Raw genomic sequence first — 529,556 nt, 5'->3', positions numbered from 1 at the left:
CAGCACTGAACGCTAACATCCATTCTTCATCTTAATCTTGCTTGCCTGTCTGAAACCTCTGAAATCTAACACAGTTTCTAGCTACCAGTGTAACTGTATAAATGATGCAGCAAACTACAAGGGCATGGCTAACATGTATACACTCTGCAGTCCAGACTATTACACCTTTATATATTCAAATCATGTCTAGCTCATTGGGGTCTATAGGAGACACTAGAACTTCTCAATCAGCATCATCAAAATCATATAACCTTTAAAAAGCTCATCTACAAGACAAAACAGCTATTCAGTAGAGTTATATGGCTCTGCTTTTCACCCCAGTGACTTGGTGTCAGCATTCTCTGCTAAAGCCATCAGCTGGAAGAACAGCTCATGCAATATTTAGCATTCTAATTTCCTCTTCTTATAGAATAGCAATAAATAAATTTGCCAAGGCAAATTACTTAGGCTTTTCAAAAGCATTTCTTGTGTAGCTCCTCAATCTGAAATGATAAAGTTTGGGAGAGGGTTTGACCACAGTTTTCACTGACATCAGGGTATAAGTTGAACACTTCTCCAACCCTATCCTACCTAATTGGCATCTATAATTTATTCCTGCATGTACTGTTTGAGGAATGAAGACAGCATAATCTTCCTTCAAAAGCTGAAGGAGTCAGTTCCAGCTGTGCCACTTACAAGGTAACAGTGACAACAAAGCACCACTGTAAGAGGCAAGGAATCAAAAGTAGCATATTAAGCATAAATCAAGAAAGGTGAGCCAATCTAAACCTTTCCTCTATGAATGTACTGTGAGGGGAAAGAGGGCAGAGGCAGGCAACTACTGCCTTTATTCTGCCATAATATCAACTTTCTACCTTACGCATGCAAACAGCCTGCTACTGCTACAGTCAGCAAGTTGCAGATTGGGCAGTAAGAGCCAAGCTACTAAGGTATTTGCTTTCTGGAGTACCTTCTTCCTCTTGGAGTCTATAAGCAGTAAGTGCCACTTTGAGCATGTAAGCCTTTTCTAACGTTTCAAAGGTAATACTCAAAATATGACTTTTCCTTAGAAATCTCGTCTCATTTCTGTCTAATACATCTACAGCATATTCTTAATAACTTTTGTCTTTATTAATCCACTTACTATCTTCACTAGTATGAAATGCCATTATAGAAAAAGAAGTTAGATTTTACTGTTCTGGTTACACTAAACCTCTGTTCGATTTATCTATGATTACGGACAAAAGTTGCCACATTATTCTTACTGATTATATTCCCTCAGGCTCACAGACTATCTTCTGCTTCCAGTCAATGCAATTCTTTAAGTTCTCCTTTTTTTAATACCTATAAGACAGGGAATTAACACACTGTTCAGATGCTGAAGAGTGGGCTCACCCTGTACCTTTACAGTTTATCTCAGGCCTGCCTACCTGGCTGGGTAATGACGGAGGGATGAAGAAGACAGATGACTGTGTGAAAGCGGAAGCCATCACAAGCCAATGCACAGCCAGTTTTCAACCAGACCAAGATCTTTTAGAATGCTCTTTTCCAACCAACACAACATCTTATTTGAAGATAAATAATACATCTGATTTATAGTCAACTGAATTCTCAATTCAAATGTTATTTCAGTAAATGAAACATCTTCATTGCCATTTTAATGAGATATCTTAGATTTTCCTAAATGTTCTTTTAACTTATTGTTTCACAGAAATTATTTAAAGATGAACAGGTATAAAAAGAATGAAGAAGCACTTTTTATCCTGCCCTAAGAGAAAATGTGCAAGAAAGGTCAATGGAGGCAAGAAACACTGTGCAACCATAAAGCACATAAAGAGCTATTACCTAAGCTATGCTATGGGGCCTATGTACTCTCTCCCACTCAACTTGAGTAATAACAGTCCCGGTGAGCATATGTAATTATTTGTTTGGATCACATTCAAATACACAAATTGTGCCCCAGAAGGTATAATGATTTAAGTACAAACCATAATCATGTCTAAACAACAGGTGTAGATATGATAATAATCTTTGAAATTGCAAAATGTAGTGAATTCTAAAGATTGACTTGGAAATGGGAATGACCAGTTAAAAAAAATGACCGCGGAGAAAGCATTTAATCACTGAATGATCAGGTTCTGTTCTCTACTGTGACAAAAGACAGATTGTAACTTTAGTTCCTGAAATTCCTTCCTCCCTTATTCTGAGTTTCTAATCTAACAGCTCCTTCTCCTACAATTATGACAAACCACTTCTCCTTATAATATTCATCCTCATTTTCATATATGTGACACAGCTTTGGATCTGACAATGTTAATATGTCTGAGGGTTCCCTGGCAAAGAAGCTCAGATGTTGCTGGTGTTCATGTGTCTAACCTAAGTCTATTCTTTGTGGCATTTGATAGCAAAACTGCAGGAGTCATGCACGATTTGGCCTATATAAAACTCAACTTGTGCAGCTGACTGTTCAGATTCCTGGAGGTTCTGAGAAGAGGAGATCTCTTAGTATCTCACTGGCAAGAGATGGTAGTTCTGCTTCCAGGGTTCCATTATAATTTGTGGGAAGATATGAGGCTGTGCATGTCTATAGGTCCCTGGCTGACCTGGGCAAAAGAGCTTTTGTAACCTCATGAGCTTTTTTTTGGTAGTTACTGTGGCATTTGTCTGCTATGTGTCCAGGCTCCCTTCCCGTGCACTCCCATTTATGGCAAGCAGATTCAGCTTGCCAATTATTGTAGATTCCGTTCTTCACTGCTTAATGTCTCTAGACCAAGTGTTCTAATGGACTTTTGAAACTCAGCAGCGAAGTCCTGGATGTTGTCTGTGACTCCCTGGTAGATGTCAGCCTTAGAGGTAGGCTTTTATCTCACACTGCATTCTTAGCTCACCTTGGACTGCAAAGGGCCTGAAGGTGGCAGAGCTAAGCTAGTAAAAACTAGGCTTCCCAGGTGTCCCTACAAATCACAGTGTTCAGTTTTGCTCCCGAACCATAAGAATGTCAGATGTAAGGCTGCATGTTAACCACTGTGTTGCTGGCATCCTCAAAAATATGTAACACAGTTTTTTTGGTGTTTAAATAAGGGATCAGTGATAGCTCTCAGGAAGGGCTATGAGTAGCTGTGCATACTCTTACGCTTACACTTCAAGAAAAGGTGACAGCCAGTAGTACACCCTGAGCTTTCTTTTATGATGAAAATTTGTCATGCTAACTGTAAACAAACACAAGAAAATAGCTATTAGAAACTGAAATAAATGTAGTGTTCAGATCCATTCTAATCCATGAGTCAATTCACAAAGACAAAACACTCCTGAGAAGAAACATCTTGCTTCTTTTAGGAACAATTTACTGCAGCTGAGTGCACAGCAAGAGGAAGGGGGTTAGGCCCAGTGTTGTGCATGTCTGTATATTTTAGGTTTTATGCTTTTGGTTTCTCAAAGGTTAATCAGCTCTTGTGTATCATCTTTACGTCCCTTCTTTACACCCTAAGCCACAAGACAATCAGGGAACACTCCTGGAGCCGAGACACTTCACAGAAACTTATGCTCAACTGAATCCAGGATAGCTGCAACCCAGTCAGAGAGCTATAAAAGAAAGAACTGGAGAAGAGGTCTTGGTAGTGAAAGTATGCAAGAAACAGGAGCCCACCCAAAGGCATTCAAGGGTCATTTGAGAGACCTCTTGGAGATTGCCTAGAGGCTACCATTCTGGAAGGGTATACGCATCTCATGAATCCTGTGTCACTCCCAACAGCCCTGTGTGCAAGCAGGTGGACAGCTGAATTGAGCCCAAAAACTTCCAGAAGCAGGAAAACAAGAAATGAGGAAAAGAAGTAGAGTGGAAGAGCAATTAATGGAATAGGAAGGAAGAAGTGGTGGCATCAGGACTGTAATACTTAGTTACCTGAAGCGCAGGAAGTATCCCATGTGCTACTTTTTATGTGTGTATGCAAACCAGATATACTCGTACCTCCTAAATAACTCAAAACCATTTGTATTGCCATTTGAGCAGTCTCACTTCTACATGTGCATTTTACTTCTTCAGATTTCGTGGGTGGAATGGATTTCTCCACTCCCAGATTTCATGAGAGATTTTCAGTCACCTCAGCAATGTCACTGGCTTCTACCTTGCTACTGGCATGACAGTTTTGGGACTCAAGTCCTAATTGTTGGAAAATAATAAAATACCTTTATCTAGCCCAATGCTTCTTTATTTTAATCAAATTCTAATTCCTGTCTAAGACTTGGAGGCTGAGTACAGAGTCTATTAACCAATATCACCATTCCAGAAGTCCTTCAGACTATGTGTAGGGCCTGTAAATGCTTCACGTTCTTAGAGAAACATAAGTACAGTTATTACCATTTTATGGAAATAATTAGCTTTTATTTATAAGTCTGTCATATTTCGCAGCTTACAGAAAGCATGAAGGTATGTTACATGCCTTTGTAGTCTTTCTTCTAAAATATGCAAGTAGCATTTAAAGAGCAACTAAATTATAAACAGTATATAACCATAACTTCAGTTAATTTTAAATATAACCAGCATGCTCCATGCAAGAAGAACTTAATAAAGGAGTACATTTAAGAAATGAGAATCAGTCTGGAAATGAGCCTTTTAGATTAAAAATAATTCCACTCACAAATGCGATATAAAATGCACAGGCTGCATATCACAAGCCAAACCTGGCCATGAACTGGGGTTATCTGACATTTCCATCTTCATCAAGGGGGATTCTGTCAAGTAGCAGCTCAAACTCTTCATCAGTAATCTCCACACCAAACCTGAAACAAACAGCAGTTAGCAGCACTCACTTGTGGAGTTCACATTTGGGTCAACAGTACCCACAATACCCTAAACATATGGCTGCCATTAACTCTTTGTTACTGCTTCGGTCCTCAAGATCAAGAGCACCACGTGAATATCAGAGGTTAATCAGGGTTTTGATCGCTTCAGCTTTCTCAAAGAAAGAAATTCTACCCTAGAATCCCGGCATTGGTGGGGCACAGAAACAGAAATACTAGCATATTGAACTGTGTGCAATTGTCCTCTATAAAAAGTTATTCATTACACTAAAACACTGGTATCGCTTAAACTAGTTAACTCTGAAAAGCTTTTCATTTGGACTGTTTAGCATGAAAGAAAATGTAGAGAAAAACTGTCTTTTTGGGAAAACAGCTTCTTAGTGCTTTGGAAAGCATTTCATAATGGCTTTAAAGACATTTTGCATACAAATATTTAAAAGTGGCAGTATTTATTCATCAGCAAGAAAGTGTTTTCACCTCTTCAGAACAATCAAAACATAATCCTTGAAACAGTGGCATAAACAGCAATGACTTAAGCAATAGTAAAGAACAAGGCATCATTGTGCAAAGCCGATAAAACTCAGCTGACTTTTGCAGGGGGGTATATTTTCTTTCCAGCAAGGCAACGAAAGGGTATAGCATTTATTTGTTGTTTTCATTGCATCATCATGCTTTCCCATTTTACGTAACTCAAGAAGTCCTCCTGTTAGAGTACCATTTGTCCGTAACTCATTTGGGGGATTTCTGACTCAGAGGTTTGGAGCATGGAGAATGGCTCATTCTGAAGAATCCTTTACTCTGCTTTATTTCTGAGGAAGTCTGCTGAGGAGGGCAGATACAGCTGCTTTTGCATTTGCCCTCAGCTGACAGTATCTTATTTTATTGGCTTTTAACTTCACTTATCTCCATTCACTTTTCATTTAGGCACGTGCATTTAGGGAAGATTGAGTTCCATCAATAAACATAACCCCCCAGAAAAATAATGTAAATTTGCATCATTTTTACCTATGAAGACTATAAAACCCAATTTGGCTGGGGAGTATCAGTAAGAACAACTTTTCAGGAAGCTATAACTGTTCTGTGGTTAAACACCACTGCAGAGGTCATTTGAAGATTAACTATTTGCATATATGATCAATGGACAAAATATATTTGCTTATGTGATCATTTAAACAAAATCTCTTGTTTGTTATCTCCTAATCCTTCTCTACATCACTTGCATCAAGGGATGCCATCCCAGCAAGGAGTTTAGGCTGTATATAAGTCATAAGCAGTGCGGAGTCTGTGCCGAGAACCAAAGAAATTAGGTAAATTGGCCAACTTCTGGCTCTGCAACCAAACCAGATAAATTGTTTAGTTATTATATTACTTCTCTGTGCATAGCCATAGTTACAAAGAAAGCTAAACAGATTCCACATAAAGTAACACAGGAGATCCAAGGAAGAAAAAGAACAGCACTCCGTGCAACACTTACGATTTTGTATAGCAAGCATTTGTATATGGAGTAAAGAAAATTGCTTTTCATATTCTTTATCACTATCTTCAAATATTAAGTTTTTTGAACATTGTTCTGGAGTTAAGACAAAGAATTGTTGTGATCTGAAAAATAAGAATAAGGAGAGGGAAATAGGCTCATGGGATTGGAAGCTACATTTTAATGTTTACTATTCATTTTGCCCTCTCTTAGAATAAGACTAAACAATTAGTGAAGGGAGGACCTACTTCCCTGTGTAAAGCCTAGAAGGAAACAGAAATTCACATACAGATCACTCCAGCATCTTTAGCTGCAAATAAGTAATCTTTCAATCACTAATTAGGCAGACATCTCTAGGGGCTCTGGCTTATATTCTTTTCCCTCTCTATATCAAAAGATGGGTACTCTGATTGTGCCAATATAAGTGTTTGTATGACAAAAACATAAACTATGATTTTTTGTGGTTGACCAAGAAGATTTTTGATGTAAAATGAGGGAGAAAAATCTTCACTTCTTCTGGTAACCAAATGGAAAAAAAACTCATCATAAAAAAACTTATCAAAAAAACTTGATAAGCCAATGAGTAAGGATTTTCTTGTTACTGAACCCAATCTAATCATGACTTGTTACTGAGAATACTTCTATAGGTTCAATACAGCTCTAAGTAACTTCTCACTTAATTTCACTTATGGAGGCTGATGACTTATTATTGGCTGGTAGCCTGAGCTAGATAGCCAGTTCTCTGGTGTGGAGAGAATCAGGCCACTCCAGCAATCGCAGTGAGAGCTTCTGATGATACTTCTTTCATAAGAATAATGTCACAAACTGCTCTCTATATCAAGCTACATGAAGAGATTACAAAAAAAAAACAACACTCAACCAGTTGTCCAAGTTAAATGCTCAAGAAAGCACCTGAATTCTTAACTGCCAAGATGGACTTGCTTATACCCACATGGAAGAATTAACTCTCTCTTTCCTCTGTATAATTTCCCTTTCCCAGCACAAGCCTGTAACTGTGATCTGTGACACCTGATCCGGGCATCTGATCTCTGAAACCTCAGACACATACTTGGGAGTGTACAAATATCTTTTGTGAGAAAAATACCACTATAACTTAATGAGCTAAATTAATAATGTCATTTCTACAAGGAGAACGGGTCAGAATCAAGCTCTCTTCAATGCTTCACTGTTCAACGCTCACAGTACAAACCAGTCTTCAAACTGCTTTGACAGAAGCATTGGTAGTGACACCCAACTCATCCCTGAATGTGTCTCGGGAAGAACAGCCGTCTGTAAAGAAACCAGTCATCTCTGGGGGACACAGTCCCTTTTAAGAGATGTCAAAAGTATTTTCAGTGTTGAAAGTCCTCAAGCTTCCCAAATGCATCCAGGGAGATGGGAGCTGATCCTGAAGGTCTGGTCTAAAAGTATGCCTGTATACACTTACTTACTTTTGGGTGGTGAATCCTACTGGACCAGGAGAGGAACCAATGCAAAGTTCTTGAGAGTTTCCAATCCCTGCCATATGTTCTATATGCAAGGTCAGAAAAGTACGTAGACTAGTCTAAAGGAGTAAAACTGGGGGAAGGGAGGAACAAGGCTGCACTAACTTTGCATACTGACATTTTCTCCATTATTAAAATTCCAAAGGCCTATTTTACATTACTGATCTCAGGATTTCTGGAAACATGCTGTGACTACATTACATCCATCGTGCTCACTGGTGTGGAAACAGAAAAAGCATTGAATGAAGAGAGTGTATGGCCTATACCATTTGTTATCCCAAACACTGATATTATACCTTTCATTCTGAATCTCGCCTTAAGCTTTACAAACACTTCCATAATACACAAAAGGAGTAAACAGGAGGATCAAGTGCTCCAGCACGCAAATCCAGCCACCTGAAACTAAGCAATGATTTAATCAAACAGCAACACAAACAGCATACAACAGATGAATCACTGGGTTCTCCAGGGCACGTTTTCAAAGGCAGGTGCAATGGGCAGGGCTTTAAAAAAAAGATATCTATTAACTGGAGGGCTAAGCCTATTTAGACAGAAGCTGATGCAAAACGCAAGGACTGGTTAACAGTGAGGTTGCGAGAAAATGCTTTGGCAAGAAGCCCAGAACCCTGGCAAAGGGAGCACCTGCAAAAAAAATCACATGTGGTTTATTGCACCAATAGCTACATTTGCACATGCAAACTTGGAAATCGTTATTTCCATTTTATCATATGATTAATATCAGTAGTATCCTCAAATAAAGGCAGTTCTCACCTCTCAGATCTTAAATCAAAGAGACAGAGAAGAAGATAAGTTACCTTATGAAATTCATGACTGTTTTCATCAGTTAGTGAAGTGTCTTTTAATCATCTATAAAGACACTGTTCCTGGGTACCAAGGTAACAGTGGGGTTTTAAGAGGTCATTAGAGGGAGAGAGAAGATGCAAGGAAACATCCTCTGCAAGAAAACAATTGTGAAGAAGCACAGAAAGCAGAGATTAAGAACTTAATAGAGTGTCAAGATTATCATGCTACAGGAGCAGTGATGGCAGGGCAAATAAGACAAGCAGACCAGGTAGGAGGGACAAGTGAGTCTAAAACTCTAACAAACATCTGAAGTAAGAATGAGATGCTTATTGAGGTCTGATTGTAAGGAGAAGTAAGTGAGAGGAATTTTCGAACAGGGCAAGATATAGCCAGAAAGATAAGCTATGGGGATTATTCCAGCAGTGTGACCTCACATTGGTCCAGGGAACAAGGGCAAGGCAGAGGTACTTGAAATTGTTGAGAAATAGCAGGCAGTTGTGAGGTGCACAGCCATACGGTTCCTATGTGCAAACATGTGGTGAAATCATGGTTTCTGCTGGCAGGCAGAGCATGAATTCACTACAAATTGCATTTGCTTATAAAAACATGGCCTCTACTCAGCACCTCTTGTACATTTTATGAGATCACCAGGTACCTCGCCTATGAAAGCAACACTAATGAATCAGAGAGTCACAAAGGAGTCAGAAGCAATCCTTCCTTCTCTTTGGCATTTAGAAATCTGAACCACTGCAATCTCTATGTGAAGCACTGCCTGGGAAAACTGACTTGCAAGATTTAAGGTGAGGGAAATAAAAAAAATCCCAACAGATTGTCTCCTACTCATTCTTTCTTTATATGATGTTGTCCCTCTGGTTCATAATGTTGCAAATAACTCAGGTACTGCAATTCAACTCTTAAGTCCTCATTAGTTCTTGCTGTTGCCATAACATCTTTCTTGGAGGTTGTTTTCCCAATTAAGCAATTTTTTCCCCTTTCACAGTCATCCCTCCACATGTCACATTAACCAGGCCCTTCTGTTCTTGGCATTTAGATTTACATAATAGAACACTGTTTCAGAGTATGCTCAATTCAAAAGTCAGACCCTTCAGCCACTTAGGCAAACAGCAGTAGAACACAATTATTTTCTCATTTAGTAACAACTTGTCCAGTAAAGCATCAGTCAGAATGATGCACAATTCAGCAGCAAAGCAGGGTTTAAATCAATGCTCTGGGTGACATGGTGCTATTACAGCCTCAAGTTCTTCCACCTCTTATTTTCATCCTGCCATTCAGACCCTGCTGGTAGGCAACAAACTGCCAGCAACACTGGATCACACCACAGGCTCTTCAGAGCCTGATCTCTTCCCATTAGGAGCAAGGAATCCAAATGCCTTCTAAAATTTGGCCCAAAAGACTCTTGTAATTTTTACTATTTAAATACAATAAAAGCAAGAAAAATTAATTCCATGGGAATGATCAGAAAAGGAAAGGTAGCACCAGGAGTGCCTGGCTCACTCTTGTTTCCCTATTAAAAAAGATGTCTAACATTTAGGTAAGGACACAAGAATGCCACGGTGGTGAGGGGGATCAGGGTGGTATTTTAGGCTCTGGATCACTTACAAGCCAAGATTCCTACAGTCTCACAATCACTGTAACTCTCCTACCCACCCCCTCGGTAACACCTCAAGGAAAAGGCTCTGCATTACCACTAATGTAAAAAGCAATAAGCAAAGAGCAAATAGGTCCATGTTATTATTTGCTATCTACATTGCAAGAATGTGCAAGCAAGTAATACTGTGTCAAAAACATGTTTGTTATTTAGAGCTAACACTGCAGCATGTGGTACGTGTACAGTGTTGCACTGACCTGTTTGCAATGTGTCCTTCCCTTCTGTATCTTGAATTATTCCACTCTTTAGATGCATAGACCAGATTGTTCAGCATGTCTAGATAGTTACATGACTTTTTGTCATCCCCTAGTACCCGTGCCCTTCACAAACTGATGGATTTTATATTTACTGACCTCTGCCTGCCATTGAAGGGAGAAGAGATGCATTGTCCAGAGTCACACAGTGCTAGGAAATAAAACCAGGTCTCATGAACTCTCATGTCGTGGCTCTCAAACTGCTCCTTCAGTCCAATACCTTTCTATCCTTACAAAAGGAATCCCCAGATCCCAATTCTGTGCATCTTCCCCTCAGGCAAAGCTATTTCAGTGCTACCATATGTTTTTTGTAGTACTGTAAAACTCATGCTCAGAGGAGGTCTAAGCAAAGGAGCAGTTAAAACACTGCAAGTTGTCACCATCTGTCTATTCTAAACACGCCACAGCAGCAATCTTCCTAGCTGCTGAGTAAGTAGTAGAAACAACAGGAACTGGAAGAAAATGAAAATGGAAAAAAGTAATTGTGCTTGACTACTAAATATTTGTCCATGGTAAAACAGACACCTACCACAGCATGTTAAGGATCTGCTGCTGCAAGTATTTCTCAGCTACTGGATTTCTGTCTTGTAGCATGTTCCCCAGTTTACCAAATGACAATGGCAAACGTACATTAATTATGGGAAATATAAGGCCTTAGTTAAATCTCCCTACTACTACTTCAACACCTGTTAACAAGTCAAAAAACACCTCAAGAGGCCTCATGGGAATTATGCCAGAACACACAATAAAGAATTATCAGAGTTACCTTCCTCTGGATGCTAAGCTCAGAGAGGATGTCATAAGCAGAGACACCATGCAGGACCACTGCTGTGTCCACCACATATACTCTCAGGGCTGCTTTACGCTGTGTTCAGGTCTAGCTTTCATGCCACTGGGGCCTGAGAAGATCTCTTATCCAAGAGTTGCTTAACAACCTCCCATCACCTACATGCGATCTATGAAGGAGGAGGATCTATGAAGGAGGAGGATGTAATTCTCAGCTCTCCATATGGACTGTTGATATTACAAGCAATGGAGGGTGTGAGCTGCTTTGGCTGATCCTAGCAGCACTGCCACAGCCAGTAAAAAAATCCACGCTGGGTAATAGACTATCAAACAGAATAAAGGACTATTTCTTGCTGAAAAAGTCTTCTTCCAAAAGCAGCTTCCTGATTTAAGAACTGCAGTGTTTGGTACCCAGAGGGTACAAGAGGTGCTGATGCCCTACCCTGAAGAACAGCTGGAGTTACAAGTTTTGAAGTAGATGCAGACACAGCAAAAGGAAGCCATTCAAGCAGTGCAGGTACCAAAGGACAGTCTTTATTACAAAACAACAACAACGAAGTGACATAAAAAGGAATCGCTTTTCATCCACAAAGGATGTTTCTCTGAAAAAAGCCTTTAAAAATGTCACAACTAACTTGGAGGTGTTTTTGCTACAGCAAACAGAAATCTTACATTATATGGACCGAAACAGTTGCTACTCCACTCATTTTCACTGAGACTGTCTGGGCAATTCCACCAAGCATCTCTCAGCAAGAAGCAGTGTAGCAGCTGCAGCTTTGCCAGCACTACCCAGGACTGCCTGCTCTCTTCACAGCTGGGATCTGCACACTGCAGCTGCTCCCTCATGCCCACAAGAATGCTAAAATATAGCATCTCCTGCTGGAGCATAAGAGATACCTCACATCTGATGCCCTGTAAAAAAATACATGTTCAACTACAGTCCAAACGTGATTGGAAGTCCAACACTTAGATTACCCTGCTCTAAAACCTGTCTTTGCATGCAGATGAGTAAGACAGATAAGGTGGCCAAGTGGAAACCAAGTAATGAATGAGGAGTGTATGTGCAATGCAGGCAGCCTCAAGAGAGCTATATATCCTTGTGTAAGAGACTTGGAAAGCTGATACCTTTTTCCTCTGAAAGCAGATGTAGTTCTTTCCCAAAGCGAGTATGGGTAGAACTTCACATAAAATTCTCGCATTGCATTGAAGCCCAGGGATCCAAATAATGATCCAACAGGCTTAAGCAGTGTCATTTATAACAAAGCTTAGCCAGTGGCAAATACGACAAATAGCTTCTGAAAGTGTGATAAATAAATTGCACAACATGGCACATCATACAACGTTTGAAAATATCTTTTGCACAACTTAACGTGTTGAACAATGCCCTCTCTGAAACAGCTCTTCACAAAGTACCTTTTACTGAACTTACACTGCAATTTTGTGAATCACATTCCTTTTAGAAATTAATTGATTTAAAATATTTTAAGTGAATTTTTATGTTCAAAATTTTTAGCATTTCTCTACAAGTTTTCTAGATGTTTTAGTAGAGAATTGTAATGCTACAAAAAACAATGACAAAGCATCCAGTTTTGTACATCTTTTACCTTCAACTCTCAACAGCTCACAGGCTCAGTTATGTGGACCTAATCTTACTGTGGTCATTTCCATTTGCCAATGTGTAATGCTCCATGTGAGAGTGGAGGGGTGTTACACTCATTTTGCCCAGCTATGCCTGTATATTTGGGATCAGGGAATGCACACAACTTCCTCATCTTAATATTCTGAAGACTGTAACAACTCCAGCCTAAACATAAGCATCCTGTTTCTCAGCATCATTACACAAGTTTTCTTCAGCTGAATTTATTAGGGTTACACTATGATGAAATTGGTGTAGAAGAACGAAAATTAGAGCTCTTAACTTTTCTAAATGCTAACTAGATTCTTCACACGTAGCAAACTGCCAGTCCAAACTACTTATAGCCAGATTCCAAGGTCATGATTTGAGTCAGTCTTCTCTTTGCTATTCACTTCAAGCACTGATTGAGTACTTACTTCAGAACTTGGCACAGCAAACAGCATGCGTACAAGAGTCAGAGATTTCTCCAACAAACTCACCAACACTGACTTCTGGGTTAATTGTCAAAACACAGCTTTTCTTTATTATCTTGTTATGTCAAGAGCTGTAAAATTCAATTAAGATATCTATCGTACCGAAGAATATTTAAAACTGCATGCCAGTGCTGTCAGAGGCCCATAGCACAATTATAGTTCTCTCCAGTACTGCACCCGCTCCTCACCCCAGCCAAACCCTCGATACGGGAATTTTGCCAGTCTGAGAACACGTCAGTACTGAACGCAACCTCTCCTCTATCCAAGGGGTGCCCTGCCATCTAGTGGCAAGGGCATTCCTAAAATACCATTTCGGTTTTCCAGAAGAGGTACTTCGTATAGAAACCTTCCCACATTGTTGTACATGTTTCCAGTTTAACTAAAAAAAAAGAACCCAACCAAGCTGAAAAATATTATAGACTGTATAACCCATTCTAAAGACCTATGGAGATAAAGAGCTGCTGAGACAAAAACACACAAAGTAAAAAAATTAATTGCTGTCCATCTTGCATTGAAGTACATAATATATGAGCAAGTTCTATATTTAGTTCTATAGCATAAGCTGATTGATGAGAAGCTTGACGTGAGCTGGCAATATGTGCTTACAGCCCAGAAGGCCAACCGTATCCTGGGCTGCATCAAAAGAAGCGTGGCCAGCAGGGCGAGGGAAATGATTCTGCCCCTCTCTTCCTCTCTTGTGAGACACCATCTGGAGTATTGTGTCCAGTTCTGGAATCCTCAAAATAAGAAGGATACAGAGTTGTTGGAACGGGAACAGAGAAAGGCTACACGGATGATTAGAGGGATGGAGCACCTTCCATACGAGGACAAGCTGAGAGAGTTGGGGTTGTTCAGCCTGAAGAAGAGAAAGCTCTGAGGAGACCTTATAGAGACCTCCCAGTACCTGAAGGGGGCTACAAGAAAGCTGGGGAGGGACTGTTCGCAAAGTTTTGTGGTGACAAGACGAGGAGCAATGGGTATAAACTGGAGAGGGGCAGATTTAGGCTAGACACAAAGAAGAATTTCTTCACCATGAGGGTGGTGAGGCACTAGCACAGGTTGCCCAGGGAAGCTGTGGCTGCTCCATCCCTGGAGGTGTTCAGGGCCAGATTGGATGGGGCCTTGGCCACCCTGGTCTAGTGGGACGTGTCTCTGCCCATCGCAGGGAGGTTGGAACTGGATGATCTCTAAGGTCCCTTCCAACCCGAACTATTCTATGATTCTAGAATTCTATAAGTTCCTTTTCCTAGTTAACTATTAATGAGAGACTCATGCATCATTGCTTCGGAGAACCAAACCACTGGCTACCTCTTTCCATACACAGTTTTCTTTAGCTAACTGCTCTAAGGCTGAATTAGGAGTTATGGACAACATGGTGACAGCAGTATTTTAAAAGGAAATAAGTGGATGTGAAGCAAATTAATTAGAGGTGTATAAGAATGACAAAGTACAACCACAGTACAACAACAATCCAGGTATGTCACAAACTGACATATGTCTATTTCAGAAAAGTCACTTCTGTCTTTTTCCTTGGCCCCAGCCAGACGTTCCTTGCCCCATGTGTACGTAATAGCTTCAATTCTCTATTGAGGACATGTTCCTTTTTTTCAAGGCTCCACAATTGAGTGCCAATATGAGAGGAGATGGAGAACATGACTGGGAGGGAGAAGGAGCTTAGAGTTGCCATTGAATCGTCAAGATACTTACATCAACTATGTGAAACTGTACCCTAAATTTTTTGATCTGCTATGCATTAGTGGTAAGCAGCTCTGTTGTATCAGGTCTGGTTGGAAATGAGTTAACTTCATAGCAGCCCATATGCTGCTGTGTTTTGGATTTGTGACTAAAATATTGTTGATGACACACTAGTCTTCTGGCTGTTGCTGAACCACATTTGCATAGCATCAAAGCTTTCTTTTTTTCTCATGCTGCTCAAGTATCTTGAGGAGGGTGGGTGCAAGAATATGGGAGAGGACACAGCCAGAACAGCTGTCCCAAACTGGCTACAGGGTTATTCTGTATCATATAATGTGAGCTCAGCAATAAAAATTGGGGGTGGGGTTGTCTTCCAAGGCAGCCATTGTAGGTTTTTGGAGACTGGCCAGGCATCAGTCTGCTTGTGAGAGGTGGAGAGTGATTACCTATGCATCACTTTGTATTTTCTTCTTCACTTATTAAACATCTTTATCTCACCTCAAAAGTTTTCTCAATTTGCTCTTTCAATTCTCTCCCCTGTCCTTCTGGAGGAGAGTGAGCAAGTGGCTGGGTAGGTACTTAGCTGCTGGCCAGAGACAACCTATCACACCCATCCAATTAGCTTTTCATAGCAGATACCACAGATAGACATGTCAGCGCTGATGGTCCAACTTTACTGTTTTGCTCCGTGGATAACTGAAATGGCACCTTCAAGGCAAGAAGATCTTTAAATATACCTAAAGGAAAAGTGAGGTCGAAAGAAGCAGCAAAGAATTATAGCTACTGACGACAACCAAGACGGTTTTTATATCCTTGTGGAAAACAGACTGTAAGAGATGTGGCAGAGCCTGCTGTTCTCAGCCTGAAATAAGCAATGCAGAAAGGACTCTGCTCTCATTCCTGAACAGTATTGAGATTTCCCTGTTAGAGACGGATGGCAGGAAATGCGTACCCAGGGAGACAACTTTTAACCAACTAAGCTTTGCTTACATGGTAGCAGGGGTGAATTGCCTTCTGTAACTATGCAGAATGAAGTGGGAATGAAAGTAAGTAATCACGCAATATGCCCCTTAAAGACACAGGACACTGAGTGACCTGTACAAACATTTGAAACTACAGATACCACACTGTTCTGGACAAAGGACAAGAATCTCTAATGTGACTGACTGGAACATGCAAGAATAATCATTCTAAGAATAATGAAAAGTTTGTCATATTTTTAGACTTCAGAATATCACTGAGGATGCGGAGATGGCAGAAGATTGTCCAGCTGTGGTTTGAAAATGAAAAACCAATCAGAAAACCTATTATTTCCCTGCCCCTTAAATAATCTGGTCACTTCACATAGTTTCCCTTATACAGAAACACAATATGCGTGCCCTGAATGCACTTAGCTGCAGGCACTGTGAAAAGAGGTGGTTAAGGAAACATCCCTAGGAAGCTAAAATTCTATCTTCCCACAGCTAAATGCTTCTGGATAAAGAAAATCATTCTTATGTGCACTCAATTGCTGCCTGAAACTCCTGCTGACTAAACACCTTTCTCTTAAGTTTGTCAGTTTTTCTGAGAAAAATGTAAAAAACCCCAAAACAATACTAAGAAAACACAATTTCACACACAGTGAAAACAAATGAGCCCTGGGTTAGTGAAAGGACTGACCTATTTTAACCAGAGATACCATTAGTTCATTCCATTTCAAATATGTTGCCTACCCTATATGGTAAGTGGAAAATTGTCTCCCTTCCCCCTCCCAGCATACAGCTCCAGCCCAGACTGCACAGGAATGGCGTAAGACTTAATGGAGTTTACAAAAATACTGCCTTATATAAACAATATATTAGAGATCGCAACCAACCAACTAAGCACAGTAGTGAATCATTTAGGACACTTTGCTGGCATGTTTCAAGCTAAACATTTACTTTTGAACTGGTCCTCTGTGACCAGAACTTCTCCGGAATAAAGGCTAACTTGCCTGTCTCAATGCAGACATCCACAGAGTCCTTATCTACATGTTTACTAGCAAACTGTAATGGAGAGATAAATTTCTAATGCATAATTTCATGACACATGTCAGAAGGTAGCATCACATTGTGGAATCCTCTCCAAAGCATTACCTTTGGAAAATATCCCTCTCTTCTATCATAGGTGAGTTTTTTGCATTTCAAATTTCACAAACTTCAGAAGTTTACACTTAGAGAGGGCTTGCAAATTAAACAAAACAAATGTGATTGGACAGATGCTTACTAGAATGTAGCCAAGACAGAAATGAAATCAGACTGAAACAAGTTTGCCAACTTGGCTTCAGTTGTAGTCACACCAAATGCTGGGCTGATTCTCCCATCTCCCACTTATCTGTGAGATCTATGAAAGAAAAGACACAATGACACTTCACCTGTTTCTACTTTTTTTCAGCCAATAGCCTCAAATTCTGAGACTACAGGTAAAACTGATCAACTTTCTTATCTTTCACTAGACCTGTTTTCTGCTGCAAATGTTAGCCAACCAAAAACTTGGGCTATGTAGAGAGCAATAGGATCACTCTTGTAGTCAACAAGGTCTTCCTGCCACCCTGGCTGAGGTGTGAATTTTACTTGAGCAAATCCTAATCCCAGCCAGGCAATGGTATGGTATCTATCCTGTCTCTTCTGCTTTGGAAGCCTCAGAAATCAAGCCAAATTATCCCCAAAACTGAAGAGCAAACCAAGTGGAAAGAAAAGGCACTTTTCCAGGTTCTTTGTCTTCCCCCAAAGAGGCCCAGAGTTATGGTGTGATTATTGTTTATAACAGAAGCACGAAAGGCCTTGCCTTTAAAGCCCAGCTTGAGGCTGCAGGTCTGAGTGTTGGAACTGGGCTTCTCTAACAGAAATTGAGTACTCGCTTCTGAAGGTGCAGGGAGACAATGAACAGCCTCACAGCTCCGCTCTTATAGCCACGTCCCACAGTGAAATCACACTTCTAAAATTCATTAACTTATATATTTTGATAGAATCTTTGATTTATTTTATAATTCATGAACTGCCTAAATAAAAAGGCACCACAGACCTCAGCATATCATACAACAATTTGTTGAGCAGCTGACAGGATTAATGACTACAGTTAATTTTACTGATCAACATTAGTTGAGTCACAGGGTTATTGATCAGTTCTTTCTTTACTTGGAAGTTTTTAGATTTTGTGGGGGTTTTGCACTAGTCAGAAAGTGATGTTTCTTTTCTTTGAAAGGGAGCCACTACTTGTCTTCTTTAGGCCACGCAGAGAATCAAACTTATTTAGCTAAATCAAAGTCCCACATAGTTGGGGCAGTATGTCTGAAGCAAAGAAATTGAAGGCGAGGATTTTAAAATCAGAATGAAAAAAGATACCACATTCAAAGACACAAATATTAAGATGAGAATCAAGTCTTAACATTGTAACATGTTTTGGGAAGTGAAGCAGTGTTTTTTTCTGAATAGACTACAAAAGCATTTACACCACGAAGGCCTTGAAACCTGCACAGATGTAGCTGTTAGGTTCTAGAATAGAGTTCCAAGCACTGCTCTGAACAGCTACCAAAGACACCTGCAGATGTGCAAGGGTTCAGGGCTATCCATGCCTCAAGTCTGGCAGGGCTGTATTGCATTAAGGCTAGGAAATCCTCCTCAACGGCAATTCCCTCTAGTTCTGATGAAAATATCGGATTACTTCCATTTTGCTTCCACACTGGTTCACACATTAGCTATGGAAAAAAAGTCCTAGACATTTCTATGTATCCTTTACTTAAACAAGAGTCATTTTGGATGGCTGTAGCTTTATACACAGCTTTATCTCAAGTACTCGGAAGTAAGGAATTTAATAATTCCATATAATACTAAGAAAAATAAGAAAGTTACAAATATCTGACTTGCTGATGAAAATTCCTTCTTCTGCATCTCTCCTGCACATTGAAACACAAACAAGCATGCCAGAAAGTATGATTTCTGGGTCACAAGATGCTTTGCTCAGCTGCAAGGATACCACCAGTGCTAAAACCCCGTAAAACTACTGGCCATATTCTGTTGCCACAAACTGAACCGCTAGTGAAGAGATGAGGGCACATTTCAATTGGCACTGTATGAAATTAGAGGATTAAATAATTCACATATCCACATACTGCTGCTTTACTAGTCATATTTTTTTCATGTTCTGGTTATTTTTAGCACAGCCTTTTGTGGCTTTCCCGAATCCCCACAGCAGAGGGCACTACTATAGCCCAGCTCTGCCTCTGCAAACAGACCCCATACAGACTGATTTGCTGCTTATCAGGAAGGTTATTTCAGGATACTTCTCTTGCACTGGGCATAGGCCCAGCAGTTAGAGGCCTTGTCCACTTAGTAGGTACCTCCGGCTTCCGAAGGCACCCCAGCTATGGAAGACCATGGATCCTGGCTCTGTCCCAGGCTGACCTATTCAGGGGAAAATTAATCCTGCTTCAGAAGGCCAATGCTAAAATAAACCCGCGCTTGCTGGAGAGTGAAGAGACGGCAGGGAAAAGGAGCTCCTGCTATAACCAACCTCCTCTCACACCATTACTGCTGTTCAAAATTGAGGACAACCTCCTCTGCCGAGCAATGCCCAGTAGGAGAAAGTGCACACAGCTTCAGGGTACTTTTCCCAGAAGTGGTGTCAATGGGATCTCTTCTTCTCTGGAAATGAGGGTATTTTAGAATGGAGGGAAACGGGGAAGAGAAGAAAAGAAGAGAGCTCTGCTTAAGGATTTTTTAAATCTTGTTTTGCAGAGGTGAGGGGCAGAACAGGAGGCAAAAAATGTATAATAATAAGCTGCTGGGTACCAGGGACACTGCTGTCTCATAACTTTTTGTTCTTTTAGCTCTTCCTGGCTGTGGATTATTACCAGTGAACAAGAAAGCCTACAACTTCAAAAATACCTTAGAAAAATGAAGCATGGCATTGATAGAAATGCATGGAAGCCGCAGAGATTATTTTCAATCACTTAAAGATCTGCCTGTTGTAATTGAACTGTTACTTCTGACCCAAGTCACTGATCTAGTTCTATGTACAGAAAATGGGTGCCAGCCCTACCACACTGTAACATCTGCAAGCAAAGGCAAATGACAGACAAGCAGCAGATTCGGACAGCTCGTGGGTGACCCCTCTGTCACTATGATCCTAGAAGTAATCTTAGATGGTCTAGAAAATTTATCTCAGTCCAACTGTTTCCAAACTGTTTCATGTCTGGATAATTGTGCCCATGATCTCCATTTCCCTCACTATATATACACTGAACAACCCCTCTGTTTGTTTTTTTTTCCAATATAGCTGTATGGAAGATAGTGAACAGCTCGGTTTCTTCCATTACTACATCCTGCCATAAATGAAAAGTAAATGGAGCAAAAGGACAATTCTTCTACAGTGTTGACCTATAAGACACTTCTACAGCACATAATCATTCATATCTATCTATAATACAACTGTACATACTATATGTAAAGCATATATTAATACAGTATCTTTCTTGCTTTCTTATGACTTGTAAGAAAGGTCTCTTTTCTCACGGAATCAGAAATAGGCTGTCATTTTCCAGGAATTAATGAAATACAGATTGGGTTTTTGTCAAACTGAGGTAACATACTACATAATTTATTATATTTCCTGATTTCTGCTTCCTTTCTCATAATTTCTTCCCTCTCACATCCTATATATCAGCTCAGCAGGGTAAATGAAAATCAAAAGGAATTTTTGGGACTGAGACTCGAACTGGATCTTTTCCAGAGTGAGTTCTGAAGCACTAAAATACCCCAGCAAGGGACACAACAGATTTGACACCACTTGCTATTTTAAATCAGTCTTGGATATCTTCTTTAAAGACACCTCTTGCCTAGTTTAAACGTGAAGTTTTGAGTTGGACTCACAAGTCTTTGGCAAATGCTATATCCTATATCGAACAGAGTATATTAGACAGAGTAGCACTTCCTAACTGACAGACTCACAGAGAGAAGGAGAAGCTACTTAAACTTTTTCTTTGCTGTTTCTTGCAGCTGCCCATCAGTTGGTCTCACACAGCCATTGTGATTGTCCACAGGTCTGCAGGTGACTGGTTCAAGTCATACAAGAAGTAGTCACAGTGCAGAAGTGGAAATATCTGTCCGTACCTGCATTCCCCTCAGCACCATAGGCACTAAGGTTGCAAAAATTACTTACCGACAGTCATCTATACAGGAATAACATTTCGGATATAAAGGATGTTCCAGTTTATGACACAATTTTTTTTATTAAGTTAGCAAAAGCGAAGAGAAAAGATAGATCACTGCAAACAAACAGGCTCAGCAATACCACCCACAGACAGAATGAAGACCACAGCTACTAAATATTAGACTAGTTAAGCTAAATACAAGATGACCCATGAGGCGAAATATCACAGACTAACAAACCTGAACTGATCCATCAGAAACTGTCCAATCAACAAGCAAAGCATAGAGAGGATGTTCCAGTTATTAAAACTTTTAAGATCCTTAGCCTAACACCATTTAAGAGAGAGGCCAAAGTGGAGAGAAAGGAACAAACCTTAGTCACATTGGTCTCAAGATGAACACTGCTGAGAATAATAAAGGTGTCTATTAGGACATGGACACTTTTGTCTTCTTTAGCTCTGTCCCAGACATCACTGGATATTCCTCTGTTATTCCCATCCTCAAGTACTTTCTTCCTAGCCTCCACCCCTTTAGCCTTCTCCCTGTTCTGTCCAGTTTCTTCTTCTGTTTCTACTGGCTTTTTTTCATTTTTTTCCCTCTGGACTTTTTTTCACAAGTCAGAAGGAATAAGTTCTGACATCTAATGACTGTCTCAACTACTCTTCTCCCCCTCAAAGGTATGGTTACTGTCTTCAACACTGGTGTCCTCGTTGCTGAGGTTTTGGCTGTTCTGCTGACCTTTCTTTCCTTCATGCTGGACTTGAATATTTTTTTCTGAAATGAATGTACTTCCTAGATTATGTTTTAATGATTTGATACCTTCTAGTGAAAAAAAATACTGTTCTTGGCAAAGTCCCGATTACTTCTGCTTCAAGTAGTTTTAGAGGAAAATGGTTTATGAGGAACAATCACTGGCATTAGGATCCCAGCTGGGGAAAAAAATGAAAGTTCCTACAGCATGCCTATAATTTAAAGGGAACCTAGCCTTTTTATTTCACTGTCCCATTTCACCAACATCAACTGATCAGTTAAATCAGGATACCATATTTTCTGGAGCAATGGCCATACACCTTCACTTCCAATGCGACCTGAAATTAGGCTGCAGACATTACACACATATATTCTTAACAACCACCCGTCTATTGCTTCAGTGTGGGGGTATCCTATATATCAGGATAGGGCAAGTATATGAACCAAGAGCAAATATGAAATCTGTTACATGCTCAAGCATACCTGATAAGACTAATCTCTCTATTAACAAGGTCCTTAACAGAGAGGCAGCTTATCTGGGAAAAAGTAAGACTTTTGCTAGCATAATCAAAGTACCTTAAATTAAATAAGCAGTATCATAAAAGAGAACTTTGCCAATACAAATTGCATCTCTTTAATAGATACGAGCTGGATATGTAGCTCTGTAAGCCAGGGATGTGATTTTTTTCCCACAGTCTTGATTAATACAGCTACACTTTTAAGAATATGTAGTGTGGAGCTGGTCTTAATTTACCATTTTCTTGCAAAATACAGGCAGATTAATTCTTCAGTTTATTATAAAAAAATGTCTGGCATTATAATCAATGTTATTTGGATAATAATAACATCGTATTTGTGGATTATTGAACCACCACATAGGATGGTAAGAAATTTATGATTCAGCCACTGAGCAATATAATTTGTTCATTTCTCACTTACTTGAAAATAAACTTGAATTTCTGGTACAACTATTGTGGTAGTAGTTGTTGCAAGTATGTGTAAGAGTGACATCTACACAATGCCTGCAATTGTATCTGTAATATAAAAATATGAATACCTTGCTCTGCTATCTCAATGCAGGTTGTCTCACCAAGCACAAAGCTGTGATTCAGTGAAACATATAGTGTTGTCAGAAATTGTTTCAGTTTGTCCTACAATATATGAAAATAAAATTACTGTCAACAAGGAAATTATGAACTAATTCACAGAAGAAAGACTCGTCTAATGTAAAATCACAGAATAAGAAACTACAAAATATCCAAAGATATGAGGAAGTAACAACTTGAGCAGGAGCTGACACTGTTATTAAAAAAAAAAAATCTATTATAATCAGATATATTGTAAGAAATAGTAGATGGAAACTTAAATTATTTCATTTAATTCAATACTGTCAGATTGAAACAATGGATTTTGAAAGATAAAATATCCAGAATAGTAAAACTACACACAGAAGCAACTTAGCAAAGAGAACCCAGAAGCAAAGATTACAAACAGAAAAATAATAATTTCAATGAATTTCCTACATTCCAAAATTACTGCTACCCAAAAGATTAGGACCCTGAAAAGTAAACCTTTTGATTCTCTCTTTCCCTTGAAAGTCATAGTTTTTCAACAGCCATAGTTTTTTAATAGCTGTTGTAGAGCAAAACAATCACCAGATCTCATTTCTTCACGCAAAATATGTTCCAGCCAGATTTTTTTTTTAATCAATTGACTATATAAACACCAGAGATCCCCTCAGCATGCATAAAAACTGAGTATCACTGAATCCAAGAACAGATATATGCTCCACCATGTAATGATGCATTTTTGGCTGAAGAAATTATTTTCTGCAGAGATGTACACCAAAAGAAAAAGTATGCTATTCCCTTCAGCAGCAAAGTGGGCTTTCAAATTCTGCTTTATGCTTGCTCTGAATAAGCTTTACTGGTATTATTGGAATAAATACGACATTGCCTTTTCAAACTACTGCAGTAGTTTACGTTGCCAGCTTACAATTCTGAGAAAACCTATTAACTGTTAGCCCAATTCTGACAACCTTATTTAGTTCCTTTCCAGACCCTTTTCTATTGTCTTCAGCAGGTCTTGCCGATGAATAAGGATGAAGTGAGAGCACAGTTCAGTGGGGATATAGTAATTTTGTAATAACAATGAAATAGTGTGCCCAACACTACTCAGCTGGGCACTAATTCTTCTGCAGAATGTTATTAGGTAACTGAATGGTACCAATTTATGCCAGCTAAGCTTTTGTTTGACTGAGAGCATCTCAAACCACCACACACCAAACCAGAACTTATAAAGCAATGGAAACTACCATTCAAAGTTACTTTTTTTGCAGCAGCAGTTATTGACATACAAAACCTGATTTTATGATGTCCATGACCCCATCTACCTGCTTGCATGCATTTGAGCAGATTCCTACTTCATCCACTTCAGCTGCGTTCCAGACTAAGACAGTAAACTGATCCTGCTGCTAATAAAACTCTCTCTGTTTCTGGCTCAACTTCCAACTTCAGGTGCTTGTCCTGAGCCACTAAAAGGTAGAGGCGGAGAAGGAAAGGAAATTAAAAAATATGTACAAACAGTATCTCTGAGAGAGATCTGGCAAAACTGCATTCATACCTTGCTCTGCCGCATGCTGACAAACTGACCTTGAGCAAGTCACTTCATTTTTCTCCATCTTTTCTGCCACAAACAGTCTGAGGATAACAAGTTATACTTGATATCAAAATATATACCAAACCCGAGTTAATAAATAGTATATCAAGTATTATGGAGTCTAACAGGTCATTAATTACTCATATCCATAGCTTGGAAACTGTCTACAATGGCTCTGATTTAGTGAGTTTACCATAATCTGTAACGTGTTCTTATTACATTGGTGGCATGAGTGCATGAATTATCAAACAAGGAATAGGTGTTTTAGAGTACTGTAAATGTCCATGACACCCTGTAGCATCCATTAATTATTTATTGTAGTGCACTCTTGTGACATAGAATATTATTTTTGTTCTCAAGGTATGTTGAGACCTATCAGAAAAAATTACTTAAGTTCTAAATCTTTGCAATATTGTTATTCTGTCTATAGTATACCGATTATTTACTATATAATCCTATAAAGAAGTGAAATTAACTTCAGAGTAAAGACTGTGATTCAATTCTTCATACAACTAATGTAACAGGAATTAGGGCTTGACTGATTTGACTCAAAGCAGCCTTGTCATATCTGATGCTGCAACAGAATTAAACAAGAAACAGCTTCTGAAAACTGCGTGAAATAAACCTCTGATGAGGAACCAAATCCTGCAGGATTAGCACTTGATTTATTTCCTTTCTCCCTGGCTCCCCCTGCCCTGCTCTTTCCAGAGACCTTTGCCTTCTCCTACACTACCTCAGAGCAGCCATTAGTGAAGCTAATGAAGCATTGCAAATTGAAAAAAATTATTAACCTTAGATTAGTTGTTTTCACCAGGGCAATCCTTAACACCACAGAAGACATTCAGTCAACACATGTTCTTTCATTACTAGTTCAGTCAAAAGGGAATGTCAAAAGTATAACATACTTGGCCACACACCTGGATGAAGAAGAAACCAGCCAACAGAGGTGAGTGTGACTGTGTCTAACCTGCTTGTGTGCTACTCCTCCACATCTCTCACCCTGCCCTCTTGCTGCAATTTATTTCTGTACTCCTCTACTTTTCCCTCCCCATCTAGCCTATTTTCTTCCCTCTCTTTTTATTCCTTCAGCTGCTCCTTCTCATTTCTTAAACATCCTACCTGAGGCACTGAGCCCTACCTCTTACTCTGCCTCCTTTTTGCCCTTAGTGGCATTTGGTGCACCTCTGCCTTTCCATCCCCACTCTCTCGAGACTTTACCGTTGCTCAGTTGGCTGTTCTTACATTCCTGTTCTGTCCTTATGCCCATTCCACTTCCGTTCCTTCTCTTCACTTACTGTCACTGGAAGATACACTTCAACTATTTCCCACAGGCCTATTAAATCTCAATGCCTACACGTCCTGTATTCCCTTGTCTCACTTGCACTCTGCAGCTTCATTCTCTTACAGAGACCTCTATTTCTCATCCCATTCCACTCCTCTCTCTCACACTGGCACTGCCCTCACCATCCCCATCATTTTTTCTCTGCTTTTCAGCAATATCTCAGCTCTTCTCCCCTCTGAAGAACTGACAGCCAGCCTGCCAGCTCCTCCTTATCAGTCTTCCTCTGTGATTTCAACTGACTCCCTTTCCGCACAATTTCTCACATTCATCCTCATGAAGCTTCCAAGCCTCACACTGGTGTCCTTGCCTTGGTCCATTCATTTAATCTGCACCCCTCACTCAGTGTCCTCCTCCCTGGAAGAGCCATGCCCTTTGATATGGTCTGCAGCGACCACTGGTTTATCCCTGATCTCTGTTGTCCCATCCTTCCTCTGTGACCTTCTTCCTCGCCTGCCATGTCCTTCCTCATTTCTTTTCATTTGCTCTTTCCATGATTTTCATCTCATCAGACTTACAAAATCCCATCTAATCTCATCTCTCTCCCTCATGCTTTATCTTTTTTTCTCTAGCACAGATTTGAGGGTAGACTTTCTCCATTTCTTACTCTCTACTGCTGTTCCATGAATTATGAAGTCTGGCTGACAAACACATACCTCAGACTACTTTCACCTTCAGTTCCCTGATGGGTCTGTAATCAGGTTTACTTCATCCACAAGCATTTAACTGTTTCTCCTTCTAGTTGTGCCATCCTCCTAACCTTTCCTCCTAGTTTTCCAAGTTAATGGAAGACCCAGCTGTGTTTCACCACTTCTAAGCACTTCTCAAATGCTCGCTTCCTGAACATCTTCTGCACAAGTCTTTGCCAAAGGGAATATGAACATGGTACAGCCCACTTCCTGCACATCTACTCTACGTGTGGCACGTTGGGCTTTTCTTCCCTACTTTCACACCCCCTGCTTGTCCTGTTGTAATACAACTTCTGATCTGTTTCACACCCATTTTAATCTACTTCCCCAGTTTTCTTCTGAAGTTTCAACTCCTCCAACTCCTTGTCCTCACGCCACAGACATGGTCTAAGAAACAAACATGCCCTATGTTGACTGCCACTGTTATTTCCAGCACTAACACTTCCCTCCTCGGTGTGCTGCTTACACTCACTGTTTCTTCCTCTCCCGTTCAATGTAGGTTCCTAAGCCAGACATGAGCAATACCCAGCTAAAATTACCCTCGCTAATATCTGCCAAGACAAAACTCAAAACCCACAGCCCTTCACTCTTCTTTATCATCTTTGTCATCACCAACCCCCTTATTTCTCCCCAACTCTCATCCTCACTTAGCCTGTCTGGGCTCTCTCACTCTCTTCCTCCTGACCACAAACATAAACCAACCTTACACAAAGAGAATTTACTACAATCCTACAAATCTTTCCTGAAATAAACCCCTACATATTTCTTCTTGGTATCTTGCCAATACACTGTTTACTCATCACTGTCTATGCTGGGGGTCAGGATGGTCTGACAGATTCCTTGTTCTCGCGCTTGTGTCTGCTGTCAGACTCAGACTTCTGACTTTAGAGAAAAAGCTTTTCTATTTTGTGTCTGGCCTAGCCTCAGCGCTAGGGTTGTCCAGAGTCTTGGAAATGCAAACAAGGGGACACACTACTCTGTAAAAGTTTATCTGCTGTAATGTTCCAAGCTGGCTATTTACACATTAAAGCAAAATGCGGTCAGTGACTAATCTCTTTTGAAAATGCGGATCTAGGTTAGTATTTTTAGCTTAGAATTTTTAGGAACAAATTCCAGCATCTTTATGCTGTGTCAGCTGTACAGAGCACTCACAAACTCAGCCTAGAAAGCCAGCTAATCCTTCCTAAGCTGCAAAGATCCAAGGAAGATGAGGCTTAAAAGCTGGCTTTCAAGAATTCAGAAAGAAAAGCTTGCATTTTCAGAACTATTTTAAATGTTTCTCTACAAAAGTATCTGTATCACTTCTAAATATAGAACACCAAACACCAACTAATTGCATGAAAAGCCAAAGCTCCTTTCACTTTTTTTTACCCTCAAGTTTGGTGGTACTGATGAAGTTAGCAGTAAGTTCCTTACAGGTTATATTGGAACACTTACAATAAACAGCATAAAAAGCCTCATTGTCATAGATAGGAAAGATCCAAAACAAGCATTTGAAGTTAAAATCAAACAAATGAAGAAGAACCATCAGAGTGGCAGACACATGTCCTGGTCCAGCCTGGCTTTTCTCAAAACTGTTTGGAAGCCAAGCATCTCCTGGAAACAGATAGCTGGGCTCAGGGACAGTGGAGAAGAAGCAGAAGAAGTGGCTGTGAGCTTTTGCGCACTGCTTCCTTTAAATACTGGCAGTCTTGGGTAAACAGTGTTACTGCTACAGAAATACCCGTGAAACCAAAGACCTTCTGTGAGGTGCGATGATGCACAACAATAACTTCAAAAACTAAGTGGAATTCTTATGTTAAAGACTTCACTAAAGTGCATTTTAGCCCCCCCCCCCAAACTAAAACAAAGACAATGAAGGGCGGCACAGGTAAAAGACCCTTTTGGGCTACACCCCTGCCACCATAGTCTCACTCCAGGACCCCACTCCCCTCCCTCCCCAGTAGCATCCCACTGCCACTGTCACTCACCACACACCAGTCACCAAGACACTGGCTGGCACCTGAGTGCACACACTGAAAAGACCTTATCAGTCAGGACAGTCAGGCAGCAACTGTGCGCACCACCATCCCATGGGTCTGTATGAAACCAGCAGCAGGAGCCTTGAGACATTAAAAGGGTGTTTACTTTCTGGGAAAAGAGAAGAGACCAGACCTGGTGAGCAAAGTATGAGAGAGAAAGAAAAAGGAAAGTTCAAGGGTTCTCTCTCCCTGTCTTAAGAGCTGGAAAAGACTCTGTCCACTCAGGGTGGCCAAGGTGCCAAGGGTGCTTCTGGAAGTTAAAGTCACCATCCGCTTCCCAGAGCCGAGGTTCATGAGAAGAGAACTCTATCTACTTCAACAGACCTATGTACAGCAGAGGGCAAGAGAAACGTGGGATCAAATTTACAGTCTCAACTTGCGCTAACACATCAGAGAGAAGAGATTTGCTGTCTTGAAGAGAACGCCTCTTTGTGGAACGGTCAATCTTTTAGCGCCTACATTAAGATGAATCCTACTTCCACCATGCTACCAAACCAAAGGAGACTCCTATGCATTCCTCAGTATAACATTGTCCTAGGGGCATATCTTAATATCTTTTTAGGGCAAACTCCTAGGTATCCATCTACAACTGGTAGCACTGCCTTTCATATAACTAATCCACAAAAGAAAGTCACCTAACATTGAATCAGAAGCTCTTCCTTTCTCATGGGGGTCAGCCAGAAGGAACAGATGGGAAACAGGGAAACTAGTGACGACGAATCAGTCACTCAAATGAATCTTCACTTGAGACTGGGAGGTTTCCCTGAGAACCATACACTAGATGAAGACAGGGTTTCAGTACAGACTTTACTCTTCTTTCATGTGTGAGTCAAGTAATGTAAGCGTGCAGGGCATGTGCCTCCCAGAGTCCCTTCCTGTCCCTTCTTCAGACGGGACTGACAACCACTGTGATGATTGTCTGACCGTGCAGGGTTGAAATGAGGCTACGATGCAGGAAGGCCTGCTGTCTCCTCTTCGGGAAAGTCACGTCCTGGAGCACACTAGGGGACTGCGACACCTCAATGCCAGCACGCTCACACTGTGCATCAAACACGGGGCAGCTCTCCTTGTTGTTGATTCTAAACCTGCTCATTTCTGATTATTGATGCTCACAAACGCTGCACCACCTTCCAAGATGACTGTGTGTCCCCGGTGACCTTTGTCGTAGGGCAGGGCATCCACGCCGGGTCGCCCGCCCAGCATCCTCGACCCTTCACGGTGCGAATCCACGTGCACAAAGCCAAGGCTTAAAGCACTCTCGCTTCTTCCTCCAGTTGACTTCAGTCAACAAGTTAACCGGTACGAAGCCAAGGCGTACAGCACTCGCTTCTTCTCCGAGTTGCCTTCAGTCAAGCAGCTGGCGGGTCCCTCCGGGCGAGCTGTCAGCCTCCGGCCAGCACGAAACAGTTAACGGCGCCCGAGAGGCTCCTGCCAGCTTCCCGAGTCCCCTCCTGTGCCTCCCGGGAGCTATTAATAAGCAGGCACATGCTCTGACATTGCGTTCCCCGCACACACCAGATAACTTTAATTTGCCCTTTAAACGTCCCGAGCGCGGCTCTTCCCGGCGGGGCGGGGCCGGGGGGGGTCCCGGCCAATAGCGGGGGCGAACCGGGGGTCCCGGCCAATGCCCTGTGCCCGGGGCGACCCCTCCTCCCGCCGCGGGTATAAGCGGGGCGCTGCGGGGCGCGGGGCCATTTGGCCGTGGGGGCGCGGGGGCGGGCGGTGCGCGGGTTCTGTGCGGGCAGGGGGTGTCGGAGCGGCGACCAAGCATGGGTGACCAAGCGCTCAGCTTCCTCAAGGATTTCCTGGCCGGCGGGATCGCCGCCGCCATCTCCAAGACCGCCGTCGCCCCCATCGAGAGAGTGAAGCTGCTGCTGCAGGTGAGGGGGCGCGGGAGGGGCGTGACTTAATGCGGGAGGAGCGCGGGGACCCCCGCAGCGCCCCGGTCGCCGCTCTCCAGCGCAGTGACCCCCGCAGCGCGGTCACCCCCGCGGCGCCCCCGCTCGCTGTCCCCCGTCCTCCGGTGCGGTGCCCCCCGCGGCGCCCCGCTCGCTGCTCTGCAGCGCCCCCCTCCGTCGGCGCCCCGCTCGCTGCCCCCCCTGCCGGGTCACCCCCGCGGCGCCCCCGCTCACCGCTCTCCAGCGCAGTGACCCCCACAGCATGGTGACCCCTGCATCACCCCACTCCCTGCAGCGTGGTGGCCTCCGCGACACCCTGCTCATTGCTCCCTTCCTCCAGCGTGGTCATCCCTGCAGAGCCCCCATTCACTGACCCTCTCCTCTGGTGCGGTGACCCCCACAGCGCCTCAATCGCTGCTCCCCAGCATGGTGACACCTCCAGCGCAGTGACCCCCGAGATACCCCCACTTGTTGCTCCTTTTCTCTATCGTAGTGCCCCCCAGCTTGGCACCCCTGCGGCGCCCTGCTCGCTGTCCCCCCTCTCCGATGCGGTGACCCCTGCAAGCGCCCCTGCTCGACATCCCTGTCCCTGCAGCGCGGTGACCCCCACAGCACCCTGATCGCTGCTTTCCAGCATGATCACCCGCACGGCACCCCACTTGCTGACACTGCTCCCACCCTATCCCAGTGCGGTGACCTCTGTGGTGCTCCGTTCACTGTCCCCCAGCATGGTGACCCCCATGGTGCTCCACTCCACTCACTGGGACAGTGACCCCTGCAGCGCCCCACTCACTGTCCTCCTCCTCCTCCTCCGTGCAGGTCCAGCACGCCAGCAAACAGATCACGGCGGAGAAGCAGTACAAGGGCATCATTGACTGCATAGTCCGCATCCCCAAGGAGCAAGGCATCATCTCCTTCTGGAGAGGGAACCTGGCCAATGTCATCCGGTACTTCCCCACCCAGGCCCTCAACTTCGCCTTCAAGGACAAGTACAAGCAGATCTTTCTGGGGGGAGTGGACAGGCACAAGCAGTTCTGGCGCTACTTCGCAGGGAACCTGGCGTCCGGAGGAGCCGCGGGAGCCACCTCCCTCTGCTTCGTCTACCCGCTGGATTTCGCCAGGACCCGGCTGGCGGCTGATGTGGGCAAAGGAGCCAGCGAGAGGGAGTTCACTGGGCTGGGTGACTGCATCGTCAAGATCTTCAAGTCTGACGGCTTGAGGGGCCTGTACCAGGGATTCAGCGTGTCTGTTCAGGGCATCATCATCTACAGAGCAGCTTATTTTGGGGTCTATGACACGGCCAAGGGTAAGTGCGTGGAGAAGTGACTGCAAAGGAAGGTCCATCCAGTAAAGGGCAGTCTAGCGTGCTCGGCAGTACAAGGACAAGCAAGGCTTGGCTCATCACCAGTTCGGGCTGGTAGTGCTAGAATACACACAGGGATTTCTGAAATGCATTCCTGCCTCCCTCAACATGCTGTTCTGAGGCAAAGCCTGTGGTTTGCACTGTGTTTTCAGACACTTTCCGATTTCTTTCTTTGACTTAAGGCTTGAAAATATGGATTTGTATGGTAGATTGTTCCTCCTTGCAGCTCATCACACAAGCCTGAGACTGTTCCGCAGGAGAGACCTCTTGGTGCAGGGAGCAAAAAGAGGGCTTAGGGCGTAAAATCCAACAGTCTTATAAACTAACTGCACTCATAATAGTTAAATGTTGATGAAGGGAGGAGTTGATGGCTTGATTTACTTGAGCAACTTCTGGGGCTGGTGGGTGATTGTGCCTTCCACAGCCATCTTCCCTTCTGTACTGATTCTGCTCACTTGTTCTTGATGACAGGTATGTTGCCTGATCCAAAGAATGTGCATATCGTAGTGAGCTGGATGATTGCCCAGACTGTCACTGCAGTAGCAGGGCTGGTTTCTTATCCTTTTGATACTGTGCGACGTCGGATGATGATGCAGTCTGGCCGAAAGGGAGGTAAGAATAAGCGCTCCTCTGGTGTTCTGGCAGCAGAAAAAGTATCTTGTCATAGAGATATGGGACATGCTGGGTATTTTTTGTCTTATGGAAAACTAACGACTGCCTTATTAAAATCCTTAAAAAAAGCAAGCTGTTGGAAACACATTGCTAGTTATTTCTGTCATGCTCACTTAAGAGGCTGAGAGTTGATTTCCTTTGATTTCCATGTGGAAAATAAAAAATACTTTTCAGGGACTGATTGCTTAATTTTAGATGCTTGGCTACATTTTGCTTATTCCTTGTTTTAAATATATGAAAGTTGAAACAGGCTTGTCTACAACTTCTGAACTTTGTCTGTTTTCACAGCTGACATTATGTACAAGGGCACAATTGATTGCTGGAAGAAGATAGCTAAAGATGAAGGATCCAAAGCGTTCTTCAAGGGTGCCTGGTCGAATGTGTTGAGAGGCATGGGCGGAGCTTTTGTATTAGTACTTTATGATGAGATCAAGAAATATGTCTAAAACTTAACATCGTAATGTAGTTCAATTGTTCTCAATCAACTTTTTTTAAAACATATGCTATTGTGATGTAATGGACAACAAAATATTTCCTAGGGAAACAATAAAATTTGAGTAACATATCTGGTTGAGAGGAGGATGAATTAATTAAAATTGTCCACTACAACACAGTTACATTTTGTATGAAAATTCGTCCAACTTTTTTATTGGAACCTGTGTGTACATTGTACTCCAAATTTCAGGTAACATTTTGTCTAGAGACAAGTCTTAGGTGGCTTATAACTAATTTAAAATCTAATATTGTGAATGCTTAATAGAACAAGATCTTCAGAAATAACTGTTGTACTAAGTGATGTCTCTAGCTACCCAACAGTATTTATAACATTAAAATAACTTAAAAATACAGCTTTAGAAGAAAACATGATATTAAGTAAAAAACACATCTGAAAATACAAACTATAGTACAGCACCAGGCTGACTTCCTAACTGCAGCCTCTTCACTTAGAAGTTCTACGATCATGGTTGACACCATAATCTGATTTTTAAAGTGTATTTTTGTTGAATACGAAAATAGTGTTTCAAAAATTCCCCCAAAAATTCTTCACAAAGCAAAAAGTTGTCTGCTCTTATGTTTCAATTGAACTAAAACTGAAGTCATGAAATAAATTAATATATTAATGAACTTTTTCCTGTTGTTTTCAGTACACTGAATACATTACAAGTACATGTCTTTTAAGGTAGTCATGTGATAGTGAAGTCATTGCTGCTTATTTTACTTGAAAAGTGTTCTTGAATGGCATACTTCTGAGTTAAATTATCTTAATAACTATACTTCCAAATTACAGTACTAATGACTTGAGCAATTAATTAGCAGTAAGATCAGAACATGCTTAATACAGAGATCTTTTTAAACTGAAGCCCATCCTCTAATTAGGCAAAGGAGGGAAAGTGAGTTATGTCTACTTCAGTAGTTCAGTTAGACTACCTGTAAACAGGTGTTTGTTACGTATCCACCTGGAAAAGGGGTACCACTAAGCAAGTAACACTCAGATATTATTTCAGTTGCATCTTTTACTTCCCATGTACAAGTAAGGGGCCCTTGTAGACTTCTGATTAAAAATTCTGGAATGCCTGTCATTTTAGTACCCTAGGGTGAAAAAAACCTGCAGAAATGTAGATGTTGGGATGGCGTGAGCTGCAGCATGAAGGTAAAAGGCTGACTAGTTAGTTAGACACCTGGCACTTTCCACATGGAATATAAACTGCAGAGTAGATGGTGCCTTGGCTAGTATAATTGATGAGTGAACAACATTGTTTTAGTGAAGCGGTTATTGCCAAGATGGGACATTCCTGCAGGTACTGTCACTGCTTAAGCTGCCTTTCCTTGATGCCTGGTCTCACAGCATGGCTAGTGTGAAAGCTGGAGCAACTCAATGTGCAAAAGCAAGCTGATGCGAAGATTATGATCCCTTGCTCTGTGAAAACAGATTACTCCTGAGTACAATTAGAACCAGTCTCCCAAAAAGAATGTATTTGTAGACACTTAACCCTGTTTAACATTCCGTGTGACTATCACAGAACCATCCAATTTCTTGGACTGGGAGCATACTTATTCTGTGGTTTTCATAACTGCATATGCAGATGAGAACTCTGGATTAACTGGTTTTGGGAGTAGCAGTAAATGGAGAGCTAGAAGATTCACAATTTGATCACTTCCAAGTTCTGTGCTTAGGCTTCACATTATGCATTTCCTATATTTGAAATCAGTTTATTGTCAGGTGCAGGTAGTCCTAGCTCTCTGTCACCTAGTGTGATGGGCTGTATGTGTCTGCTACAGATTCAGACCAGCAGCTGTGTTCTCCATGAAGGCAGGTACAAAATCCTACAACAGTATCTGCTGGCAACATCTATTCACCTGAAGAACCAAAGCATTTGGGAAAAAAATGGTCCAAAAATGATAGTCTTTTTTAAATTACCTACCGTTAATTACTTTTTGTTTCATGAAGATAGTGTCTTTTTCAACTTAGCAAGCATGAAAAGAAGGGAGAGGCCATCTTAAACGGTTGCTTTTCCAGATACCTGGTCTGTTTTCTTTCCATAGTGGTAAATAACCAGGGTTACAGCCTATCAATCTGTAAGTTCGTAAAGAAAATCTTATTACTTTTTTTCAAAGTGCTTACTGCACTTTGTTATAAAAAGTTAAAAGCTTTATCTGCCAGTGTTTGCCCTTTCTCCTTCCTCTGCACATTCCTAACGGTCCCTTATGAGAAGCTTGCTAACACACTGCAAACACTCATTTCACGTTTACCTCACCAACAAGAGTTCATAGGGTGTTTGGATGTTTTAGAAGATCTAAGTTGGCTAGAAGGATAGCAGAGAGAATGATAGAATGCAATGTGCACAGGTACCAAACCTTGAGAGGAACTGTATGTGTGAATGAGCAATAAGAGAATTAAGAGGAAGCAAAAAAAAACTTAAGAGAATGTAAATGAAAGAATTACTATATTAAAAAAATGACGAAAACCAAAGGAGGAGTAAAGGCTATTAAAAAGGAGAGTGAGTAGTACCAACGTACCAATGCAGGAAAATTCCACTGAGGGAAGATACAACACATGAAATAATACATATGGAAAACACAGGTAAATGGCTCCTGATTTCTGCTTGAATGCTTATGCACATGCACACCCTGTAGCAGATTATAGATGGTACTCACCATAAAGACACTTGGGGTCAGAGTTTGAAACTGTCAATGAAATAACCATTCATCTGAAAGCAGCTCTGCACCAAGTCCACAGCACTCAGCAAGTGTTACCAAAAACCCACCCATCAGCTCTCAAAACTGGAAACCAGAAGACTTTGCAGATAGTCTCTAATGGCCACTTGAACTCCAGTCAAATGAATCCCGGTTGTCAGACAGTTGATACCACTGCCCCATTCCTTCTGCACCTTTGCAGTAGAGACAGACAATAACAAAAGTCTCTATCAAAACCATTATTCCTTTGTACTTCACACTTGAACACTGGGAAGCCCGCTGTGAGTAGCCTGGTAATATTTCCTACTCATAAAGACAAAGCTCAACTAATATCCAGCTTACTACCTGGGGAGAGAACTGTGGCACACTGATCTTTTGGATGAGGTGAAGTTAGGAAATTTAGGTGGGTCTGAAGGATAAACATATCTCTAAAGAGCATTGCATAGTGCAGAGAGTGGGAAAGGAAGAATCTATGACAGTGGATTGAATCTTCCCTACCTTACTGAAGGTGAAAACCTCCACTTGTCTTCCCTGTGCTTTGTCATGGAAGAAGCAGCCATCAGCTCTTTAAAAGCCATAGGGAAGGGTTTAAGGCATGGTGAAGGGCATAGCAGAAAGAAAAAAAAAAAAGAACCTTGTTAAGTCATTCAAGCACAGAACACTAGAATGGTTACTGGGTTCACCTGGAGATGGAGGGTCCAACTAGGCAACCTAGGATGCCAGGGAAAGAAGCATTGAGGCAGACTCCCTAACTCATCCCCAGGTGGCAAACCTCAGCCACCTACATTCTTCTTGTGAAGTCGCTCAAAGCAAGTTAAATCTCTCAATAGCGTGTTCCAGTCCTAAAAGCCGCTGCATTGAGACAGCTGAGGCCTGTCATTTCTGTTATAAGTTCTGACCACATAACACCATGGAGAGAACTGTGATTTTTATGCAATCAGAGCTTGGAAGAAAAGTGTGCTCAGAACCAGAAGCGACAGCTACAAGGATCACTGTAGCCAAATCCTGTCTCATTTTGGCCAGGAGACACTGCCTCTTTCTTGACCAAGGTATTAGAACTATGCATCCTAAAGATAAACCAGATCTGTATCACAAGCATTAGCAACCCCTGCTGATACTTGAAACAAGTAAGACCTCAACATAATTTCAGGCCTGGAAGATGGCTCCAGCTGCAGCTCTTATTTCTGTTTTCTCATTGATCAAGTGGAAATTATATGGTTCATCCAGGACTTTACTCAAGACTGAGTAGATAAACACCACAAAGATTGTACCTGATGCTCACTGTACCTGGCTCATAAGATATACCACTTTGATGCACAAGGAGCTTCCCCCGCCTTTTTCTTGTGGATACACCACAGTGGAAATATTAATTATTGCCTGCATACAATGATCATCACTGCACAGCTAGAAGGCTTAATGTAGGTGACCTCACTGCCCTCATTTCTACCACACTGATGTGCAGACTGCTCTGCAGGGAAAAGCACCAGTTCTCACCTACCAGATGACTCAATAAGCTGCTCAGGTTGGAAAAGCGGGAGGCTATTTTTGTCTATTGACCATGGAGAACAAGGAGAAGCACTAGGATGCACAAATGACCTGTAAGAAGGAAGTGTCTCAGGCTTTTTACAGGGGCTTATCCTGAAACTCAGTCAATGACAATCGGGAAAATACAGTCCACTGCGAAGTCCTCACACATCACAGAAGGCATGTAAATCCAGCCAGCCAGATTTAGGACAATTAGACAAACCAGCATGACAGAATGACAGCAGAGATGCCTCAGGATCTTCAGTAAAGACTGCAAGCAATCTGACTGGTTCTGGCACAAGGGAAGACCTATACATTCCGTGTGAGGAATGGCCTTGTGTGATTCTCCCAAACTAGCTGGTAGGGTTAGGGGTAGCTAGGTTCGCTGGGATTGAGTTCTGAAGGATTCACCGGTCTGCTTGGAAAAATGCCCTCCACATTCCTATCCAGACAGGAATGCATCATCACTCCCTGTTCCTCTCATATCATGAGTGATCTGAGCTAGCGCCTTCTTTAAGACCTTCAGTATTTTAGAAAGACTACAAAGCAGGACCCTATCCTGGAAGAAACTGAGCTCACAATGAGGCAGGGACATTTGCAGAGCAGAAGCATGACAGAAGCATCACAGTCCATTTCTCACAGCAGAGAGATCAATATGCCAGTGCTGTCACCCGAACTGGCAATCCTGTCACTTCAGTAGGGAGACGGGCTCCTACCTGAAACCGCGTGTCAGTTCACTTTAAGGGAAGAGCAAAGCAGCTTGCACCCTTCTGTCAAAGAGATTCTGGAAGGAGGGGAAAAAAAAAAAAGACAGTAGAAGAGAACATAAAACAGCAGCTTAGAAAAAAGATAGAACACAAGTCTATTAGAAGCAGGGGGGTTTGCTATAAAAACACTGATGAGATTAACTTAATGAAGACCTGTCAATATGGCTTATTTTAAAAAACCCACGCCAAAGTCACCAACAGGTAAGGTGTATCAAAGAATAAACTAATTCTTTGCATTTTCCTCCACTACACATAGAACAAAACACTTCTCCCATGACCTCCTTTGTGCTTCATTACCAATTATAAAATTCTGAAAGAAGCCACTGCAATGACAAGCAATTCATGTTAAATATTTTATTTCGTATGATTTACAAAAATGACTTACAAAATTGACACTTTCATACCAAAGTTAAATAAAACAAGATGAAGTGATTAAGAGCAATACATTTTGTGAATTCCCTCACAGAAAAAAAAGTTATCACGTGAACATTCAAAAGTACTTCAACTGTGACCCTGATAATCACATTGAAGGACAAAAATCTTTAAATAGCGAGGCATTCTAATTCACACAACAGTACAAATAAATACAGCAGCACTCTGCAAAAGATTCCTTACAGTCTCTATCGATAAACGAACAGTTACTGCAGTAAAAAAATCTGTTTGCCACAATGCTGCTTAAAGTTAAAAGTTCAAATATTGTCAAACAGCTAAATTTGATCTGCAGGTCACCAGGTGCAGAAGCTCTGCCAAACTATCACACAGGACCAAGTAAGAAGTTTGTTACAATGCAGAATACCTGAAAGCCTAAGCTCTCATGCAAGCACGAGCAAAGAATACTAACTTCCCTTTTCACAGGACTAGGACCCAGCATTGCTGAATACAGATTTTTTTTCTTCATGCATAACATGAAGAGATTTCCAGTATCTCTCCTGGAAAGAAGCTGGGGAAGCAAGCAGGGTTCCAGCCATATCCACAGCTAGTGGCATCACAACTTATGCTTTTTATAAGACTGCAGTCCTACAAAATAAGCTCACTGGAAGTTTGCCTTTACATAAATAAACAAAGCATACCACATACTGTTTGCGATTTCCAATTCCATTAAATTTTGCTCCCCTTGTACATGGATGCTGCTACTGAAGTTTATCTGACATTGCTACAAATATTGATATGAAAAAGACATTAAAGTTCAAGAGCCAAACAAGACTTTGTTTTCTACTGTCTTTTTTTTCATCCTGGTCAGTAGTCGCTCTCAAAATCAGATGTTCAAGTTTCCTGCAGATCGTTTATATCTCCCCACCAAGAAGAACAAGGATCTGAAAAAAGCAGGGCCATGAAATATTTCCCTCGCTTAGTATTCTCTTGCTTGAGAAGTAACAAAAACTTACTCTTCAGAGCGAATCTAAAACTTGTTCACTTCAGTCTTTACTCTTGCTCAAACAGCATCAGATGCTTCTTTCCTACAGAATGGTCCCCACACAACTTCCAAAAATATTTTAAATCTGAAAGAGACCCTGCCTTGAGTACAAAACAAATGTTCAACACCTGGAGTGCAAAATGGCAGAACATCTTCTGCAGCCTCAGTATTCTAGTTAACTATGCAGGAACACACAATGTGCTTTTCACCCCTTCATGCTGCTGTAAAGTAAGATTCTTTCAGTCATAAGAACATGACCCAAAGTTCAGAAGGCTTACCTAAAGCCACAATGAAAACAAGAACCTAGGAATTAAGTGTATGCTTACAAGTTTAATGCAATATTTTAAAATACTATTATTTTTAAAGATTTTGTTTACATGTTGCACTTGTAGTGCAGCAGTTCTGTCCTTCCATGTTATAGAAACAAATTCCACTTATGATTTGAGAATAAAATAATAATTAGCAATTTCTATTTAACCTGTCCATTTATATACCTACTCCTCTTTCATAAGCTCTTCCTGTTGTTGAAAATACTGACTGAAGTGGAAGGGTTCACTTCAAATCATTTTATAAGCAATTATATCATAGGCAATGCATTTTAATTGCCAAACATTGCAGAAAATATTTTTGCACATAGAATTTACAAAAGCACTAAAAATAGAAGTCTGAGGATCACCTCAAAATGCAAGGTCAATATGCTTTTATAGCCAAGCAGCACGAACATTTGTGGGTTTAGGTCTCTGTAATGCCCCACTGGCTGAATCAGACACAGGTTTTTCACTCCTCTGGCTCATTGTACTTGGTACAGTGGATGTTCTTGAAGTGCCTCCTGTTAACACATACACAAAACCAGAGTGAGAATGCTTATGCTCGGTACAACAGAAAACTTCATGCTATTATTAGTACTGCAACACTGATTACTGTATTTTCCAGAAAAAAAAACTCAAACAGATCACAATAAGTTGAATACAAACTCATAACAAAATGTTATGAGTTGTTTGTATGTAGTCAGGACAAAGAATTCAAACCTATGCCACAGTGCTTAACGCAACATTTATGGATCATGATCTACTTCCAAACATTACACACACAATTTCTGAGAGAAACAAGGCTACTATCAGTAGATTTACATTTTCTGAATGAGAATGTGAACCTCCTCTTGGGGTTTTGTGTTGTTATGGGTGGTTTGGTTTTGTTTTGTGGGCTTTTTTGGTGGGTTTTGGGGTTTTTTTTTTTTGGTTTTGTTGTTTTCTTTTTTTCTCCATTCAATAAAGGGTACTGGCAAAATGAGAAATATTTCTTTACAACAGGGATTTTTTTACCTTCTTGGAAAAGGTGGTTAACAAGACAACTTCTTACTTACCATCCTAACTTTCTAATAAATTCATACAGTCATCATACTTTTGCTATGATTAAGAAAACAATCACTTTAATTATTTCTGTGTGATAAATGATCGATTTAAGGAAGACAGAAAAAGGAACTTATTTGCTATTCTTTGCAGTAAGTCCTTCACAATTCTGAATTATAGAAAGATAAACACATGCAAAGATATACAAGAATCTGCAACTTCAAAGTACTTACTTGAAGGGCTAAGCTGGCTAAAAGCAGATTTTCCTCTTCTTACAGACGGCGAAGAACTTAGATAACTCATCTGGCGCTGGTAGTCCATCAATTGTTCAGAACGCCTCATACCAGGTGTTGGTTTCACTGCTTCCAGCCTTTTCAGAAAAGCCTTAATAGCGAAGAAAAATGTCATCAAGAAAGAGTAAGAACAAACAAGAAGCTACAAAATAAATATTGACAAATTGATTTTTTTTATTTGAACTGCAAAACCTCCCCAAATTTTTAGCATGGCACAACACAAACTCCTCCACCCATGACCAGCACAGGCTACTCTGCTCACAATTCTTTTCTCAGCGTTCATAAGATGACACAAATCATAACTGTCTGTTATATGCCATCAGTTCTATGTCAAGTATATTTTTACTACCCCAAAGTTCTCTGCATTTTATGATAACTTGAAACAACACAGCTGTTTGGCAGTAGTACAGGTGGTGAGAAGTCGGGCTACACCCTTCTAACCCTATCTTTGGTTACTCCTCTCTTCTGTATTCCCAGAAGGACAGGAAGTTATTTTTGTAATCTTTAATTTGCAAACATACTTGGACCATTTCATATTGCCCTACAGGACTCCTAGAGAGAATTACTGACCTCAATTTTGTGAAAGTAGTGTCAAAAGGAAAGCACAAACACCTATGGATAAAACAAATAGTGTCCGGTAATGTAATTTTAAGAGATTTGCATTGCAATTGTTGTTATAGACATAATTTCCTCTTGTTGAAAGCAACTCTGGCAATCATGCACCAAACATTAAATTAGAACAACTACTTTGTTGTGTTTGTAAGACACAGACGGTTTCCCATTCTGCACAACCACTTTTTAAACCACAGGTTTTATTGGTTTAAGAAATTCCCATAATCTAAAAAAAAGAATCTGACTAATTACAATTCATTTGATGGCCTACAAGTATTTGGCAATGACAAAACCCTTGCTGGTCAGAGTTATGATGTGCATCCTATGCAAATGGCAATTACACAAGTCTCCAAAGTACTAAAACCACCTCTGTTAATAAGAATGTATTGTCTAGATCCATATTGATATGGTAGAAGTCAAGAATCTGTCTCTACAGCCACTAAACTGTACTTTGTACGAAACGATCATTCTTCCCCACTCCAAACCAGGTACTGATTTTTTTATTGTAATAAAAAACTTTACAGAAAATTATTTGGGAAGTATTGGGAAGTATTCACAGGATGTCAGCTGTCATTTTCTAGCTGTGACAGAAATCTACAAACTCTTAGTAGCTTATACATGGGTACTGGAAAACTGCACAGAGCACACAAGAGAGAAAGGACAAGCGATTCTAGCTCAGACGCAATATGTCACAAGTGCTTGCATCAAGTGCCAGTCAGTTCATCGTCAAGTGGAAATACCTAAGTAAGCAAAAGTCAAAGGAAGGACTTGAGCTAGAAATAGCTCTTCACTAAAGCCAGCTGCCTAATATGAAATGGTAGACTTGTCTCTAAATGTTACATCCAACATTTTACTTACTTCATCCGCATCTCCTACTACAACTATATGCTTGCAGAAACCGGTTACCCTCAATATTAAAAAAAATGGAAGCTCTCAATATGTTCAGTTCAATCACAAATTGATAGGTAAATTGTAGAAGTGACTTCTATATAAGGAGTTGAGCATGTTTCAAGTCTGCATTCCAACAGTAGCAGCCTCAGAATTTGCACACCTTAACACTGCAATAATTCCAAGCTTGATCCTGAATGCACAATATTTATATCTACCCTCTTTAGTTTAATACGATTCTCTGCTTTTGCTTTTATACCTATATTTTGACAAGTGTCAAGTCCCCACTACTAAAGCAAAGAAGGAGACCTCTCAGTACTAAAAGATTACTTGTTGAATAGGTTAACACAGGACTTGATACAGCCCTGAGCCATGAAAAAAGCAGATACAGATTCTGTGACGCAGAAGTGTTCTAAGAAACACTCTTCTTCCCTTGTACTCTGCTGTGAATTGTACCAAGGGCATATTAATAGACACACAGTTTACAGGTATGAATTCTGCATTTTGGAGAACAGCCTGCTGCATACAGAAATGAACTCATCGACACATTGAAATGGCAGTCCTGACCTACTAAATCTGTAACTCGGAACTAATCCAATTCTTGTGTTTTTATTATCAACCCTACAATCTTGAGGTCCCTAACCAAGGAACTACCTTATACAATGGTACAAGTAACTTGAACAAGTGTTCTTTTTCTATTTTATTATAGATGTACTAATCCTTTCATTATGCTCTCATTTTGTGAAATGGATTGAAGAACACTACCACTTTCCTTGTTCTTTTAAAGTGCTAGATCTCTGGAGCCTTAATCCTGCACCACTACAGTAAAAAGAAATTTCATCATTGATCTTAATGACCAATGAACCAGACCACATAGGGCGATCCAGGTGTTCAGAACCAAATATATGTTCCTGATTAGATTGAAGAAATAAAAACCCAAGAGTAACACACTAATGGGAGGAAAGTCATTACCTGCTCTGAATTGTATCAAAGCTCCTCAGAGCTCTGATTCAAGCTCAGTACATATATAGTATCATATGATTGATGACCTCCCAGCTTGGCAAAACCCTCTGAAGCTTTCTATTTCCCCCATATAATTTTACTTTATTATAATACCAAGTTTACAGTAAAAGTAGAATAGTAAAAAAATAAAAAAAAAAAATCATGGAAGGAGTTTCTGCATGATTATCTTTTAGGAATAGGATAATTCTTTATAAACATAGGTATCTGCACACAGATTAGTATCTATAAGGACACTAAAATACATATTGTTAATGACAAAAGGAAATGTCAGATTACCAAAAATTAGAGAACAAAGGAACCTGACACTGTATCAAAAGACTGCTGCTATACAATGGGCCAAAATAAATGCTACTAATTCAACTTTGGGCATATCATGAGAACCTAAAGCTAATTCCAATGTTCTCTGTCAGAAAAAGGAAAAAGAAAAAAATCAGTAGACATTTTTCTGCAGTTAAGTTGAAAAAGAAAAAAAAGCACTGAAAATGCAGCAGTCCTAAACTGAGTTCACAGAGAAGGTAAAAACCATTACTTTTTTCTGGGTTTATTTTGCTTTTTAAATGCACGAAGTCTTCAGTTTCACCTCCTTTCAATCCTAACCACCTGACCAGTGTGCCTTGACAGCTGTTCAAATTTATTTATATTATGCCTCCTCTAATGTCACTGATGTTAGTGACCACACTGTCCCCTGACAGAGTCCAGGAGGGGGAGGGGAAAGCAGATCATAGCACATGCAAGGACAGCTTTCTCTTCTAATCAATACCAGTATTTGCAAATTGCTCGAACTGTCAGTTGCATTAATTAACTCTAACCTGACAAGCTCTGAACATCGAACAACTCTTCTTCTTCAATCTATAGAGAAGTCTTTTAAACTGAAAAGCTATCAAGTTTACATGTGGTTGGCATTACCACAGAGAAAGTAGGCTAGGAGGACAGAAAAAAGAAATCTCACAAAATTGATCAGTGTGCAAAATAATCAAAACTTTCCTTGAACTTGTCAATTTGTCAGTGTTGAGCCTGAGTTAGGAATCAGCAGACCACAAAAGATCTGAACACAAATAGCCTAGAGCCTCAATGCTATGATCACAGAACTGCACTATATTTGCACCATACACTGCAGCAGATTTCAGCCCGGCACAACCTGTGTGCCAGTCCCACATCCTGACAGCTTCCTGAGGAGGGGAGGACCATGAAAACACGTCATCTAAGGAACTCCCAACATTTTGTCTTTAGTCATGGCATACAATGGCTTTGAACTCAGTAAATGAAAATATCCAATAAAACCCTGTATGCTTGAGTTTCTAAGGAGCCACCACCCAACATGAACATGTGTGGAGACACATACATAGAGGTGGGAAAAAAGTAACACATCAGTCACACTTATGTCCCTTTCAACTGGAGAGGAGGTAGGGTTGGGTGCATCTTCAAACACAAGAGTAGAATGTTTTCTGAATCACCAGCATCCTCTATTGGCAAGAGACACACTCTGGTCTCACTAGTTCATATAAGCAATCAAAAGCAGATTCCACTTGTGAAGGCACGCAATCAAAAGCAGAAAGTACAAAATTCTGACAGCAATTTTAACAGTGACCTATTTTGCTACTTGTATTTTGTCCATAAATTGCTAATAACTGCTGTGATTAAACTTCTGTTTCCCAGAGCAATGCACCTTTTATTCCATCATAGCTTTCTCTAGCAGAATCTGTGGGAGCAAGATTTATTCCCTGTACCTTCTTGCATCCTTTACCAAAGCTAGGAAGCAACACACTGCTTAGATTCCTCTTTAATTGAAGTATTTTAACTACTTTCCCACCACTTCTGATATCAAATGATTGCACCAGAAACCAAGCTATCTTTCTCATAAGAGTAAATATAGGCATTACTCCAAGAATGTTCTAGAAGGACAACTGAAAGTTTTCTCTAGACAAGGTGTTAACCTAAGAACAAGAAATGATAAGAGCTGCAATCCAACAGATAACCCCCCCCCCCGAATAACTAAATCTCTGCATCAAAACTCTTTCACCCCCTGTACAGACTATGGTTGTAGATTTCATTTCTTGAATTATTTACAAAACCCTCCATCCTTCTCCAATGATCATTTAATAAAAGTGTCTGTGCAGCACCTCGGGCCTTGTAGAAGAAAAAAAAAATTCTGTCAAGTAATAGAAGAAAGATTGATATGGAAGTTCCACAGACTTCCAGCTCCTCAGTCTACAAAGGTCAATAAAGCTGTTGACCAGAAAAAACCAAAGTACTTAAAGGACATACTTTTAACTACATAAAGAAGAAAAACTCTCATCAATGGGCAGGGTAGGGCAACTCTTTCATTTACAGTCTCTGTGAAAAGCATGCTATACTTGTAATGCCAAAAGGTAGTGCTAGAAAAATCAATGTTACAACCGTGATGCTTTATGCACACATACACTTCAAAGAGAATAAATAAAACTAAACATAATTGCTCAAAAATGATAGCAGTGTTAAACAAAACATAAGAGCTGTATTGATGAAAGAAGAGAAGAATATATCATCCTGAATTTGGGGAAAAGAATAAGCCAAATGTTTTTATAGTCTGAAATAGCACAATGTCCTAACATAAATTCTAAGGAATGATTCTGAGGTCAAACATGCCCACTCGTGTTGCTGAGAACAACAACTAAAGCATAAATCAATAAGTAAATGAAGGATATTATTTCTTGGACTACAAGTAAGCACCTTTAATCTCTAATGTGCACTAAACCAGTAATGTATGAAATGACTATACATGTTTAGGTTTGCTGAAGTTTTGATCCAGAAGTTGCAAAGGCAAGACATTCTTGGATAAAATATTGCAATATAACAAAGACGATAAGATCTGCTGTTTTGAGTAAGCAGAAGCATATTGTAAAATATCAGACACATTGATATTACAGTAATCATCTATTGTTACATAGAACAGCATATTACTATTGGACTGTATGCAACTGTGACACAGCACTTCCTCCCCACAGCCTAAGAATACGCTCTTACTACCAAGGCTTGCGTGTAAAGAGGAAAGAGGTCCTTGCTTTCAACATTTTAAATAAATAAACACACACCCTTCCTACCCCCACACCTCCCCACATGAAGAAAGCCATCCCATAAACCTAAAACCACCAAAGCCTAAAAACGTTTCTTCCCTAAACAAAAAGTATCACACATCTATAACAAGTATCTATTCCAAATTTTCCCTGTGTGAAGTATAAAGTTCTTTAGGTCAACTGCAGTCTAGTGGAGCTGGGATGGATGTTTCCTACTTCGAAAATTTTTAACAATCTAGATGGCTGGAAGAACTAAAACCTAACAGATTTCCCAAATAAGTGAATTTGACTTTCTCCATGTTGAATCGATATCTCAATCTAGGAAACTGCAACCTACACTTAAACAGAAGAAAAACGTGAATAAATTAACTTCCACTATAAATTTTCCACATATTTTAATTATATTTTATCTCCTTTTCAAACATACTAATGAAGAACTAGGAGATATAAAAATGTCATTATATGTATTACAATCCAATTACTAAAAATACCTTATTCAAATTAGTATTATTTTTATTATTAGACAACTCTGCCAATATTCTTATAAGTGAATCTGAATTTGTATTTTCTACTAAAGTTATTGTGATTGCCATGACATTCAAATACTGTGACACGCAGAGCGCTACAAATATTGAAAGAGAAGGACAGGTATAAAATAAGGCAAAAACCAAAACTGACATTCACATTGTATCCTCTGTATTTCAAATACGAGTTTGCTGCTATCATGTTGATTGCTTTGTTTTTTGCTAGATTGTTCTTGATAGAATATTATCATGATGCATGAATCAAGACGAATGGAGTTAGATTGTGATCTAAAGTTATGAGCATACTAATAATAACGGTTGTTCCTCTTAAACTGATTGATACTCAAGTACAGCAAACTTATATGAAATAAAATCTATTTTAATCTGAAAAAAGCCCAATTCCCTCCCCCTCCAAAAAATCCCCCATATGAACAATTATGCAAACAGCAAAGGAAAGGAAACTCATTGCAGACTTACTGCAGTAAAGCTCCCAGCACTGCCTTATGAATTTTGCAAGTATTTAGCCATAGTTCATCTGACAACGATCAGTTCCACTCAATTTACTAATCCAAATAAGTTCTCAAAACCTACCAGGTTTTCTCTTTCAATCCTCTGCTGCTCCTTTTGCCTGTTGAGGGCACTGTGGTACAATTTAAGAGGTGGTACAGCTGACTTCTTCAATGTGGTACTTCTTGGCTTTGCAGACTGTCTGGACAGTTCTTTTAGCAATCTTTGGTTTTCCCGATCAATCTGCCTTACTTCTTCATTTGTAAAAGAGTAATTTTTCCTTGTTCCTTTAGATGGCTGATCGATGGTTATTTTTTGTTCTTTTTTCTCCAGCTGCAGGAAAGCTTTAAAAGAGCAAAAAGTAAAATATTCAGATCAAAAAAACAAACCAAATACAAATCTTGCATTCTATTATTAGGCTTTATTTAAAGACCTGAAAAAACAAGGTAAAGTTCATCTTCCCCATATGAATTACAGATTTATGCATTTCAGAATTTTTCAGAGATGCTCAGTTGACCTCAGTACACTGACTTTACACAAGTTTCACCACAAAAATCAAGTCTAACTTTGGCCTTAGTTAAAATCCATCTGCTTCCTGCTCAGTAGGAATCCCCCTCCTCGCCACTGATGACCAGTAATCCAGAGGAACTGAACAGATGCAGTGAACAACAGAGCGATACAGGAGTATCAGCAATCAGAGTGCATACAGGCACTCTGTAACAATTTATGTAGAACAAATGTGTTATTTAGAAATCAGAATATAAACCAGCCTTAGGCGTATTGTTATTTCTTCGGCATGTCAGCATTCCTGATCCTCCCTTTGACTCCGGTCACCTGTGATCCCCACTTTTCCGAGTATGCTTGCCCATTTTCTATGTTGACACAATATGCTCAGACTTCCATCCTCAAATTTTTACTGTAGTTACTATGGCATCAGTAATGAGCATAAAAAATTACACGTATATGCTAGCGAGACTACCAGTGCACTAAAGCAACATTTAACGTAACCATCACCACAGTGGTATTATCATTTGTGCCACCAATATAAGCATCAGAGAAGCTTTCCAAGCAACAGAAAACACAGCTTCAGGAATCAAAGTCTAGAAATAACAGAACCAAGAATTAAACCAAACATCGGTATTTAGATGTCTGCACATGGAAAGAGATTCAAACTTCGCTCCAAAGATATCTAAAATATCTGTCTCAGCTGAGACGGAGAACAGAAATGAAGTTTCAGACAGAAAATTGACACTGCATGAGCACGACTCAGAGACGCAAAATGCATTTCTTGAAGTGATTCTGTTGATCCTTTGCTCCTGAAGCAATGCTACAACTCACATAAGGGATGTATGAAAATGTAAGGGAAAGAGGAAAGATGAAAATGAAATTCAATGGATGGAGAGAAATGAGTGAGCATATATAACAGAAGAAAAATTAACTGGGGCCTGTCATTTTAAAACAGTAAAAAACCTGACAAATTAAACCAGGATATGAAGTTTCAAGACAAAACAAAGAATGCACACTTAAAAATGCACAGTAAGACAGACTTGCATAATTGCAAGATAAGATAATAACTGGAAAACTTCACTCTCGGCCAAAGCCAGCTATGCTTATTACAGTTCCACTGGAGCTTTGCTATTGACCTAGTTCTAAGCCTTTGGTCTCTAAAGCTCTGCAGCAGATCTTCTGGCAACTGTTTTAAGAGCTTTGCTGTCACAGTATTACTCCATCAAATCACTGCATTATCTATGGTCCTGGAATGGCGGTAGCAGGTTATCTTAGACTTTTGGAGCCAAGACACAGACGAAGAAGCCTTATTCAAGCCACTTCCCACATTCCTCCAGTATCACAGTGCCTCCAGAACATACGCCTCAGTTCTTACCCCTAAAAAGACCCACAAGAGCAAAACAAGCATCCAAACAAGCAGCTTCAAGAAAAACAGAGAGAAAAGCAAAACCAGGCATGCAGCACTATTTTCTCAAATACTTCCACATCAGCAATTTTTTGGATGAGCGATGTCTGAGGCAGCCTGTAATAATTTAAAAGCCTCAAAGAATGATGTGTGTGTTCTTACTTCAAAACGAAATGAAATCTTTCTTTCGGTATCTCAGCTGAGTTTATTCTAGAATTGATGCGAGCAAATATTCCTACTGTCTTTGAGAAATCCAGAAACAGTATCTAGCACTGAAAATCCAAAGAGTTAATGAATTTCAAAATCCCTCTGGAAATTAGCAAGCTTGCACCATCAGCACGCCAGCCAATATAGGCAAGAACTACCCCTAGGTAGCTCTAACTGTGAGGTTGTCCACATTAGTAAATATTGGTTTAAGTTGTCAAGAAAGGATGCAAATCATCACAGTGTAGAACAAATGTACCAGCCAACAGGTTAATAAAGTTTAAATGTCTTGAAAAGCATCTTTATGATTTAGTGAGTTATTCTCAAGCCAAAAATAGTAACAGCCATCAACACTATTTGAGGAGACAAACCTGGAATGAGACTCATCTGGCTATACCTGCAAGGGACAAACAGAAATGCACAGAAAATAACTAGAGTCACTCAATTCACATGGTAATATCAAGGTGCAGTGTACTTCTCAGTAAAAAATAAATGTTCTTTGGAAATATGCAAAACCAGCACTGCAGAACACAGCTGGAAGAAAGCAATTTGAACAATCACCCAAAGAAGATACTTATTATGTATCACATCGAATAACTGATAATTGTATTATTACAAAGCTATGAAAGAATTTCATCTTTGGCTTTAAACTCATGGCATCTCACAGGTTAAACAAGACTGCACATCATAATCAAGAGTGGGACTCAGGTTGTGGCAAAAACCAGTTGTTAATTGAAATCTTGACCTAGCTTTGTGGCATCAATACTATTGATGATGCAGTCTCTTACAAGAGACATTTAAACTTCTGAATAGCTGTCAGTGCAAATTCCAAACAGTTCCCTTCTTTCTCTGAAAGGTGTGAACTAGTTAACTTCCATTTAAAGCTATGGCATTCTAAATGAGGACATTTTTAGTTAGAGAATAGGTTTCATTTCTCCACTGGTACGCGATTGTTTTAATTCTCTGTAAGGTAGTTAGCTATACATTGGTGCAGAGTACATACTCTTAGGATGCGCTTATAAACTATACCTAGTAAACACAGATTAAAAATGCTTTTAGATAAATAAGCACCAAGGTAATTACTTTTGACTTCTCATTTTTCTGGAAAAATCCTGTCAGCTGTGATGAAAATACTAAAAAAAAAAAGAACAATGACATGGAACAAACACCTTTCCCTTTCCCCTCAATGCTGGTTAGTAGAAGGTTTTAGAAATGCTGATCCAAGGAGCCCTGCAGTGACTACTACACACAGGACTCAACAAGCACTGCTTTATTTGGTCACTCAGATCTCCTAGAACGCGGTGGTATACAACTTCTGCAGTATTAAACATCACCAGTATTGTACCAGAAACTCTCAGGCAGTTAGTGTGAACATATCTGTGTACATTTCCATGCACTGCTTTAGTGGATACTTCTTCTCAAATATGCGATTAAAGCATGACAAAATTTTACTGACTAACTTTACTCATACCTTCCAGCTTCTTCAGTCACATCACCCCTACAAACAGACTTTTTTTCATTCATCTCTTCTTTCTCTCTCCTTTTCTTAGCCTCTTATAAGTCTTTTTTTTTTCTCAATATATTTTCCTTCTACAGTGCCTCATCCCCATCTTTTGTCACCTCACCACAAAGACAGCCTTTCTCACTTGTAGCAGGCAGAAAGAGACTCCAGCCCATTTTCTTCAGTATGCTGTCCTCATTATTATATATTATTATACTTACTTAACATAGAAACTAACCTTACTACTGCGAACAGCCTTCTGAGAAGTCTTGAGGCTAAGGGCTTGCTAACAGTGATAATATCAAATTTATCACAACTCAAAAGAAACATTAATAAAGCAAAAGAATTAAGACTAACATCAGGGTCCTGCTGTAAAGTTATTCAGTGAAGCCTAAGCAGAAGACTTCCAAACCCAGTAACTGGTCTCTTGTTACATTGCTGAATTACAAAAGACTAATTTTGCACCAAAAGTTCAGACCCAATACAACACATGCAGCAACAGCAAGTTTTCTTCAAGCGCATGGGGTGAAATGATCAATCTAAAACACTAGTTCCTCATTAGTTTCTTCAGTTCCTCATCGGATCTTTTTATAGTTAGCCTTCTGTACGACCCAAAGAAAAAAACACATTTGAAGTTTCACAAGCAGCTCTTTGCAGCAACAATGCTGCAGATCAGATAACACAATAAAAGTAGTTGTTTTGTTGTTCTTCAAGCTGGTAAATTAATAAATCAGAGTCTTTTGACTTAGTTAAGATTTATGTTAAGGAAGAATTTAAGCTGCAAACAACACCCCAAAAACTGTAACTGGCTGAAGACTATCCATGGACACTGTTTTATAAAATCACAGCAAATGCAACACTGATCAGCTTAGGAACTGTGCAACAAGAGAGTTTAAAAGTTTAGTGGTAAAAAGACAAGTAACAGAACACATACTGTGTCACTTATGGAAAGAGGGGCACGAATACTGTGGGTAAGTGCTTGTTCCTAACAACAACAAGCAGAAGGCAGGGGACATCCATTAAATCACTGCTCCTTAAACGATGCTCAAACAAACCACAGCAGCTATCTAACCAAGCAGTGAGCAAAAAGTTCTGCAGGTCTTCCTGACACAGGGGTGACACTATTTCTATGGTCCAGAATTAGTCATCTGACCCTAGAACTTCAAATCAGTAGTAATAGTTTCCACTACTTCTAAAGTTCCTTGGCTGAAAAATTGTCCAATCTGCACTCTGCAAAACACCACTTTAAACAGCATCATATTCCTATTCTCTTCTCACTTGCTATGACAGAAAATTATGTAATCCACAGCAGGTATGTCTGTCCATTGAATGTGCTTCAACCTCCAGTGGGAACAACGTTCTTTTCATGGCAAAGGCAGTAGGTGCCCGAATGAGGTCAGCACAAGCCTGCAAGTCAGGGACAATTCACAACAAGAAACAAAAAGAATCAAGATCACCCCTGGAACAGGTAAATGCACTTATTCTAAATGCTATTAAATATTTCCGGTATAGTTAGTGTTACATAACTCAAATATTTGAGTTTAAAAGTTAATCCAATGATTTATTCAACAAAGCACTCACTACTTTTTAATCACAAAGCCTAAGTGTTTTAGGTTTAACTGACTATTTCTGCAGTGGTAAATTACAACATGAGGCAATGCTACAGTTTAAGATTATGATTTAAGGTTCTAAAGAGTTTGTAAGCCTTTGAACAATTCAATATGATTTACCTGTAGCTTCATACTCTATCAGTGTGTAATAAGTAATTTAACTAAATCCCTACTTATAACTGCATTGTCAGCCAGATTATAAATCAACAGTTTGGGGGAGGGAGCGAAACAAGCAGCAGCATTTAAGTGAAGACTTGCACAGTGTGCAGTTCTACTTCTCATTTACTGGTAAGCAGCAAAAGAAAATTCTCTGGTATTCACAGGATTTCTATGACGGCTGGTTTCCATGGAGAGACACCTGACTTTCTTTTAAGCAATAAACAAGCTGTTTACTGCTTTCAATTTGTAAGCATTGAAGTGACCTTGCAGAGTGAGAACGGCCAAACCTTATATAAACCACAAATGATAATTAGCAAGTCAAATGCATTAGGACAGGACGATACAGCTGCCCTAATGGCATTAAGGCTAAAATTAAAACCATGTATGTTTCAGTGTATGTGTTGCAACTCCAGTAGAGGAAAAAGCATTTAATTGCTTCAGTGTTCATACTTTGGAGCTTGCCTAGTGTTTTGTTTTATGCTGTTCCACTACGACATCTATAACACAACTGAAAAATACAAAAGGATTAAACAGTTCTCAATAAATGTCTATTAGATTCAATAAAAAAACTATTCTCTGTAGTATCTCTAAACAAATATTTCCTAGAATATCCATTATTTCATGTCACAGAACTCTTAAAAAAAGACTTCAGAGAATTTGTGATTTGATGTTTTTAACGTGCTTTTCAAGTGTAAGTTTTCCCTATGCTTAAATATGGCTGCTAGTTATTTCTTGATGTCATGAGAAAGACAGATACCTCACAGGTAAAGAATGTTTTTTGCCTCCAAGTTACAAGTTTTCGTATGGTTATGAAGAAAATCTAAATGTCTTTACAATCTTAAAAATTTTCAATCTGTTTTCAAACTTTAAATGTAAGAATAAGCTCATAATTTCTTTTCTACTTCAACATGAGTTACTAGACCTGCAAAAATGATGCATATGTATACGCACACACACAATTCATTCGAACTTTGAATGTACAAACTAAACAGAACTCAGTGAAAAGGCTATACATGTTTAGTTCAACAGTAGAGTTTGGGTGTTTATGTCAATATTGAAGAGCCTAGTTTAAATTTAGATATTGTTTAAGAATTGGTCTACAAATACACTAGTTCAGCATGAATAAGCACACAGATAACACACCCCTAACAAGAGAAAATTTCAGTTATAAAAATCTTATTTTTTTTCCTGAGTGAACAAATTACGGCAAAAAAGCGTTTAAGCAATTGCTACATGTTCAACTGAAGCTGCTATTTAGCTTTCTATGATAGCTTTTATTCAGAAACAGAACTTTTTCTTCCATCATAATTATATAAATATCACAGTGCTTTTCACCAAATGAGCCCTGACTATTTTACAATAGAAAATCTAAGGCACAAAAGAGGCAAAAAGATTCATTAAAGAGCATATAGGTCAGTGAGAGCTCCAAGGACAGAATTTAGGCCTTCAGCCTGTGGCCCATTGTCCTACTTACCCCATCACACCACCTACTCAAGTTAATAATAGCTAATGCCATGGATTTACAGACTAATTCTCACAGATACTCCTGTAAAATAAGCAGGTATCAACCCCATTTTACAGAGAAGAAAATACAAAGTGCTAAATTCTGCACCCTACATACTTTGTGCAGTCCCATTACTACTGTATTGATACCCAATACACATTCAGATAGAGATACACAGCATTTTCTGCATACAACTCGGAAATCAAGAGACTAGTCTGAAGATAGAGAGCAATGCTCTGTGACATAAAGCTAGGGAAATGGATGACTACTTAGCTCATGCTCATATGCTTAAACCATCCCTTTATCTGCACAACGTAAATTCCTTAAAATTACATGAGACATTGCATCAACACACAGGATCAAGTCAAAATGGCGCCAGAAAACTTGCAATTTTTTATTTCCAGCTTTAAAACATGGAGCCTTATGAAAGCACTGCCAAAACCAATTTTTTACAATCCACTTCTTTGCGCTGGCGTATTTAATTCTCGTTTTTGTGTTATTACCCAAGGGTACAGCAGAGGAGATAACTGTCAGAAATCTACATAACGCCAAGAAGCAAATGAAGTACTATATTTCTACCTTTAAAATTATAATCACGTCTGTGTTCTTTTCCATGCAGGTGGGGGAAAAAAGAAGAAGTAAAGAGTGAGGAGAGATCTGTAAAACATAAACCTTACTAACCTTGAGCAACTGAAGTTGAGTGCCTATGTTCTTGGACACAGTGATATTTGAATTCCCAAGTAGTGTAGCTGTCTAACTCCACAGTGCTACAATAGTTCTTACAGTCATAATGACAACAATCAGCTACATGATGTAAGCCTTAGCATTGTAATGAAATTACATAAGCTTCCTAAACATTGACTTCTAACGTCTGCAAAAATGTATTCATATGTTACACATTTTAAATAAGCACACCACACCAACAGAATGCGATTTTTCAATATCAGAGGTAAAGCACACTACCAAGAACTAAACAATTCTGCCATTCACAGGTACCAAAACAGTATCACAACAAAACCCAAGTTTTTTTTATGCATAATGAAGGGATAATTGATAAATAATAAGAAATCACGAAGACCAGTAACTTGAACGATGTGGCCCAAAACTGTAACATGACCCAGGCTGGTTTTAGTAATCCAGGCTTTGCAGCCACAGGGCTTCAGTACGAGCAAGCAGAGCAGACTCTGGCCCTCGGGTAGAGTGCTCCACCTGGAGCACTCCAACACACTCTGAACTGCAACAGACACTGCCACACAACTGATATGGAAACTTGTAAACAAGAGGTCAATCTAAAAAGTTCTGAGTTTATCCACCTATCCTGCACCACCTTTGCTTTCACTATGGCCTGAAGTTTCTAGCAATACTGTTCCCACCGCAAACTGCAGGCTCCTTACAACTGAAATAGCATGCACCCCATGCCGTAAGGTGGTAGCTTACAGACACCTGGGCTCCACAATTTCTTCTCTGCATATGCTTATCTGTCTTCCTGTTGTATCTACTGTTCACATGTCCCTCCATGGAAAGCCATGCCAATATAGCCATACAACCTGCAGCTTCTGAGAACTGCACATCTGATTGTTGTTCTTTCTTCTTACAAAACAGAGCTTGACTCCTGTCTAATAAATAGCAATATAAGGACTATATTCATATGCTTTATTTGTCTTGGTCAATATGCAGAATCTGGTTCTCTTCAGTTTTCAAGCATTATCTTCGCTTTGCCCCCAGCTACTGTCACCAAGTAGATTTCTGCTATTTTGACTAACATTTGTTCAGCTATTTCCCACTGGGTGAACCGAGGCTGCACAGCAAGTTGCACTACCTGTAATGCTCACTTCAGGAACAGCATACACGATGGAGTTATCACATATCTTTATCAATCTCCTGTTCAGAGTTCTGGTCACTAAAGAGTATTTCTAAAATCAATTATAGTGCTGCACAGCAACACCCACTTAGAAAGCATTCAAAACCCAATAAATATCATGAAGACTATGAGATTTCCAATTATGTTACTTGTGAGATTTTAAATTATTCAGAGTAGAGTAACTTAAAATTTGGTTTCTATCAAGGCCAGGCATAATTTAAGAGATGTAAAGGTATGACTTTTTTATATATATATGTGATTTTTTAAATGCTTATAAAAAAATAGTTTGCAACATGAGCATAAACATGTTCCAATGACATATAATATATGTTGCTTTTTAATTTAATAGCAACATTTTTTTAAAATGCTTCAAAGGAATTCTATTCTAAGATACACAAACTACCTCAGTGCTTAATAATCAGAATCTTCTTGTAGTCCAGAACTAGTTCTTCAAACATCATGTGATTTTAACAGATTTCTTCCCTTTCTTTGTTCTTCTGATTCTTTTTAAATACAAAAGATTCTAATATTCCCAAATGCTCACATTACCTGTGTGTCGAATTAATTACCACACACAGTCTAGAAACAACACAGTATCTTCCACTTGCTCAAAGCCTCATCCAGCCTGGCCTTGAACACCTCCAAACATCTTATGATCATCTAAATAGTCTTGAATGGACTCAGGTCTGGGCTTATACTGTTCCCACTTGAAGAAGTGTTCATGCCTATGCGGTTCTTGAATAACATTTCATGCAGACTGGAGGTGGGGGGAATGACTTGCACTGTTTTAAAATGAGTACAGAAAAACCTGGAATAAGATTAGCTCCTATTTTCCCAGACTAGTTACTTACCACCATTAATAATCCTTTTAAACTTCAAAATACCCCCAAAAATTAAGCTATGTTATACTTGCAAATTTGGAGAGGCGCTTGGCAGTAATATGCATGTTAATCAGGAACATTAGCTGTCAGACTTACATGAATTCTTCTTCTCTTACTCAATCTTTCTTATTGCTATTTAGAATTGTTTTTCAGTTTTGGGAAAAAAAAAAAAAAAAAACCTCATCTTATTCCTCCAGAGATTCATCTCTGAGAATACTTATTCTGAGCTATAACACCTATTTGATTCAGAGATGAGACAAATCCTTCCATGATCACTAGTAATTAAATAGCTTCTTGCTATCAGGGAGCAAATAAAGATGTAGGACATAATTTCAATTGCCTAGCAACACCTTTTCATGTTTTGACAAGTGGTTGCAGCCTTTTCTAGTACAAAAGAGTTGCTGGAGCACAAGGACTTTTCAAGATCAGACTCAGCTCTAGGTTTCTTTGTGACTAGCTCTGCTCTTCTTTCTAGATTTTACTACTGAAAACTGTGTTCCGTGAAATCAAGCATAAAAGCACTGTGTAGACCTTAAAATATGCACATGAGAATATCCAGTGCATTGTGACTCCTTACAATGAAGGTTTGTAATGAATGCAGTGAAAGAGATAAAAGTTCTCTCTTTCAAACTTCATTATTCAGATTTATTAAATCTATTGGCAAGAAGCAATCTCTCAAGCTTTAGTACAGATTAGCTGTTATTTTTCCTCTTTAAAATATTTTTACTCAAATTCATGGTATTTTAGTAGGTAGACACTTAGTTCAGAAAAAATTTCAAATAATTCCATTTCATTATCAAAAATGTACCACAAGTTTAAATATATAAATACATGCATATATCATATCATGCAACATAGTTTTGGACTGCCTTTCCATTTTGAAGACTGATAACCCAGCATTTTATCAGGAAGGCTGGTATTTTAGTTCAGGTAGTAAATTGTGGCATAGTCCAGTAAACCTCAATTTCTCAAAATGCATTTGCAGTTTTAGTATTCAATTTCTTATTATATCAGACCTTATTTAGAGATTTACCCTGTCTGTATATCTTACTTGTAGGTATATGCATAGTAACACATACTCACACGCATGCTTCTTCCTTCCACTGTAAAATCAACGTTATTTACATACATAAGAATTCTTTGATCAACACTGCTTATTTTCAAACCAGTTTTTAAAAGTGCATGTGGCACACTAAAATATCTTTCTCTTCTATTAGAACTCAATTGTTCTCAACAAGGTACAGATGTCATACTTTGTTTAAAGAAAATTTAAAAGTCACCTTTCAAAAGCTGATTCAGGTCCATGGCATCATGCAAGACTTTTCGACTATATCTGCGATCAAACTCGGAATCTAATGAAAAAAATACACATATAAGATTGGATTTTCCAGACACACAGGTTTTACAAATTTTTTGTTGTACTTAAATTCTTCAAAATTACCATAAAACTCTTGGTTCACATTTTCCTGTCTTTTTATTTTTAGTTTCTTATCATTTGATGCTGCAAGTTCAAAAGACTGGATAGGACTGATGTCAGGAGTTGACAGAGGTGTTACATCAGTCACTGTGTCTTCAGATTCCTCCAAGTAGTCACCAAACTTGGGTTTTCCTTCCGCTAATACCATTGCCGACTTGAACTTTTGTTTTGGAGAAAGAAAAGTGTTCCTACAAGCATTCCTCTTTGAGGAATAATGAGAAGAATCTGATAAACAGCTATCAGAATCTGTATCAGAACAATCTGTATCTGAGCTTGAGGATGAGGATGAGGAGGAAGAGGAGGAAGAAGAGGAAGAGGAGCTGATATTAGTATATTTTTTGCTAGACTTTTTTATGTTGCTTGACTGCTTAGCTGACTTTGGTCTAACCTTCTGGTTTTTGCCATCATCACTACTATCTTCTTCATCTGTATAATAATCTTCTTCACCTTCTTTAACTATTTTGGGGATTCCAGCAGGAATATTCTCCATTGTTCCTGTACTTGCCTCAGTTGCTGCTCCAGATGCACCTGCATTCTCCACAACTGGCAAAAGTGACAAAGATGAAGCATGTCCAAGATGATCCGTGCTATCTTCTAGGGACTGATCCTTTTGCAAATCTTTCTGCTTTTCTTCACTTTGATCCTCACAACACTTTGTATCCTTTGAATTAGAAACTAAGTCAGGGTCTGCAAGACATGCCTCTGTACTTCCTTTCTCTATACATTCACCATTTTCTTCAGCTTTCTTTTTCTCGTCCTCAAAATCACTGTCAAAGAAAGCATGATCCACTTCATCATCTGATATACCTTCAAACCGGTCCATAACGAAATATGAAGTTCCACCTGCAACCACAAGAAAAGGTTTCCAAAGGTTAGTAAAAACACATCCAAGTGCACTTTTAGCGTAATAGTTTTGTTCTTACTCTTTTAGCTCTAGTCATTTATAATACTGCAACTAATTATGTTATGTTGCTAGGGTCAACTCTGTAGTGACTTCTATAAAGAAATTTAGTGCCACCGTACTGTATACAGCTTACACATTGGACCAAAAAGCTTTACTTTAAGCCAACAAAAGCCATTAGAACTTGTACTCCTAAGGAAATTAGCCAAACAATGTTAACAGCTAGAGAGCCTTAACTAACGAGCAACTGAAATGTCTTATTTTGCCCATTTAGGTAGAATCATAGAATAGTTTGGGTTGGAAGGGATCTTAAAGATCATCTAGTTCCAACATCCCTGCCATGTGCAGGGACACATCCCACTAGATCAGGCTGTTCAAGGCCCCATCCAACCTGGCCTTGAACACCTCCAGGGATGGGGTAGCTACAACTTCCCCGGGTGAAGAACAGCCATTTTAAGCTAGAGCCGCTAATGAGTTATCATTAGTCTGAACTTCATATTACAAAACTTTTTTGTATGTGGTGGTCATCATCTTGGCTGATACAACCATTCAAATTGCAGACTTTCAGCACTTAAAGTAGGAGCATTCTCAATCTACATTAAGATCCAGGGCTCTGTAGGTGAAATTGTCATAGATGTACGGTGCGTCAGTGTTCATTTTTTGGTTTGGGGCAAGAGTCTGCTTTTCTTGACAGTCCTCTAACTCACACTGCATAGTACAGCACACTAACTTGATTCTTTCAAATGAAACTAATCTTTAAACTGTGCTTCAGGCACAAAACTAGTGCACATAAACCAGCAGTCACCATTAGCCCATAGGACCACCCTATAGCTAGCCAAAAGGAAAAACCCCAAACGCACACAGGTCCTCAGTGCTAACTGTTATGTTCTACAAATCTGCTCCTATTGTGTCATACGTCTTGTAAAAATTTTTGGTGTTAGATCCTATGCATGTGTCAGGTACAGTATTAAAGTTCCTACTTACTAGTAGGATATACAGAGAGTTAAAAAAAGAAATACCCTAAACACCACACAAACAAACAAAATTAGCCAGTATCCAAGACTACTTGTTTCCATCTAGCAATCAGTACTTGTCCGGACTACTTACAAAAAGGTTTTACACAAATTTTGTAAGCTGCAATCAATAAGTATATAGCGTTCTTCAGAGCCAAGGAAATCAAAACCAAAGGCAGTGAAAGCAAATATCCAAGGCAGAAGAACTGGGATAATTCACAAGATGGACGGTCTCCCTTAAACTATATATAGTTTGTTGTCATGGCAAACAAAGGTGAAAAAAGAATTCCTAAGCTTGCTTTGAAACTGCAAGATTATTCCCAAGAAAGCTTCTAGCTAAAATTACTTCAAAATACAGTATTTTTACAAGTTGATGTCACTTGGTTATCCTGCCATTTCTCAAATGGCACTCAGTTTTAGGGGAATTTGAAATATCCACCCCAAATACGAAAAGCACAAAATAAACCTTAAAAGCAGAAGCTGCGGAATCTCCTGTGGTTTCAAGATTCACAAAGCCCAGGAACTTAAAAGACTTAATAAGGTTAGATGTCGTACAAAGCTGAAAATACTATTGAGCAGTAGAAGCAGAAGTCAGCCTTGGTACCATAAAGAGAAACTCTTTAAAGCACCTACCTCCCCCAAGAGCAACAAAATAAAAGAGTAAAACACCTGGAGATTCTTCATTTGAAATGCTACATGAAATTTGGAGATTTTTCATATTCACTTCACTTCTTGTGATCCCTGGCTTCAGGCAGCTTGCACAGTCTGCAATGTCCAACTGTCGTATGAACTCCTGGAAGTTCTCCTAGAGGAGCTACCTAAAATGCTAATGCACTTCAATATATAAAAACATGCACAACAGGAAAAAAAAAAATCAGAAGAAAATAACATATCATTTTAATTTTCTGCCTCATGCAACCTAAACCAGAAGAGAACCAAGCAGAATTTTTTGGCATTACTTGTAGACTATAAATAACGAATTCTTTATTTAGAAAGCACAACTTGGGCAGAGTCGATTTGACAGAGAAAATTAATATAGGAAGTACAGTATTAAAATTAAATAAAAAAAACTTTCTTCTCCATAATGCAAGGCACTAGCATCTCAGATTGTAGTTTCAGATAAGATTATGATGGATTGGTAAAAGTAGGCATGTGGCGTGTTTAATTTGTCTCAAACCCATAGATTTGATATACGGTTAGCACTGTTGTACACGTAAGAGCATAAGGAGATAAGGCAAAAACCAGGTTTGCAGGTGGATGCAGTCCAGCTAGTAGAGCTTGTAACAAGATTTTGAGTATAATACACATGTCCATATATTTTTTGTTCATGTAATGTTACTCCTGCAAAAGACACTACTAACAGCGTCTCATAGTTGTGATATAAGACATAGTCACACCATGACTTCTCCAATGTCTCTTTTCTGAGCATAATCCCTTAAGTGAGGATGGGATATAACTGAAGACAGCATCAAAAGGACAGAGTAGAAGTGGTAAACGGTGAGAAAACATAGCAAGGAGCCCATACACTCCTTTCCACCATTACCACCAGCCGAAGAGCACACATCTTCTGACTCTGCTGACTTAGGAATAGCTTACCTGCCAGTGGGCTGTCTTCCATGAAGACTGAACCATAACCGATGCATAGACAGCAACCACTGCTACCAGGACTGACTCTGCCCAAGGAGCAGCAGTCATAGCACTAATCATCTCATTGCCAAATGCTCTTTCCACTTTTCTGGCACCAATCCCTAAGGACTTTAGCCTTCATCTTAATGGAAAACAGACACGCTGCATCGGTCAATTTCTCTTGCTGACGCTCTTAATCATTCACAAAATAAACACTAATTAATTTTGCAGTTTCCATTAAAAACAAACAAGAGGAAATAGATGTAGAGATGGTATTTTTGGTTCCTACTTCCCTAATACATCTAGAATGTCCTTAATGGAGCTGGAATTTGCCAAGAAGCAGCAATTCAGGAGTAATTTTGCTGATAAACCATGCCTAAATTAGTAAATAGGCTGAGTGCGCACGCACACACTCTCACACCTCTATAAACACAGGGCAAAGTGCAATTTTATTTCTGTGAGAAGTATGGAGTTCTGCTACATTATCAATTGTTAAAATACAGAATCAACAAATGAAACTCTGAAATCCCAAGAAAATCATCATTAGAGTCAAATACTTAACTGCTAATTCTAATGACCACCATATTTGTTTATAAAAAAACTATACACTTTCTGTGGCTTTCTGCCATGAAACTCTCTAACACAAATACGAACAACTCAAATGAGCAGGCTCGCCACTAATTATTTGTCAGATCTTTTTCTACTGCAATATTTCCTCTCCCTGTGTAATCCTCTACCTCTCGCCTCCTATTTGTTGTAACTGCAATACCCACCCACTACCCTAGATTCTTCTGTCTCTTCCTCACTGCAATTCCTCCAGGTCTATAGCACTTTTTAATCCGTTCACCTGTAAACACCAAGCTTAATCCATTTAAGATCAGAAAGCAGTGCCCAAGCAGGCAAGGAGAACATGCAGTCTGGCTGTCATGGCAGCAGGGACCCACACTTTCTTGTCAAGAGGCCGATGCACCCACCGAGCATCTGAATACATACCAAGATCGTACCTGTGTTCTCACTACCCAGACACTGCAAGAGCAAAAAACACTCAGCTCCTGTACAGGCAGCATTTTGACACCCTCCTCCATATTAAACAAAGATCAGGACCTTTTTCACACTAAACATTTTGAGTGTTTTCCCCTGCCAACTACAACACCACCCAAAACAATTTCATAGATAATGCCTAGCAGCAGGCCTTTAGGCATAGCTGCAGTACAAAGTATCTTATGCAAAGGCAGGATAGTACGTAAAAACTTAGGATACAGGTCTAGATGTGGTTTTGTGTTTGAACATATACTGGCTTTTGATAACATTTTTTGAATATTACAAACTAATGAAGTTCATTAAGTACTTAGTGAAAGACTCTGTGTTTTAACCTTGGTTAAGCCTCGAAGTTATCCAATCAATATTTCACTCAACATTATAGTACAAGCAGTATTTTCTTGGGTTTTTTTTTTTTTGTTTTAAGTATTCTGCTTTCATAATCAAGGAAGAGACTGGCTGATACAGTGGAAAGCTGAGTTTTCTTCTGTTTAGTAACATACAAGTTCCTAGCACACAGAACACCATGCTGAATTTGCATGCTATACACCCTCTGAAGGCCCTACGCACTTTCAGGACATCGTGAGAGTCTGATATTTAATATAAGGGGAAGACAAGCCTCTTACGCATGCTGTGAGCTGAATCAGAAGTTTCTGATGTTACTGTGTGCATACTGTGCATCACCACAAAGGCCATAATACAGCACAGCTATAATACGCTCAAGATGAGTCAACAACACGTTCCCTGCAAGAAAAAGGAGCAGACATGATCTTAGGATGCATTAACAAGCACATATGCAAGTGTCAGAAGCAATAATAATGTTGTATTCAGCTCCAATAAGTCACCTGCTGGATTAGGGTTATTAATTTTACTTCGTAAGTGTAATTGATACTGAAAGAAGTAACCAAACAGGCAATCTTCTCCCGGCCCGTATAATTAGTGCTCCCACAGACAGCAACTCTCCTTTCAGATGAAAATTTTTACCTCTTCAGAACAAGAACTCACCCTCCTGTTCTCAAAGGGCAGAAGAAAGGGTTTGCACTAAGGGGTTGGAAAGTTGAAGTGTTTTAATTAAAAGATTTATTCTATCAATGGCAGATGTTCTTTAGGGCACTGCCAAATCCTCTGACTCTATTTACTCATTATGTGCCCTCTGTCAGGGATCCTGCCCCTTTAAACCTGGTGACTGCCAAAGCACCTCTTTGCATGGTGAACTTGGGAGACGGTGAAAATGCTAAACTCATTGTCTAACATTTTAAAAAATAACCATGAAACAAGTTACCATGCAAAAACACACTAGTTCAATCCCCAACCCCTCCTTTTCCTTTCCTTCCTCATTTTTTAGCTGAGGTTTAATAAATAAGAATTGAAAAAAGTCTAGAAGAGATCAATAAAAATTTTAAGACAATTAGGGAAGTCCAACTTCTGACAGTTTGTTTAGTTTAAAAGAAGGGAAATGCTGAAACATAAGTCAAAACCTATACAACAGGCCAACCAAAAATTTAGTTTGTTCTCAGGTACAATCAATAGTGGTAAAAATCAACTAGTATAACTGCTTCCTGCCATGAGATAAACCATTCATACCCAGTCCTACCTACCTCCTCTGTAGTTAAAGCTTTCACTTTTGCTACTAAGAAACTACAGAGCATTCAAAGGAGGAAATAGGTGGAACTATTTTCCCTGAGGGAAACCCCCCAGGAATGAAACAACCAGCCTGCCAAGTAGATATTCTGCTACAGCAGCTCTGCAGACCATATGCTCTTCAAACTTGGGTATAGATTTCCTCAATCCAAACCATGATTCATTTATAACCAATCTACAAAACATAAGGCCTCAACTCCAGCTCAGAATAAACTCCAACACTACAAATTATCCGAGCTCTGCTCCTCTGCACAGTCATAGAGCCTGCACTGAACCCGTCTCTACACCCTGAGACGCGATGGCTAGTGGATGCACACACAAGTTACTCTGCAGAACACCACAAAGCAAACAGGAGCTGGAATTAGAGCCACAGAAAAATTTAGGTTGGAAAGGATGCTGTAGACATTACCTAGTCCCCTCCACTGCTCAAAGCAGGGTCAGCTTCAAAGTTTTATCTAGTTTTGCTCGAGGCTTTGTCCAATCAAATGTCCAAGAACTCCACTGATGAACCCTTCAAGTCCTATGCGGGCACCTGCTCCACTGTTTAACAACCCTTACTGTGAATTTTTTTTTTTTAATCAGAATTTCCTGTGTTACATCTTGCAACTACAAGCTTCTGTCCTTTTTCATGGTGCACCTCCAAGAAAAATTTGGTTCTGTCCAGCTACAAGTAACCAAGTTGCTGCTGAACAACCACCCAGACATAACTATGCGAGGGTGAATTCCTTTGCTCAGATTACAACCCACATACAAGTATTTACTGCTGATTCATGACAAACTTCTTGTTGTTGACTCATGAGACAGTAGCAGACTTGCGCCTGAACTCAATAATTCGAACAAGCCATGGAACCACCACTTGTCCCTCACAGAGCAGATCTGACAGGACCTAATTCAAGCTCAGATCTGAACTACATTGAAACCACTTGTCCAGCCAATTCTCAGCTGACTCTCTAATGCCTTTCATTGTCTTTTTCTCTCTCCTAGCTGGAAAATAGGTTTTCTTTCTTTGTTTTCTTTGTTTTGGTTTGATTTTTTTTCCCCCTGGCTCTCTCTGATGGACACAAAGGAGAAGATTTTTCTCCGTAGGCTGGTAACCTACAGTAGTTCAGTAACTCCCAAACCTACGAGTTAGGCCTCAGAACAGCAGTTCTGTCTCCAAACAGACGTAGGCCCACTGGAGGTGCTCCAAAGTACTTTGGAGTCCTTTTAAAAGGATTCCAATAGAAAGCCCCAAGTCTCCTAGTTACTTCAGGCAAGGATTCAGTTCAGCAAATGAGTAGTAGAAAGTCCTGGAACAGAGTCAATTGCCATCATTTATTAGAGCAAATGAAAGCACATGACCACCAGAGAGCCCTAGATGACTGCAGGGCAAAGGCTTTCAAGTTAATGTACAAGGGAAAGGAAAGAAAAAAAAAATCAAAAAGAAAAGAGAGGGGAAAAAGAAAAACAGCTCCTCTAGAGCCAAAACTAAGCCACTCCCCTACTCTGAAAATCTGGAATACGTTATGCTGAGAGGTGCTGATCTGCAGCTTGTTTGTTCTTCAGTGAAGGTCACCTTGTAACCTCATGAGCAGAAAGGCTGGGTCACAGACTACTGAGGTTTAATAATGATGTCTATCAGGCCTGACTAAACAGGTCATGGGATACTCACTCACTACTCAGAATCCCAAGAAAATGACCAGCAAGCCCTCCAAACCCAAGGGGAACAGAAGCAGCTCACAATCAAAATAAAATGTAAGGACAACAAATCATATGTTGTTTGACATAAGTATCAGCAGCTTCTGGAGGGATTTCCTTCATAAAGTTCCCCATCTCTACAAGCATAAGTGATGCCACGCACAGAAAAGTCTCACGGGCCTACTGTTTCTCACTGCCTCGAAGAGTCCCACCTCCAGCTACCTCGGGGACAACTTGTTGAGAGCCAGGTATTGCCATTTTCCAAATGGGAATCGATACTCCGCTTCTCCTGCTTCGTGTAAAGAACATTTCCATGTTGATCATCTGTTTCAAAAAGTAAAGCAAGCAGGTGATGCCAGCCTCAGCAAAAGTCTCCGTGTACATCTTCAAGCTCTCAAACCACCATTGATCATTCCCCACTTGAAACTACATGGAGGCATAAACCCATCTTTCATCACAGTTCAAAAGTAAACAAGACACAACAATTCTTTCACCAGTATTTGTACAGCAACGTCCCATCTACTCCCACCTTGTCACAGACCAGCTGTGTTCAGCCCGTACCCCTGCCTCATTCATTGGGTGCAGTAAAGGTATGGTCCAGAAACGCTTAGAATCTACAGATGTCCACCTGCTACTGTTGGGAAGTCCAATCTCAAAACAAAAGGCATAACAGAGTTCAAGATTATTGATATTTGCATCCAAGAGTTTACCATCTATATTGTGCCACTTACCTGGGCATTTTCTAGATCTGCCTCTTTGCCAGTCCTGAAATAGATGGCAGGACCTTGAAAGAAGCAACTACAACATTTCACAAACTACTAACAGAGCTCAGCAGCAGATAAATCACATCACACTCCAGAATACCAGGCCATCCCTTCCAAGTGGCACAACATTAACTGTCTCAAATAACAGAAATGCTCCCTGAACTAGTTTATTCGTGCCTCAAAAGTAATGGATTTAGTACGCTTAGTGACCTGACTACACAAATAGGCATGTTGTCACTATTTCCCTCAGCACTCTGCACAGAGGTGCTTCCACACAGATCGAATAGATATGAGGTTCTGTGACCACAAGATGAGACCTATTATCAGAGTTTGGAAAATACACATCAGTTTTACAGAGATAGAAATCACATTCTTCACAGCCACTGAAAATAAGATGCAATTATTTCAATTTTCAGTGAATATATTTCTATGTAAGAGGAACAAGCACTGTCTGGTACAGATCTACATAGTTCAGAAATTCAGTTACCAAATCAGTGTACAAAGAACAGCCTAAAATATCACTTAGGAATAGTCCAAGCATATTTATGTTTTTTCAGAGGCGGCAAATGAGGTAAAGACCTCCTGATAAGTCTCTCTCACATTATATTTTTAAGACTTGCTTATTTCTTCAGATGAGAAATATCAACATGGAAAAACAGATGAAATACTGAAATATAGAGCTCTTTTAAATTCAACATCGGTTTCCTGGACTTCCAATTTTTATTATGTTACTACAATGAAACACTTCAAGAATGATAAATATTTATGACTGAATTGTGACTTGAAAATCAGTTGAGAATGCTGGATAGGAAAACCTTAGCCAAGGAACACAGGTTGTGTTTTAGATCACTCCAACAACAGTCTTGCTTGAGCATAAGACCAGAAAACAAAGAACGAAAAACCTTTCCGAAGTAGCTCTGGTCAAAATGCTAGGGTAGAGCACCATCATATTAGGAGTCTGTCTAGCTCCCATGAATTTAAGGAGACACCTAGGATCACTTCGGAGCCAGCTCACTTTGAGGCTCTTACCTTTAAGCTCACAGTATATTATTATATAATCTGATTCCTGACTGGGCAGACTTAAAAAAGCTTGTAGAAGTTCCCATCACCAATGCCACAGAAAACCATGTGCCACCTATCCCGCAAGTTTTTAAATACTCCTTAGAGGAGCACCTGCATGTGCTGCTCGGTCAAGTCTCTAAAGGGACTGTACAACTGCACTATCAAAGTCTCAACAGGCTCTGCAGTTCTGAGTGCCCTTCTGAGCCCATGCAAGTCTTATGCAGAAACACAGGACTCTCTGAAAGCCCTTTTAAACATAGGAAAGCACAACACCAAAACCAAAATCCCAGTAGGTCATAAAAGCTTCGAGTCCCACAAGAAAAAAGAAGAGAACACCTCGAAATTACTTGTTCTCTCCAGACTCTGTTCCATACCATTACAAGGATTATGTAGGCTCAGAAAATGAAAAGGAACAACATACATCCTACAAAATAAAAACAGGTAAAAGTGATGGGAGAGCTTGGAGCATTCCAAAAGCCGAGTACAAATTTTTGGAAATTAGATTTTTAAATGCCAATTATTTCACAAATCCATTCTTATGCTAACATCCAGTGACTAATTTTCCAGCAAACATTACTTCATTTTAGTCTTCAAATAGCTCCCCTGAAGAATTTAACTTTTTCTGGAACTTTGTCCTCTCTCCACTAAGAGCTCTGGCAATCGATTTCTATTGAAAAAAACACAATTAACTATTTTTTTCATAGAAGGAAAAAAGTGCACAAGGCACTCGATACTCTCTATTGAGCACCTCACCATAGACAAAAGCAAGAATACAAAAGAGATGCAGCACTGCTGTATCTGTTATAGTCATCCCATCCCCAACAGTTTTCCTGCTGTTTCTATGAATGTTGCACAGATATTTTACCTGCACAATTTTTGAATATATACATGTCCCAATGCAAACACTAGACGCTTTCAATATGTTTTATAGTAAGAATCAACAAATGCAAATATTTGCATACTAGAATAAAACTCATTTCTGAAAAATTGTTTAACACACACTTAACGGAAAAACTTCAGCGGGGCATAAAAGTGACGTGAACTGCAATATGTTTTTAAATGTCAGTTTTCCCCAACATGCTGCGCAAACTCCCGAGAAAACAGAGCTTCACCAGCAGGACATCCCTTGTTGTTTGTTGCATCACCTGTCCCAGAGGCTCTGGGATGAATTCGTCCCTCTGCTCTGTTGCAGGCGCAGCACAAGTGACAGCCAAGAAGGGCCTTTTGCAACCTCCACACAAATCCACAAGCATCAAAGTGGTTTGGTGGTTGCTTATTTTTCCAAACTACAGCCCCACCTTGGGAACCGTCAGCGTGGAACACAGACAGCCCAGTGCAGGGCAAGAGCTACAGCTCCGCTGCCCTGAGGATGTGACTAACGCTATGATCGCCCGTGCAAGCCGTCTGCAACGACCACTGCAGCGGACTTAACTCCTACTAATTAAACCCAACCGAATTACTTCACTAAACTCTATTCAAGCATCGCTCCGACGTGTCCCTGCTGGTCTGTAACTTTACAGACGGCGCAGAAACTGCGCTCCCAAAGCTCCGGCAACACCGAGGGTCGGTGCAGGAGGAGATCGCCCCCGTCTTTCGCAGCCGCCGAGTGCAGCAGAGGGGGCGGGCACGGCACCGGAGCGGCTGCAGAACGTGTCTCAAGGCGGCACGACTCGATTCCGGCTGCCCAGAACCAGCCGACACCCTCCCCGGTGCACAGCGCACCACGCGCTCGGGAGGCACCTATATACGCGTCGCTCAGGCCGGGACTCGAGTCGGAGACGAACAACACGTTAAGAAAATAACGAGAATAAGGATTATGTAACGATTTAAAAATACGAGATGCCTCTATATACCCAAAGCACGCCTCCCACCGCGGTCTGACCACGAGCGCCCTCCCACCTCCGCTCCCCATCGCCTCCCACCGCTTCCCCGCGGAGCCGCAACCCCCGAGGAGCCGCAGCCGCCGTGTCCACACCGCCCGGCTTTGTTGTGGAAACCTCCGGGCAGCCGGGGCGGATACTCACTCGCAGAGCACGGAAGGAAAGAGAGAGGAGGGGAACGGGGAGCCGTGCGGGTGCCGGGATCCTGCGCAGCCGGGGCGGTGCCTGCGGGGGGCGGGGATGGAGGCGGGACCGCCCGTGGAAGGAAAGACTTCCAGGCTACCGATGCGGGCACTCGGAACTGAAAGATGCGGCTTTGGCCTCGGAATAGATTTAATGGCACGGTTTTACTGAACTGCGTTCAGTTTTGGAGCGCTCAGCACAGGAAGGGCGTGGAGAACAGAGGAGGGCTGCAAAGATGATCAGAGGGGTGGAGAACCTCCCATACGAGGACAGGCTGAGAGAGATGGGGTTGTTCAGCCTGGAGAAGAGAAGGCTCCGAGGAGACCTCATAGCAGCCTTCTAGTGCCTCAGGGAGCTACAGGAAAGCTGAGGAGGGACTGTTTATAAAGGCATGGAGTGACAGGATGAGGTGGGATGGCTTTAAATTGGAAGGGGGATTAGACATTAGGAAGAAATTCTTCATGATAAGAGTGGTGAGGCACTGGCACAGGTTGCCCAGGGAAGGTGTGGATGCTTCATCCCTGGAGAAGGACTTGTGGGTGCTGGTTGATGAGAAGCTCGACATGAGCCAGCGATGGGCACACGCAGCCCAGAAGACTAAACGTATCCTGGGCTGCATCAAAAGAAGCGTGGCCAGCAGGGCGAGGGAGGGGATTCTGCCCCTCCATTCCTGTCTTGTGAGAACTCATCTAGAGCATTGTGTCCAGTTCTGGCATCCTCAAAATACGAAGGATACAGAGCTGTTTGAACAGGTCCAGAGGAGGGCTACAAGCATGATCACAGGGCTGGAGCACCTCCTATACGAGAACAGGCTGAGAGAGTTGGGGTTGTTCAGCCTGGAGAAGAGAAGGCTCTGGAGACCTTATAGAGACCTTCCAGTACCTGAAAGGGGCTACAAGAAAGCTGAGGAGGGACTGTTTACAAAGGCTTGTAGTGACAGGACTAGAGGCAATGGGTATAAACTGGAGAGGGGCAGATTTAGACTAGATATAAGGAGGAATTTCTTCACTATGAGAGTGGTGAGGCACTGGCACAGGCTGCCCAGAGAAGCTGTGGCTGCCCCATCCCTGGAGGTGTTCAAGGCCAGGTTGGATGGGGCCTTGGGCAGCCTGGTCTGGTGGGAGGTGTCCCTGCCCATGGCAGGGGGGTTGAAATCAGATGATCTTTAAGGTCCCTTCCAACCCAAACTATTCTATGATTCTGTAGTCTGGTCCTACTTGTGCTACACAATGTTTAATAGCAGTTCTGCAAATTACGTAGACTAAGTCCTCATACTTGTTCACGTTTCATTCTTATTTTTCTGGAACCTTACTCGACTCTGTATGTAATGTTGCAGCTAAAACCAATGGAAGCTGTATTTGGAAAACAACAAGTGCTACAAAATGCTGAGCAGTCAAAAAACTTTTTCTTAGGTACTGCATGTTGGACACTAAATGGGTGCTTTTGTGCTTTTTGCCTGTGTGTCAGGTTCCTATCTGCTAACAGGTAAAATAGAGTAACACTATGTCAAAACGTAGTGAAAAATAACATCAAGCTAATATTGTTGTATCTTAAATATTTTGTAGAAATGCGGGCAACAAAATTAATCGCTGTCTTCTGAGAGCAGTTCTGAGAGCTGATTTTCAGTAAAGGAGGGATGGGGCCTAATGGAAAGATAGTGTATGACTGTGTGAAGTTTATATCATAATGTCTATGAATTATACTCTTGTAAGGAGGAAAAAATTGTAAGTAGAAGTTTTGCAGTTGTAATATATGAACATTGAGGTAAAGTTTTATCAGACAAACCATGTCTGCTTTTATAGAGACAGTTTATACCATTTCCACATAAACGTGTCTGTATTTTACTATTTTAATCACATCCAAAGCATCTACCACTGCAGGGAAAGTTTTAAAAGGCACAAAAGGTTGACAATTGTAAGTCCCTTCATTTTGCAGACTTTGAGAAATGATCACAATAATTTTCTTCAGTTTCTTGAAAGGTGTCAAGTAAGAGTTAAGATACCGAGAAGTATAAAAATCTCCTTTTCTCTTGCTCTGTTAGCTAGGGTTCATGAAATGGGCAGCATCCAGTACCCAGTAAATTTGTTTTCTGTCTTTCCTATGACTGTTTCTAACAATGGTAGTTGTCACTCTTCCAGGTTTTGAAGTTCCAAAGCACTTTTGAGTTTCGTGCCTTGGAGGCTTTTAGGAATTTCTATAGACTCTTAATATGAAAGTAACTACAATGCAGCACCAACCACAGTAGTTACAAAAAAAGCATGTAATTCATTCCAAGTTGTCAATATGCTAAAAATATAAACTAAGTATGCACTTTACACATCTTTTTTTGCCTATAATGTACATTTCTATTTTAATTGAGAAGTGGTAAATTGCTAGCCTTTACAGCAATGTGATCTGAGCCAAAAAGGCTTACAAAACATGAAGTAAATGTGCAAAAAACTTCAGGGAAATATTCATTTTAAACTTGTCTAAACATTTTAAAGGTACATTTATTGATGTTTAAAGTTTGTGGTACTGCAAAAGTAAAAGTTGCAAGATTGTCATTGAAGAGAGGTGTAAAAAGTGTTTTGAGACCACTGAGGGTTTGTCTAGGGTACGTTATAAACAAATAAATAATACTCTTAGCTCAAAGGAAAAGGGTGAAGATGCTGACTTTTCCCCAAAATCAAGCATATTTTCTGTTTTAAAACAAGATTAAAACAGTCTTATCTTTATGGGAAATATATCTGCTATAATGCTTGCATAAGGTAGAGTTTGAATTGCTTATCTCATAAACTAGTTCCGTGACTGAGTAAATAGTTAGAGCGAGAGAATAAAATGACCCCCAGTCCAGAAAACTGAACTCTGAAATCTTTTTGTCTCGTACAGGAAAGTAATTTTTAAAGTACAAAAGGGGAAGTTCAAATAACACTGAGGTAAACTTGAAAATTGCCACTGACTTCAGCAGAGCCAGGATGTAATCTAAAATATTAGGAATTGTACCTCTGGTTGAACAGTCACAGAATCTTATTAAAAAACTAAAAGAAAAACGATCAAATCTCCCTCTAGTTCTATGGATACACACTTGAGTTGATTTGGACATATCTAATTCAGGGCATGATGTGTAAATCCAAGCTAAAATTGGTGGGATTACTCATTCAGACAAGAACTGGTTTTGTGCGTAAGCACTGTGGGACTAAAATGTTATTGCAGGTAGGTTTATTTTTTTATCTTCCTCTCCACTTCTGAGAATTAATACTCTAATAAGAAAATAATCTCTGTTTACACAGGACTAACAACATTACATGCTCTGCTTCAGGTTAATTTAAAAACTCAATTCCCTTAAGTAGTTTTGACAGAGGCCCAGGCAGTTTCCTGAATGCATTTGCAGTAGGCGTCCTCTACACACTGTCTGGTTTCTTGTGTGGATCTTTATTAAGAGCCCAGAATAGATCTTGAACTCAGTCCAAAGCCCTGTATTTTCTGAAATCTTTGAGGAGTAAAGTGTGTGCTGGGAGATGGATCTTTGCTTTCTGTTTTATACTTGACGAGAATAAAATAACTTTATGGGACACCCCTCCCCCCCCCCGGAATGTTGGGCCTTATTCAAAAGCTTTTAGATTCTGCAAGAATCTCTCTGTTGGTTTTAGTAATCAAACGTATTAAAAGAACCTTGATGCCCAAACTCTTCGATGAAGCATCAGGATGTTTTGGCACATGGTGGTTTGCATGGGTATGGACTGTCATTGCAATAGCATTTTTACTTTTATGATTATTTTCACCTTTAATCACACTAGAGACATTACTCAAGCAATCAATTTTGGGCACTCTGTGAGTGGTCTAAGCTAGCATTTAAAAGGTCTTTGTGCAATTTAATATCCACTAAATAGAATAAACTGTGTAATTAAATTATATTTAAGTTACTCTGAGGACTTCGATCAGGTTAAGGAGCAGTGTCATTTTTGGTCAGTGACTAGCATGGGAGCTAAAATTGATCCAAAACCACTTTGGGATGTTGAGAGGAAAGACATTACTATGCAAACCTCTATTAGATAAAGGCACGTATATAGAGAGACAATTCTGGATACCGCTAAGGTCAGACCATCAGACACTGTGGGCTACATTACAACTAGTTTAGAAAATACTGTGGTAGAGTAAAACATTTGTTGTAACTTAGAATCCTGACTAGCTCTGTGCCTGTTACTGTGCCTGTTTCCATTCCTGTTGTGTACCATGAGCTGATACCTGACCTACCGTTACAGAGCGGTGTCAGGGCTGTAACTGAACCTTTTGGATACCTCTACTATTTATCCTTGGTGCCTTGGCTCCCTTAGCGTTGCAGAAGCATGGGCAAATTTGGTGTCTGGTTTTAAAACGGTGCTAGCTGTGCTCTTGAAGTTATTTGGAAATAGATTTTTTTGTTTGTATTTTGGCAAGAGCAGGGCCATGGTATTCATACCTTTTCTTCATCAGGCTCACTTTATTCTTTATACAGAAGTAACTTTTTAATATAAGTTTTACAGAATGTGAATAAATCGAAGGGACTCCAACCTCAATAGCTGTTATTTATAAGATAACATTCAGGGCTATTTTGAACATTAAGACTGCCAGAGTTGAGGCAATCTGAAAAGTACTTCCCAGAAGTCTCAATAACTGTAAACACTTCTACAGTGCTTAACTTTCTTAATGGGATACCCGGTCTTAAAATGAAGCCCATGAGTAAATGCTTATAAATCCACTTTTGAAGAGTTTGGCTCGTGCCAGGAAAGCATTGCCCTTTACTCCTGCTATGAAGAGATCGAGGCCTCCCGCTCCACCTGTGGTTGGGTAGCTGCTGTGAGCCTGCAAATTCAGAAGAGTTGTATTGGCACCACGCCTGTGGCAAGGTGAACGCGCATCCTGAGCTGGCTGAAATATGACAAGGCTTTTGCCATATGAGTAACTTGTTCTAAGAATCTGCCACAACCAGTTATAGAACATTAGACCAAGAGAGGGAGAGTAGTGGCCCCAAGCTGTGCCAGGGAAGGTTCAGATTGGACATTAGGAAAAAATTTTTCACCAAGCAGTTAACCGGACGCTGGAGCAGGCTGCTCAGGGAGGTGGTTGAGTCACCATCCCTGGAGGTATTTAAAAGATGGGTAGATGAGGTAATTAAGGATATGGTTCAACAAGGCCAAGTGCAAGCTCCACCATCAGGATCGAGGCAATCCATGGTTTCAATACAGGATGGGGGATGTTGTGATTGAGAGCCAACTTGCCCAGAAGGACTTGATGAGGGGCTCGACATGAGCCAGCAGCCCAGAAGGCCAACCGTACCCTGGGCTGCATGAAAAGAAGCGTGGCCAGCAGGGCGAGGGAGGGGATTCTGCCCCTCTATTCCTCTCTTGTGAGACCTCATCTGGAATACTGTGTCCAGTTCTGGCATCCTCAAAATACAAAGGATACAGAGCTGTTGGAACAGGTCCAGAGGAGGGCTACAAGGATGGTCAGAAGGCTGGAGCACCTCCCATCCGAGGACAGGTTGAGAGAGTTGGGGTTGTTCAGCCTGGAGAAGAGAAGGCTCTGGAGCCCTTATAGAGACCTTCTAGTACCTGAAGGGGCTACAAGAAAGCTGGGGAGGGACTGTTTACAAAGGCTTGTAGTAGGACTAGGGGTAATGGGTATAAACTGGAGAGGGGCAGATTTAGACTAGACATAAGGAGGAATTTCTTCACTATGAGAGTCGTGAGGCACTGGCACAGGTTGCCCAGGGAAGGTGTGGCTGCCCCATCCCTGGAGGTATTCAAGGCCAGGTTGGATGGGGTCTTGGGCAGCCTGGTCTAGTGGGAGGTGTCCCTGTCCATGGGGAACTGGATGATCTTTAAGTTCCCTTCCAACCCAAAGCATTCTATCACTCTGTGCTTTAGTGGTAGATAGGTACGGTTAGACTCAATGATCTCCGAGATCCCCTCCAACCTAAACTATTCCATGGTTCGATGGTTTAGTGGCAGCTAGGTACGGTTGGACTCAATCATCTCGGAGGTCTTTTCCAACCTGGTGATTCTATGATTCTATGGTGGGATTCCTGGCAGGCTTCATTTGGGGTAGCAGGGCTGTGTTTTGCAGAATTAATATTATATCACTTAGATTGCTGTCCTATCAAGTTTTTATTTCTGAAATCCCGTTGTTTAGAGAATCATAGAATAGTTAGAGTTGGAAGGGACCTTAAAGATCACGTAGTTCCAACCCCCCTGCCACGGGCAGGGTCTCCTTTAGGTGACCAAAGGGGTGTCTGCAGAGACCGCGTACAGCCTTCACTCGGGAGGGGTCCGGACCTCAGAGACTCTCTCGGTGAAGGCTTCGTCCCGAGCTCGGGCCTGGGCTTTGGAGGGAGCCTCGATTCTCGCCGGTGCGGGGCGCTCCTCGGCGCCGCCCCAGGTGGAGGCTTCGCGCCGAGCTGCAGCCCACCCCCGCCGCCTCTCCGCCTCGCCCGGCGCGGGGCGGCGCGCGGCGCACGTGTCCCGTCCCGCCCCCTGCCGGACACAGCGCGGCGGGGCCTCCCCGGCTGCCGCCAGGAAGCGGCGGGGCCGCTGGGCATGAGCTGCGGCTCCCCAGGCGGCCGCAGGCGAGCCCCGGCAGCGCCGACCTTGGCGGGGGGCTGCGGCGGCGGGAGATGCTCTTGCCGCCAGCGGCGCCGGAGGCAGCATGTTCCCCGGTGCCGACAGCGCTAGCGCCGCTCCCGGCCCGCCGGCTCCGCGCTGCCCCGGCGGCGAGGAGGAGGAGGAGGAGGCGGCGGAAGACGAGGAAGACGAGGATCCCGTCTCGTCGCGCTTGGTGCTGGCGGCGGGGCTGGGGCTGCTCGCCGTGTCGGTGGCGCACCTGGAGCGGGAGGGCGGCGAGGCTCCGTGCCTGGCCCTGCTGCTGCTCCGCCTCGCCCTGTACGCGGGCAGCGCCGCCGCCGCCGCTGCCGCCGGAGCTCTGATCGTCCTGGCGTGCCGGGGGCGCCGTCCGCCCCCGCCGCGATTCGCCGCCGCCGCCGCGCTGCGGGTGCCGGGGGTAAGCGGGGACCGTCCCCTGCCCCGCGCGGGGAGAACTTGGGCGGAGGGGGCGGAAAAAACGAGGGTGTGCAGCCTCGGGTTGCGGGAATGCTCGTAGGGCGAGTTGTTGTCGGCTGTGGATCGCGTATAAACTGGAGAGGGGCAGATCTAGGCTTGATAAAAGGAAGAATTTGTTCACTTTGAGGGCGGTGAGGCACTTGGCGCAGGTTGCCCAGGGAAGCTGTGGCTGCCCCGTGCCTGGAGGTGTCCAAGGCCAGGTTGGATGGGGCCTTGGGCAGCCTGATCTGGTGGGATGTGTCCCTGCCCATGGTAGGGGTTGGAACTGGATGATCTTTAATGTCCCTTCCAGCTGTGATCCTGTGAATGCTTTTGGGCTCCTTCGGCTGAAACGTCATTCGGGGAAGAAGGAGATGTGCTTGGAGAGTTGATGTAGTGTCGCTTAAATGCATGCTTTGGAGTTGGGCGGCTTTAGATGGTGTTATCATAGAACATAGTACTCTATATGGAAAAAAGAAGTAGCCAGTGGTTTGGCTCTCCCAAGCTATGATGCATGAATTAACAGTTCACTAGAAAAAGTGAACAGTTCACTAGAATAAGAAATTTAGAGAATCATAGAATAGTTTGGCTTGGAAGAGACCTTTAAAAATCATCCAGTTCCAACCCCCTGCCACGGGCAGGGACATACCACTAGATCAGGCTGCCCGAGGCCCCATCCAGCCTGGCCTTGAACACCTCCAGGGATGAGACATCCGCGCCTTGCCTGGGCAGCCTGTTCCAGTGCCTTACCACTTTCATCGTGAAGAAATTCCTCCTTATGTCTAGTTTAAATCTGTCCCTCTCCAGTTTATAGCCATGGCCCCTAGTCCTATCACTACAAGCTTTGGAAGCAGTCCCTTCCCAGCATGCCTTGAGGAGGTACCAGCATGTTCTCAAATTGCTGCAGACCTCTGTGCGAAAGATAAACATGTTTTCTGTATATCTAGTAAAATGTACTAATTCGTGTTTGTGAGCTCTTTCTAGCTCACTGCTTGGGAGTATTTTTCAGTTTCTTCTGAGTGGGACTGGTAGCACGAGGTTTTTGGAGTCTTGGCTGCAGGTGCTGGTCAAAATATTGTTCCTCCCACCCACACCCCTGCTCCTATCAAGTCATCCAGTGCTCCAGAGGTGATCCCAGACAGGCCTGAAAAACTACTGCTGGAAAAGAGGCTCTGCCTGCATTCCCACTCTGCCCATGGGTTGCAGGGATGTGATGCTCAACATGACAGGTAGTGGCTCCAGTTGGGTGCCCTCGGCCCTTCACTGATGAGTTGTAGACCTTAGAGGAGCGTGTTAGTGCGTGAAGTGCTGCAGCAGTGAACGGTACCACCTCAGTGCTGTTTCACTTGCATAGTGTCACGCAGGATGGGAGCACTCTGCGGAGGGGAAGGAGGACGAATTGTGCCACCTTGGTGTACAGCATAGCTGTTCTGGTGACCCAGTTCATTATGTTCAGTACGTGTAACCTTCTTGTTGGCAAGTAAATAATGCTGTCACTTCTGTATTTCTGGGCTGCAGTTGATGCAGCCGAATTTGCTGAAAGCAGAGGGTGCTGGCAGGGCAGAGAAGCTGTTAGAAATTGATTGCAGATATAGTTTGCTATCTTTCCGTCTTGCCGATCAAATCAGCTTATGACCTGCAGCAGTGGTTTTTTCCTGTGTTCTTTGACCTAGGGATGGAAAGAGCCTGTGTTGGTGAACAATAGATTTTCCATGCCTGTATTTAACAGAAGTTGGTAGAACACAATTATTGTCAGTAGAAGAGATCGTTTGGCTGGGGCTTGGTGACTTAGTGAATAATGCAACTTGTAAAGGAATCTCTTTGTGGCAGTGGATGTGTGTGATGCTGCTTTTGTCTTCTGGGTAGGCTTTTTAAAAATCCTCCCTGCTTTGTAGGCTTAACATTGTGTTCACCTTTTTGGAGGGAGTGAGGAATAAATAGCATGTACCAACATTAGAAGAAGAAAGTGGGGAAGTGAGACAGTGTAATCCACAAAGTCAACGAGTGATAAGCAGAAGATACCTATCTGTATGTAGCTTTTTAAGTGGGTACGGCTAGAGATTGTTCAGCTGTTTTTTGTCCTAGGAATGCTGGGGAACAAACTTGTTTGAAGTGCGTAAGCACCTGATTAGTAAAGGGCTGTGTGGTTTTGCATTTCGCCATTTAACTGTCTTGGACCAAATGGGAGGGAAAAAAAGAAAAAAAAGAAAAAAAGAAGAACGCATCAGGAATAAATTCATGCTGCCTTCAGATTTGCAAGATTAAATACTTCAGTGATAATGCTGTAGCTCCAGTGGCATTTATGTGTACTTACCTGAACATGTGGATGCATGCTAACTTGCAGATAGGAGAGCATATTGTATACATAGTAAAAAAAGATCTTTTATATAACTGAAATCACTCTGCTGCTGTAGTGAGGAGCAACTTCCAGCTCTGTGAAACGGCCACACAATGAAAATCAATTTAATTAAGAAGGTCTAGAATTGAAGAAAAAAAAATTAAATTTATGGCTCTTTCTCTCCCACTTTGTGAAAAATATAATGCGTAAGCTCACTGAACAGGAGTGAAAGTATAACTGTTCAGAGACAAATACAGTCACTTCAGTTACTAGACCATGTGTGCTTTTTTCTTTGTAGTATGTTACTGCCTGTTTCTCTTCAAGATGTTCTCCTCTTGTGTCTGTTTGCTGGATTCACATATATAAATAGTGCACACCTATTCTTGCTTTGTGTGGTCTGCTGTGTGGTGTTTGGATTCATTGTACTTCTTTGGTATGTGTTCATTGTTTCAGAAGGGTACTGAAATCTCCTTAAAAGTCACTGCTAAAGCAGCAGCAGTATCTGCTGCAACACTTCCTGGAATTTTTTCTTTACCCTCTCTCTGATACAGTTAAAATTCTTCTTTCCTCATGCTTTGCACTGTTCTTGAAATTTAGCCTGGCTGTGTGAAAAGGACAGTCAAAAAAAAGGAATGAGGAGTTTTATACTTTCTGTTAAGGACCTGTAATTCCAGGCATCTTATTTGGGTTTCTCATGCCTTCAGTTTCCAGTTTTGTTGATTTGCTTCTGATAGGAAATGCCATCAGGACCACCAAACTCCTTGACGTGTTATTTCTGGACCCCTTTCTCTATACATTTAGCAGATTTGTCATTTGGTGCTTCAGTAACCTGTAGGTGAAGAAAGTAATAGTGTCTGTATAGGCAGTGTATAGAAGCGTAGGTCATTCGCTAAAATGTTTATTGCGAAGCTTCCTCTGTATGTTTATCTTTGAAAAATTTGTAGGTTATTATTTTTATTACACATCCTGTTGTATTTATACTGCTTTATTATAATTCAATTACTACTCTCATTTTTCTTGGAGCCTTTTGGTTTCATTATCTTTTCTGTTCTATGAGCCGGTAGTAGGATGACTGGAAAGCTAGAATTTCTTCAGCTTTGTTGAATCTGTTCCTCAAGAGTAGGGAAGAACACTCTGGCCTAATAATTTAAAAGAATATATATTCTCTTTTCTTCAGGAGAGAGTCTTACGGCTGACACTTGTGTCGTATGTACATGGCCTCAAGGCAGATAGGCTCATTTTTTGTTCTTTGAGTGATTTTCATGTTAGGGTTAACAAATGAGGAAGCACTAAGTATTCAGTGATAAATATTTACTCAAGTGGGAGTCAGACTCAGCTCTTGGGAACTGAGTGGGAGCACTCTTGATCAACTTCAAAGGGGCTTGGATAGAGTTCTTTATGCTGTGCTGAAAAAAGGGAGTTTTTTGCATGGTCTCAGTTCTGCAGGCATTTACAAAGTGAGTTTAGTGCTGTTGATTTTCATGGACCTGTTCATGCAAGTGAATAACTTAGGTGAGGAAGCGCTGTGTTGCACGTTTAGACTTCATAAGAGCCAGGTGTCTGCCTCTTTTCATTTTGCTTGAACTTACTACTAGAGAAGCCATCTTTCCAAATGCGAAGCTGTGCTTTGTCCTAAATATTGTCCCCTTTGGGACTTGAAAGGTGAAGACTTTCAGCTAAAGTCAAGTATTGCAGCAAGAGCATTTGAAATCTGAGAACTGCAAAGCAAGGTATGCAGTCTCTATCTCCACAATGAAGTGTGCTTTCAGCATAGTCTTACTGTACGTGTGAGCTCTGACCACAAGTTGTGTCTGGACAGCCTTCTGGTTTCCACAGAGCTTTGTGTTTCTTCCAGTGTTCTCTTATATTTTAATTGGAAAAAGAGAGGTATGCAGGCAACTCATAGTATTGTTTCAACTATTAGGTTGAGTACTTGCTGGCATTAGCATTATTGGTAAATAGTTTCTATTGATGTTCAAAGAGTAAGAACTAAACGACATCTTGATATTTTACATTATGTTATTGTCAGCTATTTTTCAGTACTTCTCAGGAGCTATTTTAGGATGAGTTTACTTGTGATGGAGGACAGCAAAATGCAAGACTGCACAGAGGCACGATGACCCAATTGTACTTCTGTAAAATTGTCTTTCTCAAAGGGCATTTTCACTTTTCAGCTATCGGTGGATTTGCTTATACCAGAGTTAGCCATGGTAAGAACAGGCGTCACCTTTTTAAATTCAGGCTTGCTCCCTACACTGCTGTTAACTTGTGTGGTTGTAAGGGAGATGGCTTTGTCTCTTATGAAGAACCATGTTGTCTAAGTTAGTGGGAAGGGAAAGGAAAATGCTTTTTCCCACATTGTGTGAGTTGTTTCTCTGCCTAAAAAACTGGCAGGACGGAATTTTCTTTTCAGCATAGTGTTTTGACTCTGAGTCAAAGCAAAAACTGCGTAATAGAGAGCTGGGTCATCCACTTCGTTTAAATAATGCAAACCTCGTGGATTTGTTTAGTAGATTTAAGGGCTGCATTTTAAATTCAGATTAAATGAATGATGCATTGTATAGGGAATAATCTACCTTGTCTGTTTTGCAAATGCTAACAGAAAAGTAATAAAGGTGTGTTCTTCTAGTGAAAAAAGTACACTGATTCTAATGTCCCAATTTCAGTTACTTGTGGATAACAATTGCCAGAGGTTTTGAGTATATCTTTAAAACTCAGCTCCTGACAGTTTGGTCATTCTTGTTCACTCCTGTTTAGTACCTCTCCATTTTCAGAAATAGTTTACTCTTACTTTCTGGCCCTGAGGGACACACGTGTGACTGTGTTCTATGTTCTTAAAGGCTTGTTCTGTCCTTGAGTGTAGACTTTTTGTGAATCTGGCATTAATGGGAGGATGCGGGTCAATCTTTTCTCACTGGATCAGGTAATTGTTGAAATCTCTAGATCCTTGAAGATAGTAGGTTTTTATTTAATCCATAGGAGGAGGAGTAGTGAGATTATTGGAAGTGATTTGAGTGATTCAGATGAGATGGCAACTTAACCTATGCTGAGTATCTGCCATGGTGTCCAAGCTGAGTGCTCTGCTTTTTTCAGGGAATGTAAGGGAAGTGGTGAAAAAGGATGTGCAGTTTTATTTTTCTTCACTGTTGGACTTCTACCATTGGAGGAAGCTTGTGAAGGTAAGCTGGCATGAGCCCCAGCAGCTGTAGGAAGTGGAAGGTTTGCCATCTGTGGGCATCAATTGCAAGTGTGATGCAAAAAAATTCTTGAGCTAATGAACAGTTTGGAGCAGCTGTGAGGGAAACAAGAAACTTCCTAACTCCTTTCAGTGTTGATCTTGACACTTTTGAATACTTAACTAAGGTATTTATGGTTTTTTTTTTTTTTTTATCAGTCTAAAGCCAAGTGTGTTCTGTGGGCTGTTTCGTTCTCTGGTCCATTAGGGAGTATTGAGAAGATACGGCAGGATTTTTGCTGTCACTTGTTACGATTTCTGCTTGCTGTTCTTCCGTCCTGCTTGTTTTAGATCCTCCTGGGCTTGCAATCAAGCATTCTGATCTATTGCCATTCATTTAATTTGTCAATTGTGTCTGGATTGAAAGGAGGGGATATGTTTTAAGCTTGGCTTGTTTTTTTTTAACAGAACTGAGAGTGATACATCTGTTATTAGTGCTATCTTTTATTATAGGCAGGTTGAAGGTCAGCTTTTGGTGGTGCAGGTAAGTTTACTAATAGGAAAGTCCTGAGATTTAACTAATGAAAAGCATTGCCTATCAATTTCAAGAATACTTACAAGATTTAAGAGAATGTTGTATGAATCTCAAATATTTAGTTCCAGTTCAGTGGGGTCCTGTCACACTTTGGGGCCTGTAGTTTGGATGTTTCTGCTACAGTTTATTCTTAGGGCTCTGTAGAATATCTGTTATCCCTAGGGATTTATAAGCTTTCAGGTTTGAAGTTTTGTTGGCTCTGTATGTGTTGATCACCTGCAGGCATATATTTGAAGTGATAAATCTATTCTCACAGGAGACTGATCTCAGAAAATTAAATGCTTTTCAGACTCTGCATCTCACTTATAACCCATAACTCCTTAGTTATGAGGAGACTTAGTTTTTCACACAGTGTTTTATCCATCATGTATATTTAGAGATTTCTTGTCTTGTCATGCAGCCCTCTCTGTTTCCTTACACCATATCTTGTGTTGGCTTCAGCTCTGCATTGTATTGTGTTTGACATTCAATTTTCTCAACATTGTGTTTGATTGACATTTCTTATTTTGCTGTGAATCAGGCTGCTTTTACCTTTGTAGGGACTGCTTCTCACTTAAAAAGTGTTTTATGACTGACAACATAACTAGGGAGCTTGTTCATTTCTCCTGGTAACTGAGCCACACTGAGTTAATAAGTCAGACAGGTGGTGAGCTTGTTGGGATCTTGTTGTCCAGGCCTCTGGCAGGCAAGTCCTAAAGGTGGAACCAAACCCTCTGTCAAGAATGAAAGCATCTTGCTTTGGGATTGTAAATACTGCACTTGTGTGTCAGAATCATTCTGAAAATAAAATCTGATCAAATTCCTTCTTATTGCTGGGTCTTGATTACCTGTGTTCTTCAAAGGAAAGCAGTAAAATTTACCCAAGGAAAAGGCAGTTATGTAGAATACCGTATCCTTTCTTAAGCTGCCACCTTGCTAAGTGATTAAAAGAAAAAGAAATAGCGTAGTGATAAGGGGAGACAGTTTGTGTTCTGTCCACAACACAAATTATTCTTTTCTTTTATTGTGCATGCTTAATAGGGAAACAAGTTAATGTTAAAAAAATTAGTGATGACTATTCATTCTGCATGTTCTGTGATGCTCTGTTAAAAAGACAGAACACCCTACCTTTGTAGGGTGAAAAGTCAGGTGAGAGGGAGAGTATAGCAATAGACAAGGCAGGAGTTTCTCTCTGAACCCCGTGCTGAGACTCTGCAGCTGAGGCATGAGTCTGGGCAGGTTTTTCTGGCTTGCCAGCGATACAGTTTTCATAGCGCACTGCTTTCTTGGCCTTGAAGTATAGGCCATATGTTCTTGTCTGTTTTTAACAGAGGAGGAGAGTGTGGAGGTGTTCAGTAGACTGGGATGTACCCTGAGAATTCATGTAAGCCTTTGTTTTGATCGCAATATTAAAGATTCCAACAGAGAATAATGCTGTATTTCATGCTGAGCAGAAATATGAATGCTTACTTCCAAATGATTTCTTAGTTGTACTGATGGGAACAAAGGTATTAAGTGAGAAAAGTTTCATTTTCATATAGTGCTGGACAGATAACATGAAATCTAAAGTGAAGGAAATTCTGCCTTAATTATAAAGTTTTTATACTGTTAACAGGTTTGTCAGTTTGGAATCCAGGACATTTAAGACAGACGATCCCCATATAATAAACAGAGCTTACATGTTCCAGAAGCTGCCGTGTTAGTGGAAATAAGATACACTGATATTGTAAAATCGTTATTGAGATAATGATGCTTAACGTAATAGGATTAACATACTTTAAGTATGTTGATTTTTAAATTAGTAGTTATGGTGTGCCTTAGTATATGTAGATTAATGCTTAAAGTGATACATGCGTACTTGCTTTGTTATCTAAAGTAGAACTACAGGTATTAATAAAGAATAACTGGTTTGTGAATAGAAAACTTATTTTTACATCATAAGTTGAAGTATTATTTAGTACTGTAAGAAGACAGCTGTCCAGATCAGTTAAGGCTGAATTTATGGAGAGTTCACTGAAGTATTATTTGAAGCTCTGACTATCATCAAAGTCCAGTCTGATGTTAATGTACGTTTTACAAAGACAAGAAGGAAGTTAATAGGGGAGCAGTAGGTGAAGTTAGTACCTATGAGTAAATGGAGTGTTCTTGTATGCTGAATTAGATGCAGTCTTTGCCTTTTAGATCACTGATTAAACTGAACGTCTTGTGTACAATGCACATTTATATTGTGGGATCTGTCCTGAGCTCTGTTCTAGTGTTGTTGTAATTGAGTTAATGTAGTAGAAATAATTGTTAATTTTTCTCTGCTTCTGCCTTTAATTCTATGGCAGTGTAGGTCTGCGTGTTGCGTGCCTGTAGCTTGTGCCTGGCTTCCTGCTCTAATGTTTTAAGAATTGCATTTGATATCTGAGTGTTGTGGATAAATTTCTTGATGGTGGAAGGTACTTCTGTGTTTTCCATACTTTGTCATTTGTTCAGTCTAGTTGCTGAAACACCTTCTTAATTTTTTTCTTCAAAACTAATTTTAAGTTACTTAAATTGTTTAAAGCAATGAATTACATTAACTTAATTTTTGCTTCTGTAGGTGGCTGAACCTAAGACTCAATTTCAAGCTCAATGCCAGTCTTGGTTTTTTTTTCCTGGGCCTTTCACATTGTTGTTGCCTGCATCTTAAATCATTCTGCAGAGTATCAAACAATGAGTATTATTCAGAAGTCTCCAGGAAATACACACATCCTTTTTTTTTATTTTGTTTTTTAAGCCTGTAAACCAAGTAAAAATTGGAAAAAAACTTGAACTGTTCCAGGAAACAGGCCTCCCTGCTAGGAACTTCATTCTTTGCATGTGCTTTCCAAACGTGCTCCACCCTTACCCCTTCAAGTCATTTTTTCAGGCCGTATTTGAGTGTCTGGTTTCTGCCGTTCTTCAGCAATAAACACTACAGGGTGGAGCCAATTTTTTGGGCTGTGATAGTGGATGTCAAGACTAATGGGAACAAAGCAAGTTTTAATCAGTATAAAAGTACGTGCAAGCTAGAGCTTTCACTGTGATAAATCCATCTACGAAAAATCTTTGTCTCAGTCAGGTTTATGCCAACTGTTCCATGCAATGCAGCACCATTTTCCTTTAGCCAAGTGACATGAAAAAAAATATGAAAACATTCAAAGCTAGGCTTTCTAGCTAAACCTGTTCTCTGCATATGTCCTCCATCTGACTTGAGGCAGGGGTAGGAAGAAAAATCTTACAGTGAAATCTGCTGGATTTTTCTTTCTCTCAGCTGTTAGAGCTGAGTCTGGACTGTGAATTTTCTGAAATCTTTCTGTCATCACACCTGTGTTACTGGGTTGTTACTTTAAGGTTTTTGTTGCCATATGCCATTGAACTCAGGGGTGCCTGCTTATTTAGTTAATCCATCTTCATTGTTGTCACAGAAATGAATTTAAAAGCAATTCTAAGCTAACAAGACGTAAGACTTGATTCTGCTAAATGCAAGTTCTTAAGACTGAAAGGGAAAAGCAGTTTGAGCTGTTTTAGAGAAGGCAACTTAAGATCTGATCCATTATCAGTCACTAAATTAAAGTCACTGATCTCTGAGAGATCATTAAGAATCACAGAGCAGTTCAGGTGGAAGGAATGTGTGGAGGGTGTCTAGTCCACCCTTCTGCTTAGACTGGGTCCAACTAGCTAAGGCTAGTCAGAGTTTTCTGGTCTTGATCTTTGAATATCTCCAAGGATGGAGACTCCACAGCCTCTCAGCCCCACGTTCTGGTGTTTGACTAGCCTCAAAAATTAAAATAGTTTTGCTTTGTAAGTGGTGGGAATTTCCTGTGTTGCAACCTTGCCTCTTGTCCTGTGCATGTGCAAGAAGAGTCTGCTTCCCTCTTCTCTGTACCTTCTCTTTCAGTAGTTGGAGACAGCAGTGAGGTCTCTCCTGAACAATTTTTTTCTTAAGCCTTAACTGACCCTACCAACATACAATGCATTTAAGCGTTCCTATTTATTAAAATGTTAGAGTCTCATCTGTTCTTGAAACCTTATTTTTAACAAGGTATGTTTCTTGCTCTGTGCTGTTCTCTCAGACTGTTCATGGTGTTGTGTGCAATACTTGTATGAGTATGGAAAATTTCTCAGAAAATCCAATATACCATGCATCTTCCTTTGCACTTCAGTAATTACATTTGTGCAGCAGCAAAATCACTATTGCTAGAGGTAGTATTCACTTCTTACCTTCTAAATTACTTTTGATCACTTGTCTTAATTGAAATTTCCCACGCTAATCATTGATGTTAATCTTTTTTAATGAAAAGCCAGTGCCTTTTAGAAGTCAAACTTACCAACAAGAGAGGATGCTGCCAAAATGTATTCTTTCAAGCTGATTCTTGCAAGTTTGTATCTTAGTATTTAAAGAGGCAGCATTTCACTGAGGCAATAGTCTATCTTGTTCTTAATATGAATATTCAAGATTGAAATGTAAAAGGCTCAGTTTCTGCTTTGAAGAATTGGGTAGACTGCATCATAGTGTGGTGGTGCGGAGCAAGATTCTTGCAACCCTGGATCCGCTCTGAAGGTATTTATTTTGCATTCCCTCAACTGTAAAGAAGTCCTAAACTGTGGCAGATAGTGAGGCAAAACTGAGTTTAGCATTTATAATTTTCTTCTTTCCGCTTGGGTTTCTAAAAACTTTATAAGAAACTAGTTTTGAAAGGAGTAATTTGGCTAGTGCTTCATGAGAGCACTTCCTGATGCTCTGGGCTGTAAAACATTTCCTGCAAACTATGTACAAATGCTCATGCCTAAGTTAGGGGTTTAAGGTTACCAGCCTCTATGCAAGTATGACTCCATTTAACAGAAAGATTAGTCTGGTAGGATACCCGAGCTAGCGTGAGTGTTAAGGAAGGTGGAGTATGTTGAGCATAGACCTCCAGTCAGCATTGTGGACTTAAGTTCTTTCTTCACGAAGACCTGAGTGACTTTGCTTAATAGGACTTTCTGAACCCTTTCTCCCTCTCCAAATGTATCCAGGATATTTAATGTCTTTGTGAGTCTGTCTCTTTTTTTAAATTGGAGTGGTTATGAATCATCTGATTTCCTGCTGCAAATAAAGCAGAAAAATCCTGAAGTACTTGTGTGACTAGCGTTAACACAGCTTTGTGTGTGGGAAGCATGGCAGCATTAACAGTCAGAGGTGATGTACTGGAGCCTTACGAATGTCGTTGTTAGGTGTTCTTCCAAATGGCAAAAATACTTTCTGCAGCCCTTTAAGTGGGCACGGCTTAAGCTTTTAAAGTAAAAGGGGGCCATGAAAATCTGTAGTGGTTCACTAATCACATAATGCTCTGTTCTTACTCCTCCTTTACTATAGTATTGGTAGTAAGAGGGGCTGCAGATGGAGGCAGAGGTGCTGAATTATTGCTGCTTTTGCCATTGATAGTGTTGTTAGGGGTGTAAGAAAATGTCTGGAAGACCACAGCCATGGCCTCAGTAGTGACTGGAAGAACTCTAGGGAATCTTGCTGCGCTCATCCCAAAGTTAGAGCAAATTAACTCTGAGTGGAAGAAGAGGCACTCAAGGCCTGGAAAATAACTGTGTCAGTGCTGTGTGTTAGGTGCGAGAGAGTCTAAACAACTGTATTTTGCTGTTGCGGTTCTTGGACTCCTTCATCTGGGTCCCATTATATGTGCTTTATACTAGACTCTACATGCATCTATCTGCAGTAGAAGGGCAATGATACACTAAAATGCAGTGAGCATTAGCCTGCAAATTGGCTGAAATGATGGCATACTACCTTTAGAAACATTGAGGAGTATTTTAACTTAATGCACCCTTAGAGTTTATACTGCGACCTTATTCTCTATTTGGTGAATGTTGAAGGGATTAGGATGTTTCTGAAGTGCTGTCTCCTCAGTGAAGGGAGTCTGAACTCCCACCAAGAGTGAGGTAAGCTGAGTGGTAGAGGGGACAATCGCTATTTCAGATTTGAATTACCCTCTTTTCTGTGTAAGGACAGTATGGATCACTGCTTTTTGTCTACACCCTGATAGATGTTTCTTTGTCTGTCCACCTGTTTGGACACTGTAACAACAAAAATAAATATGTATAGTTCCTGTAGGGCTCTAAGGGCTTTACTTTTATTTTATAAATGATTCATAATGTTAAATGAAGTCCATTGTAGCAATAGGTTGTAAAGATTTAGTATTTGCTGTTGACTTGTCTGATCTGTGAAAATACTGAAGAGTTCATTTTTTTATAAAATGCATGACCAGTTCTCAGTGTATTGAATTGCAAACGGATACAGCTCTCTTCTACCAAAAAACCCCAACCTTAAGGTAACTTGGCAACTTGTACAGTGTACAGTATACAACAATGGGTATTGATATGTGCTTAATTAATAACATAAATAATCTTGGACAGTTGATACTCATCTGTTTTAATCATAAATTTGAAAATATTTGTGTAAAACCCAAATGATATAGTACCATCACCTCAAATGCCAGTTTTATTTCTTCTGTCTCTTTTGATTTATTCCTCCTTCTTATGATGAATGTCTTCTTTGAATTTCAGAGTACTTGGTCTGATTCAGTCCAGTCGAGGAGAGTGATCATTTCTCACAACATGGATAAAGCGCTGAAAGAAGGTGAGTCTTAACTTGGACAAAGGAGCATCAGGCTTTTAGCACACCATGACTGCACAGTATTTCAGGATTTTAGAAAAGGACGTTGGTTTCTTCCTTGATATAAAATAAAAGTACAAGGTCTTGGTCTTCCAAAGAGGTCCACTAAGTAGTAGTAAGGCAGTCATGTAATGCTGGTTTTGTAATTTAGCTGATATCTTATCATTTTAGTGGCTGTTTTTTATAGAAACACATTAGATTCTGTAATACTTGTGCAGAATGGTAGCATTTCGAAGACTCCTAATTGAGTTTTCATGAACTGATAAATCCTGTAGACTCTTGCAAACAGTCTTCCTGTTTATTGCAGTTCTTGCTATGAAAACTGAATCTAAAATCAGCATTTGTGTTTCTGGCTGACACAGTCTGAATGCTGTGGATCGCCAGTATAGTCACTGGGATTTAGGTTGTAAAATGTGAACTATGCTCGTATGAATTTAAAAAAAGCTTCTTTGCAGCTCTTTAAAATAATGAATAAATACTACTACTATTAGTTTTAATTGAGCCATATGTGTTTCTATTTCAGCCGTCAGTCCTTTAAAGATGTTATGGTGCTTAGATAGTTCTCCTGTAGTGGTCATTGGCTGGTAATAGTTGCCTGTGTCTTGGATGTCTGCTCTTCGTGCCAAAGCTGGTGTTATAGAGTTGTTGGGAATATTCTTTCTACAGTGTTGGTCACTGAGTGCCACCAAGAAGGAACCTCTCTTTACCTTGGTTTACAGCTCTGTTCTCAACTTTCCTATCTCCCACAGACAACAGTGGTATAAAAGGAGGGTGCTTCAGAGTGCTACTTTGTTGATAATTCTAACATACTTGCATAAGATGCAGATACAAGGCAATGGAAAACTATGAACTAGCCCTACTACTGCGTGGTGTGTTTCATGAAATCTAAATACTCAAAATCAGAACAAGCACATTATTAGAGATTTTTCCTTGTTGAATATGGCAGGAAGAGAGGGCCTTTTAGTTTTCAAGCCCCAAGTCCCTTTTTCAGCTCTTAGTACTCGGGGGGGAAAAAAAAATAACATTTCAGTATTAGTCACTCAGTATTTGTTGTGCTCTTTCTTGATAGATTGGGTTGATTCTTGTTTGCCCTTCATCTAACTTATGCAAAGAAAAGATGACCCACTTTTACAAATACTTTTAGCCTTTTAATGCTTCCTGTTGCTTATCTGATAGCTTCATGTCTTCAGCTCATGTCACACGGTAGTTCAGGGATATGCCTCTTTAAGAAAGGCTATGCTCAGCCAGACTCGTGTCACTGTTGCACAGTGTGCAGTTTGGGCTGCGGGCTGAGGCTCTCATTGGATTTATCTGCCATGCGTGTAGCTGGTCTCCAAGGAACTGACTTTCATCTTCCGTTTTTATTGCCGCATGTCTTGTGGTCTTCTTGGTATTCTTCGCAGTCAATCTTTGTCTCTACAGCTTTAGTAGTGCCAGGAAAATTGGTCTCCGTATTCTTACCTGCTTTACTGGATCATTTATGAGTAAGTAAAACAACATGGGCCATAGCACAAATCCCAGCAGAACTCCATTGGTGAAGTTCTGCTGTGAAAACTGATTGTTTATTCATATCCTGCGTTTCTTGACTCTCTGGCGTGAAATATTTTAAGAGCTATCTTTTCTTTCATAGTGGCTTATCTTTCTTCAGCCCTGTGTTGAGGTGACCTTGTTGGAAATATTTTTGAAATTTAATTGATTGTAGGATCTTGCCTGTCCGTGGTGTTGTTGAGCCCGCAGAAGAACTCTGTTAGGGATGTAAGGCACGACTTCCCTTTACAGGAGCTTTTTTCCAATCTATTCCCAACTTAATATCCACACACTGACATTTAGAAAAAAAAAATGCAGTGGCTTCTGCCACTCTGTATTTGAAAAGCTGTATTCTTATTTTTCACAGCTCTCAAAAAATGAGTTGTCTGGGTCCAAAATATGAGCAAGACTTAATTTGAATTCATGTTCTCTCTGCTACAGTGATTCAAACACTTGGAGCTAAGAACTCTTGGCAAAGGGTACATGGGCAAAACTATTTGAATTTTTTTCTGTTTTTTTTGATGTGTGTCCTACATCTTTTTAACATCTTACTTTCTCTATTGCTCATATATTTTGAAATTTCCTTGTTTTTTTCCGCACTTATAATTATTAAATAAGGGAATATAAAGAAAATTTTAATGAAAATAAGCCAAATAATGTGGAAGGGGATATGGTCAGAGTGCAGTCACTTTCACACAGGTGCTGTCGATCTCTGCAGAATGATAACATCTATTAAACATGTTTGTTTCATAGAGTTGGAATAATATTGTAAAATGTAAGTAAGGCAAAAAAAGCTAGTGTTTTTCCAAGCACAAACTTTAACAAGAGAAGTGAAATCTTTAGTTCAGTATTGCTAGACTGGGGCAAGTTCCTGTCCACTGAAGTCTTAGCATTTACACAGCATATGTCAGCCTTTCACACCATGATCTAAATAAAGATTTAGTGAGCATGAGGAACTTCAGTAAAGATAATGTTGATTATAAAACCTCATCATCTTAATTTGTATTGTATAGCCAAAACATGATAAAATCTAAACCACAAAGTGATGAATAGCCTTTATCTCCTTAAATTTAAAAATTAATGTCTTAGAAATGATAAACTCCCATATACAGAGTATTTGTTGGTAATTTTTAGGGACTTCAATGGAGAGGGTTTAATAGTTTATTTTTTTTTGAGGATGAAGAGAAGGTTTTGGTTTTTGGGTTTTGTTTTGACTGAATTGGCTTTTGGTAGGGGAGGAAATTAGTTGCTGTAACAAATAAATGAACATTTAATGCTTGCTTCTGTAGAACAGTTCTTTGCCAGGTACTTACCGGTGGTATAGCCTGTCATCTTTTTCGATTATATTTTTATTGAAAGTGTTTTTCTTCATGAATAGCTTAAGATAACCGTATCACGCATGTTAAATCTAGTGTCACAGTAGCACAGCATTTATAATTCTTCTTGGCTCTTTAGTGGTTTCTTGGTGCAGGAGTTTAACATAATAATTCATATTCATGTTGCATTTCTGTTTTACAGAATGCAGAATTTGCTTTTGTAGAATAACTCAAGCCAACGTTGTAGGTATACTTTCTCTTCTGATGCTGATACAGTCACAGGAGAGTTTTGGATCTGACCATAACTTAATGTGACAGTTCTGGTCTCTCCAGTGCTTACAGGAAAGGATGTCTACTTCTTGTTTGAAACTTGGAAGTCTTTGTTTGCATTTGCATAGGGAGAATATTTCTGGTCTTTTTTTTAATGGTGCTCTGAGGAAGTGAGTAGGTGTTTAGTCCTTATTCACATTTCTCTGTTGTTTTTCATGAGGTTGGGTAATAAATCTTAGCAGTGTAGAAAGTGTCTAATGTGAAGCCCTGCAAAATGCAAATTTTGAAGCCAGTCTGACCCACTGGCTCTTGTGGTGCTGCTGAACCTCAAAATGAATGAATGTGGAATAAGGGATAGCAGCTACTGTAGACCTCTGGGTTTAGGAATGAAGGAAAGGTCTAGAGAGGTATCTTCACTATGCTCCACACAAGCTTCTAGCTCTTTACTCCCAACACTCTTTTAGTTTACAGTCTCAACTTCACTTTTTTTTGTGGGAATGACTTTTAATCAACTTATAACTACTGGGGACTTGGGTCTTCTGAACTAATTTAGAAAACTCAGTAAAGTTTCTATGGTTTTGCACCAGACTCCTTGTTGTCAATGCATCTGAGTCCATCATAAGAAGTTTGTTTCATGTTTGTAGCAAATGAGTTAGTGGTAGTAAGGTATTATCCTCAAAGTGCGTTCTGCTTTTCTTTTTATTCTTTTCTTGTTTTCTGAGCAGTTGTTTTCAGTGTTTTGGAGAGCATGCAATGTAAAAATAATGGGAGTAAATGCACAAGCAGATTTGTCCTCTGAAGGAAACCAGCTGTGCTCTAAAATTCTTAGATTTGTTTTCTGTATTTCCTTAGAATGCTGAAAGAGGCACCAGCTGCAGTGATAGGTGTGAAACTAAAGCAGCAACAGCACATTATGGCCAGGATGACACATATGGATGAGGCAGTGCCTTACCCCAGTGCAGGCTGACGTTAGTTTTCTGTGGCTGTGTTCTTTTTATTTATTTATTTTTAAACAAAGTCCTAAAAGCTGTCTCATTCCTCACTTGTACATACATTCTAGGCTCCAAAGTACCCCGAATTTTACGGAGAACAGTGTGGTTAAATTGCTGTGGTGCAGGAAGGGCAACAAAGCTGAGAAGTTACGAGGGAAATACAGAAAGTGTATAAAGGAAGAGAGTTATAAAAGATGGGTGCAGGAAAATATGGATTAAAGTGGGGTAGTCTGAGGTGATGAAGGTGTGTAACTGTCGGAAGCACAAGTGAAGGATTTCATACTTGCAGGGCTTAACTTTTCGCCATGATTGGTGATTTTTGTCATTAGTTTGATATTGCCATGAGATTTCGTGGATTTTTCATGATGCACATGTAGGAATAACTGTACCATCACCTCGTTGTGTCTGAGCCAGGAGTCCTCCTAGCATAATAGATCTTGCTTCATGTCTTTCCACTGGGAGTGTAGTAAACTTGCAAGAGTTGTGCTTTCATAATCCTTTACTAATTAGTGCTGTTCTATGTTTGAATGCTGTGATGTGATAGTGCTTATGAAGTTGAGGAACTGAGCTCATTTTAGGGAGGAGTTGCCTAAAAATACAGTTATAAATTAGGGGTCAGCTATGTGTTCTGAAAAGAGAACATAGTCTAACGGATCAAGATAGAAGCTTTACTCTTGTATTCTTGTTTGTAGGTTTCTATTCAGTAGGTATCTGCAGGAGCTACCACTTTTAGCGTGACTTGGCTTTTTAGGCAAAAGATGCTGAAGAAATACATCGCTTTGCACCCTTGCAAAGGGTAGAGGGTGAGTCAGTAAGGAAATTTGCAAAAATCTTTATCTGCCAGGGATAATGCTAACAAATACCGTAATGCAGCCTGTTTTGAATGTGCTTGAGAAATTATGAGTCCCTTACAGTAAATAAAAGGGAAGAATCAGTGCTGTGATTGGCTTTTCATAGCATTTCAGGTATTGTGACAGAAGAGAATAACCAAGCTATAAGAAAAAGGTGATTGCAGAAGAATACGGGGAAAGCTGTGGAAAAAGATATTTAGAATGTGTATTGTGATGGAAGACTTGAGATAAGTAATAAATTTTGGTTTTCAAAATGCAGTTCCCAGTTGTTCTTTGGTGTATTGAGGGATTATTCCTCAGCTTCCTTATCAGAAGATTGATACCTTTTATAGCTGTTTTTATGACTTTGTACTAGTTGTAGGTGAGAGTTGTTAGTCAAATAGGATTTCTTCTATTTCAGAAAAGAGGTGAAATTCTCATTCTGCCATGTGGCTCTGTGTATTTTTTACCTGGATCAGAAAAAAGAATCAGAACTTCAAAATTTTATTTATTTGTTTGTTGAAATAGTTTAAGGCTTTAAAATTAATTATTCAGAAAAACAACTTGGCAAAAGGCTTTTAACTATATATTTTAGCGTACTCAGTGAAGTTTATAAGCCTGAGGAAGTTGATTTATGAAGCATCTGACTAGAAACTTGTATTGATATTAACATTTGAAAAGAAATGGCTAACAACAAGGTGATGTTGCATGAGGTCTCCCAGTACTTCAGGCAGGCAGAAATATTCAACTTATCATACTAATAGCAGAATAACTTATTAGTTCACTGTTGCAGGGCCAGGGAGCTTTTTATAGTTTACTAAGCTGTCAAACAAACAACTTCTCTTGAATTGGAAAGTGAGTTCACGCAGTCACAGGATTACTTTGCACCATGGGCTTACACTGACAAATGAGACGTGCTTTTGAAATAAAAAGTCTGAAATCGGGTTGCCTGATAAAGAAGCTGCTCAGCTTATCAGGCACACGACTTATTTTCCCCCTTCCTGTTCAGTTATCATACTGTTAGATGCAAACTGACCCCTTCCGCCCCCGTTTTCCCCGTCTTGTTGTAGCTTTTAAACATTGCTCACGTGTGCTCCGTGAACACCACTTACTCCCTCCTAGGCATCCAGGGGAATATGCTATAGTGAAACATCAGTAAAACTGGTGGCATAGAAATGTTGTGAGAATGGTAGACGGTGGTGGTGCTATGGGACTTGCAGTTGTGGTAATCTTTGTTATTGCTTGTAGATATGGTTTTGGAGTACCTTGTCATTTTTGAAGTTCATGCTGTCTTGCTAATCTACTTGTTCTCTCTTATCTCTAGCTCTTCTGATCCTATAATGTACTTTCGGCAGTGTTGTTCCGTATTGTGTATGTCTTTTGAAATCCAAAAATCTTATTGCCTCCCCTTTTAACTGTGATTTTGGAGTGGGGACTGTTGAATTTCTTTGTAAAGAAGGCTAGCTTCAGTTTGCAACAGCCTAGACACAGTCAGATTGTATGAGAATTCATATAACCAAACCGACTGCTGAGAAACAGGTATTAGTTTGAGGTTTGTGTGTAACTAGTAACCTGACTGTCTAAGCAAATCCACTTACAGGCTTTGCTTTGTGAAGTGACCTTCAGTAACCTATTTGGTGCAGATTTCTGTAACTTTGCCAGCTGTACTTTCTTAGCAAGAATTCAAAACCATGTAAAAAGGTATGAAACCTATCACCTGTTGAATTCTTGAGGAGAAGAGCGGAGGATTACATTTTTCATATCTCGGTGTGCCTTCCTTTTTTGCAGTTTTTGCTATTTATTGTTTTGTTTCTCCTTCCAGTGTTTGACTACAGCTATAGAGATTACATCCTGTCCTGGTATGGGCAGCTCAGCAGAGATGAAGGGCAGCTGTACCAGCTGCTATCTGAAGACTTCTGGGAGGTTGCCAAGCAGCTGCGACAGAGGCTGAGTCACATTGATGTAGTTAAAGTTGTCTGCAATGATGTAGTGAAAGCTTTACTCTCGCACTTCTGTGACCTTAAAGGAGCCAATGCCAGGTAAACCCAAAACTCTCATTGGAAATTTCTGCTTCTCTCTTTGCTTTCAGATGTTCTATATCAAAGATGTGATGAGTGTAATGCTTTTGTAGGCAAGTGATAGAGAAAACAGTTCAGGCTTATTACCAATTTATAGATCAAGCAGGCTTCAGGGCATCTATAATACCTGTGAAAGGAAACACTTGTCCTCCTTTTTGCAGAGTTGAGATTCACTGCTGTTGACATTTTGTCTTTGAATCCTTTGCTCACGGTAGGAGGTAGGCTGTGTGTGCAGTCCCTGCAGTTGTGTGAACCTACAAGGGAAAGGAGAGGCGCTGAGCAGTCACAGGACAAGAAGATAGTTATTTGTCCCTTTCCCAAAATAGCACCAGGGTTAATTCTGTTCAGTTTGCCATTTCTTCTAGCCTCAGGAGGCAAAGCCTCGTGTTTTTTTGTAAGCGGCCTGTCCTGCAATAACAAGATTTTTCTACTGGAAAATTTGTTGGCTGGGTTTTCTTTCTCTGTTTAGTGTACCTTGCTAATTCCATTAATTTTCTTTTTGGCAAGGCTCTCTTTGTCCACTTAAAAGGTCAGTTGTCCACTAAATATTAGAGCTGCACCCAAATTGTGATTGCAAATGGAAACTCTTTGCCTTCATAGTTCCCACATCTGAAAGCACAGTTTGTGTAATTGCACATGCAATTTGGGCTTACATCTGCACTTAATTGCTTTTCAGTTGTCCTAAGTGTGATATGCTTTTGTCATTCAGATTTTGATTGTACATTTTATACTGTGAAACTGTTTTGCCTACATCCATATATTTTTAACATGCCTTCAGAGAAAAAAGATCAACTGTTTTCTGTCAGTAGCTGGTCTGTGTTAGTGACCATTTGCTGTTCTTTCTGTCCTGGAGCAGATGATAGGGTTAACGTGTTTTGAGTAGATGCCAGCTTTCTGTAAGCTAGTGTTAGAAAATAAAGACAAAAAAGAAACTAAAGGGTGGCTACATTCAACAAAAGAAGAAATAAAGAGATACGCCCATTGCATTGGATCTTACACTGGGTTCCAGATATTAATTTCTTTCAGCTCTGGAATGTGGTAGAAGTCTCTTGGTCAGGTAAAGCTCCTATATGGGCTCCTTGCTTTTTAAGCATTATGCTTGCACTTGCCCTTTATTGCAGTAAAGCTCTTGCTTTGGGGAAAAGATTAATTTGAATAGTTAAGGATGAGGATGGTATATTTTTTTTAAAGTGTAAATGATTTCCTCTTTGAAGCTGGGGACATAAAATTTACAATTGCAGAATTATTAATTGTTGTTAATGCTGATTACTGATGACAGTTCTTATCTATGAAGAAATATGGCCACTTCCTCTATGTCTTTGTTGGATTGTTATTTCTGTTATATAGAGCTAATGTAAATTCTCAGGTATTTTCAAATTAACTTTTGCACATGGTAATGGTAAATACACTATAATCAACGGTGGATAAGGCAGGCTTCATTAACATGCTAATGAAAAAAAAATCCTATAAAGAATTAATATGATAGCAGGTTAAAAAAACCCAACAAACCCCACAACTGTAACTACAGAATTTGTACAAGTTGTAACTGAACCCATTAGTTTTTCACATCTTGCAAGTCTGTGAATTCACAAGGAAGGTCTGGCTTTAAGGTGTCTAACTTGATGCAAAATGTGAAGAAATAGTGTGTCTCCATGCCGCTCATCCAAAGTTGCTCAGAAAGTTCAGGAAGCTTTATGGAGGTTATACAGGGCCTGCCTTTTCTTGGCAGATGGAGAACAGGCTTGAATGCTATCTATGTGCTATGGCAAAGTTTGTGGAGATGTGGCATTGCGTTCATGTGCTACAAATTGAGGTCATCTGAGCATGTATGTAATAAACATTGGAGCACAGCTGAATACTCTGATACTCTTCCTTTTTAAAAGGAATTTGTGGTTTTAATAATAATTTGAGTTTTGTACTAAAATGTCTATTGCTATGGAGTTTACTCTGCTAGAACCTGCAGACGTTTTAAGCTGTAGACTGAGACTGCAAAGTATGTCACTTCTAGCTTGGACCATAGAGTTTCTTGGAAAACCTTCAGTTCATTTCTATGTTGGCACAGTTTAAATACAGAATATTCTTCCTCGTAGGATAGGCAACACAGACATCTTCTTGTTCTAGCATTGCTTTCTGTCAACATTTTAAAGGTGTAGTAAATTTAAATGGTCATTCACATGTTTTCCTCTGTCTCTAATAATGAGTCCAGTTAGTTTTTAACAATAAATGTAGTGGAACAGAGACTGTAATAGGAGCAAGGTATCTTTACTGTTGTGATGCTTCTTGGAGCACCTCATCTTGTTTTTGCTGCTGCATTTATGACACTGGGACAGCAAAGGGCATTTTGTCTGTTAGCTGCTGGCTTATGAAGTTTTAAATATGTCTCATACCATTTCTGATGAGGGTGTCACCTAAGCCACTTAGTTTCATGTTTCCTATATGACAATAGATAAATCCACTGAAGTAACAGAACGAAACTGTGCCCAGGACCACAGAGGTGTCTGTTTCTTAACTGTGAAGTTGACGTGTTTTGTCACTGGGCACATCAGCCACAGAAATCCCTTTGCTTTTCTGCTTTCACTGACTGACTTTGACCTGTGATATCTGATTGATGAGGATTGTCCAAGGGGATGAAAACAGGCTGAGACCATTCAGAGTGAGGAAGAGTACTACAGTCCTTCCCTTTGCTCCTGCTTTCCCTTTGACTTGTTGTTGACAAATCAGCAACTCAAGGTAGGTGGCTGGCAGAGGCCAACAGATGAGGAAAAGTGCTTGCCTGAATGAGGGGGAGTGTGAGGAGATGGTAGTATTTGGCCATTCTTGTTTTATAGCATCTTTTACCTCTACATTCCTTTCTATGTAATTCAAGTGTCTTTCCTTGGCTACTTTAAGCAGAATATAAGCAAGCCAAATCCTGGCAATGCCATTTTGTATGATTAAGGATGGACCATGAGCTGAGTAAAGTAGCAGCTATTCCTCTGACTGTAATGCACAGCTGTATTGGAAGGACTTGGCAAAGTGAAAACAAATAGCAAGTATCTTTCTGTGAAGGTGAAGCTGTCCTCATCAGAGGAAGTTCCCTTATACTTGTTGTGGACTAAGAATAACCACATCAGGTATTACTGCAGAACTATTAACATTTGATAACTGCTGAGGGGAAATGCTGTGGGAAAATTGCAGTTTGAGGGACAAATACAACAACCAATTTGAGGATTTAAGTTCATATTGTGCATATTTGATAATATTCCTTTTTTTCTGTGTATTACTGACAGAGTAAGGAGAGAAGATAATTCAGTTCTTGATTTTCTTGGCTCATGTGAATACCTTCACATAAATAGGTTATATAACTTGTATTTTTTCTGATTAAAATATGTATAATAAAAGTGTGATAAGATACTTGGTAAAAATAAAGGTGCTGTCACCACAAACTGATCAAGAGCAGATTGATACAAAGGGATTTGGAGCACTCTTGGTTAATCTTGTAGAGGCATCCAAGTTGTCAGGTTAGCTACTGAACACCTCCCACAGTTCTTGTTTTTCTTTTATATTTCAATCTGCCACCTACAAACCAGGAATACCAAGAACTGCTTATCACACAGCCTCTGGAAAGGAGTGCCAAGAAGATTAGTATGAAATTGTAGAGGTTCGTTGTAATGGGAACAGCTGTATGAAAGCGCTGAGAACAAAACGGTCATGAAAAGCTGAGATCTGAGCATGTTATTAAAGTTAGCTTGGGTAGGTCTAAAGCTTGCTGTTGCTTTCAGGCTTCAGTGTGGGAAGTTTGGCTTTCCCATTAATAGTTGAGTGTCACCTTGTTATCAGAATAAGCATTAGGATCTCCTGATGCTGATATGGTCATACCACAGCTTGTAAGCCATTCATACGTTCTTTGGGTCTGTTATATGCCAAATGCTTTTTCCTGAAAGAAGTAACTGTAGCGTTTATAAATAATATGGTTATCCTCACAGTAAATGCTAGGTAAAGTGATTTATGAAACTTGCTGATGTATCTTAACTAAAACTGGTAGATGTAGAAATTTTGATGTTGGCTTTGTACTTATTTTTTTGTTGTGCTTTTTCAGTTTGGTGTGGTTTGTTTTCAGAAGCTTGGGTTTTTTAGGAGGTACATCTTTCAGGTGTACTTATGATGCTGGTTTATAAAGATCTGCTGCACTTCCAAGAAGTTTAGAGTTCTGAGGGCAATACAGGTGAAGAGATGCAGGGTGCATGTGGTTCTGGTAGTTCTCAGAATCAGTTTAATGAAAGCATGTGGCGAGTGTTGAATGCACAATGAAAGTCATTTACAGTGAGTTGTGTGTGCACTTCAGCTCACAATTGCACTAACTGAGACTTAAATGTAACTCTGCAAGATTCCTTTAATCTTAAAAGACCAATTAAAGGAATGGCAAGGCTGAAGGGAACATTTTGTGATTTATCTGTTCAAAGAGAAGGGACCCTTAGGTAATTTCCTGTGGAGTTGTTAGTTTTTACAGTCACTTTGGGGTTTTGTTTTATTTCAGGTATCACTTGTTTATTTGCTTGCTTCCTGTTCTCAAAGCAGACTGATTTATCTTGTTTGTCATCATTAAGTTCCTGGTCATGCGTGTCTCCTAATCACTGTAGATATTTTGGGGTTTCTTGAGCCAGTGGTACTGCCAACCCCAAACCTGCAAAGTCCCAAGTTGCATGGGCATTGTAAACAATAACTTTGGGGTTGGCTTTTATTTGTTTTCATGCCTTTTAGGCAGAATTCAATTTTAAGCTCTTCCATGCTGTCATGAGGATTGAGACTATATAAAAATAAAGACAATGTTTTGCGTTGGGAGCATACACCTAACCACAAATACTCCTGATTGTAATGAGCCTTTCCAATGTAGGGAGTTACCTGATTAAAACTATGGATATCTAAAGTAGATCCTAGATAAAAAGAGGTATTTGCATGAGGTCTCTGTGTTGGGAAACATGAAGCCCGGTCCAGTATACGGAACTGCAGTGGGTCCTGCATTCTGAAGAAGTTAGAAATGTTCGTGTTAAAGGGGTATTGATATTGCCTCAGAGTTGCTTAGTTACAGCACGAGAAGGAAATGGTATTTCTATAATGTTGGCAATGTTTTAAAAACTTGTCTTCAAGAATGCCAAAGCAAATCTATTGTTCTACTTCCCTTAAGAAAGTGCTGGATGAACTCACAGCTTTGCAGCAGTAAGAGCTGAAGTCTTAGTACTGGTGACATTCAGCGGGGCACACGCTCAGTAATTGCACAAAGGAATCTCAGAGCATGGGACAGTTACAGTAAGTGTTAGTTTGGTCCCAAAGTAAAGTACTCCTTGGAAGAGACCTGGTACAAAGGAATTTGCTTTGGCGGGCCCTACCTATGGATCTATATTCACAGACTGCTGCATGATCTTCCACTGATTTAGGGGCAGTTAAAGGAAACCCCTTTGCATTCTGACGCTGTGAAATACTATTGGGTAGTATTAAAAATTCAGAGCAGGCTTAAAGATTTCATAAAATGAAGATTACTGAAAAGAAACACGGGAGTTAAGGCTGGCTTTGTAGCTCACAAGAGAGTGAAGAGGGATATGGTCTGTTTGCATGCTGTGTAAAGCATGAGTTCTGTCTACTGTTTTAAATCACTAAAGTTGCCTGCGTCTTGGTAGACCAATATATGTCACTGTTACTTAAGTCTTGATTGTTGAGGAAGAAACGAATTAAGTTACCACTTGCCATTTTTTTTCTATTGCCTAAAGCAGATTAAATGAGGCTGTTTTACAAAGCTTGTGTCGTGCCTGTTTTTGAACTATTTCTTAGAGTGCCACATTTGTATTAGTTCACTGCACACAGTTGTGCTCAGAACTTATGGATAATTGACTTTACTTTCAAAGCTTTCTCCAAAAATATCTGCACACGCTTTTAGTTAGGAGTTTCCTGTGGTTACTAAGTGATCTTGTGTTTGGGAAATCCAACTGCACAGTCCTAATAACTCATGTTCAAAATTGGATAGGAAGAGAAACAACGCCTGTGGTACTCTCTGAGTTATTTAATACTGATTGATGTCTTTATTGACACCAGAGAGATGTAGCAGCGTGCATTCTGTTTTCTGTAAATGCATGTGGATTGTAGTTAAGTTTCTGCTTTTCCTGTTGGTTTCTGCAAAATGAACAATACCTTTCTTTACTCTTGATCACATTCCCACAGAGTTTAAGATGAAGGTTTTATATCAAGCCTTAGGAATATGCCTGATCAAGTTCGTCTTAGCTCGCTCCTGCTCCAGGATAGTAGACATGGTTTGGTAGCTGAGCAGTGGTGTTAATACTTCTGTGGTGGCTCATTACTCCTTTTTTATGGGTATCAGTGAAGGGGAAGCCTGAGTTACAAGGGATGCTGTTTTCTGGGCAGACCTTTTGTCGACATACAATATATTTTCCCTGTAAGCTGATCAATGGTTATATTGAGGCAAATAGAACTGTAATGCGTGCTGTAGTGCAAAGGAGAATATAAGCCTGGATTTCTTCTTGTCTGTTTTATGACTGGCATATTCATTTATTTTCTAGTTGTTAAGCCTTCCCCCGAGCTTCCTCTCCTGCTTTTAGTCTCCTCTTTTTCTGTTGCTTGAACGGCAATGAAAACTGCATGATTGGTTGACACAACTGTTTGGCACTGATATGCACGGCTTGCTTAGAGCTAAATCCTCTGAAGGCTTTGTTTTTCTATTCTTTTAATAAAATTCTGGTGGGGTTCTGTGCCTTCCCTTTTGCTTTTAACATCATTTTTTAGGTACAGTTTAGCTAGGAAAACAATTGAAAGAACCCCTCTCCTAGAGAGTCATGTCGTCTCATAGAGAAATCCAGAAAAAATTAGACTCCTCTTAAATGCTGTGTCAACAGGAGAGTATGCAGCTGCGCTCCCCCTTGCATTCCTGTAGGCAGGAAGACATTAGACTTATTATTTTAGGAGGATAAGAATCAAATATTTGCCTTCCTACGTAAATATTGTATCCCATTTTCCGTTGACTGTGTACCAGGAAAATGGTGGCTCAGGTCCGGTTCAGCTAACCCCAGGTATTAGCTGTTGACTGGGTATGAGTTTGTACTGTAGTCAGATGAAGATTATGAGAAATTACTTCTCTTGCATAAATGATAGTATAGATGCAGTCAGTGCTCCAGGGCGTTTGTAGTCCCGAACAGACTGGCATTCCTCGGGAGACTTGTAGAGAGATACTGCAGAGAAAGAAGACTAATCTCAGTTTAGTGAAATTTTGTGTGTGATATGGCTCTATGTTGTACTTTGCGCATGTTATGAAAGTATAGTTTGGTCTAATTGCTGTGCAGGATGTCTGCAATAAGGTGAGAGTGTCCAAAAAGGGGATGGGGTTTGTGTGTTTACAGTCTGAAAAGCAATCACCACTTGCTTTTGGTTCGGTTCTAACTATTGATGTTAATACATAGGATTCGGTCATTAGAAGAGGTTAGTCTGCTACTACCCAGCTGATGTTCAGCGTTAAGTAATTCTGTTTGCTAGCATCTTGTGTATGCTTCTGGCTGTGTTTCTGAGTAGCTCACTGTGGGTCAACAACCTGTCCAGAAGAGGAAGACTTTGCTTCCCTGGTAAGAGGTGGTTGCACATGAATAACCCAGACTTTCTGTCTGCCCGTAGTCTGCCTGGGACATGTCTGGTTTTGGATAAATAATGAATGCCTGTAGGGAGAGCATGTGACGGGGAATGTTTGATCTAATGTAGAAAAGACTGTAGGATATGTCTGGAGTATGCAAGAGGAATAGAAATACACTGAGAAATAGAAATGGTTACACATTCGGCTGCCAGAGAGAAAAGACCCTACCAAGACAAGGTAAATAACTGTGAGCTGAGCCAGCTGCACCACTTGTGCTGGTTGGTAATAAAGACTAAAACCAGCATAAACCAGCATCCCTGAGAAGAACAGGGTATTTCCATCCAAGCTACTCCAAGGGACTTGTTTTGAAATTTGTTGTACTTGTAACATTTGAAACCTCCTCCATGATCCACATTTGGAAACAAAACATTTGATTTGGAATTGGATAAAAGGCTTCTGTCAAATGAAGACCAAAAGTCATCTTGACTTTCCTGTTGTTTTGAAAATTAATATAAAACCTAATTTTTGTCACCTTGAGACAAAATACTTGCATTATTAGAACAGAATTAGAGCTACTAGTAAAGTATTGTTAATATTCCAACATATTTGCTCCCTCCTGGACTAACTAGCAAAAATCAGTTGTTACACAATTCTGCCTGTCAATAGTGGCCATATAGCTATGTCTAAATGAAAACTGTTGCTTTGACAGTGTACAGTTCTTGATCACTTTTTCACATTCAGGGGCAGTGGGCTTGGAGAAGCTCCGTGAATAACAGTTGACTGACCAGGACAGCAGCTGGACAGGACAGGCTCTGGGAAGGGAGCTGATATTGCAGATGTTGGGAGGAGGCAGTGGTTTGAGACATGACAGATCTGAGCCTTTCTAACATTTTAGAGCCTTGTACTGAAGACCAGTCCTGGCTGCCTTTGGAGATTACCATGGTGCACTATATCTGTGCTAACTCCAGGCCTGGTGTGCTTTCTGTGAGTTGGGAGCCTAATTCTTTGACCAACTGCAGAGTGAAACTCTCAAGAAATTATGCAAGAAATTTCCTTCATTCTTTACTATCCAGCTTGTATAACCATTATAGTTAGTGAGTGGATGGTAGTGAATGCCTTCCCTAGCAGGCTGGGAACGACTCTGACTGAGAGTATTCTGCTGCTTCTTGAATCTGAGCCAGAATTAGCCAAAGGCAAGGATCTGACTCCACCGAAGGCAGGCAAGGTGGACTCTGACGCATTTAGAATTATGGAGGAAAACTGACTTTTTTTCTCTAATTAGTTTTTCTTTCTGTGGTGATTTATTAGTGTAAAACATGAGCATATTCCAGCTTCATCCAGCTCATCAAGGGACTCGGCTTGAGGCAAGTTCTCTTGTCTACTCTCTGAATGGTTCCGTGTTCTCTCCATACCCAAGATGCTCAGATCCAAGCAAGTGTTGTTACTTGATTTGGCAAAGAGATGACTCACCAGATTTGTGATTTGGGCGAGAGGTGACTTGGGTGAGGATTGGAAAGATGCAAGCTTAGACCTATTGCGCTGAGCAGAGCCTGAAGTCCGGGGCCTCTCATCTCTTCTGAGGTGAACATGCTGCCTGCAGGGGTATTTCCCCCAGGATGGGGTTGCAGAGGTGCTAAGCTCCTACAATTTCATGCTTTACGCTTCCATGGTTTTTATACCCCACTGATACTGGTAGCAATGTGGCTGGTTCTTGCTTGTGGAGCTGCTGAAGGGACTTGTCTGGCCAAATTTCTTTGTGTGTTGGGAGTCAATTCATCTTTCTTTGTTTACCACCACGATTCCACCTGCTTTCCGAATCTGTGGGTAATTTTTTTTTAAAAATATTTTTCTAAGTTGATTTTCCACTAAGAGTATAGATGGCTGATAATGCCAGGCTTGTTGCTGTAGGTATCTTGCACAAACTGATTTGATGTAGTCTGCAGGTGGCAAATTGGAAACTGTTGTTCTAGGAAAAGTTAGCTCAAACAGGCAGGTTATTTACTCAGATTTATTTCGTAGAATCATTGAATCACTAGGATGGAAAAGACCTTTGAGACCATCAAACCCAACGGTGCCTGTCCACTAGTAAATCATATCCCTAAACTTTGCTGTCAGTAACGAAGGAAAGATGGCAAATTCGGTCCCTAACAGGTGGACCTATTTCTCAAAGTAGATATGTTCCCAAATACTCTGCTTAAAGGTTCAGGTCTATAATTAATTTGCTCTACAAGGGTGTGTTTACTTCTTCTTGAGTTTGTCTCTGGACAAGATTTCACTCTTAAGTTCGATGATGGAACAATTGGATTTTTTTATTGAGGAAAAATGTCTTCTTCCTGCTTGCTGGGCTCTCTTTACTTGATGCACTTTTAAAATGCTGTATTTCTGTTTTGTCAGGTGAAAGCATTGACAGAACAAAGGAAATTGGAAATGTATCTTATCATCACTAAGAAAAAATCAGCAGGATTTGAAAAATGATTTAAGGTGTTTCTTTGCTGAAGTTGCGTACCTGATAGTGGATTTTGGATATTTTATCAATTAGCAACTAACTAATCATGATACAGTGGTATGTAAATTCTCTCTTTTTTTTTCCCTTTTTTTTTCCCCGACTTAGGCAAGAAGATCCACCAAGACCTTTTTTACTGCACCCATGCTTGAGGAGCTCTGATGAAGAAGTAAGATTCCTGCAAAAATGTTCTCAAATTTTGGTGTATTGTCTCCTACCCTCAAAGGATGTCCAGTCCATCAGCTTGCGCATAGTCCTTGCAGAAATACTTGCAACAAAAGGTAGATCAAAGATCAGCAATTATTAATCATTTGCACCTGTACAATATTAATAATTACAGACTTCATTATGTATAAGTGTCGATGCTCTGCTTTTAAATTCTGAATTTAATTTTTGTGATAACCGGTAAGACACTCTATATGCTTGTCTTTGACGGTAGAGTTACTTGACTCTCTTGACTTGATGCCAGGCTGTTGAGCACCTTTCAGGATAAAATATAGTTTGTTCATTCCATTCTTCTATTTTTTTTCATAAAGGAACACTTTTGCGGTCTTCCATCACTTTATGTGATTATATTAATAAGTCTGGCTTTTTATATTTTATTCAGTTACATAAATCCATGGACTTATGATTGTGGTTCTTAACTGAATCAGGATACCAGATTTAGGTAATTTTCTAGACTTTGATAGTGTGTTTTTTTAACTGAGCTTTTCTATTTTGCTTTTTGATTTATCAGCTTCACTTAAATTTGATTATAAATACACTAGTCATCTTTTATGTCACTGAAGTCAAATACAGAAATTATGAAGTCTGAAGAATATTTACGATTCAGTTTACTTTTAATTTTCTGTTGTGGTGGCTGTAATGTTGTAACCTTCAAGGCATACAGAAGAAAGAACAAAACCACTTAGCTGAGCTCTATTTGGAAAATTCTTTGTCACTGTACATCAATTTGTGTAATAGAATAAACACAGTTTTATTGATAAAGTACATGAAATCTCAGATGTGCTATGTAGTCCAGAATATTCATTTTGGATTGTTATCACCTTGCCTGTATTTTTGCCTTTTATCTGCAATTTTCTTTTGAAGGACAGCAGTTATTCTTCAGCATAAGGATTTTGTTTTAAAATATTTTCCCTCTCCAGTACTGAAACCAGTGGTGGAACTGCTGAGTGATCCAGATTATATTAACCGAATGCTACTTAGCCAGCTGGAGTATAGAGAACAGATGAATGAACATCAGAAGAAGGAATACACATATGCTCCTTCTTATGAGGAGTTCTTCAAACTCATTAACAGCAGCTCCGATGTTGAGTTCCTGAAACAGCTGAGGTATTTAATGTGATTTGAATGAATTGTGATTTTTCTTTTTAAATTCATTTTCAGATTTTTTTTTTTTGTGAAGCAGAGACAGTAAGGATGATAAGCCACAACATTTGTTAAATCTTTGATATAGTCAGTGTTCTAGTTCAGCGACAGAAAATGTGAAAAATTATGCATAGCAATATACTACAGCTGACTGTTTTGTTGGAGGCCATTCTGGACTTCTCTGTACAGCTTGCTTCTGTGGACTTAGGTGAAATGAGTTTAGTCTGGACTAAAGAGGCACTGTTTTCTACAACTACCTGAAAGGAGGTCCTATGAGGTGGGTGTTGGTTTCTTCTCCCAAGTAACAAGTGATAGGATAAAAATATTAGCCTCAAGCTGGTCCAGGGGAAGTTTAGACTGTCTATTATGAAAAATTTCTTTACCGAAAGGGTTGTCAAGCATTGGAACAGGCTGCCCAGGGAAATGGTGGAGTCACCTTCCCTAGAGGTGTTTAAAAGACCTGTGAATGTCATGCTTGGGGATTTTTTTTTAGTGGTGGAGTTGGCAGTGCGAGGTTGAGAGTTAGACTCAATGATCGTAAAGGTCTTTTCCAACCTAAATGGTTCTCTGATTCTATGAAATATGTTGAATTTCCAGTAGTGTGTAGTTGTGTTTTAATTTTCATTATGAAGTACAACTGGCCATGGTGGTCTGCTCACTATGAACTGCAGTGACCCTTTGGACACTGGGTGTTCAGAGCAGCTTGCTGTGATTCTGTGACATGGAAAGAGGAGTCTAGCACATTTTACCAATGGATCAAAGGTTTTCCTGGACTGTTGTAGGGAGGTGTTTCTCAGCTGCATCCTTCTTAAACAAGCCTATGATCCTTAAAGACAAAAAGAAGGCACTGAGCTCCTGCATATCACAAATATGATTGATATTCCTTTTTTTCTACTGCAAATAGCACCTGTTTGCTTTCATTCTAATTCTAGCCCCTATCTCATCTTTTCCTTCCATCTTTAATCACATAAAATACCACTTGCATCTCAAGCCAGCTTCCCCAAGTGCAAGATGTTTGTTTGCCTTACTTTATACCTTAGCTGTTTCTCCTCCGATTTCTGATATAAGAGAAAGTATAAGGAACAAGTGACTGGGAAGCTTGAGGCAGAGTACTGTTGTAGGATCTCCCTAGATGTCCTTGAGTTGTTTTTGTTGAGTATGCTAAAGCTTTGGAGGACTGTTGAAGCCATTTCCGGAGAGACTGTCCTAATCTGTTTACCGCCATCCACAAGTGGTATTTTTTCATTTTCCCTGACTCCCTTCAATTGCTGCTGCAGATCAGCTTTTTGTTTTCCTGAATGGCTGCAGCAACATCTGAAAGACACAAGCACATTGATCCCAGCTGGTGCACTCAGTGTCATCTGTTGTCACCCAGACCTTTTTGGTCAGGCCAAGTGATAGTTTACCAAGATGGAGTAGATGGGCTGCATAAATACGTTCATACTTTCTCTTGTTCCTCTCTTTGATTCTGAAACCACTTGCATTTCTGAGATAGGAAATACATTTAGGTGATGGTGAAATGATTTTGTTGCTTGGCTACTTATTGTTCATCTGCTGTAAAATTTGCTCTTTGCTTTGGGCCGGCGTGCCTTTCCTGAGAGCAGAAATTAGTCTCTATTAGACTCTTTCTAAAACCTAATTGACATCATATTTATTAACATAATCACACTAATGGATCTGCTTGTTTCAAAAGAAACCCAACTCTTCTGTTGTTGTTATTCAGGCACATTAATGTTCAATGTGCTCTCTTTTTAGCTGATGGGCCACTTCAGAATGTGTTCTTTAATATCAGATAGCAAATCTGCTTTATGAAATAATGTGGTTTTGGCTGCACTTCGATTTTCCCTTTCTAGCCTGTGGGGAGTCCAGTTATCATCATCTTGAAATGTGTTCCTTTACACTCCACATAATGTTGATCTGCCCGAGCTGATCAGTGTTTGAATGGAAAATGTGTGAGAAAAACATATCTTCTTTTCAAAAAGAAATAGTATTTGATTTTGGAGACAGCAGTCTTCCTTCCTCTGTTTGTACAGGGCCAGTTTCTGGGAAAGGTGGTTAAAGATTGTTCTCTTGGGGAGAAGGGGATTCCTGTTCTGTTTTGTCTCGGCACTGTTATAGCAACTAGAGAGAAATGGGCCAAGCTATAATCATTTCAGAGTTTATGGACCAGTGAAAGTTCACTGGTCTGTGTCGAGGAAACCAAACAATGGTCCCTATGTGAATGAAATAAAAAAAGGGATATATTCTAGATGAACCAACTAATTGGTATTTCAAGTTGTAGTTCACAACAGTGAACCACAGGAAAAATCTATAAAGAAAGAATTAACGAGTTAGAAACACATAAGCTGTTGTGCAGTTATCACTGAGAAACAGAGTGACAGGAGTAGGGAGAATGCTTCCAGTTCTCTTCCTACAACAACTAAATTACCAGCATGTTGTACTTAAACAAGTTTCCCAGGTAGATGGTATTCTTGGTAATAATATTCTGTTTATCAGAAATTCCTTTTCCTGGTTTATTTGGAAATAATTTTTCAGTGCCGGTTCTAAGCCAGTACATGACATTCATGAACTATAAGCCTCCTCCTGTTGTTCCTCACATTGCCACCTAACATTTTGGTAAAGAACAGATATAAGTAGTAACAATTTTCTGGGTAGGCATGGCTTTGAGGGAAATTTATCCCAAGGCACTACAATTGCTGAGAAACTATATATTTTTTGTTTAAACTTGCCATGCTTTATCTTTGCGTGTTAATTACTACCTGTTTACTAAAATAAACACAGAATCATAGAATCATAAAATGGTCTGTGTTGGAAGGGAGCGTATCATCCAGTTCCAAACCCCGTGGCCATGGGCAAGGACACCTCCCACCAGACCAGGCTGCTCGAGGCACCTTTCGGCCTGGACTTGAACACTTCCAGGGAGGAGGCATCCACAGCTTCCCTGGGCGACCTGTGCCGGTGTCTCACAATGAAAGATTTCTTCCTAATATCTCATCTAATTCTCCTCTCTTTCAGCTCTAAACCATTCCCCCTCATCACTCCATGTCCTTTTAAAAAGTCCCTCTCCAGCTTTCTTGTAGCCCCCCTTCATGTACTGTAAGGCTGCTGTAAGGTCTCCCTGAAGCCTTCCCTTCTCTGGGCTGAACAACCCCAGCTCTCTCAGCCTGTCTGAATAGCAGAGGTGCTCCAGCCCTGTGATCATCTTTGTGACCTCCTCTGGATCTGTTCCAACAGTCCCATATCCTTCTTACTTTGGAGATTCCAGAGCAGCATAAATATCTTGCTCAATGAAAGAGGTCATGAGGTACTGATAAACAGTTTCTCTGACTCCTGACTGACTGTAGACAAGGAAGGTTGGACTCCTGGGTGCTCCTTGATATATGCATGTGACATTACCGGTGAGAAGTCCCAAAAAGCATCCTTTCAGGCTGATTTTATTAATAGAGTTTTTCTAGGCTTTATTGGGTTAGAAGCAGGTATTTGTTATGAGGTAAGGAAAAATGCCCTGCTGAATCAATGGAAAACTGTGGATGAAGGGTGTTGTTGGCCAGGAAATCAGAAAAGAGTGGGGTCTTCTTGAAAGCAAGCATACGTGCTCTCTGTCTTGCAAATAACTCTCTGTGAAAGGCTAGTAATGGTACTAGGATTTTCTAAATATTTTTTCTCTCCTTGCTTAGAAGCATTAATTAAGAAGAAATATTGTGTTGATTTTGTGTGCTGCTTTTACAGATTTTATTTTTAGGACTTAATTAAATGATGCAGGAACTTCTTATTAATTTTGGACATAATTTTGAATGCACAGTTCATTAATATCTGTAGTGGGTCTCTAACATTTGGTCACTTTATCTCTTAAAAGAACTTCTCTCTATGGCTTTGTGGAAATGTCCATTTCATTTTTATAAGGGACATTCGAGGAGCTGATGTTTGTTTTCATAAAAAGTAATTTGCTGATTTCTCAGGAGCTGTTTTGTCTTTTTTCTCCTTTTTTTTTTTTTTTTTCCCTTTCATATCTTTGCTCTCTGAAAATTTGGATTCGTTTGGAGGAGAGAAAAAAACCAAACCAACAAAGCTTCCACAGAGCAGACTGTTGTATGGTTATATACGAACATCCTTCGAAGTCACTCTTTAAGATGTTTACCTTTGTTGCTTGTCATGAGGGGAGGCAGAGTTTTATTCCTGTTTTACCAAGTCTCCACAAAATCCGTTGTCTCTGTTTCTTTCAAGAAGAAAAAGTTATATAGGGAACATTCACCTTCATTTTCCCTCAGATCTATGTTAGCACGGATAAATTGGAAGACCGCTATAAATAAGGAAGAAAAGATGAATTCTTCCACATGAGATGTGAACTAAATTTACTTGCTCTGTGAGAAGAAGACTAGAGATAAGACATGATGAGTTAAAAAAATAGTGATGAGGCAATAAACTGTTTGATAGGTTTTGTTCTGCTTTCAAAATCAACATTGTATTTATTCTGTTATTTGTTAGTATAGCAGCAAAAGGTCACTACACAACTCATGGTAGGAAAAAACATTGCAGACTCTGTGTCATGAGGGAAAGGGATGAATGTAACAAGGAATAGGGAAGAGATAAGAGTGGGGAGTAAGAAATACTGTGGATGTGAGCCCATGATTGGGCAGTTCATAAAGTGCAGTTCACTTCTTGAAAACAAAATTGATGCATCGCATTTAAAATTTCCTTGGATGTTGGCTCACCACCACCACAGAATATGTAGCAGCTTGAATATTTGGAACAGACTTTCAGGGAGAAAGGGTCATTGTCTGGCAGTGTAGCCAGAGTGGTGTGGTTCTGCGGTGAGTGATGTTATAGCACTCAGAGTAGTTACAGTCAGAGCCCACTGCTTAGCAGGAACAGACTAAATAGCATATTTGAGGATGTATCTCATACCAACTCCATTACTTAAGGTAATAGAATGAGGAACAGAAAGAAGAGATGCTATATTACAGGATTGATAATGAAAACATGTAAAACCGTGGCTATGAACAAATGGGAGTAAATTTGGAAGGAAAAAGTTGTGAAGTAAAATGAGGAATGTGAGGCAGTTACGTGATTGTCCATATCTTATTTGATAAATTTGCAGTGTTCACAGTTACTTTACAACACTTGAGTGAGGTGAATGAGTGTTGTTTAACACATTTGCAGAGGACAGAACCAAGGCACTGAAAGTCCAAGTGAGCTGCCCAGAATAATTTGGGAAGTCTGTATATGAGCAGGTAATGAATTGTGCAATTTCTGTGCACCAAAGTAAAGACCCTCACTTATTGGGGCTGTTCTTTCTCTGGAGGACTGGGCATGAACCATGGTGGTTGCCACAAACAACCAAGATACAGTAATGAGCAAAAGGAAGTAGGGTTAGAAAATGTAGATCTGTGTGAAAAAGTTCTCAGCTTTCAACTTGATAATTCAAGGAGTTGGGTAGAATAAAGATTACTGCAAAAGAAAAAATGAATAAACCCCGGAAATGTTATAAGTGAGCATATGCTGTATGTGTAAAACTGTATGTCTGTACAAAGAAGCAGAGACCATCAAAATTGTAGAAGAGTTATAGGAGGGAATTGAATAATGTTGGTGGAAGAAGGGATTATATTTTGAGGATCATAGACTCTCTTAAACAGAGAATAAGTAGTCATGAAAATAGCAGACTTTCCAGAAGGCTTCAGCCTTTATCTGTAAGTGAACTTGACAGATGAGATTATGGAACTCCTACAGGTATGAGTTAAATTCACTAGAATACTTGCTGTATTACCAGTATTAATAGGTGCAAAGGTAAATCCATTGAGAAAAGTCTGAGTTTATTACCAGAACTTTGATGTTTATGAAAGATTTAACTGTCTGTCACTTTATTTGCTGAGTGCGTAGTATCTTTTAGTTACAAGATTAGTTTTATTTAAAATTTAGTTTGCTAACTGCATCAGCTGTCTTGCATAATCTGAAGTGTAGTTTTAGGAGATAAACAGTTTTTAATTATTCCTGGAATGTTTTACTTATTTTAGTGTAATACTTTTTTTTTTTTTCAGTTCTCTTAAGTTATATATGCTCTGTGTATATGTAGAGTGCATTAGCTAGAAGAACCTAACAGACAGCTCTTTGCTTTTGCACTAAACTCCCATCCTACTTTCCTACACTTTCCTACATTTTAATTTTAATGTTAAGAGCATGACTTGACATTGTGTTCACTGAATATTACTAACTGGATGTGCAGTGCCAGCAGTTGAGAGTAAGGGGCAGTATTCTTGTTGAATATTTTCCTTTTCTGTCAAGATAAACTCTTTTCCTACTCCATGTGCAGATACACTGAGAAATTATTCTCTTCTGTGGTGAGAAGGAGGTAGAAGTGGTTTGGGTTTTATTAATTCTGAAGTGTACTGTATGAAGAACACATTGTAAAAAATTAATACTGTGGTTTTTTTTCTTCTTTCCTCCCTCTTCACACATTAAAACTAGGTATCAGATTGTAGTGGAAATAGTTCAGGCAACCACAATCAGCAATATTCCCCAAGTGAAGAGGCAGAAAGGTAAGATTCTGTTTTTTTAAGTCACATCTGTTGTTTAAATTTTGAAAAGCTATTTGAACTCCCAACATATATAAGGAATTGGTGTGTGTGATTTTGCCAGAAGCTCCCATGGTGTGATTATCCTCCCCTCCTCATCTTCATCATGATGGATTATAAGAAAGGTCATATCTATGATGCCTCTATTTTCAGAACTTGGTGCAGCTAAGATTTTTGGTGTTACAAATTCATGTCTCAAGAATCTGACTTCCTTTTTCTTTTTCATACAGTCTCTTTTTAAAACAGACAAGAAGGAATGGTACAGCGTAGTTGTCAGTGAGGCTTTATTTTGACTCTTCATTGTATTATGCTTTTGTGTTGCAAAACAGGGTGCTCTAAAATCATTCTGCGGTGTTTTGGCAATGTCTGCCTTTTGAAATGCCCATGCATCTTACATTTGTACTTACAGATATTATATATACACTGCTTTTTATGCTTCTCAAAATGTACCAAAACAGTGATATATCTTCAGGAGATTATATTGATGGCAAAATTGCAGGCCAAATTTTTGCTTGGACAGATCTACTTAAGGTATATGTAACAATTTAGTCCCCTCTGGCTTGATCAGCAGCTAAATGCAAGCAGTTGTGAGCCCAGTTCCGCACCTCCACAGGGAGAGGGGAAAGGGAAATAGAGAAAGAGTCTAGTGGGCTGTAAACCGAACTAAAACAGCTCTAATGAAATAATAATAATAATAATAATATCAATAAGGAAATAATAAATAAAATTGAACCCTGCAATGACTGTACATCACCACTGATGCTGGAGAGTAGGTACAGGGAAAAGGTTCCGGGCTGAATTCAGCAGCGGGAGAGAGCTGGACTCAGGAGCACACAGATCTGCGATCAGGGGCAAAAGGACAGACAAGGTGTATAGTAGACGCCAGCCATCAAAGAAGAGAGATTTTGGCCTTCCTGATCACTCTGTTTTGTCCCAAGTATGACATGTATGCAGTGGAATGCTCTGCTGGCCAGATTTGGGACACCAGCCCTGTCCACTTCTCCCTCCATGTGTGACCCTGTTTTGCCCCTTTCATTTATGGCATTCCACCGGCTTGAGGATGGCCTTGGCTTCCATAGAAACAAATATAAGCAATGGCCTTTCTGCATACCAATGCCTTGTAACTTGGGCAATAATTATAAATTTTAAGTATTATCACTTCTGCAGACAGACATGGTCTGAAAACATGCGGTTAACTTTCAGAAGATGAAGTTACCTAGATGAGGCTTAGCTAAGAAGTTTGGAAATCAATTCTGCTTTAGCTCAAAAAAAAAAAAAAAAGCCTTTTCTAGTTTCTTGTGTCACAAAGGATAGGTTTTAAAAATAATTCAAGCAAGATGAAAAATGCAGAAACAGAAAATAAACATGCCATGAACTAGGGTGAAACATCATGGGTCAGCCTGAAGAGTCTGGGGTCCATGATCAAATTTCTGACAGCATAACATTATCAGCACTGGTATGCCTTTGTTTATGTTCTAAAATAGAGCTATGTATTCTAAAATAGAGATAGGCATTCCTTTAGGATCAATTGTTTGTGTCAAACCAAGGCAAAATGAAACGGCAGCATTGGGTTTTGCTTGAGTGTGCATTACAGAAAGAGATATATTAGTATACTTCTCAGACGAAAGTTAATTTAATGGAAAGTCTGTTTCATAAAGTAATAAAATGAGAACAGGAAAGTTCACTCGGAGTCCATTACAAAAAATCAGTCTTGCTAAGCCTGTATTTCCATTAGTGCAATGATTAATTTGAGGAATATTTTATAGGGTTTAGATTCCTACAATTAATTACTGTCTCACTTGAGTTTATCTTGTTAACTCCCTGCTGTTGTAAAGCCTGAACAGAAGATGTTTTTCGAAGGGTACAAGCACCTGGTACTGCAGAACAGACATAAAAAGATTATTGTGATTGACTCTGCCGCAGTAGATCTGGCTCCACTTATTCTGTGGTGAAGTTGGTTCTGCATTCTTATGGGCTCTTGTCTTTTACTTTTGTTTGAAAAATATCCAACAGAAATTCCACTAGCTGGTGCACTGAAGTTTTGTGTTTAAGGTATTGACAGTCCTATGGCAGCCTTTATATGTCACTTAAGAGTTGATTACCACTGCTGGCTGTCTTAGCCGGTAGGGCTGTGTGGCTAAGTCTTTTATTTATTAAATAGCCAAGGATTATTCATTCACATTGTGCCTGAAGAAAAAGGTGAAATTTTTTGCTTGATGTATGTGGAACAATATGTCCAACAGAGGCATGCAATACAATATGATTATAGTTTACACAAATGGAAGTCATATTTATGATCTGCTAAAGTTTCATCTATCAAAAATTTTCAGGCTCAGTCTATGTATAGTAAACATTTAAAACTATAGAGGGTTAAACTCTCATTCTGAAGGGGGTTTTTTTTGTTTTTGTTTTTGGTTTTTTTTTAAATGAAGTAGGTAGTGACATCTTTCCTGATGTGCTAGTGAGTCTAACATGTTCTTGAATTTTAGGAAAAATAGTTTAAGGAAAAAAGCTGTGCTATCTTTCTTAAAACAAAACAAAATAAAAATTTCAATGAAAACCCCAGCACAGCTCCTTGCTGATGCACAGATTGTCAAACTGTTGTTACTTATGTCGCCTTTTGATGTTTCCCTTTCTGGATGCCGCAGCACACTGCTACCTCTGCAACAGCTGGATTTCGTGGTGAATAACTATATGTAAGCTTTTTGCAAAATGGAAGTATTTGCACAATCTTATTCTGTCTTCGTCTTTAGAATGTGTTCCCATAATACCTGCTACATACCTGTAATAATGCGAGTGTGAGTGTTTGATGTAGATGACAGTCTCTCCTTTCCTGCTCTTGCCTTTTGTGTCATGGGCATCTCTTCACTTTGATTCCAGCCTTACAAGAGATAGTCTTACCGGTAGCCACTTCCTGTGACAAAACTGGGTCCTGAAAATTAAACTGCTTTTTCAGTGTCTGGGTATGCAACTGGAGCAACTGAACTGGGACTGGCCAGCAGTCTGTCAAACCTGATATCTGCTCTCAGACAGTTAAGAGTAGAGCAAATGTAGAATAATATGTTCATGGGTACAGTCTCAGCCTCCCTCAGTTTGAGGCATGGGAGCTTCCTGATGCAGTGTTTTCAGTAGAAAAAGGTACAGCAACCAACATGAGGAGCACTTAGGGCAGCAGGAGTAGCCAATACTTTGCAGCAGAGAGTGCTTAGCGGTATCTGAGTAAAATAAGTGTTGTGTAAGTACATGACTAGCAGAAAATATTCCTTGGCAGCAGCAACAATCTTTGCTCTTGGCTGAGGAGATCTAATTAAGTCTCTAAAACTGACCAAAAATACTTATTTTTATAAAAAAATTCAGGTGTCTGTTATTGAAGGATGAGTAGCCTGTGGACAAGGCTTCAGACCGATGACTTCTTATATGAGCTAAAGTTGCCTGACTTCTTTTACTATTTTATCTGGTGATACTAAGGTACATTTTTAGTGTTGGTGCCCAGGGGGGTTGGAAAGGAAGACTTGCCCCTCAGCAAGGACAGGGTTCTTTACACTTGATTTCTCTAGTGTTGGTGCCACCTATTGGCAAAATATTTCGCTATTAAGGCTCTTCAATAAAAGCAGAAAGTACCTTAAAGTCCATCTAAATGTCATTGTAGTAAGCCCTCTGTAGTAAAATATGGAATGTTATAGGATCTTTTTTCTTTTCAGATTTCTATCATTTGGATCTCCTGGCATGTTGAGTGTAGGAGAACAAATGAAAATGTACTAAAGCATCTGATTCATGTTAAGCATTAAGTTTTGCATTTGACTGCCTGAGAGTGTCAAATGTCTTTAAAAGTTAGAGACAAAAATACTTGAGAGGTTTACAGTGTGATGCCTGTTGTGGGTGAGTGATACAACTACTGTGGCCAGGAAGATTGCTTATGGTCATTGCTATAGCTGAATAAGAAACCTAATGCAGTATTAGTGTTTTCAGAGAAGTTGAGGGTTTATTTTGGAACAGTGCAGGCCATTGTAAATAGCAGCTGTTATCTCTTGTGATGACACTACACTACTTCCCTCATTTACAGTTGCAGAAAAGCGCGACATCTTATGTGGTATCTATGTTACTTCTCCAGACTGTGTCTTCCTATGTATCCTCTTCCAAAATAGTCAGGGTCACTCCAGCGTTGCCTGTAAGAGAAGGCTTTGGTTGTCTTTTTAAGTTTTTTTTTAAAACTCATCCTTCCTTTTCCTGCCTGCTGATATTTTTGGTCTATGTTCTTGTCTACAGTCATGTGTGCTCTGGTTGGAAGAATCATATCTTTCTGTATCTTTAACGCTAAAACTTTCTCCTTGTTTTGCCTTTCCTTGGAAGTACCGAACCTAATATTTTAGGTGGTTTATGTTGTTTTTTTTTGTTTTGTTTTTTTTTACAAAACCTATGTGTTAAAAATTTTGAAGGACTAGAAATGCTTATCTGAAAATATTTACTGCATTCTGATCTAGTAAAGCGGCTTGTAAATATACTACTATACAAATTGGGCATTGTAGCGTGAGCGAGAGGACCTGAGTTTCTAGAAGCAAAAGTAGGTCTTAATTTTTCTGAAGAAGATACTTCGAAAACAGTCATGAAATAACAAAGGTAAGTTGCTGTAATAATTCAGTATTTGCTGTAGTTCTGATTTTAACAGACACAATTTTGTTTCTTCTCTTACTGATATTATATTACAGGATCCTACAAGAATTTGAGCAAGGATCCCTTTTTATTAGCTGCTGTTTAAAACAACCCCATGAAGGCACATACCTTGTTATTGGGTAGAACAACAATTCTCAACACACTTTTTTTCCCCTCCCCACGCTCTAAAAGGATTTGTTTGGTTTGTCTTCTGATTTCCTGTGCCTTGTACTTTATACTTGACTTCACAGCATGACCGGAAACCACTCTTAAATGATGGGATGGGACCATTTCTCAGACTCCACATTATAATCAACCCCAGGGCATAGCTGTAGAGAAGACTGGTCCTTTTCATGCAGGGATTGCGAGATGGACCTGATAAGCAGTCATTTGTGTATGAATAGTTCTGCTGTATTGCGGTAGATTTTTCCTGAGCATTTCGTCCCTGTGCATGTAGATAGTTGCTTTTATAAGTGGAGCTGATGACTGGTACAGAAACAGGACTGTCTGTGGGCAGGCTTTTTTAGGTACTGTGATTGCAAAAGAGGTTTGAATCTTCAGCTGTTAAGGGAATTTTCTTTCAGAAACTAAGGGCTGCAAGCTAACTTGGGCCTGTGGGTTGTGGTGTATGGGTTTTGTCAAGATGATAATTTGAAGTGAGGTAAAATGGGTACTTCTGCATCCTAGCGCATTACAGATGTCATCTAACTTAATTATGATAAAACTATATTATGATTCCTCCCCCTCCATCCTCCACACAGGGATAAACATGCACACAATTATTTTTGCATAGTTTTTTGGCAAGGCATAAAGAGCTGCTGTTGTGCTTGCACGTTGTGCTTGAGCAGTAGATGAGGAGGGATTCCTTGTGGACAAAAGTGAAGGTTTCTGTGACTCTGCTCATGGTGGGCTCATTTGTTCTGTTTTGTTGTTTTGCACATTGGGTCCATAGAGGCGGGTTGCCTTTCTCCTCCTGAGATCCTTTGTGGGCTGTTGATGGTAATGCATCTTGTAAACAGCTGGAGAGGTGCCCATCAGTGAGAGAGAAAGGGAAGAGGCTGACTGATCAGAGAGGAGTGACCAAGAGGAGCACAGGGATGTACAGACAGGGGCTGTATGTAGTAGATATTATTATTTTATTGTATAGTACATACTTACATGCTCAAATTTACCTTACTTCCAGTTTGCATTTTGTTTTGCTCAACTGTGGCTGTGACATAGGAGGCTGTGTTGCACTACATATTGCTAATTATCAGTGCCTAAATGCTTCGTGATTTGCCTTTAAGTCCCTTTCCCTAGATGTGTTGCCTGAATTGTTTGCTGTTTCACATTTTTTCACTTATTCTCTTGTCTAACCCCAGGGCTGCCTTTCCCTTTGCTTGTACCGTGGGCAGTAGAAGAACTGTCTGTACTGTTCTTCTCAAATTCTAGCCTACTCTTTTAGAATCGAACAAATACTTTTCCAGGTCTATGTAGGTTTTGAAAACGTGTAATTCAAAGTTTCTGAGGGTCCAAAGAGGTCTATAATGATTGGTAAATTGTATGTAGATGGTTACAGTTACTATTTATATGAAAATGTTAAGTTGATGTTGACTACTTAAGTACTTCAGCAGGGCATTAAGTAGGCACTGCATGTGCTTAGCTCAGCTCTCGCAAAAATTCTTGCAGAAACACATATGGTGTTGTACATGTGCGTAGCACCTCTGGAGACTAGTCAGATGAGTCAGTGCTGTTGTATGTGCTGCCAAGTGTCAGGTATCTGTAGTTCTTGAAACTTTGGAAGAACAAGAACTTGTACTTCCAGTTTTATTCAGGTTTTTGCAGTATAACATTGAAGTTAATATGAGAAGTCTGTTTTATACTGCTTCTATCAAGAGAAGAAACAGTTTATGAAGTACTACAATACAACTTAGTTTGTGCTTTAAGCAGTCTTTATGTATTTTGTCTTCATTTACATTATTTATAGGTTGTACCACTTGCTGTGGTATGTAGTAATAAAGTTTGTGTGGCATTTGTTGGCATCACTATTCTTTGCAAGGCCCAGCATTCTGACTGAAACACAGGTGGTGTGACTGTGCTGCAGTATTAGTGACTAAGTAGCAGATCTGCCAAAAAAGAAGAGGAAAGAAAATTAGATCTGGGGAATCCATTCCCAGAAATGATTTTGGTGGGTTCTAGGATCTGCTCCTGGCCTAGTTCTAATCAAGGTAGTACTGAGTGATGCGGATGAAAACGCAGAAGGTTTGTCAGAAGTCGCTCTGGATGAGCAGAAACGGATGGAGTAAAAAAGATTTGCACAGGTAGCTTAGATTTTATTGCTTGGTGAGTTTGAGCTCATTTGGACCATTTGTGTTTTACTGTTGTCTAGTGCAACTTGCATTCCCCACAGCTGGCAATGAATAACTAGAATTTGAAATTCTGCTTTTGGTACTAATTGCATTTTGATGCCCTTGGGAGGAGTGGACAGTACCCTGCTGGGGTTATGATATTCCCTCATGGCAGTGCATGTCTTGTCAAAATTTACCCTCTTAAGGAGATTTATTGTGGAGTAAGTAGCTTAAAGACCCTTTAGCTCCTTAGAGGAATGAGTCCTTGTTCCGCTGTTGCTGGAAAAGGTGTATGCAACTCATGTGAGAATGTACCAAAGAAGTATCTCTCTTGTTTTGCTCGTGAGGAGTGGGTTTTTTTTTTGTTTGTTTTTAATAATAATATTATCTTCAAACTGTGAAGTTGTTATTAGTTTTTTAAAAAAATAAATTCAAGGTATGCATTTTCTTTCCTTGTGTAACGATGAAATGGTGTCTCACAGTAGCATGTATCTATTTCTCTGTCTTTTATTGAAGCTTGCTGAGGATTATGTGAATAAAGGCAAGCCTTTTCTTTTGTAACTGTCTGCTTTTGTTTAATTTATGCAATGATACCTGAAGGTAGTGAACATAATCTTGCTGATATTCAGAAAGGGAAAAAAAGGCTCTTCTTTGTACCTGAGTACTTTAGTTGTGGTGGGATCAGGTAAGAATAGATTAGAAGTAAGTCCTCTTTATAGCTTAAAATAGTTTTTTGATAGAACTTAGTAATTAAAATAAAAGCCCAGAGCAATTTAGATTTGAAAATCTGAGAATTGTCAAACCTCAAAAGGAGGTTAGGGTTAGGAAAAAAACAGTGATAACCCTGACCTTCCTCAGTTAACATGAGAATGCTCCTCCTGACTTGTGCTAGTTTATCTTTCAAACTTGGGGCAAGGAAAGTCACGTTCAGTGGTTATCCATGCTTCCATGCCATCTCTCCTGCACTGCAGTGTTGGCCATGTGCCGTGTTGGGCTACTTTTCGTCTACTACTTGTTTATTTGTGAAGGAGTTGTGCTGACAGTCTTTTATTTTGACTAGTCCTGTTTATTCATGAACAGGCATGAACAGCAAGAACAGCCTGGCAGTGTTTCTTACATGAAGTGGCTAGTTAAGGATATGAAGAGCTGAGCGAGGCAAATGTTTCTGAAGGATCTTTGCTAAGAAAGTAATTAATCACTGGAAGAAGGCAGGATATAGGGCTCATGAGTCTGTGCTGGAGACCTACTGCAATCACAGGATGATAAGACTTCAGGTAAAATAGGCAATGCTCACTTTGAAAACCTTCAAAGAATGCTTTGTTTTTACTAAGAAGGATACTTGTATTTTAAGAAGGCTGAATGATCATTGTGTAGCACTGGTCATGGCCTTTCGAAACATGAGTTTTCAGGCATGTGTTTTGAGCCCACAGTATTTAAACTGTTGGGAGAATTGAGAACCTTTAGAAATTATCTTAGAGTCAAATGCAGGAGGGGAGATGTTGGATTTTAATCTTCATTTTAAACAGCTATGCATTTATATTAACTGCAAATGTTCTAAATTGAAAGGGAGCGTTAATGTTTCCTTAAGGGTCTTTTCCTGCCTTTTTTTTTTTTTTTTTTTTTTTTTTTTTGTTCTTCTTCCTTGTTCTTTCATTAATACTGGTACCTCTGGTCAGGAAACTGAAACACTAAGTTAGATGCTCTGACTTCCCTGTGAGATATGTGCCAGGAAAACAGATGGCTTGTGGGTTTGTTTTTTTTTTTCACGGTAAACTCCTTTTTTGCTTCAGCAAGTGTAATCTCTGTAGTTCACTAATATATGGCACCTCAGATGCAAATGGCACTAATCCATGAAACAGGAGAAGTCTTTGAATCAGGAAGGTTCCCTACCAATGTGAATAAATACATGCAACAAATAAAATGAGATTCAAAATATGGGAAAATATATTGGGAGAATTTTTGTACTCGCATTGTGTTAGAACTTCAGGGAGCTCCAAATGCCTTGAGTTGGCTTTTCAGTATATGAGTAACAAAACTTAGGGTCACATGCAGTAGTTACATGTGGCTTTGAGGGAGGGGGGAGTAGAAGCATGAAAACAGTCCTAAAAGTAGAAGGTACTGTATTAGAAATCATAGAATCACTAGGTTGGAAAGGACCCACTGGATCATCAAGTCCAACCATTCCTAACAATCCTTAAAACATGGCCCTCAGCACCTCATCCACCTGTACCTTAAACATCTCCAGGGAAGGAGACTCGACCACCTCCCTGGGCAGCCTCTGCCAGTGCCCAGTGACCCTTTCCGTGAAAAAAATTTTCCTGATGTCCAGCCTGAACCTTCCCTGGCGGAGCTTGAGGCCATTCCCTCTTGTCCTGTCTCCTGTCACTTGGGAGAAGATCCCAGCTCCCTCTTCTCCACAACCTCCTTTCAGGCAGTTGTAGAAAGCAATAAGGTCTCCCCTCAGCCTCCTCTTCTCCAGGCTAAACAACCCCAGCTCTCTCAGCCGCTCCTCGTAAGACTTGTTCTCCACCCCCCTCACCAGCTTCGTTGCTCTTCTCTGGACACACTCCAGACCCTCAACATCCTTCTTGTGGTGAGGGGCCCAGAACTGAACACAGAACTCAAGTCGCAGTCTCACCAGTGCCGAGTACAGAGGGAGAATAATCTCCCTGGACCTGCTGGTCACACCGTTTCTGATACAAGCCAAGATGCCGTTGGCCTTCTTGGCCACCTGGGCACACTGCTGGCTCATGTTCAGTCGGCTGTCAACCATTACCCCCAGGTCCCTCTCCTCCATGCAGCTTTCCAGACACTCTTCTCCTGGTCTGTAGCACTGCATAGGGTTGTTATGCCCCAAGTGCCGGACCTGGCATTTGGTTTTGTTAAACCTCATGCCATTGGTCTCAGCCCAACAGTCCAACCTGTTAAGATCCCTTTGCAGAACCTCCCTACCCTCCAGCAGATCCACACTTCCACCCAGCTTAGTGTCATCTGCAAACTTGCTGAGGGTGCACTCAATGCCTTCATCCAGGTCATTGATAAAGACATTGAACAGAGCTGGACCCAGTACCGAGCCCTGGGGAACTCCACTTGTGACTGGCCTCCAGCTGGAGTTAACTCCATTGACCACCACTCTCTGGGCCCGGCCATCCAACCAGTTTTCAACCCAGGAGAGTGTGCGCCTGTCCAGGCCAGAGGCTGACAGTTTGTGAAGCAGAATGCTGTGAGAAACTGTGTCAAAGACTTTACTGAAGTCCAAGAAGACTACATCCACAGCCTTTCCCTCATCCAGTAGTTGAGTCACTTTGTTATAGAAGGCAATCAGGTTAGTTTGGCAAAGATCTGCCTTTCACGAACCCGTGTTGACTGGGCCTGATCACCCGGTTCTCTTGCATGTGCTTCATGATAGCACTCAAGATCACCTGTTCCATGACTTTCCCTGGCACTGAGGTCAGACTGACAGGCCTGTAGTTCCCTGGATCCTCCCTGCAACCCTTCTTGTAGATGGATACATCAGCCAGCCTCCAGTCCAGTGGAACTCCCCCAGTCAGCCAGGACCGCTGGAAGATGATGGAAAGGGGTTTGGAAACCACATCCGCCAGCTCCTTCAATACTCTTGGGCGGATCCCATCCGGCCCCATAGACTTGTGGGAGTCTAGCTGGGCAAGCAAGTCTCTAACCAAGAGATTAGGGACTATCATTCTCATTAGATTAATATGTGTTTAAAATACCTATTGAAAATAATTCCTAAGAGGTTTCCTTTTTCTGTGTATGCATTCGCAAACCTAGCTGTGTGGTTGTTGCTTTCCAGCAACTGATTTGAAAATGGAATGCTGTGTTCATCTACATCATTTTACCAGCATTTGATAATTCAAAAACACAGCAGTATCAATCTCTGTCATTTACACCTGTGCAGTATAATCCAGATCTGAGTACAAGCCAGATACTTTGGTACTGAGCTCTAGTTGCAGCCTGCAAAAGTTTGAATTCTTATTGAACAAGAGGAAAATGTAACCAGTGTATACATGTGAATCCCTTGCATCCTGCAGATGTAAAACAGGAATTATTTCAATGCAATATATTTTTTTAATCTGCTTTATCTGCTGCTTCTTTTTAGGCCTTGGCAATTAGCTCAAGAGGCTGCAATGTAGTATATACAAACATTACACCTTTTATTACCAAGTTCAACTGACCATCATATTCATGTTACTTCACTGTTTAACAGTACTGTGAGGTCTTGATGTGGCATTATAAGATTTTATTTTCTTAGTCACCTGACCATTTTGAGTGAGCTTCTGTCAGTGTTGTTGTCTGGAGGAGACGCTGTATCATGTGCTGTTTGCATTGGGCTCAAGAAATTTGAATTTGCAAATGAGGTGCATGGGAATGTGTAACGCTGGGCTGAAGGAAATCGAGTCCCTCATTACTCTGGGCAGTCATTGTTGTGTTCGGTAAAGTACATAAGACATCAGCTCCATGTGTTATCATATTCCATGGCTGTAATTAATTTCCTAATGCCATCTGATAAATATATGTCAGTAGAAGTAGTACAAGTCTTGCATTTTGCCTGTCTCTTGCAACAAGCTATGGGAAGAAAGCTGGAGGGATCAGATTTCACAGGATATTTGCATAAGGATTTTTCTGAACTGTTTGATATGAGTCCATGAGGTATTATTGGAGAGTGTTTCCAGATTGTCTTTCTCTTTCAAATACAAACTTACCAGTTTCTGGGCTCCTCTGCATAGTTGATTCCTGAATGACAAATGCTTTTATGAGGCAGGTCGCAGAGGCAGTGATGCAACAACGTTTTCGTGTTGTAAAAGACTCTCTCTGATTTGCTTTATTCTTAGATTCAAAAGGAAAAGAATCTGCGGCAATGAAAGCTGACCTGCTGAGGGCTCGCAATGTGAAGAGGTATATTAATCAGCTGACGGTGGCAAAGAAGCAATGCGAGAAGAGAATAAGGCTCCTGGGAGGGCCTGCTTATGATCAGCAGGAAGATGGTGTTTCTGATGAAGGCGATGGCCGCCAGAGTCAGAAGGTATCAATTGAGTAGCACATACATTGATTGAAGGTCATTCTAAATGTATTAGCACTGTAACATATTAGCCTCATTGTCATTAATCTCTCCCTTCCTCCAGAAGTTACTTATGAATTAATGCATAGTTTATTTTTCTTGGGAAAAGATCACTGAGGTACCCATAAAAAGATACTGATTATTCAACTTGAAATATTGCTAAATGTGAAACTTCATAAAGGTTCGAATAGCTTGTTAGACTGTGTGATTTTTCAGACATACTGCAAGTAGGGAGTTAATAAGGACATGATAGTGACCTTTCAGAGATAGCAACTTGCTTTCAAATAAAAGATTGCCATCATATGTGCAGTGGGTTATTGGCCCTTGTTATATTTAGTATAGGAAATGTCTGTGGGTTTTGCAAACACTAGGTTATTCAAAAGCAAGCTTGTGGAAGGCAGTTGGCAAAATTAAGGGCAGTTGCAGAAAAACTCTGGTAATGCTGTTGATTGAATGCAGATTTTCAACATCACTGTAGTCTGGAATTGAAAGAAACTGCCGTTGTATTAGCCAGCATATACAAAATTAAAGTTGTAGCTACTTATCCTTGCTAAACTTATTAAAGGTTAGTGACTTCTGTGTGTAACTTACTCTGTCCCCTTAGGGAAAAGCACAGGAATTGATGTATTAAAATTAGAAATAAGACTCTTATCTTTTTCATGTAGGTAGGAGAGAAGTTGTCTATTTGTGCAGGTATCTTTAATTTTCATTAGGTCTGTATAATAATTGTAACTTAGTTGCACATGAAGAAAAAGTTGTATGACAGGGAAATAGTTCTTACTGTTTCTGTTTTGTCTTTGAGTAAGGTCTGAAAAAGAGACCAATTCTCTACCCTTACTCTTTCTTAGAGCGTGATTTCATGTGGTGTGTTATAGATTGTGCCAATGCAGTCCTCATCTGTTTCCTGAAGTTGGGAGTAGCAAGAGGTGCCAGGGAGAAAAGGAAAGACGGAAGCATGTGGCTGCACTGCATGAGCCACTGATGCCACTTTCGGTGCCTGCTGGGACGTCATGGACTGTCCAGGATAGATAGACGGTGACGTAATATTGTTGAGGAGCAGGGTCAAGCAGTGAAACTGTGCTGGGTAGGGGCAGGGGTTGATCAGAAGTATAATATGATATTGTAATTAAAACCAGAGGAATTGCTGTTATTAATGTTGCATGTTGTATGACCAGACGGATTTTTGGTGAAAGCTGCTGGCCCAGGATTATATCTTGCAAATATACCCATAAGCAGCTCCATATTGAGTTAATGGTACTATTAATAGGAATAAAGACTCTTTGCACAGGCATTTGTTGCAGTGATGGTGGAAATTATGGGAACCGGGGCTGCTCTTTTTTAAGCTTTTATTGTGTTTCTGTGGAGGAGCCCTAGAACCCTTCCATACCCATGTCAGCGTAGAAAATAGCAAGACTGCTTCTCTCCTCTGTTGTTGCCAACTCTCTGTTGTGAGGAAAGAGGCTCAGCAGTTCCTTTACTTGGATGCATCTCCCACAGGTTACCTTGCTGCTGCTCTCTGACACTGTCACAAAACTCAGGCACGCCCTGCAGCCCGGGACCTGGATGGCTGCATGTTCCCTAAAGAGTTCTGTTTGAGTGGCTGCATCTGTCCTTGTAGCTGGATGGGACGTGAGGGACACTGAGGATGCAGACTTTTGCTGTGTTCTTGTTGTCTGTATTTATTCAGCAAACCAATTGTTTGATCTACTGTGTTGATCATAACAGCCACATCGCCGCGTATGTGAGATTTGATGTGTGAGGTCACAGATCTCCTTAGTGGAGCTGTTCTGAGAAACATGGATGGTAGGAGGAGCTCTTGGGGATCTGAGCCTTGACAAGCTGTGAAATAGCAAGGAAGCCACCTGAGTGTATTTTGAGGCACACAGTCCATGTTTGTAATCCTTCTGATGAGGACGAAGTTGAAACTGCTGTAAAAGACCTTGCTTTCACCACATCTGTGGATAGATGCTGATTTAACTGGTGACTGATCAGATTTTCACTGTGATTTCGAAGCTTCAGGCTGTGACATCACATTGTGTCAGGATATCTCATGGTATAGAATTCGGGGATATAAAGAAAAAGAGCTTAAATTGTTGTCCTCTGTTGCCTGAGATGGGTAATCTTATGACAGAAGTATGTACATGAATGTGTGAGTCTGCAGGCAGGGATTTTCCATTAGTGTATGTGCAGTGAAATAGCCACATACCTTATGTTGTATAATACTTCCACGTATGTAACTAATAGTTGCATTTCCTTCAGCTGCTGCTGTATATGACAAAGATATCCTTCTGATGACTTGCCTTTTTTAAAAAATAATAATAGTATGTGCTTTAATTTTCATTGATATATAGATAAAGCATTAGTTAATGGAGTTTAAAATGTAGCTTGGAAAGAGGCACCTATTTTTGCAGTATTATTTGTTGCTTTCTTCTTATTCATATCTTCTATGAAAAAAAAACAACCCAAAACCCAGCAATAAATCCTCCCCCAAATGAAAGCAGAAGTAATGCAGCCTGACTGGGTGGCATCATCTCAGCAGAAAACCTCCACTACTGACCTAAATTCTGTTCCCCTTGCCCATGATCTGCAGTGCCATTACCAGCTGTGTTGTAGTCAGTCATTATCAGCCGGTGTGGCTGTAGTGGATGGGAACCTGGCGTGTTGCAAAGAAATATAGTACAGTGCATCTGTGCAGTGTCTGGTGCCTGTACAGGCCCTTCCAAGTTAAGTAGCTGTTTTAGGTTCCTCTTCAGAGAGAGGTTGCAACTGTCATTAGGGATTTGCCAAGACCTGGTCTCTGCTTTGTAGGGCCTGGAACAAGACTATTCTGTGTGCCCATGCTAGGGATGCTGCTTAAAGCAACCTGCCCGGGGGCTGGGGATCTAACTCCTTCCTAGTATTTAACAGAGGCCTATAGCTGTGGTATATTATTTACTTTCCTGTTGGAGTGGGGAAGGGATGTGGCAGAAGTAAAACTGCTGTTTTTTCCAAACCCAGAAGTTGCTCTGGATTTAAAAGGACTTGAAGGGTTGCTGTTGAGGCTGATAGACTTCTAAGATTATATCTGCTAACGGGATATTAGATTTGAGGGTGTACACATACTGTAATGCATGCCATGTGCCTACATGGCTTAGAGCTTTGTACTCTAATCTGTGGTGATACTGAGTTATAAAATTATCTTTTGCTGAGGATTACAAATTACTGCAGAATCTTGTTCTTTAAATGAGAGAAGGAAGGATCCCCCATGGAACACTTCCTTGTTTGCATATATTTATGATAAGATATCACCTCAAATCTAAAAACCTCTTTTGTCCGTCATTGTTGTCATTGAAGTCTTAAAAATGTTTATAGTACAGTGTTTGTAACATGTTAAATAATTCCAGTGCGGTCAAGTCTTAAACAACCAAACAAAAATCTAAAAAACGTTTGAGGTTTCATTTCTGCAAGAGTTGTTTAAATAAGTTTTTCTGTCCATTAATTTGTTTTGTTCAAATATTTCAGTTTGCAAGGTAACTATTAGGAGGTTTGTGTAACAGCATCATTAGGCGCCTCTACTTTAATTACTATTGGGCACCATACACTAAGGTGCAATGGACCCTTTGGTCGGCGAAAGGGGTCGTTGCACTTGCCTTGCTCTATACAGCACCACTTGCCCACTGTTAAGTATTGAGAGGGGTAGTTGTTAATGACTGTCTTTGCTGGCAGCCTGATTGGAAATACCGTGGAGAATAGAGGCATATTAGAGGTCACCAAGATGACCTCTCGCTTGAGAAGTGATGGCATGTTCTCCGTGTTGTGAGTGATTTACAGCCTCTGCTATCATTCACAGAGCTGACAGTCCCAGAGATGGTGAAGATAGCTGTTGAAGAGGCTGAAAGACCCTTTAGTACTTGTCTTTTAAATCATTGTCCTTGATAAAATATTGGAATAGGGAGTATAATGATGCACAGCAATGAGACTAAACCACAAACTGGCCTTTGAATTGTCATCTTTGTTGTTCTCTTTGACGATCTGATCACCATTTCTGTAATAAGCCTAGCTTCATCTCTCTCTGTGCTGCTCAGTGCAGATTATAGAATGAGCTCTCAAAGGCAGGAGTTTGTCATGTTCATATACCTGAATAGCTCTTATACTAAGAACAAGCCACGTCCGGATGATATTGGTATAATAACGGATGGGGAGGAGTGGTACATGATTGTCACTGAGGAATTTTGCAGATGAAAATGAGCATTTCAGCAGAGACAAACAAATTTACTTAAACACTTCCCAAAATATGGGGGAGCTGTTTCAGGCAAAACATAGGTGACTGCAGTTTTTAAAGAACCTTCTTTAGCTTGGTTCGTTGAGGAAGTGAGTCGGGCTATTAATTGTGTACATACATGTGTATGTGGTTTCTCCTTTACAGCTTGAGTCCAGCAAACTGTTTTTCTTAAATGTAACTTTGTGGTAGTCTCACAGGTATTTGGTGTAGGAAAACAGGTGGTCTTTCCAGAGAGAGATATGCTGATACATGACCTGAATTGTATTGTTATTAGGTATCAGAAAACCTGTGTTAGAGAAATTATTAATGCCTCAGTCTCAGTTGGAATTCAGATCTTCCTTCACACCAAATTATCTTTTCTATAAAATACAAAGTCATAGGAAGCATTCATTAGCCCCAGGGCTTAAAGATCTGCTTTTAATTTCAAAGAAAAAAATGTGAATTGGATGGTGTCTATGAAGAGACCAAGACCACTCTTTTTTTTTTTTTTTTTTTAAATTTATTTCTGGCAATATGGCACTAAATGAGCTACATGAAAACTGGTTCAGCTGCTAGACTGAACAGTTGGAGAGGAAGGGGTCATTGATTTAGATAAGCTGGTTTGAAAATTGGTCCTCTTTTTCAAAGAAAGCTAAGGTTGTTCATTCTGTTCAATATGGGAAGATTGTTCAGTTTGTCAGGGAGCTATTTTGTTTTCAGGTGTTTGTCTCAAAGAAAAGGCTTGGATTCATAAGAATAGTAGAGAATAAGGAAGTGATAATGTGGGTTTTTTGAATCCAACAGCTTAATGGCTGCAGCATCTGCTTGGGTGTGGGAAGTGTCTGTTTCGTTTCCTCTTCTGCATGACATACACCCTCCTCTCTCATCTGAGAAAGAGTCCTGAGCACTGCATCATAGCCTGTACTCTTTCCTGACTGCAGTTCTGATAGATGCTTTTCAATAACACTCAGTTAATGGGAAATGGCCACCAAATGCCCTAGCTGCCAGGAGAAAGAGCTGTGCTCCGTCTTTGTGTCTCTAGGAATAATTGAGATGCATCTCAAAGGTCTGTGGCCTGTGGCATGGAAGTTGCTGGTGCTACTCTTTATTTGAATCAAGCAAAGAATAGATCGGTCAGCTTTCAGCTTGGTTCCTTGGAACACCAGAAGTTAAATTGTTGGCAACAGCATCTAAGGAATGCATTGAAGTACCATCTTCGTCCTTTGAAATGTAGTCTTATTTCCTGGATATAAAACATGTGGAAACAATTCCGATCTAGTAGAAGCACAGATGCATTAATCTTATAAATGCTTACAACTCCTAGTTTTGATATTTTCTTTTTTAAATTAAGCAAAACTACTACTGCAGAAGGTCTGTGCAATTGAATCTAGTTTACGTGTCCTGGGATGCATGGTGCTCTGTGGGCACATGAAGTGCAAAGATTTTCCCAATGAGCGATGGAGAGAAGCTGGAGAGAGGTATTTTCCCAACTCTTACTCTTAGTTTTCCTTTTTGCAGATTCTTCAGTTTGAAGAAATTTTGGCCAACCCTTCATACCGAGAGCACTTCCGAATCTACATGGAAAGGATGGACAAGATGGCTTTGATGGGTCTTTGGGAGTCTGTGGAGTATCTGAAGAATGCTAACAAGGTGGAAGAAATTGCAAGTCCTTGTGGCTTGTACAGTAACTGGAATCTCTGCTTGTTGTGATGTTGATGTTAGGAAACGTCTTTATATTTATGTTTTTAAAATAGTGATAGCATAGGATAGGTGCTAAGCAATTTAAGTTATTTAACTTCTTCACGTCAGTGTTTGGGGATAATATGGCAATAAAAATTGTGGACTATTGTGATGACAGTTTACGGTTGTTTGATGTATCAACGTGACCTGTAAAAAGGATACTTATACTGCAAAAGTAGCAGAATTATTTACCCCTCCACCAGGAAAAAAAACTTGCAGTGAAATATTTGCTTTAGTCTTATCAACTCTTGTGAGACTTAGAGATACATTATAGTTTGATAGTCTGTACATAAACTTCTCTTCTTCCCAATTAGAGGTAGCTCTTTCAATCCAAAACCATGAAAAATTTTGTATATTATGTTTATAAAATGCTTTTGAAAGAGAGATTTTGCTTTAAAAGACTTCTTCCTCTCCCTGTTCTGTTAGTGTATAAGCAGCTAAGTTCCTCCAGGAATGATGCACTACTTCTAGAGGGAAGAAACAATGCTGTATTGTAATTTGTGCTAAAGTAAAGTAGGAAGGAGAACCTTGGAACAGGGATAGGAAATAGCACGTAGAGTTGCGAGAGCTATCCTGGAGTAATGGTGCAGGGCAAGAATCTAGAGGACACGTTTGCTGTTTGTGAGCAGTGAGGTGAATTTTCTTGAGAAATGGTTTTAAAGCCCTAGGATCCACACTAGCATGAAAGATAAATTTTATTCAGTATTGGTTAACTTGTTATTTACTGTAATTTTGTTACTGGCCTGTGAAAAAAGATTCTAGTCCATTGTGGCAAATTGTGGAGGACAAGAAGTGAGCCATTAATACAGTCTGAAGAAATGGCTGACAAACAACTCGGACTAGAAAGCCTTCTTAAGAAGGGTTTATCAGACACTGTGAAGGGAGTTGTAGAAATAAGTGTTGATTTACAAAGAGCTCTTGATTGGAAAAGATGCTATAAGTAGTTTTATGACCTTTCAGATGTGATTTCTCTCCTTGCTTTCAAAGCAAGATGTATAGTGCCTTTATGGAAGACTACTCATTTTTTTAAAGAGATTCTGACATACCGTGCTCCTGTCACTCCCTGGAATGTAGAGGTTTTCTGGTACAAGGGCAGCTTTGATTACAAAACAAGTAGTGTCATGCAGCCACGTGGCTGTGATATTGTCACATGAGGCAGGCAAGCATGTTGCACCATACTAAGGAAGGGGATAAAATCTTTGTAATTTGGGTCAGTTCAAAGAGATGATAATTTAGAGGAGATAGTCGTGGACTGTGTTGTATTACTTCCTCTCTTCCCTGTTCACTGCTGCAAAGTTTGATCCTGTGCACTGTTCTGTGCCCAATGGAAATACCTGGCCTCGCGTACTGGTAAATCTCTCTTCAAGTGTGCTTTTTCATTTTATCTTTTCCCCCTCCAAAATTAATTATAGTTGCATATAAAGTGAGTTGATCCGATCCAGCGAAAGCCAGGAGAGGTGGTACAGCTGAACTCTACAATCCCAACTTAAAATGGTGACCACAATGTTGCTCTAGGACTTTTTCTCTGTTTATTACCAGCCTTTGTAGCGTACTTTTAAATCAGTGAATATGGAAGCTATGGTGCTTTTAGAGCACATCTGTTTCTTGACTTAACAAATACCAATATTTATCTCGTGCAATTCCCTTCTTAGCCTGGGTGTGCAGGCGGTGTGCTTCATCTCTGTAGTGAGATTCACAGATGTGTTCTCGTATATTTGATCATGAAATGAGCTTGATCATCCTTCAAATTACACACCTGGATCCTGAATCACCCTGATATTTTTAACTTTTTTCATTATTCTCTTCTCCCTGCCTCTCTGTCCTTGCCTCCTAGGCTGAAATACCTCAACTAGTGAGTGAAATTTATCAGAATTTTTTTGTGGAAAGCAGAGAGATACCTGTGGAAAAATCCCTTTATAAAGAAATACAACAAAGTCTCGTGGGAAATAAAGGCATTGAAGTATTCTACAGAATTCAGGCAGATGTTTATGAAACTCTGAAGGACAGGTACTACCCCTCATTCATTGTCAGTGATTTATATGAGAGATCAGTCAAGAAGGAAGAAGAAAGAAGTTCTGCCCAGCTGACTCCCGAGGATAAAGATGAAGTGGTGAGTCACATGTACAATTCCTTTCACTGTTGCTTAAGGTGATCTGAAGACGATCCTGAGTAAAGCATGTAGTAGCATCTCTTGTGAGCTTTGGCCTACTTTTGTTTTCTAGTGTATGTATAAATATCATCACTCTTGTAGTTTTGTCAGGTAAATCTGGTACGTTTACAAGCTCTTTGGAACAAAATGATACAAAGTGATTGAGTACTTAAACTTTAAATTAAAGTAGGTATTTAGAATTTCCAAGCCTTTTGTATTCCGTATCTTTCGTTATACTCCTCAGTATCAGACAATGCAAAACATGGCTCATAAAAGCTCAGCTGCTCTATTGTTCAGTGAAGGAGATCTCAATGAAACATCATTAGGTTTCTGTCTAGGCAGTGTCTGCCCCTGTGCTGCATGCATTTCCTAGGTACTAAATAGGTATTGGAAGTTGCACAGAAGAGGAGAAAAAGTAAGGAAAAATAGACTATTAGTGCCTTTTAAATTTATTTGTAGTATAAATTAATATGCTATTTTGGGAGATAAGACTGATCAAAATAGCACTAGAACTGAAAATACTAAACCTGAACATTCAAAATGTCATAAACAGTAACTCAGTGTTCTCTAAACTGGTCATGTCGAGGAAACTTGTGTTACATTTATCCAAGAGCACTTTGACAAGAGCATCTCTCAGACAAGTGAGCATCTTTCAGTCGGACTGCCACTTCAGATCAGCATTAGTATCTTCACTTTACATGTGAACTTGCTCAGGACACAGTCAAGTGTAAGATTTTGTCTAAAATTGGATCTAAAGGGACAAATAAGAAGCAGAATCCTGAGGTGCTGATCTCTTTTTAGAAATATTTTTTTCAGAACTTAAGTATTTTGTATTTATTGCTTAAATATTCATTTCATCGCTGTAGATGAGCTGTTATAATCTATTGTTTACATATTGGCAAATCTGCGGAAATGAGCTTTTATAAATTAATTGCTTCCACTATGAACTTTTAGAGCTTGCTGACTTTTTAGTTGTTTGTTTCTTTTTGAATTCCTTGACAAAAGATTCAAGATGGATTTTATACTTTTCTTGGTGCTAACTCAGCTCTGTGTTGAGGGTGGTAGGTACTTCAAAGACCTTCTTTCCTTGTGTTTGCAATCAGTGGGACTTAGAGAAAAGACTGTTTATGGTTATGACTGTTTATGGTCTAGAACTTTCTAAGTATTAAAAGTTGTGCTTTTTAATCTCTTTATCTGTGTTGGCTTCTAAATAAAATACATAACCATTTTTTAGAGAAAACTGACACCACACTTCAGGGCTAGCTGTCCTCTGTCAGATAACATTTACCGTAGCTGATGCAAAATTACATCTTTGACATTAGCCTCGTCTGTCCTTTCTCTGAGTCCTTGGATATATATGTGCCAGACTTGAAGACTGCATCTGCTGGGAAACCTTGAAGACTAATATATTGCCAAGTTTGCTTATGTGGTTGGTTGGGGCATTTTTAGCAGAAAGTAAATTACAAAGTTGCATATACTGTTAGAGAATCTCTCAAATAGAGCAATCCTAATGGCTCTGTGCCTAATTTCAGGATCTTTGAGGTGAAAGGAGATTGTAATAATTTCTTCTTTCTGAAATATCCAGAGGACTTTCAGATGTTGGTGAAAATGCACTACTGGCTAATAGCCTTTTTATTTTTTCTCTCTGTGAACAGGAAACCAACAGCTCAGAAACCTGATGATTCTGAAGGGAACTATATTGTTAGCAAATATTAATTGTTTCTTAGTTTTGGATTTGGAGGTCTATGTCCCTGCTTCCTGGGATATGATGGGAGTTACCTGTGTTAATTTTCTATAAAATTCACTGTTATAGCTGGTTAGGTAAAATGCTGTCATGTGTCCTCATGGAGCGAAGGACAAAATAGTGAACTCTAATTAAACATGAGAAAATCAAGTCAGGTGATAGGAATTGGGGGAAGGCTAGACTTTATTGATTCTGCTGCACATGGAACGAGCTCACTCTGCTTACTTCACAGTATGTCATCACTTTTTCCTCGTTGGACAAACTTCCTTTAAAAGGTCATGAGTAGATATGAAAATACAGAATCAAGCAGTTCCTGCATTCAGCACTTTGAAGAAAAAGTGTCTGGTGGTTGCGTTGGTGCTGCGTGTGTAAGATCACAATAATAAGCCCGAAGTCTGCATTCTGCAGCGCTCACAGGAATGAAAGTCATTATCAGTTTAGCAATCAGGAAAATAGCATAACCCTGTATGATCTCAGCTTGGAGTGTGTAAGTTGTTTATTTGTGAAATTTGATAAATTGAATACAGGTAACTTGTTATCTTGTAATTCTAGCATTTTTTTGTGATAAACGTAGTGATTCAGCAGTGTTTTTTGCTCTAAGTGTCTGAAACACTAATGACAGAGAAATCATATAACCTGCCCCTGGGAGCAAGGCCTTACTGATTTGTTATTAATTTGAATTCTTTGATTACTGGAACCAAACTTCATATGAAAAGTCTTTTAAATCTTAAGTGTTGAAAATATTTTTTTTAATTCTTTTTTACCTCTGTGCTTCCCAACAAGTATTTGGTTTTATTTTATGGTTCTGTTCAGTGGTGTTTTGAGTAACACCTAGTATCATTAGTTATTGCTGTTTGTATTATTGTAGTGCCAGGAGATGACAACGAGCTTCCGTGAGCTGAGCTCTGTACACAGGCTTGGAGGCAGTCTCTGACCTAAGGAGTTTACAGTTCATGCAGAATAGACAGAAGAAAAGACTGGGTATAGAGCTAATGTTATTTACCTAGCCGCATAGCAGGCCACTACAGAGCTGGAAAAGGGCATGGATCTGCCTCTTGCATTACATTACTCTTCCACATAAGGATCACACTAAGGAAACTAATTGCTGTTGCTACTGTATCCCTTCTCAGACTTTTTTTTACTAAGATGTAAAATACTGTAAAATTTCCAGTAGGATTATCTCCTCTAAAACTCAAAAGAACTTAGTAGAGAATGAGACTCCCTTTTATCACCTTCTTTTTAATTATATAGTGATGCAGCTTACTTAGTGGGAGTATAATTAAATAACACAGAACTCTTGTTCATGAGATTAGAGTCATGACTTCCCACAGATAAATAAAGATATATTCAGTCACAAGCAGACCACAAAGAACTATGAACATGGTAATGATAACGTCACAGTCCTGTGTTTGCTGGATCCTCGAGGTCTCCATGCCTGTGTGGGAAAGTGCAGTAAGAAAGTGGAGACTAAGGCAAATGCCAAGAGATATAAAGAGAATGTCACTGAAACACATGAATTTTTTTTGGTTTTTTTATGTGGCTGTAGTACACATGTTGGAAAAAACTATTGGTTTGTCTGAATATGAGAAAGTGATTTATGAGTTATGGGTAAATCATAGGAGCTTTAACACATTTTTACTAATACTTCTAAAAACAGCAGTAAAAACTGTTTGTGAAGAGAAAGGACTTGGTTTATATTGTTCTGGTAGGGTGAAAAATATGTTTTGTGAAAGTCTGTGGGAGGCAGGACTGTTTGTTAGAACTGTGGGATTTTCGGTTTTGTTCCCCCTGTGCAACCACCCCCAGCCCTCGTCATCCCTCAGCTCAGAGCAAAGTCTTTGCTTTTGTATCTGACTCTAAATATTGATCATGACTAATAAGCTGTTGTTGTATTTACAATAACATTTGATTCTTCCATTTGCACTAAAGTCTTAGCTTGAAGGTCATTTTACATAGTTGGCAAGAGTGGCCAAAGAGCTGTAGTATAAATGATAATGAGGCTTTTTCTGTGGTTATGCTTGGTTTTGATTCTCTTAAGACTGATGTTTCCTGTTGAATCTGATTGTTGGAGTACCTGTTAGAATATATTATACCTATATTTTCGTCTGTAATAAGACATTATACTTAAAATGTTTATGGATCAAACAATGGCTGTCTCCATTTTCATATTAACAATGCACTTACTCCCATCCTTTATTCTTAGAGCCAAGGTTGTGAAGAAGCTGCTGAGGAATGCAGCACAAGAATTAATGAACAGGCCAGTTATGCTGTAAATAAACTTCGCCAGCTAAATGACAAGCTTGAATACAAGAAACAGGCTCTAAATTCCCTATGTAATTCACCAAAACCTGACAAAAAGGTGAGTACCTTTTAGTGTCTTTAGTTGTTTGGTTTTTTTTTTTGAATATTATGTGTGTGTTTGTGTAACATCCGTTTGTCTCCTGCTCTTTTTGGACAGGTCAGATTGCTATTTCAGTCAGCCTGTTAAAGAAAGTGAAATTGTTCAGAGTTCAGTTTAAATTGTTTATTTCGTCTATTTTTTAAGAACTGTTTTTACTAAGATTGCAAATATGATTTATAGTATAGCTCAGCGGCTCTTTCCCTTGTTTGTGAGTGCAGCCTTGTGCCATCCTGTGCAACCACAGTACATGTGCAAGGATCGCTTTCTTTCTAGAGTTCAAGCTTGTCATCCTCAGTAGCAAGGCAGAACCTTACCTTTCCCCACTCAGAGCACTTTCTAGTGCTTGACAAGCCTTATTTTCAAACTGTTTGACACAATAATTGAAATTAAGTGGGATTTTACATCTCCCCGCTTATCAGGAATTATGTGGAAGTTGGAGAGTCTTTGTGTTAACTTGTTTAATTCTTTTATATTGCCAGTGGACCAGTACCAAGAATGAGTGTAAAACTCACTTTGAGAAATAAGAGAGACTCTTATAACCAACTATTTTTAAGTTAAAATTTGCACAATGGGCAAAAAGAGTGAGAAGGACACAAGAAGTGCTAAACAGAAGTGGGTGTGCTTGTGTATGTGTTAGGCTGTACCATTTGTTTTTCTAACATTACAGTTTTAATTTTTCTTTTGTATGAAAAGCACTATATAACTAAAGCTTTATGCATTGTTGCGTTCACGTGGATTTATCCTTTGTATGCTCTCTTGGCATTCTTGAGACATAATAGCTGTATTCTTTCTATACATAAGCTCTTTGAGAGGTGGCAGTTGTACCCCTTCTAAAGTAGAGGGTTTCTTCTCTGTATTTTTGTGTTCTTAAAATATTCTTTATCTTTGGAAATATATACATCTTTGAAACAGAATAATTGAATGGATTCTGTATTTTTATAAAATTTCAGTGTTTGTTTTAGAAGCACAGCAGCTCTTTACTTACGATGAAACCTTACCGGTTTTGCAGAGCAGTCTGTATGTCAGTAGTAAAAGAAAATGCAACATTTTTCTGAAGATTAAGTATATACTACAAGGTTGTTACATGGCTGTTGTGCAGATAATATTTCACATCTTACATGAGACAACAATTCTGTAAAAGACAATTACTGTAGCTCAGTAGGACGTACCACTTGTGGTGCAAGTTATACAACTAAAGCTCATAAATTTGGCTGTGTGGTATATCATATTTAGAAAGAAAAAAAGTCAGCTTATTTTGCTGTGTTTCTAATGGCACATCTTACCTATGCTTCCACCTTTTCCTGTCATAATGTCTCCTTGTAGTATGTATAGTTGCTATTTTCTTGCCAATGTGCTGATACACTATTTCTCCTTTGTGAGATTATGGCAGGGAGCTGTGACTTGCTGAGAACATCTTAAATGCATGCTTTCCACAATAATAAACCCTTCCCAAAACTAAAATGAATTCAGTGGTATCTTACTCTGTGATTGTTAATGTAGCTAAGTTCCTCAAAATGAAATCTATTCCCAGGTTTTTCAATCACATTATATGTACCTAAAAATAAGGAGGATGTCTTCAGTAATTCATATTTCAGTAATTGTAATTTCAAGTTTATATAAAATGTATAATGTATGTGTAATATATAATACTAGCTAATGGGCCTTTTGTGCTGGTAGTGTGATAGTAGCATGTTCTTCTAATTTGTTTGGGGTTTTTTTTCAGTATTGGGGTTGACTTTTAAGATTACTGTTCATTCTACAAGTTTATAAAAGGCATCAGATTCTCTCATGATTTTTTTTTCCAAGTGAATTGTTCTTTCTCTCCCTGCTTTTGGACCTTTTCTCCTTTCTGAGTAGTTTCCCTAAAGACACAACTATACGTGTTGCACAAGCTTTTTCTTACCAATTGTAATCAAAAAACTTTCCTCCATAGATTGTTTCTAAGCTGAAGGATGAAATTACTCTGATGGAGAGAGAGCACAATGACCTTCAGCTGCACATTGCAAGAACAGACTGGTGGTGTGAGAACCTTGGCATGTGGAAAGCCTTCATTGTCTCAGGCGAGGTATGGGGGTTTTATGGCTTTTTATCTTCTGAGTCAGTTCAAACTTCATGGAGAAAAGAATAAAACCTCTATATATTTTCCCTGTAGCTTGGTATACACTATCTATAGTTCATATTTACTTGGGGAGGAACCCTAACCTCTTCTGAACACTTCCTCTGTTACCCTAGTGACTACTATGATGCATATACAAGCATTTCTAGTCCTCAGACACTGTTGTAATGGAATTATAAAAATGCTTACGTGTACATGATCTGGTTTTGGCATTGGGTAAAGTAGCTTGCTGTCTTAGGAGCATTGTTTTTCTTGAGAACTGTCTCTTGTTATATTACCATGCTATCACAAGGGTGCAGTTGTCTCTTCTATGTCTCAAAGATGCAATACTTAACACTCCTTGTGGTTTGTGTTATTATATTTAACAGCAGTGTAGTTTCAAGGGACTAGAATACCCAGAAAGTGCTTTAAATCCCTAAGGAAGTTAAAGCAGAAGTTAATTTTTTTTTTTTCTTGTCCTCTTCTGCTGCTCTGTTTGGGCGTAGGCAGACAATTGTAAAACAAACGTAAAATAAATTGTAATGGAAACAAAAGGATTGCTTTCTCATGGCATTCTGTTATCCCTTGCCATGGTAGAAACCCAGCAATTGCTTGTTATGTAGTAACTGTAGGCTCACACCATGCTTAAGCAACCTTCTTGACAATATCACTTTAGAGAATTAAACATTAATTGGATCTCTACTGGCTTGCCTTCCTGTGCTATGAATGTTCCTAAAATTAGTATACATAGTTTCCTTGAGGTAATTTTCCTTGGAGTAAAAAATTATCATGCTGTTGAGTTTGGTTGTGTTGCGAGCTCTTGCAAGCTATTGATAGGTCTGTCAACAATTATAATCATTGTCTGTAAAAGGAGAAATAAATCCAACAGGTTAAGGACTTAAGGTGCCGTTTTAAAAGCCAAATTCTCAGTCTGTAAATGTCTGGGTTTGTTTTTGTTTTAATGCTGTTTGCAGGTGACACAGTTGAGAACAGTGAAGCCCTTAAGTTGTCTTAAAGAACTCTTAAAGAGTTCTTCTGTAGCTTTGGAAGTCTAATTTTAAAGGACAGCAATACCAAGTGCAGCAAAACTGCAGAACAGCAGCTTCCTGGTGAGGGACACCACACACAACTGCCCAGCATCTCCCTTATTAACAGATGAGAAGGTGGTTTGGCTAAAGAAGAGGGAGATTGGGAGAGGCTTCTAATTACTTGCTACCTTAACTATAACTTAGAAGTAGTACTGGATTAGATAATTAAATGTAGGCTTGCGTTGTTTGTGCTGTTGGCAGCTCTGTGCCTCAAAGGGTAGGCTGGAGAAAACATTGCTGTTGTAGTTACCCTTGTTAATTAATTGCTCAGGAATGTTCTGGCTGCAGTTGACTATCTGGGGTGTGTGAATAAGTGATGTTGTCCTCCTAGCTGCAAAATACGCTGTTGCTAATCCTAGGATGTAACTCTTATGATTTTAGAGAAAGAAGAACTTGGCTATGCCATTTTTTTTTAATTTCAGAAAAGCTTAGTAAAGGTAAATTTTGCTCTAGAATTTGAGCTGAAAGTGTAATAGTTTGTCATTGATGGTTTAAACTCATCTGCTAAGGCAGTTAATAGGTAATGCACAGCTTGACCTGACTGAAGGAAGTTTTTGGTGAGACATGCAGTTCTTCACTGGCCTAAGGACTGCACTAACTTTTGTTAATGTTCAGTCATTCCTGATGGATGTCTGAACCAGCTCTTAGTGCTTTTAACAGGTGGTTCAATGGCAGCTTTTGCTAATGTTAAATTTTCATTTCACCCAGTGCAACTAATAATTATAGCTTCTCATGGGTAGTATTTAATATTTGTTCCTATTTGGTTTTGCAGTATTTCATTGAATATTTCTTACTGTTACCACACTCCCAAGTAAGAGGTGCTCACCTCTGGCATATGCCATGAGTTTTTGTTAATGAATGTGTGTATGCAACATCCTCATTAATATCTCTATCCACTTTGGGTCTTTGTGCCTTGTAGAGAGAAGGTAGAAATTTTTACCCTTTGTGGACTAGGTATCTTTGGCATGCTAGGAGACAGTAAATTCTGAAATAATTAATCTTTACATTACCTTGAGGCTATGGAGTTGCTACCAGAGCCAAAAAACCCAGTAGCCTGAAGGTGCTTTGGATACTTGAGGGCTGATTCTGTCCTTGCCAGAAAAGTAGCGGTGAATAACCTGAAAGACTTGTATGTAAGCTGAGGGAAAGGGTTGAGGAAGAGACATCATGCAAATGCCATCCGAGGGGCTGATTCTGAGAGCCCTTAGCAGTGCTGTGAAACGGTCGGGGCTGAGACTGTCACAGGACCTTTAGACTTGGAAAACCAATCTGGAGGACAAATATTAAGTTTATGTTCATGAAGAATCAGGTGTGGAAGAGGGTTGGGATGATTCTTGTAAAGAAAGAACTGAATCATTTTTAGGACGAGAATACTAGAAGTGCGGTGAAATTTCGGTGTGGCATATGAGATTCTGGCCTTCAGCAGGAACTCTGAGCTTCATCTCTGCCCCATTGGAGTGCCTTTTGGCTAGAAGCAATAGGTATACTCAGGGCTTGTCAGATGTGCAGTTCATCTTGAGTGGGCTGCAGGTGTGAAAAAGGCAAATGTAGCTCTCTAATACATCAGGAGAGGAGTTTCCACTTGAGAAGAAATGTTACAGTTGCTCTGCAGGTTCTGTACCGTTACATTTCATTGAGAAGGGTGAATTTGAATGGATTGGATGGGGAACTTCTCCAATGAGAAGTGATTGTGAAAGCACTTTTGTTTGCTTAGTTTAGCAAAAGGGAGAATCACGGGAATAGGGCTGTCTAAAGAAACACATTGTTGAGTGTAAACATGAGGGAAGGGTGAAGAATTGTTGGAACAAATAGGAAATTAGTTTGAAAATTGAAAGGATGCTTCCAATGACCAGGGTGAGGGTCTAGAGCAAACTTCTAGTCTAACAGGGATGGAAAAACAGTTGTTTCACAGGTTTGAATTACTTCATGATAGTGGTTGTATGAGATGGTGCCTGTTACAGTAGAGGACTACGTCTTCTGTTTTAGAAGGCCTAACATCCCATTTTTCTGTACATTTTCCAGCTGAATTATTCATTTGGAAGAACAAATGCAAAAGTACCTAAGTTGACAAAAAAATTTACATTCTTAAGAAGATCCTGAAGACTTTCAGATATTTACAGCTTTCTCCAAATACCCCCATATAATGTGTCTCTATCCAGTAATTAGAATTTAAATGATTTTGCAGGTGCATCCTAGCTTGAAAGCAGGAGCACTAAATCTTCCTATTTTGAGAATGTACTTCCAGAGGGATGACTCTCTCCTGACAATTGCAGTTCAGAGGACCCTATGCACATGCAGATCCCTGCTCTGGGGACAAACGTAATGGAAAATGATATGCATGACTCAAATGAGCATTTTCAGCACTGATCTCCCAAGTTTCAAAAGCGGCTGCCAGGGGGTGTTTGTGAGTCACCTACCTACACAAATCCAATCTTGCTCACAGGTGGACAGGGCAGGGACTGTCCCAGGAGGTCCCTCTGTGCCAGATCCCTCTGACCTTTGGAGGCTGACGGTTTGGAGGCTATTCAAGCATCGCTTTCTACAGAAGTCTGGCGGGAGAAAGGCAGTTCCCCAAATAACTGTACTGGGAACCAGGCACATTTTCAGATGTTCAGGCTGGTGCTTTATATTCTGTCTGGGTACTGCTGCAGCTTTTAGTACAGAGAGATGTGAGATTTAGGCCTTGGATTAGTTTTTCCTTGTGGTCCAATGCAGCTTTAGGAGGGGTGCATTGCAGGGAGTATTATCCATGTACAACTCTGAACAGCTGTAAAATATGAAGATACATTTTAGCTATGTGTCTTCTACAATGGTGATGCAGCTGCTTGTATAATTATCTGTCACTGGCATTAAGTGTTGTCAGAGCTTTACAGACTTCTCAGAAAGTGTGTCATAATTATATGAATTTTAAAGTTTTATTCTTATCCTAACTTGGTTAGTTAAATGTTCTTTTTTTTAAAAGCCCCGAAAGATTAAAAATTACTTCCCTCAAAAATTTTGTGCGAAAGTGGTATTTTATAATTACCTTTCTATTATCTGCACATATATTAAGACAAGCATTTGAGAGTTTGGTATGGCCAATAAAAGCTATGCATTTTATGCATTTTCCCTTGTTTGTCTTTCCTAATCCATTTAGCGGTCTCCTTAAAATAAATAAGAAAAATCTGTTACCATTAGGATGTAAAGGATAATATTCTGGGTGGTTCATCAAATTAAGAAATAATATGGTCATACTGCTGCCATTCTCTTGAGAAAAATTGTTCATCTTCCTTGCTGTACTTTTCCCACTTACACGATGTGATTAGCAGCTCCTCTGTCCTCTGGCCGTTCTACAGCTTGATTCATTAGTATTTCTGTAAAGTTGTGAGCCCCTTGGAAATCAACGCTGAATGGGTAGCACGTGTGCTGTGCGTGTGGAGTAGCTCAAGTAAGCAGAGAAATCACTTTGAGACAGCAGCAGCTGCCACAGGGCCCAGCTGCAGAGCTGCTGTGCCTGGCTTGTGGGTGAGCCTCGGCACGAACACTGTATGAGCAGGGTGGAGATGATGGGACTATAGTCAGGAAGAAGCAGATGAAAAAGGTGGAGTACTGGTAAGCAGTCATGTGTTATGTACCTTAAAAGTGGAAATAATACATGCAGCTGTGTAAAGATGACATGTCAGGGAGATCTGATGGCTGATGGGACAGCATTGCAAAGCTATATGTGAAGTGAAATAGCAGCTAGCTGGAGAGGACTGATTCAGGTCTGACATAGTATTTTGGGTAAAGTTTTAGTCCCTTAAGGGTATTGTTCCGTATGTAGCCTTCAAACTGCAAGAGAAGCATGGGACTGTGGTGATGACTGAATTAGTAAGCCAGTCATCTGACAGCCCAAATACTATACTGTTTGCTTTCAAAGTAGTATACCTTGACTGTTGATTTCTTTCCCACAAGGTTTTAGAAGAGAGTGGAGAACAAGTGCCCTGTTACTCTGTCATGGTGAGTTTACAAGAAGTTGGTGGAGCCGAAACTAAGAACTGGACTGTTTCCAGGAAGCTGAGTGAGTTTCAGAACCTACACCGGAAACTCAGTGAGGTATGGACCTCTGCTAGGGCAGGGAGAAGGTATAAATTGTGAAAATTTGTCAGAATGAGGGTCGGAGAGAAGTGAACCAGATTTAGTATTGCTAGTTTCTATGCCAGCCTTTCGGTTTCTAGCATTTTAGAGCTAGTTTCTCATCTGTGTATTTCTAGCCTCTGCCAGATGCTTATCAACATTGTTTGGCATTTATGGTGTTTTTTTGCTTAATAATGATTGTTTTACTGGACTAACCCAGTGTCAAGATGATACATGCTCTGCACTGTCCTGCAAGAGCCTACTTTAAAAACTAGATTTTACCTCTAGCTTCCAGGGAGGTAGTAGGAAATATAGCTTTGGAGGACAGAAAAAGCTTCCTTTTACAGTGCGTTAACCTTTCTTTCTGTTAAGGGATAGATAATGATGGTGGTGTGAAGGGAAGGGTTGAGATGTGTCAGCCTGTAAGGGAAGGTATTTTTCACAGTGCTGAGGGGTGTGGAAGGGAGACGAAGTACAGTTTTCATGTCCTTTCTGAACCACCTTTTATTTTTCTGCACTTGTGTGTTAAGTGAGCTCTCCTTTCTCCTACGCAGTGTTTTCCATCATTAAAGAAAGTTCAGTTGCCTTCCCTCAGCAAGCTGCCCTTCAAATCTGTAGACCAGAAATTCATGGAGAAATCCAAGAACCAGCTGAATAACTTTCTACAGGTAAGAAAACAAAATGAAAGCCATTAGATGTCTAAACAGGAGAATTGAATCGTGCCTCTGGAGTGGATGTTGTCCCTCTATTGAGTAAAGAAAGAGCTTAGAACAAATAGGTCAGATGGACATTCATATAGCATCAAAGCTTACAATTTCAGGCATCTCAAATGCCTGAAGCTGAGACAAGTTTGGCTTATAGTAACCATTCCTCTAGTGGTAAGTTAATTTAAACTTTGACTAATTAAGAAAGTATAAATAATGAATCCTGAAATTGCCAGTTTTAAATATGCAGATTTAAACACAACAGATTTCTTGCAGATTAGAACTTCTTTTATTTAAAAAGAAAGTTGTAATATTAAAAAATTCAATCTTACAATTCTAATACTTTAGAGCTATAGCTTCTTAAAATATCTATGAAGAATCTTTGTAAGACATGGATTTTTTTCCCTCACTGTACCTCTGAGACATGTCTTAATCAGTTTTATTGAACGGCCTGACACAACTTGTTCCTTAACAACAAATATTTACTTGATGGGTTGTTTGTGTCATTATTTTCCTTTCATAGAAATTGCTCTCTGATGAAAGACTCTGCCAGAGTGAAGCACTTTACGCCTTCTTGAGCCCTTCCCCAGAACATCTCAAAGTTATTGATGTGCAAGGAAAGAAGTCATCTTTTTCACTCTCCTCTTTTCTAGAACGACTTCCTGGCGATTTGTTTTCTCATCAGGAGGTAAGTGACAAAAAAACTAATCTTCCCAGATTTAATTACTTATCCAAAGCAAGCAGGGAGAGCCGTTAATGTAATGCATTTGAATTGCAGATAATATCGGAAGGCATTTCCAAAGGTTGTTTTTAATTTATTATAAGTGAACAAAGAGTTTCTGACAGCTGTCTGTGAATCTAAAAGATGTTTATTAATAAAATAAGTTTCCTGACCTTTGATAAATATATATATAGGCAAATGTTTAACTTACCATGAATCATAGAATCACTAGGTTGGAAAAGACCTTCGAGATTGAGTCCAGCCATACCTGTCTACTACTAAACTATATCTCTGAGCACCTCATCTACCTTTTAAATAACTCCAGGGATGGTGAGTCAACCACCTCCTGTGCCAGTGCTTGGTAGCCCTTTTGATGAAGAATTTTTCCTGATGTCTAATCTCAACCTACCCTGCTGCAACTTGAGGACATTTCGTCTCATCCTATCACCTATCACTTGGGAGAAGAGACCAACACCCACCTCTCTACAACCTCCTTTCAAGTACATGTGGACAGTGATAAGGTCTCCCCTCAACCTCTTTTTCTCTAGGTAACCTTGGTTACCTCAGCTGCTCCTCATAAGACTTGTTCTCCAGCCCATTCATCAGCTTTATTGCCCTTCTCTGGACATGCTCTAGGACCACGATGTCTTTCTTGTAGTGAGGGGCAGAAAACTGAACACAGTGTTCAATAAGCGGCCTCACCAGTGCCGAGTACAGGGGCACAGTCACTTCCCTGGACCTGCTGGCCATGCTGTTTGTTACAAGCCAAGATGCCATTGGCCTTCTTGGCCACCTGGGCACACTGCTGGCTCATTCAGCTGGCTGTCAACCAACACTACCAGGTTGACACTTCCTCCCAGTTTAGTGTCATCTGTGAACATAATAAGGGTACACTGAGTCCCCTCATCCAGACAATAAATAAATGAATTACAATCCATGTGGGACTGTTTATTTCTTATAGCAGAATTTCCTACTTTTTGTGCTCTTGTAAAGCATATTTCGGAGGCATTTTGACAGGTAAAAGTTATTCTCTGTTAGAAGGCTTTCTTACTGATTTCTGAAGCAAAGCTAGTTTTGACAAAGAATGTCAGTAAATGGTACTGAGGGAATTTGCAAATACTGGCAGAAGCCCCTGTGGGCAAACTACTTAGAGAATTTGATACTAAGTCATAGAAAAAAACTGTCTTTCAAAATGCAGTGAAGAATAGATTAGTGACTAAAATAGTTCATTGGCTAAAATTGACCGTAATTCCATGGCACTCTGTTCTGTGTGGTTCACGTTGCAGATATGCAACCTGCAAGGAGCTGTTTCTAGACCATTATACATTACAGGAGGTAATTATTTTCTTACGTGCTGTAGGTGTCTGCAGAGGATGAACTTGTACAGTTTTAGCCTGTTTGTTAATAGGCAAAAAGATGATCTTGCATCTGTTAGGAATAAGAAAATCCTATGTATTTTCATTTTTCAGAATTGCATTGTGTTTGCACCTAGATGCTGAATGCGTATGTCTCATTTCAGAGCAATAAATACAAAGAAGGTTTGAGAAACTGATTTTGCACTTTGGTGGAAGTACTTCAATTCTAAACCCAGAAGTGTGTTCACTAAAATGACTGTTAGGTAGAAGTATCATAAAAGCTTAGAAGCATGAAGCTATTTGTATTTGTGAAGTAGTTGAAAAACATCCTCAAGAAAAAAGCCAGACTACGTGTATATTATATTACATGAGTGCGTAGGAGGAGATAGGAAATATGGGAAAAGGCAAGGGAGTTGGTAATGAGAGTGCATGAGAGAGGAGAAAGAACAAAGAAATGAAGCAACTGGTACTGAAAAAACTGAAGTAAGTAGAGCGAAAAAACATCCAGAGAATGTGGCAACAGATGAGTCTGAATATAACTTCTCGCTCAGTTGAAATTTAATACTATTCCTTACTTGTTACTTGTGAAACTAGAAGCCTCAGTTTGGTTAGACTGAACTATCCCAGGCACTGTGTAAATGCAGACAAAGACCATCGTGATTCACATCCACCTTCCCTCTCCTCTACCATCCTTCCTTAAGCTTAAACATAAGATGAGACAGCAGAATAGTGATGGAAGTAAGGAAACTCAGACCATCTGAATCGGTATGGCAAATGTTCATCCTAGTTTAAAGATAATGAAAAAAATTAAATGGAGGGAGGGGCATTACAAGGCAGTCTGGAATCAACTCTATTTTTTTCACATCCTTCTCTTTTGATCTGAGCTTTAGATCAGTTCAGCCTTGCCCAGTGATAACATTTTGGATAACTTACTGAGTCAGCTAGTCTAGGGTTAGATCATTTAGTACAAGGTCATTAATGTAGTTGGTTGTGATAAACCACACATTATGAAGATGTTATGGTTGTGTCCTCTTTGTAACTAAGAATCCCTGGTTTAGTTCAGATTTTGGACTTTGTGGAAGAGAATGCTCTCATACAGCTCTCTCTTTGCTTTTATATCTCTTTTCACATTTTTCAGACATGCATTAGAGCAACAATATTACCTTGAGTACTGTTTTCAGGATTAGATATTGCAGCAATTTCAGATCTCATATGTACAGCTCCTTAGACAGGGCCAGCTTTAGAACGTATTTCTTAGCTCTCAAGACCAAACCCAAAGCTTTTGGATTTATGAAGTGTTAATGGATAGGAAATACACTTCTCATTGCTTTTTCTAAATGGTAGGGGATTCACTGAACGGCAGAAAAATAGACCAGGGACCTTGGAGAGGTTGTTGGGTTTACCCTCCTGCTCCAAGCACTCAGCTGTGCCAGCAAGATTCTTGGCGTGTGTTTATCTAACATATTTTTTAAACCTCTGATAACTGAAGTTCTCTAGCTGAGCAAGGCTGCATGTACTAGTTCACTTATCTCTATGATTAGAAACCTTTTCTTACCTGAACCTTTTCTAACCTAAATCTCTCTTTAGCCAGCAAGCTTTTGTCCTGTCTTCAGCAAACAGAACAGTTTGGGTTGGGATCATCTTGGTTATCAGGAATTAGTACTTTGACTAAAATTTGAAACATGATGCTCCCGCTGGGTTTTCCTATTCCCACATACGAAAATAATTTTTATTTTTGTGTGTAAGTATGTCATACAAACAATGTTTGTGCTTAAACATCATGGTATTACGCTTGTTTCTGAAGCAATATGTCCCTGTGATCTTTTTCTGTAGTATTATCAGTATCAGTTGTTTTGTTTCCTGCATTTACGCAGTGAGTTATTGCTGCTTTGCATCAGTCTTTATCAAACTGCACTCTCTGGGCTCAGCTACAAATCTCATTTTCTGTTCTGTTGCCCAAGTGCTTAATGAAAATACAGAATGATGTAAACATGTTTTCTCTCTATGAAAAATTAAATAAAACATAATTTCTCAAATAATTAAAATAATGAAGGGCTAAGAAGCCTGTTGACCAGAGGAAGTGAGCAGAACTGGAGTTTGCGCTAGGCTGTGTCCCTGGAGAAAATTCTGTTTGTTGTCAGTGAATGTGTATGCTTGTGTGGTTGGATGGGTAGTGATTTGTCATCTCCTTATGTGGCATTTCTTGTCAGTAAGTGGGGCTTTCTGTTTTCCTGCCCACGGTCACAGCTTAGCTTAACATTACTAAAACCTTTAAAAGCTGGGGACCCATCAAACTATGGAAGTTGGTGAACAGGGGAGTCCACGTGGATGTTCATGGTGCACTTCAGTCCTCTGGGGCTTTTTTTTCTTTTGTTTTTCTGGTTATGAGGAGAGAAACAGCATCTCCAGCAGTGCCAAACATGACACGGGAAGTGTGGGGCACAGGATTTATAAGTGTTGGAACAGGCAACTCTGTGGAGATATTTATAGACAACTATGAATTGCCATGCCTGGAGAAGATTCGGGGACTGGAAATGTACTGAAATTCAATGATGGGCTTTAGATGGGGTTTGAGGGGTGTGAGGAAGTAGTAAGAAAAAATGATATACAGCTGATAGGAAGCTGTAGGATAGTCTCTGTATTGCAGGGCTGAAATTACAGGCAAGGAATTACTGAAAGTTTGCAACCGTAAGAGTAAGGCCAAGAAAGACACCAAAATAACGCAAAAGAAATAGAGCAATGAAGTAGGTTTTTCAGACTAGAGGGTGGGGGCACAAGGGGGAAGAAATAGTAGGTGATGGAATGGTAAGAAAAGAAAGCAAAGGAAGAGATGACAAATTTCTTTGCAAACCGGAGCTGAAGAAAGAAGATTTGTCTGCATGCCATTCCGACCGTCTGTGACCCAGAGACTGGGGCATTGCACCAGTCTCAGTAGGGGTCAGGGCTGCCTCGCTGTAGCTTTGCTCTAGGTATAGGCAGGCAGGGGAAGATCCAGAAGAGCAGAGGAATGTGTTTGGTGCCATGAGTAATGGTAGGTGGTGTAGTCCTGGTGCTGAAGCGGATCTTCAAGACACTGAAAGACAACCTGCTGAGGTGGTTCAGTACGTTTTAGTGCAAGTCTGTTCTGAATATCTCTACTCCCTTTGGTATCCTGAGCTTGGGTATCCTCAGGCTTGAGTCGCCAAGTATCATCATATGTTTCTGCCTTGGACTGATACTCATTAATGGTGCTTGGCTTTGCAGTGGCCAGTTCCTCTTCTGCTGCTGGGTTTGGTTCCTGGCTTACTGCAAGGACAGCTTGCTGGTGTGGGATCCTACTGAGTGGCTTTCAGCTGTGCAAGGCACTATCTGCTCTCCAGGGGAGCCAGCTACTTGCTTCTGCCTGTGCAGTAACCAGGTTCTCTCTTCTTAGCTGCTTGTGTTGCAAACGGCTCCAGCTGGCTGGCTCCCCATCCTGCATATCCTTCGTGGGTGTTGTCAGAAGAGGCTTTGCAATCACAAACACCACTTGAGCATCATCTCTTCCTTACAGCTCTCTCCTGCTTCCTAGCAGTACATCGCTCCCACAACCCCTGTTTTCCTTCTGCAGCTGGTGTTGATAGGGCAGTAGAGGCAGTGGACCCTGCAAATCTGGGCAGATCCACCCAGCATTGAGGTGCTTACTGGGGCAAGAGTGCAGGCGGATCTAGCAGTGATGGTGACAACTGCAGTAAAGAGTGTCCTCATCACTCTTACTCGGTGGGAAGTGCAATCCCTTTTTAAATGCCCTGATGAGATTCTTGTTCATCCGATCCTGTCAGGAGCACAGTTGTTGGCTTTAATACTCCCTCCTGAGAGGGTTGCCTGTCTTCCTTCCCCAGGGCATGGCAATAACTGAATCTGTTCTGGAAGAAGGATGAGAAACTACAGTGAATACCCATGTTGTGTCTCTCTTCCTAGGAAGAAACGGAAGAGGATAGTGACCTGTCGGACTATGGAGAGGAGGTGGATGGGAAAAGGGACTCTCTTGCCGAACCATGTTTCATGCTGATTGGAGAGATTTTTGAGCTGCGAGGAAGTAAGCTGTAAACCTGCTTATTCACTAGTGGGATCTGTTGGCCAAGAAATCGGGGGCACTTTGTAATTTGGATTTTTTCTGCTGTTTGCATAAATGGAAATGTTCTTGCAATCTATCTAGCCAGTTTGTTTGGAAGAGAGCTCTTCCTCAGTAGCTCATAACTTTGGAGTTTTTATTCAAAAGTTAAATTCCAATAAAACATGGTAGTAAAAACGTAGCTGATAGTGGAGAGCATTTGCATTAAATATTCTTAACTTCTTCATTTGAAACAACAACAAAAAAAAAATCTGGGGAAAAAATCCAGAGAAGTGCAAAAGCGTGTTTTCTGTAAATAGGCTGCATGTTAAAATGTATGACTTATGAGGAAGGAAAGATGGCTTTGTCACAGAACATGTAATTGATAAAGCAAAATAATTTTAAGTGTACTACATATATATTTTAGTTCTACAATTTATATAATGGAAAAGATGCTAGAATTGTAACATCTTTCAGTACCGGATTTTTTTTCTTCCTTTGCATAACTGAATGATGGTAATAAAGAAAACTATTTTTGTTTCCATTTGAATGTGCAGCCACACTTGGTGCCCTATAGAACTATTTATAGGGTAACAATTACAAAATGCAGCACCTTCCAAAAGTGGCAGATGCATCTTCCAAATATAAACTCTCTTGTGCCTATGGTGAGCAGCATGAAAGAAAGATTAACCAGTAATTACTTGGAAGCACTCACATTTGTTTCCTTTATTTGTAATGAAAAGCTAAGTGCTTGGTTTATTGGAGTGAAAAATATTTTCAGAATTTTAATGCTGCTGCTGTGTGTATGGCATACTAGAAGGTATGAAAAGGGTGTGATTTTTCAGGGGTTTTCTTTTTTCTAGTAGAAAAAGGGTTTAGGGTAATTGTATGACTTAATGACTTGAAATAAACATAAAAGTTTACAGTATAAACTACAAATGAATATTACAGATATGCTTATGTACTCTACAAGACTTAAAAACTGTATAGCAAGCAGTGCAGAGGAAAAAGCAGTCAACAAAAATGAGACCCATGTACAATTAATGAAATCTTATAAAGGATTATAACAGATACATTTACTTATGGGGGGAAGTTTTGGGCATGATCATGGGTTCCCTATTGTTATTAACCTCTTGATCTTTATTTTCTGTAATTTCTCATTGTTCTAGTGTTCAAGTGGGTCAGAAAAACATTAATTGCACTAGTACAAGTCACTTTTGGAAGAACTATCAACAAGTAAGTGGCTGGTACTTTAATTGAATGTGCATTGTCGTTCTATGAAAAAACTCTATGAGCAGAATTGTTAAAATAATCTGGTCATTCTGTTGTACATGATATAATCATATGTAATTTGTTTTCTACAGCTCAATTTACAAATATGTTGATTAGAGAAGACACGGATATGTGAATTATCTTTTTCCATATTTTTTCCCCTAGACAGGCCTTTGCTTTCAGAAGATGATGATACTTCATGGGATTTCATTTTGTATATATATATGAAAGGATTTGCTGTCCTGTTTTTCTGAACAGCCTGGCTCTCAATGGCTTTTATTAGTTTGTGCTTTATTTTATAGTCCCGTGAAGATTTTTGCCAGAGCTGATACTAGATGTCCATTTTAAGTCATTTCAATTCAAGTACATATTTCTCGAAAGTTACTGAGATAATGTTTGTACATAATGAGAACCGTTAATTTATAACATGAAGCCCGTACATGTGTAAGTATTTTTCTGTATCACAGAACCACAAAATGTTAAATGCTGAAAGGGACCTCTGGAGAGAACATCTAGTCCAACCGCAGTGCTAAAGCAGGTTCACCTACAGCAGGTTGCAAAGGAGCCTGTCCAGGCGGGTTTGGAATAACTGCAGAGATGGAGAATCCACAGCCTCCCAGGGCAGTGTGTTCCAGTGCTCTGACAACCTCACTGGAAAGATTTTTTTTCCTCATTTTTAGATGGAACTTCCTGAGTTCCAGCTCGTGCCCGTTGCCCCTTCTCCTGTTGCTGGGCACCACTGAAAAGAGCCTGGCCCCATCCTCCTGACACTCGCTCTGTAGATTTTGATAAGCATTGATAAGGTCCCCTCTCAGACTGCTCTCCTCCAGGCTGAACAGACCCAGGTCTCAGCCTTTCCTCATAAGAGAGGCTCCAGTTCCCCAGTCATCTTTGTGACCTCCTGCTGGACTCTCTCCCGTAGTCCCTTGCCTTTCTTCAGCTGGGGAGCCCAGAACTACACACAGTACTCCAGACGTGGCCTCCCTAAGGCAGAGTAGAGAGCTTGTTGTCCACCAGGACTCCCAGGTCCTTCTCCACAGAGCTGCTCTCCAGCAGGTCAACCCTTAACCTGTACTGGTGCATGGGATTATTCCTCCCTCAGTACAGAAGCCTAGGCTTGCCTTTGTTGAGCTTCATTTGGTTCCTCTCTGCCCAACTCTCCAGCCTGTCCAGCTCTCACTGAATGGCAGCAGAGCCTTCTGCAGTATCAGCCACTCCTCTGTTTTGTGTCATCAGCAAACTCGATAAGGGTACCCTCTGTCTCCTCATTCAGGTCATTGATGAATATGTCAAGCAAGACTGGGCCCAGTATCAGCCCTTGGGGAATACCTCTAGCTACAGGGCTCCAACTAGACTCTGCATCACTGATCACAACACTCTGAGCTCTGCCATCCAGCCAGTCTTCAACCCACCTCCCCGTCTACTCATCTCTCACTTCCTAAGCTTACCAACTTGTAGGTGGAGTCTCCAAAGTCACTGCAAGAGGGTCTGGCTTTTATATTGTTAAATACAAAACTTACATCATTTTAAAACCACAGAAACTCTGGTCTTGGCCACCTGTTGCCCCCACCCCTTTTGGAGCTTTGACCAGAGCTCAAGATGGGAGATAAGGACACAGTCGAATATCTCTGAACTAAGGGGACTGTTGAGGTGCAGCGCTTTTGCATAGATCTTCTTTCACACAGTGTTCATGCTCTGCTAATCTTAATCGGTCAGCCAGGGATTGTTGCTTTTTTCATCTCCTGTGTATGCTGGAGAAGCTGCAGTTAAGTAGGCACAGTCCAATTCTATTGATAGTGCAACTATGATGCATTTTCTCAGACTATTATTAAAAATAGCACAGCACAATTATACTGATAACAGCAATATGAGAAGTTACAGATTAAACAGTACACATAGCAATGCAATACAAATCATCCATGGGTCACCTATTTTGTTTTAGGCCTGTTGATCAGGCCCTGTCTCTTCACCCACCAGTCACATATCTGCGTGCAACTAGTTTGGAATTTGCTGTAATTAGTTAGCTGATTTTTATGTCTTCTCTCAGTGGAGCCTTTGTACTTTTCATCCTTGAGAAATATACACATTTCAGTGCAGCACTTATAATTTGTCATGTGTATTTGTGGATTACGTTGAAGTGTAGCCTTCTTCACATCTCATTTGGCTATCTGGAGTGGCCTAGATTTCAGAGCACCCAGAGCTGAATATGACTTGCTGTGATGCTAGAGAAATCAGCTCAGATGAATTAGGATAATTACATAAAAATGAGCATTGCTTCCACTACTTTTAGGAATAGAAAAAATAAAATCTCCATGAAATGTGAAAGACCATTTCTGATGTGTTCCCTTCTATCCTTTATAGGCAAATCCGTGACACTGTACACTGGATATTCAGTGAACCAATGCTTGTTTACTACATTGGTGTGTTTCGAGATGCTTTTTGGCCAAATGGAAAGTTAGCACCACCACCAAGAGCCAAGAGTGAAGAACAAAAGCAAGAAACAAAACAGAGAGCACAGCAAAAACTACTTGAAAACATTCCAGGTGAGATCGCTTTCATTCTGCTTAATCATGGGTTTAATAACTAGTAAGGAAACTAGTTAATCAAGTACTGTTCTGCTGCATTTTAGATTTTTCTTGTAGAGCTATAAATTATGATTATTTGCATAAAGAAGGATAATTTTGGCCTTACTCTTTGCCTCTTCTGCCTGTCTGGTAAAAGGCATGGATTCGAGGGGTATTGTTGGTGGATGCAAAATCCAATATTGCTGTGCTTCATCAAGAAACCAAAGTTAAGTCAAGACTCTCTGCTGGTTCTCTGTGAGCAAACAGCAGGTGGTTCTGCTGCCTGGAACTACTTGACAAACCAGGAGAGTGGCACCACCCCTATTACTTCTCTTATGTTTCAAAATTGAAGAGGGAGGTCTGCCCATTGTCAGTGGTGTGTGTTGTCTGTTTCTGGTACGAGGTTTCAGGGCACTGAATGTTAGAGGGACCTGCAGTCTGGACAGAAGCATCCTATTATAGATTTGAGTAGGGTTTCCAGTACTTCCCTTTGCCTGCCCTTACCTCCTGAGCCCAGGCAGCTTCCTCTTCAGCGTGCACGTTTCTGGGGCACCATTCTGAGCTGTCCCACCCCATCCCATTCACAGGACAGAGAGTCCAGTTAAATAATTTTGGCTCTTCAGAGATCATACAAACCCAAAAGCACCTACCTGAAAAGAAATTAAATTCATTCCCTTTAGCCCTTGGAAACACACATAAACATAGCTTGAATGCTTTTTATCTCCCCTCCACTGAGTACAGTGTACTTTAATGAGCTATTTTATGGCTTGACTGAGATGTCTCATGTGTCCCCTTGCATTAGGTTATTTGTTTAATCAAATTTACTGCAAAAATAGCAGCAGGTATGCCTGCAAAACAATCATCATGTTGTGTAAACAACCTGTTGTTATATACTCACCTACTTACCTGGAATAGCCTTCCTTAGTTGGTTTGTGGGTTTCTGTTTCTCAGTTTGGAAAGATATGTCAGGAAGTGGCTGAATGCACCTTAAATTAATGATAAAGCATTTGATCACTATTTATTCTCTAATTTAATCCAAAATGTGAATAATTGACTTAGAATTCTCTTATCTGCTTACTTGGGAGAAGTATTTACTGTGAAGATTGAGAGGTAATTGAAGTACTAAATCGGTTTTAACTGTTGTAAGAATTCTGTCATTGTCTAAAGGTGTTTTTAAGGGAATGGTTTAATAATGTATGAGATTAGACTTTGTGAGTGAACTACCTAAAAGACACGCTGTGTATCATGTTAAAACACTTAAAGTTGTCATTGAGATCCATACACGATTATTTAACTTAGGTAACTTGAGAATAAGGGTATCTTTTAAAACTGTGACTTGAGTTGCCTGTGTGTTTTTAAAAGGTTGGTGGATGGGGGCTATGTATCTTTGTAGCCAAAGGCCATGAAGTGCAGTGGTTTTGCTTCCCCTGCTTTTTCTGGGTTGTAATATTTGCTGGAGGTTTTGCCTAGCATGAAACAATATTAGCTGAAGTAATGTCTTTTGCAGATACTCTGCAGAGTCTTGTTGGACAACAAAATGCCCGTCATGGTGTAGTGAAAGTGTTCAATGCGTTGCAAGAAAGGCAGGCTAACAAGCATCTACTCTATGTGAGTAAATGGAAAAGTAGCCTTTTAACTTTATAGTCCTGTTAATTGCTGAACTCAGCTCACTCTGTATTAAAGTCTGAAGTGTGTGTTTTTTTTGTAGAGATTTATGTTGGACTATTGTTTGGTGTGCAAATAACTTTTTTGTTATTAAAAGATGTCAGGAACAGTGTACTCGGTTCTTCATTTGACTGATTTTGAATAACATAAAGCTGTTTAAGAACAGCATTGCTTTTGTCTAAAAGATCGGCTACCACATCCAGCTTGCCTGACTTCATAAGGTACAAACTAACTAGTTGATACAGCTGAGAAAAATAAACATACTGCGGAGAATCCTAGGGAAGGAGACCTCTAGGACTGGTTCACATTTAGGACATAGCAGCACTCAAAGTCCCACTTCTCTGCTGTTGGTTGAGACTGGTCAGAGCATGCAGCTAGGTACAAGTGTAATACCTCACTCTCGGTCAGTCTTTTCTGGCCCATTTCCCTGGCACCCAGTTGCATAACACAGCCTGACCGCAGGAGTAGATGCTGCCTGCTCAGGAGGTGCATGCCCTGGTGCTGATGTAGCTACTGCAGCTTTGACAGAAGAGCACTGGTTTATTCAGGGTGGGAAGTCCCCATCTGAAAGCAGCTGCCCATGGCGCTTCCCTTCTTTCAGCCTTAAGACATGTCCCTCACTATCCGTAGGGTGCGTGCCTACTCTAGAATGAAAGAGAACTAGTTGCATGAATCATGAGTAGAATGACCCTTCATGCTTCTGTTAACTGTGATGCTCTAAACATGTCAGAAAGGGAAAAGAAAATCTCATTTTGCATTTGTGCTCATCTTAACTCTTTTCTCTTTTTCAGGTTTTGCTGGAACTGCTGCTAATTGAACTATGTCCTGAGCTAAGAGCTCATTTAGAGCAGCTTAATGCCACTTAGGTTTGAATCTGCACAGTTGGACCACTAGAGAAATGTCTATGTCCTTTAATAGACATGAAACTTATTTTCCTCTTTTCCATAGAGGGCTGAGGACTATGATTATTTTTAGCATTTTTCTTTCCTTTTGAGTTTTTTGTGAAGTAAACAGACTTGAAAAGATCTGATGCTGTAGTAGGGTAGACAAAACAATGCTGTATAGTTGCCCATTTTTATTTAAATTGTTCTATTTGACTACTCTTCTGTTTCAAATATAGATTCAAAAATAAATGTTCATGTAAGCTGAAAAGAACCAGAACATATTTTAAACATTTATGAAAAGAAATTTTGCTTATAGTGGTAAACTAATGAATGTTGTACAGTTCTAATCTCCTCACTGAGGATTTGAGCATTCCATTTTCTTGTGTATTGAAAAAGGCCTTGTTGTGCAATACTACATGTAAAGCTGTTGTGCAAATTTTATCAATTTTGTTTTTTTACCAAAGATTTCCTGTAGTTTGAAGCATTTGTAAGCAATAAATAACACAACTGGATTGCAGTACTTGATAATGAGGCTCTGCTGACAACAGATGAATGAGTTTGACAACACTATGTTTTATAAGGAATATTTACATTACTTTTAAGTCTGTGTCGAAAATATGTATTGTAAACTGGTATGTCCTAACAGAATGCCTGTGTTAAATGTTAGTTCAGAGATTAGTGCTTATGAATTGCTTGCGTGAATGATTAAGTAGACATTTAATTAAACCATTCTTATAACTTCCCTGATATTACTCAGGGCTGTTTTATTCAAATACCCCACTTTGAAGCAACTTTCAATTCTTTCCCTTATTTTATATAAGGAAAGAAAACTATGCCTTCAGTGTTTTTTTTAATTTATGTAAAAATATGTAAATATGGTCTTAATGCTCATCTAAATAATTAAATTTCATCGAAAATCCCTAGGTGACACTCATTACTTTCTTTTAAATTTAGTACAGTTATCCTCTTAGAAAAACTGCTTGCAGTTAAGATTGGCTGTGGTTAAAGGTACAGAAAATCCCTATGTTATATTTAAATCAATGTTTTTAGTAACATCTAGCTGCCTTCTTTCAAAAAAATTTTCAAGGCACGGCCAAAAGAAAAAAACAGAAGCCAAATTCTTAAAAAAAAAGAAGCCAAATTCTCCTGCACACATGAAGTTTTACAGGTAAATAGGTATTTAGAAATGTGTAAGCTTACTATAGCAATCAGTAAAACGTACTAATGGTTAATCAAAGTGTCTTTTGATAAAAGATTTCAGCATAACATTGCTCAGATATACACACTCCTAGCCCAAAGGTTTTCAACTGTTCTGTTACAGACATAGGTACTGTAGATGCAGTATGAAGAAGGATTGAGGAGAACAGGCCTCATGCAGTGGATGTGTAAACTCATGTTTCTGTACTGAAGGGTTTTTTCAGTAGTTCTGTAAGTAATATTTTCTCATTTTAGAAGTTGGCGTTGGTTGAACTGTAACTTAGTGTCATACAGATCAGATTCCAACTTCGAATCTCTGCAGTCTAATCGAAAAATGTAAGACACTTAAGTAGATCCAGATGCAGTAGAAGAGACCGTGAAAGAAAGTATATGCACCACTAGCAAGGGTAAGGTTTAGAAAAGGTCATGACCTGTGAATGGATTGTATGTGAAAGCTAGACAAGTTTTGCTTGAAGCTTTCCAGAATACTATAATTTCATGTTCAAATACTAAAAATACAGGAAAGGAAACAATTATTTTTATTTGGGTTTAGTTTAATTCATGCGCTATATAGCAGCGTTAAGAAAACACAGGACGTCTGTCCCAGTCAAATGTCCTTAATACATATTAAGTCTTCAATACCATTTCAGAAACTCTGCTGCATCTCAGTTTAAGTTTGAGCGATGAGCAGGCTGTAGCTGCTGGAGATTAAAGTTGGTTTGTTGTAGGAAATGCATATAGACACCAGTCACAGCCAAAAAGCCCACTAAATTCTCCCCAAACTAGCTGTCAGCTCAAGGTCAGAAGCAACACCTTGATTTAGAAGGCATGCCTTTAAAATCAAAGAACAGGGAGTTGTAGTTTAGAGATAAAGTAAAATTGTATGCTGTCAATATAACATTAATAAGGTCTTTAAGTTTTGTTGATGTTATCCGAGATAATCAACTTGTTAAAATATTAAAGAGTTAATATATTCAGCTTTAAATCTCTGTTTCTGATACCATGTAAGAAAAACACAGTATTTAAAATGAGCATACTTGACTATAGCGTTAGGCTTCACTTTATTTTTTATTATGTTTGCTGTTATGGCACGTGGTGGCATCACAGTCAGAAACATAAATCTGATTGGATTGGTTTCATTTACTTCCATCGTCTGTTTTATTACTCTCTGGGATTGCCTCTTTCAGAACTGACTAAGCCCAAGAGTGGTAGGCCAAAAATGCAACTGAGCAGTTAATTAAAAAAGAAAATGTGATTTTAAGCGGGTAAAATTCTGCTGTTAACACAAGAATTATTTTCCAGGTACAACAGAAACAGAATGCACCCACAGCTCTTCATCTTTTACTTGTTCTGAAGTTACTGCTACAGGTAGCTTCCTTGTTTATTTTCTGTCCTTTGGTGTAGAGGCGTGGCACCAGTCAATAGAAATAATCTCTCTTTACACGAAGCAGCTGGTGATGTTCCTAGGTCAGTCTCAGATGTACAGCTGGTGAAGGATGAGTAAAAGTTCTAATTTTCTTTCAGTTGTGGTGATTATGGTAGACCTGATGGAAGATTGTGGGAAGGGCTGTTTTGACACAAAGCCATACAGCAAAGCAATCCTGATGGGCCTCTTCCATGCCTTAAGTCTTATGTATGACTACTGACTACAGTGTTCATAGCACCCAAGCTTATATTACTTTCCGGATCTCCTCCTCATCCTCTGTAACACTTTTCACAGCAGGAGAATGAAGCGTTTAAAATGTATACATTTAGAAGATCATGTGCTCTTCTAGGTCTCTTGTAGCAATGGTTTCTCCCAGTAAGGAGCCACAAAAGTTATATGATAATTTATCATTTACATAACTCTTTATTTGGACGGCACCAAGCTGGAGGTCAAAGTATTCTACTTGCATGAACAAATGTTCTTTACGTGTGCAGAAATTGTGGAGTCTCTCTGAAGCACAGATCCAATCTTGCTGCACTCCCTTCAGCTGGCATAGTCATCCTGCCTTGAATGTAACTTTAGGCATCACTGATATCATTTAGCAGATTCATCTTCTAGAAGCCATTACTGATGATAGAATGGTTTGGTTTGGAGGGGACCTTAAAGATCATGTAGTTCCAGCACCCATGCCACAATCTTCTTCCTCAAGCCATAAATCTTACTTCAACTTTAGAACTTTGAAACAGTGTGACCTGTTTTGTCCGCTCTATATCGGTAACATTAGAGCCTCAACTATGGCTAAAAAGGTAAGCTTGAAAGTAAGCGTGACAAGCAGTTATGACTGATGTAGGTATTGTTAATAAAGGTTGTAACTGTTGGAGAATATCAAGTAAAAGAAAAGTTGTGATTTTTCAGTTTGAGAGAATGACAGCAAATCAGTGGGGGATAAATTAGCTAAATTATATATAATAATTTTATCTTTCAAGTTACCAAGCTCTTTGCTGTGGTGATTATCAGAGATTTTTTTGGTTGTTGTTTGGTAGAATGCATTGTTTGCTTAAGCAAGTGGGCAGTTAGTATCTTTTTAAGCTTTTTATTATTTTTCAGTATACCTCTATTTCTCTTCCTTTTCTTGCCCAATTTTTTAACATAAATATTGTTGGGGTCTTTAGCCAATCAGCAGGTTTAAAGACTAAAATCCAAAGTGTCAGTCAGTTTCATAAGATATAAATTATTCGGTAAGACTTTCCCAACTTACCTTAGTATGTTTTAGCAGCAGCTTAATCTTGCTCCATACCTTGGCCAAGCTGGAGGCATCTTGCCAAGTAGAAAGCAGCCATAGCAACCCCCTTGGCTACGTGTATAGTAAGACAATCGGTTATCTCTGCTAGAATGTCAATGTTGTTCTCTATAATTCTGTTGTAGAATTTACAGCATTAGGTTAGCTAATGCTATTTCTTGACTTGACAATGCATCCTTTCCATTTACATCATTATCCAAAATAAGCTGAAATGTACATGTTTTCAGCAGCATGAGGAGGATCCTTCTATTCAGTATTTGATTTGAAGTTAGTCTTATTTGAACATGTTGATATTAAATAGCAAACAAACGTAACTTTTGCAGTCACTGTCACTATAGATAAACTAGCTATGACAGGCAACATATTTTACGCTACTTCTTCCTATTAAATATTTGATGGAAATTAATATATATGTGGAAGAAAGGCAAAGCTTTTAATATAATTGAGCAACCTCATCTAGTGGAATTTATCTCTGCCCACAGCAGGGAAGTTGGAACTGGGTGTTTTTAAAGGGCCGGCTGAGCCATTCCATGATTCTAAAATGCCAGGCTCTTACTAGGGTATCAGCAAATCATAGTAATCTTAAGATCTTGGACATATTTGAGAGCCTCGGGTGATAAGACCCACTTTACGATGACCACTTAAAACTGTTTCAACTCAGGTTTTTTTTAGTTCTGCATGCATCTCTCTGCCTGTTCTCATTTTACTTTCAGCACATTGTTTTTACTAAGAACCATTTTAAGAATTGGAGGGACAAAGTGAATATTGTTTTAACTATCAGGCTATAATTACTTAGTATTGTTACTGTAATATTAGATGCAATACTTTCTAAGTAGGAACTGATTTTTTTTCTGTTGCCTTAAAACAGAACCCCCCCAAACCCCAGAACCTTTCCAGATATCAGATAGTAATTATGTGCTTGTTCAGACATAATTTTTTTTGTTCTGTCCAAAAACCACAGACATGACATAAAAAAAAAGTGTAATTTCAGTTTATAAGTCAGTTTTTATGAAAGATTGTTCTGAAGTAACTCTGTAAATCAGTTCCTGCTAAATCACTTGGATGTGTTGGGAGCAATATTCTCCCACCTGATTCAGTCCCATTAACAAATACAGTAACGCAACAGAAAAAGAACCCTAAAAACTTACGGCAAGAACATTCAAATACAGTAGCAGTAACCTATTACCTCTTTTATTTTTGCTGATAGGTAGCATTTTCACCTTCCTTTCCAAAATATACACAACAGGATACTGATAGATACAACAGTATCCAGTCAAGTGAGAAAAAAAATTCTAGTTCAGCAGAGTTGACTTTAAGAACATGCCATAGCAATTGGTAAGTAGAACTGTATGGAATAACAATTTTGTTGTTTGAAGTGACATATCAGTAGCTAATCTAGTCTCCAAATATTAGGCAAGGTTATACTATATATAATCGCATGATGTTTGTATGTGTAGTTGGTACAAACATAAACCAAACAAATTTTAGCAGAAAAGTATTGATGCTTGATAGAATCAGAGTAGTTTGAGTTGGAAGGGACCTTAAAGATCATCCAGTTCCAACCCCCCTGCCATGGGCAGGGACACCTTCCACCAGACCAGGCTGCCCAAGGACCCATAGAGAGAACTTGTTGAGCTGCTATGTGATTTTTTGCCTCAAGGCCAGCTGCAATCCCAATTAAGTGGAACTGTTGTAAGTATGGTCACAGTATCTTTTGGTTCAGAAATTGTCATTTCTGGCTGGAGTATGTTTTTTCTTTGCTGTTTTCTGCAATTACAATTGCAACTCATGAAGTGCACTGTCTGCTTGTCTGAATAATCTGTGCAGCATTGGCTCTTTGGGATGCATTCCAAGCTAGACTAGACTGAGTAGCTATCAGTCTACTTGCAGTATAAGAGGAATAAAAGCAGCAGTTCAGAGAGAAAGCAGTCCTTTTCTGCAGTGAGTACAGCAAACCGCATTTGTAGGTTAACTACTAAATTACTAGCTGCTCTGCAGCTTCTGTAAGATGGTAAATTGTGACATGTTTATTGCTGGGTAGCAGCAGCTTCACAAACAGCACAAAAATCATGAATGTGTTTGTGTGCAGCTTGTCTAAGTAGTAATTTAGTGTATCTGCATCCTATTTCCAGCAAATTAAAAATCCGATTGCCAAATTGAACCTTAAAATACACTGGTCAGCTCTGGAGGCTTGTCACGGAAATGTTCTGTTTATCAGCTGTAGAACTAGCACTAACATTTTTTTTCTCCTCTATCACTAGTTCAAGTTACAGAAACCTGATACGGGCTGAGTACTTCAAATATCGCAGCCTGTAACAGAAATAGCAATTTCCGTGAGACAAACCATTCCAGAGTTTGTACCTAGAGCAGCGAGTCTCACAGTGACTGCCTGTGAAAAGGCTGGTCAGTGCTCCCCGCTGTGGCTCAGAACAGTACTTCTATGCAAGCAGATAATCGCCAGAAACCACTTGTGTCCAGGACCCATTTAGTGGTCTAGGCTTAAAAATGCATATGCGATATGTGTCCCTGTAAGCAGCAGCAGCTGATGAAAAGCTGAAGGTCAATAACTTGGCACTGTACGCAGCAGCTGTTTCTAGATCCCAGGCCGTGCTGCGCAGAGCACTTACTGCAGGATCTCACCCCATATTGATGCTTTTTGCATTTTTGCATTTCCTGCAAAGGATGCAGGAACTGGGCCAAAGCACATTGAGCCACAGAGGAAGTAAATAATGGGTTGGAAGAGAGTGGGTAGAAATTACATTAAGGTGGGGGATGTGGAGAGTGGAAGAATACTTGTAGGGGTTAAAAAGGGAATGGTGGAGGCAGAAGACTTGAATAGATTGTGGCCTGAGGAGACAGGAAGACAGGGTTCAACGTGGGCTTCTACTTGGGATTCTCATTCAAGGCTGTTTTGCTTCACAGGATCATAAAGAACAGTTCAACTGTACCAAATAATTGAGAACCTTTGTAGTATTAATTTTGCTGTGGTTTGCTGTTCCCTCTTTAAAGAGGAGGTCTTACAATTCATTATCTCAAGTGTCTCTTGAGTTTGAGAGACAAGAGCACAGAGTTCCATGGTCTTCCATGAGGAACTGTAATAGGAAAGTGAAATTAACTTTCCCTTCTGGCTACTGCAGCAGCTGTTGAGTGAAATTTTCTATTATATTAATATTCCACAAGATGGCCTTGAGCACAGATGTTTCCATGTTCTGCTGCTTCTCTCAGACACTCCAAAAGCAGCCTTAGTGTTTCGACCTTGTCCAGAGATACATAACGCTGTGATTCCACATGTCCATTGCCATGTGCTTCTCAGTGCCAGGAAAAGGCCTCCCCCCAAATGCCATCTTTTTAATTAAAGCAGGTAAGACTCTATTTCAGATGCCCTGTCCTGCCTGACTTAAGGTGAGCTGTTGTTATACCTTGACTGTTTAAGAGTCTGCTTTTCATCTCAACTAAGGTTTGCTTTCACAAAGACTAAACTCAGATGTCCGCCCCTCATTTCTTATGAAGGCAGCACTTGCAACAGCAGAGACCAGCACTCTGTGAGAAACAAGCTTTAAGGCTAAACCTGTGCTGGATTCAGGAGAGCTGAATTTGATGGCCTCTAAACTGCAGTGAGTCAGAATTTGCTTTAGGTTAAATTCAGCCATCTTTTTCCAGGAAAGAGAAAGGGTGGATGGTTGGAAGAAATGCTAATGCCATTTGGTGTATCGCACTTCAGCCAATGTCCAAAGGCTCGCCTTTACTACCTTACAGGTTTATTTTTTTTCCTTTGGAGTATGTTTTCTTTCTTTTTTTCCATATGCATACAGGTGACAAGGAATGTCAGTTTATTGTGGTTGCAATGTAAACCAATGGGTATGGAAATCCATGCCATCATTTCACACAGACCTTGCCCCTCTTCCTCTCTCATGTTATGCCTTCTCTAATGACGTCACATATTTTGCCCTCATGATTAAATTAAAATACTCTAGGTTTAACTTGCTTTTTGGTAAATTTGCTTGCCTGGAGAAATAAGGTTCTGCAAATGCATTCCATCTGCTCTTTCCAGACTTTTTCTTCTGCATATATAACTTTTAAACCTGTTGGTTAATTTCAATAAAATTTGAAAAGCAGCTAAACATCTCAAAAATAATTTGTTTCCTATAATTGCATGAAAACTCCACACATAATTGTAAGGGCCTAAACTTATGGAACCCTCAAGAAGAAAGTAAGTACAAAAAATGTATTTAGCCAGTAAATATGGGCCTTATTTTAAGGTTCTCCTCTCAGTACATGCTCTGCCTTGTGTTGGGATGATGTTAACAGCAGACCCTAGGGTTGCAGTAGGGAGGAAGGAGTTAGAAGGATGAAAGTCCCTGATGTGCAGGGAGTCACTGATTCCACCCTGCCTAGTTTCACTAATGCTGTATTAGCTGTTTGGACAGAGTGTTTACTCCCTGTAATGTAACACTTAAATGAGCATAGTGTCTTTGCTAAAACATTTTTATGCCTGCCTATCAATATACTAAGTAAAAACAATATTGAAATCAAAATGTTATAAACAATTTTCCTTCAAATTTTATGTTTTGGCAAAACTAGACTGCAAAAGCTTAGAACTGAGCAATAGCGTGACAGTCAAACATTCTCACGATGACAAAACATCCCCTGTAAATATTATCCAAAACTATTAATTGTCTAAAATACTGTCATGAGCTTAGCCATATCACTGCATGGGTTTTATTTTCCTTAAGAATTCTGGGGAAACCGTGTCTTTTTACAGCCAGCTTTCATGAGTATCAGAAAAAAGAAGTACCAGTTATTCAGAGCCAGAAGGGTTTTGCAGGCACTAACGAGGTGAGCAAAATGTAACCTGAGGTTCAATAACTAATTAAGAACAAGAATTTGAAAAGAGTTGTGGCTTGCATGATGCAAGAGGTCATGTGTGGTCAGGCTGGAAAAATGAGCTTCCTTGGATGCAGCTTGAAAACTGTGAATGGCTGAGATAGTGCAGGGGAGGAAAGGTCTTTAAAAATAACCATCTTGGGCCTACCAAGGCTATTTACTCTTCAGTTGCTTCTGGTTATTTGTGTTTTCAGAAGTTTTTACAAGTTGCACAAACTATGTGGATTTCTAGCATCTGTGCGCAGTATTTCATCCCTAACAAGGCATAAGTATAAGTCTAAGGATTTTATTTGTTTTTTTTAACTAATTTGCTTGTCTAACTGTTCAGGAAAAAGAACCATTTGCCTATTACACACATGTATTTCTTTCTGTATGAAAGGACAAGTGAAAATTGTCACTTACTGAATTAATTCTGCTGAATGGATACACTGCCTATTTACCTGGATTTCTGCACCTTTAAAAATGATAGTGTATATATTCATGGTCCACTACTTAAATAATTTATATTTTTACATAAAGGAGAAGTAGGAGGAGACAACTGTCATGTTTGTGCATTTATTTCATATATACCCTAAAGGAACACCATTAGGCTTCTTCTCCTTTAACTCTGTTTATCAAAACCATGAATTATTTTTTTTTTAAACACATGACTTTTTTTTTTTTAAGTGATGGTAGTGATTCTGGGTAACTTCCTTACAAACATGTAGGCATTTGACACAGAAGGAAATGCTATAGTGCTAAGGAAACAGAATTGTATACCACTGGACTAAAATGCTCTTCACTTCAGGCTTTTAACTATGAAGCATGATTAGAACTAATGAAATCCCCCATTAAGTTAGATTTTATAGCATGGAGAGGACACGCACTTGCTTTTAAACATAATCTGAACAAAGACTGTGCCCTTGCAATGTGAAGTTACACGGCTGCTTCTGAAAACTCAAAGCAGTTAGTGATAAGGGACTGATTTCCTGAGTTGTAGGCATTCACTTCTCTCACCCCTGCCTTCTCAAGCAAGCACAGACAGAGCACTAAAGCTGTCTGGGGGGAAAGCAGATGGAAACCTCATTGTCACCATGTTCAAAATAGACCCCAAACAACTCTTTTTGAAGGTAACTGCCCCTGGGAGTGGCTGGTCCTGGTTTTCCTGCAGGCCTCCTTTAAGTACTGCAAGGCTGCTATAAGGTCTCCCTGGAGCCTTCTCCAAGCTGAACAACCCCAACTCCCTCAGCCTGTCCTCACAGGGAGGTGTGGGAGGTGCTCCAGCCTTCTGATCACTGTGGCCCTCCTGTGGATCTGCTCCAACTGAGCAAATAAAATGACTAATTCACAGCACTGTTACCTTGAAGTGCCTGGGTTTTGACCAAAACTATGCATCACTTGATGAAAATGTCAGGAGTTGCCAGAGATGCTTTCCCATGGCTTGGCTCTTGCCTCTGGCACCTGTGGGAATTGGGGCACTCTTTACAGGTGTCGGCAGCCATCCCCCAAGGATGAATGGAGGGCTCTCCCTTGCTATCTCCATCTGCCCTCCTTTCCTGCAGCTGCTAGCGGATGTGTGAAGGACATGAGCAAATAGCAAATCCGTAAATGCAATTTTTATTATTGATGTATTCTTTTATCTGAGAGGCTTTATATACACTGGTCTATTGCATGAGGTATCCCGAGGTTGCCTATTTTAGAGTAACTTTATCCTACCATCAACCAGAAATCCATCTATATTGTGTTAGCTATTTAATTTGCTACATATTATGCAATTTCCATACTTGCAGTGCTGCATGCAATGTAAAAAAACCCCCTTAACTCTAAGTACTCCTTTTTCCTTTAAAATTCTGCCTCTACTTCCAGTAAACACAAGGGTTTTTCCTCTAGCTGCAAAGTTCAGTTTGCCTATACCTCTAAGATGGTAGCAGCAAGCTGTTGATTGCAGTCATCTCCGAATGGTGCTGAAAGATGCTGTTAATCACTGTATAGAGCACATTGTCTGTAAAGAATCCTTTAGAAGGTAAAGGTTAAACAATGAGTATGAGATGGGACAGCATTTTTTCCTTGCTGTCGTAAATATGCTAAATATTTAATGGCACTCATCGAGTACACTTTAGTAGCTATATTCCTTTAATATCTCTCAGCTCAGAACAGACTGGTTTTCAGAGTAACACTCCATAAACAGTCATGTTGGAGAAGGAGACAGCTTCATCCAATTCCTCCTCCTTCAAATGACTGCTATATATAGACTGTGGTTTTAGGATTGCCTTGAAGAAACATAAAGCAGCAAAAATTGGGAGTTTGGAATATCTTGCTCTACTTATTGCTGGCAACGCCAAAATTGAGTAAACTTAGCTACCTTTAGTCATTTCAGTAACAGCATCAAAGGATATGCATATTCTACACAACTTTTACTTGTTCGGTGTGTGCTTGCTAAGACTGTGAATACATCACTACAGTCGTAAGAACAGTATTAAAAACTGCCATAAACACCAAAGTGGCACAGAGCACACAGTTTAGTTCCACATTGAAGACCTCCATAGAAACCGCTAAGAAAATATTTCTGATCTTAAGTTTTCCCAGTGAGTTTTCCATTCCAATTAATACTGTGCTCACCTTCCCTTTGCCTTGTGATATGCTAAGCCGGTCAACAGGCTGGTAACACATTTATTTTACACTAACTTTTCCTTCTTGTATTTAATATTAGTCCTCTGTGCAAGTACAGCCTCATGCGCTGCTTGACAAGCCGCCTTGGTATTAATTATTTTTATACTTCTGTTAGCAGTTAATAAAGCTTGATTAGTGCTTGCTCATCATATGCATTCTAGTTTAATTGAATGATTTACTGTTAACTCTGTGTTTCAGCTTGAGCAACGACAGTGGACAAACAGCAGCAGACCTCACCCTGGCTTATGGCTTTCTGGAATGGGCCAAGTTCCTCAAAACAATTCAGCACACTCAGAGAATGAAACTGAGAGGACAATCTGTCTACTCACTAAGTGACAAACATGGCTTGCTGAGAGAGGATCCAGCTGCACAGACACAAGAAAGCAAAACTAGCAGATCCATAGGCAGGAGAAGGAGGAGATGAGATGATGTGTAGTACTATTGCTGTATTACAATTTTTCATTTTTTTTAATGCTTTTAGTATTTAAGTAAATAAATAAAGTAATAGATACATCTCAAAGCCTGCTAGTAAGGATCAACTTGCATATATATTTAAGGTTACAGTTGTATTAAAAAGCATATATATTTAAGGTTATAGTTGTATTGAAAATGGATAGTGCTTGGGAAAATGCCACTGAAAAGGCTACTTTAACATGAGGAATGAAAGAAATTACAGGTACTTTTACTGATACAGCAGCTACGGACTTTTTCTGGTTTGTTCATATGAGAGATATTCTGTCCTGTCTGACAAAAGAAATAGCTTGTAATCACAAAATGACATCAAGGGGAATGTGACATCTGTAGAAATAAGACTGGATGGACTATGCGTGGAGCAGCCAGCTGTGTATGCTGGCACATTGTTTCCTGAGAAGGAGAAAAGCTCGTTTATTTTTACTTCATACAGAAGACTGTTGTTTTTTTTTTCCTCTAGAATAGTTGTATCCCTACAGCTATAAATAAATGAGCACATAACACATTCCTTCCTTCTGGTACTTACTCAGAAAGAAAGTTCCTAAAATTCAGTACTTGTATCCATTTTTTCCCCACTCCTCTTCTAAAATGCTGTTACTAACAACATTAGCAGCAAATGATGCCTTTGAACAGATTCACAGTGCACAAGACAGCCGGCTATGTGGAACTTGAAAGGTAGAGGACACTTAATTTTTTTGGCAAGAATGACTTTCATAAAATAAAAGGATTGGACATAAAATCTTTACAGATTAAAACATAACAAAAAATGCTATACAAACATAGCTATCCTAGCCAGAAGAAAGGATTATTTACTTAATAACTGTATTTGTAAGAAATGGAGTTCACAGAAGAGAACTCTAAAAATAAGAGGTTTAATTTAAAATAGATTTCTTAATTTAATAATTAATTTAATTCTTATTTTGTGGCAAGAAACATTTCAACTGGCTTTTGATTGACTTACAGCATTATTCTTATAAATAACAAAACCACTGTATCTAGACCCGCTAGTATTCTGGCTCAGCATGTTCCAGTATAAGAGTGGAGTTTAAATAGCTTTTGGCCGCTGAGGTAGGCAGAGATTATAATAGGCGTCCTTGTTCCAAAACTCCGGGCCCTTCCATCCACACCAGCCCTGTCCAAGAAAAAGCAAGACAGTGTTTAAATCTACTACAAATTCTGTTTTTTCTATCTACTACTACTGGATCTATTTCATTTTACTAATTTTAATCTAAGATGTAAGGATTGGTTTCAAATATCTACAGAATGGAATGACACATCATTTTCAGAAAGTTCTCTGTATGCCTGGAAACACATTAACAGAAAACATTTTACAGTCTCTGTCCCCCTTCCTCCCTCTGCACCCTCAACTCGGTTCCTAAAAAGCAGCATCTCTTTTTATTTTCCCCACTTCCCTCTGCTACTACGGAGACCAATTCTGATTCTATCATTCCCAGTTTCACTTTCTTGTCTTGAAACCTTGCCTGAAGGCTGATATTTGAGCACCAGAAAGAGCCCTCAGTAGCCAAAGGTGTGTTGTTGATTGTGATTTAGCTGAAAGATGATCTAACGAAGCTCTTGTGGATTGCACAGTGCCACATAGTTATGGAGTATTTTTGAAGAAAAGAACTATAAACCTACAGTCCACGCTAGTTCCTCCCCTGCCGCTTTTCGAGAGGAAAGTGAGTTCTGGGTGTATTTTATCCTCCTGGATCATTTCTGAGCACCTTGTACCTCTAACAGCCTTTGATTCTACATGTTCTTTATAAAGTATTTCTTTCTGTATCCATTTCAAGCTTTGACCATTATGGGGCTAGCAAATATTCTTTTCTAGTTGGGCTCAACCCAAAGGTACTAAATACAGATATGGAATAAAAGTCTATTTGTAATTTCATCAGAAGAACAGAAAAGAAACTGATTACTTAACAAGATGATTTAGCACTTTCACAGTTCAAGTTTCTGTCGCTGTTTACTGTCTTGTAATGTACTGTGTCATCCTTTTCAGTAGCTTTCAATATGGAAATAACCTTACAAACCCTTTAGAGTTCTCTATCGTTTTCCCAGATTTTCCAAACAGCTCTGAACCTGCCCTTTAAGCTTAGCCAAGGCCTGACATGAGAATATCTAGTGTTGGGGAGGTTTAATTTTTTTTTAAAACTAAATAACTGATTATCTTCTCTGCTTCATTGACAGGCCTAACAGATTTTTCTGTTCCATTCAAAATACCAAACACATTTACTGCATAAACTGCTGGGTAAAAAGGCAGATGGTTCAATTCAGAGAATTTAAAGAACATTTCTTTCTACTCTAATAACTTTATGTAGTTGCTGACCCAACAGATCTTCTCCTAAGACACAAAATTTCAGTAACTAACAATAAATAGCATATATGCAGGTTAACTGGGATCAGCAGGTCCTCCTTAAGTAAAGAAGCAGCCATGGAACGGCCAATTTGTATTTGGCTGTACACTATTCATTTAATGCCAAAATATTTGTATATAAACATCTATGTGTACATATGTCCATATGCATCAAGCCTTACCTTTTCTAAAATAACATGCAAATCTTCTCCTCCGGTGAAATGCGGATCTAGAATCAAATATCTGATGTGCCCTGTAATCTCATTCCACGCCACTCCTAATATCGTGTGAGCCAGAACACCTCCACCTAAAATAGAAGGAACACAAATTGCTAAACATTTCTTACTGAGATTGGCTAAACACGCAAGCCTAAAATAAAACCCCGCCAACACACTCTATTAACAGATTAGCTTTGTTATCAAAATGATTCTGGAGGTGTCCTACCAAAGATTCTTCACATTATTAAGTAACAGACCTTTACTATAATCAGGGAAAGTTACTTATTTTACTTTACTTACTCCAACTAGAGAATTTACTTTCCAAATTTCCTCTATGTCAGCGTGATGGCTTAAATTCACAACACTTCTACCAGATGAAGTCAATAATATCTCAAATATCTGTTTCGCTCACTTTTTCTTTAGAGAAACCTAAGCGTAGAAAAGGAATCTGAAAAACTTGCCAGTTGTAAAAAGACTAAAATTAGAACAGAAATCAGAATTTTTGGATAAGGGTTACCTGCTGTTTTCTACTAAGTTCCATCAATGGATATTAGAGGCAGAGTAGTAATTTCTGACTCCTCTTTCTCTAGGCTGTAACAGTGAAAGGGGATATTTTGATGAGCTGGCCACAGGTCAACTCCTGCTTATTTCTTTCACACAGCATGAGTACTCTGTCCTTGGGACAGACCAGAATTGCAAAAAACTACAAAAGAACACAAGCAAAAAAAATATCCCCTGAACTCACTCCAGAAAGCCAACCTCTACCCCTCCAAAAACAATGGTCAAACCAATCTACCAGGGAGCGTTACGGGGAAGGGTAAGGGACTAACATTACAGGGATTAGAAGATTTTTCACAATGGGATTACAAATTCTTGAAATTCAGTCAAAAAGGCTGCCGAAAGGCCAGAAATATTTCATACCAAAATCTGGACTCCTGGCATCTCCAATTTGAGAGATTAACACTATCATTATGAAGTGCCAAATATGGATTGAGAAAAGTGCCAAAATTAAAATTTAATTAAAGCTGAAATTTGTATTTTTGATATTCTTAAGTTTCTAAGCAACAGATGTGGAAACAGTTCAATTAAAGTTACAGCGTTCTTACAAATGGCATTTCTTATACTGCCAACACAAGAACTGAAATAGTAACCCCTCTTCTTCAAAGCCAGCTAAGCACTCCCTTGCTGCGATGGGAAGATTTGGGGAAGCTTCCTCTAGAGAGGAGAAGTCAGCTCCCAAGTTCTGACTTTTCAGCAGCTCTTACAAGCACCCCAGGAACTGACTTTTGTTACCAGGTTTAATACTGAACTCAGGAGGAATAATGAGTGAAAAGATACCAGCCAGACTAAATTGTACCATTTTCCAGGCTCCTCTGGAAAAAGCAGAATCTTTATTAACTCTTGTAACATAAACTGAATGAGCTGTAATTGAAATTTGGCACAGGAAGGTCACCCACCTTCACTGGCATGCTTTGACACTCAAGCACTTACCAATCATAACTGGAGTTCCTTCAGTCTTGAAATGATTGGCAAGCTCTCTTCCCTGCAATGCTAGTTCAGAACCCTTGCTAGGGAAGAAAAACAACAGATTTATCATCCTCACTAGACTTAGTTCTCGAATTATCCATTATACTCATTAACTGCATAGGTAACTGAGAGAAAGCAGCTTAGAATTTTTCCTGTGTAAACATCCTGGGACAACCTGAAAAAAGTTCTTTTAATGCAACTTGCAGATTCTGTCTGGACCAATTAATCTACTGTAAGCTCAGGTGCCACTGGAGTCACCCAACTTCTATAGAGTGTCCACTGCTTGTCTGCCACAGTGACGACAGCTGGTAAACCCCAATGGGTCCCTTCAAGTGGCTGAAGCTTAGACTGGCTACTTCCATCAGCAAGGGGAATTCTGAAGTGACTGGACTTAATCAGAAACAACAAAAATATGGAGTTGATGAAGGTTTTTATAATTGCATCTCTTAAGATAGATTTCCATGGCATTTACATGGGCAATTGCAGTACTCATACCCAAGCTGGCTTTAAAAATCCAATCCCAAATAACATTAGTAATCTGTGCAAAGCAACACTAAACTTAGCTTTGTTATCATCTCCCTGCTTTCTTTTTCAACTGCAGGGACCAGCCACAACAGAAGTGTACACGGAAATAAAAGGCACACACACAACACATTCACATACTCCACGATTAGGAGATGAAGACTATGTCTCATGGAGTCTCATATTCTCCTTAGAAGACTGACAGTACTCCCAGAACTGGTGACAGAAGCTAGGCACGGAAATTAATGTAGATATTTTTAATATCTTGTCTTTGTATTTCTTCCTACAGTGGTTAACCTTTCAAAAACCCAAAGAAATGCTGAGTGCATGCTTCAAGTTGGAGAGATGGAATAAATGCAGGCAAAATACGAAACTGGAACTCTGGGAAATGGTGCGCTTCCAATAATGGACTCAGTAGTAGCAGTGCAGCTGTGAAGTCTTATTTCCATAACGAGTTAGAAGTGCTAGCTGGAAAGAAGTCCAAGACAAAAATGCTATCCAATGCCAGCAAGCAGCTGAAAAAGATGCATGACTTTTTCTTCCCAGCATGGTAGTGATGTTGGCTCTTCTTAATCCTGAGAAACATTGGTGCTCCCTTTTAGCAGCACCACGAGTAATTCTACCCGGTTCACAACGGAACCTATTCTATATTCTCATGCACAAGAATAAAAACCTTCATACTGGCAGGGCCTGTTGCAGCTACTATAAATAATAGGTGGATCATCTGCAAAGATAAGGTCTGGAACAAAAAAGATTAAAATTGGTTCTATAAAGCTTTATAAAGCATTGAAGAATGGAACTATATTCCTACCAATAGGAATCTTCATCACCACAGTCACATGCTCTTTTAGAATACCTACAGTAGAATTTATTTTAAATAAACTTAACTCATGAGTAGTATTTTGTTTGACTACAATTTTTACACATGCTAAGTTAGTATCATAAAATCTTTATTTTACGATTGTGTTTATCGCAAAATGTTCAGCCATTTGTTAGTCTGCTTAGTGCTGCCTAAACAATCAAAATCTGGTAATTTTACTTCTGATAAATGCTGAACATGATTCTTTTTCTCCCAAATATACTTACAGGGTTCTTTATCGTGTATGAGAAGGTCAGATTGTCAGAATGGAAACAAATCCCTTGTTTTATCTGTCACACAAATCCAGACCAGAAAATACCATTTCCAGGCTGCTCGCTATTTTGCCTTAATCCTGAATTGACAGGCTAGTTCTATGGACGAAATCATCATTTCCACTAAGTGTGCATTCCGTTCATTACAACCACCAGACTGTGTGTCTGCCTCGAAAATTATGTTTGTAGTGCAAAGGAATAGGCTGAATTCCACATCAGTTTGCAGATCACTAAGCAGCTGATAGCAACTGCAAACTGGAACCCCAAGCCTCGGTGAAATTTAACAACTCCTTCATCTGTAAGCACATAGCACAACCAGAGGCAGGGCTACAGGGTTTATGAATGAGGAACCCCCAAAAGATGTATTCGTTCTTTCAGCAGCCCTATTCTCCCATGTATTGTAATAGTCATTTGCATTTTAAGGCAAATTCAGTCTCTAATAATTACTGAGCTGTTAAATAGACAGTGATTCTTACCTGACAAAGAGTATTTTTGATGTTATTCCAAAAAGCTGATTCAAAACAAGCTGCACCTCTATTGAACCAATCCATTGCCGTGACCCAACAAACGCTGCAGGCTTGTCTCCAGCATCAACCAGAGCCTTTGCAACATCATGGTGAAAAGAAAAACAAATCTCAACAACATATGGTAGGTAATTCCAGCACTTTTAGTTAACAGAACTGGTTTATAGATGGGAATATGTTTTGAACCTAACTAGTCAAAAGCAGATAAATAGATTTTGAATTCATTCACTGTGGTTTTGTTTTGGAAGTGTCACTTAACACTTCAGTTGCTTTTAGGTTTCAGTGTGGACTGAGAAATGTTCAGGAAATGCAGTTTTAACTTTAGTGGTCACACCCCTGTTAGGTATGATGAAAGTGGTTTTAGGAACTGAATCAAACTTTGCTAATGATGTTCAGTAAATAAACATAATGCAAAGAACTACTTTTAGAACTACTATTTCTTGCGAGGCACACAATATTACCTACACAAGTCTGCAGTGTAGTCTATCTCTTCACGCTGCTGTTAACAGAAATGAACACATACAGGTATGTATTTGAATTCACAGTAGAAAAAGACCTATGAGAGATAGCTGACCAACAGGAAAAGCCCACCACTCTCAAGGACAAAAGACAGCAGTAAATAAATGCACAGCAAGTGGGGACTAATCCAGCTGTCGCTGAATACAAAAGTCAGTTTTAAAACCAAATTAAATATCACACATTGGGTTCTTCGTTTTCTTTCCTGTTGCAAAAACACTGAAAATGTCAGAATCTGAGCTTCTGATAGAACATCAGTCCAAGGAACTATTTAGGAGACCATTTTAATCAGTTGTTAGTACAGAGAACGTCACCTGACACTCACTAAGACATGGAGACAGGTCTCCTTGAATAAAACTTGTTAAAAATAAAAAATCAAAACTACTGGATTTCAATTGAATGATGAATTAAAAATGTCACACAAATCTGAAGTTTACAACATATGAATTTGATATTTTAAAAGTAATCTATTGAAACTTTTCTAGACAAATATGCATTAAATAATAATAATCTGCCTAAATGTTCTTTACCTGTTGAATTTCCTTGTGTGTTGGTATAGATGCATCAATGTAACCTTGGTGCTTGAACCAAGAACAGATTGTCTGCAAAGACCGATAGGCGCAGCCCCAACCATTGTCATCAATCCGATCCTGCATATAGTGGTGATAACTATATATACCATGTACTAAATAAACCTGCACAGAAAGAGAGAAGGCAAATCAATCTGATCTCACTTGCATCTATTTCAGAGAAGTCATATGCCTGTGACACATGCACTGTAAACGCTAACACCTGGGGACCGCAACTCTTTGGAACAGAGTCAAAGGTTTGTTATTTACACAGGATTACTCCTCCTTTTGTCTCCTAAATGGGTCTGTTTACAGTTTTAGTTTCTTGCCCTGGTTCTGATAAAGTTTTAAAACACGTGCTAAAAACACATACCTTCTTTTCCAAGAAAATGCAATTTCTTTGGGACAAATACAGCTAAAGCAATGTCATGTGCAGGGAAGCCCTTCTGCTGAGAAGGCCAAATCTGTTAGTTCCCTCTCTCATCTATACAATACTGATGTTTAAATTATTTCTTTCAAACAACAAATCTCAAGAAAAAGAAAAGATACTTTCTTACAAATGTTTCAGTTTAAACTTACCATACCAGACTCCGCACCAAGGGAACTAAGATGTAAATGTGGATTTCTGAGATATCCATCTTTATATGGCTCATCTGGAAAATGATAAGCATTTGCTCTCTTGAAATATGGTCTGTCACAAGGCAGATTGAATAACCCATGTAATTCCTATATGCAAGTTAGGATAAAAATAAAAGCATACAATTAAAATTTTCGATTGAGAGAAGCACCACACAATAAGTAACAATACAGACATGAACAATTTTAAGAGCAGAGTTTAGTAAACTTAATTAAGCAGTGTTTAACACATTAATATTCAGTGGGTACATTTACTGCTAGGTCTCTCCTCTCAGAAGTAGCTCATGGGGGCTCCTCTCCTCTTGCAAGGGCCTGCTGTTTCATGCAGTTCTGTTAGATAACTCCTGCTGCTGGAGCCCCACTGAAGATACCTTGAGTGACAAGTGTCTTATGAAAGGATGGCAAAAGACACCATCGTAGAAAATGATTATGGTTTTATTTATGTAGTAATTTATGTAGTAGCTACACACTCTGAATTATAATCTTAACTAATACTGAAGACATACAAATACCACATACTGAGGGCAAAGCAAAGATACTCAGCTTATGCTTTAAGCAGACTCAGTCTATTTTAAAATCTCTTAAGCACTGTTTACAAAATAGCAGCCACATTTGAAAAAAACATGGATTATTTTTTCCACAAATCTTAAGAGAAAAAAGAATGATATCATCTAGGACATGTGTAACACAGGTAACGCATTTTACACAGATGACCCAACACTGAACCCAATCATGTCAGCTACAGTACCACTTCTCAATCAGTGGATAAGAGTGAACAGAAAGCAGAGAGCAGAGAAGACTTAGGGGCCACCAACGCCCGAGGCCTCTGCAAATGCAAGGAATTAGGTTTTATATGCCAGTAATGCTTCCCCACAGCTTCTATACCTCTAAGGCAGCAGAAGATTCTTTCCCACTCTCAGTCTGTCTGTGTGACCTGAACTGTTATCTCCCAGGTATATGCCTCAGTCTGAAAGGACTGCCACATCAGAACCTTTTTCCACCTCATCCATATTCCTTTTTCTAGCTGTGCCAACCCAGAAGGTAAAATCCAAACAAACAGAAGCTAGCTAGGCTAGTCATCTGTGAGCCGCAAAAAGCTGCGCTCCCACCAAGCAAACAAACAATAAACCCAACACCAAAACAAACAAAAAAACCCCAACCATAACCCTTTCAGGACAAGCGTTAAAGTCTGAAAGTAAAAATACGCAAGGAGTAATCTGATATTCTGCCATTGAAGTGGAGAAATTCAAGCAATACATTAAAGCAAATGCTATGTAGCTTTAAAGTTTCCATTGTTCCTTTATAAAAATGAGATCTGGTACATCGTATAAAATAACTTCTAAAAAAATCAAGCTTCTACATTCAGTATACTGCTTAAGTGACAATAAAAATAAATAAAAACATAGCAGTATCTGTTGGCATTTATTTGATATTGGCTAAACAAAAAACTGCTTCAGTTAAAATAATAATAATTTTAAAAAGATTAAAAAACTGAGGTTCTATTGGTATTTGTTGGCTTTACCTTTCTGTAACCTTCCAGTTGATCATCTGAAATACCTATAGGATATGAGATTGTTACAAGGTGATTTTTTCCTGGTAACATGAAATGAAATTGTTCTGGCACCACAATTGACGTTCCCTTCATGTATTTCATGATACATCTTTCCATGTCAGTTAACTGTCTGTGAATTGCTTTCACCAGGAGATTTTGTACCCTGCAAGTATAAGGGAGAATATTTAAGAAATACAACAGCAACTGTAGAACATTTTCTGTCAAAGCTCTGGTAGTTATACAATACTTATATGCATATTTGCACCTGCTCTGATGAACTTACTGCTTCCATGCTTCCTCTCCCAGAGAAAGACAGGACCTCTCCATACTTTACTCAAACCACGTCTGCACGCAGAAACTACACCGTAGTGATTCAGGCCTCCAAACTGCAGGTACCCTCTTCTATCAGAAATACAACCACTACACGCGTTTGCCAAAATAAAAGTTACATACATGCGTACAGGAGGGGTTTTGTATTTTACCCACCCCACTCAGCATCCTGCAAAGTCAAATCCTAGGGAAAATACGCAAGGCAAAAAATACAGAGGAAGACTAATTTCCCCCTTCACCTACTTACATGCAACCCCTAACATAGTACTGAGATTACAAAGATGCATCAAACACAATTCAGCTCTCACTTCTACACACACTCACGTACTCACAAGATATTTTATAACATTATTCTAACTTTCTCAATTCCTTGCTAAGCAATGGTTATGAGCTATCAAATCTATCAGGCACTGACAAACTCACTTTTTTTTGTAGACAGCAGAAGGACTGCATCTCAAGATTATTAAAGCTAACAACTGTCTACAGGAGTTTTTATTATTTACACAGTTAAATCCCATTACAAAAATACTACATGCTAACACTTCATGAAACTGATTAATGACACAGCTTTACTTCATTATTTCAAGAAACAGCAGACATGAAGCTGAAAAATTACTAGTTCAGAATAACACTTACTTTCCCCATGTTTCTTCCGGAGAAACAGATACAACAACATCAACTGGTAATGTCATATTTACATAGTGGTGTTCCTTGTTTTCTCTTTCAATGACTGGAGCCAAAGGAGTTAACAAAGACGTCTTTTCCAGCATGAGGTCTATATTGACTATCTGCTGCTGTAGAAAATAAAGACACCAATACTTGGGTTAAAAGCCAGCTAGCAATAATAAAGACAAACTCCCACACGCTGACCTACTGTAGATGGAGCTCTGCATTCACACCGAGTCTCAATGACTTTAAAAGGATTCTTTTAAGTCACAACAAAGTCTATTTGTGTACAGAAAAGCCTAGGGAGAACAGATCTAAAAATATTTAAATCATAGGTTATCTGATACAATCCATTAGTACAGTGAGACACATACCGTATCTTGTACATTTTTATCCTTTTTTTTGCCAAGCTTTCGTTTGGTCTCATCATCTTGATCATATCTGAAGTATCAACAGAAAGAGAAATTTCTAGAATGTGAAATGAATCTATTAAAATTTAAAAAAAAGAAAAAAATATATATACTCACTGTATAAATCGTCTTATCTCCTTACAAGCAGAATCATCAGTCAACTCTGGAACAGTGTTTGTACCACTGTTAGGCCACACATAGACTGAACTGTGGCAAATTCTGAATACAAGAACATCCGAGGATAGCTTGTTTGCAAGATCACTAAAAACATATCCTAATGCTTTTTTTGTTGATGCCTCTGAAACACAATAAGGATACAATAAGCCTGGAAGATTCCCTTGCTTTTGGTATAGCTGCTTTGCATGCATTTAAAAAAAATTAGTGTGCTTTGATTTGGAATAAAACCACAAGTGCTGTTATGATTAGAAAAATGGCTAGGAAAACAAAAACTAAGATGAGATTTTTACTTAGCAGGTCTGTCTTAAACATTCACACTCACACTTGCCTGAACAGAAGCACAACATTTCTCTCAGATGCTGACAAATTGAAGAGCTGAATGAATTACAGAAGAACCACCTCCACTGTAGTCGATTCTCACATTGATAACTCTTAACCAAGCCTAGACTTGCAAAAGTACTTCTATGCACATACAAACTTCTATGTATGGTTGTACTCAGTCTTTTGAGTAAATCCTGGAAAGATTCAACCCAAGTCACATGTTTCTGAGTTCATATCACTATCCAGAAATATACACCAAAAACATAGTAAGCTTTTGGAAAAGCAAGGCCTACACTGCAGCTGCAGACCAAACTCTGGCCAACCTGTAACCTGTGTTCCACACCCTGGTCAGCCTAATCTTTACGTCTGGTACAGACATTTGTCTTTCAGAGTTTGACTTGACTTTCTAAGTTTCAGCCTGTACTTACAATCTGATACTGTATATGACACAGTAAGTTTTGCACATAACCAGCATTGTTTTCTCCACTGAGAAGAAGAGCAACCATTACTTGGAATGCAACAAGCTATACAAAGCCCAACAAGCTATACAAAGCCCAACAAGCTATCAAAACACTAAGCTGAATTGTATTTCTTCAACGCGTTAACTTAGATTTGGCCACTATTAATTGACTCCTGCCCTAGAAGCGTGTAAAAACTACACTATTAGAAAAATCAAGCAAACTCCAATGTATTTAGCTAAATCTCTTCCAAAAGAAAAACCTCACTGCCTTCAATGGAGTGCTCTGCTGTATTTACACACACACACTAACACGTGAATATCCTGCACTTGGACCATCTGGTATCACTCTTCTTCCCTGTGATTAAGTCACTACACTGTAAACAAAGTCAAAGAAATAGCCTTTCCCCAGGGCTGCAATTCACAAGAAGTCACTATGCATTAGGCCAACCTATTCAACCCTGTCAAAGTTCCTTTTCAAGGTTCAGCAGCACTGAACTCAAGAATTTCCAGTAAAGACACGTCCTTTTAAACTGCAGAATGATCTACAGTTGAGCTAAATGCACCCTCATTCCACACCATGCCCTATGACAGTTCAGTGGCCACTGAGACCCTTGAGCAGACTTTCTGACACAGATGTGACATTACTGTAGGAATGTGGGACTAGAGGAGCGTCATCACATCACACAGCCTAGTCCCAATTCCACATGGAACTGTAGTAGCCAATCCCACATAAATTCAGCAGAGTAACTCATTAGCTTGCTCATCTTCTCTATTTCTCTATAAAGATTGGACAACAATCTCAAAACCGTATTATTAATATCAATCTCTTACAATGAACTAATTTTCATCGTGTTATTCCCCGTTTGCTTGGAATTTCAGGGTAAATTTTGGATCCAAACTGAAAAGTGATCCCAATATCATATGTAAAATGGCAATTTAAACTTTACTTCAAATTAAAATAAAAAGCATCTGATGGGAAAAGACTGTCAGAAAATTAATGGGGATTAAGAATAAAATCTTTTATACTTAACAGGTTTCAGAAGAAGCACTTAACATCTCGTGAAATGCCAAGAAAATGAACATCACAGCTAGCTAATGAACATTTCTATAAATAACCTATTAAGAAATCCATTCTAGTCTTACAGACACACCATCAGTAGTTGCCAGCTGAAATGCAAGATCCAAGCCTCCTCTTATTCTGAAAAGTATGTCCATAGCTTCTAGAATTACCTAAGGAGAAAAAAAAGAAGCAAAGGAAATTAATTACTTCCACAGTTTCTTTCAAGTTACAATGGAGTGTTACTATGCCACACAGTGTGAGCACACCAGTCAGTACTGCAGCTGCTCAAAGGACGAAAGGCCAACAAAGAAACAGGTAACTGAGCCGCACACAGTGGCTGGAGACAGCATCACAATTACATGAGTACTGCTACAAAGAGTCCTTAAAACATGTCCTACCTAAATGAGAAAGACTTGGCTATAAACTGGAGAGGGACAGATTTAGACCAGACATAAGGAGGAATTTCTTCACCATGAGAGCAGTGAGGCACTGCCACAGATTGCCCAGAGAAGCTGTGGATGCTCCATTCCTGAAGGCCAGGTTGGATGGGGCCTTGAGCAGCCTGGTCTGGTGGGAATTGTCCCTGCCCATCGCAGGGGGTTGGAACTGGATGATCTCTAAGGTCCCTTCCAACCCAAATTATTCTATGACTTAATTCCTTACTTTTGTCATTTAGAAAAATTTTTGGTAAAGTGTCATTGTTTCATATTGTTTATAGTCAAGCATCCAAATTCCCATCTTAAGGGGTCTTCCAGTTCAGGTAAACCAAGGACTGCTCTAAGAATTAGAGCAGAAAGGCAATTAGGCATACCTGTAAACGTGCATTCATCTTGGTTAGGAAATCACGGCTTCAGGGAAAGAGGGAGTGAAGGGGTGGGCAGGGAGGGATGACAACCTCTACAACACAGGCCAAGTTTCACATTTGACAGAAGAGCTTCTTATGCCAGCACACAGAGCAGCCAGCTCTTTCTCCTCCCTTCCAAAATCCCTGCTGTGTTCCCATAACTGCTCGTTTTTTTTTTCAGATGGACACCATTAGAGAACTCATCTAGCCACTCTTTTAGGAAGCAAAGCCTTCTTCAGCCAGACCAATTCCCAGTTCAGTTCAACATTCTACTACAGAAACAGCTGTGCCAGTACGGAGAGAAACAAAGGGTGATGGCCCAGAAGAGCCCAGGTATTGCTTAATCTAACAGTCCACAAAAGAAAAGCTTCACAGCCTTCACTGGTCTAAGAAGAACCACCAACACCTGTAAGAACAACCACACCAAGGCCCTTCAGGAAAGGCTGTCTTTTTACAAAGTATGGGAAACATCTGGATGTGCTGGTATTAATTACTAATGAAGTAAAAGAATCTGAACATAGAAAAATTTTAATGAAAAGTAATCCTAAGGGAAATATAAAGAGATATGCATGCCTGTTGAAAATATAGCCATCTGCATATTTAACTTCGAGGATTTTCAGGTTTCTATGATTCCAGAATGTCAAAACAGACTCCAGAAAACAAGACAGACAAGACTAAGTTATCTGACGATTTAGGTACAAGTGTCATCTCGAACTACCCGAGATAGCGAAGCTGTCTGCACTAGAAAAGGCTCAGAGCACGGAATCCACAAGTGCCACCGTGTGAAAAAAGTTTATGTGGGGTGATGGAAGAGATGGGTTTCATTTGAACGATTCCGAGGTTCAGGAAGAAAGACCAGAGCTCTGCAGAGGGAGCCCGAGAGGATCTGCCCTCCTCGTAGCAGCTCACTGGGGACCAGGGAGCACCCCCCAAGCACGGCCTCCCCGCCGCGGGACCGCCCACGCGCGGCCCCTCCAAAGCGCGAGAGGCGCCCCCTCAAATCACGTCGTCTCCACACACGCCTACCCCGCGCAGAACCCGCTCCCACGCGTGAACCCCCTCGAAGCACGAAGCCCCAGCCACGCACAGCGCTCCCCGCGCGGGCCCCTCCCAGGCGCGAGCACCCCCCCTCCCAGCCCGCACGACGCCAAAACACGCGGAACTGCCAGCCACGCGCACTGCCGCCCGCACGCGCTTCCACACACCACCACCCCCCGCTACGCGCGAGATCCCACCCGGACTGCGAAGCACGGCGCCCCCACGCGCAGAACTCTCAGCCACGCACATCGGTCCCCCCCAAAGCACGGGACCCCCAGCCTCGCGCGAGACAACGCCCCACGGCGCCCCCTCACGCGCGGCCCCTCCCAGGCGCGAACCCACTCCGCCCCCCCCGCGGAACCCCCAGCCTCTCACAACGGTCCCCTTCACGCACGACGTCTCCAAACACACGCCCCCTCCCCTCCCAACGCGCGGCGCCTCCACGCGCGCACGCGCGTCCCCCCGTCTCCACGCGCGCGTTCCACGGGGCGGGCGGCGCTCACCACGTCCGTCAGCGCCGCCGCGGAGCCCCAGCCCGGCCGCATCCTCCCCCGCCGCGCACGCGCGCTCAGAGCACCTTACTTCCGCTTCCCCCCGGCGGCAGAACCGGCCGGCGGGAGCCACGTGGGGTGGGGTCCCGCCCCGCCCCGCCCTGCCCCGCCCCGCTGCGGGCGGTGTGGGGGTGAGACTGGCCCGTTTGTGTGAGCAACTGCCTGCTGCCGCTCCCGGGCCTCACGCGAGGGAGGGACCGTGTCGAGGGAAGTTAATGTCCGCTTGGGACTCGATCTCTGTGCTCTTTAACCTCTGTTCCACTCTAATGTCTCAGCTTCCCTGTTTTCTGTGTGGATACCTATACTCCAGCTATTTGTTTGCATAGCCTTGATTTCGCGGGTTTCACAAGTTTAAAGTTTAAAGAAATAGCTTTGCTAACATATGAACCCATTTCTTTTACCTTAATTTCCTGTCTTGGTGAACCCATCATAGATCATAGAATCATAGAATAGTTTGGGTTGGAAGAGACTTCAAAGGTCATCCAGTTCCAACCCCCCTGCCATAGGCAGGGACACCTCCCACCAGACCAGGCTGCCCAAGGCCCCATCCAACCTGGCCTTGAACACCTCCAGGGATGGGTCAGCCTGTGCCAGTGCCTCACCACTCTCGTTGTGAAGAAATTCTTCCTCATGTCTAGTCTAAATCTGCCCCTCTCCAGCTTATACCCATTGCCCCTCGTCCTATCACTACAAGACTTTGTAAACAGTCCCTCCCCAGCGTTCTTGTAGCCCCTTTCACGTACTGGAAGCTTCTATAAGGCTTTCTTCAGAGCCTTCTCTTCTCCAGGCTGAACAACCCCAATTCTCTCCGCCTGTCCTCCTATGAGAGGTGCTCCAGCCCTCTGATCATCCTTGCAGCCCTCTTCTGGACCCATTCCAACAGTTCCATATCCTTCTTATGTTGAGGATTCCTGAACTGGACACAGTCCTCCAGATAAGGTCTCACCACAGAAGAATAGAGGGGCAGAATCACTTCCCTCACCCTCCTGGCAATGCTTCTTTTGAATTGTTACCTTCCTCCTTGAGGCAATTCTTGCTCTGGTTGATTTTGACTCCATTTCTACTAGTTTTTGCTCTGGGAATTGGATCCCTGGAATCCTAGAGCTAAGCCTGCTCTCTCTTCAAGCCTCGAGTGCCTTACGCTTATTGCCTAGGCATTTTCCTTTGTTCCCTCAGGATCCACTGAGGGTGAAGATGAGGAAAAACTGAGCATTTGTTGTACATAATTTGCATTAAAACCAAGAAGAAATTGGAGCTCTGTACCATGACAAGGTCTTGGATTAGTTAGAGGGCTTCCAAAATTCCACTTGTTTGATGTACTTTAGAATTGTCCATATGCTGACCCTCTCTCCCATTATCAGAAAGTGACTGAAAACGATTGCAAGAGGTAATCCACAAGTTGAAGGAGGTTGCTTGGCCAGTGTTATTAGTAGCTCTTAATGCCACCAAACATTCTCATCTTAGTACTCTGAAGGTCCTTGTTATAAATCATGTCCCAGACTCTGTAAATGCAGTAACAGTTGCACTGGTTGTATTACAAATGCACTCGATTTTATCTCTGTGTGTGTTTTGAATTTGGTTAACAGAGGAAATAGAATGATGTCTAAATCCGACAGAGTTCCGTAAGCACCAAAGCAGTCAATCCCGTTGGAGATGACTTTCTTTGTATGACATTCATTGCTAATATTTTAATCAAAATTCTTGCATTTTACTGGAATGAACTTTTTGTTTACAGGTGTAGACTGCTGATCGACTTCTGCAGCAGAACAAATCAACAAGGGTACTTCCACACTTTTAGTGCAGTGAAGCATCACTAAGATCCATCATGCCTACGGAAGGGAAAAGTGATATGGAGAGGATCGGTCTCTTCAGTGAAATGAGTTATGTTACCATTGGAGATAAATATGTATCACATTTTATGCGTAAGTACATTTAATATTAATCCCTGTTTAGTGATAAGGACCACCTCTAGTATAGGTCTACTTGCAGAATCACTATTTTTTTTTCTTTTTGTTAAAGGGAGCTGCTTTTTCATGCATATTCTTTGCTCAGGTCTGTAGTATTAAGACAAAGGTTTGAGAAATAGGAATGACTATGGGGAAGAAAGGAAAAATCCAGCCAAATTGAAAAATATGTATGTGTAATAGACTGATAAAATATTTTAGTGTATTATTTTTACTATTAATGAGCTGGGAGTTACCAGTATTTTCCTGCTTTTGTGAAAAACAATGGTGTATTTTGTGTGCTTTTTCAGGAGGTTTCCTTTTACTGACAATGACACTGTTAAGATTTTTAAATTAGTGTTGCAAATTTTTTTTTTCCTATTCTGATCTGAATCTCATATATGAGATTTTCTAATCTGCCTTTTTAAAGAATGTTCTCTTTTTCTTGTGGTTTGATGGGAATCCTCAAGGAGAAATGTTAAAACGTTATTTTTGTCATCATTAAGGTGACAGAGGTTAACCCTCAGGAGCTGCTTTGAAGAGATAATGCAAACTCATCCTGGCTGCTCAGTACAGACATTTCTGCTGTGGTGTTCTATCAGTGATGAACATGTTCATCAGAATCCAGGCTGAAAAGCTTACACCACACTGAGCTGCTGGGGAGTTAAAACCCAGCTGGAAGCACTTAAACTATTCTACCTGGTCTGTAATCAGTGGGAGAAAGAGATGCTCCTCTGAAATATTACACGTACTATATAAAGAGGCATCAGCTTGGGCTCAAAATTGTAGTCTGTAGTAACCAGTCTCTTTCATTTGCCTATAAATCGAGTACAGTGATTAGAAAACTGCAGCTAGTTGCTGTGAATACTTTGTCCAAGCATGGTCTTTCAGACACAACTATTTACTTGCATGGTTTCAGAGTTAAATGCTCTGTAGTACATTCTTTGAGCCACCCAGATCCAGACATGAGTTTTTCAAAGTAGGCTAAGAGAAGCACTCACATCAAACAGTTCTTTACAGTGCTTCCTTTTTTTATAGGTCCTTTTAACGAAGCTGCGAGCAAGAACAGACAGATGTTACCTGGGGGGAGCAAAACCTTGTCAGCTCTGCAGGCAGGTTATTTTGAGCCTCAGTTTGTGAGGATTTTCAAAGGTGAAGCCTACTCAAACCCTGCTCAGCTAAGGAGACGCCATAGATTGGCAGAATCGAAGAAAAATTTGGGCAATGCTTTCCTTCCCAGCAATGGAGACAAATGGCCGTAAGTGTTATGAAAGTGTTTTAAATTGACGTCTTTTCTGTATGTTCAGGGTGATTTTCACAGATTATTTCATGTAAAACCTGTAATGAGAGTGCCATGTTGTTTTCTACAGTGTAGTGTTAGTCAGGACGGAGCGAAGATTTTAGAGCAGCTACACAGGGAAGGCTGAACACAGGTAGAAGTCAGATCCTGATGCTTAATCTTAACTACTGGTTTTGCTGTATACGGTGTTCTTACCCTGCAGCTTTTTACTTTCGATGAAAATCGTGATGAGAAAAGGATGTGGATGATTAACAAATGAATATTTCGTATTAATTTAGGAGGAAATTTGTTGTAAGTTGTCAGATACAATATCTTCTCCCTCCCATTTCTGACCTTCCCAAAATAGAGATGTCATATATGTTGCATAAACAGCAGGAAAAGGGGTCATTGCCCAGGTGCTTTGTTTTTGGAAAATTTGGAGACTAACCTCTTGTTAATTTTATATATGTATATATGTAGTATTTTAGGATGCAAGGATTATCTTTGTTCTGTTGGATGTTACAGGAACATGTTAGCTTTTAGTAGGAACGTAAGACATGGTGTGTAGGCTTTCTGTTGGATTTATGTGTGCCATTTCTGATGGGACAGACAATGCGTGAGCCCTGTGTTCCACACTTTCTTTCAACTACAACTTGACTTGGTAGCAACAAAATTATTTATTAGGGTTGAACTGTTGGAAACACCTAGGCACCGATTTCAAATCCATGTCGGTTATTGGAAGTCCTGTTCATGTGCTTTCTGGGTTCTGAGTCCACCAGTGGGAGTCTTGCTTACAACGAAGATCTGCTAATGTGCTCTCTTCCATGTCCTGCCTCCAGAAACACATCTGTTGGTTGTGGGTGCAGCAGCTCGTGCTCTTGTTGCAGAGCTTCTGAATATGTGAACTGTAGGACAGGCTCTTACTTGTCTTGATCCTTCCATAAATCTGTCCTGGCAAAGTAGTACAAAGCAGAGGCTGGGAAATTGTCTTTTAATGGAATTCTGAAGCAATTCTGGAAAGTGGTTATACATCTCTTCTATCCAAAACTGACTCCCATCGTAACTAAGGAGCTAGTGCAGAGCTGTGTTGCTGTTCGTTGAGTTATTATTTTTGGCTGCCTGAATGATAAGCAGCTCTTGGGAACCTTTCCTTTACATTGAAGCCACATTTGTTCTTGGCTACAAATGGAAAAGATGCAAAGAGGTAATTTTCCGAAGATGGGAGTGAAGCCTGGGCCTTTATTTTCTTCATATGTCTGTTCTCTATTATTTTGTTACTTGCCTATAAAAAGCCTATGATTAGAAGTGACATTTAAAGAAGATTAAATCAAGCACCGAGGAGTTAGGAAACACCAAGATAAAGGCTGCCTGTGTGTTGTCAGTTTGCCTTTTTTTTTTTTTTTTCTGTCTATGGGTTTATGAAGTCCCTAAATAATGAGGGTAATGAACAGGCAGGTTAGTGGTCTGTGCAAAGATGACAAATGTTATCTTGGCATCCTAATCCTGTCAGTATACCTTAGCAGCGCTTTTAAGTGGGAACTCATTGAGACACTTCACTATCCCTCCACAATAATTGCAGACAGCATGGGCAAAGCAGATGACCTCGGCTATATGGAGGTTGACAGGTCTCGTACAGTAGCCCATGCTGATTGTTTGCTATTCTCTTTTGGGTTTTTGGGATATGGGACAGATGGTTGGTTGGTTGTGTTTTTGTGGACCGCTGTAGCTGCAGCAAAGGGGGCTAATTACCAATCAGATATTTCATTAGTTTGTCTTGCTCCTTTTCGCCTTTAGTGGCTGCATGGTCATGTACTTTGACAGCTTGTCAGACGCTTGTCAGCAAGTATTGATTTTCAGGTTGGTCTTCAAAAAACGGTCTTTGTGAATTCCTGCAGCTTTTTAGGCAGAATTATTTCTCCTAGATGAATTGTGCTTCCTTTTGGTTTCCTTCTACTGCAAGACAGAAAGTCTTCCAGAAAAAAACCCTTTCAGACAGGTACCCCAGGTTGCCTGCCATGCTGTTATCACACCAGCACTAACTTACTGTTCTCTCTGAGCTTGTGGGAAAGATGCCGTTTTGTCATCAAGTCTCTTGAACCTATTCCTCTTGGTCTTCGTGAATCTGTCTTACTAGTGTTACTTCACCTTGTTGGATCAGAATTAAAGCAACCTCTATTAGGCATATTTATATTTTTAAGCTATGATTTCGTCTCTGTTGCCATCTTATTTCTTCTTTGTCCATAACACTGTGCAAGGAATTGCTGTAGTAGTAGCTCTATGGACAGTAGATCTGATCTGGTTTGATATTGAATTCTTGAGATGCATATATTGTTTGGATTATCTGCTTCGTGTCATTTTAGCACACTTGATATGGAAAGCGTGAAATATTTGCAAAACATTAATGAACATGTTCATCTGCTATTTTTAGATGTGGACTTGGCACCTATTATGGAACCATAGGAGGTTCGTATCCATACTTCAATCCACAACTGAAAACCAAAGAAAGATACATTCCTCCTGGAAAGAATTTTTATACTAATCCAGGAAAGAAAGGAACTGGATATGGGTAACTTCACAATATTGCTTTTTGCAGAGTGTTTTATTAAACATTTCTTAAGTTTTGAACACCTAAGTAATTAATTGTGTTTTTACAGGTATGCAAACCTTACCATAGGTGCACAATATCCGCATGAACCTGATGAGTATGATCTAGAAAGAATAATGGCAAAGGTAAGAATATTTGTCTTTATTATGTCTCAGTGTTTTGATTTTTTTATTAGAGTTTACATGAACTTGTTCTCTGGTGTTTCCTTTAGCTTGAAATCACTAATGTTTATCTATTTTACAAGTGAAGGTAGTAAAACAAATCAATCACTATCTTGTATAAAAAGAATTTAGTTGTTGTTCATTTATTATTTTTCCTTTGAGACATCTGGCAGTATTCCACACCAGTTCTACCATTCAGGATTTGACCTTAATTTTTTATTTGGAAATGTTAAGCTACAATGCAGTAACGACCAAACAATATCGACAGCAAGCACAGTATGCTTCTATGTTGTTGTCAGAAGAATGGGACGTGATTATTCTAGATGGTATATATATAAAAAAAAAGTTCCCTTTTTTTAATATAAATTCATAAATCTAAGAAAACGTGTAAGTTTGCTTTCGCTGTAGTTATCCCATGTATTTTTATTATATGTAGTGAAAAATGGCAGCATTTTTTGGTCTAAGGTAAGAACCAGATTAGAAGAAAACAATTCAGCTCTCTGCAGTTAAGACAAATTCAGTCAATACTAAGCATCCAGTGCAGAAAATGAGAAGAACAGAGGGAAGAGGGAGGCAAGATTGTTTCCACTGGATCTAAAAAAAGGAATATGCTCTGAGACATTAGCATGAATTACCAGGTGCTACTGTGTACCTGATGGTACATTTTATGTTTGTCTTGTAATTTTTTGTCATATTTTAACCTATTTTATTTTAAAATGGAAATTGAGAAGAATAGCCAATATTTCCCATGGTACAAAGAAGCAATTTCTGGAGAAGCTCAGCTTAGTAAATAAAGTGCTCAGATTCTGGGAAACGTAGTGGCCAGGGTTCACAACTGTGAGCGACTGGGATGCGTGCAGGTGGAATTTTTGAGTGTGTATGTATGCATGTTTGCTCAAGATAGAGGTATGAAATGTTGTTAGATGCATCTTAAATGCACAGTGCTTTTCCTGACATTTTCCTTCCATACTTTCGTAGTGATTGTAGTTCTTCCTGGTCAGTGAATCTTATGCACAGTTGGTATATAAAATACCCTGATTATCATACAAGAGCAAACAAAGTGAGAATAAATGTTCTCCAAACTAAATTGAAATGTTTTCAGTTTCTCTCTTAGATTAACATAAAATAAAGATGCTCATAGTTGTTTCTTTCAACATACTTGTTTCACAGAAAGCACGAGAGGAACATAAACGGTTGCTTAAAGCAGGGCCTTTCAAGTTAAATTTATATCCCCGGGAGTATTTTGACATGAATCCCTATTTCAGTGACAAACCTTTGCCACCTGTGAAGAAATCACCTCCAAAGAAGCCAATTGTAACACCTTTCAAACCAAGTTCTCCTGCTAAAAAGGTGAGTTTTTCTGATAGATATTGGAGACAAAAGCTATATACTCAGATATGTCCTGTAAAATAGCTTTGCTTGCAGCACATAAGATAGAAATCTGTTTGGTTTTGCTACTGATTTTTTATTTTTCTGACAAAAGACATTATTCTATCTACTTTGTTTTCTATTTACAAAGCAATGAAATCTTGTTGACCCAACAACAACTGCTAACCAGTTTCAAGTAATCTAGAAAGTTTCTTTTTCAAATCTACATTCAGAAAGAGACAGCAAGAATGATTACACACAAATAATAATGTTCAGTGTGTGGCCTCATAGGGTGAGGCAACTAACATCTTTCAGAATGGCAGTCTGTTCAGACAAAGTAGCTGCTAGGAACTCAGCACCTTGTCTGGCTCCCTATCCATCTTCACACCACATATGCTTTCCCTATGTATTTAAATTATGTGTACTTGCCAAGCTATTGCATGTTTTTCCTCTCTGCTGTATAAATTTTTATGGGAAAAATAGCTTTCTTTTTGATTGAATTGCTTCCTTCTGCACTTTGCAGGAATGCAGCAGCCTTAGCAGACCATGGGGTTTAGCTCTACTAATGGATTGCAAAGAATTAATCAGGTCTCTGCATGTTTTTTAACTCAAAGTTGCCGTTCTTGTACTAGTGGACATAACATTTCAGGAAAAGACAATGTTGTCTTCAGTCCTCTATATCAGAAAGCATCCTATCTGTCAGAAAGCAGAGAGAAAGTCTGGAGAAGACTTCCCCTTGATTGAGGAGGATCAGGTTAGAGATCGTTTTGGAAAACTGGACACCCACAAATCCATAGGCTCTGATGGGATGCTCCCACAGATGCTGAGGGAACAGGCAGATGTTATTGCTAAAGAGCTCTCCATCATTGGAAGGTCGTGGAGGAGTGGTGCCTGAGGACTGTGGGAGCGCTAATGTCACTCCAGTCTTCCAAAAGGGCAAGAAGGGTGACCCAGGAAACTACAGACCAGTCAGTGTCCCCTGTGTCCTTGAAAAGGTGATGGAACAGCTCATCCTGGATGTCATCTCTAAGCATATGGAGGAAAAGAAAGTTGTCAGGAGTGGTCAACATAGATTCATTAAGGCCAAATCGTGCCAGACCTATCTGATAGCCTTCTATGATGGCATGACTGGCTGGGTAGATGAGGAGACAGCAGAGGACATTGTCTACTTCAACTTCAGCAAGCCTTTTGACACTGTCTCCCCTAGCATCCTCATAGATAAGGTTAGGAAGTGTGAGTTAGATGAGTAGACAGAGAGGTAGGTTGAAGACTGGCTGGATGGCAGAGCTTGGAGAGTTGTGATCAGTGGTACAGAGTCTTGTTGGAGGGCTTTTGCTAGAGGTATTCCCCAAGGGCTGATACTGGGCCCAGCTTGCTCGACATGTTCATCAATGACCTGAATGAGGAGACCGAGGGTATCCTTATCAAGTTTGCTGATGACACAAAACAGAGGAGTGGCTGATACTGCAGAAGGCTCTGCTGCCATTCAGTGAGAGCTGGACAGGCTAGAGAGTTGGGCAGAGAGGAACCAAATGAAGTTCAACAAAGGCAAGCCTAGGCTTCTGTACTGAGGGAGGAATAACCCCATGCACCAGTACAGGTTAAGGGTTTTACCTGCTGGAGAGCAGCTCTGTGGAGAAGGATCTGGGAGTCCTGATGGACAACAAGCTAATCATAACCCAGCAATGTGCCCTTGTGGCCAAGAAGGCCAAAGGTATACTGGGGTGCATCAAGAAGAGTGTGGCCAGCAGGTCGAGGGACTCTGCCTTAGGGACATCACCGGAGTCTGGAGTACTGTGTGTAGTTCTGGGCTCCCCAGCTGAAGAAAGACAAAGGACTACTGGAGAGAGTCCAGCGGGAGGTCACAAAGATGTTTAGGGAACTGGAGCCTCTCTTATGAGGAAAGGCTTAGAGACCTGGGTCTGTTCAGCCTGGAGGAGAGCAGACTGAGGGGGGACCTTATAAATGCTGATCAAGATCTACAGGGTGAGTGTCAGGAGTCAGGCTTTTTTCAGTGGTGCCCAGCAACAGGAGAAGGGACAATGGGCCAAACTGGAACCCAGGGAGTTCCATGTGAACATGAGGAAAAAAATCTTTCCTGTGAGGGTGTCAGAGCATTGGAACAGGCCCAGAGAGGTTGTGGAACCTCTTCCTTTGGAGATATTCGAGACCTGCCTGGACAGGCTCCTTTGCAACCTGCTGTAGGTGAACCTGCTTTAGCACTGCGGTTGGACTAGATGATCTCTCCAGAGGTCCCTTCCAACCCCGACCATTCTGTAGTTCTGTGATAATAATGCCGCAGCCTTTCTGTATGTAATAATCCATATACCAGGACTGGACATGGAGGTGCACTAGCACACAGGAATTCCCCTTTTTTGCCACAACATAGTTCATTTTAGTGAGTTATGTTTTTACATTTTCTGTCCCATTTTTAAGATTCTGTCGTCAATATCCAGGATTATGAAAGAACATTGAAAACTAAGAATTCATCAAAATAATGGCTGAAATTTTCCTTAAAGTTTCCATTGCAACTTGAAGAAATATTTGTTTGGTTTTTTTTTTTATATATATAATATCATGCAGTGTGCTACTCAGTGTTCTTATTTGCTTTTGCATGAAAAATATTGTAATTAACTCAATTATATGGTAGAGTGGCACTTGGAAAAGTTTTTTTTTTTCAGTCAGGGGGCATGAAAGGAGGCACATTTGATCCTTACCCAACCTATTCTGTCGGCTCTCATGTAATTAAAAAACCTAAGGCTGTCACAACTCGTAAAGAACCACACATTTTTCATCCTCCTTCTGGACCAAAAAGCAGACCTGTTACAAGCATAATAACTTTAAATGCCACAAGGTAAGCTCCTCTAATTTGAGTTCGTTTCATGTATGCTGTCTACCAAAAGTCATTAACATAGCTATTTATTACTGTCTAAAGTAAGTGAATAAATGAAGGAACGTATTATTAACAAAAGGCAAAGAAATGTATAAGAAACTTGGCTTTCAAAATGTATTCCTATTCTCTTCTGTAAATTCAGATTACTTTATAAGGCTCTCTCATAGAGACCTTCAGATTCATGCAATACAGATGTGTTGTGATTTAACCCCAGCTGACAGTAAAGAACCACCCAGCCGGTTGTTCCCTCCTCCCCAATGAGATAGAGGAGAGAATCAGAGAATTGGCAGAATAAAAGTGAGCAAACTCGTTGGTTGAGATAGGGACAGTTTAATAAGGAAAGCAAAACTTGCATATGCGAGCAAAGCAAAATCAGGAATTAATTCACTACTTCCCATAGGCAGGCAGGTGTTCAGCTACCTCCAGGAAAGCAGGGCTCCAACATATGTAATATTTACTTTGGAAGACAAACACTACCACTCCAAACATCCCCCCTTTTCCTCTTCCCCCAGCTTTTATTGCTGAATGTGGTGTCCTATGGTATGGAAAATCTGTTCCAGCTGTGCCCCTTCCCAACTATTTGTGCACTCCCAGCCTACTCGCTGGTGTGAGGAGCAGAAAAGACCTTGATTCTGTGTCAGCTCTGCTCAGCAGTAACTAAAATTTCCCTGTGTTATCAACACTGTTTTCAGCACAAATCCAAAACACAGCCCTGTAAAATTAAGTCTATACCAGCCCAAACCAGCACAAGATGTCACCAAGAAATGATTTAAGTTCTCTTCTGATTTTATAAATGTAAAAAGACCAAGAATGATCCTGTTAAAAACAAAATCTATTTTTGTTTTCTCTTATGTTGATGGAATAAAATTGGCTCCCTCTGCTGGCAAACATCATATTAGGTAGTTAAGCCTGTGCAGCTTTTGAAACAGGCACTCCAATTGGATTCCTAACTACAAACACTTCCCTGTACAATGTTGGAAGAGATTTTTGGTACACAGTGTATGTATGTAGGTAGAAAAGCACATAATTCTTTACTTTTTATCTTTCTAAGCTATAATCCTTCTATTTCAAGAAATTTATTTTCTGATTTTGGTTCTGTTGTAATTCAAGAAGAAAATAAAAGGTATTCTTTAGAGTTATTTCGAGAAATCACTTTCAAATGCAGACCTCTGAAACTGCATGTAGAACAGTTAAGCATGTTATTTTGCATATTCCATGAGTAACATTAGATGTTTTGAAAATACTTGATGAAAATTTGAAAAACTGTTTTAGAGGAATCTGCTTCCCATTTGTGATTTGTCTTGTACGTACCTTCATACGTGTAGTCTAAGAAATACATCTCCATTATTCACCCATTGCTGTTGTATTTAATTTATTTGACCACATATCAGCATTTGCATCATCACTTTTTAAGTTGCAAGGGTAGTTTGAAGTTTTTTTTTTTTTTTCCACTGGCAAGGCAGAACCAGAAGCTACATATCATTCCACATTGCTTTTCTTTACTAATGTAAAGTAAGAAAGAATTGAAAGTAACCTTTTGGTACACCAAAAGGCATGGTAGCTACTGACCCCGATGTAAGAAAATACAACCTTCCATGTATATACTGGTGTTTTTAAACTAGTAAAAGGGAAAAAGAATGGCCTGTTGGTCTGAGTAGGCTTCTTATCAGTGTAATTATTTGTCTTATTCTTCTGTCAACAGAATAAAAAATTGTGTTCCCAAAAGAAATGTTTGTATTGAGAAAAACCCTAATTGTATGTGAAGTAGGTTTCAAAACCCTCTGGACGGGACTGACTGTTATCACTGAAATGTCTCTCTGTGCTCAGAGATACAGTTATGAGGGACACATTCAAAATATTGATAAAGAGAAGAAATTCCATACGCAACAGAAAATTCCTCAGAGAGAAATTAAAACCAGTATTTAAAATTCTCCACTACACTTTCCCTCCTAAGAATTTTAAAGAATGTATTTATTTTTGGTTCATTATTCCTAGATTTAATAGCATGAGAATTGTGAACTGAATTCATTATATTATGAAGCTCATAGCTCATAGATTTTAAGAAATGTGGCAAGATGCTTTTCAAATCATCTGCTTCCCCACTGAATTACAGTTCTTTGTGTACTTTCCAATGCAAAACTTATCTGATGCTAGTTGAACCAATTATCTTCTGATTGGATTTGCTGATGTAGATTCTTGCTCTCACACAGAGCTCTATTGACATAAATTTGACTTCACAAGGGTTCAAGTGATTCAGTCTAATTTCAGGACTCGATGTACTACAGTTGTTCCTTTTTTTCAAAAACTCTTGTAATTTGTACAGTAATATTCTACAAAAACCTCATAAGATTCTCTTCATTTACATTTCAGATCATTAGATGTAAAGAACTACAAGACTGCACAGCTGACATCTCATTAGGTACAAAAGGTGAAATGAAGGGTACGCTCTGTAGACTCTGTTAAAGCAAATAAAGTGTGAAAAGTGGAATGCAAGTATCTAGGGCAATCAAATCTGTTGAATTCCTGAGAATACAATCTTTCGTTTCTCAGTATAAAGCTATAACCAATACTGGAAGATCATTTCTTTACAAAATACGAGGTTGTATTTTTATATTAATTTTCATCTTCTTGCTTAAGTGGACTTTTGAAATGTGCTTTTAGAAAAAAGGACTTTCTAATGAGTAATTGGGGTTGCAAATTGATGCTAGATTGCAGTGGAAGAAAGTGCGTGTATTTTAAAGTGAGTATCAGCGTATGTATTAACAAAGTTAGTCAGATGTTCACCCACAGTGAAACTAAGGTCATTGTTTTCCTTTAGCAGAATTACAACTTGTACTTCATTTCTACTATAATTTTGTGTAAGAACTGTCTTAAAAATAGGTAATTTATAGTTTTGATGATCTCAAAGTGACTAATATCAAGTCTTGTTCAAAACCATACCACAAACAGGGTGTTACGAAGGGGGGAGTCATCTCTATAGACCAGCATGTTTTTACTACTCTTCCTCAGTTTCCTGACAACCGTTAAGTGTTGCTGTTATGACCCAGCCCCAACAACCGGTTCGGCAGGGTGGGAAAGTGGGTTAGGTTTGTTTTTTATGTTTGCATGGGAGTCTGAAGTGATGACAAATCATTCCAGGGGTCTACTCAAGATTCCAGTCTCTACTTTGAACACAGCCAAAGTTACAGGTCTTTACTTTGAACTCAGTTGAAGTTACAAAGAATTGACAGCAAGGATTTGAATACAACCAAATTCACTCAGAAATGCCCAGGAAAAAAAATAATGAAGTAGAATAAGAAAAGTATAAGGTAGAGAGAGAGAAAGAAGTAGCAGGAAAAAGAGAAGTATAACATAAAAATAGTCACCACCCCAATGAAATCCAACACAGGTTTTCCTCAGAAAACGTGGTCCACAAGGCAGAGGGCAATAACATGTGCTTCTGGCTACAAATTATTTATAGAGGATCTCCATCCCCTATTAGCGTACGAGGAGTGGTCTCACTGTGCCCGTGCTGTTTCTCAGCATGGAAAGTTCTGAATTGTGGATGTGCAGAAGTTCCTTTGGGAAACTTCTTGAACTGGGCCTATTTTAACTAATAAGCTTTCTAAGTCAGTGTCTAGAATAAGGAGGTAGAGGGTGCCTTGTGTTGATTAAACATGGAGGAGAATTCCATGTCATCTAAAACTTATGTAAACATAGATGAAACTTAATTTGGGGCTTCTGGCAGAAGTAACCAGTGAAATATTGTGGCATGTACTAAGCTGTTCAGCTGAAAGGTGATGAAGATTTCCTTTGGACTCTGAACTCCTAGGGCAGAATTCTACCTGCTATAAACTGCCACAGTTTCATTAGATTTCTTTATACTACTTACATAGTGTAGCAGTCTGCTTTTGTGAATCTGTGAAATTCAGCCAAGTATCAAAACCCCAGGCAATTCTTTTCAGAAGAGGACAAAACCATGACAATGACAGAACATCAGAATTGTAAATGTTTTACGAAAGAAAACCATTTATTATGGTTTATTGAAAGCAATAGACTGTTCTGGATTATCAGAAATTGCAGCTCTCATTTCTTACTGGAAAACTTCAGTAAAGAGCGGCAGCTCATCTTGTATGGTCCTAGCCCTGCACACAGTTGGTAGCACATTGAAACAATCCAACAGTCACTGTCTTTGCATCCATATTAACCACTTGGCTTTTGTTGAGCAATGAAAAAGAGGTCAGCTTTAAATGAGAGCACTGTGAGAATGAATGCTTCACCAGAGCAGCTCCTGAAATAAGGCACCAGTAATCAGTAAGTGCCCAAGCTGCTCTGGTGAAGCCTGGTGCAGCCCAGTTTGTCAGCAGCATTTTGGCACCAGGAGCATCCATCACCTTCGCTAAAGGCATCTTATGGAACTTTTAGCTAAGGGTATCCCCTGTCATCCTGCTCCTGCCTGCAGTCGGAATGAAATCTGCTTGCATTCAGTCTTGTTTGCCAATTGGTTCACTCTTCTGCTTCTTCTGTGTGATTATCTACAAATGAAAATGACACTTGTACAATGAGCAGAGCTTGAAGTTGGCAGGAGGAGCAACTTCAGATCTAAAAAGGGAACACTGAGGGAACAAGGAACTGCTGGAGAGAGTCCAGTGGAGGGCCACAGAGATGAGAGGGCTGGAGCATCTCTCTTAGGAGAAAAGGCAGAGAGACCTGTGTGTTAAGCCTGGAGAAGAACAGTCTGAGACGTGATCTTATGAGCGCTTAGAAAGATCTACAGGGCAAGTGTCAGGAGGACAGGGCAAAAGGCAATGGGCACAAACTGGAACCCGCGAAGTTCTATCTGAACATGAGGAGCAACTGTGGGGGTGTCAGAGCACTGGAACAGGCTGTCCAGGGAGGCTGTCAAGTCCCCTTCTATGGAGATATTACAAATCCACTTGGAGAGGCTCCTTTGCAACCCGCTCCTCGTGAATTTCTACAATGAGCAAAGCTTGAAGTTGTGAGGAAGAGCGATTTCAGCTTTAAGAAGGGAAAGCTGAGGGAATTCATCCCTGCGGTTCAGCCTGAGGAAGAGCCTCACTGCTTTTCCCTCCCGCTCTGGGGTGTCTGAGCCCTGCTGCAGGTCCTGGCACAGCACAGGCTCCTCTGCAGGAGAGTGAGCGCGGGCAAGTTAATAGAATCATAGACAGGTTTGGGTTGGAAAGGACTTTAAAGATCATCCAGTTTCCGCCCAGCCCTGGGCAAGGACACCTCTCCCGCCAGCCCGGGCTGCCCAGGGGCGAAGCTCTGGCAGGGGCGGAGCCCCCGCAGCAGCACAGGGGATTGTTTCGCCGCCGCGCGGGACAGACCTCCCCCCCCTCCGCCCCCGCCCGGTGCCGCCTCCCGGCACAGTGACGTCACGCGGTTGCCCAGGGCTCCCGAGCCCCGTTGTCCCCGCGCGGGGGCGGTGCCCGCACTGCCTCGGGAGGGCTGCGTCGTGTCCGGAGGGGCTGAGCGGCTCTCGGCGCCCGTAGAGCCTGAAACGCTCGCAGAGCCCGCAAAGCCTGTAGCGCCCGCACAGCCCGCAGAGCCTGCCGAGCCCGCACCGCTCGCAGAGCCCGCAGGACCTGCAAAGCCCGCACAACCTTCAGAGCCCGCCAAGCCCACAGGACCCGCAGCGCACGCAGAGCCCACAAAGCCTTCACAGCCCACAGAGTCTGCACAGCCTGCAGAACGCGCAGAGCCTGCAGGTACCGCAGGTACCACGAAGCCCACAAAGCCCACAGTGCCCGCAGCGTCCTCAGAGCCTTCAAAAGCCACAAAGCCTGCAGAGCCCACAGAGCCCGCAGGACCCGTACAGCCCGCAAAGCCCGAGGAGCCCGCAGAGCCCGCAAAGCCCACAAAGCCACAGAGCTTGCAGGACCTGCAGTGCCCACAGGACCCGCAGAGCCTGCACAGACTGCACAGCCGACAGAGCTCGCAGGACCCGCAGAGCCCACAAAGCCCACAGAGCCCACAGGACCCTCAGGGCCTGCAGAGCTCACAAAGCCCACACAGCCCACAGAGTCTGCACAGCCTGCAGAATGCGCACAGCCCGCAGAAACTGCAGAGCCTGCAGAACCCACACAGCCCGCAGAGCCTGAAAAGGCCGCAGAGCCTGCAGGACCCGCAAAGGCCACGGAGCCCGCCGAGCCCGAGGAGCCCACAGGACCCGCAGAGCCCACAAATCCCACAGAGCCGCAAAGCCACAGAGCCTGTAGGACCTGCATGCGCCCACAGGACCCACAGAGCCCGCACAGACCGCACAGCCGACAGAGCTCGCAGGACCCGCAGAGCCCGCAAAGCCTGAAGAGCCTGCAGGACCCGCAGAGCCCACAGAGCTCGCAGGACCCGCAGAGCCCACAGAGCTCGCAGGACCCTCAGAGCCTGCAGAGCTCACAAAGCCCACACAGCCCACAGAGCCCATAGGACCTGCAAAGCCCACACAGCCCGCAAAGCCCGCACAGCCCGCAAAGCCTGCAGAGCCCACAAAGCTCGCACAGTCTGCAGGACCTGCAAAGCCCGCAGGACCCGCAAAACCCCCAGAGCCCGCAGGACCTGCAAAGCCTGCAGGGCCAGCAAAGCCCACAGAGCCCACAGGACCAGAAGAGCCCGCACAGCCCAGAGCCCACAGGACCTGCAACGCACACAGGACCTGCAAAGCCCGCACAGACCGCACAGCCGACAGAGCTCGCAGGACCCGCAGAGCCCACAAAGCCCACAGAGCCCACAGGACCCTCAGAGCCTGCAGAGCTCACAAAGCCCACACAGCCCACAGAGTCTGCACAGCCTGCAGAATGCGCACAGCCCGCAGAAGCTGCAGAGCCTGCAGAACCCACACAGCCCGCAGAGCCTGAAAAGGCCGCAGAGCCTGCAGGACCCGCAAAGGCCACGGAGCCCGCCGAGCCCGAGGAGCCCACAGGACCCGCAGAGCCCACAAATCCCACAGAGCCGCAAAGCCACAGAGCCTGCAGGACCTGCAGCGCCCACAGGATCCGCAGAGCCCACACAGCCCGCAAATCCCACAGAGCCGCAAAGCCACAGAGCCTGTAGGACCTGCATGTGCCCACAGGACCCACAGAGCCCGCACAGACCGCACAGCTGACAGAGCTCGCAGGACCCGCAGAGCCCGCAAAGCCTGAAGAGCCTGCAGGACCTGCAGAGCCCACAGAGCTCGCAGGACCCTCAGAGCCTGCAGAGCTCACAAAGCCCACACAGCCCACAGAGCCCATAGGACCTGCAAAGCCCACACAGCCCGCAAAGCCCGCACAGCCCGCAAAGCCTGCAGAGCCCACAAAGCTCGCACAGTCTGCAGGACCTGCAAAGCCCGCAGGACCGCAAAGCCCCCAGAGCCCGCAGGACCTGCAAAGCCTGCAGGGCTAGCAAAGCCCACAGAGCCCGCAGGACCAGAAGAGCCCGCACAGCCCGCACAGCCCGCAAAGCCTGCAGAGCCCACAAAGCTCGCACAGTCTGCAGGACCTGCAAAGCCCGCAGGACCGCAAAGCCCCCAGAGCCCGCAGGACCTGCAAAGCCTGCAGGGCTAGCAAAGCCCACAGAGCCCGCAGGACCAGAAGAGCCCGCACAGCCCAGAGCCCACAGGACCTGCAACGCACACAGGACCTGCAAAGCCCACACAGACCGCACAGCCGACAGAGCTCGCAGGACCCGCAAAGCCTGCAGAGCTCGCAAAGCCTGCAGAGCCTGCAGGACCCGCAAAGCCCACAGAGCCCGCAGGACCCTCAGAGCCTGCAGAGCTCACAAAGCCTGCACAGCCCGTAGGACCCGCAAAGCCCACACAGCCCAGAGCCCGCAGGACCTGCAGGGCCCACAGAGCCCACAGAGCCCACAGAGCCTGCAGGACCCACAAAACCCGCAGAGCCCACAGAGCCTGCACTGCCCGCGGAGCCTGCAGTGCACACAGAGCCCACAGTGCCTGCAGGACCAACAAAGCCTGCAGAGCCTGAACAGCCTGCAGCACATGCAGAGCCCGCACGATCCACAAAGCCCACACAGCCTGCAGAGCCTGAAAAGCCCACAGAACCCACAAAGCCCGCACAGCCCGCAGAGCCTGAGAAGCCCGCAAAACCAGCACAGCCCACAGAGCCTGAACAGCCCGCAGAGCCCGAACAGCCCGCAGAGCCCGCACAGCCCACGCAGCCCGAACAGCCTGCACAGCCCATGCAGCCCGAACAGCCCGCAGAACCCGCACAGCCTGCACAGCCCGAACAGCCCACAGAGCCTGAAAAGCCCACAGAACCCACAAAGGCCACACAGCCTGCAGAGCCTGAAAAGCCCACAGAACCCACAAAGCCCACACAGCCCGCAGAGCCCAAACAGCCCGCAGAACCCACACAGCCCGAACAGCCTGAACGGCCCGCAGAGCCCACAAAGCCCTCACAGCCCGCAGAGCCTGAAAAGCCCGAAAACCCCACAGAACCCACAAAGCCCTCACAGCCCGCAGAGCCTGAAAAGCCCACAAAACCCGCACAGACCACAGAGCCCGAACAGCCCGCAGAACCCGCACAGCCCACACAGCCCGAACGGCCCACACAGCCCACGGAGCCTGCAGCACCTGCAGAGCCAGCAGAGTCTGCAAAGCCTGCAGGCCAGTGGAGCCCACAAAACCTGCCGAGCCTGCAGAGCCCACAGAGCCTGCAAAGCCCGCAAAGCCTACAGTGCCAGTAGAGTCTGCAAAGCCTGTAGAGCCCGATAAGCCCACAGAACCAGAAGAGTCTGCAAAAACCACAGAGCCTGCAAAGCCCACAGCCTTTTTTTTGTTTTGTTTAGCATTTTACTGCCTGCACTTCCGTGCGTTGTCACTCTGGGCAGGCTGGCTCTACTGTCGAGTTGCACCTATGATATGTTTCTGTCATTTATGCTTTCAAAGGACTATTCTGCCATACCTTGCTAAAACTTAAACAGGTTCTATGAGTGTAGTTTCATACTTCTAAAGGGGGTGAAGAAAAAGAGAAGAAAAAGTTACACTACCAAAATATTTAGAGTTCCTAAAATATCTTTCAGCAATATTCATTGTCATGTTTTCAGTGCCTGAAGTCCAAAAGCAGACATTCGCTATGAATAACTGATATTTGGGTGAGTAGACTCAGTGAAAGACTCCCCAGATAATTGTGGGGCACTGGCAAATAAAATCTCTCACGTCAGACATATTCTTCAGCCTGATTGCTTCTTGTAAAACACCTGTAAGGCTGATGTGCATGGGAAACCTTTGGTTGCAGCATTGACTGCTGACGTGCCTCATTGATGAGTGTAGTTTCATACTTCTAAAGGGGGGGAAAAAAAAAGAGAAGAAAAAGTTACACTACCAAAATATTTAGAGTTCCTAAAATATCTTTCAGCAATATTCATTGTCATGTTTTCAGTGCCTGAAGTCCAAAAGCAGACGTTTGCTATGAATAACTGGTATTTGGGTGAGTAGACTCAGTGAAAGACTCCCCAGATAATTGTGGGGCACTGGCAAATAAAATCTCTCACGTCAGACATATTCTTCAGCCTGATTGCTTCTCATAAAACACCTGTAAGGCTGATGTGCATGGGAAACCTTTGGTTGCAGCATCGACTGCTGACATGCCTCATTGATGTTATTTTTGAAAAATACTACCAAAGGTGAAGTGACTTAAAATTTTATTTCCATTTTGAACTGTGCCAGGCTTTTAAGTTAACTTGTATAACAGCTAACTGCTGAAAGTTATCTTTTTAAAAAAAACCCTGGAATTGCATAAAAGCTAAAGTTCTGTCAGGATTTGTTGATGAAATAATAAATTCGACCTCAACCGTTGTGTTTCACATTCCAATTGTGTGTGTTGTTTTTTTTTTTAATATCGTAAGTGAGAAAGTGAATGTAATCTATTATTGAATAGGTTAACAATTTTAGTAGGGGGAGATGTTGAAGAAATTTGAGTTTTTTAATATACAGTCATGGGACTTGTCATTCAGTGCTTATGGTAAAAGTTTACACATGTGCTTATACCATTGCAAGATTGAAGTTCCACAGAGTAACACAGATATTGATATTGGTGCATTGGACTATCATTTTGGAAGCTTAGTTTGCAGTTACGTAGATAAAACAGTTAAGCTGGGATCATGACTCTCAGTCCTTAAGAATGGCATAGCTGAAACATTTACGTTTTTCAGGCTCTCTAAGTAGTTCTGACGTGTGCCTTTAGAAGTACAAAGTTAGTGAAACCACTTTACACCTGTTGAGGGACAGCTGAAGAGTTTAGTGGCTGGAATTAGCCCAGCAGTATTACACAACACTGACAAACATAAATCCTACATTTAGCTACTCACTCTCCAACCCAGAACTATTATTCTTTTTTTTAAATTTTTTTTTTATTTTTGGGGCATCATAAGCGGAAAACTGAGTTTCACATAATTAGGAGAACCTAAAATCTGTTGGAGAAATTTGCCTTTAAAGTTTTGGGAATGGCTTTTAAATGGGTTATGATTTTGATTTTTTAATTGGGCATTTCAGCTTGTCCTTCAGCCATGGTAGCAAGTCAAGTATGACTTTCTTTACATTGGGTGTTTTTGTCAAACATTACTTACAAAATGTAAGTTGTAAAAGGCCATATGATACTATGAAAACAGGAGGCTTTGCTGCCAAGCAGTGCCAGAAGAAGAAGAGTGAATTAGTGATGCAAGAAAAGTTCAATGTGTGAATAAATGTAAAAATAATTTTTAGCTTCAGCTGCATCATAATTCTGGTATAAGCCATCCAAATTGTGGAAATTCCTTACAATATTGCATCTTCTTTGTCAGTGAAGGTAGAATAAGTGAATGCGATACCTAAAAAAAGGGAGTTTTGAGGTGAAAGTATTTAATTTCTTGGTTAATTTCTGTTTTGTGTATAGGTGAATTAGATATGGAGGTAAAAACTGATCTTGAAGAAGAGAAATAGTTCCTGTCTCAAAGGAGCAGAAAACAAACAGCTGTGGAATACCAGCTTTTTGCCTCTTCCAACTATAGTAATTTAACTGGGAACATCTAGAACTCTTTGATACTTAGAAAAATGTGTATCTGGACTGGATTAAAACTTGCCTCTTTGGGGAAAGGGCAAGTGAGATATTTTGAATGAATGTTTTGCCTGGGAAAAACCCTGTGCTTGCTTGGCCCTTTTCATGAGTTGCTGAGCTAAACAGGAAAAGCATTGGAAGAGGTTGCTAGTAGCCAGTGATGTGAAGTAGCATTTTGTCTTATGATATAAGTTAACTCTCTTACCTATCACAGGTAGTCATTTTAAGATGGAAGAGAGAGTCTCTGAAGATGAAAGTAAATAAATTGTTTCTTCCTGAAAATCAGAGGAGGATTCTGCTTCTGCTTCTCCTCCGTCTCCCTTTCTTTTTAATTTTTTTTTTTTTATTTTGATGATTCCAACAAGCAGGTATGATTAGAGGCTAACAGTTGAATAAAATCAGAACTAGGGTCTTTTTAAAAACTGATACATTCTCCACCCTTAAAAAGATTGCAAAAATATTGATTTATTTTACAAACACCTCAACATCATCTAATGAAAAACTTTAGGTAAACAGTAGGAATTGCTATTTTAATATAAGGGTGCCAAGGATTACTAGTGTTTTCCTTAACCGCTATTTGACATTGATGGTCTCTTCCTTAAAGAAAACTTTCTCAGAAAGAATCAGTAACAGTATTCACAGTTTTATTTTTGGTTTGTTTGTTTTTTAAAGTAGAAAAGAAAATGAGAGAGACATATCTGGGAAGAATCCATTGTTCTCGTAACTTGCAGTATCAAATACCAACCTGTCTTGAGACTGCATGGGTCAGGTCTTTATAGCCCCATGAGTCTTCTTAGGGAAACATCGTCTAAACATGAACAGCTGATTAAATTTGTCTGTCTCTAGATATGATAGAAATGTCAGAATTAGCTACAGGGACAGCTGTCACCTCTTGATTACTGTGAGACGATGAGTGGACATGTTCCACGAACCTTTGAACAGGTGCAACCTAGACAGGTTTATTAAAACATGATAGCAGTAAGTATACAAGTATGTGAGGCATTGGGATCTGACAGGGTGACCCTAGAGAAAAAAATACATTAATTATCTGGAGGCGTCAGTTTGATTCTCTGACTTGAGAGGTGGTGTGTCAGAGCTACTGTCAATTCACTGATACCTTTCAGAGAGGTATGAAGTATCAAGGGCAGAGTCATTTAAGATATAAATACAAAAGAGCAATATTTTATCACCGTTATGGCAATCTTGCCCAATTTTATGTGTAGGAAACTGTATGAGTTTGACTACTACCTTGTTCTACTCTACTAATTCATTTTTACCATGTATCCGGTATACTCGCTTATTGGTACTTAAGATAAGATATAAGGTTAGACACTTAACATTTTTTTCTGACCTTGGAATTTGGGGGAAAAAAGAGGTTGCTTACTTTCAGATTATGATATTATCTTTTGTGTTGTGGTGAGAACATGAGTTGGAGCCCTTTCAGCATTCAGGAGAAGGGGTTGTTTTTGGGAAATTTAATTGCTGTGAGAAGCCCTTTAGCAAACAGCAGTAAGATCCAGTACACCACCACACTCTGAATGCCTCAAAGGTTTTGCCATTTTCTTTACATGCCATGGTAGAACCATGACTGATTTGACAGCTTGTTATTTGCCCAGATGCTGCCACTGTAAACCATATTTTACTCAATTCTTACTTTTGCCTACCACAGGACAACAGCTGATACAATTTTTGCTAACAGATACCAGAAGCTACATCTGTGTTGAAGTGAGACTTTTAAAGAACAGCCTTTATGCAACAGGGTCATTAGAACTTCACATTTAATAAAGGGACTTACCTCGTTAGCATTTCCGTGGACATGTGAGGAAAGACAGCACTGTATCTCAGTGTATCATTTCTGAAATGTTACACTTTAATACCCTGTCAAAGGTGACAGTAGTTCTTGTTTCAGGAAGGCTGGTTGTTAGTAAGCAGTGAATAGGAAGCATGTAGGAAAGACAATTAACAGAGCTGTGTGGTGTTTGTATTTATAGAGAAGAACCTCGTAACAAGTCATGATGAGAAAGAGATGGACAAGGGTAGTTGGATTGTGAGTCAGAGAAGAAATGAGTGAACATTTTTAGAATTAAAGTCCTGTATTAGGACCAAAAGACCTACTGAAATCCCTTAAATGTGTAATCATAAATTAATTTTTACTCAAACAGCAGTGTAAAGAACTAGTCCTGTTAACATGGTGCGGGATCCTTACCTGGTTTCTAATTTTTCCAATTCATTTGAGATTAAAGAAAAGGGAAACTTTTGTGAGCCAGCCAGCAAATTGATCAGATGATGAAAAAGCCTGCTGGTATCTGACTAGTTTTTTAGATATTTTACTTCGTGTGTTCTTTCTTTGTGCCTTTTTCTCTCATTCTGTAACTCTTAGAGTTTCTTTTTTTCAACCTCAGTCCACCGTATGTGAAAAAAGCAAAATAATGAAATGTTTATAAATTATTATGCCATTTATCCCTCATATTGCGTCCATTCCCTTCCATACTGTAACTGCCTTGTCTGCTGAGTCTGAATTTTAAAGTGTGGGCTACTGATTATTTCTTATTCTCTGGATAGTGGCTCATATAGTTGGACCATCTCTGCTGCTGAGTGTTCTTGTAATACATGCTTTTCTTATAAATAATAAAATGAGATAAGGTAGACAGTGGAAGAATCTGACTTTGAAACAATTACACTTTTCACCTCATATACTCTACTTACATTTAGTTTGAGTTGGCTTGCTCAAGGAGGTGCAAGATATCTAGAGCAGTGAACAGGAGCTCTCTGTAAAAGTGACTGTGGTTTGGAAGGTAGAAGTATTCTTGCAGTGAAAGTAAAATGAAATTGAGGGAATTTGCAAGGGTAAAACAGCAGAAAGGGACACAATTCTTGGAAAATATTAGAAAGCAAAAAAAAAAGTTTCTTAATTAAGTATCTCTCATTTGACAGTTCCAAACCATTCCTAACTTCCTTAAATGTGCAAGTCGTAGATGTAAAGATGTTGCAAGTCCAATCTCTGCAAAGTATAGCAATGGTGAGAATTGTTTGGGACACTGCCAATTAGAGAAATTTCAGTCAGAAATATGATTGCTAAATAGATGGTATTAGTTTATTATTATTATGTTGAATGGGTTATGTGCTCAAACTGAATAGTCAATATGTGACAAGGATATTTTACCTGTAAGTAGACCAAAAGGCTGATTGTAATTTGTGTAATTATAAATTCTCTCTGGGATTTACTCTTGTTCAAAGAAAACTACCTAAGCCTGTGCCTTGTGTATCTGCACAACCTGCAACCACCTTGTAATTACAATGGCTGCAAAGTTGGTGCTGGGAAACTTATCCTTTCTATATGCAAATGGACTTAATATTTGTGTGCCGTCTGGCAAGAGCTTAAGGTACTGCTACTGACACCCCAAAGGTTTTGTATAAAATCATAGACAACATTGCTCTTTGTTGTCATATGGAAACTTGGCTTTGGCCTAAATGTGCTGAGACAATTTGGCTGCGTCTATTACATATTTTGTCTCTTTTTTCCTTTTTTTTTTTTTTTTCCCTTGACACTGAAAATATTATTCCAGTAATATCTCTTTAGTGTATCTGTTCTAATTGAGATTTAATGTTTTATAGACTACTGACTTAGCAGGGTGATTAAAAACCTCTTAAATCAAGAATGTACTAAAAAGATTTTTTTTAAAAAAAATCATTATACAGAGAATGAGGCATCTATAAAAAAATCTCATTTTGAATAGTATTTGGAAAAGAAATACTGTGAAAAGCTTGCAAGAGATATTTTTCTCTTGCTCAGAATCTTCTCTGTGTTTACTATTTTGTGTTCTGAGTAATAAATAATAATCTTAAGCTCCTCTACAGTTTCTGCATTTCTGTATTTGTCATTCCTGTACAGTTGTAATTTTGTCAGCTCATGAACTACATGGAACAGTGTTTCCTTAAAGTTTTATTTTTGACATCTGTCCTAGACTGTGCCAAGGAGAGAATTTTTACCCCAGAGTAATATAATAATCTTTCAAGACTTTCCTGGAAGCTTTACTGGTCTTTGAATTATGCCCTAGTGTGGGCAGAGGGAGAATTAGGTAGACTGAGTGTATCTAAAAACAGTCACTGTGTATGCTAAAACAAATGTGTGCTTTACCATATATAGAAACAAAATCCTTTGTGAACTTGGACATTGTGTAGATAATATTACCTATCAGGCATGTGCTGTGGAGACAGAGATTTTAGTTGGTGGTACTGAGCATATGCTCAATACTTCTTGCATGCATTTGTTTTAAAATTTCATGTATTAAGGTAAAAGGAATTATCTGCTTGTGGAAGCTTCTTGTTAACAATTTCAAAAGAAGCTATCTGAAGAGCTTACTTGGATGAGAGGAGAAAAAACACAAAAGGGCAAATCTCCAGAGTTTTGTTGCCTTTAAAGAAAATATTTGCTGGAAACAAACATGCCTTTAACTATGTTTTATATCCACCATTTTATTTATAAATGAGTGAACTCACTAGGTAAATAATGGTCTTGTCTTTGTGAAAAAGCCCCCCTAAAACAGAGTTTAAATCAAGTGCGTGTATTTTAAATGCAAGTCAGATCTAAGCCCAAATGCAAAGCTCTTTCATTTTACATAGTTTATAGAAATTGGAACCAAAATTCTTCATCAAACTCCTCTGATCTTTGGAACAGCTGAGGCCAGGTCCAAATTCTAAGACTGCGTATATCTCTAGTTTTAATCAGTCAGTAATTTAATTTCTGTTAAGAAACTTTTTCTCTGTGAGAACTGGAAGAAGTGCTTCAAGCTATGTCTGCTTTAGCAGGGGTGGTGCAGTAGAGGCAGGCCAATGGGTGTTGGCATCTGCCTGATGTAGAGGATTTGTTTACCCCTTGTTTGATTCTATGGACTGAATTCCCATTAGTGTGTGGTGCACATTAGCAGTGCTCCCAGAGATCATCTTCTAGGTGAATTTCATTGTAAAGGAAACTACTTTGTGACTCTGAAGCTGTTGTGTGATGTGAACCAAAATGCAGGATGAGGGAGTGATGGGCAGTGTACTTCCAATAGCATACTTCTGATCTGGACAAAAGTGTTAGTTTAATTTTTTAAGTGATGAAATGTGGTTAAAAAATAGAACAAATTTATTGAGTTGATAGAAGAAACATAGATTCTTTTAACTACTTTAGAGAACTATTTAAGTTTAAAATTCTTTTCTTATAAGTTTTTAGCATCTCCCAGAACAGCCTGCTGTTTATACAGCAGTGGCATAGCTGAGAAACCTTTTTACACCTGTTGATCAACGTATGAAGAGTTGAGATAACAAGCATGTGAAGTCACACTTATTATCTTTCTCTCCATCTAAACATAAATGCCATGGCTCTTTGTGGCTTGTAATATATGTATATTTATAAAGCCTGGACACAGCTGAGAGGCATAGTAGCATTAAGCTATCATGATTTACTGGCTATGCCATTCTTAAGTCAGAAGATAAAGTGGATAGTTTTTTAGCTAGACGCTTTGAAAAGTGTTTGTGCCAGGAGCCACTGACACCCTACTGAGGTAGAGAATTCAGCCTTGAGCATGCAATAGAGAGAATTGTTATATCTTTCTCTCACATTTAAACCTGTATATTCAGATCCCCCAGGCTGATGTGACTGTATGATGAGATTACCAATTTTTCTAGTCTGTCAGGATCAAGGATTTTAGAATCCACATTAACTGAAAATCTTTGTTTCCTTTATGTTATAATGGTGTTAAGGTTTTTGCATAGGCTGTTACTTGCAGTTGGGTAGGCTTGCCTTCTAATTCTATCAAAGTCATGTCCAGCTTTAAGAAACAGCTCTCAAAATAGCACCACGTGATGATGCAGAACGACTGAATTTTCTCCAAAGTTTTGGCATCAGGTCATGTTCTGTGACTTTTCTTTTAACCTAACAGTTCTCGTGGCTATGTCTTGAGAGTTTCCCCACGTTTACAGTTGGAGAAAGCAGTTTTAGGTCTTCAGTTTTGAAAGCGCGTGATCTCATTCAGTTTTAAAATCTAGCTTTGCCCAGATTATATAGTCAAATGCCTATTACAAAAATTGTGTTCATGCCATCAGTTTGATAAATCCAAAACCTACTCCTCCATCAGGCTGAAAATGCCAAACTTCAGTTATTGTCAAGTCGCTTGACACACACTTTCTCATTTTTCATACCAGCTGAAAAATATAGAATCATTATCATATGTAGTAGATTTATTTCTACCTTCAGTTATTCCTTTAATACATGAACACTAAGCAAACATTTTAAAACACTGATAGCATTTTGGCTTTGTAAAAATAGACATTATGTGCACTCTCACTTTCAAAAGAATTTTCAGGTTCAGTTTGTGGATTTTATCAGTAGAAAAATATAAATGCTACAAATGCTACATGATACATGAGGAGCAGAAGTATGTTTTGTGCCTCAAAATAATTCAGGAATTAAGCTTTAAAAGGTTGCAACACTTTTTTATGCCCGCCTTTAATATGCAGACATAAATGCGGTGACACACCCATTTTAAAAACATTTAAGTTCTGAAATAATACTGTAAGACATTTTGAAAGATTTGAATATGTAGACTGTATTTCAAGCTTTGAGACTCATCTGAGATTTAAAATAAGTTTATATACAGCTTCTTATTTTGATTCCGTATTCTTCTTATATTTCAAGCTTCTTATATCGTAGAATAGGAAAAGTATATAACATTACTTACATGATATGTAAGTATATTAGATTGCCCCTGAGTTGTTAATTTCTGTTAGTCCTGTAGGCTTGATATAAAATTTTTTAGATTTTTTCTGCTTTAAAGCAGGTTCAAAACACTCCACTAAATAATTTATGAATTGTTGATAATTTCTGAAGATGCTGTATTACCTAACTGAAAGCAACACACCCCTTAAAAAGTTTCAAAACTTGATTTAAAAGCTGTATTCTTTCAACCTTTTTTTTCCTTAGGACTTCTTCAGGCTTTATATAAAAGTTATTCCCTCTGAATATTTTAATTAACATTTATTTATAAAGCTGTCCAAGTTTTGATTTACCAGCAGTAAAGATATTATGATGATAATTCCGCATCGTTTCTATAATGGAAATTGAAAGACGGAGATGCAAAAAAAGCAGTACCATTCTCTGCAGAAAGATTTTAAAATTTATTTTCATTCTCAATTTGCATTAAGTTCCTTTCAGAGTATGTTGGGTTTTTTTTTTCAGAATTCACTGCATATGCGTGCACACCTCAGAACAATTTTCTTCTAAGGGATGTGAAAGCTGATTTAATTGTAAATCATTAAAATGATGTAGAACTTCTATTTTGCTGCTAACTAAACAGTCTTTATTATACTAGCGATTTTATTGTATGAATTGGTATTTATTCCTTATCACAGTTGCTGCATCAGAAAATTAAGTCAATGTAACTCCAAATTCAAAGCAAAGTAAGCAAAATCTATTTTTGGCGTACATTAATAGTAGTTGAATAATAGATGGTGGAAGCAGACATTGACAACTGCTTGTTTGGTACTATACTTGTAAAATAGCTGCTTTTCTAATGATCTGTCAAGTTTCTACATTTATTAGGGCCCAGCCAGTGACACTTTGATGGCTTTGGTGTTTGCAAAGGTACTTTATGTTAAAAATAATGCCTCGAATACAGCATTTATGTATATGCTGCAGTAATCATGTAATACCTCAGCTGTTTTGCTTTTTTTTCACTCCAGTACAGCTGTTTTAGTTTATACTTCATTGAGTTATGTTGGTAACTTCAAAAATAACATTTTAGCAGAATTTTACTGGTATAATATGCTACTGGCTAATAGGGACTTCCACCTCCCTCAGAATCCCACAAGAAAAGGTTTAAAAGCTGCTGGTTTTGAATTAGGCAGAAGTCCTGACACTTGCGCTGCAGTTCTAAGCTGTTAATGGCTTTTTGTGTGCATGCATATATCTGCGTGTTAATGTAAGACTAGCATTTTGGGTAAACAGTAACTGCTTCATATCCCTCTGGTGGTCTCATGCGAGCTCGTGCATGAACTTCACAGTATAGTTGGCCCTCCACAAAGAAGTAGCCTTTTTGTTTCAGGTTGAGATTGCAGTCAGAGCACACAAAACATTCTGGATGCCGATATTTATCACGTGCCTTCACCACTGTTCCTCTATATGGAAACAATGAAGAAAAAAAAAACCCGATTAATTCATATGAATTTGAAATGAGAAGCAAACACATTATGACACAAAATAACTTCTAGGTATTTGTCTTAAGGCTTTTAGGTTGTTCCTGTGGTTATTTTGCCAGCCACAGTATTATTTAAGTTTGGAAGCCGAGTTTGAGTAAGTGAGGAGATGTCATCCAGAGAGACTTGGACAGGCTGCAGAAGTGAGTCTCTGAGAACCTCAGGAGGTTCAACAAGGCCAAGTGCAAGGTCCTACACCTGGGTCGGGGCAATCCACAATTTCAATACAGGATGGGGGGATGATGTGATTGAGAGCAGCCCTGCAGAGAAGGACTTGAGGGTGCTGGTAGATAGGAAGCTCGACATGGGCCGGCAATGTGCGCTCAGAGCCCAGACGGCCAACCGTATCCTGGGCTGCATCAAAAGAAGCATGGTCAGCAGGGCGAGGGAGGAGATTCTGCCCCTCTATTCCTCTCTTGTCAGACCTCATCTGGAGTATTGTGTCCAGTTCTGGAATCCTCAACATAAGAAGGACGTGGAGCTGTTGGAACGGGTCCAGAAAAGGCCTACAAGATGATCAGAGGGCTGGAGCACCTCCCATACGAGGACAGGCTGAGAGAGTTGGGGTTGTTCAGCCTGGAGAGAGAAGGTTCCGAGGAAACCTTATAGCGACCTTCCAGTACCTGAAGGGGCTACAAGAAAGCTGGGGAGGGACTGTTCACAAAGGCTTGTAGTGCCTAGAGGGACTGGAGAGGGGCAGATTTAGGCTAGACATAAGAGGAATTCCTTCACGATGAGAGTAGTGAGGCACTGGCACAGGTTGTTCAGGGAAGTTGTGGCTGTCCATATCCCTGTAAGTGTTAAAGGCCAGTTTGGATGGGACCTTGGGCAGCCTGATCTAGTAGGAGGTGTCCCTGCCCATGGCAAGGGAGTTGAAATTAGATGATCTTTAAGGTCCCTTCCAACCCAAACTATTCTATGATTCTATGAAAATATCAGTTGATCACATAATTCAGTAGTTTATTGGGAAGAACTAGAGTTTGAAGGTTAGTTTAGAAATCTGGGAATTTTAAACTAGGCTGACAGAGCTTTCTGGATACTCCCTCTGGATTGGGAGGGTGGATATGTTACACTACCAAGAAACTTTGGAGAATTCACTGTGTGAGACAATGGAGCACAGGTAACTGCTGGTTTCGTTATGTATATGTTATTGAATGACTTTCAAGAGGTCCTGAGAAATCTTAATTAAAGCCTTGATGGGACATTGTCAAAACTGAAATAGTTGTATCAAAAGTGTTTAATGTACAGATTAATAATTTAGGATTTAAAGCAATACATTTTTATATCTCTGTTCTCTAGAAGCATATTTCTACTAGTGCAGATGGAGACCCAGACCATGACTTGGGCAGCTTTCCCACAGTCTGCAGTGGTCTTTGAGGACATGTGCTTGAACTAGAGATTTCTAAAACTAAAAAGAAACAACTTACACAATGCCATTCCCACACTTGTCACACAGTGGCACTTTCTGGACACCAGGCATGGCAGAAGGTATTTTTGTTACAGGTGCTTTCACACTTCTTGTACCCACAGGGCGTCCATCTGAGAACCAAAACAATACTGTCATGTATAGGCTAATATAAAAGCATCTGCTGTTAAATACTTTTCCTGTAAATACACTTCTAGATGTGTTTGCAGGCTTTCACTTATATCAACAAACAATGAAGTTTCTCTATATCAGTGGGCCAGATTCCACATCTTTGGAATTGGGAAAAATATTGTGTAGCTGTAGCCAAAAAGCAAGTACAAAAGTGATTATATATAGTACTCGCTGTCTCATGGACATAATCCAATGTTCTGATAGTAGGTCTTGGGAGGAGGATTTGGCTTTAATAAAGCAACATAACATAGTCAAGACCTATTGTTAGAAAGCTTCTTACTTATTTAATTAATCATACAACAAATTCAGAAAGAATAGTAACAATTTGAATACAAAATTATAGAAAAATTACATGAAAATGCCAAGCAAAATCCCATAATTTTGTATATATATATGTACACACACACACACTCTTAGATGTTTTATCCCTTCTCTGGTGAATATTGAGATATAAACTTTAAAATTTTAAATATTTACCTTTTAGGTTAATTTTGGTTGTATTTTATTCTTTACACTAACTTTAAATATAACAAATACGCAGCCTGTAGTAATGTTATTTTAAAAATTTCTTCATTTGAAGGAAATATAACTGTAAATTATATTGTCCTTTTCAATTTTTGTCTAGAATGAAGAGAGGATGTATGAAACTTAATTTAGGAGTTGGTTTAAATTTCTCTTTTTCCTGGATTTGTAAGAGAGTGTTTTCTTTCTTGATGTCAGGACTATACACAGTTGTCCAAAAGTATCTCCCGCATAAGAATTTGTATCATTCAATTCAAGTCAACTTTGTACACTAGTGACCTTAAAACCTGAGAAGAGATTCTGAAAAATGTGTTTAGCACCACTGTTTCATTCACACAGGCGTTAGCTAGCTATAAAAGCAAGGGGGAGGGGGAAGTGTTAGGAAGCTGAGGTGCTATGTATGAGATTAGGAATGGCTTGGGCTTTCATAAGTTTCACAAACATTTAAAAACGCTTTGAACAGGTAGAATATGTCATTATTAACCACCTTCCTCGGAGACTAAATTCTGGAGCACCTTGAAGGAGCCAGACTGGCGAGGTTGACTGGGCTCCTCATGGTTGGCATGCAGCATCTTGTACACATCAGACTGAGGCACTGAGTTGGGTAATGGGTCACTGTATCACAGGGAGGAAGAGCAGATAAAGCAGTTTAACAAACATAACTTTAAAGAAATAGCTCTACCACACTGATTTAGGAAAGAAACATAAAGACAATGTGTTTCTACATGACTATCTCTTGATCTAAAGAGTGAAAAAAAAGCCTGTGCTGTTATTACAAACCAAATCTATAGACTTACGGAAGTATTTCCATAATTACTGTTCCGGCTCTAACGGCAATTGGAAGTAGACTGGTACCTGTGTTTAACCACAAAGCAGTTGCATCCCTGTAATCAACTGCTCTATACCAGGTGCTTTTTGGTACGGTATCCAAAAGTTCCATTTTCTCAGCAGCTGGACTTAAGAATGTTGTTAAAATCACAGCTCATATCTTCACGTAAGGTCAGCCAAAACCTAAGCAAACAAATCTTTTGGGATAGTATCATGACATGAAGATGTTCTTACTATTCTAAGTTAGCTTGATCATGAGTTAATATAGTGATTATTTCGTTGTGATAATTGCTACTTATTTAACTTCACAAATTAAAAAAAAGAATGAAGTAGTAGGAAGCATTATAATGTGAACATTGATGAATAGAAATTCTATTTTTGAATTTAATTAGAATGGGACATGGCCTAATTTTTGTAATGCCAATTTTAAGATAAAAATATAAAGCAAATTATTGTCCAAACAACAGCTGATGGTTGAATTTCCAGTGACCTCTGAGCCAAAGATTTTACCAAGAATATTTTATGGTATTTTAAACTGTGCTGAGAGTTTTAAATTGAACATGATAACTAACATCCTAAGTAGCTGAGAGGAAGAGTAGTGTCAGGAATTTGGCTGAATGTTAGAAATGTCCAAATTTACTTTGATGATATCTCTTATCTCACTGATACATACATAAACCTCCAGTTTAAATTTCCTATTACAACTGATCTCTCACTGTCTGTTGAAACTTAGGTAAGTTTCCACTGGAAATAAGCAACTGATTCCACAATTAATTGATCTGGGTTTTAGTTTATATGATTTGGTTTGTTTCCTAGGGTAGCATCTAAGCTATCAAATGGCACTGTAAGACAGTAAGAGCAGCCGCAGTTGGGCAGTGACTTCTATTGCTTATTTAAATTGTTTGCATCTTCACCAATCGACAGATTTCTCTGAGCTGTCTTTTAGTTAGTGAAGAAACTACCACTTTCTTCACTTCTCACAAGCTTTAGTATTGAATGACTTTGATTTTTTACAATTCTCACCAATGACTAATTAAACCTTCAATTCTCTCCTCTTTACTGAAATGTTTCTAAGCATCAAACAATTGCTAATACAATTACATACAGAAGGCAAAAAACAGACACAAAGGTGTGAGATAACATTTCTAAATGCATACATAGTGAAAACCAATCCCACAACAAAAGAGACATTTCAAACCCGTGCAGAGAGTCAGTTCTCAAATTGGGAATGCCATAGGCATTTGTGAAATCTGATTACTCTGGGCTTAATCCATGATTACAGAAAAAAAAAAAGTAAACTTTATTTTATTGTTCTTTAATTGTTGTGATTGAGGATAAATATTTGTGCAGTAGGGTAAGATTACTCTGCAAAGACTTATTAAGCTATGACTTTCTTTTCATCAGATAGGATGAGCTTAAATATATAAATATGATTCTTATGGTTAGTTAGAGCCTAATCGGCAAGGTGCTGAAGAAGGCTCTTTGGTGCCAGTAATTATTGCTTATTTAAAATATTAGTAATTAGCTTTAGTTTACACCATACATAATATCAATTATTAATGTAAGTACTGTTGTAAAACAGAAAATAAATTACTATTACGCAAAAGTAAAGATAAAGCAATATCATATGAATGATGAATTGTTCCTTGAAAAAAATGAATAGTGCTTTAAAAGTTTTTATTGAATAATCATCATTTTTATCCAGACACATAGGTTTCCTACCCAAAGTTTAGACATTGCAATGGATAAAATTCATAAGTCAGAGATGGATTGGTAGGCCTACAGAGTCAATTCCGTCTCTTTTTGGACAAGACCTAGTGGTATTGAATGAATGGGAGTTCTCCTGAATGGGAGTTAAATATCTAGAACTTTATAAACAGCTACAAGATTTCCTAAGCTTCATAACTTGAATTCCAACAATTGTAATAAACTTGAGCTATTAATATTTTATTAGTTATTAATAAGAATAAGTTATTATATGGTTATTAAATAAAGAATTGTGACTATAATAATAAATAATTTTTACTTTTCAAGGGAATCAGAATCTTGATGTGGAGTGGTCGGTCAGCTAATAGTCCAGGTAGTATCGTCTGGTTTTTTTTATTAGCTATAAATGTAAGGTTATTTCCTACAATATATTTATTTGTAAATTCTGAAAGACTCCTTTAACACTTCAGGTTAAAAATCATAAATTAATATTATTTTAATGAAAATACTGAATGCCTTTAAATGACTTAGGTTCTCTCAAACCCTTTTACCTGTTATCATAGAAGCAGTGTGATATTATTAAAGCTCATGATTTTTTTGTATATTCTAAATTTGCATATTCATAAACATTAAAGATAGTCCTCTAATTACCTTATTACAGGTGTTTCCCCCAGAGCTGTAGAAACTTGGCCTTGCAGTGTTTCCATGATATTGTCATCTGAGTACAACTGCATAGGTGTGTTAAACTGAGCGTGTACAATCTTGACACCAGGAAGCTCCATTTCCAAAGGAATGTTAGGGGCCATCTTAGACACTGCTTTCAGCTCGGTAGGGCAGATAGAGCTAACCGTGCTAATTGAAGAGGGAGTACTGCGTCCACTGCCACAGTCAATCCCTGACGGAGTGCTGCATCCGCTGTGTTAATAGCCAGATTACAGAAGAGTGTGCAATGCGTATCAGATTAAAGAGAATAAAGACAAAAGTAGAGCAATAAAGTGATGTTAACAGGGCTGAAAAGCATAAATAGATCAGATACAGAAAAGTGAAAGAATAGAAAGTAGAGAAAAGCAAAAGTATATGTATTTATTAAAAAGTATTTTCCTGTAAAAAGCGTCAATGCCAATTATAAAGCAATTCTTAAAATTCTGGCATGCATTTTATTTAAACATAGTAAAAATTCTTTGATAGGTTGAATAACTCAGAACATAATATTACTTTAATGCTAGGTTTTATTGAGGATTAATTAAGCCTTTTTAAAATTCTTTGTTCTAGACAAGTAATTCTTGACATCTACAAAAGGGTAGCATACAAAATTTTTGTGAGTAGTCCGTGTCAGTGACAGAATAAACATCTGCAGCACTGGAATCCTAGACACAATGTTCCAGTCTTGTACATCACAATTGTCTCAGTCCACAGTTACACTACTATAACGCAGTGTAAAATAATGAATGTGACATTTCCTAGATTTCCGTACGTTCTACAATAAGATATTTGTTAATCCTTTTATTTATTAATTTTTAATCCTGTTTAATTTTTAAAATATTTGTTCAACATTTCAAAGAAGAAAACATACTAAAACAAGAGGCATACTTTTGCATTTCTGAATCACACTGTTTCCAGTAGAATGTAAAGTGGTCCTTCACAAGAACAATGGGTATATATTTGGAGAATTCATTTTACTGCTTTTGAAGCAGATTTTACATATAATTTATACATAATAAAAAAGATGTACATTTTTTCTCAGAAATATTAATGTTGCTCAATGTTACAGCAGTAAAGTTACTGCACACTAATTTGACATTTCTGGAAAAGGATTAGTAAAATAATGTGAACATTAAGCACAATGTCTTTTTCAGCATCACTGTTTTGAACACTTCTGTATTTTCTCCATAACAACTCAGAGGCTTTCTTTGCTATGGGGTATTTTTTTGCTGTTTCTGTATAACAGCACATAATGCAGGCTTTCCACAGTGTCTGGTTGCCATTTATATGATATTCAGAGCCATGAGATGAAAAATTCGCAATCACTTTCCTCCAACCTGTATATCAGGATTGTGATTTGTTCTTTACGAACTCAATGATTCTGTGTAAACTTGGGAGAATACTCGATTTCTCAGTTCGAGGGTACAATATTATGCCCAATAGCTACTCTTGGGTGGAGAAGACCCAAAATCCTCCCTTTGATTCAGAGGGAAATTTGTGTAGGACCACTTTCTCAAAAATGTAAAGGGAAATATGTATTCTGCCATCAAAGACATATCAAAAGAAAGCTAATTCCAGAAGCAAGTTTTAAAGCTAATGTACAGTTCTGCATCATTGCCTAGCTGGAGCCAGCCAAGAAATTCACATGGGGGCAATTTATAAATTTACAGTCTTTTCTTTTGAGGAATCAAGACCACCTTTGAATCCTGTAGTAGAGTAAGTTTTGTCAGTGCTGATAGTGTTAGTTAAATGCAAAGTCACAGGAAAAGCTAGAAAAAGCACAACTTTTGCTACAAGCAGCCATAGTAATGTTAAAAGAGAAGAAATTTTAAGTAAAGTCTAAATAAAGTGTACTTATATACAATTTCTAGTTAGTTTTGCTAGAGTAAAGTAAAAACCTGTCGTTAGTGTCCAATCTGTTAGCTAATACCCACAGCCCAGAATCTGTTCTTCTAGTCACAGTCCTATTTAGCCTCAGCTGTCTGTCCTAAAGGGATATTTACAATCAGGATAGTAGTTTGGGTTTTGCTGTGTTTAGCAAAGGATATATATCGAGCCAAACTGATGAGAAAGTAGCAGACAAACAATGTGACAACCAAGGTTTTGAGATTCTGCAGTTTGTAAACACAAATACTGGAGTCTTTACTAAGTGCTAGAACAGCTGACAGACCTTGACCAACCAAAGTTCTGAAACTTGTTGCATCACTGTCAGGTTAATTTCTGCAGATTAATTCCTGAATCTGATGTACTGGAAAATGGCCATTTAGTTCAATATTTTCATTGTGTAATTGTGGTTTCTGAATTAAGAGATTAGGCTCTTGATACACTCATTTAGATCTCCATAAATCCTGTTACGTACCTTTAAATGGTACCTAGTGATTCAAAAGTCATTTTATGTACAGTATGTAAGTGCTGGCTATGGTTAGAGGCCATGCACGTTTGCTAAAGACTGTTTTGTCATTTATGAGCATCGGACTCCAAGGATAGATAAGAACCTTCTCTTCACTGCAGAGGTGTTCTACATTGGTAGTTCTCATTCAGAGAAGGATGGGACTTATCTGTCTCCTACAGCCTCCTCTTTATCACTCAGGTCGTTGAAAAATGTAATATGTCTCACAAACCTGATAATCCATATGAGATTGTCCTCTATAACAGGAATCAGTTATCATCCTGGTTTTCTGATCTAGTTTGTCAGACTTAAATTAGTCTAATTGAAATGCAGGCATTTTAAGCTTTCAGAATGAAATGCAGAATACGAAGCCCATTGGTAAAACCTGCTGCTGCTAGAAAGGATAAAGGGTAGTATCACAATAGATTACACCACTCAGGCACTTTTGAGCTTCCTTGTGTTTTTAGCTACAGAGTCCACGTTGTTTATTTTTTCTCTATGTTTAATAATGTAAAAATAGTAACTGAGGCATTTAATCCCATTATGATAGTGCAATATTACACCAGAATTATGGATGTAAATACATAAGCTTTCCTGCATTTTAGAGCTTTATGTGTCTGTGGCATCAGATAGTTCTATTCTAGCTCTGCATTAAATTGCCTTCTGAATAGAGGTCTGCTGAAAAGCAAACTTAAAATCTCTGAGCAGCCTAGGCAATAACGTATATAACTATCTGTCTTTAATTTAGCAGTTAACAATTTACACATATTTGCATTTGGACAGAAGAATTTCAGAGTGCAATAGATTTATAAGTATACAATATCTGGTGCCACACTGTATAATGAATCAAGTTCATGAATACAGTTACTTCAGACTCTGTCAATATAGCTGAGATGGGAGTATGAGCCTGCTTTCTTTTGGAAATAGAAATTTGAATTTCAGGCCTGATCTCTGCAACTCAACCATTTCAGGGGTTTCTTTTTTTTTTTTTTTCAGTTTCAGTGTTTGGCTATATACTACTATAAGTAAATTTCAAATGCATCAGTATGCTTTATTAATGCAAATGGTGAGTATCTATTAAAAAATAACACCATGCTTTCAAATCCAGCACAGCACTCAGGGTTTATAACCTGCTTCGGCCTGAGACTATGAAAGGTTTGGGCCGAATATTATGCTTGTGTTCAAAGTAGTTCATATCCTGTAAAGACAAAAGGGTTAAAATAACTTTCTTTGGCCTACAGATACTTAATTCGAGTTATAAAGAAGCTAACAAAGTTTTAAAATTGCAGCCATGAAGTAACCGGTTTTAGTTTAATTTGTACATTCCTGGTCCTCAAATTACAATCACTTTACTGTACAGAAACATTTAGAGTAAAGTGTGGTTGTAAGAGAGAAAGGCGGTAGATAGTGTTGCAGCTCAACACAGAGGGCAAAGTTTAGCCACCTGCAGCGCTGATACTACAGACTGTAATATATAGTTTTCTGTGTTGGAAAAAATTGCTTCATTTATCAACATTCTTTTTGGATAATCAATAAACTCCTGATTATCAGAAAAAAACAGCAAGAGCTGGACTTTTTAATTGAAAACGGAACAGATAGTGATGTACCACAACAGACTATGTATTGTAAGTTAATACCAGTACTCACTTTTGCGATGAGTTAGGAATGAGACCCCTCAGTTGTCCATGAAGTGCATCTTGAATATTGCCGGATGAATACAGCCCAATTGGAGAATTATAGGAGGAGCTCACTACCTGTCTTTTGTCATCAATATTTGCTGCTGCAACAAAAGGCTGGGCCCTTCTGTTGTGAGCTGTACCAATAGGCTTGAATTCCTGTACATGATAGGCAGACAAAATACACAAAGCTACAATGCACACCAAAGCTAGTAATGAGTAAACCTGACAACATCAGTATTGTTAATCTCTGCTTTTTTACTTTTGCGACTTTGTTATTTGTTTAACTGGTGCAAGCATACTATATTTTTCCATGAATTTTCTATATGCTACTTATGCCAAACACATTCAGAGACTGTTATTTTCTTGCCTCAGGGCAAACAGAAGGCATTCCACATTTGCAAATACCGTGCAACTTAAAGTAGGTATGGGAGGCATGAATATTATAGTAACCTCTTGTGTTCTTCTCCAGATTTTGCACTGTTTCTTCTTTTAGAAACATTTCATGTTTAGTTAGCTTAATTGCTTTTCTTAATACTAATATCTGGCTTCTGCATTTTCATCACATACTGATGGAGTGAGTCACAAAAATATGAAGATCTTATTGTAAATGTTTTGTCTGGAAAACATAATTTTTTTTAAACTGAAATAGTCTTGAATATATATCAGATTAAGGACGATATTCTTCTGAACTTATTCCATACTTCGAAGCATTCCTGCGCATCAAAAATTGTGATGCTGTATGATTTAATGATAGTGTAAAATCAGAATAAATAAGCAAAACTCAGAAATATGTAAATATATGTCTCTTTGGAGACAGTGCTGCGGTAGTGCTTGAACTGCCATTGATATGGAATAAAAAGCTCTTGCTCCTGACAAATAGGTTTCTGCAATCTGAATTGGTCTCTCTTTAGAAACTGGAGTTAGCAATGTTAAGGTAGTGCAGGTCATCAGTACTTCAATTTTCATGGGAATCTTTGCCAGTTCTCTGATTTGGCTTTGGGTTTGAGTATGATTGGTATACTAGGAATACATCTACAGTACTAAAGAGCATTTCTGTATTTATGTTGCTATCCCATTGTGTCATATGACCCACGGACACTTGAAGTTCTGATACTCTCTAATGAGATTTATTTTGAATTGTTGAAGCTTGTATCTTAAGCAGCAGAGCTTTTGGCTTAGTGTACAATTGACACTGTCTGGTATTTGCTATCATGTGTTTTTAATGGTGACACACTCAGCATCTTCCGCTTTAAAATTATTCAGTGGCAATTGTGGTCTGTCATTTGTATCTTGCAAGCTGTACAATCCGGTCTCTTTGTTGTGTTAAATAAACTCTAAACAAAGTGGATTTTTTGATGCAGAAATGCCTTTTTACATTTACCTTAGCCTTTAGGAATGCTAGAAAAATTTTCAGTTAGAACAAATACAAGCTGTTACAAAAAAACAGAATAGATATTTGAATACTCAAATCTACAGAATAAATCAAGATAATAAGAGCAGATTAGAAAAGCACGGATACATTTTTGACATCTGTAAATTTTTATTCATGCTTCAGAACATTATTTCTTTTTTCACAAAATATCAAGTCTCTATTCAAAGTTTTGGTGAATAATGTATAAAAATTATGAAAACTGAATGTGAATCAGCTTCAGAAATTTATTCAGGAACAGACCTAATGAAAAGTCATGGATCTATAGAATGTGCAACCAGAAAATGCAAACAGTAAAAAGCAGTTTTATTAAATGAAAATGTTTAGCAGCATTGCACTGTAAGAGACTACTGAAAGCAGCAATCAGATAAATGAGCACAAAGATTTTACTTGTGATTCCTTGTTTCTGTCTGACAGAACTGGGCTGCAATTAACACAATGTGTTAGTAAATGGAAATAATCTACTTGTGTAGGTTCATGTTTACTTAGTGAAAGATATTAATGTGAAAGTATTTAAAATTGATTTAAATGCCTGTATGATACAAAATGAACAAAACCAACTATGAACATAGTAATTTCATCCCCTTTATATTTCTGGTTGACAAATGAACAGCACAGAAGACATATGGCACCATAGTAGCATTTTTACGATGTAACAATTGTGAAACAAGTATTTGCAGTTAGTCAGACTTAAATTCTGTTTTCTTTTTTACTCATCTCTTCATATAAAATGTCAGTGATACAACATACACCAAGAAAAACAGTCCAGCTCTTGTGTTTATTGGATCTCATTGAGTCTGTGAAAAGTCCTCCTTTAGTTCAAAAGCTAAATGAGAACTGGAGGTTTTTGAAATTCCTAATCAGGAATATTTGAGAATTGAAGTATTGCATTTCTTAATTTCTTTTTCTTTCTGATATCCTTTTTTTGCAGTGCTTACTATATTTTGCATTGATAGAGATACCAGGAATTGAATGTTTGTAACACCCAAAGTCTGTAGAAATGCATCCAACACAGACCGTATGATGGCATTCCTTGGGGATAATTGCTATGACAGTACACAGATATTTCAATTTTGGAGATATCATGTGACTGAAATCTTTACCTCTAAATGCTATTACAGAAGAAGGATAGGTCCTCAAAATGAGACTAGCACAATTACAGTGTTTCAAAACTTGTTTAGAAGTGGTAGTAGATCATAAACTTACTTTTTAGAATAGTGGTTTGATTTTTTATTTAGATTTTTATACTTATCTATGTGTATAGAATATTTATATCTCCCAGGAATGTATAATGTCTTTCATGGCCAAAAGCTTAGTCACACTGAACAAAATGTTCAAAGGCAATGATAGAGGCAAAAAGAAAAGCCCGAGTAAAAACAACTCAAGAAATTGTGGTAATGGAGAAAAATTCATTGTAGATGAGATTGAAGGAATTGTAACTCAGAAAATATTTATAGGTGATAGTATTGTTTTACATTGATAATACAGTAGAAAGGACTTAAAAAGTACTTTTAAAGATAATTTTTTACATTTAGATGGTTTTATTTTCTCTTTGTAATTATATCCTTTGAGAACCTTATGCTCTAACTTGCTTGTATACAGAATACAATGTGATTGTATTAGTAATACTTCAAGTACTCTATTATTTCCTAATATTTATTTATCACATCATAAATTACTCCAGATTAATGAAATTAGGTGGCTGGTTTTTATGTGGGAATGTGTAGCTTTCAAGAGTCTCTCTCAGTCAGCCATTTATTGCTGTAGGTTATTTATTAGAATTATAATTGTACTTTCATTTGCTATGACAGTTGCCTATACCAATCTCGAAATGACTCTTTGGGGATGCTCGATGTAATCCAAAGTTTGTTATGGCATTAAGGTTCCTTGTTCTACAGCTACAAGTAGGCACAATATTTTAGCTGTTTATCAGTTTTCGTATAACCACCTTCAGCCATCTGTAAAATAATTTAATTCATTGAAGCTAAAGTAAGCATTCTTTGGCCAAATATTTGGCCAAACTGCTGGAAAAAAATAAAATAAATTTTACTTTAATTTATAACTATCTTCTATTGGCTTGCAAATAGAAATTAGATATTTACTAAAATTATGTAAGATTGTTATTTCGTAGTTTAAAATGTATTTTAAATTATTGATTTCCCTTTGTGAAATTTTCTTACTGAAATTTAAAATACATTTCTGTCAAAAGTGAAAAATCTGATGACATTTATAATGTCTATGACTTTTTGAGTGATTTTAATTATTACATATATGGAGGAAATGGTTTTTATAGAACTCAGTGATTTTCTGTTTCTACACAGCAGTCAATGTCTACAATACTTTTGCATAAAAGAGTTTAACATTTGAAATAACACTATGCTGCTTTTGGAATTTTCTCCATTTGTCTGGGCTTCAATGCCTTTATTTATTGTTGGATTTCAGCAAACTTTAGTAGGACCTAAACAGCACAGGTTATAGTTGTGCAATAGTTTGTCATCTAAGGTCAAAGAAGCCTTGATGTTGTACTGTTTTCATTACGGGTATGTACACTGCTGGGTCTCGTGTTGTCACTGATTATACAGGAAAATTTAAATTAAAATTTCAGCAACTGTAGAAAAAAAGCTTTATTTTTTTCTGCAGGGAGATCAGATTGGTGGATGTTCTTGGATTTAAAGTTTAAAGTGTAAATCATCCCTAGAATGGTTTAGCGTATTTATTTACAAGCATGGCTACTTTTCTGGGTCCAACTATTTATTGAATATACTCAGTATGCCCGATTTGCCTAGGAAGAAAAGACACATACACTCAAATTGAAGAGGTTAACTATTTTATCTAAGAGAAAAGTGCTTTTCAAGAACCTGCCATATAGCACTTAGTGAAATCTTGTGGCTTACTTTTACATGACTATCCTTTTTAGGAATGCAACTTTCATGCAAAGGTATTAATCTCCTGTCGTACATGCCTATGTGGTTTTGTATATAGCTTTTTAGGTGAATTTGTACCAGTGCTATTTACTTATGTGTATCCTGGCTATTCCACTAAAATATGTATTTTAAATAGTTTTTTCTTCACTACCCCCTGCTGCTGAAGAGGCTATGCTATTTCTTATCAAGTTTGCTGCATAACTTGTTGCAAGTTTCTGGATTGGAAAGAAGAAACAGAACTGGAACACTGAAATGCCATATTGATATTTGGGAGCATCTCCATGAAAAGAGAATTCGTGGAAGTATTTATTATCTTGGACTTACTGAGACTGAATCTGCACTCACATTTTTCCTGTGATAGCACAGAATACATACTTTGACAAATTTGCTTTGATCCTTGCCTTCCAGGATCAACAGAGTGCTCTTTCCTCCCTCTCTTGAGAGAACGGCAAGTGTTCAGGTAGGTTAAAGAGGAATGTCACAGGACTAAATCACTAGTTGTAGACAATACCTACCTAATTAACTTAACAATAGGAAGGTTTCACTTATAGCTTTGCATAGGGACTGGGTGTGGGTTTGAAGAGAGAGGAGGATTTCAATTGATTTGATTTGCTTTGGTTATATATAAGGATCACGACTTTGCTGGTCAGAAGTGTTGAAGGGTTTGCTTATTGATCAGTACATGGGTTTTGTACAAATTTGTAACTTTCATTTCTGCAATGTTGTGTGAAAATGTATGGAAGTAAAGAGACCCATTAATGGCTCTCTCTGTTTAACAGTTTTGTTACATCAAAATGACTTTTTTTAGATATGGCGAGTGCATTGCTTTGTGACTTTTATTTCTGACTGAAGAACTTCTTTGTATGATGAAGAATCTCTAAAAGAGTTAAAGCAACTTAAACCTTATCAGAATAAAAGGGGATATTTTCTTTCCATAATAAAACTATAGTGACATGTAGAGTTTTAAAATTATAGCTGAAAAATGTTTTTTATTAGCTTTAAACTAGCAGATAATAGATGAAGTGCTATTCAAGGAATTTTAATAGCCACAAGGGAGATAATTTAGAGTGTAAAAAGTGAAACGGAAATGGTCAGGTAACTTTTAACAGTTCATACCTGTGGTTCAGCTTCTAAATTTATCTTGAAGGGATGTGCTTTGCCATCTTCTGAAACTTGTGGGGACCATAATTTAGTTCCTGACCTATAAAAAAAGAAAGGCAGAATTTAAATAATTTGACTTCCTATAGATTTGTATATGTGCCCGCAAAACATAATGCAACTTGAAAATTTGCGTTTTGTTCTTTGCCTTTTGACATGAAAATATTTCAATGATATATAATGTCTACTATATGGAAAGAATATACAGAAAGTGTATTTACTTCCTATATATATATGTACTATGAACAATAGGAAATAATTTGTTAGCAGTTAGCAAATGCAATGGAAAAGGGAAATGGGTGTCTTTCTGACCTGATCAAACTTTTTAGTTTTCTTTCTTTTTAGCAGTTGATAGAATGAATATTGGGTCCTCAGAATATATTGCACAAAGAATGAATGTATTAATAATAATCCTTTTTAATTATGACTCAAGCAAAGTCTGCTTTTGAAGGTAGGAAGACTGCAGTCTAGGTATGCAGAGTATATATGAAATGTAAGTAGAAGTTGCACAGGTGATTGAGTCATGTGGAGATAACAAACATGCAAACACCAGTTACAATTCTGTTCTCGTTGGCAAGGTGAAATTTGTCAGCTAATTTTAAAGTAATGTAATATTAATATTAAATATTAATCTAGTACTATTTGCAATATAAATACAAATACTTAGCATTTTAAAAAATATGTACATCTTTCATAGGCACAACTACACTTATATTTTGAAAATTGTCGTGAGGGAGCTGCTAAATGGCATAGATCAATCCATAACAGAACCTAGAATTAATTGTAGGAATTTTTAGTTGCACTGTGTGCGCTAGTAATTGGACAATGCTCCTTTAAAAAATAAAACCACCTTCTCTATTTGGAAAGAAGTATTGCTATCAGCTGTAATAAAGTGCTGTGCCTCCCTGAGTGCCTGAGGTCAATCAGAGCTGTCTGACTTGGACACAGCTGAAAGAGTGTGCTAAGTAATTCTGATTAAAGGCTGAGCAAACTCACTTGGGACATGTCAAGATGCAGGTTGTTTCTCTTGCTTGCTTTAGTTGAGAGAAACAAGCACAAAAGGTTTCTGGATTACTAAAGCTTAGGTAAGAAAGAGTTTTTTTAGTTTAGCTTTGCTTTAGATTGGTTTTAACATTGCTTTGAGAACCCTGCATTTGGTCTAATGTGTTGTGTTTGAAGAGGTTGGCTTGAAACCCCCTCCTTTGCCACCCCATATGAAAGTCTGACACCACTTTACTCTTAACTAGGAGTATATACTAGTAGTATTGTCTGTGACTGGGAGTGGGAAACAACTATAAGCATCTGTGGCTGAGGGAGCGCCTCAGAACAGAGTAGGAACTTAACAAGTGACAGCTAGCTGAGGCGGTTTTTTATTTCCCCAAAATGTGAAGAACTGTTCCTTTGCTGACAGCAAACGCAGGAGTTGTGGATTCAACAAAGGTAGTGAGTAGTACAGTTCATAGCTCACTAAATGTGGTGAATAGCCTGAGAAAAGTATTCTTCTTGTGCCCACAAAGAAATGTTCTGGGGAGTTTTTCCTCATCTGGAGTTGGTGAGGGAGGTCTGGGTACTTGTAATTTTAGAAGTTTTGCGAAAACCTTGAAACTATTTAAAATAGTTACACTATATAATAGTTGTATTTGTAGTCAGTTGGTTGGGTAGCATCTTAGTTTGGAAGTAAGCAGATATGTACACGTACCTCTCTATTTTCAAAAAAAGCTGATTTGCAGCTGCTTTAATTCTCTCCTGGGCATCGTTGTGTGTCATGTTCTCTGTGCTTAGACCATCAATAGCTACAATAACATCACCAGGACACAGGTTGGCAGCTGAAGCCTTGCTTCCAGGTGTAATCTGAAAAAAAATTTGACTGCTTAAGTACCATGCACTGGGCCTGTAAACAACTATGATTGTTTACAACAAAAAGTGAATTCTTAATTCTGCCAGGCCTTCTGTAGTCAGATCACCATGTAAATGCTTTATTCACCATAACTTCAAATCAGATGGAAATTATTTTTCCACTTCTGCATTAAATAGTTTCCACTGTGTTTTCTGTAGTTATTGTAACACATCTTTGAATCTTCTGCTTCAACTGCCATTGTGTAATTTGCTTGAACAAAACAGTTAATTTCTTTTCCTTCAACTCCAGGTAATAACAGGAGAACAGAACTACTAAGATGTAGTGCTACTTAATGTTCGTGTGCATGACATGCCATTGACTTGATAATATAGAAAGCCTTACCACATTTAAGGACAAATACCACAGTTACTGTATTTTCAGCCACACTGCCCTTGGATGTTGTGAAGTTTTTGCTAAGTAATCAGAGATATGCTAATACTGAAATGACAGTTTTCTCTTTATTCATGTCTAACCCAGACCCTGAATGCTTTGAAGTGCATATCTTTAAGTCCCATTGCATTTGAATCGGTGGCCCTGATTCTTCCAGGTGATCTGTGTGGTCCAGCTCATGCCTCATGGAAACATACCACCATCAGTGACATTCACAGAAACAGCCTTAAGTTTATCTTTCTGTGCTTCCTTTCTTTTGGTCTTATTGATAATCTTCTACATCATGCTTAGCAAATCCATGATTTCTCGTACCACCACACCATTTAAGCGTGTCTTTGGTCACTGAGTGGAAAATAGGTCTCTTAAGTATGTACTGCCATTTTAGATGAGCTTTGATAACCAAGACAACAACATGAAGTTGATGGATATAGCACATAAACTTCTGGAATCCAGCTCTTCTAGAACAGCAGAACAAAGGAGATAGGCTGATTAATCTAAAATAACACTAGCGGCTTATTTTCAAGTAAAAGAATAGGACATAAATGTCAATAGAGTCTTAGAGGAGCAGTTCTCTGAACTGTGCCATGTATGACATAAAAAAGCTATTGGAGAGAATTTTTCTCACCATGATTTCTGCTACAGCAAAAGCAAATGTTATCTCAATTATTAAAAGTAGCTAAGTGTTATGGAGGACTGGAAAACATGCCATGGAGACTTTTTTTTTTTTTTTTTCCATTCTGGTATTTCCTAGTTTTCCAGCAGTAGAAGAGAGTAAGCTGCCCAGTATACATCCAGTATGTTCTGAACCCCTGCTACAATGAACCCGTCAGTCTCATTGACTTTGAATGTAACAGTGCTAATTGCTGGCACAAAAGCTAAATAGAAATATTCTTTCTGATATGTGCTGCACTGTAGCAGTATTGAAACAATGGCAAAAATCACCCCAATAGAGTCATTCTCTCCTTTTTCAGCTGTCCATCTCTGTTAGATGGTTCTGAACGGTCCAAAGATATTTGGGGTTTTTTTTGTGGGACTTCATCTGCATTTCAGCACACAAACTTATTTTGTGATTTCACTGTAACAAACTGTTATTTGTTATTATCAAGTCCGACAAACTTTCTAAATGGGTACTTGTGGCCAGCTGGAGGCTCTTACCCCCTCACCCTCCAGAAGAATGGACTCGTGTGCTTGAAGTGTTAAGATGCCTGAATAATCTGAGTATAAATTGAGGAAGTTGCTCATAAATTCTAAGTCTGAAGTCTCCAAAATTGTCTGTTCCTCAACTTCAACAGCTGTAAGTGTATGCTAACTACACTGACACTTTTTACATTATTGCAATAAGATGGGGGTAGAGATACGATCGTGCCTATTCCTTTAACCTGGAATGGCTCCTAACTTTACTCAGCATGTTTTGGCCATGCATGGAATGACAAACTGCAGCAGAATTCCTAGTGTTGGAGTGTGACTGTTGATGCTCTAATACCCCAGATGGGCAAACCCAGCAATACTTGGTTCCCTCTCAAGTGTAAGCTTCCTTGAATAACCCTTATATAGGTTACTTGGTAGACTATGCTTTCTACATGTCACAACAAATCATCTGCTAATTCTGTGGCGTACTGCAGCAGTGTTCTGAGATAATGATCCTGCCTTATAAAGTAGCATATTTGTTCCTCTGCGTCTGTGCTGCTACAAGGACCTAAGCTACTCTGTGTTGCTGGTAGTAATGTACAGTCCTTTCGATTTTCTTAGTGTATTGTCACCAGCGATAGTGATGCCATAACATAGTTGAGTGGAGTTACCATCTTTTGGTGGGAGAAAGGGGAGAAGGGGCCAAGGGTCTGCATTTCATATTTCTTAGCAGAATTGATTTTTGCCAGTCTTCTTGGACATGTCTGTTGGGCCTTAGTACCTTGACTGGCGTGCTGAGCTCTACTTGCCCAGGCCTTCGGGGGTACAGAACTACTTGCCCTCATACAATCTTCTCCCTCATCTGCTCTTGCTGTGTTTGATGGAAAGGGCTGGAGGTTTGCTACAAGAATGAGGTAGAAGGAATATGTCCACGTGCCAGCTCTTTGCTCTTCTCGATATTTCAGGGAGTAAATCTTGATGGTTGCTTCTGGGGAAGGCAGGCAGACAAAAAATACTGAAAGGGATCAGGTTGTGCATTGCAAGATTACGCCATATTGTAAATACAATATTATTGTGGCTACGTCAATAATGCAAGTCATACTATTTCTTAAGGAACTTATTAGTAATGTGTTAGATTTGTATTGTGAATATGCAGAATTGTGTTATGATTGTAGTGTTTGTTGCTTGCTCACTGTGGCTTCATGATGTGGATTCTGCTGGGGTTTTGGAAATATTTTCGCCTTGCTCTTCAGGACACATATGTATGGCATGCCCATTGCTCCTGTCTCCTAGGTATCTCAGATTTGTATAGATACAAGGACATGGGTTGAGCATTTGGATGGTGTCAGAGACTAGGTAACTATTTAAACACATGAGGGGCAATGTCTCATGTGAAACTTTGGAAACAACACTCTCTGCATCTGTTAATAGAGTTATGAAGCTCAATATTTACAGCTTTGTAAATGCTTCAGGCTCTGTGTTTTCTGAAAAGTTATGAATGTCTGCAGGCAGAGTGGCTAAATATAAAATTGAGTTAAGATAAATATTTGCATTGTGATCTGTAAAGTTGTATATTAAAATAGAATTTAAATCTAGCGTTGATAATATTTCACTATCCCATCCAACTTCGACAAGTTTCATTTTTTTCTGAAATGTTCAATATGACTAAACTCCAGGATTGCATTCCTCTAAATACTTAACCCAAACCAGTATCTTCTGGTCAGAATAAACTGAAATTACTCATTTTCATTAAGACTAGGATTTTGATAAGTTTCATTGATGTAATTTCTTTACATCCATGTAAAGTTCCAAGGATTTCAAGAAATGTTTTCATTATTTCTAATTAATTAATTGTTTTTGACTCTAATAGAATCTGAACGTATTTTTTAGTCCCCTCCTGTTCCCTTCCCAGTGATCATGATCTGTGGCTTTTGCATTTGCTTGAACATTTAGAACAACAGATGATGGGTTTTAGAGATGACATCTGTCCTTTAGACAGGTGGATGGTGATCTCTTACGTTGTCTCTCTCTCTTGGCAAGTCCTGGTAAAAGCTTTCTCCTGTTGAATGAGGACTATGGCCAACCAAACCTAACACATGTCCAATTATATTATTCAAAATGTTTTTAAAAAGAATTTCTGTTTATTTTAAGGGCTAAAAAAATATTTCTTGTCACAACAGTTAAGCCAAATATGAACAGGCTGCTGGTGACATCTTTTAGGAAAGGAATACCTAGACCCCCAATAACCCAAGACACATGGATCTTGTGAAATATTTACTACTTTTGAAGGGCCACCGCATGAATACTTTTTTAAGGAATCTTCTAAATATATGCTATGGCAACAAAAATACTAATTTGAAACAAGTCTAACATCAATATTTTTGTACTTGAGCCAAGGAAAAATTAGTGTAATTTTTCCCTATGTATATTTTATTTCATAGTTCTACTAGAAATGTGATTTTGACCGTTTCTGTAATATGCTAGAAAACAATGGCTTATGTCTTCTGAGGTATTTGGTAGGTATGAGTCAATTGCAATGCAATTTATTGTTTAGAAAGTTACATTTATAGTAACATCCTTTGTTATTGCAGTTTTAAACTTCATTGCGCTTAATCAAAACACAAAGAAAATACAAACCAGACACCACTAAAATATTTTTCATTAGAGATAATGGAAACTATTTTTCTTTTGGAAGCCCTTAAAAGGCAATGATGGTCCAAACACATTCAGAGTTTTTTTTTTTTTTTCTTCTTTTATTCAATGATTTTGTCTTCTATTTCTCCTAAGGCTTTTCTGTGTCCTCTGAATATTTCTTAGGAACTTAGGTGCAGTCAAATAACATAACACTCTGGTTTAATTCTATTTAAACAAAGTAAAATCTTTTATGTTTACATAAATCTGAAACAAGTGATTAAATGAAGTTAATTTTTACTAGTATAGTATGTGAAAGGCTGGTCTTTCAACTTGCTACATACTCTTGTTAGAAGCGTATTTACTGCAAGGCATCACCAGTGGTATCCATCCTTCAAGGCTCTTGACATTTATTTAATACCAGGCATAGTGTTTACATTGAGTCATAGTGCAGTTTTTTTTTGTTGTTTTTTTTTTTTAAAAAAAAAAAAAAAGAAAAGGCAACCATTGGTGGTTTGGAGGCTCCTGGAACATACATTCTCAGTGTATCTGAGGCTCTGAAAGGCAGCAAAAATATAAAGAGAACTAATTCTAGTCTGATGTACATTGAACATAATGTTCAAAATATACATATTGCCAAAATAAATATCCTGTCTTTTGAATAGATCTGTGTCTGTAGATGTAGGGCAGCTGACAGTGTTTTATGTGCTCCATTCACCAAGTAACTTGTTTCTTAAATAAATTGCAATTAAGAGCACAAAAGCCTTGAAAAAGTGAAAGCTCATATTCTTGTCCTTTGTTAGGGGAATAAGGTAAATATTCTGCTTCTAAAAAAGGCAGAAAACACCCAGGAACTACCTGCTTCGTATTCAGGACTGGATAACTTTCTACTAATTCACTAATTTAACATTCATGAAAATGAAGAATTTTACATATAGGTGCTGCTACCTTTGGTGGCAATAATCATAACTTGATTTAATTAAATGACAGTCAGATTAATCTTGTAAAGTTGGCACAGTTTGCAAAGCACAAGCTTCCAGATGCGAAGAGTTGCTGCTAAGCAGTCTTCTCCCCCAGTGCTCACAGAGGCTAGTCATGAAAATGATAAAAGTTCTCTGGCCTTTAGAAGGATCAGAACTGATTTTCTCATCAGAATGCCTTGGGGAAATCATGTCAGAGTTTTTCTGCCACCAAGGCACTTGAATTTAATTTTCGAGGCATAAGTAGAAATGCAGCTAAAGTCTCTTAGACCAATAAAGCAATCCCAGAAACATGTGACACAGCTTGAAAAAACTGTCAGCATTCAGCTGGCTCTCCTCAGGACGAGCCGCTACTGGCTCATCTACTCACAGCTTCATCTGCATCTCTAAACTCCAGAAAAGTAAAGGGCCAAAATCTGCAACAACGAAAAAATGCAATAAATAGAAACAAAATGGAAAGAGTACATACCCTGGTTATGATTAAGGGTTGGTTAAAATCTATCCCTCCTGAGAGCCTGAATCCCCAGGGTGCCGGTCCTTGGAGAACAACATTTTGCGGCATTGTGGATGTTTTTTTTTTTTCCTCTTGGTTGCTGTTCCTTTTTCCTTAGGTCTGTGTAAGGAGCTGAGCTGTAGGAGGAAGAGTGCAGTCAGTACAGCACCTGCCAGGCAGGGCAGCTGACCTTCTATACCTCTTAGGAAGTTTTACTCATTCCACAGCTGCGGACACCGCATTTTATCCCTACTCTTTGAGTGACGTCAGCAAGTCCCTCAGCTTCTCCACCCACGGAGGGGGAGTATCAAACTCAGACAAATAAAGCCCGAATGCTGGAAAGTTTACAACAAATACATCAGCTTTATCTACTGCTTCAGCGTCCCCTCAGCCCGACAATCAGTAAGCTTCAGGATGCAGTGTCCTTCTGGTTTCTTAAAGCAATCCTGTTGCTTATTTGATATCATGCTGATTACAATGCTGGTGCTTGTTTCAGCTACGCAATGCAGTGCTCTGACTTTGTACATGATTCTGTTTGATGTAAACGGAATATTGATAAGAAGATTTTCCTCTGAAGCTCTTGTTTTTACATCTTGTCTTCTTTGTAATGTGATACTTTATTGCACTAAAAAGTCCTTCCAGCCCTTCAGCTGAGTTTTTCAGTTACAGTCACTTGAGACCATGGCATGTGCCAACTCTAATGGCTTGAAAAATCTGGACTGATGTCCTGCATATTTCTCATAGTGAGGAAGAGAAATGCAGTGTTAGTTAATTATGTCTCTTCTCTTTGTAAAAGTCTTAGCTTCTTTAAGGTAGTTGCAAATATCTTTTTAGTTGCTGCTGTTGCAGAATAAATACTTTGCATTCCTTTTAGTTTTCTTGCATCAGTGTGATCAGCTTTATTCTGACTTCCAAATCCCTTATATTTTATTAAAAAAGAGATGAAGATTTTTTCAGTGATGTTCACATTCATTTCAGTACATGTTCACTCACTTTCTTATAGAGTTCCAGATTTCTCTTTTGTGTGACATTAGCAAAATTAATATGCACATGGGTAGTGTTCTTCAAGCATCTCTTAGCCCAGACTTTGTCCTGTTCCAGAACTGTCTACAGCTCTCATCAGGCACGGTGCTGTGTTGGATCTGGTGGGTATTTAAGGTTTTTTTCCTTACTAGATATAGCTTTTTTAGAAGAGTCTCTGATGGATAAGAAGGAGCTGTGTGTGAGATGGAAGAATAAAATGCAGGTTCATATCATTCATATAATTTCTGGTATGCGTAACTTTTTCTACTGTACATTTCAAGATAATATTGGCCTCCACCTCCTACTCTGACTCATTGAATATCCTTATCTGTGTCTGCTGTTAATGTCTATAAAGTTAAAGTCCTCTCAGTAAGACATCCTGGGTTTTGGTAGTGTTTGATTGGGTTTTTTGTTTTTGGTTTTGTGGGTTTTTTTGTGCATTTATCCTTTTACTTGTAGCTTGCTAGTAGATAGTAGGGTTTTGTATTTGTGTTCTTGTGCAGAATATTTCAAAGACCTTCTCTACTTAGAGTGTATTTCACATACTGATTGGAGTAAAGTAAGTAGTAGTAACTCTTTCAAAGTAAACTATTGGAAAGCATATCTGTGTCACAAAGAGCTTGCAATGTAACAGTTGTCTTGAGCTTGTGGGGGCACAACTTGCTTTAGAGATGTGAAGGAAGATAGACTCATTTAAAGAAGTAAGACAAAACAGGTGTTTACATCAGGGGTATGTCAATCTTGGTAGCTCAGGTATTTTTGTGTGTTCTGAAGTTGAGGAAAAAAATGCTCTTGTCACTTGTGATTGGTGTGTGTACTCTGATATATTTTGACATGTTTTGAGATTGATTCAATATATGCCTTCAATATACGGATGATGTCTGTGCTTCAGCCTGTCAGTCTATATTGTCTGTTCAAGGTCAGAATTTATCAGTAAGTAGTACTTCAGTTTCTTACTTTTCTTCTTCCTCCCCGATATCTGTTTTGAGTGAAAACACTCTTGGCTTTGTTATCCTTTTTCGCTCTTCATTTTCTAGTGAATCCTGTAAAGTCTTTAGGTTTGTATCTGGGAAATGCATAGCATATTAGATATATTCATTTAAAGACTTCTTTCATTTGCAATTTGCATTGTCCTTGAGTAATGGCAATGTCACATAGAGAACCTTTCAGTGCACTTGAGTAGAGAAGGATTCAGAAATGTAAGAATTTCTGTATTGGGTCAACCCCATGATCAGACTCCTAGTTTCCAGTAGCAAAAAAATATACTTCTATAATAACTTTTTCACTTAGGGTTTCTCTGAAATTGTTATTTATTTATTTATTTATTTATTTATATATAAGAAATCCTGGTTGGTGAAAATAGTTTGGGGTTGCTTGAGCGTCCGTAAAGTTTGTTCATACTGAGATCTGCTCATACGTTCCTTCTAATCTTGTTAGATACATGTAGAGGAAAGGCAGGCTTAATCTTTTTCTAGGCAGGTGTTTGCTCTTAATGTGGATGGAAATCATATGCTTGTATGAGTAAGATTTTTATTTTTATGTTTTCTTTTTGCCTGGTTTACCGGCAGGGTGACTTGCTCTCCAAGGTACTGTTGTTCTGGACAGCAATTGCTAGATCCTCTTTTATTTATGTATCATGGTTAAGTCTAAGCACTCGCCTCACCCCTTGCCCTTCTGTAATTCTCAAGCCAAACAAACAAACATGTATTTGGGAGGCAACACTGAATTGATACTTGTGAAATAAGGCTGTTTCCTAGTTTCTTTTCAGTGACTACATTCTTAAAAGTCCTTCACCCATTTGCAGAGTATGCTTACATTTTTTGTTGTGTCTCCCTAAAGCACTTCTTTTTTTCTTGCTAGACCAAAATGATCAGCTGAGCTGGATTGAAGCTAGAGCCTTTTGTCCACTTAACGTAGATGTATTCCTACCAGTGAAGTAAAGTCTATTTTCTTTTGTCTTGTTTTAAGGTATCTTACATATAAGAATACTGTGCTAGGACAGGCTTTGCTACACATATTGAGCAGCCTCTAAATAAGCAAATGTTAAAATCAAAGATTGATTGTCATGAAACAATGTGAAACTGAGTAAGATGAGTATTCTAAAACAATGATAGTACGCATTCTAAACTACATACCTAGCTATAGCTTTCTCTGCTCAGCATTTTTCTTTCATAATTGTTCTAGCTATGAAAATGTAAATGTATTTTTTTGTAAATTTGTAGCAGTGTGATGTTTTAAGTTGTTCTTTTTTCTCATGCCATTGAAGCTTCCATGTTAGAAAACATTTTTACTAGGTTTAATTGTTTTGTTGTAGTGTAAGATCATTGGTTTTATGGCTTTTCTAACCTGCAAATATACTTCCTCTTAATTTACTGGCTGTGCTATGAATTTATGTATAAAGTAGCCTCCTCAGGATCAAAATTACAGTATTTTGGCTTGTGGTATGACTAATCATAATGGTTGAAGCTGGCTTTTACTCTCTGGATTGGTATTTAATTTGATTTTTGTGCCAAACCTTATCTTTCTACCCGCTGCAATATGAAAGAATACAACCACTCTCTTTTTGTTTTGGTTTTTACTGAACCAGGGTGGTAACAATGTTGTGTCAACTTTCTTTGTATCACTCAAGTGATGGAGTGATCAAGGGGTGGAGGCACAAATCGGTCATCAGAGTAGTACCATGATCTACAAATTCATGATTGTATACTATGCCACCTCACTGGCTTTGGACAATCACTCTTGTGTCTGTGGTGCGTCATTGATTTCCCGTGGTGTAATTGAAAGGCATGCTTCCTAGCTCACATCAGAGTACTTTTGTGTGTCTGTTTCCTATTTTCACTCTATGTCCTTGCCGTGGTGGAAGGATGTGTTTTCCTGATAATTCTGCAGACCAGCTGAAAAATAAGTTGACAGTGTTTAAAACCAGTTCATCCTTCTTTAAACTCACGGAGTACTCTGCTGCAGGCTGCAGAACTAGAATAAACACTGGTAGAAGCAGAAACAAGAAAAAAAACAAAGCAAGTCTTCAGAGTGTGCATTTTAAGCCATAAACCTCCTGTCCTATTTCAGAGCTTAGTCTCTGTCATGATAAACTGTGCTGGACTAGGCCACTGTTTGTGAAGCTTAGACAGCAACAGCCTACGGTACTAATCGGAGCTTGAAAATCAGTTGCACATGTGGAACAAAATGTACTTAAACTGGCTCTGCAGAGGTGAAAGGCCAGAGTATTCCCTACTGCACAGCCTGTTTTCTATTTCAAAACACATTGGTATATGAGAAATCTTCTTATAATAAATGCTACTTATTTTAGAACAATTTCCTAAAGCAATAAGAAATGACTGCGTATGTACAGCTTGAGGTTTTCCCTATCTGCACAGTCAGGGAGCAGTAATGGTTAATAACTTGGATCCTGGTGAACTTTTCATATCAGCTTATGATTAGTGGGAGTCTGATAAAATAGCAGTACCTTTAGTTTTTCCTGGCAATGGAAAAATCCTCTTCCCTTTTTCTAGCTCTGGTATTCTTCTCATGCACATGGCAAAGAGGAAGAATGCTGCTCTGGTACTGTACTCCTCTCTTGCATTAGAAATTTCCAAGCTGGAATTACGTGTGAGGTGGAAAAGGACATTCTTACAACTCTTTCCCACCTGTCTCGGCTTCGTAGTTGTTTTGAAACAGTGATTTGAGTCAATTGTCTTCTCATTCTAATCTTTCTGTTATCATTTTGACATAGCTCTGGTACCTTTTTCTGCTGTTTAGGTTCTGAGTAGCAAACTGCAACTGATAAGCATCATCATAAATTTTCTGTCTGCAGGCTCAGGCAAACAGGAACGTCCTGTCTTTTTTTCTTTCCATCTTCTCATAAATCTTCCAAGGGCAAAAAAATTTGTTCTGAGAATATTGCAGAAACAGAAGGCTTAAACCTTCTCACCTTCTCCAAGAAACTTCCTAGTTAGTAAGTAGGAGTTACGTGTCTTGGTGCCTTTTAGAGCCTTCTTTTAGGATCTGATCTAGATGAACGAGCAAATAAGTGGAAAGTAAATTTTTTACTTAACTGGTATATTTCGATACTGTTTCATAAACTTCTAAGCAAGCAGAAAGTAGAAATTTAAATCTGTTTTTAAAAATACTTGTTTAATTACAAGTGTGCTTGTTTTCATTATAGTTTTCATCTTATCTGAAATTTGTGCCCTGAATTTCTTGTTTTCCTTCTAACTTTCAAAAATACAAAAGGGTTCGGGGCGTATATAAAATAATGACTAGTGTGTAAAAAATGTCTAAAGAGCATATTGAATGGAATGAGATGCCTCAGTCACATTAAAGCATTGAAGTTCACTGTCATTTTGAAAACTCGTGTCTATAACTTGGTTGAAAACTGACGTGTGTATGTGTTGACTTTGCATGTACTCATTAGTGCATTGGTCACCTGGAATGTTGCTCCTCTCAGTATTTCTGCTGTGCCTTTTCCTATTTTACAGGGGTTGGATATTATTGTCACTAGGGAAGAAATTCATTGTCCTTTATTTGATTCTTTGACATAATGTCAGCTCACACTTTAGTTATGGTTCCTAGCCAAAAAGTAAGTTGCAAAGTACTTCTCAAATTCTGTGCCTAATTGCTACGCATCTCAAATTTCATGCTCGATTACTTTTATGAGAGTTGAATGTTTTCTGTGATGGTGTGTTTTCCTGTTGTGAATGGAAAAGGATTTGCCCTTCTGTTCTGGCAACCTATAGCAGTTCTGATGGAGAATCTCAAAACTGACTGCGAGGAAGGAGTTGTTTTTCTTTTCAGCTCACTTATCAGTGGTTCAGCTCCCTTAATAGCTACAGTCAAACGTCACCTCCAAAACTGGCAACCTGATGCCTTATTTGGATTAAAGTTAAAGCCCATTTTGGCACTGGAAACTGAATAAGCTCATTCCAAAAGAGTAAGGTTGGAATGAAGTTAGCAGGGCTCTGGGCCAGCAGCTAAGTCCAGTATGCTTCATAGATTAACATGCTGATTCTTACATAACATTTTATAAAATATAATGTAGCTGTTAAACCACACTTTGATGTGCTTTCCATTCAACGCTACCTTAAAAAATAATGCATAGAAACTTTTAGATTTATGAAATCTCTTTCATGGTACATTCTATAGAGCAGCATTCAGGAAACAGTTAAAATACTTCATTAGGTGCGTAATGACATGTATCCACAAGAACCATAACAGACACCCGGCATTGCCTCTAATAAAAGCAAAGTCTTATTTTGTACTACAATAATTAGTCCCGTTTCTTGATTTTTATTTGTGATTGTATGCATTTAGCTATAATTTAATATTTTTTTTTCCTACATGGAAAGTTTAACCTCCTTGTCTCTTATGGAAAAAAACTTGTCATTTATTAAAGGGAGTGTGAAGAGTTCAAGTGGGATCAAGAGAATTATCTCCTGTTTTTTCCATACCATAGGGGTAAAGTGTGAATGGTACCACTAGATTATTCTCAATAGCTGGTGGTGATTCTTACAATTGAGCTTTTCTCTGGTAGTGACTGTAAACAAGCATGAATGTGTGTTCTGACAGCTTATTGCCCCATATAGCACTAACAAGCAGATGTTGCTGCCTTACCTGTGGGCCCTAGTAGAAGTGAACAGGAGTGCTTTTTGGTGACTTTATTACTGTTTGAGAAACTTTGAAGTAGTTGGGGTATTTTCTTCACCCCAGACGTCTTGGGAGGGCAGAGACTGTAGAGCATCAACTGTTGTTATGCTTTTTCTGGGTGCGTGGACTGAAAATAGGAGGGGTGCCTGTGTCTATGTAGGCCAGAACAAATATATGAGTGATTTTAGTATACCAGTGGCAGCTAACCATACATCCTTTCTTCTGCTGGGTTACATGATACGAGTCAAATAGTGGCAGTGCACAGAAGAGAAGTGGCTATCTGAGGATGTAAGGATGAGAGAAAAGGGCAGTAGAAGTGATGGAGGTAACACATTCCCTCAGAAAAGCTGATGTTAACCTGTAATTCAGAAAACAGCAGTAATTTAAGATCCTTGGAAGCTGTTGGCTGACTTTTCAGAAGTGACCCAATCAGCTGCTTCTGTGTACATCTTGCTTAGACGTACTTTCTTTCTGCATCTTGTCATTGCTATTCAGGTCTTAGGGGAGGTGAATTACTGTATCCACACTATTCAGAGACTACAACTGGTACAGAATGCTGTGGGATGTCTCTGCTATGTTAGTTTTATAGGAATGTATGCTGCAATTGTAAAAGAATGGTCTTCATTGTGGAGTGACTACAAGCCCTTCAGAACCGGCCGTCTCCTATCCTTAACTAATCAGGATAAAAGGTAAATTACAGGAAAAGGAATGTTTGTGTGGAGATTACCTATGCTGCTACTGGAGAAGGAGCTGATTTTATTCAGTAGCACTTGATATGACTAAAGCTTCAGAGAATTTTTTGAAGTTCAAGACTTCAAGAACAGATCCATAATATAATTCATGTGACTAGGGAAACCCGTCAGGCGGGAGGTAGCAGCAGTTTGGCATTAGAAAGAGCTGTTTTTTGAAGAGACTAACATTTCTTCTTGTCATTACTGGATGATAAGAGATAGCTTGTTCTTCTTGGTCTGGCAAAACTTTCAGCTCAGGATCCTGTGTGTAGTGCAAGTACGTCTCTCTCCATGGAAACACTTGTGTACGTGTATGTTTTTGTCCCTTCTTCTAGTTTATTTTTGTCAGTGAAAGTTTATAACTGGAAAAAGATCTGAATTGAAGTGATGAGAAAAGAACAGTAATTTCTTGGTGGAGAAGAAAACGCTTCTGCTTGTATGGTTGTGATCTGTACTTTATTCCTGGTATAAGCTTTAGCCTTCTTCTAGATTACCTTTAAAGCAGATTTTTTTTTCTTTTCCTGCCTATAACTTTAAAATCATTATCCTACTTTTGACTTATTGAGAATGCCTTCTATTGTAAATAACAGATAATGAAAGTCTGGAAATGCTACTATTACCTACAAAATAACTTCATGGAAGACAAAAGTAAGGTTAGGAGGCAGAACTGCCTGTCCTGTCTGGGGCCTCTCCTGAAATTTCTCCCAGGTTTAATTCTAAGCAGTTCTTTTTAGTCCATGTCTTTATGCTTAGCTGTGAAACAGTACTCTGATGGGGCTCTTCAGATGTAGCAGAGCAGAGCCAAGTGCTCATATACAATTGTACTCCAACAGTGTGAATGCCATTAAGGGTGTATGCCTATTGTTTCCCGTGGGCTTGCTGCAGGCTTTCAGAGGCACATAAGCAATATGAGACCGTAAGGACTTGGGAGTATGATCCATCATGACTTATTCTGTATCACTGAAGTTGACAGGTTTTTCCATTGACACCTCTGTATGTTTGTGCCCATTTGTGTGTGAGAGAGATACCTGTAGTAATAGGTATTTACAGTTGTTTTCTGTTAGTCTATGGATCCCAAATTTCTATGTTTCTTTGAAGGAAGGGGAAAATAAGTTTATTCTGCCTTAAGCCTAAAAGAATGCATGGATTTTTCTAAGCACAGAGCAGCCCAGGGATTCTCCAAACCATGTGTCAAACTTTCGGATCAATACCTTGGTATGTTTTGTTGTTTCCCAAGAGTTGAGACTTCATACACAAACAAACGAGGAGATCACGTGTAAGGCCACAGTCACTTGTAGTCCAAGTGCCAAACACTCTGAATACTTTTCTCTAAGAAACGGGCATCAGAATCTCTCTCAATATACAGCTATTGTCTTATGTTCCATGAAGTACTGTATTCGATATCTGTTTTTCTTTTACCTTGTGGCTTGGGTTTAGCATTTTAACAGCAGTTGCTATGGAAGAGTTAGCCATGTTTATTGGGTCATGACAAACAGGAACAGCTGAAAGACAAATACGGTATTCTGTTTTAAGTATAAGGTGGGACCAGAGCCAGAGATCAGCAGCTTCAGAATGTAGCTAACCACAAAGCTGGAATCTGGAGTCCCGATGCACACTGTAGTGTTCAGGCATAATGCTTAAATTTAACTTAAAGTATTTTCCTCGTTACAATTTTTATTCTTTCTGCTTGTTAAAAGGACAGTCAGCTTGTCCACACTTATGAATTAGTTTCTTGACAGCAGAAGAAAATACTAAATGGAAGTAAATAATTATGCATTTTACAGCTTACCCTGCTTGGACTTTTTGCTGACTTTTGTTCACTGAAGGTGAGTGCACAGGTTTGAGAAAACTTTTGTAAAAGCTGGCTATATCATGAGAAAGGGTACAACCAAGGAAGGGACAAAATTGGCAGAACTGAACTAGGACAAAATTCTCAGTTTTATCAACATGCAATTACTGGGTCTGAAATGGTCAATGTAAAACCAGTCAGATATACATACACATAGTCTTAAAACTGGTATAAATGCATCCACTACAGCTATACTCCAGCATGGAAGGAGTTAATATAATCCATACTGTAGCTGGGAGCTTTTACACTCAACATTTGCTAGTGCTGTAGGAATCCAGGCCAGAATTTGTGAGCAATTGCTCCACAGCTTTTCAGAGGATAATCCTTTCTTTACAGTGTTAAGACAGGTAAGTCATGGTGTACACAGCTCGTGCTTTGAAATGTGAGTAAAACTCTTTTATCCAAAGCTTCTCTGGAAAAATATATGGAAACTGTCTTGCTTACAGTTCTTACCACACCCCCAAAAAGGAAAACTTCCACCAAAAACCTATTCAGAAGCATAAAAAAGCCCCCTGAAGGCTGAGTTTTAATCTTGCCTGGTTGTTGCATTTTAGCAATTTCTGTTTCGTACTTCCCAGAGCTTAAAAGTAATCTGCCAAATTCTCTTTAGTTGAGTGAAAGGCAGGATGTGGAAAGTCAGGACCTTCTAACCAACACCGGTCACTTGCTGTGGAGAAGTTAGCAGTTTTATGGCCTGATGTAGGAGACCTCTTCCATCTTTGGAAGTTCTGGATTTTCAGTAATGATGTTGAAAGTGCCACAGGTAATGCTTTTGGCAGGTATCTGGATAATGTAAAGCAAGAGCTGGAGTGCAAGACCTTGAGCAGGTTAAAATGGAATTGCAGTATTTTTGAGTTGTAAAATGTTTCATAGTTCCATGGTGGGTTGAGTCTTCTTGCCTCTAGGAATGACAGGAAGAAAACGAATGGTAGAACAGGCTGGACAGGCTGCCCTTCAGGGCCCTTAGTAAGAGGTGCATAGTGCCTGGAGAATTTCAGAAATGGCTTGACTTTGAGCTTGTGTCTTCCCCCACTGAGCTCACTCTTTTTCCTTCGTAGCCTTGTCTGACTTGAACAGTTCCTTTCTAAGACTTCCGTAGGTAGATAGCTTTCGTGGAAGCACGGAGCGTGTGTGATGAAGTAAAAAGGCTGGATGCACAAAATAGGCTGAGTAGCTTGTTTCCATGGCCTAAACCAACTCTCCCAGGTCTCACCTAGCTCTGATGTCCCAAATGGACTGCTCTTTCTCCACAAATAATCACTCTGCCTCTCCGGTTTAGTTGTGGTGTTTTGTTTTTTGTTTTTTTTTTTTTTAAAAAGTTTTTTGTGAGTAGGGTTAGAGTTGGGGTTGGAAGGCTAACTGAAGTGGTATTTGTGACACATCCACTATTTCTATACCTAAAGTGTAGGATGTGCCTCTGAGTTATGTCTATAAGGAAGTAAGACATTTTATTTCAGTGTAATGAATTTTTTTCCCTGTATTAAAGCAATGGTCCTCTTGGGATGAGTACTGTACAAATAAGCTGCAGAAGGCTGATTCCTGTCTCAAAGCCTGCGCTGTTTATGACCGTGCAATGACATAGATAGACAAAGGAAGAGCGTGTTGCGAAAAATGAAGAGGACTTGGATAGTAAGCTGTAGTTTGAGGATGCTACAATCTATAAGTAGCGTGTGCTACTTAGTTTTCCGTAACAACTTAGAACCCATCAGTTCTGTAATCACAATTGTGATGTTCAGAAGTGATTATCTGATACTGACATAGGGCTGGGCCAACGTCTTTCTTTGACCACTCTTCTTCAGAACTCCTTTCGACTTAGGTGGTATGTACAAACATTTTGGATCCCTCTATGACAATCTGCTCGCTTCAGAACATAGGTAAGGATTGGTAGCTAGCAGAGTGGGTTTTGTGTGTCCTAGATGTTTCTCTGTGGTTTTGATGGTGTATGGCTTTTGTATTTTCTGCTTCAGATTAAGTATAATGCTGCTTTCTGCCTTGGGCTGTGGAGCTGGCTGCAGGACCAGATGAAGTGAATCTGTAAATAGTTCCTAGAGCTTTTCAGTGGCATTTAAATGTTGCCCTCTACTACCTTGGGCATACTGGACACTTTCATTTGTTCTCTTTTACAGTTTAAGGAGGGGCTGATTTTTCACCTGTTCAAACATTTCCAGTTACAAGTGAAAAAAAAATCTATCTATAACAGATGAATCAGTCGTAGTGTAAGAAAAGCCTTTAGCAGGTCTTGAGCCAGCTAGTGTCTGTACATGTTTCACGTTACAATTTGAAGCATTAACCTGGGGGAAGCACGAGTCGGATCATTGCATGCTCGGGGTTTATCTAGCAAATCACAGTGACAGAAGCAATGCGATGACCCACTTAGAACACCATGTTCTGTCTCCTTAGTGCTGTTTGCAGAGCTGTTTTCAGTTGTATACTCAACCCTGTGCTGAGAAAAAAAAAAAAAAAGTCACTTGATGAAAATCACTCAAGGTTTGATTACTGTTATTTAGTATGACAGTCCATTTCCTTGGTTCTTAAGTGGCACTTGCAGAAAGTCTTGAAATAAAATGCCTCCATTTTATTTTAATGTAAAGGAGACAAAAAAGTCTTAAAGGACCAGACTCTTTAAGAAATTTAAATAGGAAACTTGTTCGAATCAATTGGAGCTATATCTGGACACCCAAATTAGACCCGTGTGAACACAGAACCCTCTTTTGCAGAAGGAAAGAGTGGCTTGCAACAGAGAAGTGTATCTCCTCCCTTTTTGTAAGGAAGTATCAAGAGTTGGTTTGTGTAACTCTCTGGTAATTCTTCACTGGTAGAAATAAATAATTACATTATTCTTAGGGTATTTTTTTAAAGTGGTTTACTGATTTCCTTGATGGATGGAAAAAGTAGGAGGATTACTTTGCTATGTGTGTATATGGGTGATGAAATAATGACTTCCAAGCTTGTTATTCGTGTTGGCAGCAAGAAACATAAATTGTTGAGATGTGAGTATCTGTACTGAGGACAAACCTAGCAACGCATTTCTGGTTGTCAGACAACATTTTCCCCCCCCCAACTCCACCTCCTTATGGTGTCACTTGTGATGTAATGCCATGCTGAAATGAGACCCTCTCTGCCTCAGATCTGTAATTAAATGTGACATCACTATACAAAGGCTCCTCAAAAAAATTATTGTGGGATGGGTATTATAGGCATTCGAGCTATTTTAATAAGTATGCTTTCTACTTTCTGTTAAGTAGTCTATTAACACAGAACTTTGCTCCTTCCATATAACTCTCAAAGAAATTGAAGTTAAGTACCAGAAGGCATAGTTCTATAATGCTTTATGTATGGGATTCGTATTGATGCAAAAGAAACAGGAGCTGGGAGTTCTGGGTGCAGAGCTGCTGCACAGGGTGACCAACCATCCGGATTGCACTAACAATTGTACTTGCACCATTGTTCAGGCTTTTCATCAGTTTTGTCACTACACATTAACCTCGAAACTTCTGTTCTTCTTTTGTGTTTCAGAGGTGACACAAAATACATGAATGACGGGCTACATGTCACTAGTATAGCTTTCTTTGACCTAAATAGTATCTGACTCGGGGTACCGTAAGGAGTAAATAATTAATTCCTTTGTTTCCCTTTCGGTGGATTTCTGTTATATTCTTCATAGATAAATTACAAACATATCTATTTTTTCAATAGGCACTTTTTAACTTTCAAAGGAATGTGACTTCACTATGCTGATGAGAATAATAGATTTTACTGGGCAGTTTTTAGCTAGAACTTCAGAATGTAACTGTCTGGCCATTGGGAGAAGAATAGAAGTAAAATGGCATATTTTTTGGGTCCAGTCAAATAAATAGTGTGATGTTGATTGATTACCTACAGATTGCAGAAGAAAGCCTTATTAAATTAGTCTTCCCTGCTTAATGTGCAAGGATAAGGTACCAATTTCTTCATGTTGGTCTGGCAAGTTTCCTGCTCTGTAAAATGGGTGGATTCAGGTCTCAATCTGATTGGTATTTGCTGGACGCAACAGTGGGTTCTGCTGTATAAACATGTTTAAAAATTGAATTATTTGCCCTTCCAATATGCTTTTGCGACCTTGGAGATGCATATGGTTTGACTTTAATTTAACTGTCAGGTACTAGAGAAGGGCACTGTGCTGTGCTGTGTAGGAGGAGCAGTTAAAGAAGCAGTTTCTGGACTCTGCCTGCACTCATACATTTCAACATAGTGAAACCAAGCCAAACTGGACTTCTAATTCCTTCTCTCATGAATTTTCTTTTCAAGCTATCATAGAAATGTTATTACCAGTACTGTGGGATCTGTTGACTTCAATGGAGTTTGCTGTTAACTGGAGCAAGGGCAGGGTTTCACCATGTAACTATAAATACTGTAAGGGAATATACTTAGTGATGACCTAAGGTCCTTCTGGAGCTACTGACTTCATGTTTCTAGCTTCCCGTTGGCTCATGCACTGCGTTTTTAAATGCATAGGAACCACCTCGTGTTCTTGTCTGGGTTCTTTACATCAGCATTTAAAAGGCAACTAGTAAATGCCAGGCATCACAGAATGACAACATGATTTGCTTTGGCATGAGTGACAGAATGTTAAACCTGCTAGGGTGACCCTTTGCTTAGTTTGGGATATTGAACATTACCCTGAACCACTTGGGCACTGCTCTCCCTGGCTGGCTGGTGTCTTGTGGGTTTTCTTGTTTTAAGGGTTCTTTTGTCTCAACAGCAAACGCATGGCTCACTGTAGGGTTGGCAGTGGAACGTACTGGGTTTTCAGGGATGCTCCAGTAACCTTACCTATTTATCCGTAACGTAGACAGAGGATGCTGTTTTAGCCCTTAACAAGTCCGACTGTTAAACACCCAGAATTTCTTTATATTGGTGAGACTACGGCAATCAGTCAGTTTTATTAGCCTAGCTTTTACAGAAAACTATTAAAACACAGTACCCCTTCTTACAGTTCTTACAGGTATGTGGCACAAAGCAGTTTTTCAGCGATGTCCCAGACTCCACGCTGGGTTGCCCAGCAAACGGAAAGGACAAACCACAGAATGCTTGATTGTATATTCCAGTGTTTGGTTATAGGGCTACAAGAAGAGATGCATGCAGTGGGTTTAAGCTGACTTAGTACTGGAAGGGCACACCTACCTCAGTCAAAACAGCACTGAGTAAATTAGGCCTTACCCAAAATGAAAGCATTCCCATCATCAACAATGTTTACACTGACAAAGGAATTTACCTGCTGGAGTTCCAACAGCACTCCCTGGTCTTAACCTTCTTGTAGACAAAGTTAAAATTTTCAGCTACGTACTTGTGTATTTATTTAGAGGCATTGGTGGTTCGGCATCTTCCAGCCCAGCTATTGTAAAGACAAAACTGAGCACAAATCAGACTTGTAGAAATAGGTTATTTCTGAGCAAATGCAGGTTGCTGTCGTGCCACCTTCTTCAGTCATAGAAGTATGACACACACTGTATCTGGAGGAGGAATCCCAGCAAGGGTAGCCAGCGTGGCTTGGAGAAGGACTGATTAGCTGCTTGGAGGCGTTAACAAACTGTATTTAGTAGCCAGTGAAATAACCAAAAAAAAAAAGGTGCTGCTTACTTACTTTGCTTCTTGTAGCAGGTTTTGGAGTTTTTTTTCCCTTACTGGGAAATTTGTGCTGGAAAATTCAGTTTTGCAGGCAGAATCTCACATGTAAGATGTTCTCCAAATATCTGTATTTTCCTTAAAACTTGCTTCTATGCTGTCGCTTTACAGAGGAGTTCTTGTTTTGCTTTTGTTGAAAGGTTAGGGTATGGGAACTTTTGCCAGGCATAAAGGGTTTACCATAGTGTGTTTCCACCTTTGTGCTTCTGGAGTCAGGGGTGGCTCTGGCAACAGAAAAAATATCTCAGAAAAGCCAAGAATGTTGCTTTTGGATTTCAGCGTTCTATGGATGACATTCAAGTGGATCAACTGAGAGCTGCGTGGGCAATGCTAGTTGTCCATCTATATAACTGGTGTATGCTTGGTGATGGAAAAAAAGTCTTTGTACGAGGCAAAATTACCTGCGTATAAGCCTGAAGAGTCAAGCACTTCGCAACTCCTAGGTAATGTGTTATGCGTATTTTGAGAAATGATAGGGGAAACAGTTGTGTACTCCAAGCAAAATTTATTAGAAGTCTACTCAAGAAAAAACCACAAAGACCTTTTGCTTGTAGGAATTCAAAGTCAGTTACCTGAAAGCCAGGTATGAAAAACCTGTATTCTTCTAAAATCAGTTACAGAGTAGAAACAGTACTTTTAAATATCACAGGCAACAGATACTTAAGTCTTCAATCATAAATGGCATCAAAGATAGGTATTAATCTCACAGCAAAGCTGCATGCAGATCTAGTTTAAAATTGAAAGCCTTTGAATATAAAGCTTTTGCCATGAAATCTGCAATAATAAAGGTATGCTGCACAAAGATGTTTCTTTACCTTTGTCTTAATGACATTTCTCAGTAATAAAGACATATGTACATTTAGAATTGGCTGGTAAACCATATTTTAATTAATAAATTTTTGCATAAAATGCTATCTTACAGAATTGCACTATCCAGATGTGCTTATGGTAAATAGAGCAAGAAAAGAAAAATGCATTGAAATGTTCTGTATATGAAGAGGGCAAAGATCAAATAAGGAACTTAATTTTTTTTAAAATCAACAACCAAATGGCTCTGTACAAAAAAGCAAACATATGTACAAAATGCTACAGAGACTACATACACTTTGACAATTTCAATCCTTTACTCATGAGAAATGCAGTAGAAGCTTTTGCCATCTATAAGGTGCTGAAGAAACCAAATCTGATTTTTTATTTTTATAAAGCCATAGTCATTATCATCCTGTGCCTTAATTTCATTTTTTTATTTATGTTTACCTTTTGCTTATGGAAAATGTATGTTTTCAAATACTTATTTCATTCAGGAAAAAACCCCAAACAACCCACCTCTACATTGTTTCAGTTTTAATACTTGTGACTTTTTTCTGTACTAAATTCCTTAAAAGAACGTGTAACTTGGGTTTTGTTAACATACATACATACATATATATAGTGAAGTAAATCAGTACATGATACTTGTGAATGTTTTTCAGGTGGCTATGTTAGGAAAAAAAAACCCATCAACCCTTTGCACTAACACTGTTTACTTCCTGCTTCTTAAAATTCCCATGTTACATAAAAACACTAACCTCTCAAATTTCACATTGCTTACTATTACGACATTTGGTTGCAACCATTTAGTGTCAGACATCAGCAGCAGGTTATTTATTATCTATGCTTGTATCATTGTCTGTCTCTTCATTAAATCCTCCTTCCCAACGTTGTATACCTCTTGCCTTTCTTACCTTTTAACAGAAAACACTACAGCTTTATTAGGGGAAAATGAAAAAAGGTTTAGCCAATATCATTGCACCCGTTCAGAACACTTGCAGTTCTTTCTTTTTTTCACTACGCTTGCTTGAGATTTTACAATCACTGTGCATACGTTACAACATACAAGTGCAGGCAAAAAGATCTATATTATAATTTGTCATACACTGTAAACCAGTACAATAGGCAAACCTGTGATACGGCAAAGTGAAAGCAACAAATGCTGCCAAGCTAGTAAGAATGTGGAAACTCAAACCATTAAAAAAAAAAAATAGTAAACAGCAACTTTCCCCCCCATATTACATGCATGCTGAAAAAAATCCCATCAGACTTCGTGATAGTACCACAAATGTCCAAACCAAGAACAGCTGCTCCCCCTTCTCACCCTCCACGGGATTTCGTCTGCGTACCTGTCACCAGGCTTTGCCTACCGTGTTTCAAATGGAAAGGCTTTAAAGCAGGGAGTACTTAAATGTTGAAATGCTGCTTCTTGTTTTAGAAAACCTTAGTTATTCACACCGTGGTCGTTGCTGTAATACTGCTGGAACGGTTTGGAGGATGGGATGGGATGAGGATGAACTAGATGGCCTTTCTCTTAGACTGCAAGCAAGAAAACAGAAGGCCAGCGCAGCATGTTTTCTAGCAGCTTTATGCAGATGTGTTGCAGAGATGCAGCATAAATAAGTAGAAAAAAAATTTCAGAGCCTCTTGACATAGTTTCCAGGGAAAGTACCAAAGAATTTGGTTCTTCTCGAGGTTCCTGAAATTAGAAGCAATAGATGAAAGATGGTAATAACAACAAGAAATCACTATGTAAGCATGGGCTTTTAAATTTTTATGTTTAATATTGCACAAACAGAAATATCTTCAGTCCTTTATAACATAACTTCAAAAAGTCTTTTTGCATTTCATTTGTGAGTTGAGTTTTAACACGTTATAACTGCAGGAAGGAAAAAGCAAGTAAAGAGGTTATTTGATTTAATTGTTAGGCCTGATTAAAGCTGTGGCCTACAGCCACTCTCCAGGTGGCTTGGGACATAGAAATAATTTAACTTCAACAATATCAAGACTATTTTAGTAATTTGATTTTTTTTTAATGTTGAGGACTAGTTAGATGATTAAGTTAGCCACTGCGTGCATAAGAGTTTAAGGAATGATTAAGCTATTTTATCGAGGACTAGTTATCAAATCTCTGTTTGTTCAATAATAATTGGTTCTCAGTAGTCAAATCTGTAGATGTATTCATGCAAGTACGTTTTACATTGCCTGGCCTTTATGAAGAGAGCAGTAACCCATAGTCTAATTTGTGTCACATGAGAATGACAACAGTGCTGTACAATAAACTGGAGGCATATCTCAATTTGTGTCCATCAACTCCAAAAGACACAAGTGAAAAATCGCCCACTAATTTCAGTGGATTTTGGTTGAGATTTTTCCTGATAAAGCCAAGTTCAGGTTTATTACACTGAATGCCAAAAATTAATTTATTTAAAAGACACCAAAGAGGACAGCAAAGGTCAGGGGAAAAAAACAACAAAAAAAAAGAAGCAGCTGAAGTAAAAACATACCCACAAACCATCCATCATCACATTTTTCCATCACATCAATGACATCTCCCTCTCTGAGCTCCAATTCGTCTTCATTCCTAGGAGTATAGTTATACAGAGCCTGAAACCTTAAATAGGACAAATGACGCATTTTAAAATGAAGTAAGAGTTCTTTGCACCTCTGTTGACGAATAGGAACTGGCTTAAACATTAGCTAATAAGTAACATCCCAGGGGAAAAGGGTTTATTTTGCCTGGTGGACTTCAGGGCTAGGTATGTATTATAGTACATAAATAAATATCATAAAAGTAACTCATCAGACAGTAAAGACTGGGGACTCGAGGCAAGTCTGATGGTTCCTCAACCAATTTATTTAATCAGTTGCTTTGAACAGACAATTCTAGTAGTATCATTTTTTAAAGCATTATTTTATAACTGAGCTGCCAAAACAGAGGACTTCTAGAGGGGAGCCTGTGGATGCCTTGGCTCCTTAACATCCCATAATCTACACCTAAAACTGTGACTCTGCCTTTAAGCTCTGGAAAGCTTAATCTACTGTATGCATTCTCTGCCTTAGCAGAGCAAGGTGCCATACACATAAGCGAAGAGCCTGGTGTCCCTCTGCAGTGTGTGGAGGAGGAAACCAGGAGAGTGGCCCCCACACTGCCGCTGTGACGGAGGGACCACCCTGGGCTCCTCAGTAGCAACTGCTGAAGAAAACCTTGGAACTGTGGGAGCTCTGCATGTAAAAGAGGTCCCAACCTCTGCGGGGTAAGTGGAAAATTAACTACTATTTGGAAACATATGCACCTGTAACCCCTTCCCTGGTTAACACTGCCCCTGACATAAATACATATATAGATATATAAAATCTCTAAGATTGAGGGAGAGGCTTGAATCAAATCACGGGATATAAGGATGGAAACTCAAACAGTATTTGGACACTGACTTGTACCTCCACCCCAGCCAGGGGCTGTGGATCAAAGGATCTAACGTGGATAACTGGAAAAGGCATGAGATTACTAAAGTTGTCTTTCATTCTTTGTCAGCTTTTAATGAAGTTTCTTGGAATTTAAAGTATGGCAATAAACTTTTAATAGCGACAACTGAAGGCGCTTGGGCTGGCATCCATGGGAAGGTTGCTGCAAAAGCCCAGAAGTCCTACAGAATTAGAATCTGCCATTTTTTCTCATCATTTGTGCCCCAGCTATGACTGACTGCACGTAAACAAGCAGGGTACAACTGCAGAAATTCTCCACAGGAAATAGTTTTAATTTCAAAATTTTAAAATAAAACATAATCTTGTCAATTTTTTCCTCTTAACAATGGTTCACTGTCTTTAAAACCTTAATGCCATTACACTTCCCCCAGTAAAAACAACTCTCCCTTTGATGTGTTGGTACTAAGTATTTCCATTAGATCTGTATCTTTCAGGCAAATTTTCCATGGCTTAAATGAGATGTTTATTTCAATAAAAAATTCCTGCTCCTGAAAGTTCCTTTTGAAAATCCTATATATAGACTGGTGCTAGGCTTAGTGTAATGATGGTTCTCTTCAATAAACAATACTAATTTTTCACATTTGGAAATGGTTTGGAGAAAAGACACTGTTCCAGGGAAAAAAAAGAATTTAACTTAATTTTTTTCTGTCTGTCAGTTATCTCCCCAAATGTGAAAAGTTTAATTTTACATTTCAGTCACACTAAAAAATGGAACTAGTCTGGTTATTTAAGCAGTTACCGCTGGTCATTTGTGTAGCAGAAGTAGGAACAACATGTGCAAAAAATTACATTTTCTGTCATGCTTATCACTATATTCCAGGAAAGCAGAGCTATGGTGATATTCCAAAACTCATTAAATGCAGCTTCCAAAGGTACAAGAGTTGCAGATGTCATGTGTCATGAATAGGATTCAAGCCAATTACTTATTCAAATACAGTAACAAGAACTTCCCAATTAGCATTCTTTGTACTTTAGAAATCTAATCTTAGTCATTTCTTGATAATCCATTTTAATAACTACTTTGTAATCATTTCATTCTGTCTTTGATAATTTCTAAAATATGAAACTTTTACTACCATTTACAACACTAACGATATATATTCAAGAAGAATGGTTGGTTGGCAATTTAAATATATTCCTGGTTTTAATTTTAGGAATAAGTAAATTTAGTCATGAACTACTTAAACTATATTGACCAAAATTAATTGGGTAATTATTGCTTGTAAAGTAGAGTTAGGTGTATCAGTATGCTCAACAAAACCCACAGGAGCTTGTGGTTTTAGTAAGACTGAAACCAAAAAGTCCAATTTTCATTATACACTATCTGTGGTATAGTTACCTGGTAACTTTTTGCCCCACTCTTCTCTCTTGCCATTTCCTCAACTGGTGAACAGGTAAACTTTAAACTTTTTACATGCTAAGCCTTAGTTACATGTAGGAGAACTCATCTAACAGGGCATGCTCTGAAATGCTCCGATGCTAGAGGAAGAATGGCTACTGCTTTCAATGATCACTGATGCAGGACCTGAGTGCAAGACTGGGGGGGAGGCGGAATTTGAAACAATCTTGCGCCAAACTTGCATTTGGTCTTCAGTCAACACTGAAAAATCTTTTCATACTTTATCTCATTTGTACATTGCTTGTGCAAAATAAGACTTGAGATCTAGGTTCTCCAGTTTTCAGAAAAGCTTTCTTGTATCTAATTTTTAAATTGCACATGTAAATTACACCAAAAAGTGTGTGCCTCTGTTCCTGCGATCAACATTATCAAGGCATTCACATCCCAAGCTTTTTCTGAATAATTTGTGTCAAGTCAGTAAAGCAGATGAGTTGAATCAATGTTAAATCTTTATTTGGCATTCTGCTGAAAATAGAGGGAATAAAAAAAGTAAAAGTTTTAGTTTTACAAAATTATTATCCTTTTAAAGTGTAAACAATGGACAATTGTAAGTTGGTGTGTCTGAGTCTGATGTAAATTAAACTACTAAGGATTTACCCTCCGGAGCCTTCTTACATATTTTCCTGTAAATTTCTGAAATTTCATAATTGTATTTGGCAGGTTAACAAACTGTTTGACAACGTGCCGGTTATTGCTTAAATGTTAGGTTTTGGTTTAGTAGACAAGAAGTATACTTACGGTTCCCCCCCACTTTGTATGTTTTCATGAGCAAGCACAGGGCGCTGTGGCTGAAATGACATGATTTGAAATGTAATAAAGATCTATAGTCTGAGGTCCAAATAGCTGGGTAGGGGCATGATACATAGTTGCTTGAAAGTTCATATTCTACCTTGTGTAAAACAACATTCCCTTCCCCCTCCAATTCAAAATAAATTCTTAAGAGACATAGCAAGCAACAGAATCTTGGCAGGCTTGAAGATATGTTTTTTTGGAGGACATAATAAAAACTAAAACAAAACTGCGAACTTCATCAACACCCCATTCTATTTATAGTGTAGTAGAAAGTTTGAACAGAACCCTTCTGCTTTTTCTTTTTTCTCTGTGAAACAGAAATTGCATTAAAACAATCAGATGCGACTGAAAAAATTATACATTCCTTGTGTGAGATATATTTTTAAACAAGCAGAAATAAAATCTCCTACATGTATTGGCAGAATTCAGAACACTCGCAGACAAGCAACATACCAATTCACATTACACACACAGAGAGTGCTAACTTGGCAAGCATATCATGCTATGCTTTATTTAATTCTGTTTCATCTCAAGGGGGAGCATAAAGCCATGCAGGCTGTCGAGAGGCAAAGAGCAGAAACATTTTTGAAAGAATGCATGTAATTGTGTGAAAATAACAATTAACACCTTTACTACAGAGGAAAAAGTAGTTTGTATTTCCAGTGCAAAATTTTAGGAAAGGAACTACCTTCTGTCTTAATGGCGCATTACCCAACACTAATACCCAATACATCTGGACACAACTGAAATGAGAAACAGTAATTTCCTACAGAAACCATATCTTGCTTAGAAAGACATTGACTTCTACCTATTAGAATCTGGCTGGGGACAGAAACACCACAGGAGCAGCTGCCTGGGAGAGCTCTTAATATGCAGTGATCATATTTACCGTTGACTGAGGATGCCCTACGGTCACACTGTGGAGACTGACAGTCTGATACAAGTCTGGGAACCGTATCTGTTTTGGGAGTGTGGATATCAAACACAGCTCATAGCACTTTCTTTCACGAAACTGAGTAAACTGCAACCTGATCTTGAAGCCATGGGGTTTGTCTTATTATTCCATTCTCTCTTTCCCAGGTTTGAGTATTTCAGTTCATCTTGCTTCAGTTTACTCTTGAAAATGACAGTCTTCCATGAGAGAAGGCTATGGTAAACAACTCACAGCCTCACGATACCAGATGTTAAAATGCACTATCTTGTGTCCCTCCTAGCATTACCAGATGAAATCAAAGTAGTCAAATTTCATCAGGTTTGTGTACATAATGCAGAAAATACTGGGAACGTTCTCTACTTAACTGTCCAGTCTGTAGAATATAATTTTAAAAAGGTGCCTAAAGATGCAGGCAGATTACTGAACTTTTATTCATATGAATGACAGCTAGATGGAAAAGAATTCTCCGAAGTCCCCCAAAAATTGCTTATACACTTTGACTCTCTTCTCTCCCTCACTTTACTTTGCTCTGCCAGTGTACAAGAAAGATGGATAATTTTTACTCAAGAATCCAACAATAAAGACTGCAAATTAGACATTTAATTTCTTGGTAGATCCCTTCAACAGTTGTCTTGTCAAACAAGAAGAGAACATTCCACTAAGCAAATTGCTTGGTATTTGGATTGGAATCTGACTTTATTTTTTGCTAATCTTTCATCAGGCCTGTAACTGAGCTGAATGCCAAAGATAGTCAAGGATGCAAGAGAACTTGACTGAGCTTAAGGATTGTTCTTGAATACAATAAAAGCCAATGTTCTAAACAATACTACAATTAATTTAATACTTTAAACACAAGATATATATAGTTTAGATTGGGAGTTATTCCATAATTTAGATCACCTTTTTGAGCAAAACATGCAAACTGTAAACAATCTGACTTCCTGATTAGGTAAAATTGTTACAATTATATTACTGTTATATTACAGACATGAAGGTAAAGGCTAAAGAGTATGAGAGTCTGGGATAACAGTGCTTGGATAAAGAGCAGAGTGTTGAGTGAACATCATAACATAGAAGCAACAAAACTTTTTGGAAAGAAGGACATAGATTCAAAAAGCAAGAATTCAGCCTGTATACAAAAGACTATACATACAACAAAGTATAAATTTTTGACTCTAGAAGCTGTTATTTCAAAAACTAGAAATGCTTTGAAACAAAAGCAGTAATTCAGAAAAAAAAAGGCTAAGTCTAAAGAACTTTGGTCTCTTACATGTTGTAGCACTGGAAATACTATATAGTACTGCAGAGATACACTACACTAATGGATTTATAAAATATGTTTTGCACACACAAACCTGTTGGCTTTACTCAGACATAGAACAGAAGCACAACAGGAAGAAAACATAGCATACTGATAATATTGAGGCATTGGCAAAAGCGAAATACTGAAAGACTAGACACTGAGCTCCTTTTCCATGGAAATGCTGTTATTGCACACTGGGCATCCGGTACCATACCCTGTGTGAATAGCTGTGACCTCTGACAGGTGAGCTGCAGGATCTCTTAGTCATCACTGGGCTACGAGGAGGTTTACCCAAAACAAATATCTGTCTCTTTAAATTAGCCTAGAAAAATCACAAAAACTGTGTCAAGAGGGTGTTTAAGAATGAAGCATCATAGGACTTTTTGTTGCTTCATTCATACATGCAAACTGGACATGCTTTTCTTGATAACAGAAAGCAATTGTTCTACAGATGGAAATAACAGTATCATTAGTATATGGTATTCTTATTGGTGCCACTTTATCTGTTTTCCAAAGATATGCTGCTCTGGCACATGCCTTTACACATTACAGTTAAAAGATTAATCATGTACAGTGCATGCAGTTGGACTAAGAACAGTTATCACAAGTGTACCCACTGAAGTAGCTCAGTTAATACAGATAAGCTCAATGGCACAGAGCAGCAATACTGCCTTAGAAATACTAATGGCAAATGTTGCAATTCCTTGCTGTTAAACAGAACACAGACCTTAAACTTGCATTAGAAAACTAGTAAGTACTTGATAGAAAATACATCAACGAAAAAAAATCCTTGTTTTCTTAATATCACTATAAATCAGCTAAATATTTGTCAGAACTCAGCTCTGAAGGGTGTGTGCACAGCAAATGTGAATTCTCCAGGGCAGGGATGAGTTGGGAGGAATGTGAGAGGCATGGAGTGCTGACATTGGAAACCTTTCCTTTGGTATTTGTGACTGTCTGCAGTAGGATGTGGCAATGGAGAACAGCCTCCTCCTGGGAGGTGAGAGGGTGAATAACAACAACAACAAAAAAGATACCAAGGGAGGCCAAGGAGGCAGGAAAACATCAGCATTTCTCCTTGGGAATGTCTCCAGAGCTCTTCCTTTGGAAGACACATCCTTCCCACCAATATGGAGCAAAGTATAACATCCCATCACAGCTTCTTGTATTCTACCGCCCAAATCCCTGGTCATGCTTTATATTTGAGTCACATTCTGAATGTATATATTTACATATACATATGTGTATATAATATATTTACATCAGTAAAATTCACCAAAGTAGCAGTATACAGTTTCAAAAACTCCCTGAAGAAGCTCCTTTCGCTTGTGATATTTGAGTCCTGGAAATGTCTCACATTCTTTCTGCTGTAGCAGTTGTGAGGAGACTTTAATCATGGACAAAATGCACAAGGATGCGAGGAGAGGTCAATTCCTATCCTCTCAAGTCCAGCCTGTAGACTAAGTGGCAAGAAAGGATGACAGCCAAAACCTTACTAGGCTTATTTTAATGCAATTCCCTATCCTGGCAATATAATCAATGTTGACTGTTGAAAAAATTTTGCTTACCTTTGGGAGGAAACAAATTTTTCTCATTTGGAAACATTATGCAAAAAATCTGTTGTTGGTAGTGTATCTAATAATTTCAACAATTTTCTTATAAGTTATTCTATATTGTTTAAGTTCATAAAGGAATCTGCTCTCTAGACTTAAATAATCCAGATTTGAAAACGCTAATTCAGAGCTAGAACTCTGTACCAGCTCCCCAGACCTTTAGTTCTTCTCGGTAGCCAGGCTCTTGTGTCTGCAAGAGGGAATCATTTCCCACAGTTACTTAGTGCCTTGCTGCCTGCCAGGCCCAAGGAAGAGCAGTGCACTGTCTAGGAGATTCCCAGGAGCAGATATTTTAACTCTCAAAACAGATACTCTCTCCATTTATTTTCAGCTGCAATTAACAAGCCTTGTTCAAACAAGAACAAAGAATATCAGGGTCACCTGAAAAGAATTTCAGCGTAGGTCAGGAATTTTATGAATTTTGTTGGTTAGGCTAAGGAAAAAGTACCCATCAAAAGCACTGCACAACTGATAAATTACTCAGTTTTGCAGAAACAAATACTATGTTTTACCCTTTCTTTGAGATCAAACATACCTAGGCTCATGACAGATTCATGCCCTGGAAAGAACACTTATGTCTCTTCCTTGCTTCAGAAAAAAACCCAGAGCTGATGGACTTTAAGATTTCTTTAAGCCCATTATATCTGGGTTTTCCATGAACACACACTGTAAGTTGTGGTAGTTTTTTTAAAAAAAACATGGGTGTTTTGGTTTGCTGGGTTCCTCCTCCCCCCACCGTGTAATGATCACTTTTTCTAGGATAGTTTCTCGACTTTTTACACACTTTTTCTCCTTTTCATGAGCAAATGGACTTGCTGGCAGTCGGCACTAGAAATTGACTTTGGATTTAAACTACACCAGAAATTTACTTTGTCTATCTAGAGCAATAGGCTTTCCAGATTTATTTTCTCTGCCATAGAGCTGCAATGCTGACACAAAGTGCAGTCTAGAAGAGGGAATAATCTTTGTCCAGTCCTTGAATAAGAGAACTGGTATTTAGAATATGACCCCCTGTAGTGGTGCTTTATTGTGAAATTTATAACTGTTCTCCTAGGCTTCAGATTGAACGTGAATACACTTTTAAATGACAAATGGTACTTGGTTTCTGTGTACTTGAATATGAGCCTGTTTCTTTCAATTAAATAAGAGTTACTGAAGTCCTGGCATGGACTTTCAATTGAGTTGAAGGTTTTCTGCTTTCCTATCACTGGTATCTTCTTAAGCTACTTCACTGTAGCTTGGTTATAGTTTTACCTTGTGTTTCATTTGAAGAAGGCCTATCTTAGTACTCCATGTGCTATGTTATTTAAAATTAGTACAGGAAGCAATACATCTGAAAAGATCAAACTCGGTGTTAGCTTTGCAGTTATTTAATATACATGAAGATTTACAACAATCTGTACTCAAGAGGTGCAGTTACTTTTACCTTTGGTGAGTCTGTCTCCTGCTGATGTAAGGTTTTAGAAAGGAGAGTAGGTGAGAGGGAAGCAGTAGACGGGGATGTTGTAGGAACAGAGTGAAAAACTTGTGCCTTGGCAGAGTGAAATGGAAGATTAGAAGAAAAGAGGAAAGGAAGATCAGTGTCTCTTGATGTTCCCACAGAAAGCAGAGCTGGCTTAAATGTTTAAGAATAATGACAAGTAATTATGCTATAAAACCAGCTGTGAAGGACATAAAACGCTCACTAAGGAGTCATGTAACTAACCTGAACAGTCAGAAATGTGATGCTAATTTTATTATTAGTCAGTCTACTTTTCTGGAAGAAAATTCTTCCCTCCGAAATCAAAACAAGTTGACATTTGTGGCGATAGATTATTGTTATGGTTTTCCCTTGTGTTATTCAGGTCAAGTAAGGGTAAAGGCAGCCTGCAAAAATCTTTGTAATTAACTAGTTTTACATTTGGCCTAAAATATATTGTCATAAGCATCTGATTTGCATGTTTCCATGTGGCAGCCAAAGCAACTGCCTGAACAGTCTGTTGAAATAAATGCTGGACAGAAAAAATCTGTTCTAAAACTTTGCGTAGAAACCACACAAACTGTGTAGCGATATTGTGGCATTTAATGGCAGGCATACGTTTGGGATAGTTCAATGTTGTACTGTCCCAAAGAGGAACTGGGGAGGGCTCTAGGGGGAAGCATCTGTTTAACTGACAAACATAATCTGATCACATTCTCGTAACAGAGTCTACTATAAATATATCAGCTGGTGAAGTGACACATGTGAAGCACAAACTGCTACGTCTCTGCAGGAAGCATGTCCCTCCCTCTGAAGGCTGTTAATAGCATTTGCTTGCTGGGGCCTCTGGCTCAAAGGGGGTAGCATCTAGTGGGCCAGTGAGGAAAATGACTCACTGGCTTTTCGCCTCAGAAGTTCCATGGCAGCTAACAAGCTCAGAAGGGAAAGGACCAGCAGGATTGATACATCATAGAAATTACAATGGTGTATATGCCTGCTTCTGAAAAGGGATTGTCCCCTAACACTGACAATTTTTATCAAATGCAATCGTATAAAAATGTGTCTGTGCACAGCACAAATACGGAAAGACAGGAAAAGTCAGAGAATAATTATACTGAGTAAGCTGTCTGAACACAGAAGCCATTTTTTTTCAGAAATTAAAATACCTTATCAATATTTGGTGAATTGTATCCTTCATAACACATCATAGAGTCTCCTCCACTTGCTATCGGGAATTCTAAATTGTCATGTCCCAGATCCTCCTCTATATAGAGCTGATCCTCCTCTATACAGAGTCTTGTCAGTTTTTCTGTTGTGTCTTGTGCTTCTCTGTAGAAATCTGATTCTTGAGACTTTGACTGATCCCATATATTAACTGCCATATCTGCAGTACAGATTTCCTCTTCATTTCCAGCAGCTGCAGCTAGCATTCTGGAGATGGAGCCACCTTCATGTGGCGAAGGGATGTTAGGGACAGTGCCAACATGCTCACCTTCTCTTGTAGTATCTGACAAGTCTCTAGGTACTTCGATAACTGAAGAGTCAAGTATTTCTCTGAAGTCTTTATCTCGTTGTGGTTCGATATTGTTGCTGGTATGCTTATATGCTATGCCATGAGATGAGCTGGCTGAAGATGAGACAGAGGTAGATACAAGAAAGGACAGAGGAGGACCTGTAGGAGAGCTGAGAGAGACCTCTGTATTTGGAATAAATAATTCATCATTAACTTGATGAATGCTATTACCTGGGGAGATCGCTACTGATTGGGATGTTAATGCCAAAGAATTGATTTCTTCTAAGTCAGAAAGAAAACTGTCTGGAAATGGTGAAGGAGGTAAAATGCACGGGCTTGATGGTGAAATACCGACAGTCCTTGAAAACCAGTCACTAGTGGCAGCTTGGAGAATCTTTTGATCAATGTCTGACCAAGAGGAGGAAAGATGTCTGGAAAGTGGGGACAGTGCTTGGGAAGGTAACTTCAAAAATAAGAAAAACATGGGAATTTAAATAAATAAATAAATAAATAAGCATAACAGAGAATTAGGATATGAGTAGACTGAAAAAGAAGAATGTCTGTGCCATCATCTGGGCTACAGGGTATAATTTTGGTGAGCACGGGTGTCTGAAATCATTACTACATGAATCAGAACAGCAGGAAAGACATTTGAAAAACGAAACTGTATCAGGTTCTGGCTTGGGTCTTAAATGTCAAACAGTAAGACAGATCTGATTCATTACATTCATGAGGGTGACCTGCACTTGATCCGCTAAAGTTATGTTACTTATAATGCTCTGTTAGCAACCCTGTCATAGGTTATTAAATCATACAATAATTATTAATGTAGTTTTCCCCAAACCACTACTGTTATTTTGAGAATAGCATTTTCAGAAGCACACTTCAGTTGTCATTAAGTATTTCTTCTAAACCGTAACAACTGCAGGATTTCTAATAATCTTAATACTTCTACTTTTTCTTAGTACTTCAGAGTGTACCTTTAAGAAACATCTTTAATACATTGCATACTTTTATTAAGGCATAAGCAGCTATAGAACGCATGTTTTTTTCAAAAGTAACCCTATTAGTTCCAAATGACATCAACATTTGTGAGACGTACATTCAATTCTAATTGAATTGAATTCTACATCAATTCTAATTGAATGTAGGCAGTCAACAATGCTTTTAAAATAGTGACAGCGCAGTACACAGCAGTATATTTTGAGTACCATTACATAACATTGATTGAAGTATTCTTCTGGTAAAAGAAACGTCCTTTTGTAACAATGAGAGACTGGTGAGTCACACGTACACAGCATCAGTAGATATCCATTGCTTCAGTAAATACTGAAAATGCATTTGTGTTACTATTAATCCTCAAAATTAAAATTAAGTGAAAAATATTTTGATCTCATTGTTAGAATTATCCAGATGTACATCTCTCCAAGTTATCTGGACTACTTTAGACTTTAAGTATTACTCTAGAATAGGAAAATAATTTCAAAAGACTAAATTAATGTCTCGGAATAAGAACATTAATTTACTTACCTTCTGCTTGAGTTTTCTTGAGGCAAATAGACAGAGTTAGGCTTTTACAAGCAATACTCGGTCTCTTTCCCTCATCTTTCCTCATGAACAAGGGCCTCTAAACTGTAGTTTTAAGGTAAATACTATTGCTGAGGAGATACTGCAATTTTCAGTTTCCTGTGTCTACAGGCTGCACTACAGCTAAATGTATAGATGGTCTAGGTCAAGTTAAGGAGAGCAAAGCTTTCTCCTAACTTCTCTTGCTTATTTACTTTTATTGCCATTTGGCCAGAGAAGTTCAGTGCAAGTGCTCTAGCAACAGGGAGTGATACATGCTAAAAGAACTCGCAAGGAATAGGAAAATTGGTATCAGTAATTGTGGTAAACTCCAGAACACCTTGAGGACTGCTGAAGTCCTTCTCAGTAGACAGGAACAAGATGTCTTCTTACATGGTACTGCCATTTCTGTTTACAGTTGAATCCAGAAACAAGATGTCTCTTTAAGAGTGTTAGTAGAGGTTTTTTTTGGCTTATGCTAGAACCACACAATTGCAAAAGTTTCCTATGTTACAAAGAAGGCTTTTTCTCCTATAGAACTAATATAGTAATAACTAACTTAAGAATAACGGCAAGACAGTTTTGTAATCCAAATGTAAATGATCTGAAGCATCACCTGTGCTCAACAAGGGTTACAGGGGTTACACAAACACCTGCAGCTTTAGCTTTAGCTTTAGCTGCAGGATGCCTTAGAGAAAAGCCTACTCCACAGAAAATGGGGAGAGAGGCATCTCCAAATAGAGAGATGGCTTTTTGATATGAAGCACCTAAGCTGCCTCATACTCTTGACTTGCCATCAGGAACCTCTGGATTCCTATGATAACAAGGGGCTTCAGCTTGTGAATACCTCAGTCTGCATCTACGGAATTTAACAATACTTCAATCCGACAGCTTTGTTGTAATGGAAGAGAGAAGAGAGAGCACTCTGTTGTGATGCATTCTGGAAAACCAGACAAGATATGTTCTAGCAACTATGCAAACCTAACTAATAGTCTAGTCCTAAGTAGTATTTTCAGAGGCCACTATTGTCTATAAATGACATCTCTTGGTAGCTGTCCCCAAATCTGCAAATAAATGTAGAACGTATCTGAAAGCTAAAGCATGTAAATGAGCACCAGTATGCAAGTATATGAAGTAGAAAGCAGAAAGGAGACAAACCCAACTGAAACAAGCAGATATTAATAGCAGGACAAGTAATTTATTATTATCCACAAAACCCACTGTCCATGCTGAAGAGATAAACAACAAAGGCAGAGGAACACTTAGAAAAATTTCGATCATGAGTGTTCAAAATCATGAATAATATATTAATGCTAATCACAGCTTGTATGCAGAAACTTTCTTAATTTCTATTACTGCCAAAGAGGTTATGTTCCCTGCACAGATGACTGTGAAATCTCATGAGTGAATGATAAATCAGAATCTTTCTTCAATGTCCTGTAGTATGATTTGTGGTGGTTATATAGACTAGGAAAGTAAAGAATTTTCAGAACCTACGACAGACACTTAGTGTGAATAATTACAGCTATAAAGGTCTGAATCAAAGCTCATTGACAGTGTGATGACATTTGACTCACTACCAAATGAAACAATACTATCACTGTTGCAGCACTCCAAAGAACCTCTGCTGTACCAACAGCCTCCTACCAAAGTGTGAAAGACAAAAGGAGGAACATTACAGTACAGAATCATTAGCTGTTCTCCTTTCCTTTGAAGGACACAGAACTGATCTCAGCAAGCTGTGTCCCTACACAAACTGCCCTCTCTTGCCCTGTGCATGCTTATGGGACCACGGGCTTTAGGACAGCTGTGTTATGGGAATGTCTTCACATTGCACTATGAAAAGTCTGTTAAACATATCCTTAATGCTCAAATTCCGTCTAAGATTTCCAGATAAATTTTGTTCTGTTGGCTTGAATTTTCCTGCCCAAATTTTGCCTGGTCCCTACTGTCAATAATACAACAGCTAATGAAGAAAAGAGCAAAAATTCTGGCAGAATATACGACACAAACTCTGCTATTAAGATATTTCAATAACAAGTTAGTACTGCAATTTTACCTATGCAGGAAAGAAAAAGTAGTGTACTTAATGCATGAATTAGGTATTATCTTATGTTAACAAAAAGAATTACAAGTCCTTCTGAAAACCTACTATGGGTGGGAGCAAATTCAAAAAAAACCTTACCTTAGTTGAACTTAACTGGTGTATTCTGTCACTAGAATAGCTTTGGGGTATCGGAGGATCAGGATAGTCATCAACAGTTTTTGAAGCGTTCTTTTTGATGACTTCTACATAGGAAACAGGGAAGATGCCTTGTCTGTTGGTTCCTGGTATTTTACCTTCATACCAGTTTTGATCAACTCGCTTAAGAAGAATTACTCTGTCTCCCTGAAATGCAGTAGGAAAATGAGTTATCAACAAATACATGGTAGGTTAATTTTTTGAAGAGCGGATATTATTTTCATAACTAATATTAATTGTCCCTTCAGTGCTGTTTCCTATCAGTTTTGAGAATCATCTTAATTTTCACGTTTCTCCCCCCATTTATAATAACCACGTATAACAGCTACCATTCCAGCAAGACAGGGGCTTAGTCATGGACTGCAGATGCTATTCTTTTATGAGAGGGGAATCGTGTGTAGTCTTCTGCTCTTGGTTGGGAGGTTAACATCTAAACTTTTCTTTGGAATGGAATCTGCTAACTACTAGCTAACACCTTAACTGTAACATGCAACACTAATACTATGCCCATTTTTCCTTAAAAGTGATAAAAGTTAAAAAGTGAAATCCATGCAAGTGCTTTGTTTTCAGTAAAACTGGAATAAGTGGAGGTAGAAAATTATGAAATGAGTTAATGGGGAAGATGAAAGAAGTGCTTTTCCTGTGTAAAAAAAGATAAGCAGTGGTTCACTGACTTTTTTTTAGAAAGCTTAAAAATTGAAGGGGAAAATACCAACTTTCTACTCAAACTTTTCTCTGTAGTGAAAGTTCATGAGTTACCCCCTTCTTTGTTTTACATGATGTGCTTTTTACCATGTGTATTTTTGTAAAAAAAACTTCCCTATTTTGTGTTCTCTTGGGTTTCTGTAATTTTGTTTCTGTACTTGATTTGTGGAGTACCCTAAAATTATCTTTAATGGGATGGAATGAAAGAAAACCAGTGCAAGTTAACTTCTAGAAACAAACCAAAACTGGGCTATCAGGACTACAATCATCACAATAAGCACATCTTGAGCAGATAGATGACAAGGCAGGGACTAGGGGAGCAAAGCCCCTCCCACTACAAGAAAAGATCAGGGTCGTGACCACCTGAGGAACTTGAATACGTGTAAGCCTGTGGGACCTGACAAGATGCATCCCAGATTCCTGAGGGAACTGGCTGATGTGGTTACCAAGCTACTCTCCATGATATCTGAAGTCATGGCAGTCAGGTAAAGTCCCTGGTTACTGGAAAAAGGGAAGCATCACAGCTGCTTTTAAACCTAGTGGCCTTCTACAATGCAGTGACTATATCAGTAAACAAGGGAAGAGCTCTGGATGCCATCTGTCTGGACTTCTGTAAGGCCTTTGACACAGTCCCCCACAACATCCTTCTCTCTAAATTGGAGAGGTATGGATTTAATTGGTGGACTGTTCAGTGGAGAAGGAATTGGCTGGATGGTTGCGTGAAGAGGGTCATGATCAATGGCTTGATGTCTAGATGGGGATTGGTGACAAGTGGTGTTCCCCAGGGGTTCGTATTGGGACCACTACTGTTTAGTATCTCCATCAATGACACAGACAGTGGGATCAAGTGCACCCTCAGCAAGGCTGCAGATGACACAAAGCTGAGTGGCGTGGTTGACATGCCTGAGGGACGGGATGCCATCCAGAGGGACCTCGACAGCTGTGAGAAGTGGGCCCATGTGAACTTCATGAGGTTCAACAAAGGCAAGTGCAAGGCCCTGCACGTGGGTTGGTGCAACTCCCAGTTTCCATACAGGCTGGGGGATGAAGGGTTTGAGAGCAGCTCTGTGGAGGAGGACTTGGGGTACTGCTGGATGAAAATCTGGATGTGAACCAGTAATATGTTCTTGGAGCCCAAAAAGCCAATTGAATCCTGCGCTACATCAAAAGAAGCATGGCTAGCATGTCAAAGGAAGGGATTCTGCCCTTTTCCACTCTCCTGAGACCGTATCTGGAGTACTGCATCCAGCTCTGGAGCCCTCAGCACAAGAAAGGCATGGACCTGCTGGAGCAGGTCCAGAGAAGGGCCATGAAGATGACCAGAAGGATGGAACACCTCTCCTGTGAAGAAAGGCTGAGAGAGTTGAGGTTATGCAGCCTAGAAAAGAGAAGGCTTTGGGCAGACGTTTTTGCAGCCATTCAGTACTTCAAGGGGTTGTGTAAGAATGATGGGTACAAACATTTTAGCAGGGCCTGTTGTGATAGGACAAGGGGTATTAGTTCTAAATTAATAGACTAGATATAAGGAATTTTTCACAATGAAGGTTGTTAAACATGGGAACAGGTTTCCCAGAAACATGGTAGGTGCCCCATCTATGGAAGCATTCAAGGTCAGGTTAGACACGGCTGAGCAGGTGTCCCTGCTCATGGCAGGTGAGTTGGACTAGGTGACCTTCAAAGGTCCCTTCCAATCCAAACCATTCTGTGTTTCTATGAAAAGAGAATTTTAAAAAGAAATAAATCATCAAACTACCCTGAACCTCTAGTTCCCTGAGTGTTCCCCGAGTTCCTATTCCTGATTCATTTTTTTTTTGGACTTCTCTAACATTTACCAATTTCAAATGAGTGGAGAAAAACCCGTTATCTTTATTGATGCTGGATTAAGCTCTAGGTAAACATCAAAACACTGTAGCATTAGACTGAACATTAGGAAGAATTTCTTCACTATGAGAGCGGTGAGGCACTGGCACAGGTTGCCCAGGGAAGCTGTGGACACCTGGAGGTGTTCAGGGCCAGGTTGGATGGGGCCTTGGGCAGCCTGATCTGGTGTGACATGTCCCAGCCCATCGCAGGGGGGTTGAAACTAGATGATCTTAAAGGTCCCTTCCAATCCTTACTATACTATGATTACTCTTATTTCAAAGAAAAACAAACCACTGAATAACATACTACTTAGAAGTAGGTATGTAATATCTGCAAATAAAGTTTCTCTACAGCAGTAACATTCCAGTATCTCACAAACCTCAGAAATCACACATTTGTTTTGCTCACGTGCAATAAAGCATAATCATCAGGATGTGCATAGAAAAGAGAATGTTATGAAAAGCAGACTGTTATTTAATGAAATACTTGCAAGAACTGGTACATTCTCAAAAACATTTCTGAACCCTTTTTTCCATATCTTTTATTTTCTATATTTTTCTATTTCTTCATATTAAAAAACCTTACCATGATAATTGTGACAGCAAGAAATACTTATTTAAAAAAAAGGAATTGACAACTGAAGTGAAAACTAGAAATTTAGGCAGGCAGTTATTAGATGTGTGTATATGCTAATCTTCCACAATCCACCATACATGCACAACATATTTAAACAATTGGCAGGTAGCTGTGAAAGACTGCAAGTCAATAAACTGTCATGTTAGTAGTTTCCTACCATTACACTGCTTTGTGCACAGCAAATGTTGAACGCAGAGTGCACCAAATATACAGTATTTACCTATATATTAACTCTGTGTAGCAGTAGACATTATAATAATATTTTGATATAGTTCTAAGCTGTACCTTTCTAAGTGACAACTCCACGTTTGTGTCTGCACTGAAATTATATTTGGCAATAGCTTCTCCAATCTCTCCAATCTGTGCAGGGGGGGGTGGCCTGGCAGGCTGTGCTTTTTCTGGGGGAGAAAGTTTCTACAGGAAAAGAAAAACATCAATTTTTATCATTCCCATGGTGTCGATCTATTACCCAAACTAATTCAAGGAAGTAAACAAAGAACAAACCTCAACGTAAGAAATTGGGAATATTCCAACTCTTCCATGGTGCTCACCCTCATACCAGTTTTGATCAATTTTCCTGAGGATATAGACAGTATCTCCTTTCTTAAAGGACAGCTCTCTGTAACAAATTTATTTAGATCAGAGATTTACAGCTTTGCATTTATCTCCCCTACCTGCATAGTTTCCGATACCTTTACAGTTTGGAACTGAGAAAGAATGTAGCCACTAAACATTTGAAGAACAAGTGCCACAACTGTGGTACATCTACCAGTTAATTATACTATGTAAAATGAAATGATTTACATTTATGAATGCAAGATACTGTTTGTAGGTGTTATAGGCCTGTTTCACATTGTGATGCCAAGGAAGTATTGCTACTTATTACCAGACCACTTAGCATAAGGTCTGCATGCAAGTGACATCATCTTTTGGATCACCTGTTTAGACGCTGCTTTTATGACAGGCATCTGAGGGGTATTTTGTGTTCTTTATGAAATCAATAGGGAAAGCAATGGAATATATCCCACATCTCTATGGCCTATTACTACCTTTTATAGGTGGCACAGCTTGGCCTGTTTCTGCTCTATGCATTTCCCTTACAAGACATATGTTCAGGAGCATGAAGAACACAGGATTGTGTTCTCACTATTTCTGATATTCAGGGCCTGTGATATGTTTAATGTTGGATACCAAATTATGGAATTATTCAAATCATCAAGAATATTTTCAGATCCTGGCCTGGGAGTTCTCTGCTGTATCGTTTTTTTTCACGAACTAATCTGCCATTCTGATAATTCAAGCTGTGAGTTTTCTACAAGACACATTTAATGTAATTCTAGTGTCAATTTTTGGCCGTATCTAAAGATTGCTTAAATGCCATGGAGCATCAGAACAACATCAAGAATGAAATACAGGCACTCTGCTTTGACTCTCTCATATCGTAAAACCGTGTTTCCAAATTTTGTTTTTCTTCTGCACTACCATGGTTTGCCTTTGTATGGAACATGTCACACCCCACAGAGAGCCTGTGTATGTTAAGACAGATGGGAAGATGATGAAACATTATATAGAATTTTAATAACCACACTATGTACGACAGTATTTTAAGCAGTATACCTTGTGTAACCTAAATACAATTCACCACAAAACAAAGAATATTTAGAATACATGCTCTAGAAGGCTGAAGATGCACAGCCGTTCACGTGTTCAAACAAATACAATAGAGAACATAATAATTTAATAAGACATTTTCATTACAAAATAACTTCTCACACAGTTTGCTAATGTGACAGCAAGCAAGGTCCTCTGCTTCCATGGCAATTGCTTTTGAAAGCAACTAGAACAGCAGTTAGCTGCCACAAGTACTAGGAGGAGTCTTTTTGAATTATGAATTCTTAAATGAACAAAAGTCTAGTACTTACTTAGAAGTCTGAGCTTTAAAGTCATATACAGCTCTGGCTGGCAGTTTCTGAAAAGCAGGCAAAGCGATTAATACATTCAGATATTACTACTATATAGTAAACATATATCAGCTTTTAGAAAGGTGACCATGACCGAAAAAGAAAAGGAACCACCTTACAGTGGTTCTTGCAGTAAGGCAAGTAAAACAATTAAATATACAGCTTTAAGAAATTCTGAGAAACGCAGGACTGGAAGGGATCTCCTCAGTCATCTGTGCTGCTCTCTTGCTGTCACAGGCAATCACATCATACTATTCCTTTCACATATTTATCAAGTTCTATAACCAAGTATCTGTAAGCTCCCAAACATCCACTCTGGTCAACTTTAACAGAGCCTATCAACGAGTAGTAAACACACCCATATCTACTTAAACATAAACAGAAAATGCAGCTTGTTTTACAAAGCTTGATATTTTATATTTCTAAAGTACCACTCTCCTTAATGAAAAAGAAGGATGCTGTCCTATCTGATAATATGAAGTAACTGTTCCTTTGTTCTGTATCATTATAGTGTCTTAAACCAAACACAAATCTTGCCTCAAACTGCTACTGATTTTCCATATGGATAGTGCTGCATTATTTATTGTTGTTTCCCTACCTCTTTGTCTGTAGTTCCTCTTCTCTCCCTTGGAGTACATCGTCCCACATCAGTGAAAGCAGAAGAAAAGCTTCCAGGAGACTCCTGGTCTACTAAGAACAGAAATTATGTGACACTATAGTACATTGAAAAAGAAAAAATCATTCAAATCTGTGTTGCTGCTTCATTTCATTTGGGGACAAGGGGGTAAGAGATATTGAAATCTATTATTTTACTTTTAATAGAAAAGGACGTGACATGGTTGCTAAACTGCACTTTTAAAGTAAAAAAAAAAAAAAGATACTGACTGTCAAGCAAAGCAAAGCCTGTCCTCTGATATACAGCAGAATAATATGAGAGGATTGAGACAGCAAATATGCCTTACTGCATATGAAGGCGTGTATCACTACTGCACCAAACACAAGACATGACAACAGTACTGGGACTTCAACCAGGTTTCAAGAAACGGTTTCAGAATATCAACAATATAAACACATAATTACATGCACAACACATGATTAAAGCATGCTTCAATGACAAAATGGTGAAGAAAAATTGTTTCTTCCTAAGTGATGTAAGACACATTTCTATTTTACTAGGGATACTTGTTAGGCAGCACAAGGGAATTTAAAAGGATGTTATTCATAAAAACTACTCTGTTTCAAGAGATGGAGTACAAATCATTACTCACCAATCTATGTGGCAGATTTTCTCTAAAGCACAGTTAACCAATGTTTATTATAGGATGGTATATTATAGGATGGTGAATACATCTTTTCATGTTTTGATAAAACTAAAATAAAAATCTTGTACTCATCATGGCTCTGCAACTTGCCAATGTGAAACAAAAATATACAGGAATTATGTCAAACCAGAGCATGAAATGAACTGCCTCTTGACTTCTGTGTCCCTGCCCATAGCAGGGGAGTTGGAAGTAGATGATCTTTAAGGTCCCTTCCAACTCAAACCATTCTATGCTTCTGAGATTTACTGTTTTAGTCTCCTAAACGTGTCTGCAAATGATGATCTATGCTTATTGCATAAACCTAAAGACATAATGCCTCCAAACACATCTATTAATGTTTTTAGACTAGCAGAAAGGGAAGGACATGGGAGGAAAGGAGACAAAATGCAACAGATTTAGGAAGAGTAATTTCCTTTATTTCTATACAGCTCCTTCTGCAGTCAATATTGGTAGTTTTTAGTGTTTTTTTGCTGTGACCTTGGAGTCTCTGTGTGAATGGTGGCTGTAAGAGACACACACAGATCTAACAGAATGCGAAACTCCATTAGAAGTAGAGCTCATCCATGACCCGTGCTGATGGAAGTCAATGGAATATTCTGCTGTACTCATTCTCCACGCTACTGTAGGGATATTAACGTTGACAGAGTGTACCACTTTGCTCATGCCAGGCTCCTTCATAGCTGCAGAAGCTTTAGGGACATTTACTCTGCACTGTGCATTTCCTTATTTTCAAAGACTGGAAAATTCTCAATTAGCAACTATGATATGTGTCCAGTGCAATTTCCAACATAAGTGGCATTGTGTAATATTGCCTGTCAGGGTTAATCATGATCAAACCTCAAGTATGACTAATTAAGTTCTCAATTACATTTTATATCTGTTTCTTCTGAAAATCTTTTCAGAATATGTCTATATGTCTGTTTTGGCTAGTTGAGAGAATATGGTAACAGCTTCAATTCTGATCGCACACACAAGACAACCAGGTGATCAGGCCCAGTCAGCATGGGTTTATGAAAGGCAGGTCCTGCCAAACTAACCTGATCTCCTTCTACGACAAGGTGACCCGCATAATGGATGAGGAAAAGGCTGCGAATGTCATTTGCCTGGACTTTAGTAAAACCTTTGACACAGTTTCTCACAGTACACTGCTTGAGAAACTGGCTGCCATTGGCCTGGACAGGTGCACCCTCTGCTGGGTAAAAAACTGTCTGAATGGCCAGGCCTGAAGAGTCATGGTAAATGGAGCTAAATCCAGCTGGAGGCTGGTCACAAGTGTTGTTCAGCAGGGCTCACTGCTGGGTCCAGTTCTGTTCAATATCTTTATCAATGACCTGGATGAAAGCATTGAGTGCACCCTTAGTAAGTTCGCGGATGACACTAAGCTGGGAGGAAGCGTCAATCTGCTTGAGGATAGGGAGGCTCTGCAAAGGGATCTGAACAGGCTGGATTGATGGGCTGATACCAATGGGATGAGGTTTAACAAGGCCAAACGCTGAGTCCTGCACTCGAGATAACAACGCCGTGCAGCACTACAGGCCTGGAGAAGAGTGGCTGGGGACGTTGGTTGACAGTTGACTGAACATAAGCCAGCAGTGTGCCCAGGTGGCCAAGAAGGTCAGCAGCATCTTGGCTTGTATCAGAAACAGCGAGGCCAGCAAGATGAAGGAGGTGATTGTGCCCCTGTACTCAGCACTGGTGAGGCCGCACCTCAAATACCGTGTTCAGTTTTGGGCCCCTCACTACAAGACAGACATTGAGGTCCTGGAGCATGGCCAGAGAAGAGCAACAAGGCTGGTGAAAGAGCGGGAGAAGAAGTCTTATGAGGAGCAGCTGAGGGAACTGGGGTTGTTTAGCCTGGAGAAGAGGAGGCTGAGGGGAGACCTTACCACTGTCTACAGCTCCCTGAGAGGAGGTTGTAGAGAAGTGGGTGTTGGTCTCTTTGCCCAAGTGAAGAGGGAATGGCCTCAAGCTGTGCCAGCGGAGGTTCAGATTAGACATTAGGAAAAACTTCTTCACCAAAAGCGTTATCAGGCACGGAAAGAGGCTGTCCAGGGAGGTGGCTGAGGCACCATCCCTGGAGGTATTGAAGAGACAGGTAAAATAAGTGCTTAGGGATATGATTTAGTAGTAGACAGGTATGGTTAGACTCAATGATTTCAAATGTCTTTTCCAGCCTAGCATTTCTATGATTCTGTGATTCTCTAGAAATACATGTTTACTAGTGTGGCACTTGAAAATGTTGTAGAAAAAGATGTGAGAATAAAGATGAGTCTGATCAAATAATGCATAATTGATAAAGACGTTATCTCTTACATCCACTTGTGATTTTAAGAATAGCGTCATAATATTATTCAATTCTCAAAGATGCTCTGTCACTGAAGTCTGTATATCTCAAACCAGAATTCTTTAACACAGAAATACTACCATTTAAAAATTACAGACTTGCCCAAGATACTAATCTAAATCATCTGGGATATGCGTTTGTGCACTCGTCTTACAAATCCAGTTTGCTTCTTTTAATATTGCAAGGTTAAATGTTAAGAATATTTTAAACTCATTTTTTTTCTCAATTATTTCAGAAAAAGAGCAACTAACAACTTAAAGTAGTAACTTTGAAACCAGATTACTCTCAAGAAAGACTTTTTAAAAACTTATACTCACCCTGACAGTTTAATTCAATTTTTGATTATTGAAAATTTCCCTTCTAAGAAGATAGGATATTTCTCAAAACTTCATAGATATATTATTATTCTATGAGAATAATTAGTTTTGCTGCCACAGAGATTGGAAACTGTATTTTTTGAACAGTAGAAATGGAAACTAAAATGGCTTTAGTGTCTATTCACAAAAAGTAATATGAAGCAGTAAAATTGGTGTATCTTCATAAGAAAACAGAATCAACTTTCTATGATACTGGTAGAATTAACAGCATTTCTTTTTTTGCTTACATGTAACAAAGCTATACAGTACCATATGTTTTAGATGCTGATTTTTTAAAAAATAATAAAGAAAGGACTATCTGCATATTGTTTTCTGCTTGACCAACATCTTACGATGCATGCATTCACTTTCTGTAAGGTATTTTTCTTGGGTAAAACCCCCACACTGCTTAATTTAATAACATCATTGTAATTCATAGCACTAATAATCTATTAGCTGAAATAACACTGTTACTCCAGTTGTCCAGATTACTGTATTTTGTGAATAGACATAAAATTTATCTGTCCTCATCAGCTATGACATCCCTCATGAAGAATTTTGTGGGATGAAAGCTTCGTATAGACGACACAAATAAGAATGGAATGAGAAAGGGTGAGAAATACAGGGCGTAAGGTTGGATAAGTAAATCACAAGGATAGAGGAACAAAGTTAATCCACCTTGGAAACACAGTGCACTATCATTGTTGTTAGTTGCGTCCATATCTGGAAAAGAGGCACTAAGAGGTAATCTTCCACAATCATTCTGGTACAGTGGATAATGGATAGCACCATCTTGAGGCAGTGGATGAAAAGGCTGGTGCATGGGACTCTTTTTCAGCGCTTTAAGAGATGAATTCCTTTCTGGAATGTCTGGAAGCAGCTCAGTAATAAGTCTGTGTAATATACTGTTGTCAGGCAAGCTTCCCCTTCTTTTTTCAGCTTTAATTTGGTCACAGATGTCTTTAAGTGCAGAATCTAATGCTTCAAATACAGACGATTTGCATTTTTTCTTTTCAGTTTGTTTTTTAGGAGCTGCACTTTTTTTCCTCCGGAAAGGCACTGGACTTACTAGAAATGCTATCTTAGAGAGGCCAGATTCTGCTTCCTGTCTCCTTGGATCTTCAGTGGTTTCTTGTTTAGCCCTTTCATGTTTTAGCATGGTGGTGAAGCGGGTGTAGGATGCTGGACATCGCCCTTTGCAGGAGCTGATGAGATGCCGGTGATGATGGTGGTGGTGGTGATGGTGATGGCCTGATCCATAAAAGCTTTCAGATGACGTGAAGGAAAAGTGGTCAAAGTCACTTTCACTACAAAAGGATGAACCCTCTATCTGGATAAAGTCACTGAGGTCAGAAACCACTCCATCCTGATCACTGTCTGAAAAGTCCATATGTGATCTTTGTGGCTCATCACTGGTCACTTCAATATGAATTGGCACCAGGGTTTTAGACTTGTAGTTCCGTTGTACCTGAGATGGATGTCTGCCTTGATCTTCTTCCTCCAGCAAGGATTCAATAGAAAATCGCCTCTGTGGACACAAGCCATTTTTAGGAGGCTCTAGTGTAACGGTTGACAACATTTCATCACCTAGGTTCGGCATTGATTTTGACTTCTGAATTAATTTTTCAAATTCAGATATTCTCGTTGGCACCATGTCTCTGGGCACCTCTTCAGTAGAAGACTCTCTCCAGCCTTGAAGAATACCTTTGTGTTGTTCTTTTTCATACTGCAGTATCCTTGACTTCACAGAACAGATAACCTCAGAATTCATCAAGTCTTTGCGATTGATGCGGTGCATCTTCTTGTACATTTTTAGGAATCCTGGGGCATCATGTGCAGATCTGTGGCGAACTCTGGACCTACTACTGCCATGGCCCTCAGGAACATATGGAGAGGTCCAGTTCATTGAGCAAACTTCTTTGGAGTCCTCCTCACACAACAGAGAGCCCATACTTTCAGACTTGGCCTGTGCATCGGGAAAGCTATCACGATCATCTGTTAACAGATCATCACAGCTACGAGATTTCCTCTTTGGAGAAGCAGTTTCTTCTGTGCTGCTCCAAACTTCTGCATTTTGACGAGTCATTTGCCAGCCGTTCTTGTAGCTGACTGCCCTTCTTGAATCATTTGGAACAGCTAAATGTTGTCTGTAAGTGCTACAGTAATCTAATTCATTTGAGGTGTTGTGGTTGTGCACTGAATAGTTTAAAAGGGATGGGTATACTTTGCTAATATCCCCACCTTTATAATCCATAGAGCAGCATGGTAAAAAAGAGATATTGCCAGAAATTAAAAGATTCAGAAAGTTGGAATTAACATCAGAAAGTATTAGAAAGATGGAAAAGAGACAGCATTGAATGCATCTATTAACTTGGGTCTGTACATAGGTTACTACAGCCTGGGGCAGCAGAGCTAATAATTAAGTTATTTTCCAGTTATAAAAAGATATGCATGGTAATTTGAACATCAAAAAGAATTCCTTATGAATTATGGAGATGTTACCCTCTCCACAACCCCTCCACCAACACAATTAAGAAAACAAACATTAATATCGATTATGAAGCAGGTCACCAGACAATAAAAGCCGCAAAGGATTTAAAATGAAACTAAATGACAAACCTAGGCCTCACTCAAGTATTGACTTTTCTACCTGTGCGCTATGAATGAAGCTGTTTAGGATTTTTGAGCTGAAAAATGCTCAGAGGATTCACAGCAACTGCATATTCTAAGATAATTAGGATAAATCTTTATATAAGATCAAATGGGAAATTTCTCTCAGTTGTTCATAGGTAGCATAGGTATCCCACTCTTTACTTGTGTGATAGCACCGAAGGCAGTGGTGTTTTCTACTGCTCATTGAGGACAGAACAAGGTGGCTGTGAAACTGCTGTATGGATGTAAAGGAAGATGTATCAGCTTACTGAGCCTAACCAGAGCATAAAAGAAACAACAGCCTTTAGCTTGACTTCAATTACAAAGCCTGAGTTTTCAAGCAAGTTTTAAGATACAATTTTGTGCACATAGAGATTTAGAAGTCATTATGAGACAAATTTGGAATTGTGGTCTCTCACTTGTACTGAGGTTTCAAAAATAGCTTGTTTCTCAACTAGCAACATTCAGTTCAGGACAAATGCTTCAAACAGCCTGATCTACTTTCTAGAAGAAAAACTTGTACCTGGATCAGAAATTGAAACATTTTGAGTTCAAAATCCATGTGCTGCTTCTTTAATAAAGTGGTTAACTCCAAGAATAAAATAACATTCTACTAGGTTTCATAATGTTGGGAGAGAACAGAGTGATGCAGCTGGGTCGCCTGCCAAAAGTTAATTAGCTGTGGTAGATAGACTAAAGGGAAGGCTTTTCAGACACAGGAAGTGTTTAAATCATGGTAAGTGCTCATTATTGGTGGTGGGTAAATGTAGGTAAATGGAGTTCTCCAGCTTTTCACTGCCTGGCCGGGTACATCAAATAGATGAGTTTATCCAGTTTTAAAATTACTGTTGTAACACTGAGTTTAAAATACATTTGCTTTTCCATCACTTCTCTCTTATTATTCCTCACTGCTTTTCTTTGTCTGACACATTTTGTTGTGGTCTGGATATTATGTTCTTTTCAGCGGAAATTTATTAAAAAAGACTTAAATGGTCCCTAATGCAGCTAAGGGCTGATAAGAAAGTATAGCTACAAAATAAAGCAATTAAAAGAATAACAGTAACTGAAACAGAAGAAGACATCTTCTATATGATATTACTCTGTGTATTACTTCTACTGCGTGTTTTACTGGAAACCTTTTGTCTTTCTAAAAAAACCCACCCAAACTTTCAAACCAACAACTGATTCAATTATCTCTTTTCTGGAGAGACACGGAGAACACTAATGGAATGGTCAGCTACTTGGAAAACAAAGCTAATCAGGTTGTATATGCTATACCAAATACTCCAAGGATCTACAAAATCAAAATTCAGACTATGGATTCTTGCTTGATTAAATTAGGTCCTGATGACTGACAATGTCTAAGACATTAGCTATAGATCTGAAAGGTCTATCCTGGAAACACATCTTTAGTCTTATATGCTATTTGTCTTGATTGTGTATACTGAAAACAGTTTTAAAATCACAATAATCTAATAAAAGAGTAGTGGAGTTAATGAAACTTTACGGGTTTAGATATACAAATAGTCTTCATTTAGGCAATTTTCTTTTGTTAGAATAAGCAGTTGAAACTGGGAAATCCTTGTTACAAATCCGAATTTACAGCTAAAATTACACACATAAGAATAAACAAGTTAGCCTTTCACGAAAGGCCCAAAGCTCTTGATTCATAGAGTAAATCTCTCAGTGAAGTGCACTGAGCAACAGTAGATGGTTGCATTTACTGCCAACGTATCGTACATCATCAGTAGTTTTCTGCTAACAAATATGTACTTCTCTTACCTTTTGCTCTTGATGGGGAAGAAGGAGATGAGCTAGTTAAAGGCTTTCTAAGGGTGGTATATGGGCCTTGCATATCTGTACGGCTCGGGCTTGGCCTGTTTGCATTCTGATCGCTGTGCACCCTCTGATGACCAACAGCAGGTTCCGACTTCCTTCTTTTTCTGTAGTCACTCGCAGTACTTGCGGAGCTACATAAATAAGCAGTATTAGCAACAGTCTAATTCTGAGATCAGAACTCAGGAATTTAAAAAGTAAGCTCTTAACTGTATTATTGGTTTATAGATTAAACAATGCCAGAACAAGTACAAAAAAATTACGTAAAGAGGGGAAGCACTGGCGTCAGATATCTTAGAGAATATTTCACAAAGAAAGCCTGAATTTCATTTTCATCTGATTGTTTTAAAGTTTTATACACAATTGCTATGTCATTTTCACAGTGATGGCTTTGAAATAAATGCATTGAGGTTTTTTTTTTTTAGACTTTTTGTGGTACTGGTAGTTCAGCACAAAGATAGATATCTACAAAGATACTGGTAGAGACAGAGAAGAGGTGAGGTAGCACGCTTAGGGAATCAGCACTGAAAGTCCTGCAGGCAATAAGGTTAAATGACAGATTGCTGCAGTTGGAACAGAAGTTCAGGGATGTTAGTGGAAACACTTAGAATACAGCATAGCTTATTTTGAAAGTAAACAGTAAGACCTTGTAAAACAAAACTAAGATTTACACTTCAGTATCAAATTATGAATACCCTCTCCATGCATCTATTTGTCTGTTGCTCATGTCACAAGGAAACCCCTCAGGCTCTATAATCTGTTTACTGAAATCCCATATTGTATTTCTTACCTAGAGGGCCTGTCCAGGCCTCTGTCTGTTGAATAGTGATGATATAAGGAAGTCTGTGAAAACAAATATATGAATCTGTCACACATCTGTATTTGAAAAAATGAATGATGATTTCTGCTTATCATGTTTGATTATGATTGTTTCTCTGTGACAAATCCTAAAGAACCATACTATGATGATTAACATCTTGGGCACTCCAACACAGATACTGAAATATTTAATGAGAACAGCTACACAGTATTTAAAAATAATCATTAGATGACATTTCATATTCTACTTCAGCAATGTTTTTTCTTTTAAAGCAAAAATCCAAAGCTACATTTCTTTATACCCATTCCAAAAAATAGATACAAAACACAGTTTTACTATAAAACCATAAAAAGTCTGAAAATAATTCCTTCATACAAAAGTAAGGTTTGCGGGGCTTGTCCTTACCCCATACTTACCCAAATCTCACAGTCAATTATAGCCAGAAAGTTTTGTAAACCCCATGATATTTGTGGCCAGTTGCTGACCATGCTATATTCCTAGTAAGAACAGTTCATATCACAGATCATTAGTCATTTAACTGCAGATTAATTTAAATCACATCAAAAAAACAGGTAAAAATCTTCCATGGTTTTGGTAAGAATGACAGCTGAGATGTAAGCAGATAAAAGCTGTTGATAATCCAAACACTTTGAAATTACTTTCCAAAGTAAATAAACCGTCTATAACACATTTAAGGTAATCTCTGTATAGGTTTTCAAAATATTTATTTTTTCTAAACAGAGATTTCTTAGCTTTATGGACAAGTATTCAAGTATTTCTTCTGTGACACTACTTATTACTGCTACCCCACTCAGTGTTAAATACTGTTACGTTCACAACCTCCATATTGGGTCAGAATAACTTGATATATAAACTAGAATTCCACCACATGTGAGATTACAAGTCTGCGCTAAGTGATCTATATAAAGTATACAATTGCTGCAAAAGCCAGTAATATAAATCTGACTACTAGAAATGGAAGAACTAGGTTTCCAATACCTCTCTCAAGTCATACTTGGCTTAACCTGTAAAACACTGTGGCAGAAGTAGCTCTGACATGGATTCTATTAGATTATTATGAATACGAATTATATCCTATTAAGAGTGTTTGTACACAGCTCCTGTTCCTCTTGATCTCAACAGGAATTTTGAAGGCAGCAAATTTTGAAAAGAACATCGGGGTGTAAGACTGGCCAAAAGTGTTACGGCAACCCTGATGTTTCTCCAAGAGACAGCACAGGAACTGGCCTGTAATTGAAGGAATTTAGTTCCTTGCCTATTTCAAGGCTTCTTGGCAATCTTGGACAGTTCAACATGGCGTGTTTCCATCCCACAAACTCTCACATGCTTTTCATTTTGGGTGAAATTTGAAAGTAAGCATATGTCTAGGCAAAAAAAGGAAACCCAAGTTTTTGGTTACTACTACTTCTCTGTTTTCTTCCAATTCATTTTGAAATGAAATAGACTACTGGACTAAATCATGAAACCATGCTTCATTGTTTTAGTAAGTTGCATGTTTAAATTTGCTAATCCTTGCATCTGTTCAGAATGGAAGGAATGCAAGACTTGGGTAATATCACTAATTAAGAGTCATGTGCTCTAGAAGTGATGTCTTTGCAAAATTTTAAAGTCTCTTGTTTAATATTCTGTCACCACATTAGAGGCAAAGCTGAGCTAGTTTCTCTGCTGTTGCCGAAATTCCTACCTGATGGTTACTGTTAAATTGTTCCTGTCAGAGCTCAATTAGCATGATTCTATTGTAATGTGCTACATTGTTCTTTATGACATTTTTTTTCTAACAATAAAACTGGAAACCAAAAGATTGTATTTCCTCTTTTTCTCATCATTATCCTCCCACTGCTACACTGTATTATGGATTTTCAGGTTGTGGAAGCTGATGCTCAAGTTCTGGCAACATACAACTCTGCTCCAGTGACATATGCTATGGATGAAAGATGGGTGCTAGAAAGAAAAGGTCCAAAAATTACTTTAGTGCTATGCTAAAAAAAAAAAAGGTCTACTTGTCATGCAGTCGTTTTCAGGTCATCCAATACAACCTACGGACATAGTAGAAGAGATGTGATCTCCTCTGTTCGTCTGCATCTCATTTACAGTATAGAATGACATGCATGCAACCCACAGCGTGAGCGCTACAGTAGGAAGGAGAAAGTTGCATTAAGAAAGTTTCAATGGCAATTTGTCCACCTGCTAGGAATTACTACTGTGTTATTCTTTGTAAATTAACCTGTCTGCAAGCAACACTCATCTGCAATTTGCAGTCTGTGTATAAGAGATCTTCACATAATCTGGGAATTAATCTGTTACCAAGAGGAGCAAGGTGAGGTAGCGGGACATAGCCCATGTTTTCAAGGAACTGGGAAGACCATATGAGTGATGTCAGAAGGATGGGGCTCTCAGTAGGTCAGGTCTGTTTTAACAACAGCCATTTGGAAGAAGACTACCAACATCTACAATTACTGACCATGTGCGCAGCTTCTCCCAGTGTTAGGTGTTTTCATCAGTGAATGTTTGCCTCACTCATACAGTGATGTATCCCTTTCCCCGGCAGCTTTCCGTGCAGAGGTGCTCCGCATAAGCTTTTTTTCCATGATGGGAGAGTACACAAGACTGTGTAATACAATCAAGTTTCATCACAGCATCTGATTTTTATTTGCTAAAACCAACCTATTTTTCTGCAAACAAATGTGAAGTTATTTTTCCAAGTTTCATTTTCCCAGCAAAATATAAGATTACAAGGTTGGGTTTTTTTTTAAATATTCTACTGTTGCATTGACGGAAGTATTTGAAGTACTATAGCCTAGCTCATTAAGTCGGTAGACTTAAACATTAGAAAGAAAGGGGTACTATGAAACAAAACCATATCACCTGCTCTAGGACAGGAGTAAAGAATCAAACCTCATTTCCACAGGCAAATTAAGTAGAAGCCTGTGTTTTAGAGTCAGTTCTGTTATGGAGGAGTGCCGATGATCCCAAGATATTCTCAGACAGACAATAAACCTGCTATTAGCACTTAGAAAATTATGCCTATTTTATTTCTCAATATTTATGTATGGGGATCATGAGTGCATTACTGTTAACCTATACTGTGTAAACAAAATATCGTGGTATTTGTTTCTTAAAATACATTCTGAAGAAGGCATTTATTCCAGTCCTTACTGTCCACACAGTTCATATTTTCAAGTTTTTCTTTACATCCTCTGAAAGCTGAAAAACACTTTATGACAACTCTTCCATAACTACCCACTGTCAATAATATTAGATGTTTATCTTAAGATCATGAGGTCTATCTGCAATAAAACCATAAAAGCCAGCAGCGGAGTTGCTCACACCAACAGCTAGCGTTCCTCCTTGTATTTCTACACAACAGAGTGAAGCAAAGGCCTCAGGTCTGTGTGCTTCCCTGCACTACCCACAAACCCACACATTAAGCCTGTTTTGGAAAACGGCAGTGTCTCACTTCAAACATGGCCAAAACTATCCATCTCCTCTCTGTTGACCAGTCACCGCCACAGTTTGGCACCAGGAGAGTAAAGAAACTCAGGCTCACAGGCGATCTCTCTTACTACTGTTATATGAGGTGATAAAACCACTGCAGATTAATTGCCACTGCAGGACAGAAACTTCCATAGTGCTGGGCTAAGACCATCTGTCACACGATATTGGCCAAACAGTGATGAGGCAGGGAATCCTTTTCCACTACCTGTAATGGCTCCAGAACTATACAGATCGTGATGTAAATCCCAAGGGCGGTGTAGCTTCCCATTGCCTCCTGTGGAAGGCAATGGGTAAATTACACAGATGAAACCAAACCATGGGGAACTTTATACACAGCATTCCCCTGGCCATAAGCAGCGAGCTAGTGATCAGCCTCGGACAGGAAGAAGTGTGTGTCATGCCAAAATTGAGTACTGGCTTTTGCTTTCAGTCCTTTAAGTTGCTCATCACCTTGAATGTAACTTGCTTTTTTTTGTCTCTTCTTTGATGCCTTCTGTGAAGTTTTTTCTGCATGAAAGGTACTGTGTGTTGTACATTCTATAATAATAATTTTCACCACAAGTGTATCTTATAACATATATACTGTGTGAAGTTTATACCTTCCACCCATATCAGGCAGAGCTGCACTGATATGACATACAGGGGGACAGGTGAAAGCAAATAGTGGATATGGCTGTTTTTTACTGCCAAGAGCGGGTACCAGTGTTTGTAGCTGTCCTATCAGCTCTGGGGCATTATTGGCCTATGATACTTCCAAGATGCTTGGAGATAGCCCAACAGGACACATCTCCCCCACTCTCCATATCTCTAAAGATAACTAGGCATCTTCCAGAATATTCAATACTGCCCTGTACGGATAAAGGCCATCTAAAAAAAGTAATTGAATATTGGAGACAACCACCCCAAACTACCAAATACAGACTTTGTTGAATACCTGTTCAATTAGGTTCTACTAAACAAATCCCATATAAATATTTACAATTAAGCCAATGTTTTAGCTGTTTTCATTCATCAAGGCTTTAATTGCCACTGAAAGTGGAGTTAGGAAAAGTAGACAAAAGTTGTAGACAACAGCCAGCCTTGTTTTCATGATGGTTCTAATACTTGTACAAATTATTTTTAAATACTTTCTCTGCCTGGAAAAGTCTTTAATTTGCTGTAGTTTGTGCACATGATTTACCATATTCAAAGACAAAAAAAATTCAAAATAAAATTTAAAAGTCTTCATAAATTTAACAAAGAGAAATCCAGTATTACTTAATAGCTGTTTTACTCAGATCTACTGAACATGAAAATATTTCAAATAATCACGCTAGGGCTTTTAAATTCTCTTCTCCAATATATAGATTACTCTCAAGTACTAGCAAAGGCTTAAAAGCCTCCCACCCCAGAGAACTGGCCCCAAACTTCACAACCGTGAGTTTTTCCCAGATTTACAGAGCTTAAAACCAAACTAGAGTCACTTGCAAACAATTAACAATCTAAGGCCACATTTTGTGCTTAAATTTTGGAGACACTATGTAAGATGAGAGTGAATCACGAATATGAATGAAGTAAAGTCATCATATGAAGTAAAGTTATAATTACAGGACTCACTGACTTTTGCCCTAACACTCTAAAAATGGGAAGGGATGAGAGAAAGAACAAAAGCTTGAATTGCTCCCACTCAGAGTAGGGCAATGACAGCCCACCACCTGAGCTTGATGCATTTTATTTGGAGTAATGACGGTTATTGTCTATTCTGCAGTTATAAATTTACAACAGGATTATTAATTGCTGTATTTCTTGATTAGAAACCTTAGTAATAAATAGTTAGTTGGAAAAAGTTGGATTGCTTAGCCATAAAAGTTTTCACTTGATATAGAATTTGCAGTCCGATATTTTAATAAAAAAATACTTCTGTGTTGATGTATTAATTGTGTCTGAAAGCAATGCACTTGCCCAACTCTGAAGAAGTGGGAATTTGTCAAAGAGTTAGAGACATATGGGCTGTTGTGTAATTCTGAGTGTTAATTTCTGAGAAGCTTTGGGGATAAAAACTCACAGTTCCTAGGATATTAAGATCAACATCCAAATGCACTAGTGATCTGGAAAGATATGAAGACAAAGATACAATGACTGTGAATTAGAATCACCTAATAGCTGTCAGAAGGAAGGCACTAAATTTTAAGAAATTAAGACATAAATAGTGAGCACACCAACCCTTCTTCCCAAGAGAACCATCTGAACAAGAATCATTCATTTACCTCATTGGAAACACCAGAAGAACTGTCTCGAACATAGTCCAAAAGCTTTTTAGGTGGCTGCATCATAAAATCAGAAGTGTAGAGATGAAATGGAGTATAATCAATGGCAGCAAGGAATGAAACGTGGAGAGGTGACACAGTTAGAAACTGTCAAAGTGTAGACAACGTCAGATACAAAGAGTGACACATTCAGGTAGAATGGAAAGAAGAATGTGCTACAATATTTTTTTGTATTATAAGCATCTTAATACAGTATTAGTAACTTGAGGCAGGAAAATTTACAGCTGAAATGGCTGAATCGATACTAGCAGTTTTAATATTGATGAGACAGAAAAGCATCACAGTTACGTTCTGCTGGGGAAATCTCAATATACTTTATCTTACAGGAGACATTATTCTCAGGTTATCATTATCAGTCAAATATTGTCGACTTTTTGTTGATTTAATTTGTGTCTGGACTGTTTCTGCCCACCCAGGGGAAGGAATGACAAAATAGTTTGAATAGCTAGATAAAAGGAGATAAAAGATAACCAGTGAAAATGTGATATATTATGGACCACTGGACAACAAAACATATTTGACTTTTAAAAAAAATTATTTTCAGGTGTTATTATTAAAAAAAATAAAGTTTTAAAAGAATGCATGTGGTTTGCTTTCTCTTTGACTCTCACTGAAGTAGCTGAGGGTTCTGATTTTGGCTTATGGCTAGCTACAAAAAGGGACTAAGGTACCTGGTTCCCAGAGTGCCCTCCAGGGTCCTGGGTCAAGTGCTCAGGCTCCTCATATAGCCCGGCATGTCAGTAATCAGAACGCTGAGAGGGGCTCCAGAGAATTGCTAGCTAACTGGGAAAGACAAGAATGGAACGTTTTAAATCCTGATACGCTCAAGTTCAAATGCCATTCCAATTTGGGATTTCTTGCCTGTGGGCAGGTGCTTTTGTTTTTTTTTCTTAAGCTTCCCAGGATTCTGGGGAGCTATGAATACACTTAACCAGACTGGGGGAATGCTCGAGTTTACTTTCTTCCTTCCTTTTTCTGAGGGGATTTGAACTCACACCTTCCACCTGTCTGGAGAGTACTCCAACCACTGTGTTAGACGTTATTCTGGGATGAAGACACTTATTACCCCTTTTCCCTAAGGATGTTGGAGTGTACAGGAAAGGATCTGAGCTCTGTGGAGCCAGAGAAGGTGGGTGCAAAAATCAAGAGCTGGTGCATCTCCAACCTAGTCATTAAGGTACTCATTAAAGAGAAGTGAAACCCAGATCTCAGTCATGCTTCAAGGATGTTACTATTTTATCCCTGTGTATAAACAGCCTTTGGTGCTTACATCCAATTAAGCCTGTGGCATTTGCAGAAGAATTTTGAGTGTCTAGGCAACCAAAGGTGGAAAACTGAGTTATATCTCTGATGTTTAGGTGTTTCAAGCAAATGGAGCATTTCAGATTTATCATTTTAAATGTAAATGCTTGCAGTAGGACTATGGTGGTCAACTCAACTGAGTCGTTTTTTTTGGACTTGTCTACTCATGCAAACCAGAGCAGAACGGAAGTCTGTTTGTTCAAGTAGGAGTTCAGCTTGAAAACAGAACAAACCTGTATCTCTGTGTTTAGGGACAAGATAGGTATTCTGCAAGTATGCATATAAGAGAGGAAAAAAGGAAAAAAAGCTCAGTATTTACTGCCATAAGCCATTTGTGTATGGCTGTGTGCATTTAAATTTAGACACATTCCTTCAAGTAAAATACATGATTTGTAACTGAGCATCCCTAATGCAAACTGACATGTTTCTCTGTTCTGAAGGACTGTTCAAAAATAATCCAGCCAAATGGAAAAATTTACGGAGACTAGTAAACATCCCTATTTAACATGCAATTTGTCTTGTTCTTAAACATTTATACAATACTGTTTGTCTAATATGTAGTCCATATTAAAGCTAGTATTCTGGCAAGTTAAGGGTCCATTTGAAAAGTAATAGTTATATGCATGAGATGACTTTACTGACCTTTTTAAAAAAAATTGTACTAACTTCACTGGCATCTGTTTGCTGAATTTGGTAATTTGTAAATTCCTCATTATAAAAACATGTTTCCTAATATTTAATTATTAATATTCTGTCCTCACTTACCGGACGTCCAAACTCCAGTTCTGAAAAGAATTTATACCAGGGTTCGTTTTCTAAATCTATGTCATCTGGGTTTATGCGATCAGTCTGGAGCAGTTGTGAAGGAAAAGGGAAGGAAAAGGCACACACTGAGCAAAGTGCTAGAAATGTCATGTCACTTTAACAACAAACACACACAACGACAAAACAAATATGGGGAAAGAAATGGAATAAAATCAAAGAATGAAGATGGTATTTAAGAGACAGGATATTCTCATTCAAGAAATGTCAGTGACTGGTAGATTTAATACTTTTCTTTTTGTTCCTGTTCTGCCAATGACTGGAAGATATTAAACATTTTAAAATTACTCTTGAAGCTAAGAGGGCTCTTTGACCTCTTCTGTAAAAATCATTACATGACTTAAGTAGATTTAATGCTACTAAAGATTCCTTGTTAAGAACATAGTATAAATGATCCTTAGCTTCAGCACAGGCGAGGAATTGCCCATCTGAGCAGCAATAAAGACATTTTTATCAATACTGCTTTTGGTCATTCCTTGTCTTCTGACAAAGCATGTTAATTCTGGATCTTGCTGTCTTGAAGCAAGCACTGAGCAGAGACAAGCAATATGCATCATGCAGGCATGACTATATGAAAAAGCCACTTCAGCATGTGAAATGAAACTGGTATATTTTAAATCCTATGGTCAAAAAATAGGGAGCAAAAAAATATGCATTCCATAATATTAGTTTTAGCAGTATTTTCTATTGCTTTATCTCCCACAGTCTTGTTGACATAATGAAGCATTTTTTCCACAGTGAAATGCATTGTTCTCATCTGAAAATTCTCAGAGCAAAGGGATAAAGTAGCAATTCAAGATAGCATTAAGAAATTTTTTCAATGAATGGAAGAATAATTGACAGATTTATTCAAGTAGCATGAAAACATGATTCCAATGGGCCATCTAATCAACTGTAAACTTGGCTGCATTAATTATTTTCTAAATAGCTCCAGTTCCTTTGTAGGAGCTGATGTAAGCTGTCACGCAGCACAGAATTACAGTGAACTGTTGACTCGAAGATCTTTGAAACAGAGAAAGCCTCTTGTTAAAGATACTTCTGAATTTAAAATTTGGTCCTCCACAACTACAATTATCAGAACTTAGACACTAATTATGGTGTGACCTAGACAGCAATCCTCAAAGAAGAAAGGGTTCTGCATAAAAATGATACTGGTGATTAAGTATGTAACACTTTTTCCTGCTGAGTCAAGCTCTCACCAATACACCAGAGCAATCACATAGAGCTATTTTTGTTTTCTGCAAGAGATAAACACCACACTCCTGACTATTTCAGGTAATCAAACATCTCACAGCACTTTTCTTGCTGTCTTTGATGTTACTGAAATAGACTGCCAACTTTGCTCTATTGAAAGGTCAAGCACCCTTTTGAACTACCCGAGTCCCCGCATATCTATGATCTGTTCATGCGATATTCTGGCACCAAGTCTTTTATGGATTTATCTTCACAATGTCCCTTTCAAGTAAAAGAAGTATTATTCCTGTGAACAGAGTGGGAAGCAAATGTCTGTGATGAACACCTTGCCTGTGCTCCACAGCCGGGTTAGGAGTGAAACCGCTCTGGAATTCTGCCCTTAAATTTCCACAAACCAGACATAATTCAGCACTACAGACAATTGTTTCAGCTTAACTATACATACCCAAGTCATCAGTGGAAAAACACCACTGAAATTATTCATGAACTTAGCAGTAAAGATTTGTGACCTTAACAGGGACTATAACTGATTTAAGAAAAAACACACTGTTCTAAAGAGAGATGAACACACGAGGACAAAAGTTGACTGATTCGTGCAGAAGATAACTTTGTTATATATAAACTTGGTTCCCATTATAAAGAATACTTGGCATATTCAGAGTTTACCAGTGAATCAATGTTCCTGGATGGAAATGTTAATATCAAGAATAGGGTGCCTCTACATAAAACAAACAAACAAACAAATAAGTAAACAAATCCCTTGAAATGCACATGGCACAGAAATTGTGGAGCTGTTGGCACTACAAGTTCAGGCCTGCTGATATTACTTGCTTGGGTAGCCAGTGTCAGCCTTGTGAGCCTCATTGTCCCCCAGATAGCAGCAGCCCCATACTTACACATGAATAAACCAGTGTCCCCTCCTGTAGGGAGCCAGAACACACCATCAGACCAGCTGAGCTCCTCCTTTACCTTCACATACTCTTGCAATCAGTTGAAAACTTACATCCCCAACCCCCGCATTTCTGTTTTTAAAGCAAAACAAACAGTGTATTTTTATGTAGTTATAAGTGTTTGAGTCCTCCTTATACAGTAGTGTGCAAATAAAATGAGAGCATATGGAAGTGTGTAAACTCCATGCACCCAAATCCTACTTTTATTTACAGCTTGAACTGCAGAGGGCGGCAAACAAAAGGAAACTGAGCACTAAAGCCTGCAAGTTCACTGCAGAGTGCCTGGCAGTTCTGGGAAGGACTGTGTTCCCTGTGCTATCAAGGTCAATATATAGGCAACTGATTTTGTTTGGCTTAATGATTCAGTTTTGCTGATGGACCTTTTTTTTTATCATCTCCCTTTCCAAGAGACTTAAAATGAACAAATCAGTTTGACTTAAAAATCTAATCTTGACTTGGTCTCACAAAGTATCCCAAACAGCGTGAATAGAGAGTAAAGGCAAAAAGAAGATAAATTTCCTTTTTATGATTTATAAGTCAAACCAAGTCACGTTCCTACCCTGAACCTAGTCATTTAGAAATGCTGTTATTTGTTGAAAATACACAAGTAAAGACCAGTAAGTATCTTCACCCTGTTTGCTATTTGCATCAGATGGTCAACACAGCACTGTATCAACATACTCAAGTATGAAAGAACACTGATGCCATTTAAAAAAAAAATACCTATACATCGCATTGCATGCAGCTTTGCCTGTGTTTGATTTGGTATACACAGATGGATATGCACAGGTAATAATCAAAAGTGTGCATTTAAACCGGTGAAGTTTAATGTTTCTTCTATGAACAGCATGGTCAAATCAATATCTTGCATTTGCAAATCCAGACAACATCCTGAAGCCTCTTTGGAACAATGGACTGAGATGTTTGTCATCTATTCAGCGTTGGCATTTTATTAGCTCTGAAAAAGTTTGCTTTTCCTTTTCCCTTTTTTTTTATCCCCAGATAATTTTAAAAAGCTGTTGTAGCTCCAAGTCCTCTACTAGACTGACTTAGTCTCTCCACATCTTTATGAGATGACATATTTTTTAATGTCATACCAAAGTATGCCTATACGAGGAATTCCTGATTCCATTTTAAAGACGTTGAAAATCTTTTTAATAAAGTGTTCCTCATATAACTGAACTAACACCTAGTAGACTATTATGATAACATTGAAATGTCAAACGTGATCAAACTTGCATATTCTAAAGAGAACCTGAAATTTTCCACTGAAGTATAACCCCCCGAAATAAACCAGCCAACAACAAAAAATGTACAGATGTACATCAAAGTGCAAGTCTAGTCCATTTCTGCTATTTGACAAAACAGTAATGATTTTAATTTATTCTGATTGTGAAATTCTCTTGCATATACACTCAGTAGAAAATTTGTATACTGAACATTTATTAAAAAAAAAATCTAGAACTAAAATTTAACCTGATAGTTTTATCTAACTAGCAAATGTGTACTTTCATGCTTAGTCTGAAACACCTAATGAAAATAAAAGCATCGACTGCTTATCCCAATTTTACAAAGTCTTTTCTTACAGTAGCATCAAGATTCTTCCTTACTTGCCTTACTGCAGAAATAGAGAAATGTGCATGTAGGAAGGAAGTACTTCACATATACAAGGTTGAAGTCAGTAAAGTATAAAAATTTAGCTTCATATCCATATGAGTAGGATTAAGTTATTAAACTGCAATTTACTTATTTACTGAAAGTAAATGCTCACTTTAGGAAACAAACCTATAGTTCAGATGATATTAGAGAAAAAGAAGAGTGATTTATTGAACTGCAGACGTTGGACATGGAAACATTCCTCAGAACAATTTACCACCTTACAAAATGGTAACATTTTATGGACTTTTTGAAAAGCAGCTGCCACATCATTGCTTGGAATACTGTTTGACAGCTTAATATCAATTAGTTTTAGTTGTAATTTCAAAGCACCAACCCCAAGCCCCTCCTTTTTGTTAATGTTTTATACCCTTAACAAGTTCAAATTACAGAAGAAAAAACATTACTTTCCTGTTTTGTGAAAGAAAGCAGCTACGTTATACTGCAGTTTGAAATTTACACTCACCTTTTTAAATCCATAACAAAGATAATCATCTATCCCTAACTAATCTATTCATTTAATATTTATTACTAGGTCATTTTTTTAGGTGTATTAGTTATTGCATTCTTGTGATCTGCTGAATGTGGATAATACTTCCTACTAAATGTTAGTTTTACATTGAACCTCATTTTATTATTTTCTTCCCATGTTTTTAATTTTCACATCAATCACAACGTGTTCCAATATAGTATCCAAAGTCAATAATGGGGATGCTGATCTTCCAGACCTCATCTATCTTGTTTAGTATCATATAAGGTGGTTGTAAATATTTCTGTTTTGTTTTCAGATAATTTTATCATCAAAACTGCAATCCTGTAGACATGGAAATGATTTAACTTCCGCAAAAAAAAAAAGATTAAGATTTGGAGCACTGGAGAAAGCCCCTCTGACTTTTTTTGTTTTTAGCAAAATTTATAAAGTAAGATTTTTCTAATTCAGATGTTATAAATGTTCACCTTTTATAATATTAATAGCCTATTTTTATAGTCCATATTTTGATCAATATTTTCTTCCAGTATCATCAAAACAACTTTTTAACATTAAAAATCAATCTTTTGAGATTATCAATGTGGAAGATATAACTCATGCAATACTGATACAACTTAGAATTTGGGGTTTCATCTGACTTTAGAATGAAGACAATATTTTCAGATGTCAGCTTTTCTTAGACACACAGAAAAATCTTTTGACCTACTCTGCTGACCATAATTTAACAAGCTGCAAGTTGTACTTTTCGTATTCCATTCAATGAGCAAAAAGGATAGTAAATGCTTTGTGAAACCAAGTCTTTTTCTTTTTGTAATGCAGTCCAAATAAAGCTAACCATTATCTTTATCAACAGCAGGAGTTCCACACTGACAAAACTGTGGTAGCTTACTCCAGCTATTTTTTTATCAGTTAACGTTACACTAGTAACGAAAGAACATATTTTGCCTCTTATATTCTACATTAATTCCTGTTGTCCCATCTTTCACACCTCTGAATCATATATAAATAACAAATCTCTCTACTCTGTCCATGAATTGAGTATTATTTCCTCAGCTTTTTAAATGTGAAGAGATATTTCCTTGTATCTACGTCAGCTAAATCTAAACATTGAGTCTAAGCTTCAAATGCTAAAAGTGTGATAATGCTGCTCAATCAACACAAAGTTACTAAGATATTTCTACACGAAAATATTTTAAGGACCAAAGAAAGCTCAAAATGCAACCTCTTGATTGAGAATAACAAAATGCATATGCAAGTTTAAAAAAAAATAGGTTCAGGAATAGTCAGTAAAGCTTGCTTTTCAGTAATTCCATAAGTTTGCTAAAATGGAAAAGTTGTATCTACAATCAAGTTCATCAGCATTGCCACACCTATATGATTTTTTGTTCCACATTACATTAGCGGAAAGCAAGGCTATTCTTGAAACATCACTGTAATTTTCTTATTTTTAACTTGAATCTGCTGTTATTCTTGGGCATTGGGAAGGCTGGTATATGACCTTTGTGTGCATAATGCAGCCACAACAATCAAAAAAGCGCTCAGAACAAATGCTGCCAGCTTTTAAATATAATATTTGCTAAGTTCAGCTTCAGAATAAGTACTTAATTCCATTTAAGTATATCGATTTAGTAGCAGTTCCTCTAGAAAAGCCAATTTCCTCTTCAAAAAATGCATCAGTTCTGCAAGAACTGAATTCCACAGAAACTCACTTTACTAATTTCCACCTAACAAAAGCTATATGCCTACAGATACTACAAAAAAACAAGGAAAAAGTGCTTAGTACAGGTGTTTTCACACTGTTGACACATTACATCTTCTAGAATTCAATTATTTGCTTAATTTATTTTAAATTAGTAAAATAAACTATGTGAACAAGCACATAATACAGAAGGAAATAATAATCCAGTATTGATTATGTAAACCCCTTCATTAAAACCTCAACCATTAAAGTCTTGTGGGGATAGGACCAAGGGGAATGGGTATAAACTGGAGAGGGGCAGATTTACACTAGACATAAGGAAGAATTCCTTCACCATGAGAGTGGTGAGGCACTGGCACAGGCTGCCCAGGAAAGGTGTGGCTACCCCATCCCTGGAGGTGTTCAAGGCCAGGTTGGATGGGGCCTTGGGCAGCCTGGTCTGGTGGGAGGTGTCCCTGCCCATGGCAGGGGGGTTGGAACGGGATGATCTTTAAGGTCCCTTCCAACCCAAACTATTCTATGATTCTATGATTTCAACCTCAAAGTAAAAGCTCAATAAAAGAAAATATTACCATTTATACAAACCAGTTTTCCTAAAGAAAGAAAGTGTTTAGATAGCATAAAGGTAAATTAGAAAGCCTGGGTGAATGTGCTTTTCAGCAAATGAAAACATCTGTTAACGGTCATTGTGCATGCATTAAGCATAGCTTTACCAGACATGTTTGTGAAAGAAATCCACAATTGCAATAATTATTCAGAAAGCAGGAACAAAGACTTCAAATTACACATTAAGGTACACTCAGTAATCAGAGAGTAACTGAGGCTGGAAAGGGCCTCCGGAGCTCATCTAGTCCAACCTCCTGCTACAATCAAGTCTAATCAGATCAGGTTGCTCAGGGCTGTGTCCAGGTGCGTCTTGAACATCTCCAGAATGGAGATGTCACAGCCTCTCTGGGCAATCTTGACCAGTATTTAATCTACATCTACTTAAGTATATAACTGGGCATATCCTGAAAATGCAAATAGTTTATTCTTATGCATTAGTTAATCAGATATCATATGTACTGTTAATACAACTGCAGACGAGTGCTGTACACATAGGCCAATTAGGAAAAGCAGCTTCCATTAATTCGCAATTTTGCTCATTGTCCTTTGGGTTTGCAAAATGGTGGTTTAATTTCTTGGAAATACAAGAAGTGTAGCAAATAAGCCAAACTCATATTTTCAACACAACAGTCAGGAAAGAACAAAGATAAATTGTTGCAAAATCATATTTGAACAAGGACCTTCAATATTCATGTCAGTAGTTATATTCTGTATAAAAAGATGGCCTCTCATAAAACCTTGTACTGTATTATCCATTTCACTTACGCATCTTACCGGTCTTTCATGCTCAAGGATTGATGACTTTCCTGGCTCATATTCAAAAATACTTCTTGGTTCAGAACGGAACTTGCGGGTATCTACCTTTCTGTCAGGCGGATCCCAGTCATTTCTAAATAACAAATATGAGCAATTGAGTTAATTCACTGTCATCGCTATCTGCTCTACAGCTCTGTGCAAGAAAAACATGCAAAACCAAATGTCTGTCCTAGCATACCATTTTTTTTAACCACTGTATCATATTAAGCTGTTTATGGCATATATATTAAGTACAGTTGGAAAAATAATAGGGATGTCCAGCCTATTTGACTGATCACACTTGTTATAAATGAGCACGATGACTCTTATGAGGAGCGGCTGAGAGAGCTGGGGTTGTTTAGCCTGGAGAAGAGGAGGCTGAGGGGAGACTTTACTGCTCTCTACAACTCTCTGAAAGGAAGTTGTAGAGAGGAGGGTGCTGGCCTCTTCTCCCAAGTGACAGGGGACAGAACAAGGGGGAACAGCCTCAAGCTCCACCAGGGAAGGTTCAGGCTAGACATTAGGAAAAAGATTTTCACAGAAAGGGTCATTGGGCACTGGCAGAGGCTGCCCAGGGAGGTGGTCGAGTCACCTTCCCTGGAGGTGTTTAAGGGACGGGTGAATGAGGTGCTGAGGGATATGGTTTAGGGAGTGTTAGGAGTGGTTGGACTCGATGACCCAGTGGGTCCCTTCCAACCTAGTGATTCTATGAAATGGTAGACCAGTTTAAAAACTTCCCTGACATACCATGTCATAACATCACAACATGCCTACTCAAATGGCAAATTTCCTATATGTATGCACTATACTAATATAGGCAAGTGGTAGATGTTTTTGTCATCACATAACATGGTACTAAGTCCACATTGAAAACGTTACAAAATTTTCTGAGACAAAAAATGAGGAATTGTTTTAAAAGACAGTGTGAAAGTCTAATAGATGCTCTTTATCCTGCTCTACAGTAGAACTGCTCCTAAATGTCCTTGTAAGCAGTATACTATTCCCTTGGCAATTAGAAAAACAAGCACAATAATTTTGCAGTTTACTTTGGGACAGAAGTTTATCCATTTTCTCTAAAATGATAAATTTGCTTTCAATTTAATAGTGCTATGTAAAGAATAGCACTATTTTTTCAGTAATTTACTATGTTATATCAATAGCTACCCACATAGTTTTGGGGGATAGAGAGTTACTGTCACAGTGAAAGTTATCTTTTCGTGGCAATCAGTATACACTGATTAAATTCTATCAGTTCTACCATCCTTTCTCATGTGACTTGGTTTGAAGTGACCTGACATAAGGCATACCACATGCCTTTGAAAAAATCTATGGTGTAGCTTTTGTTTTACAGTACCTTTGTGAATGCAATTTCTGGGACATAGACACTTTGATTTATAAAATGCCGTACATTTCAAGGGGAGTAGTTCTACATGGCTCTGTTGTTTATTTTCACTGAGGAAAAAATTAGTTTCAGAGTAGAAAGGGCTGTATTGTTTGAGAATAAACAGGAAAACAGAACTGTTCTGATCAAGTTGCATTATCCTGCAAGTCAGTGAAGAAAAAAGGATGCTACTGAAATTCTGATTCACACTCAGTTCACTTAATTTACAAGGTTTAGCCTGTAATCCCTTATGGACTGTTAATGCAAACCGTATCTTGCCTCCCAGCTATAGAACTGTGATACATGTGGACCTAAGCCTCTTATGTGAGATTTTAAACACTCAGGCTTTATAGGCAATTAGAAAAAGAATCTCCCAATGGCAGGAAAAGATTGACAAGCTACAGCTGTCAGCAGCAGGCAAAGCATATCTAAAGTGTGTGGCACCCCTTGGACCGGAGAACATAGATTTCCACTGCCTGTTTTATCATGCAGGAGATTAAAGGAGAGGCTAAACTTCCAAATTCAGTGCTGAGGCAGTTATTTTCAAGCGTGACAAAAGGAGCTGTAACAGGCCTCAGTTTCTGCGACCAAGGCATTTGGCCCAGTACCCAATGATGACTCATAACTTCGGAGATCAAAGCTGAGCAGATCCACGTTTTGGTGCCTTGCTAACAAAATCTGTATTTCTGTATACGTTGCTAACAAAATTCAAACCTCATGGCCTCTGGGAGGCAGCGCAAGTCTAACATCTAGCATTTCCTTTTTACAATCTGACCTCAACAGAAGTAGCCAAAATCAGTAACCATGGAGCAATCTCATTTTCCTCTGCAATAGGTGTATCTGCTCCGTTACCTTTTGGATTACCACACCTACAAACTTTTTAAAAAAGCACTAGTCATAGTCTTGATTTTAAACACTTAGTAATCTCATTTCTTATAATATTTTATGCAAACGGCAAATTATTTGAAACTGTTTAATACAATTCATTTTCTACATCTAAGCTGACAAAATGGGCAAATTCTGTTTTGTTGCTGGAGAGTAGCCAAAAGAGGTAAGCTTGCAGCCACAAATGAAACAAAAAAATTGCCCTTTTCATACATAATCCATACACATATATAGAAACAGATACACTTATAAATGTGTAGTAACAGAATATTATATTAGCATGTAGTATTCATGAATGCAGACACTAAAGAAAAAGTTTTTTGCTGGACCTAGTAGCTACAGTCTACAGAATTTGTGTGCGGGGAATTTTGCATGTTTTTATCGGAAAGATAAGCATTTCTTTCCTGAATTATTAACATATTCCAGACTGGACGCTAACCATTGGGACCTAGTTTTGTGCAGCAAGTTTGAAGCTGGAAAACCATGAGAAAGCTTAAATGCCTCTTTAATCTGTAAACACCTTCTTGGTCTACCAAAATGGAGATGGAGAATTAAAAAGATAGGAATATAAAGCACTTGTGAGATCTGGGGAAACGTGAGTTGACTGCTACATTTTGACCATTTAGCTCTTACTTGAATTTCAATTTACAACATCATTTAGATCCTTTCTCTTTGCTACTTGATACCATAAATAGCCTGTACTACTCAGAGACTAACTATTCAAGACAGCTGATAGAGCATGAACTGTTCTGAAACACAACAAGCAGGACAATTGTACAAATGAGTGTGAACACCTTAAATGTTCATGATGGTATCACTTGTAAGAACTCTTCACTAAAGATCACTTCTTTAGTACATTGCGGAAACAGTAGCACCAAGCATGATGCCAACAGTACTGATGAAGGTTACACCTCAACCTGATTGTTTCTTGAATAAAGCCCTTGAAGTCATATTATTCTGCAGCTGCTACCTTATCCTTTGTGATATCCTGTAATTGGATTGCTGTACAGACCAAGAGTAGTTTTTGAAAAGATGCTAACTTACTTTTCTGGTGTAGACCTTTCCCTCAGACGATGTGGTGGTACTGGAGGTGGCACATGTGGAGGTGGTAAAGGGGATGAGACCTTAAAGGCATCAGAGCTGCTGTCAGAAGCACTTTTAGACAATGGTCTGTATGTCTGTGTCTTTGCAGCTGGATGTGCCTGAGCAGAGAAGGACGGAGAGTAGCCACCTAATATAAAACAAAACCAGAAATAGTCACAGCATGAGAATGAGTTTTAATAAAACACAACACGGAATGCTACAAGAATTCACAGTTACTCAATAAAGCTGCAAGGTTACAAACATGTAAATGCGTTTAAAAATACACATTGCTGTACAGTTCACTAGAATGTTTTTTTCTATATTTCTGTATAAAACTACAAACACAAAAAAAGTGTAGTGTAGTAAAAATAAATTAATGATTAGTTTTGGGGGGGGAAGTTAGTGGCTGTATGTATCCGTCAGAGCTGTTAATGGCAGCCTGTTATTATCCCCCAGGCTCATCCTGTCTCTTAGTTGTTCAGAAAGAAGAGAAGAAGCAGGAAATCCACATTTTTTCATGGTTTAAATAATTAGTGCTTGTCTATGACAAACAGGCAATAGTGTATCTTGAAGATCACAAGGGTCCAGACGATCTTGAACAACTGGCCCACAACAAATGCTCCCAATAGCACACAAAAACACAGCATGTTGAATGCAACGAACACTGAAATGGAAGAATTTTGAATGGTATTTTTACACAAGGAACTATTTTTTCTTTCACGTATAATCTGTTCACAATTTCATTTTTGTTGTAGTAAATAATTTTCCTATATGGTTATAATCTTCTGAAAGACACAACAATTATAAGTCGATCAGATGAATGTGTCTTTCTTGCAGCTAAATAATGTCAGCATCAGTGCCTATGGCAAAAATGAACAAGATCATAAAACAGTCATCTTTATTAGGCATTCTCACTGCATATTTTAAAAAGGTGTTTTCAGTCCTTTTGTCTTCTCATCTATGTAATTACCAGTTGTATATTTTCACAGTTGTTTCCTTTTCATTTTGATAAAGAAAGGCTGCATTACTCACAATCGCTAGCAAAACCAAACGCAATGTAATCAGAAGCTATAGTATTACAATGTCTCCCTTCTGCAGTAAAAGGGACCCCCAGCTGCAATTAATTTCTGTTGTAAGAATGAAATAAAAATTAAACTTTTTTTCATTTGGGGAAAAAAAGCTTGAAAAAAACACCAACTGAGATCAAATAAGACAATAAGAAGCATTGACATAAGCACCATAAAAGCAAACGTGAATAGTTAACTATTCCTGTTACTTGCTGACATTAACAAAACACTCATTTTGAAGTGAGGGAATAACTCCTACCAGTACTGTATGCATATGCAGTATTATACATGTCTGTGTCGTCATCTACAAAAAGAAATATACGTGTTACAGCAGTGCAATACATACCAGTTTATCACAGCAATGTAGCTTTGTTTTTGTAAATACAAAGAGAAGATTGGTAGGCAATCAAGCATTCAAAATCTTTTCCTCATCTCATAGGTGTTTCCTGAAGACTCTTTTCCTGTCAGCTTATCATAGACTATTTTTGCCATCTTATTGGTAATATGATATCTTCTTGTCATGCCATCCATGTTGCATGCTTACTAGTTAGCAACAAATTGCCAATTATAACTTTCTATCTGTTCTTCTCCCTTCCTTTATCTCAATTTCTTCCTTCTGTCATCTCTACTGGGCAATATTAAATTGCTGTTCCTATCACAAAAAGCAACCTCAAATATCTATTGTGTGACTAGTGTTCAAAATAGATCTTGTAAGCCAAAATTTTCCTGCTTACATTTTTCATTCTCCCACTAATTCTGCATGACCATACTGAATACGCTCTCTACTTTATGTGAATAAATTCTCCTTTCTTCTGGAGGTGTAACAAGCATAATTGTGTTTATACTGTTCCTTCACGTTCTCGGTGATAATCATGATAAAGGATGTTAACTCTAAAGCTAGTGATGTCACCAAAGCTTCATTTCAGCAAAACTTAATAAGACATCCTATGAAAATCCCACAACTCATACAGAAAATGAATCCTCAAGACAGCCCATTTCCTAGTCCATGCTGTTCTAACATGAGCTCTCCAAAGCAAAGCTGTTATGGTAGAAGATTTACAGTGGATGGTTTCCCATACCTCAAATTTGAGATGAGGATTACTTCACTGAGCTCCCCAGTGACACGGAATCCCACTGGCTGCATACGTATTCTGATCACTTTAATTATTCAGTTTCAGTAATAAAATGAACCCATTAGACATTTTCAGCCTTTAGCAGAGGAAAACAGCACTTTTTGCAGTAAAATCTATCATCAAATTTACCCATTTGATTTGATTAATTATCTGGCACTTGTTGAACATTTCCATTTTCATACAGCAGACAATCAAAGTTTAGAGAAGTGCATTTCTAATACCATTGAGAAACACCCAGCCAAGACCAAAGCATACTTACCAGGCTTATGGACCATATGAATTTGCTTGAACATTGTCTTGTACCAATCCTTCGGCCTGTCAACTGTCTAAATAAAACACAGTTTTTAACAATTAATAAAAAATTACAAATACCTAGGTATACAGATCACAGATCTGATCAGACATTTAATGTTATTCTGGACACCAAGTCTACTATATTTTGTCTCCTATTTAATATAAAATTTTTCCTACCATCTATTTCAAATGGTGTAATTACACTTTTAATCTAGGAATTCCTGTTACAAGTTCTGGAAGACAATGAAGACTGAGTCAGTTTTGAACTCTGATCCTAGATGGCATAGCAGATAGGAACCTAGGAATTAGTGCCAGATCAAGAATTTATCTTCTTAGTGCCCTATATTTGACAATGATGAATGCTAGATACTTTACAGGAAAATACAAGAACCTCAGCAATTACAAGCATGTGAGACCACTTTCTTTTGAACTCCTGGCAATTTCCAACTTCAATTATCTTCAAAATATCATTATTAAATAGTGCAGAAAAACTACTGAGTTTGGTTAAGACAACACTATATTTAAGAGTTAATCTTTGGATTGCAAACAAACAGTATTTCCTTTTATAATTTTTAAATTCCCTTGCCAGACAACTTAATTTTAACTTGTTTTTCTGTTCTGAGAAAAATGAATACAATATACCTCTAAATAACCACTCACTCAATTGTACTTATCCTTACTTTTGTAAACTAAGCAATCCCAAAGTTCCCAAACTCTCCTCATAACAACATTCACTTGTGCTTCTAATTATTTTTAATCCCTTACCCTTCTGCATTTTCTATTTTGCTGCAATTTTCTTTGAGATAAAACATAATATTTCAGTAAAGGAGATTACACAACAATGAACATATTTTCAGTATTATTACTCTTAGGTCCTAAAGTTTTATTTATTCCACAGCAGTCAGAAAAGTGAAAGTTTTAAAGCAGACATAAAAAATTACCTTCAAACTTCATGGTGCAAGGGAGAGTTCAAAAGACTTGCTGATGTGAGTTATCTTGCATTAGCTAACACTAAATCTGCAATCACTCTGCCCACTCCTCTTTACTATGAAAAGTAAAAATTAACAAATTCTCTACAAAGTAGTCAACAGATCTGAGTGTGTTCACTTGGCTTCACCCATCTTTAGTGATTTACACTTTTGCCCTAAAAACGTGGTACAGTTACTGCACATAATTAACCTGTTTTGTTAAAAATAGGGAGCTTTTACTATAAGAGACTAAGCAGAAAATGCTCCCGTATGGTGAGGAATGAATATGAGTTCTCACAAAATTGCTACTAAATGACATTTGAAAATAAAAAATTGTTAAAAAGAAGAGCTCACAGTCAACTGAAGAACCCAGGAATCTACTGGGGAAGAAAGAAATTTAAGCAGCAGGTTATGCTTTTTAGCTAAAGCTGCTTGCAATAGATGAAGGAGATGTAGATTCTTAGCAAGATCAGGTCCCATCCCCCATGTACCAACATTCCTGACTTCTGCCAAAGAGAAGATATCCAGAAGTCGATTTAGACCATTTTATCATTGTTTTCCTAGAGGTATCAAACATCTATATTAGTGGAAATCTAGTAAGAATAATTTAGCTGGATTTGAAACAAGTATGCTCTTTGGTGCTCCATCTTCACGTACATTCAAAAGTTTACAAGGAAGTCAAGAAGGTCTGCAGGAATTCACGCTGATGGGCATAACCTCCATGGTACTCCTTATTTCCCACAACACTACAAACCCGCAGTGGTCCCATAACACAGCAACTGCCTTCTGATTGCATTGGGCCAAGAAAAGTCTTCCAATACAGCTAGAATCAGTGACAGGTGAATAGATTGGAAACACTGCATAAATATTACTGCGATGACCCTACTGTTTGTCATGGGGCAAAGGTGCAGAGATAGCTCTTTGCTGGATCCTCCTTACCAGCGAGGTCCTCCACAAATCAACAGGAGGCTTCCACATACAGGTATGGAGAAAATCCCACAAGATCAAAGAAGATGTCACAACATCTTTACGGGCATTTGAACATCTTTCTCTGATCATCTTCCCCTCAAACCACACCCTGAAGTTTAAAGCCTCAGCTAATAATTTGGCTTTACATTATAAGCCAGATAGGATTAGTTAAGGAATAGAATAAATTAATTCTAAAATAAACTTTCTCAATATATATTCACTAATCCCACATACCAACAATCGTCTGAGGAATTTGCATCAAGCCATTCCAATGTCACCCTGCTCTGGATAAGTCATCGTTGTTGCAATTAAATGTTGAAACATGGTATCATCATATGTGAATAAACAATCAGCCAAAGAGCATGAAGAGGACGTTAAGAAGTATCTGGAGCTTGCACTTAGGAGAGTCCATAATTATTGTAGTATTCTAATAATTTATCAGAAGGTAAGAAATTAAAGGAGGCATTCATGACTTTCAGTGGACCTTCTGTATTTTTTAACCCTAGCTGAAATATTACATCACTAAGTAGGAAAAGAAATTTGGTGGCACTTGAAATCATTTTGGATAGTATGAAACAGTTTTTTAACAGAAACAGTATGAATCTGTTTTTGATTCTCCTAGGATCCTGTCAGTGGTAAACTCTGGTGGTGACATTTGACCGAATGCTTTTCTGAGAACAGCATTTTACCCTCTCTTTTCCAAAGACTTCATTTTTAATGTCTTGGAATTTCACCACCTTTGGGGCAGGGCTTGGCATAGTGGCACAGCTTAACAGTGATACGAATTTTCAGGCTTCAGACTTACACAGCCCAGAGCTGGCAGCAGCTCAAGTGGTATTGGGGAACATACTAACACGAGATGGAGGTTCTGAGAGAAGAGAAAGCTTTATGGGAATCCTTCCTTCTCAGCAGCTTTTGACAGAGAGATTTTGCAGGAATAGAAAACACCACTGCTTTCCTTGGCTAAACAGCTGTCACAAACCATATTCTGGGAGTAAAGATAGACTTAGAGCAGATCACAACAGCTTGAAAAAGCTCTCTACTCCTAAAAAGCACTCCAAATCTCGAATACTAGATTCTCCAAAGTTCTTATTTACAAGCTTACCGTTGAGTAGCATGGTGTTACGAAACACAGTTTGTATGTTACCTATCACTCATGAATCTGCATTTACTGCTTTTTTGATAGACTGTTGCCATTTTCATACAGATGGAAGCATAAGAAAATTTTAAACTTTGCATGCAATGATAATCTCAACTAATTTGAAAACTTCTTTCTTTCTTTTTTTCCAGATGGAATCAGGCTGAGATTTCTGGAGAAGATGCCTATTTGGATTGCTCACTGACCATAGAGAAACGGCGAGTGATATATCCTACCTTCTACGGTTCATGGAAAATGCAGTTATAGCACTTTTGCATGTTTCTGCATAGTACTGCACTTCTGAGAGGTGTCAAGGTGCAGCATATTTGAGTCTTTTGCTGACAACTATATAACCTTTGTTCTTACATGTCTAAGGTACACAGGGCTCGAATATATTCGTGCACAGTGAAAATGTAATCTCAAATCAATATTTTGAAAACAAACTCACTTTCAGCTAACTCCTAATGAAGCAGAATAAAGACACAAAGGGGCACACAAGACACACATTTTCACATACACACTCCAGCATAATCTTTTAACTCATACCTCACTGTGAGAATCATTTCTATAACACTAAGTTTACAAGCTATTTTTCAAAAATGAAACATAACAAAACCCAGAGCAAATCCAGCAAAAAAAGTCCTAATTCATATTGTATTATGTTTTTAGGAGAAAATCTAAGACACTATACAATCTGAAAGTTAAATATACGTTAGCAGATTGCCAACTCTGTTAAGCACACTTGAGGGGGATGTCTGTTATAATCCTATATGAGTGGTATGCACCCTATTAGATCCATCTGCTGTTAAAAAAAAGAATAAAAATATTTACTTTATCCTATACAAGGCATAGGAAATATTTACCCAAAAAAGGGGTAGGAAGTTAGACCGTTGTTGCAAAGAAATCTCATCATTTTTCAAAAACTCTGATTGTACTAACTTCCATGTCAAAAATAAAGCAAGAAATGCCAGAGTTTCCCCCCGTTCTTACAAAAATTGTCCCCATCTTACCACTTATTCTGAATTTTTCCTACTGCTTTTCTCCACCAATTCCTGATTTTCCCCCTAATTTTTCAATCCACTGAAGCAGTTTTTGGCAATACAACACAGCCCCATATGTCAGTATTGGCAGAGAGGACACATCTGACAGTTGCTACATCCTTGCACCTCACAAAGACTTCACCTGCAAGGGCTCTGCCGCTTTCATCCTGGCTCCCACTCTTCTTAATCTTTGTCCGTCTAGCACAGCAATTCTTCTCTGGCTGGGAAGGCCAGTAAGCGGACTCCCTTTACAGACTTAGTGCAGCTGCCACTGTGCTCTCTGGACCAGCCAGAAGAGGCTGCTCTGACAGCAGAGTGGAAAGAATGTTTCAGCATACAGAAAACAAAACTCTTCAGTTGGACATCCTGGGACCATTCAAGCACTGACTAGCGGCAGATAATCAAAACTGGGCTAGTCACGATGAAAGGGCTTCCACGCTATTCATTTACATGTCACTCAAGGGCACAATGATTATATATTGCACTTCCATGACAATGTTAGTCACTTAGATTACTTCCAGAACAAAACTATTCATTTCTACTCTACCCTGCTGACATGAGAACCATTGCCCCCCAAAATGCAGAACTATGAGATTTTTATATACACATGCACACATATATACACATGGATTCTTGCCTGCATGCACATATATAGTCTGTATAAACTTTATTTTAGAAATAACAAAACAAATGCAATTCCCAAGTATCCCCAAAAAGCAAGAACTACAAGAGAAGCAAGAAAGAGACACAAGGTTTTGGCTACTTCTAATTAAAACTAGAAACATGAGGTTGCCCAATTATGCTCCCATCAGCATTCTCCTTTTCCGTCAACACACAATATTATATTCATGAACTCGCTGATTACGCACACTGTATTCCACATTATATAAGACTAGAAGAATGTGAAAAACCCATTACCAACAATCAATTCATTGTATGAGCTCACACACAGATTCCCCAGAATTTCCTACCGTTCTAATTGCTGTAGGGATTCCAGATTCATCTACTGGCCCAATCCCTGCATAATGTGGAGCTTTAATGACTGTAATTTTTTTTTCTTCTTCTGAGGATCTACAGATTGGTATTGTACTGGTGGTGGTGCTGCTGCCAACAGTCTGAACATGCTGCGAGTATGTCTCTGTGGACTCTGTAAAGATGACAGAATATTTTATAATGATACAATAATCATACTTGGCAGTTATAACATGCCTTCCCATTTCAGTACACTGTACAAAGACTGACAACAATTTTATCCACATATATATACAGTACTTAAAACCCTCATCACCTTAGCTGAAGCTTTGGCCTAGTTAATGTTACATTAACAGAATTATGAACTTATTTAAGGACGAGACATGCTATTCAACTCAGATCTTAGATTAATGGTACTTTTTCACAGCATCTTGCCCACAAAAAAAAAAAAAAATCCCAGTCAAAACAAAACCCCCATAAACTCATCAAAATCTAGTGATAAATAGTGGCAGCAGCCTTTTTCCTATAAATCGAAGTCTTGTATCTCTCCTTTTCATTCCTTGAAACTAGTGATATAACTAGTGATGTAATTTCTGAACTTCTCACCGCATCCCCACGTTTAACAAAATATAGAAAACTGCTGTTCTGTAAGTACAGCAATAGATCCCAAACCGCACTCCACAAAGTCTTACGTGATAAGTGTTTAGAAACATGAAATTTTGATGCATTAACACTCTTAAAAAACAAACCTGAAGTACAGATTCACTTCTTTAACAAAAAAAAATATTTCTCTGTGGGATATGTCAGATGAAAATTTGTACTGCTGTGGACAACGTACTGCTTTTGAATATGCAGGAAAAAGAGCCCTACTCCTTTAGGCAGCATGTTTCAGTAAATTAGTGGGCTGCTAGGACAAAGCATCTTTTTATTTTTAGTCAGAGCGGATATATTGTTTGTGAGACAATTTCACCGCAGGATATATGAATGTAGAGAATAAAAATAAATATTCTAACACTGCTGGTGAAGAGTACAGTTGCCTTTCATGTGACATTAACATCCATTGATCATTCTGAATCAAAATATTGGAACATAAATCAGCAAAAGGATCTCTAGTGACTGAAAGCTCTATTTTTAATTTGATTTTTTCTGTTCACTCCCACTGCAGAGAGCTGGATTTGGCATGGATGTTTCAGCTGTTTACTCAAGTTTGAAATCCTGTAAATAATCCTGTGCTATACATATATGGTGAAGGGCAACTCTGCATGGCAAATGCCTGAATATTTGGGCCTTTTTCCCAAAATGCACGATGTTAAATTTAGAAAATATTTTGGATTTGATCCTTCATTCTTCGTAGGTCTCAAACTAAGGCCATTGGTGGGATTTTTACATGAACAGGGAGAATTAAGTCAGGCTACTGTTGTGGAACAGAGAACTTCAACTTTATGCAATAAAAAAGTCGTGGGAAAATACTTTACTTAGTTCAGGTATACCCAAATCAGAATTGATAGGCCTTTAGATCAGCAAACTGATCAAAGAATTGAGGATTCTGGGATGGGAAAAACCCCACGTATACAGTTTTTGTACTTATCACTATGATAGGGATAGCAGCATTTGTCTAAGCTGTAAGTCTCAGAGTGAGAACTGTCCCCTAATTTCCTTGTGTGCATACAAAAAGTAAACTCCAGGACCACATTGAAATTACTTTTGTGTGCATAGTCTTATCTGAATATGAAAAGCAGTGATAGAAAAAGCAGCAAGCAAATTATTGTTCTGGCAAAATTGGATTATGCTGGCAAAGTGCCTTTCTAAGACTGATTATATATTTTTTTTAAAAGAATCAACAATGTCCTAGAAAAAAAAATACACAAACACAATATAGATTTACATGCTTTTAGAATTTTAAAAGCCCAGAGCCCCTCCCTTTGTTGGCAGTATTTCTTCTGAAGATTATGGAAGTTGTAGGAAGAACCAATGTACACAGTTGTTCTGTGGTTTCTTAAAGACAGCAAAACCTCAAGGGGCTGCACTGGTTGAGCTAATTTAATATATGCTCTTTCCTGGGTAAAGGTAGTAGAAAGGTGGCAAGAGGTCACTCTCACACACATAGGTAATAAAACTTAATAGTACCTCCACTTCAGGATCACTACTGTACCTAATTAATGCTTTTTTTTGCATTTCCCAAGGTAAATGAATAGAAAATATCTTCATTATAGATGTGAAGCACTCTGCAGTTGTTTGCAGTCTTTGATACGTGAATTGGAATATGTTGCATAATGTATAAAGCAAACCTACTGTGTGAGGCTTACCCATCATCCTGCCATGCTGCATGATAACAATGTTGGAATTGAGCGAAGCTGGTGGCGGATAAGCTGAAGAAGGGGAAAAAGGCCTTTGAAAGTGACTCACTGGGCTGGCACCAGTGCCAGAGTTCCCATTCACTGTGATCTGAGCCTGAGAGAAACAAAACAATAACCTATTAAACCATACACAAAGCCCTCCGACTGCCATCCCAAACAAAGAGCGATGCAAGACTGTTATCCACACAACAATTACCAGTTGTCAGGTACCTAGCCATAATGGCATCTGCATTCACTGAAATATAAAACTCATCAGAAGGGGAGTGGAATGCATTGTTCCCTATATACCTTGTACCTCCCCACCTTCTCTCCTTGTATGCACTGTCTGTGAAGCATGCTGAAGTCATGGGAACGTGACAGAAAGACCATGGTCAAGGCAATGAAGATGGCACAACAATGTCTGCAGAGGTCTGACAGCAATATAAAATGAAGATGGCAGTAAAAGTTTCTCTCATCGTGTGACAAAGGCTGCCTGCCACAGATCCCTCACTCCAAAAGACATATTCCCTTAATGCACATGCTCAAGCCCTTGATATTAATGGGAACTTCTGCTCAAACTGATAGGAAGCCTCATTAAGACCAGATAAAGAGTAAGCCAAAGTGTCTTTAAAAAATGAAAGCCAGCTGGACTGACTATGGGATGCCAATAGATAACCTATCACAATAAATATAAATAGCAACGTTAAAAAATGCAACCACAAAACAACAAAATGAAATAAAAAGGGAAAGCTAAGTAAACTAGCAGTATAGCAGTATCACAAGCCATTTAGGCTTTAGTCACAAGAGATATACTTCTGAAACTATCTGCTTTCCAGACACCAGGTTTAGCATCCCCACATCTGGGCTTCAGTGCTTTTACTGAAAGGATCAAAATAGAGATATTGAGAAAGCATTGAATGAGATGCATGCATGAAATGAGAAAATGGTGATTATTTCTGTAGAAGAAGGAGGGAAGCGCTCTTTAACAACTCTTTTGATGCAGAACTGTTCTGTAAATCCAAACAAAATCAGAACTGCTACAAACTTCGCTAAATTTTATATAACAAAAGACAAAAACTAAAACATGCTGTAAATGTAAAATATGAGATTATCCGAAGCATAAGTAAAAAAAATATGCACTAAAAGGCATATTATTTTTACATTTAATTATTAAATAGTTCATGACCTCTTGTATAGATTTATATGTTGGAGATTAGTAATTTAATTTGAAAATTTTAAACACCTCTGTCTTCAATAGCTAAGAGAGCAAAACAAATTCTGGCTTGTATGCAGACATCATGAGAGCTCCTAGATGCATTCAGGGATTTCTCATTTTAACGATGCCTGCTATCAGAACTAAGATGAAAAGTTTGTGTTGTGGTGATGTCTCCATTAAAACATTTGTGTTTAAATGCTTCCTCTCTTAATAAAATCAAGAATCAAAATGTAAACTAAGCTTTTATACCATCCTGCCTTCCAAATGACTTGGAACTTTAAGAACACAAAAGCTACCTAAGCTCAAAGCTTGCATTTCAAGAGGTATGAAGCCATGTTTTCAGGGGAGGTTCCCAGATGAGGCCAGCCATGTCTACCCTACTTCAGGGGTTCAACCATTCTCTTTTCCTGCACACTATCTTTTTGGGAAAGCTTGTTTCCAGGGAAGGAAGGGTGCAACTATGTCCAGAATCTTATATCTTCTTACTCATTTACTATGTCCTTTTTTTCTCTGAAGAGAGGAACAGAACTAGCACGAGTTCTTTGCAGACTGGAAAGCTACTCTATGAATTTCTGTAATAAAAAATTAAGATATGCCTGTGATGGGCTTTACCAAACAGCTTTGTTAGACAGTAAGGCTCTTACACTAAGTAGCAGACAATATGAAAACAGGATCTACACAACTAGCTGATGGACATCAGTCATAAATATATACGTGGTATGTCCATATATGACATTTTTGGGGTTTACTTCTAAAGGTTTCAGAAAGGATATCAGCTCAGCTATTATTTCTTAGCTCCTAGTGACTTTCTCTTTGAGGAAAGTTTCTGTGAAGGTGGCTACTGCATTTGTTTATCCGATGCATCTTGATCATCTGGTGAAAGGGTTAGCTATAACAGACAGTTTTGCAAAGTTTCCAATTCCAGTTAGCTGCTCTTGGAATCATTTGCGGGCTATTGATATTTCAATCTGGAAATGTGATGCTTCAGTTGCAGGTGACAGAGTTTGTTCCCCGATTTCACAGTAAGTGAAGTCTCTAAGAAGCCTATTCACGAATTAGACCTTCTACTTTCCTAGGCAGTCTCCTTCGCGGGAAAATAAGATGATACAGAAAATAACTATGTCACCAAAATTCATCTATTTCTCAGCTTACTGGGAAGTTAATCCCCATCTCTTTCGTGATGCTCATTTCCCTAGACTCCTCCATTTTATTTTTCTTCAGTCTGCTTTACCTGGACTTCACTGCTAGCCAAGCCACCTACTTCTGCTGCTTGGTAATCAAAACCTTGTAAGGGTTCCTCCTAGGTACCAGATTTAAACTTCCTTTAATTTGCCTGAGCATTCAGAAAGAGCTGCTCTCCAGACTTCTGAATCAGAACAGAGAAAAGCATCTATTTGGGACTGGTACTGCTTTCTAACTTTCTGCTGAGGCAGGCAGCAAAGGGAAAGAAGGCCCATTATGGATTTTCTGAGCAGTTTTGTGCAACAATGCTGCACAGCACACCTCTGGCCTCAAGACCCTGAATTAGGGTAAAATATTCAGGATCAGTTCTTGAAGCTTAAGACAGTCCCAAAACTTGGGAAAAGGCAAAAAAAAATCTAATGTGTACTTCCACTTCCAAGTTTCCATTAAATTCCACAATTTTAAACTACATAAACAAAAAGAACCCACAAAAATTACTTTAAAAAGGAAATGTTCATTATTGGAATAGAATCAGAAAAAATAGTTTTCAAAACCAGCTGTTCTCCAATTTCAACTCCAATTCTAAGCATAAGTCCAAGTAAGAATTACAATTCTCATACTTCAGGTTTTCAAAGAAGCTGTAATTCGTAACTAAAAGTACTGCAAATTAACTACCGTTTTACATTTAGCTCTGCCTTTTGCCTGGAATATTTTAAAATTTTGTTCATTCAGCTCTTCCTGATGCTTTTTCTTCTCAGAAGATCTGCTGTAAAACCTTTTTGCCCAAGCGCTCATTAAGGACCTCAAGAATAAACAAACATGCCCACTGTGGACACGTCCTCTTTGAAAGTAAGGTCCCATCTTACACAGGCACAGTGCTGCCTGGCATAATCCAATATTTAGTAAATATAAAATAGTATTTAGTAGATAGAAGTATTTATTGTCCTCTCATTGGTTTTCATCTACAAAATCAGCAGGCAGTGTCCTTTGAGGATGAAGATCATTACAGAAGTAGAGCCACTAGCAGGACACCTCTGTGTGCTATCAGCTTCCCTGTCATTTCTCATTTCATGGATACATTTATACTCATCTGGCCCTCCTCTACAGAGGATGGGAGATGAAGACTTTTCTGCTCTGCAGAGGTGGGTGTTGCCAGCAGTTCAATTTGTGTGGGGCTCTGAGCACTGTTTGGGGATTTCTGTCCTTTGGTGGGAGACTCATCCTTTATCTTTGTCGATTAATGGTGATCAACTTTTATGCCACCCCTGCCATGCCTAAGAGACAAAGTGGTGGTCAGATCTGACCATAACATATCTCTCTACAGAGAGACTACCAAAAAAAAGAAAGAAGGAAGGACTGCTCACTTCAGCTTGCAAAAATGGTGCTCAAAGAAAACAAATAGAGTTAGCTGATTATTTTAGAAGTAGGTTAGAAGAAAATACTCATGTTCCATGGTTCCCATAGCTAGTAAATGATCATGTAGTGATTCTGCTTTTTTCACATGTGCCAGTCTATACTGATTATGGTATCTTTGGTTACAACTACTATGCTGTATGCAGATCCACTCTACTGACTCTTGAAGAAAAAAAAAAAAAAGCTTCAGAGCTGTTACAAGAGTTAGTAATGACAGCTTTTACATGCCCGTTACTGTATTTTTAACAGCATCCAAAACACTGACCACAGATTGTTAACTTTCCAGGTGACTACGTGCAAATTTGGACTCAAAATACTTTTTTATATCATATAAATGAAACCTTAAAAGCTTTGTTTGTTCTTTTCAGACTTGAAAATCATAGCATGCTGAAGTGTTTGTACAAAGTCTAAATGCTGTTTTAAAACTTTGGTCTCAGAACATCTCTCCATTTTGTAATCCAGCAATAAATTGCTCAATTTAAATGAAGGCTTTGTTCTGAACTCATTTTAATCATGCAGAAAATCTCAAAAGAAATCAGAAGTGATCTGGATTTGGCCCAAACTCCATACCTTCTTTCTACCCATATATGAATGTACTAAGGTGCAGAAAAGTGAATGTACCCATAAAATGTCTAATTGCATGCTTTTTTTTCCTTGACTTAACCAAGACAAAAGTAACAGGACTCTCCGGTACTACAAGATTATTTATGAAGTTCACTCCTGTAACAAACTGTGCTTAGGAGAGGAAAAGGTTAGTTAGAGGAGAGAGAAACAGTTTTGTGCGGTCAGTGGCCGTGGCTGGGGAAAAAACTGTGTTAAATATTGTCACCATTTACTACAAATTTACAAATTATATTATTAAAGTCTGTACCTCAGTATAAAACAAAAATGCTGGTAGCCCAGAGGCTCCAAACTCCATAGACCTGTAATGTTGCTAACAATACTATAAATACATCTCTTCAAACTCTACAGATCGGTTGCTCTTAATGCATTTGAAGCAGACGTTTATTGAATTTAATTTATTTACTTTAAGCAAAGTGTTTGATACACCTTAGCTGACCATACAACTAACTGTGCAAAAACTTGGTATCATTTTCCTATTACCAAATATGCTGTGCCAATCATTTTTTTAAACAACTACCACAAAACATACTGTTAGACTGTGAACACAGAAACTACTAACGGAGTACTCGTCTGCGTAATGAGATAACTTTGAATTCTTTTCCCTTTTGACAACCTATTTGAACAAAATGGAGGAGGAAAAAAGGAAGCATAATTACATGAGAAGTGGCAGCAGTGTTGGTTAAGGTGGTGCCATCTGACACAGCAGACATCTGGCTCAAGGTTGGGGAAGGTGTTTCAGAGCAGTCAGTAGTATCATAGCTACAAATCTGCAGCTCATCTAGAATGGCTGTGGAGGACTCACTCACTGCGCGGGAGGAGCACTCACTCATGGCAGAATCTGTGCTTACAGAGGCTGTTTCGTTCCTGTGGATAACACTTTCAGAAACTAGGTATGGGCATTTATATGAGAACTGTGAAAGGACTGGGGTTTTATAAAAGCGTGAAGGCAAAAAATCATCAAGCGTTGGCAAAGAATATGGTACTAGATGGGTGCCACTGTCTGGTGAGAAAGAGGCTCTGTTAACTGGTACCACAGGAGGAGGAAGAGGCAGTGGAGAAGCTTCTGTTGCTGTTTGTCTGTGTGTCTGTGAAGCATTTACCTCCATCACAGGGGCAGTTATTTTCTCGTTTCCAAGCTGAGATTTGAGGAAAAAAAATAAGAAAAGAAACAGATTACCAAATAAATAAAAAACTTTTCCCTTTGCCTCTTGCTGTGTGTAGGAAAATAATAAAAGTGTAAGTCTTTCAACAGAAGAAGTTCACATTCACATGGATTAGGAAATAAATCAACCACGCTCTATACTAAAGTAGGAAAACATGAAAGAAATTAATGCATCAAATACTAGTGGAAGCAATGCCAGAAACGATAGTGTGCTGGGATGAATATTCATAATTTTCTCCGTATATGAATGACTTCAGTTGTGCATTGAGAAGGTTTACACTATTTCATACTTTACATAAATATGAGGCTAGAGAAAGTCGTGCTTATTTTGTGTGTAAAAGGAAAAAAGGATCTACAAACCTGATCTCTGTAAATGTTGCTCTCTTTTTTGTCAAAGGACAGGTATCACTTTGAAATTAACTGTAATGTACAGATGGGCAAGACTGAAGGCTATATGAACCAACACTAATATCGAATGTTGATATACTTTGCAAGCAATAGGTTGTGGACTTTTTTGCCTTTGTGACTGAATACATCTTCTCCACTGCCTCTCTACTAAAAATGTTTGGATGATCTTAGAATTTCCAAGCACCCTGGAGGCACCCTGTCAGCCTGCTGGGTAAGGTGTATGCATAGGAGCCTTCTCAACATTAGAGGACGCAAGGATTGTTAGTGTAACCGGCATAAATCAGAGTAACAACAAAGACAGGAAGCACAAGAACAGGACAGGGAAGACTTCATACTGAAACAAAACATGCTAGTTGTTTGGCTTTAGCATGGTTCCTTAGAAGTATATGGGAATGTTCTCATGACAGTGCTTCTGAGAACTGCTACACAATGTAAGAACTTTATGTTCTTTCACATCAGACAGAGGACACTGGGTTTAAACTAGTCCTGAAACTTGCTTTTTGCATGTGCAACTTCTTTTTGAATTAAAGACACATGAAAAGCATGTTGGCACCCAATCTTTGTTAAACAGCAGCGCAAATCTATACTGCCAACTAGCCACAAGCTTTCAATCATTTCCTGAAGTACATCAAAATACTGCCTACTTCAGCACTAATGGTTTCCCTTCTGATAAGGCTGAGGAACTCTGGCATAGCTGCAGGGAAAGAGCATTTGGGATTTAGAAATTATGTAAACTGGAGAACAGTAAGAGATCACATGCAATAATTACTACTTAAAAAAGCAACATTTACTTATAGCTATCACATTGTTACCAATAATATTATGGCTATTTCCAATGCTCAGAATAGGCAGATGTCTTCAACTCTAATAATTAAAAAAATGTTTCAAGTCATCGGATTAAAATTGCATTTTAATCCAAAATCTGAAAATATCTTTTAAAGCCCTGATGGAAGACTTGGAACACAACCCAGACTGTGTTACTTATGAGAGGCCACTGGGGGGTCCAGTTCCATAATTTTTGCTGAGATCAACTAGAATTTATACAGATAACCTTACTGAGGTCAATGGGACCATCCCTACAAATAAGAATTCCAGAAGAGAATCTTGAGCTCATGAACAGATATCCATCACTTTTTCCAAATGGCTCAAAAGAACTCTTTGATGTCACTGGACTGAGGTACACAAAAATAGCTAGAAGCTGCTGTTAAAATCTGCAGTTAAAACAGTGAATAAACTTAGCCAAGCAGCTTAAAATCCAAATCTTATTCACAGCAATGTTTCATATCTACAACTGGAAAAAAAAAAATCTCCATTTGGTAAATCTCAACAGGTTACTTCTTAATCAGAATATAAATATTTGAGTGTATGGATGTAAATGGAAATATGAATAGTAGAGATAGTCAACTTGCCAACTGAAACTTTAAAAAAGAACAGAATACTACTATTAAAATGAAAAGCAATCAAATGTAGATGTGAAACTGCTGGCTATACAGCATAGTATATCAGGGGTTTAAGATGTGTGAATTTACATTCACTTCTAAGAAACAGTCATTTCAAATAACAGATACATAAAGAGAGGACAGAACCATCATTCATGATGAATTTCATCATCCATGTCATAACTCAAGATCTCCAGCAAAAGACACGAACCGGGAGACCATAATGCAATTACAAGGCAGAGTCAATATGAAGCTCTGAAGTTCTTGAGACCAGATATCCTCTCAGCATCCCCAGAAGACAAGTTACATATGACTGAGTCAAAATATGTAAATTGATCTCTAGATTGTTAAAATAACAAGAAATTTTGGAGACTTAAGAAACTTTGTAAGCCTTCTGGTTTCCAGCTGAGAAGTTTGCCTGCATGCTTGAGGAAAGAAGGGATGGACAACACAAGTACAGGTATTCAGGGTGCATCCAGTGAGCTAGTGAAATTGAGTGAAGGAATTAAATTAATTGTGTTCGGCAAATAATAGCTGATTTCATCAAGTGCAATTCCTAAAAAGACTAGAAAGTTATCACTCTTACAGTGTGGGTAGAAGGAATGCAGCAATTCTAGGTACTGAATCCCAACATGAAACTTGTCAGCTCTGTAGAGTAAAACTTAAATATTATGCCTGGTTCTAGAATGCTGTCATAGGTACAACCATCACTCTGGGAAAGAGTAGCTGAAATGGTGATCTAAAACAGCATTAGTTTTTAAAACTATTAAAAAAATCACACTATTTAAAAAACACAGAGCGTTGGTAAACTCTGAAGAGATACATTCGGCTACTATTAATCCCTATTTTTCATCACTGTGAAAAATATGAGAAGGACAAGGTTGAATGCATACCAGAAAACTTTTAACACCAGTTCCACTCAGTGTGCTTCAGATTAGGATTGTTCTTGCTGTAGCGCAAGAAATGCTAACAGAAGTCGAGCCAATTAAATGTCAAACAAGTACTTAATCAATTAGAATGATGAAAAACTAGTTAGACTACATAATTATCTTGGGTTGCAGAGCAGTACTTGAGAGAGAGAGATAAACATCATCACTGTCTCAAAATGAACTGAAGGTCTCAAGTGCAGTTTTCTGCTGGTCCTTGGAAATGTTGTTCTTCTATCAAATAGTAAAATGTCAGGCCTGAATAAATACAATTGTTCCACAATTCTCATAAAGTAGACAGGTGACCCTAGTGTGGGTTTCAAAACCAGTCACCTGTCTTTTTAATGCAAGATCTGTGGGGAGTGGTGTGAGATAACTAATGACACCAAAGTGCTGGCCTTGCTTCAACAGTCAAGACACAGATAAGAAGACTCAGAAATAAGTGAATAAACTCATTTTGTTAATGCATAGCAGAGTTTAGTAGTCAACAATCAAATTACACCCATAAATCTGCACAAGTGGGTAAAAATACCTCTATTTTTAATTGTTAAAAGCTGATGTCAAAATGTCCTAACTGATGCCGCAAGTTATAGTCCTATGCCTGTTTTTTGCTACCTATACCTCTTATTCTAAATTCAGTATAAGGCAGTGGAGTTCAACCCTTGTGCAAAACCACACTAGTGACACAGAAGTTAAAACAAAAACTATGGGGTCAATTTTCTTGCTTGCATCTGTCCCTAAAACATCGAAACCCATCTTTGCTCTCTTCTACATCAGTCAATGTAATGGCAATACCTAACATACAGTGATGTATTAGATAAACCAATTCGGAAGCAATTTTCTGAATTCCAGGCTTATTTTCCTTGATTCATTTGTCTACAGCTATAAGGCTAGAAAAAGAAACATTATTATAGTAGCTTTTATTCCTCCAGGACACCAGGACTAAACCAAGTGTTCACTCATACATGGAATTTAAACAAATAGGACATGTTTCCATCCTCAGTTTTAGAGAGTGGTATCTAGAAAAAGAGGAGACTTCTGAACCAAAGAACAAAATGAACATAAAAATATCAGAAGATGTAGAAAATTCAGCTCAGAATTCTTCATTAGTATAGAACTTTTTCTTAGAAGAAATTTGAATAACAGAACTAGAGACTGTAATAATGTAATAACCTAATACTGAGTAACTTGAATGTTTATCTTTTCATATGTACTTTTAAGTGGTTTAACCTTTCTGTTTACAAAATGTCACTTGATGAGTCATGCCACACTTCTGCATGCTCCTGAAGTTTCAGCAGATAACTTCTAAAATGAAGTACAAATAGGAGCACAAATATAGCAAGATACATCAAAGAAAACTGCAAAATTGCGCGTGAACTTGGACCAAGCTCTCTCTTAGCTGTACTTTCCCATACTTTGTGACATACTATAGTCATACAGATTCCCTACACGCTTAGATACTCACACATGTACAGCATTTCTCATTCACCACCTCTTAATATGCGATGGTTAGGCAATCTAACCTCATTCTCCACATACATAAACCCAGATGTAGAGGGAGAGTTTTTTGTTTTTATAGTACCTTTCTAAATGTGTTTGGTTTTCAAAAGTTTCTGTGGCAGCTTTGAACATTGCTGGTGGGCCTAACCTACAGTCTAAGAGCATGCCTAGAAAATATAGCTTAACATAACAACCTATGGTCTGCATATACAAAAGTATTTTAACTGGTGGACAAAGTCCTGTAGAGCTGGCAAATCCAAAACAATTTTAAAAATGAAAGTACTATCATGCATCGTATACTGGAAGTTAATTTGTGTATGTGAGAGAAACTGTGAATTGTGCAAATACCATGAGATATAGTGCTAAATATTTGGCACTAGTTAGAACAGTTCCCAGATTTCAACCAAACATCTGACTCAGAAAAGAAATCTTTTTAGAGGTATAGATGTAGCCTTTATTTCCTACTGAATTTGAGACCTCACCTGATACAGAATTTTACAACAGCCCACATGCTGGTGTGTCCTCTAGTTTTAGGTATGTATTTTAACACAGAGCTAGCAAAATCCACTGGCTCCATGACTCGACAGTGATGCCAGATATATCTCTTCATAACTAATGTTTAGAATCTACTTCAAAGGAACATCAGGGAGGAGGTAAATTTTGCAGGCAAGATATCAACAAATGGATGCAGTTTGAAAATTCCTTACTGATCTCTGACGTTTTTATAATTTTATTAAAAGAAATTGGTTGCCAAATTTCTGATCACTCGTCCTGCGCACTGAAATCAAGGAGGAGGCAAAAAAAAAGTGTAGAATTGCCAAATGAGTTACAGCTACTTTGATGACTTTTGTCAGCTCCTAGTGAAACTAAAATTCTAAATTTAAAATTTAAATCTAAAGATTCTAAAATAAGATAAATTATTTTTAGTCATGCTGATTAGAGTTTGAGTATTATTCTTGATCAGAAAAATATATTTCCTCGAATTCTTGTTAGGTGTCACAAAACTACTTTCTATTTGAGACACACTTTGATTTATCTGAGCATATATAATGCATCATATTTCTAATAGGGTGAACACCTCCACCTGTTCTACTGTCTGACCATATCACTTGATGGCCATTTTTAAAAGGCTTGCAAGCCTGCTTCCTAAAATCTTCATACCTACCCTATCTACCAGAAAAAGTTCTGGATCAGCCTTCCATTTCTGACACGATTTCTTCTTTTGTGGCTCTTGCTTGAATTGATCCATTCTACTTACAAAAATCACTAAACAGCAAACTAATTCTTTTCAGGGTAAAGCAAGTTGTTTTCCTCAAAATAGTCTACATTTTATGTAGCCTAACAGAAGGGTTTAAGATGACAGTTCTGTTTCTAAACTTGAGAAAGACATGTAATTAATTCTTCTGTGCTCCCATTTGTTAAAGAAATTAATTCAAAAGACCACTGCAAATTGTTGCCATATAATTTCACAGAGCTTTGTTCTGATCAAATTTTTTACTTGGGAGTTGAGCGAGGTAATTGACAACTTGAAAAACTATTCTGTAGCTAAAGCAGATACTTGTGGCTTCCAGAGTAAAGGTCTGGTTGAGTGTGATGCTCTGAAAGAACTGCAGTCTGGGAGAGCAGATGTGTTACTACTATTGGTATGGTAGTAGGGCTGTCAGTGGACTTTAGGTTTGCAAGACTGTGCCATATTTATTTCAGAGTAATCCCACTGATTTCAGAAGAATGAGATGAACACAGATATGCCATGATGGGATCCTCATTCAGACAAAACTCTGAGGCATATATGCCGTGACCAACAGCCTTCAAGTGAATGGCTTTCAAACTCAGATAGGCCGGTATATTGATAGAGATAACTAGAACAATTAACTTTCAAAACAGAGAAATCTTCAAGTGACTAGGTAAAGAAGAATGGAAATGTCAAAGCTTATTCAGAGCTCTCCTTTTGCCTGGTATGGTATGTATTCGCTCCTCCTTCATTGCTCCCATGCTTATTTTATTTGACTTGGTAACTTTCTGAATGCTGGTAAACCCTGCTCAGACTCCTCTGGTCCTATAGTGCATGCTTGATATTCCCATTTCTCGTAGATGAGACTAGTATAGTTAACAGAGAATTTTCATCTCAGTAGGCATAGGATACAGAGGGACTTAAAAGTTTGGTGCCTTGTGATGCTTCAAGTAGAGTGATCGACAAAAAATTTTGTCATCTCATTTTCTTTAAAAATGACTGTTGCACAGGACACATAGGAGACAGCAGTGACTAGCCTTGCAAAAAGCATCAACTTAGAAAAAAATATTGTTTGGTGGCCCTAGCAACCTGACAGAGCTGTATTTGAGAACCTCTGCCTCAACCCAGCCCTTTTCTACACACACTTGATCCTTCCGGCACCTACAGCACCATAATGCTTTAATTCAACCCCTCTAGAAAGAGCTAATTAAGCAGATGCATCACCTACAATTAACTGATTTACTACCTTCCCACTCAGCTAAGTTATTTTTTTTTAATACCCTTTCAAAAACTTCATGTTTTGTTCAGTTCTATTTTGATCCATGTGACAGGTAGTTTTACCCAGAAAGCACAAGATCTAACTTTGATAACGTAAGTATAACTAAAGAAAGGGTTATTTAGTGATTCATGAATGATCTAAAATAAAAGATGGAAAATTAAATATACCACATGGCATTCTGCAGCCTGTGAAGAAGGAAGAACTGTAGACTTTTGTCCCAAATCCTTTGAAGACATCTTTGAAGTGTCTGGAGAAATACTAGGTGGATGTTCTTGGATTTCAGGCTCTGCTTTATTGTCAGGGATGGGAGCTATCTGAATGGAAAGAGATGCTGTGTGTATCTCAGGCACGGGGTTACAGGCAGGTGAGACAGGCCCTTGTGGAAATACCGGCACTTCAACAGGCTTGAGCTGTTGCTGTGTATTACAACGAATGCTACTTGCTGAGTCACGTGTCTGGGTTAATTTCAGGGCAGATATCCTACGTTTTTGAGACTGTTGCATTTGGCCTTGATGGAGAGTAGTACTAATACCAGCTACTGCACCTGCACTGGAGACTGAGGTCAGTGGTTTAGTAATTTTTTGAGCATAGGACACAATTGTGTTAGATATTTGAGAAGACATTGCGGGCTGGATAGATTTCTCATTAGTGTAACAGGCAGTATCTGTGGGAAGGTGTTTAGTTGTTACTGCCTGGAGGTTAATTTCACTCTTGTTATTAGTCACCCTTGCTTTCCGAAAACTTTCTTTTCTAGGGGGTGGCAGAGGTGCCTTATTTGCCAAAAGCATCCACACACAGCAAAATAACATTGAAGAAGAAACAAAGAGAAAGTAAATGTTAGCAGGACATACAACTCAGTTTGACTTCTATCTTTAAATAAAGGAACTAGAAAATTAAGGGGCTTCGATCCAACATTGCTCAGTTCAATGGACAATTGAACCTGACCAGGTTCCCATCATCTTTTGCTGTGCAGGGCTGTACACCTTGTGTTTAGAAATCCAGATGTTCCATTTGTTCAGAGTAAACTGGGATCGAAAGGGAACCCAGAACAGTGCATTTTCTTTTAAAAACATAATTTTTACATTGAATAAGAATTATTACTGTGAAATCGTTCATATATGTAAGTAATTTCTAAAATGTATCCCATGATCTTAGATAATACACTGCTATATTGTTCTGCAAAACAGGCAGAAACATTTTCGACCTTATAATTAATAAGCCTTTATCCTCATATATTAATTTTGATGACCGATGCATTTCTCTCAGTGTAAAATATTAATAAATACTCTTTAAAGTCTGGGAACACTCCTGGAGAGCTTTTATTTGTGCATTACCTACTTTTATTTAACTGTCTGTCTTGTTCATTGAAAGCAATTTCTGGTAATTAACCTGGAGACATGCATCCTGTGTGTAGTACACTTTACCTATGCAGTAAAACAGTTTGTAATGACCCATATGAACAAGTGATTCACACTGTCCTGAAGGTGTCCATACAGGTGTCCCATCTATATATGCTGTCCCCAAAGAATAACCCCACAAAAAGGCCAAAGCATGAAATTTGGTGTGTTCATTTTTACCTGATTTAGTGATTTTTTATCCTGTAGATTTGGCCGCACACTCCTAAAACCTTTTGCTGTAAGAGACGAACTGCTAGCATCTCCATTCAGTGTCTCTCTGCTTCCATCATTGTAAGATCTCCAAGCTTTCATAAGGAAAAAAGAGTAAAACAAATTTTTTTTTTTATTAGTAGATCTCTATATTGGTATCACCATAACAACCATGCTATTAAACAAAGTGTAGAAATGTTTCGCTAAAACACCACTGACGTTGCAGCTATTATCACCATGGAAGGATAAGAACAGGGCTAAAGCTGCCACTTTACAACACATTTACTTTTAAAATTTGGAAAACTCAAGAATCGACAATATTGCTGGTAGCAGTTTGATATCTGCCCACAACTTTCATACAGACTATGGATTTTAACCTTGGGAGTCCTTTTGAGATGTTGGTGCTTCAGGCTGATGCAGACTGGGTTCTTGAATTTCACAGCTGTCTTGAATTTTGAAAAACATCTCAGCTCATGTGAAGTTAGTTGGTCACAGCAGCTTCACCAAATTTCACTACTGTATTGGATTAGTTATTTCAATAATACATCGTATTTCCAAATCTGAATGACACTTTGATTTTCCAACCAACCTACCATTTTTTGTTTCTATCCTCAGAGTTGAAAAGCCCTCAAGACATTGTCCGAACATACAGTGAGATACTATGCTGCCTCAGCAAGTCACAGATTTGAAGACAAAATACTGGAACAACCCGGAAAAAGCAACGCATTATGTGCACAGGCTGCTAAATGGCATGAGCAGAATTTGCAATCCTGATCAAAAATGAAATAGCAAGTGTCACTGAAGATAAAGGTGGTAAATCAGCAGTCTGTATTCCCACAAACAATAAATTTTCTGACAATGTATGTTGTGTTCGAGGAAATGCTGCTTTCAGATGAGACCTGAAGTTGAGGTGTCAGTCACTTGCAATTATTACAACAATTTCAGTGGTGCTTCCCTTAAAGAATATGGATGTATGAAGTAATGAAATCAAATAAATAGAAGGTTGATGTAATTCCCCCTCTTATGTGGTATTCCCCTGGTGCAGAAACAACAGTGTTTTACTTACCTGAATCTGGAGACTGAGAATCAGACCCTGAAAAAGAAACATCCAGTGTTAGTTTGTGTTATAAATAAAAAAATGATGAGACAGATTGAAAAACACGTAGGAGTCTTTTTGCTTAGGTACCTAATTCCCTCCTCTTTCCTAACCACCCTCAGACTATTAGACAGCAGCTCACTGCAGCATGTTTATTGCACAAGTCCTACAGAGGTTATATATTGTGCTGAGAGTTACTATTATTTAATCACTGCTATTTCAGACAGCCAATAACAAACAAGCATTTATTGTAGGTTTTTCCCAGTAAATAGAGTGACATACTATCACCTAAAATCTGCATATCAAAAGAAATATAATTCCTTTAAGATGAGTTGATAAGGTTTAATGGAAAATCAAGGAAGATGCCTACAGAATGTGTCAGGATTTTCTCTCCCCCTTCACACCAGAATGTGTGATGTTTTATTCTTCACTTCAAAGCAAAACATGGAGACTGATACATAAATACTGCCAGCAGAGAACAGATTTGCAATTCTGCTGGCTTTCTGGATTACCTGTAGATATATTATTCTTTTTCCTTCTAAAGAAACTAAAATTACAACATCTCTAAAAAAATATTTTTAATGCACAATAATTATAGTACTAAAATACTCATCACTAATTTTAAATGCAACAAAGCAAGACATTAAGGGGCTTGTATTGCATGATTAAATGATAAAAATTTGTTAGGAGCGTTGCTAAGAAATAAGAACCCAATGTTTTCTTGAATTTATGTATATGCAGTACTCCAAATAAGCCCCCCACTATCTCTACGACGAGTAGCAACCAAAATTTTAAATTGACTTATAAATTTTAACAGTTCTTATTCTTAGGGATTAGTCTTATATTTGAAAAGAGCTACAAAGGAAAGCAATTATTTTCTGGCTCATTCTTTATTCAGCTTCCTGTTTAGTGTGAACACTGCATATTCAGATTGGTGTAAATTATTCTATGCCACTTCAGATTCTTTACTGATTTATACCTACAAGTAATTAATTCACCAGTGAATGTAGGCAGCTGATACCCATTAAGGTTTAATTTTACAAAACCAGACATGAGTATAGCTAAGCAGCAGTTCTGCCTGTCTACTGAATATTCTGCATATTTTTATTTTTTAAACATTTTTAGGTAAATATGCTTGATAAACAATCTTCTTTAAAGTTAATCTGGCTTCTAACAATCATTTTACAACAACATTTAGATTCTTTTTCATTGACAAGAGTTTTTAAGCCAAGTTGCAACAAACAAAGTTTGTAACAAAACCTACTTTTTTCAGTACTTTATCTTGGAAAAAAACAGGGGTTATAGGACCCAAAAGATGCATAAGGGCAAAATTAATTTATACATAAGTGATCTTTCTTAAGCCTTCCTCTTCCTCCCCCCCCATTAATGGCTACTAAGCTTAAGCAGAGAAAAATTAAGGCTACTTTTCAAAGAGCACTGCAGAAGTAGAATAGACCTGTCAGTACAATAGAAAATACGGTTACCCTTCTTCTTCTCGCAGCGTACTTATGCAGGAATGCATAAAACTATAGAAAAGTAGTGTCTCACTGGTTAGTGGTTATACCTGAGGCCAATAGGTTTGGAGAACTCTGAACTCTCTTCACAGCTGTTAATGTGACAGACATTGCAGCACGTTTGCGAGCGCACCCACCGCTATCTGGAAGCACAAAACAATACAGACAGCAGCCCCAGACAACGGCAGCAAGCACATGCAACATATCACAGTGTGAGATATGCCAAACATACATGAAAATAAGCAGGCAGTTAAGGAACTGCTCCCAGAATGTGTAAATTTGCCAGTTTTGCTGATCAGCAGAATACATACAATTTCACAACAATAAGCCTCACAGAAAATAAGTAAAGAAAGCAATACTTAATCGTTAATCCACTAGGGAAATATATACTTCCTGTTACCTGAGAGACTACTTAATTATAGCTAATTAGTAAAACCAAACAAGTAATCAAGATGAAGGATTAAGCATTCCAGAATAATGTTAACCAGTAATCTGCACTATAAAATCCGTTCATTGTATGCATTAGAAAGACACCATTTATAAAATAAGCTGTCTGATCAGCTGAAAAAGTACTTTTCTTCAGTCTTTTGGATCCTTTAAGCTCAAGAAACAAAATTACTAAGGATGGCATATTTTTTTCATGGTTTTAGTGGAACATCCTTGTTGTCCCTCCCCACTCTTCTTCTTATCTAACCGAAGATAAAAACAAAAAAAATCTGGAACCCAATACTATCCCAAGGGAATGAGTAGTAATCTAAAATCACTCCAAATAAGCAGGAATACAAAAAACTTTTCTTCTGGCTCTTGCATGACTCTCTTCTTTCTTTACTCTCTGCTTCTCTCTCACCTGGAGCTGTCATTCTGTTTTATAAATACTTTGTTATTATTAGAAAGTAGCTTTCCCACAACTTAGCTTTATAATAACTCTATCATACTTGTGAAAGCAAGTTAATAAACATTCTCCCTGATTACACTTAACTAGAATATTTTTCTGCTCTTCAATATGATAATTTTCATTTCCAGATCTGATATTACTGAAATTTCATGTAGGGTCTGACTGACCTGAAGAACCACAACTATGATAAAGGCGCTGACAGTTTTTATATCTGTGTCCTATGACAAGAAGCATAAAATTAGGCTTGAGGAAGACTCGCTACCTATTAGTAGAAAGTATTTCCTGTAACAGCAGTAATTTGAGCCACAGAAACATCTTTAACCACATCTGCAACTGAGTTCCTGGTATTTCTTTGCTCATTCCAATACTCCCCTGAAATACCAGAGCCCTCGAGCCACAGGTGTTAGAGGATAAGTGTTCAGTAGTTGTTAATGTTGGCAAACATTAGAGCTGCTGCTCCAGGTGTAAGTGGTTCCAACGACTCACTGCCAATTTCAAGTCTCGAAGCAAAAGGCCAAATAATTTCCGTCCGCAATAACAGAAAGCAATACACTACCCTCAATTAATTACTGGTGTTTGAAACAAAGACAACGGCTATCAAATCGTCACATTTGTTTCAGTTTGTTTACATAAATATATAATGGCAATAGTTATTAAAACCACATTTTCCTTTCTTGTATTCCCTTTCCTTCAACATACACGAGAATTAATTCCAAGAAGATTTGATGATGTGCTGATATTGAGGTTCAGATCTTACCAAACTGACAGACTTCGACAGCATACTTTATTTGATTAATACAAGCTAACAGGCAAACAATTTTGTTATAGTGTCACATCTTTTATTCAAACAAAGTGATGCTTTATTTGTATTTTTTCAGGAGCTGCCTTCCTCAATTTCAGCATAGAGAAACTGAAGTGGAAGGAAAGGAAGACAATGAGAAAACTGACTACAAATATTTAATCACTGTAAATTCAAGAAATTATCCTTCAAATGAATTTTTAATGTAACTGAACTGAGTGGACCCATTATCTAGCAAAGTGTTTGACATGGCTTCATACAAGGCAGCTAAAACAGATGTGGTAACTGACTATATACATACATGTATTCAATATTTATCCCTGTATATGGAAGCCCATATGCAAGTCTATACCTGCAATAACATTCCCAGTAGCTGTACAAAATAATGACAGCCAATTAAGGCACAACCACACAATATATCATATTGAGTTGCGCAAAATTTCTAATAAAATACAAATGTGTGTAAGCAACTCATATTTATGCATGATAGACTCCATTTTCCCACATTCGTTCAGGCCATGCTCCTGCTAAATCAAGAGAATCATATCTGTACAAGGATCAGATGAATCCGCACACTGCCTCAAATGAGGCTGTTTTCAAACTGCTTCCCTTATCTGCAGGACCTCATGCAGTTGAAATTCAAGAGGCTTATTCCAGCCTGTGTTCCTTTTTCATAGCTCCATCAAATTTCCAGCAAATATTATCTATATTCACCCAGATTCTTGAAGTCCAAATAACACTAATAAGCTTTAAGTCTAGAGAACAGAGAATTCAAAAACAGTAAGGAAGGCTGAAGTCATGATCATCTTCTCAGTTCACTTGCAAACTATAAGCAATTAATATTGCATAGTTGTTACTCAAGGAACAAATTGAGATTTGTGAAACAATCTATATAAAATATATGCATACACAAAAAAATGAAATATGTGCAAGTCTGTATACGCATACACACAATTCTCTATGCTTTTGATATGACAAATTCTTCAAGAGTGAGTATCCTATCAGCTAAGGTCTGCAGGCAATAACAGAACATGAAGTTGGGCAATAATTCACAATCACAACAGCTGCCTAAAATGCAAGTCCAGCACAAATCAGTACTTAACATGGTACTTATGGACTAGATATTGTTTTGCAAACCCTACGTATTTCCATCAAATCAGGAAAAAAAAAAGCAGCATCCTTAGTGGGTACTGCAGAAAAGGAAGAAGAAAGGGGAAGTATGGATTATCTGTTGAGACATGTTTTTGAGTATCTTGGTATCATGCAGAGTAGAAGCCATACAGGGACGAACTCCCAAATTATAAGATCTATGTCGCAGACTCACCTTTAAAGAGCGAAAAAGAAAGAGCCACCCACTGACTGAAAAAGAGAGGCAAGGTGGAGGCAAGGAGGAAGAGGTGTATTTGCATATGTACCCTAACGTTCTCTGCGGTTGGGCTCCAGATGCGCTCTTTCTCTTGCTAGCTCACCATTCACCTCCTCTCCCTTTGCCAATTCCCCTCCTAAGATTCTTCTCTTCAGCCTGCCTCCATTCTTTACCTTTCCTCACTTCTTTCTCTCTCCCACCCTTGCTGTTTCTTTCCACAAATAAGTACTTTAACCCCTTCCTCCTAAATCCACAATCCAAACACCTGCTCCCAGTACAGACAGCATCAACCTAAGTAAGCTGCATGTCTATTTGACAAATAGTATGTTGGTCAGATCCTGCTCCAAGGGAGACTGGAGGCAATTCAAAACATCATCACTTTCCTCTAGGAACATGAGGTATTCTGGTTTTTTTTTGTTTGTTTTAAAGACTGTTTCTGAGAGTCAGTAAAAGCAGCGACATAAATCAGGCTGGCAAAGATGAAAGGATGGTGACTTCTTGTGTGAAGAGGTGAGAAAGAGCAGCCAGGAGGCAGGAAATTTTTTAATAAGCTCTTTCAGCTCAAAGAAAAGAAGAATGGCTCCCAAACATAATGTTTGCTGATCATTATTCTATCCACTGTACTTGTGAATGGTATCATTTTCCTCTTCATCTGCACAGGGATTTCAAGTTTAGAAGTCTTTAGACCAGGGATTCTTGTTCCCTATTTCCATTCTGACCTTCTGAGGCAAATACATAGTGCTGGATCCAACAGTTCAAGACAGACGAAGCTGCTGCCTCTCTGTGTCCCCAGGCCAACCAGTAGCAAACCTGAAGATGTGTTACCAAAAGACATACGCACAAGAGCACACATATACACCACATAAATATATGGCTGCCCACATAAATCACAGACATATGGAACACTTACACTAACACAGACAGCACAATGGTCTCATTCCCCTCCTCTCTCTGGACAAACAGGACAAAGGTCCACTAGTGAGAATATACATGGACACACGTATAAGGGTGGATCCTTCCAGCAACTGAACTCAGACACTGAGTCTGCCATTCATTCCATGCCTGTATCCCAGGGCTGAGATTCCTCTGGGACAGTCCTGGGAGGGGCCTGGACAAGATGTTCATTCCTTGGGAGTCCTTAATTTGAGTCCCTATCTGCCTTTGTGCCCCTGTGCTCCTCTAATCTTGTGGAGACCAGTCCTTAATGGTTCCTGTGACATCCCTGGGAGTAGCATGGCAAGGCAGGCTAGTACTTTGGCTCCAGCTCCTGTCTGTTTCTCCAAGCTCCTTTGTGGGTGTGCAGGCAAGCTTTTATCATATAATCTATCATTAACTAAACAGGTGAACCTAGTCTTATTTGGTTCTTTGATGCTGCTAAATTATCACAAATAACGATTAAAAATGTAAATTTTCTTTGTAGAATGTCTGAAACCTAATTTGCTTTTAGTCATCTAAAAGTGGCTTCACAGTCTATTCAGGAGCTCTGCAGGGACCCAAGAATTTCTATTCTTGTTTCTCCCAGACAAAATGTAAGAGATTAGAGTGGAATGTGATTACTTCCATTAATAATTTTAATAAACGCAATATCTGCAGTCTTCCAGAATAGCATACTTTTTCAGTCTTGGCTGCTTTTTATGTGCTTCATCTACTACAAAAAGCTAACTTAATGACTTTAAAATTAGATGCATTTAACCAGAATTATCTGTGTGAAACTCTGCCGAAATATTTACATATAATAGACTCTAAAAACTTGTTTGAGCATATTATCTTATATCCCTTCATTATTCCTTAATGCAATTATCTGCCCCCCCAAGACTAGCTATGCATGCACGTACGTAGTATGCACAATAAGCACATTTATCCTGTGTTTTAATGGGATGTGAGCTTCATGGGTAGCTCAAGTTTTCTGTGACTTAGTTTCTCAAAATGTCTGACCAAATCATTGATGCTCATCAAATCTGTAAAGTACCTGAAGACTTGTTGATGAAACCCTCTTTCTCTATATACGTAGTTTAAAATATCATTCTGTTGATGATTGGTTAGTCTGGATTTACAAGGCACACATTCTATTAGACTACTATTTTTAAATTATGACAGCGTTTGAATACCAAAAGGAATTATGAGCCAAAGCACTTTTGATACTTCTGAAAATCTCCTTTATATCTTACGCTTATTTCTTTGCTTTTGCAAACATGTTTGCAATGCCTTATGCTGTTGAATATTCCCTCCTAACACGCAGTACAGAATTAACATCAAATGCTAAAAAATCCCTCCCATATATGGTAGAGTATTGAAAACCAAAGCTCTTCAAAACATTTTCTCTGCAGACAAAAATATCTTCCGCAGGGTTAGCTGAGACAGACTGCCAAGACTGCAGCCATAGGGAACACTGGATTAGAAGAGCCTATTCTAAGCAGTAGATTTACTTCTCTTTTTAAAGCTGCATATAAGCTAGCTTTGCCATTTCAGCAGTTACTGGCATCAAACTAGAGTGCTCACTTATCTGCAGGAGTAATTAATGAAATGCATACTTTTAAAACAAAATAGTGACAAAGCAGAAATATCTGATAACTACCAACTGCATCGTGCACTCATTCCTGTTATAAAGCAGTGAAACATAAAAAAAACCCTATAAGAACTGCAGAACTGAGTCTATGTTCAATGACAACATAGTGTAAAAAAATAAAAAAAGGAAGAAAAAAAGAAACAGTTAGACCAGAACAACATGCAGAAGAGCTTTCACCTCACTCACTCTCTTCCTTAGTAAAATGACGCTTTAGCCACAGATAGGTGCAAGATGTTCTCTTTCACACCCTACTTCCTGGATTTTACTTTTTTTTTTAAAGTCAGGAAACAATCTGCATAAATAGAACTGATAGGAAATATCACAATTTTTTGCCAATACCTCCTTTTAATGCAGCTAGTAATATGCACATTAATATCAAGCAAGCACAAGATAAAACATTTTTTAACTGTGTAAGTGCAGAATAGATTTTAAAGTTCAGCTTACAATCACGATATCCTTACATAACTGGGAAGGCTTTCAGGTGTGTTCAGGTCTTTTGAGTCTATTTACAAGACTCCCGTGTGATCAGAAGAGTCCCAATCCCAAATAAAAGTCATTCAGCCACATAGATTACTTAAATCTTACATCCAGTTCTCTTGAGAACTTCTAGCTTACATGAGAAATCTCAGTACAACATAGAACAAAGTCATATCTCAGAGCTGCAGTAGCACAAACTGGCAATTTACTGCCCTATCCACGTTTTTAAAAGTAAAAGCTATAAAATGGCATCTATCATATGATTTTAACTCATATGATTCTACTGTATGATTGCAATGCACAATGTAATCATAGTCAAGTCTATGATGATTAGCTGAGTTACTTCTGAAATTACGGTTCTATGAAGTAAACAGTATTTCGGTACGCAGACTGACATGCTTAGGAAAGATTTCTTCACTAAAAATGTAAGAGGATAGGACAAATTTCAAACAGCATTTCCATAAATAAAACACATCCCACCCTGGTTATTGTCTGTAAAAGAATTACGAACAACCAAAACTTTGGGAAACCCCACCCCCAAACTAAACTAAGATATTTAATTTCTCCTGCTTATTATATGTACAAATGTAGTGATTGCAAGCAAACCGATACATTTTAGCTCTGTATTAAAAAAAAATCCATCCAAGAACATGGTCCTCCTGAGTTCCAGTCATTGTCCAAGACAACAGGAAGCCAGGTAGACGGATTAATACAGTGGCCTAGATAATAGCAACCTATACCATGGTAAAGCTAATCTTTTTGACTTAAGAGTGAAGCGTACTGCTGAAACACCCAAACCAGCTTCAAAGGTAGTCCAGGTCTTCAGCTCCCACATAACACATTTTGCTTATTTCAAGCTGTCATGTCAGTTGTCATGGTGCAGTGCTACGGTCAACGATAAAACTAACTGGTCTGAAATAGATGGATATGTCTACTCTCATGCCACAGTTAATCTGCAAACCAGAATTCACCTGTGTAGTATAAACAGTTGACTGCAACTGAACATTTACACCTGACATGAGTGAGGCCAGGATTTCACAGGTCTGCTTTCAAAAGGCATATTCCCCACTTCCAGCAAAATCAGCAGCAGTATCCATTGACTTCAGTGACTCAGGAGTCAATTCTCACATATCGTGAAGTTAATTTCCTATATTGTAGAGTATTTCATTTGGTCAATACATCTATGACAGCAACTTGAGAGAAAATGCAAATCCCTAGAAGTACAAAGCAGTTCCCCTCATGATTATGCATGAGTAGCTGATAATACAGGGTAGTATTCATATGTCCCTTAATTTAATGACAGCAGAGAATGAAAATAAAGCATTTTTAAGGCGTATGCATTTTCTTCGGAGAATGCGATGCTTTAACACACCTTTACATGCTTGTTATGTCCTCGTATTTTTACATAAAACATACACATACGAAACTGATACTTATAACTTAAGCACACAAAGCTAAACATGCATGTATATATATGCATACACAGAAAAACATGTATGTAAGTTTTATATATGGAGCACAAACGCACACAAGCAGACATAGTACTAAAATATCTTGCTTAATTTGTGCTCAGCACCAACTAAAGTAGAAATTGTTCATGAAAATTTAAATAAATCTGGGACCTTCTCTGCTTACTAAACAACATAAAAGAGTAAAGAAAAATCTCTCAGAAGCAGCATACCTGTGTTCATTTTGACACTGGAAGATTTGCTATAAAAGTCTTCAGATTTCCTGCGGAAAATAAAATGATCTATTAATTTGCACAGGACAAGAATGTGTGGTACAAAATGGCAGCAGCACTTCTTGGAGGGGTGGAGCATCACTGTAATACAAATTGCAGTCCTATTTTAACACAGCTTTAATTAAATTGGTACTGCTTGTCCTTCCAAATCTTAAGATGAGCTGTCGCTTCCATTCTAAGATACTCTATTTTCAAGTGTTTAGCATCTATGTTGTAAACATTTGCTCTGGGATAAAAAAACCTAGTGATTGACTTTTGGTCTTGAAACTATCAACTAAAAATTACTCCTGTACATGAATGCGGAAATATTTTTAAAGGCTGCTTATAAGCTTTATTCACCGCTTTGTGCAAATGGAAAGACAAAAAGAGTAGGTCTCTACAATTATTTTTAAAGCAAAGTTATTAATTTTTCAATGGTTTACAAGCAGGAGATGTGGCTGTTTTCGTCCAGTGATTTAATGTTTCTCTACAGACAAAACTGACACTCTTAATGTTGCAGTTTGCATTGCTATGCACAGAATCCAGGCATGTACCTTGGTATTCACGGGAAGTAATTTCAAAACTCCAATGAAGTCAATAGCTAAGGAATCAAGCCACTACACATCAGTGCTTTTTTCAAACCTAATAATTTGCAGCAAAATACTATAAAATGCATGCAAAGATTTAATCTCTCTATTTAGCGGTCCCAACTCTAAAAATGCTTGCAAACTGTAAAACCTCACAAAACGAAACTACAACTGTAGAAAAAGCACTATATCCTACATTAACAGACAGCTTCAGCCTATTCATGGTATGCCACAGGACAAACTAGACAATATTTTGCATCTACTGCCAGTTTTTGTCACAGCTTTATCTTAGGATCAGGAGCTTTAATGCCTTTTCTATTCAGGCTCTTTTAGAGATAAAAAGACAAATGCACAAAATGTTTCCAATGGCGTTCTGCATGCTGGCCAACCTCAGCTGTATTGTTACATATATGCTGCCTACTATAATTTACTTTACCAAGTGGGCAGACACAGTGAAGGACAAAATACTGAGAGCTAAAAAAAGTAATTCTCGCTCTGCACTATTCCCACATCAAGTCCAGGATAAAACAAAGGGAAAATTGGATTTTTTTTAATGGAATAAAGCTTCAGAAAATAGATTAAAAATATAGACTGCCTGGGAGTAAAATATGTGGGAGTAAGTTGGGAGGTCTGCATGAAGTACTCTTTTCATAATAGGAGACTTTAGATACTAATTGCTGTGAGTAAAGGAAATATTGAAACAGAATCCCAACTCAACTCAACAGGAACCCTGAATTAACTGTAACTCTGAGGTGACACGCACATTGCTGTATTCCCTTGTAGTCATAATGAGCCCAGATTCAACACTGCATGAAAAATTTCTTGGTTTTCAGAAACTACCTGAACTCTGCTCCTATCATGCAGTCAGTTTTGTGACAAGAGATACATGTTAAACTTTTTGAGAACTACAGAAATAGATACAAGGCAGTGAAAAAAAGTTTCATTACATTCTTTTTATGCTGCATCTATCAGCAAACTACCTTTGAGAATTTCTAAAAGATCTTTTAAAAACTAAGGCAAATTCTAATTTATTAATTTTTTGATAAATTATCTTTGACCGAAATTTTGGATTTGCAAAACAGCTACAGAATATTCGGAAAGCCTTAAATTCCTACAGAGTTTTCAGGCTGCTAGAAGAGGCACCATTTCCAAGTCTGTGTTTAACTTAAAACTGAATCACTGACGGTAATGCACAGAAGCTACGAAATGCAACATGATATTTATTTTGAGACCCAACAAGCACAGAACTCTTGGAACACTGCAGAGCCAAAATGATTTCTAGCAGGTGGCTTTGATATATTTACACAAAGTATGCTTAACTCTTACTCAAGTTTTAACAGACAACACTCAATTTTAGCTCTATACTTAGCCCTCCTAAGAATTTTTCTGCATGAACAGCTTAGGCTGCACTGCTGACACTCAGTGAGGGACGGCATACAAATCACTAATAACATCCACATTAATCTAATTTTGTTGAAGAACAATTTAGTCTTGAATACTTCAAAAGTATGCATGTAAACAAATATAAATTGCACTCATGCAAATGATAGGCCTTGCATTTAACACAAAAATAATTTGGAATTCTCTGCTTCAAAGGAGCTAAAGTAGCATCCGAATGCTTGAGGATACTGGCAGTAGGATCCCAATGAATGTAATGGACCTAACAGACATATGCCTGAAAGCATCTTATTCAGCATTGTTTCAAGCAGTCTTTAAGATCCTTACTTCAAGAAAGCTGGGAGGTAGGGGTGGGAAGCAAAGTTCTTTATTTGCTCTGTACTTCTGTTCTTACTTCACTGTCTCCTGAAAATTGTTCTTTGTGAATGAGTTTGTAAGTAGCTTTGCTACAGACCCTTGACAGAGGACAGATTAATGCTTCACTGGAAGCACCAGACACTCTTCACTGCCAAAATGAATGCCCAGTGAAGATACACAGCTCTTAGACAGCTAATGCTCCAATGGAAGGAATGCTCATAACCATTGCGCAGACGTAGAGCGAAACTGAAATGCATGCGTTTTGCAAAACCAGAGGCTGCAGTTCAGCCATGTGGACCAGGCAGGTGTTCTAAGCAGCTGCTATTAAACTCACACCTGATCTTAGATGCTGAGGTAAAAGAAACACTAAGTTGGACCACAGCAGCACCCCTAACTTTTGCAGACGGAGATCTAGGATTAACGTTCAAGGCACTCCTCCTCCTCCACAGTTGCCTTCACTTGGCAGCGGCTGCACAGTAAATGAATGACTGCACTAATGCATAGAAATGGGTCTGCCAGGTTGAATACAGATGCAGTTACCATCGCTACAGTTTCACTAAATACATGATTGCTCTGCTATTTCTTGATAACTCCCTATATTTCTTGATTACACTACAATGATCACCTCAGCTCAGCAATGCTTTGCATTGAGAGAGGCTACTGAAAAGACTTGTGGGAATCTCATTGACATCTGCTCTGTTTTCTCCAAGAGACCCTGATAATTCGTTGTGATCGCTGCTTCTGTTCCTGGTAAATTCTGAAGTGTGGGGTACTGCAGGGAGCCATTCTGTCACCCCTTCTGTTCCACACTTATATGGAGCTATAAAAAGGTTTAGTGAGAAGTCAAGGAAGGTTTCCCCACCCTCAGTTTATTCATGAATACAAGATGTGTGTTTTTACTGTTAGAGGTTTAATTCCATTATTGCTCAGATGTGAGAAAACTTACAGCCATGAAGTAGAAGCTGTAAAATTCAACCAAACATCAACTAAATAAATGTGAGCAAGTGCTTTGTCAATCAAAGCCTAAATGACCAGTAACATACTATTACCTGATTACACATCATTCAAATAGTTAAGTTAATCTTTGTTAATAACCATAATCCGTAACTACCAAGTAGAGACCACCAGAAGTTAGAATATTCTTTCCATGTAAAATTATGGAAAGAAACAGGATGTAAAGGAAAGAAGAGTTTGTTATTTGGGTTTTTAAGCACATACAGAAACTAAAAAAACTTATCGTTACAGGTATTATATAACTACAATTCAATATATTGCCAATTCCTGAGTGTCACATAGGAATATCAGATCAAAGGTATCCAAGCTCAGGGATCACTTCTGAGGTCTTTCTGCTTCCTACTCTGTAGCGATTGAGACTAGACTCCTTTGGAATCCCAGCCTTGCTAGCTACATAGCTAACTGAGTGGCAAACTCCAGAATGCTACTTGCCTGCCTTCTTATACAAGTTTGGAAAGGCTCTTCAAGCATAAGGTGGCATTACCCTCTGATATATTTTCAATCAGTTTATACAGACTCTATTGCTGTTTCAAAACTAGCTGGCAGTTTCCACATAGATTGTGTCTGAAAATACTTTTGACCTATTCTACTTAATATAGTCGGAATATGAAAGAGGGTCAAAGATAATATATTTATTATTAGAATTCCCCCTTCCAACCACCAGCAGTCCCCACAGTTATATTACAGGCATTCTTGGTGCTGAGTACTGTAGGGTAAATTGTGAGTTTGATTTACTTGAACCAAGTAAATGTTTTCCTTCAAGGTAGTCAAGACAACTTTTATAAGATGACAGATATTAACCAGACCGTGTTAATGGACTAATGACTTTTCTTTAACAGATTCTACGTTACCTGTTATTTACTCCATTGTGCCATTTCACAAAAGATTTTATAAAGAGCAGGTTTAAAATTATCTTTTCTGATGCAGTATTTAAATTTTAAAGCTACTTCTAATATGTGCTTTTTATAGTTATTATCCTTCGTAATGAATTTTACCCCAAGGAGCTTTAGTAAGAGAAGCAATTTGCTTACAATAGTGTAGATGCATCAACAGCAGGAGAGGTGCAAGTGTGACCTCGCTGTAAAATGATGTTTTTAATTGTTTTATATATAGACAGCAGTGCCTAGATATTTGGGGAGGACAGGATCTTTCCAGATTTACATAAGAAGGAGTGGAGCTTGTAATAAAAATTGAGAAGGTACTGAAGAAGGTTCCACCATGTTTCAATTTCATTAACATGCAACAACAAGACAACAAAATGGCAGGGAGTCTGTACTAAAGCCCAATTCATCAAGGTATACGGTGAGCACATGCTTAAGCATATGCCTTACGTAGGCCCTGCAGACCTATTTCTATGCTTAATGTTAAGCATAAATACTGTTTGTCCCAGATCACATTGCCTCACCCTGCAAGGAGCTGAATAGTCCATTTCTAATTACAGTGTTTCCAGATGGACAGTTGAAGAACAAAACACAGGCAGACAATTGCCATCATAGTTTCTCTAATTTTAACTTTTAAATTTTGCTTAAAGGATTGTGAAGACATCCTCAAGTTAAGTGCAGTGTCATCATACATGTGTTTCTAATGTACATCCTCCACAATTGTACTGATCAAGTACAATTAACAACAGATGTCTGAATAATTTGTACATGGCCACGAACTTCCACTAAAATGCAATAGATACTGCTGCTGACTATGATGTGACCTAAGTGCATGATCAGAGAAATTTGTACATACAAAAGCTCTGTTTACTGGATCATCTGGGGAGACAAATTCCTAGGAGACATGTCTCAGCTGCAAAGAGCATGAGCTGGTTTAACTGACTGGGGGAAGCTGAGGACATCTGCATTTGCAGATTCTTTCAGAGTTAGGAAGAGGATGAACAGTAACCCTGCTACAGCTGTCAGGAAATTTTGGTTATGCATGAGAGTTTAGTAGAAAACAGGTGATCTCTGAGCAACATGCAAATGCAGCAGAACAGACTTGGAAGTTGAATTCATGATTTTTGCTGTGTTTGCCAAGTTTCAATTAGGAATAAAAACTTGAAGATATTCCAGCTACTTACTGTATTACTAACTAACTTAGGTGGATATCTAACTTACGACATTATCAGACATATAAGCCTACTTCCCCTAGCAAATACAATACTAACATCATTATTCAAGGCACTGGGCAGGTCTTGTGTTGAGAAATCACAGTAAGTCCTAGTTCCCATGAGCAAAGAGTTCAAAGAGCTTCAGTTACAGGAGAATTCATCACAGAAATCTATGATCGATTGTTTTCAATAAACAAATCAAGCAATGTAAGTAAAGCAATAATGTTGGCACAAGATCTGCTCTTAACCATTCATTTGTCTTAAATATAAGTTGCAAATCATAAGGTAGTTTCTGTTCATGACAGTCACTAACATCTAGAGCACTTATCAGGAGTGCTGTGGTCAAATTTAAGAGCCTGAACTTGTCAAGTGTGTGTGAAAAGTGTGGGAGTCTGAAGGCAGGGGAATAAATCTGATGATGCAGGATCTTCTTTCCAGACCTTGGACTCTTCCTAATGTCATTTTTCTGGGAATGCTATAAATGCAAGATTAAGAGAAACTGGTATTATCTCCTTCTTTCCCTCTGTTCCTTCATGAAGCTAAGAAAATTAATAAATATATACCGAGAGAGAAAAGCAGATTACTTGTTTCTAAACTGAAGGTTCCTTACAGCAATCTTTTTTATTGTGTACAGCATCACAGAATTGCTAAGTTGGAAAAGACGTCTGAGATAGAGTCCAACTGTACCTGTCCACTACTAAATCATAATCCTAAGCACTTCATTTACACCTTTTAAATACCTCCAGGGATGGTGACTCAACCACCTCCTTGGGCAGCCTGTTCTAGTGCCTGATAACTTTTGGTGAAGAAGTTTTTCCTAATGTCCAATCTGAACCTCCCCTGGTGCAACTTCAGGCCACTCCCTCTCATCCTATCACCTATCACTTGGAACACAACCGCTCTACAACCTCCTTTCACATAGTTGTAGACAGTGAAAAGGTTTCTCTCAGCCTCCTTTTCTCTAGGTAAACAACCCCAGTTCCCTCAGCTGCTCCTCATAAGACTTGTTGTCCAGCCCCTTCATCAGCCTTGTTGCCCTTCTCTGGACACGCTCCAAGTTCAAACATTTGTTATTTAAATTGGTATCACCTTAGAAGTAAGTCTCTCAAGAAGAAACTTGAAACTTAAGATTTTTCCTATTGTAGCATGATTTTTACTAGACAGGTATTCTTTTGACTAGCTATGTACTGAAAAACAAACTTAAAACCAAACTGATTGCAATTCACATTTCTTACCCTTTTTCTCCAGGCACCTACTACTGTTTTTAATCATATAAAAACGCAAACTTATAGAGTTTAGTGGTGGTTATTTTTGTTCCCACCTTTTGGCTTCCTCCTCTGCTATTGTTTTACAGGAACTAAGTTCAAATTATCCTGTAGGCTAGAAATGATTTAGGATTACTGTACGGGAGCTTGCCACAGAAGTAGATATGCAGTAGATTGGTGTCCACTCACATAATTGTAAAAATATCCACCTTCAAGGCAGAGTATCTAAAATGCATTATACATTGTCTCAGTCCTTCCGAAATTTCCCACCTTGGGTAAACTTAGATGCACAAGTGAGCTCCTGTCAGTTAGCCAGAGCGCATAAGGGAGATGGATGCCCGTGGCACTCACTTCTATATTACTTCACTTTGGTAGCAAGGTAGTTCTGCTCAGGAACAAATGCTCAGGAAGAGATTTCAGCATCTGGAAACCCAAAAGATGCTGTTCATTGTGCCGTGAAGCTAATCTTTAAGACATTCTTTCAAATTATAACTCACATTTTTACTTCCCAGAAGATCCAAACAGTATAGGCATTATGCAACTCTTTCTGTCTTTCTCAAGACATGAACCACAAGTATCATTAGAACTATATCCTTCTTTAAAATACACCATTTGAGGATTAAATTTGCATTGAATAGCCTTCAGTAACTACTCAATACATTAAGAACATAAGCTAGTTTTAGTTTCATGACTGATTTCCAGGACTTTGCAAATAACTGGTCACTCAGGTACCTCAAGTATTATCGAACTTTCCATGTTTATACAGTATGACAAGCAATGCATTCCTGCTCCTTTCTACTAGGTACGTAATATGTCCCAATTTGAGACCAAATATGCTTAATTCTCCACCTAAGTAGAATTCCTTCTAACAGGCATTTCTTTTCATGAGTCAATACCACTCCTAGCAGGATCAGTGGGAATAGTGTTCATTCACTATTCACATGTAAAGAAACATCCTTTTCTGTTTCCTTCCATTGATTTTGTTTTAAATAGAAAAATATGCTTCCCTGAACCCCAGTTATGTAGCATTACACCTAGCTAACAGACCAATGTGTGAGGTGATATGAGACTCCTTAATATATAATCTTAGTAAGTATGCTGAAGCAGCAGATTTGGTTGTTCCGAACTTTTTCGTAACATGCTTCTAAAGACAAAAAGAATACCTATAACTTGAAGTTTAACCAAGAAGATACTCACTGGACTATCTTAATCCTTATTGTTGTCTAAGATAAAAGTTTTATGGGATCACACAAGGAAATTTTCAGTACCCCTACTACTTAAAATTTTCAGTAAATTCTGGTTAAGTGCGGCAGTGGTCTCAATAACATCAAAGGCTTTCAAGTTCCACGAGAAATTCTCATGGAGAAGAGAGACGTTATCAAAGCCAACTAGGCAATATACCCTAGTGTTATCAGATGTAAATCAATTAATACAGGAAGGAAGAAGTAGAAGCTGTGTGTGGATAAATGCACATATGCTATGATCCCAGCCACAAAGCATTCCCCCACTCCTCAAAATTTAATTTACCTTGTTAGACACCAGGCAATCAACAAAAATAACAACTAATCTTCTGCTATATAAAAAGGTGCAGATATGAACTCAAGCTTTTCCCATCATGAAAGCATTCATGTCAAGCTCTGCATGGATTTTCTGATGACTAATACAGTTTCCACTCACAGAACAGCCCTGGTGTGATTCAGTTTCAAAGGGTGTGTCAACATTAGCAAGTAGGAGAGATTTTCTACAGCTGAAGAGTAGGTGTTGAAGCTAGATATCCACAGAGTGGCTTGGCTTCAGATCTGCTCTGGCTTGCAGACCAGGTGCTTCTCAACAGAAAAAGCATGTCATGCACTTCCCTTGAGCCCACCTTCTGTTTCAGAGCTGTCGATGGGTACCCAGGTCTACTCTGTGAACCCACACTGACATGAACCAAAGAGCAATGAAATGGGGAATAATCATAATATTTTAGTTCAGATTAAGGAGCATAGCTAAGAAGCAAAAGCTATAGTAGATTTATTTACTCTTGATCTCAACTGACACAAAGTTTCTTCAGTTCTGCTACTCAAGGAACTACTTGTAGACTTCTGATCTTCATTTCAGACTTTAGTGACAGAAGATCAAATAATTGTTCAATGGCACTGTTTAAATACAAGCCAGTAAGACTCATCAAGAGAAACATCTGCCTTTTGGAAGAGTAAGTTCTTTCAACTGCTGTTAGTGTTAAGACTGCGATAACTTGATGCCTAAATGACTCCACATTTAAAGGCTTCAAAGCAAGCTGAAGCTATAAACTTCTACCTTCCCTCCCTGCTATAAAGCCTGCTTTATACCATGCTGTTTATCTCATTAACTCTTAGCACATTTTGCCATTTCCGAAGAATCTTAGGCATTGCTTTGCATAACTGTGGTCCCATTAGAGACTTAACCGTTTACAGGAAAGAAGATATTTAGCAGCAGCACTATGTGCTCTCAAAACAAAATAAAACTACTTAAGTACAACACATGAAAAACAGAATAATCAGCTTTGCAAGCTTGCATTTGCATGTTTTATTGATACTATATTTTGCCGTTTCCCTGGGGACACAATCACCAATTGGCATTTTAAATAGTTTCCACCCCTTTCTCCATATAATACACATCAAAATAATGCAACTTCTGTTTACAACACTAGTACATGCACTTTGCTGACAGCTGGTTTCATACCTAATGAGGCCAAATATGCCCCACTGCTATATACAACAAAAAAGTTCTTCCTAGTCTAAATAGCCAAAGAAAGAATTAGTTACAATTACAATTAGGAGCACAGTTAAACTTACTTAGAACTGTTAATACTAGCTACCTACACCTGATAACTGAACTTCACAAGTTCTAAAGGTCTGATTAATCCTTAAAGAGTAGATATTTATCTTTCTTTCTCCTTCTCAACTCTTAATTGTCCACCAGCACACTGAAGACTTCTGCTATTAGGCTTGTCCTTTACTGATCCTAGAGCATCAGAAAGAGTATAGCATTAAAACTCACAAAAGTTAAGCATAGTGGTATGGGAATAATTAGAAGAGAAGGCATTCAGTAAGGCTCAGTCTTCACAGAAATATGGGAAGAATACAAATAATTTTTCAAGTGGGAAAAACCCCTACAGTATTTGACAGAAACAACTGGAAAGAAAACAAGCAAGCACACATGAATGATACCACCTGGCAACTAAGGGGCTGATGAATGACTCAAAGTCAAACTACAAAGCAACACAGAACACACTTATGAATATGAAGGAAAAAATATAATAATTCTTTTCTATATGCCTTTCATGCAGTTGCACCTTGAAATTATATTAAATTGTCAAAGTATTTTATTAAAATACATTGTAGAAGTTTCTATTACTGACAGTCAGTTATCTGGCAATTTTAATTCCAAAGGTAGACTGCTCTAGCATTCTTGGTTCTGACCATGAATGGTCACTGAGATAACCTGTAAAACCTGACGACCTTACAAAATTCAGTTTGAAACCAAAATGGAATCTGCCTATACAGCAGGAGAGAGACTATCGGGCCCTTAACTAATGGTTATCAAATCCTGTTGCTGAAAACCACACATGGGAAGAGATCGTATCTTCAGAACTGTCCCATGATCCACAAAGTAAAAAGATCAAGAAAACAGAGGATATTTATGTTTCCATCTGCTGCAAGTTCAGTCTGGGAGGAGGTTTCATAAAATGAGTGCACTATTAAACCTATTAAACTTACAGCCATTCTCATGGCTTCGCATGCCAAGTAAATCTATCCACTTACCTAAAAGAATCGTAAATGGATGTGCTTATTTTTATGAATTCTATTTCCCTGTCATTTTAAGTTTCCAGTGACATTTCAAGGATGGAATTGAACTATTTTTTCAAGCAGTCTTAGATGCTTTGAGGCTTCTTTAAGCCAGGTGCCATATGGTATAGCAGATTATCCTCTATAATAGGGCATTAACAAGTCTTTTCTACACATAGTTCTGCCATTCATTTTCAACAGATCATTTCACCTTTCTGAGTTTAGCTTTCATACAGCTTCCTCCTAGCTTCCTTTGTCACTTTTGGAGAGACTATCTCTGCTCAGCTATTTCCATAGAGATACCAGGATGGGATCCCAGTCTCTGCTAAGATGTAGCAATTCCCCCATGGCAGGAGGCTGCTCTGTACTAATACCAATAAACATTGATTCCTTGTATTTTAGGTGGCACCTTCACTTGTTACTTTTTAATTTTACATTACAAATTCTTGGGAAAGGACATCAATTTTGATCCATCACTGTTTGCTTTATACTCAATGATCTTAAAGGTCTTTTCAACCTAAACGATTCTGGGATTCTGTAATGGGATGCGGGCCCTTGATTAGAAGTCCTTATATACTGCAATAGCATATATAATAAGGCACAGTAAAAATACTATAGAAAACAATGTTAAGTTTGGAGATTTCAACAGATCAGCTAAACCAAGAGAGACTGTATATCTGGAAAACATGAGTTTGAGATATTTGCAGTGGTGGTCAAGACTACAACAAAGAAAACCCATAAATTATAGACAGATTATTTCAAAAATGTTGATGAAATAAATACAAAGGAAATGTCTGAAGCTTAACTATACCAACTCATCCTATTGAACACTGGATAAACAGCAGCTGCTAAAAGAAGACATTAAAGACTTGATAATAAAATCACTGCAAAATTCTACAACCACAGAACTATGCCAAAGTTATTGAAATAAAACTTTATTATAAACCATGTTTTAAACTAGTACTTTCCAAGATTATTCCTATTATATTTCTTTAGATAAAACTTCATCTAACTATTAGCTATACAGTATATGGTTTCTAACACAGAAATTGTTATCCATATAATCATAACTGTCATATTTTAGAATTTCTAAAGATTGTATTTTCTGCCTACAAGTGGCATTCACTTTTCTAAGAGCCAAATCTACATTTATTAGATTTAACTTTAGCAACCAAAGGACTCATTTCCCCCTCTCTCATTTTTCTCCAGGAATTACAGATAATATATTCTTATTGATGGGGTAAAATGCTAATCATTTGGTTAAATAAGTTAACCACTAATCTTGCCATTTCATTACTCCTTGCTTAGTTCATGGTTTTATATGCATCTATCTGAACATATTACTCCAATATTTGATTTTCCAGTGTTGGGATAAAGCATTACCATGTGATACTCACTTTTGTTATTCCTACTGCTCTTAAATTAGAAAGAAATCACTCAATGCTTCAGTTCAGCATTCCAGACAGTGAAGGTCAGAGACAAGATCATCCTTTACCAACACAAGATTGACTCTTCACAGTTCTGACCATATAATAACAATAGATTAAATAAAAAGTTCTATGAGTCACATTCATAATAACCGTAAGAACATTTAAATGGAATTTCCATTCAGCTCAAAGAGGACATAATTGCACTGACCATGCACATTCTGCAAAATCAAAAGACCTGTCTCCAAGGACTATTTCTAAGTCTTTTTTTGAACCTTGCATAACCCTCAGAAACTCCTAGTGAGAAAGTGTGTTGTATATGTACATACATACTCACATGCCTGTGTCTTTCACCTGCAATCTACACATACACCTAAGTTTCATTAAATTATAATTAAATATTTCAAATAGTGCAACATAAAATTTTTGGTGCATTTAAAAAAACCAACCACAATTAACTTGCTTCTGTAGAAACAGAATGACATTCTTCCTGCACGGAACTATGTCATGTTTGACCGTTATCCAGCATGCAGCCTTGAACCTCATTTATAACTATTAGTTTTTCTCAGGATTTGCCTTAAATATTGATTATTGATCATTGTAACAGCTATGCACGTCAACTTGGGTCAGAAAGCCACTGTATCCTCACTGAGGTGATGGACTAAAGATTAAGATTTCAGTAACTCTGAGTACCTGAAAGCACTTTGGATCTAACTGGTCAGAATACTTTGAACATTAAGAGCGCTAATCAAACTCCCCCTTCACTGCTGCTGCGTGCTTAGCACTTTCACAGATCAGAGGTTTGCGCGAGGCATGCAGCCAACATAGAAAAAAGTTTGGTATCATCTGAAAGGCAACTGGGCACCTGTACAGCACTGTGGAGCATGGCTGGGCAGCTCAATACAAGCTGCCTCCCAGCCAGACACAGCCTGGAGCTTCCTGCGCTCTTCCACAATAACGTACAATGCCCACTACCACAGAAATAAGCAGCAGGGGCATAAACCAGGACAAGTATTCAGCCTCCTATTTCATTCCCTTCTGCACCACAAACTGTGTCAGCATATGGAAGAAGGATCCTGAAGAGCCTACAACTGACTCCATTCCTTACTCAAATCTACTCCTAGATCCCCATGAGGAGATCCAGCTTGTGCTCCGGATGAGGCCACAGGTTAGCAGAAACAAGGAGATATAAGACTCCTGAAATGACTGCATCCGCATTGAAGGAACAAACTGCAGCAAAGGTAGCTTTAACTCTGGCATTTCCTTCCTGCAGCTTTCACAACGCTAATCTAAATTTTTCTCCTGGCACCTTTCAGATTTTCTTTCCTTCTGAAAGGAAAGGGAAATACTGGAGTCTCATTATCTGGCTCCACAGGGACACCTGAATCACTTTTCTAGAATCATCAGGCAAATCTCTGCCTTTTTCAGCTGACGAAATTAGGCAGCCACAGGAAGCTTTCAGCTCTCAGCCTCAGATTCCTTCCTGGCCAGTTTTACCTTTGTCTGTTTAACTCACTTAAATCCCAGCTTTCCTGCCACAGCCCTCCAAACTAAACTCTCCGTTCCCTTGTCAGAGGCAATTTGTCACAGTCTACTGCTCTTATACCCTCAGTCTTCCACACAGGCAGTCTTTTCCTCTTCAAAGACTGTTCTATGGTGAGTCTGAAAGAAAGCAAACACCATCACCTTATTTTCAGCTTGCTCTAGCATTCACTGCAGTAGCAATTACATGAATAGTCCACTCATTCCCTATACTATCCCTGGCAATCAGAAACATTCAAGTGCTCAATTCTGATTTTCTGTTCACATGGAATGGATTTTCAGATATTCTGTTTTTGCCAAAACTCTACAGAGCAGTTGCAAACAGATTTTTCAGAGGCATACAGTTTTTGTAATGAGAGGTAAAAGTTGCATTCCTAAAAAAGCAGTGTTAAAGTTTATGATTGTATTCTATCCATGGAGTCCTAACATTGCCAACCCACAGATAACCAGAATTTTTAATGTGAACAAAATGATTACATTGTAGAATGATGACCTCTACCTTTTGAAACAGGATTTTAAACCAGGAAATTATGAATGACTTCATTAATAACACATACTATATCAGTCCACGCCAGTTAGTTTGAGTTTAATAATGCAGTTCTAAATAAAATGCTTGAATATTTTGAAGGTTTAAGACAAGGTTTGTTTCATTAGAATCATGAAAGGCCGCCTGTCTTGCTTTCTAAACCATCTACTGAAATTTCTCCAAGAGTATGTCCTCAGGTGTGCTGATGCCAATAGGAATCGTCAATTGACTGAGAGGGTTTAGTACTGTTCCCATATGATATGTTACTTTGAAGTTATCAGATTAATTTAAATGTACCTGCAGTAGACACAGACCTAATGCTGTCACAATTGCTGTCCAGGGCTCAATGTTCTGCATTGTAAGTGTCACTCAACCAATTTGTGGAATGCTAGCATATGAGATGGTATCTGCTTCACAAAAATGTGTAGATCATTTACGTGCGTTGCAGTAACACTAGCTATACAGCACCAAGTGCATTGTGAATAGCAAAAGAGTATAGATAGCATAAGGAGGCATCATTGAATATTTTCCTTTTTAAACTACCCCTCAGTTTACTTAATATTATTCTTAAAATTATGTCCTCAGCTTAATCTAGTGTATGTAATATCTTAATGTTCTTTTTACAGCACTAGGCTTTTTAATTTTTTTATTTCAGATTGGCAACGGTAAGTGCCTTAGCAGATGTTCTCAGTTCCCACACACTTAATTATAGTTTTATAACTACTGTCACCTACCATACCGTGCACTGCAGTGTGTCATTTTGAAAGCCACTGTTACTTGTTCATGAAATACCTCTTCTACATAGAGCACAACCGATTTCAATTGTATGTCAACCCACAACCATGTGACAAGGAGACAGGCTTCAACTTTAACACATGTATTTCACAGGAATATGTAAAAGCTAACATGGTGGCACACCAATTTTGTTTAGGAATGTTCAGAAAAAGGAAATATAATTAAGGTTAACGACATTCCATTATTATAATTAATACATTGGTTGCAGACCTAACCGGTAAAGTTTCAGTTGTCTTACAAAAGTTAGTCCTATATAGGAGACTGGTAAAATTTTAAACATCTCCTAAAAATCCTGGGACTATAGGCATGAAAACATGGTAACTGTTGAACTCATCAGTAAGTTCTGCTTCTGCTTTTTAATGATTTTTATATTTAATAGTCTAGCTTACAGCAACATTATTTAGAACTTTGTTATTTCACAACCATTCAATTCCAGAAGTACATTTTTTGAACTTTATTTGCATTTAAAAATGCATAAATATTCACATGAAATAGTAAGACATCTGTATGGCAGACACATAAGACGAGTAAGCTGCTTCATTTCTTAAAAGACCAAATCAATCACTCAACATTCAAAGGACCATCATTAAATCAGGTCTAAGGATTTTAGAGTGAGTTCAGTTATTAACATTTCACCTGAACTTCCTGAAGGAAAGGGAAAAAGGGTTTAAAATCACAGTCTACTTATTTTTTAAAAATACATATTTTTCTTCCAGTAGAGAAATTATGCTAATTAGTCTTGAAGTTTCCTGTAGTTGTGAAATAGCTATCTGTGAAAAGCTGTCAAATTAATAAAGGTAATGAACTGAAAACACAATTGCTTTTTCATTCCTTACAGCAGTAGCTGGTGCTGCTTACTAAACAAAGCACACAAGAATCCAGAAGCCTAAAAAAAAAAAAAAAAAAAAAAAAGTTGCTTTTTTTAACATAAAATGAATTTTACATCTGTTTTAATATCTCCACAGAGCCGTTACCTTACAGTTGGTCCCAGGTGATGTAAAAATTTCATTTGAAGATCAGTAAAATTTGAGATACTAAGATGTTGTTTCTCACATTTAAATGAAATGGAATCAGAGCAGTTCCAATCAAAAAATGCACTAATTCTTAAAGTCCATGTTAAGCAAAGCACAGTATGTAGGAATGAATTTGCTTTTGAAAGGAAATACTTGACCAAGACAGATTGATGCACTGATTTCTTTTTCAAATAATTAAAATTGAACTGATCTACTTCTGGAAAAACTAACAGCTTTAGAGAATAAGGGAATTGTATTATAGCTGATGCATGTCTAGTTGTTTCTTCCTATCCCATGCTCTTGCTGAATTCTCTACATCCCTTCCTTCAGTGCTATAATCTTTGCCCACTCAGTTTTCACTGATGACCCTAATCCCACACTGTCTCATTTTCCTGACACCTTATCCTCATTTCTGAAGACCGATCTCAGAAAATTTTTCTCCCCTCTCCTTGCTCTAAGTAGCATCAATGGCATTGAGTTCAGCAGTTCCTAAATAAAGTCCTTTCATCTCAATTCTATGGCTCTGAACATCTCTCTGCTTCCTGGTATTTTGGCTATAATTTCATCCCATTATGCCAAACCCCTTGGAAGTCACCCTCTCTTACTTAACATCATCTCTGTTTCTAAAGAACAGATGCTTCTTGTTTGTAAGATTATTGTTAATGAACAGTATGTGTATCTCTTGATGAGATCAGAACTCCCAGCCAAACCCAATGTTTTGTACAAAAATGCTGTTTCCTAAAATAATTACTGTAAAAAAGCTGCAATTCTGGAAAGTGTTTTTGCACGTAAGTCGCAAAATTGTTGAGAGAGTCCGTTTTGATTTTTTTTTTTTTCCAAAATGACATATTTGAGTTTTAGACTAGTCTAGAACTAAATTTATTATTTAGAAATAAGTTAGTTTACAGTAAATTGTTTCAGGAAAGCAACACCAACTAAGTCTTTCAAAAAGTCATCTTAACCCAATCTTTCCATTGACAGAAATTTGACACTGACATTCAGGTTTTGATTTGCTTAGGAAGTCAGTAAAACTTCATGAAATTTCAAAACAATTTGTGTAAAGCAAGGTAACAATTTTCCACAAACTCCACTCAGCTCTGTAGCTTTGCCCTGTGATTCACCTCAATTTAAATACTCATACAGCAACAGCACTTTGCCTTCAAGCATGTTTAATGTGTAGCATTAATTACCTTGACGAAGTCAGGAGACAAACATCAGATTAAAGTGAACATAAGCTTTGTACTTTTCTCCTACTCACTTCTGCTGTATACATCTTTCTTATAATCATTTCTACCTCCTTAAAAAACAATTTGAAGCATCTGGTTTCATGGTCATACTTCGTCTTTAAAGACCTTGTACACTGTGGTATACTGTTTTGATTTTTTTATCTTTTGATATAGCACGTAAAATCTGATTTTACTCATTAGTTGCTTTGGGAAAGGGCATCTGCTTTCCATGTGTTTTCTAACTAATAATTTTAAGTGTTTGTCACACCATTTTTCAGTGTAGTTATTTTATTATTTCTTACTAAAGAGACACCTGTGCTCACTACTTTACGAAATAATGGAAAATGGGCTCTCAATACAACCGCTATAGTGAAAGACAGTACACGGATAAATCATTCTTCGTAGAAGTTTTTATATCACATGGTAAGTCAATGCTAAAAACACAAAACTGAGTATTTTGAAAAGCAACATTGTCACTCTGAACTAAAGAGGAAAAAATAGGTGAGTACATGCATTCTTAGATTGCTGTGACTACTGCTATCAAAATTGATCCATTAGTTATATTATAAAACCAAACAGCGACACTTCATAAAATTCTTACTGTGGTGTGAAGCCTCAGTATTTTAAAACATTGATTCTATCTTATTGAAGACATTAAAATACATATCAGATAAAGAGAATACTACTTCCATCTTTGACAATCATTTAAAAAGTTATGGTGGTAAAGAGGTATACTGTGCAGTCAACGATATATTGTCAAACTTCTCCATTATTCACAAATATTTTATACACTAAATGAGACCAGAGATTCATAAAAATATGAAAAATGGGTACTGAGCAGAGAATAATTAAGTACACATTTGAAAATGAAACCATTGGCAGCTATTAAAAATAACTGTCCAGACACAAATCCTGCTACAAGAAGCTCCTAAGCCACCCGCAATTGGAAGTTCAGGGGGAATACTTGTGAAAGGATTACTTCAACACTCTTACTCATACCTAAACCACTCCCTCCTAGACAAAGTCACAGACATGGTATGTGATTAGATGGAATTGATCCAAAGTACCAGTATTCTTGTTTTGCACACACTGATTTTTATTTGGAGTTAAGCCCCACCCCTTCTGTGCAATGAAAAGTATAAAGAAGCTTGTATTTCCATTTCACCTGTCAGAATTCCAGGATGGATGCAAGCTGTTGCACTGCAGCAATAGTAGGTGATGAGCTTGTTTTTATACTTTTATTGTAGTTGGGGGAAGGGGTGAATGTGGAAGTCATACTGAGTTCTCAAGTGTTACTCAACGGTCTTCCTCTTTGTCTTCTCATTTTAAACTTCTGATCCTAGGTGAAGTACAGCTCTAGGGCAGATTCCCTTAATAAACTAAAGAATTGATTCACAAAGCTTCAGCAAAAAATTACACGTATTGAATACACATATTGCCCTTGAAAACGTGCAGCAAAGAGTCTGAGAAACTCAGGGTTCTCTCCTTCATAACAAGTAAACGAAGGCATCAACAGCCAAGCCTACCTAGAACCTATGATAATGGAAAGCAGGCATTCTCAAGAATGACTGCTGCGTCATAAAATACTCTCTAGTGAGCTTACTGTATATCCTGAGCTTTCAGAAAGTGAACCAGTCAAACAATTAAAAAAAAATGGGCACAAAATCAAGTTTTACATAGCGTTTTAGCGAAAACCAACCCTTCTCCTTCCTATTGCTAGACTTTATCCAGCACCAGTTCGAGATATTTAGATTCATTACTCATTCTTCCAGTAAAAAAAACCCTGAAATTCTCAAACAAAAGTCACATTCAAGAACACTTTATTACTAGACACAGTACTAGATGTGGTTACACCCTTTCTGGACACCTAAGGGAAACTATATGCCTGATCTGTACTCTAGTGCAGGACTGCCCTGTACTTATTTCAGCTGAGTGACATCAGCATAAACAAAAATAAAAGTGGAGTATAAGGCCTCATGAATATATCAGCAATGAGTTACTAACTAGGGTTACACCATCCAAAACCCACTGATTTTTTATGAAGCACACAAAGTCTGAACCAGCAAATGCTTCTGAATATTAAGTGAACCAGAACTATAGGTTTCAAGAATGAGTATCTGTTTCCTCGTGCCCTTGGCACTCCCATTTGCATTGAATACTCTATTGTCTCTCAAGGCAAGTACTGGTTGGCAAGTACAACTCATCCTGCCACTCCATCCAGCTTCTTTAGAGACTGAATGACTTGTATCACTTCAGTAGATTGTAGAAATACTGATACCAGATGAAGCTATGGCCTAGTTAATAAGCAAGAAAGACAGATAGATACCTCAGCCTTATCCTCCATGACAATTAAGTGGCTGCAGAAGACAGCTATTATGTACCACATTTCTAGTGTATATCATGCAAACCTCTTCTAAATACCTGCACTTGGGCAAAAGCTGCCCCTGCGTGCATAAAAACTCTTCTTTTTCATAAGCATAGAGAACTAAATGCTGCATGTTAGATTCCTGCAAGGACAAGCCTTGCACTTCGCGTAAGCGCGCAGCACCAAGTCCTCTACTTTTCTTTTAAAAGTAAGGAAACTTTGCTTAAACTTGATGGCCTCAAAAGTTTTAGACAAGAGTACTGCATCAGCCTCATTTAAATGGTAAATAAACAATGCTTAAACAAATTGAGAGAAAAAAGTGTGTCATTAGAGTTAATAAATGCCTATTTGGACAATATTAACAAAACCAAAGAGTCCTACCCCAACCTAATAGGACCATTTTCTTTAACACTCTCATAAATGTCTGTTTGCCCTCTAGTCACAGTTCTTTTCTCTGTCTTCTAGTCCTGGAAACAGTGAAGAATGTAAATACTTCCTGGTATTTCCTCAGCTGTTACAAATCAGTGTAGTTCAACTGAGGTCAATGGTGCCCCTTTACTCTAGTTTAGGGTCCAACACTTCAGTCATCACACCTTTATTAGAAAATGTTTCAGACAAAACAGCACTGTGTAAAAAGTCTTTACACGCTACAGAATTTCATTTACCGCTTAGGACACTGAACATAATACAGGCTTTCTTGTCTTTTAAGTCTTGAGAGTCTATGGAAATGCAGACTACTCCTACTCATTAGTAAGTCACCTATTACTAAATGGCTACACAATGTTCTTGGGTAAACGACAATTTGTAGTGGCCTGTCTAGATTAATAGAGAACTATATATATATTACTGTATTGGCATATAGCAAATGCAAAGTGATAGAACAGTTATTACCCTATAAAAGTTCTACCTTTTTTCTAGAGGAAGCAGATACAGGACATACATGTGATATCTTGAATGCTGCCATATGAGAACTTGCTTGTAGAAGCACCACGAAGCAGATGCAAGTTGCTCACTGGCTCTAAAATTATTACTGGGTTTTGTCATTTAAGATACTTCACAATTTTGGTTTGTGATAAATACACTTACATCAAGGGACAGCATTTGTGTTAAATTCTTATACACACAGTAGACTCAGTGATTTAATACAAGTTCTATACTCATTTATATGTAAAAGTCTCTAATCACCCTGTTATGAAATTCAGGTGACCTGTGTCAAAAATGCTGCAACTATCAAGAATTATCAGAAAGCAATTTTGTCACCTTTTTTCCCACACATATCAATGAAGTTTTTAGCATGGTTTACAGGAGCCCAATACATTGTATATATCAATGATTATCCAATTCCATGCAAATTTCATATGCTGGTTTAACCTCCTCCCATTATAGAAGTACTATTTCCATACTGCTATGTTTATCTAATGACTTTCTAGCTTCACAACATAAATGCAGCCTGATTCAGAGGCAAAAGGATTTTTATTTGTGCTCCCTTCAAAGCAACAAAACCTATCACTCTTTTTTCCCCACTAAATACACAATTACACAATTAAGGATTTATATTCAGTTAAAAGAGTAAATAATGCAGCTTTTAACTGAATGCACTGAGTACAGTTCTAGAAATAGGTCCCTGAAACATGAGCGAGGCTCCTGCATTGCTCCGTCAACTTTTGTGCCCCAGAAACTTAGCCATAGTAGCTTATTTTAAGAACTTTATGTGTACATTTGATATAGAAATTTACTCTTTTTAAGAGCTAACTGTTACCATCATATCTACAAATCTGAATCAGGTCTTGAGGATTTCATTTCTAAAAACATTATTGTATTGAAGTAACCAAGACTAATATTGTTGCCTGTTACATAAACATCACCACGTATACAAGTAAACAGCACTTTTTTTTTAACTCAAGACTTGTGCCAAGAGCCGGGAGGACAAAAAGCTTCCCCTCCACTGATCTCAATCTCTTATCTGTGAGAATTTTCATACTATATATGAGCTGATAAGCTATTTAAAAAGATTCTGTGTCAAAAAGCCTCACAACATCTGCCAAACTAAAGAACTCTAAGAAACTTGAGATGGCAAGAGTCACAGAAAAGCAGTCCAACCTTGGCCAAAACAATACTTCCAAAATTTTTCTTACAAAAGGTAACACACCATAGGACTCCGAGTTTGTAACCCATCCTCACAGTGGCAGGAAGGTTATCAAAACCACTTGCTTCTTTCTCCAAGAATGCTAGGCTATGTGAATGTAAACCTAAATTGTAATGAACTGCCACGCTCAACACCTCTCAGCTAACTACGTTCAGCAACTATTTAATTTCACACAGTTTTGCATGTATGACTCATGAACAAAGAGGATGGACATTAACGCTGATAAGTCACGCTGTTTTCAGCCACTACTGTTTGGCTGCTGTGGAACATTTTGCAAGCTGCTGTCCCACACAGAGCAGATTTCCTTGAAGTACGACAGCAGGAAACAAATCTGGGTGTAGCTGGACAGGCAGTCATTGTTTTGAGCTTCCACTGGATGTAGAGCTAGCGAGTCGTTCAGAGGTCAGACCATCACAGTGTCCCGCTGGCTGCACAGTGCTACCCTATTGCGTGTTTGATTCATTTTTGCAGCTCTTGAAGCTGTTTCCAGGCAGACAGACACGGGAAATATTTAATAACAGAGAAGACAGGCAGTGGTTTTATAAGTAGTTTTCTCTGCATTGTTTTTGCTGAGATTTTTTCAAAGGCATTTGAGAAGAGCCTGTAAAATTCTTCTCAGGGTAAAAAATTTTGAGACGTGAACTAACTCAGAGTAGCCACAAGGGACAATATGGAGCACACGCTAACAAACTTTTCACTATATTAATTTAGACTGCTAAGGCTTCCTTTAAACAAAGGGACCTCAGAGTAAATTAACTGCATGGTTTTAGGCACTGGACTGCTGATCAGGGCACCTGAACCCATTTCTCAACATGAGAAAAAAGAATCAATATGGACTCTGTCAAAGCGTCGTTTTATTAAATATATGAAGCAAAATATTTTGCAAGGAAGCGAGAAAAAAATGCTTGACAGAAATTCTGTATTGAACTTTATGGAATTTTATGTACTGCTGGCACACAAAAAAAACCAGATTACCAGTCTTATAAGTTTTGCTCTTTATTAAAAAATAAACTTGCCTTGAAACTAAGTGCAGCTGTTTTTTTATGGATCATTAGGCACCTTGGCAACAGCACCAAAGAAATCCAAGTTCATGGAGGTCACTAGACTTGTGAAGTTCCTGGTAGAGTGGAGGGACACCTCAAATGCTGGAGTTATACACTGACAGGAACCTCATGAAACTCCACGAACATGAAATCCTACACCAGGGATGAAATAACTCTACACAGCTCATACAGCCTGGGGAGCAGCTCCGCAATATAGGATACGGGAACCAAGGTGGACATGGAAAACAATAAAAATCTGGTATGATTACTAGTCCCTGCCAGCACATACAATCCTACCTGGATTGACCTGAGCATTACAGGAATTTTAGTATTTCCAGCCATATGGGTGTGCCCAGTCAAAGTAAATTTAGAAAGATCCCCATTCTCCCCTGTAAAGGCACATCCATACATTGGCCATGCTTACACAAATACCTTTTGAGACTCAGGTTCAACAGCTATAGCTAATTTATTACCTGGCAAAGTTACTGCATAGAGTGAACATCTCACAGTGCAAGCAGTAACACAGAAAGGCAAATGGCCAGTGATATAACCAACTATCCCAGCTAGCTTTTCACTATACACTTTCACAGGGAATTTGTGATGAAAGGAGCCTGGTTGTTTTTTGACAGTGACTATTCTCTCAATTTATTAATGTAAGTAAAAAAACCCTCCAAAAACTCCCCAAAACAAAACCACCCAAAAACTGGTAGCTGAAAATAGATGAAAGCTTGAATCAAAGTAAAACATAACTAAAATACAGGCCTGAAGTTGTCTTCATTCCAGTAAACCCATGTAAAGCAATTATTTATGATGAAGCTAACTCTAGCTTTTAGAGATTATTGAGCCTGTTTTAATAGAGGAGGGAATTACATTTTTTTAATCTGCTAAAACAGTGCTTCAAATAAGCTGAAGGAGGACTAAACACATTACAAGTGATCATATAGATTTGAAAGCAAAGACAGAAATAGCTAGTTTAACTATTTATCCTTTTTCTCAGTAGAACTGTCAAATGCTAACTCACAGTTCCTCTACCTACCAGCTAGGATCAGTTTGCTCATTGATGTCTGACCTGATTTTCTTTTTCCATGGGACCTATTTGCTGCCATATGTTCAGCCTTTACATTTGCATTCTTCTGTTGTGACTAAGGTTCTCTCTTTCCTAAGAGAGAGGAAAAAACATTATTCAAACCATCTCAATTCTTCCTGACATCTCTATTTTTACATGTATCCCTAGTTACCTAAAAATTAGTGGCAAAGCCAACTATTGCACGAACTACATTCCAAGATGTAAAAATGATACATACCTATATTAATTTGCTTTCAATAACTGAAGAGTCACTCAATTACCTTCCTAGGATTTTGCAAAGCTCACAAACATTGATATTAATGGCAGCTAGAAGGATAGGCGCCTTTTCAACTTCCCATGTTGTGACTATCTGCATTTTTAGCTAATTACATATCATGGAACAATAGTCCCTGTTAGTCCCAATGAAGGGCATAGCAGAGTGGACAGTGTTCTCACCCTTTAACTGTGTTTTCACACAGCTGAGCCCAATAGGGTGCTTATGGAGAATTAAGATTCCTGGAAATCTCATCTTAAAAGAATTGTTTGGATCCTCCTGGTACTGATAACATGCAACCTAGGTACTGTAGTTATTAACTGACCAGATGTAGGTCTGTCATTTTGCAATGCAATATATGAAATAATTTTTCAGTATACATCAAACATTAAATTCTACTAGGATCATAAGACCATAAAACATGTCAAAAAGTCATAAGCTAAACACCTGTTCTCAATTTTTCACAATTCCACAGTCACTGTCAGCATGATTAGTTCTACTATCCAGGAAAGAAAACTTTTTCTCTGTTTTCAGTCTTTCTAGATCTAGATCGTGGCACCTAATTAAAAAGAAGAAAAATTTTAGGTGGGCTTTTTTGAAAGGCCTTGTGATATGCAATTACCTTTTTAATGGAAAATTTTCAGCAGGAATCCCTTGTCCTTGGACTAGTCCTGTGAGTACTACAAATGTCTACTAGTACCATGCGTGTCTAATTAGATGACCGTGGGTTCTATTCAGAAACATCCCCAGCCTGCATAAGTGCAAATCACTTTTTGTATGTAAACAATTGCTTCATGAGATTCATTAAAATCTCATTGATTTTAATTTAAAATCAATTTATTTCATTTAAATCTTTTCATCCCGCATGTGCTAAGAGGAAATGTTCAGATCATACTTGGGAAAGGTGTATCAGAAAGTTCCAGTCCCACACAATTTTAAAAGTGCACAAAAGAAAAAGCAGGGGAACATGTTTTGAAGTTTTACTTTCTCATGAAAGAAAAAAATTAAGTCAATGCAGAGAAAGGCCACAAAGCACCAGATGCAAGATTACTGGCCATGCTAAGATATGTATACTTATTATTTTATAATTTGCTTTCCTTCCCAGAGTAAATACTGAGCCACAGAAAAGGTACTAAACTCCAAGTACTACAGAAAATCTATAGCATCACCTGACTGTGTCAAATAATGAAATAATTTACAACCGCTGTAGCAATTTCCAGCCTTTTTTTTTGTTTCACAGTATACAATCACTTCAGTAGACATTTTCCATAGGCAATCATCAACCAAACAATGCAATGCTTTCTGGCATGCCAGCCAAAGACAGGTGAGCTGAAGGGAAAGACGGCAAGACACTGCTCTGGCCTCGCCCATCGCATGCACGGCTCAAGCAGCACAGTGCCCAGGCAGATTCTCTCCTTTAAATGGCATAGCAGCCTCAGCTGGCCTTAGTACTTTGACTGCAGTCATCTTCAGCTGAAAATCCACCCTTCCCAAATAGGATAGGTACGCAAAAAGGGTACTTTAGAGCTGGATAATTGAAAAGCCCGAAGCAAATTTCCTTTGCTGTCTTAAGACAGATGAGGCCGTTACACATCTTATAAGCTGTATCTAAAGGACACAAAGGTCCCAAAATAAACTTGAATAATAATAAACAAAAATAAACAGGTTCTCAAATGAGGATACTGTAGCTTCAAGGCTTTGTACTAATACTATGTATTATTAGTTAGTACTATGTACTAACTTGAATAATAATAAACAAAATAAACAGGTTCTCAAGTGAGGATACTGTAGCTTCAAGGCTTTGTACTAATACTATGTCATGCTGCTATGTTACATTATGATGCCTTAACATCCCCAGTATTGAAGCTGCATCTGTTCTGAAGCAACAGAACACTGTCTTGGGCTTTTACACCCCCTCTGTTAGGCATTTTGCAGTCCTACTGTGGCTGCCAATTGTTTGGGCACAATACGTAGAATTCATATACAGAATAAGGAGGCCAAGGGTGAGATTTGCTCCCAAAGGGGTAAAAAGAATTAGCAGCCTAAGAACTGCATACTTACCAATTTTAGCCTGATTAAAAAGGCTCATTAATTGCTCCAAATGACAACAGTTTGCTAACATGAGACAATCTGCAAGAAGCTGAGAAATCTAGAAAATTAAGGCAAAGAGAAACTACTGCCTTCAGATAATTTTTTAATTAACAACTGTGTTCATGTATTCCCCATTACAGACATTGCTATGGTGCATTTAGTACACACGGATGCCGTGCACAGTGTGGAGGAATTCATTTTTCCGATTTAAATATCTGAAGTTATAATGCTGGCTAATACCACACCTGTAGTAGGTTTTCACTCTTAGCTTTCTCATTCAAAAATATTACTGCTTTAATTGCAATTCCTTAATATAGGCTCATAAACCCTTGGCCTTCTGTGAGATATAAGCACATGCTTTTCTGTATAAGAACAGGCATATTCCCAAGCTAAAAGTAAGCATGTACTGTAGAAGTGTGCTAGATGAGTGCCTAAGGAAAAAAAACCTCTTGTTAAGCTGATTTCTAGCACTGATTTTGCATATTAGAAAGCAGGCATTTTTTTTTCTTGCACACAGTAAACTGAGCACAGTTAGCTTATCTTAAAAGCAGCCTAAACAATTTTTTTTCACTACTGTATGAACTGGAAAAGCATTTTTAACTCTGCAGCTTTACAATGGAGCAAGGTCAAGGATATTTTTATACTTTCTGCTTTGTCAAGCATTTTACACACATTTCATTTCTTCAATTCATTCCAAAAACATTCACTCCAACTATTTTTTTCCATATCTAGCCACAAGACATTACTTTTCTAAGAATAAACAACATTTCAGTTTACAGAAATATCAGTCAAACTCCCTGACGTGAACATATCTTTATATAGTAAAAGCACCAAAAGCCTTCTTGTCTGGTATGTGGTTACAAAGGGGCAGGACTGCTAGGTGGGAACCTATAAAGTCAGATTTGATTGGTAGAAATTCCTAGTGGAAGCCACAGGATTATTTTTCCTTTGCTTCTTTTCTCTTTTTTCCTTTTTGCATTAAATGAGAGCTAATTTATACCTTTGACCCCTATTATACCGAATACAGTCAGTAATGCGAAAGAATCCTGTTGATACCGTATTAAATTTGCATTTCCAGCTGGAGTCAGAAGAGTCAGCCATCAGAATATTAAAAGTCAGAGCATCACATGAGGTGCAGTAGGGAGCTTGCAAATTAACTGTCAAGTTGAATAAAAGAATAATGATTTCAGAAGCTGGCAGTTACCATTTGATACTGCATCACTGATCATGCCTTATGGTAAAGATTAAATTCTGTTAATACTGAAAAACTGCTTGCACCTATTGCAAATCAGGAGCAATTAAAAAAAACCTAAAACAAGCCTAAACTCTGAATTCAGAAAGGTGTGACAGTCTTCCTCTCAGAGCAATAAAAATGTTATGCACTAAAAGGTTAGTAATTTATTTTAATGCTATTAAACATATGGCATATGGCACAGCCTAATAAATGGTTTCTAAAGTCAAACATCATGCACATTGTGGGCTATTTACGTCTCTATAGTTATTCTCTGCTCACAAAATACTAGCAGTAGTTTACAAATGAAACATTTAACATAAACAAGAAAGTAAATGAAATTATACCAAATACTACGTAGACCCTTTTATTAGTATATTTTATGCCCATAGAGTCTCAAAAAGAAAATCCTTTGCTAATGGCTTGCATGGTTCTGCTTCACTTCTGTCTGTATTATAAAGTACATCAAAGGTTGCATTTATGGTAATAGGAAAAGAAGACAGCAGATGTAGGTGAAGGTGTCTAGCTCAACTGAAGAGCTGACAAAAAAATATCATTTTCTTCAGACCCTCCCCCCACCTTATTTCACACACAAAGTATTTGCAATACCAAGAAGCTCGCAACATCAATGACAAGATGACAAAACTTCAGGGCTGAACAGGGATGGCTTGCCAAGATTTCATATTCTCTGTCTTTGATAAATTCCAAATGCCAGATTTTGTTGATACAGTCACTTTTATTCAGCCTCTTAATTTGAAGTTGTACCTTACATACAGGAATTGCTCATTCAACATTTAAATGCCATGCCCTATAGACAATTAGCTGTATGTTGACTGCTATTTCAAATTAGAGAAATCGGTAGCAGTATACATTTCATGAGACAAGCAAGTATCCTGAACAGACACTCCCCTCTCTACCCTCTGCAATGGGTTAAGTAACAACACTTATAAAATATAGATGATGGAAAACTCAAGCCCTTGAGAGTACAAGATGATGGCACCATGCACAGCATATAGTATTTGTGAGAACGATGCATGTAAACACAGGTCATTCTGTATATTTAGTATTTTTCTATCTCATACAATCTCACCCATCTTCTTGCACTGGATGACTTTTTGAAGCGAGGGAAAATGATGCACGTTCCTGCATACCACAGTAACACCGAAAGACTTGAGAACATAAGCAAACGTAGTTGATTCCATGGATTCATAACAGTGACATTTCATATTAGTGTTCTGAATTTGTACTCCTTAAAAAGTATAAATGAAACTAGTTTATATTTAACAACTATATATTGTATATACTGCAATATTCAGTGGGATTAACTATACTGAGATTCAACAAGGCTAAGTGCCAGGACCTGCACTTGGGTCACAAGAACAACATGCAGTGCTACAGGCTTGGGGATGAGTAGCTGGAAAGCAGCGTAGCTAAACGACCTCCTTTGAGGTGACCAGGAAGTTACCCCACAAAGTTAAAAGTCATTTCAACTGAACAGTATCTCAGCAGAATCAAATCTTACTAGAGCATTTAGCATATGATTGCATCTATTCCATTAATCACTTGCAAGCTTTGTCCGATTATCTGAATTTATATGTAACTTGCCAACAAAGGGTATTTTGTACAGTAGCAAATGGAAATGTACAGTTTACTTGGACTTTTAAGAGTAGTAATTCACTTTAGTCTTCAGCTTTTATTTCTCTTTGTGTTTGGGAACTTAATGTCTCTGTGACTATATATCACAAATTGTATTCACTTCTTATCAACTAGTTCATTGTGCAGCTCAAAGCATGTCAAGGTCATATTTTTATGCCAAACCATAGCTGTAGCCCTGAAGATAGCGTGCAGGGCTTCATTAGCCACATTGAGCCACGCTGAATATTACCAATACCTAGTTGAAGAATCTGCTTTAAATTGATGCAGTATCTAAGTTACTCTTTCTGGAATACATAAGAACTAAGAAAAAAAAAAGAATTTAAAACATTATGGCTTGACCACGCTAAATATTCTGTCCAATAGCTTCTTCCATAATAAAAAACAGATTCCCTTCCCAAGCTGTAATAGTTGGGTCTCATTTTGGGACAGCCTTCACCTAGCCCATAGGCAAGTATACCTTGTTACATACAACAACGCGCCCTCGCTATTTTTCAGGTGATCATGAATGAAAGTAAGTGATAAAATTTGCATATAAACAAAGAAAAGTCACATGTAAATCCTATACTTGGGCAAACATGAGGACCAGCATGCCAGAAATTATTTATGCAATTAGTATCACATACATGAAATAACGCGTATAATTATAGGCCATGTTTGAAAACGCATCCTGAGCCTTGACAAACATTCCGTATGCTTCTTTGCTCCCTATCTACTCACCAAGACCCCAAGTGCTAGTGTTCACAGAACACTAAGCCTGAGTGTCTTTATGTTCACTTTTCCAGCTGTCATGAGTTTTGCCTTCCAGCTATCATTCTCAGATGCTCATCAGACACGATTATTCCAATTTGGTCTACAGTGGTTCAGCTGCAGTCCTCAGTATGGAGTTTTTAAGCGGCAGCTGTTGGGAAGTGATGATATTAAATCTATTACCTCTAAAGGAAAAGACATTCCCGAGGAAAAAATTGACCAGTCTGCTTTCAGTTTTACAGAGGTCTTAGTTCTTAGACATTTCCTGGTTCTAGAAGCTGCAAAGTCAGAAACTGGAACACAGACTCTTCCCACAGAGAAGTGTATTCGCAAATGTGGAGAAGACAATTCCCTCTTAATTTTATACAAGCTTACAGTACTTGTTTGACAGACTGTGGTTCTAGTATGTAATTTTTTTTTTCAATAGTGAAACAAGTTATTACTATTACCTGCTAAAGGGCACTTTCACCACAACAACAATCTCAATGTTATTTACCTCTACATAATTCTACTTAAAATTATTTGTGGACAGTATTTTGTAGTTTTTTTTTTTCTTGGTAAAAAATTCTTTTTAAAGGTCAATATAGTATGGCATCCTGTAACTGAGCTTTAAAAGTAAGGGTGCAAGATCTGTAACTCGGCTTCCCTTAGAACTACTATTCTGAACAATGATCTTCTCGCTGATCACAGCAATCTGAAGTTTGCTATAAAGAGAACAAGTTTCAATCGAAAGGTTAATTACAAATGAACTGTTTCTAAAACCACTGACAGAACTGGAGGCTTCATAACCAAATCCCAATAAGAAGGAATTAGGAAATCAGTAACAAAAGTACTCCACCAAAAGTCTCTTATGACATTCACTTTGGTAAACATGGAAGAGAAAGGAAACTGACTGTACATAGCATTAGGCAACCAACAAATCCAAAAGGAGTGGCTTCCAGGTGCACACATGACATTCTCAGATTTGAGGCACCTCCTAATAGGAGCCACTGGAAACTTCTCACTTCTGTGCTGTCTTGCCAGGTTCAGAATAGCCCGGTAAATAAGATTCTTGTCATGAGTAGTAAAAAGCAACAGGCTTTGCACTGACCTGGTTTACCTGAAAACACCGACAGACTAACAACGTGGGCTGCATAAAAAGAAGCACGGCCAGCAGGTTAAGGGAGGCAATTCTGCCCCTCTTCCCCACTCTCATGAGACCCGACTTGGAACACCGTATCCAGCTCTGGAATCCTTGGTACAGAAATGATATGGACCTGCTGAAGCGGGTCAAAAGCAGGTTCATGAAGAAGGTCAAGGGCAAGGAACACATCTACAAAAAAAGGCTGAGAGAATTGGTGTTCTTCAGCCTGGAGAAGAGAAGGCTCTGGAGAGACCTTACTGCCGTCTTTTCAGTACTTAAAGGGGGTTTTATAGTGATGAGAACAGACCCTTTAGCAGGGCCTGTTGCAATGGAACAAGGGGTAGTTTCAAACTAGATAAGGAAGAATGTTTTTATGATGATGATTGTGAAATACTGGAACAGGTTGCCCAAAGAGGTTGTAAATGCCCATCTGTGGAAACATTCAAGGTCAGGTTGGACAGGGCTCTGAGCAACATGATCCAGTTGAAGATGTTCCTGCTTATTGCAGGAGGGTTGGACTAAATGACCTCCCGACCCAAATTACTCTGTGATTCCATAAATAAATTCCTATTTCTGCATGTTTTGCACATAAATCTTGACTACAACACCAGGAATCATGAGATATTTACCTAGGCTTGGGACAAGTGGCAAGCTTCCAAGTAAATGCTACAAATACTACCCCCAGATACAATAAAATTTTCCACACGCATATCTCTACACCTGCTACCATCAGTCATGCAGCTACTGCATTTTTTTAGTTCTCTACAAACTCCCAAATCCCTGTTTTGGGTAGCACCACTACTAAGTTACAGAGCAGGTATCTGCTGTATCTCAGGTAGAGTTTGCCAAATAGAATAATATTTGCATTATCACTTAAAACATTCCTACTCTATGAGAAAACACTACTTGGAAATATCTCTCCCTCCACAGCCACAAAAGATTTCCCACGCCCATTTCTTTAGCAGTTACCTTATTTGACCTACTTTTGTTCTGAAGAGATCTTAAAGTCATTGGTTCTAGCACGCTAGGAGAAAGTTAATACAATTAACAGGAAAGCACTCGGGAATCAGAACCAACAGATGAAAAGCACAGCAAAAGAACTTGGGTTGGGGTTTCTTGAGCATCTGGGAGCACCCTAGTTAACATAATCTTCAATGACTTAACTCTGCCAAACACTTTTATTCTGGCTTGCTTACAATCACCTTGTGCTGATTCTATGCCTGTCCTCACGCTAAATTAGTTACCGGATTGCATGTGTTTGGGGGATCTGAATGCAACCAGCAAGGCTGCTGTCACAAACAGACAACACAAGACATTTACTCGGCGAGAAAACACCTAAGGGTTTGTATGCATCAGTCCATCTAAAGATAGCACTTACATTACAGTACCTTTATTAAATCTGAAAAACTGCAGTCTTCTCTCACTTGTTACTTAAACACTGAACAGGGCTGCTGTTGGGATCACATGCACTAATCAACGTGGCTTCTTGACAAACACAGATGTTACCCAGAGAAGATCCTAACAGCTAGCACTTCAGTGTCTTCATATGTGCAGTGTCTACAGTCTTCAACTTAGGCATTTTACTAGCAGGACAAAACTACCCCATTGCCTTTTATTTAAATGATGCCCAAGAGATTGAAACCGAAATGCCATCAATGTGCTGCACTCACAGCTATCAGGTCCCTCTCAAACACTGCTTTCTCCTTCCACTGTTCCTCAATAATTTTAGAGGGACAGAAACAATTGCTTTCTATAGCTTCAGTAGTATATTGAGCACTATTAGGAAAATACAGCCACAAAGCAGTTGACCTAATTTGAACTCTTTCATTTATATTTAAAGCTTTGAAGAAGGTGCCACAGCCCACAATGCTTATCCTCATTAGTTTGCAAATTTCTTTGGCGGCTGGAGACTAAACATGGAAACCAACTCCCTTTGAGCAGTGCTTCTTGGTTTTTTATTTTTTTTGTAAAAGGTCAGTCCTAATTTCGAAATTTGTTTTTAAAAAGAAGTCTGATTGCCCTATGATCACTGCTCACTGTTAGGAATCTAGATATACTCTTCTAGATCAAAGACCTGATGCAAAAAATTGATTGCAATGCTTCCTTCTGAAATCTCATAACATAGGCAAAGCTTTGGCATCCATCTAGAGAATGTTACATAGCTGATGAATAAGTCCAGACCACTTCTGGCTGAAGCATTTCCTCCATTCAGCTTATACCTACCATCTTTTTCCTTTCCATTTGATTTTATCTATTCCTCTCTACTAAAGACACAATAAAGCAACACAGACAAAAGAAACGAAAACGAGACAATTCCAAACCAGAGTGATAGTTCCAGCCTTCAGTAAAAAGAGAACCAGTGTTTGTTGTAAACACTCAAGGTCACATCTTGCACTTATAGGACGAAGTTTTATTCTCAATAGCAACTGATTTGTAGTACATTGACAAGAAACATCTCTTAACAATAAGCAACAGAATTTAGCCAAGAGGCTATAATACAAAAAGTATAGGCAATAATTCATATTTAGTTTTCTTACCTAGGTTCTTACAAGCTTCTTGTTTGTTTCATTATCACGGACAACTGCACACAGACACTAAAGATGTGGTACACAAGCCCTTCATGGTTAAACCCATTTCTCATTATCTCATATACCAATTTCCCCATAACTGCATTTACTATAGGTGAAACCCAATACTTAAGAAAGTATAAGGAGATACAATATCATTAGGCACCTATCATGTTAAATTGATAGATTAAGTCTTCAAAAGAAATTTTGATTCTGATATATAAGAATGATGGAAAAACATACTATGTAGATAATATTTCTTCTTGAGATGAAAATCAATCAACAAGGAAAAAATCTCCATGCAGATTTATTCAATCATGCATGCCTCATATTTTACTACTACAGCACATTACCCGCAAACAATTTCTCCATTACTGAATACTCTCAATTAATCTACTAGTACTTAATAAATATTTGATTCTAATGAAGCTTAATGATTTTCTCTGTTTCTGAGATGCTGCTGCAGATCAAGAAGAGACTTTTTTTTAGCACAACACTTGCTTTAAAAGCAAAATTCTGAAAGTATGGTAGAATTCTGTTTAAAGATAAATGAACATGGAAAAACATGTTTTCTTTTATCAAGGGATTCTAAAAGGGTAAAATCAGTTATGCAAACTGTGTTGACTTCCAGAAGACTGCATTAATTACATCCCTGTCACCAAAAAACTAACTGATAACCAAAAAACAATCAGCACCCTTGAGCCACTTGAAATGAAATACAACGTACTCATCCATAAAATAATTTCTCAACATATTCTATATTTGATTACATATTTACAACTGAAGAGATAGCTTGTTACTTTAAGCTGTTTTGCCAGGTTATTTTTTTAATTAAGGAAGAAATTTTACAGTCTGCCTGTTTATTTTCCCATTCACTTGCAATTTTCAGCATACTGTTTTCTTTTTAAAGACTTACAACTGCATAAAAAATGTTTTTTATATGTATTTTTCCTTAAAACCAAAACATTTCATAACTCTTTTTCAAAATGAAAAGATTTGTTCCAGGTTTGTGAAAATTCATCTGTTTCCCTTTGGAGTAGCAAGGTTACCATTAGGACTAGAAAGTTCATTCAACCAAGCCAGGCACACAGGACTTAGGGTATTGCTTGGCAGAGGTGGCAGTAGGGAAAAAAATTCTGAGGCCTGAAGCTCTCTCTTCTATCAAAACAAATGTAAACACATTGCTTTGAACACTTCTCTGCCATCCTGAAGTTAAATACGCTCCGACAAGTAAATTATTGCCATGTATTAAGCTAATTTCACAGCTGTTCTTTTGTTGTTCTTTTATATCTCACACTCAGTTTCAGAACCTTTCATTTCGAACAATTATTGATACCTTCCACACTTCACAAAAATATTCACAACTTTTCAAATTGTGGAATGGATTTGTCTGTACATAGCTTATTTCCTACCTATCAAAAAAGGAATTGCCAACACAATTGGCACTAATTGATGGCCCCAGCACAGAAAGGATTTGCCTGCTTGTCTAGAGAGAGAGTTCCCCCAAGACATGCTCCACAGTGGTGTCATGCCAAGGAACAAGTATCATGTGTTTCTGTTGACTTCTAGTACTGCTCTGGTGCTGCCTCAGAGAACTTTTATTTTGGAGACTCAGTCCTGTATGCTTCCAAGAGGGTGCATTTTGCACATTGCCCTCCAGCTAATCATGGAAGAAAGTCAGAAACAAACATTCCTCTCTCAAGCTGAGCCTGTAGATGAAAATTAGAACCTAAATCACTTACGTAAAGTAATATTGGCGAGAGTGAATTCTTAAAACTAGCTTACACTAAGCATTCTAAATTGTTTCATCAGACACCTGCAGGAGTTCTAATTTACTTTAATGCACACATCTCACAATTCCAGAAACAGCACATTTCATTGGTATTGCCAACACCACCTACTTAGGCAAAGGCAGTTAAAAACTTCAAAATAAAAAATTAAAAAGAAATTAAAGTGAAATACTCTATCTTCTTTAGATGGAGCTAACCTGACTTCTGATTGGGGAACAACTGGAATGTCTTCCAGCTTTGTATAGATATTTCAAATCTAAACAAAGCTGAAATTCTCAGGCAATACCAGGAGATATAGAAGTGAGAATTCATGGGACACAAATAGACACTTGCACAAGCAATGACAAGAGATAGCAACACAGGATCTAATAAATCCTTAATTTTATGAGACTTTTAAAAAAAGGATGTTAAAGAGATGGTGTCAGCCAATACCGTAAGTCTATTTGTTTATATGCTGGAATATGAAGAAAATGGGCCTCCTCTAAGACATTCTCATGGCTGGCGTCTATACTACTGAGTTGCAATATTTTTACCTCCTCTTCGTTCCCCCAAACTGAAATTTATAGCTAGTTTTCACTAAAAAAAAAAACAACAAACCCTGTGCAACAACTACTAACAGCCTGATTCCACAATGAACTGTTAGCCTATCCCCTCTTCCTAGATGCACCTGAGACTCACTAAAGCTAATGAGATAAAAATCAGCATGGATACTGCCCTGTGCAGAACTTAAAGAAACAAACAGGAATCACACTGGAGGAATTCTGTTCACTGTCTTTAGTACTGCACTGTAGTTTAACAAAATCAACACTGCCAAATTGCTTCTACTTTGCTGTTTTTCAGATGTTTTACGTTGTCAATGCATTTTCAGTACACATTTTCTTCTGTCAGTGCTCAGACTAAGCCTTTCATCTAATGCAGAACATGCCAGATTTCCTACTTATTGCATCTAGAGTTTCTAAACTCACCAGGATTGACGTCTGCAGCAGAAAACACTACTAAGATTGATATCAACAAACAAATTTAGCACGCATAGTACAAGTCCATAAAGTTTTTATTTTTGTAATCTGATGCTACTTTAAAGATGATCTGCAAAGTCAATATATTAAGCCACTTTAATGTTTAATGGATGTGGTAGAATATAGTTATTTGAGATGAATCGAATTTGTGTAAAGCATTCCAAAAAGCCCACATAAGCTATGGATATGTTATATGCTAGGAACACTCTTGATCTTTAAAACTCTAGTGCAAAATTACCAAAACAGTAATTTGGATCTGTTTGTTCTCTAGTTTCTGCTGCATAGTGAAGTTTAATTTTGGGTTTGAAATTTGGGCACTGCTAACTCTATTTTTTTAATTTCATATTTAACCCATTCTGCCTTTTAGGGTGTTAGAAGGCATGGCAATGATTTTTTTTTTTTTTTAAACAAAAACCCAGCTAACCTCCTATTATATTAATGAGTTATATATCAACTATACAACTAAAGATTGGTTTTTGTATAACTATTTTATGATTTGCTACAAAAGCTAGCTAAAACTGTGTTGCTAAGGAAGCAGCATAAGAACAACCACATTTATGACTAAATAGCAGGCTTGTAACTAACCTAGTATATGGAGTAGGACAATTGCATTGACAGAAGAACAAATGGATACTCATCTCTGGTCAAAGGACCACGAGAGTTGAAAATCATCTATTATCTAGTGTGAAGAATATCCCATTGCTTACCACATATACTAATTTTTAATGTGCAGTGATATAAAATGACTGCTTACACTAGGTTTCCTTCTGTCATATTAGTTCACCTGAGCAGCATAAAGAAGGCACTTCATATTAAAAACAATCACTGCGATCACTATTAATTCACAATTATACCAGAAAAAACAGGGCAATTTAACTATGTGTTAAGATGTGTTTTACTGGGGGACTTCTCTACTTACTCCATTGTGCTTTTATTGACTTTCTGTAATCCTGTACCTCATGACTGCTTTTATCTGTACACTGCTCTTGTGCTGCCTGTACTGAAACAGAGAAAGGACTTGCGCCGGCAATTTTATTTATGTGTAGGTCAAGCTGTAGAGGTCATCAGCACCCAATTAGATCCCACCTAAAGAGAATAAAAGAATAAACGCACCCTATATAAAGCTGACTTACTCTATATTTCCTTAAGTACTATCCTCTGGAAAAATACTCTCCCAGTAGAAGGAAATTAAAAAAAGATATAGTTAAATAGTGGTCTTGTTTTGGCAGATCTACTGAAGCACCTGCCTCCCTAGTCATTCCAATCCTAGTGGTAGAGTTCATCACCTCTGTAATTAGTGTAGGGTAGCTTTTGCTGAAATTAAGTTATAAAGTTACCACTGAAATGAGCTGCTTTCAAAGCACCACACAAGGAGTTACACTGTGTAAAACCAGCTTTTACTAATAAACTTTAATAACATGAAGAATCATCACTTTTGAAACTTCAGAGTGAAAACATTTGCAGAAAAGGGAAGACTGGTATACAGCTTTGGCAGGAGAGAAACAAAATGTAACTTTGTAACAGACTTTAAGAAACAAAACCAAACCAGAAACAAACAAACACAAAAACTCCAAATCCACAACCCAGGCACTGTGGCACTAATTGAAAGTCATGAATTACTTCAGGTGAGAGGGACTCCATAGCTCAGGAAAAGTGAAGATCCTAGCCTCCAAGTTACTGTGTCTCTAACTACAGCATGGGGTATATTATCCATGGAATATTCCAGTCTCAAGGTCATCCAGATGTGCAAATGGTGGGACAAGGCAAGTTCCACCACTGGGCTGCAGGTCCATGTGCCCACCATGAAGCATCTCATGCAGTACCCCTGCCCCACAGAGGAGAAACTGTTTCTCAGATTGAAGATGTCAAGCAGTAAAGATGCTCAGTTGGTAAAACAGAAGGAAACTATTTTGCACAGGCGCAAGGAGATTTCATACTACATATTTTAACTTCGCCTGGTTGCTTGGCCCCAGGCAAACGTTCTATTTTCTGCATGACAATCACGGTAGCATATACCACATAACAATGATTTCTTTACATCTTTCAGTCAGTTGTTCTTTCTGAGGTAAAAGGGAAAAAAAGGGTTTGTGTGGGCTGTGTAGTGGCAAGAATGGAGATCATTCAAGCTAACTTTTGGTGAAGACAGGTAGTTCCCCCAGGGTTCTTCACTGTCAAAGGAAAAGGATCAGCACATTCAGAGGGCAACCACAGTCAAACATCAGAACCTGCCTGGCCCTTTGACAGCACTGCTCTTTCACACGTTAAAGCAGCCATGTAGAAAGAATAGGCCAAGTAGAATTACAATTTCTTAATACCACCCTTTTCTCCTGCTATGAAAGTTAATAGTAGGAAGTACTTAAAATATGCTACTGGAATTTAATTCTTATTCCTCAGGATACAGATTGTATTAAAATGTCTTTGTACATTTCTCTCACAAGAACCTCTGAGGATTCTTGCAATGAATGCTCCATGGTGTGTACATATGTTAAAACTACTTATCTGAAACTGCTAAGGTATTTTAAGTCTGAAGGCTGCAGAAAAAAAAAGTAATTTTTGTTTCCTATAAAGGCTACGAAGGACAAGTTACCCAGTTCTAAAGTTGGTTCAACTCAATCTAGGAACACGCCTTCACCACAGAAGGACGCTTATCCTTTCCCTGTCACTTCTGCTTCTCCTGTGACAGGTCTACTTGATATGAGGCGAGTTGGACTCATCTACAGGTTCAAATGAGAACTAATCCTGCAACTCTGACTAAAATCTAACACCTGTTTTTGCATATACATTTTCAGTTAGATAAGCATTATACTGACTTAAAATTGATTGTAAAAGTGCAAGAATAGCTGGCCCGAAGTTCATATGGGCTTTATATTCAAGCTGGTCGTTTATAAAGACTAAGAGTTCACTACATCTCCAGCCTGATGTGCTTAATTGCACCACTGAAAACAAGCAACTACTCAGACAGAAGACCTTGTCTGAGACCTTGGCGTCAGGCACGAATCTAGTATTTTTGTCTTGGTCAGAAGGACTGGCAAGAGCTGGCATGCTAAGGAAGCCCAGGGAAGGACAACTGATCAGACTCATCAGTTGCTTCATACAGTGACACTGCACTGAAAATTTTTCACAGGTAGCCATGCTTAATATTCCAAATACCCCTCTTGCCAAGCATTCCATTTTTTTCTTTTCTAATGCAACACTTTGTAGCTTGCAGCTTCAAAACAGTAATAAGAAAAATGTGACAAATAGCCGTCATCACCTGGTACTTGCAGAGTATCAGAAAGTAATAAGCTAGTTCTGCAACTGAAGAGCATCTGAAGCAGAGCCGAGTCATGTGGATACTTTGTTTTCTGCACACCCGCTGTTAATGGTGCAATGAAACACTACCAGATAAAACATTACAATTCACAAAACACTGTTTCAGAAATAAACCTGTAATATTTTTTACAAGATACACCAATTTCAAATTAAGGATTCCAACAGCTAAAGCCCACCTTGGAAGTCACCACTAGATCTAAATGCCGACTCTGGTATAAAAACATAGCAATGAGACTACGAAGAGCAGCCCAGCATAAATTCTATTGTTCTTCTCTTACGTTACATATTTACCATTAAATCACTGTGACCCTTTTGAAAGAAAAGTTTTCTCATCATGAAAATGGCAGAACTGGACAGTATTTTGTTTCACAAATTATAAAGCCAATCAAGTTAATTAATGTGCAGGGATGACCACCTTCTACCAGTGTTGGGAAACTCAGATTCTGCTATTGTTTCTACAGCTTTGTTACCTTTAACCACAATCACAGATGTATAACGAACAAGTAATTTGGAAAAGGAACAGAAATTTAACTAGGAAGACATTGACCCTGTTCACTACAAGGGCTATTAAATTTAAATTCATGGCCAACAAATGTCATAAACCCGCAGTTAAGGGCAAATTTATGCATATATTTAGACAAATTAATAACATTCCCATAGTAAAACCAGGATACTAGTCTCAGAATTTAAGAATTTTACTTCTTTGGAATATGTTGAATTTTTAAAGCAAAATCAAGAAACTGCATTAAACAACATGCTGGGGAGGAACAGTTTCATAACAGTGTCTTTGGCAATTTATTATAATAATGTTCAACTCATTCTTGGTCTTATTTTGCTCTGTTATACAGACTTTATGCTGCTCTAGACACTAACTTCAATAATATTCCTACTCCTCTGTGACAGCAAAATGAGAAGAGTAGGAAATGGGCACATGAATGGTGGTATTTGTGAAGGTAAATGAAGGTATTTAAATAAATTCTGACACTAGGAACAAGGACAAACCACATTATTCAGACATACTCAGAAGAAAAACCCACCTGGCACTTTCAAAGAACAGCCTATCCACTTATTACAAACACTATTGTCTGTATGAAAAGAGTGGTACGAAGCCCAAAACAGTATCAGTTTTAGAAACCATTTTCATCATTGGTATTGACCGAAAATGGGTTATTGCTGCTTTAAAGCTACTCCCAATCTGTAAAATAGGGTAACAAGAAATGTAACAAATTACCAAATAAGGTACAGTTTAAAAGGTAACTTGAAATTAAGTTTCAGAGTTAGCAGTATGGAATAAGGTCAAGTATGCTGCCTGGTCAAAACAGAACAAGTTTCCCACAAAGCCTATTTTAATTCCCAGTTTTAAGTATGTGTACATACGATAGAGAATACTGTTGAAAAATAAATATTGGCTAAAAGAGGATCGTTTTTTTCTAGATCAAGTATCAGTGTACCCATAGCACAATACCTAAACATAGCAGAAAATTGGAATCCTGCACCTGCAAGAACCAAGAAACTGAAAGCTTTAACTGATGGTCTCCTTTGCAGCTGTGCCTCTATTCATCCAAGTATCCCTGAAACATCTGATGAATTCCTTCAGAGGTGAGATGCCATGTCTACTGTAAGATTAAAACCTCCTTATTTTCAGAAAAATAAATTCAATCACAAAGCTGGCCTTCTGCGCTTCAGCCATGGAGGGTGGGAGGCAGGAACAAAATATCAAAAGTCATACTGCTTCAATACAACAAGAATCTCTTTGGCATGTGCAAAGGCTTGTGTTCATATACATCAGTAAATTTCTTTGACAAACACTGAAATATTTACACGATTAAAAATTCGAGCCAACTTCCTTTTTCCTTCCTTTCTTTTGTTCAGTTAGGCTTTTCCCACTCATAAAAACTACATCTACTGGTGGCTTTTGTAGGACTTGGAATCGGTATTTCTACAAGGTTATCTTCAAGGATACGTTTGTATGATGAGGCACAAAGGCAGCTGCCACACCACAACTGCTGAGGGAGCTGCCCTTTCCTCTCCTCTGTAAAGCAGCCTGTAGTGTGCCAGTATTCTCCAAGGCACAGCTCTGAAAAGCCACTCGGAAGCTTTCAAGATGACAGCACAACATAAGCACAGAAAAACAGACGACTATACCAACGGTCTTAATGAAGCTAATGAAGTTCTCCACCCTTAAAGGCAATGAAATTGCATTCTGGCAATTAATGAACAGAATATTTAATGGCACCACAACAGTGTAGTTTAATGTTTTCTAGGGCAGGCTTCCATTACAGAAACAATGGATTATGCCAAAAGTTAAGATGACTTGCCCTAAGCCTCAAATGGCCTAAGATGCAGAAATACCTTCTGCCACTAGAGCAGCTAGATTTTCTTACAGCCTTAATGAACATTCATCCTACTTCATAATTTCATCGCTATCAACCAAGTCTGTCAGATCTCACTAAAGTATAGTACATAGTTTTTCTCAAGACTGACTAACTTTTTTTGTACCAAAGATTTAACAGTTTTTTTATGGGGCCCTCCTGTTACAAATGTATATTTCAAAATAGTCTGGATCCATCTTTATTTTGATAACAAATACATGTAATTTTTAGCACATTCAAGCAAAAAGTAGATTTTGCACTTGTGCATTTCCTTCCACAAACGGAACAAAATCAATGAATCAGGTGAACAAAAAAAAAACAAAGACAGCTTCTAAAAATGATGTGCTAATAAGCAGCATTGTTGTCAGCTCCCTTCATTAGCCTGTTCAAGCATTAGAGGTAACATATTTAGACAACTTGACCTAAACAGGTTAAGCTTATTGTACTTCCTACCACCTCTCTGCGATAATATGAGACCAGTAGAAAAGAACTAGTAGCGAAGTATACAATTGGTGAATGAAAGGTATGAGATCCAGCTCCCTACTCATCCAGTTCTGCAGCACTCTACTACATTTAAATAAAGCAGACAGTAGTAACATTTCTGGTAAAATTCGTTATTAGAACAGTATACTTTTCTTGGTTACAAGAAAACTGTTTCACTAGAATCTCAGAAGGCAGGCAGAGAAAACCTGAAAGCGAAGGAAAACATTTAAACAATCAAAAGAATTGTAAATATGCTCTTATTGGCAGCTGAATTGTAAAAAGTCAATTATTAACAAGCAAACATCCATGTCAGGCTTTCTCAGCAGGTAATGTACTTGTAACCCAAAGACTGAAACTGTCACTGAGCACTGACCAATTATGGTAATGTTGAGAGAAAATGATGAAGTCAGCACAAAAGTTAGAGCACTGACCTGCCACTAGACTGGAAAATCTAGAGACCTAGTTTGACCTCTCATGGCCCTCAGCATGAACACAGACAAAGAACAAAGTATCAACACTGCAATATGCACTTGCAATCTAGATGAGAAAATGCAGCATGAACTTCAGTAACTATATTTAAACAGTGGAACTGTTCCTCAAGTTCATCAGTAGTTAGAAAAATGATTTTGGGAAGATTTTTTTAGTTTTATGTTTCACCTTCAAGACTGACTTTCTGCTTCCTCTATTTTTCTAGCTATCATATCCATGGAATGATAAACACAGTCCAAAAAGCTCAGCCTTCACCACATAACCTCAAATAGTTCTGTCTTGTTATGGCTCCTGCAAGTAAATTTATTTTCAGCAAAGGTCATCAAGATCTGGAGTCCACTAGAAAGCAAAGAACCCTCAAAATCACAGTGTTTGCCAGTTTTATATCTGTTGCAGCTGTCAGGACAAAATTATTCTAAAAAGATGTTTGATGAGCAGCCTGAATTGAAGCATCAAAAGAAACCCATTCTTATGGAGGGAAGATTTATTGTTGTAGCTGTTGTTATAGTTTGTGGTCCTTTTTTTTGTGGTCCTCTTCCCATAAATCTACATCCATAGCTAAATCTATGCCCTAATTTCAAATATCAGATAATTCTCATGCAGGTCATTATAATCAGAAATAAGACTATTTACAAAAATTCAAAGACATTTGGTTCAAAAACAGGTCTTTATATTGCAGATTGAGAGATGATTCATCAGCTTAATTCTCCATACTCTGACTGTATCTACACCTATTCCACTTGTGCGAAAATGCAGTGTGAAGCTTTACTCAATCACAGTTAGTCCAACACGGGTCTTGTAAATAAACGGGTTTTGAAAAACAATTATGCCTCATATATTGCCTAGAAAAAATAAGTGCTGTATTTATTCCACATAAAATGTTTGGAATTAATAGCAAAACCAAAACTGTCCTAACCTCATTTGATAAATGTGCCTTGGGCTGACCCTGCAGGGACAGAGAGATAAAGGAGTTTAAACTCATTTATTCCAGACGCAGAAGAGGCCATGGCCAGATTGGAACACCATGAGGTCTCATCTCAGGAGATACTGCTTTGCCAATAGAGAAGAATCTGTGTCAAATGGACTGAAGAGTTCAAATGATTTCATGCAGACCAAATTGCTACGCTACCATAAACAGCATGCGACTTGTCTGGATCAGACCGAAACTAGGAACTTAGGCCTGTATATGCTATTATCTATTTTTTTGCCTGATTGCTTCACCATACACAGTTCACAGTCAAAATATTTATAATTAAAACGAAGCAATCTATGGTTAGTAATTCAAAGTAACATGATTTGTCATTCCTTGCTTCTGTGTGGAACACAACAACTCTAGTATACAGCACAGGCAAATGCTTTACAGAAAATAATCACGTAGTGACTTTCATCAGTATCTCTGCGAAAGGCAATGGCGCTTAGCCAATAACAGCACAAAATGGAAGAAGCTATGAAAGCAATAATTGAAAAACTAATGTTTGACTTGTTACATGTCATTTTAGTAGCACAGCTGCATCTGAAGGGTCAAACCAGCTACCACTGTCTAAACTGAATGGTCTTGAACACTCAACTTTGACCATGGTTTCTTTATTTGTCCACTTGCCTGAAGCAAGATAGTGATTTGCATGGTTATGCTAGCAATCTTGGTATTGGTTATTAGCAAAGCTCTCAGTGCCTTGGCTATCACTGCTCATTCATTACACTTGGTACTGTCCAATCAACACATCAGTTTTCTTTGTTCATCACCTTTATAGCAGTAACAGATAGGACTTTTCCTTAACTGGGTATTGCTACAAATTGCCAGGAATAATTTCTATCAATTTTGTATAAGAGACATGAAAATCTCTGTATCATTTGAATAACTATGCCAGAATCAATGCATTTCCATTGACTTAAAAGTGCACTTAGGAGATATTATCACGATTGCTCATTATACAATTCAACGAAAAGTTAATCCATGCAATCATTTCTTTTTCCTGACTTGAGAAAGACAATTACTGCTGTGAGTTCTCAGAAAGGAATTTACAAGTGTTATAGTGTGTAGCATATGCAATAGAACATGAAAGTTATTTGCAGCAATTGTGAAATTACACAGTGATAACAACAGAAAAAAACTAGACAAACACGTCTGCTTAAGATACTGTAAGGGAAAAGAAAACAGGAAGATTTACAACCAGAAATGTTATTGCCAGAAAAATCATTTAATAGGTAAGATGCACACACTTCACCTAGGATTTTGAGTCTTTAATTCTGTTGAGATTTCCTCTTCCTTTACCTGTAGAACACAGTATACTACTGCTGTGTATCAAAACGCAGTTGGATATAACAACTTTCATGTAATTCAAATTGATACATGAGAGCACCCAAGTGCTGACTCAAAGGTCTTTCCAACTTGCACTTTTGTGTTTGCTGGCTTATAAAGGACTTGCTCAAATAAGCCCAAATTTACACTGGAAACAGTTCTCCAACTCTAAAACATTTTGGTATATATACTATCACTAAGAGTGGAACAAACTTCAAAATTTAGAGCTTCATTTCGACAGTACTGCTTTTTATTCTGCCTGGACACAAGGGATACAAAGATCTGAAAATTTAACAAAAGTATGCTTCTTACCAATATCACATAATAACAGTATTTTCAATCTGAAATAAGCTGACAGGTTTTGTCAGCTCTTGGTTCATTTCAGCTGTTCTACTTATTCCTAACTACTGCTATACACATTTTCATACATATCTGGACAGCTGCAAATATTTCTTGACCAATCATTTCATTTTAGAAGCAAATGCTTGGCACATCTCACCACAGAAATCTAGGCATTTTAAGTCATTTGGATGAAGCTTCCTAGATCATAGGAAGACAGATCAACACCATGCTGACGCGCCGCCTGTCACTTAAGTGCTTTGCTAGAAAACCACCACGCAGTCAGATGCTACTAAGCAGGAAACCACACAATTATTTCTAAGCCAGTGGATTTAAGTTTATCCTATTTACAAAAAGGAGGAAAAGGCAGATAGAGGTGGAAAGGCCAGTGTACAGCAACCTTTGCCACTAGCATACACAAACTTCACAGAACATCAAGTTGCGGAGTTCAAAGAATTCAGTGTGGCCCATTTGCAGTACACTCCAGGAATTCACACATTTGTCCAGTCACATTTTTTAAGCCTTTGAACCCTAAGCTTTTTTTTTTTAAGAAACAGGCAGTTGATGGCGCTTTTCAGAAGCATCATCCTTAAGACAAAATTAAATTCCAGTTCAAACAGTAGATTAAACAGTACCTCTGCTCAATTTTAATAAAGCATCTTTCATTTCATGCAAAGCCATAACTGTAAAATGCTTTAGCTACTCCAAAGCATTGAGAACACTACGACATGTTGATCTAGCTTCTTACATTGCAGGTAGGCTTCTAGGTACCTCCCTGCATATACAGTTGGGACATACCTCAAGAATGATTTTTCAAAAGCTTTCAATATTAGCTTAATTCTGCTTCAAGAAATCTAAGGTAATTTTTATTCACTGTTTCTGACACAGGCAAAAGCAATGCCTTTCAGTACATCAGAATATCTCCAGACCATCTAAGTTCTTCATTTAGCACACACATTTCATATCCTAATTTTTAACAATGTTTTACGTAAGTTTTATTCCCACTTTTGAAGTGTTACTTAGGACCTTAACACTAATGTGCCAAAAATCAGCCACCAGCTACCCACGTGGCTTCACCAGGGGCAAGTCCTGTCTGACCAACTTGGTGACTTTCTATGACGGGGTAACCGCAGCAGTGGACACAGGTAAACCGACAGATGTGATCTACTTGGACTTCTGTAAAGCCTTTGACTGTCCCCCACAACATCTTTCTCTCTAATTTGGAGAGATATGGATTTGATGGGTGGACGGTAAGGTGGATAAGAAACTGGTTGGATGGTCGTATTCAAAGAGCAGTGGTCAATGGCTGAAAGTCCAGATAGAGATCCATGATGAGTGGTGTCCCTCAGGGGTCTGTGCTGGGACTGGTGCTGTTCAATACCTTTATCAATGATATTCACAGCGAGATTGAGTGCACCCTCAGTAAATCTGTGGATGACACCAAGCTGAGTGGTGTAGTTGTCACACTGTAAGTATGGGATGTCATCCAGAGAGACCTGGACAGACTGGAGAAGTGGGTCTATGGGAACCTCATGAGATTCAACAAGGCCAAGTATAAGGTCCAGCACCTGGGTTGGGGCAATCCCCGTTTTCAGTACATGATGGTGGATGACATGCTTGAGAGCAGCCCTGCAGAGAAGGACTTGGGGGTGCTGGTTGATGAGAAGCTCAACATGAGCTGGCAATGTGCACTCACAGCCCAGAAGGCCAACCATATCCTGGGCTGCATCTAAAGAAGCGTGGCCAGCAGGGCAACGGAGGTGATTCTGTCCCTCTATTCCTCTTTTGTGAGACCTCATCTGGAGTACTGTGTCCAGTTCTGGAATCCTTAATGTAAGAAGAATATGGAACTGTTGGAAGGGGTCCAGAGGAGGGCCACAAAGGTGATCAGAGGGCTGGAGAACCTTCCCAACGAGAACAGGCTGAGAGAGTTGGGCTTGTTCAGCCTGGAGAAGAGAAGGCTCAGGGGAGATCTTATAGCAACCTTCCAGTACTTGAAGGAGGCCTACAGGAAAGCTGGGGGGGAGCTATTCATAAAGACTTGTGGGGATAGGACCAGGGCCAATGAGTATAAACTGGACAGGGGCAGATTTAAACTAGACAATAGGAAGAATTTCTTCACCGTGAGAGCGGTGAGGCACTGGCACAGGTTGCCCAGGGAAGCTGTGGCTGCCCCATCCCTGGAGGTGTTCAAGGCCAGGTTGGATGGGGCCTTGGGCAGCCTAATCTGGTGGGACACGTCCCTTCCCATGGCAGGGTGGTTGGAACTAGATGATCTTTAAGGTGTCTTCCAACCCAAACTGTTCTATGATTCTACCCTTGTCAGCACTGGAAAGCTTTATGCAGGACTCAGAGGGGAAGCAGAAACAAAAAGGTGATTTTACACCATTTTGAAATCCAATAGGCCTTTATTTAGCTAAGCATCACTGTGGGAAGATCAACTAGATCATTCGTATATTGAAGGCTATGAATACCATTGAAATATCCCTTTTACTGATAGGAACTCAACTGTACTGAAAGACTAAGTACTACCAAGACTGAGGAACTAGCTCTCCAATTCACTGTCCCTTTACATAAGCAGCATAGCTTATATTCCCATTCTTGCCTTCTCTGCTTCCTTCCTTCCCTGGAATTAAATAAGATAATAGTATTTTATTAACTATATACTATTTATCCCCACCTGTTCTCACTTCTACTTCCTTTGACTTTGGAGAAGAAATTCGCTACTTTCTAGAAGATCCAGAGATCTGACAGAGATTCATGGTCACACATACAGTTTTGCTGCATCCAGTTGCATCCCACCTCTTGGATCACTTAGATCTTTAGAGATTAGTCACACGAGTGACTGAATCCTACACAAGCACCACATGGAGCACTTCCAAAGTGAAGATGCTTCTTGCACACAGGACCTTGTTGCTCACACTTTTAGTTTCAAAAGGATAGAATTGCTACTACATTTCCTGCCTCCTGTTTTTTCACACTCTAGGGAAGATACGCATGTTAAGAATATCCTCTGTACCAGGTTAGTTCCTTTTTGATTGCATTTATACTAAATGTTTTTTCTCATAGGGAACAAAGAGGCCCTTCTACGAAAGAACTCATTACCACTCAAGTGTGGAAGCAGCTCAAGTGCTCAAAATGCTTCCAGCAGTAAAGAAAATACAGCCTTCTAAGCAACATTAAACATTTAGCAACATAAGCCACTAACGAAACATACTAATTCGTATGCCACTAATAAAAGAGAGACAAATGCAGTCTTCAATACAAGCATAAGCAGGTGATACCTTACGTGAGCCACCCTGAAAACAGATTAAAACATTTATTGGATGTACAGTTAAGTGCTGACTTAAGAAGAGACAGTGCATAAGCATGATTTTATCTATAAAGTACAAGCACACAGGCAGCTAAACAGGAAAATTCTCTACTATGTATCACCCAACTTTATTACCAAATCAGTATTTCACAAACTCAAACACAAATTAGTCACACAACACTCAAAACTTGAGGCATAAGTGAAAATTCAACTGCTCCTGTATGTTCCATATTCAAAAAATATCTGCTTTTGACTGTCAGAGATAGAAAAAGAAAACTTTCGAGGCTGCAAAATCTGCAAAACATTTATCTTCAGTCACAGGCTTTTTTTAAGAAAGGTTAAATAACTATAAGCCTGGACATTATAGTTACAATCAGTACTCCTGACAGAAGACACTCATTGCTATACTTGATTTTTAATAAAAGTGAATAATTTTACCCTCTTACCCCAAGCCACAGGTTAATGATGACGTTTACTGTGAGAATCTGGGAATCTTGCTAGTTCCTAGTTAATTTGGATCTATCAAGAGTTCAAGCACAGCCTAAGCCCCAGAAGCAACACTGAGGCGTTGCCATCTTTGGTTACTGCAGCCAGGAGCTAACCAGGGTGCCATAAAAACTGCAGCCCTCTAAAGCCCATAGTTACATACAGAATCGCATCACAAACTTCTCCCAGAGCTATCTGTTGCCGAATTAGAATAGCACACAGCCAGGTAACTCCAGTGCAGACACAGCTTGTAGCTCTCATCTAAGAATGCACACATTCTCAAAACCTCTAATTTGCTATATCCCCAGTCTGAGGCTAACGCAAGGAAGAGGCGCCTGCACGGTGGCCTTTCGCTGAGACTAATCTCCACTATGACCAGGTCTTGCTCTCCAATTAAATCATCACGTTCTCCAGCATTGCCACATATTAAACCCATGCAGTTTCAACACATTACTCTGATTTACTTATACAATTTTGTCACTTTGCGATTCTGATCCGTGATCAGCATCCCACATAAAACAGGTATTATACAACCCTATTGCCCTCATTAAGTGAGCTAAACTTAGATCACACACTGGAAGTGACGTTGGCACATTGTGAATAAACGGCATATTAATTTAAGATCTTTATTACCACAAAGCTTTTAACAAGAAATCCAAGTCATCACCATCTATTATTTCTCAAAGTAACAATTCAGTAATATCATACCTTGTAAAACACACTGGCAAGGAGGAAACACTTTCTGAGATACTTTCAAATATTTCCATCATGAAATGCTTATAGATACACTCCACTCTCACCCCTCTATTTCAGCTTACAAAGACAATATAGAGAGAGCATATTTATCTGACCTAAATTGTTCCAAGCAAGCTCTTATTCTTAACACGCATACAATGGTGTTAAGCCATTCTAGACTTAATGGCTTCCCTGGGATGCAGCATTAAGTAAAATAAAAAAATCCAAATAAGAATTTTTTTTTCAATGTATTCGACACTACCTTTGGGAAGTGAACAAAGATACACTGTTAAAAGCAGAAATCTGCACAAAAGAGTTACTGTTTGTTCCCAGTGAATGCAGAGGTATACTTACTCAACAAAAGAAATTCCACTGCTCTCCTGAGATTTCCTCCCTTTAGCTGAATTTAGTGCCAAGTTCACTCCGCTAAAATTTGCATTGTGTTAGCATGCCAAATACCTGACTTACAGAAACCTTTATGTTACTTGATCAAAAATTAAGTACCAAGCAAAAATTTGGTCTTATATAGTAACTTCAAAGTTCCACGAATTAAAAAATTACCATTAATTACAAAAAACTACCATCCTTGGCCCTTACTTTACCCAATTCAAGCACTGCTTTTAATTGGAAATACTTGCTAAATATTTTGTCTATTATGCAGCCAAATTTTGTGTACTTTCTCCTCCAGCTATGTCTTTTGGAGATGTTAAGGAATCAAAAACATCTACATTGCTCCAACATCAACTACAGCATGGCCTCTGAAGCGTATTAAGTCCATTCAGAAGCTTCGGCTTCTTATGAAGTAGGTCTCCAGTGACAAATTCTTTTTATATTAAAACCATCAAAGTAACAGAAGTATTCACCACAGTGTGCTCAAAAGAACTTTGGAGGCACAAGGACAGAGTGACTGGTCTGCAGAAAAAAGGAAGCAGCTTTATATGTGACAGCAAACAGGAATAGGGAAGATCTTAAACCAAAAGGAAAATAATATAATATAATTAAAAATGAGAGGCAGAAAAGAATAGATACTGTCTTATTTGAAACAAGGCATGCTTGGTATCAAAATTCCCATGGTTTCAAGTAGATAGCTACATTATATCATTAATATCTAATAGCGTAAGGAAGAACAAGCAGAATGTGACCCGTGGTTGAACATCAGTATCAAACAAAAACATTACTACAAACATTACAATGGAATGAGATTCATTTTGCTTTTTCTGAAACCTCAGTAAAAGCAATCGATGGAGTAGATATATAAGGGCTGACATTTAATGCCTGTCAATTGCTTAGAAAAGCCACAGTACTGAGCAAAAAAATCTTCAGCTCTAAGATTTTCTTCATTTTAATCATAATAAAGAATAAAAATAGAAGGTAGAGGGTAAAACTTTCTTTTGTTTGTGTGGTACTCAATTAAAACTTCATAATAATTAAAAAAAAACCACATTGTTTTAAGCAGTAGAATCAAACCCCAAGGGAACCCTGTAAGTAAGAAATATCTTTTTAATAGAGCTGTTACGGAGCTATATTATCAAATTAAACACAACTGACAAGCATGTTTAGTGTCCTACAAAAAAGGCACATCACCAAGAAAAATATGCCATTGTCTCAGTAACATGAAGCTATCTTATCTCCACGAGATGAAACCAGCAAGCAATGAGACATGAATGAATTTCTGGGAAAGTATTTTTAAACTCTGACTTGATGCAGAATATACTTTGCAATACAAATTCTGAAGTTAATTCATTAAATCAAAACATTCAAACAGGTAAATAATTTCAAGATGGAATGATTGCCAGTTTTTCTCTAAAATATTCAATGATTTCCTTACAGCAAACCTAGAACAAACTAATAGATAAACAAATAAAACCCAGCTTATACCAAAGTACCACGCAGAATCATAGGCACTATTGAAGCTTGTAAAAGCAGAACAGTAATGCCTTTGCAGATTACCCTTCTTACTTCCTACAGAGCATGCAGCAGAACAACTAGCAAACAGAAGCTGGTTTTCTCTGAACATTTATTGGGAACTTAAGAATTCAAATCATAAGGGCAAGAAGACAGACAAATCCTTAAGAAAAATGACTTACCAGACAGACGAGTTTAGCTGTGTCTCAAATGCAGAGGAAGTAAGAAATTTTTTTATATGTAGACCTTGTTTATTTAGCCCTTTATGAAGGTTTCTCTGAAGAAATTAATTTAACTCATATGCAAGAGTCTGCAAAAGAAAAAGAGAAAGAATCTGAGCTGCTGGCTGACGTTTTTGTTCTAAGAACATTTGAGCTATTTTCAGCAGCAACAGGCTTTCCTACAATCAAAATGAAAACGCAATACAGAATAACCAGCGTCCCAACCCAAGCTAAAAAAAAAAAAATCAGGAAATCCATAGCAAAAAAAATTGTTCATTGTCCAAATTTATTTAAAGAAACAGAGAGAGTATGGAATATCCACTGTGGATGATGAATGAAAATACTGTTCAAAGGAAATCTGGGACCTTGAAGGCTATTACTTGTAGCTCAGGAAATGAACCACCATGGATATTTTTTTATACGAAAAACACGTTTTGAGTTTGGTCATCTCTGAAGATGCTTTGCCTTCTTTACACAATGGCTCATCTGAGATGGAAGTACTTCTATTTGCATTTAAGAGCATCACATCGGACTGCTTTACACATCTAAACAGGATAAATCACTTCACCAATACTGAAGCCAGTAGTCTTGTCTGCATCTCAAGTTTCCAGTTTTGGCACCAGTGCTAACTTGGAAGATTCTACTAGGGCCATTCAGTAACATGATGAAGATCTCCCTGCCTTCTGCCACATCTCCAACCAGGCAGATTATCCTCCCATAATGTAAAAACACGGGGAAAGTACAGTATCAATACAAGTTAACAACAACAGAAAAAGACCTCAAAACATCTTGATGGGTACATAAAAGCTAACAACTTTGAAGTTTCAGGCAACACAGATATACTAAGTCATGGGAAAGCCACCAGCGATTTAATTTTTTTGCAGCATCCAAGATGTCCCTCTATATATCTCAGCAGGTCTGACAGACCGCGAATAACATTGTACCTATTAGTATTTATAAAATTCACTAAACACAACAAAACAGTTTCAGTATATATAGAGAGAATTTGGATAATCTTAATCTACAGAAAACATTAGATGCCATAAATACCATATGTATCACTCACATTTCAAAGGGAAATCTATCTGTATATTTATCAGTAAACCAGCCAATATGTCACTATTACCTAGATTATCACCTTATGCTTTTCAGAGACTGATAAGCACATCTCCCATTTTGTGGCTACCAGTAATGCTAACATCAAGCATACAATTTCTTTGCGGCGCATGGCAGTGCAATTTAAGCAATTGTTGCTATTAACCAATTCAAACATGACTAAGAAGTGTACAGGGCACACTGCTAATGTAGGCACTTGGTGCAAGTCTCTTAGCTCCCTACCCAGAAGCTAAAGGGCAGAGTTCTGATAAACCAGAAGAAAGAGTCTTGATAGATGAGAGATACGGAAAATTATTCAACATGCTGATAGACAAAAGAGCTGTATGCCTGCTCCACTGCACATTCATATAAGGAAATCTCGCCTTTTCTAGACCTAACCTTTCAAGTAGAGTTGACAGTTGAGCCACTGAGGCTTCACATGGAATGGCTGAAGAAGAATCCTCCTTTTGAGAGGCCTCCCTGTGTACATTTCAAAATATGCAGCTAACACTGTACAACCAGGTGTAATGACTTTTCTTTGTATTTGTCTGTACGTGTTTCCATTCAGATCTTTTAATAGTAGTGGAATATCCTCCAAGTAACATGATAAAGCGTCTAAATGAATAGCATGCTACCTGGCCCACAACTAAACAAGGAGTACGGATAGTACTGTTTTTATTTTTTTTTCAAATAACCCTGTTTCTTGAATTTGAACTGGCCTAAGACATATAACATTAAATGTATTTAACATTAGGGAATGCAAGTAGAATGCACGTGTTGCACATTAGCAAAAGTCTTGAGAGTATATTCATAGAACTGACCATTTCAATCTCTGAAATGAGTATTTTCCAGATTACAGGAAAAAAACCTACAAGACAGGAGAGAAGTTGTCCTGGACTTCAGCTAGTCCTGCAAATGTCTTAGATACACGTAATCCTGAATAATCCTACAGATAAGAATGAACCTTTTTCAGTCTCTCAGGTGTGCTTTGCGTAGGTTCCACTACTGAATACAATGCAGCTATAAAGTGTGGCTGTTCCCCCAGGCAGGATGGAATATCTACTTACACATAGATCATATAAAACAAATTCTGGTTGTTCCTACATAATGTAAAATAAAACCTCATGGACACATGCATTAACTGAACCTACAGCCAGGGATACCTGTCTTCAGAGAAATGCATTGTAGGCCTATAAAGCCAAGGGATGAAAATGGATGGGAAAAGATTAATCTCCACTGACAGCAGTTTAATTTCTAAAATTCAATTAGAAGTTAGGATTTTTTGTTTGGCATCATCAGATGAGTTGTAATTGGCCTTCACGTAGGTACCTGTAGGTGTACAGTATGAACGTGCTCAGAAATTAAACCGTGACAAAGGCCACAAGTTGATCAGAACACACACCTGAACAGTGTTTCTTGAGAATTGGTTTGAGGTTCATTTCTTGGACAGAAATAGTCAAAACCTCATTTAGAACATTTCAGCTCTATTTCACTCATATCTAAAACACGATATTTACAAGTACCACAAAACTGCTGAAAAGGTATGTATTAATGGTCAGCTCATACTTTTCTCCTACTTAATATACTAGGATCAATCATTATTTGTTAGCACAGGAAACCACTGCTTTGTGGCTTCATAATTCCCATACTGAAGCTCTGGTTAGAGAATTCACATCTTTAACAAAACTTTCAAAGGTGAATGAAGTTTGTTGAAGTTTGTACAATGGAATAATTATTTTTCTTTTATTGCTCTGTTAGCACATTGGTTTCTCACATAAGCAATTCTTTTCTCCAGCATCTCAGTACATCCCAAAGTAGCCCTCCACATTTAAAAAACAGAGTGCTCCATCCTGCCTAAAAAGGTGGGTTTTTTTCATAATTCCGTTCAAACAGCTAATGGTGGATGACTCACCTCACTAATATCAATACGTAATAAAGTTACTAAACTTTTCCCTCCAGGTTTGGTATAAAAGTGTTCATCCCTATGTAAATCATTAGAAAAATCTGGAAACTGTGAAGGAAGACCAAAAAGAAGCAGCTTGGAATTGTGTTTGGGTTTGGCTTCTGTTACTCAGAAAGTACCCAAGAGCCAGCCAAGAATTATCAAGCAATCAATGATCCAGCAGAGTATCCAAAAAGCCTTCTGAATTTGTTACACAAGTGTTTTTCTGATAACTCACATATTTGAAAGACATGGATCAAGATATCCAATATGAAGACAAATGCTTTCATTTAATTAACACCAACTGATGTTTGTGCAAAGTGACAGACATTCAACGAAGAGTTGTCTCTGCTGTTCCCTAGAACAGCAAATCCGCGTTCTCTTTAAAAGACACCATCTGTCTTTACCTATATTGAGTCTTCATTTTTAACTTTGGAATTTATGTCTGCTTCCTCCTTCCCCCCCATTATAATACATTGTTGTCTGCTGAGAGAAAAAAAATTATATGACTGTAACCTGTAACCTCTAGTCAGATTTTTGTGAAAGAGATTTTATAAATAAACAGGTCTGCCATCACACCAAGTTAAGTTTACTATTCAACTTAAAATTTACTTTTCAGGAATCTGGATACATCTGATAACTTTTATAAAAGCTACAAAATGTCACTGACTGTCTTTATGGTTAGATGTTGCCGAAGGTGTAAAAGGCTCCAATATAGGTCCAGCATCTATGAACTTGTGATTGTCTTTATCTTTCTTTAAGATCTAATATACTTAATGCAAAACAAGATGTTTATCAAGACAATACCTCTCTGAAAATTAGTATTTTCTAAACAGAAGCTGGAAAGATGGCTAGTAGCAGATTCTGTCAGTCACCTTTGGCAAAACTGGATTGAATTAAAGGAGACTCTCAAGCCTGAAGTGAAATCATATTCATTTAAAAAACTCCAACTATTAAAAGCATATTATCAAAATATTTAGACCCTTTTGATCATCTGTTGTAAACAGTTTCAATACTCTCACCAATTTCATATAACTGGCAGCAAACTACAGAAGTGCTCTCCTAATGATGTGAAAAGCCACCACAGTTACAGCAGCTATCACTATGAAATTAGACCAAGAGAGTGATATGCCTGCTAAGAGCCCTATTTCACTAGTAAAACTAACTTCCTCTGCTCCAAGAGTAAACAGTTAAAGACATATGGGGAAATAAATACGAAAATGCCTTTTCAGAAAAGGAGAACAGAAGCATAGTGTTTGTTTCATTCTTGATACACAATGCTAGTCCATTGTTCTAAGAACTTTGTACAAGGTTATTTGTCTTTCAGACTAATTTTCTTCTAGAACGTGTTAAGCTACTGTGGAAGATTGTGGAGTTTCACTGGAAAGGTGCTGGGGGCACTGGGAAGCAGAGTTTCCCTGAAGGCCTAAACCTCAGACATGCTAGGACTGTAAACCAGCAGTGCTTACCAGCTCACTTACCGACTGACTTACCAACTCAAATGATTTGGTTTATTGAATTAGCTGCTCAAAAGGGTTTTTGAACCCAAATTCCAAGTCACAATCTTTAAAATACCCTTTTTACATACACTCAAATTACTAAGCATCAGTATATATTCTTTTAACAGTAAAGTTCCCAGTTACCTAAAATTCTTCTGCTGGATCAAGCAAGTGGTGTCTCACGCGGATGAATTCACTTTGGTGACAACTGTCATGTACAAAATTGGGTTTTATCAACTTTATGTATGAGGCCTTTTAAAGTTTTATCAACTTTATGTATGTGTTTGTGCCTCATACATAAAGATGTTCTCAGGTTATTCTCACTCTTCATAAAAACTGTGGAAGATGGTGTTACCCCATCACATTTTATTTTTTTAAAAAACACGGTACTGATGGTCATTAAAACATCTGCCACAGATAATGAAAAGCTGGATTAAATTTCCAGAAGGATTTAACAGTCACATCTCCCACTTTACTGAGACAGAATACTAAGCACCAAGCTACTGTCTGGTCTTCTGAAGACACTGTCCTATCTTTCATAGAGTATTTACAGACTTCACGTGGCTCACAGAGCAAGAGCCTTACTCTTCCCTTTAGTTTAATGAAGAGAATTTACCTAGGAGAAATGGAAATTTGAGTGACTACCTCTCCTCCAGTAACTCTGAAATATTAGCACCCAAACAATATACTCTGAAAAATTAATAACTTCTGACAGTTGGCCATGGATAATACTGTGCCCCTTCTCATGGGAGAATTGCTATCATGAGGCTTTGAGGCCATGCATGCTCCTGATCAGAGCTGGCCCGCTCAGGCTCAAGCTAGCTGGCCCACCCAAAGCAAAAGAAATTCACAGAACCACAAGTCCCAGTTCCCTCCTTTCATTTCACAAAGATTTAAGTTACAGAGCATACACGGCCTAATGCCATTCCACTCTCTCTCAAACCAACAGATTATGGCCACACTAGCTTTACATCTCCACAATTTGTACTGAATTTCTATTCTAATTATTGTGACTAAATCCACAACGGAATTTAGGCTTATCAATAACTAACACAAGGTTGTTCAGCCAATTTGTTAAGCTGCCAATTTACTGAAGAAAAAAACAAGGCACCTATATGAAAAACAGTTCTCAGATTTACCAGTCAAGTAATTTTAACATTTTCTGCTACTCGTACCACAGAGGATAGGAGACATCAGACCCACTACAACTGAAGCTTCAGGCACCAAACATCAGGGTGAAGGGAATATTTGTCACCTTAACCAAGTACAAGACCTCTCACTAGAAGTCAGACGACAGGTAAAAGCAGTGTAGAGAACCATCTCTCCTTAAATGTTCCGTTCATCAGTTTATCCATTTTGTTACTATAATCCATTATAAAAAACAACCTAAGCATAACAAACAACAACATAAGCACCTGTGCAATGCTTTAAAGGCTTCCAGCTACCGGTAGATAATTCTTCCGCATATTAGAATACAAGCTAATATTGGCAGAGTCTCATATTTTTCTGATCTACATTTTTCAAGAGACTGATATTAAAGGCAGTATCTGGTTTTCAGCAAGATTTAACATTCGCATTTCAGTGTCCTACCTCTAATTGCAACATAGGATATCAGCACCGCAAAACCAGCTAAAGTTCATTGAGATACAATTGCTTCAGCAAACTCTCAGTTTGCTGCTCACAGTTTCACACAATCACCACAGCCATTGGTCCTTCAGGCTGCAAAGAAGGTAGTGGTTTCAAGAGATCAGGGACATGCCACCAGCAGACTCAAGCCATTTGCAGCAACACTGCCTCTACCTTCGCCCACCTTTATGTTGCTTATTGGTGAGAAAAGGTGTTGCCAAGCTGCCTGAGCCTAACTAGTCAGCTCCTGCTCCCAATAAGAACTCCAAGAATGCTGTTACTAAAACCTGAGAGAAGGGCTACAAGCATCACAAGAAGAGCAGAAAGAGGAATTACTACATCCCTCTGTACCAGGTGTTGAAGCAGTTCCATCATGAGACTGGTATCTTAACCGAGGCCACAGGCATCATGAATGCCTTTGTTAATGACATTACTGAATGTATCACTAGAAAAGTATGTCATCTGGCACATCACAAGGAATGCCTGGACATCAGTTCCTGAGAGATGGAATCTGCCACACGTGAGGTGTCCAGAGAGCTATCAAAGTATGCCAGACTTGAGGGCACCAGGGCTATTAGGAAAACAGAGCAGCTCCAAGGCCTAGAGTGTGCTTTTGCCCAAGGGCTTGTGGGTACCCGCAGAGGAAAAGCTAAATGGGAGCTGGCAATGCATGCATGCAGCCCGGAAAGCCAACCATATTCTCGGATGCATCAAAAGAAGCATAGCCAGCAGGTCAGCAGAAGTGATTCTCCCCCTCTACCCCACTCTGATAAGACATGACCTGGAGTATTGCATCTAGCTCTGGAGCCCTCAGCACAGGGAAGGCATGGACCTGTTGGAGCAGGTCCAGAGAGCGGCCACGAAAATGAATAGAGGAATGGAACACCCCTGCTATGAAGAGAAGCTGAGAGAGTTGGGGTTGTTCAGCCTGGAGAAGTCTCTAGGAAGGCTTGTCATGGCCTTTCAATACTTAAAAGAGGCTTATAGGAAAGATGTGAACTTTCTAGCAGGGTCTGTTGTGATAGGACAAGTGTTTACTCTTGTGATAGGACAAGTTTTAAGCTGAAAGAGAGTAAATTTAGATTAGATATAAAGATGACTTTTTTTCCTTATGATGAGGATGGTAAAACACTGAACAGGTTGCCCAGACAGATGCCCCATCCCTGGAAATACTCAAGGTCAGGTTTGACGGGGCTCTGAGCAACCTGATCTTGTTGAAGATGCCCCTGCTTACTGCAGGGGGCTTGGAGTAGATGACCTATAAAGATCCCTTCCAAGCCAAACCATTCCATGACTATGATTCTACCTATCTACACCACATTATGACAGAACTTATACTCTCCTTACGACCACATGATTTTATTCCAAACCACACATCCTTATGCCTTCCCATGATTTCTGTCTACAGATTAATTCTGAAGGGATTTTTCATGGGATAGCAGTGACAGGCTGGTTATTCATGAAGCATATGAGAAGAAATCTTGCTACAAACCAAGACATACCAGGCTGTAGGAAGGCACAAATCATTCTGACCGTGGGCAATATCAGAAGTAGCAGACTGAATTTGAGTCAGTTCTCCTATACTCTCTCATATCAAAGTGAAGGGATCTCCAGGACATCTTGTTCATCTGCCTCATAACAGCAAAATTGACTCTACGTGTATCATTCCTGACAGGCAGTTGATCAGCTTGTTTCAGAAGGGATCCAGCAAGAAAGGTATCCCAACTTCTTTAGAAGCTTCAGTACTTAGTTACCCTTAGCATTAATTTTTATTCCTAGCTCTAATCAAAGTGCCCTTTCCTATAATTTGAGCCTGGTACATAGCAGTCCAGGTGATTTAGATATACAGAATGAAGCTCAAATTCCAAAGATCCATAAGTCAAAGCACAACCAGGGATGCCCATCTGGCAGCCTACAACTCCTTTATATTGCATCGCACACAGACAGCACAGCAAGTTTGAGGGCCTGCAGGGCAGTCATAGGTATCAGTGAGGGTTAGCCAACAGACACCACCAAAGGAAGTAATATGACTTAACAAGAACACTGTGTTAGACTGGGACTCAGCTCAAAATCTCTTACAGGTTTAGAAGTCACCTTATTCAAGAGTACAGCTGAAACACTTTTTTCTTTAAAGGTGCCACGGACTCCAGCTCTACAATCGGCTCAGAGGGCACGGTAAGCTATTGCTCACTCTTCCATTCCTAATAAGCCGGAACTAGCCTGTCAAGTTTGTGGCTTCATGCTATGGGCAGGCACAGACTTAATTTATGAAGTTAGGCCTGCACAATAAAGACAATAGATTAATTATACACAGCATGAACTATGATTCCTGCAGAGAAGTTAAAAAAGCTCTAGGGCTGCAGGAGCCAGAATTGAAAACCTAAGGCATCCGTGTGTGATCAGTATCAATGTACATATTAGCTAGAGACACCAAGGCTACCAAGGCTTTATGAAACTGAGCATGACCCCCAAAACAGGCTTTAGCATTTATCAGATTGTTGGCGATTCCCACAGAGCGGCATGTTTTCCTTCCTGCTCACACATCAGTAGATAAATGTAAGGACTCAACACGTAAGTTTAATTATTACAAATCTAGTGTCCGAAACACATGAAGCTTCTTGCATTGTGCCTGACTGACTTGCAATTTAAGTTCACGCACATTTGCTGCCCACAGCATTAGAAGAGAACATAATGTTAATCTTTGAGCCTTTTCATTCTGATCAGTAGGATGAAAAGAGACAAAGAAATGATTGACAGTTATCCAAAGACTATACAGCAATAGAACCAGGGAAATCACTAATATTTTTATATAGTATCTGTACAGCTTTTAGTTATTTATAACAAAATCAGCTTATGACAGACTGGTGTCATGAACTAGAAACATGCGAGTGGGGATCAAAGTCTAAACCTTCCCTAACAAGTACTTCAAACCACTTTTATAGTACTTTTAAAAATAGAAATAGCATTAAACTATAACTAAAATAAAACTCTATGCTGTTATGTGATTTGTACCTAAAGAGGTCAACATGCCAAATCTTTTTATGATACGATATTGAAACACTGCTGCCTTTTTAATGACATGACATTCTATTTCCTGATTCATTCTCTTCATGAAACTAAGGTGACCCTTTACCTTGATTAGATGGTGACATTTCAAACTTTAAGGCGTGTCTGATACAGACAGCACAGAAAGTTAAGCATGGTAAAACACCAAAACCACACTGATGTCAATTTTCAACTTTGGTTAGTATTTGCAAGATCCCAACTTGAAATGCACACCATAATTTGAAATTAACTTCTGATGCTCATCAAGTTACAGGAAGCAGAAGTAATTACTTATCTACCAGGATATCCAAAAATATGATATAAAATGTGCACATATACACATAAGGCCATTTTCAGTAATAAATACAGTGGAAATAAGATTAGTAGATTCATTCAGATGGCATCAATCTTTTCAGCACAGATCTCATTAATAATAATGACTTAAATGTCCATGTGAATTAAAAAAAATAAATCAGTATTTCAAGTGACAGAAATAAATTCAAGTGTGATACTTTTTTCATCTTTTGTTTCAGCCTTTCCAGTAGTCTCCAAAAGGTATTTACCAGGCATTTTGGGCTGAACCTAAACCTAGAACAGTAAAAAGCTGGTTACTAAAGCCTTTTCACTGGCATTTTAAAAAGCACACAAATTTCCTGCAACTATTTTTAATGAATTCAGGGAGCACTTCCATCATTGCCTTTAAAGGGAGAACACAGACCAACACAAGAGCTTCTGAAAGTACCATAGTCTAAAATAATTTAACGTTTAAGCTTCATTTTGTTAAACTTCTCTGCCCTCTTCAAAGAAACATTTAAATAAATTCCAAGTTCCTTGTTCAGAGAATACTACATACACCCAGGTTTGAGGTAAGTCACGGAAGAACAACTACCTTGAAGTCATGACCTTGCTTTTAAAAGACTAGATTCTCACAAGCCTAAACTTGAATTTTAATTTCAGCACCTGCAGCAGAAAATACTAATTCAGGATTGTGAGAAACAGGAAATCAGGTTTCACAGTTCTGCAAATCGAAGGATACAAGTTTCACAATCATACACTGTACCCAACAAAATGGGGTAGGAGGGTATTGTTCCAAACCTACCCCTTAAAATTATTTGCTTTTAGGCACTGAACAGCTAAAAATCTTTTAGCTCTTTAAAAAAGTTCTCAGTAAAAACCATCCACATGTCAATGCTAGAGAAAATAAGTCCAAGAAGAAAAGGAGCAGCTTCTTCTGAGACAACTTACTTTACATGTATCATCAGAATGTTTTTACAATTTTCAGTATTCATTGTGAAGCTTTCACAGCATTATCTGCAATTAGTTCAGAAAAACACAACTTTAATGAACATAAAGATAAGCTATTCCTAAACATACTGGAAGATTAAGTCCATAGGAGTCTAACTAAAATTCATACAATACTGAAGATGACAATCGAATTTCATATATTTCTGAGGGGTTTACCCACAAGAAAGCCTGCAATATAATTATTCTTCTAAGCCATGTTTGAACTTAAACCACATCCAAACTTCCAGCTCCAGTGATAATTTGAAAACCAAGTACGTACACTGAGAAACAGACACCTTCCATAAAGAATTTGCAGTCTCAATGCATAGGTGTATATAAAGCAAAAGGCACAAGATATCCCACTAACAATCTAACACAATTTGACCCAGTTAAAATAATTTGGTACAAAACTAATGGACAGGAATTAGAATGCAGAATTGCCAACAAATACACAGACATAGGAGAAGGAATAGATAGCTGAGTGTAAAGAGTTGTTTCATAGATGGTTCAGGGTAATAACTTCAGAACCAGTGAATCAAGTTCCCTTTTCTACAACGGCCAGCTAAACTGAGCACCACAGCAACTTATTTTACAAAGTGTTATGCTTGCCTCCAAACTGCCTATTGTCTATTCCACTGCTGCCGGAGGACAGCTAGAAAGAATCCGATCTCCATAACAGATATTCACAACTATTTGAAAATGCAAGCCAAACTCCTAATACTTTATCTAAAATGTTTTATCTAAAATGCTTATGCTTGACTAAAGCCAAGACTTGACCATTTTGACTGCCCAAGAAGACCATGCAATGTAAAGAATAAAACCACAGAAGGGTACCACTTCATTTATTTTCAAATTTGGACTGGAATTCTTAAGTGAAAAAGAACTAAAACCCAATAATTTTTAAAAATACATCCGTGGTATAATCTAGACAGTGTGCCAAGGTATAAGTTTGAATATGCAAATGTAATGACTTTTTTTTTTTAAAAAAAAAGACAAAACAAAACCCAAAAACCGCAAAAAACCTTGGATACTCAAGCACATGAATTCCTCATGGATGTGGCTCATTTTTCCTCACACCTGCTTTTCCTTCGCTCTCCTAAACAGTGTGTTGCAGCTTTTCCTGAGAGGACTGATTTCTCCACAGCATTTTTCAAGTCTCTTTTTTTTTTTTTTCTTCAGTCCCCCATCAGGACTGCCTTTAATTGAGGCCTCTGCTATCATACAATTTAACTACAGTATCTGAGTCCATAGTTTCAGGTAATACTTTCTGTTCTATATAAAATGCACCCCATGAGACCAGTCTAGTTTTTTGCTTTGAAGCCATTGTACCTGCCCCTGCCCTATAACAGTGGGCGCATAGAGCTGGCTCCTCATGCTTGTCACTGCTGCAATTACAGCTTTCTCCTCTTCGCTTTCAAGCACTTTCAAACTCTTTTCCCATATCCTCTTGTGACTCTGAAAACTCTCATCAGAACTCCAGACAATATCTGCTCACATTTTTCCCCCGTATGTTTCATCCATTCAAAAGAAGTAGCTTTTTGTCCTAAGAATACTCCCTAAGTTTATCTACAAAGCTACTATTTGCTTGTTCCTTGAACTCCTTTTAAACTTTTATTTCTGCTATAGGAAATCAGGTAACCACTGGTATCATGGTCAAGTAGTAGTCAAAGCCACCTTTTAATAAACCAACTCTTCAGTTTACCTTGTGTTCCCTCTTTTATGTTCAGCACCTATTGCAGGGAAAACTTGACCCCAGTCTTTTCTTTGCATGGCAATGATCTAATACCGATAGAAACAATTACTTAAACACAAGAATTTCTTTTCAAATAACTCAGATGACAGACTTTTCATCTGTTCATTAGGAAATAATTCGTTTGTCCTCTCTCTTCTGATGGCTAATGATACAGAGAGTGAATGACAAAACTGAAAAGTAGAATGTACCTACAGAGAAACAGTGTAACACCTATATTTTGTTGTACTTTTTGTGACTCTTCATCATATTGACATGTTTATTTTCATTCGTGGTTTCTAGCTAAGCAGTAACCGATTTAAAAGAATTCTATTTAAAATAACTACACCACTAAATATTACAAAAAGCAAAACAATTCACATCTGTATTAATTTAGCATAACACCTTTGCAAATATTTTTGCTTTGCTTATAAGAAAACTATTGCCTCAAGATGGAAGGCTTCCTCGCAGTGCTTCGCTATAGTATGTGTTAACTAAAACAGGCACAGACTTTCAAATAATTTTTGCAGATAATTTTTGCAGTTCTGACGATAAAGCATGTCCTGAATCTGGCCTCTGCTCAATATCATAAATCAGTCATCTGCGAATCAAATGCCACTGGTAAAAGCATGTAAAGGTGTAAATCTACAGCCATGCAAATAAGGAAGCAAAAACCTCTTTCTCGTACTTGTTTAAAAGTAGAATGATAATCTGCAAGGCTCAGATTACATGATCCGTATCTGTAAAGTGACCCCTTGTAGAAGAGGTCTGTTATAAGACTTGAATTTGCCTGATTATCCGCATGTATGTCAAAACAAAGTCTTTGGTTTGGTCTTTATTCTATTGTCAAACCTGTCAAGTGTCTCGCATAGCTCTCACACAGTAGCACTTCACTTGATTAGCCTCTTTTATATTTTACTTCGTCAAACTAAACCATTTGATTGCATCAGTCACACTGGAAGTATTATTTATTTATGTATTACTTGAGGGTCTAACAAATACACAAAAGAAAAACAGTACAATTACCATGAATTGGATTATCTGGGAGAATGTGACTGCTTAAGAGTTCCCTGTTCATTAGAAATTCACTAGAAATTAAATTAAATAAAACTGCACTGGCAACTGCTGGCTTCTGTCAGAATTTTCTCATTAAAATGTATAAAATGCAGAAGGAGCACTATGATGTACATGATCAATGTATGACTTAAACGATACTGAGTGTTTTCCACTGTCATTCCTTTGGGTTGCTACTGCTTGCTTGTCTCTAAAATCCTTACTATCAGTAGGAAAAAAATACAAGGCTGATGCTTACATCAGACAATAGCTGCTTAAGATTTTCAGAAACACAAAGCACAGAAGTCACTAGTACGAACTCCGTTCTAAAGGCATTTATTATATACTTCATCAAGGCCAATCACTAGAGTTTAGGATTACCTCAAAAGCTACAGTCTTTTTAAAATTCAAAATTTCCATAGACATCTCATTATGTTTAAAAACAGCAGCTGAAACACCAAGCCAAAGCTGGGGCCATCTGATCCATTAATCCACCCTTTATGATGGTCCATACTGGCTGCTTCATTGGAGAAAACAAAACGTTCTGTGCTAGAGATTTATTAAGTAAGCTCCCTAAAATACAATTCTATGTAATTCTCACCAATCAATAATCACCTCATGCCAATTCATCCTTATTTATCTTGAGTTCAAGGAACTACAAAAGCTCTCATTACCCATGTAACAGAGTAGAGAATCTGAATTTCTCCTAACAACATGAAATTCAGTGAGAAAGAGGCATTTAGTACCTTACAAACGTAATTTTGCACTTGCTTGAAAAGCTGATGCCAACAATATCTTGATTTCAGATCACATTTATAACTACCAAAAAACAAGAAAATATTTTTAGGTTTATAATCACGCCCGTTTTCTTTTACTACTAAGAGAAAATGAACAAAGACAGACAACACTCTACCATGCAATTAAATTGTCTATCCCACACTTTTTTCTATTGCTCTGAATCACTACTATTCCCTTGTGGTCACTTGAAATAGTGAAAATACTATTCATATGCACAGTGACCTCTGTAGTAACAATAAAATTTCTAGGTCACACATTTGTCAGACATCAGAACTGATCTAGGTAACTGAATCAGTCACAGCCCACCCCCTCTCATTTGCTGAAACTAGACTTAGGGAAAGTATTCACTTTCAGGCAGTCAGTCCTACTAGATATCCCTGTTCTAGTCAGAGTCAAAGCAGTTTACGAGATTAGCTGTAAACAGCCATGAGATGTTTTGTTTATACTTGCATTTTATTCCAATAAAAAGATCAACAGTCTTAATCCTGTTATAAAATTAAATTTGTACTTTTACAGGTTTTGTGGTATAGTCTAGACTGCTTTTGCTCTTAATCTCATGAATCAGCATAAAATAATAAATCTGACCACTCTGCTTTGATAAATGGTTGACTTTTCTATATATGATAAATTCTAGTACAAACATCTTTTCTACAATTTACATTTTGCAATCTCTTTTTCTATTCTTTTATTGGTATTCCTTATTGCTAGCACTTAGAAATCAGTCACTATATTCCATCAAGAACAACCATCAAATCTCCACAATTAACTAATTTGTCTTTCAAATTCTTACTTCAGGTACAAATATTTATAACTTGTTGACATAAGATAACTTGTTGCATCTTCTGCACCTTCATCACTTAATATCTACACCTTTCTGTTAGGTCACTCATTGTGCCTATCTCATTGGAAAATACGTGGTTTTACTAAACATAACACTTGAGGTACTCTATAACGATGAAGCTTTACATTCAGGTTACAGTTATTGAGGCCTCAGACAACCCAGCAACATGCTGAAAAGAACATTCTACGGCTGTCCCACTGTTGACACAGTCCCTACTGCTTCTCTCCATGGGCTACACTATCCAACCCTAAGCCTCTCAGGGAGCATTACAACTACCTTTCAGTCTTGCTACAGTTGAACTGGGACCTCATATACTGACACTGCTCAAAAAAAAACCCAACTCGGTACGGAAGTAGACTCATTGTTTTCAAATACTTTGAAGAAGTGCCAAGACCGTTCCACGTATTTTGACCTTCAGTCACAACTACTGATTTCCTATTAGCATAACTGTTGATCCTATAAACAAATGCAAACTTTAGAAAGCATTTTACTGTTTTTATAAGACTCAAGTTTGATTTTCAGCTATGGAAATTGCAGTTATGGATACCATTTCCTCTAGGGTTTCCTCACGCATCGCTGCCTCTTCTTTTGGGCCCTGAAGAAACAGAAGGGCAAAACCACTACACTTGTGGACAAATTTTGCCAATGAGCAACTGCTACTAAACTAGTGATAGCTTCAGTTACCCATCAAACAGTTCAGTTGTATGCTGTTTTAATACTCACACATAAAATGCAAGACAAGTGGTATGAAAATAAGTAAAGCTTTCATTATTCTATCCCTCAGTGTTATTTAACAGCTACTTCCTGAAAAGGCTAATGAAAACGTTCACTGCATAGTTTAGTAAAGATTGAGAGGAAGAAGGGTTGCTTTTCCTACCATCGTACTTAGCCCCCCCTTCATCCTTTGAAACTTGGGATCTTCAGCATCAACTCTTAAAAAAGTGTGCTACATTACTCAGGTTACTTAAGAACACAGAACTGTGTTATTCAACCCCTTGATTGTGGTTGGTGAGGTTTTTAAGGGTGGATGAATCAGAACACTATCTTTATTCAGTACAGAAAAATGAAAAAATCAATCTATTTAGGGAAAGAGCTTAGAAATAACAGAAGAAAAGGTTCTGTCTTTGGAATTCCCCACCTTAGAACAGCATTAGCTATGATGTACCACCGTTATGGAACAATACATTTGAATGGAAAAATCCATTCCATGCTTCAAAAAAACTGAAAGAAGGAGTAGCTCCAGAATGTGGTCATCCTGCATGCCTTTACTCACAGATACATGCTGCCCTTTTAAGTATTTACTTCTCTCCCTTCTCCCTCCCATACATGAAGTTTTCCATTACATCAGAGCCTTTGAAACTCTTTTTAGCTTTTGTTTTAGCCCTAGAATGTTAAGAAGCTTCATAATTTCAGAAGGGTCAACTTTTGTGAAAACACTACCATGAAAAGACACCACACTATTTGGAGAAAAATGAACACAGAATATCCATGGAACAGTCACCTCTCAAATAGGAAGCTATAAACTACATCCAGCACTAAAGAAAGAAAATACAAATTGGCCATGAGTAATGTGCTTAAAACAATGTTGAAATAAGGACATTAGAAAGGATCGGCATCAGAGTTGCAGGACACAATAACAAAGCATACGTTTGTAAAACACTAGTTCATAAACAAGCAGGAATTGACGACTTTTATTTCCATGTTTGTGCAGACAGCCTCACTGGAGCAGAAATATTTTTCCAAGGTCACATCTGACGCAATTTGCCCGCTCCAGATGCAACCTCATCATTGGTTTATTATATCCAATACCTGATTCTTCCATACACAGAATTGACATTCAGAGTGTAACATTACACAATGGATCCTAATCCGATATCTGAGTGTGTTCCCTGGGCACGTGCATTCTGTACTGCTACTCAAACGTTAGTCATATATGTAACCATGCAGAGAATAGTCCATACACTGAGGGTGGATAACAATCCCAGACTAGCTCTCTCATAAGGTTATTGTGCTCCACAGAGCGCATGGTTGTTTGATGCTTATCACTGTTTGCTCAAAGCTGATTATTTTAAATGAACAACACCCCAAAACATACCAAGTGTTACACCACTTCATTCTATTTTCCTTGGTCATTCTCTCAGGTCTATTACTATTTGCACCTGCTACTATGATTCAACTTCAGGATTCAACTGCCTGCTTCTGCTTTGTTGGTATCATGTTTATGAGCACAACACATAGGCCCAGAGTCACCTTCAAAGGCCATCTTTCTGAAAAAATGTTGAAGTAAATGTAAAGTTAAAGCATGACAGCTGATGTTATTTACATCACTACTGACCAAGAGAGAGATGGACTTGTATAAGTCCATCCACAGAAGATTTTTGAATCATATGTACACATCTCTTGGAGAGAATCTGTGGCTCCACTGAAACCTGAAAAACTTCACGATTTCAATTGTAACTTGATATCAGCCTTTCCAACTCAAAAATACCCACTTTGTCTTGTGTCATATTATTGTCAAGGTCTCCTTGTAAACCTTCTGTTTGTAAGTATACTTCAGTTCATCATGAGCTGAAAAATGTCCCCCTCCCTTCATGCCCAATTCTATGCCTTTACACCTTAAATCATGTGTAATTAGTTCATACTGGATACACTTGTTACTTCATTGCTGTTTCTTACCAGTAACTCATTTAAATTCTTCCTCCACACTGGATTCTATTGCAGCACCTTCATGGCCATTACTGACAGTCACCGATTTGATTTACAAATGGCTCTGAGGGGATCAGATGTTGCCAAAGAGACAGTAAGGAAACAGAGGGAAGCTAGGAACTGATATGAGGAAAAAAAAAAACAATGGCAGAAAAGCAGAATGAAAAGACTACAGAATATTGCTCTAAATGACAGAGACGAGTAAGATGCATCTATCAGCACCTAGTGGGTGCACACTGTTTAGTGATTAGTCATAGCTAGCCTTTCTTTGTTTTCTTACACTATAAATTCTTCAAAGTGAGATTACATCCATCTTGAACTGCAAGATCCTTCACTCTTTGCCTACTGCTATACTCATATTTCTTATTGTTATAAGAAAAGCTCTCTATCTCTTTGTTAAAGGCTTACAGACACCTTAAAGGAAATAACAGCTCTGCTTGTTTATAATTTTCATCATAATTACAGACTCAATCATAAATATTCCTGTAGTACCACACTGTAAATGTGCACTTTACAGAACATGGATGAAAGCAGTTCTCTAAACAACTTACTATGTGACCCCTAAACAGAGGTATAGAAAAACAAGTCAGGATGCACATTCACTGAATAAGAAAATCCTAGAATGATTCGAGTAAGATCAAGCTTTTTTTAATGGAGAAAATACATAGTAACCATCCATTTATACACTGTTGTTTCTAAAGGCAATGCTTCATTTGGGGGGGCAGTTTCTGAACATGCTTGTCCAAATACCTTTGCAGGATATATTTACAGAAATAACACATTGGAATTTGGCTCCTAATTACAGAGCACTGGTTACTAATTTAACTATAAATATGCCAGACCTCAAATTCTTGATTTCATGCCCACTCAACTGTCCAAACAAATGGCTTGTCTCAGCGTGACTTAAATCCACATAATTATTAAATAAGAATTAAGACCAAAATATAATTTCCTTTTCTATAGACTCAAGGTGAATCAGAATGGTTCAGTTGTCAGAATACTTAATGCGGTTCAGTAATAACCAATTCAGAAATTGTATTACTCAGTGAGAATACAGTTGTCAATTCATAAAATACTTTTAATAGAAATGTTGTGTACTGAGATATTGCAGTTTTATAGGCTGAAGTCTAACTATACTTTTCATCTCTAAACCAGATCTTTAATGATTAATACTATTCAAAACTATTCATCTTGCACTGAAACTCTACAGCATTCAGATACAGTCCCAATTAGCAGACCTCTCCCATTTCAATTATTCCCTTATATTTGTCTGCATGTTTTTATTTGCTCTACCTTCTCTACCCTATCTAAGAATCACTACGAATGTTCAATAAAAGTTTAACCGTCTTGTGCTGTTAACGTGCTCGTGCTCCATGTGGCGTGCTGGTTTCCTTCCTTTTATTGAACACCAAACCGAGGGACACAATGGGTGTGTTGTGCTCAGTTTAGCACAGTATGTGCAATATCTTTAAAAAGGAGGTGTGAGCTGGCTGGAATACCATTACTCTTAACAGCACACGTACCACAAACTAATCAACTACAGTGCCAGGGCATGCAGTCCATTGAAAGCTGGTGAAAAAGCTGCTTTTTATTATGACCTACATACTGCAGAGCCGCAGTTAGACAATTTAAATCTAGTTACACTGAGGCTGGACACAATGCATGAATTCCACTAGCAATGAACTCGAGGTAAGGCTTTTGAAATACGTTCGTGAGTTCTGTAACATTTTATTCACCCGTGCCACGCTGACAGCAATAAGCACAATGAAAAACAAAATAAATCTTTCCTTTTAGCAGGAAATGCAGGCATAAAAATATCAACTCTTGGAAACATCCTGAATTGGCAACCATAAGGAACATCACATTGAAATATTTAATGAAAATGCAATCAGGTTAATTGATTCGGCGACCACTCTAAGCAAGCCACTGACCGAGAGTCAACATTTAAATGCAAAGATACCTAATTTCTTGCATGAAGTTGTATTCAGCTTTATTTCACCGAAGCCAAACGCTCCGTTCCGAGGCGTACCTCTCACATGAGCCGAGATGCACAGCAACTGCCTTGGGTGGAACAGTCCAGAAGGGAAAAGCTCCTAAGGCATGAGCCGTAGGGCTGCGCCGGGGCTCGCCGCGCACCTGCCCGCTTCCCGGCGGCGGCAGCGCGCAAGGGCGGCACGAGGGAGGGCAACACCCTGCTCCCGGCTCCCAGCTCTCACTCCAAGCAGCTAGCGAGCCGCTGAGAGAGCGCTGCCCTGCAGGAACCTTGCCTTAACGAGACAAAACCCCGCTCGGCTGCCTGACAGCAGATATGCAGCATTATCACCCCGCATTCCGCCTCTGCGAGCTGCGGCGGCGGCTCTCGCCCGCCTGTCAAAATGGCAGCTGGCAAACACGCTAAGCCGCGGTGATTTACTCACTAATAAGCCCGTTTCTTCTGCTTCCTCCGACGGGTTTTATTGTTTATTCCCCGGTAAAGCGCAGCGGAATAGATCACATTGTTTCCCCATCAGCAAAATGGCTGGTGCCGTCCGCGCTGCCGCAGAGCGCTCATTGGGCTCCCCCGGCTTTCCGGAGCCATGGCAACAGCCAACAGCATCCGCGGAGCCACGATCGCCCTTTCCCCTGCGCGGGTGCGGAGGAGCCGCCGCCCTCGGCTCTCTCGGTGCGTGCGGAGCGCGGCTGGAGCGCGGCTGCGGGGCGCCCGCCCCACGACCTGGCTGCTAATCCTGCTGGGAACGCGTGCTGTAAAACGCTCTTTTGGTGCGCTAAATTTAAGCTCAGAAATTATTTGACAGGTCGGAGTTGAAGCAATCGAGATAAATCGTTTTTATTCAGGATAACGGCTACAAAATAGTCACTTGGTTTTCCAACAATAAAGCCTAAACCCCTAAATTGTTTGCAAAACACCAACCACTGATGTGATCATAATTACTCCCACTGCTCATAAACATATTCCTTGATATTAATGGGTTAAAGGCTGCTGTTGGACGAGTTTCAGAGATTGTACTTTCATAGAATCATATAATAGTCTGGGTTGGAAGGGACCCAAGTTGTACACCCCCTGCCATGGGCAGGGACACCTCCCACCAGATCAGTCTTCGCAATCACCATGTAAACCGATTTTATCCTATTTACAATAACACTTTTTTCCTTTCAATTAGGAGTAGGATAAAAAGGAGACATTTGTGAACAAACTGCTTATAAAAATCACCACTCTTCAAGAGGTGTCATTATTTCATATCTCAACTGTCTAAAGAATTAGGAACAAAAGTTAGAAAGCACACGCAGTACTCTTCAGCCCAAAGTTCTTTGAAAATCATTTGGAAACAAATATATCTGACCGAACGTGCTGCATTTCGTACACAACAATTCTGAGCATTGGTTTGAGGAAGTATTTTCTGTCCCTTCCCAGTTATTAAGAGGGATTGGCTTAGTACATATAAAAAGCTGATGGTGTTTCCTTGTTCAGCGTTATAGCTTTCTAGGGCTGCTACAGGGTTTTCATCTCTGAGCACAGCTCACAGGCAAAGCTCTGCTACTCCACAACTCCAACTGGAATGAAATTTCTGCTCTTGGGGTCCAAGGTCAGCAGAGTTTCAGTGGAGTCTCCAGCAGAGACTTAAGGTCCACTGTGGTGTATTTTACACATTCATTGCCCCAATATCTTTACTCTACTTCCCTTAAGTAAGTGCTAGTTTCTCTGAGAGTGAATATTACAAAAAGAAAGCAACCTAGGGAGCACACCAGGAAACAAGTAAATTCTGATTAGATTTCTGACATGAAACATTCCAGTACATTTAATAGGTGCTTCAACACTAAGATTGTTAGTCTTGTTTCTTCCTCTCTTAGTCTGTTTTAAAAATATGCATGGATGTCTGAACCTCATACTGCAGCTGGAGCTAAGAATCTGCGCTAGCATCAGGTAAATGTACCCCCAAATCCAATGACTCAAGTACACACTTTCTGTGCCATGATGGCTGTTGTACTTTTTTATCAAAAAAAAAGGATGTCTGTGGATTTGGGAACCTGATTCTGAAGCTTTGACTGGAAAACATTAAACTACTGAAGTAATTATTTAAACACAAGGTCAGTATTAAAACAAAACCAGGCTGCATTACAAGAATACCATTTCACCATGATCAGCTCGCTAACATTTGTGTTAATAAGCAACATCTAACACTGCACATCTAGTCTCCTGCTGCTTAAAGCATTAAGTCAGTCACTGATTCTACAAAAAAAATACATTCAGTAAGAGAAGACACGAGCAGGTTTTCTGTCTCTTCATCACACCAGCCTACTATGGTTACTGTCATAATACTCTCTATTATTATTATTTTAGCTAAGGCTAAAACCTTATCTTTAGAAAAAGTAAAGTTTATAAGTTTTTAAACCATAGATTAGAGCTTAGAAAGGTTTCAATGTATTTGTCCATCTCTATGTATCTATACATATACTGGTATTAACACACAGTAGGAGCACAGTATTTTCATAAAAACATTTTTGAAGATTTTGTTTTGTTTTGATCTTTAAATAAAAAAACTGAAGAATACAACTTCATAAATCAATCTTTAGGGATCTAGAGCTACGTTTGTAATGTAGGCACACTTCCATCTAAAGAGTGATGGAGTTTTTTCCTGTAGTATGCACATAGGAATTACTACAACCTTTCTTTCTCTGCAATGACATAAGTGATTAGGTAGAAGTTAGAAGAGCCTTAATCCAAGTGCAGACTATGGTTCCAATTCAGCAAACAAAGCACAAGTGTGAGAACCTAACCTGTCTGAGGTTACCTAAAAGCTCCACAGAAGTTATAGAAACAGTTTCTGCTGTGTGCTCAGCCATAAAACTTCTCCTGCCAAAACCCACTGAAATCATGACATCAGGGATGGGAACCAGACCTGCAATACAGCTGCCAGAGACCAAATAACTTCTGATAGGTCCCCAAGGCTCAGTTACACTGATATGTCTGTGCATTTAGGAAAGGTCCAGACTCAGGCAGCCGAAACAGTGGCTTCTAATCTACTCCCCTTACATAAAAATTTAAGTGCAAGGCATAGGGTCATACTGAACCTACAATGAGTATTTAAGTGCTTGAAGATAACCACTTACCTGCTGTGTTAGAGCTGAAAATAGAAGAAAGCTTTTGGTATCTTTGTTCAAATCCTACTCCCATGCTAATTGAAATGAGCTTCCCGATCTCACTACAGCAAGTACCTGGAGGACAGTTGCTCACGTCAAAAAACAGAGCTGAAAGAAAACTACTACTTATCAATCCTCCACTAGAACATTGCTACCAATGTTTGGTTTTGAGACAGAAACAACAAGCATTATTCTTAGTCTCACCTATGGATACCATAACATACCCTTCACCGTTATCATCTAGTCCTTGCTATTTTCCTTCACAAAGTAGCTATCAGAAAGTATAAGACATACCACCATACCACCCATCAAGGCAATATTTCATTCTTACGGCTTTTTCAATCAACACAAGAAGTTTTATTTGCATACATTTCATTAAAATTCAAAAAATAGATTCGCATTCTAAAACTGTTTTAGAGGTATGTACTTTAACAAATATTAAACGGTATTGCCATCTATGGAGAGGCAATGTCAAAATACCAGATTATATTCAAGAAGCAATTACTATATTAAAATCAGCATTGCATAGTAGTTGTTCCTAGATACATTTAACTATCCAAATAGGAAAACACCTACTGTTCAGCCATCCTGAATATCATTAACAATTACAGATATTTCTGATCCCCATTCAGTTCCTGTAATCACTTGATGGTATACGTAAATGAAAAAAGCTGTATTATGAAGGCCAATTGGACAGCTCCAAGAAGAACAAAAGCATCATATATCAATAAAGAACATTATAAGATTTCCAATTTAAAAGGATCTTACTCATTACAAGTAGTACAGCTGAAAAATGGGATAGAAAAGATGAGAAAATTAAATCTGGTTTTCTTAAAAGCAAATATTTAAAAATTTTAAAAGGAAACCCTGAAGCCCTTTTGTAATTAGAGATGAAAGTGTCTTAACCTAATAAGACTAGATCCCTCATGTTTTACGGCAGTGTTAAAGCTGCTACTGAATTACTACAGCAATTTCCACACTTTCCCATCTCATATTTAGCATTTTACTTTCTGATATAATTTAGTAAAAGAAGCAATAGCAAAGGTATCACTGCCTAATCTAAATTATGAATATTACTAAAATTATATTAAGCTGCTTTTTAGCTGTTTGTACATAAAATACAGATAAACTCAAACTAATACTATAAGTAAAAATGAAAAAGAGCCTGATACAGAGACACTCATTTTCATCTTCTTTGCTAGGTTACTGATGGAATTCATTAACATATTGTGTATTATAGTACCTGTATACTTTGTTGTCACTTATCCCAAGAAAACATCTCAAATTTTATGATATATTGAGCAGACATTAAATCATATGAACCATAGTGTAGAGGAGTGTTCTGTTTTCAGATCTTTAGCATAGTATTTCAGAGAAAAACGTGAACTAGATCTCATGAAGATATGAGGCTTTCCCAAAAATCAGTGCTGAGATGTTCAGTTTTAACAGAAAATAAAAAACTTTCAAAACAAAACTAAGACACAAATGAGTAAGCATCTTAAATATTATCCTAATTCTTGAAACATCACCAACTATAACCTAAAGTGAAATAAAAAATAAGAAATGGCTACTGAAACACACTATGCTTTCAGAGTATGCCAAGAATATTGCCAAGACAATTAATAGTTTATCTGGTCAATTTGTACTTGAAACTCTTCCAGTCTTGATTGCATCGTGTACTGACAGTTCCATTAAATAGCTATATTAATTCATAGACCTAAGCAGGAATTCAGATTAAGTTGATTTAGGTTATGAAGAACACTCAAATCCACCTAGTTTCCAGCACCTGCCAAAAAATCAAGTCATTCCCATTCTGAACTGGGGATCCCTGCAAGTGTGAGTTCCTGTGAACATCAAATTTCCATCTGAGCAGTGATGCTCTGTCAAAATGCACAGAAGTCTGAACTCATGCTAGTAGTATCAGAATTTTAAGAACTTACTGCAAGAAATTGGAATTTCGCAAGAAATTTTTTGCTTTCCGAATTATTGGAAAAGCAAACTTGGCAGCATACATTATGAAGTCTTATTACATATTCTACATTTGTGTATTGACGTACAAATATAAAAATGGTAGTTACATAATGAAAAGGAAATGTTTTCCCATCTTTTCTACAAGCAATTAGAATTCTGAAGTGAAAATGCTATTAAATTCTCAGTAACAGGTTCCTCACATATTGCAATTTATAGAAAAAGCAAACAGACAAAAAAACAGGATAAGAAGTTCTTCTCTCTGCTCAGATACCAACACCCAACCTCTCTATGCTGAAAGTATGTATTTCTCAAACATCACTGTTGAATACTTAGGAAGATGAGCTGTTACTCAGACTCCAAGCCTCCTCTTTCCTCCATTTATAACATGTAAATCCAAAAGTTTCACCTTCTCCTCTATTTTTATCCTTCATCACCTTCTCCTTACCTATAAACCTTAAACCATATCCCTAAGCTATTTGCCAGTGTTCCGCCAAACTACAGCTTCTCAGCATAGGAGGGACATAGATCTGTTAAAGTGAGTCCAGAGGTGGGCCACGAAGATGATCAGAGGGCTGGAGTACCTCCTGTACTGGCAGGGTGAGAAAGGTGGGCTTGTTTAGCCTGGAGAAGAGGAGGCTCTGAGGAGGCCTTACAGCAGCCTTCTAGTACGTAAAGAGGGCTACAGGAAAGACAGTGAGGGGCTTTTTACCAGGAATTGTAGCAACAGGACGAGAAGTGACATTTTTAAACTGAAAGAGGGGAGATTTAGATTAGATAATAGGAAGACATTTTTTACTGTAAGGGTGGTGAGGCACTGGAACAAGTTGCTCAGAGGAGTCATGGAAGCCCCATTCCTGGACGTCTCCAAAGCCACGCTGGACAAAACTTTGAGCAAATGGATCTAGTGGAAGGTGTCCCTGCCCACGGCAGGGCAGTTGGAACTATGTGATCTTTAAGAAGCCTTCCAACCCAAACCGTTTTATGATTATGATTCTCACTGACAACACTTTCTCTTCCTTAAACCACACCTTCAGATTTGCTGCTACTTGAGAGCAGCTAACAGAGAGGCTCAGGTCCGTGTATTTCAACCTAGCAATCTACTGCTGTCCCTTCGTTTCAAAAGCCTGCTTCCCTCAATTTCTTTGCATGCACCTTATTACCACTAGACTTATAGACTAATCTTTCATACTCTACTAAATGGAACATGCATTTATTTTCTCCTCTTTGAGAAACAATTCTTAACTTCTAATCACTACATTTATAGAAGATCAGTTGAGAGAAAAGGAAAAAAATCTGGTGGGAAGTAGAGTTCGCAGGTGACAAAGTGGAGCAGGAACATGGATTTTGAAGTGTTACACACAATTCTTGGCACAAATGCTTTGTGAAAGGCTTTGACAACACACCTGGAGTTCCTAATCAATCCTACTTCAGATCTGCTGGGAACAAAGGCCAAAACCAACAAAAAACAATTCAGACTGTTTCATTTCCATTCAGCTTGAAATATGTAGATAGCTGAGTCATTGCTAATAATTAGGGTGTGGGTTTTCTTTTTTTTGATTGATTTGGTCCATATCTATATTCTGTTTTCCCTGCAGCCTCAATCTCTTTCAGCCACCTATACATTTTTGCATTTTTCTACCCATGCACTACCATCCAACAAACTAAGTCTGTTTCTTAATATGACTCTTTAACCAACTGAATTTTGTTCCATCTGACATAGGAAAAAAAAAAGAAAAAAATAAGTAGCATGATGAGCCCCAATCGACCTCTTTTCAGCTCTCTCACCCCATACTTTCAACAGTGCATGATGCTGAGAGAGCCAAATGATAACCAGCTCACTAAAAATAGAGAGCAATTCCCTAGACAGACAACCATACTTGTGGCCCTCAACTCAAAAAAGTCGCCTGATTAGATTGGCTTATTAAGTGACAGAAAGCTTGCTGAGCTAGTCCTGCCTGCCTCTGATGCTCCTTAAAGCTAACCAGAGAACATTTAAAAGTTTGCCCTTCCTTACAGATTAGAAGTCATAAACATCGCATGTGGTTTTTTTCTCTCCTTCACAGTCCTACTGGAAAAATAACTATTCAAAATCCAAGTTCAAAAACATCTGAAAGAAATGTCATCAGCTATGATACTTCAGACTATCGTTTGTTAAAAGCAGCAAGATTTGGGAATAGCAGATGAGTAAAAGCATCAATATCAAAGTATGATAAAGCTAGTAAACCATCGTATTTTCCAGAACCCTTTGAAGCCAGGAAGTTTTAAATAAACACCTTGTAAAGTGGGCTTTCATTTTATCAATTCTGAGAACTTAGCCGTCCTGCTCTATGCCAGATGAGGTCACAAATCAGTCTTGGAACACTTCTGACAAAGTATAAATACCATAGCAGAGTATATCTAAGTCACACTAACATGTCTGGCTGGCATAACTACAACAGCAAAGTTGATAAGGTACCAACCAGCTTATCCACAGCATTCTTTTCATGAAGAGGTCATTTCTTCTTTTGTGCTAGGAAGGGAAACAATGCCAAAACATTCCATAGCTGCTTGAACAAATAACTGCAGCATCTACCTCCACTTAGAGGTTAAACAGTTTGCACTTTTTGGGTGCAAAAAAGTTTATTTTCTTTAGAGGTTAACATAGCAGATTAGGAACTTCAGCAGATCACCTACCAAATACATCCTTTTTCCTAGGCAGTGAATCAAGTTTTTGTGATAAGACACCTAGATTCCAATTGCCTTCTACCTTGATTGAGCTTCCTAAATTTAACATTCACTTCACTTTTTCCTTAAACAATTTTGAACTGTGCCTTAATTTTTGGTCTTGAACAGCATTAAAACAGTAGGTATAAAATTATGAAACAGGATTATTTCAACCAGTCTGCCGCCTGTTTTCCACCAAGTACCCCACTTACGTTTAAGGAGATTGTTTACCATAGATACTTAAACTAGACTTAGCACTAAAGAGGAGAAGCTGAAACATTGAAACAGGATTGTAATCCTTCCCTTCCATGCAGCTCTGGTGAGGCTGCATTTGCAGTGCTGCATTAGTGTCCACTTCTGAGCTTCCCTGTGTGATAGGCACTGACATTCTAACTAGCAAGTCCAGTGAAGAGGCACAAAGATGACAAAGGGACTGGAACTCCTCTGCTAGGAGGCACAGCTGAGAGAACAGGAACTGTTTAGCTTAGAGAAAGCTCAGGGGTGGAGGCAATCTCATTGATGTGTAAAAATACCTGAAGGTGTAAAGACCACCAAGCCAGATTAGCTCCAGTGGTGCCCACTGACAGAGCCAGAGACAATTGGCAGAAACTGAAACATGGGAGAGTCTGTCTAAACATCAGAAGACTCTTTTTAATGTGAGGGTGACTGAGCACTGCCACAGGCTGCACAGAGAGGTAGTGGAGTCTTTGTCATGGGAGATATTCAAAAGCCTTCTGAACATCATCCTGGACAACCGACTTTAGGTGGCCTTGCTTGAGCAGAGAAATTGGACTAGACAACCTCCAGAGGTCCCTTTCAAGTTCAACCTTCAGTGGTACAACACAAAACCAATCGTACAAGCTTCTGCTTTTGAATTACTATTAGTATTTATTCGTCTCTGGCACAAAAACATATCTTTGATTTCTCCAAATAGAATCAAACTCAGATCAGCAGAAACACAAAGGTTAATATCAGAATCTCCAATATAAGACTGTTCAGATACTACGATCTCCTAGCATTTAACTTTAAAGGGGTAGCAGTGATGAGTTTGCTCAGCATTTCTTTCTGAAACGAGCTGCAGACGTAGTGTGGGAGGAAAAGGACAACTGTATTCACACACAAGAGGAAAGAAAACAAGACGACTAAAATGTATTCAAGATTTAGAAGCTCATAACACTGATGTTGTTTCCATAGTAACTAATATACTTCAAAGCAGGCAAAGAAGCAAGGCAGGGATTTTAAAGGACAGCACCACAGATTTAAAGCAAATTCTGGCTACCAACTGATGATCTGAGGCTTGGACTGATGAACTTAAGCAGTTAATGACAAGAAGTATAACTTTTTAGGGAGTCAAGATCCAAGAAAACTACTCACAAATTAAGTGTGAAAGAGTGAAAACAGTACAGTGAAACACCATGGTACTTAACTGTCTCCCAAGTCTTCAGCAGGTTAAAGCCAAGATGAACAGTACAGTACCAGTTGCTGCAGTCAGGCTTTGTGCACTTCTTATTCACTGCCAAAAGCAGTGTCCAATGTTATCTGTCTCCCTTCTTGGTCAGAATAAATTACCTATGTGATCCCAAGGAAAGACAGGATACAGTAAATAAGAAGCAGCATGCATAGCACTAAGATGAATCAGATGATCCAACTGGTTTGCAGTGCTCACCTTTTTATAACTTCCTTGTCCACACAGCTGAGAGAGTTGACATAGTGGCCTTTCCATAAAAAACAAAGGTAAAGGAAATAATTTATACCTATTGAGGTTAAGGAAGACAATATCCATTCTAGAAGTAATATTTAGCATTGAAAAAGTGCTTGGTACAGAGAAGATGGAACTATAATTCTGCTGGATCAAAGCCTTAATTGGTCTCTTTCACCACAATAGTGACATGCATATGACACCAACTGTTTTAATGTCCAGTTGAATACCTCCACCTGAAAGATGAAACCCCTGTATACAATTCTCCCCTTTATCATCATTTTTGTGAAATAAAACCAACATAACCTTGTAATTTAAGTGCTGCCCAGACTTAATAACTTCTATACTACATCAGGCTACTTCTGATGCCTCGTACAACTTCAGAATTTTCAACTACATAAATTACTTGGGAGGCAAAATCCATTTTTCAAGTTATTTAGCAACTTAGTGCAACTGGTGCATCCAGTTTCATCCTCACACATGGCAAGGGATATGGTCAGAGGAATTTGGAATCACAAGTCCCAGACTTCTACTCTTTGCAATTGACTTTAAGAATAGGATTGCAAAGACTTTCTTGCTTATCATGAAAACAAAACTTCTTGGAAAGATCACTCTGAAGTTGTTTTGGAAGGGTGTTAACAACACTCTTGGCATCTTCAGAGCTACCCAGTTAGCGTCTATTAAATGATGTAAATTCAGTACATTATTTTCAAATACTTGGTTTGGTATAATAGCAATTTTCAAGTGTTCTGCCAATAATCACCAGGTAAAGTCAATATCTACCCAAGACCACTTCAGCTGATTTGTTCCTCGTCTGGAAATTATTTAAAGTACCTTTTCCTTTCAGAAATCAGTTATCTAACATTTATGCAAGAGGTGGATTACCTAAACCCCTAAATCTACAATAGTATTCCAGTTGATATAGTTCAGTACTCTGGAATTACATGGAGAATTCTGTCACTGGGCTGCTAATTTTAAGTATGTCACCAGTACAAAATAACAAAAAGCGTGATGTTGAGTTTTTTCCCCACAGTGGAGAAAAGGGTGTAGGTGAGGAGTATAACTGACACCAATCATTTGTAGGAAAGGTCAAAGCTACCTTTTACCAGCTGCATGAGGCAGCTATTATCTGTCACATCTCTGGAGCAGTCACAAAACTGTCAGTGACTAAAGGACAAACAGGCCTTGGCTAGCAATCAGATTTGGCAACATTCAACAACACAGTACAGCAGATGTCTTTTTAAAATAGGTAAAATCTAAGACATTAGATAGCGTAACACTAGTATCTGCAATGCTGAAAAAAAACTTCATTAAGGACTGCTGTTTAAGTACTTCATAGGCAAGTTGCATTTGAAGGGCTAAAAAAGAGCATCTACATCACAGAATTACAACTCAGTTTTGAACTCCCTCAGAAAGTCTTCAGTTTGTAGAAGACATGCATTTTCAGTTTTTTGATACAATAAACCTCAGTTTAAACAAAAATTGCATATAGAAAATATAAGACAGATACCTGTGTCAAAGTATCTGGAAAACAGATAAGAGATTTCATAGTTTTAAAAACTAAAATAACTTAAATTTGAGCATTTCCTTGCCAGAGTCTCAGAACACCCTTTAAATGATGAAAAATGTCATACCATATTATAACTATTATTGCTGCTTTACATTTTAACTTCCAACCTGAAAACTCTGATGTACACTTAATAAACTTCACTTTATATTTAAAGTGACTAAAGTAAGATTTATGACTAAAGTAAGTATGCAACAGATGAGAGAAATCTTACTATATTTTAGTCTGGAGGAGAATTCAAAGTTATTTGCCTCCCTTATAATTATTTATTGAGTTACGAGGAAGCCTGATGACTTACCTTTTCCTCCTTCTCTCAGTGGTACATTTTTTTAAAATGGAGAAACTCTGAATACACTGTCACTTTTATGAGTATGAAACATTTTTTTCATTGGTCAAGGTCAAAATTGAAGAAGTGTTCAAGCTTCTAAATGAAACAAGAGTTTAGAGTTTCAAAACTGTGTGAGAAGACAGAACTACAGTATTTTGAGTATACTGGTACAAACTGAAACAGAATTAAGCTCCCCAGTTAGGAGCACATGGCCAGTTTGCATTTATACCGTTGACAGTAGGCTGCACTCCCAGTTCCCATTCTAATGTGCAAATCCTCAGTCTACCAAAGGCTGACTCTAAATTCAAGGACACAGAAGGAAAACATAGGGCATATTTTCTGTCTCCACCTTTAACCTACATAAATCCTTTTCACATGCACAAAACCCCAGGAACTACTTATTTTCTCCAGCCCTTCCTAACTTTCCAGAAGAGGGAGAACAGCATTGTACAGTCACTGCTCACCTTGAATTTGGCAGCAGGGTGCAAACCCAAATACTGACCCTTCTGTTAACGGCAGCGACAAAGCATGTGACAATACTTGTCACACTGCCACCTTTTCACTGCAAAGGCACAAATAAATATCAAGTTAAGAGGACAGCTATATTACAGCTTTAGGATTTGATCCGCAGCTATATCGTTCCAGATCATTTACTGTTACGTCAGGAAAGCCCTAAAAGTTGGTGACCACAGCCAGATCACTCTTCAAGACAGCAGTCCAGCATTCAGAGTACACATGTTCTACCTAGATTTCTACATCTCTTCCCATTTATTAAGTGCCACTCTTTCAAATTGGTCCAAGCCAGGCTAGATCATCTGATTTATGTGCATTTACAGAACAGCAATGCTGACACATAATGCCCATAAACTTCTTATTTTTCTCTGTCAATCCAGAACTTATTTTCAAATTAAAAAAACTAGGTTTTTTTTAGTTCAAATTAAAAAAAAAAATGTGAAAAACTATAACACTTGAGCTTTTTAAACTATAACACTCCAGCTTTTAAAAAACATTTTGTAGCCTTGTTGGTGAAGAGCAGCCACAGGTTTGTCAGAATAAAAAGACAGCAGTAGAAAATTAACTTTCCCCCAACATCTAGTATTCCCGACTAGAATAATCTGATACACAAGTGGAAAAGTGAGACTTCATAATTACTGCAATGAAGAACAAGGGACACAAACAGATATAAAAATAAATTTCAATGAAAATTTTATTGCCTATGGAATGACTCGCAGGCTTTAGTACAGACAAATCTCAGTCATTTGCTTACTCATAGTTTCTTGTCAATTTACTTCTAAGAACTGCAGTATCAAGAAAATAAGTGGCAGTGAGTCAATCTTAAGAAAATACAAGAAAAGAATTTCAGTTTCATCTGTTGTTCAGCGTGTTTTTGTAGATGCAGTGAAAAACACAATCCACAGTTATTTTCAGTGCTTCTGCATTAGAAGTTCACTTACAGCTAATTACTAATAGAGTTTATTTGTAATAAGTACTTGAGTTGTACCTTGAGGTACACTTGAAGGTTTTGTTCTGACTATAATCATGGAATCCCCAAAGTAAACGTAGGTGAATCAATTTTTTTTTTGCCAAAGGAAAATAATCTCTTTTTATTGAAGGAAAAAGAATATGAAAACCATGATTCACAACATAGAGAAGATTCTTAAAAGTGTTAGCATGGTGATGATTGATGATTTTTTTCCCCATGAGAAAACCATTTTCTAAGGGCCTGTGGGAGGTAAATGCTCATTGTATAAAGCTGAACATTTCCCTCTTTCAGATTTGGAATTTAGGCAGAAGTTAGAAATTTGAGGGGAAAAAAAAAAGTAATTCCAAAGCCATGCACTGCCATCAGGTCCTCAATTTGATTAAGTCCCTCTTCTGAAAGAAAAACTTAAACCAGTAAAGGTTTAAAGGTTGCTTGTTAAATAACTAGACAGGCTTGGATTTGGGTGTCATCACCTCCCTCCCCAGCATCTTTTCATAAAATCCCTGAAGTTGCAGCCATTTTACCTCCTGAATGATAATAAAAAATAGTTTTCAAAGTGTCAAGAAACCTCAGTACAACACTGAGTAATCACATAGCTAAAATTTTAAACAGTAAACCCTTTTACTACTTCATTGACATTTATTTTCCAAAGAGGCTACAGTCAGTAATTGAACAGGTGAGCATAGATGTCTCACTGTAAACTGATGCTTAAAAAAATAGAAGCGATTTAGAAGAGGCCATGACTTTCAGCATTCTTTTTCATTTTTTAATATTTTGCTTCCCATGTTATATACCTTTATTGAGAGCTGGTAGCAGAAATAGGTGAAGTGATAGAGTATTCAAAAACCTAAGTTTACAAAAGACTCAGCTAGTTGCAAGCAGTTTGCCAGAGGACCCTCTAGACAATTGCAGTATAGTTATCAGGACTCTCTCATTCCTACCCCGAAGCATGTAAATTGCTATGGATAAAGACACATCAAAATGGTTCCTTGTCTACAGATTAGCCATATCCTATCACACAGGACACGTGATGACAGGAGACAGATCATATTTCAAACAACCAGATTAAGTTGAAGATAAATTCTGTTGTAAAGACCTAAAGCAATGTCTAAGATGCACGCATAGGAAGGCCAAGACAATCCTTGTATTTCCTAATATGAGGTCTTTTCTCTGTATTTCCTAAACATGAACAGCTAGCAGATCCTGCACAAAATTTAAGGAGTGTGAATTCTATCTCTACTTTTTGTAGTCTACCAATAACATGATTGTGCCCTAGGTTCCACCAGCAGAACTCCTGTGATCAAGCCTGCCTATAAACATCTTCTTTGATAACTTGAAGACTTACACAGCAGTAACATATACACTTTGAAAACACTGCTGAAAGTCAGAAACTTAGCCAGTGCTAACACTTCCAGTGGGAACTGGAAAATATTCAGAGCTAGTTTCTTGGCTTAAGGACTCCAAAAGGCATTGTACAATGAGGGAATAAAGTTGGAGTAATAACATATGCCCTCCTGTTAAGGAACTCCAAATCCATTACTGTGGTCCTTGAACAAATGGAAAGTACTAGTGTTTAGAGTGTTAAATAGCAGAAGCATAAACTTTCATGATAAACAAGCAATTTTCAAGGAAGCTAGTGTCTGCCAAATAAAATTCCAAGCTTTTAAAGCACTAGCTTTACTGAAAATTTCATTTTCTTATCACTTACTGTAGCTTGCCCCACACTGATGTTGTTTTAGAACACCAGTTCTTTAAGAAAAACATCCATTCATTACTAGCTATGTCTTGAGCAACATATGTCCATTAGATCAGCTGAGCTAAAAGACGACACTTCTCTCAAGCACTCAGACTCCAGTGAGCTACTTCTTGAAAGACTCGCCTTTCTTTCCTTCTTGAAATTCTTCTGCAGTCAAAACAGTCTGAAAACTTCATAGCACTCTTGCTGCCATAATCAGAAGTATTCAAAAATACTAAAGCAGTTTCTGTTGATAATATTACCATAAAAACAATGAGCCAAATATATATTCTTGTCTTTGATACATGGAATAATACAAATAGAAATCATAGTCAGAAGTGTAGGTTTTTTTCGATCGGTCATCAGTGATCTCACCTGCTCAGCAAGTTATATAATCACATAGTCTACATTCCAAAAGAATGAGCAGAAAAGTTACAGTTTCACACTTTGTCAATGATTTAGTATATAGACAGAGTGATATCTACATTTCTGTGACTTATCAGCTTCATTTATATATAGACTGTTAAAAGGCTGGCTTGCTAAGAGCATACTTTGGAAGAGAACAGAAAAACAACTCAGCCTCTTTAATTCTAGGGCTCCCACCTACAGGAGATGCCAGAATTAGCACTAACATTTGGTTAAGTGGTAGCTAGGAGCCCTAACTGGGTAAGTAGCTAAAATCAGTGTATAGAAAACTCTACGACGAGAAGTGTTTGATGTGCTAAACCCAAAAGGGCCTATTCTGAATTTCTGCGAAAGTCTTGCACTAGTTTTAGTTCCTTCAAGTTTTACACGCTTCAGAATTGTATTAATTGTTGTTTATCATTTAACCACTCACAAAATTACTCAGCACCCTTTCAGCAAGCAAAATTGGTGTCTCCTTTTACACATACCTTTAAGTCTTCCAGTTACTGTAAAAGGGTACCATCATATCTGCCTTTTGTAATTTCACACTGATTTATCACTATAAAGATGGGCCAACTATAGCTGAATAGCTAGTGATGCCATTAAGATCCCTTCTTCCAGTTATTAGAAGGTATTACAGAGTCACTCTTCTTCTTAATGAGATTCGTATAGTGATTTAATGGTCAAGAGTAAATTCAAGTGCAGAAAAGTCCTTTAAAAAGGAAGTTTACCTGTACCAGTCTCCTCATAGCACCTTGTCTATTTTAAGAAAAATTTGATTCCATCCTAATAAACTACCTATACAGTTATATTCTCACACTTACATTTTTAGCATCTCAATACTTGCAACAAGTAGAAAAATATAACCAGATATCTTACCAATTTAACAAGTCTTGACTGTTGGCTTCTTTAGGTTGGGGCAGGGGATGAAACAGGACAGGATTTCAAAGTAACAGTTCACCTGAAGAACTGGTAACAGCACACTAACCTTTCCTCTTGTCAATTTAAACTAAGCTAACAGTAGCCAGGCAAAGAGACAGTACTTTTAAGATCTATAAAGCCATTTACCTTCTTTAAAGGAGTTATCCAGAACTCAGTGCACCTAAGTTTCTTTTTACAAATAAGTTCGTCCAGTCTTTTCCCTCTCAGGGGAGTTCTGCTATCCTTGAAAAGCAGTATTGCTTCTCTTGCCTGCACTATATATGGTCTGTAGAGAGAAGTCAAGATACTGGTGATATTTTTGGACACATTGACTGCATTGGATCTGTCTTACTTCATTTTCAGTCTTAAGCAAAATAAAGAGTGCGGGTATTTTTCTGAAGAAGTTGTATACATTTGTCTTATGACAATTTCCTCTTTTTTAAAAAAATAGATTATCATCCTATTCTAGTTATTTGGTTGTATAAGGTAAGACAAAGTACAAGGTGGCAACTTCTTACACTGCTGTTAATTTTAACCACCATATCAATTATGAGCTGCCATTCAAGTTAATCAAGGGATTCCATTATTATTATCATCAGGTTAAGCGAATGAGATCATTAGCACTAGCTAAGATACAAAAAGCTGTGGCATAACTGAAAGCTGATGCAATCCTAAAACATATTTAGAAATACATTTGCCTTTGTACAAACAATTTATTTATTTTAAATATTGTTACACACACACTTGAAACAGTTAAGAGTTCCATAAAAAAATTGATTATTAAAACAATGAAAAGCATGACTAGGTACCAAGTTATGAAAAATACTTGTAAAAGTAAAATTATAAGGTGGTTTTTTTTTCTATTCTGGAACACTTCTACCACATTTTACATATTCATCATTTGTTTTCTAAAATGCTAGGTCTTATGCAATAATGGGTGTGAAAGCTACAGTCATGGTCAGACAGATTTGCATGACCACAGAAAACAGGTCAAATATCACCCCAGTTCCTACCTGTGCCAAATCACTGTCCTGAGCCAGTGCAAGCATTTACTCTTTTCTCAATAGTATATAGTGAGAGACAATTTGAAACGGCGAGGGCCTGGCCTAAGCATTACAGCAGTTAAATGCATCGATTGATTTCAGAATATTCACTTCTTCACACTTATAGCTCAAGAATCACTATAATGGAGAGAATATTTATTCTGTATAACAATTGTATATTAAGTCTTTGTTGTAAAAAAAGGATACCATTGCACTCTGTACAGAACAAAGTAGACCACATTAAGGAACTCAATCTAAACTTATTAATAAAGCAATGATACAGACTGAAACACCACAAAACCTGATTAATTTAATCACTTTAAGTCAGTGAGTGAATTTGTATTTTTCATCGCTTACCTGCTGTATAAGGAATCGCTGCCTCATTTTTCATAGAGCTGAAAATTAATATTAAACTTCAGCTCTGAATTTAATTCTTCTCTTTAAAGCAAGAAACTCACTTTCTTGATCCTCTGCTTCTCTCAAGAGGTATGACCCCAGTCTTAACAGATGACAAATAAGTTTAGCTGTAAGAAACTATAATTTGTTGGGCGTTTTTTTTCAGGCACTACAGTATCTGTTGAGGGTCAGAGAAGAAAGATGCCAGAAAACTTTTACTATTATAATTTCTAGCTCACTGAATGGTTTTGCCAAACATCATTAATATGTAGCATTTCTCTTATATGCACTGTACTTTTCTATGCTTCAGGGAATAGAGTATGTTTAGGAAAGATGAGCAAAATATCTTTGACCTTTGAAGAACTTCCAGCATAAAGGTAAGTCACTCATTATTTCAACCTAACCAGTATTGAATCTGAGTTAAAAGATCTTAATCTAAGTTAAAAAATAAATTTAAAATGTCACTAGAAAAACCCTGAAGTGTCTAGCTAAACTTAGCCCAACTTCACAGGAGTTCTCCTCAGGAGTTCTGTATTGCCAGTGTAGAACAATAAAGCAACATATCCTCTCCCATAAAAAGAAAGTTCCATCTACAGACCTGAGGCAACAGGATTCATAGAGTAATGGAATCAGAATGGTTTGGGTTGGAACGGACCTTAAGGATCATCCAGTTCCAATCCCTTTGCCACAGGAGAGACACCTCCCACTAAGATCAGGCTGCCTAAGGCCCCACCCAACTTGTCCTTGAACACTTCCAGGGATGGGGCAGCCACAACTTCTCTGAGCAACCTGTTCCAGTGTCTCACCACCCTCATCGTGAGGAATTTCTTCCTAATGTCTAATTCCCAGTATTATAGTTACTCATACAGCTACACTGCTACAACCCATCACAAAGATATCTACTTATAATTTTTCATTAATAAATTTTATTGGCAAAAACTAAAAATTGGAACAGTCTTGCCTCAGCTGAAAACTGCCCTGACCATGGAGTCTTATCTCCACTAATGCAATTGGATTGCTGAAGTCATAGTTTATGATAGGTAGCTCTAAAACAGCGATCATAATAAATTACAGTCAAGACTTCTCTTTGCCTATGTTTTAGCATCATAAGCCAGATTACTAACATAACAGGTATTTAGCAGTTTCCTCATTTCAGATGGACCATTGTGGCTCTCCTCCAGCCACACCAATATTTTAAGAACACAGCATTTTCTTCTCAACTGTAGCAGCTATTTCTGTTAATCTAATCTGTGGTACATTTACAAGCAAGCTTCAGCCCTCAGCAAGCTTCCAGTGCTGAGATACACACATGGAAATAAAGCAACGTTGAAGATTTTCAAATAATCACTACCACACAATGACATTATACCATTCAAACTGTATTTTTTAAAGACTATAAACATTTTAGGACACTGAAATACAATAGTAAGTACTAAAGTCTGTGTTTGTTTATGTTCGAGTGATGACAGATAATACCTATTTTGCCTTACAAAGCATCAGGCTATTTGGATGTTCAAGTGAAGACAAATACCCTCTTTACCTAGTGAAGTTAACATGAGTTAAGGTAAGTCACCACATATATAGAGAAATATCAAACAACTTGGTAGAACTGGAATTTCACTCTGTAGGACCGAAGTTCCACAATGACGTCAGATCTTTTGACACATCAGCTTCTTTTCGCTGGTTTATTTTGACTACGCAAAGCACATGTCATTTTCATGTGACAAATATTCAAATGAGTAACTGACAACCGGTATTAGATGGCTTGCTAAAAATTCTTATCTGTGTTAATCTGCATCCCTTAAACACAAAGGCAGCTTTTCCAGGGAGTATATAACTATAGTGGGTTAATCAGCATTCCTGGCTGATCAGCTCATTCCTGCCATTCTCAGAAGCACAGCTTTTACAGAAGCAGTTCCAAGCATGAAGGTGAACACATGCCAGGTTTCACAGCAGGTAGTCACTGGCAAGGCAGCAACTCCACTTCTTCACTCCCGATCCTGAAAACACCACCCGTGTCTGAAAACTTGGGTGTATTTCTGTGCGATTACCTCAGTGATGATGTAAGAAATCCAGCAAAGTTGGTTTGAATAATAGAAGACGAAGTTGAAAAGGAAAAATTGAATTAATTTTCAACATGAACACTGGCATTCTTACAATCCCCACAAAAGAAAACAGAAACTTAAAAAATCTCAATACTAATTTTCAGAGGAAAATTAGAGTTAGAACTAAGCTAGAAAACTTAAAAAGGAAAAGTCTAAGCAAAGTAATAGTCAAAGGACTCTTCATAGTACATACAAAAATAATAAAACTGCATCATGCAATGCCATTGTCTTCAGATGTTGATAGTTTGTAAAATTCAGGCACATTATACTTTAAAAATATCAACATTTCAGAGCCTTTATCATTATTTACTTAATACGTAAATCATAGCTCTGTGTTTATTGAAACAGCTGCAAAAGTCTCTGGTATTTGAAATTCCTTTCACAAAAGCAACAACATTTGCTAATACAGTTTGTCAGAGACAAGCAACTTGCTTTTTTCATCTAAATGCTGAATGTTATCCTTCTTAAAAATATGATTTATCATATCTAAGGTTCTAAAATGAATTAGTATATATTGACTTCTTAATTAAGTGGCTTTAAAATAAACTAATTATCTTTACAGTTAAAAAAGATAATAACTGTATTAGAAGAAAATCATCACAGTAAGGCTGTTGAAAAGGTTTCTCCCCCTGTCCTCTTTCTGCTGTTACTCCTTACTTTTTATGACTGTATGCAGTTGAGCTCTGTGTCAAATACTAAAGGACCATTAACTCATATGGCAATTTTCAAATTTAGACCTTCATCAAGTTTGTGGAGATGGACTACCTACAGATAAGCAATTTATTTTGAAACACATCGATAAACAGAAACAGCATTTTAAGCTTACTGTGATAAGCACATGTACACACAATTTACCACATTCGCACCTGCTTCTGCTTTGTACATACAACATGGACTAAATCATCCCTGTATTCGACTGCTCAAACTTACAACACTTACTAAGCTTCTAGTTGCGATTATTATATACTACATACTCAGTCCGAAGAACTCACAATTATCTTTTCCTAGTTTTAATGATTAAATCCTCTGGTAACCCGTAAAAGCTAATTACTATAACTCTATTTTTAATAAGGAATTATGTTCTTGAGCATATTTATGAGGTAGATGCATTTTAAAAAAGGTTTTGGTTACTACAGAAGCTTTAAGGCATTAGAGTTCATACGTGAAAACAATAAGTTGACATAACTGGTTAATTAACTGCAGAAAGGAAAATCAATTTCTTTTTTTGTGAAAAATAAGCTCGTCACTAGCAGAAATTCCAATAAGGTACACTAATCAGCATGAACAGTAGAAATGAAAGATTCTCTGAACTATAGAAATAAAGCTACTACTTTAAACAAGTAACTGTAAAGATGCACCTCAGAGGAAGTACCATCTGAGTCCGAGCAAGCACCTGTCTACTCACAGACCATCAAGAATACTTACATACAATATTCTCCTGTATCCCTGTGCAAGCAAGAGCCTATATGGACTCCATACTGGAATATGGGTGAACACAATAGCACTAGCTGTCTCACTTGGGAATCGTTTCAGCCACACAAACAGAAGAGAACAGTTGAAAAATCAAAATTTTTAAGCATGGTACACACTCACTAAAGGACTTGGGTTTTATGAACCAGGCGCAGAGCTTTGCTGGGAGGAATACACATTGTATTATTGAATTCTTCAATCTATAAATATACTGTTTCAGATGACCAGCACAGAAAATCCCATTTCTGCTAATTCCAGAAAATTTTTTTTTTATTTCATTAAGAGCAGGAATATAACTGACATGTGGTGTATTTCCATTTTCTTAAGAAGTCTTGCAAGAATTATGGCAGCTAACCACGTTTAGATCTTATGTTTTTAAAGTTGTCACAACTAAGCTATATAATCAGATCTCATACACTAGGAGATGCCATCCCAAGAGAAGAAAGTGATGACAGAAAAAATCTGCAAGCCATGAGGGTCATTATGCCCCTCACTATTTCATGCACTAGTATTTCCTCCCTAGCTGTTACAAAAGCCTCAGAATCCACACAGGAATTACTGCTTATGTGTAGGCTGTTATGCTTCATCTTTTTGCAACTGAGAAATGCTTTTTCTTTTAAGCACAGCCTAGGCAAAAACAACAGTTGGGAGTTAAAATAATTTTGCATAATTACTCAGCAGCAAAAATGAGAAAGCCAGACTATCTTTCCTGGAAAATAAGTAGGAACTCAGGTCTCTAAAAGTTTAACTTAGTGGAGAAACAACTTAATAATTGAGTGGAGGCACACTGGAATCAATAACCAAAAGAATAATTAGTAAATTAATTCCAATTAAGCTATACATCTCCAGAATCTTGGCTACGGAAGTATGCTATGAAGAAGTGAGTATCAGGACTTTCTAGGTGAAAAACCCCACAACAATATTTATTTTTTCTGATTGATAGTGTAGGTAGTGATTATAAGTTATTATAGAAACATAGTGCTAGAGAACTGATGGGTCAGTCAACATGCAATGTCTAGGAATGTTTTAGATATAAAGCAGAATTCATAAAAATGTATTATACTTGACCAGAGCAGGAAGGAGTAAAATGACACCTATATAGTAATTAGTGCAATTCATGTTTCTATCAGAAGAAAAAAAGCTTTTCAAGTCCTGAAAGACTCGAGTATGAGCTTTGCACAAAACTTCACTAAATGTCCCAAATTGTATAATAATGTCCCATCTCTGCACGGATGTAAAGTGGTCTAATACAGCTAATACCATTTGTGTCACTTTCTCATGTGCAACATGGACGCACAACTCATTTGTATGGAAAAATCTCCAAACAAGAATGGAAAGAAAAAAGTAGCGAGGCAAGATGTATACAAAGATATCGTAAAATTCCAGGCAGAAGTCCACCCCCTACTGGAAAATGGAACACTTTTACCACAGAAATTGACTAGCACCACTGAAAGTATCGACTGTCTTGAATTTTATGAATTTTTATGAATAAATATGAACTTTATGAATGAACATAAAGTTCTTCAGTTTATGAGAACAAATCATATATATGCCAAGTTAAAACCACAAAGTGGGAATAAAACCATGACGAAGTAGAATCTTTTGTATTGGGTTCTATGATAACAATGATGCTTGACCTATCCAAATGGATGCCTAGATAAATCCCAGTAATACAATAAATGGAAGCTACATAACAGTGTCAAGTCATCAGCACTCCATAATGGCTGCTGAGTTGTTGAAGTTTTTAAACTAATTTTACTAACTCAAGTGGTTTTTACTTAGGGTTCTTTTGGATTGATAAACTGCATTTTCAGGATGAAGTACTTGAACATAGGATGTAACCACAGAAGGTATTGTTTCTAATTAAAGACGTTTTTTTCATTCTGTTTAAGAATGAAGTCTTAAGTATTCAATTTACCTGCAAACACTCAGTTATAGGTCTAGGACTGAAAGAAGTTTAATGCTTAAAGAGACAGACATCTGTTAAAACTAATAAGTCAAAACCTTAATCAATGTATGCACTTCTGGAAGCTGTAGAGAAATAAGTCGTACTTAAACTGGCTGAATGTTGTTGAGTCATTTAGATACCAAAAAGTAGACTGTTTAGATGAACCCATATTGGTTCTGTTTTAATCAGTCTTGATTAAATTTAAGACAATGTTTTGTAACAGATTATTTAATTTAGCATATATAAAATGCTGACATTAAGACAATTAGAAATTCAACTACCATTTGATTTAGTAGGTAAACACTCCAACATAAATATGCTTTCACACACATGTACTCCAAAGAAACAGCTGTAGTCACAATAATTCACTAGTCCAAACAGTTTTGTGGGTAGAGTGGGGGTATTTCACTAAGATTATTGGGTTTTTTGTTGTTAGAGACAAAAGAAAATAATTTCTCTATTTGACCAGCAGGGTCATCTTACAGAAATCCATACCAAATTACATTTATAAATACGTAAAGAGCTTGAAAATTCATAAATACTTCATAAAATGAGGACTTATTTAAGGAATGCAGTTTTGCTCAGCATGTTTGCTATACTGAATTTCTATTCACAGGACCCTCAAGAATGATTCTAGTATGATCCAATATAACTGGACCTGAAATTTATCCCAATATACGCTAAAATGCATAGTTTAAAAATGGTTGACCATCATTGCATACAAATACTTCAACTTAGTTTCTTCCTTAGAAGTGCTCTACAAAAAAATCAAGCTTGAGCATACTCTTACCAGCTTCTCTACTTTATGAGTCCTTAGATTATTTAGCTTTGAGTTTATTCTGATTACCAAGTACTGAGAACATGCTTGCTATTGTACAAAACAAATGATCTGTGACTTCCCCAAGAGGCATGTAATGTTATTTAGAATAAGTGCTAACATAATACATCAAACACATTGTCAAAAATACATAGTAGTATCACATTTAAAAGTTTGGCATATGAAGAAATAAATTCCATAATTGTCTTTAGAAGCTGGAGGCAACGCAGACAGTAACTGCTTGAAATTTGTATGTGACAAAATAGGTAGAAAAAGCAAGATAATATGATTTGAAAATATGAGCTCAGAGGGCTTGAAAACTGAAGAGTAGTTTAATTAACTTCCTGTGCAAGAGTTTTACTATTGAATATTCCCTCCAGTAAGCCCACAGCTTGTTTGAGCTGGAAAAAACTATCCTGGAGCACAGCATACTTTCCTATTACAATTCAAAGAGTACATTGCATCCCCTAAGGTTTTATGGATTATCTTTGATATTTTAGAGCTGTAAAATTCCAATGTAATATGCAAAATCAGTATAGAAATTTTCCTGCAATGCCTAAGACTGTTGTAGGCACTGTGCTGTTTTGTAGTTACGAGTTTTAAAGCTGTTATCCCTAACGTTTATTAATGTTGTCTGCTCAGATTAAAAAAATAATTAAAAAAATCTGTATCTGCAACATTATATGCTGTATTTTTGTGTCAAACATCACCATGTAATTCATCCATAGATGGAGGTAGTGCAGTATTTGCTTTATTCCCATATCAGCTGTACTTATTTTGTTTCTACCTCTGCTAAGGTTCTGAGCAAAAGCAACTGCAGGAGCAACTAGATGAAAGAAATACACCATATTCTTTTTTAGTTCTTTTCTGCTCCTGCTTCAACTCTAAATGAATTCACAGAATCACAGCAACAATGAGGTTGGAAGATACTTCTGGAGCTCATCTAGAGCAACATCCCGCTTAAGCAGGGTCAGCTAGAGCGGGCAGCCCAGGACCATGTCCAGTTGAGTCTAATAGCTACAAGAATGGAAATTTTACAGGCTCTCTGGGCAGCCCTTTCCGGTGTTCAATCACTAATTAAATAAGTATTCTGGTGTTCAGACAATTTCATGCCTACCAGCTTGCGCCCACAGCATCTTGTGAGCATTACCAGGAAGAATATTTACTTAACTCCCACAGTTAATTACTAACATCAGTAAGATGCCCTAACATTAGCATTATCTTCCCCTAGCTGAAGAGTCCTTGCTCACTCAGCCTCTCCTTACATGAAAAATGCCATAATTCATTAATTCTTATTGACTAGCTCAAGCAAGTCCACATCTTTCATGTAGCTGAGGAGCCCACAATACTCCAGATGTGGCCTCACCAGTATCAAGCAGAAGAATTATATCCCTCAATCTGCTGACAAAACAACTCCTAACACAGCCAAGGATGCTGCTGGCTTTCTTTGCTGTGAGTGCATGTTGCTGGCTCATGGTCAGCTTGCTGACCAGCAGAATCCAAATGTCCTTCTCTGCAGAGCTGCTCTCCAGCTGCTCGGCCCATAGTGTGTACTGCTGCATGAGATTATTCCTCCTCAAGTGCAGCACTTTGCATTTCACTTTCTTGAACTTCAAGAGGTTCTTCCTTTGTCCACTTCTCCAGCCTGTCCATATCCTATATGGCTTCACCCATGGCCAGATCTTGGTTTAGACCAAGTTTCTGAAACTTTTGCAATACTGTAGGTTTGACATGACACTTAATACTGAAGTAAACTTGCTTGTTGTTAGCTATACCAGTGCTGGGGTTACAGTATGCATATGACAAGTTAAATGGCTCTACTCAAAATGAAGTGTGGACAAAATCTGTGCCCTGCACCATCATCTTTACCTGTCATCTAAGCCTAAAGGAGCCAGAATTACCTAATAAACTTAATGTTTGCCAATTAAAAAGTCATGAGTACCTAATAGACCTCTGGAATTTATCAGAACCTTGTCAACTGAACATCATAGTGTTAATTTCACAACAGGGTTCAGTCAGGATTCAGTAACTAAGTATTTCTGTTTGTTGCCTGTGGGGATAGAGACAGCATACTCTGAAACATTCCTACAACTAGCTGAGTCCCAAAATGCACTACCTTTTGAGGAGTCAGCCTTTCATAGAACAGCTCAATGATTAGACAGACTACAGGAGTCTCCTGCTTAGTATGTTCATTTACTGTACTAGTCAACGCAACACTATATACCACTTCAAACAGACTGAAACCTGGGACTGGCCCTCCCAGATAGGTGCCCTTGCTCTTGTTCCTTTGCTGGCCTGTGAAATTGTGGAAGGCCATCTCAAGGGATACAGAAAGGCACACTTATCTTGAAGCAGTCAAAACACAAGAAATTGAATAGTTTCAAGTTTCCCTGTTTGCTTTGTCTGAAAAATCTGTCTTATTTTGCTCACCCTGCTGATTCCTCCCATTCACGTTACAAGTTAATGAAAGGCTGTCTTTCCAAAGGCCTAGATAGAACAAGTGCTTCTATTATTGTCTCTGTTGAGTAAACAGCTGAACTAGAAAGGCTGTTTCTCCTTGTGGAGATAAACATACTGATCTGTGTAAAGCAGACAGAACTTACATTAATAAAAATCCTGTTTATCCCAGAGATTAAGAATTGCCGTGAAAATACTGGAAAAAATCTGTGACCAAGAGGCTTGGCAAGTGATTATTTGTAGCATTATAGAAAAAGAAGTGCTTAGTTAGACAAATCATGGCTTGAAGAAAACACCCAATTTAATCCTTCCTTAGGATGTAGTTTTATGTATTCATTGTAGTTGGACTAACAGAAAAGTTGCAATAAAATTTGAAAAATGGCTGTAATAGTGGTGGTGCTTCTGAAGTGACAGTATTGATAAATGAAAGAAATCAAACATACCTTAGGGATTGTTGCACCTTTATATGAAATCTCCAAATTATATAGCGTGATATATGCAATAGATTGTACATACGGAAAAGCAGCAATGTGCGCTCACAGCCCAGACGGCAAACCGTATCTTGGGCTGCATCAAAAGAAGCGTGGCCAGCAGGGCGAGGGAGGTGATTCTGCCCCTCTACTCCTCTCTTGTGAAGCTTCATCTGGAGTATTGTGTCCAGTTCTGGAATCCTCAACATAAAAAAGATAGGGAGCTGTTGGAACGGGTCCAGAGGAGGGATACAAAGATGATCAGAGAGCTGGAGCACCTCCCATATGGGGACAGGCTGAGAGAGTTGGAGTTGTTCAGCCCAGAAAAGAGAAGGCTCAAAGATCTTATAGCTATCTTCTAGTACCTGAAGGGGCTACAAGAAAGCTGGGGAGGGACTGTTTACAAAGACTTGTAGTGATAGGACTAGGGGCAATGGGTATAAACCGGAGAGGGGCAGATTTAGACTAGACATAAGGAGAAATTTCTTCACCGTGAGAGTGGCGAGGCACTGGCACAGGCTGCCCAGGGAAGCTTTGGGTGCCCCATCCCTGGAGGTGTTCAAGGCCACACTGGATGGGGCCTTGGGCAGCCTGATTGCAGGGGAGTTGGAACTGGATAGGCTTTAAGGTCACTTCCAACCCAAACTATCCTATGATTCTATGAAAACATATACTTGTGCCTATTAAGTCTTTATCTGAGAAAATTCATTACATAAACAAACTCATAGCTGCTTATACAAGTACTGTTCCCTCCAGTTATGGATTTCACACAAAAGTAAAGAGAAGCATGTTTTTGCAAATTATAGCCGTCAACCTTCATTAGGTTTGACACACAGGGTTATATTTCTAGTAACTGCAGAAGAAGGATTCAGATTAAGACCCTCCACAGCTTTGCTGACCATTTCACCTACAATTCTGTGTCAAAAGAAAGTAAGCAGATGTACTTGCTGCTGAAATATTTTAAAAGGGGGAATTTAACCATCAATTAAATGAATTTTAGAATTATCACATTACATATAAAACAAGGACTGTTGCTATGAAAATAATTTGTGTATATTTAAACGAAACCATCATAATTTAGTCTAGTCTTTAGTTTACTGTAAATTTTCACATGCCAGCATCTTCTGCATAAGCAACTGATCCACAATTGTTAATAAAAAGACATTTAAATGTGATTTAACATTTTCCTCATGATAGATAACTTCCTATTTGCAATTTTAAGGAGACCACTATCATGTATTTTCTTACTATTTTGGTATGTGTGTAGGTTCGGAGCATATATAGCTCTACATACACTCTGAGCCTATATGTAAAGGCCCTGAACAAGATACAGCTGTATTTTATTTCCTAGTACTGAAATGTACTTAAAAATCCTCTTTGAGGAAATCTTTATTTTTAAATCATATTTCATTTCATCTTCACATTTCAATTCCTTTGTAAATGTGGGTACAACTGAGTACAGCGTGCCATGGTCTTTGCAATACACGGAAGTAATCCTGTCTACTACTATCAGAACCTAAATGGAGATGAAGCTTTTAGCCACAGCATTACCCAGGGAGTTCAAGTCCGGGTCATTATCCTTCAAAACCCCAGGTGCTCTTTCTAGTCAAACTATCAAGTGAATATTTTTGACTTTTTCTATGATTTTTACAATTTTTCCTCTTTATCTGAGCTTTTGATTTGACAATATTAAAATATCATTGAATCCACCTTCATTTTATGGTGGGTTATCTTGTAGAAGTGATCTCATTCTGACTACAATCAAGGCAAGATCAAAATTAACTGAACTTTTAGGTTTGATATACAGAAGGTTTTCTGTTCTTCTCTGCATAGCTAAAAGCAGAGGGCTGTGATGTCAATAAAATGTGGGCATTGATTGGATATGTTCAATATTTGGGTTTCAGGTAAATGAGTGTTAAGGTATAGCAAACAGCACACAATTATCTTGTAACACAGATGGCATGGCCAAACCAAAACATTTATGTAATTATGGGCAACATGACCGTGGAAAAGGTAAAGAAAATTATATAGTTGCATTAAGGAGACTAAATTACAAGACAGGACAAGATAAGCACAGAACAAGAGAAGCAAGACGTTCTGCTAAATATATAAGAAAAGATGACTGACAAGACCATAAATAAGACAAATACTACTGAAGTAGGCGAGATCCTTCTTTTAGTAAGGGTGGCACAAAGGATAAAGCCAAGAATGAAGACATGAAAAAAAATTACTTTAGTTCTGAATTCTCTCCACATTAAAGCCTGATCATCTTGACCTTCCCGATTACAACCATCAAGGACCACAGCAACCAGTTCTGACTACACAGCTCATCAATTCTCAGATATTGTGTACTTCCAGCTAGCATAAGATATGATTAAAGACCAATTTGGTGTGTATAGTGATCACATTATGATTAGAGGCAAGAATTAAACCTATGCCATTGTGTAAACACTTCAGCTTAGAAAAGTTTTGTTCCAAAGTTTGAAGCTGGTCTCACTGAACAGTTTCTATGCTGTCCTACCCATAGCAATCTCCAGTTCATACAACTATACACACATTTCTGTTCTAATGCTAAATTTCACAATTTCCTAAATAAAAACAGGCTCCCTCCAATGTCCAACTGTATCCATGAAAAAGATAGTCTGAAGAGGGATGTTATTTCATTCTAGAGAGATTGATCTACATCTCATTCAGAAGTCCTGTTGATTTCTCCTTACTACTTCATACTTTCCATCAGTATCATTAGTACAGGAATCTATCTGGTCAAATACCGCATATATGCAGACTTGTTTCTAAAGGTCAGGGTCTGTGGTTATCTTTCCATCACAAAAAAAGCGCCTGCTTTAAAGTAGGTGGTAAAACTCAGTCCATATTATCTTAAAGAAGTCTCTGACAAAAGGAGAAGCTTCAATGCTATATTATGAAACCTATGCCGAGGAGCTCATGAAGAAGCTGCAAAAACTTGCACGTGCAAGATAACCAGGTGATCAGGCCTAGGCAGCATGGATTTCTGAAAGGCAGGTCCTGCCAAACTAACCTCATCTCCTTGTATGACAAGGTGACCCGCTTAATGGATGAGGAAAAGGCTGTGAATATCATATACTAGGACACTTTCACAGTATTCTGCTTGAGAAACTGGCCTCCACTGGCCCAGGCAGGCACACCCTCTGCTGGATAAAAAGCTGGCTGGATACCTGGGCCCAAAGAGTTGCAGTAAATGGAGTTAAATCCAGTTGGAAGCCAGTCACAAGTGGTGCTCCCCAGGGCTCAGTGCTGGGTCCAGTTCTGTTCAATATCTTTATCAGTGACCTGGATGAAGGAATTGAATGTAACCTTAGTAAGATTGCAGATGACACCAAGTTGGGAGGAAGCATCAATCTGCTTGAGGGTAGGGAGGCTCTGCAAAGGGATCTGAACAGGCTGGATCGATGGGCTGAGACCAACAGGATGAGGTTTAACAAGACCAAGTGCAAAGTCCTGCGCTTGGGACACAACAACCCCATGCAGCACTACAGGCTTGGGAAAGAGCGGCTAGAAAGCTGCCTGGTGGAGAAAGACTTGGGGGTGTTGGTTGACAGCAGGCTGCATATGAGCCAACAGTGTGCCCAGGTGGCCAAGAAAGCCAATAGCATCTTGGCTTGTATCAGAAACAGCGAGGCCAGCAGGACCAGGGAAGTGATTGTGCCCCTGTACTCAGCACTGGTGACGCTGCGCCTTGAATACCGTGTTCAGTTTTGGGCCCCTCACTACAAGAAAGACACTGAGGTCCTGTAGAGTGTCCAGAGAAAAGCAAGGAAGCTGGTGAAGGAGCTGGAGAAGTCTCACAATGAGTGGCTGAGGGAACTGGGGTTGTTTAGCCTCGAGAAGAGGAGGCTGAGGGGAGACATCACTGTCTACAACTATCTGAAAGGAGGTTGTAGAGAGGTGGGTGTTGGCCTCTTCACCCAAGTGATTGACGGGACAAGAGGGAATGGCCTCAAGCTGTGCCAGGAAAGGCTCAGATTGGACATTAGAAAAATTTCTTCAATAAAAGGGTTATCAAGCACTGGCAGAGGCTGCCCAGGGAGGTGTCACCATCCCTGGAGGTATTTAAAAGATGGGTAGATGAAGTGCTTAGGGATATGATTTAACAGTGGACAGGTCTGGTTGGACTCTATGATCTCAAAGGTCTTTCCCAACCTAGGGATTCTACAATCTTATAAATTTAAGTAGAATAGAGATCAACATTTTCCATATTTTACCTTTGTCTTTTTTTATTTTTAGCTCTTTTTTAAAAGGTGCCTTTTTAACAATGAGAAGTTAATTTACTAGTGTGATCCTTCTGCTCTAATGTCTGGTTACCTTAGCTAGTACATTTTCTATACTTTGCACAGTACACACAAATTTTACAACAGTGCTCTAATCCCCATTGTTTTCCAGAATTCTTTAAAAGCTGAACTGCTAACAAACATCAGCCCTCATGAAGAAACAGTAAATCTCAGTTTAACATGTGACCTCCAGTCTTGGGTACTAACAGCCAGGCCTAAGGCTGTTCCACACATCTGAGGCAACAGACTTATTCCACTGCACTTTATACTGTATCTTTTCTAGAATCTGTCCATATTAATTTATAGGCTATATTAAATAGTTTGTGACTGCCCTTGTAAAAATCACCTGCTCAGCCCATGTGTACACATGCTTAAAATACCTACAAAGTTCACCTCTCCTTGTTTTTTCAGAATCTACTGCATGGTTTTGATGTTATGAATCATTCTACTATTCTGACATATGAACTCTCATTTTGTTCAACTGTAGATCCACATACAATGCAAGGCATAGTCATGCTGTAGTTGGAGACTATTCCAGAAGCATCACTGGCTTTTTTTTTTAATAGTAACTGAAGTTTTTAAAAACATGTTTCATGGAAGTTAAAGGTAATATTTTACATGAAGAAGTTTAGAAAGCATTCACCACCATGGAAGTCATAAACAACTCAAGTTTCCGTGCTGAGCGCTGATAGTATCTTCAAAAAGCTGTTAACGGGAACTGTACAATTTACGAAACTCAAACCAGCAGCAGGAAAAAGAACATTGAGCAAATGTTTTATTCTAGCTCCTATAGTACAGCTTTCATACTACTTTCCCAGAGCTTTTAGAACAAATAAGAACAAATTAAAGTGATAGCCAATGAACTGGTGACTAAAAATCTTGCCTTCTGAAGTTAATTAAAAAAGCCAAAGGGAATTTTATAGAAGTATAGATGAAAAGAAAGTTCTGATTTATTTAAAGTAATGAGAGAGGCACAGAGTGAAATATGCTGATTGTTCAGCGTGGAATAAAAGAGCTATACAGTGCCAGAAGCAGAGATGTTTGACTTAGGATAAAAAGCAAACTGTAACTTTGCTAAGTTTAGTAAATGCAAATAATTAGTTCTTTAGAAATAAAATTGGTACATACTATGAAGCCAAAGCTCTTAACACAACTAGCTTGAAAGCAATTAATTGAAACTCAGGGTAGTCAAGTAAAAGCCATGATAAAAAGAACAAATGTCATGCTTAATGTAATAACTTGAGGAATTCATGTATGAACATTTTAATCAATTGTTCTACATTCCAATACATTTTCTAGTTAGTGATGCACTTAACATTCACCTACTGACTTTGTTGTATTAATCAACTATACTTCATCATAAATATTAACCCAAACAGTACTGTCTTATCCCTGGAAGCATCATTTCTCATTAATCACAAAACTCAGTAAGAGATTCGTAGTGTGCTCTGAAAATCAAGATTTGTGAGATTAATTGGATCAAGACAGTAACAACATACAAAATTGCTCTTTGTGAAATATCTATTTCTACCAGGTTAGAATCAGCTTGATGTTTATTAATCAACCAGAAATCAACAGGTTGAAGAACAAAATAAATAGAAAAGTATTTCACTATTTCATCTTCCAGACACTTTCCCCAATCCACTTCACTTTAATTAAATCTTCAGCCAATCAATAAATCAGGAACAAAATTGAAGTAGTTAATCATTAAAAGTGTTGCGGTACAGTAGAATTTGAATGCACAGTGGAAAGAACACTTGTACTTGTTTATTTTTTTTAAGCATTTACAGCCCCACTTCTGTTTTGATTTCAGTAATAAGCAAGCCCTCTGCTCAAACCTCCATCTATCAGGATTAAGGTGGAGGAAGATAAAACCAGTCAGAAGATAAAAGCGGTCATACAAATTAGAGGAAAAGAGAATGCACATGGCATTGAGTTGTTGAAGGTTTGAGGCTTGAAGGTAGAAGGGGAGCCCAATACTGCCAGAAAGTATCCAAGTTACCCAATGTCGCTGTGCCCAGAGACTGAACAATGAAGGGCCTGAGGGAAACAGGCCCTGTATTCCACACTGAGCTTGTTCCTATTCATGGTGTGAATGCTTGTGGTTGAGGACATCTTGCAACTATGTAGAGACCTCAGATGGAAAGGCAGTGGGAAACTGCTGCCAGGATGGTCTGCCACACTATGAAGGCAGTTACTAGACTAGATGCATTTTAGGTTTGATCAATTATGCTATATGAAACCCTTTAACTTGTCCACACATTAAAGTACAGGAATGTAAAAGCACACAGCATATAGGAAAAGTACACAGAATGAAAATACAATCATATGTAACCAACTGCTTGCAGGTGTACCTTCCAGGACAATGGACATTGGCCTAGAGCAATTCCCAACCTTTAATTCCTTTGCTTTAGCTAACCATAAGTAGCCAAAAAGCCTGTGTGAAGGGTGGCGAGAAAAGATCAGAAGCTTTGTGTTGCAGTCTTTTTTTGTTTGTACTCAGTTTAGCAAAGAACACAAACTGTTTGTCTATTCCCTAAAATGCCTTACTACTATCTGCCAAAGCAGGTAGAAAGGTACATGCGTTTGTGTATGCTATAGAGAACCTTCACAACTGCTTCCTCCTCCATAAAAGCAGCAGCCATTCCAGGACAGGATCTACAGCTTCACATTTCATACATTTATACTTTTCATCAGCCAAAGAAGGTTACCTAAATCCTCAGTACTAATTCATAGTCAGGCAGAGGGAGCACATAATAATGACATTAAAGCACAAAGCGTCCTGAAGAGTTACAAGTCCAGAGTAGCTAAAATATTTTTCCTCAGCAGGTGAATAATATTGCAGAAAAATCAATGTCCTACACCAAATTTCATAGCTGTGGAATAGAAATTTTATAGAACTTCATGAAGTCATTCCATCGGCAAAAATATATTTCTTCATAATACTGCTCATATTGTGCTTTAAGATATCTACTGCATATTCAGAGAGCTGAAGTAGCATGAATTTTACCCTTAGAATTTTACACTACAGTCTAAGTGAACACAGCATTAGGGTGCAAAAGAAAACACATTTATACTGTTAAATATCCATGGTCAGAATTTGCTAACATTAGAATCGTAGAACAGTTTGGGTTGGAAGGGACCTGAAACATGATCTAGTTCCAACCCCCCTGCCATGAGCAGGGACACCTCCCATTAGACCAGGCTGCCCCAGGCCCTGTTCAGCCTGCAATGGGTAATCCACAACTTCCCTGGGCAACCTGTTCCAGGGTCTCACCACCCTCATCATAAAGAATTTCTTCCTAATGTCTAGCCTAAATCTTCTCCCCTCCTGATATTATCCCCCATCCCTTTCACATCTACTTTAAAGCCCTATCAAATGAGCCCTGCAAGCTCCTGAGCAAAGACCCTCCTTGGCCTTGTGCCGTATAGGCAATCCCTTTGTCAAGAACGCCAAAGCTATTACGGTGACAGAAGCCCCAGAGCCATGTACTAATAGACCGGGCCCATCTAATACATCCAGTGTCACTGCCCATAACTGTAAGGAGGGATGAAAAAGTCACCTGGGCCTCAGATTCCTTCACTAATATTATTGTTTCATATATTATCAAGCAAAAGTTCTTAGAAATATGACAGTACTTTGCATAAAGTATAAAATGTATTACCTAAGGCCACCCAGTTTTTTAATAAGCCTTGAGAACACATTTCAGGGAAACTCAGTGGCTACAAGTTTTATAGGAGTAATTTTCATTTCCTTCTCTTATCTCATGAACTTCCAAACCCAAATACTGTTTTTACAGAGTCACTTTTGGAATACTCCCCAAAGACACAGCTTTTATCATTAGGACACCGTTCTCAAAAAGACTATACCTATGTATCCCCATCTGGGGATGAGAGAATGGACCAAACCCTTAAACTGAGATTCTACAACACCTTCCTACACACACAATGGTGGTAGCTTCTCAGTGAACTTATTGCCCTATCATCAAACTAAATAGTCAGAGGACAAGAGTCACCTCATTGTATCTTGTGCATCTAGATCTATCACAAGTACTTGAGCCCAATAAAACTGTCTTTTCCAGTTAAAAACCAGAACAGCAACCTTAAACAAAACTAGAACCACATGGTGGACATACAGTACAATAGTAACTGAGTAAAACTGCTCAGTCCATGTCTGTTTAAACACATTTGACTAAATATTTACATCTAAAAAACAAATACCTGCTTGAATAAAAATCACCATGAGACCTTTATTTTGACAAAACCAATTTGTATTTCCTCAATCATTTCATTTCTATGAATAGTCATTTCCCTTTAGTAATGTCCTGTAAGTAAAGTAGAATGCTCAATAGTTACCTGTAGTTTCTTGTTAAAAAAGGCTAATGGACAAATACGAGTGTTGCCTAGTTATATACCATTAGATTTTCCTTTATATGGCAGTTGGAAAATGTAATTATTAGCATTGAAAAAGGCAATGCTCAACAGGTGAAAATGGAAAGCGCCAAAATTAAGAGCCCTTAAGATTTAAAAGCTTAAATTATTGCTGGGAGTTTTCCCAAAGTTTTCTAAGCTAATTAAGCATAGGTAGGTTTCCCAGTCTACATTGCAGTCTTTCCTGCAAAAGGTATTTCTTTGATACAAATGAATAAAGTCAGTTAATATTCAAGGACTGCCTCCTTGAAGCTCAGGAGCAATGCATTCCAACAAACCACAAGTCAGGTAAGAGTGCCAGGAGGCCTGCATGGATGAACAAGGAACTCCCAAACAGATTTAAACTCAAAAAAGAAGCCTACAGAGGGTGGTAGCAAGAGCAAGTAGCCTGGCATGAACATAGAGAAATCATCTGAGCAGCCAAGGATCAGGTTAGGAAAGCTAAAGCACAGATGGGATTAAATCTGGCCAAGGACATCAAGAAAAGCTCCTATACGGACATCAGCAATAAAAAGATGACTTAGGTTACCCAGGATATCATGAAGGCTCAGGTACTTAATGACTTTTTTGCCTCAGTCTTCAACAACAATGGCAAAAGCCACACAATCCAAGTCACAGAATGCAAAGGCAGGGACTGGGAGAACAAAGAACCACTCACTGTAGAAGATCAGGTGTGAGACCACCTAAAGAACCTGAAGATGCACAAGTCCATAGAACCTGATGAGATGCAACTGTGGATCCTGAGGGAACCAGTGGATTAATTCACTAAGCCACTATCCATCACATCTGAGAAGTCATGGCAGTCTGGTAAAGTTCCCATTGACTGGAAAAGGAGAAACAAATCCCTTTTTTTTTTTTTTTAATAGTAATAAGGAAGACCCAGGAAACTTCAGGTTGGTCAATCTCACCTCTGTGCCCAGCAAGATCATGGAGCAGATCTTCTTGGAAACTCTGCTGATGCACATGGAAAATAAGGAGGTGATTGGTGACAACCGAAATGGCTTCATTAAGAGAAAATCATGCCTGACAAATTTTGTGGCCTTCTATGATGGGGCTACAACATTGGTGAATAAGGGAAGAGTAACTGACAATCTACCTGGACTTGTGCAAAGCATTCAACACTGTCCCACGCAACATTCTCATCTCTAAATTGGAAAGACTTGGATTTGACAGATGGACCACTCGGTGGATAAGGCATTGGCTGGATGGTTGCACTCAGTGTTCTGGTCAATGACTCAATGTCCAAGTGGAGACCAGTGACAAGTGACATTTCTCAGGGGTTGGTATTAGGACCAGTGTTAACATCTTTGTCACACACATGGATGATGGAATTGAGGGCACCCTCAGCAAGTTTGCTGATGACACCAAGCTGTATGGCATGGTTGACACACTGGAGAGAAGAGATGCCATTCAGAGGGACCTGGACAGGCTTTAGAAGTGGACCTGTGTTAACCTCACAAAGTTCAACAAGCCCAAGTGCAATGTCCTGCATCTGGGTTGCAGCAATCCTAAGCACAATTACAGGCTGCACAGAGAATTGATTGAAGGTAGCCCTGAAGAGAAGGATCTGAAAGAGCTGAAAGTTTGGATTGTTCAGTCTGGAGAAGGGGAGGGTCCAGGGAGACCTTATAGCAGCCTTCCATTACTTAAAGGGGACTACAGGAAAGTTGGGAAGGGGCTCTTTATCAGGGAGTGCAGTGATAAAGCTGAAAGAGGTGAGATTTAGATTAGATATTAGGAAGATATTTTTTGCTGTGAGAGTGGCAAGGCACTAGAACAGATTGCCCAGAGAAGTTGTGGATGCCCCCTCCCTGGAGGTTTTCAAAGCTATGTTGAACAAGGCTTTAAGCAAGTTCATCTAATGGAAGGTGTCCCTGCCCATGGCAGGGGAGTTGGAATTTTCATACTCTGCCAAATTTTCCATACAACAGAAGTATTAGTGGAATTTTTCACTAGCATTTTTTTTTTCATTCCTCAACACAGCAATGAAAGAATTACAAGAAAAAAAATCAGTAAAATTCTGGTAGGAAAGCCATCTGGTCACATCCATGGATAACAGCATGGGCGTTTTCAAGTTTTGGAAAGGAAAGGTATATATGGATGACCAGAGGGCTGTAATATACCATCAGTAAGGCAGTAAGGATATTTAACAATTCTAATGATTTTAAATGTTTTAAGGTAAATATATTTTGCAAATTTCTGGCTTGTTATTTTACTTTTTGTCTCTTGTACCATTTGCCAGCCATTTCTCACATTCTCTCCTACCTATACTGGTAAGCATAAATATACCTATTTAAACAAAACTTACTTAACATTGCTTCCTACCTTCACATGAAAAATAACAGCTAACACAGTACAATGTATGTCATTACAAGACCTCCTATGTCATTACAAATCACACTGAAAGATAAGATATCACACTGAAAGGAAAAAGATAAAAAGTTTCTGCCTTCCTTTACTTTCTTCAGCAGGAGTGAAAAGCCTCTATTGTATGTAATGCCTTCACAGGATTAGTGTGCCTGTGATGAATACGAGGCAGTCAGAGGGAAATTATATTACAAAGTACGTAGTGAAAGTAACTGACTGGTTTCATTACTGGATTAAAGCCAACCTAAAGAAATCTCTAGTGTACAGAAAAGGAAAACATAGGAGGCATACAGTTCCTTCATAAGATTAATTTTAAGTTACAAACGTGTCCACTAGAAACAGAACTCCAGCTATCCTTGATGGGAATTTAAATTTTGCTCAACACTTTAATAATACCCGTAAAATCCAGCAAAAAATGTAATATGAACACTAGCACTGGCATATTTTCTCTGGATTTTCCACAGCCTAAATACAGTCACATAGGGTCGTTTTGCACTAGGTACACAACCCAGCTGGTACAGTTCAGACATGAAGGTTGAAAATACCTTTTGAAAAGTTATATGGATCAGATTTCTTGAAGGATGCCTATCTTCAAACTCTATTCAAAGTATCTTACCTTCCTTACTTCCCAAACATATTAAATATAACATGACCGGGAATAGTCAGTATGGATTTACGAAGGGGGGGATTTACGAAGTCATGCTTAACAACAGATAGCCATTTACAATGAAATCACTGGCTCAATGCATGAAGGGAGAACAGCAGTTACTCTTTTGACTTTATCAAGGCTTTCAGTCTCCTATAAAATCCACACACCAATAAAATGCAGACTAGGTAAATGGTCAGTGAGATGGACTGAAAAGCAGGCTGAACTGCCAAGTTCAATGGGTTATGATCAGCAGCACAATCACAGCAGATTACTAGTGGTGTAACCCTATGGTCAATCTTCTTTTACAGCCTGGTTGGTGTAACAAGTGCACCCTCATCTACTTTGCAGGCAATACAAATCTGGGAAAGTGTCCATATTACCAATTGGTTGTGCTGTCATTCAGAGGGACATTACCAGACTAGAGAAATGGGCCAAGAAGCAGCTAATGGAGTAAAAGGGAAGTGTAAGATCCTGCACCTGGTTAGTACTAGCTTCTTACACTAGTGCACACTGGGGACCAATCAGCTGGAAAGCATCTCTGTAGAGAAGAACTTTGGGATCATAGTGGAATACATGCTGAACACAATCCAGTGAGTCATCTTTGCAAATAAGGTCAACAGCATCCTTAACCATAGTAGGAAGAGAACTGTCAATAGACCAAGGGAGATGATCCTTCCCCTTAGCACTAGTTAGGCCACATCTGGTGTACTCAGTCCAGTTCTGGGCTCTCTAGTTACATACAGCTCTACAACTTACTAGAGCAAGCCCAGCAAAGGGCCACGAAGATTATTAAGGAACTGAAGCATCTTTGATATGAAAGTGAGCTAGGACTGTTCAGGCTGGAAACGACTCATGTTGGAGGACCTTATGTGTAAAAACAGCTAAGGGAGGAAGCAAAGGCTGAGCCAGACTCTTCTCAGTGATACTCAGTGATAGGGCAAGAACAAAGGGCACAGACTGAAACACAAGGAATTTAATTTAAATGTAAGAAGAAAAATCCTGATTATTCTTAAAATAAAGTGGGAAAGCGGCACAATTGTGTAATTCTATCCTATGTTCACCTTCTGGATTTAAAAACAACAACAAAACCTCATCACTTTGGAAATAAAAATGCCAACCACTTAAGATTCCAGAGTGCTTTTGCCCTTAAAACTGTGGATCTCATTCTGCAACAGACTAACCTACACAATAGTGATTTTGGTACTTAGAACATCCAATAAGGTGAATGAGAAGTAAGTGGTAAGGAAGAATGGCATTGTTCACGGACAGAAGATGCTACTGGATAGAACCAATGTTGCCTATAACACAGATCTTGTAGGTCTGTTTTGCTGTTAAGCATCTTTGGGGGCTGGCTATTAATGTAACCCATTGTTTCCTTATAACTGTAGAAAATATATGAACTCATGATACATTTGGTACACTCTTAGAACAAATTTATTATTCTTTTCAGAACTCAGTTTCAAAGGTTTGTAATTCAGATTTGCAGATTTCAGACTTCACTATGTGGGAATAAAAATTAACACATGAAAACTTTGCAAAGCTACTTAGAAGTATTACAGAAAGTTTTATCATTACTTGACTAGACTATGAAGTCACCCTACAAGCATGTCACCAAGCTATTTTATGTAAGTATCTGACCTCACTTAATTCAGTATTCAAATGCAGAAAGGGCAAATGCATGAAACTGCCAATCTGGTTAACCAGTCACTCTTCGACAAAGTCCTCACCCACCCTCCAATTGTTTTATTTGCCTTAGTGATCCTTTCTTCATCCCAAACTCCAGCTCTTTGTACCTAAACCTCGCAGCAACACTTGGTGAACACACCTAGACTCAAGTAACAATTTCCCTGACATGTTTTCATTGAGGAGTTACTTTTGTTATCAAACTCACTGCTCTTAAGTGAGCAAAACTGCTACTTTCATTCATTAGGCAAAACAATTCCTGGAGTGTACTGAAAATAAAAACACTTACTATATGCTACATATGCAGCTTATCACTCAGAAAAAAGTCCAGGCAATTAGCAATGGTAGTCACAGTGGACATCCATGCCCCGCACCAGTTTTCCTTCTGTAAGGCCTGTTCCTTCTACCCGCACTGATAGCTGTGATCTACTCCGTAAAGAAGCATGCATTGGCAATTCAGTCATTCTGCTTGAAGTGAACTGTTTCTATAAGCTGTGTGTAATAAGATTATTTTCTTCCTTCAAATTTGCACAAAGCTGTAACAGTACACAGCTGGGTCAACACTGTCAAGAACATACGTTGGCCCACAGTTTATAAGAACACCTGCCAAGTTCAGTGCGTGTATATATAACAATCTACCTGAAGCTGGCATGTTGTTTTTTCAACTTCATACTTTAAGTAAAAGTAATCACTTGCTAAACCCCCAACTATTGAAAGCTCCTATTAGTTCTATGTTGGGTTATGATTCTGCAGTAACAGATCTACAAAATTCAGTGTCAAAACTTTTCTAACTGCAAATATCAAGTTGTTAATAATGAAAAAGATATTCCATGGTTTAATTAAAGCATTTTCAAAAGTTTTACAAAAAACCCTGACCTTTTCCAATCAATGGAAGAGTTTTAGTTAAGTATCATGGGAGCTTAGCTACACCAGTAAAAATAATGACCACTTGGGGGAAAGAATAATAAATAAAAACAAACTAACAAAAAAAAAAAAAATCACATGGACTATCTGCTCTAACAATTGCTGTATTTTAGATTGTTTTGACTACCAACCTGCTTTTTACATGCTATGAACTCTGAACTGTTAGGTAGCTTTCATAATCTAAAACGAAATCATACATTATATTTCCATTTATGGGAGATATTTGATTGCATGAACTCATGGGATAATGCAGGCAGTAATAACTTGTTATTGTGAGACTTCCTTCCAGCCACTCCAGCCAGCATGAACGCTTACGTTCCTCTGAGCTGCTAGTTAAGAAGCTGCAGATGAACATTTAGGCTCCTAACCACAAATAGCTGAGAACCTGGTAACCTTGGAACTGACCTTTTAGGACTTCTAGGCTACCATTCTGTTTCATCTGTTCTATTAGAGTTTGCTGCTCTGTCCATGGAAGGGAGAAAGAGCAGTTTTAATTTCTCTTGCTCTCCTGGTTTTACCTTCATATAAAGTATTAACAGAATATCCTTCTTGACGACAACATGAAATTAGCCCTTTGTTTTGAACTGGAAATACTTAAAATACCTCAGTGAAATGGAAAGTGAGTCTCAATCAAGCTTAGGACAACAAGGACAACAGGCAGAGAAGCTACCTTTCAGGAAAGGTAAGCCGCATTGAAGGCTGGACACACTTTTCTCCTAAACATACACTGATGTTGGCAAGAAAAGCCACAGATGAGTTAGCAATAACGACACAAACTGAGATTGCTTTAGAAAAGTTGTGCAAAAATACAGTAGAAAAATCTTTCAGACAGTATTAAGATGAAGTCAAAGAAAACTAACAGACATGAAGGACATGCTCACTGTTATGCAAGACTGGATCATAAACATTAAACCCATCCAAGGATAGCCAAGGTTGTAGAGGACAGATAGCAAAGATGGAACAGAGTAATGAACAAATTAGAACCAACAGAAAATACTATGAATGAGGTTAACGATATTGAAGGTTCAAGAGAGGTATATCTGTTTAGCGCTATCTAACAGCTAGTTAATCCCTGAAGTAATGTACTATTGCCGATATGTTTTCTTTTATGACTACTTATGGATCCTATTTTGCTCACTGCTATGTAAGACAGACAGTAAATTTGTTGAAAAACTGTAAATTATACAAGAAAATAACCCCCCTTCCCTCCATTTCCCAAAATGTCCATGTTAATATACTATGATTACAACTCTCCCAGCCTTTTATCTTCTGGAGCTTGTTCACGCTAGAAAAAAAGGGTAGATTCCAACTAACTAGGAAACATCCGAACTGGGCAAGTGACTTTCAGCCCTCTGCTTGCCAACCTGTGTTAAAATCAGAAGTTGCCCGATTTCCACAAGGAATTTACCTTATATTGAAACCACTTCATGGAATTCCACTGAGAAGGTAAGGCCATACATCTTTGTTTTCATAGATTCTGGTGTATTTATTTTCATCACCATCAATAGCGGAAGACAACATAACCCTGATTTAAATTACTAATCAGGCTAAAAGTCACTATCTTTAAACAGATGCATTTTCCAGTTCATGTATCTTAAGGGCTACCATCAAAATCAAGTAACCTCTCCGGAAAGAGTACTCTGGGGAAATAAGTCTCATGAGGTCATTGATCCTAGCTTCCTTTAAAGTCCATTACCCTTAATTAGTGCTACAGAATTCTGAATTTCATTCTGCTATACTCATATTTTGCATGCAGTTTTGAAAGTACATGCATTCCTGATGCAGAAAGAATGAAAAGTAGAAAAAAATGAAAAAACAAAAAAGTAAAAATCATATTTCTAGATAGATTTTACACCCTTTTGGGGGGAAAAAACAACAGCCTGACTAATGAATACTTTCAGGGTCTTTCTAAAATCAACTCCTTTAAAAATTTTAGGATTTATGAAGGAAATCTAAATCATATGTTACATTTCAGCACAAACCATTTTGACAAACAGTTCTAACCTGTAGTCACAGCTTTCTCGGTCACAACCCTGTGAACATTCTGTAAATATTTACAGTATTATAACTTATATCAACATATGCTCTGTTCCTTTGTGCTCTGAAGATAAACAAACTTATAGATACTTCTTCCTTTTTAACTGTTAAAGCCTGTGTAAGATTTTTATTATAGAAGACATTGAAGTGTATTGTGTCTTGACACACAGGTGTGGTACTGCACTTGACTCAGTACAGCAATATTATTCAGAAACTACAAAGTGCATGGCTGCTACTGCATGCAGCCTAATTAATATTGCTGGAATTACACTAAGTAAAAGTTATAGAACAGCCATGCCAGGTGTATTGCATATCAGATTACAAAAGAATCAGCACTCCTAGCACATGACTCACACCAATAAATCTTGCAGTAAATACAGGTTTCCTACATTAATATAATAATTCTAATAAAAATCCCTAATATAAGTAGAATTATTGCTAGAATCAAAATTCTAGAGTAAAATGCAATGCCTTAATGCATCTATCTAAAGGTGATTCTGAAGATTTCTTCCTTGCAGAGATATCTGACTTAAAACAAATACATTTTATGTAAATAAAGAAGCCTGCTTATCAGCAGACTTATATACAACATTATACCTCCCTCTTATTTTACATACATGTAAAGTTACCTGTTGGCTTAAATAATTTTAATGAATTTGTACAAGTATATTGTGAAATATCATTTATATTGCTTTTTTCGCCTGACAAAATGGCTTACTTCCTAAATTATTTGGGAGTTTTTCACCCTCCAAACTAAAACACTGTTAGTCAACTACAATGACTTCTTTTAGTAGTTGTCAGCAAGTAAAACCTCAAAGTATTTCCCACTCTAATTAGAGCGAAAATAGTTACACTTGATCGGATTAATGCTGGATCTTAAAGACAGCATTATAATTGAAGCAACAAATAATTGAAAATTAGTATCCCCATGTTACTCCTTTTTCATATTAATCTATCCACTGACAGATACTCTTGTTTGAGCAAGTGCCACTAGATATACTTAACCTCCTCTTACACGTCCTAAGCATCATATTAAGCTAAAACTTCCTTGAAACCTGCAATATGTCTGGATGCTTCAGATGCTTCTGCAGTTCAGATTGGCATACCCACCATCTTCCAGCTTCCCTCTAATCGGTTGAAGAAATAAATGCCAAACTTAAGCATATCGATTCACTTAGACTACCAAGTTCTTTCAAACAGTAGCAGAGTCAAACAACAGCTGTAAGTGCCATACTTGGATACACTATCTACAGCTTTCTGGAAGTTCTCACACTTTAAGAAGTGTGACATGCAATCAAGACTTCCCTCAAGATTGTAGACATTTAAATTCCAGGAAGATGGCTAAATTCAGTAGACTTGTACAGTGGCAAGAGAAGCAGATGCAGAAACTTGTTCATAGGCCCACATTCACATGTAAAGTACCTTCTCATCCACTCCAGTTCACAGTACTCTATTACAATAATGGTGGCATCACCAGTTCCTGTCAGTTCACGCATTACAAAGTGAGTTTACTTGCTTAGATGGCATGTGCTGTGCTTTGCATAAACAGGATTTCAGCATACTGTTCAGTTTGAACCAAATCTTTAAATTCTTCCTACTTTTTGGGCAGAAATCTATCTACAGCAACTTCTCATTTGGCTTCCTGACACCAGATGCAGAATTTCACTTTAAACAGGGTGATTAAAACATAAGCAACACATATGTATTTCCTACATCGTATGAATACGATATTCAAACTGAAGTGATATTGATATAAGTATTTCTGCAGGGCTTCTGACTTTTTAATCATGGACTGACATACAGAACTCCTGGCTCACATGCCTGGATGCCTGCACTAAATACTTAAGTTATATACAATCACTAATACTTCTATGCAGAACTTCAGCAGGGCAGGATTAGACACTAGGTACTTATACCACAAACCCATTACATACTATCTAATATTACACTTTGAAGCCTGAAAAGCTATTTCCTAGGGTTAAAAATATCTTGCTCATCCAGCTCCATAAATAACTTGACCTAGCTCCTGGGCTATTCAATTATTTGAATTAGCTTCCAAGACTTACATATGTAGCTGATACACTGTTCCTGTCAAACCTTCCCCACATCCCTTAAAGAGATATTACTTACATCTTAAAAAGATATTACTGCACTAGAACTTTTCACCTATGGAACACCTTTATGAAAAATTCCATAGGCTCCAATAACAACTGTAACAACACAGTTACATGTGGAAAAAGTCAACACCATCAGAATCCAGTATCCCTTTCAGAAAACTTACAGTGGAGAAAAATATTTTCCAACATTTAAATATTTTTCTTTGTAGAGCAATGTATTATGTAAGAGAAAAAGGTGAAAATGCAAATATATTTTGTTTCTGTAATCAGGTTTTGGTAGCTAGGAAATGCAGGGGTGGTTTCTGCAAACAGACACTAGACACTGCCTCCGTGTCATTAAGAGCCAGTAACAGTCAGCTCCAAAGTGATGCACCAGTGGGCAAAGCAGACACCATCAGCAATGCTGGAGGCAATTCTCTGGTGACAGCATATTTAAGAAAGGGTAAAAATTGCAGCACGGCAGCTGAGAGACTAATAAGAAAGTATGAGAGAAATAGTCCTGCAGGTTTGTGAACAAAGATGGGGAGGAGATGCTCCAGATACTGTAAGCAGAGATTCCCCTGCCCTCACAGAAGACCATGAGGAAGCAGATTATCTCATACCACATAAGGTGAATGTGTCCTGAAGGAAGCTGCAGCCCATGCAAAGCAAATGTCACAAGTGAAGCTGACCCTGAGAAGATGGGAGGGGGGGTGGGGGTGTTCAAGGAAGATGGTTTTCATTTTGCATTTATTTCTCACTATCTTACTCTGTTCTTAATTGCAATAAATTAGTTTTTCCCAAGTCAAGTTTGTTTTGCCCATTACAATACTTTGTGATTGATCACCTTGTCCTCATCTCAGTCTGAGTTTTCATCTTATTTTCTCCTCCATCTTGCTGAGAAGGAGGAGAGAGCAGCTTGGCATGCATCTAGCAGCCAGACAAGTTTAACCCACTACAGCAAAGCACAAAGTCAGTCCTTTAATAAGTCACCTCAGAAAGATCTGACAGTAGAAATAGTGTTTTCCTGTCTGGATGACTATAAAGGGATACACACCAGCATGGATGTCAGTTCTACAGGATGACTGTTTGATTATGCTCGCAAACTGAACATGATTACAGCTATGTTCTACCAGACATATCAAACCTTAGAATCCTTCTTGGCCTTATTCTAAAGAAAGCTGCTATGAATGGTGCTTTCAAGTTCCATTTCAGTGGAGTTGGGTAAAACATGCTGCCTCTTTGGGGTGATATTTAATGTCATCTGCTCATTATCTAGGGTGATAAACAACATTTATTAACATAACTTAGGAAGAAGTGGTTTATGCAAAACAAAATATATAAATGTTTCATGAAGATTTTAATTTCATGTTCAACACAATCAATCAATACTGATAGTTCTAGAAATCAGTAAGTTTAGTATTCAATTTAAGATGATTTTTCTCTTTGGAAAATGTCAGTTTTCTAATGCTTTTCCTGAGGAACTTGTAAACTATTCCATCCCACAAGTAGTTTTGGCTTTGAAAAGTCAATAGACTGTTCACATATTAAGGAAAACTGCTAATTAATGCAAGGAACTGGTGTAACAGCATTTAAATAGCTTTAGCTTGTCTTTCAGGCAAGAGCTAAGCGCTTACTTGAGCTTGATTCAGAGACACAGCATGATTAAGGGACAGAAGTCCCATTTGCTACAGATTTCAACAGCACCCAAACTAGGTGATCATAGAATTCTCAGCACCAGATGGAAACTCATATGACTCAAATGTCAACTGTTAATTCTAGTTGAAAGAACCATAACTATTACTGCAAGTTAATTCTTCCTACTATTAAAATAATATCATGGTTTGTCTTAACAATGCTGCATTACAAAGAGCTGTGCAGAAACATTGTAAATAACTAAAAGAAATTAAACTGATTCTCAGAGGTCATGCATTCAGGGACCGGGTGCAGTCTGATTGTGTCAATAAAACTAATCAGTCTGGCATAATCTGTAAACGTCTGCTTAAGTGCTTCTAGTCCCGTGTTAGCTTGTATGAAGCTAGGTCAGTTCTGAGTGTATCTGAATGCTAATGTAAGGCTAGAAGATGCTTATTACCAGTCTCAAAAGTATGGGTATTTTCATTCAGCATTCTCAATTCAATAAATCTTTATTCATGTTTTCATACCTTCTGGGTAAACCATTACACCGCATATAAAAGAGTGTCTCTCAATCCATTGCTTTTCACAAAATATGAATAAACCAGAAAACCCTGAATGCAAGCCAGTTCCCACCATTTCTGATGTTAGCTCAGGTCTTTTCAAGGGAATAGTTTAATAGAAGCTGGAGAATATCAGTTTACTTCAGCACACAGTATCTTCTGTCCTGGAATCTGTGTATTCATTAGCACTCCACCTTTGCAACATATTACATAGCTACTTAAAGTAATCTGAATCCAACTATTCACAACGCACTGAAAGCGGCAAATTCTTTTCAGTCACAGCTTTCCAGTACGCCTTCTCTCATTTAATGGGAGCCTGCAATATTTCTGTCCAGTCTTTTAAAGTGATATAACCACAGGAAATTACAGCAGTTACAACTACTCTATATTAAAACAACAAATGTGAAATTTTAGGGGAAATAAAAATCTGAGAAGAACAGCTACATTAAAGCTTAAGTTCTAAAAAAATAATACTTTTTTTAAAAACTGAGCTGAGTTACTTGAAAATACTAAGCATTACAATCCAATACATATACATTGATGGCTATTATTTGTACTCCTAGTCACTGATACCCTTAAGATTCAGTCATTTGTATAGTTCTGCATTTCTGATCCAAAAATCCTAATCAGTTATATGATGCGTAGGATGTATTTGCATCCCTTTAACAGATTAGCAAGATTCCAAAATTATTTATTTTAGATAAAATAATTTCTATCAGGCCTCCAGAAAATGTTCTGAAATATTCTCCTTTTCCCCTTTAGTTCTCACAATTGTAAACAAGATTTTGGGGGGCATGGGTCAAGAGTCCCTCCTATCATACTAGGAAATTAATAACTTACTTATTAATAAGCTGAACTAATTGTTCCAAGCAGCAGCTCAATGTACTGTCTAATTCTAGATCTACTTCTAAAGCCCCCAAGTCTCCTTTATATACTGTGAATTAAGACTAAGGAGAGAGCACCAAATGTAATGGCATTAGAGTAAATACTAGGGTGTTTAGTTTTAAGTAACTAAGTCCTTTGTGGACCTTAATCCTAAATGGCTTCAGGTCCAAAATTCTGTAATGGAGCTGGAACCGAAACTGAGCTCTGTGTTCTTCTACAGCATCATTCTAAATCAAAACTGTCATCTAACTTGATCTTACAGCATCCTTGAACAGGCAGTTTAGGGTAGTTGGTTAACATACATTGCTTACTCCAGTGGAAAAAAAGAGCATTACATTCATATGCATTTGTTTATAATTACCTATGAAGCTTTTATAAACAAAACTACCAAATTCTAGATAAATCAGTGTACATGTACATAGCATTTTCCATTTCCGTTAAGCTTTGATTTAGAGTCTTGGCCAAATTCTATCCTGAAACATGCTAGAAATGATATATAGTGCAAAATTCCCCAAGCTAACAGGCATGGAGAGATAAGTGAACAGCTAGAGCTTAAAACTTCACTGCCAGTGTACAGCCTTCACATGGCAAATGCACACCACGAAACATGTAAGTATATATATATATAACAGAACTCTCTACGTGTACGAACACCATACTGATCAGTTTGATGTCAGTATATCTAACAATATGGCTGAAAAGACAACACATTACTACTTAGTTTGTCTCTTTATACTTCACAACAACTCATTATACAAATCCTACTCTGGCAGGGGGCTATTTTTTTTTAACATAGCATAAGGAAAAAATATCTCTGGGTAAACACAAAATACAAAACACAGAAAAGCATTTACCATTCATTTGACAAGGTGTGTTTATATTCATTGCACAACAATAAACTATAAAATTTATTATAAATACATGGTACAGGCCTAGTCTGTTTTAGCTTTTTCAGCCATACTGCAAGGATTGTGACTTCCAGTAAAATACTTGTTTCAGTTATTTCAAGAGTCTGATCTACAACAGTAAGCTAACTAAAATAATCTCATCATTTCAGTGGAAATTGGTTAGAATGCTCTTGTTGCAGAGAACTGAGGTGTATATTGAAGGAAAATACCACCTCCTACCCCCCCCCCCCCAAAATCCTTGAAATCTAGTATAAGCATTAGCTTGTCTTTTGCACCAAGTTATGGCAATACCTTATGTCACATTTGAATCATTCACCATATTGCTTATGGCTTGGGATAAACTGACTTCCAAACAGGAAAACTGAATGAACTGCTACATCATTCATCAAGAACAGCATTCATTCACTGCTCCTTGCAAAGGTACTTTTACCTAAGCAATCCAACATAGCTAATTGATCTAACCACTGAGAAATATTTTGAGAATCCTTAAACACAGATCATTTTCTGACCAATGCTGGCAGACTTCCTCATGTTTCTATCTCAAGTTGGATGCAACACTTATGTGGATTACTAAAGCAGATTTTTCCTCTAGATTCCAGATTAGTATGTCTAAATTTCCATCATGCATCTAAGTTTTCATCTGTACAGTGATTAGTGATATTTGTGTACTACTTGTAGTGGTTATTCTGTAAGCTAAACTTGGGGATTAGTTCTCTGATATCTAAATGGTGTTTTGATACTTACTTCGCTACAGAGTCACTAGAGCCAAACACAAAAACAGGGTGTTATGAAAGGACTCCCTGAACAATGAGAACTCCAAGTCTGTATATATATTATTCAATACTTGTGAAGTATTTGGTGTTTCACAGACTTTTCAGCGAGAGCTAAAACCTCTGCTTCCCGTGTCTGTTGCCATGAAACAAAGGACCCCTTTTTCAAGCTTTTATAGCACAGTTGTGCTACAAAAACAGCTTTGCACATTCAATATGCCATACCAGTCATATTTGCAAGCAGTCACATTTCTAAAGAGAACATGTGTTCAATATCCAAATAAGTATTCACAAAATGTATACGTGTCTATAAAAACCACTAAGTCTAACAAGCAGAAGAAATTAGAATGAAGATTTTATAAAAATTCGTAACTGATGTATTTATTTGATAGCCTTGAGGCATTTGTGATTATGTCAATTGATCCTTCAGTCAAAGATTAAACATTCCCTCGAGGAATTATCCTAATTAGTAGTAGTACGAATAACTTAATGACTGTATATTTTTCAAGCAAAGCATTTAATACAAGCACTGAATCTGATAGTTGGCTACTCAAATAGCTAAAATTGAGTAAATATTAAAAACTAGTAGATAGTTATTTTGCTAACTTATTTCTGCACACCATCTGTTAGTATCTCCTCTCAAACGACACAGCTACCACAGCTAAACCAAGATTATCAACTAGCTATTTTTAATTCAATTGTATAAAGACTTGTCAGTATTTCTTTTTAACTGTTATTCTACTTTATTAAAGTAATTGGCATTATAAACTGACTTTAATCTTTGATGTATCAGTTTATATGTCTAAATCTAGAGAAAAGTAATAACAAATGTGATGGTCTACACAAGCAAATAAACATACCGAAATCTAAAACCCCTAACTTCTTACCAGAACTGAGATTTACCTAGTGTGTGATATGCTTTGAAGTCTGATTTTTATCTATTAGCCAATATTGATAAGTATCTCAAGAACACCTATTACACTATTTGCTGGGTAGATAAACTACCTTGGTTTATTTTTTCCTGAAAAGACAATTTCTGCAATTTATTATGAGATTTATTACAAAAAGGTAGAGACTGATTAGTTACCACAACACAAGGAATACTTTTAGAGTGAAAGATGAAAGTGTACTATTGAATGCAAATCTAAGGTCAAAGTATAATCCTCTGTTTCATAGATTTGTAAGTAGGGAAATACTGAATGTACCAATTGCTAAGGAAACTGATTTTTAAACATATCCATGGGACACTGATCTCATTAATCCTATGGCACATCACATGGTGACCTTGCACATAGTCCAGAGTACTGTACATCCTTCATTAAAACTCAATTCAAGCTAGTTCTAACATGATCGTGCAAAGTATTTCCACTCTAACAGTGTAGAATAACAGGTCTATGACATCATATATTATATTTTATTCTACAGATTCATCTTGTTTAGCTGCATTACTTGTTAATGGAAGGATCCTAAATTTCTATTGCTATTTACTAGAGCAATAAAGAGACACTGTTGTCTTAGCATTTACAGAGGAAATAGGAACAGCTGCCTCAATCTTCTTTGCTAATGAGGTCCGTTAATAAGGTTTTAAATAAAGATGGTCCCACACTTCCTGCCTCTCACTCCATGCTTGGAGTATTATGGTTCTCTGTCTTTGTGTGGATACATAGAAAAAGCAGGCCCTTTTTGTGCTCAGTTACCCCATTTAACTATATGTGCATTAATGACAGAATACCTGTGCCTTTTAAATGCAGTCATATGCTACTACTGATAGAATTGATTTATCATGACCAGCTCTAAGTACTACTATTCAATACAGAAAGGCAAGAACATAATAAAGGGGAAGGATAGCAGATGAATAAGAAATTGACACAACTAATCAAAAATTGAGACAGATATATTCACCTAGCTCCATTTAAAATATGTATTTAAAAGTAAAAAGTTACTAACAAGAAAATTAGTAGCTTATACATGAATCCTTGAAAATAGAAAGTTCAATTTAAGACTGAATCAAAACTGGAAAATAGTTAGAAATTCTGACTTGCAGGAACTGAACTTACTTTCATGCACCCCATCCATAACACGGTTACTTCGTCCTAGGGAACAATCAGGACAGTCAGGCAAGATTTACTCTTGGTAAATCTATACTATTTCCAACCACTTCCTTCACGTACTCAGAAATGTATTCCAAGAGGACTTGTTCCATGACATTCCCAGGAATCAAAGCTAGGTTAATCAGTTTTTACTTCACAGGGTTGAATCTTCATGCCTTTTTTAGGGAGGGGTGCAAGATTCGCCCCTTTTTTAGTTATCAGAAACTTCTGTATAACCTTTCAAAGGGTGAAGACAGCAGCCTCGAAAGGACAGCAGACATTTGTCTCAGCACACTTACACGCAGCCTATCAACACCTCTGTCAGCGTTGAATTCTCTGAAGAAATCCCTGACTCAGCTCTCATGCAGTTAGTGGTGGTAGGTCTCCTTAAAACTTTTCACTAAGGAGAAGGGTCTAGGAGTCACTGGTGGTGAAACCTAGGTAGCAAGTACTTCAGTCTTATCCATGTGTACTGTCACTCGATGCACATCACTCTGTGTCAGTTGCATTTCCTACATTCAACCTACTAAGGCAGCAGGAACATTTCTTGTGGTCCATTTCAAGTCTCAATTCTAGTTGATTTATGGCTTTCTTAACATCATGCTTACATGGCCGGTATTTCCAAATTCTTCCTCTACAATATTTCTTTTACTTCCTCAAATATACTTTTCCTTGAGTTAGCTTTTCCCAATACCTTTGGGCTTCAGAGTCACCTCCCATGGTATCACATCTACCAGTTTCCTAAATAAGCTGAAGTTTGCGGGCCTGAAGTACAGCTTCAAATGCAAATTCCAAGATCGGGACTTCAGATAAATATAAAACACAAGTCTAAGCATTAATTTGAGCACATACAGTAAACACCTGTATTTACAAATTCAGTCATAGAACTAAGCTCCCGAATCAGTCTTATTTTCAAGGTCCTCAGTGGATGATCACTCGAAGTATCTCACTTGATTTCTTAAGGACAAAAAAAATCTTCACTGAAAATTGAGCTATTCTAAACTGATAGCCTCTTCTATATCTAGATTTAGGTATATGAAACAAGTGAGCATTGGAACTGCATAGTAGCCTAACACATACTTCTGCAGATAAAAAATTGGGTGAATTGTCTCATAGCGTGTAGCACCTCAGCATAGAACTTGCATGTCCACAATGTCTGGGGCAGCAGCAGTGAAGTCTGGGATCCCATTTAAGGTATTTATAATCCTATAAAGAACAAACATCTAATAAAAAAAAAAAATCAATCTAGAATAACCAGCATGCTGAGAAGAAATCTTCCCAGAAGCAGGCGACTGTGAGAAGAGTTGCACCTTATGCCAGGAAAAGGATGAATTTCAGCTATCTTGGAACACAGAATTTTGGGAAGTTTACTTGCCCCCTGCAAAGTGAATAGATATACCTCAGTATAAGTTAATTCTGCAGAATCTTTTATAATATACATGCATAGTCAGCAAAAATATATAACGTAATGAGAATGTCGATGGCATTACTTTGAAAGGAAATTGGTATTTTAAATCCAGATAAAGATAAGCTTTGCTGTGTGGGACATCTAAATAAAATACATAGTAATACATTTAACATCTGATTAGCAGTTTTCATATATGTGAGAGAGTGTAATTTCAGAAAATATATATTATACAAGGCTGTAATCACTTCACAGCATCCATCATAGGGAATAAATGAAGGGTAAATGCATGAAGCTGTACCAAGGAAGTGATGCTTATGAACTGGCAGAGATGGGGAAAAAAAAAGTAAGTATTAAAAAAAATGCATCACATTTTTCTTTAAAGGCCCAGAAAGAAGGTGCCTGAATGAGTACAGACAAGAAAAGTGGCTTTATAAAGCTCATTAGAATGAAAGAAGACAGTTGACTGATGAAGATATTGCATTCTCACTCTGAGGGACAGGTTCATAAAAATTTAGTTAAGACAGTCACCCAAGAAAGTACTTTGCAGAAACCAAGCTGTACGGGAATAACATATGAACTGAAGAAGCGGTATCTAGAAACACATATCTATAAGAGGGCTGTTAAGCAATTACTTAGCAGTTTTATGAAGTCTCCTACCTTAAGAAAGAAAAAGGTATGTTAAGCTCTTTTCCTAAGCTCACCTACAATCTCCCAGTCTCCTGAACTTTCCCAGAAGTAGCTTCCCATGAAGCATGTCCCCTTGCCAAGGAAGCTAAATACAATTACAAAGTTTAAGTGCATTAATATAGTATTAGTACTTTTGGTTTATTTTCTCCCTGTTGTTCTTCTAAAGAATTCATCTTCACCCCTACCATATCCACCTCAGGGAATGTTTTCAAACTCATGTGTAGCTTTGCATAGTGTTTATTCAAGCTCGGGTTCTTTCTCCAAGGAGACAAGTACCAAGGATTTATTTGAAGAAAATGCTTCCCCCCCCGCCCCCCCATAAATGTGCAGTTCAAAACTCCTTAACCTCAAGAAATTCCCTCCAAACACTATTTTTCTGAACTGCAAATCACTAAACTTCTCTTAATTTGGTATAAAAAAAATTACAAGCTCAGTCCTTCTGCTATCTGAATGCCTCCAATATACATGTTTTCATATACTGGGGAAACCAAAAGAGTCAAAAGTGCTGCAGCACAGCTCAAAAACCATTGAGAAACTTTTTTTTTTTTACAGTTAAAGATGTCTGAAGGCAAGGAATTGAACATTTAGGTTTCACTACCTATCTCAGTTTGATAATCAAATTCCTATATATTAGTTGATATCCTAACTCTTCCTACTTTACTTTCATCATGAGAGGCTAATTTTTTTACTGTAGGCAATGCACAAATTAAAATATGTACAAAGTGCAAAGTATTTGAACATGACAAAATGGACAGGTAGCAAAACTAAAGCAAGGTAATAAAAAAGATATGACAAAAGCATTGCCTAGGAAATAAATGGAATTGTCTGTGTTTAATAGTTCAGCTGAGAACACATTTTTTAGACTACATGGGTATATTTTAGAGAGACTTTTGTTTGGAAGCCTTAAAAAAAAGTATGGCGACCGGAACTGGAAATCTATTGGTGAGCTTCTGACATAAAAAGTGTTTTGACCAATAACATAAGGCATAACCTGCATCCATGGAACTTCAGAGATGCTAGCCCTGTGGCAAGGATGTGGAATACTTTAAATTTAGAGAATTGTGAATGCAAGCATTTGACCAATTTATTCCTGTGTATTTTATACTCACAAGCCAGACTAGATTAATACTTGGTTTATTAGATTATTCTACAGTTTAGTTCTACAGTCTCAGTAGGGCAAGTTTTGCAGTTTAGTCAAATACTTCATCATCTTTGCTCAGCTCTTCTATAAACGGATCACAGATCAGAGCCTCTGCTGAGGGAACTAAAGAATACAAACTTAGATGAGCTTACAAGATGCATCATAGCAAGTTAGAAAAGATCAGAACTCTGACTCGTCCCTATCATTTCAGAATATGCTGTCAGTTTCTGTATAATACCTATGCTTACTATATGCAGCCCCATACTGTACATATGTGGACTGACTCAACATAATTAATGATATAACATGCTTTATTTAAAAACACATTAAATACAATTGTTATTGCTTTCCAGTATTGCAACAATAAAAGGTTTGGAACAAGAAATACAGCCCCAGTTTAAGAGTACTGTATTTATTCAAATGCACCACACTTATCTGTGCCCATAGATAGATGGTGCAGACAGAAGACAAAAGATGACATTCATTTAGAGAAAACAACACTTGTAGCATTCCTGGTCAAATAAATTTGTGTATCTTTAGCTTCAGCTCACTGAAAAGTCTTTTAAATTGTCCTGAATGAACAAAACTATTCCTTAAATACACTTGTGTAGATCAGCCACAAGACATGACTTTTCACACCAGCAGCAATTTCTTTTTGATTCTGCTTACATATTTAAATAAGCCCCACTTGTTTCACAATAATGTACAAACCCAAGTTATAGAAACAGCAGAAACAAGAGACTTCAGCTCTTCCAGCCTTATTTTAATTCTCAAGAGAGAAAAGTCAATGGAGAACAGTTAGCAGTACATGTAATTTAGCCACGTAAAACCCTGATAGTTTACATAAAAGAAATTCTTCCTTGAAATACATAATTTAACCCAATACCTCAATACTATGGCAATCCCTGTTATTCTTCTATTTTGAACGCAACATTAATTTGTAATGAAAACATCAATATCTTGAAACGAGAATGCAGCAACATCACAGTCTGCTTGCCAGATACTGTATAGGGTTATAATACTGCATACGGTTGTACCCCTCAAGTGTCGCCCTTTTCTTCTCCTATCTGCATGGTAGTCTTTACTACCACATAAAGCATTTACAATATGTGTGTTGCATTCATGCACAATGAAGAAGCATAATAAAATCTGTTACTCATTGGGAAGCATCAAACCTTTACCTCCATGAAGGTCTGACTGGATGGCTGCTGAGCTCACTGCTCCCACATTGCTCTTCAGCTGGCCTCTGTTATTTCCCACAGGAAACATTCAGAAAACCGACAGTTCCAAGAACAGTAGCAGGTTAGCAAGAGCTTGTTTGGGGGAGGGGAAATTCTAAACCAAGAAAAGCTTCTCAAAAAAGGTTAACAGCTTTCCAAGCTTACATGTAGACTAAACAAGGACAAGCCTAATAAAATGAATTAGCTTCACAACAGCAAGCTTTGTGTTTGTATTCTGAAAAATACTATCTGCTTAAAACAATATTAAATGGTCAAGTGGTTTCCAGTTTTAAGGCATGTTAGCATAATCAGCCTTGAATTAAAACAGATGGGAATGACAGATATGTTAAGGTTATTAAAGACCTCTAGAGGATAGAGTTAAATAAGGTTACCTAATCCATCTTAGACCGGTATTATGAATTGCATCACTTAAACAAGAATAGTGTTCTTGTGTCTATTTTAGATTGTACAAGACTAAAAAATTATCAGCACAATGTAAGTAATGCCATGTGCATAACATGTATCTACTAGTCATTTTTTTTTTTGAGGCAGAAGTGAACAGAGTGCATTTCCTGATGTTAATAGACATTCATACAGAACTTCTAACAATAAAGATAATCTTTGTCCTAGCGCTGCAGTACATAGTGAATGTACACCAATCAACACTATATATGAGCATATTATGAATCAGTATATTGTACCTGTTTAGAGAGAATGAGAGTTTTGCCACAAAGAAACTTAAGTATTCTGGTGCAGCCTTCTCAGTCATTTCTCTAAACTAAGGCCCCCCAAACCCAAATACTTCAGAGCTTGCAGCACGTTACTATTAGACACCCATGCAAAGTGTAATCCAAGTTTAAGTTAATAATATTATATTCATGCATGCAAGTTATTAGTACACCTTTTAAGGGCTCATTCTCGCCATGGTCATGATTTCAAAAACATCTATGTTAGCCATTAGTTGAGGTACGTGGTCAATGGAGTAGGAATGAGGTCTCCCATACTGATACCACATTTCCCGCCTGTGAAACATTTTTCAACTCAATAAAAAGTTCTCAACAAGCAGCCAAAATAGCTTATAGCCTGATGGAGTACAGAATCACAAACAGAGTGGTAAGCATGGTTAAGACCTCCTCACGTTAGAGGGAGAAAAACCTTCAACAGCCACACCAGGTAAAGTCTGAGCATTGGGCTATCTTTCAGAGGCATCTTAATGCAAATTTCCCTATGGAAGACAACTGGATGTTTAGAAATTCAACCAGGTAGTAGTGTTAAACATGCTTTCAGAGCATAGGTGCCAGAACCAGCTTCCAGGCAGAAAATTTAAGAACGCTGGTTGGGCTTTGGAGTGTACTGGTGCTAATGTGCTGAGCCTTGCCAAAGCTACAATGCTTCTCAGTATGTACAAAAGCTATACGATAACCTTTTTTAACCCACCCCCTTCCGCTTTATAATCCCCAGACTAATAAATCTCAGCTCCCAAGGTTAATTGAAGACCAAGTAACAGCTGAGTTCCGGCTTCCAGAATCTCTTTTTTGAATGTAAATGCCTATCCTCAAATGAAACCCACTTTGCAACTGCCTTAGCAATTACTTACAAGGATTCCCAATGTCAAAGTGAAGGGTCCATGGACAACCTAAGCCAGTGGGAGCACTTAATATCTAAAGTTCTGTGCTTGTAAACATCCATTTTGAAAGCGAGATTGTGGATCTTTTAGATTCTCTAAGGTCTTGATTTTTGAAATGACACAACATCTGTCTTTAACATACAACTTCCAAATAACTTTGACATCTTTACTACATTTGCAGTACTGGAAAACACAGTGAATAGGGATCAATTTGTTTACTTCCTTGACTTTTAAAGATTGAGCAAGGTATTTTACTCAACCACAAGTTACATTCAACTGCTTAAGGGCATCTAAAAAACAAGTTTTTGTTGTGCATTTATGTATAACCAAGCCGTGCTATGTCAATCATCATCAATTTAAAAAAGTTTGGCTCTATTTGCCCTGTTGGAAGGCACTGACAATAGCTGGGCACATACTTTTAATCCTGCTGGATGGTTAGAAACTGAACTGAAACCTAACAGCAGCACAACTCACTAAAACTAAATTCAATCAGCACTCAGAGGGAAGGGGGATTAGAATTAGCATTCTAAACCTGTCTTTGCTAGATTACAAACATTTTCTTTTGTATTCAGTAGAGAAAGTTTCGGTAAAAATATGAAGTGGAATCTTCTGCAGTGATAAAACAATGCCAAAGCAAGTACATTAAGCGAAACTAAAATCTAGATAAAAGAAGACCTGTATCTATAAAAGTCCTACCATACGTTTTAAGAGCTAGTTCATTCCTCTCAGTACACTGCTACTTTCCATTATTACAGTTAAAGATGTTTTTTCAAGCAGTTTTGCATATGCTAGAAGTTTTGGCACAGGTACGGTTTACTCATGACAGATATACCAGCTTGCAAATATATCCTAAACCAACCGATAAGTGACTTCTGACAAGCTATGCAAATCTTCTTCATAAAGTTCCTTTAAAAAAAAAATAGCAGCTAGTGAGCCAACAGGCTAAAAACTAGTGGCACCCACATACTGCTGCTGTCTGAAGCATCAGTCCCACAGCAGACTCAATTCTGCATAGGAAGTCCTGTTTGCAGACCTGAAGATCTACCAGACCTAGGAGAGAAAGAGGCAGTTGGGTTTCAACAAATCATAGACATATCTGCATTGCATTTGTAGTGGAGAATTAGTTTCTCTGCTGTAATGCTCTCTTGCAAGCGCAGTCCCACACATGAGTTTGTTCTTCTGTACCCTCAGGCTACCAAATACTGAGTTGGGTAGTTCCTGACTTGGCAAGTTCTTCTAAACAATTCTCACTTATATTCATTAGCACCTACCATTCAAATATTTAATAGCTACTGGTACTATCACCTACGACTAAATAGTGTTTCTGCACATTATCCAAAGGACACAGCCTCAAATACACAATATACATAGCAGCCAGTTTTCAACACTGATGGAATGCAAAGCCTTTAGCAGAAGTCTGTGTTAGCATCCCATAAACTGAAATGAAAAAAGTCAGAAAGAACAGCAACTACCTCAATGAATTAATAAAATGCACAAATCTGAAACAAAAGAGAAAAACTAAGAGGTGCTCACATACTCAGAGGACTGCTATTTTCTCCAGTCTGAGAGATCTTTATTAGCCCATTCAAGTACAAAATGTGGGCCTAGCCAGGGCTGCAGTGTAGAAAGCAAAACTGACAAAGATTTTAATCTCCATGGAAAAAGCTTAAGAGCACAGGATCCATTTATTTAAGCTAATACACCAGGGTTTTACAAAGTCACAATAAAGAGACCTTTCAGAATCTACCAGCTAGTTTGGAAGGCTGCTAGGGAATTACGATAGCATTAAATATACTTGAGTTTATATTGGCAATAGCACACTGGTCAGAATAACATTCTTGTGCAAGCTTCTGGTTGTTCACGATATCCCACCCCTTACTGTTAATCACAGCTGTGTACTGTAAGGCACAAAGCAGGAAGCTGTTTAAGGCAGAAAAAGCATCAATATCTTCACTGCCTACTTCAAATTTGACAGCACCTTGCAAGGACTTGAAAGTGGTTATTGTCTCTGAGAGAAAAAGGAGAAAAAAGCCAGGAAAAGAAAGTCAGACAAGAATAAAACTGTGTCCTGCCTCAGAAGCATTTTTAATTCTCACTTTATCTAGCAGAAACACCAGAACTCTCAGATGCTCTCCCTCCAGCTTTGCTTCTGCTCTATCAATTTTCCCTTATCATTAAAAAGATTTGAGGTCACTGAATAAAAATGATATGGATTTAACAAGGAATGTAGCTGCATAGTGGGTAACTACAGGAACAGCAGATAGACTACTTGTAGCTCTTCATTCCAGTTAAGAACACCTCAGTAATAAATCAGCTGAGGCTTTTGACCAGTTGTGTTGAAATCCCATTTTATAATGCAAAAGACAGTTGGTCTCTCTCTTGTCCAGAACTGTATTTTCTGACTTAAGAGGAACATAGTTCCGTCTCTTCTCTCCCTAAGAGTGTCTTAAATAGGAAGTTCGTAGGAGACAAGTGGTGGTCAAGAGAAGGGAATAATGAAAGTACTACACTAGAAAGAATTATTTGTAATATTTTTTATTTGTTACATTATTTTATTTGTTACAATATTTTATTTTATTTGTTTACAATATTTTATTTTATTTGTTACATTATCAAATAACAGGAAATACCTGAGGCTACCAAGACTGCAGAGTCTGCTTTTGTCTCCATCTTTATCCATCAGCAGATACTACAGCAAATACCAAGATTTATCAGTAACTGCTTATCTTACCACAGCTAATCTGGAATTATTTTACCATTATGGCTTTAATCCTTGCCGCCTCCAGTTCTCACTGTGGAGTGTACCAAGACAATTATAACTGCAAGACTGTACCCTCAAGATGTGCAAAGCAGACAGCTAACCAGCTTTGAATCAGTATTCCCAGCAAAGATTTAGAGAACCTTCGGTTAAGCCACAATCACCCAAAAATACCTAAAAATGCTGCTGTAAGTGCTACTACAGAGGCTTTTCACTTACCAGTTGGTCTTTGAAAGGTCACATTCACATTTCTTGCAGTTGTAACTAGATTTTAGCATCTGTTTGGCATTTCATTGGCTTGATATTTTATACATATGCTAGACTTCAAAACCTGCACTGAAATAGTCTGTTTCCTCAAAAATGAGGATATTAAAAAGACTTTCCCAGAAATTCAAGTTCTGTACCTCTGCCAGAGTTGATACAATTTCCATGAACCGCAAACTCCCCTCTAGGTCTGTGCTAATAAGACTATGCAAATAACTTGGCTTATTCTCTGCTCCACTAAGATCCTGCTACTTCATAATAAATGGGCAGAGGAGTTATGCTGAAATCAATCTGAATGACTAATTTCTACCTTAATTTATGACCCAAGCATAGCTCACAGTTTCACCAACTTGTCACATTAAAAAAGTGAGTGATCTGCTAGCTTTACTTCAATTTTGTCTTAAGCACTACAAATGCAGAAAACATTCTCTCAACTACTCAATAACCACAGGCACTAAGAGCACTTTACTAGCAATAATCAGCTGTTTTTTATAATTAAACACATTTGCTACACAGGTAGCTTATAGTGGCAAAACTAAACACTGTCAACAGATGCTTTATCCAAGTTCAAGTCAACTTTAGTTTTTACCACAATTTTGGCTATTTCTTGACAGGTTACACTAATTTAATCTGTACTAAATTCTTAATAGCATGAAGCCTAGCCTTGTTCTGTGTAACCTTCTTTTTCTTCCATATTTGGATTACTGTATTTCAGTAATCATCCAATTAGTAGTATTGTATTTGACTCTGCTATCTTTAATCCAATACCATGACAGAAATAAAAGGCTTCAAAAAAGTCTAGAAGGGATACTGAAGCAGTTCTTGTCCTCAGTAGCAAGCATGCAAGCCCAAGTTTTTTTTTTAAAAAAAAGAAATAAAACACATCTTGACTATGCTTTCAACCCAGCTCAATGCCTACATCACTAATTCAGTTCAGCGCTAAAATGAAAACTCAGAAATCATTTCTCAACAATTGACTTCAATAAAGTATTTGATAGTTAAGTAGGTGACAGATTACCAGGACAAGCAAATTAAAGAATTTAATATGGTATACATTTAATTTTTAATTCATTAAGGCTTTTCTCCTTCTAGGGAAAAATAAGGCTCTATTCAAGCTCATCAGCAATGTAATTTGAAAGGTGTGGTAAAAAAAATTTAAAATCACACAGCTGCACAACTTGAAAAATCAGGAAATAGGAGGAAACTGGGCAGAAACAATCTTGCCTCATTCACACCACAGAATTCACTTTTAGCAACAGCAAAATTTACATTTTTAATCACAGCTATGATTCAGCCACAAGGTCCAGTGGGCTTAGGAACTAGTGCACTGGTAGGCAGATATTACAGAGAACACTTGAACTCATTTCCACAAGGAACAAATATTGCCAAGTTAAATGCTCTGCTTTACAGTAGACTTTAACAGGTGCCCTATTCTAACATTGCAGCAACACCCACTACATTCTCACTGAGAAATTCAGTTTCTCCAGGGGTTAAGATGTTTGACCTTTCCTTAAAGATACCAAAGGCTCACGTCCCTCACTATGCAGGAAGTAAAGGATAAGTAAATTTATAGAAATTGGTATTGCTCTTTATCTCAAACAACAGTTCTATGCTATCTTTCTCCTATGTAAATTTCTCATAATCTTAGCCCCCTCACATCACTACTAGAATCAAGCTGTTAAGAAAAGGACAAAAGGTTAGAAAATCTATGGTATCTAAAACGCAAGCCAACTTTTTAGCATGACTGCTAAAGAAACAGTCAAAAAGCTGACTGAAGAGAAAACAAGCTATAAAGTAAAGCAAAGCAAAGCTGGAACCTTTGTATGAAGCAAGATAAAATGCTCTCCAAAACAAGCCTTTACTGTCTATCTCGGTTGCTTCCTTATAGCTATTATCATACCCAGTAAAAAACCAGCTTAACAGTCACCAGAGAACTACTCAATCTGCTCTGAAGTTCTGAGACCTATATTAAAAGGTTGTAAGGGGGAGGTGTAGAACATGAAGAATTAATCATTAGCATCCCAAGAACAGCTGAGAATAAACAGTTGCATCACTTTTTGTGCTTTTTGTAACTACAGTTATTGTGCAACTGTGCACATAACAATAAACATCAAAAAGCCCTACATAACTATTTTGTATTCACATAGCTCCTCAATGTCTTCAACAATTCGGGCATTAAGACTAGGAACCAAACATGAAAAAAAAAATCATGAAAAATAGCTGTCAGTTTAAACCAACAGCTGGGCTTTTAAATTATGATTTTAAGTTAGATCAGAGACACAGTCATAAATCTGTAAGATGCATCTTTCCAAGAACCACAAATATTTTTTACCAGAAATAGTTGGTCTGCTTTTTCACGCACAAAAAAAAAAAGGAGGGGAATCCAAACTCCCAGACCTTTTACTATCTTACTGTACTAAACATAAAACATCCTACACAATTAAAACAACTTCACATACCAGAAAAAGCTCCCTGAGGCTCAGGTGGCCATAAGGAAGACCACCAGAAGACCAGCAGGCATCCTTTGCCATAGGGGAGGAGCAGACAGCGGTGATGGTGAGCAGCAGCATGGAGCAGCAACAGCCAGCACGTGCTTCCTAGCAGCCATTTATACCCGTGCTTAATCTCCTAATAAGAAAGCTGTGGAGGCAGGTGGGAGGCCAGGTGTAAAAGGGCAGGGAACAGTTTGCAAGCATACTCCTGTGCAGCTCGTTGTTTTTGAGGTGGTGGCAGCTGTGGCTGGTGGGACCCTTAGAAACTTAGGGAGAAGTGATAAACCCCACACAGAGGTCCTTGTCATAGGAAAGGAGCTGGGAATAGGTAGTAGGACTTCTGCCTAGGATCCGACTACAGTACCTTCGTCAGTGGGTTTGCTGAGGGTTGCAGTCCATTAAGAGGGAGGCTCAGTGGGGTGTGATTGCGGGAGGAGGGAGGGCATGACATGGAGCTGGAAGCATGGGATGCCGTTTGTAACTTGTGCATGGCCCTGTGTGTGGCTCAGGGCCTTCTGGAAGTTGCCTCAAGGTATTAGGAGTGTTCATAGAAGCAGCACGTGATTTTAATAGCGGTGCTGGCAGAAGAAGTGTGCAATAGGTTGTATGCATAAGCAAAGGCCGTTGTGTTGGGAGGTGCTGGTGTGAACTTGTGGCTCTCAGAGAAGCTGTCCTTGGCAGTGGTAGGGAGGGTGGACACCTGCGCCTGATCCTGCATGCTGGGTGGTGGTGGGAAAGTATGAGAGCCTTGCCTGGCTAAATGAAGTACAGTCATAACATCTTGTAATAATGCAAAAAGGCAACTTCTTGTGGAGGGGAGTTATGCCCAGGCTTGGTGTGCTCCTTAGAGCTCTGGCTCTGTTTGTTGGGAAGTGGCAGAGTTTTGTTTAGGTGAGCTTATAATCATGACAGGAGGGTGCAGGTTTGCTTGTGAAGCCTGCATTTGGGCTTATGGAAGGGGCCAGGCTCGGGGTGGTATAAGGGCAGATCTCCTTATGGAGAGACATCTGTATGCTGTGAATGTGGTGGGGTACAGGGACTGTGCAGTGGGAGTGGTGTTCGCAAACAATATGCTTTGTGTTTGGGAGGTGTCTCGGCAGCTAGGATCTTTGCAAAAGGGGCCTTGCACTGGGGGGGCAGCCTTTTCCAGGACTGGTAATCAACTTTGAGTGGTGCTGGCAGAAATGGAGTGTGGCAGAGCTTGTGTGCTTGAGCTCAGGTCCTCTTGTTGGGAGGCATTGGTGTGAGCACATGTTATGGGAGAAGGAAACACTAATGGTGAAGGGTGTTACCTAGGGTGGAGACCTGTGGCCAGAGTTTGCTGTGGGTGTGGCGGGAGGGTGTGATGGCATTCACAATGGAAGTAACTGAATTTATAGGAATGAGAAAAGGGGATGAAGAAAGGGAAAATTGTTTGGGAATGGTTAGTATGTGAGAGAAATACAAGAGGCAGGAGTATGCAGAAGGAGGGTGAAGCGTTATGCAATGCAATTTTAATTTAAGTGCTTCAAATCTGCTGGGGCATATGATCTGGTGAAAGGGAACCTGTAGGGAGCAGTGCCTTGCTGGACAGAAGCAAGTGCCTGATGTGCAGTTTGCTTGCTGCGGATATGGCAGGAGTGTTTTTGTCCCAACAGGCTCATGGCTTTTTTAAACGAAACCCTCCTGGCTAGGGTGTAGCTTCCTCAGACAGGGACAGTGCCTATGTACACCTGTTTGTATGCTAGGAAGGTGACATAAAAAGAAGGAGTGTGTGGTGACAATAATCTTTATGAATTTAAATGCCTTGTCTTTGAGAGGAGCTTGCAGTCTAGGGAAAAGTGATATGCATTGGAGATATGCAAAGAGATACACACGAGAAGGAGAATCTTTCTTAAGAACTGGCAGATGCTTATGTGAGTGTCACAGGTCGAAAGAGTGTATGGTGGCATTCATAAGGTAAGAGAGAAGTTTTTGGACAGGCTTGAACTCTTGTAAGAACTGCTAGTGAAGAATGCAGCCCTGCCCAAGGGTGATACATGTTTGTAAAGTTTCCAGTTGCTGTGGGACCAGTAGGAGTGTGGATGCAGTAGTGTTCAGAGGTTGAGTATCTCCTGTTTGAACAGACTTGTGGTTTAGCGGAGAAAGTACCCACTGGAGGATGACAGGAAGGCTTTGCAAAGGAAAGGTGCACACAGGGTATGTGTTTTCCATTTGTGGGAGTGTGTATGTGTGCGTAGCAGAGAGTATGATGGAGTTTCCAAGAGAATTTCCTCAATTTTGAGACATTTGGATGGGCTTAGTCACACAAGATAGGAACCGCTTGGGGGACAGGGAAAGCCTTTGGCCAGGTATGTAAGATGTGTGTGTGTCTTCCATGTGCTGTGAGGGTGATGGGAGCAGACCCTACTCACAAGGAAGTCTGCTGCCTCCCAGGAGCCTGGGTTAGGGATATCACTAGGAAACTCCCCAGTCTGGTACAGCCCTTAGAACACTACCTGTTACTGCTTTTCCACATGGGAGGTGACGAAGCTGCATCATATGGCTCAAGGGTGATCAAAAGAGAATTTAGGGCCTTAGGATAGCTAGTGAGTGAATCTGAGGCGCAGGTGACTTTTTATTTTTTTTTTCCTCCCCCCTTCCAGTTGTGGGCAGTGACATTTGAAGGAACAGATGGACCCAGTTTATTAATATATAGCTCTTTGGCTGGTGTCACCATAACAACTTCATTTTTTTCGACAATGGGATGGTCTACAGGGCACCAGGCTTGCAGGCATCAAATCGGAGCCACCTTTGTCAAAGGGGAAGGAGGGTCTTTGCTCAGGAGCTTGCAGGGCTCATTGACAGGGCTTTGAAATAGATGTGAAGGAGGAAGGTGATATTACGAGGATTGCCTATCACAAGCTGCGGGAGGACACACAATGATTGAAGGGATGGGGTGCTGATATGGGCCCCCCTGTTGCCCTGGGGCACGGTGAGGATGCTGCAGCACAGCTGAAGTCTTGCAGAGATGAGCTGGTGGCTCCTGAGATAGTAGGAGCCAACAAGGAAACTTCCATGCAACACCTTAAGGGCAATAAATGGTGTGCCACTAAGAAGGTGATGTGGCCAACAGCCCAGATGAAGTGCCTTTACACAAATGCACGCATCTTGGACAACAAAAAGGATGAGTTGAAAGTTACCGTGCTGCTAGAAATCTACAACCTGATTGCTGTTACCAAAAACTTGGTGGGATGAATTCCTTGACTGCAGTGTGGCTGTCAGCAGCTGCGGGCTGTTCCAAAGGGTCAGACTGGAAAGGAGGGGCAGAGGCACTGCCCTCCATACCAGGAAATAGATAGAGTGTGAAGAGTTGTCCCTGAAGAGTAGCCACTAACAGATCAAAAGCTTATGAGTGAGAATAAATGACAGAGGCCACAAAAAGAACATTGTCATTGGTGTATACTACAGGCCATCTGATCAAGGGGGAGCCTACTGATGAAGACTTCCCTCTCCAGGAATAGGAGGCTTCACGCTCACAAGCTCTCATCCTACTGGGGGACTTCAACCACCCTGACATCTGCTGGAAAAGTAGCGTGGCAAGCTGTAGGCAATCCAGGAGACTCCTAGAGTGCATTGACAATTTCTTAACCCAAATGATAGACACCCCTACCTGAGGGAATGCAATACTGGACCTGATGGTCACCAATGCAAGTGAGCTCATCAGTGACATCAAGTTTGGAGGCAGCCTGGGCTGCAGTGATCACGCGCTGGTGCAATTCAAGGTCCTGAAGGATGTGGGACAGATAAGAAGCATAGTCAGGACACTAAATTTTAGGAAAGGAAACGTACAGCTCTTCAAGGAGTTAGGTTGCCCAGGGAAGTTGTGGATGGCCCCCTCCCTGGAAGTGTTCAAGGCCAGGCTGAATGGGGCTTTGATCAGCCTGGTCTGGTGGGAGGTGTCCCTGCCTATGGCCAGGAGGCTGGAACTGGATGGACTTCAGTGTCCCTTCCAATCCAAACCATTCTATGATTTATATTCGCTGGGGGCAAGGGCGTTTGCCCAGAAGGAGCAGATGCTTTTGAGGGTGACGTGTGCTGCAGTAGCAGGGCTCATGAGCTGAGGTATTCAGGCAGGCTTGCAGCGTTGTGAGAAGGGAATTGTTGGAGGGAGGGCACGCTTTTGTAAGACTTGCACATGCATGTATGCAGCTTCCATATGGTGTGAGGGTGGTGGGGGTGGTAGAAGAGTGCAGTGATGATATTCATGAGCTCAGTGTCTCACGTTTGGGTGGGCTTGCCTTCCAAGACAGGATCTGTTATGTGGAGAGTCCTTTACCATGAGCTAACTGCCTCATTTTTGACAGGTTTGTAATCTTGTGAAATGTGATTCTTTGGCTGGGGTTAGCCACTCCTAGGTGGAACAGAAGCCTGTATGTAGCCTACTCCTTCTGTGAAGGTGACATAGGTGGCAGGAATGTGTGGCAGCACTGGCACTGAGAAATTAAGGGATTAGTGGCTTTTTGGGAGCTCATACTCTTAACAGGGGACCCTCTGTCAAGGGCCAAATCTTTCCTCATGAATTACAGATCTCTGAGGGAGAGGAGGACATCCAGAAGATGCACTGTGTTCGCAAGCACAGTGCTTCATGTCCGATTGAGTTTGAAGGTTTTTTTTCTGAGAAGGAAACCATTAGGGAACATTCTTGTCCACATGTGGATCCCAGTGCACAGCTTCCACTTGCTGTGGTTGTGGTGTATAGTAACAGCATTCATAAGCTTGAATGTTTCCTGTTTGAGCAGGCTTGTAGCCCTATAGAAAAGGGATCTAAGGCAAGAATAGCCTCCTCAGGGAAGGGCTGGAGATGTGTTGGGAGCAGCCTTGTCAAAGAGTAGTAGTGGATTGTGAGGTGAGACATGAGGGGCAAGAGCTTCCTGTGATGATGGCATCGTGAGCAAAGTGAAGCCTGTTTGGACAGGCTTGTAACCATTTAAAAAGGCACATTCCATGGAGTAAGGAGAAAACCTTGTCCTGGAGTGACCATTGGCTTTAGGCAACTTCCATTTGCTGTGGGAGCTTTTTAAGCAGCAGTAGTACAAACAGTACACTGATTTATTTTTGAGAGGATCATCTTGAAAAAAGGCTTTTCCAGCAAGTGGGAATGGATGGTGAATGGACTCTTGCCTGTGAGTGGCAGAAGCCTGCAATGATAGCTTAATCTGACCTGAACTTCTGCGCCTGACCTACTAACTAAGGAGTAGTTAACTCCCTACCTACCTTTCCCACATTTTAGGTTTATTTAGAGGGAGAAGTTAAGTAAGCAACAACTTTAGTAACCGTTAACATCCTGTGTTACCTTATGCTCTATGGGCTTTTCCTGTGCTGCTTTTCTTAGATGGGTTTAGACTTGGGCAGCTTTTTCTGGACCCTTCCACTTGATCCCCTCTTTAAAACAACTTCACAGTGAGCTACTGTAGCTGACCTCAGGCTTTAGATTCTGCTTGCCTGTTCTCTTCCGACTCCCTGCTTCAGAACACCTGTTTTAAGGACACTTTGATTTGTCATTTCTTTTCCACCCTTCTCTACCTAGCAGACAGAAAAAACCCACATTGCCCAGCCACCTTATATCCTTTCTCAGCACCTACCTGTTTCCAGTCTCATCAGCTCTGCAGGAATTTCTGTAAGTTGTCACATGTCACACCCAGATGGAAGCAGAAGGACAAACTTGAGCAGCTAGGCTTTTGCAAGATGATTTTTTGAAGATATAAGTCCTTGTCGTGCTTGGAAGGCTCTACTGTTGTACTCTGGCTGGCTGTAATTCCTCGTTTAGGAATCCCTGTCTGTTCTGCCTAGTGCTGGTGGTCTGTTTAGAATTTGGACTGAGGTTAATCCAGGTTATAATTTAACTGGATTGGTATGAAACTATTTTCATTCTAAATATTGCTGATGGTGCCAAGCACACTGTTATACTTGGGATATTCACAGTCAGGGCAAAGGTGGCTGATTAATGTCCAAATTTTTGTTTGGTGTAGAAGAAAGCGGTGGTGGGCAAAAGTCAAAATTAAGAGAAGATGAAAAATATGACAAGTAAGTGTGGTATATAAATACCTAATTCCTCTTTACTGGAGATGTAGGTTAGAGATTTGTCCATCTGAAAGCCTACTAAAAGCAATAGCACTAGAGGAATGTTACAAGTATCTTCATACTGAAAGCTGTGATTCATATTTGTATAGATTTATTGGTTTTGAAAGATACTGTGTTTGCTGTTATAACAGTTACCTTAACAAACAATATTGTTTTACATCATGTTATTTTTCGTGGCTGTTTAGAAATATCTTAGATGTGAATACAAAAGTATACTGTAGCATCAGGTAAGGATGTGCTCTCTCTACTGTCACAATCATTGATTTTAAGAAATTAATTTCATTGTTCTTGTCTTGTCTATTATTTTTAAGACTTCTCTCATCTATGCTGTTACCCAGCTACATTGGGTTTGTAGATGTAGGTTCTGAATTGCAGATGCTGAACGAGATTATTGAAAGAGACAACTGTCCCATGAGGTATGGAGCTTGATTCTGCCTGGTTTTGTGCACCCCTGACAGCTGTGATATTGGCATGCACTACTGAATTTCTGTTCCACCAAAACCAGGTTAATCTCTAAATTTTTTAAAGTAGTTCTGGGAGCTGTAATTACCTTAGAAATTTTGCTCAAACAGTAGGCCTGTAAGTACACCTACACTCAAATCTACTCAGGCAACTTTAACGGCTGCAGATATAGTTCATGATAGAGTGTTCAGCAGGAAGATAAGTAATGGTGTTGTTCAACTGAGAAATTTTCTTATAGGAACATATTGCTTTCCTTATCCAGTGTTTTATATCTGATAAGGATTAGAGTGAACAATCTGTTACCTTCATTATACTTTTAAAGGTTCTACTGAATCAGGTAGAAAGCTGTGAGCAAGCTGTTGAGGGTCTGCCCTTGTCTATTAGGAAGATAGCAGTCTGTGAATGACTGAATTGGAATCACAGCAAAGAGGAGCTTATGAAAAGGAGATCATAGAATCACCAGGTTGGAAAGGACCCACTGGATCATCAAGTCCAACCATTCCTAAAACTCCCTAAACAGTGCCCCTGAGCACCTCATCCACCCGTCCCTTGAACACCTCCAGGGAACGTGACTCAACCACCTCCCTGGGCAGCCTCTGCCAGTGCCCAATGACCCTTTCCATGAAAAATTTTTTCCTGATGTCCAGCCTGAAATATTGCTGCCATCAGCAGTCCTGTCTCAGTGAACAATTCAGAGATGAGGTAAATGTAGTGATAGAAATGCCTAAACGCCTTCTTAATCTGTTCCTAAATAGTAATCAATGACTTGCAACAAATAGCTCTCCTCCCTGCCCCAGCACAAAAATATAGGAATTTTTACCTTTTTACTGTGTCTATGATGAAGCATAAGGTGCAGAGGGCACCTTTTACACATCTTTCAGGCCATTTACAAATCTACTCTGCCTTTTAAAGGTGTCTTTCCTTCTCTAAGAAGGACATCTTACTATTTTTCTTGTGCTATCGTTTGCTTGCTATGAAAGCAGGCTCTTTTGTCTTTCTCTGAAGCTGTCTTGTTTTGTTGGTACAAAATAAGATTAAAAGAATCCTTTCTGATTTGGGTAAAGTAGACTCTGGGATTCTTTACGTATGCAGGAATATAGGTTCCACAGAAGACCGCATTTGGGATTCTTCCATTTTAACTGAAGTCTCCTCTGTTCTGTCCTACTTAATTTTTTATCAGCATTTGGATGAAAAAGATGAGTGCCCTCAAATGTATTGTGTATTTCTTGAAGCCTGAACTTTTCATACCACAATTAGTGACTCACCTAAAGAGCAATGACTGATTGTATTGCACTGTGACAAAGTTTTTGCTAGCCTGACCTTTCAATGGGTACGGTTCCTTTTATACACTGGATTTCAGGAGTCAATAGAATCAGTCAGACTAAATTTAGTGTTTATACTTACAAGTGTTTGTACTCAATTAAAAATCTTTACATTGCAATTAAATAATAGTTTTATAAGTTTCATAACTGAAAGGAAGAATGCAGTGATGTGTTATAGGTAAAAATCTGCTGACTGTGTTTAGTTACATGTTTGGAAAGTAATGGACCCTTTGCCTAGAATTCCAGATTACTTTTCTTGTCTTTGCTTGTAACTGCCAACTAGTGCGAGCAGTAGTAGGAGGGATAACAAAGGTACACAAGGGGAAAAAGGTGAATTAAGCACACATTGATTTAACCTTTATGTTGGTATCAGGATTCCTTTAGTTGTACATTGCCCTTGAAAGACAGGGTAAACTCTAAAACAGACATAATATTTGCTTAACAGTTGGAGTGCTGTGCTTTAAGGTATATCTAAAAATGTGGTAGTTGGATACAATGTTTAGGGGTTTTTAGACTAATAACATGATTGACTGCTAGTGATATGTTTGTAGTCAATTGACCTTCTCACTGTGAAAGACAAAGATGACTTTGCTGTATGTTTTTGTCTCAATAAAACGTTTCTGTTGACAGTGGATTAATCTTTAATAGTAGCTTGGAAGTGTCGCATGAAAGAATAATACAACGCTTACAGTTCCTATTTGTGATGTTATAATTTTACCTCTCGTTAATCTTGACTTAATTTAGCAGCTTCATTTGCTTTCTTTATAAAACCTAGTGGGGCTTCCATATTTGACTCCTTCATTTCTATGAAGCGTGTCCTCAGGCATGACTCATAACATCATTTGAGAACATTATATTAAATTATTATCTAATACACAGTTGAGTATATTATCCTCAAAATACTTTCCAAAATGATTGCTGGCACAGAACAAAAACAGATTAAGTGTTGTTCACAGTGTGTTGCTTCAAAGCTGTTTTGGCATTTTCAAAGTGTTTTGTCTTATTTTTAAAGTCAAGTCATCAATCCAAGGAGAACTGAGATGAATTTTGCTATGTAAAAGAGTATTTAAGACTTGCTTGTGGATGTACTTAATACCATGAGACACAGAGCAAGTATATGAAGTTCCGGTAGGGTGAGATACCCTGTAACATATCTTCATGCATGAGCAATCTGTTTCCATTAATTCTTCTTGGGCAAGATTTGATCTGACATCAACAACGTTTCATTCAGAATTTCATTCAGAGTGCTTATCTTCACACATAGAAGTAGCAGGTGAAATATGAAAATTCAGCAAATTTATGTTTACATATTTTGGATAGGAAAATAATTTTGTGGACTTTTTTGCACCACAATTTTAGTTTGGTAGATGTTATTTTAGAAGTAAAAATTGAAGTGCCTGAAAAGTAATGGAAAGCAAAACTTTTTTCCGGAGCTGAGTATTAAAATCTGGAGTATTGTAAATAGTTTGGGTAATGGAAGCTAATGATAGCTCTTTGTACAGTAGAAAGTGAAAGATCTTGTTTAGCTTTTACCAGGCTTTATTTATGCAGAGATATTTGCTTTTACTCCTTGCATAAGATACTTTCACATAAATACAGTGATGTAATAGCCTATGCCTTTTGACGATCCAAGAATTTCTTGGCCTGGCAAAGGCATGAGCCAGAGGCCAAATCAATATTCTGATAGTAGCTGCTTATTTTCAACTACCATTTTGAGAGTATGTTGGTCTTCTCTCCCTGCCAAAAATGAAAAGGCAGTTGAGGAGAGTTTTGTGATCTGTGCAGTAAGTGCATTGCTTCTGAAAAGCATTATGCCTGTTGTACTGATCTAGTAGCTTGTGTCATCATGGAAAACAAACCGAAGCATATTAATCTGATCTCTATAAATGGCAAATTTTGCAGGAAAATAGGTGCTCTGATAGAATCCTTTAAATGCTGAGTCCTGCACTCGAGACAACAACGCCGTGCAGCACTACAGGCTTGGAGAAGAGTGGCTGGAAAGCTGCCTGGTAGAGAAAGACCTGGGGGTGTTGACTGACAGCCGACTGAACATGAGCCAGCAGTGTGCCCAGGTGGCCAGGAAGGTCAATGGCATCTTGGCTTGTATCAGAAACAGCATGGCCAGCAGGATCAGGGAGGTGATTCTCCCCCTGTACTGGGCACTGGTGAGACTGCACCTCGAATACTGTGGTTAATTCTGGGCCTTTTGCTACAAGAAGGATGTTGAGGCTCTGGAGTGTGTCCAGAGAAGAGCAACGAAGCTGGTGAAGGGGCTGGAGAACAAGTCCTACGAGGAGCAGCTGAGAGCACTGGGGTTGTTTTGCCTGGAGGAGAGGAGGCTGAGGGGAGACCTCACTGCTCTTTACAACTACGTGAAAGGAGGTTGTAGAGAGGTGGGTGCTGGCCTTTTCTCCCAAGTGACAGGGGACAAGACAAGGGGGAATGGCCTCAAACTGTGCCAGGGGAGGTTCAGACTGGGTATCAGTAAAAATTTTTTCATAGAAAGGGTTATTGGGCGCTGGCAGAGGCTGCTGGGGGGAGGGGGTGGAGTCACCATCCCTGGAGGCATTTAAAAGACAGGTAGACGAGATGTTCAGGGACATGGATTAGTGGCAGATGAGAATGGTTGGACTCTATGATCCAAGAGGTCTTTTCGAACCTGGTGATTCTATGATTCTATGATATTAAAACTGTCTTTGCAATAAGGGAGTGTACCTACACAGCAGTCTTGGAGTAGGGAGTTTATACACACTGATACGAAAAACTTTCTGTTTAGACTATAGTGTTATTCTGAACCAGATTTTTAATCTGCTTTCAACACAGCAGAAATCCATTTGTGTAGCAGTGTCCAAATTGTACCATAAACTAAAAGCTTTATTCTTCATTGGGATTACAAAATGATAGATGCCTGTTACACTAACAAAGATGAGAAGCTGTAAGACTGTGGAAGCTGCCACCGTCTTTCACCTAAATCCATAAGCCCAGCATGTTCTATTTGACATATCTAGATCGTGAAGGACAGCAGAGAGCCCTAAACCACATGGATGGTAGTGAAATTTAACCTAGGTGGCATTGTTCACATATTGGAGTGACAAGGGAAACAGTGCACTGAAAAACAAACTTCATTTGAAGCAGCACCCTGAGAACATACAAGCCCTGTAGCAGCCTTTTTCCTCATGGCATAAAAGCCTGTATTTAAAATATGGAGCAGATGGGATTTTGAGTGAGTTTTCAGCAAAAATTGCTAATTTTAAAAATTAAATTATTTTTTTTCCACAGATTTTGTCCTTCGAGAAATGTTTTAGAGGGAGGTAAGTCTGGGAGCCAAGATAGCCCTGCAGTCAGAAATAAAATAATGGCTGATGAGATATTAATCTGAATTCAAATTGTGTCCAGAGTTCTGGGATGTTCAGAGTCAAGTTATTCCTGCTGGGCATGCTTAGTAATTTGTACAGGGAAGAGTAGTTCCAGGAGAAGATATGGGGAGAAACCATAACCAGGTGTGGTGCATAGGATCATCCTCCTCTGTGGAAGGCACAAGTTGGTGATGCAAAAATGGAAGGAAGGCTGCTTTACTGGTTTAAATCCCCTTTCCCCAGAAGACTGTAAATCTGATTTATGCTTGTACTTAGTGAGAAGTTTGGGAATATGAAATCCATAAACATGACCTTGAAAGTCAATGTTTGAGAGCATCTCCAGTTACTGTGAGGATTGGCATGAAAAATTACTTCTAGTGAAATCCTCTAGAGTATTGTTTCTAAGAAGAAATTTGTCATTTTTCCAGACATACTTTTTATATCCACCTGGCTTGTAGTATTGTACTTGATAACACATAGTGAAACATTTATCAGGCTTATTAGGATCTTGGTTAGTTTTAAACCAGTACAACTACATCTCTATAAACGTTCTTGCAAATAAGAGTTGTGCAATATGTGCACTGTAATACCATAGCTGCATTGTTGGTCATTGGTTCTTTCTATGCCTGTGTGTGCATTTCTTGAACATGCTGTAACTCATCTCTATTCTATACTGGTGCAAATTCCTGAAAGTCAAGCAAGCATACTTTTTAAACAGAATCCTTGGCAACAAGAAGAAAGGAAAAAAAATCCGAAAGGCTTATTTTACTAAAGATTGACAGAGGCTACAAGTTGAGGGGTGAATCAAGTAAGCTGGATAATGTCCAGAAAGTGAGATTAAGAAGAAAGGAAAGAATCTTAGGCTCAGGCAGCAGGATGATAGAGTAATTTTCTAGGACTTAATAATATGACGCCAGTGAGCCTTTTAGTCCTGTCTGACAGTGTATTTGTTATTTCCTTTCTAACTTAAGTTCAGTTTCTTTACTTTTAATGCTGTCCCCAGCAACAGAATGAGTCCCCTCTTGCAAGCAGATCCATTTTTCAGAACAATGTAAGTTTCTGTACATGAACTGAACAGTTCTCAAAGTCGGAAGAATGCAAAACAAACAGGTTCTTTAGAATATACTTGAACTGCTGTTGATTGCTAGATAATTGCAGCCAGATCCTTTGTGGATGCAAATAGGCATAACCTCTACTTATTCCAATAGGGCTGTATTGAGCCTTTACAATACAATAAGATATTGAGTAGGGAGGTGGTTACCATCTTATTTTCATGTTTTCTTGTAAAGGAGTCTTGCAATATTTTCTCTTGAGTGTCTGTCATATCATTGCTTGCAACAGGCTTTAGATGCTGAATAAATGAAAATGTTTTCTTTTTCCTCTGCTAAGTAAGTATTGTCAGCCTAGTCATTACTACCAGCCACTTGAAATGAGGTTCTTCTTTTGTTGGAACATCCATGAAGTTCTAGACCACCAGAACCCCAAGAAAAGCTCCATTTCCTGTATTTTTATTCTCAGGTCCAGCATACAGAATCAGTAGCTAATATCAGCTCATAAAAGATGGAACAGGAGATGACTTAGCTCTAGAAATGAAGAGAAAACAAATGATAATTTTTTTATGCTTCTGTTGGCTGTTTAGTCCTCTGTGGTGGACTGTTCAGAGTTAAAAATTTGTTGTTGACCAAGGCAGCACCATATTATGGCTGCCCGAGAGGGAGTTACTTTATCACTTTTTTTTCAGAAGGAATAAAAGCGTTTGAAAGTAAGGAAAAGTTTATAGTAAACATGGTTATTTCTGTTGAAAAAACAGTGTCTAAAGGGATTTTTCGGGGCTTTGTCAATATAGAGAATTTTATTAAGTTAGATTATCATATCCTACTTTTCCCATGTGTGCATCATTTAGGATATATAATAAGTATAAGGAGCGTCAAAATTAAAGATATTGCTCACAATTCATTTGAACACGTTTGCAGCATAAGATTTTTTTGATTTTTTTTATTTTCATCTACATAAAAGCAATATAAATCCAAACCTTCTAATTCTATAATGTTGATTTACATATACTAATCTTATGGTACTATACTAATTTTAATGATACTACGTATAGTATCATTTTCCCTGTATTTTACTTGAAAGCTAAAATGATAAGAAAAATACTAGTGGAGAAAACTCTTGCTGCCTCGCTTTTTGAGTACAAAAGCATTTAAAGCAAGAATGCTTAGTTTCACAGTAGTTAGTTTCTTTTAGTAGTGTTAACTTGTATGTTAAACATTTCATTGAATTTCTTTATTGATAAGTGTGGACAAATCTACATGATGGACAATATAAGGCAAAGAATGTCCATGAATTCAGGTATTTTTACTCGCAGCAATGTCCACTGAACATAAGCTGTTCTAGGCAAAGGAATGTGGGAACCAGCACTTCTGACAGAATAGTCAGCAGAAACCCTCATTTCAGTAGCATCTTTGGCTAGTGAAACTCCAGCACTCCCTATAGAGTTCTGTGAAGCAGGGACTACCATCCTTTAGATCATATTTCTGACCCTTATCTACTGACGGGCACTAGGAGTATTTAGTTTTCAGCTTTAGGCCATCAGAAAAGTACAATACAAATGGATAACAGCAAAATGTCAGCCTTCTTTGGAGCAGATGTTCACCCTTGGTTTCAATGGAATTACTATACCTTATTCTTGCTGGAGTATGACCAACCACATTTAAAGTCTCAGGTTTAAATACACAGAGATAGTGTGTCTCTCTGCACCAGCTCCTATTAGTCTGTTGCAGTATTGCACAGTCTACACTAATTCTGCTTAAATGTATGCTTGTTATCATAGGGTGTTTTGATTTCTTAATAACACTGTGTGAATATCTGCAGTTAAGGCTTTAAAACAATATTTTCAGTGAATGTTTTCCACTATCATATATAATATAAAGGGAAGTCTGAAACTGGCTTTCATTGTAAGTGGTACATTTGGTGCTTTCCTTTAATCAGACTCGGCAATCTGACCGAGTGAAAACCCATTAAAAGGAAGGTAGCTTGGCCTGAACTCTTTGAAGTGGATGACGTGAAATCTTTGTAGAATCATAAATTAGTCGAGGATGGAGGAAGAGACTCCTGGAGACCGTTTAATTAACCCCCTACATAAAGCAGGGTCACCTAGAGTAGGTTGATAGGGGCCATGTCTAGTCTAGTTTGGAATATCTCCAAGGATGGAGACTTTACAACTTCTGAACAACCTGTTCTAGTGTTTCATCACCTCAAGAGTGAAAACTTTCTTGCTCAAACTACTTCCAGTGTTTCAATTTCTGCCCATTGCCTCATTGTTTCACTGGGTACCACCAAGTAGAGTTTGGCTTAGAGTCCTCAGACCCTCCTTTCAGATACTTATACACAGATACTCCCTGATTATTCTTTCCTCCAAGCTGAACAATCATAGTGAGTTCAGTGTCTCATATGAAAAACACCCTCAAATCTCTTAACTGCTTTCACTGGTCTAGCTCTGCTATGTCTATACTTGTCTTTTACTCAGAGAGCCCACATTTGTGCACAGTAGTCCAAATGTGTTCTCAACAGTGCTGAGTTGTAGGGAAAGAACCATCTCTATTAGCCTTCTGGCAAATGCAACTCAAGATGATTGCTTTTTTGCTGCATTTCTGGATTATGCTCAACTTGTTTTCCACAAGGACCTCCAGGGTTTCCCCTGCCATGCCACTTTTTATCCAAATGGACCCCTGTGCATGAGAGTACATGGTTTTATTCCTGTGCAGATGCAGGATCTTTGTACTTCCCTTGGAACATGTTGGTTTGTGAAGATTAGCCTTAAAAACTACTTCTGCTCAAAAATCTGTGTTTTTCTTCAAATTTACATTAGCCTTTATTGGCAAAATGTCTTGGATTTGAGCAAGACTGTGAGACTAAGCAAGGCCTTGCCAACTCTAAATGCTGCAAACTTAAATCAAAGCTTGTGGATAAGTACGGATGTAAAATGAGTTTATTTGGATTTGTAAAAAGTCATTTTGTCCTAATTTTGCCATGCATCTGTCTATTACTTCCTAGAAAATGCAGTTTTCATATGGGGGGTGGTAGTTTTGTATTAAGTATCTCCTCTAGATTTTCTTTTCTGAAACTTTATTTGTGCAGTGCAGTAAGTGAATGGCACTGGTGGTATGTACTGTTGGATTCTTGCCTTGACCCTGACAAAATTCATTCAAGCAATGTCTTTGACTATTTCTTTCCAACCCATATGATGGGCTTTTGGCTTCTGCAAAGGCTGTATTTATCCAAACACCACTCTTAAAATTCCCTCCCAAAACCTCAAATGTCCTCTGTAGGATATCTAAAATCAGTTTCTTGTGGAGAATGTTTGCTCCCAAACAGACAAAGCTTTGAACAACTAGAAATGTACTGTTTGGGTACACCCTAAGGACTCTTTCCTATTAGGATTGGCTGCAGAGCCTCATTTCTTGTGTTACGTTAAATAACATAAAATTATGTAACTCCATAAAGTTCATCAGTCTTTTGAATAATCATCTTTTCTTTCCAAGATGTTGGAGGGGTAATGTATGTTGTATTTAGACTTTTGCCTTCAGAACAGCCTGTTGTTTTCATGCTGCTGTTGGTCATGAGGTTAGGCTATGTTTCCACTCTGAATTACTAGTTGGAAAGTCACTGTTTTAGCTTCCTTGCCATATTTGAAATTAGGCCTGCTGAAAATTGTTCTCATGTACATGTATCTGTGGAGCTTTTCTACCCTTGTATTAATGCTTGGTACGTGGTAGTGTTTCATTTACCTAGTATGAAAAAATCAGGAGTTATATTATAGTCATAAGTAAAAAAATTCTTTGCTGTATGTGATTCCAAGACCATGTATAGTGTCAAAATGAAAGTTAAGAGTTTAAAAACCTGCTAGTTAAGCAGGTTGCATTTGACACATCATACATATTTGTTGCAATGACTGAATTGCACAGGAATTTTGAAGTGATAGAAAAGACAACATGGCTGTGTTGCTATTAAGAAATCAGATGTCTATTCTTGTCTAGGACCCTAAATCCTTTTCAATGGGTTACCTATCTACAGAAGTATGAAAACTTTTGTTAAGTAGCTATTTCTGTGGAAAAACTTGCTGATCAATGAAAAAAAAATGCAGCCCCACTTACTGCAGTCCAACAAAAATCTGTAAACTACTGTACAAGTCGCAAAGAAATTCATTCTGTTATGTGGCTTTGTCATCTGCAGGCCTACGTGGTTTCATAACCTCTGTGAAAGCATTTTTCTAGACACTGTGAAGCAAAAAATACCTATAGTATCAAAAAAAGTGAAGTGTTCCAGCAGTTCTGTTATATGTAGAGGGTCATTTTTATTTTTACAAGCTAATGGACTATATTTACTTTATTTATAATTCATTTACAGCATAAGGCTTACTGTGATGATTTTCTAAACTGGACTAACTTAAAGGTGCTATGCTTTGAAGTTAAATCCCAATTGATAATCTGTAGTTGTAGGTTTGCTACGGCTCAACAGAGTTGCTGGTAAGTAGTGGTGATGACAAGGGTCTCTTTTCAGCATGTCTTGGAGGCTTGCATGCATCCCCCACCACACTTGTGGACTAGAAAGGTCCTGGTGCTTGGCAGGCCAGTGCAGTGAGGCAGCAATGAATGTCTGCAGGGCCTCTTTGATCCAGCTGTGCATCCTGCAGTGTCCTGAACCTTTTTTCTCTTAGACATGTTCACTTGCCACACAGCAAAGGAGCATGTCTTCCACTTCCCTTCGAAAGGACTCTGCTTTGGTCTGTGTAAGGGATACAAATGGAATTGCTTACACAAGAAGTAAAATTATGTCAAAAGCAAAAAAGTCCCTATAAAATGTCAAACCCTGGAAGAAGATACATCTGGATGTGTCCATTGCAGTTAAAAATAGTGAGTTATATCCAAAAATGTCATTAGCGCCTACCTTGATTGCTTGTCTCTTTTACTGAACCTATATAGTCATTGCATTAGCTTCCCATTTCAATGTCAATTGTCTTGATCCAAATGAACACTTTGGCCATAATTCATGTGCATTTCTTAAACAAGTAGTTAAAAGTAATTTCATATGGGTGAGTGATTTGAGTTGATAGCTTAATGACTTCCCATCATTAAATTAATGAATTCATATAATGCAATGAAATAAGGAATATAAAGTAAACACTGAAGTATCACAGTCAAATTCTGGTTTTGCTCATTTCCAGCTATAAGAGCAGTACTGAATAACAAGTGTGTGCAGGGGAGTGCCGAGGGCTACCCTGCATTTTGTGCAGTGTCATCCCTACTTCCTGTTTCACAGATACACGGTCTGCTTTTTATCTTGGCAAATAAGCTTTTGGCTGTATTTCATTAGTTATGTTTATCAGAGCCCTTATGCTTCTGCATAAATCATTAGGATTAATTTTTAATGTAACCTAGATAAACAGAATCTCATTGTACATTGTAGGAAGTTAACCTGAAATTTCTTATTTCACAAATACCTGTATTCGTAAGCTACACTAATATAATGCTGATGCTTGTCACAGTCATCGCTTTCATGCTTTTAAAGACAAGTTTGGAAAGGTATGCATGAGAAACCTACTGCTGAGACCTGGGGTAGCAAGTTTCCCATAGCATTCCTAGAATACCAGAGGAAGAAATATGCAAATCACTTCAAACCCAGACACTTTGGGAACGGCTTACAAATTAGTCTTTTCGGCATAAATCCTAGTTCAATAGCTTAATTATTCAACTGTAGTTTTGCACTCTGATACAGAAGGAAGGAATTTCAAGCACATTGTTTGTGAGCTGCTTACAAGCCCTCCCCTGTGAAATTTGGACCCCTTTCTTAACTGCAGCAAAGCAGGCTGAGAACATACCACAGAGCAGTACGTTGGAATAGTTTTTAAATGTTAATGAATAATATGATCCCTTTATTAGAGAACCCTTCTGTGATGTGTTTCCAGGCATTGTACAGGAATGTATTTATGTACACAATGTTTTATTTGCTTAAGAGAACAAATAACTTTTTTTGATATCCTTTGACCTTCTTTTTTTCCCTTTTTCAACTTCTGAAGTTGTTTTAAAACTTTGGTGAAACGGGGCAGGGTAACTTGCAGAGAACAGTGTCCTAGTGTCTATGATAAGTATTTTTAAAGATCTGTTCTGTATCTGAATGATTAAGGAGATCCTTTCTGTGCAGCAGCATTAATAACTTCTTCAATTATGACCCTGAACTACTTTCAGAGGTCTGATAACTCTTATTTCTTCATCTCATATTGCATGTGACAGGTATGAAATGTTGTAATTATATAAAGGGGGCACTACTTCCCATTTTAATACACAGGATATACAAAAGCATGATCCTATTTGTATCTAGCAAAGTCTGGGCAACATTCTCACTTATGGAGAGGATACAACAAAACTGATGGGAATAATGCAGGTATTTTTCCTTTAAAACAGGTTGGCAACTTGAAAAAATGTGCTGTAAATTAAAACCACTCATCCAAGCAGCTGTAAATTGCATGACTAGCACTTACTCAGCAAATGACTTCCTGTGGACCTCACTGACCTTGTCAATATTATGAGGAGCATGGCTTCAGATGGAGCGAAATTACTTTTATATAGTTGCTCTGAGAATGTACAAACAGGCTTCTCTGTAACAGGAGATATGAGATAATCTAAAAGTACATGAGAAGTTTTAAAACATAGGAAAAACATACACAAAATTTCTGTATATTTGGTGTTCCTGATTTTGCAGCTTTCTTGCTTGTCTCACTATTTTTTGTTTAAGGCTTCAAGAATCGTTATCTTTTAAGAAAATCTCAGCTTGTTTGTATAGAAAGTCATTAGCTGTCATATTTATGCAAAAGCTTCCAGTTGTCTGCTTGATTGAACTAACATGCAAAAGGCTTTCTTACCCCAAAGTTTTACTCTGGCTGTAAGGTCAATTTAAAGCCAAGTTCAGTTTTTCTGGGAATCCATATCATGTGTGCATAATGGTTGCTATTGACAATACTGGTGAAATTGAGGCTCTGCAGCAGCTTTTTTGTTGTGCTTGTCTAACTTGCAGTAAAAGTTGCCTATTGTAAGGACAGTATATCAAGGCATAACACTCATTTTAATTTAAAATCGCTAGATTCTGTGAAATTTATCCTTTTTTTTTTTTTCTGATAGGTATTTGTAGGAAAAAATCATCCAGATAGCTTAAGAGACAAAGACGCATCATTTGCTATAGACAGTTCCGCTGTGTGCTTAGATGTGTCCAATTATTCTAACTTAGGTAAGCCAGTGTTACGCTTTTGCACACCTTGAAGTGTTTTTGGACTCAACGACTATAGAACTTGCCCTCTGGATCTTTTGCAGATTTTTTTTTTAATTTCAAATTTGAATCTTTTAACCAGCACTGACACTGTGGTAATGCCCAGAGTTCAAGGTTGTCAAGTGCTATATAAATCCAGATACTCTCTGTGCTAAAGGACCTCAACCTTATTCACAGAATATCTAACTGCTTTCAACAGCTATTTCAGTGGAACACGAGAGAAGGGAGAAAACAGTAATACAATGATTTCCTTAGGAAATCTGTTAAGGCTACAAATTTCACAGTCAGTTCATTTTCAATACAGGTGACAAAAAAATCTCATAGGAAGAATTGATTGAAAAACTAGTGAGATTCTAGGCTGTTTCCTGATTCCATGCACAAATGCAGCTGATAATATGCAGTATATTTCATCTGCAGATGCCCAAGTTTTCTCTAAAAATGAAAAACAAGTTTCACCTGCACCTATAGAATAGAGAAAATGAGAAAAGGTCGGTATAATTGTCCATTCTTATGCTGTAAGGGAACATCAAAGGATGGAATTCCTTTTGATTTGCATAGTATTTGCAACACACTTTGCTCTCACCTTCAGCTGCAATCAAACTAATAACATCAGTCTCTTATTGACAGTGTTTGGGGCAAAAGTATTAACCCAGAATAATCCAGTACCCTTCAACCCATGTCCTCTTAATTACAGAATTCTGTCTTGAAATCTAAGTCTAAAATATGTTTCATTAACTATACTGCAAAATCAATACAACTCATTACCATATACTTGGTTTGAGGATCAGTGTAGAAGTCTAGGTTCCAATACCACTTTTCCTCCCTTGGGGACTTTCATATTTGCTGTTCAGACCTGCCTGCTTCTACAAATATGCGCAAGAATTCAGGAAGAAAAACAAGTCAAAGGTATTTTAGTATGGCTGTAAGAAAAGGGAGCAAACAGAACAAACATTTAACTGAATCAGGAGAGAAATTCTCAGATACTTTGCCGCTTGCCAAAAAAAAAAGAAAAGGAAATCTCAAGTGCTTACTATTTTCTATTGCTGTGTAATTTTAAAAAATCAGCCACCAGTAAATCATAAGATAAATAGCTTGTGGGCAGTCTTGGGGAAAGTTAAGGCTTGTATCTTAGGAGTAATAAGCCCTGTTTATAGGATATATCACCACTATCATAATGATACAACTGAGTTTTGCAAGAATTACTCTGTTATAAAGCTGTTAAAATGCGTTTAGGTCCATACGTTATTCCTTATGTTATTTAGATAATATAGTGATAAATTCAGCAGAGCAGCAGGTGTAACTAGTGATTGCAGTACACATACCAGATTCTTTAAGGCTGTAGTCTTGGCTTTCTTAGCTGCAGCTCAATACAATTACTTGTCTTATATCTACTAAATATTCATTTATTAAGAATATGAATGTGGAATTTCTTCATAATTCTGAATTTAGTTCAACAAATTGGGCTGTGCCAGCCATCGAGCCTTGATGCTGAACCAATTGCAGGATCAATCTTTAGGTTAAACGTTCCCGTCAAAGAACTTCGGATTTCATGAACTGTCTTAGGGGTTTGTACCTGTTCGTGGAAAATAACCCGTTCGTTTGTATTTTGCAGTAAGTTAATGCTGACATCTAGTGGTGGGGGTTTGCATGTACAAAAAACCTGACAAATTTGGCGGCTTGATAACTAGGTGACTGCTAACTTGATATTTCGAAGCTGCCTTTTCAATATTTAAGAAAAAGTGTAATTTTCTGCTATAAACTTCTTTATTGTGGAAAAAAATAATAACGATTATGTGCTTTTCAAATGCTTTTGATGATTTAATGTATTTCCCCTCTCATAATATTCTCATATTTCTGTTACCAGGTCAATTGCAAAAACACTTGAAATTATTCTGAATACACTATTTTTGTATCAAGTTATTTTTGTTTCAAATACTAGTCATAATAGAGTAGTGACTAACAGTCACAGGTCTCAAAAGTTAAAGGAACTTCAACAAGCCTATTTTACTTCTCTATTTGGCCGTGTAGTACCATATACAATCAAATCTGCTTTCTTTGCCCCATGCAGTTTCTTGAAATGAAAGCTTCATTTTTTTTTCAGTGCTTTTGACTGAAGGATTTTTTTTTTCCGACTGTGTGAATATCAGGCATTCTTATCAGAAGAGATACATGGTATCTACTAACTGTTTATAAAGTATAGTAAGGGACACTGCCAAAGTAGATACTTCAGCTGAATTGTTTGGGGATACAAATAGTTGTTTTGAGACAATATGGCTGATTCTGATTCACTGAGGGAGGTGATTCTGCCCCTCTATTACTCTCTTGTAAGACCTCACCCAGAATACTGTGTTCAGTTCTGGAATCCTCAATGTAAGAAGGATATGGAGCTGTTGGAACGGGTCCAGAAGAGGGCTACAAAGATGATCGGAAGGCTGGAGCATCTCCCCTATGAGGACAGGCTGAGAGAGTTGGGGTTGTTCAGTCTGGAGAAGAGAAGGCTCAGAGCAGACCTTATAGCAACCTTCCAGTACCTGAAGGGGGTCTACAGGAAAGCTGGAGAGGGGCTGTTCATAAGGGCTTGTGGTGATAGGAAGGGGAATGGGTATAAACTGGAGAGTGGCAGATTTAGACTAGATATTAGGAAAAGTTTCTTCACCATGAGAGTGGAGAGGCACTGGCACAGTTTTCCCAGGGAAGTTGTGGCTGCCCCGTCCCTGGAGGTGTTCAAGGCCAGGTTGGATGGGGCCTTGTGCAGCCTGATTTAGTGGGATGTCCCTGCCCATGGCATTGGGGTTGGAACTGGGTGATTTTAAGATCCGTTCCAACCCTAACTATTCTATGACTCTATGACTCTGTATAAACATACATCTGTCTTCATTACAGGTACAGATACTAGGCAGATAGATTAAAGATGCTGAACTTCACTTTAAGAGGAATGAATTTGACTTTTATTGTTGTACTTACGTAGACGGATGACCTGTGTTTTACAAAGGGTTTCCTAGTGTGGTCAGGAAGAACCTAGCACAAAGAACAACTTACAGTGCCTAATCTGTGTGATGTAATTAAAAGGGAAAGTCAGTGTGAGGTCACTTCTTTAGGCAATACAACACCTGTGATTTACTTTCCCAATATGCATTAAACCTTACGCTTGACCATCCATGCTGAACTTAAGTAGGTTACTCAGATTTACTGAAGTTTCATTTTTCACCTTAATTCCTGGATGTCCAAACAGTTGAGCTATTAGCTAGGCAGATGCATACACTGGAAGATTTATAATTGTGGATTCAATATTTGGACAATTAATAAGAATTTCTTTACTTGTTTTGCTTATTGGATTGGCCACTGTAGAGCAAGGACAAAATACTCCAGGAAAATATCAGAGTGCTAGATTTTATTTGTTTTATATTGATCCAGTTACAAGAAATCTATAAACTTGTCTGTAAAAGCCAAGTTTAGACAGAGTATAATATGAATACAATCAATAGGCTAACTTGTTTACATTTTCCTTTCTGGAGAAATAACAGCACAGAGATGATTATGCAAATGTACAAAATATTAACTTCTCTCTCCATTCACAGTCATGTTAAAAGATATTGAGCTGACAATGAGATCCCACAGAAAGATTTCTGCATCTGAAGGGGATGGAAAACGGGCTACTGATGAAGATTTGATACAGAAATGGTTACTTTGTTCTGAGTTATGCAGCCTGACCTTTTAATGCTCAGTTGTTTGGGGTTTTTTTGAGAGGGGGTTTTGGGTTTAGATCTAAGACCGTGTGATTGTATATGTTGGTTTTTTTAATAGAAACTTGAAGAGATTGACATCCAACTCTAAAGGTTTTACCCCTATTCCAGCCTACAGTCATATTTTAGCTATGGCCTGGGTTCTATGTTATAGCAAGAAGAAAGAGTAACACAAGTAGCAAGTTGTAATAAAATGAAATTCCTGGTGAATTGATAGAAATTATGTCCTCTAAGGCAAAATTTTTACCCAAACTCAGAACCCTTTCTGGGTTTTTCTTTTAAGTAGAAAAGTGGCAGCACTTCACATCAAAAGAGAACGATTTTCAAATTGAATTAACTCCTTGCTATGTACAGACATCATCAGTATAACTTTAATAACTATGAATACAAGCACAGCCATACTTGGCTAGATATTTACATATATTTCTGAATTCTGTTATTCAGACCAACATAACTTTAGTTTCAGCTCAGAATTCATAATTTTTTAAAAAGTAACTAATCATTGTTTTAAGCAACATAGAAATTCAGATTTCATTCACTTTCGAGATCTGATGTGTATAAGCATGTGGTGTAATGTGTGAGCTACAAGAAGGCTATACTACATAGGAGTCAATATCTTGTTCCATGTGACATTTTCTAATATATTTTCATGTGGTTCAAAATCACTTTCAATATAAGATGTATCTGTGGAATCAGTACTACAGCTGAGTGGAAGCTTCTTATAAATTAAATTTTTTCAAGCATATCTTTGAACATCAGCAAATAGACTGGTTTGTAGTAAATCAGGAGTGATTTAGTGATTCTTACTGTATCACAGTTTTCATAGAATCGTAGAATGGTTTGAGTTGGAAGGGACCTTAGACATCATCTAGTTCCAACCCTCCTGCCATGGGCAGGGACACCTTTCACTAGATCAGCTTGTTCATAGCTTCATCCAAGCTGGACTTGAACACCTCAAGACATGGGGCATTCACAACTTCTGTGGGCAACCTGTTCTAGTGCCTCATCATCCTCACAGCAAAAAATTTCTCCCTAATACTTAATCTAAATCTCCTCTCTTTCAGCTTAAAACCATTCCCCTTCACCCTTTCACTACAATCCCTGATAAAGAACCCCTCCCCATCTTTCCTGTAGGCCTTCTTTAAGTACCAGAAGGCTGCTATAAGATCTCCCTGGAGCCTTCTCTTCTCCAGGCTGAACAGACCCAACTCTTTAGCCTGTCTCTATATGGGAGGTGCTCCAGCCCTCTGATCCTCTTCATAGCCTTCCTCTGAACTTGCTCCAACAATGTCTTTCCTGTGTTGAGGACTCCAGAACTGAATGCAGTACTCTAGGTGAGGTCTCACAAGAGCAGAGTTGAGGGGCAGAATCACCTCTCTTGACCTGCTGGTTATTCTTCTGATGTAACCCAGGATATAGTTGGCTTTTTGGGGTGCAAGTGCACATTGCTTGCTCATGTTGACTTTCTCATGCACGAGCACCCCCAAGTCCTTCTCCTCAGGGCCGCTCTCAATCCATTATCCATCCAGCCTGTAACAGTGATTTGGATTGCCCTGAACCAGGAGTAGGACATTGCACTTGGCCTTGTTGAACTTCATGAAATTAACACAGGCCCACTTGTTGAGCCTGTCCCTCTGGATGGCACCCCTTCCCTCCAGATTGTCAGCTGTGCCACACAACCTATTGTCATTGGCAAACTTGCTGAGGGTACCCTCAACCCCACTATCCACATCTGTGACAATGGTGTTAAACAACATCAGTCCCCATACCAGCCCGTGAGGGATGCCACTTGTCTGCAGTCTCCACTTGGACATTGAGACGTTGACCACACATTAACCACTATGAGTGAAACCATCAAGCCAATTCCTTATCCACCAAGTGGTCTCTCCGTCACATCCATATTTAGATTTAGAGACCAGACGGTTATGCAATTCTTTACAGAAGTCCAGGTAGATGATGTTAGTTATTCTTTCCTTAGTCACCAATGTGACTGTTGTCATCAATCACCTTCTTATTTTCCATGTGCCTCAGCAGAGTTTCAAGGAGGATCTTCTCCATGGTCTTGCTGGGCACAGAGGTGAGACTGTCCAGCCTGTAGCTTCCTGGGTCTTCCTTACTACCTTTTCTAAAAATAGGTGTTACGGTTGCCTTTTTCCAATCAGTGGGGACTTCATTGGACTGCCACAGCTTCTCAGATATGATGGATAGTGGCTTAGCAACTACATCCACTGATTCCCTTAGGACCTACAATTGCATCTCATCAGGTTCCATGGACTTATGTACCTTTGGGTTCTTTAGATGGTCTTAAACCTGATCCTCTCCTACAGTGGGCAGTTCTTCAATCTCCCAGTACCTGTCTTTGCCTTCTGTGACTTGGGTGGTATGGTTTCAGGCCTTACCAGTGAAGACTGTGGCAAAAAAAGTTGTTGAGTTTTGGGAACAGCTGAAAACATCTAGTACGCAAAACCAGCTCCTTTCAGCAAAGATTGCACACAGATTAGTTTCCAGCATGGGCATTCAAGTGACTTGAAAGTGAATCTTAAAATAAACCCAAACGTAACTCTGCTTACGAATGGTTCTACCAGTGAGCTTTAATGTTCACTGACAGGAATGCAGAAGAAAAGTGCTCAACATTCACTAAGAAACCTCCTTTGTTCACTTTCTGAGTCTTAATATTAGTACACCAAACTAAGGGATCTTCTGATTTCACTGTGGAGATGACTGGTTTAGTTTTAACTGAACATTAAGACTTCTTTCTTTCTCTTTAATTATTGTAGATTTGTTACTCCTGGTGTCCAGGCAGGACACACTGCTTTCATTACATTAAGCTCCCTCAGGTATCAGGCTGGGGTATATCATTCATGTGCTCTGAGCTAAACCATGTGGTAAGTTGATTGGCTTTTCTGTCCTGTACATGTTATAGACAGTCCCATAATAAGTTTTTTTGCATCAGGAAACTACCACTGACAATGTTCTCACTCCTGTACTTTCCCTGTGTAATATTCTGTTTGTTTTTCAATTTGTACTCCAGGTTTTAAGTGCATTGCACTTAGCATATTGTGGTCTGTAACAATGGCATGTGCAGATGTTCTGCAGATCTTCCTGATCTAGACTGGTTTTGGACGGTCTGTAAAAGCAGGAAGCAGGTGCCAATGTCATGAACTGTTATTTTCAGTCTTATTTGGCTGTGTTGCTTGGCAGCACTCTCTGCAGAGTTTAAAACCACCTTTTACGGAATCTTTTTAGCTCTCAGTACATTTTTAAATTAACAATAATCAGCAATCAGTTGATAATACAAAATTTCAAATGGATATTAACAACTCATTAGCTACACTTAAATAGTGTCCTGTGGTGTCCTTAACTGTCAAGTCATCTTCCATCTTCCTTGTGTTTCTATCAGGGAATGATAAATCTGTACTTCTGGTAAACTAGGTCAAAATTCATCCAATGTAACCTGCAGCAAGGCATGATGGCTCTCTCAGATGGGATTTTTCCATTCAGATACTCAGTCCTTGCACTTCCTAAGTTTCTGTCTGCTTGGGATGAAGTCTCATTACCACAGCAAGGACTCATATTTTAAGTATACAATTTCTATATCTCATTTTCCATTGTTTGCACAGATGCCCAACACAAAGGAGGATTTATTTTTGGTTTCTCTGCCTGTTTATATTATCCCCAACTATCTCTGATACTTGAGAATATAGAAGCCCAACTGATAGCCAGTTTCTGATGTTACAGAAATGCTGTGTTAGTTGTGCTGAACAGAGTGGTGACCCACACTTTCTCACCATTGTTCAGCAGTGTTAACTTTCCCTAACGGCAATCAGTCTGACTGTCATATTATTTTTCTGTAAAATTCCCCACTGGGTCAAAAGGGCATAAGGTAATTAAATCCCCTTATCAAGTATGGCTAATGGAGAACAGCACAGCTATTGCCATGCATGAGATCATATAATTTGTGCGTGGAAGCCTATTTGTGTTTGAAAACAAGTTTTTTCCAATTGTATTTTGTGTACTCAAAGCATTTAGCTGTAGGCAGAAAGAAACTGTTTCCAGGGAATGAATTTTGTGCAATACAGAAAAAATCGTAATAGTCTCTGTTCTCAAGATGTTGAATCAGGCCCAGTCCTTACATTTTGTTTATAAAATATTTTCTTGGATTTCAAATTTTCGTAGATATAATTGCTGTTCAAAATAGTCATATTTCTAATACTTACAAATTAAATGACATTGGAAATGTGTACCAGCTACTAAATCTAGTATTTTTTTAGCTAGTTACAATAAGACATACTTCTCTATTTTTTGTGCCTTTGTTCTGGCAAGGAAAAGGAATTGAAATACGTTGTTTCACATTTTATTTATAGATAAAAGCTTTCACAAGCTTAGTCTTTGAATAAAAATAGATTTTTAAACTTTGCAGATTAATTTAGTAACAATCTAATGCAGTGGTGTTGGGATTCAGACCTCAGATTTTAATCTAACAAAATTATAGTTAAAGTCTCATGGTTTTGGTAGTAGTGATGATTGACATCTCTCCTTTTTTTTCTTCTCTGTAAATTTTTTCCTAATCCACTATTCCACTTGTAAGAGTGTGGGCTACTTAATGGTGCTGTTGATTGGATTCAAACAGCTGTTGAGTTCACTCCAATTCAGAAGTTTTTTTTCAAGAACATTGAATCATGTGATTTCATCCTATGCTTTCATTCAGCTTCATCATTTTTGTATTACAGTCATTATGTTTAGAATATATAGGTCATGTCTACCATTACTAAAATATCACTGAAATTTAGTAGGGTTGAAAATAAATTTATTTTGGCATGAAAAAAAAATAACCTGAAGAAAAACTTCTTGCCTCTGTTTCCATACTTTCATGAGAGGCAATAGAGAATAGATGTGGACAAGAGATGCACCAGGGGCCATTGTTAAGAAGCAATAGTAGATTTAAAGTCAGTCATCAGCACAGACAAATATTTCCTGGGGGTGGGGAGGAAAAAAAGTTGGACTATGTAGGTGTGTTTATGTTTTTATTCACTTTGTGCATCTTGTCTTCTGTGAGCATTAAGTGAAAATGAGCATTTGAGGCTTTCAGGACACAGTGACTACTGAGAAAAAGATACAATCCAAAAAGTTACTGGATGTAACTGAATAGAGGTGTTAGTAAATGTAAAGATCAAATGCATCCGTTATTCTTTTAAAGACAGCTTACCTTTTGAAGCTCGAGATCAAACTGCCTTCAAAAGCATAGTCTTTAGAGGAAAAATATTTCTAAGAATGGTAGACTTGTGTTTGCTATCTGTGTTGCAAGTACGTGTGTAAATGTTGGCATTTCTACTTAATCATTAATATTTGCTGTGTTCACAGAGAAATTACTTGGTATGGGGACAGTTGTATAGGATCTGCATTGGAATATAGAATTTCAGTTGTAAATATACTGTGAGTACAAACATGAAAATTTGCCAGTAAAAGGGGGAACAGCAAAAAAGGAAGGGATTGTGAAACCAGACAATTCAGTACTGTGGGGAAGTACTGGGAAACAGAAGCTACAGTAAACCAAAAATTTTTAAATATACAGGCCTTATTAGGAAAGCTGGATAAGAACAAGGTTTTAAGAAGGCTGTCATCTTTTGGGAAGAGTCTTAGAGGTAGAAATTGCGAAAAAAATATTTCTACAATGCAAGAATACCCAAGTCCTAAACTCCAGCCTCTTTACTAGCTCAGTGTGTAAACAGCTAAAACATTTAATAGCAATATTTATATATACATACACATAAATCCAGTGATATAAACATGAAACATTGCGATACCTCTTAAAAAAAATGTTGAAATAATGAAGTGAAGCATTTTGACCTCTTCTAACCCTGACTAAAAGGTTAACTTAAAACTCACTGACTTTTCATTTCTCTAGCTCCAGGATTCTCTCTTTGGGATTAGAATCCATGGGATGGAAAGTAAAGACATTAACATAGTACACATACTAGTAGTGATACAACCTTGCTCTTGCTGGAGCAATGGAAAATGCAAAGAAATGGGCCACAAAGGCTGCCTTTGTAACTGTCCCTATACAGAGAGGAGAGATGGTTTTGAGGTCTTGGAGAATCCTACTGAACGTAGTCTGCCTTACCACATTGATCTGCATGTCAGTCCTCAGATACCTTTCTCTGCTTTTGTGTCCATAAAAAGCTAATGTTGTAATTATTCATTTATAACCTGTAAATCAGCAGTGACCTGTTGGATTCTTGAATTAATGTAATCACAGCACAGAAGAAGCAACTATTCCCCTGTCTCGGGGGGCAGATACAACCTTACTCTGGCTGCCACACTGTCTTCCCTTCTAGTTGCCTCAATGGTGCAGGAAAACCCTTGTCAAGACTTGCCTTGGATGATCTGGTTTTTCCTGCTTTCTTTCTCCAGGTAGCTAGGTTCACTTCCAGACATCTTTAGATTCTGTTTGCATGAACCCGTTCATTGCTGCATGGGATGTCTGAATCCAGCCACAACATATGATGATTTCACTATTCAAGTGGCTGATTATCATGGGAAGTGTCTGCACGTGTTTCATCACTTTGGGACTTACTCCTGATGCTTGCAGTCCGACTTGCAGTTTACAAAAACACTGAAGTCTAATTAGCCATGTGCTAAGTTAATACACTTGTGAAATGAAGAATAGTTTAAGGTCAATAAACTTCCTTTTTGCTTTTTTTCTAGGCTAAGCTTTGGTGGCGTGTTTGCTCTGGCAGTGTGGAGATACTCCACTATCTGTGTATCTGTGTATCTGTGGGATACTCCACTATCATCCCCACTCTTCTGTGCTTATTAGTCTGAATAAACATAAACTAGACCTGTGCAGCAACTGTGGGTATGTTGCAAAAAGACTGTACATCAAGGTGTACTAAACATCTTGAAAAGCAATTAGGAGAATGAACTAACATTTGTTAATATTAAATTAAATAGAAGAACTTGTACTAAGTAAAAGATCAAAGCACTTATAATCTGATGTAAGGAACATCTTGGACATCTAGACCGAAGAAGAACACATTAAGCAGGTGCCCTACTCAATGAACATGTGTAATAGAGAACTTATACGATGCAATTGATGCAAGAAGCAGTTTATTTGCTGGCATTTTTGGTATCAGAATCACCTGTAAATTTTGTAATAAATTGAATGCAGGGGCTCCTGTCAGGCGTGTGCTTGATTTGTGGAAAGCCAGTGAGCACCCAGACTTGTGCAATTCTGTAATAAAATCAATGTATTGACTTGGTGTGTGAGATGGCTATTTGTATGCTGGGAAATGAATCCAACATTTTGGACAAGTACTCTGCTGTTAAAGATCTCTGAAGACATAGCCATTTCACAAATGTTTGTTTGAGTGCCTTTTGTCACCATTCAGATCCAGCTCCCTCAAGCTGATTTCCTAGATTGCAGTGTGGGAGCATTGCATGGTTTGCACCGTTTTTCTTTCCTGAATTGTTCTCTGGATGCTTGACTTTCTCCTCCATTATGAGTTTGCCATATTCTTTCCAGCACTTGTAAAAATAATTACAGTTAAATGTAAGCTAAGTGGAGTTATGTTAACTTGAGAGCCTGATATGATTTCACACCACCGAAATAAACACAGACCTGTCCACTTTATCCTCTGCCTCAGAAATACCATACCTGATAAACCTGCACTGGTTATGTATGTTCTAGATTGTGCCTTGCACAGTACTATCTGCTGGGTTTTGTAAATCATGCTGCAGGATATCTGCAATAGCTTTGTTTCTTTGAAATTTTCTGTAATAAAATAAATATTCTTACCTCCAGTGCAAGTGCTTCACAAAAGGGTGGAGCGTTTGAGCGTCCTTCTGCCATTATCTCCCTAAGCCACTGACACTTGTAAGACTAAAGTGTTGGAAAGGCATTACTGGTCAATTTAGCAGCTTCACCAGAATCAGATGGCTTTCCTCTGTTTTGTCAGAAAGCTTCCCAATAGTTCCCTAAGTGTACAGGGAAGTGAGGATTAAGAGAGAAAAAAGTGTGAGGTGAGATCAAAGAGCAGATTTTATCTGTAGTATAGGTATGCTGTAAGGGGAAATAAAAGGCAAGGTACCCGACAGTATTGCTATGCTGGAGTAATGATCTGTGAATGCTGTTAATTATTATGCTTCTTTGCTATGGATGTGATATCTTCCATGTCAAAGCAGTAGTTATAAAACACAAAGGGAAAATCCTCTTCAGAGTAACTTAATGTGCAGAAGCACACAGGGCAGCATGGAACAGAAATTTGCTCTTCACATAGACAAGATGAAAAGGAGAATCAAGGTTTAACTGTGAAGTGGGATTGACACATGCTTTAGAGCCTTTCAGTTCCAAAGGAGCTGGGTTCTGGCCTCAGTTCCAGTGTCCTAACTCCCAGAATAAATATTAGTTTACATTAGGCAGTTGCTGAAATAATTCAGAAAGTAGGGGCAGCAAGTAACCTCTTTGGTAGCCAGCATACCTCCCTGGACTCCAATAGTCCCAGATTTAATAGGACATAAGAAACCAGCACAGTTCCCCTCCCTAGAGCTCCTTGTGGTCAGGTGATTAACATATTGCTGCAGGCTGTAATTTCAAACAATCTGAATGAAGAATTAGAGCCCACAATTACACTTTTGAGGGTGAGACTGAGAGTATCCTCTCTCCACTCACGAGGGACAGCTCAACTACCTAAAAACATGAGGTAAACTCAGTGATGTTTGTATGTCCTAGGTATGTCTGCAAGAGACCTGCAGAGGATTCACCACTGACAATGTAATCCAAGCAGTAGCACCTTTTGTCACATTCAGAAGCTTATGCCCTCCAGAATACTGATGGTCAGGTCCCTGGGGAAAGCAGGGATGTGAATTCACAAACAGTATTAATAAGACACACATCTAAAATCTGTCCCTAAAACCTTTACTTGAACTTTTGAAATCTACTTTTTTTTTTTGTTTTAGTACAGTAGAAAATCTTCTATTATATCTCATAAAATTAAAAAAAAAAACAACTCTCCCACATAAACAAACTTCCTTGTAAAAACAGATATTGTATGTGGCTCTGTAAGAATGCACTGGACTGTTTCTGTCTTAAAAGAGTAATAATCCTATGTCAGTAACCTGTCAGTCAGGATTTGGTATAGTTGTTCAAGCATTTTCAGAGACACTGGAATTAGCTAGGAATAAATTGTAATTGAGTTATGAGCAGGGCTGTGCAGTGCTGCTCATCTGTGATGCATCCATGTGCTTCAATTGGTTTCTGTCAGCAAATCACAAGTGTCAGCTAGGTTAGGGGCGATCTCCATCCTCGGCGCCTCTGAAATATTTCAGCGCAGGGAAACTGAGTGCCGAAGGGCAGCCTGTGCTTGTGGGAGAGCCTTCTTGGATGGGAGAGCCTCCTTGGCTTCACAGAGTGACCCGCCCCTTCACGCTTTCGGTTTCACTTCTTCAGATTCTGGGCAGCTGTTTCCTCATAGCTTTCGGGTGTTGAGAAAGTTGTAGTGTTACAGAATGCCCCCAAACTGAAGGAGAGAAAGCCCACAGAGGTAAGTAGATGCCATTCATCACTTCTTAGTAGTAAATGCAGGTATCAGAGGTACAAAGCCAAAGTACTGCTCAGGAGTTTGGGCGATTTTCTTGATCCTGTATTTCACTTGACTTGCAAGTTAGCGAAGTTGGTGCCGTTACTGTTTGCTTTGGTGCTTGTGCCCAGATGTGGTGCCTTCAGCTGGCAGGAGGGATTTCATATATTTATTTATTTATTTATTTTTAAAACAGCTGTATAGGTGAAGTGGGAATGTCCCTCCCTGGGAGATGCTGGAAGTTCCCCTGCTAAATTCTTCGGTTTAAAGTTCTCACTTGTAACATTAAAACTGTCATCCTTACCTTTGCCCATCAAATATTATTCTGTAGCACTGTCCCTTGATAGTGATAATGGGTGTGTGCTTTTTTCACTGCATCCTCAATCGGAGCACGTAACAGCTAAAGCTGACTCCAGACTTCCTGCAATGAAAAACAACGGGCTTCCTGCAGAAACAGGCAGCCCTTCATGCCTCACTGGAAGTCAGCCAAAGAACTTGGTTTCTGTTTGTGCAGTACATTTCTTGCGCCTTTCAAACGCAAAGATGACCGGGCAACAATTGTTAAGGAGCCTGGCAGCTATCCAATCTTCCTAGAACAAACCCTCAAAAGGATGCAGGCTACAGGTGTATTTCTTTCAGACAAGCTCCCCCTTTCTTTTCCTTTGCTCTTCAAGCCGCTGGCGTGCAGAGGAAGGTGGTAGGACAAACAGTCCTTTATTTTTCTCAGCACACAGATATGGATGCTATGTTAAGCAGCAGCTATAGCATGTCTGCAGATCTATAGGGTTCAGTTATTTGCTGTCTTCTCCTCTTCCCTGCTTGTCAGTGGCAGGTGAATGGAGAGCTAGGTGTGTGAACTGCAGAAGAGAGGGCAGGCCCACATTCAGTGCCCAGCGGGGAATCATTTTTCACTAAGATTTATTTTAAATTGTCTTTTGCAGTCTTTTCTATACACCTTCGCAGCGCTTTAGGTTCTTTGTTCCTTTGCTCGTATCCCAGCTCCATCGTATTTTACCACTGTCTTTCCCTAGAGGGCCAGGTTACTCCAATAGGCAGTCACAGGGTCACTCTCATAAGCATGGAAAAATATTCCGGCAAGCACTCTCAAAGTATTTGTTTTCCCTCTACTAAACAGTAACAAATGATATGTAAGACACATTGGACTCCTCTTGTGATTAGCTGAAATGCTATTTAATTAGACAATATCTATGACTCAACAGTCTAGTCAAACCCTTCTAAGTTCTTACAGTTCTATTCCATTCAGAATTTGTGTGGAATTAATTTTCTTTCTTACCCAGTAAAGCTGTTTTACAAGTTCACCAGGTGAATTTAAATCTTATGGGTACTAAATCAAATCTAAATGAAATATGAAAAAGCTTGAGATTCATCAGAAATTGAATGCCTGAACAGCCAGAGCTATTAAATACTAGAGCATCAGTGGACAGAAGTTGATATCCTGATGAAAATACTCAAAACTTATGGGGTGGGGTTTATACATTTTTAAATGTGTAATTTTTCCTAGAAGTATTTGGATAAATGTATTGAATCTATAGCCAGTGTTTTCTTTACATCTTGGCTCTTTTCCTTTTCTTCCTCTGATTATGTTGGTACTGATTTATTTTGTCTGCTCTTACTTTCTCATACACCTTTTCTGTAGTCAGGTATGCCTTCTTTTGCTATGAGATGGTTAGAATTCTGTGTGGCTAGGTTGTAAAACAAAAACTGATAAGAACTGTAAAATAAAGAAGTTGTATATTAGGCAATCTTACTGCATGTAACTGTAACTACTTTTAATGTAGTTATGCTCAGAGCACAGTGATTAACCATGAGGGGCATGTGTATAAATATTTATCAGTGTGGTTAAGCTCAAAGTTCAGTGATTAACACTGAGGGGCCTATGTATAATTTGTCATATTTATTGTATGTTATGCATGTTAAAGCAATGCAAAATTAATCAGAAAAGGGAAAATGGATGGAAATTTGCATTGATACTAGATATAGCGTTGATAACTTTTTGAACATAATTGCTTTTATGTAAGACACTACTGTTACTTTTAAAGAAAAATCTTAATTTAGAGAGATTTAAACATACATTTTCTGTAGAAATGAATGTTAATTTATGGGTCAAAAATATTGAGTGTTTAGTGTAAAACTAAGTGGGTTGCTTAGTCTTCTGTTTAAGACACAAGTTGTGTCAAAACAATTGCAATTTGTAATTTGTTCATTTTCCCTTTGCAGATAAAACGATGGGAAGTGCTGTTTTTTGGTGGAGTAGCTTATCTGTCAGACTGGTGTCTGTCAGTTTGCTGTGTGCATCAGCTGGAAAGCAATGTCAGATCCGAAATGAAATGGCTGACTGCAGTCACCTAAAGCTGACTGAAATTCCTTCTGATCTCCCAAATAATATAACGGGTTTGGACATTTCTCATAATCAGCTAAGACTGCTAGGTCCTGCAAATCTGACCAAGTACAGCCAGCTGGTTTACTTGAATGTAGGCTACAACATCATCTCTAAACTGCAACCAGATTTGTGCAAAAATGTGCCCCTGTTGCAGATTCTGAAGTTAGAGCATAATGAATTGTATAAGCTCCCTGACAGAGTGTTTGCTTCCTGCACCAACCTGACTGAACTCAATCTAGGGTACAACAAAATAGATATAAAAAATGATCCTTTCAAAGCCCTCGAGGTAAGCTTTAGAAAGGCGCTTTTTAGTGTAAATAAAGTATAAGCAGGGAATTTATTTTCCAGTGTTTGTACAGAACAGCTGCCTATTTGCATCTGAAAATACCCAGTGTATAATCTTCCTTCATTGTTTTTCTAAAGAAGAGACCTAATGGCATCTTATCTTTGAGCACACTGGAGTCTCAGCCATCCTTCATCCCCTTTTCCCTACTGCATTCCATCGAGGCTCCCTTCCATAAAGGATTTGATTTGAGAGAATAGCAGCAACAGATGATGTGTGAGGCAAAGTGGATGGTCTGGGATCTGAGTTGCCTGGGGTCTGAAAATGGTAGCTAAATTCTCAAGGTCAAGGTTTTACTCAGACCACAGAGACCGGTACTTAGGGTGAACGTAGTGTCTCCCAGGACTGTGAGGACTGAGAAAGAGTAAAAAGGTTTTTAATTCTACCTTTGGCTTTCCTAGTAGTGTATATATGGTTGAATATTTTTCTCTGTAGTATTTATGAGGTTGGAGGACAAGCACAGCTGGCAGGAAAAGTCTATTCCATTGCCTTTGCACCGAGCAGGTAATTGTGCAAAAGAAAAAGCCTAAGGACATAATAAAATAGAGACTATGTGTGAGTACTAATTGTTATACAATATTCTAATGAGCGTGCATGTTGTTTTGAACAAGTCTAAACTTTTCTGCTAAAAGTATTCCAGTTCAGTTTCATAAAATGCACTGGCTTCTGTCACAAGACTGCTGACTCTCGACTAAGTACAAATGAGTACAGCCATTTTCAGTGCTGGGAACAGAACTGAAGTTCTGGCCTTCCTTGCTTTGCTGCTGCCCTGTTACTCATGGAGGCCAGGCTTGGGGCACCTCAAGTCATACTGTGGAGTCACCTTTAGGGCAGCATCTCTTCTTCTGCAGCTACAGGAGCAGTCTGAGCACCTGGGCATGAATTGGAGTATTACAAGGCATATAATGCTCATCTTTTGTAGGCTACTACTGCGCTCCTCTTCCTCACTTCCATTCAAGGGGATGGACCGTAGTGAAGCAGGTGAAACACAAGGTTTAATAAATACTGTAGTAGCTATACCTGCAGCCAGCGGTAGGTTCTTCTTTTCATCACTTTATCTGGAACAGGAGGGCTTTCCATGAATTAAGGAATTTTAGATACAGTAATTCTTTGGTTTGCAGTAGATATTTTAACAGGTTAAGACTACAAACAAAGTGAAAGTTACAGGTATAGAAGATAGAGAAGGCTTCTTCCTGCAGGACCTTGAAAGCTGCCATTTCTATATTACAAATTTATTTTAATTGTTGTATTGCAACTGATTTCTAATCAATTAGACTTTAATGCAATATAAAACAAAAATAATTTTATACTTTTCTGTTTGCATCTTCTCCACAGAAATTAAATATTTTGGACCTATCGCATAATTTTTTGAAGTCAGCAAACTTAGGATTGCAGCAACAGTTGAAGAACCTTCATGAGCTCATGTTGGATAGCAATCAAATAACTGAGTTAAAAAAGGAAGACTTCAGTTTTCTTAGCAACACCTCATTGAATAGTCTCGATTTGTCATCAAATCCACTGAAAGAGGTAGGAAGCATTTCAACAGAAATTGTCAAAGATAAACCCATTCTACCGTATACAGCACTACTCCCGACCTCCAATAGTGCTACACATAGTTTTTCTCCTACTGAAATCAACAAAAGCTGGTTCCACGTAGCTCAGAGGTCTCAAGCAAGAGCTAGATCAAGTAGCTCCGTGAACTCGTACCAGTTATTTCTATGTGGGACTTTTTTTCGTATGTGCTGAAGGTGAACAGCTGACGTATTCCCTAAGCTGTACTATGCAAGGCTAGTTACACAATCTACGTCTCACTTTCTACTTAATCAAAGAGAATGTTCATTTGTGCCTGTTGGGTACCCAAGAGAAGTAACCATTGCAGAAATAACCTCTTTAACAAACTAAGTGGGGGTTTTCTCGGCCACTTAATTCACTGTTCTCTCTGACCTGCTTCTCAGTGTTACAATATGATTCTTTAAAGAGTGATGGTCAGTCTTGCAGTTCTAAAATGGTTGACCCTCAGCACATGAATACTGAATTTGCATTGAATTTGCTTGATTTTTTCTTCCCAGTTCACTGATCTGTAAATAACATGTAGATTGAAATTACAAGGCTACTTAAAAGTGCCATAAGTTTGTAGCACTGCTGAGAGGCAATCCTACTGTCCATCTTTGCCTTGGCCACTTCATCCCTCCCTCTTTCAGATACAAACTTTAATGAGGCCGTGCACTGGATCACTGGAGGAAGTCTACAGATATTTTGGCTTAATGGGCTTGTAGTCAGGATGGTTCCCTGTCTGGTTCACCATGTCACTGCGTGTATAGCCATTCTGGCACAAGGGTACACTGTGTGGATAGGCAAATGGGACTGCTCCTTTCTTGGGCAGTGGATAGGCAAGATGCTAGTAAGCTAGTAAGCTTTGCTTATGCTAGTAAGCAAACTTCAATCTTCTTCCAAAAGACTACTAATCAGAGATATGATAATCACATTACAAATTTTACCACTATTATTGCAAGAAGCATAAACTCCAAGAAGTGGTTGCTGGAATTTGGCTGTGGAAAAACATCACCATAGGGGTTATATTCTGCTTGAAAATTTGCTTTTGAAAACCTTTGCAAATTTTGGCTTTATGGAGCTACCTTCTTACATAGTCCCTTTGTTTAGGCCAATACTCTTTTTTTTTTTCTTTTCCTTTCAGTTTCACACAGAATGTTTACATGCAATTGGAAATCTGTTTGGCCTCATACTGAACAATGTTGAACTGGGTGAAAACAACACCAAGAAGCTTTGTACAGAATTATCAAACACAGCAATTCAGAACCTCTCACTGAGCCATGTGAAGCTTTCATACATTGGCAAGTCAACTTTCCAGGGACTGCAAAGAACAAATCTCACAGTTTTAAACCTTTCCCAAAATCCTCTGTCTGTGATAGAAGATGACTCATTTCAGTGGCTTTCAAGTTTACAATACTTAAACCTGAAGCATAGTAATATCCATGTATCTTCTCGCTTATTTTATGGATTATCCAGCCTCAAATATCTGAATTTGATAAATTCACTTACTGGGAAAATCGAAGACTTCTCCTTTCACTGGTTATACCACCTGGAGTACCTTATAATGGATAATAACAATTTTCCAAGAATTACTGCTAATATGTTCACAGGTCTGAACAACCTTAAATACCTGAGTCTCTGTAACTGCAACATAAACTTACAAAGAATAACTAATCAAACATTTTCATCACTTGCTAAGTCCAGTTTGCAGGTTCTCAACCTCACAAAAACAAGAATCTCTACAATAGAAAGTGGGGCATTTTCCTCCCTGGGACATCTGAAAATTCTTGATCTTGGTCTCAATGAAATTAGTCAAGAGCTCACGGGTCATGAGTTTAAAGGTCTCAATAATATACAAGATATTTATCTTTCCTATAATAAAAATTTGACTTTGCGAAGTGAATCATTCATTTTTGTCCCAAGCCTTAGAAAACTGATGCTGAGGAAGGTAGGTTGCAGTAATCTGGCAATTTCTCCTTCACCTTTTCATCCTCTACAAAATCTGACTATCCTGGACATCAGCAATAACAACATAGCAAACATAAAAGATGACTTGTTTGATGGACTTCACAAACTTGACATTCTAGATTTGCAGCACAATAATTTAGCTCGTCTTTGGAAACATGCAAATCCAGGTGGCCCTGTTCTTTTTTTGAAAAATCTTCCCAACTTGCATATTCTTAACTTAAAATCAAATGGGCTTGATGAGATTCCAGTTCAGGCTTTCAAGGGTCTCTTTCAATTAAGAAACTTGGATTTGGGATCAAATAATTTGAATTTCCTTCCAGCAACTCTGTTTGATGACCAAGCCTATCTGAATTCATTGAACCTTCAGAAAAATCTGGTAACTTCAGTTGAAGAAAAAGTGTTTGGCCCAGCTTTCAAGAGCTTAAGAATACTAGAGATGGATTCCAATCCATTTGATTGCACTTGTGAAAGCATTGCTTGGTTTGCTGATTGGCTTAATATGACCCAAGCATATATACCTGGACTGAGGTCCCAGTACCTTTGCAACACACCACCTAAATATCATGGTAGTTTGGTGTTGCATTTTGATAGCTCAGCCTGCAAAGACAGTGCTCCTTTTAAACTTCTCTATGTGATCAATACCACTACTGTGATGCTAGTAATTTTTATTGTTCTTATAATCCATTTTGAAGGGTGGAGAATAGCTTTCTACTGGAATATTTCAGTAAATCGGATACTTGGTTTTAAAGAACTTGACAGACAACAGGAGGAGTATGTTTATGATGCCTACGTTATTCATGCAAGAGAGGACAAGGATTGGGTGTCAAAGAATTTCATGTCTCTGGAAGAAGATAACCAGTTTCAAATTAGCTTTTGTTTAGAAGAACGGGACTTTGAAGCAGGCATATCTGTATTTGAAGCCACAATTAACAGTATAAAAATGAGCAGGAAGATTATTTTTGTTGTGACTGAACACCTTTTACAGGATCCCTGGTGCAAAAAGTGAGTAGGATATAAAATTTTGTATCTGAGGGAGAGAATTATTTAACAGATTTTATTAACAAGGTAATTTTTTCCTAGGTAATTTAATAAAAAATACCAAGCAAATTCTAATTTAATAGGTTCACTTTACATATCATAACTTCAGAATAGTTCCTAAGTTAATAGTTAATTTTTCCACATGTACACCAGTGGAAATTTGAATCTCTCAGTCAGTATATATGTATTTTTTTCAGAAAGTCAAGCTGTCACCTGTACAGTTTGCGTTCCTTAAAATTGCACGTTGAAAAAGAACAATAATGAGTGAGATCACTAGCATCCAAAGATTACATTTATTTGTCTCTAAATGGGTCTTTTCACCTTTCTTATGTAGTGATCTTGACAAGAAAAGCACTTTGCTAAATAAGGCTACATCGAGACAGTAGACTTAGATTATATTTTAGAGGATGATTTTTTTCTTAAGTTAGACTGTAACTGATTTAACACTGGTAATGACAAACTTATATTATAGGATAGACATTAAGACCCCTATCTGAGTCTAGTCCTTGAGCTTGTAATGTGCTATTATGTGAGCTATTAGAAGAACTGTTTGCCTTTTTTTCCCTTCACCTGAAAGAAAATATGTATTTTTGTCTTAATTTTGTTTCAGCTTTAAGGTGTATCATGCTCTTCAGCAAGCTATTGAACAAAGTCGGGACTCCATCATACTGATCTTTCTTCAGGATATCCAAGATTACAAGTTGTATCATGCACTTCACCTGAGAAGAGGAATGTTCAAATCTCACTGCCTCTTGAACTGGCCAGCCCAGAAAGAACGAGTCAGTGCATTTCATCAGAAATTAGTGATGGCACTTAAATCTAATAGTAAAGTGCACTGAATTGTGAAAGTATAGATTTGAATTATGTGTTCATTCTATTGTATATTTTCTATCATTTAGAAAACCATTAAGCCTTCAGGAAAACCTGAAAAATGTTTATCACGCTGGAAAGATACACAAGAGTCACAATAATGTAAATTTACTTGTCTACATTCATGTTCCTGTGGATATTTTAATTCACCTGCATTGAAGTGACATATTAAAATAAATCATGAGTGACTAATTTCAGGCTGTGTATCAAATATGTAGTAGAAATTCTGAAAAACAGTGAAAATGACTGGTGTCCTAGGAAAAATGTCTGTCTGATGTCATGCAGAAAAGGCATAGACTCTACTTTAAAAGGGATAGGTAAAAGAGAATGCAATAATAATAAAATAGCTATTTCTGTGTAGAAGGTAGAGTGGATGGTGCTGCCCACTTTCATAACACAAGGTGAGATTGTGTTCTAGGGAAACATCTAGGGAAATTAAAATTGCAGAGGTTTCTATGTGAAACACAGTAAGTCACATGGAAAATTATTTCTGTAATTGAAACCATGAAATGCAACAGAGTTTCAAAAAGACTTTTAAAACCTTTGTTTTAAGAGAAAGTCACAGAAAGAAACTTGACTCTGTAGCAGCCTCTTCAGAATATACAGTGAAGAATTTCTTATGCCTTCTGTGTGGGGCTAGTACTGATGACTATCAAAACCAGACTTCCATACTAATGAGCTGACTGATTTAATCAATGTGGTATGATTAAATAAAAATTTTTACTCTTCCCTACTGAAATTCAGGGAGCTGGCAGAAGGACATTTATACTGAGAGATGTCACCTTACTTCTTCCAATGCACATAAAAATATATATGAGCCATTAAATAGAACTTGAAATTGATGTGAAATATGGCCAAGGCACAGCTCGTACACTTGTATAAAACAAATAACGGCATAGTCATTTCTGTAGCATAACCAGAAGACAACTTTGTGGGTGATGTGGTGCTACTGCAATTTCATTACCAAAATCTTTGTTACTGGTGGAACTACAACAAAAAAATAATCTCCTCCCAAAACCATAGTTTTAAACCATATTAGAAATATTAGTGGCCAGTTATATGTAGAGTGGGAGAAAAACTTCAAAAGTAGATTAATTTCAAATTTTTTGTTTCCTTTTTCTTTATGACTGTATATAGTTTTGCCTTTCATAGCTAAAAAGAAAATTGTAAAGAAATCTTTATTTTCTTATATATCAATCTAACTTGTTTGTTTTGTTTTGTATTCTGAAAGGATGTGCATAATGTTTAAAACTGATTGCAATTTCATAGAGTGTTTGAGCACAATACCTTGTAAATTAGACACTAGACAGTCATTTGTATGTTTTTGTTAATATTTAACTGCTGCTCCAAGGACCTGATAAAACATTATCAATTTTTAGTAGCTGTGTGATCCTTCAGTAGCTCAGGAACATTTTTAAATTGCTTTTTTCCCCCTAGCATTTCCATCATCAATTTCAATACCACAATTACTCCCAGAATGCTGTTTTACTGCTTTAGGAAACAACTTTCCAATAGTTCAGCACTAAACATTATAAGAAGCTTTTCTCATGATTTGTTTTATACAGAGATGAAAAACGTTGGATTTCAATAAGTTCATATGTCTCATGTTGGAAAAAAAAAAGGCAAATGAAAAAAATAATTAATGAAATAGATTTTGTATGTGCTGGAAGAGTGAAGGGGGGTGCAGACTGTGTTCACTTGCTCAGGAAGACCTGAGTGAAAACAACAAAGTCTTTGTTTACAGCTGAAGTGATAGATGATGATTGCCTAATTACAGTAATAGGATTATCCCCATTGTGATGCTTTCATCTCATCTTTCTGACCTTTTCACGCAAAGTGACAAATCCTCTCTTCAGGCTTAGGCCATGAAAGTTGAGGAGGCAAGTTGGTAAGGATGGGGTATACACCGTGTTAATTGTTCTTTCCCTTATTTAAAGACTAACACATGAAAGGGTTCCTGTGTTTTCTAAATCTGTGTGCACATTGCAGCAGAATTTCTCATTCCACCTCAATGTAAATTGTTTAAAGAACATTAGCAATTAACATGGATATTAAAAGTAACATAAAGATGCAGAGAATACACGGTAGGTGCCAAAGTGAAATGTGCTATGAGAGGTCAGACTAGATGATCAAATGGTCTTTTCTGGCCCTTAAACCCTGACAAATGGCAGTGTGTCTAAATTCTACAAAGATTTTTCTTGTTATTATAAATGCTGCCAAAATCAGTCTCAGAACTTTGAGAAAATGTATTATGGGTCCATAGTTTTGTAAAATAGCTAAGAATACAAACTAAAAGTTCTTGCTGATGAGTGAAAATAATTTTAAACAATAAAAATATATGATGGTGCATTCTAAATAATTACTTTAGTACTTACTATTTTACTTTAAAATAATTGAGAACAGAAAAAGACATTATAAAGGCTCACAGTGAGAATTAGACTAATGTTAACAACAAAGGCACAAAAGCAAAAAGCGCAGTGTTACCTCCTAGTGAAAGAATTGCAAAGGCGACTTATGTGTTGAACTTTTGAACTTTTTACATTTAACTGGAAATAGAACTAGTCCTCCTATTGTAATCCATCACCAATCGCTAGAGTCAGGCTGGGACTCAGGCGAATGGGAAGGACCTGTTGAGCCAAAAATGACAGGAAGAGGTTATGTTTGTGTCATTACAGACAGCGGTCCAAGATAGGTTCCAGCGAAATAAGTCAGTAATAATGGATGCTTATGTAATGTACAATTGTACCTATAACATCACTCAAAAAGGTCAGAATGTAAATGCTACTTTACCTGTGTATAGAAACGCTACAGCCTTTTATAGTCATATCTTTCCTAAAGTATCACGTTCTTTTTCTTTTCCAGTTGCTTTGCATGTAGAAATTTTTTCTCTGATTAATGGAGGTAAAGTGTGCAGAGGAATATTGTCAAAATTTAATTGCAGGCTATGTAGCCTTGGATGGCTTACGTTACTAACTCCCAATCACACTATGATTTATAACAAGAAACGAAGTAAACAAAATAAACGATCTATCCATCAATTTTGGGCTGACTATGAGAGTACAGTCACCTTTCTGGGAACCTGGAGAAATTGTAGCTGCCTCAGCATTAGCTCCTGGGGTAGCAACTGCAGCAGCCTTGACAAAGCTGACAAATTTGGATATTGGTTGAGTAAGCAGAATAATGCTACTTCAATGGCTTTGAGTGGCTTGTTAGCTGACGTTAATAGTGTTAGGCATATTACATTACAAAATAGAGCTGCAATAGATTTTTTGCTTTTAGCTCAAGGACATGGTTGTGAAGATTTTGAGGGTATGTGTTGCATGAATCTTTCCGACCACTCGGAATCTATTCATGCGAGCATTCAACAGCTTAAGACTGGAGTCTCCAAATTACAACAGAGTGATAGTTGGGACTGGTTAGATAAACTCTTTGAAGGATGGGGACTTTCAGGGTGGTTGAGAAGCCTTGTAAAAATGGTCGTATATGCTTTAGGTGTCTTTATTTTGTTATTACTTTTATTGCCATGTTTATTACAATATTTGCAAAGCTTGGTAGCGCAATCTGTGAAAGGGATTCTTGTTGTGCAACAGGAAGGGGGAGATGTAGCACAGGGCCTGACAGGCAGTGGAAAAACCCAAAGTACAGAAGGATTGTTTAGGGGGATGTGCTGGAACTTGTCTGCCACAGGCCCTGGGAAGGAGTGAGATAAGAACTTTGACGCTTAAGCAGCCTCTAGAATCCTTATTATAGAACAACAGGATATAGATAAAGAAGTACAAGAAATCACAAAAATGTATCTTAAGGAGGAGTTGGCCTTTAACGATGTAGCCAATAATGAGCTTGCTTTCTGCAATATGTATGAGCCTTAATTATCTGTAACTAGTAGAAATATATGTTAGCTGCGCAATAAAGATGACATTTGCTTGCATCAAGCTGCGTCTCTCCATCGCGGCAGCGCAGGGCTAACTGTAATCATCAATTATACTTTAAACAAAAATTTTATATAAATTTTCTCTATTTGTCCAAAATTTAACTACTTCTGCTCTGTTCCTGTACATTTATTTGATGATATTATTGAGACTAAATAAATGGACTTACCAGGTCGAAGAATTGTAAGTGTTCTCAGGATTAATAATCTATATCTGAGCTGGAAAGATTCTTTCCAGTGGGCAGCGTCAGGCTATATTATGCTAATTCATTGAGGGCTTAGATACCAAATAAATGAAAATTGCTTCCAAACTTGTAGTGTCAAAGATGGACTAAAGAGGAATAATCCGTATTGAATGCAAAATATCTAGAAGACTTCAGCAAGGCAGAATGCTCAAGTCTGTAGATTGGGGGTAGAATCTGACAGTTTCTTTGGTTCTTGAATGCAGGGAGCAATGAACAAGTTACAGACAGTGATGATTATAATTGGTTCTCTTCTAGGCCTTCATGCAGGGTTGCTTTAAGGCTGCAGCTGAGGTAAGTAGACTACACACTAGGTAGGTGTGTAGTGCTCAATTGAGGTGCTCAATTATGCTACTTTCACTGTGGCTTAGTCAAGGCTTTTTGGCATTGTGAGGAATAAACACAGCTCATTCTGCTCTTAGGTTTATGTTTGGTCAGAATACACTTATTTCAGTTTGTTACAAAAAAAAGCCAAGAATATCCCCATTTCAAATCTCAGCCCTGTATCTAGTGTTGCGTGTGCTCTGCTCTGCCAGCTTGTTGCAATCCTTGATGTGCTAGGGAGCCAAGGCAGGGATAAGCCACTTTTGGTTGTCGTCTGTTAGCTGCAACCTCTAAGTTGCTAGTGCAACTAGTTGTATAATTATAATGTATAATCCTGCATTCGTAAATAGAAAGGAACTGTACTATCTTTCAGCCTGTGCTGTTCTTTTGTATGCTGTCAAGGGCCATGCCACCTACCATGTTCTGAGTTGGAACAATGTTTGACCTGTCCACAATATCCGCCATTACCGTGTCCCCAAACTGCTGCTGGCATGACCACTCTTTTCTCCATCCAGACAACCTGATGTTTCAAATGCAGGCAGCATTTGCCCCAGCCTCCACTTGCGTGCCTCCAGCTGCCCAGTGTTTGCAGCAATAGAGAGAAAGAACTTGGATCCCAACACTCCCTGCTGCTCCCCAAGCTGCCTGTGATTGTTGGTAGCATCTTTGCAGGTGGGCTGTTGCTCCTCGCAGCTCCCTTCTGTGGTTGCCTGACACAAAATCATAGAATGAAGCATAAAATCCTAGAATGGTTTGGGGTGGAAGGGACCTTAAAGATCATCTAGTTCCAACTTCCCTAGTTCCAATTCTCATCCAACTCTCAATATAAGAAGGATATGGAGCTGTTGGAACAGGTCCAGAGGAGGGCTACAAAGATGATGAGAGGGCTGGAGCACCTCCCATGTGAGAATGGGCTGAGAGAGTTGGGCTTGTTCAGCTTGGAGAAGGCTCAGAGAAGATCTTATAGCAGCTTCCAGTACCTGAAGGGGCTACAAGAAAGATGGGAAGGACTTTTTACAAAGGCTTGTAGTGATAGGACTGGGGGAAATGGGTATAAACTGGAGAGGGGCAGATTTAGACGAGACATAAGGAGGAATTTCTTCATGATGACAGTGCTGAGACACTGGCACAGGTTGCCCAGGGAAGCTGTAGCTGCCCCATCCCTGGAGGTGTTCAAGGCCAGGTTGGATGGGTCCTTGGGCAGCCTGATCTAGTGAGAGGTGTCCCTGCCCATGGCAGGGGGGTTGGAACGGGATGATCTTTAAGGTCCCTTCCAACTCAAACTATTCTATGATTCTATGATCCTTCTTATTATTCTTAATAATTTTTTTTCCTTCCTTCAAGCCCCTTAATACTCCGTGGGATTTTATTTAAGAGCAAACCGCCGGGCTGTGTCGGCCTCAGCGCGGGCTGCCATAGGTGACCGCCCCGCCTTCCACGGGGCACCCCGGTTTGTTTCGCTTAGCAACGCCCGCGGGCAGAGGCTCCGTCTGCTCCCGCCCGGGCTGGCAGGCACAGGGCTTCCTGCCGCAATGAAGGTGGCTGCGCTGGACCCGGGCGCCCTCCTGTCCAAGCTCCGCCGCCCCAGCCCGCGCCCCCCGGCACACGGCGAGACCCTGCGGCGGGCGGCAGCCGCGGCGCCGCGCAGCGCCCTGCCCGGCATCGGGGAGGAGGCGGCGGGGAGCGGCGGCTGGAGGCGCCCGGCGTGAGTGAGCCCGGGGGGGAGGCACTGTGAGCCACACCTGGGAACCAGGAAGGTATTTAAAAGACGAGGTGCCCAGGGATATGGTTTGGTAGAAGGTTGGACTCGATGATCTCAAGGGTCTTTTCCAACCTAAACGATTCTATGAGAAGAAACCTGGAAAATCTGCTTTGCTACTCGTGTCCTTTAGTAGGTAAAGCCTCTTCAGGAAAGGCTGTAAAAGCTGCTTTTGCTAATCAAGGCTTGTTCCCGTTTCCGTTGTAATATCATATGAAAACATAGGCTGCAGGAGACTTCTGGAGGTTGTCTGTTCCGTGCTCGTGTTGCTCCAATTCCAGCATCCTGGAAACACACAGATCAGGTTTCTTTTGTGGAATAGAAGGTATTTTTTTTAAAACGAGGAGGGTACGCGCCCTCCTCTCCTGTGGGGTTCCCCCTCCTCTCCTGTGGGTTCCGCCTCACCCTCCTTTCCTTCTGTGTGTGTCCTGAAAGGTATTGAACATTATCCTACGTTGGAATCCACAGGGGTTTGCTAGAGGTAGGAAAGAGCACCTTCAAGGCCAACGTGATGGCTTGCACATGGGCTGGTTTTGGCTCCTGTGAGAAGCAAAGAGCTGGACTATGCTTGGGGTCATGTTTGAAAGAGGAGGGGGTTTATGCTGGGGGTGCAGAGGTCTGAGCCCAGTCCCCAGGGGAGCAACACCTTAGGCGTGTGGGAGAGACTGAGTTGGGAGAGCGGCCCAACTCCAGTGGGAACGCAGGGGATGCTGAGCTTGAGTTGGGATCATGCAGATATTACGGGTTGTTTTGAAATTTATCCCGAAGTTGCAGCCGGGCATCAAAGCAGACATTTCACTCACAAGCTTGTAAAAATCTTAAGTGTCAATATCGGATAGGAAACTTTAGATGCTTCTGTGTTTAATCTTGAAGCTGCACCTTAAAAATGTTTAGGTGTTGCTGAAGATAAAGGAAGCCTGTTATGTACTTGTGCTGAAGGATTCAGTTCATGAATTCGCTAGAGTAAAGGTAAAGAAAAGCAGAAAGTGGTTTGTTAGCATATGTAAAACAGGAGAGCTTAGTGAAGTCAGTAATAGTTTTATTGCTGTATTAGCAGAGTCTTTTGTACTCTTACAATACTGTATTCATTACATGAACTTCTATAATTACTCTTTCTATAGTCCTAAACTATGCTAGGCTTAGATATTACTGATAATCAGAAAAACATTGATGTTTTGTCAGGTGTTAATAGGAATGTATATATTTTAGAAAATTAAGTTTTTAACTGAAATTTCTTTCTTTCCCTGTTAAACTTGGATGGAATTTAGAACATGTGCTTTTAGTTTGGTTTCCTTGTAGCGTAATATTTATATGGTAGTCCTTTAGCTTTCTGAATCAATCTCTAGCTTTTCCCATGACAGAGAAATTGTTAGAAGATATGCACCTATTTAGTCCTTCTGGAATCAGATTATGGGCCTGATGAATGCTCCTGAATGCAGCTGGTATGTTTTGGAATGTGCTGCTAGTGTTTGCTTTCCCAAGCTTTAGTAGCAACAATGTCTCGAAAGTCACTGCCTGCTGCTCCGTTTTGCAAAAAAAGTGGTTTTCTTCTATGCCTGTTTAAACTGAGCTATTGATTTCAAGGAATGTCTCTAGTTCTTCTCTTGCAGGGGACAGTAATCATTCATTCATCTAATTTATCTCTTCTGGGATTTTGTAAACTTTAAGCACATCATCTCTTACCTTTCTCCAAGAGTACAAACCTCATTAGCCTTCCTTCTGAAGGCGGCTCTTTATTCCCTTAATCACGTTTGTAGCTCTTCTCTTATTCTGGTATGTATTTCTTGAGATGCAAGGGGAAGAACTTGGCACAAAATTCTGTGTATGGACACAATGAAGTTTTACACAGCAGCAAAGTGATGCTTCCCACGTCTGCCTTAGTATCCTTCCTGATGTGGACCAGTGTTCTTTTGGCGTGTGGCTTTGCTTGTCACTAAATAGAGTCCATGGTGACTCCAGCATTGCTTTCTGAACTGTAACTGCCAGGCCAAATGTCAGCATCATGTAGAGGTGCTTTAAATTGGTCGGGTTTTTTGTTTGTTTTTTTTTTTTCCCTGGATAACCATTTTTAAGACATATTTGTAAATACATAGTTATCTAGATATATATAAATTTATTTTAGCAAATAGTAAATGAATTGAAATATTATAATTGCCAGATAACTAAGCTACATAACACTGTGAAAATCATACAAGTAGGAACACAAACCCTCCCTAATGTACTACTTCTATTTCCCCCTACTTGCGTCTACCGTGGGGGGGGTTGTTTCGGAATAAAATTTTAAGATCTTTTCAGGATTAAGCTTCTTCTGCATTTGTGTGGATTAGTAGCTTTTTTTTGAATAGGGAGGTTTATCTGGGTTGAAGTGCATTGACAGAGGTCCGTGCAGAAGATATTTGATGCTTTATATGAACAATATCAGAACAAAATAAATGTTGCTTGCCTGATTTCCCTAAGTTCTGAGAGTGGCAGACATTGCTCCAATATTTTAGCTCACTCAAATAAATAGAAGTTTCAATGCATTTTGCAGGTGATAGAGCTACCATGAATTTTTAAATCTTTCAAACAACTTGACCCCAAAAAGTAAAGGAAAACACTCTGAAAGTTCACAGTTATTCCAGACTTAAGCAGGTGTTAAATATTAAGAACCCATTGAATTCAGAGGTCTAGGGAGGCTGGATGTGTGAACTCTGTACTTCTGATGCACATCTTTCCCTCCTCATTTTACCAACTAGTTTCCACTAGTTGTTTTTTCATTACTAAAAATGAAGCCAAATGTAATGCTGTGTGAGCCAGTATCCCTGTTGAAGCGCCTATGACTTTTATGATTTAAAAAAAATAAAAGGATTAAATTCATTCTTAAGACAAACTAATTGTATTGGGATGAAGAGTAATCCATATTACATTAAAACTCGTTGTGAGCAGCAAAATGCTTATTTCTGCTTGCTATTGAAATGCTTCTAACTGATATCCCCTAGTCATCCCCCAACTATTCTACTTTTGTATGCATGGTGGCATTTCAAATATTTTATTCATAGCAGTCAAGCTTATTCTGATAAGGTATTGTCTGTCTTCAAAAAAAACCAAAACCACATCAGAAAGATGTAGAAGAAGGAATAAGATACATCACTTTGACAAAGAAAGCCTATACCTCCACATTAGCATTTTTTAATTAGATGGCTCCACTTAAGCTTTTAGAAGAAGCATCTTAATTAAATATTGAAAACTTTGGTATTCCTTGCCTAGAGTTCAGATTTGAATTTGTGAGTTACAGAAAATGATATTATATTGTTGATAGCTACACACAGGAAACTTTTACTTATCCAAACAAAGATCCCTAGTGACAGGTTTGGTTGCTGTTTAAAATATTTTAGAAGACATTGTCAGTGGCCAGTGTGCTTTCATTAACAGGAATTTAACTAGGAGTAACTGATTAATAAATGAAATGATCCATTTTATCCCTTACTATTTTTTTTGTGTGTGCTCACAAGTCGATAGCAATCAGAATACACTGAAAGTGCAAAATAGTGAAAATCTGGCACTGATTTCTTCTGGTCTTTCCCTGGCACTCTGACTTTTCTGAGCTTCACAGCTGCCAACTATACTAATGTTGTGTAGGGCCAAACTATAGCAGATTACATTTACTATTTATTTACATAGTAATTTAATATTCTTCTAATCAAATTGAAGGAGTGGTAGTGAATAAATATTTTTCTTCAAATGGAGAAAAAAAATTACTTTTTATTACTGTTGTTTGAAAGAAAATATATTCTGCTGTATAAGATCATGAAATATATCCTGGGAGGATAATAACATGCCTTATGCCCCACTTACCACACTATGCTGGTGACACCAACATACGGAGATTCTTTTTTTTAGTAAACATTATTATTGCTATCCCAATGTGATAACTAGAGGAGATAACAGCACTTAGCTGATCTAAAACTAAATTGGGCAAGGCTTCAGTATGTTGTTTAGATGTGGGTAATATGTTCTAGAAATGACTTGCACTGCTCCCCATTTTCAGGATAGTTCTAACACATGGAAAACATGTTTGTGAACTTGATATAAGAAGAGTGGGCTTATCTGTAACCATAAAAATATCACTGTCTGCTGCCAGCTTTCACTTCTTAGTAGTGCAAGCTTTGGCCTTCAAAATGATTAACCTTGAAAATGTAGGTATAAGTAACTCGATGAGCTCCAGAAGAGGATGGAAACGGATTCTCTGTCTCTTGTTTTAACCACTAAAAGCAATAGATCTCTTTCATGTTGTAATGCATACTAACCTAGATAGAGCACTGCAGTGTTACTTAGCTGCTCATTTCCATTGAACTGATCTAAAAGAGTAAATGTAGTAGTATGGTGGTTTGCCACGTTCTATTTTTTCATTGCAAATAAGCGTAAAAGAGCTTAGAGGTAAATTTTAATTTTACGTGGTACCATGGAAGTCAATATCCCTCTAGATGGATGGAACTAAAAATAATTCCTAGCATTTTGTAGTATTGTATGTTACATAAGGCTTTTGTAAAGTCTTATGAAGTTTCCAGCAAGTAGCTAATCAGCTAGAGAATGTCAAAAAAAAAAAAAAAAAAAGAAAAGAAAGATAAAACCAAAGAATTCCATTTTTACTTGAGGTGTTTTTATTGCTTTCAGATGCTAAGAACTGTTGGTGCCACATAGTGGCACCAGATCAAAATTATTTTTTTTCCAATATTTCTGATAAGGTAGAAGATTCTTGGATCCTACAGTAGTTTGTTGGAAGTTTGTGGTCTTTTCAGTGATCACTCCTGTCACTTTTATCAAGTTCTAAAGGAGTCTGAGATTTCTTGTCTTCACAAAGTACTCAAGTTGGAACTGAATGACTCATTCCTGTCTCCCTGTTGCCAGAATCTTGTTGGATAATTTTTGAAGTGGTATGAATACGTACATGTATGGTGTATGGATAATAGAGGTGGGGATTTCTCTGCTGTTTTCACTCCCTTACTTAAAAACATATCTGCGAATTAAAATAAATGCCTTTGACTTGTGTATGGGGACACTGCTGAAACACTGCTATGCATATTTGTTCAGTTCATAGGTGCTAATGTGAGGTGAAAGCTGGTTAGCCACTAGGTGACGTAGTGGCAGGGAGGAATAGATGACTAGCACAGTGACTTAATGACTCTCCTTAATAATCAGGTTGTGGTAGGGATTTCTCATGATTATGCAGCAGGATTATGCAGCCTAACTGAACACCGTCCATCATCACTGTGTAATCCTTCTGGTCTGGCTCTATTTCATCTCTATTTCAGCATATTTACTTGCTGCTCTGGGAATGTACTGCAAGATTGGTTAGTACTGGAGATAAGCACTGGAAGAGATGTGTACACCGTACTGGCAGCATTTCAACTGTATCCTTATGTTTGTTGTTTATGGCTACAGAACTGGAGGGAGAGGCTTCTGCCATGCAGTACTTTGGCAGAGTTTAAGAGCACTTGCTTGTGTTTTATACTGAATGTTAATGGTAACCCAGCAGATGAAATAAGAGTATTGAACGTTATTGGATGGCTTAAGTGAACAAAAGTGAAAGTACAATTTTCATCATGTGAAGAGCAGACTAAGTGCAGTGGTTATCTTTCTTAACATTATAAGCTCAGTGTCTTGAACGCACTGCAAAATTCTGTAAGGTATCTAAGGTATTCATCTACCAGCAGTCCTGGCTGACTGGGGAAGTTCCACTTGACTGCAGGCTGGCAGATTTTAAGCCTGTTTACAAGCAGGGCTGTAGGGAGGATCCAGGGAACTATAGACCTGTCAGTCTGATGTCGATGCCAGAGAAAGTCATGGAGCAGGTTATCTGGAGTGCTATCACACAGCACATACGAGACAACTGGGTGATCAGGTCCAGTCAATGTGGATTTATGAAAAGCAGGTCCTGCCAAACTAACCTGATCGCCTTCTATGACAAGGTGATCCACTTAATGGATGAGTGAAAGGCTGTGGATATAGTGTACCTGGACTTTAGTAAAGCCTTCAACAACATTTCTCACAGTATTCTGCTTGAGAAACTGGCTGCCGTTGCCCTGGACAGGCGCACCCTCTGCTGGGTAAAAAACTGTCTGAATGGCCAAGAGTTGTGGTAAATAGAGCTAAATTCAGTTGGAGGACAGTCACAAGTGTGGTTCAGCAGGGCTAAGTGCTGGGTCCAGTTCTGTTCAATATCTTTATCAGTGACCTGGATGAAGGCATTGAATGTATCCTTAGTAAGTTTGCAGATGACACTATGCTGGGAGGAAGCATTGATCTACTTGAGGGCAGGGAGGCTCTGCAAAGGGATCTGAACAGGCTGGATCGATGGGCTGAGACCAACAGGACGAGGTTTAACAAGGCCAAGTGCAGAGTCCTGCACTCGGGACACAACAATCCCATGCAGAGCTACAGGTTTGGGAAAGAGTGGCTGGAAAGCTTGCCTAGTGGAGAAGGACCTGGGAGTGTTAATTGACAGTGGGCTGAATATGAGCCAGCAGTGTGTCCAGGTGGCCTTGGCTTGTACCAGAAACAGAGTGGCCAGCAGGACCAGGGAGGTGATTGTGCCCCTGTACTCGGCACTGGTGAGGCCGCACCTCAAATACTGTGTTTAGTTTTGCGCCTCTCACTACAACAAAGACATTGAGGTCCTGCAGCATGTCCAGAGGAAAGCAAGGAAGCTGGTGAAGGGGCTTGAGAGCAAGTCTGGGAACTGGGCTTATTTAGCCTGGAGAAGAGGAGGCTGAGGGGAGACCTTATCACTGTCTACAGCTATCTGAAAGGAGGTTGTAGAGTGGTGGGGACTGATCTCCTCCCAAGTGACAGGTGATAGGATGAGAGGGAATGTCCTCAAGTTGGCCAGGGGAGGTTCAGATTGGAAATGAGGAAAATTTCTTCACTGAAAGGGTTACCGAGCACTGGAACAGGCTGCCCATGGAGGTGTTTAAGTCACCGTCCTTGGAGGTATTCAAAAGATGGATAGCTGAAGTTCTTAGGATATGAATTAGTAGGGGACGGGTATGGTTGGGCTTGATGTTCTTAAAGGTCTTTTCCAACCTGGTGATTCTATGATTCTAAAACAGAGACTTATTGAACAGCTTTATGGCTTGAAATGAAAGATGTTTACATTAGAAGCAGACAGATCACGTTACTCTATGGGATGGGTATAGTGATCTTTAAACTTTGTGAAATCTGGAAACTTCAACATAAAAGATGTTTTATTATGAGAGTCAATGCAAGCTTTAAATAGGCTATGAACTTAGTTTGTTTTTGGAGAACAGGGGTTGAAGTCGTGGGATAGATGGAGGGTTGTTTCTGTGGTTTTTGGTAGTGTCTTTCTTCCAAGCCAAACACTATAGAAGCCACATTAAGCAAGGATGGAGGAGAAGTTTCAGGTCCTCAAGTCTTTTGGGCTACAGAAGCTTTTAGAGACATTATGTGACAATTTGACATCTCAAGCTGGGGGTGCGGTGGTCCCAGAGGGAGGAGAAAGGTACTTACTATACCTGAGCATATACAGACTAAGGTCTCCTCACACTTATATTGCTTCACTCTACTGTAGAGCTGTTGCTGTACTGTTTCAAAGACTTTTTTAAAAAATTCGGCGTTCAAAGAGGAAGACGATTTGCACCTCTCCCACGTGATGCAATAACAAGGGAAGACCTTAATCCT

The 529,556-nt window shown here is 38.7% G+C and overlaps 11 protein-coding genes and 1 long non-coding RNA gene across 75 annotated transcripts; 7 read left to right on the top strand and 5 right to left on the bottom strand.

Annotated features, from left to right (window-relative positions):
• The first annotated feature begins 30,385 nt into the window (after positions 1-30,385).
• Positions 30,386-33,757, top strand: SLC25A4 (solute carrier family 25 member 4). Its single transcript, XM_054066185.1, has 4 exons — positions 30,386-30,579; positions 31,417-31,903; positions 32,432-32,572; positions 32,921-33,757. Exons 1-4 carry the CDS (start codon positions 30,469-30,471, stop codon positions 33,076-33,078), a joined length of 897 nt encoding a protein of 298 aa, XP_053922160.1. The 5' UTR covers positions 30,386-30,468; the 3' UTR covers positions 33,079-33,757.
• A 4,727-nt stretch (positions 33,758-38,484) lies between these two features.
• CFAP97 (cilia and flagella associated protein 97) lies at positions 38,485-70,604 on the bottom strand. Of its 4 annotated transcripts, XM_054065384.1 has the most exons (7): positions 61,438-63,799; positions 58,855-59,733; positions 58,694-58,765; positions 47,866-48,125; positions 41,115-41,265; positions 40,209-40,361; positions 38,485-39,431 (listed from the first exon to the last, which is right to left on the bottom strand). In XM_054065384.1, the coding sequence occupies exons 1-6, from the start codon at positions 61,520-61,522 to the stop codon at positions 40,234-40,236; spliced, it is 1,575 nt and encodes a 524-aa protein (XP_053921359.1). In that variant the 5' UTR covers positions 61,523-63,799; the 3' UTR covers positions 38,485-39,431; positions 40,209-40,233. The 4 variants fall into 4 exon arrangements, with proteins under 4 accessions (XP_053921359.1, XP_053921361.1, XP_053921358.1 ...); XM_054065386.1 differs by lacking the exon at positions 61,438-63,799 and adding an exon at positions 70,512-70,604 and having other exon boundaries at positions 38,486-40,361; XM_054065383.1 differs by having other exon boundaries at positions 38,486-40,361; positions 61,438-63,793.
• Positions 70,605-77,162: 6,558 nt separating this feature from the next.
• On the top strand, positions 77,163-161,305 carry SNX25 (sorting nexin 25). Of its 2 annotated transcripts, XM_054064876.1 has the most exons (19): positions 77,164-77,689; positions 90,376-90,448; positions 97,242-97,458; positions 107,715-107,887; positions 108,752-108,938; positions 115,437-115,507; positions 127,371-127,561; positions 133,356-133,487; positions 135,412-135,687; positions 139,674-139,829; positions 141,805-141,936; positions 146,988-147,128; positions 147,704-147,817; positions 148,377-148,541; positions 153,869-153,986; positions 155,171-155,237; positions 157,635-157,816; positions 159,345-159,445; positions 160,294-161,305. In XM_054064876.1, the coding sequence occupies exons 1-19, from the start codon at positions 77,339-77,341 to the stop codon at positions 160,366-160,368; spliced, it is 2,922 nt and encodes a 973-aa protein (XP_053920851.1). In that variant the 5' UTR covers positions 77,164-77,338; the 3' UTR covers positions 160,369-161,305. The 2 variants fall into 2 exon arrangements, with proteins under 2 accessions (XP_053920853.1, XP_053920851.1); XM_054064878.1 differs by lacking the exons at positions 153,869-153,986; positions 155,171-155,237; positions 157,635-157,816; positions 159,345-159,445; positions 160,294-161,305 and adding an exon at positions 148,900-149,483 and having other exon boundaries at positions 77,163-77,689.
• A 148-nt stretch (positions 161,306-161,453) lies between these two features.
• Positions 161,454-169,675, bottom strand: LRP2BP (LRP2 binding protein). The gene is given in 4 exon segments (XM_054066042.1): positions 161,454-162,422; positions 164,270-164,417; positions 167,426-167,564; positions 169,634-169,675. Coding segments are annotated over 4 exon segments (402 nt in total). The 3' UTR covers positions 161,454-162,349.
• A 1,455-nt stretch (positions 169,676-171,130) lies between these two features.
• Positions 171,131-172,278, top strand: ANKRD37 (ankyrin repeat domain 37). Its single transcript, XM_054066041.1, is given in 3 exon segments — positions 171,131-171,195; positions 171,437-171,520; positions 172,041-172,278. Coding segments are annotated over 3 exon segments (387 nt in total).
• On the bottom strand, positions 172,260-187,774 carry UFSP2 (UFM1 specific peptidase 2). Of its 11 annotated transcripts, none has more exons than XR_008449598.1 (13): positions 187,674-187,774; positions 185,380-185,458; positions 183,388-183,568; positions 183,235-183,301; positions 182,831-182,988; positions 181,835-182,027; positions 180,256-180,402; positions 179,638-179,802; positions 178,544-178,668; positions 176,379-176,455; positions 175,405-175,590; positions 175,188-175,335; positions 174,852-174,976 (listed from the first exon to the last, which is right to left on the bottom strand). XR_008449598.1 is itself a non-coding variant. In XM_054064880.1 (12 exons), exons 1-12 carry the CDS (start codon positions 187,713-187,715, stop codon positions 173,359-173,361), a joined length of 1,443 nt encoding a protein of 480 aa, XP_053920855.1. In that variant the 5' UTR covers positions 187,716-187,773; the 3' UTR covers positions 172,260-173,358. The 11 variants fall into 11 exon arrangements, 4 of the variants coding, with proteins under 4 accessions (XP_053920855.1, XP_053920854.1, XP_009563991.1 ...); XR_008449599.1 differs by having other exon boundaries at positions 175,188-175,316; XR_008449601.1 differs by having other exon boundaries at positions 175,405-175,478; positions 187,674-187,773.
• Positions 187,775-187,787: 13 nt separating this feature from the next.
• Positions 187,788-201,219, top strand: C4H4orf47 (chromosome 4 C4orf47 homolog). Its single transcript, XM_054064885.1, has 8 exons — positions 187,788-187,932; positions 189,457-189,643; positions 190,703-190,922; positions 193,372-193,509; positions 193,598-193,673; positions 194,880-195,059; positions 197,759-197,931; positions 200,341-201,219. Exons 2-8 carry the CDS (start codon positions 189,547-189,549, stop codon positions 200,387-200,389), a joined length of 933 nt encoding a protein of 310 aa, XP_053920860.1. The 5' UTR covers positions 187,788-187,932; positions 189,457-189,546; the 3' UTR covers positions 200,390-201,219.
• A 3,982-nt stretch (positions 201,220-205,201) lies between these two features.
• On the top strand, positions 205,202-212,512 carry LOC104063498 (sporozoite surface protein 2-like; the record flags this gene model as incomplete). Its single annotated transcript, XM_054066040.1, has 1 exon — positions 205,202-212,512. A coding segment is annotated over one exon (1,479 nt), but the record flags the coding sequence as incomplete, so codon positions are not given.
• Positions 212,513-216,003: 3,491 nt separating this feature from the next.
• PDLIM3 (PDZ and LIM domain 3) lies at positions 216,004-239,923 on the bottom strand. 3 transcript variants are annotated; one of them, XM_054064882.1, is made up of 8 exons: positions 239,666-239,920; positions 233,870-234,021; positions 232,129-232,213; positions 226,111-226,178; positions 222,541-222,804; positions 219,842-219,969; positions 218,663-218,774; positions 216,004-217,157 (listed from the first exon to the last, which is right to left on the bottom strand). In XM_054064882.1, the coding sequence occupies exons 1-8, from the start codon at positions 239,756-239,758 to the stop codon at positions 216,968-216,970; spliced, it is 1,092 nt and encodes a 363-aa protein (XP_053920857.1). In that variant the 5' UTR covers positions 239,759-239,920; the 3' UTR covers positions 216,004-216,967. The 3 variants fall into 3 exon arrangements, with proteins under 3 accessions (XP_053920857.1, XP_009563960.1, XP_053920859.1); XM_009565665.2 differs by lacking the exons at positions 222,541-222,804; positions 226,111-226,178 and adding an exon at positions 226,628-226,815 and having other exon boundaries at positions 239,666-239,923; XM_054064884.1 differs by lacking the exon at positions 222,541-222,804 and having other exon boundaries at positions 239,666-239,922.
• An 8,765-nt stretch (positions 239,924-248,688) lies between these two features.
• On the top strand, positions 248,689-256,627 carry LOC128851979 (uncharacterized). The gene is made up of 2 exons (XR_008449549.1): positions 248,689-248,912; positions 254,879-256,627. It is a non-coding gene; the product is annotated as an uncharacterized LOC128851979 (long non-coding RNA).
• SORBS2 (sorbin and SH3 domain containing 2) lies at positions 255,152-480,370 on the bottom strand. 46 transcript variants are annotated; one of them, XM_054064429.1, is made up of 32 exons: positions 480,177-480,370; positions 420,454-420,502; positions 420,215-420,356; positions 391,318-391,445; positions 339,195-339,244; positions 331,461-331,553; positions 329,867-329,893; positions 328,771-328,895; positions 327,361-327,963; positions 319,905-320,384; positions 314,784-314,928; positions 312,477-312,652; positions 307,356-307,422; positions 306,223-306,267; positions 304,858-305,044; positions 301,527-301,641; positions 294,101-294,184; positions 291,974-292,030; positions 286,182-286,234; positions 285,338-285,525; positions 281,582-283,144; positions 277,480-277,571; positions 276,843-276,889; positions 275,425-275,539; positions 275,206-275,334; positions 271,660-271,863; positions 267,562-268,371; positions 266,363-266,467; positions 263,538-263,645; positions 261,033-261,082; positions 257,917-258,023; positions 256,769-257,108 (listed from the first exon to the last, which is right to left on the bottom strand). In XM_054064429.1, exons 5-32 carry the CDS (start codon positions 339,202-339,204, stop codon positions 257,047-257,049), a joined length of 5,847 nt encoding a protein of 1,948 aa, XP_053920404.1. In that variant the 5' UTR covers positions 339,205-339,244; positions 391,318-391,445; positions 420,215-420,356; positions 420,454-420,502; positions 480,177-480,370; the 3' UTR covers positions 256,769-257,046. The 46 variants fall into 46 exon arrangements, with proteins under 46 accessions (XP_053920438.1, XP_053920441.1, XP_009563953.2 ...); XM_054064423.1 differs by lacking the exons at positions 420,215-420,356; positions 420,454-420,502; positions 480,177-480,370 and adding exons at positions 352,683-352,847; positions 411,392-411,722; XM_054064428.1 differs by lacking the exons at positions 420,215-420,356; positions 420,454-420,502; positions 480,177-480,370 and adding an exon at positions 427,073-427,195.
• A 26,934-nt stretch (positions 480,371-507,304) lies between these two features.
• Positions 507,305-517,207, top strand: TLR3 (toll like receptor 3). 3 transcript variants are annotated; one of them, XM_009565656.2, is made up of 5 exons: positions 507,305-507,419; positions 509,694-510,142; positions 511,535-511,726; positions 512,895-514,720; positions 515,367-517,207. In XM_009565656.2, exons 2-5 carry the CDS (start codon positions 509,702-509,704, stop codon positions 515,593-515,595), a joined length of 2,688 nt encoding a protein of 895 aa, XP_009563951.1. In that variant the 5' UTR covers positions 507,305-507,419; positions 509,694-509,701; the 3' UTR covers positions 515,596-517,207. The 3 variants fall into 3 exon arrangements, with proteins under 3 accessions (XP_009563951.1, XP_053921987.1, XP_053921988.1); XM_054066012.1 differs by lacking the exon at positions 509,694-510,142 and having other exon boundaries at positions 507,318-507,419; positions 515,367-517,198; XM_054066013.1 differs by lacking the exon at positions 507,305-507,419 and having other exon boundaries at positions 509,729-509,867; positions 515,367-517,198.
• Positions 517,208-529,556: the final 12,349 nt, after the last annotated feature.

The sequence above is a fragment of the Cuculus canorus genome, chromosome 4, assembly GCF_017976375.1.
Source record: "Cuculus canorus isolate bCucCan1 chromosome 4, bCucCan1.pri, whole genome shotgun sequence".
Classification (NCBI taxonomy): Eukaryota; Metazoa; Chordata; class Aves; order Cuculiformes; family Cuculidae; genus Cuculus; species Cuculus canorus.
Note: the sequence above shows the minus strand (reverse complement) of the source record. Positions and strands in the feature narration are given on the sequence as shown.

Coding starts and splice junctions, on each gene's coding strand:
- TLR3 (XM_009565656.2), top strand. CDS start 509,702: ATGGGAAGTGCTGTTTTTTGGTGGAGTAGCTTATCTGTCAGACTGGTG. Junction 510,143..511,534: donor ATCCTTTCAAAGCCCTCGAG/GTAAGCTTTAGA, acceptor TCTTCTCCACAG/AAATTAAATATTTTGGACCT. Junction 511,727..512,894: donor CATCAAATCCACTGAAAGAG/GTAGGAAGCATT, acceptor TTTTCCTTTCAG/TTTCACACAGAATGTTTACA.
- C4H4orf47 (XM_054064885.1), top strand. CDS start 189,547: ATGCCTACGGAAGGGAAAAGTGATATGGAGAGGATCGGTCTCTTCAGT. Junction 190,923..193,371: donor AGCAATGGAGACAAATGGCC/GTAAGTGTTATG, acceptor TGCTATTTTTAG/ATGTGGACTTGGCACCTATT. Junction 197,932..200,340: donor ATAACTTTAAATGCCACAAG/GTAAGCTCCTCT, acceptor TTTACATTTCAG/ATCATTAGATGTAAAGAACT.
- PDLIM3 (XM_054064882.1), bottom strand. CDS start 239,758: ATGCCGCAAAATGTTGTTCTCCAAGGACCGGCACCCTGGGGATTCAGG. Junction 222,805..226,110: donor ATAGTCTCAGGCCGAAGCAG/GTTATAAACCCT, acceptor CTATTAACACAG/CGGATGCAGCACTCCGTCAG. Junction 218,775..219,841: donor GAATTTAGTCTCCGAGGAAG/GTGGTTAATAAT, acceptor TTTGGTTCTCAG/ATGGACGCCCTGTGGGTACA.
- SNX25 (XM_054064876.1), top strand. CDS start 77,339: ATGTTCCCCGGTGCCGACAGCGCTAGCGCCGCTCCCGGCCCGCCGGCT. Junction 127,562..133,355: donor ATGGCCGCCAGAGTCAGAAG/GTATCAATTGAG, acceptor TCCTTTTTGCAG/ATTCTTCAGTTTGAAGAAAT. Junction 155,238..157,634: donor TTTGGAAGAACTATCAACAA/GTAAGTGGCTGG, acceptor TATCCTTTATAG/GCAAATCCGTGACACTGTAC.
- SORBS2 (XM_054064429.1), bottom strand. Junction 286,235..291,973: donor CTTCTGGTGTTTCCAATGAG/GTAAATGAATGA, acceptor TTGTTTTCACAG/ACTTCCTTATATCATCACTA. Junction 283,145..285,337: donor TTCCCCATCAAGAGCAAAAG/GTAAGAGAAGTA, acceptor TGGATTATAAAG/GTGGGGATATTAGCAAAGTA.
- SLC25A4 (XM_054066185.1), top strand. CDS start 30,469: ATGGGTGACCAAGCGCTCAGCTTCCTCAAGGATTTCCTGGCCGGCGGG. Junction 30,580..31,416: donor GAGTGAAGCTGCTGCTGCAG/GTGAGGGGGCGC, acceptor TCCTCCGTGCAG/GTCCAGCACGCCAGCAAACA. Junction 31,904..32,431: donor GGTCTATGACACGGCCAAGG/GTAAGTGCGTGG, acceptor TCTTGATGACAG/GTATGTTGCCTGATCCAAAG.
- CFAP97 (XM_054065384.1), bottom strand. CDS start 61,522: ATGAAAAATCTCCAAATTTCATGTAGCATTTCAAATGAAGAATCTCCA. Junction 59,734..61,437: donor TTTTGTTGCTCTTGGGGGAG/GTAGGTGCTTTA, acceptor TTGTGGTTGCAG/GTGGAACTTCATATTTCGTT. Junction 58,766..58,854: donor TGTGAACCAAGAGTTTTATG/GTAATTTTGAAG, acceptor TTTTTTCATTAG/ATTCCGAGTTTGATCGCAGA.
- UFSP2 (XM_054064879.1), bottom strand. CDS start 187,715: ATGCGGCCGGGCTGGGGCTCCGCGGCGGCGCTGACGGACGTG. Junction 185,459..187,673: donor CGGCGGCGCTGACGGACGTG/GTGAGCGCCGCC, acceptor TTTTCTCCTTAG/GTAATTCTAGAAGCTATGGA. Junction 173,446..174,851: donor TGCATGTTATTTTAGAAAAG/GTAAGGCTTGAT, acceptor TTTCTTGGACAG/GGCTGGTGTGGATGGAAGGG.